Source organism: Bos indicus, chromosome 3 (genome assembly GCF_029378745.1).
Source record: "Bos indicus isolate NIAB-ARS_2022 breed Sahiwal x Tharparkar chromosome 3, NIAB-ARS_B.indTharparkar_mat_pri_1.0, whole genome shotgun sequence".
NCBI classification, from domain to species: domain Eukaryota; kingdom Metazoa; phylum Chordata; class Mammalia; order Artiodactyla; family Bovidae; genus Bos; species Bos indicus.
Window position 1 is genome coordinate 30,945,676 of NC_091762.1, and position 576,716 is coordinate 31,522,391.

The following is a 576,716-nucleotide window of genomic DNA, read 5'->3' on the forward strand; positions in this document are numbered from 1 at the left end:
AATAGGTAACATTTTTAAAGTATTTGCTGTATGCTAGACACAGTGCTGTGCACTTCATATGCATTATCTTCTCTAATCTTCATGAGAACTCCCTTTATTATTGATGATTGTGTGCCAGACACGCTTTTCCACATTTTTTGTGAGATGAGAAAATTGTGGCTTAAAAACATTAAATGACCTGCCCACGTTGCCGACAGCTAGTAAGTGGCAAAGTGGGAATTGGAACACAGATCTGTAATCTAAAGTTGGAGCACTTAATCACCCCACTTTCTGATTGTGCACCCAGGCACCTCTCCACCTGGCATTTACCTGAACTCCTGGCATGCAGCAGGGGCTCGCTAAACGTTCCTTATGTAATTCTCAGTTCTCTATTTTCTGCCCTATTTACTCAGTCCTCTGCCAACCAGTAATGTAGGATGTTTCTGTCGGGTGCCCCAAAGCCACTTCTCAAGGTGACCAACCCTGAGTTAATCATTTTCTCTACCTAAATGTTCCTCTTTCCCAATGGTTCCCTTTCTCATGATACCACCATTTTCCTATCCCCAAGCTAACAAACCTACAGCCATTCTAGATGTGTGTGTGTGCTGTGCCATGCTCAGTCACTTCAGTCATGTCTGACTCTTTTGCAACCCTATGAACTGTAGCCTGCCAAGCTCCTCTGTCTATGGGATTCTCTAGGCAAGAATACTGGAGTGAGTTGCCATGCCCCCTCCAGGGGGATCTTCCTGACCCAAGGTTTAAACCCATATCTCCTCCCGTCTCCTGGATTGCAGGTGGATTCTTTACTGCTGAGCCACTGGGGAAGCCCCATTCTAGATCTATCATTCCCCAATGCCCCCAGGCCCATACCTGATCTGAATATCAGCTTTAATTGCCTTTCTTTTTGCACCGAATCTCCACTTCTCTGAAAGCACTCTGGCTTTAGCTCTCCTCACCAACTGATACAGCTCTGTCTCAGAGCCCATTCCCCTGAGGACATTTTCCCCCATGGCTTCTCAGATCTTGGAGTATTCTATGGACTGTATAGCCCATGGGGTCACAAAGAGTCGGACACAACTGAGTGACTTTCACTTCACATCACTTCTCAGATCCTAACTGCACACATTTCCAAAGTCATAGACAGCCTGATGGTAAAACCAAGCAGGACCCTGAGTTGGGGAGGGGGTCCTGGGTACAAAAGTCTTTCTGTGTCCCCTGTTTTCTGGTTAGCAGAAAATAGGCTTTGTTCAGCCTCCATGATCTTCTATGAGTTCCAATGGGTAGGTTGAAACAGTTGCTAATTAGGGAAGGGAGGGGATGCAGAGAAAAGGGAGGAAAAGTCAAGAAACAGTAGTATAGTCTTGGGGCAAGGTCCTGGTTCCCCTTCAAGGGAGGAATATATATATATATATATATGTAAAACAGTATCTTTGAACTGTTTTGTAGATACTAAAACCCCCACCAGATGGGAGAAGTTAACTGTATGCTGCCACGAGCATGGAGACCTCAGACCAGTTGGACTCCCAATTCCTCACCACCAACCAGTCAGAAGAATGTTCACAAGCTGATCATGTCTTTTTTTTTTTTTTTTTTTGCTGCATATGGGGTTTTAATTCCCTGGCATATGGGATCTTAATTCCCTGATCAGAGATCGAACCCATACCCCTGGCATTGAAGTGTGGAGTTTTAACCACTGGATGGCTGAGGAAGTCCCTGATCATGCCTTCTTTGAGCCATTACTGCAAAACTCCTCTCTATCCCCTCCAGGTGAAGATACACAGTTTTAAGGGCATTAGCCCACTCTGGTCCCCTTTGCCTGGCAAAGCAATAAAGCTGTTCTTTTCTACTTCACCCCAAACTCATCTCTTAGATTTAATTTGGTGTTAGGGTACAGAAGCCAGACTTGGCTTCAATGGGCCACGTAGAAGTTACATTTTATGGTAAAATGTTTAGGCTTGGTTTTGCGTGGAGTTGTGGTCTGTTTTTGTTTGAGGAAAGGAGATGGGTAGTTTCGTGTCATCATTAAAAAATAAGAATTCATGCCCTCTGGACCTTGCCATCCTACGAGAAACACAAGTTGCCCCAGTTGTCCTCCCAGATCCTAGTTTTCCCCCTTCACCTCTAACTTTCCACCATTTGCTCCAAGAATCTAGTTCCTATTGTTATAAACAAACAAAAAAAATCCCCACTGCTTCTTAAAAGGATAGTTTATGCTTATTATACTGAAATAGTTGCTATTTATGTCAAGTTTTCTAGGCATGAAAAAGTGCATAGAATAAGAATTTTTATGGCTTTAAAATAGAAACAGAAATAATTCTATTGGTAATTGGAAAATTATAAAAATATTGGTAAGAATCAAGTTTGCTGCTACAGGGATTGCAAACCAAAGATTTTTAAAGGCAATACTATTGGTCGATTGATCAGGAATTATTGAACAATTAGACCTGGGGACATGGAGAGTAATTACTCTCTCATCCTTGTTGTTGTTCAGTTACTAAGTCATGTCTGACTCTTTGCAACCCCACGGACTATAGCCCGTCAGGCTCCTCTGTCCGTGGGATTTCCCAAGCAAGATGACTAGAGTGGGTTGACATTTCCTCTTCCAGAGGATCTTCCCAAGCCAGGGATCAAATCTGCATTTCCTGCATTTGCAGGCAGATTCTTTACCACTGAGTCACCAGGAAAGTCCTGGTGGGCTTTCTTATCCTTAAGACACTGCTATTCCAGGGCCAGGCACTGAGTGAGGAAGGGGTGGAGTGAAAGCCTGAGAGTGGGAGTCCAGAGAAAAAAGCAGGTCTGTGTATCTCTTTGGTTCCTAAAACCAAGGTCCCCACCAGCCCACAGTCTCTCTTTTCCTAAGATCAGAGCACAGGCATTTTAAAGACCATATCTGTCAAGAGATATGAACCGTTTGCAGATTATTATGAAAGTTTACACAAATCTGATTATCGCCCCAGTGAACCAAATTACAGTAAATTCCTCCAACAAGATTAACATCAAATAGATTTGCTGAGTTTACTGCCAGCAGCCTTGGCCAGTAGTGGAGAAAAAGCAGAGTAAACAGAGACTTCTGTTTCTTTTTTTAGTGCTTTCCTTCATTCTCCTTCCCTCTCCCCACTCTCTGAAACCTCTAGATCTTCAGGTGTAAGAGCACGTGAATCACACATGCCATTCATTCAATGATCTGCATCCATGGGGGCAGTTTCATCTGTTTCCCCCCACATCCTGCCCTGTCCTTCCCTCCTGCCAAACAGCAATCAGCCCTCTTTATCTTAGCAACTTTGTTTTTCTTTTTTCTCTGGCATTTCCTGCCCACTGGGGAGTCCTAATTGAGCCAAGAGTTGGAGCTGAGATGAAAGTGTTTTTTCCTCCCAGAGGTCTGGGTATGGGTTGGGTGTGAAATGACCAGTAACTGGGCACAGCCTGGGGGTGGTCCTGCCTCTATCATTACACAATTCAGAAATTTAATCAAGATCTAAATCTAAAACCATTCCCCTTTGGAGTGACCTGCCCAGCTTTCTCTTTGTCATTTGATTTCTAAATCTTTCTTTAGTATACTAGAAGAGTGGGACTGGCCATTAGTCACAAATGTCGATTATCACCCTGTAAGTGATGTCACATAACTAACTGCATCTCCTTTAACTTCACCACAGCCTAGCTGGGGAGGTGGATTGTTACCTCTCTTTTACAGAAGATGAAGATGAGGCTCAAAGGACAGACACCAAGCCAGGCTGGGACTCTGATGAGACCTCAGTGGACTCTGCGCATGCTCTGCCACATAACCTTGGCATTTACCTCCACACTCCAAAGACGCCACTTAGAACATCTGCATGTCTGGCAAACCAGAAGTACCAGAGAGCTGAAGGAGCAGCCCTCCACAAATGACAACAGGGTAGGGCATAAGAACCCAGCTTCCTCGTCCTCAATTGAGATGGCTCTACAGCATGCACCACACCAACTCCTAAGGGTCCCCAGCAGGATAGGACTCCAGGTGTCCACAGTGGTAACTGGCTTGGTAACAGCCCTTTACTGGCTTTCTTTCTTTCCTTATCTCACTTTCTCACCCCCATGAATGTTTCCTGGGATCATCTCCCCAAAACAATCTGCATCCACATCTATGTCTCAGGGTCCGCTTAAGCAAAACTCAAGCTAGGACAAATCACTTCAATTTGTTGCTCTAATTTCTGGCCCTGCAGTGGTAGCAACAACAGCAGTAGTTGAGGGGAGCAGTAGTAGGGGAGCAGGGCTCCCCTAGAGCCTCCATCAAGGTGGGTTCCAAGTAGAATGACCTGCCCTCAAAGAAAGTACTCATCTCACTACTGACCACTGTGGGATGGGTGAGGTGTGCTCGTGAAAGGGCAATGGAGAGAATATGGCACTGTAAGTCAGGACACCCGGTATGAGATAGTGAAAAATACTTCGCAAAAACCCAGGTTCATAGTGCGTTTATTCAACTTTTAAAAAACGTGTGCTTTTCAGTTGCTAATCCTAGCTGAGTGATCGCAGGCAAACCACTTAAGCACTCCGTATTGTTCACCCATCCATTCACTCCTCAGACATTTCTAAAGCTGCGTGGCAGGTACCGTGCTAGGTGCACAGATGTAGAGATGTCTCTGCTCTCTGGGAGCTCCCAGGCTGGAGGCGCAGACCCACAACTCAAGGCACAGCGAGGAGCGCATGGAGGGACCTCCCATAAATCAGACCGAGCAGCAGTAAACAGAATTCCTTGTAATGGTATTTGACAGCTGATGAAGCACATTTACAATGATTTATTCAGCATGTGTTTATTGAGCTTCCATGCCAGGGACTCTTCCAGGTGCTGGTAACACAATAATTAACAGGGAAGACACACTTCTGTTCTCTGGAGCATGGAGTGTGTAGGTTAGACAAGTAAACAGGAAATTTCCATAGTTACACCTCTCCCTCACAATAGCCATGTGAAGTACACAGGGCTGAGATTCTGCTCTCGATTTATAATTTAGGAGACTGAGTTCCATAGAAGAGTGGTGACTTGCTCAAAGTCACAGTTAGATCATGGTGGCACCAGGACCCCACAAAGGTCCCACCCCAACTCCAAACCATTGGCTTTCCAGAGACAAATGTTACAAATGTTACCCTAATCAGAGTTAGAATAAAGGAAGCCAGGGGGACCTCAGAAGGTGTGAGGAAGATGGGGGAGGTGGCCCTGAATGCCCCAGCAATGCCCCCCAAGCAGCAGATCTAGCAGCAAATAGACAACTTTTGGAGAAAGAGCTTGGAACTCTCTGGCCACAAATCAATCAGGAGGGTCTTCATTTTTCACATTAAATCCCTTCCACTGTCTCCAGCCCCTTCAGAAAGGCTTGCCTCAGGTTTCCTCAGACACTGATTCATTTATTCTTGGAGGAAATAACCCATCCTTGGGTTCCTTTGTGATCCTACCTCCCTCCATGGCTCCCATCTGCTTCCTTCAAGCCTAGAAATAAGAAGACTGCAGGGGATAAAAATGAGCCTGCAGATAGGCTGCCGCTGATCTGAATGTCCCATATTGAAATCTTCCCTTGAAACATGGCTTTGGGGGCGGTAGAGACAGGTTGCCAAAGCTTCTGATAAAATACAAACAGCTGTGGGAGGTGGCTTTAACCGGAAATGTGAAGGGGAGTCATGAATAATCTGGCTTTTCATCAAGCAGAGCCAGATGTTGGGGCTGGTGGAGGAGGGCTCATAGGGAGCAGGAATGACAGATTAGCAAACTCTTTTCTAGGAGTAGGAGGCACAGGTTTCCAGGTACAGTGGGAAAATCTCATGCCAGGGTCAAGGGAATGACCTTGGGTACATTCTGTCTAGGCAGCCAAAATCCTTAGCTAGAGAAGCCCAATAACCACCTTGGGGGCTCTGCATTCAGTTCTACTCTGTGTGCAGGGGTGGGGGTGGGAGGTGGACCTTCCCATACCAACAAACAATAGGGTCTCTGCAAATTTAATCAAGTTAAATGACATCATACTGGATTCAGTTCAGTTCAGTTCAGTCGCTCAGTTGTGTCCAACTCTTTGCAACCCCATGAATCGCAGCACGCCAGGCCTCCCTGTCCATCACCAACTCCCAGAGTTCACTCAGACTCACGTCCATCGAGTCGGTGATGCCATCCAGCCATCTCATCCTCTGTCATCCCCTTCTCCTCCTGCCCCCAATCCCTCCCAGCATCAGAGTCTTTTCCAATGAGTCAACTCTTCGCATGAGGTGGCCAAAGTACTGGAGTTTCAGCTTTAGCATCATTCCTTCCAAAGAAATCCCATACTGGATTAGAGTGGAATATAATCCAGTGACTGGTGGCCTTAGCAGAAGAGGGAAATGTAGACAGAAAGCCAGGCCAAGTGATGACAGAGGCAGAGACTGGAGTAATGCAGGTCCAAGCCAAAGAAAGCCAAGGATTCACCACCAGAATCTAGAAAGAGCCAAGGCAGGATTCTTCCTTAGAGCAGTCAGAGGGAGCACGGCCTTGCCAAAACTTAGATTTCAGACTTCCAGCCTCCAGAAATGTGAAAGAGTAAATAAATTTCTAAGCCACCCAGTTTGTGGTACACATTGTTACAGCAAACCCAAGAAAGTAATACAGAGATATGAATAAATAAATATAGTTACTCATGTTTTTAAAACTAAATAATGGAACAACTAATTACTGTTGGCTGATCTAGGAATGACATCTTAGAATGACTGGGGGGACTTGACTCTGTGCCATGTGTCTCTGACAGGCTTAACCAGGCATGTTCCCAAGCACGAATGAGTAGGCAGAAATAGCCAAGAAGCCTTAATGACTGGGTTTGAAACTGGCACACCATTGCTTCTGCTTCATTCTATTGACCAAAGATAGACACAAGACCAGCCCAGATTCAAAGGCAAGTAAAACAAACTTAACTTCTTTAGAGAAAGACTGAAAAGACACATGGCAATAGGGTGTGTATGCAGAAACACATAGAGTGAACAATTCAAGCCATTAAAGCAGTCTACCCCACCAAAATATATAGAGGAATGAAGCAAGTGAGTCATTATATTCATGTTTTTATGATAAAATTTCAGAATAAGAGGCAAGAGACAAACCCAGTAAGATGCAAACACAAAAACCCAGGATGTTAAGGATAAATTCTCTCATAAACATTTTGAAACAACAGTATGCTGCTGCTGCTGCTGCTGCTCCTAAGTCGCTTCAGTCGTGTCTGACTCTGTGTGACCCCAAAGACAGCTCACCAGGCTCCCCCATCCCTGGGATTCTCCAGGCAAGAACACTGGAGTGGATTGCCATTTCCTTCTCCAATGCATGAAAGTGAAAAGTGAAAGGGAAGTCGCTCAGTCGTGTCTGACTCTTAGCAACCCCATGGACTGCAGCCTACCAGGCTCCTCTGTCCATGGGATTCTCCAGGCAGGAGTACTGGAGTGGGGTGCCATTGCCTTCTCTGAAACAACAGTATAAACTCTAACAAAGAGAAAAACAGATTTTATTTTTTATTTAATTTTTAAGAAATACCATATTTTAAAAAATTTTCTAAGAAATATGTATCTCTCAGCTCTGTTCAAAAAGACCTAGAAGCCTACTGTATAGCACAAGGAATTATATTCAATATTCTGTGATAAATCATAATAGAAAAGAATATAAAAAAAGAATGCCTCAGTTCAGTTCAGTTCAGTTGCTCAGTCGTGTCCGACTCTTTGTGACCCCATGAATTGCAGCATGCCAGACCTCCCTGTCCATCACCAACTCCTGGAGTTTGTTCAAACTCATGTCCATAGAGTCGGTGATGCCATCCAGCCATCTCATCCTCTGTCATTCCCTTCTCCTCCTGCCCCCAATCTCTCCCAGCATCAGGGTCTTTTCCAATGAGTCAACTCTTTGCATCAAGTGGCCAAAAGTATTGGAGTTTCAGCTTCAATATCAGTCCTTCCAAAGAACACCTAGGACTAATCTCCTTTAGAATGGACTGGTTGGATCTCCTTGTAGTCCAAGGGACTCTCAAGAGTCTTCTCCAACACCACAGTTCAAAAGCATCAATTCTTCAGTGCTCAGCTTTCTTCACAGTCCAACTCTCACATCCATACATGACCACTGGAAAAACCATAGCCTTGACTAGACGGACCTTTGTTGGCAAAGTAATGTCTCTGCTTTTCAATATGCTTTCTAGGTTGGTCATAACTTTTCTTCCAAGGAGTAAGCATCTTTTAATTTCATGGCTGCAATCACCATCTGCAGTGATTTTGGAGCCCCCCAAAAATAAAGTCTGACACTGTTTCCACTGTTTCCCCATTTATTTCCCATGAAGTGATGGGACCAGATGCCATGATCTTCATTTTCTGAATGTTGAGCTTTAAGCCAACTTTTTCACTCTCCGCTTTCACTTTCATCAAGAGGCTTTTGAGTTCCTCTTCACTTTCTGCCATAAGGGTGGTGTCATCTGCATATCTGAGGTTATTGATACTTCTCCCCGCAATCTTGATTCCAGCTTGTGTTTCTTCCAGCCCAGCGTTTCTCATGATGTACTCTGCATAGAAGTTAAATAAGCAGGGTGACAATATACAGCCTCGACGTACTCCTTTTCCTATTTGGAACCAGTCTGTTGTTCCATGTCCAGTTCTAACTGTTGCTTCCTGACCTGCATATAGGTTCCTCAAGAGGCAGGTCAGGTGCTCTGGTATATATGTGTATAAATGAATTACTTTGCCATACAGCAGAGATTGGCACAATGTTGTAAATCAATTATACTTCAATTTAAAAATTAATAAAATTTTTAAAAAACCTAGAAGCAATGCCAAGTCTGTAGCAAGGAGGACTGCTACTATTCATGCTGTTCCTACTAAAAGGAACCAAGACTAATTGGAGAAATGGGTAATTCCAGTCTGGAGCTGGAAATATACATGATAAGCCCAAGTCTTCTTATCTGAAACCAATGACAACTCTTAAAGACTTCAAAAAGACATAGCAGTCAACATGATCAGGCCCCACTAGCCAATGGTGGGAAAATATGAGTATCAAAAAAATAGTGAGAGCAGTGGACTATAACATGTCAAATGTAACACATAAAAGAGTTCATATTTATACTTTAAAATAAAAAATTCATCATTTGTCACCTTTGGAGGTTTTGGGGACACTAAATCATTCTTCTAAAAATTATTAAATAAAAAGAAAAAAGTCAATGAAACATTTATCCTGCCTTTCTTGTAAAAATTGTATTCAGGTTAACCACATTAATTATGGTTAACCACATTAATTGAAGAATCATAGGTAATAATTTCAGATGAATTTACTGAAATAGAAAACCACCATCCTTCTAACTCATGATAAAATAATGAATCTAGGTGACCATTACGCTTTTTGTTTCATTATCAATCTTAACTTCAATAAAAGTGGGACAAACAAATATCATGTCCCCCTGATACTGTATAACATAAGTTTCAATGTATTCATTAAAGAATGTGAAACAGGATCTATCTTTACTTGTGTAACCCTAGAAGCAGACCCTGAAACTAGGATTCATTTTAAGCAGCTTAGTTGGGAAGTGACCCCAGAAAACTCAGTAATGGGGTGGGTAGGAGAGACAGGTATTACCCAACCTCACTGGGGAACAATGGACAGTGTAGAATACATTTCAGAGTTATCCCAATTGAGGGATGAGGAAGCTGGGGACTTTATTCACCAACACATGGCTCATTGGTTGAAGACTGTGGAACCCTATACCAAGGTCACAGGTGCAAGGCCTTGGATGAAGGCCACAAATGTGGAGCCCCTCACTAAGGTCAGCTCTGGAACTGCCTGAGTCATAGCAATGGTTGCCATGAGTCCCCCTCATCTAAACCAGTCAGCTTCCTGACCCCATTCCCTGGTGGCTCAGATGGTAAAGAGTCTGCCTGCAATGTGGGAGACCTGGGTTCGATCCCTGAGTTGGACGATCCACTGGAGAAGGAAATGGCAACCAGCTCCAGTGTTCTTGCCTGGAAAATCCCATGGATGAAGGAGCCTGGCAGGCTATAGTCCATGGGATTGCAAAGAGTTGGAAATGACTGAGCGACTTCACTTTCACCTTCATAGCACCCTAACCAATCACCTAATGCCACTCTTCCAGGAGGAATTTTCTTTGTCTTGAGGCTGTAAAAATCAGCTACTCAATGGCACCCCACTCCAGTACTCTTGCCTGGAAAATCCCATGGACGGAGGAGCCTGGAAGGCTGCAGTCCATGGGGTCGCTGAGGGTCGGACACGACTGAGTGGCTTCACCTTCACTTTTCACTTTCATGTATTGGAGAAGGAAATGGCAACCCACTCCAGTGTTCTTGCCTGGAGAACCCCAGGGACGGGGGAGCCTGGTGGGCTGCCGTCTTTGGGTTCGCACAGAGTCGGACACAACTGAAGCGACTTAGTAGTAGTAACCCATGAAAGGGGTAAGCTCTCCCTGGTCTGTCAGGAGGTTAGCCTGCTGTGCTTCAGCACCCTCGTTATCTCTGCTTTTTGTTCTAAATACACTCACTCCTTTTTGACTCTGTGTCTGGAAATTCTTCCTCAAATTAATGGCTTTAAAAAATGGGGGAGAAAAGACTTGTGGTTGCCAGGGGGTGGTGGGAGAGGGATAGAATGGGAGTTTGGGGTTAGTGGATGAAAACTATTACATATAGAATGGGTGAACAACAAGGTCCTACTGTGTAGCACAGGTAGCTATATTCAATATTCTGTGACAAACCATAGTAGAAAAGAATAAAAGACAGAATATAGATATAGATTGATATACATATATATATAAACTGAATCACTTTGCTGTACAGCAAAAACTAACATTGTAAATCAACTATATTTCTATTTTAAAAAAACCCAGGGGAGTGGTATAGATTAAAAGAGACTTAAGATTTGTAACAACCAAATACAATGTGTAAACTATGGATCCTCATTTACATAAAAGAACTGTAAAAAGACATTTTTGCTAGGATCAGAAAAAAATTGAGCATAGACTAACTATTAGATGATATGAAGACATGATTGTTAATTTAATTGACTGTGATTCAGGAATGGTGGCAATTAAGTCATTATCTGTTAGAGATTTTTAAAACAGCTGAAGCAAATATGGCAAAATGTTAGCATTTATTAAATACAGGTGATGAGTGTATGGAAATTTATTATACCAGTACACCTACTTTTCCATCTGTCCAAAGTTTTATAAGAGGGAAAAAGGGGAAGGAGGAGGGGGAGAAAGAGTGAGGGGGAGGGAGACACCAGACTACCTGGGTTTGAATCTTGGCTTTGGGACTTTCTAGCTGAGTAAAACTGAATCAGTTCAGTTCAGTCGCTCAGTCATGTCTGACTGCAAGCCCGTGAACCGAAGCACACCAAGCCTCCCTGTCCATCACCAACTCCGGGAGTTCACCCAGACTCATGTCCATCGAGTCAGTGATGCCATCCAGCCATCTCATCCTCTGTCATCCCCTTCTCCTCCTGCCCCCAATCCCTCCCAGCATCAGAGTCTTTTCCAGTGAGTCAACTCTTCGCATGAGGTGGCCAAAGTACTGGAGTTTCAGCTTTAGCATCATTCCTTCCAAAGAAATCCCAGGGCTGATCTCCTTCAGAATGGACTGGTTGGATCTCCTTGCAGTCCAAGGGACTTCCGAGCATCTTCTCCAACACCACAGTTCAAAAGCATCCATTCTTCGGTGCTCAGCTTTCTTCACAGTCCAACTCTCACATCCATACATGACCACTGGAAAAACCATAGCCTTGACTAGACGGACCTTTGTTGGCAAAATAATGTCTCTGCTTTTGAATATGCTATCTAGGTTGGTCATAACTTTTCTTCCAAGGAGTAAGCGTCTTTTAATTTCATGGCTGCAGTCACCATCTGCAGTGATTTTGGAGCCCAAGACGATAAAGTCTGACACTGTTTCCACATCTATTTGCCATGAAGTGATGGGACCAGATGCCATGATCTTCGTCTTCTGAATGTTGAGCTGTAAGCCAACTTTTTCACTCTCCTCTTTCACTTTCCTCAAGAGGCTTTTGAGTTCCTCTTCACTTTCTGCCATAAGGGTGGTGTCATCTGCATATCTGAGGTTATTGATATTTCTCCTGGCAATCTTGATTCCAGCTTGTGCTTCTTCCAGCCCAGTGTTTCTCATGATGTACTCTGCATAGAAGTTAAATAAGCAGGGTGACAATATACAGCCTTGACGTACTCCTTTTCCTATTTGGAACCAGTCTGTTGTTCCATGTCCAGTTCTAACTGTTGCTTCCTGACCTGCATATAGGTTTCTCAAGAGGCAGGTCAGGTGGTCTGGTATGCCCATCTCTTTCAGAATTTCCCACAGTTTATTGTGATCCACACAGTCAAAGGCTTTGGCATAGTCAATAAAGCAGAAATAGATGTTTTTCTGGAACTCTCTTGCTTTTTCCATGATCCAGCGGATGTTGGCAATTTGATCTCTGGTTCCTTTGCCTTTTCTAAAACCATCTTGAACATCAGGAAGTTCACGGTTCACATATTATTGAAGCCTGGCTTGGAGAATTTTGAGCATTACTTTACTTTAACTCTTTTCATGTTTTCCATCTGCAAAGTAGTCCAGTAATAGTGCCTAATTCATAAGGTTGGAATTCATAAGGATTAAGCAGTTAATATCAGTAAAGTGCTTAGAACAGTGCTCAGTAGAATTAGCTATTAGTATTCCACTGGGAGAGAAGTCCAATGTAGTACATGCTGGGAATGTTGACCTCTGGACCAATCAAGTGTAATTTGGGGGTGAGGCTCAGTACACATGCGGCAGCAGCTCTCTGGAATGGCTAAGTTAAGAGGAAACAGCGCTCAGGGAATGGTTATCTCAAGAGAAGGAAAGTGGGGACTTCCCTGGTGGCCCAGTGGTTAAGGCTTCGCCTTCCAATGCATGGCATGTGGGTTCAATCCCTGGTCAGGGAGCTGAGATCCCACATGCCTTGCAGCCAAAAAACTAAACCACAAAGCAAAAGCAATACCATAACAAATTCAATAAAGACTTAAAAATGGTCAACAAAAAAGTTAATTTAAAAAAAAAACACAGAGAGAGAAGGAAAGTGTAGTACTGGGCAGATGAAACATTTGCAGAGGAGGTGCGCTTCACCACCAGGAAAGACGCAGAAGATACTCACCAGTGCACTGTGGGAGGGAGGGTGAAGCAGAGCCCAAGGTTTCTGGAGTGTCCCCTGGAGAGCACCAGGGAGAGAAGTGGGGAAGCAAAGGCTAGTATTTCTTTCTCTGCAACTGCCACAGGGGAGTCCGGGGGCTGGGCATCAGGTGCAGGATATACTCAGGAGTGAGGCCCTACTGGTGACTGTCGCTGTGAATGGCTGTAAGTGAGGCCCCTCATGCTGCTTCTAATGACTCGTTCTGCAAGACGAGTGGTGTACACATTTCAAAAAGCATATAAGACCAACTGTATATCTTCCTGCTTCCTCTAGAGCCTCTGAAACCAAAGGAGGCATTAATGCCCCACCCTGAAAAAGAGGTTTATGTTTTAGTTCCTCCCCAGCACACTCAAGACACTTAGTCCAAGTGAGAATAGCTTTTGTAGAATGCCTTTAGAGTAATCTGGTCTCCTCTCCCTTTCTCAGGGGTCCTGGCAGGTGGAAAGCCCTTTGCTAGGTTCTGGGGAGAAAACTTACTAACACTCCCTCACACAGCCTGCTGGGCTCTTAAGAGAATTCTTCGGCAAGGGGAGGCAACTGCTGCTGTTTTTTCTCACCTTTCATCCCAAACTGACCATTTTCAGTCTCTCCTGGACTTGAGCGCCTTCTGGGTGAGCACCAGCCTTGATACACACATTTCCAGGAGCTTGGGAATGAATAGAACAGTGTGGGACAATGGCAAGAAGTGTGACTTTGCAGTTGGACAAACTGGTTTCAAGTCTTAGCTCTGCCTCCTAATTGCTTATTTACTCATTTGTTAATTTATTTATTTTGCTTGGAAAAGTTACTTAACCCCTCTGAGCCTGTTTTCTTATTTGTAAAATGGGAATAATAATGAAACCTTGACTCCCCATGGCTTCTGTGAGATCAAGTGAGATAACGGGAGAGCAGAGGAGCTCTTTTCAAAATTTAATTTTATGCAGAGCCCCAATACAAAACAGATTGCTTACATGAATACCTGTGGTTGTTCACATAATTTATATGAATCCATAGTTTTACATTTTATAAAAATATATGTGCTTTATAAGTTAAGGTTTATAATATTAATACACATTTAGTGTCAATTAATCTATGACAAAGGAAGCAGAAAAGAAGAAAGAAGAAAGCACAGTCTTTTCAGTAAGTGGTGCTGGGAAAACTGGACAGCTGCACATAAAAGAATGAAATTAGAACATTCTCTAATATCACATATAAAAATAAACTCAAAATAGGTTAAAGACCTAAATATAAGACTGGATACTATAAAACTCCCAGAGGAAAACATGGGAAGAACACTCTTTGACATAGATTGAAGTAATATTTTTTTGGATACCTCTTCTAAAGTAAAAGAAATAAAAGCAAAAACAAATAGAACCTTATTAAACTTACAACCTTTTGCACAGCAAAGGAAATCATCGACAAAACCAAAAGACAACCTACTGAATGGGAGAAAATATTTGCAAGTGATATGACTGATAAGGGATTTATATCCAGCATATATAAATAGCTCATATAGCTCAACATTAAAAAACAAACAACCCAGTTTTAAAGTAGGCAGAACCGTGAAGAAAAGCTACAGGGCTCAAAATAGCCTGGAGTTAAAACTCCCCTCCAGATCCTCCCCACTATTCCATGCAAAATAAAGAACTCTCACCCGAAGAAAAAAAATGGACATTAAGGTTGATTACATCGAGCTCCCAGCCAGTCCAGCCTCTGGCCCATCTCCAAAATTCCTTGCCCCAGCCATTTAAAAGGCCCCCTTAAGACAGTAGATTTCCACATATATGCCTATATATACTTACTCTTTTCTTGGGTTAGTGCAGCAGCTCACTAATCTGACTCCAGCCCCTTCTCGCCTCATTAAAGGTGATCTGTTCCTGTAAAGTGCCGATCTCGTTCTTTTTCTGAATCTCGCCTTCTCTAATTCCCTTACCCTACAAACCCAATAGATTTTTTCCAAAGAGGAAATGCAGTTGACAACAGGGATATGAAAAGATGCTCAACGTGGCTAATAATCAGGAAGATGAAATCAAAATCACCCTGAGATATCACCTCACACCTGTCAGATGGCTATTATCAAAAGTCTGCAAATAACAAAATGTAGGCAAGGATGTGAAGAAAAAGAAATACTTACACACTCTTGATGCAGATGCAAACTGGGGTATCCACTGTGGAAAACAGTTATGAAGGTGTCTCAAAAGACTAAAAATAGAACTAACATAGACCCAGCAATTCCACTTCTGGGTATATATCTCCCCAAACCCCCAAACCACTAATTAAAAAAGATACATGCACCTCAATGTTCATAGCAGCATTACTTACAATTGCCAAGACATGGAAACAACCTGTGTCCATCAGTAGATGAATGGATAAAGAAGATATAATATATATACAATGGAATACTACTCGGCTATTAAAAAAGCCATTTGTACCAACATGGATGGACTTGGAGGGCATTATGCTAAGCGAAATAAATCAGACAGAGAAAGATCAATACTGTATGATATTGCCCATATGTGGAATCTAAAAAACACAACAAACTATAATGAATATTAGTGAATATAACATAAAACTACTTAATATAATGTGAAACTAGTGAATATAATATAAAAGATACAAACACAGATATAGAGAACAAACTAATGATTACCAGTGGGGGAAGGGGCAATATATGAGTGGGTGTAAGATAAGTTCAAGGATGTATTGTACATTTTGCAATAACTTTGTAAATGGAAAATAACCTTTAAAAATTTTATAAACCTCTAAAAACTTTTAAATAAAAATTTTAAATTTTTATTATTAATAATTTTTATTTATTATTAATTTTTATTTTAAAATTAAAAATTAAAAATATTTATATTAACTTATTAAAGTCAATAACTATAATAATCAAGAGATATCTGTGATGAATAGAAAGATTTTAAATTGAGATATTGGGCAATAGTTGCAATCTCATGTATCCTGTTTATTTCTCAACTTCATTTTGTCACACAGAATAAAAATCTTAATTCACAAACATTAGTAGTTGTAAATAGCAGGAGTGTTGCAAATCTAGGGATTTTAGGGTCCTCTTTAAATTTCTTATTACAGAAGTCTCAAAGAAGAGTAAAGAGGATTTTCCTTCAAATAGAATCAATGTAACAATTTGCAATAGCAGCTTAAATTGATGGGTGGACCCAGTCTGTTCTGAGGAAGCCAGCAGACAACTGAGGTGTGGTGAGAAGAGACTAAACTCAGAATAAGGAGTCCCTTGGCCTCCAGGTGGTGTTGGTGGCAAAGTATCCAACGGCCAACACAAGGGAAGCGAGACATGGGTTTGATCCCCGAATTGGGAAAATCCCCTGGAGCAGGAAATGGCAACCCACTCAGTATTCTTGCCTGGAAAATTCAATGGACAGAGGAGTCTGGAGGGCTACAAGCCACTGGGTTGCAAGAGCTGGACATGACTGAGTACACAGGAGCCCCTTCACAGGGAGACCGAACAAGACACCTGGCCTCTTAGAGCCGAGGTTTTCTCATCTGTAAATGGATGCAGTAACTTGCAGGTTGTGGCAAGGATTTTACAAAACTATGTATGTAGAGTACCTAATGCTGAACCTCAAAAACTATGACTTAATCTCAAGTTTGGGGTTAGCAGATGCAAACTCTTATATATAGAGTGGATAAGCAACAAAGTCCTACCGTATAGCTTTGTTGTTTAGTCGCCAAGTCATGTCAGGCTCTTGTGACTCCATGGACTTTAGCCCGTCAGCCTCTTCTGTCCACAGGATTTCCCAGGCACAGGGAACTATATTCAATATTCTGTGATAATGGAAAAGAATATAAAAAATAACGTGTATATATATCAATTCAGTTCAGTCTCTCAGTCGTGTCCAACTCTTTGTGACCCCAAGGACTGCACCCCGCTGGGCCTCCCTGTACATCACCAACTTCTGGAGTTTACATGCAATTGAATTACTTTGCTGTACAGTAGAAATTAACACATTATAAATCAATTATATTTCAATTAAAAAAATATTGGAACATCCTGGTGGTCCAGTGGCTAAGACTCCCAATGCAGGGGCCCAGGTTCAACCCCTGCTCAGGGAACTAGATCCCGCATGCCACAACTAAGAGTTCCCCTGCTGCAACTAAGGATCCCACATGCTGCAACAAAGATCTGGCACAGCCAAATAAATAAATTAAAATAAAAACAAAAAAAGTACCTTTAAAAATCATTACTTGTACCAAGATATACCCCAATAGGACACAAAGCCTTTGAAATATACTAACAGATACCAGGAGTAGGGGAATGAGGAAAGTGTGAGGAAGTACATAAGAAGACTAAGGTCACTATCTAAGACATCGTGGCTATCCAGTCAATAGGATCTAGTATTATTTCACTTCTGAGAGTTGAAAGGGACCTAAGGAGTCATCTAAGCAGACCTAGGACAGAAGAACTGCTCAAATGACTCACAGACTTGTGAGGAATCATGTGCTGATGTTTAGCCAGTGAGTTTGAAGATGATCTGCTGTACAGAAAAAGTTAACTGATACAAAATATAATGGGCATCTTTCATTCTTGCCTCCCTAGCATCCATTTTCCTTTTATGTTTACAAGTACCCATTTTTCTTCTACCAACTGCAGTCCCTGTGATTGTGGGAGGGCAGTCTATTGTAGTTCATAGATAGATATTTGAACCAGGCTTGGCCAATCAGAGCATTGCATCTGGGGCTGACACCATTGGCAAACCTCAACTCCCATTCCCAATCCCCTTCTCCCTAACCCACTTCAGTTAGAGAGTCTGGAAGAGCAAATATTTTTCCCAGCCTTCCTTAAAAGTAGGAGTAGTTTTGTAATCCAGTTATGGCCCATAGGGGCTTCCCTGGTGGCTCAGCAGTAAAGAACCTGCCTGCAATGCAGAAGACCCAGGTTCAATCCCTGGGTTGGAAAAATCCTCTGGAGGAGGGCATGGAAACCCACTTCAGTATTCTTGCCTGGAGAATCCCATGGACAAAGGAGCCTGGCAGGCTACGGTCCACAGGGTTGCAAAGAGCTGGACACGACTGAAGCAACTGAGCATGCGTGAACGTTTGGCCCATAAATTTTAGACAGAAGAAATCTGCCAGGAACTTTGGGGAAAGCTTTTTCTTTTCTCATAGAGGAACATTTGATATTAATGCCTTGTCTTCTCTTCTTATTGCTTCGAACCTGCCTGTGACTTTTGGAGCTGCAGCAGACATTTTAAAACCATGAGGCAAAGGTTAAGAACATTTTCAAATGTCAATCCATTGCTGAACCACTAAATAAACAGTGGCAATTGTTCACACATACTAATACACAAAAAACAAACAGAAAAGCTGCCTATTTTTTAAACCTCTTATCTTTGTGCTGGTAGTCAAGTTCTCTGTTGCTTACAGCTAAATGCATTTCTAACAGAGCATCTTAACTAACGACAATAATTATCAAAGCCATAAAGAAAATAGAGATCACTATGGATTACTAATGATTTTTATAGTCTTCTTTGTAAGTTTCAGTATTTTAAATAAGCTTTTAGTAGGCATGTATTTACTTGGTAATCTGAGGGGGAAATGAAGATTGAAATAATTAGAAAGCAATAAACCAAACTTTCAAGACCCAAAGGCTAGAAGCAGCCTGATCCATAGTCAGGAGTCAGTTTCAGGTGGTGCCGATGCTTAAGTCGCTTCAGTCGTGTCCGACTCTGTGCGACCCCATAGACGGCAGTCCACCAGGCTCCCCCGTCCCTGGGATTCTCCAGGCAAGAACACTGGAGTGGGTTGCCATTTCCTTCTCCAATGCATGAAAGTGAAAAGCGAAAGTGAAGTCGCTTAGTCATGTCTGACTCTTAGCGACCCCATGGACTGCAGCCCACCAGGCTCCTTGTCCATGGGATTTTCCAGGCAAGAGTGCTGGAGTGGGATGCCATTGCCTTCTCCATCAGTTTTAGATGTAACCTTATTTAATAAGTGGAGATAACATTTCCTAAGTATCTACTTCATATGGATATTGTTAGGATTAAATAAGACAATGTTTATAAATGTACCTGGTGTAAATAAAGATTCACTTTTTGTGCTTCCTATTAAAGCAGGAGTTAGATATAAGAGACTGGGGTCAGTGGGTATAGGAATGAAAGACTGGGGATAAGAGCCTGAACAGCTACGCTGAGATCACACCCCATACTCCTAGCGCCTATTGCACCTCATTCTGGGTAGTCTCTGCTGTCTCTGAAGCAGACAGCCCAGCCCACTTCATGAGCCTCTTTGAAAAGGGAAATGCCACTCCAGCTCCATCTTTAGTCTCACTGTCTCTGGGATCAGATCCTTTAGTTGTTGATACTTGGTCTTTTTCACCTTCATGAAGTATGTGTATCCTTAAGGTAATTTTACAGAATTCACAAAGTTACTCCCTTTCCCCCTGCCATCCCTGAAGCATTTTTCTGGCCTCTGTAGCTCTGTGTCTGTATCTCTCTTCCACCCTCGTCTTTCTCCCTCTCTGGAGGCTAATTAGCATTCGCAGATATGTTCTTTATAGCTATATCTTCAATGTTTAAAAAATGTGAATGGCAAGTGAGGTTTCTAGTCTAAAGTTTCTCCTTTGAAGTCTTTTAACAAGTCACCAGGGACTGATGAAGGCGTAGAAGTGATGTCTAGAATACTGAGACAGGATCTGAGAGCGGTGTGATCTGAGAGGTGATGAAGGGTGCCGTGCCCACAATTCTCGGACAAACCTTGAGCAATCCCCTCTGAGGCTTCCTCCCAAGCTTTCTGGAGACCTCTGCAAGAAGGATGGAGAATGCAGACTTCACCTCCAGAGAGATCACGGCCACACAGATTCTCAGAGCTCCACTGACACAGAGCTACATTCCACACGCTCACTCTTTTCCACACCAAGCACTTACCCTGCCCCCAACATGTCACATGTAGGTCTGTGCTCACACTCAGTCCCCAAACCAGAGATATACAACAGCTATGTGCTGTGTGCTACACACTGTTCTCAAATCATTATACAAATTGTATGCAGTAGGAGTTATTAACTGCCTTTTCCTGGATGAAGACACAGGCTCAGAAATGTGAAGTCACAGAACTGGTAAACTGCAGCGTGTGCTTGTGTGTGCTTATTCACTGAGCTGTGTCTGACTCTTTGCAACACCATGGACTGTAGCATGGGTTTCCTAGGTGGCGCTAGTGGTAAAGAACCCACCTGTCTTTGCAGGAGATGGAAAAGATGTGGGTTCAATCCCTGGGTCAGGAAGGAATATCCCTTGGAGAAGGGCATAGCAAGCCACTCCAGTATTCTTGCCTGATAATCCCGTGGTCAGGGGAGCATGGCAAACTACAGTCCATAGCATCACAAAAAGGTGGACATGACTGAAGTGACTTAGCACGCACGCACAGGGTGTAGCATGTAGGCGCCTCTGTCCATGGGATTTTTCAGGCAAGAGTGCTGGAGTGGGTTGCCATTTCCTTCTCCAGGGGATCTTCCCGACTCACTAGACCCTAATCTCAAGTCGGTCTGGATCTTCCTCTGTGCTGCATTGCCTTCTGGCTCAAAGCTGGGCTCTAATACAAATTAGTTAGTGTAAAGAACACTCAAGCTTATAGGTCTTGATGGGAAGAAGCCGTTTTTTTTCTGTCAGACAATTTGATTTTCTGCAGAAAGGAAGCCTGGGGCTTAAATAAGCTTCATCAATGTTTTCTCTCTCTCCCTCCTCCTCCTCTTAATATTTGCTGGAATTGAATTTTAAATGAAAAATAAGCTTTAACCATTCACTTAATTAGTCACTAGAAATCATTTCAGTCAAATGGCAGAGAAAATATCCAGAGAGAAATGCGGAGCTGAGCCATTTCCTTGAGCCTTGTGTCCAGCCTGGGAGCAGCTCCTACAGCATCCATGGAGCAGGAATCTCCACGACTTCAGAGGAGCCACAGCCTCCAGCAGCTGGCACCAGCTGCATTAAACATAAGTCAATGTGGTTTCCTCCAGCTCCAGACTTGAGGAAAGTCATCATTCAGAGATGAAGGAACAGACATAATTATTTGATTCATTTTCTAATAAACTGAAGTTTAAAATTATTAGAGGAAGGAGAAACACATCTAACATGTTTTTAACACCTAGTCTCCCACAGCTACCCCTCTGCAAACCCTAGAATGGAAGAATAGAAAGGCATCTATTAACGTGGGCTGTTAGAGGAAGGTCTCCTGTGACGCTAATCGTACTCATCACATGCAGACCATCACATACATACACATATACACACATACTTCAAAAAGACATGCAGAGCCTTGGGCATATTCCTCAGAACATGGCAGCAATTCAACAAGCATTTATAAGATTAGACTCCGTCTGTAAGAAAGACAGAAAATAAAATGAAAGCAAACAAAAATCCATTTTTGTTGAATAAACAGACAAATGATCAAATAAATATTTGTTCCTGTAACAGATACATATTGAGCAACTGTTACATGCCAGGCACAGTGTTTGGAGGCCGGAGCTATACAGCAAGCAATAAATGGTAAATAAAGCACAGCCCCTGGCCTCAGTGTGCTTAGGTCCTGTTGGGAGAGAAAAACAGGTAAACAGGCAACTTCAAACCGCTGTGACAGATGCTGCGATCTCAACTCTGTTCAGGCTTACATTCTACCTTCTTGTCCCTAGATTGATTTACAAATCACACACAGTCCCAAGGAAAATCCCAGCAGGGCTTTTCGTAGAAATTGACAAGCTGACTTACAAAATTCATATGGAAAAGTAAAGGACCTGGAATAGCCTGGAATAGCCGAACAACTTGAAAAAGAAGAACGAAACTGAAAAACCAACCTGATTTCAATACTTACTATTCAACTAAGGCAATCAAGACACTGTGGTCTTGGCATCAAATGCGCCTGGGAGGTGGAATGTGAGCGGTCATTGAGAGAAGAGATTACATAGGCGTGCCATGCCATAGTCTGGGATTCTGTTGTTTCTGTCTCCAGCCAGCTGTGTCTCTGTGCTTCAGCGCAGGGGAAAATAAGATAGTGGCTAGCTGGAGAAGACTTTTGAGAGTCCCTTGGACAGCAAAGAGGTCTAGGCAGTCAATCCTAAAGGGAATCAACCCTGCATATTCATTGGAAGGACTGATGCTGAAGCTGAAACTCTAATGCTTTGGCCATCTGATGCAAAGAGATGACTCATTGAAAAAGACTCTTGATGCCAGGAAAGATTGAGGGCAGGAGGAGAACGGGGAGACGGAGGATGAGATGGCTAGATAGCATCATTGACTCAATGGACATGAGTTTGAGGAAACTCTGGGAGATAGTGAAGGATGGAAGCCTGGTGTTCTGCAGTCCATAGGGTCGCAAAGAGTCAGACACGACTGAACAACAACAGTGTCTTCTCACAGCTCTGAGAGGCCATGTCTCTGAATCGGGCCAACTGTAAGGGGGCACAGTTATGGTCTACACCATCAACCTCTCTGTGCTGCTGTATCCTCACCTGCACTGTGGGGATAAGTGCCGTACCTCCTAGGGCTAGGGTGGTGGTGGGATTAAACAGTTGCTGTAAGTCAAGTGCTTGGAACAGTGGTTACCAACTTTCTCACTCCCATCGCATCTGCTCTGAGTCCATCTTTCCTCTCTTCTGATCTGGCCAGTGCCCAATCCCCTCCACCCTGATTTGTCTTTCCCCAAGAATCAGGCCAGGAAGACGAGGAAGGAGAGGGAGAAGAGGACAGAGTGAGGAAGGGTAAAGAAAAGAAGGGGGTTAGGGAATGGAGATTTCCTTTCCTTTCCCTTTTTTTGGGGCATGGGGTGGGGGTGGGGCAGACTTTCACACTGGGTCTTAGATCCATTCCAACTTGCACTTTGGTGGAGAGAAATATTACTGTGTTGTAATCCTTCTGTATTAGGCAAGTTCCTTATCCTCAAGGTCATGCCACCAGATGCTAGCCCAGCTCAGCCTCACTCTAAGTTCAAGCCTTTTCTACCTTCCCACCCCAGGAACCAACTGGGAGTGTCCATCCCCCAACTCCCACCCCACGCCAACTCCCTTTGGAGGGTGTATGTCCTACCCCATCCCGGCAGGCAGCTCTCTCCACTTTCTCCTTATCCTCTGCTCCCCAGGCCTAACTGCCCCAGCAGCCTGACAAACCTCTCTGCACTAAAGCAGCCTTGTTTGCTTCACTTCTTCCCGACATTTCTGTCAACTTCTCTACATCCAATGTTTGATATTCTCTGACGTCTTCTGACCAAGATGACGTCAGAGAATATCAAATATTGGATGTTTGATATTCAAGGACAAGGATTAAATTGTTAGTCGGCAAATTACAATGTTCACTGAGTTTGTGACTTTGGTAAATGTCACCAGTGGAATCCACCCATCGCCCTTCCAGTCCCTATCCCAGATTAATGAAGTGGGGGAGCAGCAGGGCAGTGGTGGGGTCTCCCATCAGCTGGAGGGGTTGACTGCTCTAAGTGCCTCCCCGAGCTCAGGGTTGGGTGTTGCGCAGGTGAGCAGGGGCACCTGGAGCTCTGTGTCCTTTGCTGTACTAAGTTGTTTCAGTCGTGTCCGACTCTATGCGACCCTATGGACTGTATGTGGCCCGCCAGGCTCCTCTAGGCAAGAATACTGGAGTGGGTTGCTATGCCCTCCTCCAGGAGATCTTCCCAACCCAGGGATCGTCTCTTACGTTGCCTGCATTGGCGAGGCGGGTTCTTTACCCCTAGCGCCACCTGGGTGTTGACTGTAATTACAGGCACAGTGACATTTCAGAGGCTGAGCCTGCCTGTTTACCTGTTTCAGGTTTAATGGTTTCTACATCTTCCCACCAGAGTTCACTTTCTTCTCTCCTCTCTAATCATCAGAATAAGATGATGGGGGCTTCCCTGGTGGTTCAGTGGTAAAGATTCCTACGCTCCCATGAGTACCCCTCTTCCTGTGCCATGTGAGTGACCCTAGGGAGGGAAAGAAAAGAGGTCCTTCTTCTTCCCAGGTCCTCCTGGTCTGACAGGGGACAAATGCTTACCTCTAAGCACACATCTAAGGACCCAGAGGCCATGCAGGAGTGTATACAGTAGATATTGGGCCAGCATGTGTTGGAGGGCAGCATCAACCCAGGACACTAGCCTGGTGTGGCGGGGTGGAGGGCGGGGTGCTGGAGGAAGAGGGGGCTTGGGAGGGATGAGGAGGCTCAGGTAGGATGAATGGGGGAGCTCTGCTGCATCTGCATCTCCCATAATGACATGTTGGCCAGAGATTAATTTCTCCTCAAAGGAAACTCACTCTTAGAGCCTTCATCTGTGTTAATTTCAGAGCAATTTAGCTTTCCCTGATCCAGGGACAGGAGGAAATACAGCAGGACAGCAACCCAAATGTGGTATTTATTCTTTGGCACACAACACCCTGCCTTCAGCCCATGTTCCCACCCTACCTTCTCCCATCCCAGGAGATCAGAACAGCAAATGTTTCTTTCATGCCAGTTGCCCTATACAGACTCATGTGTTCCTTGTAACACCACAGTGAACATACTATTAGTAACTCTACGTTGTGTGTGTGCCTAGTCGATCAATCGTGTCCAACTCTTTGCAACTCCATGGATCACAGCCCGCCAGGCTCCTCTGTCCATGGGGATTCTCCAGGCAAGAATACTGGAGTGGATTGCCATGCCCTCCTCCAGAGGATCTTCCCAACCCAGGGATCGAACCCAAGTCTCCCCCATTGCAGGCAGATTCTTTACCTAATCTGAGCCACACAGTGAGGTTAAGTAATTTTCCCAAAGGCTCTCAGCTAATAATTGATGGGACCTGGTTCAAAACCTAGAGACCTGATTTCAAGGTCACAGTCTGAACCACTGGGCATCACAGCCTCTTGGATGAGCCACAGTCTGTTTTCTCTACATAGAGCAGTCACAGCAAAGGCCTCTCGGGAAGCCTGGGGCCGAGGCAGTTCTAGGAACCCTTGTCAGGGGCTGGTGGAGGCCAGGGTTTGGTTCGAGGCACTTTGAGTGACAAGTACAAGAGTGGAGGGGGACTGTCTATAACAACATAAATGGGAAAAGAATTGGAAAAAGGTGTACTTTGCTGTACACCTGAAACTAATGCAACATTATTAATCAACTATACTCCAATATAAAATTTAAAAAATATATTTTAAAGGATGTTATGACCAACCTAGATAGCATATTCAAAGGCAGAGACATTACTTTGCCAACAAAGGTCCATCTAGTCAAGGCTGTGGTTTTTCCTGTGGTCATGTATGGATGTGAGAGTTGGACTGTGAAGAAAGCTGAGCGCCGAAGAATGGATGCTTTTGAACTGTGGTGTTGGAGAAGACTCTTGAGAGTCCCTTGGACTGCAAGGGGATCCAACCAGTCCATTCTGAAGGAGATCAGCCCTGGGGTTTCTTTGGAAGGAATGATGCTAAAGCTGAAACTCCAGTACTTTGGCCACCTCATGCGAAGGGTTGACTCATTGGAAAAGACTCTGATGCTGGGAGGGATTGGGGGCAGGAGGAGAAGGGGATGACAGAGGATGAGATGGCTGGATGGCATCACTGACTCAATGGATGTGAGTCTGAGTGAACTCCGGGAGTTTGTGATGGACAGGGAGGCCTGGCGTGCTGCGATTCATGGGGTCGAAAAGAGTCAGACATGACTGAGCGACTGATCTGATCTGATCTGATCTAAGGGACCTGGAGCAAGTGAACTAAGAACCACCAGCAGCTGTGAGGCACCAACCATGGGAAATCAGCCTAGAGGAGTTATAAGAGCCCTTCCTTTTGGCTTTCACTTCTCAGAGAGGACTCTCAGTCCAGAGCACAACTGATCTACCCAAGGTTGCCCAACACAGGGACAAGGATGACTCTGGGCAATGTGGCTCTGGGCTGCCATGATCCTCTCTGACTTCTGCTCGCATTCCCACTGCTCTCTCTGCACCTCTTGGTACTTCCCTTCCCTAGAGAGTAGCTTTGCCAAATGGGACAGCTGTCCTTTCTGCCTTCCAGTCTCCACCCTGAACCACTTTGACTGCTCAGAGCAATGAGGCTGACTGAGATCTGAGATGCCTGGCAGGCTGGGAGGTTAAAGAAGAGTGAAGCCGCAGCCAGACCAACCTACTGAGAGGCTTGGCAGGACCTCAGCCCAGGAGGCCTTGGAACTTGGGGATCAGAGAGAGAATCACATTACAAGTGGAATACCTTGGGTTCCTTGGTCTAAGTTGACTTAAAGTTCAGGTCTGTGGTTTTCACAAGACTCAGGTCTGCAGCTATGCCCAAGGCCCTGATGACTGAGCACCAGGTTACGGATCCAGCCACTTATAATAGCTATGGTTTGTGAACGAGTTCTATTCCTTTATCTGAATGATAGGATTATAATAATTCTTTCCTCAAAGAAAAATAGGTGCTGACACTGATTTTGGAAAATGATAAGTCCTCTCCCTTCCATCCTTCTCCATGTCAATCTCTCTCTCCCCTTCCTTATTCCCACTGGCTTGTCAACCAAGAGTTAGTCAGCTTGTGATCCTTTATACCCAAGTATATAGAACTTCCTCAGCCCACTGCCCTCTCTCCCTGACCCACACTGTTGTGAAGACAAAAAGGACAAAGCACATAGAAATGCTTTGACCATGGCCAGGTGTCTTGTAAACATTAAATGCATGTCCAAATCTGTATAAAGCCTTTTCTACAGAGTGTCAGGAAATCCACGAGTTCTTCAATCTTTGTCTTCCCTGCCAGAGGAGTGGGAAGACTAGATCGCCTGCCATGGACTGAACTGTACCCCCATAAAATTCATCTGTTAAAATTTTCCACAGAGTGGCATAGGCATCCAGCTGGTTTCCCCTAGATGAGTGATCCAAGGGAGAAGGTGAAAGCCAATGCTTTTATGACTTAATATAAGTTATACTCCCTGATTTCTGCACTACTGCTATGAACTTGTGTTCCCCCAAAATTTATATATTGAAGCCATAGTCCTCAATGTAATGATATTTGGAAGTAGAGTCTTTGGGAGGTAATTCAGTCCTGAGGGTAGAGCCTTCATGAAAGAGATTAGTGCCCTGATAAGAAGAGACACAAGAGAGATGATACCTCTCTCTTGTGTCACATGAGGATATAGCAAGAAGGCATCCATCTTCAAACCAGGAAGAGGATCCTCATCAGGAACTGAATTGACTGGCACCTTTGTCTTGGCCTATCCAGCCTCCAAAACTGAGAAATAAATTTCTGCTGTTTAAGCCACACAGTCTATGATATTTTCGTTTCAGCAGCCCAAACAAGACAAATGTGATATTGGTTGCACAGATCAGTCATATTCTATATGAAAGAGGGGGCCTAAATAAAAAAGGTTTTCATTAGGTGCCATCTGAAATGCAGACTACCACAAGTGCCAAGGTAATTTAACAGGGAAAGGATAGTCTATTCAATGAATAGTGCCTGAATAGTGCCAGAATAGTGGGATCAGTTCAGTTCAGTCGTTCAGTCATGTCCGACTCTTTGCGATCCCATAAACCGCAGCAGGCCAGGCCTCCCTGTCCATCACCAACTCCCGGAGTCCACCCAAACCCATGTCCATTGAGTCGGTGATGCCATCCAACCATCTCATCCTCTGTCGTCCCCTTCTCCTCCTGCCCTCAATCCCTCCCAGCATCAGGGTCTTTTCAAATGAGTCAGCACTTTGCATCAGGTGGCCAAAGGACTGGAGTTTCAGCTTCAACATCAGTCCTTCCAATGAACACCCAGGACTGATCTCCTTTAGGATGGACTGGTTGGATCCCATTGCAGTCCAAGGGACTCTCAAGAGTCTTCTCCAAAACCACAGTTCAAAAGCATCAGTTCTTCGGCGCTCAGCTTTCTTTATAGTCCAACTCTCACATCCATACATCACCACTGGAAAAACCATAGTCTTGACTAGACAGAGCTTTATTGGCAAAGTAATGTCTCTGCTTTTTAATATGCTGTCTAGGTTGGTCATAACTTTCCTTCCAAGGAGTAAGCGTCTTTTAATTTCATGGCTGCAATCACCATCTGCAGTGATTTTGGAGCCCAGAAAAATAAAGTCAGCCACTGTTTCCACTGTTTCCCCATACAGAAAAAAATGAACCTCAACTCCTCATACCACATTTAACTTGAAATGAACTATAAAGCTAAAACTCTTGTGTTTAGGATAGGATAACAAAGGAGAAAATCTGTGCAGCCTTGCATAACGTAAAGATTTCTTAAGGAAGACCCCAAAATCACAAGCCATGAAAGAAAATACTGATCATTGGACTTCATAAAAAATGAGACACTCTTTGAAACATAATTAATAAAATGTAAGACTCACCTGGTGGTACAGTGGATAAAGATCGGTTTGCCAATGTAGGGGACACCTACATTGGTTTGATCCCCAGTCAGGGAAAACCCCACATGCCTCGGAGCAACTAAGCCTGTGCACCGCAACTATTGAGACCATGTGCCATAACTACTGAAGCCTGTGTGCCTAGAGCTTGTGCTCCACAATGAGAAGCCACCGCAGTGAGAAACCTGTGCACCTCAATAAAGAGCAGCCTCTGCTCACTGCAACTAGAGAAAACCCTCACGCAGCAATGAAGATCCAACACAGCCAAAATAAATTAATTAATTAAAAAAAAAGAAAGTGTAAAGGCAAGCCACATAAGAAAATATATGCAAAACATAACAGAAAAAGGATTTATACCTGAAATACATAAAGAACTTTTACAGCTCAATAATATAAAACAAATAACCTGAAAAAAAAAATAAACAAAAGATTTGAACAGACCTTACACTAAAGAAGTATATGACTTTTTAAAAACATGAACACATGAAAAGTTGTTCAATATCATAAGTTATTAGAGAAACGAAATTTTAAAATGCAATGACATTTTAAAATGTCATTTTAAATGGACATTTACTAGATAACTAAAATTTAAAAGACTAACAATACCAAATGCTGGTGAATTTGTGGAGATGATTGGAACTTTGATATACTATTGGTTATAGTGTAAAACGATTCAACCACTTTGGAAAAACAGTTCAACACTTTCTTATAAAATTAAAAATTCACTTTTCATATAACCTAGGAATTCCATTTCTAGATATTTACCTAGAAAAGTGAAGTTATATATCCACACAGACTTGTTCAAATGTTCGTAACAGCTTAATTCAAAATAACCAAAAACTGGGGAAAAGTCCAATGTCCACGGACAAGAGAAAGGTTAAACAAATTGCAGTGTAACCAGATAACACAACATTACTCAGCAATAAAAAGGAGTAAACAACAGATCCTTCCAACAGTATGGGTTCTCAACAACATTATGCTAAGTATAAGATCAGATCAGATCAGATCAGATCAGTTGCTCAGTCGTGTCAGACTCTTTGCGACCCCATGAATCGCAGCACGCCAGGCCTCCCTGTCCATCACCAACTCCCGGAGTTCACTCACACTCACGTCCATTGAGTCAGTGATGCCATCCAGCCATCTCATCCTCTGTCATCCCCTTCTCCTCCTGCCCCCAATCCCTCCCAGCATCAGAGTCTTTTGATGATGAGTCAACCCTTCGCATGAGGTGGCCAAAGTACTGGAGTTTCAGCTTTAGCATCATTCCCTCCAAAGAAATCCCAGGGCTGATCTCCTTCAGAATGGACTGGTTGGATCTCCTGGCAGTCCAAGGGACTCCCAAGAGTCTTCTCCAACACCACAGTTCAAAAGCATCCATTCTTCGGCACTCAGCCTTCTTCACAGTCCAACTCTCACATCCATACATGACCACAGGAAAAACCATAGCCTTGACTACACGAACCTTTGTTGGCAAAGTAATGTCTGCTTTTGAATATGCTATCTAGTATAAGAAGTCATACACAAAACAGTTCATACTGTATGAGTCCATGTATATGAAATTCTCGAAAGTACGAAAATACAAAAATATAATATGTGGTGACAGAAAGTAGTCCAATGGTTGCTTGGAGCCCAGGTATGGGGGTGGGGAGGTGGGGAGAGGGTGGGGGCGGGGTGTGGGGGTGGGAAGAGACGTGGCGGGGAGGGTAGCCTGGGGACAGGGGACAAAGGCACTTCTGAGGAGACGGAAGTGCTCTGTATCTTGATCATGATAGGGGGTTAAAAACGTGTTGAACCTCATCAAAAAGTCCACCTAAAACGGATGCTTTTATTATATATAAACTCTACCTCAGTAAAGATGACTTTTAAAAGTAAGGAGGCACAGCATTTAATTGGGCTTCAATTCGAACAGACAGCATCTGTTTCACCTCTCCACTGGCACCCACTAGGCCCTGGTCCTTCCTACCAGGAGACTTCCCACGAGTGCCTCAGCCCGCCATCGGGAGGAGTCCACGGGTTAACAACCCTTGGCAGCTCTGGTGTACTCCCGGGCCGGGAAAGGGAGTGGGCGAGGGCTTTCACTGTTGCATCCTCGGCGGACGTGGGGCTAGTGGTGCCCAGGCCAATCCCGCCGCGAGTGCGGAGCGGGTGTTGCGCGTCCAACCCGAGATGCACACCGCTCAACCGGAACACAGACGTCTCCCGGTACCTGCGCCCGCGACGGCGCGGACGTGGGCGGGACGCAGAGGACTCCAAGCGTCCCCGAGGCCTCGGGATTGCACCGTCGCGTCCGGACACCAGGGTTGCTCTGACTCGGCGGGACGCGAGCAGGACGCTGCCCACCGCGGTCTACCCGGCGCCGGAGGTGTTGGGGGGTGGCGGGTATGGGGGGCGAGGGGGACCGGCAGGAGTCAGGCAGCCCAGCACCGCCTAACGGGGAAGCCGAGTGCGGTTGCCCGAGCGGCTCGTAGGAAGGAGACGCCTCCGCCTCGAGAAGGATACCTGAGAGAGCAGAGCGCCACCTGGGGATGACGCGCTCTGACCCGTTGAGTCCCGCTAGATCAGCCCTGGGATTTCTTTGGAGGGAATGATGCTGAAGCTGAAACTCCAGTACTTTGGCCACCTCATGCGAAGAGTTGACTCATTGGAAAAGACTCTGATGCTGGGAGGGATTGGGGGCAAGAGGAGAAAGGGACGACAGAGGATGAGATGGCTGGATGGCATCACTGACTCGATGGACGTGAGTTTGAGTGAACTCCGGGAGTTTGTGATGGACAGGGAGGCCTGGCGTGCTGCGATTCATGGGGTCGCAAAGAGTCTGACACGACTGAGCGACTGAACTGAACTGAACTGAATCCGCACTGGGGCTCAGCCCCCCGCCTTCTGTGGTGAGGTCGCCTCTTCGCGGGCCCCCTTCCCGGAGGCAAAGCCCTCACTCGGGACCTGACCTCTACTTAGAGTGGCCAGCAGTCTTCTGGGCCCTCTGCGCTCCACAGCTCGCCCGCTGAGGCAACTCGCAGAGGCTCGCCCTCTCACAATCGCTGCTTGCTGACCGCCTCCTGCAGGTTCAGGGTCTCCAGCAGGGGCACCTGCACATCCTTCCCATTCCGCCACCAGTGCCCGCAGAGACACACCTCCCTCCCCAAATCTTGCACACAACCCTCAGTCTCCCCGACATAACACACACACGACCTTCCCGCCATTATCTCTTGCCCCCGTCCCTCTTTTACATCTTCTAATTGACTGTTGTCTACAATTGCAACCAATATTTTCTATGTAAACTTAATTAAAAGATTTCCCTGGAAAGATTGTTGATGTTCAATCGGCTTACTAGCAAGCAGCTTAATTTTTAAAAATCAGTGACTAAGAGCAAACAGCATTTGCGCGTCTCATTTACTGGTGGCTGGCTACCCTAAGGGCGCTTGTATAAACAGGGTAAAATCGACCTTCCTGTTCAGAGCGACGGTGAGAACCTCCACCCTCCAGCCTAGAGAGCTGTCCTGAGTATCACACTCACGGAGGAAAATTCAGCATCCCGTCCTCTCGGTCATCAGTGCCTCTAGACTTGGTCTTTGGCTAGTCCTCAGTGCAGGGTGGGAGTTAGCTGCTACTGTGCTGCTGCTCTTGCTGGCTTCCCAGGTGGAGCCAGTGGTAAAGAACCCTCCTGCCAATGCAGGAGAGGTGAGAGATGCAAGTTAGATCTTTGGGTGTGGAAGATCCCCTGGAGGAGTGCAGGGCAACCCACCCCAGTATTCTTGCCTGGAGAATCCCAAGGACACAGGAGCCTGGCAGGCTACAGTCCATAGCGGCCCACAGAGTTGGACATGACTTAAGTGACTGAGCACAGCCCAAAAAAGAGACTCCAGGGAAGGGGCTGCAGGCCTGGAGAGGGCAGCATGCTGGTATGCTGGGCTTTTAGTATCTTTCAAGCAGTATATTGGCAGTCATGGCCTTGTGCATGGGGTCAGTGCTGGCGCTGAGATCTCTATGATAGTAGCAGGAAAGAAAAAAGTAAGCATCCATTAGGGAATGGAGAAAGATTTCAGAGTTTGAAAATATACTCCTCTCCCTTCCTCTTCCCCATCTCCTGCACCCAGCCAACCACTGCTTTTGATTCCAAGTGTTATTATTTCTTACCTGGATTATTGCCAAGACTGGTAACTGATTTCCATGTCTGCATATTCACACTGTCATCTGGTCTTACATCTGTCCCTAAAGTGGCAATCTGCCTCTTCCCTTGTCCCTGGGCCCTAGTAAGCTCCTCCATTGTCTTGAACTAGAACTCAAACCACACGGTGTCCAGCTTCTTTCTGAGCTTACCCTTGGCCAACCTTCAGCTGCATTTCTCACCATCTCTACTTACCTGCTATATTCCAGGCACAGCTAGCTATTTACTTGAACTTGTCTCACACTTTCCTCCTTTGCAAATACTTTCGCTCAGCCTTTACTCCTCTTTTCTGTCCAACACACACACACACACACACACCTTTTACATGGTTGATTCCCACGCAACTCTAAAGACTCGGTCCTCAGGATGCCTTCCCTGTGCTGGACCTAGTTTCTCGTCCAGACAGTTCCTCCTGTAGCACAGAGGACACGCCTCTATGATGGCGCTTACTATCCAGTCTGTCCTCTGGCCCCTTTCACCTTCCCTAAGTATTAATTGTAAAGTATTTGGACTCTGAGCAGCTCAGTCCCTGAGGAGATTACAAGAAAACACTTCATGTGTAGTGAAAGGATATGAGCTTTAGAACTAAGTGGACTTGGGTTCAAACTTCCGATTTTCTTGCTGTGCAATTTTTAGCAATTTACTTAACCTCTCTGAATCTTCAGATTCCTTGTCTGTAAAATCAGAATAATAATACCTACCTCATGGAATTATTGTGAGCATTAAATGAGACAATTCATATTAAAAATGTCTGCTCCTCAATTCTCACTTACATGTGCTTTTCCTGGTTCTGACGACCTGGCTAGTGAGACAGCTACTGAAAGGTCCTTAGACATTTTTTCCTCTCTGAGCATCTGCATCTACAGGCAGTTGTTGATAACATTTACCTTACAGGGATTTATGGAGATGAGATGATTCAAGGTATATGAAACCAGTTTATTAAATTAAAATGACATGGTAGGACCCAAGCAGAAAACACTTTTATTCTTTATCATACTTTCACCTTTAACCTTTAACACATGGACTCATTTTTCGTGATTCTGGATGAAACTTCAGGCAGTTTCTGTATATTTTCCTGTTTACCTTCAAGTAGTAAATAGTCCTGATAACTTTCATGAGTGAGAAAATTGAAAATAATTGGTTAATATTTATATTAATACACTCATATTAATGTAAGGAAGAAATACTTATAACTACTAGTCTTCATTTCTGTAACGGGTCATGTAGTCAAAGTTGGCATTTTTAACTTCTCTGAAGTTGGCATTTTTAACTTCTCTGCTATCACTCCATATTCCTTTTGCTTTCAGCAAATACCTCATCTAATATAGTCACTGAAAGACACATATATATCATATTTTACTTATGTATAACTAATCTAGGCAGACAAATCAATTTCTAAGTTGGCAGAGCCCAGCTCTGTGAGTTTGGGAAGGAAAAATCCCCCTGGGGATCACTAAGAGTAACAATAAAGGAGCCATTCCCATTCCAGCCCCTTAATTTTCAGACTCATGAATCCCAGCTATGTGAGAAACAGCACTATATATTGGTCACTGATTCAGGGCATATACAGCATCCTGGGGACATTAACTAAGCCCTGCCCAGTGTTGGCACTCAGCTTGTATTGTAACTCTCAAAAAAAAAAAAAAAAGAAAAGAAACACACCATTCTTTCAGGCCATTTAATTCAAGGTGATCAGACATATAAGACCTATGAATTCTATGATCATGAGCCCTTTACCATATTTATCTCATTTACTTTTAAATGAGTTCCTTAGTCAGACACTATGCTTGGTGGAATGCTGTGAGAATGAACAAGACATTCTAGAAGTCCATAGATGGTAGTTTTGGCAGAAGCAGGTGAGCAAGGAAGGAAAACTCATGTTCAGATCAATAGCGCATGCTGCTAAGTCGCTTCAGTTGTGTCCGACTCTGTGCGACCCCATAGACAGCAGCCCATCAGGCTCCACCATCCCTGGGATTCTCCAGGCAAGAACACTGGAGTGGGTTGCCATTTCCTTCTCCAATGCATGCAAGTGAAAAGTGAAAGTGAAGTCGCTTAGTCGTATCTGACTCTTAGTGACCCCATGGACTGCAGCCTACCAGGCTCCTCCGTCCATAGGATTTTCCAGGCAAGAGTACTGGAGTGGGATGCCATTGCCTTCTCCGATATTAGGTGTCAAAGGATGTCTGCTCCAGTAAAGAAACCATGTCTGGTACAGAAACTGAAAATAGAGTCCGCCTGGTTAAGTTTACGATAACTCACCGTCATTTTCAAGATCTGTCTGTCTTCTATACAGAACAAGCACAGAACAAGAAGTCTTGTTGGCTATATGGTTTCTCTGCAATGACTTGCTCTGCTATCATAGCAGGAAAGAGTAGTCACAGACAATAATAAGCAAATGAACATGGTTATATTCCAATAAAACTTTATTTACAAAGACAGGTGGTGGACCAGATGTGGCCCATGGGCTTTGGTTTGCAGACCCCTGCACTAGGCTCTAAAGAAGCCTTAAGCCATCAAAACTGGCTGCACAGGTCTCCCAAAGACTGATAAGGGCTCCATTCTGTCTCCTCCAAGAAGGACAGAAATCAAGTTTTAATTATTTTGTGTAGTGCTTTGGTGTTTTGATGTTCTTCTGAATGAGTGATCTCAATCCCCCCTTTTATCCCATCTCCCCTCTTTCTGTGTAGACATCTCTAAGTGCTTCCCTTTCTTCTTCATTCTGTCCTTTTGAATTTACAGGGTCAGGCGATTTTAGAGTGAGGCTCTTTCACATTCATCCTTGCTAACATTCTGGTTTCTTTTCAGATCCCTCATCTATACTAGGGTAAGAGGCAATGTACAGTAGGATAAAGAGCACTTGTCTGGATCACTGGGCAGGATCTGCCACCAGCTTGCTATGTGATTTTGAGCAAATTACCTTACCTCTCTGAGCCTTCCTTTTCTCATCTGTCAAATGAGGGTGTTGGTTAATGATCTCTAAAATCCCTCCTAGCTCTAAGATTGTGATTTTAGAAAGTGGCAGCTTCAACTCCAGCCAACTGTCAGGGGCCATTAATTAGGATGTCACTCACAGACCTTAATGAAACTGCCAGGAGGCCACAGAAATTAGCCAAATGATCTTCTGCAGTTGGCAATCTTCCTTCCAAAGCTGGGTGGATAGAGTTACCAGCCAACTCAGGAAATCTGAGAGCCCATCCCACTTAAGGCAGAAAAGGAACATAAAATGACTCCAGGACCTCTGTGCTCCAGGAAAATTCATTTGCATTCCTATACTGCCATTGAGATAGCTACAACATGTGCACAAATATTGACTTAGTTGGAAGCAGGATCCAAGGGAGCTTCTGTTGGGAGATGGCATGCTTTTCCTTCTCCACCAGATCCTGTTGTATGGGGCTCTCCTGGCCATATAAAGAATACCCCTCAAAGCCCACCAAATAAACATATAAATGGGTCAAGAGGAAATGGAGGCTTTGAGGAGTTAAAAAAATGAATGAGCAAACTCCAGCATGTGCCAAAGGAAAGCAGTCTTCTCTGAAGCAAGGATGAGCAAGGTCAGGGAGGACCAAGGAGCCTGGATGAGGCAGGGGCTGGTGGTGGTTGGCCGCTCAGGTATAGTATCATCCCCCAGCTCACAGCCCAGTGGCTATAGATGAGCAGATGGGCAGGAGACTGAAGCCTTCTCCCTCCCTCCTGGACACAGTCTCAAGGGATGGGAAGGGAGTAGAGAAGCCCACATCCTGGCTTCGAGGAGAGCAGGCTCTTACTCTCCAACTCAGTTAAAGCTGTCTCATTTGTAGCCTAAATAATTCACTCGCCAATCTCTCAAGGAACATTAGAAGAAAAACAAAACCTGACCCAGCCCTCCAGCTCAGGTTCCCACTGCACTGAAGACAGGCCGGGAGGCAGACCCAAGCTTCAGAGATGGCCTGCCTGCAAAGGATCACTGGGGCTGGCAATCTTCCAAAAATTGCCTGGGGCCTGGTTTTGTATAGCCCTTGAACTGAGAATGGTTTTCACATTCTAAAAGGTTTTTTTTAAAAATATCATGAAACAAAATAAACAACAAAGATGAATATGCCACAGAGACTGTCTGTGGCTTGTGAATATTTACTATCCTTTCCAGAAAGTAGGCCAATCCCTTAATTCATTCCAAAACCTTGAAGGAAGCAATGACCACCTTTGATCTACTCTTTGACTACCCCCACCCTTATGACCCCACTGTGTGCAGAGAGATTCAAAGTTGTCAGAATTCTGACAGTAACAGTCTAGCCCAAAGCCAGCATCATTGTTCATCCTGTTACCAAAGCAATGAAAAGGCAAAAAAAAGAAGATAAACCCCTGAGTGGGGTGAATGTTCTTGATTTTCCGACATGGGGAGGGAGGGAGAGAGAGTAGCAGGAAGGGCTGAGACTAACCCCCAACCCTGATTTGTCTTCTCTGAAAGTCAGAATTCAGCACTGTCCCAGCTGGTCTCTACTGACCTTCCCCTCAAGGCCCATCACATCCCACAGTCCTAGTGATCCTAGCCGATCCCAGCTGATGCCAGTAGTCACTGAGGCTGTCTGTGATTTTCTTACTGATGCGACATCCAAGTAATTTGCATCTCTGAGGCCTGTGTATCTGTCATCTCCAAAGTATCTAGGGTGCCAACCTCACTGGCTGACCCTCAGGCCTGGATAGAGTCTTTATCTAGCCCACCAGGGGCTCCCCTGCTGCCCAGAAGGGCCTTAGAAGGAAGAGGACTCTGACCAGCCAGCCCTGGACGCTACCTAGACCCTCTCTTGGAGCCAGAGCCTCTGAGAGGTGCAGACTCCTAAGGACTCCGGAAGAGACAGGTTCGAGAGGACAATGAGGCTGCCAGCTCAGAGTGCCCACCTGTAACTGGACTGTCAGGGGTCTGTTTGGAGGTTTTGGGGCTGAGGGCAGAGTGGAGATCCAGTGGCCCCACATCCTGGTGGGTAGATGTTCTGGATTATTTCAGAGAGGAGTCACCTTCGTAAAAGTTCTTGCTCAGAATCATTTTGCTGTCCGGCCAGTTCTTTGCAGATTCCTGTTCTTGAGCTAAAAACAGCATGGAAGACCCAGGCTGCAATCCTAATATCCAGGCTAAGTGAAAGGTTAGCAGTCTTAGAGATTTAGGAGCCCAAGCTGTGAGACCTTGGGCCAGTCATCTCATCTCTGTGGGACTCAGTTTTGTCATCTGTTAGAATGAGCAAACAAACAAAAACTTGGGGTACCTGGGTGGGGGTCGTTTTACAATCCTGTCCAGCCCATACCCAGCATGCCCAAAGCAGGCAAGGCCCCTGCAGAAGCTTTTCGGGAAAGTTGTTTGGCTTCATCTCGGCTTTCCCTTCCCAAGTCAATTCAGTCCCATTCAAATGAGATACAGCTAGTCAGGCATCAGGGGAGAGTTTTCCTTTAGCAGGTCAGCACTTGCTGGGGATTCAGAGGGACATGAAGTAGGGAAGTAGTGGGTGGTGAATACGACCTCTTGTCTTTGTGCCCTGTGGCTAGAGGGTGGCCGACGAGGTGTGGGAGTCCCCTCCCCAAACCCAACATGCTCACAGCATATGGTCCAGAAACCACAGTCTGCTACCACACACTTTAGTCTAAATTATCGAGAATGCCTTTCGTCAGCTCTTCAACTTGATTGAACATTCCTTAGGGGTAGGGATTGTATCTTGACCTTCTGTCTCCCAGGAGAGCCCAGCATCACAGGTATGTGACTGGAGATGGGCCTGAAGATATGAGGTCTGGATCTGCTCTGAAGTTTGACTGCAATGTCCTGGAAAGAGTCCCACGTACTGGGCACAGGGTATGGGCCCAGGTAAGCAAATCCCAATATTTGCCGGCTGATAACTGGACACCCTTCTCTCATCCGTGGCTCAATCAAGCTGTCGGGTCATGACCCCAAGAGCTATCGTGTCACCTAGAGAACAAGTGATGCAAGAAGGTTAGAGAAGGAAATGCCTGTGCCATCCCAGCATGCCAGAGACTCCCCTGGATATGCAGGTCATGTAGAGGTCATTGCTGCTGCTCCCTTCCCCTGAAGCAGTCCAGACTGGGAAAGCACAGCCTGGTGGCCCAGGCAAACTCAAATCACTCACATGTCACTGCTGTTTTCTTCAGAGTAGCTAACAAATGGCAAGCACAATGATCTACAGGCTACAAACCCAAATCTATGAACTCGTGACCAACGTCAGAAGCTCTGGGGTGGGTCTCTTCTAGTCTTAAACCTACTCAGCATGACTGTGTCCTTGCATGCCCGAAGATAGGAAGCTTGACTTTAGGTCTGGCCACATCTTACTTTGCTGTGGCTCCTGTTCTATGCCCTGTGAAAATGTTGCTCTCTTCAGAACTCCAGAGCTGGCCTTTTCTTCTCTGTTGTCTTGTTTGCATGCTTGTTTGCTGGGTGTGATGGTGAAGAGGGAAGGCAGGAGGCAGAGTTCCGGCCTCCCCCACAGTGTGACTCATCTATACGAATGGCCATGACGGAGTGATACAACTAATCAACTGTGACGCACATGGAACTGCTAAGAGTTCAATACAATTTTAATGACCCCTTGCTCTGTGGGGCGGGCAGCAAGCCATGAAAATAACCACCCTCTCCGGTGGTGTCAGCACAGCAATTCAACCAGAGGAAGGCAGGTGTCAGCTGTAAGGAGTGAATCATGGGAGCGTGGGGTGGGGCCGGTGGCAGGGGCAGGTGGAAAGAATGTCCACTGCAGAGATTCCACTTGGAATTATCTAGGTTATTTCCTCAATTCTCTACTTTGTTCTAAGGACCTGACATTTTCTGGGAGGAAAACTCACTGAAGGCAGAGGGGGAAACCAAGGCTTAAGGAGCAACGGAATCTGCCCAGAAGGACATGCATGCATGCGTGCATGCTAAGTTGCTTCAGTCATGTCTAACTCTTTGCAACCCTGTGGACTGTAGCCTGTCACGCTCCTCTGTCCATGGGATTCTCCAGACAAGAGAATCCTGGAGAGGGTTGCCATTCCCTCCTCCAGGGGATCTTCCCAACCCAGGGATTGAAACTGTACCAGAAGGACACACTGGATTTCAAATCCAGAAGACCTGACTCCAGTCCCTAGAGTCCAGACAGACCCAGCAGAGACTGTCTGGAAATGAGCCCAGAGGGTCTGCTGCTTTCGCTGTGGGAAACCAACATTCTAGATCCCAGGGCTCTGTGCCCCCTTGTCCCACCCACCGTGAAGGCAGAAGAGCAGGGGTGGGATGCAGTGTCCACCCCTGGATACCTTGGTGGTTCTGACTTTGTGTCCACTGCTGCAACTCCACCCTGACAGGTCCGGGAGCACTTTACACTCCTCCCCTGGCAGGCAGGGCTCCATGTGACACCACCACTTCTGCAGGACTATGGAGGCTGTGGGAGCAGGAGGCAGTGAGGGCAGATCTAAGGTCTCTGCATGCAGTGGTGGGGGGTGGGGGGGGCTGGTCTGTGCAGAATGAAGGGCACGTTCCCACACACCCTGGCTCTGAGCCCCGCATTTCTCTTGTCTTTTCCCAACTCTAATCTGCCTGCAAGGCAGTATTCGGGCTGAGGCCTGGGGACACAACCACACCAACCTCAAGCCTACTGACCTTCCATCTCACCAAAGCCAGGGCAGGGTGACGGGGAAGTGGTCTCTCAGGCAACCCTTGACTTGAGCCACCTGGTTAATAGCAGAGAGGCACAGCCTTCTACATACACTCTAGGACAAGTGAGCAAGTGTGCAAGTCATCTGAGGGGGCCACAGGCCAGGAGTGCACAAGTAGGCACGTGTGTGTGAGAGACAGGGAGAGAGCACAAGTGGGCGTGTTTATAGTGCTGCCAAGTGAGCATAAAAAAATAAACATGGGCAGGGCTGCAGGAAAGGCATGAATAGGAAGGAATCCACTGCTGAGTGACGTGTGTTAAAGCTGTTAAAGAATGAGGGTAAAGGCGGGCTTTAGGGTGAGAGGGGTGTGAGAGGCCTGGGAAGGAGCTGCTGGTGAAGAAGTCAGCGTCTGCAGGAATGGGTGTGAAGTGATGAGCCTGCCGGAAGGCTGAGAGGATCCACCTGAGGAAAGGGATCGGTGCCTGTGTCAGGCAGTAGGTGCGGTCGGGAGGGAGGGCACGTGCATGTGACAGCACTTTCCTCATCTCTGGGATGGGGATGGTCACATCTGTGCCCCTCCCCCCAGAGGTGGCCCCTTCATTTGAGACTCCCAGGGTGAAAGCCCTGAGATGGGCATGAAATTGCATCCCCAGCAGATGGCGAAGCCTGGACAGACCTTCTTATCTCTCTGACCAGGCCCTCCCCGCTGGGTCCCAGCCTCTCACTCACCATCCACACAGGAGGGCTTTGCCCGGGTGGTGCCAGCCACCTGGCCGGAAAAGCAAGAGCATTTAACGGTCTGGGAGCGCTCCTCGATGTGGTTCCGGTTACAGCAACGGTGGGTGGCGATCACCTCGCAGGTGCCCTGCTTCACGGGGACTGCAGGGGCCAGCACAGATCCAGATCGGGTGGCCAGCCCAGGCCAGCGGCCCTCCTCCCCTTCCCCGCAACTCCATGTCCTCAGCCCCTCCTCCCAGCTCGGGCAGGGGTAGGTAAGAGATTTCCAATTGCAGGGGAGGAGGAAGTGGATGCAATCTCCCTGCCACGTCCCAGGGCTCCTGTCCTTCCTTCCTCCCCAGTGAGGCCACACTCATCACCCTGGCATTGTCTAGCCCTTGGGCAGGAGAAAGATGGAGTCCACACCAACCCCCACCTCCTGGCCTCCTCCGGGTGAGGCCAAGGGCCTCGGGGCTTACAATGCGTGGGGGAGGATGATCCGCTTACACCAGCTTTAGCTATCCCAGAAGGAAAACCACAGAATTAGGCCAGGAGGCTAGACTTAAGCTCTGACCCGGGGGTGCCTCTCTCTGCAGAACACCTTCCCGGCTGGAAGGGAAGGCGAGAATGGGTCTAGTGGTGCCTTCTCGGGCTGGGATAGCAGAGAGGGCAGAGTTCCTGGGTGAAGAACAGGTGCCAGAACCCCTAGAATCTGAGGGTTTTACTCTGCCTCAGACATCTGCCTGCTGTGGAACAGGGTGGGGTGGTTAGTGTCCAGCTTTCCAGGCATCTTGGAAAACCACATGCCCCCTGGGGTCGGTCCCACCACCTCCTCCAAACCTGTGGGAGTTGGAGGCTGCAAGGAAGCTGAGGCCAGGCGGGTCCACAGCCAGGCCAGGCAAAGTGCCAGCAGCCAGCTGCCCGTGTTCCAGGTCTGCGTGGCCCTCTCACGCATCCTGCAGAAAGAAGCACATGCCCTGCTTGACTCTAGGCAGGAGCCGCCCCCCAGCCACCCAAGTGCCCAGTCCCAGCACTGCTGTGCCACATGGTCTGGGAAGCACAGAGTGGGGCAAGACCCACTTTGTCCCCAGGGAGCTCTCGGCCTAGCACACACTCACTGTAGAAAGTGGTGAGTGCCGGAGTAGGAAAGGGGTGTAGGAAAGGACATGTTCTGCTGGGAATAGCATGGAAAGCTCTGTGGAAGAGATGACACTTAGGAAGTGTCTTAGAGAATGACGTGGACATGGTCCCATGGAGGGCTGTGACATGGGAGGAATAATAATGCCAATTCCCATGTGTTGAGCACCTGACCCACACACTCTGCAACCATGCTCTTGAATCCTTCACAACTGTCCTACAATGTAGAATTATTTGTACCCATTTTACAGATGAGCAAACTGATACTCAAAAAGTCTGGACACAATCTAAATAACCATCAATAAAGGACTGGCTGAATACATTGTGGGCCATGTGTGCAAATACAGTCCCATACAGAACGCTGTTAAAGAATGAGGAGATGCTGTATGTACTGAGGCATGCAATGGTCTCCAAGGATAACCCATCATTTAGGGGGGGAAAAAGCAAAGTGCAGGGTGATGTGTATTCAATGTGTAAAAGGGAGGGATTATATATGTTGCTCAAATATGAGTAAGCTAGCTCACTCTGGAAAATGTACCACAAGACCCTAATAACATTGTTTGCCACCAAGAAGAGAAAGTAGTGGTCTGAGAGTGAGAATGGGTTGACCGAGAAGTAAAGGGAAAAAAGACATTTTTTTCTTCCTATTGCTCTTTAATCTTTTGGATTCTGAACCATAGGAATCTGCTAGCAATTCAACTTAAACAAAAATTAAATATAAAAAGGAAGAGATGGAATGGAGGCTCAGAGAAGTCAAATAACTTGCCCAAGACCAGGCAGCATGTGGGTCGAAAAGCCCTGAGCCCAGAAACCTGTGCTGTTCCCACTGGACCACTTCGTTTTTGCTCTCTTCCCCTTTCCTTCTCCTCCTTCATCCTTGTTGGTTCACATCTCCCAAATCTTGCCCAGATAGTGGAATAGAAATGGAGGGAATCCCAGGGAAGCAGAGGCACAGAGCAGCTTGGAGCCACCAAGAGCAGAAAAGACCTGAACCCCACTTTCTGCTGCACTGCTGGCCCCTTGGGGCATCACTGGGCTCCCTCAGGTGCCAGCTTGGTGCTGGGGACACCAGAGGCCAAACCAGATGCCAGGACTCAGTTGCTCCGATGCTCCTTTTGGCAAGAGCGATTGATCTATGTCTACTCATGCACCCCCCTTACCAACTCCCCCTTGTCAACTCACCTTTTTTGGAATCCTTTAACTTCTGTCTGTTCATCCACTGGCTTCAGACTCTACCTAGACAAGCAGGAGAGATTCTTGTGCTTTGCAAGGGACAGAGGGAGCCTGTGGCCCTCCAGGGGGTGGAAGAGGGCCTGGGTGAGGGCTAGCGGGTGGACTGGGCACTGAAATAGAACCTAATTCTGAGGCTGTTCCCCAAGGTGCCAGGACAGGGGGTAAAGTACCTCCTCTGCCTTGGGAATTTGCTGAGGGCCTTGCAGACTCTGGGAACACGTAGGGTGTTAAGCCTGAAAAGAGAAGCGGGAGATGGTAGGAGGTGTCTACGAACCAACGCTATCACCTCTTTGGTCTTGGGAAGGGGATGAAGGCCAGAGAAGTGTTTCTGAGCAGAATCTGACAGACTGCTGCTGGGGAGAGGCTCCTGAGAATAACAACCCCCGAGGTCCTGAATCCTCTTTGCTGCCCCCTCCCCTCATCCTGCTTCGTACCTGCTTCCTGGACTGCCCAGGAGCTGGCTCACCTCTGCCACCCTCGCCTCCATTCCCCCTCCAGGTTTCTGAGCCCCAGAGGCTTCAGCTCCAAAGGTCTGTTTTAAGACTTCCCCTCTCTCAGCCTCCAAAGGGAGGTGGAACTGGGGCAGGTCAGATGGTGGGGCTCAAGAAGGATGGAGAGCCTCCTGTCGTGGCTCCCCAAGAGTGAGAGCCCAGAAAGGACTGTGGGGGCAGATGGAGGAAGTGGTGCCAAAACCCCTTGGGATAGGTGTTCTCCAAAAGCAAGGAGATTCTAGAAGCACTTCTTTCCTGAGTTGGTATCTCTTCTCCCCGCCCTCTTCGGGAATATTTGTTTTGATAATTACAAAGGCAGCCCCCACATCCCATTTCTCTCTGAGCTGCCACATCCTCCAGTCTAACGTTTTCATCTCTCTTAATGAACCTCAAAATCCAAAAGACCTCGGAGTGTATTAGGTGGGTTCTCTGGCATTCTATTCCCTCCCTTAAAGAGAGCTAGAGAGAGAAGCTTCTGGGATTTGTTCTCGGGCTTCCACACAGCTGCCTCAGTTTCCCAGGCTGTTTCCCCCAAGCCCCTGCATGCCAGCATAGGGTTGAGAATGTGAACTACAGGATCCACCTTTCCCCACCTCTCCCGCCCCACGCCGACTCAGTCCTCCCAGTTCTGAGCCCCCAAGTCCGGGACCTACCTGCCCCAGGCGGTGACAGCTGATTCTACCGGCCTGAGGTTCTCTTCACCTCTGAGCCCAGGATGGAGACCCGAAAGGGGGACTGAGGCCAGCTCCGGTGCTGTCTAGTCCGGAGCTCTGTTCCCCTCACCAAGTTGCTGTGTCCCCGAAGCGGTGGGGCTCTGGTCAAAGTGGCATCACGGTCAGGCGGGGCCCGCTCCGGGCACCGGGGAGCTCCGGGCCCGCCCGGCCAGCTCTGCAGAGCTCAGCCGGGGTCCCTCCGATGCTCCCGCCCGCAGGCTGGGGAAGTACGCGGCAGCCGCGCCGCCTCCTCCTCCTCGCCCGAGGCCGCTCTCGCTTCCCCAGCCCAGAGCGGTTGTCGCCTCCGCCTCCCGGACGGCGCTCCGCCCGCCCGGCGGGCACAGCGACCCCTGGCGGTCGAGGCAAGACCAGGGGAAGAGGGGAAGAGAAGCCAGTCCCGCAATGCGGTCCCTGATGTAGGCTGGGGTAATTCGGAGAAGTCCCTCAAAACTCTGGACGTCTTAGGGCTTGGGGTGTGGGTGCTGAGTGTGAGGACAGCTCAGACACCCAGAAACGTTGAGCCTTGAAGATTTCCGAACTTGCAACCATTAGTCGTATGTGATTATTTAAATCTAAATATAATTAAGTTTCTCATTTATACTCATGATATTTAAAGTGCTCAGTTGCCACATGTAGCTAGGGACTACTGCATTGGGCAGAAAAGATATAGAACATTCCTAAGTTGCACAAAATCCTATTTGACAATTTCTTCTGGATAGATATGTTATCCCTTCGGTGTTTAAATGTTAAAAATCCAGGAGGAAATAACAAACGATCTCTGCTTCAGGAGTGGTGTCCTCTGGGGCAGGAAGGACCAGGAGAGGTACGAGGTTAGGAGCCCAGAAGGCAGGAGGGCTTTGGTAGGCCTGTGGGTGACCTCAGCTTGGGAACTCTTGAGACCCAGTTTCTTCATCACCATAAAAACCACAATGTAATTGCCATGTACAGTGTATAATTCATTACAGGTGATCTGAATGTGAAAGTATTAGACAAATGAGAGAGGGAAGTGGTGGTTGGTGTGTGAATTTGTCTCTTAATTGAAGGCTATTCCTCCTAATTAAAGAGGAGTTTCGGGTTGGAGTAATGGGGAGGGGAGAGGCAAGAGGAAGAAGCCCAGTTCTGGACTCTGAGCCATTGCATGTGGCCCAGGACAGAGGGACTTCTCTTAAGGATGCCCAGTTCCCACCCCTAGCCGAGGCCTCGCACACTCCTGGCAGGACCAGCCCCTGAACAGTTCTCAGCAGAGAAGAATATCCCACAAGACTCCTTCTTCCCACTGCATGCCTACTTTTCCCTTTCACTCTGTGCTGCCTTGGGGATGAACAGAGGTGGTGACCTTCTCACCAGGTTCTGGGGCAGTCTGAGGATGGAGGAGGTGTGATGATGCCAGGAATAGCTGGTGAGAGATTCAGGGAGAGGAGATCCTTAGGATTTGGGTATGGTCAGAAGGCTGTTCTGGAGCCCAAGGAAACTGTTGACATCCCTGTTGACCATCTGGTGCTGAAAGTAGGAGGTCTTTGGGCCCTGGCTCTGTAGCCCACTTGCAGTCACATCATGATGGATGTTGTGAAGAGCAGGAATTACGGAGCTGAGGGAAAAAAAAAGGAATTACGGAGCTGAGTGACACAGAGAAGCGGTAAGCAAACTGTCCCAGAAACACTGAATAATAAAAATAGCCAGGATGTTGTATTTTTTTCTTCTGTCTTTAGCTTGCTGTGGCTGTTTATGCCATTTATCTGTGAGCTTGTTTCAGTTTTTCTCAAACAGGAGGGAAATATCCTTAGCAGCAGCAGCAAGTCCTTTATCTCCATCTGCCTTGCCACTCTGTGTGCCTTTGGGTCTGACTTTTGTTTTTTCTTTTCTTGTGACTTCTTTTTTATTTCTCTCTGCCCAGGGTGTAGGTGTAATTATAAAAGTCTACCAACCTGAATGACCACTGTGATATTTTTATTTGGAAGCTACCAGGAAAGTCACCCCTTCTGGGGCTATAGGCTAGCCAGGAACAGAGTCGTATTCGGGAAGCACCCACCAGACAGAGTCCAGAAATGGAATAGCCGTCATGAACTGGGTGCCAGTGACCTCTGAGGACTACCCTAACTTGCATTAGGACCTTAAGGGCCTTGTCCCCATTTGAACCATGCATGGGGAAGGAGGTGTCTCTGGAAGCCCAATCAATTGCCAGGCTTAGGGACCATAACTCTTTCAGCAGCCTGTCAGTACCACCCTCCCCTCTCAGGTAGGCACTTAGCCTGGCCTCTGTCTCCCCCCGGTGGCAGTCACAGAAGTTGTTCACCTGGATTGCTCTCAGTCTCTGTGTTAAGAGAAAGAGGGTGGCAGAAAAGGAGCCCCTACTCCTCTGCTCTTCACCCTTCTTCTCTTCACCCTTCTTAACCCTTCTTCTCTGATCTAGATAAATCAGTTTGATTCTTAAGATAGTATCAGTTTAGGTGGCTGGGAAATGGACACAGGCATAAATTTCACACTGGGTTGTTGACCTCCTGGAATAAGTCATGTAAAATAACAGGAACGTCCAAACCTGCCTCATCCATAAAAAGAACATAACAAAAACCTGCCTTGCAGGGTTAGTGTGTAGTGTAAAGGGCCTGAAGTAAAGTAAGCGTTTTGCAGAGGGACCATTATGTAGTTAGTCCTCAATAAATGGTAGTCATTGTTGTTATCCTTACTACCTAATTCTTCTGTGGTCAAGGGAGGTTTAAATATGGAAATGTGGGAGGAAATTGTGTCCTGAAAAAAAAGTGGAGTGGCAACCAATCTGACGGATCTAGAGGTGGTCTTCACGGGGAACAGTGCCTCTAGGAATCCAGGAACTTACCCAGCTCCCCAATTCAGGATGACTGGCTCCAGCCTGCCTTGTTACCACCTCCACAGCACCCCAGCAACAGTTCGCTCGCCCTCATTCTCACTCTGGCAGCCCCAGCCAGAGGTGTTATCACACCAGAGCTTCACACCCAGCGGTCCCTGATGGAAGTCATCAGCTCCATCACCCTCTGGGCAGGCTGGCCACAACGAACTGAGGTCGAGGAGACACCACCTTCCCGTCACAATGGGAAAGTTCTAGCTGATGTCTAATCTAGAGTAAGATTTCCTTTTCTCTGTTCCTCCCTACAACAGCAGACCCTTCTTCCCCTAAAAAACGGAGGCGGGAGAAGCCGGACGGGGTGGGGAGAGGCCACTAGCCCGCAGGGCTGGTCCGGGAGCCGGGAAGATTTGCCCGGGACCCGCCTGGAGGCGGGGAACCAATGGAGGGACCGAACCGACCGGAGCGAGCACCGCCCCTCGCGAGCCCTAGGGGGCGGGGCCTGCTCTGGGGCGGGGCCACGGCCGAGGGCGGGGCAGGGAGGCAGCATGCTAAACCGGGTGCGCTCGGCCGTGGCGCACCTGGTGAGCTCTGGGGGCGCCCCGCCTTCGCGCCCCAAGTCGCCAGATCTGCCCAACGCGACCTCGGCGCCACCCGCTGCCCCTCCACAAGCTCCTAGGAGCCCTCCGGCCAGGGCTGGGAGCGGGGGTGCGGCTCCAGCGAGGACAGTAGAGGCTCGAGCAAGCTTCTCCCGACCGACTTTTCTGCAGCTGAGCCCCGGGGGTCTGCGACGCGCCGACGACCACGCTGGCCGGGCTGTGCAAAGCCCTCCGGACACCGGCCGTCGCCTGCCTTGGAGCACGGGCTACGCCGAGTGAGCGCCCCCAGGGGCACCCTAACCAAGATGGGACCCCCTCCCAACCTCCTCCCCACCTCGGCATTCCCGACCCTCGGATGCATCCCCCTCGCCGAGCTCGGTGCCAGGGGGCTCTCTTTTCCCAGGACTTGCTTTCCCTGGGCTTCGGGCCGCACCCGCTCCCAGCCCTTTTCTCAAGTCGGGTGCAGCTTTTTCTCAGGATCTTCTAGCTCGCTGACTGTCCTCATCCGCGCCGCTTCAGAACCTTGTTCTCTCCCAGAGCCGGGAGGGTGAAGGGCCCGTGAACGATGAGTTGGCCAGTTCTCAGTCGCGGCCCCGTAGTTTAGTGGCCAAGAGAGGGGAGGTGTCAAGGGCCGGGGGTCCCTTGTAACATAGGAGATGGCAGCTGGAAAAATTCCTTGGGCTTCCCGACCCCAGCGCCCCAGTTCCCTGTCCCTCTTACCGTTCCCCTCCCCCCCCACACCCAGAAATAGCCCGCGACACCAGGCTGCCGCCGGCTTTCCCAGGGGCGGAAGGTGGGGGGGCGCCCGGGGGAAGCGGGAGGGCCCCCTTGAACACCCTTTGGTGGGTGGACTTGCCCTGGCCATGCAAGGAAGTGGACCCTCGGGCCAGAGCGGTCAGAGTGGCGGGCGGGAGCAGCCGGCTTGCCCCAAGGCCACCTGGGTTTTGTTTGTCTGTCTGTATGCCATGAGGGATCTTAGTTCCCTGACCAGGGATCCGGGACCGGAGGTGAAAGCACCTAACCACTGGACCGCCAGGGAATTCCCATAGGGCCCGTGGATTTTTAATGCATCTGCTGGGAAAGCAGAGCACTTAGGAAGCTGAGGGTGCGGAGGGGCTGAGGGTGGTGGCTGGTGGACCTGTGGCCCCACTATCAGCTCCTTTTACTTCCTATTTGGAAAGAGTTTGGGGTTGTGTGGCTCCAGCACAGTCCATGGGGTCTTCCACTCCTACCCTATTTCAATTCCTCTTTCCTGATATGGGCTGGAACACTTACTCATTGCCAAAGCAGCAGAAACTGGGACTTCCATGTTAAGACGCCAAGCTTCCAACACAGGGCGCTCGGGTTCCATCCCTGGTTGGGAAACTAAGACCCCACAAGCGGTCAAAAAACAAAAACAAAACAAAAAAACAAAGCAGCAGAAACTTACGGATGATTTTAGGATAAAGGTGGGTGTACTCATGAGGGTAGGGTGGGGTCTTGTGGATAGGGCACTAGAACAGTTTGGGGGAAGGCGCACCACAGTGGATGTAGGATCTTGGCAAGCCAGGAATTAAAACCTCCTCCCCTTCATCCAGGCCCTCCCCCAGTGGCACCATCAGGGTGTCCCCTTAGCCAGAGGTGGGAGAACTGAGGTGGGAAAGTGCTGCTGTGGCTGTGGCCTTTCTAGAAGGCGGTGGAGCCTGACACCCAGACTGTACTCCTTGTGACTTGCCCTGCCTCCCTTCTCCTCCTCCCTCTGGCCTGGTTCCCAGGTGGCTGTGACCTTTTTCAGCTTGGCCAGCAAGCCAGAGAGGGTATGTGTGTCTAAGGTGGGAGTTATTCCAGGACCTGGCCTGGTATCCAACCTGATGTGGTCACTCTGGCCTGATAGGGTCATCAACGCTGGCAAGAGCCGGCACAATGAGGACCAGGCTTGCTGTGAAGTGGTGTATGTGGAAGGCCGGAGGAGTGTTTCAGGGGCACCTAGGGAGCCTAGCCGAGGCCAGGTAAGCCCCCCAACCCCCTTCTTAGCCTCCAGAGACACGGGAGACACCTCTCCCCAGGGATTCCAGGCATTTAGTTTTCATCTGAGCCACGCAATACATCCTAAATCACTAGCTTTCTGCCTTATGGCACAGAACCTTTATCTGGCATTGCTCAGATTCTACCATGTCAGTATGAATATTTAGTTTTCCACTTAAAATGTAGATGCTCATGTGTTTATTGATGATTTAAATAATTACCATTGCTTATGTTTGCATCTTTATCCTTTGAGTTTGACTCTTTTGATGCTTTGCTTTTAGACACATTGTAGGCCCTTGGTGAATGAATGAATAAATCTAATTTGCCTTTAATACCAAACTCTGACTTCCTCTCTGATGTTTATATGGATGCCCAGAGTCTTGCTTTTCTCCCTGCATAAAACACACACACACACACACACACTCACTCACCTCCAACTTTTCCTTCCCCAGGGACTCTGCTTCTACTACTGGGGTCTGTTTGATGGGCATGCAGGGGGCGGGGCTGCTGAAATGGCCTCCAGGCTTCTGCATCGCCACATTCGGGAGCAGCTAAAAGACCTGGTGGAGATACTCCAGGACCCCTTACCACCTCCCCTCTGCCTCCTGTCCACCCCGGGGGCTCCAGGTTCCTCTGATTCCTCTCAGTTGGTTGGTCCTCAGTCCTGCTGGTCTTCACAGAAGGAAGTGACTCATGAGAGCCTGGTAGTGGGTGCCATTGAGAATGCCTTCCAGCTCATGGTAAGTGGGTGGCCCAGGCCAAGGGCCTGCCAGGCAGACACTCTGGTCAACTATGTATAGGAGTCAGGTGGCCTCAGGAGGTGACTCTGAGAACCCATAACTGCTTCGAAAACCTGAGCAGAACTTGGTTCAGAGGCAGGGAGGGAGGGTGTGTTATACAGATGTCTTTCCTACTCTCCACCAGTGTGGCTTGCCTGGGCCAGTTTATTTCTGCAGATGTGGGCCAGGTGGCTGTGTGTATTGAGTCTCTTCTTCATCCACCCTGCTTTGACCCTTCCTCATTTGGCAGGATGAGCAGATGGCCCGGGAGCGGCGTGGCCACCAAGTGGAAGGGGGCTGCTGTGCACTGGTTGTGGTCTACTTGCTAGGCAAGGTGTACGTGGCCAACGCAGGTGACAGCAGGTATGGGGTGGCAGCTTTTAAAAAGGCTGTGGGCGGGGGCGGGGGGGAGAGGTGGCAGTCAACTTTCTGGGATGGAGGAATAGAAGAGAATGAAGTGGTGGGTGTTAAAAATCAAAGACTAGATGGGGTCAGGAGGAATCACAGACATAAAGAATGGCTTGAAGTAACTATGAGGGGAAAAAAAACGAGGTCTGGGTGAGGGACTCTGAGGGCAGGCCTTGTCTTTTTGGAATTCTTCATGTGAGGGTGCTGAGTAGAGCCAAGTCCAAACCTTTTCTTTCTCTGGGCAGAGCCATCATTGTCCGGAATGGTGAAATCATTCCAATGTCCCGGGAGTTCACCCCGGAGACTGAGCGCCAGCGTCTTCAGCTGCTTGTAAGTAAGAACCAAACCCTCAGCTCCCATTCCTTGTGGAATCTTGTGCCTCTCTGTACTGTCAGGTCCCAAGGACTCTCCCACCCCCACCATACAGACAGACAGCTCCTTACTGGAGCTTACTGGGAAGGCCCCTTCACAGACTAGGGAATACAGGGCTGGGCTGGCGTGGAGGACACAACAGGAAGGAACGTGGGCTGCCCCAAAGCTCCCACTGTGGCCCCCACTGAGGAAGGAAGTGCAGTCAGAGGTGGGGAAAGGAAACAGCAAAGGCCCCTAAGGAACAGGACGGCTTGGTGCTTTAAAGCAATGGCTTAGGAGCTGGGCTGCCAAGGATCAAATCCTGGTTTCAGTACTTTGCTAATTGTGTGATCTTTGACAATTCCCTTAGCTTCTCCATGTATCAGGAGTTCCTACCTTAAAGGCTGTTATGAGGATTAAATGAGTTAATGTGTTAATATGAGAACAGTGCATGTTACAGAGTAAACTCCACTTAAAGTAAAAAGTGTTAGTCGCCCAGTCATGTCCAACTCTTTGGGACCCCGTGGACTGTAGTCCAACTCTTTGGGACCCCGTGGACTGTAGCCCATCAGGTTCTTCTGTCCATGGGATTCTCCAGGCAAGAATACTGGAGACGGTTGCCATTTCCTTCTCCAGGGGATCCTCCCAACCCAGGCATTGAACCCAGGTCTCCCACCTGACCCTCCTTAAGGGTCTGCTATAATTAACATCATCTGTACACCAGGATGTCCTGTAAACGTAATGCCCCCTGGCCCTCTGCTCTCTCTGGTCACTCCCAACCCCAGGGCTTCCTGAAACCAGAGCTGCTGGGTGGTGAATTCACCCACCTCGAGTTCCCCCGCAGAGTTCAGCCTAAGGAGTTGGGGCAGAGGATGCTGTACCGGGACCACAACATGACTGGCTGGTAACACTTCCCTCAGAGCTGGGGCCCATTTTCATGGCAACGCAACCAGTCCCTGGCCAGCAGCATGGTGGAAGCTGGAGGCCGGGCTAGTCTGGGAGTTGGGGGGTGTGTGCCCCTTCTTAAGGGGTTTGTATAAGGGGTGTGGCTCCTAGGGGAGAGGGGCTTTGATGCCTGGGTGATGCCTCCTCTACTCCCCCTCCCCAGGGCCTACAAAAAGATCGAGCTGGAGGATCTCAGGTTTCCTCTGGTCTGTGGGGAGGGCAAAAAGGTAAACTCCATGGTAGAGGTGGGAGAGGGCAGGAGGACCCATCACAACTTGTCTAGGGAGGTGGAGGTTCTACCTGAGGGTCGGGGTGGAGAGGGTCCACGGTCCCAGAGACTCGAGAGAGGGCTAGAGCAGCGCCTCTCCTCATTTTCTTTAGGCTCGAGTGATGGCCACCATTGGGGTGACACGGGGCTTGGGAGACCACAACCTCAGGGTCTGCAGTTCCACGCTGCCCATCAAGCCCTTCCTCTCCTGTTTCCCTGAGGTGAGTCACACGGGCGCCGCCTTAGCCATACCCTCCCTCCTCTGGGGGTCTAGGGCTAGCTTTCACCTGAGGTTGCTTTATCCCCAGGCTCCCTCTGAACCCTCTTTCCCCGCCAGGTGCGAGTGTATGACCTGACGCAGTACGAGCACTGCCCAGATGACGTGCTAGTCTTGGGAACAGATGGGCTGTGGGACGTCACCAGTGACTGTGAGGTAGCTGCCACTGTGGACAGGGTGCTGTCAGCCTATGAGCCCAATGACCCCAGCAGGTAGGGGTTGTATGGTGGCAAGGGAATGACGATGGGGAAGGAAGGGACAAAGGGAAGCGATGCTGGGAGACCCACATGAGAGCCTGTGTACCCATCTTCCCATAGACATGTTGGTACATGAATATGCACATGTGCTCCTGGCAGGTACACAGCTCTGGCCCAAGCTCTGGTCCTGGGGGCCCGGGGCACACCCCGGGACCGTGGTTGGCGTCTCCCCAACAACAAGCTGGGTTCCGGGGATGATATCTCGGTCTTCGTCATCCCCCTGGGAGGGCCAGGCAGTTACTCCTGAGAGGCTCAAGCCCTGAACCTCCCACCACCATCCCAGCCTCTCCATGCTTATGCCTCTCCCAACCCAAATTCTGAAGTTGTTTCCCTGACCTTCTTTAGTGGCAACTTAACTGAAGAAGGGGTGCCAGTTAGATCTAAAGTTATAGCTCTTGGCAAATAAACCAGATGAATAAAGATGTGTGTCTTTATTTACTTTGACTTAAAACTGAAAGGTTAAGGAAAATCTCTTTGGGGTGGTGGAAAGAACGCCAGAAGAGCCCTAAAAAATGTAATGTTCCTAGGATCTTTGCTCTGCTCTTTCCACTCCACACACTCTCATCCTGTTCTGTGGCTTCATCTTAGAGCTGGTGTCTTCCAAGGCACCCTTTCCAGTCCAGACTTTTCCTGAGCCTTAGACCTACATATCCCCGTGGTCTTCCAAACATCCCCTAGATATCCCACAAGCACTTCAACTCAACATTCCTCTAAATGAATCCATCATTTCTCCCACAAATACATCCTTCTCCTGGCTCTATCTCAGGGGGCACCAGCTCAGCTACTCAAATTAGAATTCTTGGAGCTGATCACCTTTGGTTTCTCTTTCTTCCTCATCAAGCTAATCAATCATAAAGTATTGATGATTAAATATTTAAAAACATATTTCTATTAGGTGGCCCAGTGGTAAAGAATCCACCTGCCAATACAGGAGACATAAGAGATGTGGCTTCCATCCCTGGGTCCAATCCCTGGGTCAAGAAGAGCCCCTGGAGAAGGAAGGAAATGGCAACCCACTCCAGTATTCTTGCCTGGCAAATCCCATGGACAGAGGAGCCTGATGGGCTACACTCCATGGAGTCGCAGAGAGTCAGACATGACTGAACGACTGAGCACACACACAAAGTCACTACTGTAGTCCTTTAGTATACAAGCCTCCTAACTCATCTGCTGATTTTATTTCCAAGCCACTTCCCTGTTTACCCAGTAAAGATTACACACAGCAGCCAAGGAGCCGTTTCTACCATGTGAATCTAAGTTGGTGATTCCTCTGAGAGAGCACTTTAGTGCTCCTTATGGCACCTAGACCAAAGCTGACACTCAGCTGTTGATGGAGCCACTGCTTCCTTCTCCAGTCCTGTCTTTCTCCACCACCACCCTCTTGGGATTTCCACAACTCTGTGGGTCTAGAGTAGCTCCAACACATTTAAAATCAATGCATCGCTGCAACTTGAACACTTCTGTTCTTCCACAGCCATGCATGCCCGCCCTACAGCACTCGCCTCTTGTACTGTAACTGTCTATATGAGGACTTGGTACAGAGTAGCCGTGAAGTCGCAGGGGGTTGAAAGTCCTGCTGTTTGGGTCCTGGTGCCAAATCCAACCAAGAAGTCTGCAATCTCTCTGAGCCTCAACTTGCTTTTTGGAAAAATGGGCATTACAGTACTACCTCATGAGGTGGTTATAGGACTAAAGTAGTTCATGTATGCATAGCCCGATCTATGTAATAAGGGTTCAATAGCTATTACCTATCTTTAATTTGTCTGTATTCTGAAAAAAAAAAAAATTTGTCTGTATTCTGAATTTAGATCACGAGTTCTTTGAAGATAGAAACTGATCTGAACTGAGTAAATAGCTAGGTCTATTGAGCCAGTTAAGAGGATTGGGACCAAACTGCTGTGGACCTCAGTTTCCTCATTTAGCAGATGTGTGGGTTGCTTGTCAGATGTTTAAAGTCTGTATGACTTGCAACATTCATTCATTCAGCAGACATTTGTTGAAAACCTATTATGTGCCACACATTGTGCCAGAAAGTGAGAAGGGACAGATTGAAGGATCACAGTGGGCAGCAGGGAGAGAGACCAGCTTTGGAGCCAGACAGGCCTGACTCTCTGAGATTTTGCTCTGCCATGTACATATTGCAAAATTTGGACAAGTCACTAAACTTCTGAGCCTCAGCTTCCTTACAGGTAAAAGGGGATGTGTATACTTAACCTAAAAATCTGTGATGACTATTAAAAGCTATGTAGTGTACCCTGCACAAGCTAATAAAATGTAAGTACCCACTCCAGTGTTCTTGCCTGGAGAATCCCAGGGACTGGAGCCTCGTGGGCTGCCGTCTATGGGGTCGCACAGAGTCAGACACGACTGAAGCGACTTAGCAGCAGCAGCAGCAGCCGTCCTCATCCTCCATTCACTTCCTCATGTACCTTTCAGGGAAAAAGATACATGTGTTGGTAAATACGCAACACACAAGTCAGACCAGGCTAGGTGTCCCTGTGCTACGTGTGAACTGTGCTCTGTCCTGTCTGGCTCTTTGTGACCCCATGGACTATATAGCCCATCAGACTCCTCTGTCCATGAGATTTCCCTAAGCAAGAATACTACAGTGGGTTACCATTTCCTCCTTCAGGGGATCTTCCTGACTCAGGGATCGAACCGGCGTCTCCTGCCTGTGTCTCCTGCATTGGTAGGCGAATTCTTTATCACTTGAGCCACCTGGGAGGCCTCTAGAGCACCTGGGAGGTGTCCCTAGAAGCACAGAAATAAGTGCGGGTGGGAACTGAATTCTTAGCTGGGGAATCCAGAAAGGTTTCCAAGAATGCCCTTTGAAGGATGGGTAGGAGTTGGAAATTCCGGGTAGGGGGACGGAAGGGAATTGCAAGGTGGAACCAAGTGCCCCTGAATCTCAAAGGTTCTGAAAGGTCTCCGAGGCTGGGGGATGATGGTGGGCTGTACTTACTGCGCAACGATTCTAAGAGGGTGGGGATTTCCCGCAGCCCCTTCCTCCGGCGTCCCCGAAGCCGCTTTTCCCAGTCCTGCCTCCCACGGGACACCACCCAGGTGGTGTAGGCGCGGGTGGCCGCTCAGCCACGGGAGGGCAGCAGCGGCCCTTTCCTGACCCCACCCCGGGCCCCTCTCAACTTTCCCGACTCCGGTCCGCCCGTAAGAGCTGGAAGGTGGCGCTGAGGAAGAGTCCTCCCGGGTCCAGTTCGCCGCGCCTAGCCCCGCCGCCCGCTCCTCCGCAGTCCAGGAGTCTCCCGGACCCCGAGGGCCAGCGCTGGGCTACACGCTGGGGCCGGGGGCGGGCGGAGCCAAGAGCCGCCCGGCCCGCCCCTCCCGGCCAGTCGCCCCTCCCCGCCGCGGCGCTGGAGGAGGGCGGGGCGGCGGGGCCCCGCGGGTCAGTCTCTGCCTCCCGCACCCGCAGCGCAGCTGGAAGCGGCGGAGCGGAAGGTACCCCGGGTTGGGGCTGTGGGCGGCGGGCTCCTGGGCATTGGTCCCCGGCAGAGCACTTTCCCTCTTCTCCGCTTGGCTGGAGCTCGGAGCGCCGGCCGGGGAGGGGCTTTGGCCCGAGCGCGGGCCCCTTCCCTCCCCTCGTACGCGGCGTCTGGGCGGCGCGGGGATCCGGACGGCTGGGCCCCTCCCTGCCCTCCTGGGCTGCCGTGGAGGTCGCCAGGAATTGTCCCGCAGGGCCTCTCGCCTCTAGGTGTCCGAGTCGAAGTCCGTAGCCTTCTCTAGGCTTCCCAGAACCTGCTCGGCAGGGCGAGGTGGAGAGGGGGCAACTTGGGTCTCCGCGAGGGAGCTCCCGCGCAGATGCTCAGCTCCCAAGTCTGGCGGCCCGCGGTGGACCTTGGCAGGGGTGTGAGTTGGGGCCCGAGTCCGGCTTGAGGTGGGAATTCCCCCCCGCCGGGCCTGTGAAGTGGCAGGAATAAGGGTGGGGTGTGACCGCGGGGGCTGCCACTGCTCCGGGGGTCTGGACCTCGCCCGGGATGGTTTCTGGAGCCGACCTGGAGTGGAGGTACGGGAAATTGGGAAGGATCCAAGCCGTGTGTGTATGTGTGTGTGTGTCTGTTCCTTCCTTCACACTCCCCAACCTGGCTAAAGAGTATCCTGGGGGTTTGGCCTGGGGAACCCGAGGCCAAGTCACTTCTGGTTTTCAAGTCGAGGAGGAGGTATCTGATTTCTTCCCTAGACATCAGGGGTGGTCGTCAGGGTACATCAGCCCCTGGTTCATCTGGAAAGCTTGAGAATGATCGAGGAGCTGTTTCATCCCAGGGAAGGCCCCAGGAGTTCAACTCATACCACGTCCTGTGGGGTTTGGTTGCCCCTCTTGGAGTCAATGGGGCAGTTCCTCAGGGGTTGCCTCTCAAAGGGAGCTGTTGTCGTGGCCTGGCCTGGGTCTAGGATTCCTCTGAGCCTGAAGGTAAAGTGTTAATTGAGCTGGGGGAGGGTGTGCTCCAGATCATTCCAGCATGCCCCTGCCCTGGAGTTCTGGCCTCTGACCCGCACCATCTGGTGCTACCTAAACTGCCCAGCTTGGGTGGGAGAGGGCAGTGGCAAACTCAGAGCTAGGCAACTGGTATTCACCCTGGTGGTGAATGCCCTGCATCTGTCCATCAACGCTGCCTGTCCCAGGTTGGGGCTACCGCAGCCTGTCTTCCCTTAGTTGGACCAGTGGACTTGTGGGAATGTGTGAGGGAGCTGGTCACTTGGGTAGAATTTTCAGGAGACCCCCTTTTCTGAAGGATGGTTTCCCTTTGTGGAGGAAATCAGCTGGCAGGGTGAATGCCTTCTTGCTTGCCTTTTGGGGTATCAGAGAGCCCCTGTTGTGGTGTTAGTGGCCGTGCGCTCAACTCCTATAAATTCTGTCTGATTCACATCCGCTTCCCCTCATCCCAGTGTTGTGCATGCGTGTGTGGAGGGGAGGGAGGCCACCCGGGATCCCACTGTTGAAGAGAACGTGCCTTGGGCTGTAATATTCACTTCCAAAAAGGCAGACCAGGGCTGGGCTGTGAGGTGGTGGTGGTGGTGTGTGGGGAGTGAGGGAGCTCAGCCTAGTTTGACAGGATGTGGGACTGAGAGAAAAAGCCAGGTTTGGGGCAGAGATCAGGTTACCGTCCCCTTCTTTCTTAACCACTCCCTGTGTGGCTGGCGCTGGAATTGGCCTTCATTTGTCTCCCTTTTGGAGTTCCTCCCAGAGCCGGCTCTAGCTCCCGCTCCTCCCCACAGCCTCGACTTCATCTCAGGCCCGAAACCCGCCCTCTCTTCCTCCCAGGCTGGGGGCCTGGGAACTCCAGCCGGCTGGAGGTCAGCTCCTCTCCCCAGGGAAGGAGGAAGTGAGGCTCAGCTTCTGGGGCAAAAAGAAGCTGGCAAGGTGTGATGAACTGGGGGCGGGGGACACATGGAAACCCCGGGAAGCTGACTCCTGGCCCTGAGTCACAGGGAGGGGTGGGCAGGGCCTCAGGGTGAGCTGGACAGAGGGGAGGAAGGGGCCGTCCCAGGGAGTGGGTGGAGGTGATTCCCTAGTGGATTATTCTCAGTCGCTCTGCTGTGGTAGATGTGTGGCTCCCTACAGAGTGGTCATTGTCCCCCGCCTGGGGCTGAGTGACCCAGTGTTGCTGCCAGGCTCAGGAGGAAGGGGGGAGGCAGGCAGCCTGCCCAAGTGTGGGCTGTGGGCACTGCCTGGACTGAGCCTCCTTTGTGTACGCGGGGCCCTGGGGACTGGGATGGGGTGGGCCAGGAAAGCTGGCTGGCCGCTGCTGCTGCCCTCCGTCTGGGTTCCCCCTGCTCTGCTCTCCTTCCCACCTCTGGGGTGATAACGTAGAAAAGCAACAGACTCTAGTCACACAGCCCTACTCTGAGTGCCTTCCCTGCCATGACTCCGAATTCCTCTTAGCCTCCATGAATCTCACTTTCCTAGTTTGTCAAAACGGGAAGCTCACTACCTTCTAGGCTTCTGGGGACAGAGGGAGTGATTTTTGTCGAAATGTCCACCGTAGAACCTGGCACCTGTTGTTTGGTCGCTAAGATGTATTTGAGTGTTTTGCGACCCCATGGACTATAGCCCGCCAGGCTCCTCTGTCTACTCCTACCTCTGGAGTAGGTAGCCACTTCCTTCTCCAGGGGATCTTCCTGACCCAGGGATTGAACCCGAGCCTCCTGCATTGCAGGCAGATTCTTTACCACTGAACCACCTGGGAAGCCCTACCTGGCATCTAGGGTATGACAGTCTTTCCTTACCCACCCGTATCAGTCGGAGTCTTCATTTTTCAGTGGGCAGGCATGATCTGTGCTGAGTGAGGGACAATGTGTTCAGTGTTTCCAGATTGGACCTTTGTAATTATTAATCTTTTGAAAGTATTGAAATCCTGGTAACAAAAAAGTCTGACTTGAAACTCTGATATGCAGAATAGATAAAAACTGGCTTTTCTCGAGACAGCCCTGGTCCCTGAGCACCCTTCAAGGTGTTCAGGGACCCACAGTTGGTGAGTGCATTAGATTAGAACTCATGCTTTCCTGGCTCCCAAGTGGGTGGTGCTTCTTGTGTATTCTACTTGTGTATTCTAACCCATGGGGGGAGACCTGTCCCTGACCTTGAGATTAGAAATTTCAAGCTCAGTTGCCTGAACAATTGGTTCTTGGCAAGAACACGCCTGAGCAAGCTCCTTTCCCTCCCTCCCTCCCCTCCTTTTGTTGGATGCCTCGGTTTCCAGAGAGGTCTTGGGGGCCCCAGAGAAGTGTTTTTGGATTCACTGGCTTTTCCCAACATCCCTGCTGCCTCTTCCCTGCCAGCCATGGCTGCCATCCGGAAGAAGCTGGTGATTGTGGGGGATGGGGCCTGTGGGAAGACCTGCCTCCTTATCGTCTTCAGCAAGGATCAGTTCCCAGAGGTCTACGTCCCTACGGTCTTTGAGAACTACATCGCAGACATAGAGGTGGATGGCAAGCAGGTAAAGGCAACAGCCCCCTTCCCGTCTCACCTTCGAACCCCACCCTCCGCCATCACTTAGGGACCTAGAACGTCCGTCCTTCCCACCTACCCATGTCCTGGTTTTACTGGCCCAGCTGGAACCAGTCAGAGTTACGAAGTGAAGTTGCAGTCTTAGAAAATCCGGATAACCTCCTGTTTTTTTTTTTTTTTAACACACTGGCTCTGTAATCGGCCCAATTCCTTTGCCTCTGGGCTTAAGTTCCCCCAAATGTAAAATGGGGAAATGGTAAGGTCTTCTTCAAAGGGTTTTTATGAAGATTAATCTTCATAAATTAATCATTGTGGTGCTCACAATGGCAACTCAGACTGCACAAAGATCAGTTTGTCTCAGGATTTAAAAGACTCACCTTATTTGTGTTGTGTGACAAGGATGAGCACTGTCCCTGGCACACAGTAGGTGCTCAATAGGTAGCTGCTATTTCAGAGGACCTCTGGGTGGCGAGGCTGTGTGTGCGGGGGCCCTCAGGCCAGCTAAGCACTGGCCCTGTGTGTCAGGTGGAGCTGGCTCTGTGGGACACGGCAGGGCAGGAAGACTACGACCGCCTGCGGCCTCTCTCCTACCCGGACACTGACGTCATTCTCATGTGCTTCTCCATCGACAGCCCCGACAGTCTGGGTGAGGGTGTTGGAAGGAGGGGACTGAGAACCTCTTGGAACCAACCAGAGGGAGCTCTTGCCTGGGCTCCTCTCAATCATCTTCAGAGGCTGTGGGGGTGGGTACTGGGGAGCCCCTTTAGCCTGTGGTAACTCCGGCCCTCAGAGGACTTGGGAACATGTGTACTGTGATGGGGAGGGGTTTTGAGCTGTGAAAGGGACTCTCATGCTGAAGAGCCTCTAGGACTTGGCCATGGGGAAGACAGGACTCAGGGGGAGTCTTCTAGCCTAAGTGGAGGCACAAACTTAGGTTTGTCTATCGTCCACTGTTGGAACATGTCTATGCAGAAAACATTCCTGAGAAGTGGACCCCAGAAGTGAAGCACTTCTGCCCCAACGTGCCCATCATCCTGGTGGGGAATAAGAAGGACCTGAGGCAAGATGAGCATACTCGGAGAGAGCTGGCCAAGATGAAGCAGGTGGGTGCCACTGCCAGGCTGGGAGCCTTGAGGAGGAAGGCGCCCCCTGAGGGCATGCAGGCTGGTAAAGGAGTCTCCCTCCTACTGACTCCGTGTTAGAGGTAATGGTGGGGTCCATTTCCTACCCCCTTGCATCTGCACCTTGGTGAGAACCAGTGATATTTGATGAAAGTGACGTGGACAAAGTGACTTGTCTAAGGTCACTTGGCATTTTGTTTGCTGTCCACTGTTTGGCATCGGGGCTATTAAGATGAGTAAGAAAACTGCCGCCCTCAGGGAACTGGGTTCCTACAGTAGATGCTTTGCTTGGGGTCTCCTGGGTTTACGTCAGGAGGTGTGAACTGATGGGGGCATGGGACGGGGAGGGTGTTGGAAGCGGCTGGGGAAGGCCAGGCCTAGACAGGGAGCCGGCTTTCCAGCCATAGGATGAGTTAATTAGGGAGAGCTGCCAGGATAGGAATATGGACAATAGAATGAAAAGAATACTTTGAGGTTAATTATGGGCTTCCCTGGTGGTGCAGAGGTTAAAAGTGTCTGCCTGCAATGTGGGAGACCTGGGTTCGATCCCTGGGTTGGGAAGATCCCCTGGAGAAGGAAATGGCAAGCCACTCCAGTATTCTTGCCTGGAGAATCCCATGGACAGAGGAGCTTTGTGGGCTACAGTCCACGGGTCGCAAAGAGTTGGACACAACTGAGCGACTTCACTTCATGGCAAGATTTTAAACTGGGGACAGATACGGTCAGGTCAGCATGTTAGAAAAATGATTCTGGCAGCCGTAGAGGATGGATTGGAAGAAGGTGAGAATGGAGTACCGTGGGATGTAGGGCTGGCTGATAGAATTTTGAAGGTAAACATGAGTCTTGGGTCTCTTGCTTAGAAGCTGCCCATGGTGGCTGAGGTGGGTGCTTTGAGGAAAGGGGGCTGGAGTAATTATTTTAGTTATAAATACAGATGAGGTGCATCTAACTAGCAGCTTTCTCTGACCGCTGTCGTCTACCTTCCCAGGAACCTGTTCGATCTGAGGAAGGCCGGGACATGGCGAACCGAATCAGTGCCTTTGGCTACCTTGAGTGCTCAGCCAAGACCAAGGAGGGGGTGCGGGAGGTATTTGAGATGGCCACCAGGGCTGGCCTCCAGGTCCGCAAGAATAAGCGCCGGAGGGGCTGCCCCATTCTCTGAGCTCCCCAAGACCTCCCCTCCTTCCTTCAGGGGGTTGCAGAAACTCCCTCTGCCCCCTGGACCCCACCCTATCAGGGATCCTTGAAGGCTCCCTTTCCCAATTCCCTCCTGCCCAGGACTGCATTGAGTTTCCCCAGCCCTGACAGTGGTGGCCGTAGGCACGCCCCCTCCCACCAGCACCCTGGGAACAGAGGGGTACATCCTGCCCCTCACAGCACAGCCCCTCCTGTTGCCTCAGCCTGGGGTGGGGCTCTTGATCCCTTTGGCCTTCCCCAGAGGATCATCACACCAGCACTTTATACACTTCCTGCTCACAACCGATCTGGGGTAGGGGACTTGGTGGGTGTAACTGGGTCCCAGGCCCCTGGTGTTTCTGCTTTGGGCAGGAGCCTTGTCTCTGGCTATTCTTGGTGTGGGGTATGAATAAAGGCCATAGGCTCCAAAATGTATGTGTGTGGCTTCTTGTCTTTCTCTTCAGGCCCCTGTCTTAGCTGTGAGCCTGGAGTCGCATCTCTCTTGAGGTACTCACCAGGGGCCAGCCCCAGGTCTGCAAAGGCAGGACTCCGGGCCGGCAGGGTGGAGTCTTGGAGAAAAGGATGAAGTCATTCCTGGCTCTGGGCCTTGGAGGCGGGTGAGGGGAGTGGTCTGGAGAACAGGCTAAACTTAGAAGCCTGTGGGTGGCTTCTGTCACCTCCCACTGGCTTTCCTCCCCTGGAAAGGGGGTGGGGTGGGTTTGGCCTTGGGCAGGGTGTGACAGTTCCACCTTCCCCTCTGGGGTCATCTTGGGAGTTTAGAAAGCTGGGGCCTGGCTGAGGAGACAGGAGACTTTGGCAAAGAATAACATTTTTTTTTTTTCAGTGGTACTTCCTCCCCCTTCCCCCAATTGTTAGCAGCCTACAGGGTCAGGTGGGCGGTCCTCAGAGCTCATTCCTCCACTCCGGCTCCACTTGCAGGGACAGGCCCTCTTCACCCTCCCGCTCCTGGGGGAGGTAGTCGTGACTTTTGAGTCCTAGAAAGAGAGGGGGTGAGCTTTGTCTTAGTCACTTACCTCCTCCCTCAGCACTGCCCCCCTTCTGGCCCACCCTGGCCCAGCCATACCTGAGGTAGAGGGGCTGAGTTTGCTCAGACCTTGGAGTAAGTTCTGCCCCTGCTGCAGGTCCAGTTTGGCAGGGAAGGGGCACCCAGTATACCCCCCGTTTTCTTTACAGAACTCCAGGAATCTGTGGGGTACAGGAGCATTCATACACAGCTGCACAGGGCTGGCCGAGTGCCTGCAGAAGCTGGATGCCCAGCCTGGGTCCTGCATACCGGCCTATGCCTGGGGGCAAGTTGCTTAACCTTGGCAAATGGAGATGTTAAGATAAAACAGAAGGAAGATTACCTGAGCCCCAAGGGTGCTTCATAAAACTACAGCTCTCCTAGGCTAGGGGGTGGGTTACTGACTCAGTGGACAGGAGTTTGAGCAGACTGGGAAATAGTGAAGGACAGGGAAGCCTGGTGTGCTGCCGTCCAGGGGATCTCAAAGAGTCGGACACAACTTAGTGACTGAACAAGGCTTGTAGCCATCAAAAGGGACGGAGGGTGGGATGCTCACACTTTCCAGTCGGGGTCGTGGCCCAGCAGGAGCGGGTTGCCCACCACGATGAGCAAAGCCTTGGCCCGGGTCACTGCCACATTGAACCTCTGGTGAGAAGAGGTGGTGGGGGGGTCACAGCAGGGAAGGGCACCCTGGAAGGAGGAGTGCCCACCAGCCCACCAGCCCTCCAACCTTGGGGTTCTTGAGGAAACCCAGGTTAAAGTCCAGATCCAGCTGCACAAAGCTCTGGCTGCTCCGAACGGTGGAGATGAGGATGACGCTGCGTTCCTGGCCTTGAAACTCTTCCACAGAGCCCACCTAGAGGGGAGGGAAGCAGGGCCGGAGGCACTCAGCAGGGGACCCAGGAACCAGCCCCGCCTACCAGAGCCTGAGGACAGTGGAGGCAGCCAGGAAAGAGGACAGGACTACACTACGCTAGCTGAAACCTGAAAAGTGAATCCAGTTAAAGTGGTGGGAACTGGAAAGGCTTCTAAGGAAAGAAAACAGGATTCCAAAGAATACTAACTCGGCAGAGTTTTTCAGACTTTCCTGAAGATAATCACTCAGTACTTGTTTAAGTAACTCTAGGCCCTAACCCAGACCACCTGAATCAGAATTTCCACCGGAGAGGCCTCTAACTCCTAAAGTACCCATTTTCAACCCTGGCTGCGCAGATCGCAGATCACCTGAGGAGCCATAAAAGAACAGCTGCCCTGGCTCTGCCCCCAGATAGCTGTGTTAATTGGTTGGGTGGAACCCTGGCCCTGGCAGCACTAAAAGCTCTCCAGGTGATTCTTATCTGAGAAAGAGTGGAGCTAGCTGTCAACTGACTCAGGGTGGGAGAGGTGAGTGGGGACATCATCACAGGACAGGTCGGGCTGGCTTGGGAGACTGGACTTTATCCTTAGGGTAGAGACTTTAAGTCAGCCTGATCCTAAGAATCCTTCGGGGTAATTGCTAAACACACAGGCTTCCTGGCCCCAGCCCAGACCTACAACTTGGGATCTCCAGCAGTGAGAAGCCAGGGGAAAGCCCAAGTCCGTCTCAGGCAGCGAGGGTGGGGCAGGGGCTGGGGCTGTCCCAGGAACAGTAGGGCAGGGACCCAAGGAGGTGTCTGGAAGTGGGGGATCGAGGGAAACAGAAGTCAGGGAGGGAGTGTGAAACAGTGGTGAGGGTCACCTTCAAGTCCTTGATGTCGTCTAGTCCCCGAAGCTGCTTGTCAAGTTTGGTGATGCAATAACGGATTTTTTCCACCTGGAAGATGGGGACAGGTGCCTTTCTCTCCTGCCATTACCCCAGCACAAGAGGGAGCCAGGCAGGAGGCCAGGGAGCTGGGGGGCAAAGAGGAGGTACAACTGACCTCTGAGCTCTTCTGAGATATGGGGCCGGCAGAGAGGCCTGAGCTGGAGCCTCTGCCTAGCGGTCTGGCTAGGTATGGGAATGTTCCCTTGATGGGAACTGAGGGCCTGACCTGCTTCCGGTATGGGGAGATGACGCCCACACTTCGGGGGCTCAGACGGGCTTTGCCCTTCTTGGAGGAGGGGGCCAGGAGCTGCTTCAGGTAGGAAGTCACTGTGGCAGCCTCTTCTGGGTTGAAGAAGGACGGGCTGTTGCCCTCACGCTCATCCTTGCCCATTACACCGTGAAAGATGATGGGAAAGTCCTAGACACAGGGTTAGGGGAAACGTTCAGTTGGACCTCCCAGATTCCCTTCCCTTCCACCCCCAAACCCTTCCAGGGAATGGGGGATCCCAGGTAACTAAGGGCAGGGCTTGTGGCTTCCACTCAGAGACTCCTGCTACCCAGACCCTCAGTAAGAGGGAGCTGGGGTACAGGTCGGGGGAGCCTGAGCCCCAGCCCTTCTCAGCCTCACCTGTCGAGGCAGACCCTCCCAGCGGCAGAAGCGCTCTCGGTCAACGACATCCGCACAGGCCTGCAGCTCCCCATCATAATACAGCCGGTTAGGAACGTCCAAGATGGTGGGGTGAGACCTAGGAGGAGGAGGAGGAAGGAAGAGCAAGACCAGACAGGGGTAGGCTCCCCTCCACCTACTCAGACACCATCCTGTCCTGCCCACTGCATAGTAGACTCATTCAGTTACAGCTTTTGCAACTGGGCACTAGGAGACCTGGGTTCAATTCCTGGGTCGGGAAGATACCGTGGAGCATGAAATGGCAACCCACTCCAGTATTCTTGCCTGGGGAATCCCACAGAGAGTGGAGCCTGGTGGGCTACAGCTCATGGGGTCACAAAGAGTCGGACATGACTGAGCGACTAACACATACACATTTAACCACAGAAAGCAGAACCAAATGTGGCTCCAGAAAGCATCCAATCCACAGATTTCAAATTTAAAAGAAAACACCAAGAAATTAGGGACCCATTCTCAAGTCTCAACTTTGCCAAGGAAGGATAATACAAAAACATGTATCACTGACTATCACCATTACTGGATGAGATAATGTGTTTAAATAAAAAAATATGGAGGAGGAAATGGCAACCCACTCCAGTATTCTTGCTTGGAAAAGTCCATGGACAGAGGAGCCTGGCGGGCTGCACTCCATGGGGTTACATGACTGAGCATGTGTGCATGAGGGCAGAGGGAGATGGGTTGGTAGCAATAAACTGGTAGAACTAAAAAAAAAAAAAATTCCCAAAATACAAGCAGTACTAACACAATAGCTAACATTTATTTGCATTCTTAGTGGACTCATCTAAGGAACTAAAGATTCTTAGTGGACTCACCTAGGAACCCAACTGAGCATTTCAGATGCAAAACTCACTGACTAAAAAAAGTATACAGCTCTTTAACTTGAATAATCATTAATTGTCTGTATTATTCTCATTTATCCTTGGATTGCCTAGAAACTTCACCTGGGACCTGCCTCAGACATATTCCAGTGTCTGGGAACCACTGACCATGCCCTGATATACAAATAGGCAAACTGCTCTAGAGTGAGGGCACTTGCTAAGTCACACTATCTACAAACAGCAGTGACGGGACCGCAGAGGAGACCTTCCAGTTTACAGTCTTTCTGCACTGTATAGTCTCTGAGCAACAGGACTGTGGGATGGAGGCTACAGCTGGGCCGGCGGAGGGTGTGGGGTACCTGTAGTTGCGCAGTAGCTTGGTTATGAACTGGGGATTATAGCCATCCGGGCCCTTCTTGTATAGGGCGTTGAAGGTGAGCAGCCGCTCCAGCAGTGAGTACCCCAGCCCATGCTTCTGGGTCAGCGGGCAACGCAGCACAGGCCCCAACTGCCGAGGGTCTCCTGCCAGCACCAGTTGCCCTCCTGGGTTGTCTGCTTCTTTGACTTCCATCAACCCTGGAAAGTGGGGAGTGATGGGGAGAAAGGTATGTGGTGGGACCTCTCTGACGACATGTGGGGCATACTTGCAGCCCCCTCAAACCCCTCACCTGCTATGGCCACCAGGCTCTCTGGCTCCATGGCATGGCCAGCCTCGTCGATGAAGATGTGTGTGAAGTGATCGATGGGAAACTGGGCTGAGACCAACCTGGGAGGTGTCAGGCCAGGCAGGGGTCACACCCAGACTGTCAAACCTGAATGCTCACCTAGGCCGGCCCTCCCCCCAACTCCCCAGGAACCATCCTTCCCCATTTCCCCAGCCTGCCACCTCTTTACTAACACAACATTAAGAGATGTACACACACACACACTTCCCACCTGCTGGCAGTGATGAGCGTGGTAATTAAGACGCGATATTCCTGCAGCTTCTTCTTGGAAGGAAATACAAAATCCCCCTTCTTTGCATCCCAGTTACAACAGGGCTGAGAGTTGGGCAGGGAAAGGAGTCAGCTTGGCTTCACTGCCAATTTCATCCTCACTCTGGCTCCGGGGCCCCCAGGCAATTTTATTTACTTTCTCTCACTTTACACACAACTAAAGCCCAGAGAGGGCACCTGACCCACCCAAGGTCACACAGTGAGTATCTCAGAATGAGGGTCTCCTAGTTTCCTGACCCTAGTGTTTACCCAGAGCAGCACCCACTGTCCCTCAGCCGCTTGCCTTCCCTAGGTACCTTGATGTCCTCAGGGACCAGGTGGATATCCCTGCTGGGGGCCAGGAGGCGGTAGATGGAGCTGGGTAAGTGGACCCGGAGGCGCTGACAGAGGAGGTCAGCCCCTGAGTTGGACGGAGCGCAGGCCAGGATGTGGGCTTTGGGCAAGTGCTTCACCACCTGGGGTGGGGATAAACACAGTGTGGGAAGCAGCTTCTGGTCTCCCGGTGGAGGGGTGGTGCAGAGAAGTGTGGTTGTGACTCAGGCTGGCGCAGTGTGGCATCTCTCTCCCATTGCTAGGGGAGGGAGTGACTAAAAAGGCAAGTTCTGATCCCCAGCCCACTGCAGTCCAAACAGGACTTTATGCTAGAAAACTGCTGCAGTAAATATAAAAGGCTACCATGACTGGTGCTGAAGCTCCAACACTTTGGCCACCTGAGGCGAAGAGCTGACTCATTGGAAAAGACCCTGATGCTGGGAAAGACAGAAGGCACGAGAAGGGGACGACAGAGGATGAGATGCTTGGATGGCATCACTGACCAATGGACACAAATTTGAGCAAGCTCTGGAAGATGGTTAAGGACAGGGAAGCTTGGCGTGCTTCAGTCCATGGGGTCACAGAGTCCTACGTGACTGAGCGACTGAACACAACAACCATGACAGACATGAACTGCAACGTGGAGTCGTGCAATACTCAACGCGCACACAGTGCTCAAAGCCACACTGGCCCTTGGTGCCAGCTCAGGGGCGTGTGTTTGGGGAGCTGGAAGGAAGTGGAACCTGGGGACAGCTGCTTGGTTCCAGGGGGACTCAGAGTGTAGGCCATAGACTATAGGCCACAGGCTCAGGCCCCACCTGCTTGATGGCTTCCACTAGGGTGACAGTCTTGCCTGTCCCCGGAGGCCCAAAGATGATGTAGGGGGCGGGGCGGGTGGTGCCCATAACGATGTGCTTCATGGCCTGCAGCTGCTCCGGGTTTGACTCCAGACTCCGGTCGTACAGCCTGGCAGAGTGCCACAAACACGATGTTGTCGAGTCCTAGAAGCCTCCCTGACCGCATCCCCTACACCCATACTTCAAGTGGCCCTGGATCCCCTGCCCACAGTCTCACTTGAGCTTCACATCCGAGGGCAGCAGTGGGACTCCACGAGAGGCCACAGGGAAGAGCATGGGCTCAAGTGGCCAGCGCCCCGTCAGCTCCAGGGCACGGTGCTGCACCCGCAGGGGCTGGCGGTTGAAAGTGAAGTTCACCTTGAAAGTCAGCCCATCCACAAAGCGGCTCAGGAGGCTTTGGGAAGGGAGAGAGGGGGAAGCATTCCAGTAAGGAGGGGTGGGCAATAAAAGGCCAGGACTCTTTCCATCTACCCCAACCCCACTCGCTTTCCCACACCTGTAAGCAATCCTCTAGGAGAGGAAGCTGCTGAGGTACCTAAGGGTCCCCTGCTGCCTGCTCTGTCCCTGGGGTCCCACTCACTCTCGGGAGAAACACCCTCCTCCCTTGGCCTTTGGGCCGTCTGTAGATGTTCCTACAGCTCAGGGTTCCAACACCTACCTGGTGGAAAAACTCAGCTTGACCCGGTCCAATTCCACCTTGTGCACAAAGCCCTTGTAGGTGACGGGGTCCTCGTGATGTGTCTCGGAGGACAAAAGGGCAAATAGGTGGTCCCCCCGCAGCACTGAGGGGCGGCTCTCGGCCACCCCAGGAACCTAGGAAGCAAAGCACCAGCAAGCTTCTAGCCCGAGACGACCAGTGGAGGGCCCACTAAGACCCCCTCCTGAAACACAAGGTCTGATGAGCCACCTCTACCCTGGGGCTCAGGGAGCTTTGCTTCTTTCCTCTTCCACCAGACAGGGCAAGAGTCAGGGGAGATGGGGAAGGGACAAGTTTGCCCAAGCTGCTCAGAGATGCTGAGTCCAGGAGTCCTGGCAACCCTCCAGGGCACGATTTCAAGACCCCGGGGTCAGGTTCCCAGTAAGTCCAGCTGCCCTCTTGGCCAGTTCAGTTTCTACTCTGCCTTTAAAATCTTGTTCAAAACTCAGTTTCTGCAGGAAAATTTCCCTGATCATCCTCACTTGCTGTCTCTTGTCACTTGGTGCCTTTCTCAGCAAATGGGTGCAGGAATCCGTCCTCATGTGCAATTCTGGACTTATGTATACACATTCAACATCTAAGAGCTGGCGAGGTCTCTAAGAATTACCTTCCAGACTTCCCTGGTGGTCTAGTGGTTAAGAATCCACTTTCCAATGCAGGGGACTTGGGTTCCATCCCCAGTGGGGGGAACGAGGATCCCACATGCTGCAGGGCAACTAAGCCTGCATGCTGCAATGAAGATCCAGTGCAGCCAAAAAACCCCAAACAGATAAACAAAAAAGAACACGAATCATCTAGTTCAGCTCCATGCTTTTCAGGTGAGCGAACTAAGGCCCAGAGATAACGAGAGACTTGCCCAAGGTCACAGAGCAAAGTCTGGGCTAAAACCCCTGTGTTCTCTATTACCCTGCTCTGACGCCTCTTTTGGGGGGCCCAGATCCCTACTCTGCTCCTTGCTGAGCCCTCTGGGACAGGAACAGCATCATTATCCTTTTGTTCTGCCCACAGTCTGTGGGTTGGCTAACTTGAGTCCATTCTCCCTACTACCAATCCAAGCCCTGACCTCCAACGTGAGCAGACGGGGGTTCCGATCTATGGGGTCCCAGGTCATGGGCACCGACTCCAGGTCATAGTGCCGGATGTCGTGCTCCATCTGCAGCTCCTCCAAGTGCAGCAGCAGCCGGAGCTTCACCTCGTAGTTCCTCCACTTCAGGGTTGTCTGAAGCTGGGCCCTGGCAGTGACGGGTGGGGAGGTGGGAGGGGAAGGATAGGAACAGGATGGGTCAGGCAAACCCTGTGTCCCGGAGCACCTCTCCCTCTGCAGCCCTGAGACTATGAAAACGTCAGGAATCAGGGAAGACTAGAAGAGCAGAGAAGCAGATGGGGGTCAGAGACCTCTAAGAAGGGAGTCCCTGCCCGCCAACCTCAGACCTGCATTGTGGATCCTGGAGCTGGAAACACCCTCTCTCAAAGATCCTCCCATGACTTACACCCTCACTTCATTCAAATGTCACTCTCCGCTCAAATATCACCTCCTCGAAGAGGCCAGGACTAGCTGTCCTCTGCAAAACAGCACAGCCCATCCTTTACCCTGCTTTAACTTTAGTTAGTTCTTCATAGTACTCATCACTACATAAGATAAGATGAGAAATGCAACTACAATGTCAGGGCCATCATGTGAGTGATTCACCTTGAATGCAGCCTGGCACATGGTGTGTTGGCCAGTCAGGGGATGAATGAACTGAGCATGGAAGGCTGAGGACAGAGGCATGGGGCAGAAGCAAGAAGTGAGCAGAGAAGAAACATATAAAGCAGTGTGAAGGGTGCAGAAGGATGGTACTTACTTGATCTCAGCAATCTCCTTTGGGGCAGTGAAAATACTTGTTCCCCGAAGAAGGACGGGAAGCAGCTGTCTGAGGCGGGGAGGTGGATAGTATGTTCCCAGTGGCAAACTGAACTCCAGGTCATAGTTCTTAGCACTGCAGGAGGGGAACAAGAAAAGCCATTACAAACACAGAGACCCTTCACCTTCAGAGACTGAGAAGGCCCTTCCCTGGGGGAGGCACAAAGCCCTGCTTCAATACTATTGTTGAAAGGGGTCAGTAGCCTTTGCCCTAGAAGAGAGGACTCACTGTCTCATAAGGCTGCTCATGCCAAGGCTGGACCATTTTCATTTTTAGAAAGCATGATACTTGAAAGCATTAAAAATAATAATAATAATAATATATGGAATTCCCTGGCAGTCCAGTGGTTAGGACCCCACACTTCCATGGCAGAGGGGGGTCTGTCTTTGATCCCTGGTTGGGGAACTAGGATCCCACAAGCTGTGAAGTTATCTATATACATATATAAATAATACATGTTCATTAGAGAAAAAAAATCAGAAAAGAGGTAATTAACAAATAAATGGGTAAATAAACAACATGCTCACCATCCAGGGATAACCACTGTTAACTTTTTGATATGCAGCCTTCCAGACATTTTTCTTTGTCAATATGTATTATACAAATATATTTTAAATTAATTAGCCAATTAATTAATTAACTTCTTGGCTGCGCTGCATGGTTTGTGGGATCTCAGTTCCCTATGAGGGATAGAACTTGTGCCCCCTGCAGTGAAAGCTTGAAGTTCTAACCACTGGACCCGCAGGGAATTCCCCTATACATGTATTTTCAGCAGAAAGAGCACAGTGGTCTCACAGTTTGCTTTTATAGCTCAGTATTTTGTGAACGCCTGGACATATTAAAAAGAGATGTCTACACATATGATTCCATTCATATGACATGTCCAGAAGAGGGAAATCTATAGAAAGTACAAGAGTGGTTGGTGAGGGCTAGGAGGCGAGGGGGCAGAGGGGCCGGGGGGCAAAACGGGTGATAACTAAAGGGTATGGGCTCCTTTTGGGGGTGATGAAGTGTTCCAAAATGGATTGTGATGATGGTAGGGCCTAACTGTGAATATGCTAAAGAAACCACAGATTGTACACTTTAAAGGAATAAATTGTATAGTATGCAAGCTGTTTCAATAAAGCTGTTATGATGGGGAGGGGGAGAGGGAGAGGGAGAGAGAGAGAAACATGACCACCCCAGCTGCCTGATAATCCTTCATACAGTCAAAAATACTTGAAACTTTTCCACACTGTCCTCATATCTGCTTTTCTTCTTAGACAGAAAAGGTCTCTGAGGTCTGGAGGAGTGAAGAACTCACCGTTAGGAAAGGGGCCCACATGGTGATGTGGGGAGGGACCCCCCCCTCCACCAGCCTGGACTGGGCTGGACGGAGGACTTACCGGTCGGGTCTCTCTCCTTCCTCTATCCGCCTGGTCACCACAGGGTTTCGAGAGACCTGGGTCCGCTTGAAGGGAGTCGTGGGTTTCAGCTGTGCTGCCAGGGGACTGTGGGCCACAGCGGCTAAGAAGCGGGCGATGTAGAAAGTGCCAGCTCCTTCTGAGCCTGGCTCTCCAGGGCCCAGCAGCTCCCAGAGCACTGTGGCTGGGAAGTAGCCCACAAAGCTGGTCTTACAGTGAACATGGAGCTCATAGCATTCACCTAGGAGAAGGCAGCTGAGTGAGTCGGGTTGGGGAGGGATCTGCCCAGGAGCATCCCAACCCTGACATCCCCCAGATAGCCCCTACCCCAAGGCAAGCCCCACCAGCCTGCAACAGCACATTCCTGAAGCAACAGACCCTCCTAGGGCAGGCCTCTGGCCACCAGAGGCTCTTTGAGAACCCACTCACCTGGGCCCAGGAGGCAGGGCAGCTCCCGGTCTCCATTGCAGAAGGAAAACTGGGGGGTCCGGCAGAATGGGAAGAGGTGGGTGAGGGTGACAGGCTGGGTTCCTCCATTCCGAAGCCTGAGGGTCAGCACCTCCTTGCGGTTCAAATCCAGGCGGATAAGGAGCTGTCCATCTCGGGCTTCATGGGGCCCCTGGACCTCCACATTCACCCCATGTTTCCCATGCATATACTCAGCCCTGGGGAGAGCGGGAGTCAAGGGCAGGCAGGACTGGGGCAGGAGCAGACAGGACTGGGGGTTGCCCTCGGGAAAGTCATAGAATGGGGAGGATGGCCAAGTGCCAGCTATGCTCAGGAAACCCACCTCCCAACTCAGGCCAATTAGCTCCTTCCCTGCCCTCCCCTCAGTTCTTGCAGGAGGGAGCCCCTACCCCACCCCCGCCAAGCCGAGGCAAGCCCCAGTCACACGGTTTCCCACACGCCCAGGCCCCTCTTGCACACCCCATCACACACAAGCACACCTGTCATGAAAGATAGTGGCTAGCAGTGACCTGTGGTGTTTGCTCATTTCCAACCCCGGCTTCATTCTCCTCTTTTCTGGGAACCACACGTCGGCCCAGCGGTCGAGCCCGAAGAACCTGACTCGGGTCTTGGTGACGTAGGCCAGATTGGCAATCTTCATTCCATACAGCATGGAGGAGAAGCCAGGGGCAGGGGTCCCAAAGCTGCCGGGAGCAGAGGAGACTGGGGAGTGAGGGCCAGGGGGCGGCAAGCTGGGGAGGGCGTCTGAGAGCCACTCTGTGCGGGACAGGATGGGGCTGGGGACAGAGACTCAGGCCGGGACGGCAGGACTTCTTAATGTTTTCAGGGAAGGCAAGGGGACCCTCCCCAAGACTAAATATGATTGTTTTAAATAAGCAGCAGGTGGTGGACGTTGCACTTCTGAGGAGAAAAGTCCAATGGTGGGCTGTTGAGATGGAGGACTAAGGGAAGAGAGAGTAAAAAATGAAGACCTGGGGCAGGGTGGGGGCAATTTGGGACAGAAAAGATATAAACACTGAAGCAGAAAGAGTTAAGGCAGAGGGGGAAGCCGAAGAAGCTGATTGGTAGGGTGGTGGTGGGGAGTGGATCCCAGGTCCAGCCCGCTGGTGAGGAGTGAGGGGGCAGAGAGTGCAGGTGTCCAGGGTGTGTGGGCAAGGTGGCTGATCAGACAGCAGTGTCCCCCCGAAGTCAGAGGGTGCAGGTAGAACCCAAGCAGGAAGGGAAAGGATCCTCTCCAGAGATCAAATAGCTTGTTTGGGCCTAGAGAAGGTGAAGACAGGGAAAAGTGGTCAGAAGGACAATAATCCCAAGGTTCAGTGCCTGGAATTCAGTTTAGTCAACTTGACAAACACTTACAGAGACCTGTTATGTGCCAGACACTGTGCTAGATGCTGGGGGTTCAAAGAGGCCTTGAGGAGCACGGAGGGAACACATTAATTCCAGCCCCTGCCTGGAGCTCAGAGGGGAGGAGCTCAGACTTGGCGGCTTCCCCAGGAAACAGCGTCAGAACTGAGTCCTGAAGGATGAATGGGTGTCATTCAAGTGCAGGACGGAGCACAGAGTGTGAACCGAAGTGTGGGGGCGCGAGTGGGGGGAGCTGGGGGGACCACCCACTCTGACACTAGCTGGGTCACCTTGGGTCATTGTACCTCGCAGAGCCTCACTTTGCTCCTCTATAAAATGGGGTAACAGCAGACTTGTCTCCCGGGGTGGTTGCGTGGATCACAGGAGACACAGACACTGTGGTGTCCACTTAACCCAGTGCTTGGCACATAAGATCTCAGTAAGGTGCACTATGATTAGTATCACATCCAGTCTGGTTGTACTAGAGTGAAGAGTGCAAGGAGGGATTGGCAGGAGGCAGCAGAGGTGGGCAGGGACCAGGTCTCGCATAGTTTTGCACGCCAAGCCATGAAGCCTGCACCTGACCCTGAAGGCCAGCAGCTCTCCTCCTTTACTGGCACTTAAGGGCCAGAGGACAACCCCACATGTGACACGTCATAGACACATTCACGCTCTGGACAGCTGACCACCCTCCCTCCATGCTTTGAGGGGAATGAAAGCAAATCCTAGTTCCTAGGAACCATGGCCATCTCTGTTGAACTATTAAGGCTCAACCAGCATGGTCACTCACCAGCATTAAATAAGATCAGTTAAGGTTAAGGACATTTTCCTGGTGCCCCCTGCCTATAACTCTGCCCCTCTCCCTCCCCCCATGCAAGTGAGTGACACCATTCAGAAAACTTTGAATTGGCTCTCATTTGTCTTAAAAAGATAGTAAATCATGTGAAAACACAATAGAAAATGCTCAAGAAATGTTAGCTACTATTATTAGTATCCTATTAGTAGTAATAGTAGTACTAGTAGCAGCAGTAGTAGTTAAGAGTAGTAACTTACTTCCAGCCTGCACCAGAGGCTACACTGTGGTTACACAACCACCCCATGTTGGTGGGTTTTAAGCAGGGGAGTGGCAAGATCATATTTGCATTTCAGATCACCCAGGCATCAGGAATGGAGGATGGATTTGCTGGAGGCAAGACTGTAGGCAGGGAGACCAGTTAGAAGAAGGCCATTGCAACCGTCCAATTCAAAGTTGACAAGGGTCTGAACAAGGCAGTGGTCAGGATGGAAGAGGAGACAGATCTGATATTTAGAATAAAAAATTAGCAGATTTTGGTTTCGGACAGGAGAGCAAATGTAGGCTGGGAAGAGGGAGGAGTCAAGGACAATACCAAAAGCAGTGGCTTGGCTTCAGGGACTATTCCTGAGATAGGAGGGAGACACAGGAGGAGGAAGAGGCTGGAGGGACATATGGATCTGGACATGGTCAGTCTGAGATCCCCATGGTCCACAGGCAGCTAGCTCCATGAATCAAAAGCTAAGAACTCAGGCCAAAGTCAAAGCAGACCCTAAAAATAGGGAGACGTCAATAGTATTTACAACTATGGAAGTGTTCAGGATCTTCTCAGGGAGTGAGTCGTCTGAGAACCACTGAGGTCAGCACAACCCAGGGAGGGATAGAAAACAGAGCAGGAAGCTCCTGGAGAGGGAAGAGAATCAGGAGGAAGGCTCACAATCAGGTATCGGGCTCAACTGCTGCTGAGGGGCTGAGGCAAAGGGATTGAAATCAACCCTGGTAACTTTCATCAGGGCCCCTTGGTCAGTGAGTCACTAAGTTCCATGAATCGGCACACACTCAAATGCCACAGATGCCAGACTCCACAGGTATCTATGATACCTGCAGCCATCTCAGGTCCTACTTTTAAGTCATTAGTATAAGAAGGATTACCCATATCCTTTTTACGTGAATATTCTATAATCTACTACTCTAACGAGGGGCTTCCCTGGTGGCTCAGTGGTAAAGAAACCAGCGGCAATGCAGGAAACACGGGTTTGATCCCTGGGTTGGAAAGATCCCCTGAATGAAACGGCAACCCCCTCCAGTATTCTTGCCTGGAAAATCCTGTGGACAGAGGAGTCTGGTGGGTCACAGTCCATGGGGTCACAGAAGAGTTAGATGCGACTAAGGGACTAAACAAGTCTAAACAAACAAAAGCTCATGTGCCCTGAAACACCCTGGAGCTCTCCGCTTAGTGGTAGAGAAAAAACAGGACCCTGAGGGGACTGAGCAAACCCAGGAGCACAAATCCTGTCTAAAAAGAGGAAACGCTACTTATCTCTAGAAAGAGGTTACCAGGCCCAAGATGGCCAGATCTGGCTTTTAGAAGCCCCAAAGTACAATTTTAAGGTGAAAGCTTCCATCTTTGGAAGCTTCTGCATTGACACATGAGCAGGAGGAACTCTGCAAGCTTTGCAGCTTCTGTGATAGGTGCTATGCCTGTGTGCTAAGTCACTTTAGATGTCGGACTCTTTGCAACCCCACGGACTGTAGCCTGCCAGGCTCCTCTCTCCAAGGGATCTTCCAGGCAAGAATACTGGAGTGGGTTGCCATGCCCTCCTCTAGGAGAAAGGTACTACCACCTAAGTATTAATAGCTTTCAAATTATTCTTCATGTCTATTACCACTATCCAAGTTCACTTGGTTTAACGTGACATCCATAAAAATTAAAAAAAAAAAAAAATTTTTTAAATCACAAACTTAGTACATATTGTTGAAAAAAAGCACCAATTCTTGCATTAAACATCTAGTCATTTGGATTTCAAGGGGAAAAAAGATGAACAATTCAATAGAATAACAGAATATTCAACTTAAAGAGCAAACTCCAACGACTCAGGGGTAAGAAAAGATTCTCCAAAAATAGAGAAATGCAAATTAAAGTAAAAATGAAGTACCATTTTGTTTCCATGAGACTGACAAAAAAGAAAACAGTCACAACATGTATTACTATGTGGGAAAGAAAACTCTCATACATTGCTGGTAGAAAGTGGAACTATTACAACCATTTGGAAAACATCCTGCAACATCTCCTAACATTTGATATGGAGGTATCCTTTAACTCATGGGAATGTATCCATGGAAAAGAAACATACCAACATATAAGAACATATGTGCAAGGAGGCCTATTGTAAAGTCCTTCACATTGGCCAAGAATTGAAAACAAATGTCCATCCATAGGGAGATAGCTGAATAAGCTATAAACACTCGTACTACAGAATATCAGACAGCTATTTAAAAGAATGCATCACATCCATTTGAAAGACTAAATGTAAAAGGTTGTCAACACCAAATGTTGACAAGGATACAAAAACACCAGAATGCTCGTGCATTGTTGGATGGACTATAAAATGGTACAATCACTTTAGAAAAAGGTTTGATGGTTTCTTGTAAAGCCAAACATAATACTCTGATTTTTTAATAAAAATATTATTATATTGTTCATGAAATAAAAATTCATAAAAAATATAACATGACTATAACATATCGTGTAGACCTACCACTGGTATTTATCCAATAAAGACTTGCGGGAGAATGGGTGAAAAAAGTATCAAGCAATTCCAGACTGTTATTTTATAGACGAAACAGGTTAACAATGCAAACACTGAACCTCTGGCTGCCAGCAATGCTGTGTGATGGCCTGGAACATCAAGTGTCAGGTTATATGTATTGTCCAAACTTGTACAGTCCAACAGCAGGCAAGGTCACACCAGAAGACCAGTTTAAAAAAGACTTTGTGGCCAACTACCAAAACAGAGGTTAAGCAATCTGCCCAAGATCACAGTCTCCAGTACATGTATGTAGATCAGGGTTTCAAGGTCATCGTTTTCAGTTTGGGGCTATTTTGAATAAAACCGCTATACACACACACACACACACACGCGCGCGCGCTTCCATGTTGGCTTAGCAGTAAAGAATATGCCACAATGTATGAGCTATGGGTTTAATCCCTGGATCAGCACAGCAACCCACTCCAGTATTCTTGCCTGGACAATCCCATGGACAAAGGAGCCTGGCAGGCTATACAGTCCATAGGGTCACCAAGAGTTAGACATGATGGAAGTGACTTAGCATGCATGTGTGCATATATACACATATTTTTTCCCCCCACCTTGGCCAAGCGAGCTGCATGTGGGATCTTAATTCCTGGACCAAGGATCTAACCCAAGCCCTTTCTTTGCATTGCAAGCGTGGAGTCTTAACCACTGGACTGCCAGGTAAGTCCCTGTGATTTATATTCATATAAGATATACTGTTGTTGTTGTTTAGTTGCTAAGTCCGACTCTTTGCAACCTCATGGACTGTAGCCTGCCAGACTCCTCTGTCCATGGGGATTCTCCAGGCAAGAATACTGGAGTGGGTTGCCGTGCTGACCCAGCCATTTCCTTCTCCAGGGGAACTTCCTGACCCATGGATTGAACTCAAGTCTCCTGTTTGGCAGGCTAATTCTTTACCACTGAGCCACCAGGAAAGCCCATAAGAAATATTGGTGGTAAAAGAATACCGAAAGAATTGGTAGTAAAATATTGGTGGTAAAAAGAAACCACTGATAACACAGAACACGCGTGAATATCAAACACGTTATGCCGAACAAGAGATGCCTTACATAAGAGAGTACATACTACCTGATTCCATTAAATAAAGTTCTAGAATAGATAGTATCTCAAAAAAAAAAAAAAAAGAATCAGAGCAGTGGACACTGGGTGGGTAAAGGTGAGGACTAAATAGGACAGGAGATGAAGGAACTTTTTGGGGTGATGTTATGTTTTATATCTTGATAGGGTGTTGCACACAGGTATATGGATTCATTAAAACTCACAGAATGGGACACTTGAAATCTTGTCTATTTCACGGTAGGTAAATTTTACTTTAAAAAAAAAAAAAGAAGGTAAACATGTGAACTCCCTGGCTGTCCAGTGGTTAGGATTTTGCCTCCTTACTGCCTACGTACGGAGTGGGTTCAGTCCCTGATCTGGGCACTAAGATCGCACAAGCTGTGCAGAGTGGTCCAAAAAAAACCCCACTGTAAACAAATTTTTAACTCTTAGATCAATAGTTGTAATAACAACAATCACGCTGAAGTGTTCAGGGGTATTTGTAACTTATTATGAAATGCATCAAAAAAATTAAGATAGCTAGATGGGGACATCCCTGTTGGTTCAGTGGTTAAGACTCCACAATTTCACTGCAGGGGGCACTAGTTCACCCCTGGTCAAGGGACTAAGATCCTCACATGCCCACATGGTGCAAGATAAATATAGCAAGACAGATGGATGGCAGGCATGTGTCAAATATTAATTAAGAAATCTAGATGAGTGGCCATTGCAACGCCCTGATCTGCAGGCCCGCAGAGCTGTGCTCAGAAGCTGACCTCGGACCCTACTGTCCCTGCGTCTTGGCTGCCCTCACTCTGCCACCTGCCTTCGTGCTTGCTGCCTCTGCAAATGGATTACAAAGGCCAGAAGCTAGCCGAACAGATGTTCGAGGGAATTTTCTTTGTTTCCACAATAGTTGGATTTATCTACGGGTACCTGGCTGAACAGTTAGGGCGAAATGTCTACATAGTTATGGCCGGATTTGCGGAAACTTCCTCCGTGGCCTATATATCGCCAGCACCCCATCAAGTGGATACCTGTTCAAGACTCAAGCATAGAAGAAACCAGGGGAAAGAAAAGAGGTGTGCTAAAAGTAATTGACTGGGATTTTCATGACTCAGTTTTTACTACTGCACCTGCTTTTGTTTTGTGTGACATGAGCTAAATTGTTTTTTGTGAGGAACATGCTCACCAGCCCAAACTCAAGAATGGACTTGGAGACATGAGGTATAGCGGAAAGCGAAGCTTTGTGGTCTTGCAAAATCAGGTGTCTGATGGGCAGGCACACCCACAGTCCTTACACAAAGCAAGTTATCCTAGCATGCAAGCCCCTCTCCCAGTTCCTCACTGGAGTACTATGCAGTGAACCATCTTCCTGGAAGTCGCCTAGGTTTGTTTTCCTCTATGGGCCGGCCCCTCCCTGACGTCTTGTTTCCTCCTTTCCTGTGCACCTCTTTCCGTTTTTTTTTAATGTTTTGAATTCACCAATAGGGTGAGCCTGTGTGAAACCCTTGTTTTGAATTCACCAATAGAATGAACCCCGGGTGAAAAATCCTAGGCATCCCACCTTCCCTTTGTTTGCCAACTTTCCAGTTTTATATGGCTAATAGCTCCTTATGACCAACCTAGATAGCATATTCAAAAGCAGAGACATTACTTTGCCAACAAAGGTCCATCTAGTCAAGGCTATGGTTTTTCCTGTGGTCATGTATGGATGTGAGAGTTGGACTGTGAGGAAGGCTGAGCGCTGAAGAACTGATGCTTTTGAACTGTGGTGTTGGAGAAGACTCTTGAGAGTCCCTTGGACTGCAAGGAGATCCAACCAGTCCATTCTGAAGGACATCAGCCCTGGGATTTCTTTGGAAGGAATGATGCTAAAGCTGAAACTCCAGTACTTTGGTCACCTCATGCAAAGAGTTAACTCACTGGAAAAGACTCTGATGCTGGGAGGGATTGGGGGCAGGAGGAGAAGGGGACAACAGAGGATGAGATGGCTGGATGGCATCACTGATTCGATGGACGTGAGTCTCAGTGAACTCTGGGAGTTGGTGATGGACAGGGAGGACTGGTGTGCTGCGATTCATGGGGTTGCAAAGAGTCGGACACGACTGAGCAACTTTTCTGATCTGAATAGCTCCTTATGGCTGTTACACCAGCAAGGTGTCACTGAAAGCTAGCTATTTTTGAAAATGGATCACTTTACATTTTTTAGTTCTTACCTTTTCCTATACAAAACATGAGCTAAAAAACACTTATGCTCAGCTGTGTATAGATATTGTTCTCCCTCTATTTCATTTCTCCGTGTTTTAATTTATAAATAGTTTGGACCTTGTCTTCACAAACTTCCTCTGAAATGGTTCAGGTCTACAAAATGATGAAGGTTAAAGCTTCATAAATGATACTACAATTTAACTATCAAAGTTTTATAATTCATTATAAGTAGTTAGGCTGTTTTAATGTTTTCAATTAAAATTCAGTGCAATTCAAAAAAAAAAAAAAAGAAAGAAATCCAGGTGAGGTGAAACAAAGTATGACCCTGTGGGGGCCCTCCAGGGCACAAAAGCCTATCTGTGTCCCTTGCTGCTGCTTTGTAGAAATAGACTTCATTCAGCCTCCTTGACCTTCCCAGCATTCCAAGGGGCAGATTCAAACAGTTGTTAATCGGGGAACAGAGGGAAATACGGAAACAAGGTGGGGAAGGGGGATGTGCAGTCTAGAAACAATAGTGCAGCCTTGGGGCAGGGTCCTATTTCCTCCTCAAGGAATACACATAACAATAGCTTTGCCTGCTAGGAACTAAGGCCACCACCCAGGTGGATGACAGTAATTTCAGGCAGAGCACAATATTCCTGGAGCACCACCCAGTTACCTCACCACCAACCAATCAGAAGAAAGTCACTCACCCTGCAGCCCTCATTCCAAATTCTGCCTATAACAATTTCTCCTAGAAAACCCTCAGGGAGCTGCCTAAATCACCTGTTTTCACTGCTTGGCCCTGTAATAACCCTTTCTCTGCTCCCGACTCTGACGGTTTGGTCTATTTGGTGTCATATATGCGTGGGGCACACCAATTTGTGTTCAGTAACAAGGGTATATGGTTGTTAAATGTCACATTATTTCAACTTTTCATTATGTTTGAAATTTGTCATAATTAGATGTTGAGGAAAAAAACCCAATAATGCAATTAGAAGAATATACCAGACAATTAGGAGTCATTTCTGTGATGCATTGACGAGTAAGAAAATCAGGAGATGGAAAATGTGTATAACATGATCCTTTTAAAATAAAACAATAACAAAAATACCCTAATTGATATGAGATACCTTAGTGTGGAACAAAATGTGGCAATGTAGGTGGGATGCTGATATGAGAGGTACCTGCGTGCTGGTTTCAAAGTTGTGTCTGACTCTGAGACCCTATGGATTGCAGCATGCCGGGATCCCCTATCCTTCACTATCTCCTGGAGTTTGTTCAGATTCAGTTCCATTGAGTTGACGATGCTATCTAATCATCTCATCCTTTGCCACCCCCTTCTCCTTTTGCCTTCATTACCTGACAAAACATTAAGGGTTCCCACTCTTTCACTCTCAACTACCTGCTTAACTGTTTGACAGTAAAGAATCTGCTTGCAACGTGGGAGACCTTGCTTTGGTCCCTGGGTCGGGAAGATCTTCTGTAGAAGGGAATGGCTACCCACTCCAGTATTCTTGCCCAGAGAATTCATGGACAGAGGAGCCTGGCGAGCTACTGTCCATGGGGTGGCAAAGAGTCAGACATGATTGAGCGACTAACACTTTCACTTTAACTGTTTGATGTATACTTCTCCAGGCTCTTTTTCTTGCATTAAAAAATATATATATTTTTAAGTACACATATTTTTTTGTGTGCTACACATACTATTCTGCAACAGACTTCTTTCACCACCATGGACACCATGACAACATTTTACCAAGCCGCCTAGTTCTTTTGAATGGTGGCAGAGGATAGCACAGTATGAATGCATTGTGATGGGTTTAACTATTTGTTCAGCAATAGATAGCTAGGGTGCCAAAAATTTTTGGCTATTTCAAATGTTACAATAACCATCCCTCTGGGTCAAAGAAAATGAAGAAGCTTTACTTTGATGTGTGTGCACCCCTGCATTTAAACTGTGGTCAACCACTGGACCACCAGCAAAGTCCTTGAGATTTGTATTCACATAAGAAATACTGTTGATGTTGTTAGTCGCTTAGTTGTGTCTCTTTGGGATCCCATGGACTGTAGCCTGCCAGGCTCCTCTGTCTATGGAATTTTCTAAGTCAGAATACTAGAGTGGATTGCCCTTTCCTCCTCCAGAGGATCTTTCAAGCCCAGGCATCATCAGAGTTGGGTCTCCTGTGGCTCCTGCATTGGCAAGCAGATTCTTTCCCACTGAGACGGCTGGGAAGCCCCCTTTACTTTGATAAGTTCTGCCAAATTGTCCTTTAAACAAGTTGTACAAACTTACATTCTCACTGAAAAGAATTCGAGAAAATCCCTTTCCTAGACCCTAACACCAGAAACCTTCAATCCTTTAAATTTTTGACAATCTGATAAGCAAATGAATAGTTCAGTTCAGTTGCTCAGTTGTGTCCGACTCTGCGACCCCATGAATTGTAGCATGCCAGGCCTCCCTGTCCATCACCAACTCCCCAAGCTTGCTCAAATGAATGGTACTTTGTTTACATTTTCATTTCCCTGATCACGACCATAATCAAGTATCTTTCCTTCTGTTTATTAGTCATTTATATTTCCTCTGTGAACGGCTTGATGATCTCATCATCTTCCCAAGCCCTATGAACTGTTCCTCCTGCTTCTGACGCCACACCTCTCTAATGGTCCATCCCTTTAAGAGTCAGCAGGAAGTGAAAGTGAAAGTGTTAGTCACTCAGTCACGTCAACTCCTTTGCAACTCCATGGACTGTAGCCTACTAGACTTCTCTGTCCATGCCATTTACTGAAGTGGGTTGCCATTCCCTTCTCCAGGGTATCTTCATGACCCAGGGATCAAGCCTGGGTCTCCTGCACTGCAAGCAGATTCTTTACCATCTGAGCCACCAGAGAAGCTCTATAGAGTCCACAGGAGTTATCAGCAAACACAAATCAGATCATTTCCCCCAACTTGACTCCACAGACTACAGGACTAAATCTAACCCTTTAATATGGCTCTCCTGAATGCTCCACCATTAAAAACGATACATCAACAGAAACAGAAAACATTTATTAAGCACTTACTACCTGCTGTTCTAAGAAAATCCTTGCATTATCTCATTTACTCCTCACAACAACCCTTTGAGGCAGCAACTATTATCATTCCATTTTAGGGAAGAAACTGAAGGACAGGTTCCCACCCCACACCCATTCTAAATGGCAGCTCAGCCACCCCAGCTATTGTACCACCGCACTCCCCTCCAGACTTTTCTGCCACAGTTGGATATCCTGGGTGTGTATCGCCCTGCCCCTGGTCTCTGTTGTTTGTTAGGTGGAAGATGACTAATTTTTTAGACCTGGTTCAGGAAAGCCTACTAGCCTGAGGAATGGTATTTCAAAACACAGTATCAGATTGTTACTGGCAGAATAGCCATTCCTCAGTTCTTGTCCTCTTGAGGCAAAGAATTCAACTGAGAGACAAAGCAGTTTCAAGCAGCAGGAGTTTTTAGGTGAAGCGAAAGTATACTCTTGAGAAGGGAGGAGAGTCGGCTATCTGGGAACCAGAAGCAGCCCCGCAGTTAGGGCAAGGTAGGTTTTAACAGAAGGGTGGAAAGTCCTTCCTGGTGTCCTGAGGTACCTGACTGACAAATTGATCGACAGCTTTAGGTTATTTAACTTTTATCATGTGCAGGTGTTTACCCATAAGCACCCAGGCAAAACCTATGGGGGCAAGGGGGAGGTACAAAAACTTGCAATGCTGATTTATTATAAAGATAGCATAATGAGCCTCTGGTTACTCTGAGTCACCTCTTAGGTCTCGGTGTACCTGAGCCAACTGGTGATGGTGGTTTGAAAAGCCCTACTGTGTTCCTGACATCTTGCTTGGTCCTGAAACTGGCTGGAAACTTAGCAGTTCCTAACGAAAAAAGGGAGGATGTCTGGGTGTGTTCTGGTCACCAGTGTCCAGGTGTGGGGGGAGGGGGAAAGATGGCCCTATCCAGAATGGGGCAGGACCTGCTCTTGTCTGACTAGCTACCTAAGAAATGATCTTAATGGGACTTCTAGTTCTATGTTTTACAAACTGGATTGCAGCTCTCAATGGGTAAAGACCAGACCAGGGCTTTTGTACAACTGAAGTAAACTAGAATAAAAAATATCAGAAGTTAGAGAATGAGGCCAAGCTTTGTTTTAAGGACACATACTGTTCTGTGAAAGCTGTGTATACCAGACCCTATATTAAAAAGCAGAGACATTACTGTGCCAACGAAGGTCTATCTAGTCAAAGCTATGGTTTTGCCAGTAGTCATGTATGGATGTGAGAGTTGGACTATAAAAGCTGAGCGCCGAAGAATTAATGCTTTTGAACTGTGGTGTTGGAGAAGACTCTAGAGAGTCCCTTGGACAGCAAGGAGGTCCAACCAGTCAATCTTAAAGGAAATCAGTCCTGAATATTCATTGGAAGGACTGATGCTGAAGCTCCAATACTTTGGCCACCAGATGTGAAGAGCTGACTCACTGGGAAAGACCCTGATGCTGGGAAAGATTGAAAGCAGGAGGAGAAGGGGATGACAAAGGATGAGGTGGTTGGATGGCATCACCGACTCAATGGACATGAGTTTGAACAAACTCTGGGAGATAGTGAACGACAGGGAAGCCTGGCGTGCTGCAGTCCATGGGGTTGCAAAGAGTTGGACATGACCAAGCGACTGAACTTACTAAGTGACTGAAAGTAAAATGTAAACTTTCACTGTGGATAGAGGTCCAGAATGATCTTTCTAAAAACACTGATTCTCTCAGTGTCCTACTTTGCAACTTTTTGTGCTTTCCTATTTCTGTTAAGATTAAAAACAAAAACCCCACATCACCTCCCCATGGCCTACAATGGCCCACCCAATCCAGCCCCGGCCTCCCTCTGACCTCATGTCACCTGCTCACAGGAGTTCACCTCCAGCCTTGGAGGTGCTACTTCCTCTGCCTGAACTGCCCTCCCCTTGTCTTACATCTGCTAATTCCATTTATCATTCGAGATTCTGCTCAAACATCACTTTCTCCAGGAACTTCTGGTTCCTAGACTCGGTCAGGTCTCCAAGTCATAGTCTTGGGCATCCTGGGCTTTTTCTCACAAGCACTTATCAGAACAGTAGTTAAATAAGTTTTTTTTTTTTTTTAAGTATTTGTCTTTAATTGCCTCCTTCTTCCTAGTTAAGTTCCTTCTGTGTATCTACAGCAATTCACAGTTTTGTTTTGCTCATAGACGGCATTCAGCCAATATTTGTTAAATAAAAGAATGAGCCTCTTGCCCAAGGCAGGAATGATCTCCTCTCAGAAACTTTCTCATGATGCCAGTGCTTATTCCATAACGGACTCCTAACCAGCAATGTTAATGATAGCTGCCACTTCCAAAGCCCATGCACTCTGTTACCAGGGGAAATGCCTTACCTATGATATTTTATTTTGGCCTCACACAACTGAGAGAAAGGCAGTATTTTACACACTTAACAGTTAGGGAAATTTAGATACGTGGTTAAAATCAAATGCAACTAGTAAGTGGCAGAGTCAGAATTTGAACTCCAGCTATGGAAACATGATCCTAGCTCCTGAAGCTCAGAATGTCATGTTTATCTACACATCTGCCACTCCCTACTAGCCTACACTCTTTAGAGGCAGGAAGCAGGGCACAGGCAAATGGTAGAGCCCCCATTAAATATATTTGCCAAATGAATAACAAGAGGTGGGAAAAGTTAATAAGAGTTGAGAGCAGGGTACTTCATAAAACTATAAAATAACCGATTAATAGCTGGAAGGGACCTATTCTTCTCAGTGGGGGAAGCGCTCAAAACTCCTGATACAGGGTAACTTGCTATAGCCCCCCTACAACCTCTTCCCTTGTAGATCAACTCTACTTACTAATTCTTTTAGATTCTGGGAAGCATTTATTGAGCATCTAATACATACAAGGCTCCACGCTGGAGACTGAGGGAAGGCTCCAACATGATGAAAGGCCTGTCCCCGTGTTCAGAGGCTCTACAGTCTGGTGGAGAGACGTGCTCTAACACAAGGTAGGGTGTCACCCAGCTATAATCAGGCTTCGAAGGAGGAGCAATGAGAGCCCAGAGAAGAAGCAATGAATTTCCGTGAGGTCACAGCATAAGAAAGTTCTCTCTAATCAGAACAGAAATCTCTTCCACTTGGTGTATTTTTTTTTTTCTTTCCGCCTATGTCACTTAATTCACTCAGTTTTCGGCATCTCACTTAACCAATCAGGGACTGAAACCAAGCAAGTGCAGTGAATGCCCGGAATCTAACCATTAGGTCACCAAGGAATTCCCCGAGGGGCCATGTTGAGTGAACCCAGTTCTGCCTTCTGAAATGACACCAAAGTATAATCCTTTCCCCTCAGGACAGTCTTTAAAATATTCACCAATAACTACCTTGTCCTCTCCACTTTTTCTCTTTCCAAGGCCAACATTTCTCCATTTCTTTGATTGGGTTTCACAAAAAGAATGAATCAACATAGAAGCCTTTCCTCCTTCTCCAAGTACTAAAATGCTATCTAGCCTTCAAAGCAAAGGACAAGGTCAATGCCATCCTCTCTATCAAATTCCCTAATAACTACAGGGGAGTTGTATCTTACTTGCCTAAAAACAAGTACATACTAAAAAAAATTACTTTTGAAATCCCTTAGATTCACTCATAATGAATGGTATATGTGGTTTCCTATATGCCTGTTTGTGGCTATCTGACAAAGCCTCTCCTTGAAGAAACTTCAGTCAGGCCCCTCTCAACCCTCTTCTGCCTTAGGCTTCAACTTTGCCCCACCCTCAAACCCTTAACGCTGTCTCCGAGTGATTCTTCATTCAAGAACCCCTCACTCCGGTGTTGGCTATAAATCCCAGCTGTCTTTGCTGTTTTGAGATTGAGAAAGAGCTCCTCCCATGGCAGTGAGAGAGTGAGTGAAGTGAGTGAAGTCGCTCAGTCCTGCCGACTCTTTGCGACCCCGTAGACTGTAGCCCGTACCTACTGCAATAGTCTCGAACAGCTTTCCTCACCATTTAAACAAGCATCAGAATGATAGTCTCTTTAACAGAGCCAAAAGAAGTAGTCGACTTTTGTTCAGTCGCGTTGTACCTATTTTTGTGGACACAGGTGAATTCATGGATGTGCAGTGTTGATGATGTGACTCAATGGTAATTGTTCTCTTTATTTTTCCTCCAGCATTTTTCTTATTATCGGTATTATAGTCCTCATGCTATGTTACTATTTATTGCAGCATACTGTATGTATATCACAGCCTCTCCTGCTCCACTGGCATTATGTATTTTCCCATCAGTATATTCCCCACAGTGCCCAGCACAGTGTGGGGACATAAAACAGGTCAGCGTCTTTGCTCCTTCAGGTGCTACTCAAACCCATTAAATGTCCCTCTTAAAACGTGACAGTCATTACTGAAAACAATATTCCAGAAATGATCCGGTAAACCTGGAAAATCACTTACCTCCTGCCCCCCGCCCTAAACCACACTTTTATAAAACACAGTCTAACACTTCTTTGGCTCTTATAAGCAGCCATACCCGCCTTTTGGTCTACTGAAACCAAGATCTTTTTTCAAGAGGTCTGTTAGTAAGCCTAAATTCCCACCACCCAGTATTTATTTAAGTCTTTACATTTATCCCTGTTAAATTATTTCTTGGTCTTTGGCCCAAGACCCCAAGACTGCAGCCTGTTGATAGAGGTGTTTTTGAAGCACAATTCCGTGGTTTGACAGGGAGAAGTCTCTTTGCTTTTCACTTGAATGGGAACAGGAAAGGAGGACCAAACAGCGTTTAGCCACAGGATGAGAAGGGGCCTCGAGGAGACCGGCCCCCGCGCGGGTCTCCATGGAGAAGCCACAGGTGCTAATGGAGGTTTGGTACGTACGCAGTTGGTGCCCTTTCCTTCTTCCCCGAGCTCCCTGAGACTCTCGCTCCTACACTGGGTCTCTTCAGCTCTCTGGGACAGTGAACCCCCGAGGAAGCAGCCCCTCAATGAAGGGGCGGAGGTCCCCGCTAAGCTCGCGCCAGGGCGGGCAGCCCTCAGCAGGAAGCTCGTTCCCCGCTCTTCTGCAAAGCCTGGGCTCCCTTCCCCCACGCCGAGCGCTTACCACCCTCAGCCCCCAACCCCCGCGGGCGGCGCGTGGACGCAGCACCCGGCTCCCCCAGACATGTCCAGCGCCGCCGCCGGGGGAGCAGGCTGTGGGGGAGGTTCTCCGCCCGGACTCGGCGCAGGGGCCCGGCAGGGGCAGAGCTCGGGTGGGATGCTGGCGGCGCTGGCGGCGCGGGCGGGGCGTGGGCACCGCGCAGGAGGGGGCGCTGCGCGGCCCCGGGACCCGCCGGAGCCACTGGGGGAGCTGCCGTTCTCCCGCGCCCCTGGGCGGGAAGAGTGGCCCCGCCGCGGGGGTAGCGGCGGTAAGCTGGGCCCGCGTTTCGGGGCCGGGGAGTGGGCCGGCCCGTACCTGGTCTTGAAGTCCTGGTTATAAATGGTCCTCAGCCGCTCGCGATCTGTCTCCCTGTCCTGTCCCCGATCGACCAGGAAATTCTCGAATCTCTGGCCCGTCTCCCGGAGCTGCCGGCAGCTGAACTTACTGGGCATCGCGGCGGCGACTGCGGCCCAGGCAGGAGGGTTCGTAGAAATGAAACTGAAACTCGCCGCCGCGGCTGGAAGTTGGCGGTCTTAGGGTGAGGGTGCTGGAGGGGAGAAAGCCCCAACTCCGACCCCAGATCCGGCAGGATCCCTTCTCCCCCCACCAGGTTTCCCTCTACGGTTCTTTTCCTACCTGAGCCTTCCCTTCGGTCTCTTCGTCCTATCCCCTCCCCCTCTTCCCATTAACTCTTTGCTAAGGAGTCTGACCCCTCCCTCAGGGCCCTCCCCTTACCCCAAGCTCCCTCCCCTGGCTTTCAGCCAGAATCTGAACGTGGCTATCGCCTGGGGCCCCCTGAACAGTCCGGGAGGACTTCATAGCCTCAGTTTGGACAACTCCCACGCCCATCTCCCAGGGCTTCGCGACTTATTGAAAAGCAGGGGAGCAAAGGGCAGGGACTGGGACCTGGGTCGGCTGCAGCTGGACTGGGGCAGCTCATCCAACACCTCCCCCAGACAGCCTGGGACATAGGCAAGTACGGAAGCAATAGGCACGCCCCCCTCCCCCATTTTCCCTTCTCCGGCTCGCAGACGCTGGGAGGAATGCGTAAGAGCCAAGAAGTTTGGGGGAAGACCGAGTGTCTCTGATAAAGGTGTGTACGCGTGGGAGGGAGGAACAAGGAGCTTTGCCGGGACGAACAGTTCATTACTTTTTCTGTCACAAAGGCTTCGTTATGTGGAAAGGCTGGCGATCCCTAGCCTTAAGCCACATATTTGGGCACTTAATGCACCCCAGGCTGTATTACTCTTAACTGTTACTAGTGTTTAGCTAAAGGTTGCCCCAGTCATCAAAATATTAGCTTCTGGAGAGCAAGAGACTGTTAGGTTAGGCAATAAATGGTTAATAGCTACAGCATCGGTACCAGGAAGAGAAGTATTAATAAAAGAAGCTTCGGAAGACGGATAGTTAAGACAAACTAAAGGGGGTGGGGGTACAACAAACCTAAAAAAAGCCTCATCATCTACTTATCAACTGGAGTAACAAAAACACACTGACTAGGATGGACAAAGATCATAAAAGTTACATTTAAAAAATCTTTAAACAAAAATACCGGTTCCCAATATATCCAAGGTGGTGGTGTTCTCCAAAGTAATTCCCTGTAGGAGGCCACACACTATCTAACCTAGTGTGAAGAATGCTCAGAACCCAGGTCATGCTCCAGCTGGGCTACCCCTGTACCTTTTGAGGCCAACAACCAACTAAAGCCAAGAAAAACAGGCTTTAGCAACAGGAAATTCAGTGTCAGTGGGAACCAAAGCTACAGGGAGAGGGGGAGAACAGAACAGGGGAATATGTTCTTAGAAATTGCTTATGCAAAGTGGAGGGAAAAACTAGGAATGTGGCCAAAGATTTTATCTTTTTTCTCCCCCAATTATCCAGTGAGGCCTGAGTATTAGTGAACTACTCAGAACTACACTATTACTTAACCACTTCAAAAACCTACCACCCACCATACCCAAACTGAACATCTGGCTCTATTCTGATCAGAAATCTAAGCCTCCATTATTCCTGGATACATAACCTCCCCCTTCTCGAATCATACCTGTTTCCTGGAAGTTCTCAAAACATACACAAATAGCTACAGTATAGTAAAAACATGGGTGAAAATGTGATCTTATGTGGCTTTTGTGACAAGGGAACCTCTCTAAACCAGTTTCATCTGGAAAAATTCACTTCCCTTAGTTTGGCTCAGTTCAGTCACTCAGTCGTGTCTGACTGTGTGTGACCCCATGGACTGCAGCACGCCAGGCTTGCCTGTCTAACACCAACTCCTGGAGCTTGCTCAAACTCATGTCCATTGAGTCGGTGATGCCATCCAATCATCTCATCCTCCGTCATCCCCTTCTCCTCCTGCCTTCACTCTTTCCCCGCATCAGGGTCTTTTCCAAGGAGTCAGTTCTTCACATCAGGTGGCCAAAGTATTGGAGTTTCAGCTTCAGCATCAGTCTTTTCAATGAATATTCAGGACTGATTTCCTTTGACTGGTTGGATCTCCTTGCTGTCCAAGGGACTCTCAAGAGACTTCTCCAACACCACAGTTCAAAAGCATCAGTTCTTCGGTGCTCAGCTTTTATAGTCCAACTCTCACATCCATACCTGACTACTGGCTAAACCATAGCTTTGACTAGACGGACCTTTGTTGGCAAAGTAATATCTCTGCTTTTTAATATGCTGTCTAGTTTGGTCATAGCTTTTCTTCCAAGGAGTAAGCGTCTTTTAATTTCACGGCTGCAGTCACCATCTGCAGTGATTTTGGAGCCCCCCAAATTAAGTCTCACTGTTTCCATTGTTTCCCCATCTATTTGCCTTGAAGTGATAGGACTGGATGCCATGATCTTACTTTTTTGAATGTTGAGTTTTAAGCCAGCCTTTTCACTCTCCTCTTTCCCTAGGAGTTATTTTCACATGTGGCTGTCTAGATGCCTAGAATGGTCTTTCTACCTTTCACAACTAGCTCAGGTCTCACTTTCCTCCCAAAGTCCTTCTGTATTTAGAAAAATCTATTAAGTAATAAGGTTGATTTTGTGTGTGCACTGAGTCTCTCCGTTGTATCTGACTCTTTGTAACCCTATGGGCTGTAGAGTGGGTTGCCATGCCCTCCTCCAGGGTATCTTCCCACCCAGGGAACAAAACTGGGTCTCCTGCGTCTTCTGCACCAGCAGGCAGGTTCTTCACTAGTGCCACTTGGGAAGCCCAATCAGGTGGATTTTGCGTACGTGCATACTAAGCTGTTTCAGTCCTGTCTGACTCTTTGTGACCCCATAGCACTGAATGCAATCTGAAAGTTAACTCTGGCCAAGGACATTACTGGAACAAACCTAGAGCCTTCTAAGGTAACTACTTTGGAGAAGAATGTTAAGAACCCTTTTTTTTTTCTCGTAATTCTCATTACTCCATAGTTACTTGGAGTCTACAATTCAGTTTTGAATTGTCTCTAACTTTATGTTTTCCACTAAGACTGTACTCCCCAAGGCAACAGCGCTAAAACTGACTGAAATGCTTTAATTGGTCCGCCTACTGTTGACCAAAGGAATGGCTGTGGCAGATAGAGTTAATCCTCATTATCTGCAGATTCTGTATTTGCAAATTTACCTACTCACTAAAATCAGTAACCCCCAAATCAACACTTGCAGGACTTTTGTAGTCATCCATGGATGTACAGAGTGGCAAAAAGAGAAATCTTGAGTTGACCAATGTGCCCGTTCCCAGATGAAGTAGAACAAGGCCATGTCCTTCATGCTTTCAGCTCATGTAATAAAAATCCTTTTTGTGGTCTATTTTGTGGTCCCATTTTGTCTGCTTTTTTTTTTTTTTTGGTTACTGCTTAAAATGGCCCCCAAACCTATGTAGTGCTGAAATGCTGTCTAGTGTTCCTAAGACTGATGTCCCTTATAGAGAAAATTCCCATGTTAGATAAGCGTTGTTAACTTAGGCGTCAGTTATAGTGCTGTCAGCTATGAGTTCAATGTTAAAGAACAAAAAATGAATATTAAATAGTGATTTAAATAAAAATATATTAAAAATAAATAAATTAAAAAAATATATAAACGAAGATTGTGTATTGATCTATTGACAAAAATATTGAGAAGCATGCAGGAACCTAACTCTGGAGCAATGTTTCAATATGGGCTAATTCAGTGTTTGCTGGCAATTTTACAGAACATAACCACAGTAAATGAGGATTAACACTCATAACAGAATGCTTTTGGATACATTTGGTTTCTGCTCTCAGAGGGCTTAGATCAACTCTATTTTGTTTTGGGCTGTGCTATGCAGCTTACAGGATCTTAGTTTCCCAACCAGGGAATGAACCCATGCATGCCCCCTGGCAATGGCAGTGAGGAGTCCTAACAGCTGGACTGCCTGGGAGTCCCCTACTGTTTTTTAACATATACTCTGTTCAAGGGAGAATTTTAGTTAGCTCAGGTTATTGTATGGGAGAAGGCAATGGCACCCCACTCCAGTACTCTTGCCTGGAAAATACCATGGACGGAGGAGCCTGGTGGGCTGCAGTCTGTGGGGTCGCTGAGGGTCGGACATGACTGAGTGACTTCACTTTCACTTTTCACTTTCATGCATTGGGGAAGGAAATGGCAACCCACTCCAGTGTTCTTGCCTGGAGAATCCCAGGGATGGGAGAGCATGGTGGATCGCACAGAGTCGGACAAGACTGACGCGATTTAGCAGCAGCAGCCAGTTTTCTATATATACCAGTCTTTTCTTTCTTTGACTTTCTAAGAAGTGGCTTGGTAGTTATATTTAAATTATAAATTCTTACATTGGCATTCAAATTGTATGTCTTTTGTGAGTTTGGAGAGAATGTGCCAAGGCTTGCTATGTATCTCATGAACCAAGATGAATCTAGTGTCAACATTCTAGATTATAAAACAGAAGAGGCACTAGAACTAGGCCAACTAACAGAAGCACAACCACCCAGGCACAAATGAGAGTCTTCAGTAGTGTAATTTCAACTATGGGAGTGAGGCCTCAGAGGAAACTCCTTTTGGCTGGGAAACCATTGTCCTAGGATAGGCTGATTTCAGCAGTGTGATAAGAGTCACAATTCAAGCAAATATTCTGCTGAAGGAGTTAAGGAAGTCTCTGTAGGGCTTGGCAAGGAGGGTTGACTTCTGCCCAATTATACAAGAAACCAAGGACTTCAGATGGCCAAGAAATTAAGTCTTTACAAAACTGTATGAGCTAAGGAAATCAATGAGGCAGGCTGATGGGGTTAGTAAGTTAAAGGCAAAGGCTAGAATGCTTGAATCTGTACTACAAGGACATAGGGTAGCAATGTCCCTCAAAAGGGTGGGAATGTGAACTAGCCAAGAATGGAAGATGAAGCACTGAAACTCCTCTGAGGGCTTAGATCAACTGGGAAACAGGATAAAAGTCCTTCCCATATGTCTGTAAGTCAGACTCATGAGGAAGGAAAGCAGCCTTTACAGTTGATGTGAAACAGTACCCATGTTCATGGTACAGGGATTCTTTCACTTCTAAAAACTATGGCAAACCTAGACAGCATATTAAAAAGCAGAGACATCACTTTGTTGACAAAGGTCCGTATAGACAAAAGCTATGGTTTTTCCAGTAGTCATGTACGGATGTGAGAGCTGGACCATAAAGAAGGCTGAGCGCTGAAGAATTAATGCTTTCGAACTGTGATGCTGGAAAACTCTTGAGAGTCCCTTGGACAGCAAGAAGATCAAACCAGTCAATCATAAAGGAAATCAACCCTGAATATAGCTGAAGCTCCAATCCTTTGGCCACCTGATGCAAAGAGACGACTCACTGGCAAAGACCTTGATGCTGGGAGAGATTGAAAGCAGGAGGAGAAGGGGACAACAGAGGATGAGATGGTGGGATAGCATCACTTATTCAATAGATATGAATTTGATCAAACTCCAGGAGACAATGAAGGACAGGGAAGCCTGGCATGGTGCAGTCCATGGGGTCGCAAAGAGTCTGGACACAACTGAGAAACTGAACAACAACCTGGTAACTACAACTACTTGGGCCTTGCTTTCTGAATGACAAGTACAGAAGATAACTAGACTTTTCTGACAAATGGAAAACCCTAAATAAAACCTTTGAAACCACCAGTAGCCAGTGATGGTAAAGCAGTATGATCCATAGAGAAATTCCTAAAACTTAAAAAGGAGGGGGAGGGGACTTCTCTGGTGGTCCAGTGGTTAAGACTGCTTGTTCCCAACACAGGAGGCACAGGTTCAGTTCCTGGTTGGGGAACCAAGGTTCTCAAGTCATGGCCACACACACACAAAAAAGCAAGCTGGTCTTTGGATAGTCACTGAATCTACAATAGTTGAAACCCTGAACATTCTCATCAAATAAGAGCAATTCCACATCTTACCCTGAGAACAAAGGCTGAAGAGATGGCTCAAAAAGGAGAGACTCAGACAATTTAAGAACAAAACAGGTGTATTTCTATTGGACTACCTGATACAGAGGATAGTGTAGTATGGATGGATAGTATGAATGACAAGTAATACAAATATATTTTATTTGAAATAAACAAAAATGCTTACACAAATCAACAGGTCACTTAAAAATAAACTCTTGCTTGACTGTATTACTCAGCAAAAACAAAGCCGAAACATAAACACCCTTCTTTTTTGACGTGTGTTTGGAGGAAGACACTACTTGGTTTTTAAAAAACTGACCTTCCCTTAAGGCCTGGTCATAGAAGTGTAAACAATGTAAATGAATCCACCATTACCAGTTGTCATATCATATCTATGTCACCTGTGTATTCTGAGATCACACCTGTACCTGCCAATAAACCTGGGAAGGGTTGCTATATCACAGTTATACTTGAGTTGGCAGGCAGGACTGAGGAAGAGTAATTTGGAGTAAGTATTACATCCTAGTTAGAACAAATCACTAGTATTCCCTTAAATAACAGGTTACAATAGAAAGATACTGCCTGAAAGTTATCCTTTTCACTTTGGTTCAGTTTTAGTTTTTTGTTTGTGATTAACATAGTTGTTTGATTCATTCACTTATAGTACAATCCTGCCACAAAGTATTAAAGCACAAGATACCTATTATTCCTTCAACATCTGCATTTCTTCAAGTTTTATACTCTACTATACCCCTAGTATGTCAGCAGTTTTCGAATATTAAAAAAACAGTAATAAAAATGGATAACACTCTTCTAAAAATGCACATGTCTATAACTATAATGGTAGTAGGTGGGAAGGAGACAATGAGGGAAAGGGAAAAAAGCAAACATGTTCATGTAGGGAATGTGGTTCAAGTCTTTGGATTTAAAAACAACTTCCCCAGAGAAGTTGGCTATGATGGAATTTCCAGAAAACTTCCTTGGCCTCCAAAATGAACCTGAAAAGCCCCAATCCAAACATATGAAACTACAGTTATGAGATGTTATAAACGATGATCAAAGCAACTAGAGGGAGAAGGATGAATGTGTCTTCCATTCAGCTACAGTTTGCAGCATAGCCTCTTTAGCTGTTGGTCAATCAGTAAAAACCACTGAACACCAGAAGTACTTTGAAGGATGGGGTGGAAAAGTACTGAATATATTACCTGTCTATGTCAGTAACAGGGCTTCATGGCTAGGAAAATTTTCTAAACAGTAAAATGACTCCAGGGTAGATATCTCTCTCCATCATTAAATGTGGCAGAATTAAAAAAAAAAAAGATTTACAAGTAGATATAGTGAAAACAAAATTACAAGGCAGAAAACACAAAAGAATCAAGACAATGCTCTAAGTTCAACAGTATTCCATTAGGCTAGAAAACCTGTTAACTTTTGAAAGCCCTAGCAAAATATCACTCTTGTTTATAAATCACTTATTTATCATATGACCACATGTTGAATCCTTTCTTTCCATGTACTGAAGAATCCTACATTCAGCCTTTAAGCATTCTGCATTTCTTTGCCAATCTTGTAGCTGAGTATCTTGTTCCAGTCGACTTTGGTGCGGGTAACAGGAAGTTGCCGGCGCAAGGCTTTGAATGTGGTGTCTGACATTGTTTGATAGTTTTCACTAATTGCTGTCTGCAAAAGATAATTGAAAATAAGTTGAACAGAAACTAGATGTAGTGAAAGGGCATGCTTGAGTCCCCTAAGGACTTACAGGCTGGAAGATTTCTAGTGAGCATCTCTCCAATCTCTGAAGCAGGTTAAGAAGCCCACCTGTATTATTTCTAAAACTAGGGCTATACAGGTAATCCCCTGCTTTCCCAAAGTTTGCTGTACATTGCTTCCCTGGTAGCTCAGATAGTAGAGAGGTAGCAAATCTGCCTGCAATGAAGGAGACCTGGGTTCAATCCCTGGGTTAGAAAGATCCCCTGGAGAAGGGAATGGCAACCCACTCCAGTATTCTTGCCTGGAGAATTCCATGGACAAAGGAGCCTGGCAGGCTGTAGTCCATGAGGTCACAGAGTCGGTCACAACTGAGCGACTACCACTTTCACTTTGCTTTTACCAAAGCAAAAAAAAAAGTGTTCAGCATTTGTTTGGCAGTGAGGCTATTACAGGGACAGGGTGCACCCTGAGCAGTAACAGTGGCCCCACCAAGCTCCTTCCTTGGGAACTACACTCAGCATCTCAGCATCAAGCAAGCCAGAGCTGTGAACTGTGTCTGAGGATCTGAGGAGTATCTCAATCATTCTGTACATCTGATAGCAAGATGTGTTCTAAGGTAACTGCTTCTCCACTTTACACCATTTGGCCTTGGAAAGGTTTCATAGAGATGCTCTACTTTGGGGTAATGGAGATATATCTGCAGTATCTTCCAATGCCAAAACCTTGACTGTAAGCAGAATGCAAAGTTGCAAGGTCTGCAAAGTCTCCATACTTAGTATCACTGAATAATTATGTATATTTATGTTCAAAGGATAGAAAAGTATAACAAAATGTGTTAAAAGCAAAATCTATATAGATCTATAAATAACAGTTTCAAGTTATCTTACCTGATACTCATTTTCTGCATGTTCTATGATTTTAATAAACTCCTTGGCAGTCTGGGCTTCATTCTAATGGAGGGAAAAATAAGAATTTTAAAAAATCTTAAGCAGTGAATAAAATTCAATAAGCAGTGAATAAAAAAGATACTAAAGAGTAAGTCTATCTTAACTAACATTTGTATAACAATTTAGTTTTTCAAATTTTCCTGTGCACATTATCTTCTTTGATTTTCAAAACAACCCTGTGAAATAGATGTTATTATTGCCACCTCCATTTTGCAGATAAGAAAACAGAATTCTTTCAAATAATGACCAAAATTATACAGCCTTTGAATCATAAAGATGGGATCCAAATCTAGGTCCTCATCAAAACAACCCAATTTCTTTCCAATCTACCACAGTATACCCCAAAGACAACACAATGTCTTGAAATTTTTATGCCTTGACAATATCTCTGGTTTAAGATGATATAAACAATGACCTCAGACATATCAATCATATCTTCTTAGTTCATAGGCTCCTCTATTAGCTACTTATGATGTCGAGACAACTAATCACATTTTGCTTTACATGGTTTGGGTACAAAATGAATTTAATGTCACTCTTCCTTTAGCAATTTTAAGTAAACAGAATTAGAGAGGGTGAGATTTAATGTCTAGGGCCACGCCCCAAGATTCTTTCAAAAGAGTCAAAACTACGTTTTATTCATAATAATACTAAGACATAGTTACTTGCTGTTTTTACTTTCCTATAGTTTCTGTGCATGTAGTTTCATAGAAGGTATATAATGTGTGACGACTTCATTACTTTTTGAGGGCTAATGTGTGAAGCACATATCCAGCTGTCTTTTATTAGTTTAGACATTACACACTTTGTGAAAATGTAAATTATATTCTTTTCACTAACTTTAACCCAGAAACATACAGCTGTTTTTCATGAAAGTAAAGTTAAGAAGTAATGGGTTTGTTAATGCTATATTTTGCTTTAGATTTTTTTTGGCCACACCAGGGATCTCAATTCACCAACAAGGGATTGAACCCAGGCCTCCCGCAGTGGAAGCATGGAGTCTTAACCACTGGAGTACGAGGGAAATCCCTGTTATTTTTAAATTAAAAAATACATATTTTTAATACTCCTCAATTTTAATTTCTACTAAGGTAGATAGATATAACACACATAAAAGCTATTGGAGAGCGCTCAGTAATTTCTAGGAATATTAAGTACTATAAATGCACGAAAAATTATGTCCCTTCTTTCCAGATATAGTGCACAATACTATTATTGAACATTCCTAAAAATGTTCAGTTTCTCTAATGATATGAATGTATGAATGATAAATCCTATAGGGTTTAGTTTGGCAAACTTTCCTTCCTCCTGGTATTTATCAATTGAAGATACTACTGTCCTTGAGCAAATCTCACAAGAGAGAAAGAAAAAGCAGCATAAATATTCTAAAACCATTATCACTATTCTCAGTCAAAGTCTGTGAACTATCATCAACTAATCAACAAAACTGGTTGGTTATATACTAACAATTATAAGCTGCCAAAAATAAGGACTTACTGAGTAGCACAAGGAATTGTACTCAATATCTTTTAATAACCTATAATGGAAAAGAATCTAAAAAAGAATATATGTAGGGGTGTGTGTGTGTGTGTGTGTGTGTGTGTATATATATATATATATGTGTGTGTGTGTGTGTATATGAATAACTTTGCTATATACCTGAACACAACATTGTAAATCAACTATACTCAATAAAAATTAAAAAAAAAAAAGTCTTTTATAAAGTTCTTAAAAAAAAAGCTGCCAAAATCAAAGCAATGAAAACAACCTCCATTTCTAGTGGCAGAATCAGTACTCAGGATCAAAAGATCTAATTTTTTAAAAGAGAAACAAGACACAAGTGAGACATATATTAAATATTCCACACTCACCGAAACAGTTACTGAATCCTGTACATCTTTATGACTAACCAACTGAACATTGCCATCTTCATAATAGTGAACCTGTGTGAGAAAGTTAAGAAATGTAAGTGCTTAGAGCACATAGAAACTTACTGCTTAGAGCACAAATCCATGCCTTCAGCCACCCGCAATCTCACCAACTCTGAGCAAACAATTAATATGGCCAATGGTAATTTATAATGGTGCTTAAAATTCACAGAACACTTAAATTTAAGAATTCTCTTTACTTAGCAGGAAAAACTGATTATTAGTTAATAAACATTTACTATGTGCTTACTGCATTCCAGACACTGTGCTCGGCATTGTGAATAGAAAGATTATAAATAAGATTATGCTCTGAAAAGTATTAAAGTCATTAAACATTAGTTTTTCTCTGTGAAAACCAAGAAATTTTAATGGGTCCTAATCTTTTACACATCTCTCCATATATAATATCATCAGTTTTGATTAAGCAGATCTGACCAGGTGCAGGAAACTGAGGATTAAAGACAGGATTGAAAAACAAATATTCTATTGGTAAATCAGGCTACAAAAATACGTAAGACAAAAGCAGTCCTGAACCTACTGTATAGCACAGGGAACTCTGCTCAGTGTTATGTGGCAGCCTGGATGGAAGGGGAGTTTGCGGGGGAATGGATACATGTATATGTATGGCTGAGTCCCCTTGAGCTGTACACCTGAAACTATCACAACACTGTTAATCAGCTATACTCCAATATAAAATTAAAAGTTTCTTTTTTTTTAAAAGGCAGTCCTGAGGATGTAAGGCAAAGTGGATACTACGATTATTATAACAATTAGCAAGAAAGAGGGTTATCCAAGAGACAGACTAACAATTCAACTAGATGTATGGCTCGGGAAGTTTTAGCAATTTACAAGACAGGTTCAGTCACAGTCACCAAAATTAACAAAACCTTTTCTAGGTTTCATCTGCTAATAAAAATGTCAACATGACTATCATCCACTTAAATCCTTAGAAATTGTCTTCCTGGAGCTATCCTTTTGCTTATAGAATAACCAAGGGTTAAATATCCTAATGACATGTCCACATAACTCTCACTCTGATTTTTAAAAGACACAAATGAAGTAATAAGCCTTTCCTCAAAGTATGATCAGAGAGCCCATGGTTAAAAGGCACAGATGAAGTCCTGGACTTGCCTGGTGGTCCAGTGGTTAAGACTCTACGTTCCTAGTACAGGGGGCATGGGTTCGATCCCTGGTCAGGGAACTAAGTCCCACCTGTGGCACAGTGTGGCCAAAAAATAAATACAATAAAATGCACAGACTCATTCATTAAAGAAAAAGAAAAAAAAAAAATGGTTTAAATCAGGTCTGGGTACTGGGTCCTACTGTAAAAGTTTCATCAGAAACTTCTGTGATGTGTGCTCTTAGTTTACAAGTTTGCCTTGGCAAAACTGAAACACAAGTTATTTCCTTCTAGAAGGAAAATAAATTTCCTTGTATAAATTTATAGTAAGCTGCCAGGTTAATAATGCTGATGCCATACTTACAAGAAGTCTAGAGCATAGACATAGTCAACAGATATAGAACAACATATTATCTTAGGTTGGGTTCCCCCAGCAGCAGACCCCAGGGTAAAGATCTGAGAGTTAATAGTTTATTTCAGGTAGTCTCAGGAAGCACTAGTAAGGAAGTGAGATACAGAAGGCAAGGAAGTATCAGGTGCACTAATGAGCACATTACAGCTGCCAAGCACTGGATTTTGGAAGACTATGCAGAACATGCTTTAGAGCTGTCCCACCTGAGGGGTGAAGAAGCTGGCATATTTCCCGACAACTTTTGAATGGCACTAAGGGCTGTGCCAGAGCTGCAGAGGTAACACTTCCAGCTTGCCTTAGCTGAGTTGGGCGTGCTCCTGCAGTTAGGAAAATCTCCCAAGAAGAGAGGTGCAGCTACTTGTAGCAGGAAGTAATAGGTACGTACGAAAAAAGTGGTTATAGATGACATCTACCATGTATGTTTTGATTAAATTATACCATTAAAAAAGGCAACTCTTGCTAACTGTTATTAAAGCAAGAGTTGTAATACAGCTAAATTAGGTATTGACTTTCTTAGTTATCAGTAACTATTTAATCTGACTTTATAGTTAGTTGGGTTCAAGAATTAAATCACCATGAATTCTGAAAGTCAAATTTGTTACGATCAGAAGACTTCAATCTAGCTAGGTATCAAATGAGGTAATAAGCTCCTTATTCACCTGGTGGCATGTCCCGACACCAGCATTAGAACTCTACTCTGCTTGGTTAATCACACTTGGCCATTCTCTCTATTCCTGTTTTATTTATTTGGTTGAAAACCTATCGTAACTATAAATGTAAATAAATAAAATAAGTCCATTTATGAAGCTTTCTTCAGAGCTAAGAGTTAGCAAATATATGTAGACATTTAAATGAGCTTTAAAAGACTCTAAGTAAGTTACAGTAGCTGCTATATAGTCATTTCTTAATAACTAGTTATTTTCTTCTTTTCTAGAACTGCTATTTGATAATTCCTGGGAAGATCTTAGGTTATTTTTGAAAGAGAAAAATAACAAGCAAGCAGTACATGTCACATGACTGTCCTTTATCAACCCAGAAGAGCTCTGTTTAACCACAGTACTTCCCCGGGAAGGAGACCTCTGTTTCTATTTACCATCTAGCTCCCTTTGCATCTACAAATAGTTGTTCCTTATTTCTAATGTCAGAGCAAATATCAACTTGCATGTTTGTTTTAAAGATGTGATGTTTTAACATGGCCTATTAACATACTGGGATCTCACCTGAATCTTAAGTACTCCAACCACCTGGGCTGTAGGTGGTGTGATGGTGAACTTCCATTCTGATCTCCAGCGACCATTCCTAGGAAAACACACACACAACCGTGGAATTAGCAGTAAGAAAGAGGTGGTCTGACACTGAGGCAGAGAATTCGGGAAAGAAGAAAAACAGAAACAAGTCATTTCGAGTTTGATAAATCCAAGGCTCTATCCACTCAAATGTAAGTTTTGTATCCAGTGGCCTAATCATAAGCTTTCCCTAAGTTATTTGACTTTCACTTTTCATTCTTTTTATCTTGGAGTAGAAAACCACGCCTATTCTGCTCATGGGAAGCTTTTCCACAAACACATGGATAGGCCACTGAGTTATGCAATAACTCAAATATTATTAAACAAACCCAAGTAAAACTCAGACTTTCCACAGGGTACTTTATTAATCACTTATTTTCACTCAATGTAACAGCAACATTTAAAAGATAAATTATAAAATCTTAGAATTAAAAGAAATCTAAATGATCACATCCAAATGCCTCACTCTGCGGTAGGGAACAAATAACTTACTCTAATCTAGTTAGATTAGGAAACCAAGTCTCATCTGCTGGTTTGGTTTCCTTTCTATATAAACATATAGATTAAAAAAGAGGAGAATATCTGCTTTCTTACCAGAAGTTTTTAGGCTGAAACTGGTGGCTTTCAATACATGCAATAATGGTCTGTTGCCCATCTATAGTTTTAGCATAAACCTATTATTAAAAAAAAAAGAAGTTAGATTCTTGAAAACATATTTAAACAACAAATACTATACAAAAGCAATATGCTAAATCCTTGGGGGAGATGAAGAATCAAACAGGATGAGCTTACATACTCACAAGAATTCATCGAATAGGAACACAAACCACATGTTAAGGTCTAGGGCAGACAGTGGTACAATGAATACAGAAGGAAATACTACTCCTGGTTTAGGGTACAAGAGAGGTACCAGTTAGAATGGGCCTTACAAGACAGATAAGACTGTGATAAGGAGAGATGGAGAATAAAGATGAATAAGCAGTTCAGGGAGGAAACAGAGGGCTGATCCACGAATGAGTAAATGGTAATTAGTTCCGTCAGGTCAGAGGATGTGTATGAAGTGGAACTGTGGGAGATAATACAGGATTAGACTTAAGTCATGTGGTAGTAGATGTAAGGTAAGAAGACTGGACTTTATTCTACATGCAGTGGACAGAAACCAAAACAACATGACCAGAACTGTTATTTCGGGAGAATAATCAATATTGGCATACAGGGTAAAACCTGAGAAAAGTTCAAAGTTAGGAGGCCACAGAATTAATTTAGGCAGTAAATTAGGGTCCTATCAATGAATATAAGGATCCACAAGTACAGTCAAAATTCTGGCAATATATTGCAAATCAAGGGCAAGAGAAAGGAAGGTACCAAACTGTTTCCATGCTTGGATGCCTAGAGAAAGACTGGTGTCATTAACAGATTGGAAAGTTCAGATGGAGATGTCCAGCTAGGAGGTGGAAACACCAACTGTTCCTTAGTGTAGGACAAATGAACAAAAATGTGATCACTAAGGAAAAGAAACAATAAGAGCCTTTTTTACAGTCCACAAAACATTTTTATATTTATTTTCCTTTTGTTCTAATAAATATAGTGAAACACATTGTTATTATGTTTAGATGATAAAATTGAAGTTTGTAGAGCTTCTTGCCCAAGGTCATTCAGAAAGTGGCTAAGGTAGAACCCAAATTCACAGGTTGTCTGACACCAAATTCTACAACCTCCCCTACATTAAATAAACTATAAGTTTTTAAGAAAGAGAAATATAGTGATGGGGAATGCCTACATTTATAAAAGTAAGGGGGATGACAAGAAATAAGTAGAGACAGAATAAGAATAATTATAGGGAGACTTCCCTGGTGGACCACTTTGTAAGACTTCTGCTCCCAATACAGAGGGCCTGGGTCCAATACTTTGTCAGGGAACCAGATCCCACATGCTGCAACTAAAGATCCTGCGTACCACAACTAGGACCCAGTGTAGCCAAAAAATAAATAAATAGAAACTCTTTAAAAAAAGGAATAATTAGAAGGTACTGACATAGCAGTCTAGGGAAAGATAATTTCCAGAAGTAGCTGACTGGCCTCAGTGTGAAATGCCATACAAAAGTCAAGGACCAAGAAAAAAGGACACTGGGTCAGGTAATTCAGGAACCATTAGTTCACCTCGGAGAGCAGTTTCTGTAGAGTACGGACTGAAGTCAAAATTCATAGAGTCAAGAAGTAGGAGCAGAATGCTCCCTGGTTTGCTTGTACAGTAGAGAGAGAGAGAGAGAGAGAGAGAGATGAGGGAAGGGAGAGGTAGAGAAAAGGGAGAAAGGGGAAAGTGGAAAGAGAAGGAAGAGAAGTAACTTGCAGGAGTTACTATTTTGACTAAAGAAATGTCTTCCCTCCCACCCTACTTAAGCACAGGAGAAATAAAAATATTTCTAGGTAAAGAGAACTATTTATCGGAAGAGAAAATGAAGTCACAATTAGACATCTTGAAGTAGATAGGACTGTATGAAATCAAGAACATGGATCTTTCTTCCTCAGATGGAAGTACATGAAAGACTTCTGAGTGTGGAAAGAAGAGAAATAGAAAGATTTCATGTCATTCTTAATCCTATTAAAATGTGAGGGAGGAGATGCCTGTCTAAGGACAACAGGAAAGTTTTGGAACACAGTACCACTGATCCTTGAACAACATGGGTTTGAACTACTATTCAACAGTAAATACTACAAGTGCTACATAATCCACCATTACTTTGCCAACAAAGGTCCGTCTAGTCAAGGCTATGGTTTTTCCTGTGGTCATGTATGGATGTGACAGTTGGACTGTGAAGAGAGCTGAGTGCTGAAGAACTGATGCTTTTGAACTGTGGTGTTGGAGAAGACTCTTGAGAGTCCCTTGGACTGCAAGGAGATCCAACCAGTCCATTCTGAAGGAGATCAGCCCTGGGTGTTCTTTGGAAGGAATGATGCTAAAGCTGAAACTCCAGTACTTTGGGCACCTCATGCGAAGTGTTGACTCATTGGAAAAGACTCTGATGCTGGGAGGGATTGGGGGCAAGAGGAGAAGGGGACGACAGAGGATGAGATGGCTGGATGGCATCACTGACTTGATGGATGTGAGTCTGGGTGAACTCCGGGAGTTGGTGATGGACAGGGAGGCCTGGCGTGTTGCGATTCACGGGGTCGCAAAGAGTTGGACATGACTGAGCGACTGAACTGAACTGAACATAATCCACCATTGGTTGAATCTGTGGTGGGATGAAGAACGGTGGATATAAAAGGACCTTGGACATGGAGGGTCTCCTATGAATTATACTCAAATTTTCAACTGCACAAAGGTTGGTTATCCCAATCACTGCACTGTTCAAGGGTCAACTGCATACATAAAAATACCAAGGATTATTGAGATAAAATTAAGAATTACTAAGCAGGACAGCTGAGGATATAAAACAGTAGACACTCTTAGAATACCTTCTGTAGCTCATTTTTTAGTTAAGAGAAGTGAAAAGGACATGGTGGGGTTACTCAGTGTGGAAGCTCTCCAAATTAAGAAATGAGTAGTGAAAATTTTTGAATAGGTAACAAATGATAAGTTGAAAGTATATTTAAGAATGAAAAGTCAATTTTCTAAAAAAGTGTGTGTCATGTCTCTCCTTGCCATACTAGGTTCCAAAATTGAGTTCTGTGCTTATCTATCATACTGTGTTTTTTCTATTTTTTAAAAACAAAAAAATAAGAAAAACAAACATAATGATAACCAGCATTTATGTACAGCATTATGCATTAATAATCTAACCAACATTTTTCTTAAAAATGTCACAATTTTACAAAGGGAAAACTGTTAGAACCAAAATTTATCTTTTTTTCCCCACCAAAAGATATTAAAAGAAAGTTAAAATTACCTTTGATTTCTAAAGAGCTATTTGGTTCAAATAGTTTTGACTATCCAATTAAATCACTTATGTAGAAGTAGCTTTGTAAAAAATTCTTTTTGATGAGTGTAAGGCCATTTCTTAAATAAGACAGGTGTGAAACAGGATTCACTGAGATTTAAAATTTTTATGCACTGGGGAACTCCCTGGTGGTCCAGTGGTTAGGACCTGGTGCTTTCCCTGGCGTGGTCTGGGTTCAATCCCTGGTGGGAGAACTAAGATCTTGCAAGTACTGTGGCATGGCCAAAAAATTACAAATAAATAAATTTTTATGCACTGGGATTTTAAGAAAGAATTTTCCATATAAAATGTCCTATTTATACTCCTTTCAAAAATAATTTAGGGAATAAAATGCAGAAGAGACTGTAACTAAGAAGAGATGTCTGTGGCTGGCCAAAGCCTCCAAATGATAAGGTAAATATAAGAAATAAAGCTCTAATAATGAAGCAGGCAGATACTTAACAGTACAGAAGCCATTGGAATAATGATCTTTCACATAGGCCCTTAAAGCACTGTCACAGGATTCTCTCCAAGACTTTAGACCTCCGTCTGCTTCTTCTGGCTGGGGGTCACTTGCTTCTTTCCGTAAGTGATCAAACTTAAACGAAATTTTGTTTCTTGGATCTAAAAATCTGCTATTACCCAGGTCACCGTGTTCTGTAATTAAGACCTTCCAAAGAATAATTACAAAGTTAGGCAATTGTAAAAAAAAGACAGTTCTTGTCACATTTTACAAAACAAACAAAAATTCTAGAGGCAATTAACTCTTCATTTAGTCAGATTGCTCTTTCATAAATTTTTCAATCAACCTGTATTTTTATAAAAATATGATCTTTGGGGTAAAGTCAACTCTAAACGGACATTTCTCCCATCCTAACAATATCCTTCACATTTTGGTTTCTATAACATACAATCTATACAATTAATATACAACCTATGCATACACACATAACTGTAATAATAATTTAAAAGTATACTTCTGCATTTCTTTTTCACATATTTCATGAATTTCTTCCAGTCATTACACTTAGCCCTTAAAACAGGTAATACAATCAATCATATGATTCAAAAGTGAAAAAAAATTTAAAGTGAAATCTTTTTCTCACCTCCATCTACCATTCACCAAATTCCCAACATATTCCCCCTTCCCCACGAAGGTAACTGATTTTATTAATTTAGAGCAAGAATTGTCTTTGGCAAGCTATGTATGAGGTGCCATTTGTTTTTGTAAATAAAGTTTGTTGAATACAGCCCCACTTTTTTTTTTTTTTTTGTATTGTCTATGGCTGCTTTCCTGCCGCAATAGCAGTGCTGAGTAGTCTAGGCTGACTCTTTCCTGCAAGGCTGAAATATTTACTCTCTGACCCTTTACAGAAAAAATTTGCCAATTTCTGATTTAGATGATTCTTTTGGTGTTGATTTAGATGATTCTTTTGGTGTTTCTTTTCTTTTTTAATGAATACAAGTGTATTCTAATTCTCTACCCCTTTCTTTTAAACAAAAACTAGAATACTATACTGTACTGATGTATCTAAGGCAATCTTTCCATATTAGTGCTTATGGAACTTCCTTGTTTTTTGTTACAGCTATGTATGATTCCATTGTATAGATACACAAAATTTATTCAACTAGTCTCCTATTAATGGATAGCTTGGATAGTTTCTAATCTTTTGCTGTTATGAACAATATTGCAACAAATGTCCTTTTATGTACAAGTTATGAACATGTGCCAAGCAAACCTGTGCTATAAATTCCCTGAAACAGGACAACTGGGTCAAGGGTAAACACATAACTGATAGAGACTGACACACTGCCCTCTATCATAGAATGTAGTACCAAGTTACAAGCTCATCAGCAGTAGAAATCTTAACCTGCATGTCTTTTCCCTTTAAAAAAAGAGGTCTTTTGTATTTCCACTTTGGTGAACTATTTGTACCTAACCTTTGCCCACTTTTATACCAAATCTTTGTCTTTTTCTAGTTGAACTATAGGGAGATTATCCTTTTGCCTGGGTTTTTAATTCCACATATTTCCCCCTAACTTACATTTGTCTTCTGACACAGTTACTATTTAAAAATAAAGTCTCTTTAAAAAAAGAAAATTATTTGAGAAGAATTCCTACTCTTGAGATTTCTATCCTTATCACCAACCTATCTTTAAAAAACCTTGTTTATAATAGTAGGAACCATACATAAAACAATTTCCTTAGTCTTACCTTCATAAAGCTTTCTCATTATAATTTTACAACTTTTGTAACTCAAAGGCAAACACATTCACATTAAAATTTTAATTTGTACTTCCTTAATTACTATTAGTAGGTAATCTAACACTTTTAAAGTTTGCTTTGTATTTTCCAGTTGAGTTCAGCTGGTTCATATTTGTTGCTCATTTATCTACTGAACTCTTGACATCATCCTAGGGTACTTGAATAACCTTTTTATTATGTTTAAGATACATATTTTCTCCCTTTAAAATTTTATTTTTAAAACCTTTTTATTTTGTAGAAGTAAAAAATACTTTCTAGCTTTTTAAATGTTTTATCATTATTCAAGTTATGAATCTTTTGTCATTTCCTACTAAATTTTTATGTTTAAAAATTAGTTAAAAAAAAAATTAGTTAACCTTTAGGATTCCCTAAGTGGTCTAGTGGTTGAGAATCCACCTTGCAATGCAGGGGACACTGGTTCGATCCCTGGTCCAGGAAGGTCCCACATGCCTCAGGGCAACTAAGCCCATGTGCCACAACTACTGAAGCCCAAGTGCCTAGAGCCTGTGCCCCAAAACAAGAGAAGCCACCACAACAAGAAGCCTGCACACCGCAACTAGACAGAAGCCCCCACTTGCCGCAACCAGAGAAAGCCCTGGCACAGCAGTGACGACCCATCACAGCCAAAAGTAAATAAATAATTAAATATTTTTTAAAAATTAGTTAACCTTTAAACTACATTTGGAATTACTCTAGGTATATAGCTGGCTTTGGAAATCAAAGTTAAGGTTAATCTTACACATTTAATCAATTATTTCCTTTTCTGTTTTACAGTACTTAGATTAAGGCTCTACTATCATTTCTTTATGTCTTTATGTTTGCTGGCATTAATCTACCTTCGTTGTTGTTCTTGATCAGAATAATTTTGTATGGTCTATTACAATTTTCATAGGAATTGTATAGAATCTATTTGAAAAAGCTTCCCATATTATTTTTCTTATTCAGACAAACTTTTATATTTTTTCCAAAATGTGGCATTTAAGTCTATTTAATTTTCCATTTATTTCTCCAATTAAGATGTGTGGGGGTAGTAAACTGTATGACAGACAGATTCTTGCTAGTTTCTATCCAATATCCATTCGTCTCCCTTTTCCTTACTAACAGAATCTTAAAGGTTTTTCAAGGCAATGTGTCCAACTAAAAAGACAACACTTCTCAAAATGATAAAGTGATATGCATTCTGGCAATAATTTATCAGTGGAAGTTGCTCCTGGAACAGCCAATAGCACCTCTTGCACCTTCCTCCTTCTTCCTTCATGAAACTTGGATTCAGAGCGCAGAGATGGATCAGCTATTTTGAGACCACAATAATGAAAACCATACATAAGGATGGCACAATAGAGAGCTAGAAGCAACTTGGGCCTCTGATGATACAGAGCCGCCGTGTGTGCCTGCATGCATGCTAAGTTGCTTCAGTCATGTCCAACTCTGTGCGGTCATACGGACTACAGCCCACCAGGCTCTTCTGTCCATAGTATTCTCCAGGCAAGAATACTGGAGTGGGTTCCCACACCCTCCTTCAGGAGGGAGCTGCCATAACATCCCTAAATATTACCTCTAGACTTCTTATGTGACAAAAAATCTGTATTATGTTAACCCACTGCAGCTGATTTCCTATTATATGCAGTGATGGCATCTACTTTATTAACTCAGATGTCTTTCCATATTTTCCTTTTATGTCTAGGTAATGTGTTGTTGTGGCTAAGAATGTGATCTCTTTTTGACCACATTTTTAAGCTGGCTACCACATGTATATGGGACTGTTCTTATGTATCTGCAAACAGACCTTATTTATTATTTCAATAATTCTGCCGTTATTAGTAAAGTATACAATGTCAACTGTAAGAAATATTTATCATTTTTCTTGTCTTTTCTTGTCTTTATACTTATAAAGTATAAAGTAAATACTTGTAAAGTAAACTTGTAAAGTTGTAAAGTATACTTGTAAAGTAAAAACCAGTATTTTCTTGTCTTTTATACTTATAATTAATCTATTTTCACTGAAAAAGATAAGCACAAATATAAACCAAAACAAATAAAAAACAACAAACAAAACAAATTACAGTAATCCTGTGATCCCAACATAGAGAGTTAACATTTTGGTATGTATTTTCCTACATTTCAATTTCTATGCACATCTATATACTACTTTATTTCTTTTCTTTCTTATTACTTTTATTTCTGAGTCTTAAGATGCATACATTCCCCTCATGATTTAACATTTCATAAAACGGGATGCATCTTATAGTGACAGCATCTTAAAACTGTCATAATTTAACTGACAAGTATTTTCACTTTCTTAATGGCACATAAAGTAAGATGTACCTTTCACAGAATTTAAGATGCAAATTCTAATAAAATTGTTCATTTACATATTTATTTAAAAAATAAACTAGCACAACACTACCTGCTGCTTCATGTTTTAGTTTAATATATCATAAACATATTTCCAGTTCAATATTTCTATCAGGTTTTAATGGTTACACAGGATTTTGGCCTACAGATACTTAATTTAATACTGGACATTTAGACTGCTCCCAATTTTTCACTATCATAAACCCTGATTCAAATAATCTTTTTTACACATTTATATACTTATTTCCTAAGATAAATTCTTTGGACTTGTGGGTTCAAAGGGGATTCAGACTGTGAAAAGGTATCTGCCATTTGATGCCATACTACCTTTGAATTGTACATTAATGAATCTGAAAAGCCCTGTCATGTAATGTTAATAACTGTGGGGAAAAAAGGGGAATATGTATTTACTTTGTTCCTGTATCTGAACAGGAATCCTTGTTTTCCTATTAAATATAATGTCTTCTGTTATTCTTACCAAGGAGAATTAGGGACAGCTGGAAAGCTTATGTAAAACTTAATTCCTTTTACTTTCATTGTTCTTTTGCTAGGGACAATTCTCTCTTCAAATAAACTCCTATTTTCAGAGGGAGGAAGAATTTCCTAATATGTAGAATATTTACAAAAGCTAAGACGTGAATCTACTCAGCATTTTATCTTCAGACATCTGTTTTACAGTATTTCTACTACCTTCCAGGTATAGTGTATCTAAGAGAAATAACTGTTACCTGATCTTCATATCCTTCTATCTTCACAGGCGTGAACTGATCCATGTTATACTGGGCAAACGCACTGTTTTGTTTTTTTTAAAAGGAAGAGGGAGAGAAACCAATTATATATAAGTAAGTATAAAAGGTAGTTCAGGGAATTCCCTGGCAGTCCAGTGATTAGGACTCCATGCTTCCACTGCAGGGGGCATGGGTTCAATCCCCAGTTGGGGAACTACAATCCTGTATGCCATGTGACACAGCGGGGGTGGGTGGGGGATGGGGGTGGGGGTGGGGGAAGGTAGTTCACAGAACAGTGAAAGAGAATATGTAACTGGGGTATCATTCATTATAGAAATTATAGTGATTCTGTGCAAATTTTAGGTTTGCAGAATCTGGTCCCAAAATGAATTTTAAAAAAACAAAAAACAGTATTGGACAGGGCAGAAGATTATTTCCCAAGTAGCAGTTCTTAAAATATTTTCTACAGCTAAAATCTAAACCAATTATGTATCACACCAAATGCCTTTATAACAATTATTTGTTGCTCTGCATCAAAAAAGACTTGTTCCATCTCCCCACCCCATCTCTGCCCAGTCATTATCCAACTCTGGTTTCCTCTTTAGGAAGGAACTGTGAGCCAGGTGGATAGACAGTAACTAAAAGAGCACTTTGTACTGAAGAGTAAAGCAGAGTAGTGATAAAGCCAGAGAACAGGAGGCCCTAAAAGCTAGACAGTGTTTAAGATTTAAAAGAGACAAGAAAATCAACCAACCAACCACCAATTTAATGTTTTTGAGGATAAGGACAAAATGAAAATGATATTCTAAATCAATGACTGGATAGAATAATCATGTAATTATTCTTTGGTTAACTCTATTAAGGTACTTTCTCAGCATCTGCTATTCTTGGCAATGTGAGAAATATCATCACTTAGTACCAGCCTAATCTTTCTACAACTGGCAGTTATAAAAAAAATTCAGCATGAACAAAAAGAACTACAGAAGAAAATGTAATAGCTAACATTAAATTCTGTTGAGCAGAGAAAAAATACCTGAGCAAAAATAAAAATAAGACCATACATAATAAACTTTAAAGAAATAATGTTTGGAGGGAACATGTTTTCTCCAAGGGGGAGAAAAACAACTAAAAAAAAAAAACAAAATAAAACAACTGCTTTATTTTGAAGTATTTTAAACTGTTTTCAGGGTACTAGTTTATTATCAACATAGTTTACCCAATATTACAATAACAAGAAAGTGGATTTAGAAAGATACGTACTGTGCAGCCCCTTCCCTGAGGAGATTATCATTGTTAAGTAGTAGCCGGACATCTGAGGAGGAAAACAATGTTAAAGATGTTAAAATTCAAATGTTCAATAGAAGGCAAACTTGAGAAATTTTAGCAGATTTCTAGATTAGATTTCTAGAAAATCAGGCTTTGGAAGATTAGTTATGGATACCCCCTGGTGGCTCAGATGGTAAAGCGTCTGCCTACAATGCGGGAGAACCGGGTTCGATCCCTGGGTTGGGAAGATCTCCTGGAGAAGGAAATGGCAACCCACTCCAGTATTCTTGCCTGGAAAATCCCATGGACAGAGGAGCTTGGTTGGCTACTGTCCATGGGGTCGCAAAAAGTCGGACACGACTGAGTGACTTCACTATGTATGTATAATATATATTTGAAATTCTAAAAATGTACATACACAAACAAATGTTAACAATGTTCTCAGATTTGCATAGATTTGTGATATAATAATCCAACAATAAATTCTCATGGAGTTTGATTACAGCAAACGAAAAACATGGTTTATAGAAAGTTAAAGTTAGGACTGATCATTTATATCTAAAGAATCCTTTTAAAATAGATTAATTGTAGGCTTTTCTGTAACAGACCAAAAGAGCTGGGCACAATTCAGTCAGTGGCAGAGAAATTGCTGAACATATTTTCCTCGGAGCATCTAATGCAGGGCCTACAATCTTTTCAAAAAGCTGTGTATCAAGAGTCCAGTCACTTCTCCTTTGGAAGAGGAGGGTCCTTGTTACTAAGAAACTACCAAGAATTAACTCCAAGTGTGTGTGTGTGTGTGTGTTTTCAGTTGCTCAGTCATATTCGACTCTTTGAGAAAACATGCACTATAGTCCGCCAAGAGAGAAGGCTAACTATAAGGCAAAGGCAATTGACTCTTAGAGCTTTTGAAAGAAGGGGCTGGCAGAGGTCAATGTGTAGCATTCCAATAAATACCAGCTGTCATGTCATAAGTAGCTTGCCAATTCTTAATCTAATGCTTTGGTATCAATTATTCTCACAATAGTCCTATAAAGTACATTTAATTGTCAGAAATAAAACAAGGTACTTATTTTATAAAGGCCACTAATTTTTAAGTCAAGAATTTATCTGAGCTAATCAGTTAAAGTTCAAGTTGCAGGAGAATTTCTAAAAGCTCTGTTGTTGAAAATTTACACTTGGTCAATATGGAAGACAGACTAGGCAAAGAAAGGCTGCATTTGTTTTCCTTGTTAGTGCTCAAATATTCAAAACAAGTCATAAAGAAGAAAGTCTTGATTTACTTCTTTTGTGTTATTTTACTCCTTGTAAATAACATTCAGATTTCTCTTAGTTGTTTTTCCTCTGCATCATTAATTTTACCAGTGGAGATTATTGATTGTTCCACAATTTGTGGAGATCTGAGCCAGGTGCAAATGAACATCATACAGTTCCCCGCACTAAGGAGGTAACCTTTTAATGTAAAAGTAGAATTTCAAAATAAATGTTTGCTAAACTGAACCAAGATGCACAAAGATTATGATTTTACTTAAGGGGAATTTTAAGATGAATCAGTTTACAACTTAAAATGAGATTATGATGATTGACATTAACACAGTTATAATGCCTCATTTACATTTTTTATTCTGTAAGCTGTATTACGACAGTAAATAGTATGGAAGGTTGTAAATATACTGGAATGCTGCTGCTGCTGCTGCTAAGTCGCTTCAGTCGTGTCCGACTCTGTGCGACCCCATAGACGGCAGCCCACCAGGCTCCCCCATCCCTGGGATTCTCCAGGCAAGAACACTGGAGTGGGTTGCCATTTCCTTCTCCGAAATATACTGGAATAGTGGTTCTCAAATTGGCTGTGACTCAGAATCACCTGAAGGACCTAATAAAGCAGATTACCCATTCCAACCCAGATCTAACTAATCTTAGGAGGATGACAACACTGCTGCTGCTAAGTCACTTCAGTCGTGTCCGACTGTGTGATCCCATAGACGGCAGCCACCAGGCTCCCCCGTCCCTGGGATTCTCCAGGCAAGAACACTGGAGTGGGTTGCCATTTCCTTCTCCAATACATGAAAGTGAAAAGTGAAAGTGAAGTCGCTCAGTTGTGTCTGACTCTTAGCAACCCCATGGACTGCAGCCCACCAGGCTCCTCCATCCATGGGATTTTCCAGGCAAAGTACTGGAGTGGGGTGCCATTGCCTTCTCTGATGACAACACTGGAATCTGTATATTTAACAAGCTTCCCGGATACAGTCAGTTCAGCCCCAATGGCTCTAAAAATTGTCCTACACTATGGCACTTCTTGAGTAAAAGCACTGAAGAGATTTAAGCTATGATCTATAATGACAGATATAAAACTATGAAATTTAATATTGTTTATATTACAAAATTAATGATAATGGTAAAATTAATGATGCAGAGGAAAAACAACTAAGAGAAATACAAATGTTATTTACAAGGAGTAAAATAACACAAAAGAAGTAAATCAAAACTTTCTTCCTTATGACTTGTTTTGAATATTTGAGCACTAACAAGGAAAACAAATGCAGCCTTTCTTTGCCTAATCTGTATTCCATATTGACCAAGTATAAATTTTCAATTGGAGAAGGCAATGGCACCCCAATCCAGTACTCTTGCCTGGAAAGTCCCATGGATGGAGGAGCCTGGTAGGCTGCAGTCCATGGGGTCGCTAAGAGTCGGACACAACTGAGCGACTTCACTTTCACTTTTCACTTTCGTGCATTGGAGAAGGAAATGGCAACCCACTCCAGTGTTCTTGCCTGGAGAATCCCAGGGACAGGGGAGCCTGGTGGGCTGCCGTCTATGGGGTCGCACAGAGTCGGACACAACTGAAGCGACTTAGCAGCAGCAGCATGCAATTTAATATTGTTTCTACCTTGATCAATACTGAACTACTTTAAATCTTTTTCACATAAGATAGGTATCCTAATATACTGGGGTCTTAAGAGCATGCTTTTGATGCAGATCTGGGTTTAAATCCCTGCTCTGACACTTACCAGCTGGGTGATAGGGTGATATTGGATAAGTTATTTTAACCTCTTTGAATTGTGATTTCCTTAGCTATAGCTATAATGTTGTAAGGATTAAGAGAGACAGCAAACACTCAATAAGTGCTTATAAGTGATTAAAGAGGGTCTGAAACAACTAAGTACTAATCTTTACTCACCATTGAATACTTCATTGAATTCCCCTGGCGGTGCATGAGTGATAAATTTAGCAGCTATGCGTACCTAAAGACAAATAAAAGTTACAGTAAAAGAATTATGAAGAGTAGCATATAAGATGGGAAGGAATTAACAGACAACAAAATTTTTATCACATCCCTTGAAATATAATTTCCTGTTTAAATCCTACTGGTTAGCAGCCTTCAGATTCTCCTTTCACAAGACATCTCAAAGTGTTTATTATCCATACAGATTTGTTCTAATTTGGGGATATACATGCTGCTTTACTTCTGAATTTTTCTTTTTAAAAAGCTGAAAAATCAATTTTGGTCAAAATATACTATAGTCACGAAAATAGAAAGCTACAATCCTATTTCATTTATAAACCCTTAAGCAAAACTAAATAAAACATTAGCAAATTGGTTTTATACCAATTTATGTTTATGGTGTTTATCCCAATAAAAGGAATCAATATAACTTACAAATTAAAGAAGCAAAACCCTGTGATCATCTTACCTCATGCTGGAAAAAACAAAATTCAATACCCGTTCAAATATCATAATACAACAACATAACTACTAGTTTTTAGTAGGAATAGAATAAACTTACTTAACTTTATAAAGGGTTATCTACCAAAATTCTATAGCATACTCAATAATGATGAAACGTAAGCAGTGTCACTAATTTCAAAAGCAAGACAAAGATGATTCTTGTCACCTAAACTATTCAACACTATACTAAACGTCCTAAAGAATGCTGTGGAAAATATTTATTCTATTATTCATTTTAAATTTCTCTCATGCCCACTACTGCCAATCTGTTACTGGGACTCTGATTAGAGATGGATGCTGAAATGTTAGGATCTAACCTGAGTATCTTAATTTTTTCTCCTATGTTTTATCTTTTCCATCATTTTATGCCTTGTGTAGGGAGAATTCCTCAGCTGCCTTTGTCACCTCATTAGCATGCTCTTCAGTTGTGCCCATTTTGCTATTCAATTCTATTTTAACTTCCAAGACTTATATTTTGTGTGTGTGTGTGTGCACGCGCGTGCAATAATATAATCTCTTGTGTCTCCTTGGGGATATTAATTATACTTAAAGTCTTGTTCTATGGACTGTTTCCTAAGAATTTAGATATACTGTTGATTTTTGTACTTCTCTTTCATGGTACTGTTGCTTCTCTTTGAATTTATTTTAGTTTGCCTGTTCTGGTTAGCTGTAGTTTATCTCCTTGATTGTAGGGGAGGGAAATAGTAGACTTGCTGTTGAGAATGTGTGAGCAGATTATCTTCTGAGTGAGCATCCTATGGTCACAGGCTACCTGGGGCACTGCCCTGACTCTATGCTCCCAAAGCTCATTCCCAATGCTATATTCTGAGGGCTAATGCTATTGCCTGCAGCTTAGCCCAAGTGGGAATGAGAGAAGGAGTCATGTGGTCCAGAAAGCTTAGAGAACAATTCCGCAACTAATCCACTCCAAGGTTGTTCTGAGTTCTTCCCCTCTTTCTCCTTAAATTGACGTCCTCCAGAAAAGCCCCTACTTCCACAACAGTTTTCTTCTTCAATGTGTTTTGGGTTTCCTCTGATCTTATTTTTTTTCATGTTTTTGAACCATTTCACTTTTTATCAAGAACTGCTTAAGGACCTCTCTGGTGGTCTAGTGGTTAAGAATCTGCCTGACAATGTAGGGAACAAGGGTTCAACCCCTGGTCCTGGAAGATTCCACATGCCACAGGGCAACTAAGCCTATGCACCACAACTACTGAGCCTGTGCCCTAGAGTCTGTGGTTTGCATTAAGAGAAGTCACTGCAATGTGAAGCCTGCACACTGCAATTGGAGAGTAGCCCCCCTACCCTGCTTACTGAAATTGGAGAAATCCTGCTTGCAGCAACGAAGATCCAGCACAGCCAAATAAACAAAAATTTTAAAATAATATGAATAAAAAAATAACGCTGTATTTTTTTAAATTGCTAAAAAAAAACAAACTTTGGTCCACTGATGACACGCTTACTAATTTAAACTATTACTAATTTATGTCTCTTCCCATTCCCTTTTTTCCCTACATTTTCATTTCAAAAGTTTTGTCATAAAAGGTAAGGTAAAACCATGTAGTTCATCTGCTATATAAATCAACCTCTCATCTCTTAACAAGTAAACGTTGTTTGAGAATCTTAACAAGGAATGTAAGATCCTATATAATAGAAAGAAAACCATCCAACAATCTGCAGTAACATTTAGTGATACCTATGTATGTGTAAGTGTGTGTGTAATAATGATGTTAGCAATGAAATAGGACTGACCGCAAAGGCTCTCTCATATAATTGTAACACATTATGAGGCTACTAAAAATTCCCTAATATCTCATGTGATGAATAGAAAGCTGATCCAACTTACTGACAAGGGGCAAAGAGGAACATGTATACCTAACAATAAACTGAGCTCTACTTTCCAGTTAGGCATGCTCTGTTGATTTCTTCCATTTCCTTCAAACAACTTTAAGTTCCTGTTGACTAAAATAAAATTAAAGTTATGAAAGTCAAACCATTCTTAGGGCAGAGAAAAAAAGACACTAAAGTCTTTGGAAAATAAAGCTGGGGTTGAGAATTTGAAAAAGACGGAAATAGTTTACAACTTTAGCATCCCTAGGTTTATACGGAAGATCTTATATGACTTTGCTCTTATTCTAAAAAAAGTAAAAGAAAAGCTGCTCCATAACTAAACTTATTTGTTCAGGCAAGAAAGGCTGACTGATTCATGCAGCAAGGCAGAATGAAAACTCTGGATTCTAATGACTGGATCTGTTGGTCCATTAACTAACTAGATTTGTGATTCTGGAAACTTTGCTAACTTTTTTTGGTTCTGAATTTCCTCATAATAATCCAACTCCTAAAAGAGATTAGGAGAGCTGCAGAACTTCTCTGAGCTATAAAACTCTCTGTATCTTTAAGACCTAGAAGACAAACTTGTATATTGACCACCTGGAAGCAGGGTTGAGGAATCCGTAACACAAACACCTTAAGATATTCTTATGCACGCACGTACAGTTTCAGAACTCTGATGTTGCAGGGTAATTGTAGATACCCTCCGATGAAAACTGGTGGAGATTAAGACAAAACACTCCATAAAGCTTTTATATTAACTAAGCAACAACAATAAAAAGATAGAGTTTCTAATAAGGAAGAAGTGTTTCTCAACTCATGAGAATTACACTATACAGGACTAACAGTTCTAATATGGATTTCCAATTGTGTATATGTGCTTTGCAAGTGCACTTAATCATATTACTGTACTTGTTAACTGTTGTTATCAATCACTTATTTAAGAAATTAGCAAACCTATTTTGAAAAGCAAACCCATTTTTTTAGCCTATTTGTGGTAAGTCTGTTGAGCAGCTATGGTCTTTCTGTCAAGGTGCATTTCCCATAATACTTTCCCCTCAGTCAAGAAAAATTAAGTGCGTGCAGTTCAAAAATATATTCATATACTACCCCAAAAGCAACTTCCCTTAAAAGAATAAAGCTACAGCTATATTTTACATATTACTTATTAATGTTTGAATACATAAAAGTAGAAGTTACCAAACTGAAAATTCACATTACTCATATTTCTGAAGTTACCTACACATTTTCAAAAGTTACAAAATTTGATGGAAATGCCATAACTGAAAAAGTGATTTGGATAATGGAGAAACTGACAGTGCATGTAAAAAAGCAGCAGTTTATCCATTCAACAAACATTTACTGAAGAGCCAGGAAGAATCAGTAAATAAAGATTAAATACCAAATAAGACACTGCCGCTGTCCTCAAGGGATCTGTTACCTAGATAGTAATATACCAAGCATTAAAAGGCACAGTGAAGCACAAAGGAAGATGCTGTCAATTCTACATACGTATTTAAGGAGGGCTTGGGGTGACTTTCAAAGGCAATGATGTTTCAGCTGGATTGGAGGATGAGTAGATACCAAGGTGAGCATCCCATGCAGAGGGAACAGTAGGTACAAACTAAGACAACATAGCTCGACAAACTGAATGGAGATATTTAAAAGATATGCATAATGTAAAACAACACTATTTTTTTCCACAGATTCTTTTTGCATTTTCAAAAATAAAAATTTAAGAAATACATATGTATACTAATCATTTATGTCAAAATGCAATAAATTTTTATTATCATTATGATAAAAATGAGTTGCTTGAAAAACTCCTTTTAAAAAAAAAAAAAGAAAAAAGAAAAACTCCTTTTAAGTTATAATATCTAATACAATACATATCAGGGCTTCCCTAGTGGCCCAGTAATAAAAAATCTGCCTGAAATGCAGGAGACGTGGCAGATGCAGCTTGGATCCTTGGGTCGGGAAGATCCCCTGGAGGAAGGCATGGCAATCCACTACAGTATTCTCACCTGGAGAATCCCACGGACAAATGAGCCAGTGGGCTACAGTCCATAGCCCACTGGACTATAGGCGTCACAAAGAGTCAGACACTACTGAAGTGACTGAGCACATATACACAATACTCAGAAGCCACATAAATAAAAATTCAATTTCATTGCATGGGGCAGGGTTTGATTCCTGGTCAGGGAAGTAAGATCTGACATGCCACACAGTGCAGTCAAATACAAACCCACCCCCCGCAAAAAAAAGAAACAACCAAAACCCCCTCAATTTCTATGTAAACACTAAATAGAAAAGATAAATGCACCTCTATATTCGCTCCAGCATTATTTACAACAGCCAAGATATGGAAATAATCTAAATGAATGGATAAAGAAGTGATGTGGAGTATGTGTATACACATATAAACACAATGGAATATTTGACTTATGGACATGGGGAGAGGGGAGGACAGGGTGAGATGTATGGAGACAGTAACATGGAAACTTACCGTATGTAAAATAGATAGCCAATGGGAATTTGCTCTATGTCTCAGGAAACTCAAACAGGGGCTCTGTATCTACCTAGAGGGGTGGGATGGGGCAGAAGATGGGAGGGAGGTTCAAAAAGGAGGGGACATATGTATACCCATGGCTGATTCATGTTGAGGTTTGACAGAAGACAACAAAATTTTGTAAAGCAATTATCCTTCAATTAAAAAAAAAAAAATTACCAGGACTAAGTGCCACAAAGCAATTGCTCAAGTCATTAAAAAGCTCTGGTACTCTGAACAAACATATAAGATGTAAGCCAAAATGATATACTACTTGGGGAAAAAAAAAGAATGAAAATCTGCCATTTGCAACATGAATGGACATAGAGGGTATTATGCTAAGTGAAGTAAGTCATAAAAAGACAAATACTATATAATTTTACTTACATGTGGAATCTAAAAAACAATCAGAATAATGGAGACAGAGAACAAAAAGGCAGTTGCCAGAAGGGAGAGGTTTGTGTGGAGGAAAGAAATAAGTAAGGGAAATTAAGAGGTACAATCTTTAGTTGCAAAATAAATTAAGTAACTGGTATGAAACGTACAGTGTAGGGAATAATAGTCAATAACTATGTAGCATCTTTGTCACACACCTTAACTGACTTACTGGGGTAATTATTTTGAAATGTATAGAAATATCAAATCATTATGCTGTATAACAGGAACTAACAGTGTTATAGGTCAATTATACTTCAAAAACAAACTCACAGAAAAAGAATTTAGGGGTGGGGAGAGATAGTCAAAAGGTACAAATTTCCTGTTAACAAGATAAGTAAGTACTAGGGATGTAATGTATAAGATAATACATATAATTAACTGCTGTATTTTATATATGAAAGCTGTTAAAGAGAATAGGTCCTAAGAGTTCTCATCATAGGCAAACTTTTTAAAAAACTATTTCTTTACTTTTGTATCTGTCAGATGATGGATATTCACAAAACTTACTATAATAATCATTTCATGATGTATATGAGTCAAATCATACACTGTACACCTTAAACTTTAGTGCTGTATGTCAATTATATCTCAGTAACACTGGGGGAACAACAACTTGATTTCTAAGAGTATAAATGACTTCTGAAAGCAAAAACGTTTGAGAAGTGTTCTGTTGATAACATGAGTTGATTACTTACCATACTGTTGAGTGAAAGGGTTGCAAAATGTTGCTTTCCTATCTTTTTTTTGAAGTATATATATTTACATAAATGTATGGCTACTAACTTCTAACTTGGACCACCTCTGACGGCAGTATTACAAAAGCTTTTTTTCTTCCAATTTTAAGCTCATTTCTACGTTCCAAAAATCGTATGCTAGAAATTATTTGTATGAAAAATAATTTTTTAAAAAGCAAAAAGGGCATGCCAACATTTCCTTTTATTTATTATTGTATAAATAATTTAAAAAAATTATCTGAGAATATCAAGAACAGGAGAAATGTCCAGTTAAAGAAAACAAAACATCTCCTAATTTTTAAACTAAAGTGGGGAGACTTGAAGATATATATATACTATGATAAATGAGGTACCATTTCACACCAGTCAGAATGGCTGTGATCCAAAAGTCTACAAGCAATAAATGCTGGAGAGGGTGTGGAGAAAAGGGAACTCTCTTACACTGTTGGTGGGAATGCAAACTAGTACAGCCACTACGGAGAACAGTGTGGAGATTCCTTAAAAAACTGGAAATAGAACTGCCTTATGATCCAGCAATCCCACTGCTGGGCATACACACTGAGGAAACCAGAAGGGAAAGAGACACGTGTACCCCAATGTTCATCGCAGCACTGTTGATAATAGCCAGGACATGGAAGCAACCTAGATGTCCATCAGCAGATGAATGGATAAGAAAGCTGTGGTACATATACACAATGGAGTATTACTCAGCCATTGAAAAGAATACATTTGAATCAGTTCTAATGAGATGGATGAAACTGGAACCTATTATACAGAGTGAAGTAAGCCAGAAAGAAAAACACCAATACAGTATACTAACGCATATATATGGAATTTAGAAAGATGGTAACAATAACCCTGTGTACGAGACAGCAAAAGAGACACTGATGTATAGATCAGTCTTATGGACTCTGTGGGAGAAGGAGAGGGTGGGGAGATTTGGGAGAATGGCATTGAAACATGTATAATATCATGTATGAAACGAGTCGCCAGTCCAGGTTCGATGCACGATACTGGATGCTTGGGGCTGATGCACTGGGACCACCCAGAAGAAGGGTATGGGGAGGGAGGAGGGAGGAGGGTTCAGGATGGGGAACACAGGTATACCTGTGGCGGATTCATTTCGGTATTTGGCAAAACTAATACAATATTGTAAAGTTTAAAAATAAAATAAAATTTAAAAAATAAATAAATAAAAAAGAGATAAATGCAAAAAAAAAAAGATATATATACTATGATAAGGTGAAGTTTTAAATGAGCAGTTAAAAGAAATGTAGTTATCATTAGATGCCAACATGGGGGTCCTATCACTGTCATTGTAAACGACTCCCTTTTTTTATTTCTGGGAGTTAGCAAATAAGACAGATTACAGTCAACTCTCTATGGGTTCAGCATATAAGGACTGAAAATATTTTGGGGAAAAAAATTCCAGAAAGTTCCAAAAGTCAAAGCTTGAATCTGCTACATACTAGTAACTATTTACATAGTATTTATATTATATTAGACATTACAAGTAATCTAGAGATGATTTAAAATATATGGCAGGATGTAAGTTATATACAAATCCTACACCATTTCAGATAAAGAACTTGAGCATTCTTGTATTCTGTAATCTATGGGGGTCCTTGAACCAATCCCCCTACATGAGATGACCATACTCAGTATTAGATAAACATCTGACAGTCTTTGAAGACGGCTTTTAAGTGTTGAGCTGTTCTGTCAATATATAAATGTCAATACTATAAAAACTATTTATGTCAATACTATAAAAACACCTTGAAGGAATAGATGTAACATAAGTAGTAATGAAACATTCATATTATCACTGTAAAATCTAAAGTGTGCTCCATGGGTCTCGTTTACAATTGGCTCACCCCCTCTCATTCTTCTACTGTTTAGTTCCTAGACCTACAGCTACACTCCCACCTTAGGACTATTGCAGTTTTTATTTCTTTTGCCAGAAATGCTTTTCTATCAGAGTTCACTTCCGTCTTCATTCAAATATCACCCACTAAAGTACCCTTCTCTGACTTCCTGACTTCTATAAATTACCTACTGGACCCTCCATACCCTTCATAATTCTTGCCCCTTTACTTGCTTTAAATTCCTTCAAAGAACTTACCACTGAACATATGGTTATTGTTCAAGACCTCCAAAAGAATTCCAAGAACGTAGAGCAGAGGTCTGCTAAGTGCTAAAGGGCCAGACAATAAATGTTTCAGAGCGGTGTGGACCACATGATCTCTTTCCCAACTGTAAACTAAATGAGCCCATGTTCCAATAAGACTTTTTAACTGAGGTACAACTGACAAATAGCTATAAAATAACTAAAGGGTACGATGTGAATGTTTTTGATATATATATGTATACACACACACACACAGACACACACATCTATAGTGTGAAAGGTTTACCCCTACTGAGTTAACTAACATTATTTTAGATACTGCAATTTGTATTTCATGTAATTTTCACATCATGAAATATTCTTTTGTTTTTTTTTCCCCTAGGCCTTAATGGGCAAGATTTGCCAAATCTTGGCATAGACCATAAAAATTTGTTGTTTGTTCATTACTGTACACCTAGGACTAAGACCTGGCACACACAAAGAATGTAAATTAATGAATACTATTTTATTGTTTACAAAACTCTTTCATAACCTCTCTTTTGATCTTAAAATAGTTTGTTAATATAGGCAGAGAAGAGACTATTATCTCCATTGTAAATGAAGGAACAGGTTCAGAAGTTCCTTGTCCAAGGTCACATACTTAACAAAGGGGCGGCAATGCACTAGACAATCGACTATATTATGCAATACTATAATACATAATTTGCAATACTATACATAATTTGCAATACTATGCAATACTATAATACTATAATTTTAATACAGGTATTAAAATTCAGGAGAATTTATATAGTAAGATCTCGTGGGTTTGCCTAGTCCTTTCAGAATTTCTTTAAACCAAGAATTGAGACAAAACTTTGCATGTCAAAGTTGCAGTTGTCACAAAGTTGGGAGGGATAAACAGAATGATAAACAACTTTAAAAGTCCAAATTTTATCATCCAGTCTCAAAACTGAGTCAAAACTAACAAGACGAAATTTAAGAGAGAGAAACAAAATCATGGGAACAAGCAGAAGGAGAAAGAGAAGTGGCAGAGTGGCTGTTAATTGCAAAAATATTTTTGCTGCAATACAGATGAGGGATGGGACCTCCCTATGGTCCAGTGGTTAAGAATGTGCCTGCCAATGCAGGGGACATGGGTTTGATCTCTGGTCCAGGAAGATCCCACATGCCATGGAGCAACTAAGCCTATGCACCATAACTACTGAGCCTGTGTTCTAAAGCCCAGGAACAGCAATTATTGAGCACATGCGCTGCAACTACTGGAGCCCATGCGTAGAGCCTGTGCTCTGCGACAAGAGAAGCCACGGCAATGAGAAGCCTGTGCACTACAACTAGAGTAGCCCCCACTCACCACAACTAGAGAAAAGCCCATGCAGCAACGAAGACCCAGCACAGACAAAAATAAGTAAATACAAATTTTTAAAAAGTCCTTGTTTCATAAAGTAAGTTTCACTGTACATAACATTCATATGATAGTATCTGCAGTAAAGCGTGTATTTTAAAGGGGGAGAAGCTCAAGTCTCATTAATTCCATGGAATGCATTGTATTGTATTTCTAACCCAAACAGGGGGAATTTAAAGTCTGTAAGTATCAATCAAAGTTTTCTTATATTTCAGTTTCTTCTCTTTTCCTATCATCTTACTTTTCCAAAAAGGCAAATAAAGCAAAACACTCAATCCTTGCAAGATTCAAAATTTCATTTTTTTATTGCTAATATTTGTACTGAAGTTTAACCATCAAACCAAGAAGGTAATATATCCTATTGTTTCCCAGAAGCTGCTAGTTTTAATTTTAGTAAGAAACTTTAGAAAATTATTAGAAAAATAAATTTATGAAATTTTTATAAAACTCCCATTTTTAGTTTACTAATCTTTTTTTTCCTTGGGTGTGCCATACAGTTTGTGGGACCTTAGTTCCCTGACCAGGGATTGCACCCAAACCCTCAGTAGTAAAAGCAGACTCCTAACCACTGGACTGCTGGGGAATTCCCCTAAATAATTTTTTAATAACAGACCCCAAATATTTCAACATTACATCTATTCATAACCACCTTTTAAAATAATTTCCTTAACAAAAGAATTTCAAGTTGAATATTTAACAACTGTCAATGTTGGGAAAGTAATTCCAGACAGGCAGTGAAGAAATTTTTCACTAGATAATATCCATATTCCAGTTACCCACAAGGCCGAGGTCAGTTTATACTGCCCAAGTTTTGTATACTTCAGGAATGAAATCACTGCCAGCGAGTAACCTTTGTCTCCTTCATTAGTCTATTAAGTGTATTAACGACTTTGTATCTGGGCCTTTACTCACACTATCCTCGTGCCTCTCTTTTCATCTCTGTCTAAATCAGTCCTACTTTTTAAAGCTGGGCCATCTGTTTCTTTCAAAGATATTTTCTCCATTACTAAAGCCTCAAGAATCCTGTTTCTTCTACCAAACTTTTGAACACTTATCACAGCACCTATGTCAAGACTGTGGCAAAACATTTAAAATATAACATGGATGCTCAGTAAACGTCAGCTAGAGAAGACTGCTAGCAAGACAACTATGCTTTAAGTTATCAAACTGAACAAACCCTTCAAATTACTGAGAAAATCATTCCTCTCTTTCAGAAGTTCTTTGGGTCCTACTCATCTAATGTTCCCCATCACTACAATCTTCATCAGTATTGATAAACAGAAACAACTTTTTCTTGACCACAAGTTTTTCAAAGTGACCATTCTGCTTCCCTTTAAACTGATCTTTCAAAGTTTACTTTGATCATCTTTCAAAGTTTCCTCATGTTCTCAACTAGACTATACTTCAAAACAGAGTAGTAAATTGTGCTTTTGTAAATGTTTACTTATTTTTATTCTACAACGTTCCAGAACTATTGAAGGATAAGTAGCTGCATTCCTTCTCCAGAAAGATACTACTTTATTTTATCCTAGTAAGAAAGTTCTATCTGTATAGAATTCAATGTTATTTCTTAAGAGAGTTTTTCCTATTTGAAGATATTTAGGATGTCATTGCTGCTGTTATTATTTTGGATTGTAAGACTGTTTTTTCTAAGGGCAGTTTCAGGTTCACAGCAACACTGAAAGGAACATACAGGGACTTCCCATATACCTGTCTCCCTTCCCCCGCCAGCATACCCTGTCCGACTCTTGCAACCCCATGGACTGTAGCCCACCAGGCTCCTCTGTCCTTGGAATTCTCCAGGCAAGAATACTGGAGTTGGTTGTTATTCCCTTCTCCGGGGGATCTTCCCAGCCCAGGGATGGAACACAGGTCTCCTGTATTGCAGGGAGACTCTTTATCGCCCGAGCCCCCAGGAAGCCCAACACTGTCCCCCGGTGTGCACAGTCTTCCCCATTATTAAGATCCCCACCAGAGTGGCACATTTGCTACAACTGATGAATCTACACTGACACATCATTATCACCCAAAGCCCAAGGCCTACATTAGGGTTCACTCTTTGCGGTGCACACTCTGTGGATGTGGACAAACGTATCCACCATTATAGTATCATACAGAGTATTTCCTAAAAAACCTCTGTGCTTTAAAACAAAACATAACAAAAAAAAACCCTCTGCGCTTTGCCTCTTCATTCCTCTCTCCTCCAGGATGTTATCTGTTTTTGTTTTTTTCTTTAATACACCTTGCTTCGGTGTAGTTCATTTTCTGGGTCTGGTTCTAAGGTTTTCAGAGTATCAACAATAAACTCACTGGGTCAATTATTTAATAGATGCAAATTCCAAGCTGTTGACATGCATGTATTTCAGTATCAAACTGGCTCCAGAATTCCAGTTTCACTGCCTTTATCAAACAAAATCCCTGCTAGCTAAGAGTCCCCAGAGGCTAGTGAGAATTTAATTTGGGGTATAAGTTGAGGGGAAAAAAATACATTTTCAGTGATCTCCAGGAAGTGGAATAAAGATTTCACTAAATTCCAAATAAGCTAAATGCTTTCTTCCCAGTTTAGATCTGGAGATACTACAAAGAGTCAGAATGCAATTAGGGGAATTCCCTGGCAGTCAAGTGGTTAGGACTCTGTGCTCTCACTATCAGGGGCATGGGATCGATCCCTGGTTGGGCAACTAAGATCTCACAAGCTGTGCGGCATTCCATCCCCCCACCAACAAAAAAGAGAGAAAATTTTAGACGTATATAGTTGATTTTGATTTATCATTATCCATAAAGTCTAAGGTTTAAAAGGATAGTTATGTCTAAATTATAATCAACATTATAAAAATAGATCATGACACTTTCAAATAATTTGTTCCATGCTTACTCTTTAAAAAGTCATTTCAAGTTTTTCTTAGAAACTGTTCTAGTAGTAACCAATTACAAGTTTGGGTATATGTAGACAAACAGGTAAGGAAGGTAGACACGTTTAAAGAAATTTCATTAAAAAAAAATTCTACCAACACTAAGGAAAATCGCTTGAAGATTTACTAAAGTAATAATGTAACACGCATAAGCGTGCCAAAGACCTCCTCCTTGTCCAAACTTTAGTCAGGCTCCTCTGAGCCCTCTTCTCAACTAGGCCTTTATCTTGGCCCCCTCTTGTCTATGGCCTTGCCTAGCCCAGTCTTAGCAAGAATCCTGCTGTCAGTTTAAAGAGAATTCCCCAACTCTGGATATCTGATCAAGCTCTACATCTCCAACCTCTGATGTATAAGTCCTTGATCTGCCAGTGAGCAGGAATCCTTCTACCCTGATGTCTCCTATTCGTACTTTTCCATTTATGCCCCCCTCTCCACCCCAGCCACGAAATTGCTTGTTGGCTATAAATCTCCATCGGTCTTTGCTTATTTGGAGCTGATCTCAATCTCTCTCCCCTAATACAAAAGTATAAAATTAAAGCCTCTTATCATTCTAGCAAGTGTCAGATTGGTTTTCCTTAACAGAAGTCAGCACTGAATTTTACACTGTATAACGTGTAAGTAAAACGTACTTCACCATAAAATTTACATTTAAAAACCAAAAAATAGCTATTTTATTTTCTAGTTATTTTTCCCATCCATTCCCTTTTAATTTACAACTTCTCTATGCACCAAATTAGAAGGATATCCTTATTCCTTAGTCCTCATTCTGGACTTTCCTAATAAACGACACCCAAGATGTCAATAAAAAGATTTCCAAGTATATACCTTAATTGGTCATTTAGAAGTTCAGTGTAAGTGATAAAGCCTTAAGTCATCATTAAAAAAAAAAAGAATTGGCCCAATCTTAGTCAAGATTAAAAAAACCATCTTATCTAAAATCCAAAACAGCATTGAGATATATATATATATATATATGAAAGGAGGGAAAGAACTCTACTTGGCTTAATTAGAGGATATGCCTGAATGTCTAGATCAATAACTGAGGAAATATAGAAGTCTGAGATAAAATGTTCTAATGAGTTAGGAAGAAAGATTAAAGTGAGTGCAAAGATCACATAAGCAACATGTTGCTGAGGAGCTTAAATCTGTTAAAACCCCCAACCCGAGGTGACTGGGCAGATAGGTAAAAATTTCCAAGTACAATGGCCAGATACAACGAGTATTGTTGTACTCGTACAACAGGACCAAATTAAGAAATGACGGGGAAATCCACACTGAACGCCTTGAGTTTCACGTGCCAAAAAGCAATGATGCAAATACGAAGTCCAAAAAGGTAGAGTTCAGCAGTGAGACACCACACTGGCTTGGAAACTGATGCAGTCAGAAGCAAGAAGCATTTTCCCCTTTAAGAGACGATGCACCTGGTATTTTAGTGTATTTCTATCTTAAAAGTGTGTCTTTTTTTTAACCAACTTTTTCTCTTTTTTTTTAAAAATCACTGGGAGTCAGACATGGTTTCACATGCCGGCTTTAACACTTAATTACTTGGGTCTTAGTTTCTTCATCTGTGAGTATAATACCTGCTCATATATCTAGCACTACTTTGCCTGGAGAATCCCATCGGACAGAGGAGCCTGGCGGGCTGTGGTCCATGGGGTCGCACAAAGTTGGTCGGACACGACTTAAGTGACTGAGCATGCACGCATTTTAAGAATCCAACGAAGTAACATGAGACAGACATAGCAGATACTTAACTTTCTTTCCCTAAGCAAACGCCTAGATATTATTAAATCTTTATGTTTACCAATTTGTTCATTCACTCGGACAAAAAGGAGAATGGCAAAAGAAGCAAGCCAACAAATTTCCTTTTGCCTTAATCCTTGGTTGTGAACAACAGCTATACAATTAGAATCACCTGGGGAAGTTTTAAAATGACTGATGCCTGGGTTCCACTCACAGACCTTCTGATGTAACAGATTTGGAGGACAGTTTGGGCACCGGAATTTTTTAAAGATTCTTTGGGTGATTCTCAAGTCCTGTCAAGGTTGAAAGCCACTACCTTAGCTAATATGAAGTGCACATCTTCATGGTGGACACAAATAATGTAAGATATGCACATAGTCAGCATCCTAGCTTTTCAACTTTTGTAAATTTTACCAGTGTTAGCAAAACAACTTATACAAACAATAGCCCTCAACAAAGATGTCAATCATTTAAAAATAATTATAATTCAAAGCAGCAAAATTGCCAAGTCAGTATTACAGACTATACAACACAGAATTTGAGGAGATGGATATGGGTTGGGTTTGTTAAAGACAACTACAAGGGGAAGGCGGGATCTAAGCTATGCTCTACAAAGTGCTTTAAATAGTAGGGGGAGAAAAAAAGAGGCTATTACAAATAAGGGAACTGGTTAAGAATGAAAAAGGGTAGGAGAAAAAATTGTTTTGTCAGTTCGGCAGAAACAGATTTATCTGTGATGTAAGATGAGTCAGATGGCAGCAATTATGTTAACATCAAATCTGGTTTTATTCTGTAGGTAATGGAGAACTGCCAAAGCCTTCTGTGTGGGAAGCTCCATTGACAAAAATTAATCTGTAAGTACAGGAGTCCTCAATATGGCTTCACAAAACTTGGAAATCAGTCTGCCCTCTAAGAGTTAGTTAACTGTGAAATTAAGAAAGATACTATCAAAGCAAGACACATTTATTTCTTTATTCACCAAATATTTGAAGGACTACTATGAAGGCACTGTTTTAGGTAATGGTGATTCAACAGCACATGGTCCTTACAGAGCTACATTCTAGTGGGTAAAGAGACAACAGATAAGATTAAACAACTAAACTACATGGTATGCTGCTGCTGCTAGTGATAAATGCTAAGAAATAATTATAAAGCAGGGAAAGGGGATGTGAAATGGTAGACTGGAACTGGACAGAGTGATCACAGAGGGCTTCACTAAGAAGGTAACTTTTGATGAAATATCTGAAGAAGTGAGGAATAAAGAAAGAAAAGAACTCCAAAGAACAGAGCAAATGCAAAGACGCATTAAGTCAAGATGTGTTTGGCCAGATGAGTCTAGGTAGGAGATAAAGTCAGAGAAGTGAGCACTAAAGAGAGAAAACCGCAGATTCGTAGGGACTTGCAGTCAGAGTGAGAACTTTCATTCTGAAGAACATGGGAAGCAATTGGAGGATTTTGAGCAGAAGAGTGACACATTCTGCCTTATATTTTTTTAACCAGATCACCCTGAGTGGTTCCTTGAGGATAGACTGCCTACAGAGGGACAAAAGCACAAGCAGACTAGAGACAAGGCCAGTACAATCAACTATTTGGGAAACCACAGTGTGTCCTTTGTGGCTCAGCTGGTAAAGAATTTGCCTGCAATGTGGGAGACCTGGGTTCGATCCTTGGGTTGGGAAGATCGCCTGGAGAAGGGAAAGGCTACCCACTCCAGTACTCTGGCCTGGAGAATTCCATGGACTGTATAGTCCCTGGGGTCACAAAGAGTCAGACATGACTGAGCGACTTTGACTTTTCTTCCAGAGTGGTTGAAATTAGGATATGGTTAAAAAAAAAAAAAAAAAGAGTCAAGTTCTAGGTATGTTTTGAAGGCATAGCCTAAAGGATTTGCTAATGGACCTACAGGAATCAAAGACACTAAACTTTTTGGCCTGAGCAACTGAAGAATGAAATGCCATTAACTAAGCAGGGATTCCAACTGCAGGAGAAACTGTAATATGCCAAACTTGATATATACGGGTTTCCTTCCAGTCTCGTAAAATCTGTCAAGAGAAAGTCCACTGCTGTTAAAAGTCAGAAGGCGCCCTACACAAAGATCGGACATGGTCTGGGTGTTGGGTATATATCCCTACAATAGGAGAAAATGCCATTAAAATGTTAGATTGTATAGTTAACTTCCCTGGCTTGACTCCATGCTTAAATTGAAAAAACTGTCATTTGATTTCTTATGTACTTGATCTACTAATAATCTAGCCCCTCCTATATTTATTAAATTAGTTGCTACCCTGTTCCTAAACACTAGTTTCATCAGCCTAGCTAATAAAGGTTTGTCCTTACTATTCTGATGAATCAAGCTTCTGAACTTAACTGGCAAAGGATTAAGATATGGATAGTAGCTCTGGAGTTGCACAATAATTATTGGGAAGCTTATTAAAAATAGATTCCCAAGAATTTATCCCTCCAAATTCTGATGCAGCTGGTCTGAAAAGAACCCAGAAATCTTGCTTTAGAAAGAAACACGTTAAGCGTTGCTGCTGTAGGCAATAATGTTGAGGTTCTGAAGAAGGCAGTGCCCTTGGCCTTGTCATGAGGACTTACAAGATCTTTAAACTTTTAAAGTTATGTTTCTCGACACCTTGGTTTTTTTTTTTTTTAAACACCTTGGTTTTATAACATATTTTAAATACTAGGATTCTTGGTGACGTATTTGTAGAAGCTCAAAAGAGCACTATGCAAATATGGTAGTAATTTTTTTTTGGCTGTGCCACACACTTGCAGGATCTTAGTTCCCAGACCAGGGATTGAACCTGGGCCCACAGTAGTGAAAGCACAGAGTCCTAACCACTGGTAAATAAAACTGAAATAAATAAATAAAATAGAAAAGAGACTGGTAATACTGGCTGCCGCTCAGGGGAACTTGGTGGCTGGAAAGTGGGTGGGAGGGGACTTTTTACTCATGTCCTTTTCTACCATTTAAATTTTATGCATCTGATTATAGCTCCTATATACTGAAAATAATTTTAAAAAGACTCATGGAAATAGAAGAATAAAGTCTAATGATAGGAAGAAGAATTTATAAGACTGAAATACTAACTGAACATGAGAAGAGAGGTTATGGGTGAAACAGATGATGACAACGTTCTGAGTCTTTGTGACTAAACAAGAATAATGGTGGAAAGAACAGAAATGCAGAGGTTGGCAGGAGGTTCTGATAAAGGGAGAAGGGGAAATAACAGTAAGTATGTATTCAAATCATCACCTAGTTCAGAGATCCCCAAGTAGTAAAACTGGCTTATCAAAAAATTATCATAACTAGTTTCCCCCATCCAAGGTTTTTACCTTCAGGAATTGCTCCACATAAGGACTTTTTTTTTTTTTTTTTTTGCAAAAAGATGAAGGAATTCGTGCACTTGAGACAGACAAGGGTAATGACACCTGATTCTATGTGTTTTTCTGAGCTCTAAAGGAAAGGACTTATGAAGGAAAAACTTTTATTAGGAGTTTTGCAAGGTATACATAGTCAGCCCTCTGTACCCATGAGTGCAGAAACAGAGAACTACCAACAAAGGTCCAGCTAGTCAAGGCTATGGTTTTTTCTGTGGTCATGTATGGATGTGAGAGTTGGACTGTGAAAAAAGCTGAGTGCCGAAGAATTGATGCTTTTGAACTGTGGTGTTGGAGAAGACTCTTGAGAGTCCCTTGGACTGCAAGGAGATCCAACCAGTCCATTCTGAAGGACATCAGCCCTGGGATTTCTTTGGAAGGAATGATGCTAAAGCTGAAACTCCAGTACTTTGGCCACCTCATGCGAAGAGCTGACTCATTGGAAAAGACTCTGATGCTGGGAGGGATTGGGGGCAGGAGGAGGAGGGGACGACAGAGGATGAGATGGCTGGATGGCATCACTGACTCGATGGACGTGAGTCTGAGTGAACTCCAGGAGTTGGTGATGGATAGGGAGGCCTGGCATGCTGCGATTCATGGGGTCGCAAAGAGTTGGACACGACTGAGCGACTGATCTGATCTGATCTGAACCTTACTACCTCTTATATGAGGGACTTGAACATCTGCAGATTTTGGCATGGGCGGGGGGGTCCCCTGAAACCACTCCCCCAAATACCCAGGGACAACTGTATAGATACTAATTTTGATATGCAATATGGCTTCAAAATTTTATTGAATTTACTAGGAAAATGCTCACAAGGGGATCAAAGATTCTTAGCAGTGTCGTGACAGAGCACCATGACAGAGTAACTGCAGTAGATGCTTAGGCATTATGTATGCCCAAAGAGGCACCCATAGTGTGGACATGTTCCTGAACACAAGAAATATCTACAGATTACCAGAAATAATTGGGGAAAGGGAATGAGGGAGCATGAGCCAGGGAAATACAAAAATGAATGAAGCTGTGACTGACTGGTGTCTTTCATGCCAATAGCTTGGGCCTATACTATGTACCTGGTGCTCTGCTAGGCACTAGATAAATCCTTGCAGTAACCAAGGATTTCACAGCTTCGTTATCAGGGCAAATGTGCCAAAGCAGATAATGACAGAAACTCCTGGAACATTTTAACATTTCAGTTTTTAAAACAGAGTTTGTTGTTTTAATTTAAAGAGTTTGAAAAGTTCATTAAACTTTGTTCAGTCAGTTTGATCCAATTCCCCTTACCTATATTAAAAGAAAACTTTCAAGGTCCACCTATTTTAGAAGAAAACTTTCAAGGCTCAGAGAGAAGTGATTTTTCCAAAATCACATTGGTAGCTAACAGCACAGCAAGAAGAGACCAAATATCCTGAGGCTTATTCTTTCCCACTACCCAACAATACCTCATTTATAGTTCATTAAATAGGGGACTTCCCTGGTAGTCCAGTGGTTAAGGATCTGCCTTCCAAAGCAGGGGACTCAGGTTTGATCCCTGGTTGGGGAACTAAGATCCCACATGCTGCAGGAAAACTAAGCCTCTGTGCCACAACTAGAAAAGGCTATGTGCTGCAACAAAGACCCAGAACACACACCTCCCCCACCCCGCCAACTTCATGTGGGCCTCCTGCCACATTTTGGTCCACTGTGGCCCCGCTGTCATCACTGGGCTCAGTGCAAAGCTCCCATTGCGGGGCGCCTCCTCCCAGGGTCACCAGGAACAGGAGTGCAACAGAGTCAGCAGAGCAGACTTGAGGGACCCGGGTCCCAAGCTCCACCCAGGGTCTCCGCACATGCCCTTGCCCAGGAGGCAGCCGCTCCTCCCACACCTGGCTCAGCCCTTTCAGGGACAGCGTCTGCCCCGGCAATGAATCTAATATAATTCATTAAATGAATTACTCTGATTTTTTTTCATTCATGGATATGTTAAAAATAGTATAGTGAGAAAAGCATGGCTTCTGAATCAGACTAACCTGGGGTCTGAATTTTTTGACAAATGCTTTGCTTAGCTTTAAGGCTGGTCCTAATAAAATAGCTAGATGTTCTTGAAGAAATATAATAAACCTACACTCTTCACTAAAAATGGGCGCCTGAGTTTGTACCTGCTTAGGCTTTGTGCTCCTGTCCAAGATTTTGTAACAGATTATATGAATACTACTCAGCAAAGCCAACAGAAGATTTAAAAACAGTAGTATTAATTCTAATGAATAACTTGTTACAAAATAGCCATAGTCATTAAGCTTTAGGGTTTACTTTACTCTAAAGAGTAATAACTCACCTAGTAAATTAAGGAGGTATCACATAATCAAGGAAATCCACTTTAAAAGTATAAGTATCTTCATGATCTCTAACAAAGCCTTCAAATTTCATCATCTATTTACAACATTTTCCACATCTCTCCTATATAATTTTGATAAACCCATTTCTCAAGAAGTGTCTTAAAGACGGTATTATCTAAACTTAAAGCATAGAGATCCAATTTTCAGTTATGGTACTTCTGAAGCTGTACACAAACATTACACTTGTTAGGTTGAAGAAAAAAATGTACCAGTGGCACTTTTTTCAACCCTAAAATTCTGTGTGCATTTATGTGTTTAAAATGCTGAATCATGAAATAAAGGAAACAGTCAGTGCAAAGAATCCAAACAAGTAGTTTATCTCATACCCAAATTTCCTAATTATGGCATCTTTTCATTTTGGTCTTGTAAAGCATTTGGAACCATGTAACTGAAGACTCTAAGTACTAGATGAGTAGAGCTCATTCTCAGAAACTGAATTCTAGAATAAAACTAAAAGTATTTATTTTTGCAAGTTATTACACTTTCAACTTCCTGTTTTATTTAGGCAGCTCATCATGACCATTTCAGGTAACAATGCAGAAGCTAAAAAACCCAACTTCCTCTTTATAAAGTGACAAAAACTTCAGCAGTTAGTTATGATAATGGTTGGTTTTACTAGCTTTTACAGAAATACTTGCAAGGAAATCAGAGGCCATCACCACCAAATTCACCTTTGGGCTCACTGTTTTCAGAAAATATAACAAAGATAAAAAGCAGTATTAAAATATATTTGGCATCATGACACATGTGTGCTACAAAAAATAAAATCAAATGTAGTTGAGATCTTAGTTAATAAAAGAAAAAAATGAAAATTTTACAGCACCCTCAAGGAAGAATCAATATACAAACTAAGGCTGAAAATATCTTTTTAATAATAGTGCCTTGGTTGTGAAAGTTTTGTACAACAAGCATCTTGTTTATGAATGCTAAGGTAGTCATACCAACAAGTCTTTTCAAGAAAATACTTTTTCAGTTCTTGAATTCAGTTGAAAGGCCTGGAGGAAAAGAGGTCAAGTATAAAGCTGAAGGAAAATGGAAGTAATATTTGAAGTCAAAACCCTTTATTTTCACCTACTGATCCACAATAGAGAAATGCATATCGGTTCATCTCTAGGAATAAAGAATCTAACAAAATTTCAGTAATCTCAGTCATATGGATTTATTACATGAGATTTTTTTTATATCAGCTATTCTTGGTTATCTACTCTAATGAAGACAATGCAGTTAATCTAAAACCTGTTTACTGAATATAAAATTCATCAACATTTTTTGGGCAGTAGATTTACCTTACTAATTATGATTTGCTTGCTATGTCATTATTAAAATTAAACTACAAAAGAAGTATGCTGGGAGATAAGAGAAAACTGGTCACCCATCTGCTGCTATAAAATCAAGGCTATTTTTTTAATGTCACTAATTTCAACACTGTTAATATCCAGAGACATCTTAATTTACACTTCGAAGTATGTATTTTTCCTCCAAGTATAATTAAAAAGGCATTCTAACCCTGTGTCAAAAACAAAAACCCAACACTGGTAAACTTCAAAGTTTATCATCTTAAATTCCTAGTGAAATTCTGCTTAAGTGGATCATCAGTTGGCCTAACAAATGCTTTGCTATCCCATGATTTTCACTGTAATTTAACTTCATCTGAATTATAACTTTTTGCCTTTAGAATAAACACTTTATTATATTAACAGTTTTCTCTCTAGCGTTAAGTTCACATACAGTATAAAATGCCCTTGCCCCGCTAAATCTTACATTTATGAGAATCGATTTCCAAGTAAGAGGAAATCTAATTCTTAAGTGTTGTTCAATGGCTTGTGAATGTTCAGCGCTTTCTTCAGCATTTCAAAATGGCATGGTGTATATGATATATCAAGTTATTCCATACAGAGGACTCTTGGATCATAAACAGTCCAAGAAAACCCAGATACATTTACAGACCATTCAGAGGTATACATTTTGTAAGAGTCACTGTGGGAAATGCCTTGTCCTACTACGAATTATGTTGTGAAATCACTGTAATATTCACAAGTTCTAAAATCTTTAACCTATTTACTGAAAAGCCTGACAAACTGTTATGAAAAGTTTGCAGTTGTCAGGAAAAAAATTATTCCACCTAAGGTGGAATATTCTCTTAAGACACTTTTAAAGAAATAAGCATACAAATTACACATTGACAAGTTCAACTATAATCAAAGACATCACAGTGGAGCACGAAAAAAGGCAGGAAGCTTTGTCCAGACTTGCATGTGTTAACATTAAGTTTATGTGCGACAGAAAACCTTTCTCGAGTTAAAAAAGAAAGAATTCGTTGGCTAAACTTGTTAAGAAAAAAATCGAACACTGATTTTCAAAAATTATCGTCAAAAGACGCAAGGGACGGAGTCACTGCGGGGGCCGTATACATACAACCAAAGGAATGTTACAGAGAAAAGCGTGTTCAGATTCTGAGGCCAATGTCTCTGAGGCTTACACATTTATTACCGCGAGTTAGTTTAGCCGGTAGTATGTGGAAAAAGAGGTGTAGGAGGATAGGTGGCCAAGATATTAGAGACCTCTCCCTGTCGAGGAGTCGTGACAGCAAGATCACTTCCTGGGGAAGGAGGAGCAAAAGGGAAGTTAAGAGGCCACCCTGACCAGGAAGTGACTCGCCCTAAACTAGCCCCAATCATATCTAAAAATGGGGGGATGGGGTGAGCCCCAACAGCTAAAGGCGGTAAAATAATTGCTTCTTGATTCGTCGCGACATCACCATCGCCCTCTCTCAAATACAAAAAGGGTCCACAGTCACAATTCAATAACGGAAAGTCTCTTCTCTCGCAGGAAGACCACTGGGTTGTGCCTCAGGCCCAGGAGTAAAAGAGTTGAGGAATGGGGAACTGGGGCCACCGTGAGGCAGAGGAAAGCCCCTAAAAGGGCAGCGAAGCGTCCCGACTGCGGAGAGCGTACGCCGGCACGGACCGAGAAGCTTCCTTCTCCTGGGGGCACTGCCGGGGTTCCCACCGCAGTCAGGTCGGGCCTCCCTACCCTGTCCCGGGAAGAGGCAAGAGAGAGAGGCGAACCCCTTACCTTCTCCTCATCCGACACCCGATCCTCGAAGTCGGCCATCTTGGGCTGCTCTGGCCCAGCCCGGCCCTGGCGCGAGGGAGGCTGGGAAGAAAGCCGAGTGATGGAATCACAGCGAGGGCCGTCCGAGGGACCCGCCCGGAAACGCCGACCGCGAGAGCGCCATGTCAGTTACGGACGGGGGTGATGGCTCCGGGCCCCGGCACCCACGGAGTCGGCTAACTTTAATTTTAAATCTAATATCTTTCTCACTGAGCTACACTCATTTCCCCACTTATTTTGGGGACGTTGGGAGCGTGTTTCGACTGGTATTGGCGCCAGAGCTGCAGCCATTTCCCTATTCATCTATGGGACGTTGGGAGAGTGTTTCGACTGGTATTGGCGCCCGAACTCCAGCCGACCAAATCGCTGTCGCTACACCTGTAGATTTTCCCAGTATCAGTGCTCTCCATGACAGCCGAGCCCAAAGGGCTTAGTGCTGCTCGGACTCTGGAACGGTTGGTGGTTTTTTCAACCCTAGGAATGGGGTGGAAGGCGACCCTCGTTCGTCTGGAGGCTAAAACACTTAACTCCAGGGGTCACAGTTCAGTTCCTCCAAAATAGGTGCCGCCATCCGCCCTTTCCCTCCCTCGGAAGGAATAGGTAGCTCAGTCCTGGGGCGCTCCTCCACTTTTCAGATCTTCGTCCCCGTTCCCTGGGACTATCAGTTTTCACGGAGGCCAACTTTAGGTCCGCCACTATCCCAGGATTCCCGACTCCCGCTTTCCTGCCCTTCTCCCCTCCCAACTCCCGGCGCCAGCGGGAGCGGCAAGATGGCGGACGGTGACGGCTTAGGTGAAGCAGCGATTGCTGCGGCGTCTCCTGCCTCTGCTCCCGGCTTAAGCCCGTCGCTGGGCTGGAGGGAGCGGCTGCGGGCTGGTCTGGCGGGCACTGGGGCCTCACTGTGGTTCGTGGCGGGGCTGGGGCTGCTTTACGCTCTGAGGGTCCCGCTGAGGCTGTGTGAGAATTTAGCAGCGGGTGAGAGGCCCAGAGCTCCCCGGGGACGGGCGGCGGTGCGGGGTAGGGGGCTGTTAAAGGTGTCGGGGGCAAAGGCCAAAGGGCAGAGATTTCCTTATCACTGGAGGGCCTCGGAGAATGAGTTAGTTTAAGCGACCGAGTGGATTCTTTTTCTCTGAGGCCGCAGCTGATTGTCAAACTTGAGCTGCAGCCGCCGGCTCCTCCCGGAACTCTTAAGATCCGCCCTCTATCGTGTGCTTTCTGGCGCCCTAGGAGAAACCACCTGACAAGCTGTAGGCTTCAGGTGATAGGGCAGATTAGAGCAATTTCAGACCTGGATGCACACCCTCTGAGTCTCCCGCCACTCAGCTGAGATAACCCACACCCAGACAACAAAACATCTAAGAGAAAACACCACTATCTTAGCCAACTATTCTCATGTTTTAAAATAGCTTTCTCAAGAGATAGTTTCCGTTGTATTTTTGTCCGTTCTCTGTTTTAGACTTTATCTTGAGTAATAAAATAGAACAATGCAGGAAGTAAAGAGAAAGAGAGCGACAAACAGTAGTGGGTACTTTCCTTAGTTCTTTCTTTCAACATTCGTAGAGAGCTTGTGTGGGCTGAAGACCCAAAGACATCTAAGACATCTCAGAGGTGACGATCCCTTGGATTCTGCAAATACTCTTTAGCTGTAGCCGCGTCAGAGTGGATGGGAGCCAGGGCCTCTTACTATGTCATTACAAATCGGCAACCTCAAATTAAAATGGAAGTATTTCTATTGTGTGACGATTTTGACTGTCAGTGCTGTTTTATTTTTCTGTAGAAAGAGAAGGCAAGTGTTCGGTTTTCTATTCTGTGAGATAATATGAAAGACTGAGATAATGTTCTGAAATACTTTGGACCTTTTAAGAACCGAGTATGTAAATCCATATACAACTAACACACTAAAACAAGCTAGATAAATTGACCTTCCTAGACTGTTTGAAAAAGCTAATTTGGTGTTTCTGTTACAGGTTAATGAAGTGCTCACTAGTGGTTTGTACGCTCAGTGAAATGTTACTCATTGAGTTTATCTTTTTTTTTTTCTACATATTAATTAGATATGCCATTCAGATGAGAGTCAGTGACTTTACAGATTTTTATTTCTTTCTAAAACCCAAAGTATTTATGAGATTATTATTTGAAGTGAAGAGTCTGGTCCAGGTTTTCAGTGAATCAGATATAGGAAGCACTTGGTTTGCTTTGCTTAGTTTCTCTTTGGGCTGTTTTGCCTCTCCTGGTGACTTGTCAAATACTACACTATTTCCTTCCCTCTAATTTGAAACACTGATTTGAATCTCACCAAAATAATTAGGAAATCGTTTTAATCCTCCTTTGTAATATATGTGGTGCAACTGCAAAAGGTCTTGTCTAAATTATGATGTTCTTGGTTTTATTCTCAACAGCAAGCTAAATGATCTCCTTACATGTGGGAAGGCATTTTTAAGATACGATACAATGAGAATGCAAAGTAGCTTTTTAAAAAATGACAGCTTTCTCAAATGAATCTCATACTAGATATTAATCTATGTATGTTCCTCAACTCATAAAGACACCTACATATTTGTAACTTCAGTACTTTTAAACTTTGACTTTTTTTTTTTTTTTCAGTGACAGTATTTTTAAATTCATTGACACCCAAATTCTATGTGGCACTTACAGGGACATCTTCTTTGATATCAGGACTAATATTTGTAAGTAGTTTCCATTTCCTTCATGCTTTGGTGTTTATCTAAAAATCAAATCTCTTTAAGTGGTTATAATTATAAGTACTTATAGATTAGCATTCTTAAAATGTGAAAAAGCATTATAAAAAACGCTGCAACTTCCTCTCTACTTTTAGAGATTGGTAGTATTCATTTGCATATAAAAGACTGTATGTTGTGGGGAGTCTAGTGGGAGGTGAATTCCCCAGGTAAATGCTCGGAAACTTGGCTTAGTAACAAAAATGAGTAAAATGGGCAGAGTGTAAAAAGTAAAATTTTTATTTACTTTGAAGACTCTAATCTGGACAGTACATATTCCTTCTAGAAAAGGCTATGTTCCTTCTAGAAAAGGCTAAAGATAATTGTTGCCATGTAGATTTGCAGACCGTATTACTAGAACTTTCAGTTTTTTCAAATGATTTCAAGAAAACCTGAATATAAAGTTTTTATCTTAAGTCTTCCAGTACTTTAATACTGGCAACATTGAGCAGACTAAAAATTTATGTGTCTTGAACTGGGCTTATAGTCTACCTGCCTAGAGTGTTTTACCTCTCTAGAGTGTTTAAGAGTAGAGTTTGGAAACTAGACTAACCATCACTTTAGTTGTGTGACTTCTTGAGCAAGTGAATTAACTTTTCTAAAGCTCCAATTTCCTCATCTATACATTGGGGATTATAGTAGTATCAACTTGGGAATTCCCTTGTGGTCCATTGGTTTAGGGCTTCCAGGTTTGACTGCTGAAGGCCGGGTTGGATCCCTGGTCCAGAACCTTAAGATCCCATGAGCTGCCTGACTTGGCAAAAAAAAATAAAAAATAGTATCAGTTTCATTGTTATGAGGATTAAATGAGATAATGTGTGTGAAAACTTGTAACAACATAGTAGCACTTGATGAATTTTGGCCATGTTATTCTAAGAAGTTACATAAAAACCTGTTTAATTCAGCTTTCTCTTGCTTTACTTAACCATGCTGTCATTTTTAATTTAAAAAGATTTTTAAAAATTTTGTAATCTTTATTAATATCCTTAGGAGCTAGTGTTTCCTAGTAACAACTTTGGAAAAATACTGCTACAGATAAAAATCTTAAGAAGTATTATGGCATGCATGGTGAATGCAATTTTTCTGAATTTTTTCTCATCTCTAGGTGGTGCTCTGTAACTATAGTAGAAATGTAAAAATAATAGCATTTGTATTGGAGTTGTTTTTTTTTTTTCTATAGGGACACTACCATTTTGTTAAAGATGAAAAAGAGACTTTTCTCTTGACTTAAAAAAAATTGTTGAGGAAATCTGGATGAAAACTCTGTTTCTAAAAGCCTCAAATTTATTGATTTATAAATCCTTTTCATAATTTAGCATATTTTGCCATAGAATAGACTGCAAGGAGATCTAACCAGTCCATCCTAAAAGAAATCAGTCCTGAATATTCTTTGGAAGGACTGATGTTGAAGCTGAAACTCCAGTACTTTGGCCACCTGATGGAAAGAACTGACTCATTTGAAAAGACCCTGATGCTAGGAAAGATTGAAGGCGGGAGGAGAAGGGGACAACCGAGGATGAGATGGTTGGATGACATCACCGACTCAATGTACATGAGTTTGAGTAAACCCTGAAGTTTGTGATGGACAGGGAGGCCTGGCATGCTGGAGTCCATGGGATCACAAAGAGTGGGACATGACTGAGCGACTGAACTGAACTGATAAAAATCTAAATAAAGGAGATAAAATATCTTTAAACAGCTGATATAGTGGAAAAAGCACTGATCTTGGAACCAGCAGATGTAGTTTTGAATCTTGACTCTGCCATTTGGGCAAGTAACATGAATTGAGTCCTAATTTTCTCATTTATAAGGAGGGGAGAAAACTTAGACACACACACACACATATATATAATATTGATTCATAACATATAATATGTAAAACAATTTTTAAAATTTGTTACTTTTTTCAAATCAGAGTTTTAAATTTATAAAAATTAGGAATTCAAGTAACATTTTAAAGGTTGAACTGTGTCATTACCCTTGAAATATTGATGAGTTTTTATTAGCAAAGTTTATTTATAATTTCTTTTACCACCTGAAATGAGGAAGCTAGTTGTGCTGTGTTATTTCTACCTGAAGAGGTGTGCTTGGGAGCTTGAAGAATAGCAGCAAAGCCAGTTGTTTAGTTATTACGAGTACAAAGATTACTCTGAAAGGAAAAAAAGAGCCTATGGGAGCACATAAAATAGTTTTCCATTCTGTGGAATCAGGAAAAATTCCCTCTGGACATGTCGTTTAAAGCTCACACCCAAAGAAGCCAGCAAAGGGAGTTGAAAAGGCTGGAGTATCCAAATATGAAACACTCTGCTAATTCAACACAGAGAGCTGCTTTAGATTTCCTCTTATAATAGCGATAAACTGTGGAAACAGAAAGAAAGGAATATCCTGATTTTTAAATAGTTCAATATGGGAAGCAACTTGACTCTTAACCTACATTAATAGTACTGCCAAATACTGGATTAGTATTTTATTGTTCAGAAGAACTTCTAATTCTTGTTAACCATATTTGCTGGATAGGACGTTGAGGCTCTGAGAATATAAGTGACTTATACAAAACACACAGCTAAAGTATGGCTGAATTGGGAGTCACTGTGGGAATTCTAACCCTAGTCTAGTGGTTAAGCACATCATATTAGTTGTTTCAAAATTATTTTTCTTTTAATTGTGCTACAGATAGACTAAAATGACATTGTAACATATTATTAATAGCTTAGACACTTATTATTTTTTAAATGCTTTATTTACAGACATTTCTTCTAGTGTTGCCTAAGCTTGTCTGAATTGTATGACAAAGCTATAAAAAGAAAAAAAAAAGCTACAAAAAGGCATTTTACCTCGGCTTGGTATGTGTTATCAGGGAATCTTGTGTTTGGTTTGTTTTTTGGAAGGAAAGTACATTTAAAAGACTGAATTAAACAGGAACGTCTTGAGAGAATGTTTTGACTTGAGCTCATATCTGCTGATCAGTTCTGTTTTAAATGAAAGATATTTTCTCTTTGTCACAGATATTTGAATGGTGGTACTTTCATAAGCATGGCACATCTTTTATTGAGCAAGTTTCTGTAAGCCATTTGCGACCATTGATGGGAGGAACAGAAAGCAGCATTTCAGAGCCAGGTTCTCCTTCCAACAACAGAGAGAGCGAAACCAGCAGGCAGAATTTGTCAGGTGAAATGAAATGTGTTTTCAGAGCTGTATAGTTAAGATTGTGTTTGACCGTGGCAGATAGAAAACATTTAACAATAGAAGTTTGTCTTTCCTTTAAATATAGGTTTAATGGCTGATATGGAGAGCAATGATCATCAGAGACCTAGACTCCTATTTTTTTTTGGACTCCTTCTGTTTTATTAGCCTGCCATCTCCTGTGCAGTTTTTCCTTGTGTTCCCAGACAGTCACTCTGGCTTCAGCCATCATGTCCACATTCTAGTCAGGAGGAAGGAGAACAGGCCAGGAGAAAGACACTTTCCCCATAGCAGCCAAGGATTCTTCCCAGAAGTGTTACATACTATTTTGACTTACTTTCTACTGGTCAGATCTTTATCAAATGGCTAGAACTAGGTATAAGGGAGGTTAGAAATTGTAATCATTTTCTCAATGTACATGTGCCCAGGTGATAAGGGGATCTTATTGCTGATAAAGGAGAGAACAGAGACAATTAGCCATCTCTGCCAAGAGAGCAGGCAGTTGGCACCCTACTCTAGTACTCTTGCCTGGAAAATCCCATGGACAGAGGAGCCTGGTAGGCTGCAGTCCATGGGGTCGCGAAGAGTCAGGCATGACTGAGCCACTTCCCTTTCACTTTTCACTTTCATGCATTGGAGAAGGAAATGGCAACCCACTCCAGTATTCTTGCCTGGAGAATCCCAGGGACAGAGGAGCCTGGTGGGCTGCCGTCTGTGGGGTTGCACAGAGTCAGACACGACTAAAGTGACTTAGCAGCAACAGCAGCCAAGAGAGCGAAGTTAGGAAAAATATTTTTTCTTGTCAGTATATTTACAAAGACATCAAAATCTATTATCAATGTATGAATATTATTTTGTCATACTTAAATTGTAGACCATTCTTATATATGTATCTAGTAATTATACAATTAGGAAAATAAAATCTTTGAAGCCAAATAGAAGTGACATTTTTGGATTATTGTTCCTTTCATTTGGTATGAAAATCCCATGGACAGAGGAGCCTGGTAGGCTACAGTCCATGGAGTCTCAAAGAGTTGGACAGGACTGAGTGACTTCACTTTCACTTTCATTTGGTGTAGGTTAAAATCATATGGTAATAATACAAATGAGTTAATTCTGTAGAATGCCATAATGTCTCATTTGTTCAGTAAACCAAACATGAAGTTTATATTAGTTTAGTAGAAAAATACTACCTGAGTGAAATTGATGGCACTTTTTATGTGTGGTCAGGGAAGTTTTTCGGAGAAAGAACCATTTAAACTGAGCCATAAAGTGTGAGTGGGAGTTGACCAGGATTAGTAGGGATGGGGTTGACAGCCATTCAGGAAGTACGGGAAGGAATACTGGTAATTTTCTTTCCTCTTCTCCTTTCTCCCCTTTCATAAAATAATTATAGAACTCTTAAGAATAAGGCATTTTGGATGTGAGGGTGATCTGGTTGCGACATCTGTCACCCCATTGGTCACCAGGGTTGATTCAGCTTATCTGGCTGGCTAGGCAGGTGTCCCCTTCCTCCCTCACTGCTCCATGTGCATTCCTCCCAAAGCTGCGTGCTCGGTGGAATAGTATGACCATCCCTGAGAGAGGAGGACTGGTCTTTGGTCAAGGATATATGAGTAGCTGCGCTCCCCTGCTAGAACCTCCAAACAAGCTCTCAAGAATAAGGCATGTTAAAATGAATATGACATAGATCTGTCATAAGGAAGCTCATAGTCCAGTTGTAAATAATTATAACAATAATGCATTCATTATACGATCTTACACCCTATTGTGAGACTGAGTCAAAGTTCTTTGGTTCCACTTTCTCTCCCTGGGTATCTGCATCTTATTCTATAATATTGTCTTCCATAGACATATATATTGGGAGAGCCAATTTTAAATTTCTGCCCTCAAGATCTCTTCCCTGGTGGCTCAGAGGTTAAGGCCTCTGCCTGCAATGCGGGAGACCTGGGTTCAATCCCTGAGTCAGGAAGATCCCCTGGAGAAGGAAATGGCAACCCACTCCAGTATTCTTGCCTGGAGAATCCCGTGGATGGAGGAGCCTGGTGGGCTACAGTCCACGGGGTTGCAAAGAGTTGGACACGACTGAGCGACTTCACTTTCACTTTCACATTTCTAACTCTGCTAGAAATCTTCACCTTTGATGTCCCTCAGCAATCCTAAGCTTACAGTCCAAAGTGAAGCTGCTAATTTTCTTTCAATAGATACTCTCCACAATCCTAAAATCTATTAATTTCCATAAGAGAAACCTTTGAATTGTTTTAGATAATAGCTCTTTTATTTCCCCTTTCTTCTCCAGACTATTGACCCTCATTGTTTTCCCCTCAAAAATTACCTTGACTCTGTTCTACCTTCTTTTAGTTCAGCATTCATTGCCCCGTATCTGGGCCTTAGATATCTCTTTCCTGGATTATTGCTGTGCATCCTAACTAGTTTCCATGCCTATGATACTTCTCCTTTTAGCACATTCTCTCCCCTTACTATAAGAAAGTGGTTCTCAAACCAGGAATCTTTATACTCTTCAAAATGACTGAGTACCTCACAGAGCTTTTGTTTAAATAGTGATTATATGCCCAGTATTTACCATATTAGAAATTGAAACAAATTTTAACAGTACTTATTAATTATTTTAAAAATAACAGAAACCCATTGCATGTTAACATATTTCTATGAACTGAACTGTGTCTCTCTCCCACCTCAAATTCATGTGTTGAAGTTCTAACCTCTAATATAATTATACCCAACCTATGGTATTTAGTTAGGGCAACCTGAGCTAATACACATATCATGAAAAATAATTATATTTCCCCAAATAGGAAATTTTAATCAGAAGACTGCCATTGCTTTACATTCACTTAAATCTCTTTATTATCTAGCTTAAAAAAAAATAGCTTATTCTTATATCTGCTTCTGGCATTGCCTGTTGTGAAATGTTGTTTTGGTTGACATCTATGAAGAAAATCTGTTCTCACACAGATGCATAGTTGGAAAAGGGAAGAATAGTTTAATAACCTTTTCAGAAAGTTGTGGATATTCTTTTTTAATACAACAGCAAAATTTACTGAGAGATACTTTCTTAAAGTTTAGTTGGAGTATGGAATCTGATGCTATACCAATTAGCTCTTCGTGTTCTGTTACATTAAAATCCCTTGGTGTCCCATTTTGAATGGGTCTTTCATTGTTCATTTAGAAAATACTCATTCCCTGAGTTATGTTTGTCTTCCAAATATTGATACATTGTTAGTTTTTAAAAATGAGATTTATTAATATCACCACTAATTTCACAGAAAAGCCTTTAAGTATTGGGAAATTGTCAAGTTCATGGTAACTAATACAAGTTTTTCAAAATTCCAATGTGTACTTGAAAGTTCAAATTTTATCATCAGCAGCAAGTACTGTTTTTTCTTCCTTGAATTTGGCAGACCTACTTTGTTCACCATTCAGAAAAATGTCTGCTAGGTATTTATCTGAATAATCATAAAGTTGTCTCTTGGTGATTCTTTCAGATAAAAGTGATACTCCACGGAAAAAAAAGTTAGTTCAGCTCAAAAAACAATTGCTTATATTGAAGACAACTTTCATATTTTTTTGCCTGTTTACTAGATTAGGGGTGAGGAACCAATTACTACTAGTTTAAAATACTGGCAGTTTTACAAACCATTGATTTTGTACCGTCAGCCCAACTTCGCAGGACTTGCACTAGTGTGAGGCAAGTCAGATGCTTGGGGCACAAAATTTAAGGACGCCCTCACTCTCAGGGTGGCTCAGATGGTAAAGCGTCTACCTACAATGCAGGAGACCTGGGTTCAGTCCCTGGGTTGGGAAGATCTCCTGGAGAAGGAAATGGCAACCCACTCCAATATTCTCGCCTGGAAAATCCCATGGACGGAGGAGCCTGGTAGGCTATAGTCCATGGGGTCGCAAAGAGTCGGACACGACTGAGCGACTTCACTCACTCAAAAAGTTAAAAAGGCAAATAATGCCTTCTCATTTATTATGAAATGTGTTGTTAGTTTGCAGTTCCATGCATGGTACTTTGACAACTGCTGATCTAAACAGAGACCTGATATTTGTTATCTTTCTATTTATAAACATTTGATGGCTTCTTACTAAGAACAATATCTAAGCTCTTTATGTAGTATATAAGCGCCTTCATCAGTTTCCCCTAGTCTGTTCTGTAGCCTCATTTACATCTCTCCTCACCTTCTTAGGTGTTACTCAGTCATCTCCGACTCTTTGCAACCCATGTACTATAGCCTGCCAGGCTTCTCTGTCCCTGGAATTCTCCAGGCAAGAATACCGAAGTGGGTTGGCTTTCTTTTCTCCAGGGCATCTTCCCAATCCAGGGATCGAACTCAGGTCTCCCACATTGCAGGCAGGTTCTTTACCATCTGAGCCATCACGGCAGCCCTCTCACCTTCTACCGTGTACTTTAATCTTCCACCATGTACTCTAATTGAACTATGCTGTGTGATTTTCTAATACTACTTCTTAGAATGTTCTTCATCTGGCAACCTTCTACTCATTTTTTACAGTGGTTCAAGTTTAAAGGATTCAAGTTTAAAGCCTGGCGCACTACAGTCCATGAGGTTGCAAGGAGTCCAACATGACTTAGTGACTCAGTTCAGTTCAGTCGCTCAGTCATGTCTGACTCTTTACGACCCCATGGACTGCAGCACGCCAGGCTTCCCTGTCCATCACCAACTCCCGAAGCTTGCTCAGGCTCACGTCCATCGAATGACTAAACAACAACAAAAACAACATTTAAATGTCACCTCCTTTCCAAAGTCTCCCCTTATTTCTCCAGAGCAAACTTAATCACTTCCTTTTTATTCTTAGACCAGAACAGCTCTCTACCATAGCACTTTGCATACAGTTTAGGTGATAGTTTACATAACTGATTCTCATGCCACATGTAATTCAGTTAAACAAGTTAGTTCAGATTCTGTGGTAGGTTCTAGAAATACAAACATGAACAAAGTTTTAAAAGCTTATATTTTAAAGGGAGAAACCTGAAAACCAAACAGATAGTCACTTTGTAATATGGTAAGTGCTATACTTGAATTGTGGACCAAAGGCTACGGAGGCAGAAATAAGGGAATAACTATATTTGATTACATGCTGCATGACAGCAGGGATGGTACATGCTTTATTCATCTTTGTGTTATACGTGGCCAGCATTATGCTTACCATGTTGGCTAAATTAGTATTTAACTACATTAGATTAAACTGTCTTAATTTCCCCCTTTTTCTCTTTGTTTTTTTTAGAATGTAAAGTATGGAGAAATCCTCTAAATCTTTTCAGAGGAGCAGAATATAGGAGGTATTACATTTTGCTTTCAGTATAATTATGGCATTGGTTTTAGAGTAAAAGTATTATGGAAACATTTATTTTTACAGATATATCATAATTACAGATTACAGATTATCATAGCTCTTCTAGTTGGAGTTACGGATATATCATAAGGTAAAATGATTAGCCCAGAGTTTAATTTTCTGCATCTTGAATATGTTTACTTTTTTCATGAGAAACATTGCTTCAAGCCATGTTTGTGATATATAATAAGTGTACATTTGGTCCTTGGTTTATGACAGAAAGCCTTTTCAAAGAATTCATGAGGTTAAGAAAAATTATAAATGTCAGCATATTCCTGTGCATATGTGCTCAATTTCAAATTTGACAGTTATTTGACAGTTTACTAGAAGATATCAATCTGAATGTGAATATAAATTTCATTTGTGCAACAGTACAGGGTATACTATTTTTATATTGTATTTTATATTGCCATTCCCTGGCTACACTATTGTGTCCATTGCTCTTCTGGTTTTTACTCTAAATGAGAAAACTTTTGAAACTTATGACAAAAGATAAATTTATTTGTTTGGAAAGGGGCTGTGTTTTACCTGGGAATAGCATGGGGTATGTCATTTAATTCATTGAACAAGAAATAGTTTATGTCTACTGTATGTGGACGTTGTACAAAATGACGGGGATGCAAAATGATTAAGCAGTAATCCCTGTGCATAAGTAGTTGATAGTGTAGAACAGTCACATCCTGGGAAGTCAAAGCTAGCCTTTTCTGATAGATGTAATTAGCCTATATTAAGGGATTTTGCAAGAAACAGGTCCTTGAACTTCTCACTGTGTTTATTAAAAACCTTTTAGGCTATTATTCTTGTTATCTAGTATCTACTTCATGAAAATCTTAAAGAGAAATTTCTTATCTTAGTATAAGGAACTCTTTTTTATAATTTTACTTATTTATTTACTTTTGGCTATGCTGGATCTTTGTTGCTGCGTGGGCTTTTCTCTAGTTGTGGTGTGCTGGCTTCTCATTGTCATGGCTTCTCTTGTGGAACACAGGCTCTAGGTGCACAAGCTTCAGTAATTGTGGCACATGGGCTCAGTAGTTGTGGTTCCTGGGATCTAGAACAAAGGCTCAACTGTTGTGGTGCATAGGCTTTGTTGCTCTGTGGCCTGCGGGATCTTCCCAGGTCAGGGATTGAACCCATGCCTACATTGGCAGGCAGATTCTTGACCAGTGAGCCATCAGGGAAGCCCAGGATAAGGAATTCTTAATGCTTCTTTTTGAACTCTTAATGCTTCTTTCTTAATGGGAAAGTATAAAATGCATTGGTAATTATTGTGTGGTTCTGGGAAGCTTAGACTTGTATTATAGCCCACCTTTAGCAAATTTATAGAACTCTTTGCTGTGGGCCATTTTATGGCTCAATCCTTGTTTTACTTTATTGAGTCTTTTAAAATTTGCTTCTAATTTAGGTTATTGATTTGTTGTTTTGTTGTGTAGTTGCTAAGTTGTGTTTGATTTTTGTGACCCCCGTCGACTGTAGCCTGCTAGGCTCCTCTGTCCCTGAGATTTCCCAGGGAAGAATTCTGGAGTGGGTTGCCATTTCCTTCTCCAGGGGATCTTCCTGACCCAGGGATTGAATCCACATATCCTGCACTACAAGTGGATTCTGTACTGCTGAGCCACCAGGGAAGCCCTAAGTTATTGATACTATACATATATTTTTTTAACTGCTTCAAATCATTTTGGGATTAATATAGATTGTTAAATTTTTTTATGATTTTAGAATGTGTACCAAACTTTGCTAAGTGAACAAGTGTTTGCTTTTTCTTTTTTCTTCATGATAATTTCTCGCAAAATAGCTAAAAACTTTAAATAGCAAGACAACTTATTAAATAACTTAAAAATCTTTGATCATATATATATAATGTGCTTTTAAAATGCCTTTTCTGATTGCAAAATACATACCTATTCATAGAAAGTTGGAAAATAAAGAGATGTATAGAAAGAAAGTAAAAAAAAAAATCACCTTTTTCTACCATGAAGAGACAACTGCTACTAGTGTTTCCATCAAGACTCTCTTCTATATATGTGTATATAGAAACAAAACTTGAACATCATAATATATGAAATTCACCATATGTGAATTTCCCACAGAATTTCTTCAAAACGTGAATTTTAACAGTTGTACTATATTTTATTGTAGAGGTACCATATATAACTTACAGATTATAGTTCACTGTTAACAATTACTCTAGAAGGATATTTTTATATATAAATATTTATTCACATATATGATTATTTTCTTAGGGTAGATTTGTAGCACTAGGATTACTGAGTCAAAAGGTGTGAACAGTTTTTTTTCTTCCCTTTGAATTTTTTCTTCTTTTAATGTTGAAAAATTTCAAAAATAAGCAAAAGTAGAGTGGTAAAATGGAATTCCATTTGCCAATCCTCTAACTAGATGTGAATATTTTTAAGCCTCTTTTGAAAATAATTAATTAATTAAGTTTTGCTTACGCTGAGTCTTCATAGCTGCATCCAGGCTAATTGTGGGAAGTGGGGGCTACTCTTCCTTGCGGCGCACAGGCTGTTCATCGCTGTAGCTTCTCTTGTTGTGGAGCATAGGCGCTAGGCATGCAGGCTTCAGTAGTTGTGGCGCTAAGACTCTTGATACTTCATAATTGATTTCTGGGAAGAGAAATGTAAATACCAATTTATAACAGGAATATGTGTGAATCGATATCCCACTTCACTCTTGATGACATATATTTGCCAATTTTATAGGTGAAAAGTAAAAATGAGTTATTTTAATTTATTAGCCAGCTTGTTATCTGCTATTAATTCCTGAGGGTTTTAGGGTGTTTTCTTCTAGCTTCTTTGTAGTTTTACTTTTCATATTTAATTCTAATTCACTGAGAATTTAAGTATACTTAATGAGGTATATATTTCAGTCAAATTGTTTTATCCATTCAGATTCAATTTTGAAGCACTGTTTGTTGAATAATCTAGCCTTTTCCCTTTTGGTTTTAGATGTTTTATTATTGTACTCTAAGTAGTTTGTGTAGGTTATCTCTTTTGTTTTATTGATTACAATAAGCTTTTGAAATGTCCTTAAATAAAATTTGTAGTAGTAAATTTTGAATTTTAAGTAGTGTCTATTATAGCTGATTGATGCTCTCTCACGTTCAATTTACATATTTTCTTGTATTTTGGTAAAGATACACTTGGGTGACTGGTAAAGAGCCACTTACATACTATGACATGAATTTGTCAGCTCAGGACCATCAGACCTTTTTCACCTGTGACACAGACTTTTTACGTCCTTCAGATACAGGTATGTGTCATATCTGTTCTTGGGGTGAATAGTAGTCATTAAAATTATTTTCAAAGTTTTTTAGTGTAATTTATTATACAGAGTTATTTGGCTTGGAGTCGTTTGTATCATTGATAAGAAACCCAGAATAAATTGAAACTAATTATGATTGTAAACTAGGTTATTATTATAGTCTCTTGTCTTATACAGAATTTAAATTATTTTATACAAATTAGTTGCTTCTTTTACAACTTAAAAAACCTTTCAGATCAAATCCAACAATGGCTTATGCAGAGAATAGTGTACCCAGTTTTGGTTGGGGAAATTAACACCTGAAATCATACATTTAAAAAAAAAAAAGAGTAAGGCAGAGTTAAACATTGGGGCACAGCATGCGGAGAAAAATTGGGTATATTTTATTCTAGTCATAATTCAGAGAAACACTGTAAAGTTGTGGAAGATCATAGAAGTGTCTGAGTTTAGTTCTCTCTAATCTTTTCTGTAGAAGTGAGTATGGAGACTCTTAAATATTTGGCTTAAAGTTGTTGTTTTGTTGCTGAATTGTGTCCGACTGATTGACAGGGATCTTTATCACAACTATTTTGCCCTTTTCCACCTTATCTATGCTTCTACTTTTATCCTTCAAAATTAAAAGTATTATTCTTTGGGAAGCCTTCTCTGATCTTCTCTGCAGTTCAACAGTACTTAGTCCAAACCTCAGTATAATAATTTTAGTTAGTTTATTCAACTGTGAACACTTATTTGTTAATATTATGATGTTGCTTTAATGTTTGTCCTCCCTAATAATGTATGAAACTTTGGAAATAAGAGACTATACTTGTCATCTTTGAATCCTTATCATCTAACACACTGCCTGGTATACTGTAAATATTAATATTTATTCTTTGATGGAATTATAAATGATTGAATAGCTTTGATGTTGCAGATGTCTTAAGCAGTTTCATTGATAATAGCTAACAATTGTATAATACTTATTATATATGAAGCACTGTTCTAAGCAATTTATATAAAGATACTAATTTAATCATCCCAATCACTTTATGTTGTTCAGTTGCTAAGTCATGTCCAACTCTTTGTGACTCCATGAACTGCACCAGGCCAGGCTTCCCCATCTTTTACTATCTTCTGGAGTTTGTTCAAACTACATCCATTGAGTCAGTGATGCTGTCCAACCATTTTATTCTTTGTTGCCCCCTTCTCTTCTTGCCCTGAATCTTTCCCAGCTTCAGGGTCTTTTCCAGTGAGTTGGCACTTTCACACTCCAGAATGTCTGGCTCTAGGTGAGTGACCACACCATCGTGGTTATCTGGGTCATTAAGATCTTGCCACTTCTTCTTTATCTCTTCTGCCTTTTATTGTGCTTATCTTTGCATGAAATGTTCCCTTGCTATCTCCAATTTTCATGAAAAGATCTTTAGTCTTTCCCATCCTATTATTTTCCTCTATTTCTTTGCGTTGTTCACTTAAGGCTTTCTCATCTCTCCTCGCTATTCTCTGGAACTCTGCATTCAGTTGGATATATCTTTCCTTTTCTCTTTTCTACTTTTCCACTTCCTTTTCTCTTTTCTCTTTCCACTTTTCTTCTTTTTCTTGGCTATTTGTAAGGCCTCATATTTGTAAGGCTTCATCAGACAACCACTTTGCCTTTTTGCATTTCTTTTTCTTGGGGTTGGTTTTGGTCACCATGCCCTGTACAGTGTTATGAACCTCTGTCTGTAGTTCTTCAGGTACTCTTGTCTACCAGATCTAATCCCTTGACTCTGTTTGTCACTTTCACGGGGGCTTCCCCTGTGGCTCAGAGGTAAAGTATCCATCTGCAATGCAGTAGACACAGAAGACCCGGGTTTGACACCAGGGTTGGGAAGATCCAGGTGGAGAAGGAAATGGCAATCCAGTCCAGTATTCTTACCTGGAAGATCCCATGAACAGAGGAGCCTGGAAGACTACATACAGTCTATGAGGTAGCAAAGAGTCAGACACGACTGAGCACTGTCTAATCATAATCTGAATGGCCTAGTAGTTTCCCTATTTTATTCAATTTAAGCCTGAATTTTTCAGTAAGGAGCTGATGATCTGAACCACAGTTAGCTCCAGGTCTTGTTTTTGCTGACTGTATAGAGCTTCTTCATCTTTGGTTGCAAAGAATATAATCAATCTGATTTCAGTGTTGACCCTCTGGTGATGCCACGTGTAGAGTTGTTTTTTGTGTTGTTGAAAGACTGCTTGCTATGACAGTGCATTCTCTTGACAAAACTCTGTTAGCCTTTGCTCTGCTTCATTTTATACTCTAGACCAAACTTGCCAGTCACTCCAGATATCTCTTGACTTTCTACATTTGTATTCCAATCCCATATAATGAAAAGGATGTCTGTTTATTTATTTATTTTTTTTGGTGTTAGTTCTAGAAGGTCTTATAGGTCTTCATAGAACCAGTCAATTTCAGCTTCTTCATCTTTAGTGGTTGAGGCATAGACTTGGATTACTGTGATGTGGAGTGGTTTGCCTTGGAAATGAACCAAGATCATTCTGTCATTTTTGAGATTGCACCCAAATACAGCATTTTGGACTCTTGTTGATTATGAGGGCTACTCCATTTCTTCTAAGGGGTTCTTTCCCAGAGTAGTAGATATAATGGTCATCTGAATTAAATTTACCCATTCTTGTCCATTTTAGTTCACTGATCCCTAAGATGTCGATGTTCACTTTGCCATTTCCTTCTTGACCATGTCTCATTTACCTTGATTCATGAACCTAATCTTCCAGGCTCCTATGTGATATTGTTCTTTATAGCATCAGACTTTACTTTCACCACCAGACACATCCATAACTCAGTGTCATTTCCACTTTGGCCCAGTCTCTTCATTCTTTCTGGAGCTGGTATTCTGCTCTTCCCCAGTAGTATATTGGACACCTGTCGACCTGCGGGGCTCATCTTTTGCTGTCATATCTTTTTGCCTTTTCATGATGTTCATGGGATTCTCAATGCAAGAATGCTGAAGTAGTTTGCCATTCCCTTCTCCAGTGGACCACATTTTGTCAGAACTCTCCACTATCACCTGTTTATCTTGGGTGGCCTTGCATGGCATGGATCATAGCTTTATTGAGTTATACAAGGCTGTGAATCCATGTGATCGTTTTGGTTAGCTTTCTGTGATTGTGGTTTTTATTTTTGAGACTATAGGATTATAGTTCTTGTTTCTTCTGTCTGCCCTCTGATGGCTGAAGACAGGAGGCTTGTGCAAGCTTCCTGATGGGAGGGACTGGCTGTGGGGAAACTGGGTCTTTCTCTAGTGGGCAGGGCCATGCTCAGTAAATCTTTAATCCAATTTTCTGCTGGTAGGATACTGGCAAGCTACAGTCCATGAGGTAGCAAAGAGTCAGACATGACAGCAGTGTATAATCATAAGGGATTTGATTTAGGTCATACCTGAATGGCCTAGTGGTTTTCCCTATTTTCTTCAATATAAGCCTGAATTTTGCAATAAGGAGCTGCTCACTCCCTGTTAGTTGTTTGGCCTGAGGCAACCAATTCCTGGAGTCTACAGGCTCTGTGGTAGGACTACTCAGTTCAGTTAAGTTCAGTCACTCAGTTGTGTCCAACTCTTTGTGACCTCATGGACTGTAGCATGCCAGGCCTCCCTATCCATCACCAACTCCTGGAGTTTACTCAAACTCATGTCCATTGAGTTGATGATGCCATCCAACCATCTCATCCTCTGTTGTCCCCTTCTCCTCCTGCCTTCAATCTTTCCCAGCATCAGAGTCTTTTCAAATGAGTCATCTCTTAGCATCTGATGGCCAAAGTATTAGAGTTTCAGCTTCAACATCAGATCTTCCAATGAATATTCAGAACTGATTTCCTTTAGGATGAACTGGTTGGATCTCCTTGCAGTCCAAGGGACTCTCAAGAGTTTTCTCCAATACCACAGTTCAAAAGCATCAATTCTTTGGCACTCAGCTTTCTTTATAGTCCAACTCACACATCCATACATGACTACTGGAAAAACCATAGCCTTGACTAGATGGACCTTTGTTAGCAAAATAATGTCTCTGCTTTTTAATATGCTGTCTAGGTTGGTCATAACTTTCCTTCCAAGGAGTAAGCGTCTTTTAATTTCATGGCTGAAATCACCATCTGCAGTGATTTTGGAGCCCCCAAAAATAAAGTCTGCCACTATTTCCATTGTTTCCCCATCTATTTGCCATGAAGTGATGGGACCAGATGCCGTGATCTTAGTTTTCTGAATATTGAGCTTTAAGCCAACTTTTTCAATTTCCTCTTTAACTTTCATCAAGAGGCTCTTTAGTCTTTCTTCACTTTCTGCCATAAGGGTGGTGTCATCTACATATCTGAGGTTATTGATATTTCTCCCAGCAGTCTTGATTCCAGCTTGTGCTTCATCCAGTCCAGCGTTTTTCATGACGTACTCTGCATACAAGTTAAATAAGCAGGGTGATGATATACAGTATTGACATACTCCTTTCCCAATTTGGATCCAGTCTGTTGTTTCATGTCCCATTCTAACTGTTGCTTCCTGACTTGCATACAGATTTCTCAAGAGGCAGGTCAGGTGGTCTGCTATTCCCATCTCTTTCAGAATTTTCCACAGTTTGTGGTGATTCACACAGTCAAAGGCTTTGGCATCATCAATAAAGCAGGAATAGATGTTTTTCTGGAACTCTCTTGCTTTTTCGATGATCCAGTGGATGTTGACAATTTGATCTCTGGTTCCTCTGCTTTTTCTAAAACCAGCTTGAACATCTGGAAGTTCACGGTTCACGTATTGCTGAAGCCTGGCTTCGAGAGTTTTAAGCATTACTTTACTAACATGTGAGAGGAGTGCAACTGTGCAGTAGTTTGAGCATGCTTTGGCATTGCCTTTCTTTGGGATTGGAATGAAAACTGACCTTTTCCAGTCTTGTGGCCACTGCTGAGTTTTCCAAATTTGCTAGCAGATTGGGTGCAACACTTTCACAGCATCATCTTTTAGGATTTGAAAGAGCTCAACTGGAATTCTGTCACCTCTACTGGCTTTGTTCGTAGTAATGTTTCCTAAGGCCCACTTGACTTCACATTCCAGGATGTCTGGCTCATCCCATCATGATGATCTGGGTCATGAAGATCTTTTTTGTACAGTTCTTCTGTGTATTCTTGCCAACTCTTCTTAATATCTTCTGCTTCTGTTAGGTCCATACCATTTCTGTCCTTTATTTTGCCCATCTTTGCATGAAATGTTCCCTTGGTATCTCTAATTTTCTTGACGGGATCTCTAGTCTTTCCCATCCTATTGTTTTTCTCTATTTCTTTGCACTGATCACTGAGAAAGGCTTTCTTATCTCTCCTTACTATTCTTTGGAACTCTTCATTCAAATGGATATATCTTTCCTTTTCTCCTTTGCTTTTCACTTCTCTTTTCTCAGCTATTTGTAAGACCTCCTCAGACAGCCATTTTGCTTTTTCACATTTCTTTTTCTTGGAGATGGTTTTGATCCATGTCTCCTGTACAATGTCATGAACCTCTGTCCATAGTTCATCAGGCAGTCTTTCTATCAGATCTAGTCTCTTAAATCTATTCGTCACTTCCATTGTATAATCGTAAGGGATTTGATTTAGGTCATACCTGAATGGTCTGGTGGTTTTCCCTACTTTCTTCAAAAGTAGGGCTATTAGCAACCTTCAAAAAGGACTTATGCCAACACACACCTCCCAGGGCTGCTGCTGCCAGTGCCCCATCCCCTCAGTAGGCCACTTCTGACCTATGCCTCTGCAGGAGACTCTCAAACACTGACAGGCACGTCTGGCTCAGCCTTGTGAGGTCACTGCTCCTTTCCTCTGGGTTCTGGTGCGCACAAGATTTTGTTTGTGCCCTCCAAGAGTCTCTTTCCCCCAGTCCTGAACAGTTTTGTGTAATTTTTTGTTAAAAATGTAAGTTTCTTTTGACCATATAGTTCTAAATGGAATCTTGTTCTTTATATGTTTGTCAAATTCATAGAGCTACATGTTTGCCTCTTCCAGCTTTGAAAAAGGTCCTCCATATAACCTATTTGGCTGGGTGAGTTCTCATTGTCATTCCTGTCAACCGAGTCAGACATACTTTCTGACAGAGAAGTCTGACTTCATTTTTTAAATTCAAAGAGACATGTTAGCATTCATCCCTATGACAACCATCTCTCTTCTGAATTCAGATTCTAAGATGAAAAGATAGGTAAGTCTTGGAGCCTTGCCTTGAGCTTATCACTTGGCCAAAACAAGATTCTACTGCCTTTATTATCCCTTACTAATGCTTTCTTTGCCTTGCTATGAGAACCTTCCCTTAGGGACAGTGCATGCTTGATAGTAAGGGGAGAAAGGGTGCTGATAAATGGATCTGGTAAAAATTATTACTCCCTCCCCACTCTACAATATACTTGAATTCAGAACTTCCAGCAGCCAGAGTACTCTCTTTCTGCATTGACAGGTGGGTTCTTTTCCAGCTGAGCCATGAGGGTAGCCCCTTGTATTTCTAATACTGAGCTTCCCTGTTAAATAAGTGAAGACACAAATCTCTATTATAGGTTTCTTGATTAAAAACAGTTGCTCCGAAACCCAAACTTGTTCCTGAGGCACCTGTACATTTTTACACTCTAGGGCAATGCACCTTGGAAAGATTCAGGATGGGTGAAAAGTAAGCTTTTCTTTTATGAAGTAGGAATAGGTAATATATCTTTAAAGGAGCAGGGTGAGGCAAGGAGCCTGTGGAAAGAGAAACCAGCGTAACACATAGGCTAATCAGAGGAACATTCTTCAATTAGATCAGACACAGTAAAGAGTCATATAAAGTTGAAGCTTTAGAGGTTGATTCTCTTAAAATTATGTGTCCCATTTTGGTCATTGCAAAGTTTTATGTAGTACTTCTAGAGGTATGAAAAATCCCCGTTAAGACTGAACTAGACTTTATCCATGAGTGATAGTCAAGAAATAGACTATTGGTTCCATATTGATCTTTACAGATAGTCATATAAATATAATGATTTATATCTATAGTTTTATATTAAAAAAAGAAAAATGTGCCTATATGTGTGATGTGACAAATTTCTCTTGACTATGGTCATTCAGTTCAGTTCAGTCCAGTTCAGTCACTCAGTTGTGTCTGACTCTTTGCGACCCCATGCATTGCAGCACGCCAGGCCTCCCTGTCCATCACCAACTCCTGGAGTTCACTTAGACTCACATCCATTGAGTCCGTGATGCCATCCAGCCATCTCATCCTCTGTCGTCCCCTTCTCCTCCTGCCCCCAATCCCTCCCAGCATCAGAGACTTTTCCAATGAGTCAACTCTTCACATGAGGTGGCCAAAGTACTGGAGTTTCAGCTTGACCTTCATTCCTTCCAAAGAAATCCCAGGGCTGATCTCCTTCAGAATGGACTGGTTGGATCTCCTTGCAGTCCAAGGGACTCTCAAGAGTCTTCTCCAACACCACAGTTCAAAAGCATCAATTCATCGGCGCTTAGCGTTTTTCACAGTCCAACTCTCACATCCATACATGACCACAGGAAAAACCATAGCCTTGACTAGACGGACTATAGTTGGCAAAGTAATGTCTCTGCTTTTGAAAATGCTATCTAGGTTGGTCATAACTTTCCTTCCAAGGAGTAAGCGTCTTTTAGTTTCATGGCTGCAGTCACCATCTGCAGTGATTTTGAAGCCCCAAAAAATAAAGTCTGACACTGTTTCCACTGTTCCCCCATCTATTTCCCATGAAGTGATGGGACCAGATGCCATGATCTTCGTTTTCGAATGTTGAGCTTTAGGCCAACTTTTTCACTCTCCACTTTCACTTTCATCAAGAGGCTTTTTAGTTCCTCTTCACTTTCTGCCATAAGGATGGTGGTGTCATCTGCATATCTGAGATTATTGATATTTCTCCCGGCAATCTTGATTCCAGCTTGTGCTTCTTCCAGCCCAGTGTTTCCCATGATGTACTCTGCATAGAAGTTAAATAAGCAGGGTGACAATATACCACCTTGACGTACTCCTTTTCCTATTTGGAACCAGTCTGTTGTTCCATGTCCAGTTCTAACTGTTGCTTCCTGACCTGCATACAGATTTCTCAAGAGGCAGGTCAGGTGGTCTGGGATTCCCATCTCTTTCAGAATTTTCCACAGTCTATTGTGATCCACACAGTCAAAGGCTTTGACATAGTCAATAAAGCAGAAATAGTTGTTGTCATTAGTAATTACTAAATTAGTAGATTTTTGTTCTTACTCTATTGATTTGTTTGTTTAGGACAGTGAACAGATATAATCAAGAGGCTATTTAACATTAAACTCCAGCTTCACAATTTTAAGTTGGAAAATATGGACCCACATTTCCACTTGGCAGTAATCAGTTAGACCTTAACTGTGATTCTCTCTTCTAGACAGTGCATGTACTTTAGTTCTGCAAGGTCTCAAGGCATTTATATTTCTGACCTCTGGTCTTAGATTGAATGGTAGTTAGTCCCTTCTGCTTGTTAGCATATTAGAATATTATTTAACTTGAAAAATAGATAAATTTGATTAAATTGTTAACTGCTTGTGTTATTTCTTCAGCATATCGTGAATTCTTAAAGAGAACTTTTGAAGACTCTAATAAATCAACAGTTAAATACTAAATCAACCGTTGAATACTAAATGATTTCTAAACCTTGTTTTAGAGGGAAGTAAATATTTTCCTTCCTCTTCTTTATTTCCTGTTTCCTCTTTAGCTTAGAATTACATTGGTTGTGAGGAATAATAGGGCTGGATAGAGTATTTGAAAATATATGAATAACAAAAAATAAATGCTTAATGGTAGATTAGATGACTTTGGTTAGAAATTGAAGAAATACAAATGAAAGTGAGATAGTTTCCATGTATTAAATTAGCAAAGATTGACACTGCTGCTGCTGCTAAGTCGCTTCAGTCGTGTCCGACTCTGTGTGACCCCATAGACGGCAGCCCACCAGGCTCCCCCGTCCCTGGGATTCTCCAGGTAAGAACACTGGAGTGGGTTGCCATTTCCTTCTCCAGTGCATGAAAGTGAAAAGTGAAAGTGAAGTCGCTCAGTCGTGTCTGACTCTAGCGACCCCATGGACTGCCACCTACCAGACTCCTCTGTCCATGGGATTTTCCTACTCAGGGTTATTAAGGAAGTGGGGAAATAGTCACTCTCTTGCACTGCCGGAAAAAATGTGAATTAATACAATCTCATTGAGAGGAATTTGGGAATATATATCCAAAGTCCTTTAAAAGATGCATATGTTTTTAACCATTCCACTTCTAAAAATGAAATATTTGGCCAGGTATATACAAAGATAGATGTTAAAAGATGTTTATCATAGTTTTTATATCATTTTTATATTAGCAAAAAATTAATTATCCATCAAAAGAGAACTGGTTAAATAAATTACTATGTATACTTAATATGCTAGAGTACCAGGTAACCATTTAAATCGTTAATAAAATTCAATGTCAAAATTAGACCTGAAAATATTATGTAACTTATGGAAGAGAGCCTCATCATTAAAAATGGCAAGTTAAGTATTATATTTGATTTTTAGGTAATATTTTAATGTTTAAGCAAAATGCTATTCTTTACCTGGTTATTATCATATGGGTGCTGACTTGCATCAGTCTGTCAAGTTCAGGAAGCATTAGCTGTCAGCTAGCTAGTGACATGTTTGATATGAGAAATGTATTTTTGTTACACAAGTAGAATATATTATCTCCATTTCTAAGCCAAGACTAATATTTTGTTTCCAAAGGAAAACTTAAACGTTTTCCATATTATTCTTTCTGGACAGTTGTAGGTTTCTGTCCAAAAGCAACATTCATAGATTCTCTATTTTTCTTATCAAACTTGAAATAGGCCAAATAGTTTCATGGATCTTCTTTGTTTATTTGTTTGTTTAATTTTAAAGAAACTTTGCTTAATGTGAAGTTTTAAATTTGGTATAGTAAATGATAACAAAACTAATATTGTTATTCCAGAGAGATACTAATTCAGGCTTTTCTTGACTCTTAGTAGAGACTCATATTTTCCATAAATGTACTGTGTCCTAAATTAATTCCTTTTTTCCCCCCTTTAATATAAAATACAAATTCAAGCATTCTTTATGAACTGAATCTTTGATTAGATAAAAACTCTGGTTTTTAAGGTTTTTGTGTATTTTTAGCAGTTCCATAGAACCTTTCCAAAAGGATAAAAGAACAAGAATATTTCATTAATTATAATCTGATATCAATTTTAATATACATTTAGATATATAAATGTTCGTGTATAATAATGATATAGTTAACTTGACTGAGTACCACCTATGTTATTATTCATATAAATCAGAGAAATAATATTATTCTATTTTATGTGAAGCTTCCAAATTTATTGTAAACTTTTCATAAGGTTAATGTGAGCCATCACCCCAGTTTGTTGTTTATGTTTAAGAACATGTTATTTAATCTTTGTTTACTCTTATAAATCATTCTTTGTACGTTTTGCATAAGATATTTTATGTTTGCCACCTCATCTACCTTTTGAAATGTTTTTCCTACAGTTATGCAGAAGGCATGGAGAGAAAGGAATCCTCCAGCTCGAATCAAAGCAGCCTATCAAGCTTTAGAATTAAACAATGAGTAAGTTTGAAATATAATATATGGAAAATAAGTTTGTTTTGAAGGAAACCCAGGCAAATGATTTTGTTTCCTTTTTTCTATCCCTAAGACATTTGGAGTCATTAATAGTCCCCTTTTTGCATACTAGGGACAGATTTGCAGTGTTCATTGACATTTGTTTTTTGCTTCTGAAATTGTAAACTTATCTTCTGTGCTTTTGAATAGAAATTAGGTAGAAATATTTTTCAAAAGGAAGAATACTGATCTAATTGATGATGACACTTGATAGAGTACTAAAATACTTATGCCACTCATTTTAATTTTGTTTTTCATTTATGTCATTCACTGAAAGCATTCATTCAGTCCTGAGACCTCTAGTTGCTAGTAGGATTGGAGGATTGGGAAGGGAATTCAAAATAAGAAAAACATGGCTCTAACCTTATTATTTTTAATGTTAGTAGCATTTTTTTTTTAAGTTCCTTTTATCAACTTTGTATTTTAAAAAGTATAAGTGAACTTAATATTTAAGACAGATCAATAAATATTGATCTAATATTAAATAAATGCCAAGAGTGAAAAATGGGCCTAGTTGGGATTAATCAAGGAATACCTCCTGAATAATGTGAATTTATCATTGTCCCTGTACTCCTTTCTCCCCTACCACAGATATATTAATCCTTATTAAGAAGACTTACCCAGGGTAGAACAAAATGTCAGTGTAGGGAACTCAACAAGGAGTGAATCAAGTTTATTGAGACTCTGAAAACTAATCAGAAGTTTATTGCAACCTAAAGAATGCTTAATCAATTTTAAGAAATAACTGAATTTCTTTAAGAGAGCTTTATTTATTTATTTTTGGTATTTTAACTTACACTAACCCCATCCTCCACCCCCTAGCTCAGTGGTAACCGCCTTGAAGACAACAGTCATCCTTCTGGGTATAATTCCGTCTATCAAAGGAAGCAGACTGGATCATATTCTCAAAGAACTGTGGTCTAAAATGGTCTGACTGGTCTGATGAACCCGTGAAGGACCAGCTCTAAGGGCTTGCCTTTTTTACTTTGGTTAATTTGAAACTCTCCCAGTACTGACACAGCTATACTGGGGGAGGGGGTGCCGTTAGTGGTGTGGGTGGGCTGGCATTTGTTAAAAATATTTAACAGCAAATGTATTAGGGCCTGCTGCCAGGAGCAAGGGGTAACAACAGGCAAACAATAGACAAACTAGAAAGCTTGGGAAAGGCTGAGGAATGAGAAACTGGGAAATAAAGGTTTTTAAAAGCTTCCACATATTCCTTGGAATCTCAGCAGCTACACACATGCCCAAGTTTGGGCACTTGCTCAGAAAAGACTTCAGGCCCTAAGCTCTCATGTCTGTCTAACTTTCAGGTCCTGCACAAACAGAAAGTGAAAGCTAAGGTAGAGTTGTAAACTGCCTGACTGATGTTGAAGGTATGCCCCCACACACACACAGAACCCATCTGCTAAGACTTGTTTTTTGTCTTGTTTTTGATTTCAGGGGTTTAGAGCAATCTCTATCAAGTCACTAACTAACCATTATGCTAAAAGAGCAGAGACTTCACTAGTCACTCATGATAGAGAAAATAAACTACAAAATCAGTTCAGAAGTTATTAAACAACTATAAACAGCAACAACAATCCCTGGGAAGGAGATGAAATCTGATTTCTAGAGTTGCTAGATTATAATATTTTAAATTTCCAGTTTTCAACAACAAAAAAATAATAAGACATACAAAACAGCAAAATATGCCTTTCACAGAGACAAGGAAATAAATAGAAACTGCTCTTGAGGAAGCCCAGACTTTGGACTTCCTGGACAAAAACTTTAAATCAACTATTTAAAATATGCTCAAGGATGTAAAGGAAGCCATATACAAAGAATTAAAGGAAACTATGAGAATCTGTCTCAGATTAGAGAGTATCAGTAAAGAGGTAGAAATAATAAAAGCTAAATAGAAATTCTAGAGTTGAAAAGTTTAACTGAAATTTAAAATTTCCTATTGGGGTTCAGCAGCAGATCTAAACAGGCAGAAGAAGGAATCAGCAAACTTGATTTTGGTCAAAAATAAAAGAATGAAGCAAAGAGAACAGAGCCTAAGAAACCTGTGGGACACTGTTAAACATACCTATGCATAATGGAGTCCCAAAAAGATAGAGAGAAAAAGGCAAAAAAGACTATTTGAAGAAATACTGGCTGAAAAGATCCCAAGTTTGATGAAAGGTCTGGATCTATACATCAGAGAAGCTCAGTGCACCCCACATAAGACATACTCAAAGATATCCACAATGAGATGCATTATAATCAAGCTTTCAAGAGCCAGAGATAAGGGCAGGTACCTGAAAGCAGCAAGAGAGAAGCAACTCATCACGTATAAGTAATCCTAAAAAAGATTAACAGCTGATTCTCATCAGAAACCATATAAGGCAGTGGAATAATATAGTTAAAGTTCAGGAAGAAAAAACCTGTTAGCTCAGGATTCTGTGTCCAGCAACCTTGTCCTTCCAAAAAAAAAAAAAAAGAAGAAGAAGACATTCCCAGATAAACAGAAACAGTTCAGTGCTAGTAGACCTGAACTTCTCCTACAGGAAATGCTACAAGGAGGCCTTCAGGGTGAAATAAAATGATACTAGACAGTCTTGAGTCCACACAAAGCAGTGAAGAACACCAGAAGTGTAACTACATAGGCAAGTGAAGTCAATATTAACTTTTTTTTGGTTTGAAGTTCTTTTTATCTATATGATTTAAAAGACAGCTGTATAAAACAGTCCTTGTAAATCTATGTTGATGGATGTACAGTTTATATAGTTGCAATTTGTGACCATAACAACATAAGGGGGGAGAAGCGATATAGGAGCAAAGTTTTGAAACTATTGAAACTAAATTATTGTTAATTCATTCTTGGTTTTTGTAAGTTGTTAAATATAATTGTTAACTGTTAAACACTAAGAAATAAAAAATATGATAAAAAGAAGTAAGGGAATCAAAATGGTATACTAGAAAATATCTAACACAAAAGAAGGCAATAATGCAGGAAATGAGAACAATAGCAACAAAAAAGACAGGATATATAGAAAACAAATAGGAAAATGGAGGAAACAATTTCTTCCTTATCACTAATTACTTAAAGGTAAATAGATTAAGTTCTTCAGTTAAGAGGCATTGATTAGCAGAATGGATAGGGAAAAAAAGTAGTCCAACTATACGCTATCTAAATTCTTTAGATTCAAGGACACAAGTACAAAGTGAAAGTGTAGACAAAATTCCATGCAAATAGTAGCCAAAGAGAAATGGAGTGGTTAAACTAATACCAGACAAAGTAGAATTTAAGACAAAAATTTTTACAAGACAAAGTTTGACATTATATAATGACAAAAGTTCAATTTATCAAGAAGATACAACAATTATAAACTTGTATACATCTAATAAGACAGCCCCAAAGTGTGTGAACCAAAAACTGACAGAATTGAGGGAGAAATAGAGTTCAACAATAATAGTTGAAGACATCAACACCTCATTTTCAATAATGGATAGAATAACTAGACAAAAGATACACAAAGAAATAGAAGACTTGAACAAACAATACTGTAAACCAACTGTATCTAACAGATACCTACCCAACAACATTTCCATATACCCGAAGTATACATGGAACATTCTCCAGGATACATCATAGTTAGGGCATAAATAATTCTCAATAAACTTAAAATGATTGAAATCATATAAACTATCTACCTTCACTACCGTGAAATGCAACTAGAAGTCAGTAACAGAAGAAAATTCAGAAATTTCACCATATTGGAATGTGTGGAAATTAAACAACAAACTCTATAGACAAATAATGTCAAAGGAGAAATCACAAGATGAATTAGAAAAATGCTTTGGGATGAGTGAAAACGAAAACATAACATATCAAAAATCATGAAATACAGCAAAAGCAGTACATGCTCAGAAAAATTTATAGCTGTAAATACCTACATTAATAAAGAAAAAAGATCTTAAATCAAGGACTTAGCTTTATACCTTAAGGAGTTAGAAAATGCAGAGCCAACTAAACTCAAGGCAGAAGGAAGGGAGTAATAAAGATTCAGTTCAGTTCAGTTGCTCAGTCGTGTCTGACTCTTTGTGACCTCATGGACTGCAGCACACCAGGCTTCCCTGTCCATCACCAGCTCCCGGAGCTTGCTCAAATTCATGTCCATCGAGTCACTGATGCCATCCAACCATCTCATCCTCTCTTGTCCCCTTTTCCTCCTGCCTTCAATCTTTCGCAGCATCAAGGTCTTTTCCAAGGAGTTGGTTTTTCGCATCAGGTGGCCAAAGTATTGGAGTTTCAGCTTCAGCATCAGTCCTTCCAGTGAATATTCAGGACTGATTTCCTTTAAGATTGACTGGTTGAATCTTGCAGTCCAAGGGACTCTCAAGAGTCTTCTCCAACACCACAGTTCAAAAGCATCAATTCTTTGGTGCTCAGCCTTCTTTATAGTCCAACTCTCACATCCATCCATGACTACTGGAAAAACCATCGCTTTGACTACGTGGACCTTTGTTGGTAAAGTAATGTCTCTGCTTTTTAATATGCTGTCTAGGTTGATCATAGCTTTTCTTCCAAGGAGCAAGCGTCTTTTTAATTTCATGGTTGCAGTCACCATCTGCAGTGATTTTGGAGCCCAAGAAAAAGTCTTTCACTGAAACCACTGAAACAATGGTTTCCCCATCTATTTGCCATGAAGTGATGGGACCAGATGTCATGATCTTAGTTTTTTGAATGTTGTTTTAAGCCAGCTTTTTTTTCACTCTCCTCTTTCACTTTCATCAAGAGGCTCTTTAGTTCCTCTTCACTTTCTGCCATAAGCATGGTGTCATCTGCATATCTGGATATTGATATTTCTCCCGGCAATCTGATTCTAGCTTGTGCTTCATCTAGCCTGGCATTTTGCATGATGTACTCTGCATATAAGTTAAATAAGCAGGGTGACAATATACAGCCTTGACATACTCCTTTCCTGATTTGGAACCAGTCTGTTGTTCCATGTCCAGTTCTAACTGTTGCTTCTTGCCTGCATATAGACTTCTCAGGAGGCAGGTCAGGTAGTCTGATATTTCCATATCTTGAAGAATTTTCCAGTTTGTTGTGATCTACACAGTCAAAGGCTTTGGCATAATCAATAAAGCAGAAGTAGATGTTTTTCTGGAACTCTCTTGCTTTTTCCAACGGGTGGCAATTTGATCTCTGGTTCCTCTGTCTTTTCTAAATCCAGCTTGAACATCTGGAAGCTCACGGTTCACATACTATTGAAGCCTGACTTGGAGAATTTTGAGCAGTACTTTGCTAGCATGTTTCATGGGGTTCATGGGGTCGCAAAGAGTCGGATACGACTGAGTGACTGAACTGAACTGAACTTGCTAGCATGTGAGATGAGTACAATTGTGTGTTTTTTGAACATTCTTTGGCATTGCCTTTCTTTGGGATTGAAATGAAAACTGACATTTTCCAGTCCCGTGGCCACTGCTGAGTTTTCCAAATTTGCTGGCATATTGAGTGCAGCACTTTCACAGCATCATCTTTTAGGATTTGAAATAGCTCAACTGGAATTCCATCACCTCCACTTGCTTTATTCACAGTGATGCTTCCTAAGCATCAAGGCCCACTTGACTTCACATTCCAGGATGTCTGGCTATAGGTGAGTGATCACACCATCGTGGTTATCTGGTGGTTATCACACCATTGTGAAGATCTTTTTTGTATAATTCTTCTGTGTATTCTTGCCACCCCTTCTTAATATCTTCTGCTTCTGTTAGGTCCATACCATTTCTGTCCTTTATTTTGCCCATCTTTGCATGAAATGTTCCCTTGGTATCTCTTAATTTTCTTGAAGAGATCTCTAGTCTTTCCCATTCTATTGTTTTTCTCTATTTCTTAGCATTGATCACTGAGGAAGGCTTTCTTATCTCTTCTTGCTATTCTTTGGAACTTTGCATTCAAATGGGTATATCTTTCATTTTCTCCTTTGTCTTTAACTTCTCTTCTTTTCTCAGCTAATTTTTAAGGCTTCCTCAGACAACTGTTTTGCCTTTTGCATTTCTTTTTCTTGGGGATGGTTAGATAAATTAGATTTCATCAAAGTTAAAAGCTTTTGTGCAATCAAAGAATATTGTCAAAAAAGTGAAAATGCAACCCACAGGTTGAGAGAAAATATTTGCAAGTCATATTTGATAAGGGCCTAGTATTCAGAACATAGAAAGAAGTCTTACAACTCAGTAACAAAGACAACCCAATTAAAAATGGGCAAAGGATTTGAATAGACATTTTTTCTAGGAAGATATATAAATGACCAAAAAGTACATAAAAAGGTGCTCAATGTCACTCATCATAAGATAAATAAAAATGAAAAACACAATTTAATACCCCTTCACAAGAGGGGTATAACAACAGTAATAGAACAAAAACAAAAAATAGAAAGTGTTTATGAATAACTGAAATTTGTTACCAAGTCCGACCTCATAGCGAGTGCTTGCCATATGACAGGCCAATAATTGAGCAATGAGTTGTTGGGGCAAGGAATAACAGCTTTATTCTGAAAGCCAGAAAATCAAGAAGATGGTGCATTTATGCTTACAAAGAACTCTCTTGCCTCAGTTAGAATTCAGTCTTCTTTTATACTAAAAGGGAAAGGAGTGAAGTCAAACATTTCCTGGTTCCTATCCACCCCTGGAGGAGTGTGTTAATTTCTTCCTCCCAGGTGGGCCTGGCCAAGATGTTTCCTGTGAGCTAAATAAAAGTCTTTTAGCATAATGCTCATATCCTGGGAAGCAGAGTTCTGAGAGTTGTATTATTATGTATAATTTAAGTTTATAGGCAACATCCCTTTAGTGATTAACTTAGAATAGAAAATTTTCTTCCCTGTTACAGAAAGTTAGGTAAAGATAGGGAAATGTTATGTAAATAGACATACCCTAAAGAAACTACAAACAAAGGTCTGTCTAGTCAAGGCTATGGTTTTTCCAGTGATCATGTATGGATGTGAGAGTTGGACTATAAAGAAAGCTGAGCGCCGAAGAATTGATGCTTTTGAACTGTGGTGTTGGAGAAGACTCTTGAGAGTCCCTTGGACTGCAAGGAGATCCAACCAGTCCATCCTAAAGGAGATCAGTCCTGGGTGTTCATTGGAAGGACTGATGCTGAAGCTGAAACTCCAATACTTTGGCTACCTTATACAAAGAGCTGACTCATTGGAAAAGACCCTGATGCTGGGAAGGATTGAAGGCAGGAGGAGAAGGGGATAACAGAGGATGAGATGGTTGAATGGCATCACCGACTCAATGGACATGGGTTTGGGTGGACTCCGGTAGTTGGTGATGGACAGGGAGGCCTGGCGTGCTGCAGTTCATGGGTCGCAAAGAGTCGGACACGACTGAGCGACTGAACTGAACTGAAAGAAACTACTTGCTTTACCATTTTCCTTAAAATTGTCTTGCTTGCTTTCTTTAAAGCTGTGCCACTGCATATGTTCTACTGGCTGAGGAAGAAGCAACAACTATTGTAGATGCCGAAAGGTTATTTAAACAGGCACTCAAGGCAGGAGAAACAATTTATAGGCGGTCACAACAGTGCCAGCACCAAAGTCCTCAGCATGAAGCTCAACTGAGTAAGTGAATATGAACTAATTTTCACCTGTCTTTTAGTTCCTGCAGTTGCCTCTTTTATGTGTAAAACACAATACAATAAATTTTTAAAAACTTAATACTTAAAAGTTAGCTGCTCTTCATGAGATATAACAGATCTGTTCAAGTCAGCAAGACAGAAATGTGTATTAGCTAGAGAATGTTTGTGGAAGAGAATAGATCTGTTCTGGTTATTGAGAGATGTGCTGCTCTGAAACTTAACAGTAATTTATTTCATGCAAGAATTGGGCTGGTCATTGGAGAAACACAACTCAAAAATATTCAAGATTCAAGAGAACCTTCTAATAATGATAAACAGCTGTTACTTTTATCCACCCTTACCTAAGCAGTAGTAGAGGTATATATATCATTTGGTTTGCTCTTCAGGCTGTAAAAATATCTCCATATAGTGCCAGGGAGTGGCCCTTTAGCACAAAAACCAGCCTTACACTTGGTATTGACTCTTTCTTTGGTGGTTTTTTTCTCTACAGTATGTTTGAGATCATATGGGCCATAGCAGCTGACATCCTTTCTTTCCACTCTAGGCATACTCTCCCAGTTGTGATTGAGACACTTACCAAAGATGTTAGAATTTGTAATGTTGTTGCTTCCTGCTATATTGTGTGGCCAGAGGGTTTAATTTCATGATTTTGGCAAAGAGTAGGCAATAAATTGAAATATGTTTATATAATGAATTATCTGCTGGGAGTTAAGTTCTAAATCTTTTGTTTGTGGAAATTAAAATTTGGATGTTTTCTCTCTAAACTAAATATTGATGTATATAGGATGTTTCATTAATGCATGTTGTTATAACGCACAACTGTGGGAATATATAATCTTACAGTTTAGAACTAATGAAACTACATCTGTAAAAAAGTCATGCCATTTGTCCTTGTATAATCTCAAATTTAGTTATGGGATAGGTTCAGAAATATTTGTTAGCCCTTTCTAGAAGTAGTTTTGCCCTTGAGCAAAAATTTACACTAGTATATAAATTTTGTTTTGAATATCTTTTGTCAGTTAAAATAATAGATAATATTAAAATAGTAGATTGTTTATACAGAAACTTAATAGATTCATGTTATTTCTTCTATTAATGTATGTCTTTTAATAGTAAAATCTACTTGCCTAGTATACACATATTACTTTATATATACTGTACTCAGATTATGTAGAGTCAAAAATAGTCCTATATGTATATATATACATATATATATTTTAAGCCTTTAATATAAAAAACTTCAAACATCTATAAAAATATAGCAATATAATTAACTTTCATTCATTGTTCATTACCCAAATTCAACAATTATTAATATTCTTCCATTCTGACACAATTTAATTTTAATTGAACCTTCCAGGGTATATAAAATTATTTGCCTTCCAGGCTAATAAAATTGATAGATAAATATATTAAGGAAATAGCTGGTCATAATATAAAAGTGATAGTTTTGGGTCATTTATTGTTTTTTTTAAATAGGGAGAGATACCAATGTACTGGTGTATATTAAAAGAAGACTGGCAATGTGTGCAAGAAAATTGGGAAGAATAAGAGAGGCAGTAAAAATAATGAGAGATGTAAGTAAATTTGATGACTTAACCTTTATCTTTATTCTTTCAAAACGGAAAATATGTTTTAAGTTGCTGGTTAAGTTAATGCATAATCACTGTGTGGCTTTTTATTTTGTAACATTTATTTATTGGTGGTACCATGCATCTTGTTGCATCTTAGCTCCCCAACCAGGGATCAAACCTCAGGCCCTGGCAGAGAAAGCGCCAACCACTGGACCCCTAGGGGATTCCCCAGAATCTTTTTTTTTTTTTTTCAGTTGATAGTTTTATAACAAGATACTTAATATACACAAATTTCTTAGAGGTTGAGTCTCCAAAGTTTTAATAAAGAATTTCTACTTCTGTATTGAGTTCATTTGCTATAATTTTAATCTTTTTTTCTTTTAATATACAGTTAATGAAAGAATTTCCTCCTCTTACCATGTTGAACATCCATGAAAATCTCCTAGAATCACTTTTAGAATTACAGGCCTATGCAGATGTCCAAGCAGTTCTAGCAAAATATGATGGTGAGTGATAATTCTCTTAGTTGATTCTTTACCAGCTGAGCTAGCAGGGAAGCCCCTCTTAGTTGATAGCATAGTTAGAGTGTTTTTTTTTTCCCCCAATATAAAGTGATCACAAATGGTATCCTACTCTGGTATTTCTGTGACTTTCTCTTTGCATTCTTTCCAGTCAATATTTAGAATCTGTGGACACAAGTCACTATTAAGTATCTTCTTCTTTTTGTAAATATTTACTTATGTGGCTACGTCAGGTCCTAGTTGACGCATGCAGGTTCTTTGTTGCGTCACGCAGATCTTTCGTTGCAATGCACAGGCTCTCTAGTTGTGGTGTGAGGGCTCAGTAGTTGTGGTGCACAGGTTTAGTTGCTCTGTAGCACGTGGAATCTTAGTTCCCTGACCAGGGGTTGAACCCATGTCCCCTTGAATTGCAAGGCAGATTCTTAACCACTGGACCACCAGGGAAGCCCCTAAGTATCTTCTTTATCAATACTTTTGGTAGCAAAAGTCTGCAAGGAAAAATTTTCCCTCTGTCAAAGTATATTCATTTGTTTTAGTGCCTGTGTGAGGCACTTGGAATACAGTGGTAAACAAGAAAACATGGACTTAACCCTTAAAGGGTTTGCAGTTTGGTAGAACATACAGACAAATGGATAGTAGTTACATTGAAGCATAGTATGTTAGGTGACGTAATTGGAAAAGTATGGAGTGCTATACACTTCATTTCTTTTGGAGTGATGGAGAAGGCTAACAGAAGTTGCTTAGCAGTATATATGAGTAACTCAGAACAACATTTTACAATGCTTTTTAGTTAAAAAGAGTAATTTATTATCTCATCTGATGCTTACAACAATCTTGAGAGATGGTAGGACAAGTATTTTACTATTTCCAGTTAATAAATAAGGAAACTGGAGTTGAAGAAGGCTAAGTAATTGGGTAAGGTCTCCTAGCCAGTAAGTGGCAAGCCTGAACTTAAATTTAGGTATTCGATTTCTTTACTAGTTTCCCCAAAGTAAGAAGTCAATATATGTTGGCTGTTTTTATTATTGTACTATAACAGTGCCAGTTTATCATAAATGGAGTTGAGATAATTTTTAAGAAGCATAGTCTTTCTCCTCATTCTGAGTGAGCCATCAGCTTTTAACCTGAAACTGAGAACATCCTAACAAGCATAATTTTTCTTGTCATAGCTTTCACTATATCAGAACACATATGTCACTTATTCATACTGTCCTGTTGTAAGCTCCTACCCATTAGCTTAGGAATCCCCGTGACTTAGAAAGTTTGAAATGTATTACACTTGGAAAGAGAAGTTTATTTCTTTTAAACATCTGGAATTCTTAGGAAGTGCTTTAGAGTAATATAGGCTCATGGAGAAATTTGTGAGAAATTCTTTCCATATGTTACTTATCAGATGTATGGCCTGCTTATGATACGTATGATGAACAAGCTTAAGGACTGAATGTGAAAAATCAGAATGGACCTATTCATTAAAAATAAAATAAAACTAGCAACCTGGATATGCCTCTATGTTTTCAGTTATTTTTATCAGTCCCCAGTTTTTAACTCTTCTAGAGTCCTGAAAAAAGTTAAAAGCAAGTTTACTTCTTTAGTTCTCCATTTGCTAGTATAACTCTGGAATCTGGAAAGAGAGTCCTGTAGTCTTACTCTCCTGATAACATTGTTTGGGGCATTCTTTAAGATAATTTCATTATAGTTCTCAATTTCTTTTTATTTTATAAAAGACTATCACTTAAGAAAATGTAGAAAATGCGAAAACATAGGAAGAAGAAAATGAAAATCACCCATGGTTATATCACTTAGATTTAACTACTGTTAATTTTTTTTTAATCTTAGTTTTTCTCTGTGAATAGGTGGAGGTTTTATGTATTCTATCTATACAGTGCCCTTTTCCCTGGATACTATTATTGTAAGCAGCCTATTTGGAGAAGGAAATGGCAACCCACTACAGTATTCTTGCCTGGAGAATCCCGTGGACAGGGGAGCCTAGTGGGCTGCTGTCCGTGGGGTCTCACAGCGTCAGACACGACTGAAGCAACTTAGCATGCATGCATTGGAGAAGGAAATGGCAACCCACTCCAGTATTCTTGCCTGGAAAATCCCAGGGACAGAGGAGCCTGGTGGGCTGCTGTCTATGGGGTCGTACGGAGTCAGACACGACTGATGTGACTTAGCAGCAGCAGCAGCAAGCAGCCTTTTATAAATATTTGTTGAGTACTTTCTAATATTGTATGAGGACTTTCACAGACATCTATGCTAGAAAATTATCATTTCTCTATTTTGAGAAAACTGAGGTTAAAGAAGTTGCGGCTAGTTCAAAGATATATAGTTGGTAAATAGTAGAATCAAGATTTCAAACTCAGGTCTTCCAATTTCATGTCCATGTGCTTTTACTGCTTTATTATCAACATATCTGTTGAATTGAACTATGAATTATTATTACTAAAAATTGTCCTAAGATATTTATGTGTTTCTTACCTAAATTAATTATTATTATAGATATAAGCCTTCCAAAGTCAGCAGCCATCTGTTATACAGCAGCACTATTGAAGACAAGGACTGTTTCAGATAAGTAAGTAGTTATGAAAACTACAAGTTTAGAAAGACTGCTAAAATCAATATTATGTTTTTCATTCACTGACTTTAAAAATGCTTTTTTCCCCCAACTTCCTGTTAAATAACCCTTAACTTACGGGGCTTTGAAGATTCTTACTGTCTGTAACAGTGGAAACTTCAAGGTTTTTAGAGCTAAGTAAACTTGGGTGCAAATTCAAAGTCTACAACATACCAGCTGTGGAACTTTGGTCAAGTTAATCACTTTGAGTTTCTTCCTCATCTATAAAATAAGAATAATACTATAGGGTGGTTGTGTGAAGATTATGTGTGTTAAATGCCGAAAGCATTGCTAGACAAAAAGTATATTCAGTACATAGTAGCTGTGATGATAATGATAAGGTTGTATGGTAGGGAAATAGGTTTCATGTTATCTGTTCTAAGATTATAATTCTGAATTATTGTGATTTCCTTGTATTTTTGGCTGCCATTAATGAATTTCTCTTTATTCCACAGGTAAGATACTCAGAAACCAACCAAATAGCAAATGTTTTCTTTTACTTTAGCTTACAATGCCTTAATGTGAATTAGAATGAAATGTTCACAGATTTTTTTCCTCTCAGTGAATGTTTGCTAAGAATATAATACTTCTGTCTTCATGAGATTCTCTAGATGTCCTTGTGTAGCATTTATTATTTCATTACTTTGCTCAAAGTGTGACTTTAATGGATTTCTGAAGGCTTTCTTCACCTTAACTTGAAGATTTCTATCTCTTATGCTGCCTTCTTTTATATGTTGAACCAAAGTATAGTAGCTATTTGACTTTGACTTTTGCCATCACCAGAAACCTCTGATTCAGGAGCTAGATGACCTTAATTAATAAATTAAAATATTTATGTATTTAAATATTTATTTCTTCATTTTGTTCTTTTCTTATAGATTCTCTCCAGAAACAGCCTCCAGAAGAGGGTTAAGCACAGCAGAAATTAATGCTGTGGAAGCAATTCATAGAGCTGTGGAATTTAATCCTCATGTTCCAAAAGTAAGAAATTTTAGGAGGGAGGTGGGAGGGGGTTCAGGATTGGGAACACGTGTACACCCGTGGCAGATTCATGTTGATGTATGGCAAAACCAATGCAATATTGTAAAGTAAAAAAAAAAAAAAGAAATTTAATGATGAAAATACTACTTTTTGTCAGTAATGTCTAACGTGGCTCCCGCTTGCCAGAGTCCAGCTCCAGCAACTTTTATTTAAGTTAATCAGATTCATAACAGTGTATAGACCAAATTTTGGGTCTCCATAATTTGAGGCAGAATTGTTTTAGTCTGCTATGTTTTGATGTTTGCCTTAAAGGGGATGTTAAAAAGTATTTAGAAAGGTAGATAGGAGCAATATTTCACTATAGGCTTTATAATCGCTGTCAAAATAAAATTTGAGGTATGTTCAGTTAGCTGTTCCTTTTACTATAGTTACAGAGAAGAAATAAAATGACTTGGCCCTATGAACGATCATTCATATTTCAGATCATTAAATCAGATTTCCTGTTACTTTAAAAGCTTCTTACATCTAGGCAGATGCCTGGGTTTTAAATGAGGCCTAGGTAGACAAAGATTGAAGACAAATTAAAATAATCAGTGTTAGGAAACGATGTGGAAGTTTCCGGTAAACTGCTGAATTGATGTTTATTTATTCCCAGACAAAACTGTACTCATCTCATTTGTCTTTATTTTGTATACCTTGCAAACATACGGATTATTGGTTAATCTATGTGTGTTATCCCCCAAGGTGAAATTTTGGGTTTTAAAAACAATGTTCCAAATTAGAAAGTATAGTGTATTCAAGAATATGATTTTATTTAAAAATGTAATTGTAGATTTCAGTATAATGTGTTAGTGGAATTTGGAAACTAGCAAATATTAAAGGATTAACCTCTAAAAGATAATCTCCAAGAAATATGAGTTGTAAGTCTGTTTAGAGTAAATAAAGACAGAGTCAAGAATATTACTGAAATCTAAGAATGAAAGTCAACAATATTTATGCCGTTCTCTCATTAAGTGAAACTGGTTCCATAAATTTAAATAAAAATTTTAGTATAAATTGTAATACATAAAAAGCAAAGAATAAAAAAACAGAATGTGCATTTGATGATTTATTATAAAGCAAATAAGTGGGAACTACCACTGAGGTCAAGAAACAACATTGTCATTTCCCAGAAACCCACCTGCCCTTTTCCAATTACAGCTTCTTCCTTCCTGCCTAAAGGAAAGAACTGTTTTTTTTTTCTTTATTTTAACTTTTTATTGTGTATTGAGGTTCAATTCAGTTCAATTGCTCAGTTGTGTCTGACTCTTTGCGACCCTATGGACTGCAGCACACCAGGCCTCCCTGTTCATCGCCAGCTCCTGGAATTTACTCAAACTCATGTCCATTGAGTCAGTGATACCATCCAACCATCTCATCCTCTGCTGTCCCCTTCTCCTCCCGTCTTCAATCTTTCACAGCATCAGGGTCTTTTCTAATGAGTCAGTTCTTCGCATCAGGTGACCAAAGTATTGGAGTTTCATCCTCAGCATCAGTCCTTCCAATGAATATTCAGGACTGATTTCCTTCAGGATGGACTGGTTGGATCTCCTTGCAGTCCAAGGAACTCTCAAGAGTCTTCTCCAACACCACAGTTCAAAAGTATCAATTCTTCGGCGCTTAGTTTTCTTTATCATCCAACTCTCATATCCATGTATGACTACTGGAAACACCATAGCTTTGACCAGATGGACCCTTGTTGGTAAAGTAATACCTCTGCTTTTTAATATGCTGTCTAGGTTGGTCATAGCTTTTCTTCCAAGGAGCAAGTGTCTTTTAATTTCATGGCTGCAGTCACCATCTGCAGTGATTTTGGAGCCCAATAATATAAAGTCTCTCACTGTTTCCACTGTTTTCCCATCTGTTTGCCATGAAGTGAGGTATTGAGGTATAGCCAGTCAACAATGTTGTGACAGTTTTAGGTGAAAAGCGAGAGAACTCAGCCATACATATACATGTATCCACTCTCCCCCATTCTCCCTCTCTGTCTTTATTTACTCTCATCTAGGCTGCCACATAACATTGAGTAGAGTTCCATGTGCTAAGATAGTAGGTCCTTGTTGGTGATTCATTTTAAATGTAACAGAGTGTACATGTCCATCCTAAACTCCCTAACTATCCCTTCCTTCCATTCCTCCCACTGCAACCACAAGTTCATTCTCTTAAGTCTGTGAATCTCTCTCTGTTTCGTAAGTTTATCTGTATCATTCCTCTTTAGATTCCACACATAAGGGATGTCATACGATATTTCTCCTCTGTCTGACTCGCTTCACTCAGTATGATGATTTCTAGGTCCATCCATGTTGCTGCAAATGACATGATTTTATTCTTTTTAATGGCTGAGTAATATTCTATTATATATGTGTACCACATCTTTTTTATCCATTCCTCTGTCAATGGACATTTAGGTTGCTTCCATGTCTTGGTTATAGTAAACAGTGCTGTGGTGAATATTGGTGGTGAATATATGTGGTAAATATGTATCCTTTCAGATCATATTTTTCTTCATATACACCCAGGAGTGGATTGCAGGGTCATATGATAGCTCTATTTTTAGTTTTTTAAGGAACCTCCATACTGTTCTCCGTAGTGCCTGTACCAGTTTGTTGCTGTTCAGTCACTCACTTCACGTCCGACTCTTTGTGACCCCATGGACTGCAGCATGCCAGGCCTCCTTGTCCTTCACCATCTCCTGGAACTTGCTCAAACTCGTGTCCATTGAGTCTCTGATGCCATCCAGCCATCTCATCCTCTGTCGTACCCTTCTCCTCCTGCCTTCAATCTTTCCCAGCATCAGGGTCTTTTTCCAATGAGTCAGCTCTTTGCATCAGGTGGCCAAAGTATTGAAAGTTTCAGCTTCAGTGTCAGTCCTTCCAGTGTACTCAGTATTCGGGATTGATTTCCTTTAGGTTTGACTGGTTTGATCTCCTTGCAGTCTAAGGGACTCTCAAGAGTCTTCTTCAACACCTCAGTTCAAAGGCATCAAAATGTACCAATTTACATTCCCACTAATAGTGTATGAGGGTGACCACCATCCTGACATTAATTATGTTCACTTTCTTCTTTTCTTATATTTTTGATCAATACTTTTCTTTTATTGCTGGCTTTATAAACCAAATTAAGGAGTGAAAGTGAAAGAAGAAAGTGAAGTCATTCAGTCGTGTCCGACTCTTTGCGACCCCATAGACTGTAGTCTACAGGCTTCTCTGTCCATGGGATTTTCCAGGCAAGAATACTGGAGTGGGTTGCCATTTCCTTCTCCAGGGGATCTTCCCGACCCAGGGATCGAACCCAGGTCTCCCGCATTGCAGGCAGGCACTTTACCCTCTGAGCCACCAGGGAAGTCCAAGTTAAGGAGTGGTCCCTGTTATCATTCTCAGGAATAATTTGTGTAAAAATTAGAATTATTTCTGCCTTCAGTGATTGGTAGAATTTGCTGATAAAGCCATCTGATTCTGTATTTTTCTTTGTTAGAAGGATTTCTCTTACAAATTTCATATTAATTACAAATTCAGTTACTTAACCATTCCATAGCTATTCACAATTTTAATTTTTTCTTATGTTTTTGGTAAGGTATATTTTTCTAGGAATTTATTTCATGCAAAATTTTCAAATTTACTGGCATAAAGATTTCATAAAATCCTTTTATTACCTTGTTAATATGTGCAGGATCAGTTCTAACATCCACTTTTCAATTCATAGCACTGGTTACTGGCACCCCCCCCCCCAACCCGCCCCCGCATTGGATTCCTCAGGGATTTGTCAATTTTCTTAGTCTTTGCAAAGAACTGAGCTCTGGCTCTGTTCATCTTCTCTACTATTTGTTTTCTGGTCCATCCATTTCTGCTCTTTATGGCCTTCTTTCAACTTTGTTCAGCGCCATCTTATTTTTTTTATTTCATGTATCTTATTAAAGTTACTTAACTCATTAATTTTTAGTCTTTCTTCTTCTAATAGATCCATTTAAGTCTCTTAACCTCTAATATTAATATAATTTTAACTGCATAGTATAGCATTACTTTTTATATAATTTAGTTCAAAATATTTTCTAATTTCCTCTATGACTTCCTCTTTGATTAAAGGTATATTTATTCCATTTTGAGATGTATTTAACTTCCAAACATATGAAGATTATCTTCTTATTAATGATTTCTGGCATAATTGCGTTTTGGCCAGAAAACATACTCTGTGTGATTTCACCCCTTTAAAACATTTTTTGATTCTTGAATTTCTGTTTATTTTTCACATTTCTTACATTATTTGTAGTTTTGAATTCTCTGCCAAAAATTTTAATGTAATCTACTATCTCTTTGAAAATTTAAAGTAAGTTATCTTAAATTCTTTCTCTGATAATCCTGATATGTAGAACTTCTCTGTATCTGTTTTTATTATCTGCCTTTTTCTGCTGCATCATATTTATACTGTCTTTTCTTTTATGCCTCATTTTCTTTGACTATGTGCCAGATATTTTATTTGAAAAATTGTAGAAATAGCTTAAAACTTCAGGTAATATATTTCTTCAGAGAGAATTTTCTTTGCCCTTAGATGCCAGGAAGAATCACTAGCAGGTCATGATCACCTTAATTCATTTTCAGGGATTGATATTTTATGGTCTACCTGGATGACTAAACTGACTTCAGTCATGAAATTTTTAGTTTGTTTCTGGTTCATTCTTACTCCTAAGATGCAGCCTTCAGAGCCTCAGTCTAATCCTGAGGGTTTTGCCAGGGCCCTCACTCTTGACAGGCCTTGAACTGCAAATTTTGTTCCTTTAGTCTTATGAAACTGATAAAAAAAGGCTGAATAGCCTCCTAAGCATCTTTTCCAGAATTGTCAAATGTTCCTATAGTAAAAGAAGCCCCAAGTGTGGCTTACTTCTTGATTTCTGCCTTTGCTTGACTGTGGCCTCATAATTCTTTACCCTTTGTTAATTCTCCAATGTAAAAATTGGAGAATTTTTACAATTTAAAAAAATTTAATTCAATTTTTTAAAATCAACAGCTTTTCTAGTTATCTGGGAGATTTGATCTGAGTTACCCAGTCTTCCATTATGGGAAGCAGAGGTCTAAAAATACTTTTCTATGAAATGTTCTGCTGTCTCATGCTGCAGAGTGGTTAAGAATGGTTTATAATTTCTATACATCTGTGCCAACAGTTATTGTCTGTCTTTTGACTATAGTTGTCCTAGTAGGTATGAAATGGCATCTCATTGTGGTTTTTATATGCATTTCCTTAATAACTGATGACATGGAATATCTTTTAATGTGCTTGTTGGCTCTTTGTTTTTGAAAATTTTTTTTTTTTTTAATTTTTAAAAATAATCTTTCTTGGAATATAACTGATTTACAATGTTGCGTTACTTTCAGTCGTACAGCAAAGTGAATCAGTTATACATATATACACTCTTTTTTAGATTCTTTTCCCATACAAGCCATTACAGAACATTGAGTAGAGTACCCCATGCTATACAGTAGGTCCCTATTAGTTACTTATTTTATATATAGTAGTGTACATGTCCGGAGAAGGCGATGGCACCCCACTCCAGTACTCTTGCCTGGCAAATCCCATGGACGGAGGAGCCTGGTTAGGCTGCAGCCCATGGGGTCGCAAAGAGTCTGACACGACTGAGCGACTTCACTTTCACTTTTCACTTTCATGGATTGGAGAAGGAAATGGCAACCCACTCCAGTGTTCTTGCCTGGAGAGTCCCAGTGACAGCAGAGCCTGGTGGGCTGCTGTCTATGGAGTCACACAGAGTCGGACACGACTGAAGCGACTTAGCAGCAGCAGCAGCAGTGTACATGTCCCATCCTAATCTCTGAATTTATCCCTCCTCCCTGTTTCCCCAGTAACGATCAGTTTGTTTTCCACATCTGTGACTCTATTTCTGTTTTACAAATAAGTTCATTTGTATCATTTCTTTTTTGATTTTACATATAAGTAATATCATATGACATTTGTCCTTCTCGGTCTGACTTATTTCACTTAGTATGACAATCTCTAGATTCATCCATGTTGCTGCAAATGTCATTATTTCATTCTTTTTAATGGCTATATAGTATTCCATTGTGTATGTGTACCACATATTCTTTATTCACATGTCAATGAACATGTAGGTTGCTTTCATGTCTTAGCTATTGTAGCTAGTACTGCAGTGACCATTGGGATGCATGTATCTTTTCTAATTATGGTTTTCTCCAGATATATGCCCAAGAATGGGATTGTATATCTTCTTTGGGTAAATATTCAAGTCCTTTGCACATTTTTAAACTCATTTATAAAAAGTGTTCTTTAACATTTTTCTGCCATTGACATTCTTGATTAACATAATCCAGAACCATTGTGAATCTCCATAGTTGAGAAATACCAGGGTAACATAATTTTACCCATGAAATGAAATCATAAGATTGGTCATGAACCTTGCTGAGATGTGGATACTGAAGAGTCAGCTAGGGTTATTCCTTTGGTAAGTTACTTACATGTAAACAAGCCTCAGAGCACATGATTCAGATTGTGCCTTAACAAAATTATGGCTTTATACATCATGGCTATTTAGAGATACCACAGATGATTGAAATCATAAATATTAAATCCCCAAATATCAGTGGTTTACTGTAGATGTGATTGTTCTTAGTATGACACTTTACACATCAGTTAGAATAGTATTGTCTAATTTAGGATGTAGCAATAGTTTGCTGCAATATTTCATTGAGTTTTTATTAGCATACTACCATCAAATTCCTCTAAATTTTATTAATTTTAGATTTAAATTTGAAATAGTTGCCTTAAAAAGCCCAGAAATATATCCATATATATTTTGTCATTTTATTTTTGAGAAAAGCACCAGTGCAGTTCGGTGGGGGAAAGGAAATGCTTTTCAACAAATGGTGATGGAACATCTGGATGTGTGAATGGGGAAAAAAATCATGAAATATTCTCATAGCGTGCATAACCATTAATTTGAGATGGATCATTTATCTAAGCGTAAAGCTGGAAGAAGCACAAACTGGAATCAAAATTGCAGGGAGAAATATCAATAACCTCAGATATGCAGATGACACCACCCTTATGGTAGAAAGTGAAGAGGAACTAAAAAGCCTCTTGATGAGAGTGAAAGAGGAGAGTGAAAAAGTTGGCTTAAAGCTCAACATTCAGAAAACGAAGATCATGGCATATGGTCCCATCCCTTCATGGCAAATAGATGGGGAAACAATGGAAACAGTGTCAGACTTTATTTTTTTTGGACTCCAAAATAACTGCAGGTGGTGATTGCAGCCGTGAAATTAAAAGACACTTACTCCTTGGAAGGAAAGTTATGACTAACCTAGATAGCAAATTCAAAAGCAGAGACATTACTTTGCCAACAAAGGTCCATCTAGTTAAGGCTATGGTTTTTCCAGTGATCATATATGGATATGAGAGTTGGACTGTGAAGAAAGCTGAGCGCCAAAGACTTGATGCTTTTGAACTGTGGTGTTGGAGAAGACTCTTGAGAGTCCCTTGGACTGCAAGGAGATCCAACCAGTCCATCCTAAAGGAGATCAGTCCTGGGATTTCTTTGGAAGGAATGATGCTAAAGCTGAAACTACAATACTTTGGCCACCTCATGCGAAGAGTTGACTCATTGGAAAAGATTCTGATGCTGGGAGGGATTGGGGGCAGGAGGAGAAGGGGATGACAGAGGATGAGGTGGCTGGATGGCATCACTGACTCTATGGATATAGTTTGGGTGAACTCCGGGAGTTGGTGATGGACAGGGAGGCTTGGCTTGCTGCAATTCATGGGGTCGCAGAGAGTCAGACACGACTGAGTGACTGAACTGAACGGAACTGAAAGCTAAAACTATACATTTAGAAGAAAACATCTAAGAATATCTTTGAAATTTTCAGGTAGACAAAAATTTCCTAGGACAGTATAGGCACTGAACTGTAAGAGAAAAAAAATTGTATATTGGTCTTTTCAAAACTTTAAAATTCTTCTCACTGATGACAGTGTTAAAAATGAAAAGGCAGGGAATTCCCCAGTGGTCAAGTGGTTAGAACTCTGTGCTTTCACTGCTGAGGGTGCAAGTTCTATCCCTGGTCAGAGAACTAAGGTCCCATAAGTTGTGCAGTGTGGCCAAAATAAATAAATTCTTCACCATCATTCTTAAATTTTTTTTATTTATTTATTTTTTGGTTGCACTGGGTCTTTGTTGCTGCATGCTTGCTTTCTCTAGTTGCGGTGCATGGGCTTCTCATTGCAGCGGCTTCTCGTTGCAGAGCACAGGCTCTAGGCACACAAGCTTCAGTAGTTGCAACACATGGGCTCACTAATTGTGGCTTGGGGGCTCAGTAGTTGTGGCACACTGGCTTAGTTGCTCTGTGGCATGTGTAATCTTCCTAGACCAGGGATTGAACACATGTCCCCTGCATTGGCAGGTGGATTCTTACCACTGTACCACCAGGGAAGTGCTTCACCATCATCTCTTTTTAACTGAAAATGCCGACTGCAAACAGGAAAGAAGTATCTCCAATTTGCTTATTTGCCAAAGGACTCATATTCAGAATATATAAATATAAAATGACAACTTTAATCAAAAGCCTTGAACAGATACTTCAGAAAAGAAGATATTGGAATGTCCAATAAACACGTAAAGAGGTGCTCACCATCTTCGGTTATCAGGAAAATGCATTATAAAATTACAATAAGGTATTACGCCTATCAGAATGGCTATAATTAAGAATACTATAAGATATTGGCAAGAGTGTGGAATATTTAGAACTCTAATACATTGCTACCTTAATGTATAAAATGATACAACCACTTTGGTAATTTCTTATAAAATTAAACATATATCTCATCCTGTCACCCAGAAGTTCTACACCAAGGTATGTATCCAAGAGAATGAAAATTTATTTAGCAGTAAAAAGAAAAAAACAACTGATACAGCAAAACATGGATGAATCTTAAAAATACATTATTGTACAAAGGAGTATATACTGAATGATTCCATTTATGTGCTATTCAAGAAAAGGTAAAAGTGATCTATTGTGGTAGAAATTAGCACAGTAGTTTGCCTCAGGTGGTCAGGGTAGAGGTATTAACTGGAAAAGAAACTTTCTGGGGTGATGGTGTTGCTTGTCTCTGTTTTTTAAAAGTCATTGAACTGTGTACTTAAAGCCTGTGCATTTTGCTGTTTTTAAATTATACCTCAATAAAGAAAAAAAAGATATGACTCAACATAGAAAGCACTGTCAAAGTATCATGTCTTCTAATAAAATGAGATGATATTTGTGAGGTTCTTAAAGTTTGATCCCTGGGTTGGGAAGATCCTCTGAAGAAGGGAAGGGCAACCCACTCCAGTTTTCTTGCCTGGAGACTCCCATGGACAGAGGAGCCTGGTGAGCTATACAGTCTGTGGGGTTGCCAAGAGTCGGGGTCACAAAGAGTCGGATACGACTGAGCGACTGACACTACTACTACTAACAAGTCTGAGTATCAGGCAACAGTATTGATTATTACAGCTATCATTGCTTTATTATGCTCTGTTACCATTTTCTCTTCCTGTTTAAGCTGTTCCAGTTTGTCCTCTTTCCTTGTGAATATTATTTTAGTACTTTAGAATGTATGAGATTTGGGGATTCCTTTGTTGAGAAGAGGTGAAGGTGAAGATAGGTGAGACAGGAATTAACTAATTTGAATTACTCAATACCCTGAGGACAATTTATTTTGTCTTACAGAAGAAGCCCTTGAGAGGAGAGTGATATAGAACATTTAAAAACAATGACAAAAACTTGTTTAGTAAATCTCTACAAATTGAGTACATATTTAGGAATATGTAATCTGTAGCTTTTAAAAGTTATTCTTTCTTATTTTATATTAAAACTGGTTTTGGCATTGTGTTGCTAAGAAAGTAGACCATGCCAGGTGGCCTTTAAAAGTATAAGGGGAATTTAAAAAATAATACATAAAAGGTAAAATCCATTCTGGCTGGTCAAAAATTGAAGCCTATAGGATGAGTCCCATCCATCAGAGAAGCTCCTGGGTCTTTAGCAGCAGGCTTACCTTTCTTTGGCCACACTACCTATATTATAGCAGCATGTGTTAAAGAGGAGAGGAAGGGGCACTTGACTGAGATTCTGAGTGGCATAGCAGGAGTACAGAGAGAAAAGGGAAGTGGCCTTAAAGTCTGTGACTCATTCCTAGAGCACAGTGAACCTTTTGCTTTCCATTATATTGTACTGTGGACAGGTTGGAAGGGTTGAGATATCAAATGCTTATTTCTTGAGGTGTTGCTCCGTAGGATGATGCGCTGTTAGCCCCCATTCCCTCTCTTTTTAATGTAAGATCACTTTCACTTTGCTCCTGAGGCTGTTAGGTAGTATCATGTATTTTCAGTTTATTCAGATAGCAGTTGTTTTTACTTTCTATCTGGGGACTTTCTTCGTCTCTCTATAATACATCTCCGTGTGGAATCTTTGCATTCAGCCTGCCTGTCCAATCTCATAGAATGTGCACTGAGAAAACTAATTGCAGAGATAAATTGGTTCTTGATGTGCATGACTGATCAAGAGCAAAGTACCTTAATTTCAGATGCCTTCAGAGAGATTTTTCTTTAACCTCTGCTTTTAAGAGGAAGATTATAAAGCATTATCATTACTTCAGGTCAGAATTATATTGCTTTTGGTCAAAAGCTGTTGTAAGATTTGCAAAGTAATAGAAACAAAGTAATCTAGAGATAAATTATAAAGATCAAAGCAATTCAAAATTAAAGTGAATTTGAGTGTAAGCATAGGTATAGAGTTATGAAAGAAACCATCAGACCATACATCATTATGTCTTTTTAACTATAGCTCCCAAAGTAGCTTTAATTTTTATTATTTTTAGTGAAAAGCAAGAGACTTGAGTGATTATTTGAGTATATTGTCCACAGTTGAGTACTAGTTAAAATTGGCCCCAGCAATTTCTGATTTATTCCCGATATAATGAGAAGGTGATTTGGAGGTAATCTGGAAGGCCCTGTAGCACATACTAGGTGTTAGCTTTGGTTTATGTCTTTGACTGTGTTTTATTTGCTGGTAATTTCCAAATGTGTTTCTTTTAACTCGGGCTTTCTTCCTTGTCTAAGAGACTTGCATTTCTATCTAGTTGTGGAAAATTTTACCTGGATATCTAATAGGTACCTCAGACATTTCAATGTGTCTCAAAGTAAATTTTTAAAAAAAATCTTTAGTTTTTTCTCCAACTTGCCTCTCCTTTCTATTTCTATATTTTGATTTATGACTTTATTATCCTCTTCTCTAATTAACCTTTACTCTGTCCTTTCCAAATTACCAACTCATATCCTTCGAAATGTCTTTCAGATCTAGCCATGTACTCCATCCCTACTGCTACTGTTAATTGTGCACCTTTACTGCTTGTTCTTTTAAAAAAATTATTGTTATCAAAGTAATGAATTAAAAAAAAAATTTCATACTCTGTAGAAGTTATAAAGTAAAATAATCCCCTGTTTTTCCTCTCTCAGTTCTACTTCTCTCACGTAGCCACTGTTTCCGTCTGGTGTATTTGTTGTCAGACATTCTCTGTGTTTTAAAAATTAACGTTTATTGGAGTATAGCTGCTTTATAATGTTGTGTTAGTTTTTACTGAACAGCAAAATGAATCATCTATCTGCATATCCCCTCCTTTTGCTTGGTCTATTAAAACAGATTCCTCGGTGGTCTCCATGCCATTCATCCCTCTCTATTCTGGTTATTGCCAGAGTTATCAATCTAAATATCAGACCTTACTCTGCGAAAGAGCTCTTCTTGTTCTGTATTGCCTACAGGATAAGGACCAACCCCTTAGTATTGGGTGTATAGAAGCCTTCATAGTTGGGCCCAGTACCTGTCTCCAGTCTCGCTCCTTGCCACTTCTGCTTTGTTGCTTACCTCTAGCACCACTATTCCCTGAATCAGTTAGGTCTCATTATGACTCCCTACCATTATATATATGCTCAGTCTCTTCTCTACTTGGCAGGTGTCTACTCATTCTTTGAGATCCTGCTCATCTGATGCCTCCTTTATAGAGATGTTTTTTCCACTTTTTCCAAGCAGAGATAATGTTCTTCTGTTTGTTTAGTGCCTTAATCATATATGTATAGATTAAATATATATATATATATTTGGTCTGTTTATATGTCTCTCCCTTAGTTATTTGTGAGCTTTTTAAAAAAGCAGGACTTTTGTCTTAACATCATTTCATGTCTGATATTCTACTTAGCACATAATGGGCATTCAGTAAATGTTTGGTGAATAGATATGTTTGTAATTTAGATTTGCACTACTATAAAGACCTATATCTGAGGTAAAAAGTATAAAATTTTAGATCCCATCATATTTTTAAGCCATTTAATATTTTGTGAATTTTACTACATTATGTCACTTTTGGCCTTTTAATGACAGAAGTACAATTTCAGCATGACCTTATTTCTTAACTTATAAAAGAACTCAACTTTTAATGGAATACTGTACTATATTTTAAAATAATGATAGATCTATATAGAGACAGAAGAAGATACACAAGACATATTGTGAAGTAAAAAGTAGTTGTTAACAATATGATACTATATTTAAGAAAAGTAGTGTTTTATGTTATGCTTAAGAAAAAGAAATCCAGACAAATGTAAATCAGATTATTATCTTTATTTTCTTTTATCACCAGTCTTGTAATATATTCTTTTCTATGTTACTCTGGAGTGTTTGCAGTTTTGTACTGTAAGTATGTCCTTTCATAACCAAAAAAAAAAAAAAAGGCCAAACCAAATTACCCCTATGTTTTTAACCTTTCATATTCTTCATTCTTCAAACAGAAATAAAGTCTTGAATTTATTTTCATTTTGTTTTAAGTTTGCCCAGAAAGTTAGAAAATGTCGTTAAGTAAAAACTGAAATACAGGTATGAGTTTGAAGACATTTTTGCTATATATATATATATCAGATCCAGTCAGTTAATAATTGTTTTAAGGCCTGCTTTGGGTGGATAGTGTAGTATGCTAGATGCTGAAGTAGAATATAAAGGATATGAGTCTATTGTGTAATAATAACTTACAGCTTTTTCTGGGTAGCAAAAATTCCTGAGTAGTAGTTTGTGGAGGACATAAAATAATAACCCTATAATTGGCTATTTTAAGTATATTTTCTTTTTTTTTTTTCTAATTTTATTTTATTTTTAAACTTTACATAATTGTATTAGTTTTGCCAAATATCAAAATGAATCCACCACAGGTATACATGTGTTCCCCATCCCGAACCCTCAATTATATTAACAATTATTCAGTAAAACTTATAAAAAGTATCAATTTAATATATATAAAAATACTTTTAGCAATTATTAATATATGTCTATACTTCTGAGCAATACTCTAAGTGACAATTCAGATAGTAATCAAATAGATATGATATCTTTATTAGAAAATTATACTTTAGGATTTTGTATTAACAATTTTTATTATTTAATCATGAAAAAATTGTTTCCTTATACTACCTTATTTTTACTATCATGTCTTACCTACCAGCAAATGTCCTTTACAATTTGACTTTAAAGCAAAGCAATTCTTATTTTTTAGTTTCCAATAGGATATTGAAATAAAATTTTGCCCTCAAAATACAAAGAAAATTTTTTAGCTTAAAGAAAATATACTTAAAATAGTAAACTAAAAAATAAGAATTGCTTTGCTTTAAAGTCAAATTGTAAAGGACATTTGCTGGTAGGTAAGACATGATAGTAAAAATAAGGTAGTATAAGGAAACAATTTTTTCATGATTAAATAATAAAAATTTTTAATACAAAATCCTAAAGTATAATTTTCTAATAAAGATATCATATCTATTTGATTACTATCTGAATTGTCACTTAGAGTATTGCTCAGAAGTATAGATATATATTAATAATTGCTAAAAGTATTTTTATATATATTAAATTGATACTTTTTATAAGTTTTACTGAATAATTGTTAATATAATTGCTGAGTAGCTTAGCAAAGATAGGCATTAATCTAAAGCTTCAGAATTCTAAAACTGATTGAAAATAATCGGAAATGTTTTTATCTGTAAAATAAAGCAAAATTCTAATAGAAAGGACTTGGTTTAAGTATTGAACCTCTCTGAAAATAAGATATTCTTTTTATGATGGAGATTCCACTGTGATTGCCTCATTTTCTTTGCTTCCTACTGAAGAAGCTCTTAGTGCACTTGCAAAGAGCATAAGGAGTCATGTCAGAGGTCAGGTATTTGAGTCCATTTTCCCACAGCCGCCTGGTGTGAGTGATCTTTTACTGTGTTTTAAAAAAAATGGGCAAGGATTAAAGAGGATTAGAAAGAATATTACCCTCCTGAATATAGGTCCAAGGCACTAAGGGTAGAGAACCCAGCCAGGCAGCAAATGGGCTTTGCTTGACCAGGACACAACCTCTGCTGCATTCCTTTAAGAAACTGAATGGGAAATGTTAAGTCCCCAAACTGGATTAGTAAATAATCTCATAGCTTGTGACATCTGCTAAAATAAATTGATGAGCAGACTGCATTCTTACACTTTGAGGAGAGGGCCAGAGACATCAAGACTAAGAGTAATTATTCTTTTATCTTTTTGCTTTTTAATTTCAGCTTTATTGGGTTATAGGAATAAAGAGTAATTAAAGATGAGCACTCAGCCCAGTAAGTGTTGGAAAGGCACATTCCATAAACAAAAAAAGAAAATTTATATGTATTAATGCCATGAGTCCATATGTATTGATTAATAATTTAAGTCTTAAAATTTGAAAGTACTACTAATTTTTATTTTTATAATTCTTCCTGTTTCTAGTAGTTTTACAAAGTATTTCACAAATTCAACTGTTGAATTTATGCTGTTTATCTCATTATTGAAATGTAAGGATATATCTTTTAAGACACCTTTGGAATGTCTCTTTTTTTATATTTTATAATGTACATTAATGTGGTTTGTATCATATGACACATAATTTGGTACCAAATTACTGAGACCCAAAAAGGTGGTCTCAAACCTATTCTAGTAGGGAAGGTGTACTCTGGCCTCAGTCTTTGGAAGAAGTCATTAACTGAGGAGGTGTACTGTGGTCTCAGTCATTGGAAGAAGAAGCTAGCTAACTATATTTAAAAGATTTTAAGTTGACTACTTTAATAATAAAGATGGTGTAAAAGTTGGCTTCCCTGGTAGCTCAGTCAGTAAAGAATCTGCCTGCATTGTAGGAGAGCGGGGTTTGATCCCTTGGATGGGAATATCTACTGGAGAAGGAAATGGCAATCCACTCCAGTATTCTTGCTCAGAAAATCCTATGGACAGGGGAGCCTAGAGGGCTACAGTCCATGGGGTTGCAAGAATTGGACAAGACTTAGCAACTAACCCACCACTGTGCACGTGTGCTAAATTGTTTCGGTCATGTCCAGTTCTTTGCAATCCTATGGACTGTAACCCACTAGGCTCCTCTGCCCATGGGATTCTCCAGGCAAGAATACTGGAGTGGATTGCCACGCCCTCCTCCAGGGGATCTTCCCGACCCAGGGATTGAACCCGCACCAGCGCCACCTGGGAAGACCCCCACTACAAGTAGTTAATTTTGCATCTTTCTTCATGTAATTAGTATATTTGACTAGTGTAATAACTGTGATTATGCTGCTTTTGATATGGATTGTGATATTAAGGGAAGCATTTCTTCAAAAGTTTAAGATAGAATTTCATTTCATATGTGAATAAGAATTGATAGGTTATAACTTTAATAGGCATGCTCACTTACTTAAATGCATCTTGTACTATGCTCTTTAGGCTCAAGAATTCAAGTTGGCCCTATACAGTGAATATGTCTTCCTATTCTTCTCTCCACCACACCTCTCAATCTGCTATCCACTTCCCACCTTTCCACCACTTCTGCAAAGTGAAAGTGAAATTTGCTCAGTTGAGTCCAACTCTTTGCAACCCCATGGACTATACAGTCTGTGGAATTCTCTAGGCCAGAATACTAGAGTGGGTAGCCTTTCCCTTCTCCAGGGGATCTTCCCAACCCAGGGATCAAACCCAGGTCTCCCACATTGCAGGCAGATTCTTTACCAGCTGAGCCATCAGGGAAGCCCATCAGTGGTTTAAAACATAATTAATACCTCTTAAATATAGAATTACCATATGACATAGCAGTTCCACTCCTAGTAACCCAAGAGAGATGAAACCTTTGTTCACATAAAAATCCATACACATGGTTCAGTTTAGTTCAGTCGCTCAGTTGTGTCTGACTCTTTGCAACCCCATGAACCACAGCACGCCAGGCTTCCCTGTCCATCACCAACTCCTGGAGTTTACTCAAACTCATGTCCATAGAGTCAGTGATGCCATCCAACCATCTCATCCTCTGTTGTCCCCTTCTCCTTCTGCCCTCAATCTTTCCCAGCATCAGGGTCTTTTCAAATGGGTCAGCTCTTTGCATCAATCAGGTGGCCAAAGTATTGGAGTTTCAATTTCAACATCAGTCCTTCCATTGAACACCCAGGACTGATCTCCTTTAGGATGGACTGGTTGGATCTTCTTGGAGTCCAAGGGACTCTCAAGAGTCTTCTCCCACACCACAGTTCAAAAGCATCGATTCTTCTGCACTCAGCTTTCTTTATAGTCCAACTCTCACATCCATACATAACCACTGGAAAAACCATAGCCTTGACTAGATGGACCTTTGTTGGCAAAGTAATGTCTCTGCTTTTGAAAATGCTATCTAGGTTATGACCAACTCCTTGCTTCCAAGGAGTAAGCATCTTTTAATTTCATGGCTGCAGTCACCATCTGCAGTGATTTTGGAGCCCCCCAAAATAAAGTCAGCCACTGTTTCCCCATCTACTTCCCATGAAGTGATGGGACCGGATGCCATGATCTTAGTTTTCTGAATGTTGAGCTTTAAGCCAACTTTTTCACTTTCCTCTTTCACTTTCATCAAGAGGCTTTTTAGTTCCTCTTCACTTTCTGCCATAGGGTGGTGTCATCTGCATATCTGAGGTTATTGACATTTCTCCCGGCAATCTTGATTCCAGCTTGTGCTTCTTCCAGCCCAGTGTTTCTCATGATGTACTCTGCATAGAAGTTAAATAAGCAGGGTGACAATATACAGCCTTAATGTACTCCTTTTCCTATTTGGAACCAGTCTGTTGTTCCATGTCCCATTCTAACTGTTCCTTCCTGACCTGCATACAGGTTTCTCAAGAGGCAGGTCAGGTGGTCTGGTATTCCCATCTCTTTCAGAATTTTCCAGTTTATTGTGATCCACACAGTCAAAGCCTAGGGCATAGTCAGTAAAGCAGAAATAGATGTTTTTCTGGAACTCTCTTGCTTTTTTGGTGATCCAGCAGATGTTGGCAACTTGATCTCTGGTTCCTCTGCCTTTTCTAAAACCAGCTTGAACATCTGTAAGTTCACGGTTCACATATTGCTGAAGCCTGGCTTGGAGAATTTTGAACAGTACTTTACTAGTGTGTGAGATGAGTGCAATTGTGCAGTAGTTTGAGCATTCTTTGGCATTGCCTTTCTTTGGGATTGGAATGAAACCTAACCTTTTCCAGTCCTGTGGCCACTGCTGAGTTTTCCAAATTCACTGACATATTGAATGTAACACTTTCACAGCATCAATGTTTATTGTAGTACTATTCATAGTAGCCAAAAGGTGAAAACCAAATATCCATCAAATGATGAATGGACAAACAATTGTGGTCTATCCATATAATGGAATATTATTTATATCTATAATATTATTTATATTATACAATGGAATATTATTTTGTATAATATTATTCCACAGAAAGAATGGTGTCCTGATACATGCTACAACATGGATATATGCTAAGTGAATTAAACCAGTCACAAAAGACCATATATTAAATGATTCTGTTTGTATCAAATATCTGGAATGGGCAAATCTATAGAGACAGAAAGTATATTAGTGGTTGCTTAGAGTTGAGGGAGGTTGGGTGTGGAGAGGGTGATAACTAAAGAGTATGGTGTTTCTTTTTTTTTTTTAATTTATTTTATTGAAGTATAGTTAATTTACATTGTTGTGTTAATTTCTACTGTAGAGCAAAGTGATTTCATTATACATATATATACATTCTTCTTCATATTCTTTTCCATTATGATTTATCACAGGGTATTAAATATATTTCCCTGTGCTAAATGGAACTTTGTTGTTTATCCTTTCTCTCTATAATTGTTTGCATCTGCTGATCTCAAACTCCCAATTCATCGCTCTCCCACCTCCCTCCCCCTGGCTTCCTTAAGTCTGTTCTCTGTGTCTGTGAGTCTGTTTCTGTTTCATGGAAGTTCATTTGTGTCATATTTTAGATTCCACATATAAGTGATATCGTATGATACTTGTCTTTCTAACTTAGTTCCTTAAGTATGATCATCTCTAGGTCCCTCCATGTTGCTACATTATTTCACTCTTTCTTATGGCTGAGCAGTATTCCATTATATGTATACACCTATATATATTTTATATATATATACAACATCTTTACCCATTCATCTGTCAGTGGACATTTAGATTGCCTATTGTACATATTGCCACAATGAACATTGAGGTGTATGAATCTTTTCAAATTATAGTTTACTGCAGATATATGCCCAGGAGTAGGATTGAGGAACCTCCTACTGTTTTCTGTAGGGGCTACACTAGTATACATTTGGGTTTCCTTTTAAAGTGATGAAAATATTCTGAAATTGTGGTGATGGTTGCACATGTCTGTTAATGTACTAAAAACTATTGAATTGTGTACTTTAAATGGGTGAACTGTAAAGTATGTAAATTATATCTCAATAAAGCTGTTATTAAAAGCTAAATTAAAAAGTAATACCTCCTCCTATATGTATCTATACCTATAGTAAAGCACATAGTCTGATTATAATTAATTTAAGGAATCTGTCTTTCTTGGGAATTCTCTGGTGGTCCATTGGTTGGGAATCTGTGCTTTCAACTGCCAAGGGGCCAGATTTGATCCCAGGTTGGGAAACAAAGATCCCGGAAGCTGCGTAGCACGGCCCACCCCACCCTAAAATCTGTCTCTGTCATTACATTAGGAAGCTCCAGAGAATAGTGTCTTGGCATTCCCTAACAAGCATAGTGCTTTGCACTATGTTAAGAATTGAACAATTAGTTTCTTTAGGTAGATATATTCCTAAGTATTTTATTCTTTCCGTTGCAATGGTGAATGGAATTGTTTCCTTAATTTCTCTTTCTGTTTTCTCATTATTAGTGTATAGGAATGCAAGGGATTTCTGTGTGTTGATTTTATATCCTGCAACTTTACTATAGTCATTGATTAGTTCTAGTAATTTTCTGGTGGAGTCTTTAGGGTTTTCTATGTAGAGGATCATGTCATCTGCAAACAGTGAGAGTTTTACTTCTTCTTTTCCAATTTGGATTCCTTTTATTTCTTTTTCTGCTCTGATTGCTGTGGCCAAAACTTCCAAAACTATGTTGAATAGTAATGGTGAAAGTGGGCACCCTTGTCTTGTTCCTGACTTTAGAGGAAATGCTTTCAATTTTTCACCATTGAGGATAATGTTTGCTGTGGGTTTGTCATATATAGCTTTTATTATGTTGAGGTATGTTCCTTCTATTCCTGCTTTCTGGAGAGTTTTTATCATAAATGGGTGTTGAATTTTGTCAAAGGCTTTCTCTGCATCTATTGAGATAATCATATGGTTTTTATTTTTCAATTTGTTACTGTGGTGTATTACATTGATTGATTTGCGGATATTGAAGAATCCTTGCATCCCTGGGATAAAGCCCACTTGGTCATGGTGTATGATCTTTTTAATGTGTTGTTGGATTCTGATTGCTAGAATTTTGTTTAGGATTTTTGCATCTATGTTCATCAGTGATATTGGCCTGTAGTTTTCTTTTTTGTGGGATCTTTGTCAGGTTTTGGTATTAGGGTGATGGTGGCCTCATAGAATGAATTTGGAAGTTTACCTTCCTCTGCAATTTTCTGGAAGAGTTTGAGCAGGATAGGTGTTAGCTCTTCTCTAAAGTTTTGGTAGAATTCAGCTGTGAAGCCATCTGGACCTGGGCTTTTGTCTGCTGGAAGATTTTTGATTACAGTTTCAATTTCCGTGCTTGTGATGGGTCTGTTAAGATTTTCTATTTCTTCCTGATCGAGTTTTGGAAAGTTGTACTTTTCTAAGAATTTGTCCATTTCTTCCACGTTGTCCATTTTATTGGCATATAATTGTTGATAGTAGTCTCTTATGATCCTTTGTATTTCTGTGTTGTCTGTTGTGATCTCTCCATTTTCATTTCTAATTTTATTGATTTGATTTTTCTCCCTTTGTTTCTTGATGAGTCTGGCTAATGGTTTGTCAATTTTATTTATCCTTTCAAAGAACCAGCTTTTGGTTTTGTTGATTTTTGTTATGGTCTCTTTTGTTTCTTTTGCATTTATTTCTGCTCTAATTTTTAAGATTTCTTTCCTTCTACTAACGCTGGGGTTCTTCATTTCTTCCTTTTCTAGTTGCTTTAGGTGTAGAGTTAGGTTATTTATTTGACTTTTTTCTTGTTTCTTGAGGTGTGCCTGTATTGCTATGAACTTTCCCCTTAGGACTGCTTTTACCGTATCCCACAGGTTTTGGGTTGTTGTGTTTTCATTTTCATTCGTTTCTATGCAAATTTTGATTTCTTTTTTGATTTCTTCTGTGATTTGTTGGTTATTCAGCAGCGTGTTGTTCAGCCTCCATATGTTGGAATTTTTAATCGTTTTTCTCCTGTAATTGAGATCTAATCTTACTGCATTATGGTCAGAAAAGATGCTTGGAATGATTTCTGTTTTTTTGAATTTACCAAGGCTAGCTTTATGGCCCAGGATGCTATGGGGAGGGAGGAGGGAGGAGGGTTCAGGATGGGGAGCACATGTATACCTGTGATGGATTCATTTTGATGTTTGGCAAAACTAATACAATTATGTAAAGTTTAAAAATAAAGTAAAATTAAAAAAAAAAAAAAAAAGAATTGAACAATTAAATTCCTTCACTGTAAAAAAAGGGCAACCCACTCCTATATCTTGCCTGGAGAATTCCATGGACAGAGAAGCCTGGTGGGCTGTAGTCCATGGGGTTACAGAGAGTTGGACACGACTGAGTCACACACACACACACACACACACACACACACACACACACACTGTAAAAGAGAAATAAAAAAATGTTGCCACAACTTGTTGTTCCAAAATTGTGTTTTATAATTTTTTACATTTATTGTTTTTTATAATTTTTTACATTTATTGTTTTTTGGAAAAATAAATAATTTTCTCACATATTATTTCTTCAGCTTAGTTTCCATTTTGTATTTGAAGTTGCACATAAGTAATTTATTACCTTATTTTTACCTTTAGGCGTATTCTGATCTTTGGGATTTGCATATATACAAGCATTTTATACACGTTATCAGTAAGACCTTCTTGTCATTTCAACTAGCTTAATGTTTGTTTTTTAAATCAAGTTAACTTTATGAAATTTGAATCTACACTTTTGTGGATGTTTGAATTTAACATAATTTTTCTTTTTTGTGTGTGTGGTGTGTCTATGTGTGTATGTTATTTTTCTAGTATTTACTAGAGATGAAAAGTCTCATTTTACCTCCAGAACACATTCTGAAACGGGGTGATAGTGAAGCAATTGCCTATGCTTTCTTTCATCTTCAGCACTGGAAGAGAATAGAAGGTGCTCTTCATCTGTTACAGTGCACGTGGGAAGGCAGTAAGTATTCTTTTCCAAATGCAGTGCTAATCTTTCTGACTATTCATTGCATTCACAGGCAGTCTTTTTTTAATGAGATTGTCTGGGTTTCGTTAAGGATTTATTGTTCAGATTGGTTTGAAAGTGAACTCTGCGGTGTTCATTGGTTTATTGGTAGAAGAAATGTGTAATGTGCTTATATTAAAACCACATTTAGGAAAAGCAGGATGAAAAACTGGGTATTCTGCTGTATGTTCACTTATATTAAATATTTATAAGGAAAAATATTAAAATTTATAAACCTTCATTTTTTCATGTGGCTTGCTACTCTAATATTTTTTAAATTGGACTTTTTTTGGTTTTGAGATGTGTACAATATGAAACTTTTTTCATTACTGAAATCAACTTAATTCTTTAAAAAAATTTTAAAAAATATTTATTTTTAAAAATTTATATGATGACTGTGCCAGGTCTTTGTTGTGGCATGTAGGATCTAGTTCCCTGACCAAGGATTGAACCCATGCCCCCTGCATCGAGAACTTCGAGACTTAGCTACTGAACCATCAGGGAAATTCCCCCCAATTTTTTAATTGTGGTAAAATATATATAACATAAAAGCATTTTAAACATTTTAAAATGCTCAGTTCTGTGAAATGCATGTACATTGTTGTGCAACCATCACCATCATCCATCCTGAGTTTTTTCATCAACCCAAACAGAAATTCTGTGCCAACTGAAATATAACTCCTCATTGTTTACTCCTTCCCAGCCCCCTGGTAACCATTCTATTTTTTGTCTCTCTGAGTTTGACTACTCTAGGTATCTCATATAAGTGAAATCATACATTTGTCCTTTTATATGTGGCTTATTTCATTTACATATTATTGAAGTATGTGTAAGAGTTTTATTCTTTTTAAGGATGAATAATATTCCATTGTAAGTGTATACAAAATTTTGTTTATCCATTCATCCATCAGTGGACATTTGGACTGTTTCCACCTTTTGGCTATTGTGGATAATGCTGCTGTGAACATAGGTACAAAAGAACCTGTTTAATTCTTGCTTTCAATTCTTCTGGGTGTACTCCTAGAAGTGGAATTGCTAGATCATATAATTTTGTGTTTAATTCTTTGAGGAACCACCGTACTGTTTTCTATAGCAGCTGAACCATGTAACATTCCACATGCAATGCACAGGGATTTCACTTTCTTTATATCCTTGCCAATACTTGTTATTTTCTGCTTTTTGGTAATAGCACCCTAATGGGTATGAAATAGTACCTCATTTTGATTTGCATTTCCCTAATAATTAATAATGTTGAACATATTTTTATGTGTTAGTTGGCCATTTGTATATTTCTTTGGAAAATTGGATTATTTTCCACTAACTACCACATCTCTCATTTGTAACTTTTTAGAATTAGCTGTAGATGAAAATTCAAAAATGAATTCAGTGCACATTCTAAATAACAACTAAAACTTGCTAATCTCCTCAGTTCTCAAACATTGCACTAAGGCACTTTTGGATATTATAGTAAATTCACAAGAGTGCCATGAGATTTTAAATTTTTCATAGAAACGCAGCAATACACCATTGAAACTGTAGCTCTAGATAGTTAAAGGTTTCAGCAGTATTCTGTTTTCTTTCAGTGTTGTCACAGCTTTGCAAAGCTGGGTTTTTGTTAGTTGCTATGATTAAAGGAAGTACCACACAAAACTCAGTGTGCAACAGGAAATGAGGATGGTATTATCCAAAGTGATTGTGAGGTTTGAGAAATTATGTGGTGTCCAACAGGCTCATATATCCCATTAGGGAGAAATGATGGTTATTTAAAATTGAAATAACTTTTTTCCTTTAATTTATGTGTATTTTTTTCAACTTGCTGCTAAGCTGTTAGAACAAAAGCTTTTGAAATTGATCAGACCCACTACTTAATAAGTGGAATTGTTAAATACTTCTTACAGCCTAGGGGCATCATAGCAAATTACTGAGACATGAAGCGCACCACGTGTCCTTGAATCAAGAAAATTTGGGAACCTCTGTATTAACTTTTGCTGAGCGTTAGGCACTGTGGTTGATACTGACAATATACAGGTTAATGAAAACAGAACCACTGAAACTGAGGAGTTCGATGTTTTGAGGTACTTAGATTTTCTTTTGGTTTTTCTCCAGTAGTTTGCAAGCTTCTCAAAACTATGTAGTCTGTCTTAATCACTTTGTATGTGTCATCAGTGCCTAGCCTGCTTGGCACGTAGGAAGTTCTCCATAAGTATATGATTGATTTTGTGTTTTGTGAACAATCATCTTAATGAATGATTTCCTAGTGTCACTGATGTAATTTGCTCTGTGACTTCGGAAAGTCGCTGAATTTTGTAGCAAAACAAAAATCCGTATTTTGACAAAAGTTCATAGATCCAAGCACTAAAGGAAAAACAAAAACCTTATAATTTTGATAGTTGAGTAGATCAATAAAGATTTCTTCTTTAAGAAGTCTGTAGGAATGGATGATAATCTAGATAAAGGATGCATAAACTTTTTCTGTAAAGGACCAGTTGGTAAATATTTAGTCTTTGTGGGCCATAGTCTCTGTCACAATTACCCAACTCTTACAGCATGGAAGCAGCCTTTTATAATATATAAATAAGGAGACTTGGCTATATTCTAATATAATTTTATTTATAAAAACAGATAGTGGTCCAGGTCTGACCAAAGGTGACCCCTTTATATACTTAATTTAGGTACTTTGGTGACCCCTGATCTAAATTAAGCTCTGCTTACAGAAAACTTTGGTATCAGCTCAAATATGAAGTTAGGATCCATTGAAAACTCTTAGGTTGACAGAAGTTATGACTACAACAGTTGTTTGATTTCCCTAAGAAGTGGAATTCACATGTGGAGAGTTAAGTATTTTGTGTTTGTAATGAGGAGACTGAGGCAAGGACACAGCCAGTCTTATCTTCCACTACTCCCTTTAGTTTTATTTCAGTTAGATCAATTCACTATTCTCTAAATAAAATTTATTCTTCTTATTTGTTCCTCTGAATATTTTGTTTCTTTCGTGTAAAATGCATCTCTAAAAAAGAAAACAAAATGCTATGTGGGGGACTTCCCTGGTGGTCCACTGTCTAAGACTCCATGCTCCCAATGCCGGGGGCCCAGGTTACACCTGTAGTCCAGGAACTAGATTCCACATGCCTCAAAAAAAGAAAAAAGATCCCCCATGCTGCCTTGAAGATTGAAGATCCCGTATGCTGCAACTAAGACTGGGCACAACTGAACAAATATTTTTTTAAAATAAATTTTAAAAATACATCTCCAAAATAGCTTTGATTATAGTAGATGATGAAAGTGAGATTGAATTGCATGTCAACAAATGTATATTTTTTTCCCTCAGCTTTTAGAATGATTCCATATCCATTAGAGAAAGGCCATCTGTTTTATCCTTATCCCAGCTGCACAGAGACTGCTGATAGAGAGCTATTACCTTGTAAGTAAATATTCAAGTTTTTCTAAACTTAAAATTAGTTGTGAGATTATTTTTCATAGTATTCTCCCATTTTAAAAGTACCTCTGGTTGAAGTTCAGGATACTGTTTAAATACTATTTTAACCAGTTCTTGGATGTAGTTGCATAATTTAGTTTATATTTTTGTGGTAAAACCTTGTACTTGGTTCAGTAAAGGACACACAGATGAAAGTTTTTGTTTTTCTTTTCTTATAAGCAGTCATCTTAAAGAAGAAATAATACCAATCCTTCACAAACTCTTTTCAGAAAATGAAGGAGCACTCTCCAGCTCATTCTGTGAGACCAGCATTACCATAACAACACAGTCAGACAAAACATTCAAGAAAGCTATAGAACAATATCTCTCATGAACATAGACACAAATGTCTTCAACAAAATGTTAGCAAACTGAATCCACCAACATGTAAAAAGGATTATGCTCCATGGCCAATTGGGATTTACCTCACAAATGCGAGGTTGCTTTAACATCTGAAAATGTAATAGAATAAAGGACAATAGATGGAGAATAGCATTTGACAAAAATCCTATACCCATTCATGATAAAAATTCTGAACAAACTGGGAATAAAAGGGAGCTTCCTCAACCTGATAAAGAGCATCTACGAAAAACCCACAGCTCACATCATACTTAATGATGAAAGACTGAATGCTTTCCCCCTAAGATCAGGAACAAGACAAGGATGTCTGCTCTCTTCTCTTCAGCATTGTAGTAAAGGCTCTAGTTAATGCCACCAAGCAAGAAAAAGAAATAAAAGGCATTCATGTTTGAAAGAAAGAAGTAAAACTGTTTTTATTCACAGATGACATAATCTTCATGAATTCCATAAAAATACTATTAGAACTAATAAACTAGTTCAGCAAGGTTGCAGGATATAATATTGATATATATATACACACATATATATATAACTCAGTCATATATTTATATACCAGCAAAACAGACCCAATGAGAGTAGCATCAAAAAGAACAAACAATTTAGGAATAAATTAAAAGAAATGTGAGATTTTTAAAATCCACTAAATACTGCTTGGAAGAATTAAAGAAAATGAAATAGATAGTCCATGTTTATGGATTGGAAGCCCCAATATTATTTTGATGACAATTCTCTTCTAATTGATCTATTAATTCAATACAATTCTTACAAATTGATAAGCTGATCCCAAAATGTATATGGCATGTTAAAGGACCCAGAACAGTCAAAATAATCTTTACAAAGTAGAGTGAAATTGGAGGGACTATACTTCTCAATATATTAAAAAAAAAAGAAATAGAGTCAAGAAGAGAACAAGAAATACATAAGGGTTATGATTGCTGAAAGTGTTTTTGTCTAGTTCCTGCTTTTAGGAAGCTAAACTTTTGAAAGAATAGTCTGCTTTTTGTCTCAGCTGTCTTATCATCCACTCACTCTTTTTCTCTGTGAGCTGGTAAATTTGTTGAATTAGCCTTTTTATGATTTAACTGATACGTAAGGATGCTGACAGTTATAAACACTAGTTTCCTCTTATAAAATAAATCTGTACCACAGTTTTTACAATTCTGGGTTCATTAGAACTAAAGTGTAGGAAGGAAAGTTGCAGTTTTACAGCCATCACACTTAAGAGCTGAAAAGTTCGAACAGATAGATAAAAACTTAGGAGAGCTTATGGAAGTTGAGTATGCTGATATTTTTCTCCCACAATTTTTATTTTTGAGTATGTTGTATATGTGACATGTCAACCATACACACACACATCCATGTGTGTGTTATATGCTTAAATATTTTATTATGTAATCTATTTAACATATACATACATAGCCTTTATATTTTATATCTCTTAACATACATGGGGTTAAGATATGTTTGTAAGTTATATATAATATGTATATTATTAAATACATGTTTTATAAGTAGTCAATGTTGTAAGCACTCTTTGGGTATAAGGGAGCCACTTCAAGTTAGCTTAAAAATAAAGAGAATTTGTTGGAAGAAGCCTGAGTTATCTCAAAGAACACAAAGGCAACAATTATACTTGCACTTTGGAAGAGACCAAAACCAGAAGGCTATCAGGATTTCTATAAGGAGTCATTTCTCTGTGTATCTCTGTCTCTGACTGCATTTTTCAGTCTCTCCTATTCTTACTTTCCTTTTTATTCCCCAACTCCATCTTTTCTTTGTATGAACTTTCATTTCTGCTTCTCTCAGTGTATCTGCTTCATTTTTATCTTGCTCTTTGCAGTTTGGCTCTCCCTTTCTTAGACACATGTAGCCAGGCTTGATAACTCCGGTGCAGCTCTGAATTTACATGTCATCAATTCAGGAGGATAATATAGAATGAAGAATATCTCAATCCTGCTTCTAAAACTTCTGGGAGAGTAAATCAGATTTACCCAGGTGTTCATCTCTAATCCAGTCTGCTATGGCCTAGTGACAGGATCAGGTCGTGTAAACAAAATTACCAAAATATCTCTTTCCCGCTACATCACAAAACTGACTTAGGTGTCGTTATTTTCTGGGAGAGAATGAGATCACTAAGGGAAACTGTATAGAGTGTGAGACACAAATTAAAGGTGAACCATGATGAAAATTTCTAAGGAATGGGTGGCCAATAAGGAGTCAGAAGATTCAGTGAAGGAGTGGTCTGAGACAGGACAGGAACCAGAACTAGATATCCTAGAAACTAAAAGGAGAAAACAAATTGCAAGTGAGGAGGAGTATCCAAGGTATTAAATAAGGTAATTACTGAGAAGAATCCATTGACTTTGGCAATTAGAAGATCATTAGTGTTAGAAATATTTTCTTTCCTCAGGAGAGGGTGGTGGTAGTAGGTGTTGTGTTTCTGTTTTAATGGGAACAAGGATATTTAAGGCAAAGGAATGAATCTTTAATTGTGGAACATTAAAATGCAAGAGTGTATTACATTAGGCTAATACATTTAACCTAAAATAATGCCCCCCAAATCATTACAGAAGTTGCCTGATAATATAAGGCAAGCTTTCATAGTACTGTGAATAAAATCATCAAGTCATTATTTTGTATTGTCAGAGCCTCAGGCTATAAGAACGGAGAGTTTGTGTAATGGAAGGACTTTGTTATTTCTAGGGGTCTGCTAAGTCACTTCAGTCATGTCTGACTCTGTGTGACCCCATAGACAGTAGCCCACGAGGCTCCCCTGTCCCTGGGATTCTCCAGGCAAGAACACTAGTGGGTTGCCATTTCCTTCTCCAATGCATGAAAATGAAAAGTGAAAGCAAAGTCACTCAGTCATGTCCGACTCTTAGCGACCCCATGAACTGCAGCCCACCAGGCTCCTCCGTCCATGGGATTTTCCAGGCAAGAGTATTGGAGTGGGGTGCCATTGCCTTCTCCATTCTAGGGGTCTACTCATTTGCAAATTCTAGAAGCTATGAGAGGAGGGATGTTCTGGGGTGTAGTTTGATTATATTGTATATTCTTAGAGTATTTTTTCTGTCTTTATGATAAAATGAACAAATTTTTATTAATGTGGAGCTTTAATTCCCAAGAGTACTTAAGGTTTTTTGCTTTCAATTCTCCTTCAACTTTGATATGACTTAAGGCATTCTGGAATTTGCTTATGAACCTCATAAGTTCAGACTTGAACTATTCCCTTAGTTCACATAGCTATTTAGTTGTCTTTTATGCCTCCTGATAAATTTTTCTCTACAAGTCAGTGATGAAATTTGAACTTTACTTCTAAGGGAGTGTTTCTGTACTAGTCATCCATTATTTTGATGTATTAGCCAAACATTGACTGACAAATGAATCTATAGAAAGCAATCCAAAAAGAAACAATTGGATCTCTCCTATAGTATAAAAATTTCGTATTTTAGAAAATTATCCTATTAAAGCTATACAGTTTTCTACCTCATAAAGTAGGAATAATACTATCTATCTCCTAGGATTATTGAAAAAAATAATATAAATAAAAGCACTTTGTAAGCCACAACATGCTGTCGTTTCATAAATATTATTTATTTTGCTCTCTTACACAAAAGCAACTATAGTAACATTGGCGTGTGTAAGTATTTGTTCCCTATCTTTGCAAATACCATGGTTTTTATCTTTTGATTTGCTAGAAGAAGTTGGCCTCTCATGGCTGAGGGACAGAGCATAGGGGACTGATTTTTTGGGGGTGCTGAAAGCACAGTGTTGTTCATAGCTTCTAATGTTTCTAACTTTAAAAATTTCAGATTTGGTGTGCTTTTACTTTAAACATGACACAAGGCTTTGGAAATTTTCTGCATTTTTAATGAGTTTGCTTTTTGGTATGTACTTTCTGAAGATAGTATATAATACATAAAAAATATCCTGGCTACTGAAGGAAACTTAGGTGTAATCTTCTCTGTGAATCATTATGTTTTAAAATGTTAAATTTATAGTTGACCTTGATTCAGCACTGAATTAGTCATTCCTTACTTATGCAGGGTATTACATCAGGAATTCCTCGGTCTGTGTCCAACCCTGTGAGCAGCCAACTGAAGTCCCAGAATAGCTCTCAGTTTAACAGACATTTATTGAGCACCTACTGTGTACCAATCATTGTAATAGGTTCCTGACATCATTGTTATTCAAGTATTTTCACATTTCAAATAAGATAAAAATACTTGAATACTATTGGTAATGAAATATCTAATCACTAGAAAAATAATAACCTTTGTAAATGTGTAAATGTAAAAATAAGACAATAGACTCCATTTGTGTTCAGAATCTAGGACTTTGATGTTCTGGTTAGATTTTTACAGTGCTCAATGAAATGTCACATAAGTGGGTAAAATTATTAACTGATTGTTCTAGGAAATCTCCAACCACATGTCTATTTCTTGATCTCTGTACTCATGTCTGAGCTCCCAAAGATCAAAAATTAAAACAACACCTTTATAAAGTGCTTACAGTGTTCATCATAACAACTCCATGGCAACTGCTAGAGGGTTTAGCAACTTATTCAAGATCACACAGCTAATAAATGACAAAGCTCTTTTTCAAAACCACCTCAGCATGACTACAATTACTGCTCTTTCTCACAGTGCCATCCTTTTCCCAGTTCCCAGTAGTCATCTAACTATGTAGATGTGCTGTTGATGCTATAAATAATGGATAACTTCTTTCTACCTTGCTTGACCAGAGACTTCTTGTTTTTGTTTTTTTTTTTTTAATTTTCCCTTTTTAGTTTTTAGAAATGGATTTCACTTGAAAATATTAAAACTGGCTTACACTATATTCTGAAATAAAATCCATTTCTATCTTTTCTCTCTTTCAGCATTTCATCATGTTTCTGTTTACCCAAAGAAGGAGATTCCTTTTTTCATCCATTTCACAGCAGGACTATGTTCTTCTACAGCAATGATAGCTTTTCTTACACACCAGTTTCCTGAAATCATGGGTGTTTTTGCTAAAGCTGTAAGTATGATCTCAAGGACTTGTATAGAATATTTGTAAAACACACAAGAAACCATCTCTGATCTGTTTGTGCTAAACCAGTTGAGCAGTGGAAGATATTTGTTATAAAGTAAATTACAGGAATTGATTTATAAAGTTGCTGCCATAAATATGTCAAACATAAGTTTTTGGTGATTTGAGCTATATTTTTGTTGCTTAAAAGTTTTGAAAATACAATGTCATAAATTATAAAGCTGGTCTTTGTAGATCACTTTTGGTAGTAAAGTTAACCCTTCTTACTAGTTAAAGAATAATCCAGCCCTTTTAAATGCATTTTCTTTGGGATTTTAAAAAAAAATTCCTTGTTTTGTACAAAAGCCTTTTGGTTTTTCCATTTAAATGAAATCATTAGTTCTAAGGATTTGCTGAATGTTATATTCAAGAGTGCCCCTAGGATAAGGAATAAGTAGGTAAGATAGGACAGTTGAGACATTTGTCCTGGGTTCAGAATGTGCCCTTTCACTCAAAAGTCTTCCTTGTTATTATATGTGCATATTCTTACTGATCTTCCCAACCTTGGATGTAGAACCATCTACAGACCTTTATTTTCATTTTTACCCCTTAGTTTTGAACAGCTTCCCCATTTCCTGACCCAGGCCCAGAAAGTACTTGAGGATTGATTTTAAAGAGAGTATCCTGTGATTATTAACTTTTCTACATAAACCTATTAATTAATGTCACTGACTCAAAGCAAAATTACCAAAGAGAAGTCCCTTTAAGTCTCTAAGCCTAATAAAAAAAGACATGTCTTGTACATCTTTGCATTTTTACTAAGTAATGAATTCAAACCCAAAAAGAAAATGTTAATTCATTATACTCCCAAATAGAAAAGCACTGAGAATCATAGAAATATTAGCCTTTATTTGGTAATGCAGTTTCTATATTTTTCTCTTTGTGCCTCCATTATAACTCCCTGTGTCCTCACAGTTTCTTTTCTTGCCTTAAGAATAGTTTATTTTGTGCCTTAAAGATTAGCTGGTTTTCTTCTGGCATCAGTAGTGAGAGCACTGGTTTCTCTTTTTCCCTGAAGGTCAACTATTATAATGTGTTAAGTTGCCACTGGCTGTAGGCCTAAGAGTTTGAGACTACAGTTGATTCTGGGTCAGGCTTCAAGAAGGATGACTTTTTACTGTTGTTCAGGGAGTATAGATATTTGGGTTGGAAACTGACTCTTCTACTTCCTTTTAGTATAAAAAGAAAGCTTACTGATCCCACCATAACTCTGTTGCTTGCAGTGGTGCTGATTGGCGAGTGTGTGTCTCAAACTGAAATGACCTCACTGTGTAATCTGGCATGGAAAAAAATGGACTAAACAGAGAATCCCGTCCATTTAACAAGCAGAAAAAAATATGCAGCTGTGTATTTGAGATCACAGAAAAGCAGTGGGAGAGATGGTCTCTCAGGGCATTGGGAAGGAGGTAAAATAGAGAGAGGAGGGAGATCTAGAATCTGGAGTAGAGATACAGTAATTGTTAGCAGTGTCCTTCCATGAAGTACTGGCTAAAATTAATGTGGAGTTAGTATCTAATGTCTGCCTTACCTAAGAGATCTCTGATGCACCAAAAGAGCCTTTAGGATTACATAACACAAGCTCCTAGCAGTGTCTGAGAATAAGTAATTATCCATTTGAAAGTTGAAGCTTCTTTTTTAGATCAAAAGTTATTAATTTACTGTGATTCTAGTTGATGAACAATAAATAGACATTTGTTTACTATCTTTTGGTATGTGTTGCTGGTATGTAGTGTTTAAAATGTGCCTGACAGCAAACTTCTACAGCTAGATTTTATCCCCGTGGCCTTTACATGTACAGTTTAAATTCCTAAAAGTTAAGTATTTACTGAAAGTACCTGCAGATCAATATTCGGTATGTAGTAGTTCCAAGGGCTGTTTCCATTTAAGAATTAATGGGAAATGAAAACAATATAGGCAGACTCCAGTTTATAAACTCAATAAACAATTACCCTAGTAGACAGCAAGAGAACCAGAGGTTCACATTCTTCTTACCACTTAATATTGTGTGGTCTCTGCCCCAGGAGCATTACCATCACCCAGGACCTTGTTAGAAGCAAGATCCTCAGATGATTCTATATACATTTAAAGCTTAAGAAGACCTTGCTCTACTCTACCCCCAATAGAGGAATTTAGAATTCCTGGATGGTGCCACCTTATCAAGGTGGAAAAGGGACAAGATTGTAGAGTCGTTATGAGCAGAGGCTCTGGAGCCAGACTGTTTTGCTTTGGATTTCAGCTGTGATACTTATTGGCTGTGCAACCTTGGGTAAGTTGCTTAACCTTCCCCACCACCCAGTTGTAAAATGGGAATAGTACTACCTCTTGGATTTTTGTGAAGGCTAAATGAGTTTAAAATTTATCAAGAATTTAGCACTGTGTCTGCCCACAGTAAAAAGTAGGTGTTAGCTGTTGTTGTCATCATCATTGTCATCATCATCACGGAAGTGCAGCTGTAGTGAGAAACCCTACCCCCTTCATGTTTGGAAGAGCTATGTCCTACTAATAAACAAAAAATACTTTTTTCCATGGAAATAGTAGTAGAAATGACTGTTAGGTATCATTTAAATAATTCTTTTAGTACTATATTTCCAGTACATTATGTGCACCAGAAAGTGAAGAAATGTTTCAAATTCTAGGCACTAGCAAACTGCCTTATGGAGCAGAACCCATTGGTAAGTTGCAAACTGCATGTGTTAAAAATTTTTAGCTAAGTCAGATATTTGATAGCCAAGTACAGTATCAATGAAATATAGAAATCAATGAAGAATTTTTGAAACATACTTATTCTTCTATTAAGTAAGGCAAAGCGGTTTAAGAAAATTTCCTAGTTCCTTCCATTGTTGCCATTGTCTCTTCTTCATCTAATAACTTCTTGTATTATTTCTCATGCTAGAGTAAATTCAGTCTGCATTTGTTAAAATGCATTTGTTATGAAAATTGCTTTTTCATGAAGCAAGGCGCTAGGGATTAGTAATTTGTAGTAATCCTCACTGAACATTAGATTTAGATAAATGGAAGGGAATGAACTAGAATGGTTAGTGTTTTAGTGCCCCTTCTTTTGCATGATATAAAGATATGGAAAGAGATTTCATCTTCAGCACATTAGGACTTTTTCTCCTGATTTTTCTCCTGGCTGAGATGAAAACAGCCTGACAGTAGACACGGAGCAATGGAAAAAAAATTGCATAAATCCCTGGAGATGTGGAATGTGCTGATATCAGAGCTGATAGTCTCTTAAGGCCAGAATTCCTGAAAAAGGAAAAATTGCTTTTAAGTGGTAGGTCATTTTCTCACCTGCTTTGAAGCCTGCTGGGTTAAATATGAGAGTTCAAAGTAAGGGTAGCCAGCAAACCAATGAACTGGAATCTGATTCTGCTTATCTGAAAGGCTCTTCTTTATTTAAGAGCAGCACTGCCCTCTCCTTATTGAACCAATCTTCATCTACTCTGTCTCCTTTCATTCCTCTCTTGCAAGAAAAGCTTTCTTCTTAGTAAGCCTTGGGAAGGCGTTATTACAACAGTGAAAAGACTGAAGATGGTGTTTGGAAATTTCATTAACTTACAGATAAATTCAGGCTGTGGCATGTGACTTTAGTGCTTTTGTGTTTGAATATAAAAATCCCTAGTTGGGTTTTAACTAAACGGGCCAGCATTTGCAATGTTGGCAGATAAGGTGTTATGGGTAAAGACAAAAATTAAAAAGATTTCCAGATAAATTATTTGTTTCACTAAGGCAAAACTTGGTTAAAATTTGTTTCACTGAACACATATTGTAGCTGTGCTAGGGTGGGAATGGGCCCCATTTCCACATATTTCTACTAATCTTTATGTGGGAAAATGTGGTTGGACATGCCAGTGATGAATTTCTGAGCAACTCATAATTGGCTGGCTTCACTGTAACTAGGGCCTAACAATCTGCTTGATTAATTCTTTAAGGACTACATTAGCCAAGTTGCATGATTTCCAAAGATATAGAAGGTCAGATGTTACACTAACAAAAGACCTCTCTACAGAATGTCTCACTGGGATTTCTTCAGTCCCTTCCCCAAACTAATTAACATTTCTCTCCCTAAATTACATTTTAAAAAGTAATAAGCAGATATAAATGCCAAGTGTCTTTTACTGAATAGTAACGAGAACTTTTGAGAAGGTTTGTCCATTATTATAATTTTTTCCAGGACAAAGATTGTCTTCATAACTAGGGGAGTTGATAGACAACTATAACCATGTATTGATATACATCAGTTTAAAGGTTCCTAATTTACTGTTGTCACAACCAGTGACACGAAATCTGTCTACAGGTGAAAGGCTTTTTATAGTCTTCATCTGACTTTACTAAAACCCTAAGAGAGTTGCATTCTAAATAGCTAGGGCCCCATTCAGAAATTAAACTGAAATTAAAATGTTTCTTCACTTTGAAAATGAATTATTTTCAAGAACTAATACAGTTTTAAAAACATTTTAAATTGTAACTAAGCATAAATTCTGGGAAAATACTCTTCTATAACATGCTGTTTCCATAGTAATATATCTGAGATATTTCCCAAAGAATATCCTGATAATAAAATGAATCTATTGTAATAGGTCAAAAATTTTAAATGTTTACACTTTTGTTCCATTGTTAGTACTGCTCAAGTCTTTATTTGGGCAGTCTGGCATATTCCAATTTTTATTTTCTTAATTAACTGGGATATTTGTAGCAAGAGAAAAGTTGTTCTCTGCTTTTTATAAGGGTAATTTCTCATACTTCATCCTCATTGTTCTCCTACAAAAAGAACCAGAATGAGAAATTTATGGAATTGCTAATGTTCTTCTTTATCCAAATGTTCTAAGTACTGAACTCTTCAAAGACGAAAGAGAAAGAATAAAAGCTAGGGCAATGTACTTTTTAACACATGTCTATATTCTTTCCCCAGGATTTAATTCGGTTTTGAAGTTTGTGGAAAGCACCCTCTTTCCCTAATGAAATTCATAAAAGCTCTCCCTGAATTCATTTGGCAGAATATTTAATCATCTTTGCCCCCCCTCAAACTGAAAGCCTCAGTGCCAAAGTCTAAGTTACTCTATCACTAACTGCTGTGAATATATTTATTATTATTCATTAGCACTTGAGGCAAATGGACTGCATAGCAGGTAGAAGAGTTATGCCTGGATATTGATGTAAATCACTCATTCCAAATTTGTAACACTAGTAGTATTAGAATTCATATTAGGAAACCTGCTGACTTTTGTTTTAGAAAAGATTTTTGCAGACCCAGCATAGTCCTCTAAATGGAAAGAATAATGGGGTACAGAGGAAAATTAAAATCTTGAGGAATAGTTATTTTAGCTTTTTTCTTGAGTGGAATTTTGCTCCTTCCCCCACCAATCAAATTTTTAATGCTCAAAAGAACTAAATTAGTACAACTAATTAATTTATTATAATTCTAAACCAGGAGTAATGTGGACTTCATCAGTTTTCTTTTTTAAAAGTTTATACTTACACTCTCATTAGTTCTTACCAGAGGCATTGGAGGACAGATTGTGATCTTCCAATGTAATAGATGAGGAAGTTTGAGCCAATCAAGTTAAGAGTTCCTTGAAATCACACAACAGATAGTCCTTTAGTCGCATATATATTTGGTTTCAAAAATGTGTCACCTCTCAACTTATACCAAAACAAGTACAGAATAAATGTCAAACCAAATATAGTAATCCTGAAGGAATTATAGACTGATAGAGTGATGACAGTAAAGTGGCCTTACTATTGTCTGCCTATAGGGGATGAATTTGGAGAAGAGTTTTAAATAAAGAGGCCAGTATGGATTGTCAGAAAGTAAAAAGGGACCTTAGATTGCAGAATTGCTTACTGAAAAGATCTAAGTAGACAAATAAACTACCTGGAAATGTTCTTCATTATATAAGCCTATTTAATGAAGTTTGCTGTTTTAAAATAAAGAATGCCCATTTGCTTTTTTGTCTTTAAACTGGTTCACTGTAATTTCATTCCTATTCTGGTTAGTAAATCACTTAAAGTACACTGATCATTTATATCACATACTCATACAACCCTAAAAAGAACTTCATCCTTTCTAATTGTCTAAAATGTGCAGTAATACTGAATAAACAGTAGGCACTCATTTGTAGTGATTCAGAGGGAATTTAATTAACTCTTTGAAACAGTAAACAAAAGAAAAAGAAAAGCTTCAGCTCAGTTCAGTTCAGTCGCTTAGTCATGTCCGACTCTTTGCGACCCCATGAACCACAGCATGCCAGGCCTCCCTGTCCATCACCAACTCCCAGAGTCCACTCAAACCCGTGTCCATCGAGTCAATGATGGCCATCCAACCATCTCATCCTCTGTCGTCCCCCTCTCCTCTGGCCCTCAATCTTTCCCAGCATCAGGGTCTTTTCCAGTGAGTCAGCTCTTCGCATCAGGTGGCCAAAGTATTGGAGTTTCAGCCTCAACATCAGTCCTTCCAATGAACACCCAGGACTGATCTCCTTTAGGATGGACTGGTTGGACCTCCTTGCAGTCCAAGGGACTCTCAAGAGTCTTTTTCCAACACCACAGTTCAAAAGCATCAATTCTTCGGCGCTCAGCTTCATAGTCCAACTCTCACATCCACACATGACCACTGGAAAAACCATAGCCTTGACTAGACGGACCTTTGTTGTCAAAGTAATGTCTCTGCTTTTGAATATGCTATCTAGGTTGGTCATAACTTTCCTTCCAAGGAGTAAGCGTCTTTTAAGTTCATTGCTTAATATAAACTAAAGCTGTAGCTTATGTTCCAGCATCTCTCTGTTTTCAAAAAATCAAAGGTGAAGTTTGTCAAGGATTGTGAGGGTAAGTTTAATTGAACAGAATAAACTTTTGGTGTAAAATAACATAACTCATGGCCTTTTTTGTTTTGTTTTTCTAAAGTGGGATTTTTAGGTAACAGATGTACTTCTAGCAGTTGTAACAATACATTGGAAACTTCAATGTGTTCCTTAATGCTGATAAGGCCTCAGTGAAAGATTAGCTATTAATGGTATTCTATCTGAATTCGAGAAAAAAATAATCTCTGTTAGTTCTCTAATTAATATTAAGATTGCCTTATGTCTGTCTCAACTGCCAGCTTCAAGAAAAGAAATTATTTGGGCTTCAGGTGATATTCAACAAAACTAAGAGAACTGATGTTCAGAGAATTCAGACCACATAATCACCCTTTAACCTCATCCTATAGTTTCAAGCATTCTGGAAATGAAATGTATATGTACTATTCAAAGTGTAGAAAAGGGCTGTATTCCCATTGAGCACTCTTGCATATTATAAATGGGATATGCAGAGAAAGAAGCAGTTTGGGGAAGAATTTAAGAAGGGAACATACTCTTATAGTCTTTGTTAGGCACTTGCCAGCTCTTGTTTTCATCTGTTCAGCATGCTGAAGTCCCTATTTCTTTCTGATGCCAGAGTTCAAGCTTTTACTCCCAGGTAGCAGCAGCTTTACTATTAAATTTTAATCCCTCAGTGTTGTTAAACTTCTATCTAGAGTATAGCCACAACTATTTTTTGGCAGGCGAACACACTGCTGCTTTTCCTTCAGTCACAGTGAGATAGAAGAATGTTCTCTGGCTGAGGCATGGATGAAGGCACTTTACTAATCTTATACATAATTCATCCTTGGTTGCTGGGGTATTCAAAGTTGAAACTTTGCCCTCTGATAAAATTCAGATGGATTTTTTATTTACTTGACTCTGATCCCTTTGGGATTTAGCCCTTATTGGGAGCCCAGGAATTCTAATTCAACAAAGCTCTAGCTGTGTAGATTTTTCTTATTAATTTACTCTTGGTGTATTTTAGCTTTGTAATACTGACTCAAAAAAAACCCCCAAAAAACGGCACTAGAACATGCAGTTCAGAGTCCTGGATACCCTGAAAAGATTCTTCTTTCAGTATTGGCTTATTGGATGAGAAGATTCCAATAGAGCTTATCTTAATTTGTTTTCAAAGTTTAGTTTTTAAAGAGTCTCAGCATTTAAAAATATGTTAACTATCGCTCTTTAACATGCTATAATTTGGTAATGATTATCCTGTAACATACCAAAAGTTTTTAATGTTGAATTCATTGTATTAAGATGTTACTAATGATAAATTTGTTCATTCATTCAATGAGCAGATACTTATTGGATACCTTTATGAAATATAAAATGCAACCCATGTTCACAAGTAACTCATAGTCTAGTGGTAGGGGTTTGAGGTAGACAAGAGATGTATAAGGCAGAGGCTTCTGCTGCACGAGTAAATTAGTTTATCCTTGCAGGTTCATTCATTTGACTGGAAGTGACCGATGAGTTATTAATATTTTCACATGCCTCACATAAGATTTAGTGACCCAGAAAGTCTATCTAGACTGATAGAGGCTTTTTCCCTTTAGAAGAATTTATTTGGTTAGGATTCCTTTCAGTCCAACAAGAGTAAATAGAAAGAGGTCTCTCTCTTTATTTTATTATTTTTCAAATATCAGACATGAAAGACTTTTGTCGTTACACACAACTGATGAAGTTCATGTTTTTGTTAACTGTGGTATTCATTATGTTCATTTAAACAGTTTAGAATTTATTAAAAAATGAAGTGCTCCACAACTCAAGATTGAAATAAGAAATGTCACCCCTCAGATTCATATATAGTGGCCGCAGTAAGATTAAAGCCTACTATCAGTTCAGTTCAGTTCAGTTGTTCACTTGTGTCCAACTCTTTGCCACCCCATGGACTGCAGCATGCTAGGCCTCCCTGTCCATCGCCAACTCCCAGTGTTTACTCAAATGCATGTCCATTGAATCGGTGATGTCATCCAACCATCTAAACCTCTGTTGTTCCCTTCTCCTCCTGCCTTCAATCTTTCCCAGCATCAGGGTCTTTTCAAATGAGTCAGTTCTTCGCATCAGGTGGCCAGAGTATTGGAGTTTCAGCTTCAACATCAGCCCTTCCAGTGAATATTCAGGACTGATTTCCTTCAGAATGGACTGGTTGGATCTCCTTGCAGTCCAGGGGACTCTCAAGAGTCTTCTCCAACACCACAATTCAAAAGCATCAGTTCTTCGGTGCTCAGCTTTCTTTATAGTCCAACTCTTACATCCATACCTGACTACTGGAAAAACCATAGCTTTGACTAGACCTTTGTCTAGTTTAATGGACTTTTGTTTGCAAAGTAATGTCTCTGCTTTTTAATATTCTGTCTAGGTTGGTCATAACTTTTCTTCCAAGGAGTGAGCGTCTTTTAATTTCATGGCTGCAGTCACCATCTGCAGTGATTTTGGAGCCCCAAAAAATAAAGTCTGTCACTGTTTCCTCATCTATTTGCCATGAAGTGATGGGACCAGCTGCCATGATCTTCATTTTCTGAATGTTGAGCTTTAAGCCAACTTTTTCACTCTCCTCTTTGACTTTCATCAAGAGGCTCTTTAGTTCTTCTTTGCTTTCTGCCATAAGGGTGGTGTCATCTGCAAATCTGAGGTTATTGGTATTTCTCCTGGCAGTCTTGATTCCAGCTTGTGCTTCATCCAGCCCACTGTTTCTCATGATATACTCTGCATATAAGTTAAATAAGCAGGGTGACAATATACAGCCTTGATGTACTCCTTTCTCGATTTGGAACCAGTCTATTGTTCCATGTCCAGTTCTAACTGTTGCTTCCTGATCTGCATACAGATTTCTGAAGAGGTAGGTCAGGTGGTCTGGTATTCCCATTTCTTTCAGAATTTTCCAAAGTTTGTGGTGATTCACACATTCAAAGACTTTGGCATAGTCAATAAAGCAGAAATATATGTTTTTCTGGAACTCTCTTGTTTTTTCTGTGATCCAGCGGATGTTGGCAATTTGATCTCTGGTTCCTCTGCCTTTTCTGGTTCACATACTGTTGAAAGCCTACCATACTCATTAATTTTTATCTTTGTTTTCTATATCCTCTCATTCCTAATAATGACAGATTAATAAGAGCTAAGGACCATCCTGGTTTAGAAAATGAAACAGTATGATGCCATTGTGAAACAGAATGGGTCAGCAAAGAGTCAGTACTAAAATTATGTGCCTCTGTGGACATGTGAGAAAGAAGGGGAAAGAACCACTCAGCATTTCCGAGAGCCCACTGTTCATGTCAAAGCTGCACCCTGCAGTGACTGATTCTCGAAATATATCAGGTTAATTAGAAAAATAAAAGGATATTGGGTTAAGGTAATAAAATAAGCTGCCTTTTCCCTCTCTTCCAAGCTAAATTTTGCTGATCAATTCTGAATCCTGGACAGTTCTACCTTTTAATAAGGGGAACTGTCAAGATTTTCTAAGCAACTGAAAAAGATTTCCTATATTTATTGGGTTCAGTCAGTATATGTACTAACTGGATAATTGGAGATATAACCCTGGAATACATATTAAAATATTTTTAAAAACAGGCACAGAACCTGTCCTTGGGGAATTTATACTGTTAGGCATGTAATCATTAGATGTGGTAAAATGATGACAGTCTTTTGAGTAGAAGAGGAGGCCTAAGGTTGTACTGGAGGGTCGAGGAATATACTGACTTAACTCAGTTGAGGCAGCAGGAGAAAGTGGAATGATTTGAACAGACTTACAGGCAGAAGACTGAAGATCCAGCTTTGGAGTTTACTTGTAATTGTTACTTCTCTAGTAATTTATCTGAGTTTGCTATATCTGCTGGAATAAGTGGAAATTATTATTCTTTGGGTAGGTGAACAAAACGTACATCTAACCCTCATGGCATTTTCCAGTTCAGAAGTCTAATTTGTAATCTGTAAGGAGGTGTAGTCATGTTTCTGGGTTGTAAGGAGCCCACTCTTATCCATTCATCTGTGTTCCCATTTATATTAGGCTGTGTCTGCTAACATTAGGTCTCTAGAGAAAGACTTAAGTAGACTTAAGGCCCCCTGAATTCCTATGGACTACCTCCTACTCCCATAGGACTTCAACAAACATAATGAACACTTATAACAAAAAAAACTTTTTATCTTTTTCATAGTATTGAGAGTAATAATATCACATTTGGTCTCAAGTTCCATATTGAATTATTTTTTTTTTTTAAATTGCTTTTGAGCAGTAACTTTTCCCTGGTTGCTTAGCCAGTCATACAAGTTGAGACTTCTGTTTCTATGCCTGTTTTATAATAGCTGCTCTGGGAGAACAGATGAAAAATAATAAGTTAGATATTTTATGAGTATTGAAATCCCTTCCATTCAGAAATGTAAATAAAATAACCAGCATGAGCAATCAGCTTATGTCAGATTCCATGGCTTTATGTTACATAGGGAAATTATAGTGCAACCTGAAACATGCTTCTTAATGAATTCACAGTGGTGTCACAGTTGAATGTAAACCCTTGAGCTTTTCTGTTGTGAAGAATTTCACAAATCACCTTTTATAAACTATTTAGGGGAGGAGGAAAAAACTAAGATGATACCAACAAATGCTATCACTGTTAAGTGGTTGCCTCCCGTCCAGCACTAAATTGTGCCAGTTAAGTAAAGCAGAAAGTTAATATATTGCTCAACTTTTGGCTTATTCAGTGTTCATAAATATAAATATATACATATATATACACACACACACAAATGTATATATGTATACACACACACATTTCAATATTCTGTTTTTGAAAGTGGCACCAGAAAAGTACTGTGGAAGAACAGGGTTGCCCTTGTGGTTTTTATCCTCAGAGTTTAGCAAAGTTCAGTTAAAAAATGGCAGAAGCCCAATAAATAGCTCTGTTTTTACCTTCAACAAGTGCAAGAAGCCAGAGACCTAACGTGAAGATTATGAAATGAGGATTTGTATCTTTGGTTGTTGCTCTAGCAGCCTGTTCTGTTGTTCAGTTGCTAAGTTGTGTACGACTCTTTGTGACCCTGTGGAGTGCAGCATGCCGGGCTCCTCTGTCCTCCACTGTTTTCTGGAGTTGGCTCAAATTCATGTCCATTGAATCAGTGATGCCACACAACCATCTCATCCTCTATAACCAGCTTCTCCTCTTGCCCTCAGTCTTTTCCAGCAACAGGGTCTTTTCCAGTGAGTCAGCTCTTCTTATCAGGTGGCCAAAGTATTGGATCTTCAGCATCAGTCTTTCCAGTGAATATTCAGGGTTGATCTCCTTTAGGATTGACTGGTTTGATATCCTTTCAGTCCAAGGGACTCTCAAGAGTCTTCTCTAGCACCACAATATGAAAGCCTCAGTTCTTCAGCACTCAGCATTCTTTATGGTCCAGCTCTCACCAGAACCATCCTGTCACTCAGTGAATTGATTTTGTCGTCCCTAAAAGTCTCTCATAGCTCTCCTCCTTTCCACTATGGCCTCGGCTCACTCAGCTCTGATGAATGTGCTAGCCTCAAAAGTCCAATATGCCAAATGCGGTATAGGAGACCAGTCAAGTTTAAGAGTCAGGGAAAGAAGCATGTATTTTCTATTTTTAAAGAATTTCTTTTTTACATTCTAATTTCATAAGTGTTTGGCTTGATTTACACCAAGTTCTAGGCCTGTTAGCCTACATTAATGTATCACAGTTCTGGATAGGATATTTGATAGCTCTTATTTAGCCCAGAATCTCAAATGATAGGGAGCTAGAGTGAACAATATTTAGCATTTTGTTGGGTTTCACAGTGTAGCTCTCTTCTAGTCCCTCTGTCTGTAACAAATGGACTCATCCTTGTGTTTTCCCATAGCTGCCCTGGTGCTTACTGACATAGATCAAGATACTGTGTGGCTCTGTAGGGAACTCTGAGCCATTTGACAATCTGGGCACATGTAGTCACCTCACATTATTTAAGCCCTGATCTCAGCATTCTAACTTCTCTGTATTCCCCAGTGTATATAATATGTACTTGCTTGAAATTCCTTATATATTGCTTGCACATTCTTGCTTCTAAGTTTCAGCATAAACCAGTTACTTCTACTTAGAATTCTTTGCTCTGTCTGTTCTCAACCAAAACATCCTGTATCTTTTAAAAATCCTGCTCAAAAGCCACCTCCTATAGAAAGACTGATTAATCTCATTCACTTGATTCCTTTATTCTGAGAATTCTGTTTCTCAGTCTGTTGCTTAAATTGTTTTGTTCCTTTGTAGTTATTGATTCCATACATTGTCACCCAGTAAGCCTAATGGTTCTAGGAATGATGCGCCTCCTGCATCCCCATCCTTGTGTACATTATATTAATACACAGAGACTTTGAAGGCCTACTGACAACCTTTCTCTCCCCTGAGTTCTAGTCCACTTTCCATACCCTTTCCCTTTCTTCATAGTTACAGTCCTGGAGAAACGGGGCACGTGTTCAGGGTTTGGCCTCCACCTTACCATGTGTGTGGCAATCTGTTGAATAGATTCCTACAGTTGGGCAAGATTTAACCCTTTGGTTTGACAGTCCCTGCATTCTATTCAAACACATTTAAGAAGTAGATGTGAGACCAGGAGTAGAGAAATTTCCACTGAAAGCTAAGTTAGCTCTTTATACAAGACTTCTGAAGCTGCTGTCGTCAGCAGCTCACTCGACACTCTCCTGCTCTGCCTCTTTTCCAGGAGTCAGGGTTAGTTTAAGAAAAAGCCTCTTGCTAGAAGCCATGACCTCGTACTTTTATCCCCTCCATCTGGTGTGTGGCCTCATGGGGCTGTGCTGCTATGCAGGAGGTGAGCAATGGAATTCTTTAGATGATGACTTCTGAGCCCACATGCAGAGGCAGTGGGGGTGGGAAGCAGGGAGAACAGTGAGCGCCAAGATCGATGGACCAAAAAGTAAGATTTGCCCTGGAAGGAATCTTAACTATAGGTAGATTGTTTTCATGAGGTGTTCTTCCCCTAGCTCAAGTTGGGGCCCAGGTCAGGGAGCTGCAGCATCCTAGATCTATGATTGATGAATGTTGTATTCCTGCAGCTTTCCCTTCTGCCTTCACAGTTGGGGTACAGGAGTGGGATAGGTAGGGTATGTAAGGGCTTATGCTGTCTCTAATGGAATGCATTCCAGGGTTGAACAGGGAAGGGTTCCTCTTGCACACATTATCTCTTAGAGCTGCTTTGTCTCACAGTCTCGGACCTAAACAGAAGTCTGATTTTGAATAAGTGTGGGAGGAGGGGTTGAGGGCAGCAAAAGTTTTTGATCAAGTGAAAATCTGTTTTCTGCCTCGTCTTTTAAGGGTTTCTCTGCAAGGTAGATAGATACTCTTTGCCTTGGTATAGATAAATAGCTTGTCTTGGTTCGAGGTCTCAGGATTTTTACTAGGCTGTGAGTAGGCATCTGATCTGGGATAAGACCATTTGTGTGTGTGTGTGTGGTTTTTTGTTGTTTTTTTGTTTGTTTAGCACTCTCATTCCTTGTTCTTACTTACCTAGCCCAGGGGTTGACAGTAGTTTAAAAAAGATTGAAGTCTCAAAGGAAATTCTAATACATACTTTAAAAGCCCAAAGCCTTAATAACTTCCTCTCAATAACTTCCTCTCATGGCTTCTCGTGACTACTGCTCTGTCTACACATTTAGCATTTTTAAAAGGACTAGATAAAACTAAAACAAAAGATGAACTGTTGATCTGTAAAAGGAAAAAGGAAAACAGAATTAGAAACCAGAGCTGATTATACATGGGCCGCTAAATGTAGTATAGTGATCATGTGGTAGTGGTGGTGTTAGTGACAGAAATGGCAAAAAAGGGATTCATTGATGAGATTAAGGAAGCCCTAAGCTGTTGCTTTTGTAAATTCTGCTCATGTATACTCCTAGGATATTTTGTGTCAATTTCTGTCCTAAAGGTGCTGGGATTCTCCTGCCTCCAGCCTAGGCACCCTCAGTTTCTGAGCAAAACACACAAGATTTGAAGTCAGAAGCCCTTGGTGTGAGTTCTGGCTGAGCTACTCAATATCCACAGGACTTTGGACAAATCACAGAGCCTCTCTGAACAGCACCTGCACAATGAGCGTAACTCCTATCACAGGGTTGGTGAGACAATTACATATAAGCAAAAGCGTTTATACATAAGAAACCTTTTTATAAACATCACAGTTATTCTTGGGGAAGCCTCACCTTGAAAGTTGTCAAAAAAGAACAGCTGTGGATTAAACTCTTTCTTTTTATTCACTCAGTTGAGCTTTTTGTTTGGTCAAGTCTGCTTACTGGGGTTGATGTAAAGTCATCCTATTTCTGCTTGTTCTGGCCAAAGAAAGAGAATTCCAATGCCTAGCTGATCCATCTGTAGACTCGTAGGCAGAATGAAAGTGAGCAAAGGTAAATTTTAGGATAGAACAGTTCAGAGTTAGAGGACAAAAGGGAGAGTGCTTACCTTGCTTTCTCAAATCCAGGATGACTAAAACATCTCAAGTAACTGAGGAATAACCACAGTGATGTTGAGAGATCATTTAAGCCACAAATATGTGCTCAGTTGTGCCTGACTCTTTGTGACTTCATGGACTGTAGACCGATGGGCTTCTGTCCATGGGATTTCCCAGGCAAGAATACTGGAGTGGGTTGCCATTCCCTTTTCCAGGGGATCCTCCTGACCCAGGGATTGAACCCGCATCTCGTGCATTGGCAGGCAGATTCTTTACCACTGTGCCATCTGGGAAGCCCTAAGCCATAAATGAAAAGTGGGAAAACACACCTATAGACTCCCTCTCTTCTATCCTTTTGACCTTTGGGGGCAGGGACAGGAATATTACTGACACCTCTCTGGCCTCTGCCTGAAACCAGCCAATCACTAGCTTCTGGGAAAGCTCAGTCTAGTGCAGCAACTGTGACATATTTACCCTAGTAAAGCCACAGCTTGCTCCCCTCTAGTGCCTTTCTCTTGTGGAAATCATCTCTGGAACCCAAAGTTATCCTGTTTTCTAATCCAGGAAGAATTAAAACAATGACAACAAAAGCTCATGAGCAGCAGGCTTAGTAATCATACCTCAAGCAGTCATAGAAGACTGCCCTCTCATGCACAGGACAGAGGACACAAATTGCACTCTCTGCAGTGTGAAACAGCCATGGCAAGTTCTACAGTCTCAGGCACAGTGCCTGGGTGGGAATTGCCCACTGTTGACCTCTTCTTTCCATGCCCTTACTGTATCCTTCCCCTGCCATCTCCCAGAGGGGTGCCAGTCCCAAACCAACAGCTGCTTACATGTTGATAATTTTAAAATGTTCCTTGGTTACAGCTGAACACCCTGTTGTTGATATAATTTTTGAAGTGTTTGATTGAAATCTGGTTGCTTTTTTTTTTATTGTCGGGGAGGAGGAGGATGACGAGAACCCGAATATAGCCTAAGAAAAGCTATGTGTATATGCTATATTTGTGCATATTTGTGTGTATATACCTTCATGATTGTGCGCAGGCTGATAGGGCAAAGAGAGAAAAGGAAACATCTCTTTCTTGTTTTCCAACACTGCTTCAAAGACGCCCAACCCCCATAGTAGCAGGCAGTTCCCAAGTGGAGGGCGGAGGCAGAGGCCTCACCAAGGCCATCAATAACCAGGTGTGAGCTACAGGCCTCTGTGTAATGTGAAGCTCTCCCGTATTTCATTTCTGCACCCAGGGAGCAGCTCTGCAGGATTGCTTACGGAGAGCTCTGTGTCTGGCACCTCTCTCCACAAGGCCCAGGCGCCCAGGGTCCCACCGACCTGTCCAGGAATGTATTACATTGTTCACTGGTGCTGTAATTTGGCTGCAGGAGCTAGGCCTCCCAGGGATGAGAAACATACTCTCTCCAGCTTCCTCCCTTGGGCTTCTGCCCTATGACCACTGAGGGCATTTAAATAAAACCTCAGAAAGGCTGAGAGAAAAAAAATTCCTTGTTATCTTTCTTATAGTAAGGTCCTGAGTGGGTCTGAGAATTTGGCGAAGAACTTAGTGGTTGATGTGCTTAGTAAGGGGAGGTGAGAGAACTGAGAAGAAAGTACTCTCTGTAACAGGGAGGAAGAGAAATGAGGCCGTGAGTGGTCATGAGACTTTGCAAGCAGATCCTCAGGGCCAGGATATATTTGAGTCTTTGAAATAATCTGAAGTCCCTGATTTCATTTTTGAGTCTGGGTGAACTCCGGGAGTTGGTGATGGACAGGGAGGCCTGGTGTGCTGCAATTCATGGGTTCGCAAAGAGTCGGACACGACTGAGCGACTGATCTGATCTGATCTGATCTGATATGAATACTCTCATATAGAGTATGGATTCATGCTATTAATCAAGCCCGGCAATAATACACATTGGCTTTTATCTGCAGGACTATGTTAAGGCTGGCATTCTTACTTTTACATAAGAGAAACTGGCTACAGGCTGTGCAGGTAAGGTGTTAAGTCATGTGCCTTCTCTAAAAGATTCTAAGATCCTTAAAGGATAATGTCTTTTAAATTAACTTTGTATCCAAATAGTGTTTTCTACAATGCATTATACCTAAATATTAAAAGTCGAAAGAAATGAAGACCAACAGGAAGGAGTGAAAGATGAGGCAGGCTAAGAGACTGCTGATCTGAGGGACAGGCCCCTATTAAACAGAAGAGAGATGGGCGGGTGGTGGCAGTGGGGGATGGGATTAAAGGCAGTGAGTGAGTACCAGCAGGACTAATTGAGGCTCTGACTGCATCAAATAAAGTTCTCATTTTGCTGCTTGTTCCAAATAAATTAGTTTGTTTGTATAGTGCAGAATGGAAACCATTCTGGCTTTGTATAAAGCCAGTCAGAATGCAGAGGCAAGCTAAGGAATAAGAGGAAAAATTAATTGCTTGGCCATCATTCCTTTCTGGAGCCACATTAGCCTCTGTAATAGGGCTTACATAGGCCTTTTCCCCCTCACTATCCACCACACTTTTCAGCCCCCTCACTGTCGGACAGCTTGCTCTTCTCAACCATTTATAGAAAGTTGCAAAACTTGGTCTTTATGAACTAGAACTTGGATCCCAGGGAAAAGAACATAGCAGTATGAGATGCCAGAAGAGGTCCACTTCCTTTCACAGGGTAAGAAGCAAAGAGAGAATAAGATAACAGAGCACAGGTAGATTTAGCTCAGGTTAGTTTCCCATGGAAGACCTAGGCTATCATTTATGTGGTAACCTGGATATTCTTACGAGAGCTGAAGCTGACTGGGACCTGAGAGCTCTTCCCAGTGGCCCAGCGGACCAGATAGCACCCCTCTGTAATTCATTCAGCTCTGTTCTTGAGTCCAGCCTGTCTGTGACCCTTACCTTTCCACTACCTTAAAGCTTTCTTCCTCTTAATCCCAGCTCAAGATGTCAGAAACTCTTCTTTTCCCCTCCCTCTTCCCCCTCCCTAATCCCACCATTGGCTCATCAGTTATCCAGTTGACTCCATTCTGCAAGGAAGACATTCCCCTGGCCTGACTCACTCAGTCCTATTTCTCCACAGGAATCCCCTCACCACAGACCACAAGGGCCCTGACTAGCTCATGTTTTGTGTTAATGGATGTGAAACCGGAGCAAACCCCCTCACCAAAAGAAAAACCACCCTCAACTCTCCCACACAGGTCTCGGCAGGTTACACAAATATTAGTCCTATCATCCAAATAAATCTGCCCCCATGGCCCAGAGCTATGGCTCCCCCCCCATCCTCTTGCTGCCTATGCAGAGAAAGCTGTTCCACAAACATGTGAGGACCCCAAGGGGTGCCAGAGAGGAATTAGGGAAAGGGTGTGTGTGTGCTGTATTCCGAATTCCCTGTGTAGTCTCCTTAATCTGCAGCCTGCTGTCAGTACTTTACAGTACTGAACTGGAGATTCTGAGAAGTCAGGATGGGCTAGACCAATTAGGGACTTTGGTAAGAGGGTCTATTGGCTGGATTTGGGGGCAGAATTAAAACTCAATATCTGAGATAAGTTTACACCCTCATTTTAGAAATGAGAAGATAGAGGCTCAGAGAATTTGGGAATCTTGCTCAAAATATCATAACTGGTACTTTTAGCCTAGGTATATCATAAATGCAAATTTATACACCACTCTGCTCCTTTAAAATATCAACAGGCAAGAGACAACCACTGTCCAAGTCACATAAAAATAGGACATCGTGATTTTGGGGACTCTGTGTCCTACCCTCCTTTGGCTTACTAAGCCTGCTATCTCTGGAGATGCCACTACTGCAAGCTTAGTTAGGCAGTGGGTAGTAGCTTAGAAGGAACTGGGCTATTTAAGCCAAATGTGGATTGAAGGATAACAATCACCAAGACTTGGAGAGTCACTAAATAAAGATTTGTTGAATAAATGAGGAAAGGCTGCTTTCTAAGCTGTTTGGCCCCAAACCCCAGCTCTCCTTCCCTCTGTAACCACTGGTTTCTGCTCCCAGCTTCAAAGGCTGGGATCTTCTCCTAAAAATTGCCAAAGCCAGAGATCTTTACCTGCCTAGTATACACTGATGCCTCATGTGGCCCTTGAGATCAGTCTTGTTACCCTCTGCCATCCTCCATGAGTCACGTATCTTTTACTTAGTGTTTCCCAAACCTGGATGACCACCAGAATAATGCATGGAAAGTTTAAAAAAAGTAAAAATCCCAAGAGTAACCAAATTTCTCTTTCTTAGGAGTGTTCTAGGGTGTTCTAATGATCTGTTAGGCTGACACTGCATGCCACTCAGTTTATACAGGCAGCAAGGGAGCAAAAGAGGCAGTGCTGGCTGATACAGGTTAAAAAAGAAAGACTGGAAGAGAATGTATGTTTCTATAGTTGTATAAGTTTTTTTCTCCTACAAAACACAGCAGTTTACAAACAATATGAGCATGAGAATGGAACCTTGTCCACTATGCTAACTCATATCTAGCAATCCCAGGCTCTTGATAATGAAAGAATGTTGCAGAATTTCTTTTGGGGTACCAGGCAGTTAGCTCACACTGACCCAGGGAAGAGATGTGTGGTTTCATCTCTGTCCCATCTACCCTCGACCAGGTAGGAAAAGAAGTTCTCTCCAGGTACCCTTTCTCTTGCGCACACAAGAAGTATCAGGAAGCCAATGCAAGGGAAGGGAAGAATGAGCCTTGACCATGTACTTTAGTGCAACTCATATCACTCTGAAGACTCCTACCTCTTCCACTCTCCCTTCTAGCCTCCAGAGTGGGGAGTCAGGGAGCTGCTCGGTTTGTTTTTTTTTTTATAATACATCCCCTGTCAACTCCTTCCCAGGGCTAAGGAACCAGCTAGACACCAGAGTCCCTCTGGAGTGTTCTCCAAGTCCTTAAATAGAGGCTGTCGCAGCCCAGGGTTGAGGGTGGAGGAAGGTGTGCATGCAAAGATCTTGTGCTTTTGAATCAGGAGGTTTGAAGTGGAGGGACGAGTGAGGTATTTTTATGTTCAGGTCTGATCCAGCCACTCTGCCTTCTTGGGGGCCTTGCAAGTATGGACGTCCACAGTGTTTCTGCACTCCTTGCACCGCACAGCACAGCACCAGTGGAATTTGCACTCACACTGGGTGACACGGGTAACTCGAGTTGTGTCATACCCTCGGCCGCAGCACATGATTTCACAACCGTCTGTCCCTTTAGATGTCTTGCTACAGACTCGGCCTGCAGTGCCTAGGGAACCTGGGTTGGGGAAGAGAGTGAGAACCAAGTTACCTCTTACTGCAGCTGCTCTGGGTTCCCTTACCCACATCCTCATGAGGAAACCATAAAGAATCTCGTTTCCTGAAAATATACCCACTAGCCAAAATGACCATCTTATTGCCCTCTGTACCAGGCCTGTTTCCTCCCACCATCAAGGCTCCCCAAAGACCACTGACTTCTCCTGCAGTGTACTCCCTACCAATACATATCTCCATATTCCCTTCAAAACTTAGCCTGAAAATGTCATAACTGTTAAAGCTGGGTGAAGGTTCTCTACTTGATGTGTGAAATTTTATATAATAAAAAGTTAAAATAAAAAACTTAGCCTATAATTTATCTTTTCTAAGAAGTCTTGCTACAACTTAGTTTATATTTCATTAAGTTGTACTATACGAGAAATTAAAATTAAAAGCATAGGCCTGATGTCAAATTGTCTAGGATTAAAACCCAATTCTACACTTCTTAACTATGAGGTCTAGCAAGTTAGTTAATAGCATCTAACTCAGTAGATGAAGCGTGTGTGTAAAAGTTGCTCAGTTGTGTCTGACTCTTTGTGACCCCATGGACTGTACAGCCCATGGAATTCTCCAGGCCGGAACACTGTAGTGGGTAGCCTTTCCCTTCTCCAGGGGATCTTCCCAACCTAGGCATCAAACCCAGGTCTCCTGCATTGCAGGCAGATTCTTTACCAGCTGAGCCACAAGGGAAGCCCAAGAATATCTGATCATCTGAGGAGACAAACTGATAAGCATTCCTGGCAGGAGGCTTCTCCCTAAGGAATTCCTAAAGAATATCCCTTGCTTTACCCCGTATGGTAGGAACTCTTAAAGGGTATGGATGGTGTTACTCCCCCTGCAGAGAATGCTCACAACCTCATTCTGACTGATTTTTGCCAAAGAGATCCTGCCAACAGATCACAAAATCCTAGAATTTTGGATAGGATGGATCCTAGAGAATATCTACTTTAATCCTTTCCTGGAGATGGGAAAGTGACTAGCCTGGGGGTTCAAAAAGGGTATAATAAATTAACTGGTTTCTATTAGTAGTCTACACAGTCCACTAAATATGGGTAGAAAATACTAGTGCTTCTATATTTTTTTATCTCATCAATTTAAAATATCTGCTTTGTATGTTTTATGATGTACATGTTAGTACAGTGAAACATAGACATAATTCATAAGTAAATATACATGTATTGGAGGTACATGCTCAAATTTTTTTAATCATAGGAGTTTACAAACCAAAACATTAGGGACCACTGCCCTAGAGTGTGGAGTGACTACATCTACTTTATATGTTTCCTGCTTTACTCCAGGAGTTAGGTCCTAACTCTCTTGTACACCAGAAGCCTCTTCAATACTCTGGAGCTGAGCTGGCCTATGTAGTAGCCATTAGCCAATTGTGATCATTTAGATTTAACTTAATTAAAATTAGGGCTTCCCCAACCTAGATATCCATCAGCAGACGAATGGCTAAGAAAGCTGTGGTACATATACACAATGGAATATTACTCAGTCATTAAAAAGAATGCATTTGATTCAGTTCTAATGAGGTGGATGAAATTGGAGCCTATTATACAGAGCGAAGTAAGTCAGAAAGAAAAACACCAATATAACACATTAACACATATATATGGAATTTAGAAAGATGGTAACAATGACCTTATATGTGAGACAGTGAAAGAGACACAGATGTATAGAACAGCCTTTTAGACTCTGTGGGAGAAGGCGAGGGTGGGATGATTTGAGGGAATAGCATTGAAACATGTATATTATCATATGTGAAATAGATTGCCAGTCCAGGTTCAATGCATGAGACAGGGTGCTCAGAGTTGGTGCACTGGTATGACCCTGAGGGATGGGATGGGGAGGGAGGTGGGAGGGAGGGTCAGAATGGGGAACACATACATGTACACCCTTGGCTGGTTCATGTGGATGTATGGCAAAAACCACCACAATATTGTAATTAGCTTCCAATTAAAAAAAAAAAACAAACTCATAGAACTAAAAAAAAAAAAATTAGGGCTTCCCTGGTGACTCAGTCAGTAAAGAATCTGCCTGCAATTCAGGAGACCTGGGTTCAATCCCTGGGTCGAGAAGGTCCCCTGAAGAAGGAAATGGCAACCCACTCCAGTATTCTTATCTGGAAAATCCCATGGACAGAGGAGCTTGGCGGGCTAAGTTCATGGGGTCACACAGAGTTGGGATACAATGTAGTGACTAAACCACAGTTAAACGTACATAAATTTTAATACTTAGTTCCTCAGTCACACTAGCTATATTTCAACTGCTTAGTAATCACACGTAACTAAATGGCTACTGTATTGAAGAGCACAGATGTCGAGCATTTCTGTCATCACAGAAAGTTCAATAGGACTTACTGCTTTAGAGGGAAATCCTGGATCCATACTCCCTTCTAGGATTACTTGTACCCTTTAAATTCCAGGCCCCACTCTGGGTTTTATGAGATCTAATTTTATGCCTCTGAGAACACCCCACACACATATGAGTCACCTTCCCTCCTGACTCCAAAGATCCTTCTCCAAAGGTGCATTTTAGGATGATAGCATAGGCTTACACCTGGGTGATGTATGACTGTTTCTAGGCATTTATAGAGTAACCCTCTGAATTATGGCACATGGGAAGAAAACAAACTTGGTGATAGGAAATCATGACAGATGACCCCACCCTTATGGCAGAAAGCGAAGAAGAACTAAAGAGCCTCTTGATGAACTTGAAAGAGGACAGTGAAAAAGTTGGCTTAAAACTCAACTTTAAAAAAACTAAGATCATGGCATCTGGTCCCATCACTTCATGGCAAATAGATGGAGAAACCATGGAAACAGTGACAGACTTTATTTTGGGGGGCTCCAAAATCACTGCAGATGGTGACTGCAGCCATGAAATTAAAAGACGCTTACTCCTTGGAAGGAAAGTTATGACCAACTAGACATTGTATTAAAAAGAAGAGACATTACTTTGCCAACAAAGGTCCGTCTAGTCAAGGCTATGGTTTTTTCAGTAGTAGTATATGGATGTGAGAGTTGGACTATAAAGAAAGCTGAGCGCCAAAGAATTAACTCATTTTAACTGTGGTGTTGGAGAAGGCTCTTGAGAGTCCCTTGGACTGCAAGGAGATCCAACCAGTCCATCCTAAAGGAGATCAGTCCTGAATATTCACTGGAAGGACTGATGCTGAAGCTGAAACTCCAGTACCTTTGGCCACCTGATGCGAAGAACTGACTCCTTGGAAAAGACCCTGATGCTGGGAAAGACTGAAGGCAGGAGGAGAAGGGGACAACAGAGTATAAGATGGTTGGATGGCATCACCGACTTGATGGACATGAGTTTGAGCAAGCTGATGAGTTGGTGATGGATAAGGAAGCCTGGCATGCTGCAGTCCATGGGGTCACAAAAAGTTTGACACGACTGAGTAACTGAACTGAGCTGACAGGAAATCACTAGGGGAATCAGAAGTGCTTCCTAAACCTTTTTTCTCCTGAAAGTGAAAGTGTTAGTCACTCACGTCATTTCTGATGCTTTGCAACCCCATGGACTATAGCCTGCCAGGCTCCTCTGTCCAAGGGATTCTCCAGGCAAGAATACTGGAGTGGATAGCCACTCCCTTCTCCAGCAGATGTTCCCAACCCAGGGACCAAACCTGGGTCTCCTACATTACAGGCAGATTCTTTACAGTCTGAGGCAACAGGGAAGCCTCTGGCACCCTTCAAAGTACACAGGCTACTTTTCTCTGTGACTTGGGTGGAGCTCCACCCTGTTTCCGTGCCCACTTTTGCTCCTAGCCAATTGCCTGTCCAGGAATGACAGTGATAGGTGAACACAAATAGTGTGGAAGACAGCTAAGGTTTTGGCTTCCCCTTACTGAAGTCCTGACTGCTGATACTGCAGAGATGAGCCTGAGAGCCGTAAGAATAACCAGGGGAAGAGCAGTTCTGTTCCACTGCAGGTTGTACTTAGTTTAACCCATCTGAACCTGAAATACAAGCCATGATGGTGACTTCCAGTTTTCTAGGGGAATACTACATCACCTTCAGCATTCCCAAGAATTCCACCACAAATATATGGAACAGATTAAAAAGTGATTTACTGCTTTCTGCTGACGGTCAGCCATTGGTAGGGATCTCCTCTCTCCTTGCTTCCCCAATTCCATTTTTGAATTTTCAGTGGCAGCACATTGGATAAGCTCTCTCAGGGTCACTCATGGTCTACTTCCAACCTATCTTTCTACCTTTAATCTCCCCTACCCCAAACCTTACTCAGTCAACTTAACCTGCATTCTGCTTGTGGAACAGATCATGTGCTTTTCTACCTACCATTCTACTCATGTGTAGAGAATATCTGCCTACCGTCCTCTCTATCTATCCAGATAATCTCCACACTTCAAGAAAACAACTTAAATGCAACATTTTCAAATAAACTTTTTTTGCTCTCTTTTGCAGTTGCATTGTCTACCTATTATCTCTCATTTCTTTAGCTAAATTGTAAAGAGCCAAAACTCGGTCTGCATCTTATGCCTCTGCATAGCCCATACATTAGCTTGGTACTGAAATGGGCGAATCATTCAAACATTCACCAAGCAGTAACTACTGTATCCCAGATGCTGGGAATGTAAAGGAGTGGTAGATGACCTCAGGTCTCAGGGAGCTCACTGTCCTCTCCTCTCTAGGCAGCTGTGAGCCTGGCAGACCGAGGCATAAATCAAAAATCTTATTACAAGATTATTCTCACATCTGACTGACTCCTCCAACTTCCATCCCTAACTCCTGACGCTGAATGGACCATGATTAACTACAGGTGCCTTCACTAAGACCTGGGGCTCCATGTCCCTACCTGCTTTCTTTACTCACCTGCAGCCTTGTCCAAGACACAGTAGTCTGGGGAGTTGTCAAAGTAGACCAGGTCAGTCCGGGTAGCACGGCGATAGCCTTGGCGAGCTGCCGTGAAGTTTGCGCCATCCTGGGTGGCCGTTACTTGCACAGCCCCGTCATAGCGCCGCCGCAGGTAATCACCTGTGCGGCGGAAATCTGAGAGTGCACGCCAGCAGGTGCGCAGAGTACAGGAGCCACTCACGCCATGGCACTTACACTCCAGCTTCAGAAACCGCCGCACAGCCTGGAAGGTGGGGGCGCAGTGAAGGGAAAAGCAGTCAGGATACTTTGGGGTCATCCCTAGGACTAAAAGCATGAGTGCCCTGAGGTCTGCTGGCCCTGGTTGGCTGGTGCAGCCATTGGTTCTTCTGTTCTCTCCCCAGTCAGATCGCACCCATTCTTCCTGACCAGATTCTTCCAGGAAACCTTCCTAGACCAACAGTGCTTTTATTTTCATGAAAGCCCATTTGAACGTTCAAGCCCCAGGATTCTGTTCATAGCTATGGCACATCCTCTGTTTTTCTTATGTTTCAGAGTTCAAGGTCCAATGCCTTCTGCTTTTGTGGCATGTCATTTTCCAGCACAGTGCTAGGCATATAGGTGGTGCCCAAAGGCCAGAGCACTGACTGGAATAAGCTCTAATCCTCCTCAGACTTTAGGAGGTGATTCTTTTCTTTCTTTAAAAGTTATTTCCCTTCTTTCCTCCACCTTTCCTTAATTCCCACCTATGTGAAGACTTGATGCTCCAGGTTGAACCTTGGCATTCCCTAAGGTCCCCAGCATTTACTGCTCCTCTTCCAAGGGTGGGGGCTTTTGGAGGTAATCCAGAAGCCTTCAGCCCTTCTACCTTCACATTCACTCCATGATCATAGGTACTGGCCACCCCCAGCAAATACGAATGTACATGCACAGACGTGAGTACTGACCGTGCGACCACAGCGATTGTTATGTAAGTTCATGAGAGCCCGGGCATCCTTAAGCCTCTTCTCCTTGGCATCCACGAAGGCTTTGGCAAAGCGAACACCATAGTGTATGTTGTCACTGCAGCCACCCCAGTCAAAGTCCCCACGTTGGTCATGGTGTCGGCCACGGGTATAGGGGTCACAACTGCACACACTCAGTTCACCCTGGCTACAGGCCCGAGTGATAGCATGGACCACCCCTGCTGATGAGATGGCGTATACAAATGCTGCCTCCCGGCTACCTAGAGAGAGAAAAGGAGAAGTGTGTTTCAGCAAAGAGGCCCACGTCTGTCTCCTTCTTCAGCCCACACAACCTCCAACTCTAAAACCTCTTTTCCTCTTCTTTCCCAGGGAAACCCCTATACTTCCTTTATTCAGAGTACCCTTCCCTTCCGAGAATGTTCCCCAGAGTGTCTACTCCCTTCCCCTCAGCCCTCACAGCTCTCTATCTACTTCTTTGTACATCTGACCTCTTGGGCTGACCTGTACTCCTGCTTCCTTCCAAACTCCCTGGGTCCAGCCATTGAAAACTTTCACAGTGAATCATTGCCTCCCACTGAGTGCCAACCCCTGCTTAGCAAAGTCAGCCTCAGTCCACATTCCAGGCCTTTTCAGGCCCACTCTGCTGGACAGTTCCCCTACAATGGAGCCCCCAGCCCAGGGGTCATCCTATTTGAAGACAGAGGCTACTTTCTCCAGCCAGCTTTCTTCCTTCCCTCTCTTGGGGACTGATGAATCATCACTCTTGTCCCTCTGACACCTCCAGATTCTCATCTCCTTCCCTTTCTCTCCTAGTTTACTGTTTAGCTCTGCTTAGCTCTTTTGCTGAGCCAAGTCCAAGCCGCTGACTTCCCAAATATTTACATATCACCTTTCTGTTTATCTCTTGCTCCCATTACTATAATGTTGGGAGTGTTGGGCTGAGGGCAGTGATGGTGTTGGTAAGAACAGAGCAGCCATTTCCAGTCCTCAGTCTTACAGATCATGGATGGAAGTCTGAAGGCTAGGGGATTGGGGAAGGAAGGAAAAGGTGGATGGAGGATGGAGGTACCAGAGAATGCTGTTGCTCTGACCCGTCATCCTGGAACCCTGGGATTTAGAAGGGCCACTGACTACATATCAAAGGTACTAAGGGTCTGTTTCCAACTGTATGCTGGGCTCTGCCCACAGTTTTTACCCTTAATCATGAGGCAGAATGTAGGAAAGAGGCACTCCACCCACTACCCACTCACCACCCCAACCAAGCACAGAAAGAGAAGGAACTGGAAGAAGCCCCTACTTCTGAGCATGACACGGCCAAAGACAGTGTGGTCCCGGTCCAGGGTGGTGCAGTTCCAGCGATGATGGCGGAACTGGTGCTGACACTCTCTTATCCACTCTCGGGCACCCTCACCCACAGAGCGCATGATGTCTGGGTAACGCTGGCACAGCTGCCGCTGCCGGCTCACCAGCCCAGGGATATTGTCACAGATCACACGGGCCCCTAGTGCCCCGATGTACCTGCAAGGTGGAGAGGGCCCTGTCAGAGCATCTGGCTTTATTCTGCAATCCAGAGGTGGGGGGTGGGGTGAGGGGGAGTAAGGAGGGGAAAGGTTTGGCATTCAGACCTTTAGAGCTTCCTTCCCCCTCCTCCAACCCATATTTCCCAAGGCCTCAGGGAAGAACCAATCCCCACAAGCCTTCAAGAAATAATCTGTTTCAGAGAGAGTAATTGAGTGGTCTCCCACCATCACCAGTTCCCCAGCCAAAAACCAAAGGGACACACACTCCCAAAACACAGGCCAGGCGTGTGTCACATACACAGAAGCTATGGGCATGTCACACAAACCCCATTGCCTGTTTATCTAATCAACGTTAAGAGCCTCATGGAAAAATAACAGAATTAGTATCTGAGACAGCATTATTACACCCACATGTCAGAGGCATGTCCTACATAACTGGTTCATAAAGCATGGTTTGGGGGAAGAAGGATGGAGGTGGGGAGGGGTCAGTGGGAAGACAGATAAGTGGCAGTTCTGAGTGATGTTTACAGCCCCAGTCAGACCCATATAGCTAAAAGTCCTCATTCCCAATGGTGAGGTGTGGGAAGGAAGACCCCCATGCCACTCTTCCCCATACCCTTTACTTCTATGTCCCATGACCTTTCTTAACTATGAGTCTTTCAAAATCATCCTTCCCAATTTATAGGGCATAATGTCCTGGATGAATCTGCATGGGCAGAGGGCTATTTGCAGTGGGAAACCAAAGGCCAAGATTAAGCAACAGAGTGACACTCCCCATATCCCAGACCCCAGTCTGCCTAGGTGAATAATTATAAGAAGATCAATTAGATTAGGAGACCTACTAAAAGATATGTGGGTTGCTACAGTCATTCTTAATTTTCTCAAGGAAGTGTTTTTTCTTCATTCAAACACAGTTAGCCCTGGACTCCACCACAAGCCTCAGGAAGAACATTTCAGAGAGAAGGCAGGAGTTCATCATCACCTTTTCTCCCCACAAGGCCATCAAATGAGATCTGACCCATACACTCATTTCCCACCCCCTTTCTCGGTTTCCAGCACCCAGCACCGCCCTTGATTTGCTGGGAATTCCTTATTCTCCTGTCCTAACACATCCAGGGATGCCTTCATGCCCCTTTTCTGCACAGGTGGGGGCCCTGGAGGGTTGTTGCTGCTACAGACAGAAAAGATTTGATTTGAGCTGTGAATGAGCCTGTGGTTTGGGAAAGGCCCCAGAATGGGCCTAGAAGTGGGTGAGGAGAAGGGAGGGCAGCCAGAGGGGAGAGGGAAAAGCTGGACTGCCCTGGGCTCTGTGTCCTCTGCAACACTCCCCCCTCCCCCTGCACTCGCAAACCCAGCCCTCACCCACAGACTGGATCACCACTGGTGACACCAACTCAAACAAACACAAGGAGGGCTGATGCTTGCCTCTTCTGGAACTCAGCAGGGCTGATGGGGCCCATCTGTCCCAGGGAGGGGTGAGAGGGCTGGTCCACCACTAGCAAATCCCATGGAATCAGCGTCCCCAGCACTGTCCATCAGGGCAACAGCTTCCAGGAACAAACAAAATAAACACCCTGGTCTGGGCCAGGCCGGAAAGGGCTGCCTGACGCACAGCCGGGAGTTACACCCACTGCCGCGGTGCTTTGTTTGGAGAATCAAGACCGTTGGAGTTGGAGCCTGTCCCTGTCTCACCACCATTCTGCTTTCCCAGTTCAGCCCTGAGTACTGCTCTAGGCAATGGGTGTTTGTTTTTTTAACTGGGGCTTGGGAAGAGGGGGGTTGGACGGGAATGAGAGACCAGTAATCCAGCCCTCATGAGACAGTCTGGAGTAGGGCAGGCCAAACTCTGGTAAAAAGTCCTTCCTGTGGTCTAACTGAACTCCATTCTGCTGCAGCCCACATTGGTCCTTCCTCGTTACATCCTCGACGAGCGTGGGAATATCTGCTCAGTATCTCCTATGGGAAGATAATTTCCTCTACTACACTCTTACTCCACCAAGTAGCTGCTTCGAGAACATGCAGACCAGGGCTTCCAATGGTCAACACCTTGTAATCAGTGTGGGGGCCTCCAGTAAAGCAGCGTGAGGTCCACCCACCCCATCTTCCTCTAAATTCAGCACGTGCCTACAAGACGCCGACCATGTGCCAAGCACTAAGTTCAGCTGTTAGGGGCACAAAGATATTTAAGGCGTCTCCCAGCTGATGAGCCAGTAGAAATGCCCCCGACTCTAGCTCCGTTCCCCTTCCAGAAGTTTTTACTTTTTTCTCAGCTTCCTGCTCCAGAATGCTCTCTTTGCCTGCCTTTGACCAGTTCCTATCCCTTCCTTTGACAAAGTGACTACTCTACTCTAGCTCCTTGCTACTCAAAGTGTGGTTCCCCAGAACAGCAGCATTAGCATCTCCTGGGAACCTGTTAGAAATGCAGTGCCTCAGGCCCCATTCCAGGCCTACTGAACTGACATTTTACCAACATCCCCAGGTGATTAGGACACGCTGCTCTTTGAAGGCAGGGATTTGTATTTGTTTTGTTCACTTCAGTATCTCCAGTACCTTGAACAATGTCTGGCACAAAACAGGTACTCAATAACTATTTGTTGAATAAAACAAAACCTTGACTGCTCTGATTTATTCCCCAACTCCATACTCCTCCTGGCTAGCCATAAGCATCATTTCAATTACAGCTTTACTCCTTGTTGACACTGCAGATGTTTTAAGCTTGTATCTTTTTAACGAGGCCAGGGATCCTCTTTTTGTTTACTTCCTTCCTTTTACAGTCCTTGGTGTATGTACATGGTTTAGCCCAGCCCATATTGGACTTTGAACACAAGGATAAAACTATTATCCTCCCTGAATATCTTAAGACAGTATCATTTATATGATACTTGGCAGTTCACAAAACATTTTCTACACAAAAATCCTATGAGAGCGAGCTCCACTTTACAGGTGAAGAAACTGAGGTCTGGGAGATGAACAATACTCAGCGCTGCCCATCAGGGCTAGTCAAGGGAGAACTGGGTGAACCACGGCCGACGGACTCCAAAGTCCAAGCTTATTTTCAGTTCCAAGCATAAGAGAGGCACACAGTGCTTAACCAGGCATAGACCAATCAGGCTCCAAAACTGGTATGAACTTGAATTTCTTCCTCTGCCCCTCCTATCCTTTAGTTTCTTCGTATGTGAAACGGGGATCATATCTGTCTTGCTGTATTATTTTAGGAATTGAAGAAGATTGTGCTTATAGGCGTTTGGCCATGGTATCAGGAACTTAGGAAGGGATCATTAAATAGCAGTTGTTGATAACTAATGTTAATGTTGGGGAATTCCCCAGGGGTGGGGAGGGTGCAGGTTGGGGAACTGAGATCCCAGAAGCCTGGTGGCAAGGCCCCCCAAAAAAACACCCAATAATATTAATGTCACGATACCACTTTGTTCCTCTTTCTGTAAACCACAGTCCTGAATACAGTCCTGCTCTTTTGATTCTTGACATCCAAGCCCCTGCAGAATACAGACTAGTACAGGCAGGCACATGCCAGGAGACCCCCATTTCTTGTTCTGTTTTTCTTGGTTAGAAAAGACCATCCGTTTCCTCCTCCACTTAAAGATCAGAAGAGGAAGGGAGTGGTTGGAGAGTAAGGGGAAGGGCTGTAAGGAAGATCAGATTGTTAACTAGTGATACTGATGACATTCTGCTCCTGAGTGGAATATGGATACACACAGAGTCAACAGGCATCTATCTCTTCAGAGGGTTGTACAGAATATCAATCTAGCTGATTTTTTTTTTCCTAAGGGAAAGAGAGAATCACCTTGGGGGCCTGACCTGCCTTTGGAAAGCAGCTCTCTACTTTATCCCAGAAGTGATGACTACTGAGGCAGGCATCTGGGGCCTGCAGCTATGACCCCTATGAGGCAAGCAGACTGAAATCACCTCGCACTCACTGCCCATCCCTGTTGCTGCCTTCCTCCATTTCACAGGGACTGCTGAATCCCTCTGTATCACCCACTCATCTGCTTCCCTCCCTCCCTAGCTAGCTCTTTCACCCAGGAGTTTTTCCAAAATCTTTAATACGAACCACATGGGGGGAGAGTAATAGAGGGAGAAAGGAAAAGAGAGGGTAGCTAAGGGGACAAAATGGGGGCTCGGAAGAGCCCCAGTTAGATCTTTAGGAGCTGCTTAACCAGGATGCTGAAATTACCAGGGTGACACTTCCTCACCTAAACAGCAAGTGGACCAAGGCTGCCTCCCAAATTGGTAAGAAGCAATCAAGGGTCCCTAAAAGCAAACTGTTATCCGGGATGGATAAAGATGCACAGTGACCACTTCATTCTCTGTCTACAAGCCCACTGAAGCCAAAACCGAGCCCATGAAAGTAAAGGGTGGCTTTGATCTCACACAGACCTTTGAAAGGCTTTTCTCCTCATCCCCTTCTTCCTTTTCCTTTTCTAAAAGAATGTTTCAAGCCAGATGTAAGATATGGGCCTCCCTGCTCCCCCATCCAGAACCCCTCTCCTTGCCTTCCCCAACACTGCAGAGATAAAAAAGATCCCAAGGAGAGATTTTTCTGAAACAGGAAAACAGGGAGGGGGGCAGGGTGGGAGAAGATGGGGATGGAGAAAGACACATCTTGAAATGATAGGAATCTGCGGCCCAAGCTCGCTGGCCCTTCAGCCAGCTACCCCTCACCCTTCTTCAGCCAAGATTCCAAATCCAGAGAGAAGCCACAGGGTGCAAGGGGAAAAGAGACCACACTCTGTGGAGGAGGTGTAGGTCTGAGGGGAGGGGCAGAGTAAGGAAAGGAAGGCGGGCACTGCATGGGTAGAGAGGGGTAACAGCCCAGTCCAAGAGGCCAGTTTAATTGGGGGGCGAAGAGGAAAGACAAGACTACTGAGTCATTTCTCAGTCCCACTCTCCCCCTGCTCAGCCCCTAGGAGGTGGGGGAGGAGACAGAACAGCTCAGTTCTGGGAGAAAAAGATGGGTGCCATCTAGACTGGGTGGGGGAGGGAGAGAAGAACAGATACCCAGTGGATTCATAATTCCTTCTGCCTCATTTGCCCTCATGTGAAATGCCTGGTGTCTAAGGCCTGCAAGAAATCTGAGGAGAGGATCTCTTAATGTTTTGAGACTCTAGAAGCCTCTAGTTCTTAGAGAGGAAAAGATGGGAGATGGGCCCATCTAGGGAAGAAAAAGGAGGCAGAGAAGGAGATATGAAGTGAGATTCTCAAAACAGAGGCTGAAGACAAAATGTCTCAAGTATGCAAACCCAAGTAATCTGTTTGTTTTAGTTGTGGGAGTTAATGGGGTAGTTTTTGCCTTAATTCCATTTCTAAACCTTGCGCTGGGTACCGCTGCCTCACCCGAGCCTTACTGCGTGGTGGGGTGAGGGTCGACCAACGAGAGGCTCTCCGAGCTTGCCAGCTGCCTCTTTCTCCACCTCCCGAGGGCAGGCGGGGGACAACCTCAGGGGATCAGAGAGTTCTCTTGGACGGCCTCCGCGGCCCCAGATGGGCGACTGGTTTCTTGAATCCATCCTGAGAAACTCGTAAGGTAGCTTTTGCCCTATGAGAACTGAGCTGAAATAGAGAAAGTCTGAGAAGCCTCGATTACCCCGCGTCCCTGCTCCAAATACTTAGCGCCTTCATCACCGGACGGGGAAGGAGCAGCGCCACCTTACCCACTCCCCATGCCCCTGCGCCCCTTGGTGACTTCAGTGACAGTTGAGCCCGGATCGTCTCTAATTCCCGTTACAGCGACAACCTGGTCTCCTGAGCAGCGGGGGCTGGGAGCTGTATATTCCCTTTGGGCGCGTCTGGCCTCTTTAACCCAGTACCTCACCCTCCCAACCCCGAGAGCCACACTCACCACCAGGACGTGTCTACGCGGGCCGGCAGCGTCAGCAGCAGTAGCAGCAACAGAAGGCAGGCAAGACTTAGGCGGGCCGAAGCCCGAGAGCCGTCGGGGGCCGTGGATCTGGGAGCGGACTCGGGGACAGGGGCGCTAACGCGTCGAGGGGGTAGCTGCGCGGCTTCCTCCGCACCACCCGGCCTCAGCATAGCTCCCCGAAGACTCCCGCCACGCGGCCCGGAGGGGCGTGGACGGGGCACCGGCTGAGGGTACTCAGGCTGCTCCTACTTCACCCCCCTGGGGGGCCATAAGGCTCGCCGCCGGCCGGGGACCCAAGGGCACCTAAGGTCCAGCAGCCGGGGCGCCAGGTCCCGGAGAGGGGCGCAGGGAGCGGTATCTGGAAGCCGACGACACCGCGCCGAACTCGGGATCTGGGGCGAGCTGCCCAGGCAGGGATGCGGTGTCAGGGGGTCGGCGGCGCGGAGTGGGGCTGCGGACAGAGTGTGCGGACAGCCCCTCCGGCCGCGGGCTCTCATTGGACGGCGCGGGGCGGGGCCGAAGCCCCGGACACGCGCGGCCCTCAGGGCGGCTCCGCCCGCGCCAGCTCCCGGCGCTCCGCGGAGCCCTAGGTGTGGCGGCCGCCTCCGCCCCTCGGCGCCCCTAGCACCGCGCCGCGCCCCCACCTGCTCGGGACTGACTGGGCGCAGTGGCGCCCTTCTGCGCCCGGAGCACCCAGTCCCTGCCCACGCCGCGCCACCGGGTCCTAGCGCCCTGCATTCGGCAACCCCAGCCTCCGTGGGTGATGGCCAGGGGGGCCGGGTGAGGGGAGCTGCAGACACTTTCCCCTACAGTCATCTAAACTACAGTGACACTGGAGTGAGCCACAGAGGACTTGGTCATTTCCTCGGGTTTTCTCTCCCTCCGTTCTTGCGCTTCTGTGAAATGGGTAGAAGCTCTGCAGCGGGGAGTTGCGGGAGAATCTTGATTCCCTTTCCAACGCCGCCAACGCGAGCGCCACCGGCGCCGACCTCAGGTAGGGCTTCTCTCATCGACCACCCGCTGCCCCTGGTTCTCTCTCTCTTTCACACACACACACACACACACACACAGCCGACTTCAGATAGGGGCTTCTCTTGTCGACGACCCGCTGCCCCTGGTATACACACACACACACACACACAGCGTTTAGACATAGGTTCCCCCCAACACACCCACACCCCCACACCCCGTTTAGACACAGGTCCCGCCTGCCGGCTGGCGATGACCAAAACCAAGAAGCACACCTGCGGGCCGGACGCGAACTCCCAGCCCTTTGCTGCTAGGGTTCAGCACAGCTCAGTCTCTCCCAGCTCTCCCGAAGCTTCGGTCCCCCACCCCTTCGGGCGGGGCTGCGAGTACGAGAGAATCAGAAACAGCTGGGCGGCTTTCCCGAACCAGAGGCCAGGGTGGGGGTCCTGCTGAGAGAGTGGGAGCCCCGGAGCCATTTCTCTCCTTCGCCTTTCCACCCTTCCTCCTCCCCACTGCTCCCTTCCTTCCTCCCCCCTCCCCGCCCCCCGTCAGCCCCCCAGCAGCCTGGAGGCGTGGTAAATTGTGAAGGGCTTGGGGGGCTGGCAGCTGTAGAAACTGACCCCCTCCTTCCCTCTGCGCTTCTTAGGTTGGCAGGTAGAGCTTCTGGAGACAGGGTGGCCCTTACTGAGACCTAAAAATTTTTTTGAAAAACCCTGGATCTTCCGACTTCCAGAGTACACCTGGGGTCTGGCCCCAACCGCTTCTCCAGCCTCAGTTTCTCCTGCCTAGCCCCTCATTCCCAGGTGTCTTTCATGCCTCTCTCCGTGATTTATCTAAACTATAAAGCCCTGGTGTAAACAACGCGCTGGAAACTGCCCAGCCCCTTCAACCCCAAACTCATTGTCAGTTCTTGGTTGTGGGGGGGAAGGGGGGTCGGTGTTAGAGACTCCGGAGTGTGAGCGGACAGGGCACAGCTGGCTGCAGAGAGGCTGCAGACATCCCAGAGGCAGACATGAGGGAGAAGGGCTCAGGGAGACCTTTATCCCCTCTCCCCATCTCTCACCCCTTCACCTCACTTTCTGCGGCAGGGGGCGGAGTGAGTTCATTAATTCAGCAAATATTTATTCCCTACCATGTGCCAGACTGTGCTAGGCACATCAGTGAAACAAAGCAAAATGAACAATGTCTGCCTGTATGTAGTTTCACTTATATTGGAAGAAGATCGACAATAACCAGTAAACATCATAAGTAAAACATATAGCATGTTAGAAAGTGATAAGTAGAGGGGGAATCAAGAGTTGTTCAGGGTAGACCCCATTAAGGGGACATTCAAAGCCTCATGCAACAGAGAAGATGCCCACCCCTGGGGGGAGGTAGGAAATGGGGGCTGGACAGGAATTGGATGGGAGTGAGCGAGGGGTGAATACAGAGCCCAGGCAGGGTCTGCATGCTAGCCACATTCATCCCTGCCAACCGACCCGTCCCCTCTCTTCTCTCTCTCAGTCTGGGAAGCTCCAGTCCATCCTTCTGTTTCCCCGAAAAGAAGCCAACTCTGTACTGAGCTTCCCTGAGAGGGGCAGGTGAAAGAGGAGTAGGCCCAGGCTCTGTCCTGTGGAGACCCCTTTCCTTCCACCCTTCTTTCACCTCCTCCCAGCCCAGCCCCACCCTGATGCTGGGCAGCAGTCTCAAGCTCTGCAAGCTCTGGCAGCCTCTCCTAGACTCCCCTGTGTGCGGAGGCCTGGGTGTGACTCTGGCCCTGTGTTTATTTCTACATATGGGCCTGAAGTTGTGGGGTGGGGAACTGGAGATGACCACATCAGCCCTAACCTTGGGTGGACTCGCCCACATGGGTCCCAAACTCACTTACGAGGCCCCTTCTTTGGCTTCAGCTGTCTTCATAGTCAAGTGGGACCGTGTCTTGGCACAATATAGATGCTCAACTATTAAAGCATATTGCTGAACTGAGGGGGGCCCCAGAAACATCAGCAGCTCCAAGAGGGAGGGAAGTGGGTGAGGGGACAAGACGTTCCCCCAGTGCTTACAGGCTACCTCTGCCCTAGAGTGGACAACCAGGATAGGGCTTCGCTCCTTCTTCTCCCTCCTCCCCTCTGAGCCCCTAGCTCCCCAGGAGGAACCCCAGGCTGCAGGAGCCAGCTGACTGCAAGAGCTGCACTCAGCCACTTAACTAGAGAACAAATACGGAGTCAGAGAAGAGGTTTTCTGGGATCTGCCACTTTGGAGTTCAAATCTCAAAATAAACTTCCAGTCTCAAGGTCCTAGACTCTACTGGAGAGCTCAGCTCCTCACGCAAGGGCCTGTTGTGGGGCTTCCAGGCAGAGGGTCAAGGCCAGAGGCTCAGGCTAGCGCCTGACCTGCTCCTCCCTCCCACCCCCCACCCCTACTCCACCACAATGGGAGCCAGGGGAGGAGTCACCAACTTGGGAGTCAAGTTCTGCTCTACAGGGTCCTGCCTGGAGTCAGGTCACTCACTGAGGTCCTGCTGTGCTGTGTGCCCAGCCTGGCCAGGGCCTCCTAAATGACACCGAAGGAGTGAAAGGGTCTTACCCCCAGGGTATTTTCAGGCAAATACAATAAAGTCATCTGAGGCCTCGGATGCTGGGCTTTCACTGCTGACCTCCCCTTTCCCCAGGCCTCTAGATTCCCTGGGGCCTCCAACAGGACTGCTTCCACCAGGCTGGCAAAGCCGAACTTTCCTCCTCCCTCAAGGTGCACCAGAGCCTCCTGCCCTCTCTAAAGTGGGTGCCCCATAGAAAAGGGTCTCCCTCACCCCTGTACCTTACCCCCTGCGCCACTTCCCCCAGGGGGCCACTCAGAGCTAAGTGAGTAGCCCCTCTATTCTCAGCTGTGTGTGGCTGAATGATTTTAAATTTTGACTGGCCCTTGGATGGGAGAGGAGATGAGCTAAGGGGAGCTAGGGTGTGAGTAAACAGCTCTTTCTCCACCCAGGCCTGTCCCCCATAAAGGCCCCCCTTCCCTGGGCCCCTTTGGCGATGACCTTCTCTCTTTCCCCGTGGGTGGGAGGTGGTGTGGATGGTAACGAGCAGAGAGAAAGGCCGAGAAGGGGCTGGGGGGAGGTTTGGATAGGAGTCAAGGAATTCCTGAGCCTGCTGCTTGCACAAGGGGCCCTGAGACGCCTTTCCTGATATTTCTTTGCAAACCTAGGCAAATCTCATTTGAAATGGGGCCAGGTTCACCCAGGCCCCTAGTGCCCCTCCCCTATTTCTTCCTCTCCAGCCACCCCAGGCAGGTGTCTGGGGAAGAGTGGGGAGCTTGGGAAGAACCCAGGGGCTGTTAAGGGGTGTGGGGTGGGGATCTATGCTTTGTACACAGCCTGACCCGGCCTCTCCTTGGTATTTATGAGCTCCCAGGCGAGGCATGGAACATGTCTCAAAGAGGCCAGGCCAAGAGGGCTTTGGAGGAAGGAGCATCCAGCCCCAAACCAGGGAAGGGGGCTTGGTGGGGCAGGGCTTGAGACCCTCTTCTTTCCAGCCGGTGATCAAATAGGGGAGTAGACAGCTCCCCTAGGGGGCCTGGAGAAAGGAAAAGAGAGAGCTAAGGGAGAAGGGGGAAGAGGAGGCCTGGGGAGGTGGAGCCATGGGGCGGGGCATGGGGGGTGGCTGGAGCCTTTTAGCACTTTGGCTGTAATCAGACTGGAGCCAGGCGGTGGGCGGGCTGACAGCCATCCTGGGCGGGTGGCCCAGGTTCTGTGTGAGGCCACTGGGTGTGCTGCTGGGATCCTGGGTGGTCACTGACCAGCCTAACCCCAAGGGAGGGTGGTCCCACATTGCCCCCAGCGCCGCCCGCCCCCATCTCCCTGTATCAGATAGGCTAGGCTGAGCTCTCTTTCTCTCCCCACCACCTGTTCTGGGCCCCAGAACAATCTGGAAGTGAGATTTGCTTCCAATAGAACAATCTGCAGAGCCGGCTATCTGCCTCCCTCCCACTCTGCCCTCCTCGGTTCACTCTGCCTCTCTTTCCCAGTCTCTTTTCCGAGTCTCCACGTCTCTGGGTCTGTCTCTCTGGCTCATATTTCTGTCCTGTGTCTGTTCCTCTTGGTGTTCGTCTTCATTTGTCTGTGTGTCTATACCTAGCAGTCTTCCCTCTTCTGTTGGAAGCTGTCTCCCTATCAGTCTGTCACTCATCTCTTGATATCTGTCTCTCCATCTTTCTCTCTAAGAGTCTGTATAACTGTCTCTTTCTTCAGCTTCTTTCACTTGCCTCATCTCTCTTTCTATGTCTTTTCTGATTCTCTCGCTCTGTGTCTGTGTTCCTCTCTACTTTTCTCGGTGTGTCTCTTTATTTCTCTGTGTGTCTGTCTCTCTCCTGCCCTCTGCTTCACACCTTCTGCAGTCCCTCCAACACAGTTAAGTACCAAGAGCACTGAAAGAAATCAGAGTTTTTCCCCCCAGCTCAACAGTATGCATGACTCTGTAAGCTACTTTGCCACTCCTGGCCTCAGTTTCCTCACTGGTGAAACACGTACGGTAGATATCTAGTTCCCCTCTGTCAGTCTTTATCTTTCTGCCTTTATCTCTGGTTTCTTGCAGCACAGCCCATCCTGTCTTCTGAGGGTTCTGCTTCTCTGCTATCTAAACTTCATCCTGAAGTTAGGACTCTAGCCTCCTCAGATCCTGTCAGCCAGCAGGCCCCCAGAGGAGGATCCCTCACTTCTTTACCCTCTTGAACATCAGGGTAGACAAGGTCCCTTTCTGGGGCCATGTCTGGGATACAAACCAGATTAGCTCATCTCTCTAATCCTCTTTGTGCTGGGGCCTCTGCCAGGCAGGGACACCCACGGCGAAGAGCAAGAGTGTGTGTGTGTGTGTGTGTGTGCTTGCATACGCACAGATTCTTGGAGAAGGCAGAACCAAGGTTCTCCTCCTTCTGTTACACTCCCTCCTGCCTGAAAAGCCCAGATTAAGCCTTCATTGTATAAGAAACCTCATCTGGCTTGAACTAATTCAGGGTTTTCATAATCCCAGTCGGTTCCTCTCCTTCCCTGCCCCCATCTCTTTTTTCTTTTACAGCCTCTTTAAGGCTCCAGAAATCATTCCAGCCATCCCCCTGTTCCCGAACAGCCCAGGACCCACCCCTTCTACACATATATATTCTTCTCCAGTCCCTTCCGTAAAAGTCTGGGTGTCTGGTCAGGGAGCAGGGTGTATGGGGGAGGAGGGGAGGCAAGCAGGTAGTCCTTGGATTTCACACTTGAAGTCAGAGGGAGGCCTCCAGCCCCTTCTCTGAAATTTCATTTGGAGAGGTCTTTTTTGGCTGATAAGATCAAAGCATTCCCTCTGCCAAATCATTACCTTATTTTCGAGGCAATTATAGAACTTATTGTATCAATTAGTCTGGTCTCCAGCTGCAGCCGTTTATCTCTGTCTCTCGTGGTGCGCTTGCCGAAGAAAGGGGTCTGCCCAGCCCCGCGCAGCCAGCCAGGCCGGCGAGGGGAGGGCGGCCAGTAGGGCCGCGGCCCCGGGAGCTGTCCGGCTGCTTTCAGCGGGGATGGGGTAGGTAGAGAACCTAGCGGGTGAGCTTTTGAGGTTTGGAGATCCAGCCAGCTCCTCCTTGCGCGCCCAGCCAGTGCCGCAAGCGCGCTCTTTCCCGCGGGCGCCACACCTGCACGCCCGATGTGGCCCAGAAGGACGCGCCAACACAGCCTAGCGCGCGGATGAGAGCCATCAGTCCAGACCAGGGCGCGGACTCCGCGGAGGAAAACGCTGAGCCGGAGCCAAGATGCAGGCCCCTTCCTGACTCTCGGGTGGGTGACTCATTCTGTGAGCCGTGCGCCCCTCAGTGGCGTTTTCTGGAAAGACGTGGAGGCGTGAGTTTCGCCTCCGTGGAGACTCGTGCGTTTCAAACTGGAAGAAAACCCTAGGAGGGGATGGGTGGCACGGAGAAGTGGGTGCCCCATTGGTGCGGGGAGCGTGGCCTGCTTTGCCTCGGCCCCGTCTGCAGCCTCTTCTTAAAGAACCATGCCCACACCCCGGTGCTGGGGTCAGGTGGGGGTCCCTTAGAAAAGTGTTTCTTTGAAACTTTTGATGCTTCTTGATAACTTCAAAATTATCCAGGACCCCAAAGAGCTTTTATTTATGTGAATTCTATCTATTCATATTAAAAATTAAAATGAACGCAAGAGCCAAGTTGAAAGTGATCCCAGTGGCCAAGGGTTTCCCTTGTGGCTCAGCTGGTAAAGAATCCGCCTGCAATGAGGGAGACACGGTTTTGATCCCTGGGTTCCCAGGAAGATTCCCCTGGAGAAGGAAACAGCTACCCACTCCAGTATTCTGGCGTGGAGAATTCCATGGACTGTATATGGTCCATGGACACGACTGAGTGACTTTCACCAGTGGCCAAAGCAGGACAATTTGAGCAACAGAATAGTTTTAGATTATAACCCAAAGTATAAAATATGCATGAGTCCATACTGATATAAATAAATGATTGAATAAATATATTGGAAGAAGAGACAGATCTCCCACACAGAAGAATTCCAAATAATTTACTTTGCTTCCTTAATGGAGGTGATGTCCCTGGTGGCTCAGATGGTAAAGAATCTGCCTGCAATGCAGGAGACACAGGTTCCATCCCTGGGTTGGGAAGATCCCCTGGAGAAGGAAATAGCAACACATTCCAGTATTCTTGCCTGGAGAATTCCATGGAGGGAGGAGCCTGGCCGGCTACATACAGTCCATGGGGTGGCAAAGACTGGGATAGGACTGAGTGACTAGAACCTTCATTCTTTTCACTTTAAGGAGGTCAAGTATAACTCCTCATTCCTATGTGTGGGCTGTAGGTTGTGACTTCCTTCCAGAATAGAGAACAAAAAAAGAGGGTGTGTGGGGGTTAGGGGATAGGGAGTGGAGGGGGGAGTAACTTTACAGTGGAGAAACCCGACAAACCTCAGTCAGGTATCAAGAGCAGCATCAACAGTGATAAGTTGCCTTGTTAGTTGAATCCTTGATACATGTGATGAAAATGACACCACCTCTGTGGTTTTCCTCCCCGTAACCCACACTTTCTTATTTATTTATTTGGCATGTGGGATCTTTAGTTGCAGCATGTGGTGTGAGATCTAGTTCTCTGACCAGGGATGGAACCCAGGCCCCCTGCATTGGGAGCGCAGAGTTTTAGCCACTGGACTACCAGGGAAGTCCCCACGCTTTCTAAGAAAAACATCAGACCAATTCCATCAGAGGGACATTCTATGACATACCTGACCAGTAAGTACTCCTCAACTGTCAAGGTCATTCAGAAACAGGGAGAGTCTCGCAGACTTCCCTGGTGGTCCAGTGGTTAAGACTTCGTGCTTCCAATGCAGGGGGCAGGGAAGTTCCATCTGTTGAAGGAGAACTAAAATTCCACGTGTCTCATGGCCAAAAAATGTAAACAAACAAAAACTAAGGAACATCCGAGAAACTATCATGGCCAAGAGGTACCTAAAAAGTCATGACAACTAAGTATAATGTTGTATCCTGGTTGGGATCCTGGAAAAGATAAAGGACATTAGGGGAAAATGGAGGAAATTTGCACAAGGTATAAGGTATGGATTTGAGTAAATAATGTGTCAATATTAGTTCATTAATTTTGACAAACGTATCACACATTTGTAATGTAAGACGTTAATAATAGGGGAGACTGAGTGTGAGGTATATGGGCACTCTGTATTATCTTTGTAATTTTTCTACAACTATAAAACTTCTAAAAATAGAGTTTATTTTAAATGATTACAATATTTATATATTGTAATTAATTTAAAATTAACAATAAACTCAATACTTGCTAATATTAATGTCATGTTTTTATGAAAAATAACTATTGGGTTGGCCAAAAATTTCATTTGGGATTTTCCGTAAGATGTTACGGAAAAACCCAAGTGAACTTTGGGGCCAACCCAATATAATTTTCAAAACAAAAACAGAAGAATGGTATTATGTAACATTTTTGCAACTATCTTTAAGATCTGGCTTAATAGCAGGATTCTCATATTTGCTTCTACATTCAACCAGTTGTGATATCACAACCAGTTGTGATATTGCATGTCTTATAGCCTCTGGAAAACTCCACTGTACACTCAAGAAAGGTCAAATAACTCTTAGTATTATTATGAACCTCTTTGAGAACTGCCGTCTTAGCGATTTCATCCATTACCGTGACTAGATTCCCAATTCAAAATCCCTTTGAAACATCTCTCTTGAGTTCTCTGGTCACATTTGTCACTATACCCTTGCCTTCCCCTCACCCTCAATTATCTACCCTTTCGCTACTTCGAAGTCCATGTCAGCATGATCACATCATTCCTCTGGTCGTTGTAGCTCTGTGAAGTTAATGTGCGAAACACTGTGCTCCCATCGCGTGGAGCAAAATCATTGAGTAATGGGACAGTTGCCTCTCTCGATTTTCCTAGACAGCTAAGTGTCACAAACCCTACAATACCAAATGCATAATAAATGATTGTTGGATGACTGTAGATGATTCCAGAATCAGAGCTCTTTCTTTCTGATGAAGTCTCCCTCTTGCCCCTGCATATCAGCCCGAGTTTCTACTGTGAATGATAACAGTCTGTGATTTAGTAAGTTTGATGTCCACTTTGATTTAGCAAAGATTAATTTCTCTCATTGCCGTAGCCAGGCCAAAATACCCAATTTGGACAAGGGATATATCTTGAGGGCAGATTCCTGACTTCAGAAATTAGGTTTGGGGCATTCAGTTTCAGCAGACATGTTTCCATCCACAGAATGCTCTACAAACCACAAAGGCTGCCATCCCCTCACCCAAATAATGAGCATTGTTGGTCGACTCGACAAATAGCTTTTGGGTTTCAGTCTCCCAAATGACCCAGATACCACCGTCATTTTTTGAGTCATCTTGTATACTTTTGTGCCTCAGATTTTATTATGTGGTTTTCTTTCAGTGTCTCTCCCATACGCTGTTCTGTTTCCAGAGCCTCTAGCAGTCCTTAGACCCTCTTCCCTGAGCTATCAGAGAAACCCCCACTGGATATGCTCAGGAGTTTCTGTGTCACCACTCAGGCAGTGGGAAACTAAAGAAGGTTATTAACGATGGAGCAGTGTGATAAAGGCAGACATCTGGGGAGAAGAGTCTGACTGCAGGCTGAGTTCAGTTATATTCTTACTGATTTTCTGCCTGCTAGATTTAGCCATTTTCTGGTAGAGAGGTGTTTGAAGTCTTCCGTAATGGTAGATCCATCTCCATCTATTTCTCTTTGCAGTTCTATCCATTTTTCCTGCATGCATATTTCCCTTTCCCCTGTTCAGTTAGGCTTCGAAAAAACACCAATAGTTTAGGCTCAAGTGAAATAGTTTCCCCCCAGGGCAGGCGTTTGGAGAAGGCAACGGCACCCCACTCCAGTACTCTTGTCTGGAAAATCCCATGGATGGAGGAGCCTGGTAGGCTGCAGTCCATGGGGTCACTAAGAGTCGGACATGACTGAGTGACTTCCCTTTCACTTTTCACTTTCATGCTTTGGAGAAGGAAATGGCAACCCACTCCAGTGTTCTTGCCTGGAGTTCCCAGGCACAGGGGAGCCTGGTGGGCTTCCGTCTATGGGGTTGCACAGAGTCGGACATGACTGAAGCGACTTAGCAGCAGCAGCAGCAGGGCAGGCGTTGTTAAAAATGCTCTGAGGGGTATAGACCAGATGGTAAAGTAGAAAGACCCTAAGCTCACCTCCTCTTCTGGGCACACCAAAATTAAAACTATTTGCAGAATAACTGTCAATGAGAATGACCTGAAGACTGACAAAAAAGATCTTCTGCTTTATAAAGGTATAAAGAAGGAACCACAACCAGATGGGTAGAAGGGGCAGAGACACACAGTATACTTAAGACCCACACCCCCAGGTTGGTGACCCACAAGTAGGAAGATGATCACAACTGCAGAGTTTCTCTCTAAGGAATGAGGGGTTCAAGCACTGTATCAGGCTCCTCAGCCTGGGGGTCCTGCACTGGGAAGATGAACCCTGCAGAACATTTGGCTTTGAACGTCAGTGGGGCTTGCTTTGGGGAGATCCAGCGGGTAACAGAGAATTCTCTCTTAAAGGGCACACACAATGTCTCACACACTCCAAGACCAAGAGCAGAAGTGGTCATTCGAAAGAAGAGCTTAACATTCAGAAAACTAAGATCATGGCATCTGGTCCCATCACTTCATGGCAAATAGATGGGGAAACAGTGGAAACAGTGTCAGACTTTATTTTTTTGGGTTCCAAAATCACTGCAGATGGTGACTGCAGCCATGAAATTAAAAGATGCTTACTCCTTGGAAGGAAAGTTATGACCAACCTAGATAGCATATTAAAAAGCAGAGACATTACTTTGCTAACAAAGGTCCATCTAGTCAAGCTATGGTTTTTCCAGTAGTCATGTATGGATGTGAGAGTTGGACTGTGAAGAAGGCTGAGTGCTGAAGAATTGATGCTTTTGAACTGTGGTGTTGGAGAAGACTCTTGAGAGTCCCTTGGACTGCAAGGAGATTCAACCAGTCCATTCTAAAGGAGATCAGTTCTGGGTGCTCTTTGGAAGGAAAGATGCTAAAGCTGAAACTCCAGTACTTCGGCCACCTCATGCGAAGAGTTGACTCATTGGAAAAGACTCTGATGCTGGGAGGGATTGGGGGCAGGAGGAGAAGGGGACGACAGAGGATGGGATGGCTGGATGGCATCACCAACTCGATGGACGTGAGTTTGAGTGAACTCCAGGAGTTGGTGATGGACAGGGAGGCCTGGCATGCTGCAATTCATGGGGTCACAAAGAGTCGGACACAAATGAGCGACTAAACTGAACTGAACTGAGTTAGACACACTTGTTGGTCTCGGAGAGCCTCCTGCTGAGCCTCCCTCCTGGAGAGGCAGGAGGGAACTGGAGCTCACTCTGGAGATGTAGACACTGTGGCAGGCGTTTTGGGGAGCTCATTCTATTACAAGGACACTGGAGCTGGCAAGCACCATTTTGGAATCCTCCTTCTAGCTTATTAGTGCTGGGACCTGCCCCCACCCAGCAGCCTGTTGGCTCCAGACTTGGATGAAAAAGAAGTGAAAGTGTTAGCCACTCAGTCGTGTCTGACTCTTTGTGACCCCATGGACTGTAGCCCACCAGGCTCCTCTGTCCATGGGATTCTCCAGGCAAGAATACTGGAGTGGGTTGCCATGCCCTCCTCCAGGGGATCTTCCCAACCCAGGAATCGAACCCGCGTCTCTTACATGTCTTGCATTGGCAGGCAGGTTCTTTACCACTAGTGCTACCTGGGAAGCCCCAAATTTGATCCAGACTTCACACCATATAAAAAAATTCCAGTTTTATTGAGATATAATTGGCATGTAGCATTGTATAAGTTTAAGGTGTACAGCATAATGATTTGACTTACGTACATCCTGAAATGATTACCGTAGTAAGTTTAATGAAAATCTATCATCTCATACAGACACAAAATTAAAGAAATAGAGAAAAAAATTTTTTCCTAGTGATGAGAACTCTTAGTACTGACTCTGTAAACAACTTTCATATATAACATACAGCAGTATTAATTTATTATGTTGTATGTTACATCCCTAGTATTTATTAGAAGTTTGTACCTTTGGAACTTTGTACCTTTTTACCACCTGATCTACTTCCTTCCACCGTCCACCTCTGGCAGCCACAAGTCTGATCTCTTTTTCTATGGATTTGTTTGTTTTTGAAGTACAGTTGACCTACAATACTGTATAAGTTCCTGGTGCACAACGCAGTGATTCAGTATTTCTATGCATTGGAAAATAGTCACTATGATAAGTCTAGTTAGCATCTGTCGCCATATAAAGATATGGCATAATTATTGACTGTATTCCCAACTGTGCGTTTCCTATCCACACTTGTTTATGTTGTAACTGAAAGCTGATGCCTCTTAATCTCCCTCACCTATTTCTTCCCTCCCCCATTCCTCTCCCCTCTGGCAACCACCCATTTGCTCTCTGTACCAGTGACTCTGTTTCAGTTTTCTTGTGTTTGTCATTAGTTTTGATTTTAGATTCCACATATAAGTGAGAGCATACAGTATTTGGCTATTGTAAATAATGCTGCAACAAATACAGGGAATCATAAGTCTTCGATTTCTTTTTCAGTTTCTCCCAGCAGTGTTTTGTTGTTTTCAGTGTGTGAGTCTTGCACATTTTTTGGTCAGATTTATCCTTAAGTATTTCATATTGTTGATGCTATTATAAATGGTACTATTTTTTCATTACTATCTCCATTGCTAGTATAAAGACAAATGATCTATTTTGTAATCTTGCTAAATTCACTTATTAGTTCTGGTAGCTTTTTGAGTGAGTGAGTGAAGTTGCTCAGTCGTGTCCGACTTTTTGCGACCCCATGGAGTGTAGCCTACAAGGCTCCTCTGTCCATGGTATTTTCCAGGCAAGAGTACTGGAGTGGGTTGCCATTTCCTTCTCCAGGGGATCTTCCCAGACCAGGGATCGAACCCGGGTCTCCTGCGTTGCAGGCAGATGCTTTACTGTCTGAGCCACCGGGTAGCTTTTTAGGGGGTGGGATTGCACAGCATGTGGGATCTTAGTTCCCTGACCAGAGATCGAACTCATACATGCTTCAGTGGAAGCACGGAGTCTTAACCACTGGACCACCAGGAAAGTCCCTCTGGTAACCTTTTAAAGAAAAATAGAATCCATTAGATTTTCTACTTAGACAATTATGTTTTCTACAAATAGATACAGTTTTACTCCCCCCTTTCTAAGTTGAATGCATTTATGTCTTTTTCTTGCTTTACTGCACTGGTTAATACCTCCAATAGAATATTTGAATAGAAAAGTGGTAAAAGGAGACACTATTGCCCTATTCCTAATCTTGAAAAAGTGAAAGTGTTAGTCACTCAGTTGTGTCTGACTCTTTGTGACCACATGGATTGTAGCCCACCAGGCTCCAAGCAAGAATACTGGAGTGGGTAGCCTATTCCTTCTCCAGGGGATCTTCCTGACCCAGGGATCAAACCCAGGTCTCCCACATCGAAGCCAGATTCTTTACCACCTGAGCCTAAAGGTCTAGCCATATTCCTAATCTTAGGGAAAATTATTTAGTCTTTTATGATTAAATTTGATGTAGGTAGTAGGTTTTTTCTTTGATGTCCACTATTAGATTAAGGAAGTTCCCTTCTATTTCTAGTTTGCTGAGTTTTTATCTGAAATGGATGTTGGATTTTGTTAGATGTTTTTTTCTGAATCTATTTTTCACTAAAAATCTGCATTTATTTTCCTCAAAACCAAATGCTTTGACATGATTACATTTAAAGACTAACCAATTGCATCAGACATTGGATTTACTTATTTATAATTATTCAATACAAGAGATATATTTAAAAAATCTGTTTTTTTCATTGAGAGTAAACTGTATTAAACTTACTTTTCCTGAAGATACATTCAGTAAATATATTCAGCAACAAACTTGGGCTCATAAGCCTTTGAAAATTTTAAATAATCTTCAGTGATGTCGATCAGGAAATTCTTTCATTGGTGGAATCAGTTATCACCAGAATTGTACCACCTGGGAATATTGACATTGATCATATAGTTTTTATTTTTTTAACTGTTAATATGGTGAATTATATTGCTTGGTTTTCAAATGTTAAACCAATCTTACATTCCTGAGGTAAACCTCATTATGGTTGTTTGGTTATTATGTATTATATTTTTATACACTATTAGATTTGATTTGATAACATTTTATTAAGATTTTTTTTGAATGTTTGTTCATGAGGGAAGTTGGGTTTATAGCTTTCTTTGTCATGTTATTGCTTGGTCTCATAGAATGAGTTAGAAAGTGGTCTATCTCATCAATATTTTAGAGAAATTTCTGTACAATTAGTATTTTGTCTCTTTAAATGCTTGTAGGATTCATAAATGAAACTATCTGGGCCTTGAGTTTCTTTTGAAGAAAAGCTTTAAACTAAGAACTCAGTTTCTTTTCATAGGTGCGGAGCTGTTCAGGTTACCTATTTCTTCTTTACGTAATTTGTGTCTAATTTGTGTCTTTCAAGGAACTGGTCATTTCATATAAGTTATTAAATTTATTGATATAAAATTTGTAATATTCCTTATTCTTTTAAAATCTGTGCAGTCTGTAATGATGGCACCTCTCTTTCCTGATGTAAGCCATTTGTGTCTTTTTTATTCTATTCCTAATTACTCTGGTTAGAGGTTTGTCAATTTCATTGATCTTAACCAGGTTTTGGTTTCATTGATTTTTCTCTATTGTTTTCATTTTCCATTTTATTGATTTCTGCAATTCCTTTTCCTCTGCTTATGTATTTCTACTTAACTGACTTTAATCCTTTTTTTAAGTGTAGACATTTAATGTTATAAATTGCTCTCTATGTACTGCCTTATCTGTATCCCGCAAGAATTGATATGTTGTATTTTCATTTATTTACAAATATTTTCCAATTTTCTCTTATTTCCTTATTGACCCATGGGTTATTTAGAATTGTGTTATTTTCCAAATATTTGGGGATTCTCCAGAGATCTTTCTGTTATTATTATTATTATTTTTGCCATGCTGTCTGGCATGTGGGATCTCAGTTCCCCAACCAGGGACTGAACCCAGGCACGGCAGTGAAATCCCAGAATCCTAACCACTAGGTCACCAAGGAACTCCCTCTGTTATTAACTTCTAATTTAATTCCATCATAGTCAGAAAATATGCTTTGTATGATTTAAATTCTTTTAAACGCATTGAGACATTTTAATGGTCTATCATAATACATGTTCTGTGTGCACTAAAAATAAAACATGGATTCTGCTCCATTTGGTTGGAGACTCCTGTAACAATTTACCTTATTTTTGTCTTTATATTTAAAGCCGATTTCTTGTAGGCAGCGTATATTTGGGTCTTGCTTTTTTATAGGCAATCTCTTCCTTTAATTAGATTGTTTAGATCATTTATATTTCATGTGGTTATTGAGATGGTTGGTTTTCAATCAACAGTCTTACTATTTGTCTATCATCTCTTCTCTCTCCTCTCCCCTTTTTCTTTTTGGATTATTTTTTATAGTTATTTTTTTTTCACTGATGACAAGTTATTATAATCTATTGGCAGCACAGAGAAAGATATTAATGAGAGCAGAACTATGTCTGCATAGAAGTGGGCAGTGATATGTAGCTGTTTTGTGGGGAACTGTGTATACTTCATCATCATCATCATGTTTTAGTTGCTTTATTCCCTGCTTGTGCTGCTCAGCATATCTCTGCAGGTGCTCAGTCTCCTTTATATGATGAGTGATCTCATCTTCATGGTGTTCTTCAAGGCTGTTGGTTGTTCTTTAGTCTTGGTTTGGATTTATCCTTCTTCTTCAGCCTGTTCTCTCTTTCCAAAGGCCCAAAGTTCTGGATGGCATCCTCGCTGGGGTGGAAATTTTCTGACCCCGTGGGACTGAGACCATTGGTGATGGAAGCCTAGGGCTTGCATGGTTCTGATGTGCCACATGCTGAGCAGCATCTGTGCCCATACCTCCATGACTGATCTTGTCAGTGCAGTACCTCTCCAGTCGCTATGATTCCATTTTTATCTCGTTCATCTTGTTTGGCTTCTTAGAGGTTGCTTTAACTTATCACGTACTTCCTGCATGTTATCGTACTGATTCACACATCATACAAGAACCCTACTTTCTCCTCTCAGTCTTTGTGCTGTTGTTGTCATACATTTTACTTCTGCATATTTTATAAACCCTACAATGCATTTTTATAAATTTTAAAGAGATTTAAAGAATAAGAAAAATAATATTTCAAATTTACCCACATAGTTACCATTTCTAGTGCTCTTAATTTTCCTTTTGCCTTGTATAGCTAAAGGAATTTGTATTTCTGTATTGCAGATTTGCTGGTGATGAATTATTTCAGATTGTGCATATTTGAGAAAAGTCTCTTATTTTGCCTTTGTTTTGAAAGATATATATATATATTTTTTTAATCAGGTATAGAATTCTAGGTTGACAGTTTTTTCCTCAGTACTGTAAAGCTATCAGAGAAGGCAATGGCACCCCACTCCAGTACTCTTGCCTGGAAAATCCCATGGATGGAGGAGCCTGGTAGGCTGCAGTCCATGGGGTCGCGAAGAGTTGGATGCAACTGAGCGACTTCACTTTCACTTTTCACTTTCAGGCATTGGAGAAGGAAATGGCAACCCACTCCAGTATTCTTGCCTGGAGAATCCCAGGGACGGGGGAGCCTGGTGGGCTGCCGTCTGTGGGGTCGCACAGAGTCGGACACGACTGAAGCGACTTAGCAGCAGCAGCAGCAGTAAAGCTATCACTCCACTGTCTTCAGGATTGTATTGTTATCAAAGAGAATTCTGTTGTAATTCTTATCCTTGTTCATCTGCATAGAATATGGTCTTTTCCTTTTGCTTGTTTTGAGGACTTTTTTCTTTTGTTTTAAGCAATTTGATATGATGTTCTTGTGTGTAGTTTTCTTCATGTTTCCTGTGCTTGGGGTTCTCATTTTTATCATATTTGAAAAAATTTGGCTATTATTTGTTAAAATATTTTCCTTCAGGGATTTCAATTACATTTATATTATGTAACTTTAATTTGTACCAAAGCACACTAATGTTCTGTTCATTGTTAAAAATCTTTTTTTATGTTCTACGTTTCACTATTAATTTTTTATTGCTATTTTTTTTCAAGTATTTCTTCCATAGTGTGTAATCTGCTATTAGTACCATCCAGTGTTTTTTTTTTTTTTTTTCATCTTAGACAGTGTGGTTTTCATTTCCAGAAGTTTGAGTTAGGTCTTTTCTTTATCTTTCATGTCTCAAATTAACAAAATCAATTTTTCCTCTGTCTTCTTAAACATAAGGAATACAGTAATAATAACTGTTTTAATATGATAAGTGAGCATGCATGTATGCTCACTCAGTCATGTCTGTCTCTTTGTAACCCCATGGACTATAGCCTGCTGGGTTTCTCTGTCCATGAGATTTTTCAGGTGAGAATACTGGATCAGGTTGCCATTTCCTTCCCAACCCAGAGATCGAACCCATGTCTCCTGCATCTCCTGCATTGGCAGGCAGATTCTTTATCACTGAGCCACCATGGAAGCCCACATTTTTTTGGCTGCATCTTGCAGCATGTGGAGTTTTAGTTCCCCGACCAGGGATTGAAACTGTGCCCTTTGCAGTGGAAGCTCAGAGTCCAAATCACAGGACTACCAGGGCTACCATCATGTCATTTTTGATTAATTTCCAGTTGACTGTTTTTTCTCCTAGTTATGGTCCAAATTTTTCTGCTTCTTTGTGTGCCTGGTAATTTTTTATTAGATGCTTTTTTATTGTGATTTTAGCTTTTTGGGTGCAGGTATTTTTGTTTTCTTATACAAATTCTTGAGCTTTGTTCTGGGACATAGTTATTTAGAAATAGTTTACCCTTTTGAGTCTTGTAAACTTTTAAGGCGGGAGCAGAACAGCATTTAGTCTAGGGCTAATTTTGGCCCACTATAGAGACAAAAACCTTCGAATTGAATACTCTATCTCATGTTCCATGAATTATGAGATTTATCATTCTGGTAGTGAGAACAAAAACTACTTACTCATAGTCTCTTGAGAGCTCTGAGTATTGTTCCCTCTGATCCTTTGGGTGGTTCTCTCATTGGCCTCTGGTCCTTTCCTCACATCTATATATTGATTAGTACTCAGTTGAAGATCCAGAGAAAGCCTTTGAAGATCTCTGGACATCCTGCTCATTGCAGCTGTCTTATCTTCTCTCCCAGCTATCAGCTTCATCTCCTCTACTTAGGGAGATTGCCAGGCATACCCTGATCCCCTTTTCACTGTTCAGTCAGAGGACTCACTTCATTTGTTTTCCATCTCTATTCTTTATTGCCTTATATCTAATCTCTTGAAAATTGTTGTTTGATATGTTTTGCCCAGTGTTTAGTTGTTTTAGATGGGAAAATAATTAATAGTTGCTATTATTCCATCTTGCTCAGAAGCAGAATTCTCTAAAAATTTAAAAAACATGTTTTTTTCCATACTGTAATTATATCTTCATATTTATGACATATTTTTAGTTGTATATACTGCCTTACTGAATATTTTCCTGACAAAAGGGAAATTTTGTTTTGACTAGCATTGATGAGCTATTAATTGCCCATCTATAATTTTACACATCCAATAATTGGAAGAATTTTCTAGAGACCAGCTTCTGACTTCATACATTTAAAACATTGTCCTCCATTTCAGATTTTACTTTTAGAGTTAGGTGCTATAAGATATGGGGTTTTCTGGTGGCACAGATGGTAAAGAATCTGCCAGCGATGTGGGAGACCCATAGCTATATAACCTTTGATGCTTCTCTTTCACGTCATTATGCCTGCAAGGTGAGGAAGCACAGTGACAGGACCACTCCTGGAAGCCATTTCCACACTGGGATAACTAGCAAAAACTCAACTATACATGAGAGTGACTGCAAACCGCATAAACATATTTTACTCAAAAATAACACATTATTCAACTTACCTTTACTTGAATTCCCAAAATGCTTTGGTCACCACTCCAAGATTACCCAATATAGAGGAAAGTGTGATATAGATGCCAGAGTAAAAAGAGACAGCAGTCTTAACTGACTACATTTACAATATCTTACTTTAGCAAATTTTATAAAAACATTTGACCATATGAACACATTGCTTGGGCTCTTTAGGTCTGGAGGGGGCTGTACCAATGATAGTCCTTGAAGCTTAACTTCATGGTAAATCTGCCTCTGCTCAAGATGCCACTTCAGTTCAGGCTCCCTGCAGCCAACCAAAGTGAAGTGAAGTCGCTCAGTCGTGTCTGAATCTTTTCGACCCCATGGACTTTAGCCTACCAGGCTCCTCCATCTGTGGGATTTTCCAGGCAAGAGTACTGGAGTGGGTTACCATTTCCTTTTCCAGGGGATCTTCCCGATCCAGGGATCGAACCCGGGTCTCCCACATTGTAGGCAGCTGCATTGTAGGCTTTACCATCTGAGCCACCAGAGAAACCCCAAACAGTCGAAATTCTTTCCCTCGGCAGATCTTGCCTTTTCCTGAACTCATTTACTTTTCCAGGTCTGCATTTCCATCCCAGAGTTCCCTCCACGCAGGCTGGCAACTTGGTGCATTGCATATGTTGTTCTCATTACCTGGAATACTCTTCACTGACTTCATCTTCTGGGAGCAGCTACCCCTCCTTCAAGACCAGGATGAGTGTCATTTCCTCTATGAGTCCATTCCTGACTCCCCTGGGGATTAATTGTGTCAACACAGAGTATTCCTATTTTTAGTTTATTTATTTTTCAAGCTTTAGTCTTTGAACAAAGAATGGAGAGTTGTTCGCTAGTACTCCTGGGTACAAGATCTTCCTGAAAGGCCTTCAGTAGGGCTGTTTTATACGGAGAAGGCGATGGCAACCCACTCCAGTACTCTTGCCTGGAAAATCCCATGGATGGAGGAGCCTGGTAGGCTGCAGTCCATGGGGTCGCTAGGAGTTGGACACGACTGAGCGACTTCACTTTCACTTTTCACTTTCATGCATTGGAGAAGGAAATGGCAACCTACTCCAGTATTCTTGCCTGGAGAATCCCAGGGACAGGGGAGCCTGGTGGGCTGCCGTCTATGGGGTTGCAGAGTCGGACACAACTGAAGCGACTTAGCAGCAGCAGGGCTGTTTTATAAGGATCTTGTCAGCAGAGAGGGGAGAGAGCTCTGACAAGTCTGGTGCAGCTGTGCTCTCCCAGAACCCACTGGAGCTCTCGCAGTGCCTGGGTGCACGTCTCTGCATGTGGCTTACTGGTGCCATCTTGAATCATGGTGTACGTGTGGGTGGAGGCGTCTCTGCACATGGCCACGAGCTGAAGTCTTGAGCACAGCATTTCACATGAATGCAGGTCTGAAGTGCCAGCCAGTGGCAGGGTCAGCACTCTAGGAGCAAGTGAAACCAGTGTCAGGACTTTCTGAAGTTCAGATTCTTTATTTCTCATACAGAAGAAATTCGGCAAGAGGCAAAGTGAGAGGTAAGAAATAGATTTGCTGAGAGACACACTCCGTACAAGAGCGTGTGCCATCTCAGAAGGTGGGAGGCCCTGGGAGATACACATTCCATAGAACTTGGTGCCTGTGGAAAGACTTGAGAGCGGCTTCCTATTTTTATCATAGTCCGCATGATACCCTGTTTTGTAGTGTCTCTCCCACCATGATTTTAAACCCTGAAGGCCTTGTAAACTTAATTATCTCTCTATCCCAGTGCCTAAGTCAGTGAGTTCTACTTTGTAGGAGCTAGTGTGTGGATGTTTGAACAATTGAAATCTCTTTCTTTTCCTCCCACGGAGTGTTGGCTCTTGCTCACTTGTTTGGCTTAATAAGGTTCTCCCCCCCCACCCCCATAAACTGTATAGAGGAGCAAGGCATTTCTGAAGCATAATTAAATGGACGAATGAATACAAATATGCATTGATAGAGTCATCCTGACCCCTGTGTAACAAATAGTTATGGAGCACCTACTATTAGGAGGTATTATTAGTATTATTAGGAGGTAATTAGTAGGAGATCATGTACTATTAGGGGCCTACTATTGGTCACTCGGATTGTAAACAGTCTGCCCACAATGCAGGAGACCCAGATTCCATCCCTGGGTGGGCAAGATCCCCTGGAGAAGGGACTGGCAACCCACTCCAGTATTTTTGCCTGGAGAATCCTGTGGACAGAGGAGCCTGGTGGGCTACAGTCCATGGGATCGCATAGAGTCACACATGACTGAGCAACTAACACGTGTATATGTACTATTAGGAGCTACATAATACTAGGAACTATCCTTTCTGAGTGCTTTGTGTGTTGTTTGGTCGCTAAGTTATGTCCACCTCTTTTGTAACCCCATGGACTGTAACCTGCCAAGCTCCTCTGTCCATGGGATTTTCCAGGCAAGAATACTGGAGTGGGTTGCCATTGCCTTCTCTAGGGGATCTTCCTTACCTAGGGATCAAACTCGCATCGCCTGCATTGGCAAGCAGGTTCTTTACTACGGAGCCCCCAGAGAAGCCCTTTTGAGTGCTTACTTATGCCTTAACTGGTTTGGAGTCTTAAGAGTTTCTCAGTTAAGGCACACAGCAACCCCACGAGGCAATTTCTGTTGTTGGCTACCCTTCTAGGAATTTGGGCTTCCACGCCTAAGGCGGGGACTGGTGATTGAGCTGCAGGAGGCGGCAGGGCGCGCACGTGGGGAAGGGACACAACCCTGCCCACGCCAGCCAATCTGAAGCGGGTCCCTTCCAGACGGCTGACCCGTCCTTTCCTAGGGAAGTGGGTGTGCGGCCAGACTTGGGTGCAGAGAGACTCTTAGCGACTGAAACACCAGAGGGCGCTAGCGATTCAGCTTTCCGATGAAGAGCGAGGCTGCCCGTGGCAACCTCTCAGCTTCCCTTCTAGACCCTTTCGCCGGTTGCTCCATTCCCGAAAAGTGAAGTCGCTCAGTCGTGTCCGACTCTTTGTGGCCCCATGGAGTGTAGCCTGCCAGGCTCCTCCGTCTATGGGATTTTCCAGGCAAGAGTACTGGAGTGGGTTGCCATTTCCTTCTCCAGAGGATCTTCCAGGGATCCAACCTGGGCCTCCCGCATTGTAGGCAGACGCTTTACTGTCTGAGCCACCAGGGAAATCCATGCCCCAGCGGCTGCAAATAATCTGCCTGCACTCACCATATCTTGCGTGTTTTCGCGCTTTATCTCATTTAATTGTCAGAAAACCTCAAAGGAAGTTTCTCATAGCTTCATTACAGTGATGCTGAAATGAAGGCTAGCAAGGTTAATTCTTGCTCAAGGTTACACAGAGGATGGCAAATCCTTGTTCTGAACTTTCCCTGCTGCTCCTAACTTCCCATCCCCAGGTCCTACATACCTATACTTATACCCCTATCAGTACGACCCTGTATCCCTCTGCCTTCTGTTTATGTAAATCCTGAACTTCTTAGGCACTTGAGGCCCTGCCACCCATTTGGGGAACTTGCTGCCTGGCAGTACCCTGGGATGTCACCTGGGCAAGGGTTCCCTCATCAGAGTGTAAATTCCAGCTTTCAGCATGAGGCTTCACACAGAGATAGTGCTTAATAAACATAAGCTGTGTCAGTGTCAGGCAGGCACAGCAAATGTCCGGGGGTGGGGGGTGGTGTGTGTGTGTTTGTGTGTCTCCTCAGTATAGCTCAGGGTCTTCATAGAGCCAGCAACAACAAACACCCGTTAAAAATATGTGAATGAGGATTTAATAGTTTAACATTTCTACTTTGTTCTACCTCATGTTTGTACCCACCTGGGACTGACAACTCCCAGAAGGTAAGGATGAGGAATGTGGGTGTGTGTGTTGGGGGCGGGGGAAGGGGCGGTATTGGGAGAAACCCAAGAGGCATGGGGCAGGGAGCAGAGCTTTCCCATGCTGAGAATAAGGCTCACATAGAGAATGAGAGGGGGAGAGAGAGAGATGCCAAGATCTAAGTCAGAGCAGAAGGAAAATGAGCCCTGAATAGGCGCCTTGTGTGGCCCTGTGGTGCTGACTCACCAAGACTTGGGAGAGGAAAACACACTAGGGAAGAAGGGGCCTGTGTGCTGTGGCCACCAGTCTGCCACCCCAAGGACACCGTCTGCCCTGAGGCCCAAATGCCTTGAGAGGTTTTGATTTGGGTTAGGTGGGCTGGGGGTTGGGGGTGGCCACTATAAGAAGGGAGATGGGGACGTCTTTGGAGAATACAGAAGCCCCTTCCTGGGAGAGCTGTGGGTCTGAGTCCAGGTGGGCAGGAGGAGCAGGGGAAGGAGGTGTCTCTCCCCAAATATTCAGCTGCAGTCTCCACAGGCAGGTGTGGCGGGTCAGACTCACAAGCCGGGAGAGGTAGATGCTCACGGCTTCAGTGGCTTCTCATCCATGCCGGAGGAAGAAGCCATGCCTTGTGATTAAGTGCTTCCCAGAGCTGATGCTATAGATGGAGGCATGGCCTGGCAGTAGAAGCGCCGCGATCCTCCCCACTCCCAGCCTTACCTCAGCTGTCAAACCGGTTCACAGACAGGAGGACAGGATTTTTGTGGCAACCAGGATGGCAGGTGGCCCAAGTCAGCAGGCAGAGGGCAAAGCCCAGGTGGACAGGATTAAAGGTCAGACATTGTAGAGAAACAGGCGAGTGGAGGAGAGAGCGCCTGAGGGAGCAGCCGGGGCTGGGCTAGGAATTCTGGTCCCAGGTGGGCTCAGGAAGGCGCAGGTGGCTGAAGCAGAAAGAGGGAGCCAGACTGACTATTTAGACCTACCTTGTTCTCCCCATCTGCAGTACAAGGGAGCTGGAGTCAAGGGGCTCTGAGCTTCCTTCTCACTCTAACACTGGATGATGCCATGTGTCGTCCCTCTCTCTTCTCCCCACCAAAGCCCCCTCTCTTTGTGTCCTGTTCCTGGCTCAAAGTCTCAAAAGAAAGCTAACAAACCAGTGGATTCATACTTAAATGTATTACTGTCCACAAACTAATATTCTGAACTTCCCAAATGTATTACATACTTTTAAAAAAAATTATTATTTATTTACTTATTTGGCTGCATCGGGTCTTAGTTGCAGGATCTTCGATCTTCCTTGTGGCATGCAGCATCTAGTTCCCTAAGGACCGAACCCGGGCCCCTGCACTGGGAGAGTCTGTCATTGGAAATCCCAAATGTCCTACATACTTTCTACTATAGTATGGCCACTGGAAGGAGAGTGGACTTGAAGGCCCAATGAATGAAGGTTTGAATCCCAGCTGTGCCCCTGACTCTCAGCCCAGCTGAGTTGTAGGATCTTGAGCAATGTCCTGGGCCTCAGTAGGCCTTCATTACTTTACGGGTCAAGCAGGAATAACCTGCCTCTTTCAGTAACACATGTAATATACATTATTGACAGCTTGGTACCAAATAAAATACTCAGAAAATGTGTCCGCCCACATTTAGGGGACTTAGTCACGACCAAAAAGAACAGAGCCTGAGAGATTAAGGTTCAGGAGGCTTACCAGGAGCTTCCCTGGTGGCTCAGAAGGTAAAGAATCTGCCTGCAATGCGGGAGACCTGGGTTTGATCCCTGGGTTGGGAAGATCGCCTGGAGGAGGAGGGTGTGGCAACCCACTCCAGTATTGCTTGGAGAATCGAGAATCCCCACGGACAGAGTCTGGCAGTGTACAGTCCTTGGGGGTCGCAGAGTCTGACTGAGCAACTGAACACACACAGGCTTATCAGAGAGAACCCTTGGGATCCACAGGAAGGAAGAGGGGAGGGAGGAAAAAGAAGAGGTGGGGACAATTGAGCTGCAGCAGTCTCAACGGAGGGCTCAGTCAGCCCTACAGGGAGTTTAGAAGCTCGGATGACCCTTCAGAGTTCTCTTGACTTGGGACAAGGGGACCAGGTCTTTATACTCCATATCATCAGTCTTTGGATGTGGACTGCCCATGAAAGGAGATGTGACCTTGGTGTTAAATTGCTTTCCAAAGGGCTTACAGCCAAGAGCTGTTTCCTGTCAGCATTTCCTGCAGCTAGGAAAATAAATCCTTCATTCCTGAAGGGGGACCTTCGTGTTTGCCATGCTGAGTTAATTAGTAGGACTCTTGTCAGATTAAGTAGGTGACTCCCCAGGGATAAGGCCAGTCTTGCTGCTACACTTCCCAGTAATTTTTGCAAGCCAGCCATTTCACAGTGGTGTGGGCAGAGCCACGTGACCTTCCCAGTGCCCCTCCAGTCTAACAACAGTACAGACATTCACACCACTGGGAGGAGAAACTGCTTTCACATCCCTCCAAGGGAATCAGTCACTTGCAGGTATCCCAGGTCCCACTGGATTCTGTTCAAACCTTGTCATTCCCCTGTTGCTTATGGAGACTTAGAGGGTAGGAGGGGACATTGATGGGTAATGTGGTATTTTGGCAGAAGGTCCTTTCTCAGCTTGGCTTTTACACGTTCCGGTGGGCTGCCGTCTATGGGGTCGCACAGAGTCGGACAGGACTGAAGCGACTTAGCAGCAGCAGGTCTTCTCTATAGGTTACTCGAGAATGTTTTTGCAGACTGCTGTGGCCTGGGAGCTCTGTCAGTCTCTCTGAAACAGGACTCAGCTTTCATCCGAAGACCAAGACAAGCCAACTGAAACATACTGGAAACACAGGGAGATAGTGTGGAAGTCCAGGTAAATAATGCTTTGGAGAGAGGAGAAAAGGCATTTGCTTCTTCTCTAGTTAACTCTCCGCCCACAAGGAGCTGTTTTTGCTAGGACCGCCTTTAGTGGCCCTATAGGGCATTTTCACCCCGCCTGCATTATTCAGTCGTTTCTAGTAACTTTTTATAACATTGTGTGCCCCCAACTGGATTGTGAGTACCTTGAGGTTTTTCTCTAATAGCTATGTTGGTTTCTGTCTCTATCTTAAGGATCTAAGAGATCTCAGTTGCTTGAGGGGAATTAATGTTTTCTGTTCCACTCACCTGAGCTGATAAATGCCTCTAGGTTAGGGTGGTAAAGCAGCAGCATGGTGTCCTGAGGTGTAAACCTGCCTCATGCTAAGCAGCAGCCCAGACACTTATCTTGAGCTCCACCTTGGTCCACTGATTGGAATCTCTATGGGGAGGGGCCTGGAGCTGGCGTCATGAGTGACTCAGGAGATTCTCATATGGCAAACAGGTAGTGGAAGCAGCAAAGCACTGGGTTTTCAATCCAGGCCCTGTCACCTACTAAGGTCCCTGGTACAAATCTCTGGTCTTGAACCACTACCTCATGTGTACACCGGGGATAACACTTTGCAGCACCCTTGTGCAAATTACTAAGGGAAGATGTGAGTGAAATCATTAACATGGTCCTTGGAATCCAAGTAGGCACTCTTGATTTCGAATACCATTGACATTCTTGCAAAACAGATTCCAGAGCTTTAAGTCATTTCCTTATGTTAGAGGCAAGTAAGTTCTTGTGAAAGAACAAGTGAGGGTTATGAGGAACTATGTCTCAAAATGTGATCTTCAAATCACCTGCATCAGCTGGCCCTCAGGCCCAGTCCCCAGGAATTTTTATTTTTAGCAGGATTCCTGTGAGTACAACAGTGTCCTTTCTCTTCCTTTGCTTTTACCAGTAAACTGGCCATTGATATGTGAGCAAATGGGTGGACAGGCTCTCAGGTTTTCTCAACTAGTTTTATAGCAACTAAATTAAAATTATTCTTATGGAACAAATGATGCTCATTTCCTACGTCTGATGCATTTTGAAAATATGAACTACTTTGAAGTAGGATTTTTCAAAAGACATTTGAAATTCTGTTTCAAGAGCCAAGCATCAGAAATACTCTTTATAAAACTACATATGTGTGCTAAGTCGCTTCAGTTGTGTCTGACTCTTTGCGACCCTACGGACTGTAGCCTGCCAGGCTCACTGGTCTATGGGATTCTCCAGGCAAGAACACTGGAGGGGGTTGCCATGTCCTTCTCCAGGGGATCTTCCCGACCCATGGATCGAACCTGTGTCTCATATACATACACACATACACACACACACCCAAATTGACAAGGGAACATTGCTGACAGTGATTGCAGGCCATTATGAAAAAAATGGCTATAAGAAGAATTTGTTGAAAAATGGATATAACCAGTAATTGGCTTAAATGCTAGGAACGTCGATACGTAAACAACCACACTGTGTGAACATCTTCTGTACGTCAGAGGACTTTCAAGTGCTTTTATCTGGCTACACTTGCATTTGCTAACAGTGTAGCAGCAATAGCGCTGGACTGAGACCAGAGATGCATGAGTCATCTGTAAATGAGACGGCTGGACAAGATCAGGCATTCTTATCTTACAGTACGTGATTTATGGATGGCTTCAGGGTCTCTGGACGCCATGAAGCCATCAACTGAATTTTGCACATAAGCATATACATTTTTATGGGGACAGCGTCCAGCTATTCTTAAGATCCTCAAAAGGTCCAGAACCCCCAAATGACTTAAAAATTATAGACTGGACTATTGTGAAGGCTTCTCTCAGCTCCAAGATTCTAAGGAAAACCAGCATCCCATGTCCTTGTGGGGTCTAACCTGGGTGGGTCGTGTATCTTCGTTTGTTTTTTTTAAAGCCAGGAGCCAGTGGTCCCTTTTTACCAATCTGCTCCTTCCCCAACAAACTGGGCCCTGTTGTGCAACATTCTTCACTTGGTACAAACAAGACTACTTTTTGCCCAGACAGTGTGATTTAAGTTGTTTTAATGTCATCTGCTATAGAAATGGATGAAGACTTCTGCACGGTACATTTGGCTTTACAGATGTTAGTAACTAGTTAGTGCTTGTGCTGTGTGCTGCACGTCACTATGATCTGTTGACCAGGAACAGCTCTCGCAACATGGGTTAAGACCAGAATTGTGGATCATGGAACTTTCACTTAGCACACACACAGTCTACGGCAAACTTAAATCCTAATCTCTAATACCTAACTGGATTATTTGATCCATTGCAGTATTGTGCTTGTTTATCTCAGAAGATAGGCAACTAGCAAAAATACACATTTCTTTTGCACTTCCCCACCCCCATATTACACTGTAAAAGTAATACATTATTCAGTGCACTTTCTAAGAAATAAACTTCCTTATAGTATCTCTCTCTATATATATATCTATGCCAAAACAAAAGAAGAGCACAATGCAACTTGTAAGATTACCATTTAAAGCAAGAGAGGTAACAGTACTCTGGGATTATAGCCACCTCTCCTGTTTAGGAAAGTTCCAGTTCATGTGACAATGCACGGGAATAAAATTTAATGCATGATTGCTCTGGGAAGTTTAAGATAACCTCTTTATCACTTGGTAGGCATGCTAGGGCATTAACAGTATTTTCATTTTTTTTCTGATGCATTGGCTTTAGTCAAACTGTGCAGACACCAGTGTACTTTGGAGTGATTTATCTTGATTTCCATCACCTGCTTTTCTCCCATCAACTCATATTGGGTTATGAGGAAATAGGTTTAAATCATAGCAGGAGGTCCTGCTGTGTTCTTAGTCACTCAGTTGAGTCAGATTCTTTGTGACCCCACAGACTGTAGCCCGCCAGGCACTTCTGTCCAAGGGGATTCTCCAGACAAAAATACTGGAGTGGGTTGCCATGCCCTCCTCCAGGGGATCTTCCCAACCCAGGGATCGAACGCAGGTCTCCCGCATTGCAGGCAGATTCTTTACCAACTGAGCCACCAAGGACGCCCTGGCTGCTGGAATAAGTGTTGACTAGAAGAATGTATGTGAGATCTCTCCATCCTTGTGGACACAAAATCAGGTAACCACTATGTCTGAGGTGGACAGTCATTATACTCTAGGGAGTTTGTCGGTTGTGCTAGCCAACAAATTGGAAAGTTTGGAGGCTTTTGCCACACAAACTCACTGTGATGGAAAATGACAGAAGTTTCTAGAATTAAAGAGGCTGCAGCTTGGCAGCTTGTGAGCTAAATCCAGCTGCAGAAATGTTTAGCAGTATTTTAAAATATTTTGATCAGTTCTTGATATTTAAAAATGAGAATGTTTCTCATTAAAATTTGGATTTCATAAAAATCTTAGGAGCTGGTAACCCTGGTCTAGCATTCTTGCATAGCAACAAGCAGCTGAAGCAGCACAGGAGGTGCCCTTTTCAGCGGGGCATGGGCACTTCACTTTGCTAGGGCTCTCACTGGTCCCAGCTGTTACGTGTCATTTGAGTGAGTGACTGACTTGTTTTTCTCATTTATATGACCAGTTGAGCTTTGTGACACTGGGTTGGTTTGGCCTTGTCTTCATGATGCTGAAGACCTGATTTCATGTGAAATTTCCCCCTCCCCATGGACAAGATTCTTTCTTTGATTGGGTCCCAGCTACATCTAGTTGCTTTGGTAGGTAATCTTAACATGCATTTCTACTCATCCTTTACACTATATTGCAAACTCCAAAGATACAATCACACTAATATTTATGTGTTTAAGTGTGTATGTTAAACACGTAAAGGGGTGTGTATCTATACAGATATATGTATACTTTCATTTAGGTAAAAGTTAATTTGGCTCCACAGATACGGACACCAAGTGCTGGCAGCTTGGAGAATAAGTGTAGAACAATTTGCTAAAATCTGTATAATTCTGACTTATAATATTACAAAGATGGTGAACTTTAAGTTATTGCTTTTTGATTACAGAATAAAGATCTCATTCTGTTGCAAAACTTTTATACAGAATGAGTAACCATTTCCTATTCAAGTAATAGCAATCGGAATCAGAAGTTCCTTACACAACAGTAGATGCCTGAAGACATTTTTGAAGGAGATGTGATTTCATTCTATTCAAGAACTTATGCAGGAAACTGGGAGTGATGAAATTTTTTCAAAGTACAAGAAAATCAGCACCCCAACTGCTTAATGTTCAGGAGGGTTTTTCAAGGGCTCTACAAAACTCACTTTGTGGTGAGTTATCATTCACCTTTAGCATTCCCATTCTACGTATGCAGCCTTATTTCTGAACACAAAGCTTGTATTAAAACAGTAAAAGAGGATTAAAAGCAGTGTTGGTTTTTAACATTCAGAATTCACAGAGGATCTCATTTTTTTTTGCAGTTAAATGATCCATTCTGTGCTTCTGCTGCAGAATCACATTCATATGGCAGTCTAATTTCAGGCACTTTTAAAACATGTTCATCTGGAATAAAAAAATCTGCATGAACCACTTCTGCATAATTCAAAATGAGTGTTGAGTGATTTGAGTCCCCAGACAGACAGCAAATCACCACCTGGTACTCAGTTATCTTTCTCCATCATAACGTGATGGTGACTGTGAAGCTTAGGTGTCTTTGAGGTGCCCTTCTAGCTTTAGCACAAAGATGGGAATCATAAAATTCCAAACTACTTAGTTTCTACTTATAAAATACAAAAAGGTGAAACACACTAAATGTATTATAAGACGGTTTCAGCTAAGATCAAAATAAATAACATGATCTGACTCAACGGTTTGACTCTTGAGCTCCTGGACGAAATCTGATGGAATGTCAAACGCAGAGACTCCCTCCTAGGCACTAGCTGCTGGTAGGCAAAAGTATCTCAACATCCTTGCCATTGGCGACAACAGCATTAGAAGAGCAGCTGCTGCCAAGGTCTTCTGCAGTGGTCAAAGAGGACGCCTGGGAGTGAGTTTTGGTCAGGGGCGTGGTAGTGGATGGAGAGGGAGTGAGGCCAGGCTTTTTGGGTGGGATGGGTGGAGGGTTTCCTCTCTCAGCTCTGGGGATGGTAGGGGACTTGATCCCTGGAGACAGAGGGCTCAGAGGACTGGACCCTTTTCCTGGAGTAGGTGAATGGTTGGTGTCACCTCTCGCATTGACAGTGCTGGCCAGATTTCGGTAGTCTGTGCCAAAGGGAGAGCTGTTAGGAGACACGGGCTTTATTGGTCCTTGTTGGTTAGTGAATCTGGAGAGCACCTGAGTGACCGTGTTTCGGGCCAGCTGCTTGGCAGCAGAGTTGTCTATGAGGGTGGGGGACAGATCTCTGGATGGAGGGCTCTGCAGCCCACTGGCTTGTTGGTCCTGATCTGCTTGGGACTGAAATTTGTGCCGAGCTGCATGGAACCGCTGGTTGATCCCTACTTGGTAGGATGACTGGTAGCCAGGGCTGCTAGCTGATGACCCCAGTAAGCGCTTAGTTAGTACTGGTGACGAGCAAGGAGAGGACGTGAGAGAGGAAGAGGCAGTGCTGCTGGGAGATGGTGAACTCCCGCTGGAAGGCAGATGACTAGGCGCTGGGCCTGGTGTCTCTATTCCCACAGGACACCCGCCGTTCTCCACTGCTTTTTCTTGGGTCAGTTCCACAGGCTTCTCTCGTGGAGGCACTTGGTTTTCTACATTGCTGCCTGCAATCAACTCCTTGGTAGTCTGCATTTCTGGGTCAAAATGTCCGTTGGTTTTTGCATAAGAGTAAGTGGGACTGGTGGGGCCAGGCAGCTCGCTGGTTGTCACCCTGGCTGTGCTGCTCCCATGTGTTTTCTCTGCCTGAAAACTCTCTGTTTGGCAAAATGCAGACACTAGCGTGGGTGGCTCAGTTACCGTGCCTTTAGACACGGTTACTGGTCTCTTCACTTGCTCACTGGGGCCACTTTGCTGGTGCAAAGCCTCCAGATTCTTCACCACCTTCTTCAAACTCTCCATTTCTTCTTTCAGAGTTCTGGTCCGGTTCTCTTCTCGGTTCAGCTTTGCTCTCAGTTGTTCTCTTTCGATGTCAAACTCAGATAGCTGCTTCTCCACCTGGGCCTCCGTCTGCAAGCCCCGCTTCCTCTCGGCGGCCAGCTCTTCCTCCAGCTTGCTCACTCGGCTCTTCTCCTTCTCCAGCTTCAGGCTCAGCTCTCCCGCCTTCTGGCCCTCCTCCGCGGCCTTGCTGCTGGCCTTCTTGCACTCCCGGACCAGCATGGAGGACAGCTGCTTGTGGCGGGAGCGCTCCTCTTCCAGCTGACTGGAGAGCTTCTTCTGCTCTTTTTCGAACTTTTTCACTTGAGACTTTTCAAATTCCAACTGCAAAAGAATGCCACCACACATCTGGATTAGAGTAAGGAAACAAAGAGACACTGACAACTGTTACATGCCATGTGCTTACATTAAATATTTCTTAAGTATTACAACACCTAACATAAAAATGTACACACGACGACTAAATCTTGCTTTGATGATTAAGGAGGCACTTCTAGTTCTTACTATCTCAGGGTTATTAGTGGGAATCTGAAATGTCATTGTGTTCTAGGTCTATGGAAAGTTCAGAGGATTAGAACCAATCAAAACAGAAAGCAGAAAGCCACATATACTGGATTTTGTGATGAATGCTGATGAAAACAAAACCTTTAAAGCTTCAGTAATAATTCTTTCTGGTCTTAAAAACAAACAAACATAAGTAGCTGCATATGAATCATTCTTCTACACAAATGCCATTGGCTTTAATCATCATCCCAACCCTACTTAAAGAACAAAGTGAGAGGGAAAGGGTGCAAGGAACCCTATTAGTCAGTGTTTTTCAAACTCTGAGACCCATGAATGGATGGGGAAACCATTTAGTGAGCCATTAAGAATTTGAACAAATGAAACAGAAGTGAAAATATTAATGTGTATTATAAGTAGTTAAGGGTTATGTATGATTTCATGAGATTTTTGTTTCAAGCATATGTATATATGTGTATGTATTTGTGATGTAAAATGTATTTTTTACTAGGAGTCCTAAGTCAAAAAAAGTTTTGAGCGTTCAGAGTTAGTGTTGCCCAAAGTGTGCTCTATGGAACGATGGTCCATAGTGAATGATCTATGTTAACAGATTTTATGAAAACATAGATTTGCTAAACACAGATTACCCTATATTAATCTTGAAGACTCACAGCATGCTTTGGCATACTACAAAGTCTAAACAATTGGAAGTTAGAAACCTCTTTGTGTGTTAGTCGCTCAGTCATGTCTGACTCTTTGTGACTCCATGGATTGTAGCCTGTCCATGGGATTCTCCAGGCACGAACACTGGATCAAACATGAACACCTGGGATCAAACCCGGGTCTCCTGCACTGCAGGCAGGTTCTTTACCATCTGAGTCACCAGGGAAGCCTCTTTAACTTTGTTTAATACAGTAATCCCCAGAGTTATCTGACCACAAAGCCCTTTTTTTTGAGTAACACCAATTTATACCCTGCAGAATAATCTTCAGGAAATACTACTCTAGGCAAATGCTGCTCCGAGCCCTTCCACCTTAATTACCTGTTGAGTCAGCCGCTCTCGCTCCTTCTCCAGCATGTAGGTGACATCATCGCCTTCAGCTGTGTCCTGTGCATGCCTTTGCCTTTCTTCTTCAAGGTCTAGGATTACCTTTAAGGAATTAAAAAAATCATTTCCAAATATAGGGAGTCACACTTAGAATACAATTTAACAGTAAGTGCCTGTCTAAGCATCCAAGATCACATTTCATAGATAAATAAGTAAGTAAATCCTAGTCAGGGCCATCAAAGAGCACACTGTCTAGAAGGGTGAAAGATATGTTCCAGAAAAAATACAATATGTACTTTACCTCACACAAAGTGGCATGTAAACAGAAAAGAACTCATTAGCTGTAGGGACTGAAAAGGCTTCAGAGAATTAATAAGTTTGTTGGGATTAGGGGACAGGTGAAGTAAGGCAGATTCATGGAAAGCTGAAAGCTGAGGCTTTCCCCGTGATGCTCAAATCACTGGAGGTACCAGAGTGAAGCCTGAAATTAAACATTTCAAATAGGTGACATCCTAACTGTGCCTTGCTTAATTAATACATACATCTTGTATACAGTTAGATAAGAAGTACAAAGATTCTCTAGACTTCATCCTGCATACGAGAAGGCTTAATTATTGAGATCTGAAGTGGAGATTTTTCATAAGGCCTTTTAATTAACCCATTCCACTTACCCTGGTGCCAAGCAATTAAGCCCAACTTTAAGGAGAGTACGGGTTTAAAGGGGCACTTCCCCACATAATCCTGCCTGCAACTGCATAATATTCCAATAATTCTGGATTTCTTCGTAGCTTCTGCTCATGATTCAGAGGTGGGTTGGCCCGGACCTCCCAAAGTCAGAGCACTGTCATCCCCATGGCCATTTCTCATTGTTTGTCTTCACTAACAACTGTTATGAATGGAGAAAGAAGACTTTCTGGGACTCCTCTTTAAATACAAAAATGAAAACATTCTGGTGTATTTCCTTCTGGTTAAAAAAAGATTTTGGCTTCTCCTCTCCACAGAGGCTTCTAAAATTACAGAAATGGGATGAAAAGAAAAAAAACAACCCTAAAAAGAGAGACTTTGGCAGACAAATTTTTAATATTCTGAAGAAAGAGGCTGGAGGGATGGTAGCTACTTGGTATGACGGAGGAAGCTGTTTTGCCCTGTAGTACCCCAAAGACATAGGGGTATCTGCAGGTGGCAGATACTGCAGAGAAGAGGTAAGGTGCAGGATGGAAGACAAGGGAACTAGTTCCAGGTGTGTATTTTCAAGAGTTATCTGTCCCTTCAACCTGATTCCTGTACACAGAATGCCCAGGCAGGCATCTACTGCCCAGGAATATACCAGATGTTTATACTCTGAAGAGACAGAATGTGACAGCCTCCAGATTTGGTAATAACAGATATGACAGGGAATAAAGCTGAGGAAAGGGGATTATTTTTATTTTGGGAAGATGGCAGGGTGAAGAAGAAAGGGAAGTGGGGTGCTAACAAAATCCACATCTATAATAAAAGGAAGTAAATATAAGTGTCTAAAATTGATAAAGTGAAAGAGCAATATATTAGTTAGAAATATGGAAAAAATATATGGAAGTTAGCTTACAAAATAAAACATTAAAAGAAAAGTGGTTGTCTCTAATATTGAGGAGGAGAGGGAATGGGAAGAGGTAGACTAGGGAACCCTATTTTTCATAATAAGCAGAGTAACCATGTAATTCACTGTTTAAATCACTAATATGTCTAAGAGCCAAAGTAGGTATTGTTAACAACTCTGCCAAGGCACCAGGCTTAAACTGGAATTCTCTCAGGAAAACTGGGACTATATGCACGCTAATTATAAGCCTCTGGGAACTATGTGATGTCTAATGAAGTCAATGTTCTACTTTGATAAAACACTTAAGAATAGATAGGCAGTGATTTAAAACATTTAATGCTATCTTACATTGAAATATAGTATTAGGAAATCTTGAACTTTTTAACTCTTCTTCTCCCCAGTCACCTAGGACCATAAATTATCCCAACACTATTTCAACAGGCATGATAGCCAGCCAGCCCTTTAGTGCCACTCAGTTACTTTATGTATGAAATGGAAAACAGGCTGGCCTATTAAATAAAGATGTTGTGTAGATTTTCTTATAATATTATGTAAAAGCCCCCAAATTTAGGCAACTAACCCTAACTCATTGACATCTTTTAAATTGGAGCATAAATGTCTTCAGATTACTTCAGTCTAAACCAGAAGTTAAACTTTTCCGGGTCTTGGAGAACTCAGAATTCTAATAAGGATAGGAAAAAAAAATCATTTTCTATAAAATGCATAAATTTTGGCATTCATTGTATTTTCTGGGGGGTCATGGAACATCTGAGACCTATTCGTGGTTAAGAACTCCCATTCTGGCTTTTTGTTTGGACTCTGTGAAGGGAAAGAAAAATTGTGGGCAAGACCTAAGACCTTAAGCACTTTGTCAGACTCACTCTAAGCAGATGGCTCTCTAAAGCAGGTAACCATAAAGTAAACGAAGATCTATCAAACTGCAGCTGCTAACCCAATTTTTTCTGAATAAAACACTTCCTACTAAATGCACTAATGTCCCCCCACCTTGTTGATATAAATCTAAACCAAAAGTTCTTAAAAATGCATATTCTAGCCAAGCATCTTTTCCAGGCCAAATGTGAGCTATAAATGACAAGTTGGGGAATGAAATCACAAGCACTAGAAGAATTCCAATGAGATGAGGTAGAGGAAAGCACAGGTCCTATCTTAGATGCTGTAAGACCTGGAGACAGACAGACAGACACACACACACACACACACATTCCTAATAGAGAACAGCTTTAAGGTAAACAACCTGGGGACTGTTTATGGTTTCATGAGAGGTAAAATGCAATGAAACTCAAAACCAGAAATAAATAAAAATAATCTATTGGCTTGTATGTTTACAGTCAGGTAAATTCTCTCTCTCTCTGATACAGCATTCCCCAAATACCCAAATACCTATTAATCTTTTTATTTATCACTTAAGTAAGCAAATAGAGAACACTCTGTTCAGCTACAAGGCTTGGTCAAGCCCCAGTTTGTTGCCAAAGTTTGGGTGATCAAGAGTTGAAAAACATACCAAGTGTTTTGGAGTGTCGTATCAAGAAGGACTGTCATCTAAAATAATGTGTCTGACATACTCCCTAAATTTAACATTTGGAATAACCTGCATTTTCTATCTCCTGGCTCCTAGGTAAGCTAATTTATTTTTTTTTGGACACCTGTGAGACCTCCCAGTAGAACTACCATGAGACCTGGCAGCTGACAGAAAAGTATCAGGCACTATTTAGAAAGCTGTCACAGGAGCCTGTGGGCTCGTGTCAGCCAGTCACCCACCTTGCGGTGCCGGCTCTCAGCAGCAGCCAGCTGCGACAGCATGCGCTCCTGCATGTTCTTGCACTGTTTCATCACCACCTTAAGAATTGAGAGCGGGTTAGTGCACACTGGCTGCTTCTCGCCATCATTCTTCTCTTTTAGGGTTTCAAAGTCTCTCTGGAGCGCCATTAAAGGATCACTGATGTTGTATTTTCCATAGCGTTCTTCAATGAAAGTATCTCTGTGTTGGGCCTGGGAAAGAAGGAAAAATAAGCATTTTGCTTTCAAGTATTACTGAAGAGGGGATTTGCTAGCAGTTAGACATCAAAGGTGGTGGTGTTGGTATGAAGTAACCTGTGGACTACAAATCAGATGGGCCATCTAAGTATAGATACAGCATCAGAATAGGGGCACAGCATACTAACGAGAACAAATACTTATACAGTGCTAATTACATGTTAGATGCTGATCCAAGTGTTTATATTCAGATTATCTTACTTAAGTTTTACTTTGACTTTTAAAGTACTGCTATCATTTCCATTTTGCAGATGAGTAAATTACTATGCAGAGGTCAAGTGACTAGCTTCAAGTCACTCGGCTAGCAAGCTGTCAGAATTGGGATTTAAACCCAGGCAGCCTGGCTCTAAAGTCTGTGACCTGAACTGCCATGCTTACCGCCTCAGCTTATGAATGCTTATATTACCAACGGGTATATCTTATCTTTCCTTGCTGAGTTATGGCATTTGCATTTCTAAAATATGATAAACATAATATCTTTATGAGTTTACAGATTTAGAGACCTAACAAGGTGGCCATAGATAAATAAAGGATGCTAAAAATAATTCTACATTATAATCGAGGACTAGTTGTGATTTCTCCACATAGAACTTCACTCGACTGCTGATAGGTCAAGAGGGTGGAGGCTCTCAGCACTACGGGTGCAGACAGAATCCCTCTACCCCCTCTTCCAGCCTCCGTTCAGCTGCTATCGTTCATCTCCGTTCTGGCCCCTTCAGGGCTTGTGGAACTTGAGCAGGGAATGTGGACTGGTGCTTGGAGTCTGGCCTAGGGCTTTGGGCCTGCGCACCAAGTCAGGTCAAATGATCAGGGAGGCAGTCGAAGGAGATTTAGGCTACCCTCTCATCTCTGCTAGGAAAAATATGAAGTACTATTTCATTTGAGCATCATATATTATGTGCAGGTGAACAAAGGACATTAACAATCACGTAAACATACATTTAAATGTTTCCTAAGACGTTTTACAAAAAAAAAAAAAATTGTTCATAGAGGGTTGAGGAAACTTCCACAGAAGTCACAGCAAAGTACTGTATAAGTTTTCAAATGAAATCTAGTTACAAAAACTACTGTCATTTCTCAATTTAAAAAATTACTTTATCAGGAGCTACATATATATTTTTACTACCACTTCCCACAAATGGGAACCCATTTGAAAAGAAAAATACACAATTCAATTACCATGCTTAAAAAACAGAGCAAAAACCCTCAAGAAAATAAAGCAAACATGGGTTTCTTTGACACAGAAACAGGTTTCAGTGCTGAACATGTGAGCCTCCTTCTTCATTAGAGACTGTCAAAGTTCAAGACTCAGGAATTAGCCTTGTGATACAAATTTGTGTCGGTATTGGTTTGCAAATGCTCAAAGCAGAGTTAGAAGCCCTGGGTTTTACTTCTGGCTTGACTTCAACCATCTTAAGCAATGATGTTATTGGAGTATTTGGATAATATCTGTATACTAGAAATCTGAAATCCATTTGTTGCTGTAAGTTACTGTTAACTAACCCCCTAATCTTATTACAAGTATGTATGTGTGCACGTGAGCATGTAAATTAAAAGACAGAATCGTATTTTGAGGTTCAAATGAAAAAGAAAATTCTCAGTAAAATTTCAAAAATTTCAAAATCAAGTCTATTTAGGATGGAGAAAGACAAGACCAATTCCAAAACTATTTATCATCATTATCATCATTTTGGTTGCACCTTGCAGCATGCTGGATCTTAGTTCCCTGACCAGGGATTGAACCCATGCCCCCTGCATTGGGAGCTGGGAGTCTTAACCACTGGACTGCCAGGGAAGTCCTATTATTTTTAAAAAATCATGGTAAGAGTAGACAAAAAAGCCAATTTTAATTACATATATAAGAGCATTAATGTCAAACAAATGTGACTCATCAATGTTTTCATGAAGAACGTCTGTTTCTTTAAGTTCAGGTATAAAAACATGAGACTGATAACCCAGGATTCAATGGAAGTATCTATCTGTAGCTATTAACTCCTATGGCAAATCCTTATTTAGCAAAACAGACAAAGGAAGCAAGAGAGAAAAAACTCTTTAAGGAGTTGAAATCCCACTTTTCTGTCACATCTTTTATTCATGATTACTATTTCTGTAAGATTAGCTATGGAAAAGAAACGATTCTTGGTACTGAAATTGGTTTAGTAGGGCAAAAAGGAAAAAGTAAACCTGAATATTTTTATGACCTTTTCCTTTTCAGAACACCATGGAGAAAGCGGTATGGGAGAGCAGAGCTGGGAGTACAATTCAAGATTGATATCAGATGTGCTGAGAAGCTCCTCTCAGGTTTGAGTACATAGTTAACTCACCCTTAAAAATATGACTTTTTAAAACCCACACCATTATTATCCTGTAGAATTAATAAGCATCACAGAGTTACAAGTAATGGATGTGGAGCTTCTGTGGTGAGATCTCAGACTTCTCTGAGAATAGTTGTCAAGCTGTCTGTTTTCTCTTGAAGTACTTCACTGTAATTCCATAATCACTTGCATAGTAATTACAAGTTATATAAAATTGGTAGCTTCAATATAAGTGAAAAGAATCTGTGAAATAATCAAAAAAAGGTTCCTTATCGTGAAACAATTCTCTTAAGTATATTCTAATAAGGGCCCGAATACGGGAAAAGTAAATTCTGTACTTATTATACCAAACAGTGGATTGGAAAATGAGATGGAATATAGTATTTTCCAACCAACTTAATACATCAGTCAGGTGAATTAGATGGGTTACACACTTAACAACCTAAATAATAACAATAAAAATAGACAAAAATAGATGTTAAGATTTAATAAATGAAAGAAGAGCTTTAGTGGAAGTCAGTTCAGTTCAGTTCAGTTCAGTTGCTCAGTCGTGTCCAACTCTTTGTGACCCCATGAATCGCAGTACGCCAGGCCTCCCTGTCCATCACCAACTCCCGGAATTCACCCAGACTCACGTCCATCGAGTCAGTGATGCCATCCAGCCATCTCATCCTCTATTGTCCCCTTCTCCTCCTGCCCCCAATCCCTCCCAGCATCAGAGTCTTTTCCAATGAGTCAACTCTTCGCATGAGGTGGCCAAAGTACTGGAGTTTCAGCTTTACCATCATTCCTTCCAAAGAACACCCAGGGCTGATCTCCTTGTATGGTTATTTGGGCTTCCTTGGTGGCTCAGAATGGTAAAGAGTCTGCCTGCATTGCGGGAGACCTGGGATCGATCCCTGGAGAAGGAAATGGCAACCCACTCCAGCATTCATCCTGGAAAATCCCATGGATGGAGAAGCCTGGCAGGGTACAGTCCATAGAGCTGCAGTCAGACATGACTGAGCGACTTCACTTCACTTCACATGGTTATTTATTCCTATTTAACAAATTACCCCCAATTTAAATGTTTAGTGGACCGTTTTTAATCTCATACAGTTTCTGAGGGTCAGGAATCTTGGAGGGCTTGAGGGCTGAGCTGGGTGGTTCTGGCTCAGTGTCTCATGAGGTTGCAGTCAAGCTGTTGGCCAGGACTGCAGCCATCTGAAGGCACAAGTAGGATCCACTTCCAAGGTTGGTTGCTGGGTTAGGCCTTGTCTCCAAGCATGTGCTGGCTTCCCACAGAGCAAGTGATGTGAGAGAGCGAGAGACAGATAGACACAGGCACATCAAGATGAAGTCCCCCTGTCTTATAACCTCATCTCAGAAGTGACTCACCAGCATTTCTGATGTGTTCTAGCAATCACACAGAACAACCCTGGTAAATGTGGCCAGTGGGGACTACATAATGGTGTGACTATCAGGAGCGGGATCATTCATTGAGGGCCATCTTCGAATCTGGCTATCAAGGTGAATGACTAGACATGCTACCACTACCATTCACATTTCAGGTCAAAATTTAGACTTAAATACCTATTCTAAAAACTGTCAAGGCTGAGCTTAATATTTTAATGATATCTCAGATATTTTATAAGAACTTTAAAATGATCTAGATTTCATTTTTAGGGAGAAGAGATCAGGAGTGCTGCTAAAACCAGTCAATTGCTTGCAATTTCATTATTTTCACTTTCACTAAAGTGAAAATGTATTTTAACTGAACACAAATTCCTACATTGTCAGAAAACACAATGATCTTTAATTCCAGATAACAATAAAGTAATTGGCTGATTAGACAGATTCAATAATAGAGGATATTACTACAGCAGACAAATCTAGTCATCTATACTAGTCATCTATTACTCATTTATTTTTACTGTTATAGGATGAATGAAACATGCCACTACTGAAAACTTAAAATAAAACCACATAATATCCTTGGATATGCCATGCTTGCTCTTCAAAAATTTCAGCTTTGCTATGATAAACTACAAAAAGAAATATGAAGAAGTTACCTTCTCTCTATAATAATTTATTATGCTACATAATTATTATTTATGTATAATATGTATATATGTACATAAATAATAGTTAATAATACATAAATAATAGTATAAATTATATATATTTCAATCTTAAAATACGAAATCAATCTCTTTATTCTTTGGATAATAATCACCAACATAAGAAGTGGTCCCAAACGTAAAGGTGGAAGAATTATGGCCCATTTAATTGAGGGCTTATATTCAAAAAGAAGGTTTTATTTTCAAGATTCAGGTTGATATCATAACTGTATTAGGATATGCATCTTTGCCATTTACCACCAATTCTGAAGTGATACTTATAAAAGTAATCAGCAATATAAACGTTATGCCTTTAACTATCTGTGCTAAGGATCAGAAAGACAAACAAGATGATTCCACAATGGTTTTTGTTAATGTTACCAAAAGCATGTAAAAAAGAATTCTTTTCGCAAACAGTTTGATTCTATTAATCTTAAATCATTTATAATCTGGAGTCCCTAATAAACTATAAATAGCTCTCTGAGCAACTGGAAATAAAGCAACCGTTCTGGATAAAGATGATAATGATATTATAAGTATACCCTTTGTTCTGGAAGTTCCTTTCTACTTTCTGAAGGAAAACTGGATTTTACTGTTGGACAATATTGATAAAAAAGGATTTAACCTCATTGGAATTATGCTTTAATTTTTAGAATATGGCACAAAATTTATCATGAGAACAAGGAGAAAATTTTCATCACTTAAAAAAATTTCTAATATATTATCGAAAACCGAATACTCCTTCCACTTAACTAAAAATGCTGTCTTCTCAAATCTGGATTTCTATGTGTTTGTTTTCTTTAATACTTTTGGGCTCTAGAGTCCTGTCACTATTACATTCTGTGTTACCTTTAGCAACGACCTTAACTTCTCTGTGCCTCAGATCCCTCTTCTGTAGAATGAGGGTAACAATATACCTATAGTTATACAAATTAAATGAGTAATGTAAAAATGCTTCCTCTTGTACTTGACACAAAGTAAGTACAATAAATATGAATTAATTTTTTCAATAGATAAGTTTAGAATACAGATTTTCCTTTATTTTAGAGTCAATGACTTAAACTCAACTCCACAGATTTACGATTCTGTAAAACTGGATCAGGCTAGGAAATCTTCATTAAAAGCAAAACAAAATTTACCAATCCCAGATAACTCAGAAGTAACACATCACTAAAAATATATCAGGAACCTGGATAATCAATAACATTCTATTTACTTAGCAATCAATCTTGAACTAGTATTTGACATATTATATAATGTGGTCAATTGGTATTTATCTCCTGCGTTGTTATAAACATTTCTCACTTTCCTGTCTTTTATTTCAAAATTTTTAAAATTTATAAAATCCTCGCTAGATTTTAAGTTATTTGAAGGAAAAAGCACTTACCATACATCTCTCTTCCTACATTCTGTATTTTGCCTTAGGCCTAAAGCATATAATAGATGTTTATTTTCTAGCCTCTTTCTTGATGTCTTAGCCTCTGTACTCTCATCATTTTAGTGAGGTCAATATTTTTTTTTTTTTTTTGCTGTTAGTAAAATCTAGACTAGTTCCAAATAGGAAAAGGAGTACGTCAAGGCTGTATATTGTCACCCTGCTTATTTAACTTATATGCAGAGTACATCATGAGACATGCTGGGCTGGAAGAAGCACAAGCTGGAATCAAGATTGCCCGGAGAAATATCAATAACCTTAGATATTCAGATAACATCACGCTTATGGCAGAAAGTAGGAAGAACTAAAGAGCCTCTTGATGAAAGTGAAAGAGGAGAGTGAAAGGTTGGCTTAAAGCTCAACATTCAGAAAACTAAGATCATGGCATCTGGTCCCATCAACTGCATGGGAAATAGATGGGGAAACAGTGGCTGACTTTATTTTTTTGGGCTCCAAAATCACCGCAGATGGTGATTGCAGCCATGAAATTAAAAGACGCTTACTCCTTGGAAGAAAAGTTATGACCAACCTAGACAGTATATTCAAAAGCAGAGACATTACTTTGTCAACAAAGGTCCATCTAGTCAAGGCTATGGTTTTTCCAGTGGTCACGTATGGATGTGAGAGTTGGACTATAAAGAAAGCTGAGCGCCGAAGAATTGATGCTTTTGAACTGTGGTGTTGGAGAAGAGTCTTGAGAGTCCCTTGGACTGCAAGGAGATCCAACCAATCCATCCTAAAGGAGATCAGTCCTGGGTGTTCATTGGAAGGACTGATGTTGAAGCTGAGACTCCAATACTTTGGCCACCTGATGAAAAGGGCTGAAAAGACCCTGATGCTGGGTAAGATTGAGGGCAGGAGAAGGGGAAGACAGAGGATGAGATGGTTGGATGGCATCACCGACTCAATGGACATGAGTTTGGGTAAACTCTGGGAGCTGGTGATGGACAGGGAGGCCTGGCGTGCTGCAGTTCATGGGGTTGCAAAGAGTCGGACATGACTGAGTGACTGAACTGAAAATCTAGAATTTATTGAGTATAATCACTTAAGGTAACACTAATCTATATATTTAGCAAACTGTCTTTGAAGTAGAATGAGCTTCAAAGATTCCCCTTGTCTTTTTAATAAAATGTTCATCATGCTGGTAAAAAAAAAAAAGATTCTCCTTGGAGTCAGTTTGCATCCACAGATATTTACAAAAGCAATTATTTACATAAGTTCAGAGGATCATATTATTATCTGACTCCAGTGTAATAAATTCTTTTGAAGACTAAAAATGGTAAGTTTAGTACAAATAACTACAAGTATAATACTTCTAGCTAGTAGACTACTTATTGATAGAATAAGAATATGGGTAAACAGAATAATGTAGCTGCTTCAACATTCAAATTCCAGAGAGTCCTGAGAAACTAACGAAGTTGAAATAAGTGTGTTGAGTTTTTTGTCTCTGTTCTGTTTTATTATTATAGACTATGTATGTGATTGAAACAAGTTACATACACATTCTGGACTGGGTCTACAGAAACAACTCTTTCAAGTGGGGAAGAAAATGTGTAAGGAATTCTATAAGACCTGAACAAATTAACGGTCTAAATATAAACTAAGGATTTGAAAGTATAATTTTTAATGCTGTATTAGAGCTTAATCTCTTTTATTTAGGGAACCATATATCTCTTAAAATATAATGAGAGTCAACACCTACCTAATACCATACAAAGCAGGAATGGATTACAGACCTAAAAATAAAATATAAATGGGCAAAAAGCACACGAAAACATGCTCAACTCATTAGTGATCAGGGAGATGTAAATTAAAACAATAAGATACTACTATACAGCCATGGCAACCCACTCCAGTACTCTTGCCTGGAAAATCCCATGGACGGAGGAGCCTGGTAGGCTGTAGTCCATGGGGTCGCTAGGAGTCAGACACCACTGAGCAACTTCACTTTCATGCACTGGAGAAGGAAATAGCAACCCACTCCAGTGTTCTTGCTTGGAGAATCCCAGGGACGGAGGAGCCTGGTGGGCAGGCTCTTCCGTCTATGGGGTCGCACAGAGTCGGAGACGACTGAAGCGACTTAGCAGCAGCAGCAGCATACAGTCATTGCTACTGCTAAGTCACTTCAGTTATGTCCGACTCTGTGCAACCCCAGAGACGGCAGCCCACTAGGCTCCCCCATCCCTGGGATTCTCCAGGCAAGAACACTGGAGTGGGTTGCCATTTCCTTCTCCAATGTATGAAAGTGAAAGTGAAAGTGAAGTCGCTCTGTTGTGTCCGACTCTTAGCGACCCCATGAACCGCAGCCCACCAGGCTCCTCCGTCCATGGGATTTCCCAGGCAAGAGTACTGGAGTGGGGTGCCATTGCCTTCTCCGATACAGCCATTAGAAAGGCTAAAATTAAAGACCAACAACATTAAATGCTGGAAAGGTATGGAGTAACCAGAATACTCACACATTGCTGGTGGGAGTATAAATGGTATAATTATTTTGGAAATTAACCTGGAAGTTTCTCATAAAGTTAGAAAATGCCTACCTCCAACTCCACTTCTAAGTATTTGTCTAAAAGAGATGAAAACATATATTCACAAAGACATATACACAGTTATCCAGAGTAGCTTCATTCATAATAGCCCTAAACTGTAAACAAATATCAATCACTAGTAGAATAGATAGAAAATAAAATGTGATGCATTCATACAATGGAATACTATTCAGGGACCTCCCTTGTGGCACAGAGGATAAAAATCTGCCTGGCAATGCAGGGGACCTGGGTTTGATCCCTGCTCTGGGAAGATCCCACATGCTGCAGAGCAACTAAGTCCGTGCACCACAACTACTGAGCCCGTGTGCTGAAACTACTGAAGCCCACGTGCTCAGAGCCCGTGCTCTGCAGTGAACAGCCCCCACTCCCCCCACAACCCATGTGCGGCAACAAAGACCCCCAACAACCCCCCAAAAGAAATACTATTCAGAACTAAAAAGGAACAAATGACTGATACATACAATGATACTAACGAACCTGAAAATCCTTATATCAAATAAAAAAAAGTGCCAGACAAAAAGAACACATTCTGTGTGACTGTTCTAATGGCAAAACTAATCTACAGTGAAGAAAATCAGAACAGTGGTTACATCTGGATATAGGGAGGACAAATGACCAGGGAGGGGCATGTGATAACTTTTTGGTGTGATTAGAATGTTTATGTCTTGATAGGAGTATAGGTCAAACGGAGTGGAATTTGTCAAAACTTACTGAACTCAACACTTAACATCGATGCATTTCACTAGATCTAAAATATACCTCTAGTTTAAAAATGTAAATATATATAATGAGAATTAAAGGGAAAATTAAGTTATATATAATATATAGTGTTTCAGAAACATGGGAAGTTCAAACCAAAGTAATTTTAATAGCAACAACAACAGCAGAAACAAGAGAGGTGCTCACACTGGAGAGCTTATTACCTGCTGGGCAGCGCGCTCAGAGCTTTACACAGCTCGTCTCACCCTAACAGCCTCCTCTGCAGTAGACAGCACTGTATCTCTACTTTGTAGAAGAAATTGACCATTAATATGCGACTTTCCCCAGGCTACGAAGCCAGGTAGGTAGTGGAGAAGAAGAGTGAATGGTGTACAGTAAGTACTGTGTATGTTAACTGAAAGAGAAATACACGTAAACAGATACTCCCCAGTCCGTCAGAGGAATGAATTGCAATTTAGGAGGTCATGATCAGCGCTTAAAAATGAACTGGAACAGAACTGGAAACATCGCAGAGTACTGAACATTATGAGCACTATTTCAAGAAACTTTTCTTTTGGCATAAGAATTTAGAGGTATGTGTGTGAGGGCAAGTGTGTGTGTTGGTATATCCCTTGGGTCATGATGCAAAGTCTCTTTTTGACTAGGTGTCCCTGTCAAAAAAGTCTGAAAAACACTAGAATAGAAAAAAGAATGTAAGAAGTGTAACTCCTAAATCTATAATTTTAAGCAGTTTAGCTATAATAAATATGTAAATTCTAAAAGAAATGATAAGGAATCAGCATTACTGTTTTAAATTGATTAATGTTATAAAAGCTTACAAAGCAGGAGAAGTTTCACCTAATATCAAATATACAAAATGTGGGGAAAAAAAGTCTGTGTTACTAGGGTTAGACAATCAAAAATGGCATTGGAGAAATCTGAGAAAATTTTCTGGACATATGGTTGGTTCACAGGCACATGCTTTGAATCCTTACACTGAATGCTTAATGTTTGCTGGGTACTTTTATGCTAAGAGATGTGGGTGATGTTAGGGGGATGAAGATTTGACTAAGCCCCTGCTTTCAAGAGCTTAAAATTTGCCAGACAAGTTGAAGGCCTGACAGCAGAAATAAACAAGCTGTTTCTGCTTATTGAATGCTTTCTAAACAATACCATTAATGTTTAAAGAACACCAAGTGCCATTTGTTTGATCAGAACTTTCTAAGACTCAGACCTTACACTCATAAGGAGTAGGAAGGAAAAGGCCAACCCTGGAAGTGGGTGGGTTCTGGCAGATAAATGGGACTATCAGCAACTTAATGAATCACAGGAAACACCATGAGGTTGGGGGGCGGGTCACACTATCCAAAAACTGTCTCTGAAGTATTACATAAGGGGACCCAGACAGCACACTATAACTGTGTGATTAAAAGCATCTTTATTAGAGATGTGCTCTGGCTCTTTTACTATGTATTAACAGACAATGTAGAAACTAACTTCAGTGATAAAATACTAAAAAAAGAGCTCATAAATAAGCTGTGAAAGGGTGTCTTCTTTCTCTAGTTAGGGGATTCTGAGGCGGAAGGATTTGAAGATGTATAACTGTGGGAGAGGTCTTAACTATCAATCTGATTTGAAGCAAGATTCTTCAATTAAAAAAACACAGACTGATACTACAGGGAAATATGACAGGAAACAAGCTGCGCAAATGTAAGGCCTTGGGAAAGGGGTTCTTGCTTGGCTGAGAAGTAAAAGTGTTCACAATTAAGTGTATCAAGTAAATAGGAGTAAGAGGATGGTCAAAGGGAGTGCAGAGACAGGGAGGAACGAAAAAAGGGGACCAGTATGGTCTGCGAACCACGCCTCAGTGAGAACAAGATGTCAGGGCAGGCAGACAGAAGCAAGGACAGTGCTAATTACGCATTCTAACAAGCTCTGTATCACAAGTCAGAGGACAGGAAGGTGGCAATTTCTATTGTCACTGAAGCCTTATTCGGAGGGAGGTAGCTAGTTACTACTCAGTTTCAACCAGCTGGCTTAGGACTCCAGTCAGAAAAGGATTGTTTTTTAGAGAACAGGATGAGGAAAGGGGTAAAGAAGCCAGGAATGAAAAGTAAAAAGTGGGCTCTTTGTGCATTGTGGGGTGTTTAATGATAAAATGTGAACTGGTAATGTTCATCACTACAGTAAGGCACTGAATATATGGTGAAACCAAGCATGTGGAAGCTGATCACTGCTACTATTAATTCCAGGAGTTGGTGATGGACAGGGAGGCCTGGCGTGCTGCGATTCATGGGGTCGCAAAGAGTCGGACACGACTGAGCGACTGAACTGAACTGAACTATTAATTCCAAGTGATTCTGACCCAAGACTATTTTTATCTTCATGATAAAAGTGCACGGAAGGGGATTAGAGTATGCCTGGATCAGAACAGGAAATCTTTGTTTGGAGATACATAAGCCCTTCCTTTTTGTTTTTATTTTAGAGTGTTGATACCATTAGGAAACTTTAAATGTTACTAAAGACAAGAATGGGATAACCTAGACCCTTTCTCCATTTTAATCTATAAGGATCAGGAAAACTGGTTCTATTCTAAATCTAGGAAGACTTTGTTTTAGTTCTCTTTTCCTTTAATGATTTCTAGGATGAAAGATACTGTCAGGAAAGGAAGGACAGGAGACTAAAAGGAAGATTTTAAACAGAAAAGAACTCAGAGCTATCAATTTGGAAAGTAACTAAAGGAGGAATAATGAATATTTTGTGAAAGCCAAATGGGGGTTAAAGAAATATATCCCAAAAGATAAAGGACATGTGTAATTTAGACAGATGCCCACAGGGGTCCTTAGTTGAAAAGTGTAGGAAACATTATTTTTTGTAAATATATCCAGACAGATGAAGAAAGACAAGCAATGCTGTACCCTTAAAAAAGTACTGTACTCTTTTCCTTGATCCTCTCAAAACTCCCATTACTAACCACTTAGGGGATGCATATCTCAACTTGATAGGAAAGGATATGGAGGTAAAATGTCAGTATGGTTTTAAAATATTTTAGTTGAATACAGATACACAGTGAACAAAGGTGCATATCCTAATTATTTGGTATCCTTGACTAAAAATATGGAAACAAACACAAAGCAATGATTTCCTGTCTGAAGAACAAATTGTTCTTTCTTTGTACAGGGGTGAGATGTAAATAATGTCACTGAGTGGAAATTATCAGCAACAGTGAAATTATGAAACTTGTCCGCTGAAAAAAATGCACAGTGTGAAAGCTGCGAGTTAAGTTTTACTTGGGTGCAGACTGGGAGAGAGCCTCCCAGACAGCCCTGAGGGAGTGCCCAAAGAGTAAGAGGGAAGGTCCTGTATACATGATTCTGGCGATGGGAAAACACAGTCAGGCTCACATTTTGGCAGAGGTTGCTGCTAGTCATAAGGAGCAGAAGTCTCCATTAATGATCTCAGTGGTTTTCTACATATGAGAAGATGCAAGAAATTGGGCTCATAAAACCTTCTCTTGACAATATCTACTGAAGTCCTGTTTTGCCAGTTTCTCCCAGGGCACAGAGTGCCTCAGTCCTGATCTCTGCCCTGAACTCCTTTCAGGATGTGTTGAAGGCTAGTGACTGCGGTGGCTAGTGACTTCATTCTTGCAGAACCAGACGGCGAGTGGCAATTTTTAGTTGGCAAACTATATTACTATAGGTAAATCTCTTTTCTCAAAAATATGAATTAATAAGTGGCAACCTATTTTTTGAGGCTTGAATACATTCAAGTTAAACTTAAAGGGCCTTAACTTATTTTCTCAGATGACAAATATTTCTGAAGAACTTTCTAGGGTCTATCAATAGATATGCGGCATACAGTGCAGCAAGATAAAGTGCAAAGAAAAACAGAAAAAAAGTATGCTTCAACTGTACAAAAATGTATTAGGTACACTTATATGAGAAGTTCTATTTATGAAGTTTCAAATCAACAAGAGATTTCTGAATTAAATAATCTCGTACTCATGTCTACCAATGAATTCAGTCTTTCGTTGAACAGACAACACATTAGGTATTGAATTAGATTAAAACTTTTTTTTTTAACTTATGCATATCTTAGCACTCACTGGGTGAAGTTGACTTTTTGAGGCAGAATATACTTTTTGTTGTTATTAAATGATGAAATATTATGAACTACATATAATGGAACTGAAGACAGGAAAAATACTTTGAAAGGTAGTAGGTCTTTTGCTATTACATTAACATTTCTTGGCTTCACACACATATGTTGTTAGCTTTACGTAATTTGAATCCATGACCTCTGAAAGAAACTGCTCTGGAAGAATAACTTTTAGGTATCCTACACAAAGGCAGAATTTGAAAATCAGTCAGAAATTTAGTCTGCTTTTTGGGGAGAAAATCAGGGATATAGAGGTAGTAAGCTCATGCTTGCCCCAGGCATGCTATACTTCTCTACTCTCTTAACTATATTTATACAGATTTCTGTGAGAAGTGTAAATTACCTGAAGTTTAAAAAGTAAATGTTGTTCTTAACTCCTTGCCATCCCACTGCTCATACTGTATTTCTTAGAAATACAACTTTTATTTTAATTTCACCGTTAGCAAATGACTATTTTCTCATAAAATTTTAACTCCATAGATAAAGCTGAAGTCCTTCCTAAACATACCCAATTTCTCTTTCTTTTCTGAAGGTTCTTAGTATGATAGACATCCTTCCAGACATTTTTCAAGCATGTACATGTGTGTGTAGGGTGTGTGTGTGTGTGTGTGTGTGTGTGTAGGGGGTGTATGTGTAATTACACAGATATTATTTTCTATGAAACTGTTCTGCAACTTGTTTTCACTTAGTGTGTCTTAAAGAGCTTTTGAAGACAGTAAATACATAGCTTTTGCTTTCTCATTAAAAAACATGTGATTATATAATATTCCATAATAAGGATGTATCAGTTATGCACCCCTATTTTTACCTATATTTTTACTGATGGATATTTTAGGCTGTTCATATTTTTCAAATACCGTATTAAATAATACTGCAATGAGCATCCTTGTGCACACACAAGAATGGTTTCGTGGAATAGATTTATTGCTGTGCTTTTCTAAGGAAATAATTTCCTATATAATAAAATTCTCAGCTTGAGTCTATACATACTTCTTTTCCATAAGGATTTTCAGCAAATACACAAGATAGTTTCCGTCTATCTTTCAAATTATTCCTAAACTGGCTGAACTGAAATACTAAATGATGGACCGCAGGCTTTAACTTTAGAAGCAACCTCTTCATCTTTCTTTCTCTTCTCCTTATGGGGACAACTAGAAATAACCTCTGATTAATCACAAATCACAAGGCTAACGCATGCAAGGAAGACACAATAAGAGGAAGTAAAAACAACAGGAATAAGCTGTTTCCCTTTTTTATTTGTTTTAGTTTCAGGCTGAAAAATGCAGTGAAATTCCCCACTGCTGTAATCTTCTCTGAAGCTTTCCCCAACTACTAGACAACTGTGTCTTCTCTAAATAAGTAGCATTTTACAAACTGAATTCCGCCTTTCTTTCCTCAAAGATGTAAGAAAAACAGCCCACTGGAAGATGTCAGTTAAATGGTAAATGTGCTTGTTTTTCTGGTACCGTTATGCTTACACATCCTAAATGCCACAATATGTAATATAAATGATGACATGTGATTAAACAGCTATATCTTTTTTTACTTCTTTCTTAGAAAATAGCAAATAGTTGATATCAGACAATGATAAATATACATATATATTTTTTTTCTTTTTCAGATTCTTTTCCATGATAGGTTATTATGAGATACTGAACACAGTTCCCAGTGCTATACACTAGGTCCTTGTTTATTCTTTATCTATTTCATACACAATATTGTATATCTGATAATCCCCAATTCCCAATTTATCATTCCCTCCTTCCTCTTTGATAAGCATAAATTTGTTTTCTATGTCTATGAGTCTATTTCTATTTTGTAAATAAGTTCATTTGTATCATTTTGATGTCTATTTCCTGTGATATGACATACTAAAATGCAATTTAAATGATTTAACGTAAAAAGATAATCATTAAATTTCTTTCAAATAGATAAACTGCTTTTGTTACTCCTAGGAAAGAGGTAATAATATTCTGTCAGAAGGTAAAAAAATGTATATATTGTTTTTTCCTGTTTGATAAAAATATCATAGAAACCAATAAACTATTAAAATTATTAAAGTCAAAGGATAAAAGTTGCTTTAAAGGACAGCAGTTCATTAAAGTAGCAGAGGGCTTTTTTTTTTTTTGGTTTGGTTTTCTTTTGCAAATGTTTATGATTTGATTTTTAAATTAAAATTAACTTTTGCCATTGGGGAAAATAATTTGATGACTAAACTCTACTGCACAAAATTTGAAGTTAGAGAATTCTAGTTTCTAAGATGCCATGTGAAAGTTGCTCAGTCATGTCTGACTCTTTGTAACCCCATGGAATTCTCCAGGCCAGAATACTGGAGTGGGTAGCCTTTCCCTTCTCCAAGGGATCTTCCCAACCCAGGGATCGAACCCAGGTTTCCCACATTGTAGGTGGATTCTTTACCAGCTGAGCCACAAGGGAAGCCCAAGAATACTAGAGTGGGTAGCCTATCCCTTCTCCAGCGGATCTTCCTGACCCAGGAATTGAACCAGGGTCTCCTGCATTGCAGGTGGATTCTTGACCAACTGAGTTATCAGCAAAGCCCAGAAAAGCCATAAGACAAAGCTAAAAAAGCTACTCCACATCAATCTACTTGTTAAGAGAAAGTCAGTAAGAAAGGGGATGAAATTCTTTTTCAGACAATATTTCAGAAACAGCAAGGACATGAAAAAAAAAATGTGAAATGAAGTCGCTCAGTCATGTCTGACTCTTTGCGACCCCATGGACTGCAGCCTACTATGCTCCTCCGTCCATGGGATTTTCCAGGCAAGAATACTGGAGTGGGTTGCCATTTCCTTGTCTAGAGGATCTTCCTGACCCAGAGATCAAACCCAGGTCTCCCGCACTGTAGGCAGATGCTTTACCATCTGAGCCACCAGGGAAGTAGTTCTCGGATGAGGCCTGTGGGTGGAAGCAGCAGGTACCTGGGCCCAGCCATGCCACCTTGTTACAATGCCAGCATGGTTAAGATGGCATACACCTTGCAGCCCTCCTCTGTGTTAAGTAGTGGCCTGCCCACATACGCACAAACTCAAGACACTTCTAAGAGCCTATTGCCTGTTAAGTCCAAAGAAGTTGATGCTTCCAGACCTCGTTCAAGAGGTTTGGAGAATGATGTTAGAAAAATCATCAGACCAAGACGCGAGAATGGGCAGGTGAAAGCTACAGACACTGCCACCAGGAGGAACATCAGCAAGAGCCACAGATCACTTAGTAAACTGAAATCAGAGGAAGAGCTCGAGAATAAGAACCAGCTCTTAAAGGCCATCAACAAGCAGTTGCACCAGAAGTTGACTGAAACTCAGGGAGAACTGAAGGACCTGACCCAGAAGGTGGAGCTAATGGAGAAGTTTTAGAACAACTGTCGAGCAGTTTTAGAGGGCAAGGGCCTCAAGCCAGGCAGTGAGACCCTGGTATCATACATACCTAGACTCGCCACTACGGATCACATGGACTCTACACTGCTGTTAGAAACTTTGCAAGATAAGCTGAAGCTTTTTAACGAAACAGCCAAAAAACAGATGGGAGGAGTTGCAGGTCTTAAAGGTAAGGCTGAAGATGAAAGAAGACGCCCAGTTCAAAGAACAGCAGACCTTATATAACAGTCAAATAAATGATTTTACAACAGCGCTTGAGGAAATGGAGCAGCTATTAGAAATATGATAAAAAGCAGGTGGCCACATGGCTCTCTCTTGGAATAAACTTTCAGAGTAATTCCCTTAGAACATCTGCTTCTTGGCCATCATCTTTTAGGACTCACCATCCCCAGAATGAAAGCAGTTTCTGCAGTATGATTAAGGACAGTATATGCTGGCATGGCAGTTCCTCCTTCAAGCCAATGTTCTTAGCCTTCAAACTGGCAAGCTCTCCTGAACCTCACAGTATGTATTTGAGGCCTAAGAAGAGATGGGGCCAGGAAGCTTGGATCAGTCTTCTAGACAGCAAAGTGGCAGAGCACTAGAATCAGGAGATGAAACGGCCACAGCCGGAGAAAGGCCACATTCAGATGTGCAGGAGCAAACAGTGGAGGCCAGGCCTCCACAGGGGACGCCACTGAGGAACTGCGCAGCCCCTCCAGACTTGGAGTACATCCTGTCTCACCCTGGCTGTGCTCTACAGTGAAAGTGAAAGTCGCCTAGTCATGTCTGTCTCTTGCGACCCTGTGGACTATACAATCCATGGAATTCTCCAGGCCAGAATACTGGAGTGGGTAGCCTTTTCCTTCTCCAGGGGATCTTCCCAACCCAGGGATTGAACCCAGGTCTCCCACATTGCAGGTGGATTCTTTACCAGCTGAGCCACAAGGGGAGCCCAAGAATACTGGAGTGGGTAGCCTATCCCTTCTCCAGCACACCTTCCCAACCCAGGAATTGAACTGGGGTCTCCTGCATTGCTGGTGGATTCTTGACCAACTGAGGAATCAGGGAAGCCTGGGCTCTATAACCTCATTGTAAATTTATGAACTTGAAGTTATCTGAAATGACTTAATAAATGGGATGAAGGTCTAATAGTAACATCTATGAAACAATACATGTTGGAGCTTTTAATCTAAAAACCAACCAACCAAAAAACAGATACAGAGAAAGCACATGACAAAATCTGTTCTAAGTCTCAGCAAACTAGAAACAGAAGGACATTTCCTCAACTTGATAAAGAACATCTACGAAAACCTACAGCTAGCATATTTAATGATGAAAAACTGAGTGTTTCCTCCCTAAGTTCAGAAACAAAACAAAGATATCCATACTACTTCTATTTAACTTTGTACTGGAGGTTCTAACCAATACAATAAGGCAATAAATAGATGGAAATCAGATTAGAAAAAAAGAAGTAAAATTGTCTTTATTTGCAAACATGATTATAGAAAATCCAATGAAATTTATAAAAAAGCTATTAGAACTAATACATAAGATTAGTAAGGTTGCAGGATAAAGGATCAATATACAAAATCAATTTCATGTCTATATAACAGCAGTAAACAATCAGAAATTAACATTAAAAACAATGCTAGTTATAATAATCATAAAACAATGAGATAGTGATAAAACTGACAAAAGATATTAAAGACCTGTACAATGAGGACTATAAAGCACTGCTGAGTAAATGGAGAGAAAAATCATGTTCATGGATTAGCAATTAGCTGATTCTAAAATTCATATGGAAATGCTAAGACCCATGAACAATGTTCAAAGAGAACAGAAGTTGGAGGATTAACATTACCTAATTTTAAGACTTACATAAAAGGCCACAGTATTCAAGAAAATATGGTACAGGCATCAAGGTAGACAAGTGGAGCAATGGAATAGAACAGAAAATCCAGAAATAAGCTCAAAAATATATGGAAAATGGATTGTGACAAGGAGGCCAAAGCCTTCTACAAAGGAAGGATAGTCTTTTTAACAAATGAGGCTAGAACAATTGTCTATCCATAAGCAAAAAAATTTATTATTTGATCCATATATTTTACCATATAACAAAATGAAGTTGTATCATAGATCCAAGTGTAAAACTTAAACTATAAAATTATAGAAACATAAGAGAAAACGTTTCTGACATCAGTTTAGGCAAAGATTTCTTATATGACACTAAATATTAGTTATATGATACTAAAAGCAAAATCTATAAAAGAAACATTGATAAAATGGACTTCATCAAAATGAAAAACTTCTGCTCTTCAAAAGATACAGTTAAGAGTATGAAATGATAAGCCACAGATAGGGAGAAAATATATCTATTGAAGTATATATCTATTAAAGTACTTGAGTCCAGATATACAAGGAATGTTCAAAATGCAGTAATGAAAAAATCAACTCAATTTAAAAATGTGCAAAAGATTTGAACAAATATTTTATGGAAGAAAAACAACATAGATGGCAAATAAGCATGAAAAGATGCTCAACATCATTAGTCAGCAGGGAAATTCAAATTAAAACTGCAATGGCATATTATATACCTATTAGAAAGACTAAAACTAAAAGGACTGGCCAAATCAAGTACTGGTGAGGATGTGGAGCAAATGGAACTCTTATACATGCTGGTGGGAACGAAAATGGTAAAACTACTTTAGACAACAATTTGACCGTTTCTTAAAAAGTTAAACATACATCTACCACGTAACATACCCATTCTATTCCTAGGTATTCATCCAAAAGAAATATAAGTGCGAAAGCGAAAGCGAAGTCATTCAGTTGTGTCCGACTCTTCGCAACCCCATGGACTGCAGCCTACCAGGCTCCTTAGTCCATGGGATTTTCCAGGCAAGAGTACTGGAGTGGGGTGCCATACAAAGTCTTGTGTATGAATGTTCATAGGAACTTTATTTGCAATAGTCCCAAACTGGAAACAATGTAAATGTTCACTATCATGAACTGACAAAACAAACTGATACACACACACAATGGACACTATGCTGTGCTGTGCTTAGTCGCTCAGTTGTGACCCCATGGACTGTAGCCTGCCAGGCTCCTCTGTCCACGGGGATTCTCCAGGCAAGAGTACTGGAGTGGGTTGCCATGCCCTCCTCCAGCCGATCTTCTCAACTCAGGGATCGAACCTAGGTCTCCTGTACTGCAGGTGGATTCTTTACTGTCTGAGCCACCAGGGAAGCCCAAGAATACTGGAGTGAGTAGCTTATCCCTTCTCCAGGGGATCTTCCTGACCCAGGAATCAAACTGGGGTCTCCTGCATTGCAGGCAGATTCTTTAACAGATGAGCTACTGGGGAAGCCCACAAGCCCACAATGGACACTACTTGGTAATGAAAGGAATGAACTGACAATATAACATCAACATAGACCTCAAGATAATTATACTGAGTCAAAGAACCAGGCCAGATAAAAGATTACATTCTGTATGATTATTCCACTTACATAAAATTCCAGAAAATGTAAACTAACCTCTAGAGGATTGGTGGTTTTGAGGTGGGGGTTATGGGGAGGAGTTGGGAAGGTTAAGAGGCTGCAGAGGGGCATGAAGAAAATTTGAAAGATGATGGATATGTACACTATCTTGATGGTAGTAAAGGTTTCAGGGGGATACATATATCAAAACATTAATTTATATACATTAAATATATGCATGTCAATTTTATCTCAATAAAGCAAATAAAAAGCCAAAATACAACAAATATGTCAAATCAATCAGTAGAGAAATAAGCAAAGAAATCAATGGAAAAAAATCAATTTGAAAAATGTTTCCAAACTGTCTGTGTATTTCCTGTTTTCATTATAAAGGCAGAGAGAAGGGAATGCAATGTAACATCTGTTCCATGCCCCACAGTACACCCTTAACCCTTGCCAACTGTCTCAAAATACACGTGTTAGGTTGTGAGGGTGGGGGTGGATCAGCTCAAAACCATCAATTCCCATAAGAAAAACAAGCTACAGTACAAGCCCTTCTGATAACAAAGATTTTAATTTAAAATGTTCATCTTTCTTATGAAGGACAGCATGCTATCAGTGTATCTTGCTTTATGGAATGTAACTTTGTTCCTAAATAGGTGAACTTTAAAACTTACGTTCTAATAATAATAACTAACAGTAAATGGGCACTGAGCACCTTGATTACCATTTACTGTCTCGTTTAATTCTTGAGATAACTGTGCCATTTTACTGATACAGGTTAACAGCGTAAGTAAATGGTCTAAGATCATACAGTTAAATGGCAGAACTCAAACTTATGTCTGTCTAATATGAAAGCTCATGCTCTTAACAGCTACACTTAGCTGAAGGTTCTAGTTGATAATTTAGTAGAATGCCTAATAATTACACCTTTATGCCTCTTTTTTGAAAGCTAGGATTTCATATATGCACATTATTCAGAGAGTAGGAACAAAAAGTATTAGCTATATAAATTCCAACTGTATAAAACACATAAAAAGTGTGTTTTTGGGGGGCTAGTTGCCATGGCCCCAGATGGCAACTGATTCTCTTCTAAAACACATTTCATAGTAAAGGTTATGAATGTACATCTAAAAACCTCATAATTCAATTCCCTAAATAAAGTTCTGCTTGATTCTTAATACCCCAGTTCTCATATGGGCAGCAACTGGACTTCTCTCAGTTATAAGCTTATGTTCATGTGATCTTTCAGCAAAGATTTAAATTACCTACTCCAATTCTAAAATCTCTTCCTAAAAATCATTTACCAAAATGGGATCATTTTTGGTCAAAGAACTGTTATGTCCAGGCTTATGGGTGACAAAGAATGCTTCAACTTTGAGTACATTTAAATATATTCACAGATCTGTTATTATGTGAGTATATATCTGATTTTTTTTTTCAATGCAAACACACTTAACAAGCTTACTAGTATAGGACAATGTCTGTTTTTTGCCAAATTCAATTTTACCTTCCTCATCTCAGACCAGCCTTCATAATAATCTGCTTCCAAAAAAAGCACAAGGCCATGACCAAAAGCAGATGTCACACTCAACTTACAGTGAACTTGTATTTGTGATTTTCTTAAGCCACAGCACCTTCCATGATAGCTTTTGTTTGTTCTATATTTTTGGCACTGCCATAAGATCCTTATAATTATTATTATTTTAAGAATATTTTTGGAAAAAGTAAATAATTTATTGTTAACACAGACATATATGTAACATCAATTTTAAAATTTTTAACTCTGGCTAAAAACTCCCAATAGTTAAATATTACAGCCTCAAATTCTTAAGTATATTTCTAACCTTGTCCTGTCTACAACATTTTTGTCTGTAAATTTTCTTGCCTGGGGAATTCTGCAATGGCTTTTGGCCAAAACCAACAAAGTTATATCCTAGATGTTAGAAGAGTTATACCTGTTTTATGACTGAGGCATCAGTGGAAAGGAATTCAAGACTCTTTAAGCTTATTCTATGTGAAAGTTGTAATACTTCACCATTTATTATTGCAAAAGCAATTTAAAGAATGCTTTAAAATAAAATGAAACTAATCAGGGTAGATTCTACTTAATCATAGTTAAGGGTGTCTTTGCATCAGATCTGAGACACATAGATATAATACACACAACATGGAAGGTTCAAACTATTTAACTGTTATTGACAGTTAAATCTATCTTCCAAGTTTTAAAAATGAATGTTCCCTCTTCTTTTTCTAGAGTAATCAGACCCTGTTGGGAGGCTTTTCCTAGGTTTTCTTAGAATTAATGAACTGAGCCTCTCCTGCTGAACTGTGTGGTTCCTACCTCTCCTGGACAGTTCATGAGCTATGTCATCTGCTTTCACTGTGGAAGGGATTCCCATAGTGTTCTCATTCATGTAAATGAAGTGGTCAAATCAAAGGGAGAGACTTTCATTAAGAAGGCTTTTCTCTGACGTAATGCCTTCTAAAACAGAAAATCATTTTATATAAAGTTCATTTAGGATCAAATATGGTATAAACGGCCTCTAACAACTATACTTCAAATACAGAAGAGCTGAATATTACATTATTTTCTATTGAATTCCCTGGTTCTATGCCAAACATGTCTTGGCTGCAACAGAAGAGTGAGGAGGCTTTTATATTTTGGGGAGAAAAAGAACTATGAAGGCTCTACAAGGGTGTATTTGCAATCTGAAACTCTGCAGGAATTCTGGAAAATGAATGAAGCTCTTTTACAATTATAACTTTATAGGTAGGATTTACTTACAAACTACAGGAACTTTTATAATGCATCCCTATATAAATCTAACCCTTGCCAATGGGACTTACTATTTATTTAACACCAACAGTGAACCATATGGTTTTGTTCAGACATGCAAGGTTAAAGAATAGATTTTATATCCAGGAAAAATCTCTCTTAAAGGTAAAGAGAGAGAGAGGAAAAAAAAGCAAAACAAAAAACTTAAAACATAAGGGAAAAACCAATCATAGCTATTTAAGAACCAAGACCAAAACCTTTTCAACCAACTAAGCATGAATTAAGACAGAATACTAAATCGAAGAAAATTAGCAAGCTGTCATATTAGTTCAAGAACAGCAACAGTGTTTGTTGCTAAGCAAGAGCTATACAGAAAGAATGCAGTAAAATCTTGACATACTACAGAACCAAGAACAACAATAACAAAAAAAGCCCAAACAAAAAATCACTCCACAAATAAAACAAGATTTCATTTTAAGAATCTGATATGGCAGTTGCTTTTCTCAAAGGACTGAAACAATTTTGACTCCCCGCTGCTACTTTGTCTAACAATAGACTGTTTAAAGATATATCACTTCTGGTGAAGCTATTCATTTCACCTAAACTACATATAGTTTAAATCTTAGAAGAGAACTTTACCACCTACAGGCTGTATGCACAGACTAAATACAACACTTGTGCCTGATTCTGAATGGTATCTTATTTCAAAATGCTCTCTTAACTACAGCTCTTGCTTCTCAAGCTGCGCTTTCAACTTGTCAGAAGCTGCCTACAGTAACTAAAATTGGATTCACACAGAAAAAAAAATTTTCTTTTAGGAAAACACATGCAGTAAGCACCTTAGCATCTGTTAACATTAAAACCAGAAGCAGTATGTTACATAGGGCAGGCTGTAAAATTTAATAATTCACAACATTCATTTTGAAATATAGCAATCTTTTAAAACAATGGCATACATTTCCTCTGTTCAACGAATAACCATTCAGAATCTATATGCGGGTGCCGAGGATATAAGGATTAGCAAAACAATCATAAAGCTCCACAGGTTTTTAAAGCTAGAAAGCAAAGAGGGCATCTTCCAATTTTTCTATTAGAGGAAGCCATTCCTTAACCCCTATCCCAGTTAGGAGAGGGCTGAGGCCCGCAAGTTTTTGTGTAAGTCAGTTGCGATATATATGGGAAACTTCTTCCTGGAATCCCAGTGCAGATAGGCACAGATCCTCAGGTAAGCCTTTTTAACATGCTGCCAAACTATTGTAGTTCCCAAATTCTGATTGCTATTTATAATAATGCTGCTCTCGGAAAACGCTTTCTGAGTTCTAAGAGGACATGAACAAAGCACTTTCTGGTTCAGCCTAGGCAGTGGAACCCTTCCAGGTCTAAGCTGGTAATTCCTATGGAGAAGAGAGCCAGAAGTCTCAGACGAGAACAAGAGAAGGAAGCAGGAAAAACAACACATTTTAGGAGTAAGGACAGGGAATGAACTCAAACTTTCTTCAATCTTTCTTTTTCTTTTCTCTTCATTGATCAGATAAATATGTGATAATAAATGGGAAGGTGTCCTGGGTGTAATCAGTTTGGGATGGGGTTATGAGAAATAGTTTTCAGGGACGTACAGGGAAAGGATGAGAAATCCCCAAGAGTGACAAAAGGGGAAGACCTGTGGATGTGGCAGAAATGAGTCACCGACCAGAGTAAACGTTTATATGTAATATATGCTGGCGGGGGAGTCACTGAAAAGTTAGCCTGTTGAGGGCACACTAGAAACATCCATTCAAATGATGAGTAACCACTGACTGCTTCTTGGATATGAGGTACATGATATGTACTGAGAGAATACAAATAAAGGGAAAAGAAGAAATGAATCCTACACCATTGGAGTACTTATAATGCCATGCAAATTACAGTGTTACACAGAAATACTAGTTATTAATCATTTATTCTTATTACAGACAAGGAAGCTTTGTTTCAGACAGACTGAATGACTTGGCCAAGGTCACACAGTCATGCTTAGTGGCAGAACAGGCAGGCTCGAGCAATGAACTTTGTATTTGACTAGGCATGTGTCAAAGCCATAAATATGTGATCTTCAGGGATGCCATGTAAACTAAGACTGAAGTAAGCAGGGAGAGGAAAATAAGTCAGACTCCACCCCCAATCAGAAGGCAACTGCCTCACGTACTCTGGAGAAATTAAACCACTGGAAATCACTCAGCACACATTACAAAGCTACAAAAAAAAAAAAAAAGAAAAAAGCAATAGTTTTCAGCAGAGCCTATGCTTTTTTCAGCATGCCCAAGTCTCATCTTCTTTGGCCACTTCTCTCCTTTTGGGTGTATCATCTTCCTATTACTCTCACAGATACCCTTAAGGTCTTTTCTTCCCCTCTCCAAATCTGATTTCAGAACAGACGAAAACATCCTTCCCAAGGTGTAGAAGATTCATGACACTTTAAAGAAGTTATGCCCTTATATTGTTTTTTTAAGTTAGACTTTATTTTTTAGATTAATTTTGGGTTCACAGCAAAATTGAATAGAAAGTAGATTTCTCATAATCATCTCCCTACTCCTGGGTATTTTAATAGATATCAAATAGTGAAACAAAAGTAAGAATTTTTAATCTAGGGTCTAGGGAAATCTATTCATAGTCTTAGTGGAGTCCTTGATCTATCAGATATTATATCCTGAATTATGGAATATGGGTACATACAGATTTTTAAGAAAGCAGGTTTCATCAAGTTCTCGAGGGGCTGGCATTCAGAAACAGCTAAAGGCACTTAAGGTAAAGAATAAAGTTCAAGTCCAGACATCAGGTAGAGACTAAAGGAATTATTTGGAGGCAGAAAGGCTTTATCAGAGTCCCAAAATCATATCATATGGGTGGCTGCTATAGCAAGTATCAATGTGTATATACCAAGGCCTCTTAACTTCAACTAGGACTATAGAAATATCCTAGTTAACCAAAGAAATGGCTTTCAAACATATGATGGCCACTCTCTCTCTCTTTTTTAAAGAACATACCTTTAAAGCTTCTATAACGAGGTCCCTTGCTTCAAGCTCTCCTTCAAGAATACTGAATAGTGTTAGGAGTTCTGGCTTGCTGAGTTTTTCCAGATTCATCCTGAAAGCCTAAAACAAGGACAATAATCAGATAATCTCCAGAAGACAGAGGTAATCTGATACTATTTAAGAAAAAATAAAGTGAGATAAGAGCAAGAATTACAGTAGAAAATACTTTTAAGAAAGGAAATGGTTAACTAGGAATAAAACTACCATATGACTCAGAAATCCCACTACTGGGCATATACCCTGAGAAAACCGTAACTGAAAGTGACACATGTACCCAGTGTTCGTTGCAGCACTATTTATGATAGCTAGGACATGGAAGCAGCCTAGATGTCTACTGACAGATGAGTGGGTAAAGAAGCTGTGGAACATACACACAATGAAATATTACTCGGCCATAAAAAGGAACACATTTGAGCCAGTTCTAATGAGGTAGATGAACCTAGAGCCCATTTATACAGAGAGAACTAAGTTAGAAAGAGAAAAACAAGTATCACATATTAAGGCACATACACGGAATCTATAAAGACGGTGCTGATGAACTTATTCGCAAGGCAGCGATGGAGACAGACATAGAGAAGAGACCTCTGGACACAGTGGGGGATGAAGAGGGTGGGGCACTGCCGTGTGTACAGCAGACAGCTGGTGGGGAGTTGCTGTGTGACGCAGGGAGCTCAACCCAGTGCTCAGCGACAGCCTTGAGGGGTGTGATAGGGTAGGAGGTGGGAGGGAGGTTCAAGAGGGAGGAGACATGTGTATACCTATGGCTGATCCATGCTGATGTATGCAGAAACCAACACAATATTGTAAAGCAATTATCCCCCAATTAAAAATAAATTTTAAAAAAGAAAGGAAATGGTTGTAATTAAATGTAAAAATAAGAATTTTCTGATGTTAATCATAAACTGAGCAGTAAACGAAAATAAAATTCATTTTAATTATTGACTTTACCACCATTTACAAAGATCAGATTTTCATTATTTTTCCCTACTGGCATATATTCAAACATCCTAGAAGGTCTCAGAAAGAATTGTTATAGTTCAGTTGCTAAGTTGTGTCTAGCTCTTTTGTGACTCCATGGACTATAACTTGCCAGAGTTCTCTGAAACAATTAGTCACTAGTTTTATTCACTAGAAGTTCAGGTAAAATTTTGTTATAATGAATACTATTTCACTGAAAAACTGTTATACCATAAAAAGATATTCTAGTTTTAGATAACCAAACTCTAAAACTGTATATAAAACACTCTGGGATCCCTCTGAAATTGGTTGAAATCAATTTGAGCAAAGATAATGTTTGGTGGGAGTACAGGAGAAATTTTTCTTTTAAATTGTCTACTTTCACAGAGAACATCTATCACAATATTTATATTTCATAGAAAAATAAGACTTAAGTGCAACCATGTACAAATGTACTTTTAAATGAGTGCTTAAAATATGTTGTTTAAACATCTTAATTGGCCAGGCTATTATAAACTGAATTTATTTGACTTAACAAGTTCACATTTCTATGAAGTCTTGCATCTTTTAAAATACGTTAAATGGCAAATTGCATGGCACAAATTTAACCCTTTCCGTAAGACTAATTTCTCACAAACCACACATAGATAGAAGTTAGACTATGATACAATCTTTGAAGGCTCTTCTGACTAGTATGTATGGTAAGACACATTTTATAACTTATAAAGTAGAACAAAAACTGTTTTCCCTCTCCCACTCTCTACTTTTAAATTGCCACACTCATGTAGTTTTTTTTTCCCAAAGTGAATCACAACGTGACTAGTTCATACACCCTCTAGTAACTCCCAATTCCTATGAGCACATTAAATTTTAGGAGGCACACAAAAGAGTCATTGATTCCTTCTAGAACTACTGCCTTTAAGCGAATGAGAGCATGTAGAAAATACATACTTCACTGTGTTGTTAGATATCCTTCCAGAACATGCTGTACGAATCTTTTGCCACACGGTAAAATACGTTCAATCTAACTTCAGTTCTAACTGCTACATTTCTAACTGGTGAGGGTTAGCAACTAGTAAGTAATTCTCATGTAAGTATTAGAGAGATACTTCACAACAGTTACTTTAAAAATAAAAACTAAAAAACAAACAAACAAAACCCCCCAAACCCACAAACCTAATAAAGCTACACTTAAAGATAGTAAGTTGGAAAAAACACATTACTTTGTAGTCAGATAGATGCCAGGTTGACATCTTCCTAGTTGTGTGACTGGACAAGTGTTCTGATTCCCAGTTTTCCTATCTGTTAATGTGAAATGATATCTAACTCATAGGATTTGCTGTAAAGATTGAGTTAATAAATACAAAACACCTTGCCAAGCTCCTGATACAAGGTGATCAATGCTTTAATTATTAGGAACTACTATCCTGAAAGAGGAGAGTGAAAAAGTTGGCTTAAAGCTCAACATTCAGAAAACGAAGATCATGGCATCTGGTCCCATCACTTCATGGGAAATAGACGGGGAAACAGTGGAAACAGTGTCAGACTTTATTTTTTGGGGCTCCAAAATCACTGCAGATGGTGATTGCAGCCATGAAATTAAAAAACGCTTACTCCTTGGAAGGAAAGTTATGACTAACCTAGATAGCATATTGAAAAGCAGAGACATTACTTTGCCAACAAAGGTCTGTCTAGTCAAGGCTATGGTTTTTCCAGTGGTCATGTATGGATGTGAGAATTGGACTATGAAGAAAGCTGAGCACCGGAGAATTGGTGCTTTTGAACTGTGGTGTTGGAGAAGACTCTTGAGAGTCCCTTGAACTGCAAGGAGATCCAACCAGTCCATTCTGAAGGAGATCAGCCCTGGGATTTCTTTGGAGGGAATGATGCTGAAGCTGAAACTCCAGTACTTTGGCCACCTCATGTGAAGAGTTGACTCATTGGAAAAGACTCTGATGCTGGGAGGGATTGGGGGCAGGAGGAGAAGGGGATGACAGAGGATGAGATGGCTGGATGGCATCACTGACTCGATGGACGTGAGTTTGAATGAACTCCGGGAGTTGGTGATGGACAGGGAGGTCTGGTGTGCTGCGATTCATGGGGTCGCAAAGAGTCAGACGTGACTGAGCGACTGAACTGATCTGAACTGATCCTCTCTCATTTTCCAAAAGAATTCTGAGAAAGGCATTACCAAAACTGGGACAGTCAAGATCAATTACTTTAGAAATCAGTGACTCTGGCTACCCTTTTGCAGTTGGGAACCACAGATAAAGAAGGATGATAGATAGCATGCTGGAGTGAAGAGTTGTGAGGAATTTAAACTACGATTTGAGTCACTTTTATTTTTAGATGAAATCCTTCCCCCATTTCCTGATGGTTTCATGTTTTAATCTCTCTCAAGGATATTATAAAGCAGAGGAATCATTTTATATCTTTCTTCACCTCTCCCCTGATGTTAAGAGGAATAACAAGCACTTGGTAACGGGAGTCTATAAATATTAACTGCACTAGGTGAGTAAATCAACTAGGAATGGAGCCAAAATGTATTTCCTTCAATATTTTTTTATTCCTTAAATATTCTCATTAAGAAATCTGAAACTGTAGTTTAAGGAAGCAGTGTGATGAGTGAAGAATGTAGAATTTCAGTCTTAGCCCTGCTACTAACCAGCTATATGGCTTTCAGGAAAAAAAAAATTTATCTAGCTGCTCTGGCACTGAGTTTCCTCACAGATGAACTAAAATACACTAGATAATCTCTAAAGTCCTTCATGGTTCCATTCGAAACTTTCATGAGGGAAAATCAAGAATTATTTGTTAGAGAAGTAAGAATTATAGGTAAATATACAAAAGGAACTGAAACAGACTATACCTAAATCAAAGTTTTTGATTTGTTGTGATAAATATACATCCTCAAAAAAGAGTGAAACTGAAACAATCTCTAGTCCCTTTAATTATTGGGTTGGCCAAAAAGTTCATTTAGGATTTTCTCTAAGATGTTATGGAAAAACCTGATTAAACTTTTGGCCAATCCAATATAAAGCAGTCTAGTCTAAGCAAGAAAAAATTCTGTTCTTTGTCAATGGCATAAAGAACAATATTCATGTTACATCTACATTTGGAATAACTTCTGCACACAAATTTTAATATCTGGAACATTTTGCTAATATGTACCAATTATTTAGCTTGGTGTCTACAGGAAGTGATGGAGACGGAAATGGCACCCCACTCCAGTACTCTTGCCTAGAAAATCCCATGGATGGAGAAGCCTGGTGGGCTGCAGTCCATAGGGTCGCTAAGAGTCGGACATGACTGAGCGACTTCACTTTCACTTTTCACTTTCATGCATTGGAGAAGGAAATGGCAACCCACTCCAGTGTTCTTGCCTGCAGAATCCCAGGGACGGGGGAGCCTGGTGGGCTGCCGTCTATGGGGTCGCACAGAGTCGGACACGACTGAAGCGACTTAGCAGCAGCAGCTACAGGAAGTGAATGTAATACAAACATGACACAAGAGAGAAAGAAGGGCCCCAGCTGTGTAACTCAAACCCAAGAGATCTGTTTTTGCATATTCCCATAACCATTCTTTGTAAATATTAAAATTTCCCAGGTTTTTTGCTATCCTTTACATTTGAATCTAATTTCAAATAGAATGCACAACATACTGCAGTAACTTTTTGTCTGAAACACAAATGCATGATAGTAAAAGTGCACTGAGTTTTAGCATGCTAGTGATATTCCTGGGGGTGGTACAAGGAGGGGGATGGGGTGGGGTGATACTGACCTGATAACTTATGCTCACACTTTAGTCCTCAAGTGCAAATTCTTAAGGTATTCTTCAGTTAAAATTTGGGAAAACTGACAAATATATTTAAAATGTCATCAGCATGGTGGAAAAATGTTCAACGCTGCAAAATAATAAGAGATTTATTGTCTACGTGACCACACTCTATAAACAATTAGTAAATCCTCAGCATGTCGACTGTCATCATAGCTGCAGAGGCCTGACAGCTGTAGGTTGATATACAAGAAAGAAGAAAATAGCCACCTCAGATGAAGCTGAGTAACACTGGAAAAAACACCAGGAATCTGCCTTCCCTTCTGCAATTATAATTAGGGAAGGTGAGGCCTTTCAAGTCTTTTTTAAGATGTCCACTGCCGTTTCAAGGACATCTTATGAATGTCACTAGAAGAAACTGACTTTCTCTACCTGAACTGACAAAAACCTATTTGCTTGAATCACTATGACTTATTCACAATGCACTCAGATTTTAAAAATAACGTGATTACAAATTTTCAAACTGCCAAATTCCGGTAAGGAAAATTCTGATCCCTTCATCTGCCAATCAATAAACAAACAAATCAATCTGTCACCACCTCAACTTTGAAGGGCTTATTACTCATCCCAGCTTCTACTTTTTCCCACTTATTTTCAAATATTAAATGTTGAATTATATGTAATTTTTGGTTTATGCTTTTCTAATAGTGTATTAGACATAGCAAACTTTTAAAAACGATAGGCCCTAAATTTTATTTGATAGAACATAATTTCCATCTTGCATTTTAAGCTTCCAAGTCCATTTGACTCCAATTTCTCCCTAATATATAAATAATTTGGTCTGAGATTTTCAGAAAAAGGCTGTTTCTAACTCTATATTCATTATCAGAAATATGACTGCCAGATTTCTGGCATGTCACATCATAGTCCACAGACTCATTCTCCACTTATTTTCTAAATGAGTTGTTACTTGTCATTGTCACTGTCCATTAAGTAACAAAGAAAAACAAGATCATTTCAACCAGATACTCAGCTCATTCCTTCCAGTAGAATCTTTCCAAGACCCAACTTTCCTTAGAGTTTAGATGCAGATACTTCTGCCTAAGGAATTTCTATAAATTTGAAATAAAAACCACTTGTGGACAAGTTGTCTATATATATTATCATACACTGTGGTATAGCTAGCTGTAGCTATATTAAGCTTTATTGTTTTTCTAAAAAAATACACATAAATACATACAGTAAAAAGATAAAGTTATACATACTACAGTACCCTGGAAAAATAAGCCTATTTATAGACTAAATATGAAGCTTATTTTTAAGCTATTAATAAGTGATTTCAAACTGAATTTGCCCGGCTTACCATGTGATGTATTTATATGCTACTTCTCACCAAGTCAGGGCTAAGAGCCAGGAGCGCATGAAGGTCTTCCGTATAAACTTTCATGTGCCAACAGCCACAAGAAGAGAATTATGGGTATCAAGCACCCTGGTCCCCCACCTCCACTGTACCCCCTCAACACCAGTGCTGATTCTGTCATGGAGGTATGCTGCTGCGGCTTGGGCTCTGCTCACTTTACTCTGAACTCTGTTCGTTTTACTTTTTACTTTGGGTAAAGGCCTTTTCCCTTTACCCAGCCTCCACTCATTTTGGTTCTGGCCGTGCCTTTTCCTTCTCGCTCTGGAACTCATTCTAGATGATAGCAGGCGTTGTTGCCTTTTTACCACAGAGAGACTGGGTGGCAGAAAAAGAAACACCCCAAACAGCTTCTATAGCTAAGCAAGCAGTAAGGCAGGGCAGGGTGGAGTACGAGTAAGGTGTTTGTCTATCGAGTATCTGGGTGTGTGTATGTCTTTATGTGGAACTGAAGGCTTTATTTCTAAGTGGTGGGTGATATGGGACATGTAATAGAAAACGTTTTTAAGATGAGTCTTAACATATTTCCGGATATAGAAGCACCTCAAAAAAAACCCAAAAAAAACCTACATAAATCTTTTCTTTCAAATCCACTTGGTTAGTGCGGGCACACACATACACACACACTCAGTTATCTTACCCAGGAGATCATTCTTGCAAAACTGGACAAAAATCATTTCATTATTATATACTCACATAACAAATTTAAGAAATTTACACTTAGGCTACAACTGACTGATATTCAGGCCATTCAGTAAGTTTTCAATATAAGTAATAGAATAATAGCAAAGATGTAAAGCAGACTTGCTCCAATTATGTAAAGACTCCTTTTAGTACATATAAGCAAAACCAAAATTTGGAAGGCCAGTGAATTCTAAAAATTCAAAAAATCAACACTGACATACAAAGTGGGTGTTTTGACAGCTTTCTACTAGATAACGTACTTCCTTAAAAACCCAGTATATATGAAATTTTAAAAAAAATGTCACATTTATAAATACCAAGTCTAAAATAGATAAAAGTGCACTGCTGTTTAAAAATAAAATGTATCCAAAGCAACCTTCTATCTGAGGGTGGAAGGTGTTGACACATTACCTTGACTATCTCAAGATTTAAGTTTCCCCACCCTCTGGCACTTCTGGCTTTTCATAAAGGTTATTCACGCATCTGGGGGTGAGAGAGTGACAGCATCCCAAATTGCCCTTTTGGCATTTTAGGATTAGGCTAGTAAAGAAAAATATGTCAAAATATTATCAGGAAAGGCACAGACAGAACCAAAATGAGTGGAGGTTGGGTAAAGGGAAGAGGCCTTACCCAAAGTAAAAAGTAAATGGATCTTTTGTACATTTACTAAAGAGAGTTGTTTTTGCTATTATTTACAAAGATTCTAAAATCAAGATAGAAAAACAAATCTTACTAAATTCTACAACACTATGCAATAAAAGCTTTACTATAAATGTCAAGTCAATCTTCTTTCAGTTGAAGGTAAAAGATATTACTGAACTATTTGTATTCTTTGTACTTATGTGTTATAGGTTAATTGTGTCCTCTAACCCAAATTTATATGTTGAAGTCTTAATCCCTAATACCTCAGAATGTGATATATTTGAAAACAGAGTCTTTAAAGAGTGATTAAGTTAAAAATGAGGTCATGGGACTTCCCTGGTGGTCCAGTGGTTAAGACTCTGTGCTTCCACTGCAGAGGGCAGCAGTTCAATCTCTGGTCAGGAAACGAAGATCCCACATGTTACGTGGTGCAGCCAAAAAATATACAAGGACATTAGGGTAGGCCCTTATCTAATATGCCTGGTGCCCTTGTAAGAAGAGAGACTGGGATAAAAACACAGGGCAGGAAGAGACCATGTGAAGACAGGGAGAAGATGCCTCCCGTTTAGTAAGCCAAAGACAGAGGCCTCAGAAGGAACCAATGCTGTGGACACATTGATTTCTGATTTCCAGCCTCCAGGATTGTGAGAAAATGAATTTCTATTGTTAAGCAACCCAGTCTGTGGGACTTGTTACGGCAGCTCTAGCAAACTAACACAACATTGTAATCATTTACTACTGATATTTTTAAATGTTACTACTGCAACCAGATCAAAATCTTCCCCTTACTGTGAGAGTGCCTGAACAGAGAATGCCTTGCTTTGTCTTATCAGTCTGATGATAGGATTATGTCAAATGGAATGGTTCTGTAACAGTTTCAGAGAGTATAAATTTCAGGATCCTGAAATATAAATATAATATACAACAGTGCTAAGGGATTGAGATGCTTGTTTATCCAATACTCTCAATGTGTACTTTGAAGTAGGCCTCAAGAAACCAGCTCTGTAATAATGCTAATACTTGTTAAGGTTAATACTTAAAATGCTTTCAGAATTCTACTCAAAGCTGATTCTAGGTTGCCAGATTTTTTAGATTTATACTTAGGGCAGAAATTAATAATAATATAATTAAGCTTACCAATATTAATCACCACTTCCTCAGAGTTTTATTTATTTTTTCCTCAGAATTCTTTAGAATTCAAGCCATAGTAGTAATAATAAAAACAAAACAAAACACACACACACACACACACACTGAGCTAAACGTTAATGTGTTCCAGGCAGTGTTCTAAGTACTTGATATGTATTAATTCAGTCCTTACAACCTTAGGTGATAGGTGTTATAACCATGAACCAGCCAGTTCATCATAACCATCACCTCCATTTTAAAGATGGGAAAACTGAGGTACAAAGACTAAATAACTTGCTCAAAGTCTTACATGTAGTATGTGACACAAACAGAATTTGAACCCAAGTAGTTTAACTCCAGAGGCTGCCTTAGTAACTACTGCTACTTGGTACCAACTGCTTACATCTGATTTTCTCATTTTACCAGCTACAATGTGAGTCACAGAGCTGGAAGGGACCTCAGAAATAACCTAATTTAGGACTCTCATTTTACAGATGAAAATTGAGACCAGAGTTGTGAAGTGAATTACTGAAGATTACAGTTAAATAGTAAAACTGTTAAGATATAGTCTAATCGACTTTCTGGGACACCATGACGGATTTTTGTTTTGGTTAGCTCTGCTTTAAGACTCAGGTATCTCCAGCCTATCTCTGAGTGTGTGTATGTGTGAGAGTCTCTCTTTCTCACTAGGTGTCTACATCTGTTTCCACCAATGTCTCTCCTACATGTTGCCAACAACCTTTATATATATACAGAAGAAAAGGAGGAAGTGGCCTCATGCCCATAAACAAACATTCAAGCACATCTCCCCCAAAATGGGGATGTCTGGCACAATGCTATTAAAAACAGATCTGTCTACCTGGAAATCTTGTTTATACCTTTTCAGATATTTTCACCTGGGACAAGACCAAACCAGAAGAGCTACATTAGTTAAGCTACTGGAACATACGTTAATGAAAATAAATAAGTTTTTACATTAATAATTTTTTTCATTAAAAATATGTCTTCTATTGATAGTATCAGGAAATTGCCAGGAGTATTTACCATTTCAGGTGTATTTGTTAGTGGCTTTATTTCAATGAAATTATTAGCATTATTTCAGAGAAGTAAAAATTTAGGGGACAGAGAGATGATATAGACAGGTATACATATTTCAGTGAAATTATAACATGATTTCACTGAAATATGTATACCTGTCTATATCATCTAGCTGTCCATCATCCCCCTAAATTTTCGTTTCTTTGAAATAATGCCACCATGATTTGCAAAATACTACAATGAGGGAACAATATATAGATTGATTTTATTTCCAGTAAAATGATTCATGGGCCTCAATGCTACAGGCAGACTGGGATACAAGAATGTTTCAAATATTAGTGTTGGATGAAGTTGTTGACTCCATCAAGATTTCAAGTCAGGAAGAAAGAGAGCATGTGGTATGGAGGACAAACCCTAATACGGTCCAGATATCTGTGTGTTAGCTCTGCCCATGACCTGACTCTTTCTGAACTGTATAAAAATTTCCCATAGGACTGTAATAGAAAATTATAACTGATGATGTTGTTTTGCCTTTTAAATTTTGTCTTTTAAACCAGACCACTGATTTTTTAAAAAATGTTTAACAATTTGATATCAGTTGAAAATGGCCACGAGACCTTGCTCCCAGGATCTTTGGGGATGGTAACTCTTCTGAGAGGATGTATCTAAGTAACTCTTCTAAGAGGATGTTGCAGTGGAAAGGGCTTGGACTTCTGAGTCCTACAGACCCAGGTTTATATTCTGGCTCTACAACTTCATACTTCCTTGATCCATTTAACCTTTGAGCTTTCCCTTCTTCTATAAAATGGGGTGACAATACATACTCTAACAGGATACGGAAGGGTTTATCAGGGTTAGTGACTGGTCAGCTCTTTCACTTGTTATCTCTGGACAGCATATATTTGGTTGCATCTGCAAGGATAATCAAATTTTCCTTTTTCCAATGAGTAGTCATTTTCTACCATTCATGTGTCTAATTTAGAAATCAAAACAAGTTTACTCCTTCTAACCTGGCAGGTGGATCTGTTCCAAGAAGGTGATTACCTGGCCAGTTCCTGGGGAAAATGGCTTAGGAACACACACAACATTTATTTAGGCCAATGGTATTTGCACACTACTTGGGAAAGAAAAAGGACAATCTTCTGTCTAGGCTAGTTTTTTTGTGACTTTAGGATATAAATGAAAAGCATGACTTTGCTTCCACTGCATTTCTATACCTTTTAATCATCATAATTTTAACTTGTAATACTGATAAATGGGTCTTCTAAAAACATCACAGCTATTTTTAATATTAAATGCATAATGGATATGTATCTATATTTATAACCCAGCAGCAGTTATCCCATTCTACTATATCAATTCATCTATTTACATAGCTGTCTTTTGTCTCATAAGACTGCTCTTCCAGACGAATACTCTGTCTTATTCTACTTGATAAACTTAGTACCCAGCAGTCTCTGGTTCAAAGGGGTATTCAAAACAGGCTGGTTGCATAGAAATGTACCATGCAATACCATGAACTACAGTCAACAAAACTGGACTTTATCTTTTAGGAAATAAGAAGCCACTAAATATTTTTAACAAGGTGACTCTCATAATAAAAGTATAGTTTTAAGAAGGCAAAAGCTTGAAGTACAGAGCTGATTTGACTGAAGAGAAACTGGAAGCAGAAAAAGCACTTGGGAGGATAACAGTGCAGGTGTAAGGTTAAAATGTGTGATCGAGGATGGTGGCAGTTAAGAATGGAAGAAAAAAGACGGATGTAAGAGACTTTGTAAAGAATGTACAGTAACTTAGTATTGGTTCTATTTAAGGAGATAAGAGGAGAAATAATCCCAGATCAGCTGAGGTTTTAAGGCTGGATGAGTAGAATGATGATGCCTTTAACAGAAACAGGGATGTTAGGAAAGGAACTGGTTTTTCAGGGGAAATGATGACTGTGATGTGAGACAGACACTGAATGAGAAGTAATCAGCCCCCCCAAGAGGAGCATGTTCAGAGTCAGTGAGTGTGGTGAAGGCTACGGGTTTAGAAGCAAGGAAGTTTTTAGGGGTGGAGCCTTTTCAGAAAATTTCCTCTGTGCCTTCAATTTGGGAACAAGAGGCAGTAAGAAGTTGATACACAGGACTGAACCAGATCTGGTTTGTCAAATATTAAACCCGTTAAGAACCAGATTGGTTTTGTTCTCACTCTAGTTCCAGTGCTATAACAGAAAGGCCTACTTAGCAGAAACCAAGGAATGGGGAACCTCTTCTTCCCCAAAACCCCCAAACTTAGTGCTTCTTTTCTCTGTAACTTACCCATCAGTTCATTCTCCTCCCCACTGTAATTTATAGCTCTTATCTCTCATTGAAACAACTCATCCCCGCTTGCTTCTCCCTCTGCACCCCTTCCTCCCCAGAGCACACTTCAGCCTTGCCTTCCCCAGCGGCTTTGCATAAAGGATCCATGCAGATGCTCCCAAGGCTCAGGGTCAGAAGTCTTTTTTTGTCTGTAAACCCCATCATCCTGTGCTCTTTTTGTTTTCCTTCCGAGTTTCTATTTGAACTCAGTAACAATTAAGGATTATATTCTTTGTGTCTCCAAAAGATAGAAAGGATTCATTTAGCAGCAGAGCACACAGTTAGAATGAAAGCTCTGGCTTTGGACCTGAAATACAGAGCTTGGAAATAGTTGGCAGGGAGAAGCCATACTACTACATTCTTTATGTCAAAGCCTGATTATAGTCCTGTTTCCCTCAACCCACAACCCCTGTCCTCGACTCCCCTGCCCTCTACTCTTAACTCCCCATCCATGGTTTCTTCTCATCCATTTTGATTGTTCTTATGAACTGCTCCTTACATTGGAGGCAGTAGAAGAGCTGTCTTCAAAAGGCAAAAAATCACTATTAATCAAAATTACCATGGAAAATCCCTTAAATCTCACAGAAAGTACAACCCTGTACCATGATCACACTATTCATGAAACCATTTATATGACACTGAGAGTGAAGGTGCTTGAGACAGTTTGGAGTGGAGTAACTGACAATTCAGAGAGAAAACATCAGATGGGTGAATCCCTTGCCTTTCTTTTTCCAGGGTGAAAAAGTTTAACGAAGATAATGCACATGACAAAATTATGAAACACACACTGTAAGACACACACACTGTCCTAAAAATTCTTCTGTCAGATGTCTGAGATCATGACCTACACAAGCTCTGTTTCCCTCTACTTTGGAAACGTAGCTATGTAGTCAAACATTTGAAACCAAACCAACCCATAGCTAAAATAAGATACTAATTCTTCACCTATGTTTAAATGATAAAGGAGTAAAAGAATAGTTAATATTAATTAACTCACGTGCAGTGCTAATAATAGTCAATAATACCTACCAATTATTGAGTGCTTCCTACATGCCATGTTCCTGTAATCCTTTTTTAAAAAAAGCCTCTATAAATCATTTTTAAGTCACAGCTGAGGAAACTGAGATATGGTGAAGATAGAAAACTCTGCCCTTCTCCTGGGTCATACAACAAAAGAGCAACAGAGTTGGGATTTGAACTCAGGTTTGCCTTTAAAGTCTGTGCTGTAAATTAGCACACTTTATCGCCTCACCATAAATAACCTATTTTCTCACTGAAATGCTTTGAACTAAAACTGCTGCTGCTGCTAAGTCGCTTCAGTCGTGTCCAACTCTGTGCGACCCCATAGACAGCAGCTCACTAGGCTCCTCTGTCCCTGGGATTCTCCAGGAAGATTGAATTTTTAGCTATTAGCAGCAAACATTCAGGAAATAAGAAAAAAAATGGCTTTGGTAACAGGCTGATGAGCTATTCCTGGGGTCAACCACCAGACTGGACAAACTTCCTCTAAAAATATCTCTGCTTCTTGTATCACGCCACTAAACACCAATTCAGTGGCCTAAAAATCCTTGTATCAGGTATCTGAGATCATGACATGTATAAGCTTTGTTTTTCCCTACTTATGCATCTTAGCTCTATGTTGAAATATTTAAAATTAAACCAACCAATAACTAAAATCAGACATGAATTCTTCACTGGTGTTTAAATGCTAAAGGTGTAGAAGAATATTTAATATTAAATTATTTAATTCACATAAAAAGTGAAACACCATTTCACTAAAAACACCCAAGAAACACCATTCTGCTCCACTCAGAAAAGTCAAGAATTCTAATCTTGTTCTGCGATTAACTGGCAGTACTGAAAACCTGATTCTGCCAAGACACAAATCCACTGTAGACAGTGCATTATGCCCACCACAGTCAGGCTGTATGATTCCATTCAGGGACCCAGTACAGTGTGTATGCTTGATCTGTACTTAGTCCTAGTTTAGAAAAGTATAAAGTCAATTAGAAATTCATTTTTTAAAAAAATCCCAAAGTAGATCAGAAATTTGTCAAAACCAAACTCTCAAAAACCATTTTTTAAGAAAAAACAGTTCCTAGTGTGTTCTCCTAAATTCACTTCATTCCTCTCAGGTCAGATTTTTAGAAAAATAAAATCCTAAAAAGACTAGCATTGATTACATTAATAAGTCTGGTTCAAATTTCATTCATTACTTCAAAATTATATATCTAACCAGCAGACATCTTCTAATACAAAACTCAGTATTTTAGAGTCATTGAAGATACTGGAGCACCAAAGACATCAGATCGGGAAAATAAGGCAAAAAGAAATGGACTGTTTACACCAACAAGATATGCCATATCTTATCAGTAGATTATCTTTCTAGTCTACCGGAAGGTGTCAGCTTCAAATGAAGTTCAACACCCATTAAGTCAAACTATGTACTAGGCACTGTGAAAGGTATAAAGGTGAAACAAAACATACTAATACCTCCTGAAGACTTTATAATGAGATAGACTACACGTACATCAGAAAAATCTCTGCATATGATGCTTTTCTTCATCTAACACTACTAAACAGGTGTCGAAAAAGTTAAAGATTTCTACGATTCAAATGTGTATCAAACAAATCTTGCTTGTTGTGCCAAGGAATCAAAGAGCATTATTTGCTTTTTCCTTTCTGCTCATAAAGGCCCTGGCAATCACCACGACTTTGTTTTCCTGAGTCTCTTTACGTTGGTTTATTATCTTTTGGGGATTTCCTGTTCTGCTTTTAGTTTTCTGCTGCTGCTTTTGCTGGGGGGCCCTTACCAATCCATCGCAGTATGCTTGGTGTTTGCTGGAGAGACCCTCCGCAGTTTCTTCTCTGTGCCTTTTCATCGGAGATCTGGAAACAATCACTGAGTGGATCTGTGCAGAGGGAGACTGGCTCCGAAAACTTCCAACCTAACTATTCAAAATTAATTACCTTCATGACGTCTACCTTCAGAGACGCTTATCAGGAAAGTAAAAGACAGCCCTTATGATTGCCCCTCATGATTCCAACTCCTCCAATCCCATTGTTACTATCTTTGACTAGAGAAAACAGTAGTAAGACAGACTTTGGATTGAAAGCAAAAGAAACAACACCAAAAAATATGGCAGATTTTAATGTATGAAAGTGCTAGCAACAGATGATTAATGGGGAGTCAATGGCATTAACATTAGGCCAAAATTATCAGTATTTTGCACCTGCTAAAATGAAGGTCTTTATGAGCACCCTTTAGAGACTCTCTTTGGTAGTCACATGTGTCTGAATAGCTAGAGTTTACCTTGCTTTTATTAATCCTTATCTCTGAAATTTAAAATGTGCTTTTAATTTTCATCCCCTGAATTTTGGTAGACGATACTGGTCTCGTAAAGCCAATCAACATCATATATATATATATATACACACACACATATACACACACACACACACACACATATATATATATATATATATATATATATTACACATCAGTTTCTCCTGGAGGAAAAAACCCACCATAAAATAGGGGCTAGAGAGTAACCAAAGGCTACCTGACCAGATTAATCATAAACCTAGACCACTGAACCTGAATTTTCTTCAAACACTTCCTGCCTTTTGTTTCAAAAGAACTACACCTTCAAGGTTAACTGCAGTCTCCCTGAGCAACAGACCAGCCCACCTAGACTGGAAGTCACTCATTCCTAATCTAAAGCTCTTTATTTAGTTATCTGTATTGCTTCACTTGAAAGCATGCTGTTATGGACAGTCCAACAATATACACTGCATTCCAACCCACAACGACAACTCTGTAGATATACAACACGCTCATTTCTTCCTGAAAATTTGATGAAAAAGGCGATTTTTCATCAAATTTTCAGGAAGAAATAGGATGGAAAGCAAAACTGAAACGCAACTCAAGCCTAAAAAAAAAAAATCCTCAGAGGCTGGGTTCTCTTTCAAGCAATAGAGTAAAGGTACAAAGCGGGGTCGGGAAGGTTACTATTTCTCCTCCTCCAGACTCAAAAAGTCCCTAAGCAGAGGAACTCTCGATACCGCCTCCCCGCCCCCGCCGCCCCCAGCTCAATAGGAGAATAGAGGATTCAGGGGGAAGGCTCAGGAACACAGAATGGGGGATGGGAGGAACCCAAGTTGGGGAAAGCCGATTCGTCCGTGGAGCTGGCTGTCTAGGTTGGGTCTTTGATTTTTGCATCGTCCCATCTCTCTTCTTTTTGAAACACTGATTTTTATCTTATGGATGAAATTACCTCTGGTCCCTCCCTTGCGAGCAAGGACAGGTGTTGGAAGAGATGTCTGGCCTCCTAGGGGTACAAAATGGGGGTGGGGGCGGCAGTCGAAAGAATGGGAACCTGTACGCCTTCTCCCAAGGTTGAGGGGCTAGGTGAGGGGCCTTTTAAATGAGGGGTATCAGGAAATCAGCCCCTTCTGGGAAGCTAGGATTGACGGGGGACAATAAGTAGCTGCAAGCACCCTCGAAGGATGAGGAGCCGCCTCCTCAGGGAATACCGGGAGGTAGAGGAGACGGCCCCGCCCCCTCATGGGATGGGCGCGAGTGGCAGTTGGGACGATGGCGGGAGGACACCGGTGGTTTTACCCCTGTTTTTCTTTCGAGAACCTGGCCTCCCAGCCGCCGCCAAGCCCCGGCACCAACGGCTCCTACCTTTTCCCGGCGTTCAAGGTTCCTCTCCCTGCCGCCTCCGCCACCCTCTCCATCCACAGCCCCTCGAGGCCCCGCCCCTCAACAGCCAGGCGGGGGCACTGGCATTCGGCAGAGCCAATGGCCTCCTCGCCTCTCCAGCCCCGACACCAATCCGCGCCGGCTGGAGGAGGGGCTTCTCCAATGTCATTTAGGCTCCTCCCGGGGCCCCAAGATCCCTTTTGTTTGGGGAGAGCCAAGCTGGGATTGAGCTCTCGTCACTTCCGGGAGGAAGCGCAGTCCTCCTGCCCGGGCTCAGGGATGGGCTTGCGCCCCTCCTGGCTCGGATTCAGCAACTTTCCACCTTCTATGGGCTTTCTGGACCAGATGGTGGCGAGTGCTTCGTGTGTACCCTCGTGGTACGGGAAGCTCAGGAATGGGTTTCGGGTGTCCTGACTGACGGGGCGCATTAACGTTTCATCTAAAATGTTAATAAATGAAGTGCGCTCTGGTGTTTAGAAAACCTGTTGTTGAAAACCTGGTAACGTGGCTTGCCTGCTCTCCCCCCCCAACCCCCCACTTTTTTTTGGCGGGGGGGAGGGGGACAAAGCGTGTGCTAGAGACAAGGGAGCAAAGATGAAAAACCCAGAGACCCCCTCTTTTCACATTATATTTGGAAGAGAATAGTAACTTCTGGAGCCCCTGGAACCCCTGGAGTGGAGTCGCCGGGTAGCTTTCCAACCCGACTTGCTTTCCAGGTAGAAATCGAATGAATAAAATTTCTGTGTGTCAATGTTTTCTACGCTGTTTTCCAAATGAGAATTTTTGTGTCTCTGGCCCCATTGTACTGTAGGCTGCCGCAGCACTGCTGGGACAAAGGACAGTAGAGGATGCAAGGAATGTCTGTCCCTCGTGAACACAGGAATGCAGATCTCACTGGTGGCAGCAAGCCCTTTTTTGGTCGCTAAGTCATGTCCGACTCTTTTGTGACTCAATGGGCCCGCCAGGCTTTTTTGTCCATGGCCTTTTCCAGGCAAGAATACTGGAGTGGGTTGCCATTTCCTTCTCCAGGGCATCTTCCTGATCCAGAGATCGAACCCGCATCTCCTGCATTGCAGGTGGATTCTTTACCGCTGAGCCACCTGGGAAGCCCCACAGCAAGCCCTCCAGCACCAAATAACCCAGAGAAGGGAGAGGGTGCATCCCTTCCTGAGGTCAAAGTTTCTGGCTTTCTTTTCCCCGTTCACAGATTCCAGTTCAACTGGTTAAAAGAATAATAATCACATTGCTTTAAATAAAATATAATACATGCTTACAATTATTTATAATGCATAAGTAATATGAATTAATTTCAATATATTATTTCTAATATTAACAATTATTATTAAGCAAAGCAGTACTGGGGCCTCCTACTCACCTAGGCAGACTGTCTCAAGACAGATCCAGCTCTGTCCACATGAAGTTTGCAGTCAGGTGGAGGGATGTAGTCAGTCTGCAAACATAGGGAAGTTCGAAGGAAGGAAACCAGTATTAATGCCATTTTGTTGCATAAGTGCTCAGACAGGTCTGACGCTTTTGTAACTGCATGGATTGTAGCCACCAGGCTCCTCTGTCCATGGGATTTTCCTGGCAAGAATGCTGGATTGTGTTGCCATTTCCTCCTCCAGGGGATCTTCCCGACCCAAAGATCAAACCCGTGTCTCTTGCATTGGCAGGTGGATTCTTTACCACTGAGCCACCTGGGAAGCCCTATTAATGCCATTCAGTTCAGTCATTCAGTTGTGTCCCACTCTTTGCGACCCCATGGACTGCAGCATGCCAGGCATCCCTGTCCATCACCAACTCCTGAAGCCTCTCAAACACATGTCCATCGAGTTGGTGATGACATCCAACCATCTCATCTTCTGTCATCCCCTTCTCCTCCTGCCTTCACTCTTTCCCAGCATCAGGGTCTTTTCAAATGAGTCAGTAGTTCGCATCAGGTAGCCAAAGTATTGGAGTTTCAGCTTCAGCATCAGTCCTTCCAATGAATATTCAGGACTGATTTCCTTTAGGATGGACTGGTTGGATCTTCTTGCAGTCCAAGGGACTCTCAATTGTCTTCTCCAACACCACAGTTCAAAAGCATCAGTTATTCGGTACTCAGCTGTCTTTATAGTTCAACTCTCACACCCATACATGACTACTGGATAAGACCATAGCTTTGACTAGATGGACCTTTGTTGGTAAACTAATGTCTCTGATTTTAATATGCTGTCTAGGTTGCCATTCCTGCAAGTTATTTTCATATAATGATATTTAATCTTCACACAGGAGACACGAATTTGATCCCTGGGTCAGGAAGATCCCCTGGAAAAAGGAACAGCTAACCACTCCAGTATTCTTGCCTGGAGAATTTCATGCACAGAGAAGCCTGGTGGGCTACAGTCCATGGGGTTGCAAAGAGTTGAACACAACTGAGCAGGCACGCACACACACACACACAAATGTAAAATCTTTCCTAACCTGTAAGATAGACCATTGGTGCCTATTTTACAGAGAAAAGAGAAATTCAGAGAAATCAAGTAAAGCCATAGAACTAGTAAATGGAGAACAAAGAACTTCCAACAAGGATGTGGATTCCAACTCTGTGCTATATTCTGCTCCCTATACACTTGGCTTTCAGGAGCAGAGCCGGTTCAGAGAGTGGGTCTGGATGACCTCCAACTGGCATTAGAAACAGAAATGGGCTCCATGTCTCCCTCTATTGACTGCTGGCTTGAGAATGTCCTCTGTATGTATATTTGAAGGACAAGAGGACTGTACTGAAGGGCTCAACAGCAGCTCAGATGCTTCTGAAGTAACAAATAGGAAATACAGAACTTAAGAAAGATATCATTCCCTGTGTTCTGAAAGGCAAGATGAAGGGCCAGGGACATAGTAGATGTTCAACAAATACTGACTTCACTTGAAACAAACTGTCTGGAATGGTTAAAAACAGAGTTTAAGTGCTGGACTAGGCCCACGAATTTGAAAAATTCCATTTCCTTCTCCGCCCTTTTGCCCTGCCTTATGGGTGTGCAATGAGGAAGTGCCTCATTGCCCAACAGTGAGGCAGATGCAGAACAGGCTATTTTCTGCTGGCTTCTGAGTCACCAAGAGTTGTCCCAGTGAATCAGCTCGCCCCTCCTCCTCTCCTTCCCTTTGTTAACCCACCACTACCCATTCTACTCCCAGGCTGACCTGGCACCTACTTCCTTCATAGCAACTGGCGGCTCCCCAGATTTTCTGAGCTCCTGCTGACTTTCCTCAGTGAGTGTGGGAGGACCCAGCAAGAATGAGATCATCCCTGCCTGGTAGGATTGAGTCCTGAGGGTATTCAGATTATTATCCTTTTAATTCGTCACCCCTGGAGCTAGTGTATGGCCAGAGCCTGTGAATTTGAAGTTCAATGATTCTTCAAATGTATAAAATGTGTAAATAAATTTAGAGTCTGGCACACAGGTGTACAAAGAGGTAGAAAGTGGGTTTGTAATAATTTCCTAAAGTGGCATAACATAACATACCATTTTTATATCTATTATTGTATCAACTTGCCAGTAGTATTTATTAAATGCCTACTGTATGTCAGGTAACAATTTAGTAAGAAGCACTAAAGATTATAGTGTGTGTTAATTTTTCTCCAAATAAGTAAACTTCCTAGGTAGGTGTACCATGAATGTTTATTGCTGGTTTGGGGGAGGCAATGATAGAGTAAAAGAGGGCTAGACTGGAAATGTAAAAGAAAAATTGGTGAGTTCTGCTGGAGTTCTCCCTGTCACAAACTGTAGTTTCTTAGGGCTGCTGTAACAACTGACCTTAAACGGGGTGATTTAAAATAACAGAGATGTATTCTCTCTCAGTCAGGAGGCTAGGAGTCTGAAACTAAGGTTTTGACAAAGTTGGTTCCTTGGTGAGGGGTGTTGGTGGGAGTGGGCTTATGGAGGGTCACACTGCTCTCCTAGCTTATGAGGGTTCCTGGCAATCCTTGGCTTGTAGCTGAATTGCGTTATTCTCTGCTTCTGTCTTCACATGGCATTTCCCCCTCTGTCACTTAATATCTCTATCTGTCTTCTCTTCTTCTAAGGATAACAGTCATACTGGATTTAGAACTCACCCTAATCTAGTATGACCTCATCTTAGCTCATTACATCTGCAAATATCTCATTTCAAAGAAAGTTCACAATCTGAGGATTGGGGGGGTGGGATGGGAAACATTCAAACCTGTGTGCAAAACTACTTCACAAAGTAACACCCCCTACTTAACTGCATTTAGCTTCACTGGTAATAGCATGAAATTAGTGACCTAATTCCTAAAGATCATTTCAGTTCTATAATTATATGATATTATATATATTATATATATGCTAGAAGCATTTCTCAAGCCTTTACTATATGAAAGGCACTATGAAATTGCTTCAGAGTACATTTCATTTAAGCCTTAAAAGAATTCCAGGAGCGAGATGTGAATATTTTCCTATTTTACAGATAAGGAAATTGAGGCACAAAGAGGTCCATGGTCATGGAATTCATAAGAGATGAACATGGAATATTTACTCAGATCTGACTCCTAAGTCCACCCTCATAATTACTATGCTCTATCATCTCTCCATCATATGAGATGGGTTAGGAAGACAGGGAATGCAACGAATATTTTAAAATTTGATTTCTGGAATACTTGGAGCTGAATAGCAATCTTCTGGGAAAGGCAAGAGAGAAGAGAACAGTGGGGTGGCAAATGAAAACAGTAGGGAAGAGGCGAGCTATCGGCACTTACCTGAGCCTCAGTTTCCTCATTTCTTAAATGGAATAATAGTTCCTTCAAGTGGGCATGAAAGTATTTGGTAAATTCTATGAGGGATGATCGGAGAAGGCAATGGCCCCCCACTCCAGTACTCTTGCCTGGAAAGTCCCATGGATGGAGGAGCCTGGTGGGCTGCAGTCCATGGGGTCGCTAAGAGTCCGACACAACTGAGCGACTTCACTTTCACTTTTCACTTTCATGCATTGGAGAAGGAAATGGCAACCCACTCCAGTGTTCTTGCCTGGAGAATCCCAGGGACAGGGGAGCCTGGTGGGCTGCCGTCTATGGGGTCGCACAGAGTCGGACACGACTGAAGCGACTTAGCAGCAGCAGCAGCATGAGGGATGATAAACTATTTGGAGATCTTGCTCGAGATCTTTCTCCTCTCTGGGCCCCAGCCCTGCAGCGAACATCTAGGGATTGTTTGACCATCTGGGGCTCTATAAGACTCCTTCTAGCTGTGACCCACTGAGACTTACTAAGATGCTGGGTGAGCTAGATGTGAAAGTTGGAGTGACTGGGAAAAGTGACCTGGCTTGTCTGTTCCTACTGGCTGGTTCCTTAAGAGCCCCCACCTGGCTTCTCCAGGAGGGGATCCTGAGGTTGCAGTATAGAAGCCTGAGAGACTTCTTTCTGCCGGGACCAGACTTAAGTGGGGAGGCTGGTGTGCTGTCTCCATGACTCCCTACATTTTCTCCCATTACTTGTTCCCACGAAGGCCTTTCTGAGTAGTCCTCAAGGTTCTCTTCCACTTCGGATCACCCGACCGACTACAGCACAGGGGAAGCTGAGAAGGTTCTGGGTGTGGCCCTCACTGTGTTCTCGATCTTATTGCTCCCCCTAGTGCTGAGCGACGAGTCCTGCAGTTGTCGGCTCCCCTCTTGGCTGCCCCAGAGCACTCCGCGGAGCGCCTCTCACTCGACGGTTTTTCCTTTTGAGGGTGTGAGCTGAGAGCACAGCAGGTGGGGGGCTCCAAGGGCCAGCAGTTGGGAAGAACCCCCTTTAGGGACAGATTCTTCTTGTTTTTAGCTAAGTGTTGGGGCCAGCTTGACCATGAGAGAGCCAGGAAACTCTTACCTTGGACTTCACAGAGGGAGGTTGGGAAAGAAAAAGGAATCTAACATTGTGGGTCTCCTATGTACCAGGCACGGTACCGGGTGCTTTACATATATTACATGTATCATCCTTGTAATCCTTACATATATAATCCATCTATTCCTTTGTGATCATTTCCTTTGTGATCATCTTCAGTTCAGTTCAGTTCAGTCGCTCAGTCGTCTCCGACTCTTTGCGACCCCGTGAATCGCAGCACGCCAGGCCTCCCTGTCCATCACCAACTGCCGGAGTTCACTCAAACTCACGTCCATCGAGTCGGTGATGCCATCCAGCCATCTCATCCTCTGTCGTCCCCTTCTCCTCCTGACCCCAATCCTTAGGAGATAATTATTATTACTTCTCATGTTTCTCATGAGAGCAAGTTCAGGGACTTCCTTGGTGGTCCAGTGGTTAAGAATCCACCTTCCAACACAGGGGACACAGGTTTGATCCCTGGTCAGGGAACCAAGAGCCCACACACATGACATGGGGCAACTAAGCCCATGCCACAACTACGGAGTCTGAGCGCCGCAACAAGAGCCCAAATGCTGCAACTAAGACCGGACACAGCCAAAAAATAAATTAATCTTAAAAAAGAGAAAGAAAGCAAGTTCAGGGAGGTTAAGTGTCTTGCCAAAGGTCACGTAACAATATGATGATAATGACATCGATCAGTTATTTAGTGCCTACTTCACACCAGGCACATTATTTCTTTTCATCCTCCCAGCAAATCTTAAAAGAAAAAATAATCATAATAACTTATTGATGAGATCACTGAGATTTAGGTAGTTTAAGAAAGGGGTCACTGAGGGGCTTGCCTGAGATCAAAGAGTAGGTCCTCCGGTCTTCAGTTTCAGCTGTTTCCATTCCACCGTTGCCTCATGGAGCTGTGGGTGGTCGAGGTGGACTGAGCCCAGCACCGTGTGATGCACTGTTCTTCCCATTACTGGCACTGCCTCGCAGCCCTTCCCCAGGACCAGGAAACTAGGGCCATGTGGGGTTTTCGGATCTCCAAATCCATAGATAGGCTCCTGACATAGGATGGCAATGAAAAATCCAAGGCCGTAGGCCATGGGATTCTAGGACAGTTTGCTTGGAGAGACACGTAACAGGGCAGTTCCCTGGGAACCACACAACAGTATTGCTGTTAGGGGCCTTGGGAAGAATACCCAGAGGACCCTGAATCCTGTCTCCCTCATCCTCTGTGGAATTCACATGTTCCCCTAAAGCTGATGGGCCTGGATGGGGTACACACAGCTCACTGGGGGGTAAAAAGGGAAGGTAAATGGGGTACAGTCTAGCCCAGATAGAAAATTCCTGGAATAGATGAGAAAAATCACGGAGTTCCCAAATCACCCAGCAAAGTTCCCAAAGATTTGAGTCAATTTAAACCCCTCCCTTCACCCCCAAAGTACAGGTTAGTCATAGGTCCCTGGAAGAATACTGTATGTCCCTTTGGATGAATCTCAAGTTTTCATTTTCATTCTAATCTTTTAAATTATTAAATGATAATTGAGAAGCACATACCTGATGATGAGTTGATGTTATGTATGATGAGATTCATGTTTTGGTTGCTATTTCCAAGTGTTCATGCAGACTCACGGGGGCAGGGGCAGGAGCTATCAGCTGGCTACTGTTTTTTATTGGTAAGTTGACTTATTTCATTAACAGTTAACTTTTCTCCCTCTCTTTCAAATGCTCCCTTTTCTGTCTCCCTTCCTGTTTCTCCTCTACCCCAGGTGACTTCTTCCCTAATAGTTTGGGGCCAGACTCCCTTCTGTCTCTTCTGGCTCCTCAGACAAAGCACTGCACTGAGTAGCCTTGCCAGAGGGACTGAAGCTGGCTGGAAGGCTGGTCTTCTTCCTTTCCCCCTTGTTCCCCCTTCTTCCTCACACATGGCCTGACATTAAGCAGTAAATAATTTCTGTGCTATGCTATAAACAGAGCTTCGGTTCAGCCTGGCCTCTCTCTGGTTTCAATCTGATGAAAGCCAATTACACATTCCCTTTCATCTGTTATTTCAGCTGAGGCACCACGGAGTTGGCTGAATAGGTTCTTGTTGCTTAGAAAAGGGAGAAATATGGGTAGGAAAAGTAATGACCTGCACCATCATTTCTAGGCAATTTCCTAGAGGAGCCCTTTGGAGGAACCTGGTGCTAGAAGCTTCTATGCCCCTATTTCTTGCTTCATGACGTCTGCTGGTCCCTAGCAGGGTCTAGTCTGCCCTGAAAAAAGTAACCAGGAGACCCAGGGTACCTGCACCATTTGGGAGGAGTCTGTCCATTTCTCATCTCCTTTTCTTTTTGCCACCCTGCCTTCCTCTTGTCCCCCCTTTATTTTTAAAACTATCCTTGAGTACCTATTATCATTACCGCATGAAATAATACACAATTCCAGACCTCAGGGTACTCACAGTCTTGACTCAAGTTCTCCTTCTTTCTTTCGCTACACTTTCCAAATAAAATAACTCACCCCTCTGTATTACATCATAATCAGGACTCCTCCAGATGTAAAGGACAGACATTCCATCCAAACTAGCAAAGGTAGTTTTTATTGGCTCATGTGATAAAAACATCCAGAATTAGACTGCCTTCACATGAGGCTTGATCTGGCTCCTCAAAAGTGTTACCAGAACCAGGCTGCTCTCTCGGGAGTTTTCAACTTTACTTTTGTAGAGTTGGTTCTGTTTTCAGACATGCTTTTTTCCTCAACTGGCAATAAACATAGGAGTTCCATATGGATATTCCATATCCAGTCATATTCAATAGGAAAGAGCATCTCCTTTGTCCTCAGAAGTCTGAGAAAAGTCCCACTCTGTCTTCTTGATTCTGCTTAGACCATGTATTCAAGTCTGAATCCAATCATTGTGGGCAGGGCATGTGCTGCTTTGATTGGCTAGATGTGCTCTGTACAGAACCATGCATTAAGTGGCAGGGAAAGCTATAACCACAGGTGAAAATGCATTCGTTCATCCATTTATTACCAAAAAAATGGGGATGAATATTTGGGAAGCAAATAGTGTTTACTACACATTTGAGCATTTGTCTTGCATTTGCCCTTGGGACCTCTTGAGCGGCAGCTGATTCTCTAACCTTGGCCTGGACTTTCCTTGCTGCTGGTCATTGTCAGAAGGTTCGGAATGGCTGTGCTTTGTTGCCCAAAGCGTCACTAACAAAAGATTGTTGTGTGCAGCAGCTGTTCACTGAGGATTGGGGGCCTTGTATGGCATGGGCAGTGTTAAAAAGGTTTTTAAGGATTTGAGGTTCTCAGATTTGAAGGTATATCAGAAATACCTGAGAGTCTTATAAATCACAGATTTCTGGGCCCTAACCCCGGAGTTTCAACAAAAATGTACACTGGCTCTGGTATGCCAGATGCTAAGGTTACAGTGATGGCCAAGCTACCTGCTGTAAAATTCTTCTTTGTTATGCAGAGCGATTTAATTACTTACTGCAAGCCTTTCTCATCTCAGTTCTATCCAGGGGACCCTCAATTTTCATAGTCAGATAAGCCCATGAAGATATTTTCTCTAACAGAGGAATCTATTTGTACTGTCCTTGGAGGTCAGCTGATTCAAACTGCAGCAGCTTCTGTGATAATATTTCATTTATTTTCCTACTGCTTAGGCAAACAGGGCATGTTGTGAGTGAAGTATGGTGCTCGAGGTACTAACTAGGTGTAGCTTTCAAAGGCACAAAAGGGAGAAGAACCTTCCACAAGGAACAGCTGCTTGACTCCTGGGTAGCACTGCGGAAAGTGAGTAACTTGAGAGCCAGACGTACTAGCTGTGTGACCTGGGCATGTCATTAACTACTTTGAGTTTCAAATCCCTTATTATAAGTTGAGAAATAATATTGTGTTTCACAGGGTTGTAGTAAAGAAGAAGCCACATAATGGGAGTTTTATTGATAATTTTTCTCCTTGCCACCTATCTATCACCAAGACCTGTCAATTTTTTTTAAGACCTGTCAATTTTTCCTCCTGAATACTTTAACTTCATAACTTCTATTCCTACCTCCATCACCATCTTGGTCTGTCCATTACTTCATTTCTTCAGGGCTATGGCAGCCTTCTAAGTGGTCTTCTAGCCTTCATTCTTGCTCCTTCCAGTCCATTCTCCACACAGCATGCTGTGCAGATCTTAAGAAAACACAAAATCTGATCATGTCACAAAACTTCCTCTCAATGAAAACTATTCAGTGGTCTTAGGATAGCTCTGTTCACAAAACCCACATTACTTGCCTCCTGCTTCTCTCTCCAGAATCGTCTAGTGCTACTCTCCTCTCTATGCCCTGGACAACTGGGGACAAAGACTCTCCTTGATCAAACTTTAGTCAGGCTTTAGTTTAGGTCTTGATGTTGGTCACTCACTCTCACCCTCTGGCCTTGCTGGGCCTGCACAGCCCAGTTTTAGCAAGAATCCTGCTAAGTGAGTCCATATCCTTCATATCTGATGAAATGCTTCATCCTTCACCTTTGATCTTTAGTCCTTGGCCTGCCTTCAGCAGGAATCCTGTTAAGTCAGTTTAGTGAGAATCCCCCATCCTTGATGTCTCCTCTTAGTGATTTTCCATCCACTGAGTCGCTCACTCTGCTTTGGGGCTATAAATCCCTTATCCTCCATTTGATTTTGGAGTTGAAACTGATCTCTCTTCCCTATTGCCATAGTCTTGACACTTTTCTAGTAGTCCTGAGGGAAGTCTCCTCTACCATTTTAACAGGTGTCAGAGTTAATTTTTTTTTCTCCAATGGTGGCTGCTTTTCTGTTCCTCAGAGTCTCTGCTAATGTTACTGTGTGTTCTTGGGCTGTTTTTCAACCCTCTACCTAAAGGCTATACATCCTCAGACCTTATCTCAATGCCACCTTATCAGGAAAGTTTCCTTAGCCCAACAGAGTGAGTAAGTTCTAATGTTTTGCCTTCCAGCATGTGTTATGAATTATAATTATACACTTGAGCAGTTATTTTGATTAGTGTGGCTTTTCACAAGCCTTTTGTATGCTCCATGAGGACAGAGCTCACGTCTATTTTGCTCATGATTCTTATCTCCAACATCTCAACACAGTACCTGGTACACAGTAGGTGTGTTCTATGAATGTTTATTGATTGAATGAATAAATGAAAGTGCACTGTTTATAAAAAGTGCTCTATAAATCAATTTCTCCTAGTGTCCAATTGTGGTAATAATCCTGAGTTCCTTGGTGGGAAGTAAAGGCTTTTATGACATTTAACTTATATGCAGAGTACATCATGAGAAACGCTGGGCTGGAAGAAGCACAAGCTGGAATCAAGATTGCCAGGAGAAATATCAATAACCTCAGATATGCAGATGACACTACCCTTATGGCAGAAAGTGAAGAGGAACTAAAAAGCCTCTTGATGAAGGTGAAAGAGGAGAGTGAAAAAGTTGGCTTAAAACTCAACATTCAGAAAACAAAGATCATGGCATCTGGTCCCATCACTTCATGGGAAATAGATGGGGAAACAGTGGAAACAGTGTCAGACTTTATTGTTTTGGGTTCCAAAATCACTGCAGATGGTGATTTCAGCCATGAAATTAAAAGACGCTTACTCCTTGGGAGGAAAGTTATGACCAACCTAGACAGCATATTCAAAAGCAGAGACATTACTTTGCCAACAAAGGTCCGTCTAGTCAAGCCTATGGTTTTTCCAGTGGTCATGTATGGATGTGAGAGTTGGACTGTGAAGAAGGCTGAGTGTCGAAGAATTGATGCTTTTGAACTGTGGTGTTGGGGAAGACTCTTGAGAGTCCCTTGGACTGCAAGGAGATCCAACCAGTCCATTCTGAAGAAGATCAGCCCTGGGATTTCTTTGGAAGGACTGATGCTAAAGCTGAAACTCCAGTACTTTGGCCACCTCATGCAAAGAGTTGACTCACTGGAAAAGACTCTGATGCTGGGAGGGATTGGGGGCAGGAGGAGAAGGGGAAGACAGAGGATGAGATGGCTGGATGGCATCACTGACTCGATGGATGTGAGTCTGAGTGAACTCCGGGAGTTGGTGATGGACAGGGAGGCCTGGCGTGCTGTGATTCATGGGGTTGCAAAGAGTCGGACACGACTGAATGACTGAACTGAACTGAACTGAACTGATGACCTATTTCAACCCACTGCAAACCCTCTTAGGGGAAACCTAGGTTCATACCCTTGGAGGTATCTGGAAAGCCCAGAAACTTCAGGTGAACCTCTTGAAAAGTCCACTTAGGATGATTACCCAGTGAGTAAAATGATTTACTCACTTTTTGATCCTCAATTCCTGGAAACAGTGCCTGGGCCTGGGAGTTAATCAAATAAATGATCTTGATGTTGAGGAAATATCCAAAAGGGACTCACTGACCCATTTGGGTGGTCTCAGGAATATTAATAATCCACTTGAGACAGATGGTCTCCTACATGGATGCTAATGGAGATGAATGCTAGTTCTGCCCTGATCACTGCCAGCTGAGCAGAAAATGCCATTAGGAATGGAGTGGGGGATACTCTCCAGTTATGGTGTGCGAGCTTCTCGTTGTGGTGGCTTCTCTTGTTGCAGAACGTGGGCTCTAGAGCGTGTGGGCTTCAGTAGCTGCAGTGCATGGGCTTGACTGCCCCACCACACGTGGAATCTTCCCAGGCCAGGGATCGAACCTGGGTCCCCTGCATTGGAAGGTGGATTCTTAATCATTGGGCCACCAGGGAAGTCCTCTCCTCTAGTATTTATCAGCAGAACTGGTGGGCAGGATTAGGGAGGGAGCAGACTCAGCAAGAAAGCAGGGAGTTGGGTGTCTGATCCCCGACCTGACCCCACTCCCACCTCCCCCACTCTCTGCTTTCCTTTGATGCCAGGCTTTTTGAGACCCATCCTCACCTTCCGTCCTGCCGTCAATCATTATAGTCTCACTCCTGCCTCACTGTGCAGCTGTTCCCCTAGGGTTTCCAATGACCATCTTGTTGACAAACCATATGGTTGTGTCTGGGCCCTAACTGTGCTCCCTGCAGACACTGTTCTCCTTCCCTTGGTGTCTATGATGACATCATCCTTTCTTCATTGGTTTCCTGCCTCTCCTTCCCATTCTTCTTATGGCCATTTCTTTCTCTTCCCACTTTATACACTGCCCTGGGTGAGCCATCTAATCTGATGGTTCAGTTACCATCCTACTTGGATGAGCCTCAAATAAATGCATGACTCAAGCTCCAGACTCAGATAGGATAGGTGATCTCCATGGCATTCACCCTCCCTTCCTCCCAGTCACCTCATCCTCCTAACCATGAAGTGTTGTCTGTTCTGCTTCCCTAATCCACCCTGTCTCTCCACATTTCCTATCACTACCTTAGTTCAAGATGCCTTCATCTCTGCTATGGATCCTGGAAACAGCCTTCTGTCTGGGTTTCCTGTGTCTGCTCTGGCTCTTCCCCCTTCAATTCGTTTCTACCTGGCAACCATAGTGATTTTTTTCTAAAGTGAAAATTTGAACAGGTCACTTCTCTGCTTAAGTTCCTCTAGTATTCTCGCCTGGGAAATCCCATGGACAGAGGAACCTGGTGGGCTACAGTCTATGGGGTGGTAAGAGTCGGACATGGCTGAGTGAGTAAACCACCGCTGCTTGAGTTCCTAAAAAGTCACGAGTTTCCCATTACCTTCACGATAAAGTGCAAATGTGAGCATGACATCCCTTCTTGGTCCAGCCTCTGCTTACTTGCATTTTCAGCTCCAACTTTTGCTGCTGCCCTGGCACCAGGCAGCATTAGACCTCTGTTGAACTACTTGAATTCCCTTACTTGATCACGATCTCTTTGGCCGCAGGACCTTTTGCTGTGCTATTCTGCCTGCACTGCCTTTTCTTGCTTCTTCCAGTCCGGCTAACTACTCTTTCTTTAGGACTCTTCTCAGATGTCACTTCCTCCAGGAAGCTTTCTGTGATCTTTTAAGGCCAGATTTAGATGCCATGTACCACGCCCCCTACCCCACTCTATTTGTTCTCAATACACAATACACTCTGTACTCCCATCCTTTTACTTGTATCTGTGTCTCCCATTACTGAAAGTTCCTTGAAAGCACGGACTCTTCCTGGTTCATGGGGTATTTGTAGTTTGTCACACAGTGTCTGCACATAGTGGGCATGAATAATATTTATCAAATGAAAGAGCAAGTGATTTCTTAAAGCTTTGTCATAGCTTGCCTACTGTTGTGGTTAAGAACAAGGACATTGATGCCAGCCCGGCTGGGAGGGGTTTGGGGGAGAAAGGATGCATTTGTATGTGTAGCTGAGTCTGTTCACTGGATTTACCACAACATTGTTAATCGGCTATACCACAATACAGAATAAAAAGTTTTGTTTTAAAAAACAAGTAAAAGAAGCCAAACATCTCTAGAACAACAACAGAAAAAGGACATTGAAGCCAGACTGCCTCGGTTCAAATCCTGGCTCAGACACTGACTCTCTGTGTGACCTTGGACAAGTTACTCAACCTCACTATGTCTTGGCTTCATTATTTTAAAAATGTTTCTTAGCTCATAGAATTGTTTCAGGGTTAAATAAGTTAATGTTTATATGCTTGATAAAAAGTGAGTAAATACCATATCAATAGAAAAGCTTATTCTACTATATGACCACACATGGATAATTTTGAGAGTAAAAAAGATACTATTAATCATAACATTAGGACAAGTGTAAACAGGACTGTCCTATGCAAACAGGGACGTTTAGTCACCTTGCATACAAAGGCTCATTAGGTCAGTAAACAATGTCTTCATTTTTGTTGGTTTTGTTTCTCTCTGTCCATTGTCTTCTAGTGATCAGCAAACTCTTCCCACCGTAAAAGCCTGTGTGTTTATCTTCAGGGACAACAGGGAAAGGAAGGAGGGGGACAGTGTCCTAGGGGACAGAGTTTGTAGAGCAGCATTAAAGAAACAGAAATGAAGTGAAATTCATAGGGTGGGGGTGCAGGAGTGAAAGAGAACCTCCCAATATCCCACTGAGGCCTGTGGACTTGACAGAAGGTCCATGTGCTCTCCTGATGGCTGGTGTGATTTGAGGGGGTCCAGGAGAAGGCAATGGCACCCCACTGCAGTACTCTTGCCTGGAAAATCCCATGGATGGAGGAGCCTGGTGGGCTGCAGTCCATGGGATCACTGAGTCAGACACGACTGAGTGACTTCACTTTCACTTTTCACTTTCATGCATTGAAGGAAATGGCAACCCACTCCAGTGTTCTTGCCTGGAGAATCCCAGAGACGGGGGAGCCTGGTGGGCTGCCGTCTGTGGGGTTGCACAGTGTCGGACACCACTGAAGCGACTTAGTAGCCGCAGCAGCAGCAGTAGCCTTTCCCAGAGCCTTGTCTATGAGCGAGGCACTCTGCGCTGACCCTGCTTGACATGCATTTGCTGTTTGCTCCCTGAGTTTGCCGTTTTTCTCAAACTGTTTCAGAAGCATGTGGTTCCATTTGCTTCCCCTACAGGGAGGTGTTTTTATTTTTATTTTTATTACCTTGATGTAGCTGTTTTTATGAACTGGGATAAACACCTGGTGGGCAGGAGTTTTATCTCATGGTCTTTCCAATTTGAATTCCATTATTTCTTCTGCTTACCTGGGGAGGGGAAAATATATTTTCTAAACACAGTGTTCCTTTTTCTAGTTTCCCTGACAGATGCATCATCAGATAACAGCACCTCTGCAGATGAGAGCATTTGCCTGGAGTACCAATGGCACACAGTCCTCTTGGTGACTGTGGTGCTCGAGGAAGCAGGGAGGGGAGAACATCTTTCCTTATCTTGAAATACAGCCTGTCAGTCTGAGGAGGTGCCATTCAGAAATGTGTGCCACCTCCAGTCTCCCTCCCTCTCCCTCTAGGGTGCGAGTGGAGGTGGTAGTGGGGAGTGGGAAGAGAAGGCGCTAACATTTAGTGACACTTTCTATGTTCCAGGCAGTGGTACCTTCCATTTCATTTAATACTCGGAGCAACCTCAAAATAGATATTAGTCTTTCTCCTTCATGGATAAGGAAAGTGAAATTCAAAGAATACGAAGAACATGCTAAAGATATATCAGCAGTAGGCAGGGATTTGAATCTGCCTCTATCTGATTCCAAATGCATACCTTTAATATTTAATGCCTATGAGGCCCTGAGAGCATGAGAATTTGCTTAGTGTCTCACAGTCAGCCAAGAAGAAGGTTATATCTTTCCAGCTTCCCAGTGGGAGGGAAAGGCAGGATTAGGCAAAACATCTTGGTTGTGTGCTTAATTAATATAGAAGAGGGAGATCTGGAGGAGTTTTTGACTGTTAGTAATTCCATCTTTCATTCATTCAGCATATTCAGTGCTTACGTGTGTCCAGCAGTGTATCACCTTATTTGAAGAATATAGTAGAACTGCCCAGGTGGCGCTAGTGGTCAAGAACCCACCTGCCGATGCAGGAGACATAAGAGACGTGGGTTCAATCCCTGGGTCGAGAAGATTCCCCTGGAGGAGGGCACAGCAACCCACTCCAGTATTCTTGCCTGGAGAATCCCATTGATAGAGGAGCCTCGTGGGCTATAGTCCGTAGGTTCGAAAAGAGTTGGACACAACTGAAAAAAATTAGCATGCAGCAGAACACAACATTGTAAAATCAACTGTATGTCAATAAAATAAATTAAAAAAGAATATAGTTGAAAAGGCAGTCTTGAGGTTATGTGTAGCAATCTTAGTTTTGGACATGTTGAGCTTAAGATACAGGTTTTTTTTATTAAGTATTTGGATATACCTGTCTGGGGTCCTGGGGAGAAGTCTGTGCAAGAAATATAGACTTGAGAATGATCATAAAATAAGTGGTAGTTATACCATTAGCGGACATGACTGAGCAACTTCACTTTCACTTTTCACTTTCAGGCATTGGAAAAGGAAATGACAACCCACTCCAGTGTTCTTGCCTGGAGAATCCCAGGGACAGAGGAGCCTGGTAGGAGGCCGTCTATGGGGTCGCACAGAGTTGGACACAACTGAAGCGACTTAGCAGCAGCAGCAGCAGCAGCAGCATACCATTAGCAGTGAGGGAACTAACTAGGGTTATATAAGAGACAAGTGCATGGAACGGAGGATGGAGCCATGAGGTAATCTGCATTTCAAAGGCAAACCAAATGAAGAGTTCACAAAGAAGATTCAGTAGGACTATTCAGAAATGTAAGCAGAGGATCAGGAGAGAGATGAATTTAGTTAGATTTTGTTTTTCTATTTCCTTTTAAAAAGAAACTACCTATTGAGGTGTAATTTACATATGACCAATGCACTCATTTAGCATGTACAGTTCCCAGATATATGCCACCATCAGATGCTACCACGTCAGCAAACAACAGAGAGTTCTGGTGAAATTTTGACAAATGTAAACACTCATGGGACCTCTACCCCAGTCAGCATATAGAATATTTCCATCCTATTAAGATTCCCTTGTGTCCCTCCCCAGTTATTCCCCTGCACTCCCTGTTCTAAGTGACCACTGGTCTGGTTTCTATTATCATAGATTAGTTTTGCCTATTTTAGAATTTCATTCAATGCAGTCACACAGTATCTGCTTAAATTTTTTTTTTTAATTTAAAAATTCTTTATTTATTTAGCTATGCTGAGTCTTAGTTGTGGCATAAGGGATCTTTAATTTCATTTGCCATGATGTGGGTGATCTTTAGTTGTAGTTTGTGGGATCCAGTTCCTTGACCAGGGAACGAACCCCAGTCCCCTGCCTTGGAAGCCTGGAGTCTTAGCCTCTGGACCACCAGGAAAGTCCCAGTACCTACTTTTTTTGTATCCTGTTTCATCAGTGTTGCTGCAGTAACTTGTTCCTGTCTATTTCTAAAGTAAAATTTCACTGTATGAATATACCATCATTTGTTTTTCCACTCACCTGCTGGTGGAAATTTGAGTTATTTCTAGTTTGAGACTATTATGAATGAAGTGCTATGAATATTTGTGTACAAGCTTTTGTGTGTAAATATATATATATATATATATATATACACAAAATGTATATATATATATATGTATATATATTTTTTTCACTTGTATATATATATATAGTTTTCACTGTCAAGTGTCTAGTGTATGTTTAAGAGAAATTACCTACTTCTTTCCTGAGTGGTTATATCATTTTACTCTTTAATCAGTAATATATGAGATTTCTAGATGCTCCATACTCTTACCACAATTGGTATTGTTACTATATTTAATTTTTAACAACTCTATTAAGTGTGTAGTAGTACCTACCTGTGGTTTTAATTTGTACTTTTCTGATAACTAATGATTGAATATCTTATGTGCTTCTTGGCCATCCTTTGGGTCTACTTCTGGTCTATTTCATTTGTGTATTTGTCTATTTTAATGCTAATATCATATTATTTTGATTTTTATACTTATAATAAATCTTCAAGCCAAGTTATTTAAGTCTTCCAACTTCTTTTTAAGTAATGGTTTTGGCTATTTTAGATCCTTTGAACCTTCACATAAAATTTAAAATTACTTATTAATTTCTACAAAATAGAGCCTCCTGGTATTTTTATTGGAATTATATTGAATCTATCATTTTGGGGAAAGTTGACAGTGATATTGTACCTTTCAGTCCATCCTTTAGGTGTTTAATTTCTCTCAATAATGTTTTCTAGTTTTCCATATATGAATTTTACATATATTTTGTTAAATTTATACCTTCACACTTTATGCTTTGATGAAATTTTATGAAGTGTCTTAGATTCGTGTTTCTTGTGCTTGAGGTTCACTAAGATTTTGATTTTTGAGTCAAATTTTTGAAAAATTTTGGTTATAATTTCTTCAATTTTTTTTTCTGACTTCTCTTGTCTTTTTTCCTTTGGGGTCCAACTGCATATGTAATAGGTTATTTGAAGTTGTCTCACTAATACTCTGGCGGTTTTTTAAAATCTATTTTCTTTTTGTGTTTATTTTGTATAATTTTCTGTTGCTCTTTCTTGAAGTTCACTAATGTTTAATTTTTCAGTGTCTAATATGCTGTTATTCATCTCAATCATTTTCATTTTTATCTTTAGAAGTTCTATTTGAGTCTTTTATATATTTCATGCTTTCACTTAATATGCTTAATCTTTCCTTTACCTTCCTTAATATGGAATATAGTTTTACCAATTGTAATGTCTTTGTCTACTAATTCTATCATCTATGTCAGTTTTCACTGATGAATTTTTATTTATGAATCTTTATTATGGATTGAATTTTCCTGCTTATTTGTATCTTATAATTTTTTATTGACTTCCAGACATTGTGTATTTTACCTTGTTGGATACTGGATGTTTTTGTATTCCTACAACTATAATTGAGCTTTATTCTGTGATGTAGTTTTTTGGAAATTATTTGGTCCTTTTTAGGTTTGCTTTGATAGGCATGACCAGAGCTGTTTTTAATCCACAGCTAATACTGCCCACAACTGAAGCAACAGGCTTGTGGATGTTCTACCTGATGACCTGTAAATTAGGGAGTTTTCCATTCGTTTTGGGATGAAGCCTGAGGCCTGTCCCCACCCTCGCTCCTTTCAGGTGCTTTCTTTTCCTTCAGCGTTGAGTAGTTTCCTCATATGATTGTACTGACCAGCACCAGGCCAAAGACTTGAGGGAGGCCGTTTGTAGATCTCTGGGAGTCTCTTTCGGTGCAGCGCCCTCCTCTCTGATGCTCTTCCTTGTGAATTCTAGCTGCATCGATCGATCGTCTTGGATTCTTAGCATAATCTCCTAAATTGAGGGAGACTTTTGGGGTATGTCTGGGTTTCCCCTTCTAGCGCTAAAACTTGGAAACCCACTCCTGTCACTGACTGAGGAAATCAGAGGGCTCATTTTGTTTTTTCTTTCTCTCTCTTAAGGACCACTGCCTGTGCTGTCTGATCCCTAGTGTCTGAAAACTGTCGTTTCATATATTTTGTCTAGTGTTTTAGGTATTTCAGGTAGGAGAATAAATGTTGTCTTTGTTACTCCATCTTGATCAGAATTAGAAGTCTTGATGCTAATTTAAATGGCATTAAAATTAAAAATTTTGTTTTCAATTTTTTTATAGTCTAGAGAAAAACTATTGATTTTTTATATTTGACCTTGTATCATGTAATCTTGCTCAATTCACTTATTAGTTTTCACATTTTGAAGTGTAGATTCCTTAAGAATTTCTATATACACAATCATGTCATCTGTGAAAAGAGAAAACTTTACTTCCTCCTTTGCAGACTGTGTGTTCTCTCCCTTCCCCCACACCAACCTCATATTGCTATCCTAGGAATTCTATTACAATGAGTATGACTGGTATAATTTCTTCCTTCTGTGAAGCTGTTTGACCTGGTGCTTCCTTTGTGGAAAGTTTTTAAACTAAAAAATCAATTTATTTAATAGATAAAGGATTATTTAGATTTTCTATTTCTTTTGTGTCACCTTCAGTAATTTGTCTCTCAAATAGTTTGCATACTTCATATCCCCCATTTTCAGATTTATTGAGGTTAATTGACAAATAAAATTGTAAGATATTTCATATCATTTTACTATCTATAAAATTTTCAGTGGTTTCCTCTATTATTCCTGATATTAGCAATTTGTGCTTATTTTTTATCTTAATTTATCTACATAGAGATTAACTAGCATTTGCTATATTGCCAAATTCTACAATCTCAACGACTTACAACAGCATACATTTACTTCAAGTTTATGGCTTTGTAAGATATGCACATGACACCACCCTTATGGCAGAAAGTGAAGAGGAACTAAAAAGCCTCTTGATGAAAGTGAAAGAGGAGAGTAAAAAGGTTGGCTTAAAGCTCAACATTCAGAAAACGAAGGTCATGGCATCTGGTCCCATCACTTCATGGCAAATAGATGGGGAAACAGTGGAAACAGTGACAAACTTTATTTTGGGGGGGGGGGGCTCCAAAATCACTGCAGATGGTGACTGCAGCCATGAAATTAAAAAATGCTTACTCCTTGGAAGGAAAGTTATGACCAACCTAGACAGCATATTGAAAAGCAGAGACATTACTTTGCCAACAAAAGTCCGTCTAGTCAAGCCTATGGTTTTTCCAGTGGTCATGTATGGATATGAAAGTTGGACTGTGAAGAAAGCTGAGCGCCGAAGAATTGATGCTTTTGAACTGTGGTGTTGGAGAAGACTCTTGAGAGTCCCTTGGACTGCAAGGAGATCCAACCAGTCCATTCTGAAGGAGATCAGCCCTGGGATTTCTTTGGAAGGAATGATGCTGAAGCTGAAACTCCAGTATTTTGGCCACCTCATGCAAAGAGTTGACTCATTGGAAAAGACTCTGATGTTGGGAGGGATTGGGGGCAGGAGGAAAAGGGGACGACAGAGGATGAGATGGCTGGATGGCATCACTGACTTGATGGACGTGAGTTTGAGTGAACTCCAGGAGTTGGTGATGGACAGGGAGGCCTGGTGTGCTGTGATTCATGGGGTCACAAAGAGTTGGACGTGACTGAGCGACTGAACTGAACTGAACTGAACTGAAGTTGGCTCTGGCAGCTCAGATCCAGGCTGTGGATTGTGTTCATGTCTACTCCATATGTTTCTCATTCTGGGCTCAAGCTGATGGAGAAGAGGCTACCTTGGGTATTTTCTTTGTATGGCTGAGGGCTGGAGTGTGAGAGGGCAAATAGAAGAGTCTGTCTTTGAACTGACCAATTGTCAGTTCAATTCACACGTCATTGGCCAGTGCAAGTCCACGGCCAAGCCCACAGTAAAGCGGAGCAGGGAAGTATACTCTACCCACAGTGAACCATGGCAAAGTTGGAAGCAGGGAAATTTTTGAGCCAACAATATAATCTACCATAAAGAATGTCACAGAATGTAAGGAGAGAATTGTAACCAAAGTAAAGTGCTTAGATGTTAAATTAAAAAGGATAAGAAAAAAAAAATACCCTCTCAGTTTCATCAATGAGTTTGGCTGTAGAAATTTCTGTGAATAGTGGTAGTTGGAGCCAGGTCAGTATTATTGCCTGGAGAATCCCATGGACAGAGCCTCGTGGGCTATGTTCCACAGGGTTGCAAAGAGTCGGACACTACTGAAGCAATTCAGTACGCACGCATGTAGTAGAAAAAGGAGTGAAAGGAATACGAAAGAGAGAAAACAATGAGTGCGGACTATATTTTCTAGAAGCTTCGCTTAGAAGGAAGTGAGAAAGATTGTCATAACTAGTGGGGAGCATAGTGACTGGAGATGCGCGTGTGTATGTTTAGTTGGTAATACTTGCACGTGTTCATAGGCTGAGTGAAAGAAGCTGGTAAAGCAAGGGAAGTGGAAGACACCAATTATTAATATGTCACTTACCAAACTATTGCTTCTCTGCTCCAGATACTCTTCATTGCCTGCTCTGTGGAAATGGAGCTGGACCTTGTGATTAATACAAGCCTTTCTCCTTTGTCAGCTGGCATAAGGTTAAGATAGGTCAGGAGAGGGCACGGAGGGCATAGCTGGAGGAAAGGACTTCTCTACCTGGTTCCTGTGTCCTCTTTGCAGGCTCTTGCAGCAGAGCACAGCAACGTAAGGGGACCAGCTATGAGAGTGGTCTCCAGCCACATACACAGGGTAGCCAGTAGTACACGGCCTCTCCCTGTGGGCAGCCTCCTCAGCATACCAGAGTGTGGCTTTCTAGGGCACCATCCTTACAAGCATTTTCCTAGCACACTTTGCAGGGCAACACCTTCCTAGGGATGTCCTTTGGCACTGTGGATGGCTTCCTGGGCAGTGTGTGGTGGGTGGCCTTGCAAGGTCTACAGCACAGACCTTCTATGTTGATGGCTTTCTCAGCTACCCCAGAGGGTGGCTTCTTGGTGAGTTCTGTTGGTACAACATCTCTGCCATCCAGTGGGTCAAAGCCTCACTCTTTCCAGCATATGTTAGACATCAGCTGAGAGGGCAGGGCCTCTTCAGATTTTCTGTCTCAGTCCTAGAGGTAGAGGCTGTTCCCTATATTGGGTATTTGTATATCTTATTGAGTTCTTTCTTTCTCTTTAGAAGGTAAAATCTTGTTATAGCTAGTAATTCTTTAAGTTAAAATCCCTCTGTTTAAATTGGGGTTTGTATTCTGTCTCCTGTAGTCATGTATAGATGTGAGAGTTGGACCATGAAGAAGGCTGAGCGCTGAAGAATTGATGCTTTCGAACTGTGGTGTTGGAGAAGACTCTTGAGAGTCCTTTGGACAGCAAGGAGATCAAACCAGTCAATCCTAAAGGAAATCAACCCTGAATATTCATTGGAAGGATTGATGCTAAAGCTCAAACTCCAATACGTTGGCCACCTGATGTGAAGAGCTAACTCATTGGAAAAGACCCTGATGCTAGGAAAGATTGAGGGCAGGAGGAGAAGAGGGTGACAGAGGATGGGATGGTTGGATGGCATCACCAGCTCAATGGATGTGAGTTTGTGTGAACTCTGGGAGATAGTGAAGGACAGGGAAGCCTGGTGTGCAGCAGTCCATGGGGTTGCAAAGAGTCAGACATGACTTAGTGACTGAACAATAACAACAACAACATTCTGTCTCCCGAGCGACTCTGACTGAGATGCTGATAAAAGAAGGGAATAGAAATAGAGGTGTGGTGGGGGCGGGGGACAGAAGGGAATTTAGGCCCAGGTAGAAAGGCTGACTCTGAACAGGGAGAGGAGCAACCTCTGACCTGGAGACCCCAAGGAAGGCTATGTGGCAGGTAATCAGAATTCGTTTATGAGAGGAGGGTGAGAATCTGAGGAAGTTTTTGGCTCTAATTTTTCAGTGAAATAGGAGGACAGGCTATCTGCTGAGGCCTTGGGGAGAGTGAGATAGATTTGTAATGGTCCTTGAAGAACCTTCCAGAAGACCAATGTGTGCCAGAGTAGACAATTTTCCTCACCAGGACCCATAAGTCCAGGCTTAAGGGCAGATCAGGCAGCTGTGAGATTGACTCAGGGTCAGGCCTTGGGAGTAGAAGGAAAAGGGAGTAAGGGGGCTCAAGAGGCTGACGAGAAATCACTCAGCTTGGTTTTCCAAGTACTGAGCCCTGGGCTTGAGGGAGGAGGGAAGATGAACTGTGAGGCAAAAACGGGGTTACAGTGCTACATCTCAGTGAGGTCAGGGAGTTGCGAAGTGGGAGGAGCAGAGTAAAGTTGGAGGGACTGTGGTCCACATGGGACACTGAAGTGTAAATTCGGAGAGATGGAGCCTGCTAGTAATGGTCCAGTTGTGGCCTTGAAAAGCATGGCTGAGAGCAGCACAGAAAGTTGTCTGAAGTGATTAGGATAAAGTTAGGGGGAGGTTAGCGTGTCGAATGCACGGGTGTGAGCAGTTTGCCTCAGGACTTTGGTGGGAGCTGATGTGTAGGGGTAAGTAGAGAGAGTCCTCAGCTGGCATGGGCCAGGGTCAGTGATGGCAAGGCAAGAAGTAGGGGGCAATGAGCCCTTCAGTCTGATGAAGGCTTTACATGAGGGTAGAAAAGTCAGTGTGAAACTGCCGGCGAGGCGATGGCAGCTGGGAGACTGCTGACCCCAAGTGCACCCTTCTTGGCTGGAAAATGGAACTCATGTGGGGGTGGGGGAGCTGCCTCCACGCAAGAGGGCTGCAAGGGAACTAATGTCCTTGGGGAAAGGCCAGGTTTTAGTTACAATGAGGGGGAGGATATAGTGAAAGTTCTTGGAGTGTGTTATGGATGTAGAATTTGTTTTCAGTAGAATGAGGGTTACCAAGAACACAGGGAAAAATATTCAGAAGGAAAACAGTGACAGGGAGGAGGAAAGGAAGAAGGTGATGAGTGGCTCAGCAAAGAGACTTAAAGTGCAGTGACTGGGTGTTCACCCCTGTTTCACAGTACCAGGCACATTGTAGGGGCTCAACTAACATAGCTGAGTGAGTAATCGAATAAATGAATGAATGAATAAAGTCTGTTCCCTGCAGCTGCTTACTTTGATTTTCTGGAGCTTAGTTCCTTCATTTGTTTACTGAGAATGCTGCTGCTTTTATCCTCGGAGTTCTCAGATTTATAGCAGTTTCCTCTCCAAAGTCCCAGTTCTTTCCATCTGGCAGAGTGGGTGTCTTACTCTTTTCCATTTCACCCCGGGAGGGCGGGAAAGTCAGGGTGACTCCTCCTCTGGTTACAACTTGGGAGAAACTGAAGTTTAGAGAGAATAAAGAGTTCACTCATTATCCTAGGTGAAGATTTACAGTAAGACTGGGAAAGCGATGTTTCCCTGGTGGCTCAGCTGGTAAAGAATCCGCCTGCAATGTGGGAGACCAGGGTTCGATTCCTGGGTTGGGAAGATACCCTGGAGAAGGGAATGGCAAACCCACTCCATTACTCTTGCCTGGAGAATTCCATGGAGAGAGGAGTCTGGCAGGCTACAGTTGATGGAGTCGCAAAGAGTTGGATATGACTGAGTGACTAATACACTAGGTGGGAAATACGGGTACTTCCCTTCATTCCAGCCTTTTCTGTGGCCCTCGAGGCAGACCTGGGGGTAGGGGCTGGCGTACAAGATTCACAGAGAATGGTATCCTGTGGATGGTCAGGATCTGTGCAAGGCAGCGTCCAGCAGGTGGGGGTGTGGAGCTGCAGAAGGCTGCCAGCCTTGAGCTGGAGAGGCTTAGACTGGGAGAGGCTTTTCCAGGTTGTCCTTGCAGTCTGTGCAGCCAAACTTGGGATAGTGTCTTTGGCTGCCCCCTCACTCTCCAACCAGTACTCCAGAGGTTAGGGGCAGGAAGCAACAGGAGATACAAACGTCCTGTCTCTTTTTTTCCTCTTTGCCCTCAAAAGCAAAAGGTCTTGATGATGGTGAATGTAACCTAATGGAGAGTGCACAGCATTGCTGCCGCTGCTGCTAAGTTGCTTCAGTTGTGACCAACTCTGTGTGACCCCGTCCCTGGGATTCTCCAGGCGAGAACACTGGAGCACAGCATTAGGGAGTCCTAAATCCCAGCACACACACATTCTAGCCATGCATGCAGGCCACTTGCCAGAAATCTACAAGTGAGTGATCATGGGGTCTGTTCCACCTCCTTCTTGAGCTTTTGTCCTAAAATATATGTGGCAGTCTTGGTAGAGACTTAAAATACAAAAATTTATTATTAATGGTTAGTTAACAGGTGGTGCTAGTGGTAAACAACCCGCCTGCCAATGCAGGAGACAAAAGAGATGAGGGGTTAGATCCCTAGGTCGGGAAGATCCCCTGGAGGAGAGCATGCCAGCCCACTCCAGTATTCTTGCCTGAAGAATCCCATGGACAGAGAAGCCTGATGGGCTATAGTCCATAGGGTCACAAAGAGTCAGACATGACTGATGTGACTTAGCATGCATGCAGTGGGTAGTTAAGAGTGAAAATATGCTCCTTGATCTCTTCTAGAGAAGGGAAGAGGAATTCTGGGGAAGGTTTGGGCTGAAGATTTTACTATATGCAGAAGAACTGGCCCTTTTGACTATATGTTTTCACCTCTGTGAGGTCATGGAGTAGAGGGGTAAGAACGTCAGCACAACATTGTAGGGAGGTTGTAAGCACTCAGAAAATAGAGGCCAGAAAAAAGAGCATTATGAACTACTAAGAATCTACTATGTTTGAAGCATATTCCATGTGTTGTGATTTAATCATCACAGCAGTGCAGTTAGGATAGATGTAATTATCAACTCTAACTAGACATGTAACTTCAGGATCTGAGAGGTTAAATGATAGCAGAAGGTTACACAGATGATAAGCAGTGATGGCAGGACTTGAACCCAGGTCTGCTTGACTGTGAGAGCCCCTGGCTTTCCCACTATAAATGTATGGCCTTGTTCTTTACTAAATCTCCAAATGCCTTCTAAGGGCCTTTCTTAAGCTGGTTACTTATGAATCACTCAGGGGAATTATTAAAATGTATATTCTTGAGTCCTACCCCAGGAAGAACATCACCAATGATTCAGGTTTTTCCTTCTCTTTCTCTTTTTTGTCTCTGTCCCCCTCCATTTCTTTAGTTGCTAATGGGTCACGGTAATCAGTACTTCTATCTCGTTAACACCTTATACTTTATACCTTCTCTTGAAACTGCTAGCAAAAGCAAATCACCTTGTCCAGTCAGGGACCACTAAGTCTCTTCACCAACCAGCAGCTCCCTTTTCTACCAGTAGTACACTTTAATGCACCTTATTCTGCGGGAGGTTCAGGAACCACCTTTGGGCATGGTCCAGTCCTGGGGAGAGTCTTCTATGTGGGGAGGATCAAGCTCTGGGAGGGAAATAGAAGTAGAAAGCAGGTGGATTCCTGGGGTTTTCTTCACCTAATAGTAAGTATTTAGTGAGTACTGTGTGGTAGGCACTGGGCAAGGTGTTGGGGATGGAGCAATGCTGCAAACAGATGAAGTCTCTCATTTCATGAGTTTTATTTATTTATGTTTGTGCCATGCAGCATGAGGATCCTAGATCCCTGACCAGGGCTCGAAGCTGTACCCTCTGCAGTAGAAGCGTGGAATCCTAACCACTGGATCATCAGGGAAGTCCTGCATGAGTTTTAGATAGGTGGAGAGAGAAGACCTCTCTTAAGAGGTGGCATTGAGCTGAGGCCTATATGAAGTGAGAGTGGACCATGAATTTCTAAGGAAAAGCATACCAAGCAGAGGGAACAGAGAATGCAAAGACCACAAACAGCGGTCCTTTGGATGTGTTTGAAGGACTGCCAGAAAGCCAGTATCCAGCAAGAAGCCTGGAGTGGAGTGTGCAGAGAGGAGCAAGGTGGGAGATGAGATGGGAGAGAGAGCGAAGGTTGGAGTATGTATGGCCCTGTAGGCCATTGTGGGAGTTTTGGGTTTTGTTCCAAATCAGATCGAGAGCCATTGGAGAGTTTTGTGCAGGTGTGTGACATGATTTAATTTAGGCTTTAATAGGGTCCCTTGGGGTGCTGGGTTGAGAATAAACTCTAGAGGGGCAGGGGTGCTAGGTGAATCCCAAGGCAGCACTGTTCTCATCAAAGACCATTTTATTCCTGGTCTCATCTTCCTACCATGATGGTCAAATGGGGAACACAGGCCAGCTAGGATCCTCTACCATCCTTTCTGTTCCTCCTGCCCCTCCCCAGTCGTGGCACCATGGTCCTCATGGTTACAAATCGGGAACAGTGGAGAACACAACAGGGATACTGACCAAATTAGTACTGGATACGGGATACATCCATCACGAGCTGGATACTGGAGAAACCAGAATTTTGGCTTCAGGCACAGAGGGGCAGAACCATAACTCACCCACTTGCTGAGTCATCCACTCATTCTTTTAACTCTTGTTGAGTGCACACTGGAGAACTAGAAAAATTTTAAAAAGTCCCTAATAAACTGCTCCAGAGGAAACCCTCAAATTAATTATTAACATTTATTGAGCTCTTTTTGATGGGTCAGATACTGACTCAAGTGTTTTTTATATATTGTCATGCTGAATCATTTAAATCAACTCTATTAGGCAGGTACTATTTTACTTGCCATTTAAAGATGGAGAAATCGAGGCACACAGAGTTTAAGTAACCTGTTCAAGGTCACCCAGCTATGAGGTGAACTGAGGTTTGAGCCCAGACAATCCAGCTCTAAATTCCAGACTACTGTACTTCTCAGACTAGAGGGGAGGCAGCTAAACTCATACTTATAATGCAGTGTGATGAGTACTCAGCAGAGCTACTGGGAGCTTTTGACATTATTGAGGGACAAGGCCCAAAGCCTTTTCAAATTTCCAATCCTGTTAATGCCACTGTAGTGCGTAACTTCTTCCCATAAAATGCTGTAAAGTACAACTAAGATATTTAAGTGATGCTTCCAGATTCTTAATAAAAGATTAAAGTAATTTATAAAGCCATTTTCTGGCTAAGAACCATGCCTTTCTTGGACTGCTTCACTCACTCATCATTTCCATCACAAGCTGATAGCTTTTTTTTTTTCCAGGCAGTCCATTCTACATAAAGGGGAAAAAAGCTTTTATAAAAAGCAGTGGCCAACCAAGCTGGGTTGGGCTAAGGCCTGGAGGTGGGTGGGGGTTTGGCTCAGCCATTATCTCCTCCTCTGTAGGGACATCACAACTGGCTGGAATTAAATTTGTGTCTCAGTAAAATGACCAATCAGTGCAAGTGGTGGACATTTAAGATTTGGGGGGAAGAGTTGAAACCACGAGTCTTACATGCTAGACCAAGGGGATATATTACTGGATTCTCAGGTGCTAGGAGAGTGCAGACAGGAGAAGACAAGGAAAGTTTCAAGGAGTAGATGAGATTTTAGCTGGGCATGAAAAATGTGTTGATGTTCACGGTGAGGGAAGGGTGTTCTAAGGGAAGATTTTGTGTAAAGGGCCTGGGACAGGGTCAGCTTTCTGGGCCTTCTGGGGTCATTCCATCCTAAGGCACTTAAAGTCTTGGGGGCAGAATCTAAATGGGACTTTTCCCACTTGTCGGATATTATACAATAAATTATATATTCACTCATGAATGCTCTTTCTTTCTCTAGCTTTACTGAGTTCTAATCAACTTATGATAAACTGCACATACTTAAAGTTTACAATTTATAAGTTTTTAAAAAGGCTAATAATTATTTTCTTGAAGTATAGTTGATTTACAGCATTGTGCTAGTTTCAGGTATACAATAAGGTGATTCTGTTATACACATACATATACTATTTTTCCAGATTCTTTCCTCTTGTATGTTATTATTAACATACAATTTTGAGTATAGTTCTTTGTGCTATACAGTAGGTCCTTATTGGTTATCTATTTTATATATGGGAGTGTACCCGTTAATTCACGTTAATTCCAACCTCCTAGTTTATCTCTCCCACACCTTCATAAGCTTAACATGCCTATGAAACCATCACCACGGTTAAGATAGGGGACACATCCATCACTGAAAGTTTCCTTGTCCCCTTTGTGTTCTCTTTTCCACCCTCTCTTGCCTCCTTCTCTTCTTGCTTCTGGCAGCCACTAATCTGCTTTCTGTTATTATAGGTCAGTTTGATATTATAGATCAATTTCTAAAATTTTATGTAAATAGAGTCATACAGTATATATCCCTTTTTGTCTGACTTCTTTCACTGAATATAAGTATTGGGTTGGCTAAGATGTTATAGAAAAACCCAAACAAACTTTTTGGTGCACTCAGTATTTTGAGAATCATCCATACAGTTTTGGGTATCAATAGCTCATGCTTTTTCACTGCCAAGTAATACTCCATTGTATGAATAGACACCATTTATTTCTCCATTCTACCAATGATAAGCATATGGGTTGTTTCCAATTTGGGGCTACTACAAATAAAGTTGCTATGAACATTTTTAAACAAGTCTTTTATGGACTTATTCTGTCTTTTCTCTTGGGGAACTATCTTGAAGTATGGTAGGAATATATTTAACTAAAAAAACAAAAACCTGCCAGACAGACTTCTAAAATGGTTAAACCATGAAAGTTTCAGCTGTTATGCATCCTTGCCAACACTTGTATGGCCATCTTTTACATTTTAGCCATTCTAATAGATACATGGTGGTACCCTTATGATTTTTAAATTTGTGTTTCCTAATGGTTAATTATGCTGAGCATCTTTTCATGTACTTATTTTCCATCTGCCTATTTTTTTTTGTTTTGTTGAAGTTCTGTTCAAATATTCAGTCTGTTTAAAAAATTTGTTGTTTGCTTCCTTATTGTTGAGTTTTTAAAGTTTGTTACATATTCTGGACACGAGTCCTTTATTAGATACATGTTCTACAAAGAGTTTATCCAAGTATATGGCTTGTTATTTTATTCTCTTAGCAATATCTTTCATAGATCAAAAATTTTAATTTGATAAAGTCCAATTTATCAGTTTTTTAAAAAATGGATTGTGCTTTTGGTGCCATTTTAAAAAACCTTTTACAGGTTCACAACAAATTAAAAGACGCTTACTCCTTGGAAGGAAAGTTATGACCAACCTAGATAGCATATTGAAAAGCAGAGACATTACTTTGCCAACTAAGGTCCGTCTAGTCAAGGCTATGGTTTTTCCAGTGGTCATGTATGGATGTGAGAGTTGGACTGTGAAGAAAGCTGAGCACTGAAGAATTGATGCTTTTGAACTGTGGTGTTGGAGAAGACTCTTGAGAATCCCTTGGACTGCAAGGAGATCCAACCAGTCCATTCTGAAGGAGCTCAGCCCTGGGATTTCTTTGGAAGGAATGATGCTAAAGCTGAAACTCCAGTACTTTGGCCACCTCATGCGAAGAGTTGACTCATTGGAAAAGACTCTGATGCTGGGAGGGATTGGGGGCAGGAGGAGAAGGGGACAACAGAGGATGAGATGGCTGGATGGCATCACTGACTCGACGGATGTGAGTCTGGGTGAACTCCGGGAGTTGGTGATGGATAGGGAGGCCTGGCATGCTGTGATTCATGGGGTTGCAAAGAGTCGGATACGACTGAGTGACTGAACTGAACTGAACAGGTTCACAACAGTTTTTTTCTGTTTTCTTTTTGTTTTTCAGTTTTACAGTTTTTAATCTCAAACAGTTTTAGGGTTCTTCTGGAGTTATGATTCACATATTGTAAAGCTTACTCTTTAAAAGTACACATTTCAGTGGTTTTTAGTGTATGTATAGAGTTATGCAACCATTGCTGCTGCTGCTGCTGCTGCTAAGTCGCGTCAGTTGTGTCCGACTCTGTGCGACCCCATAGACGGCAGCCCACCAGGCTCCCCAGTCCCTGGGATTCTCCAGGCAAGAACACTGGAGTTGGCCATTGCCACTACCTAATTCCAGAACATTTTCATCACCCCATAAAGAAATCCTGTACTTGTTAAGCAGTCACTCTCCATTTCTTAACCCCCCCCAACCTCAACTGCCCCCGCCCAGCCCCTGGCAAACACTAATCTACTTTCTGTCTCTATAAAGTTGCTTATTCTGAATATATAAATTGATATACAATATAAGTCTGTTTATGACTTTTTCATATAGCACATTTTCAAGGTTCATCCGTGTTGTAGCTCATATCAATACCTCAGTCATTTTCACAGCTAAATAGTATTCCATTGAATGGATATACTACAGGTTAGTTTATTCATTTTTCAATTGATGTGCATTTGGGTTCTTTTTGGCTTTAATGCTGCTATGAACATTTGTGTATGAGTTTTTTTTTTTTTTTTTTTTGCCTTACTATGCAACATATGGGATCTTAGTTCCCCAACCAGGGGTGGAGTCTGCACCCTCTGCTGTGGAAACTCAAAGTCTTAATCACTGGACCACTGGGGAAGTCCCAGGGTTTTGTATAAATGTTTTCCATTCTCTTGGATATATACTGAGGAGGTTAACTGCTCAGTCATCTGCTAATTTTATGTTTAACTTTCTAAGAAACTGATAAACATTTTCCAAAGTGGCTCTACTATTTTACACTCTTAGCCGCAATGCATAAGAGTTCCAATTTCTCAACGTCCTCTCCAATGCTTGTTACTGTTCTTCCTTTCTTTCTTTTCTTCCTCCCTCCCTCCTTCCTTTCTTCCTTTATTTCTCTCTCTCTCTTTTTTTAAATTATAACCATCCTAGTGAAGTAGTATGCCACTGGGGTTTTGGTTTACATGTTCTTAATGACTAATGATGTTGAACATTTTCATATATTTATCGACTATTTATATAATTTTGTTGGAGAAATATCTATTCAGATCTTATGCCAATTTTAATTGGATTATTTGTCTTTTTATTGTTGAGCTGTTAGAGTTCTTTATGTATTCTGGATACTAGTATCTTATCCAATATGTGCTTACAAATATCTCTCCCATTTTGTGGGTTGGATTTTCACTTTCATAGTGATAGTGTCCCTGAGGCACAGAAGTTTTAAATTAAAAAAAAAAAAGACTTCATTTTTATTCAGAACACTTTTAGGTTCACAGAAAAATTGAGAGGAAGATACAGAGTTCTCATATATTCCCTGCCCCTCCAAAAATGCACTATGCCCCAATTATCAACATCCCTCACTAGAGTGGTAAATTTATTATAATGGAGGAACCTATACTGATACATCATGATCACCAGAGTCCATAGTTTACATTAGGGTTCACTGTTCTATACAAACATATAATGATAATATCATATGGAGTACTTTTGCTACCCTAAAAATCCTTTATTTACCCCTCCTCACCTCTCACCCCTGGCAACCACTGATCTTTCTACTGTCTCCATCAGTTCAGTTCAGTTCAGTTGCTCAGTCATGTCCAGCTTTTTGTGACTCCATGGACTGCAGCACACCAGGCCTCTCTGTCCATCACCAACTCCTGGAGTTTACTCAAACTCATGTCCTTTGAGTCCGTGATGCCATCCAACCATCTCATTCTCTGTTGTCCCCTCTCCTCCCACCTTCAACCTTTATCAGCATCAGGGTCTTTTCCAATGAGTCAGTTCTTCGCATTAGGTGGCCAAAGTATTGGAGTTTCAGCTTTAGCATCAGTCCTTCCAATGAATATTCAGGACTGATCTCCTTTAGGATGGACTGGTTGGATCTCCTTGCAGTCCAAGGGACTCTCAAGAGTCTTCTCCAACACCACAGTTCAAAAGCATCAATTCTTCGGTGCTCAGCTTTCTTCACAGTCCAACTCTCACATCCATACATGACCACTGAAAAAATCATAGCCTTGACTAGACGGACCTTTGTTGGCAAAGTAATATCTCTGATTTTTAATATGCTGTCTAGGTTGGTCATAACTTTCCTTTCAAGGAGTAAGCGTCTTAATTTCATGGCTGCAGTCACCATCTGCAGTGATTTTGGAGCTCCCAAAAATAAAATCTGATGCTGTTTCCATTGTTTTCCCATCTATTTCCCATGAAGTGATGGGACCAGATGCCATGATCTTCGTTTTCTGAATGTTGAGTTTTAAGCCAACTTTTTCACTCTCCTCTTTCACTTTCATCAAGAGGCTCTTTAGTTCTTCTTCACTTTCTGCCATAAGGGTGGTGTCATCTGCATAGTTCTGCCTTTTCTATGATGTCATATACTTGGAATTGTATAGTATGTAGCTTTTTCATATTGGCTTATTTCACTTAGTAATATGAATTTAAAGTTTCTCCATGTGTTTCTTCATGGTTTGATAACTCATTTCTTTTTAGCATTGAAAAAGATTTCATTGTCTGACTGTACTACAGTTTATTTATCCGTTCACCTACTGAAAGACATTTTGGTTACTTCTAAGTGTTGGCAATTATAGATAAAGATACTATAAACATCTGTATGAAACTTTTTTTGTATGGACATAAGTTTCCAACTCCTTTGAGTAAATACCAAGAAGCACAATTGATAAATTGTATGGTAGTACAATGGCACCCCACTCCAGTACTCTTGCCTGGAAAATCCCATAGATGGAGGAGCCTGGTGGGCTGCAGTCCATGGGGTCGCTAAGAGTCGGACACAACTGAGCGACTTCATGTTCACTTTTCACTTTCCTGCATTGGAGAAGGAAATGGCAACCCACTCCAGTGTTCTTGCCTAGAGAATCCCAGGGATGGGGGAGCCTGGTGGCCTGCCGTTTATGGGGTCGTACAGAGTTGGACTTGACTGAAGTGACTTAGCAGCAGTAGCAGCAGCAGCAGTATGTTCAGTTTTGTAAGGACCACCAAACTGGCTTCCAAAGTGGTAGGACCATTTTGCATTTCCACCAGCAATGAAAGAGAGTTGCTGTTGTCCTGCATCCTTGACAGCATTTGGTGGTGTCAATATTTTGGTTTTCGGCCATTCTAGGTGTGTGCTGTTACCTTTTTGTTGTTTTAATTTGCATTTTCCTGATGATATATCATGAGCATCTTTACCTATGCTTATCTTCCAGCTGTATATCTTCTTTGTAGGGTGTGTTCAGGTCTTTGAATCATTTTGTAATCAAGTTATTCGTTTTCCTGTTGAGTTTTAAGAGTTCTTTGTACTTTTGGATAGCAGTTCTTTATATGTTTTTTTCTAGACATTTTCTCCTAGGCTGTGACTTGTCTTCTCATTTTTTTTTGACATTGTCTTTCACAGGACAGGTATTTTCATTTTGAACTAAATTCAGCATATATATTATTTCTTTCATGGATCGTGCCTTTTATGCTGTATCTAAAAAGTCATTGCTATATCCAAGGTCATATAGGTTTTCTCCTACGTTATCTTCTAGGAGTTTTTTAGCTTTTTGCTTTACATTTAGGTCTATGATCCTTTTCTTTTTTGGAGAAGGAAATGGCAACCAACTCCAGTATTCTTGCCTGAAGAATTCCATGGACAGAGGAACCTGGTGGGCTGCAGTCCATGGGGTTGCAAGAGTTGGACACAACTGAGTGACTTTCACCTTCACTTCCTTTTCTTTTTGGCCATACAACTCTGCGTGTGGGATCCTAGTTCCCCAACCAAGGATTGAACCCACACTCCCTGCATTTGAAGTGCAGAGTCTTAACTACTGGAGTGCCAGGGACATTCCTATGATCCATTTTTGTTAATTTTTGTGAAGGGTATAAAGTCTATGTCTAGATTATTATTATTTTTGCCCATGAATACTTATTGTCTCAGCATCATTTGTTGAAGACTTCATTTGCTCCATTGTATTGCCTCTGCTTTCTGACAGATTAGTTGACTATATTTTTGTGAGTGTATTTCTGGGTTTTTCAATGTGTTCCTTGGATTTGTTTGCCTTTTTTTTTTTTTTGGTCAGGGCCACATTGTCTTGGTTAGTGTAGCTTTGAGAAGTCTTGAAGTCAGGTAATATTAGTCCTTTGATTTTATTCTTCTCCTTCAGTGTTGTGTTGGCTATTCTGGGTCTTTTGCCTCTCCATATAACTTTTGTGATTAGTTTGTCAACACCACAAAATAATTGCTAGCATTATGATTGGGATTACATTGAATCAGTAGATCAAATTGGAAAGAACTAATATCCTGACAGTATTGTCTTCCTACTCATGAGAATGGGATTTATTAAGTAAACGGAACTCTCCATTTATTCAATTTTTCTTTGATATTTTTCATCTGAGTTTTGCAGTTTTCCTTTTATAGATTTTGTACGCACCTGTGAGACGGAGCACCACCCTATTGTCCCCCACCCCATGTCCTCTGCTTGCCTTTTGTCTGCGGAAAACTTTAGTCAAAGAGTAAGTTTAATCAGAGAAGTGAGACATGGGAAAACAGTCAAAGGAGACTAAATAATAATAATGTAGTCCTTAAGCACAGTCAAGAATCTGTAGTTCTTTCTCAAGGGCTAAAGATAATATTCTGAGCCATATCCTGTGAGCTGTCTGATAGATACCAAAACACCAGTTGGAGAAATTAACTACATGATGACCAAATTGTACCCAGGACATCCTGAGAACTGGATGCAAAGAAATGGGAACAAATGGGCCCTGCAACTGAAGATTAACTGCACCTAAAAGAACCAAGATGCTGCTCAGACTACTGATGACAAATTTGAAGATGACTGTTAGAGATGACTCTGCTTTTCCTGCATGCAACTGTCCTCCACCCCCAATTCTGTCTATAAATGCTTTCACTCCCTGCTTGGCCTTTGGACAGATGTCCACCACCCTCCCACCCCAGTTGACAGCATCTGAAATAAAGCAAACTTTGCTTTCCACCAACCTGGCCTGTTTTTTGACTTTTGAGTGGCAAGCAGTGAGACCCCACACATACCATTTTGGTTGACGCTTGTATACCTATCTCATTTTTGGGTGGTACTAATGTAAATACATCATGTTTTTAATTTCAAATTCTACTTGTTCATTCCTGGTGTATAGGGAGGTGGCTGACTCTTACATACGAATTTTGTATCCTGCAACCTTGCTGTAATTACTAATTAGTTCCAGAAGGGTTTTTTTTTTTTTTTTTGGTCAGATCTTTCAGATTTTTCTACATAGATGATCATGCTATCTGTGAACAAGAACAGTTTTATTTCTTCCTTCCCCAAATGTATACCTTTTCTTTTCTTGTCTTACTGCATTACAAAGTACTTCCCTACACAGTGTTGAAAAGCAGTGATGAGAAGGGTCTCCTTACTTTCTGATTTTAGTGGGAAGAGTTCAAGTTTCTCACAATTAAATATAATGGGTAATGTCTTTGTCTGTTTTTATGTGTGTATATATATATATATGTATAATTTGATGAATTACATATATATATATAATTTGATGAATTACATTTTTTTCTTTTTGTTTGTTCTTACCTGTCTTTTAAATGAAACGTAGGAATCATAAAGCATTCTCATTAAGCACAACATATAATGAAATTGTATCTCAACACCATTTTGTGGCAAATAAAGGTTGGAATTGATATGGGAGAAATGGAGAAAGTGAGGGCAACTGTTTACTTGGATTTAAGAGTTCAAAGTATGGTCAAATGTTAGTCACCGATTTGATTGAATACCTAGTAGTCAAGGGTAACTAACTGTTTGGGAACTCCTCTAATCCTTAAACCTTAGTAGCTTTCCTCTGAAATGAGTGAAACAAAGCTACCAATAGGAAGTTATTTTCTGGACTGCAGCAATGTTACCCCAAGGGTGAGTGAAAGTGAGGATAACGTGTTAGAATGAACAGGAGCTTAAGAGTCAGACTTTTGGGAGTTCCAGCTGGGTTCTCCAGGAACCAGACGCTAAAATGGAGTTAAGTGTACAAAAGGGGAATAAGACTTCTTAAAGGAAAAGACAGAAAGCAGGATTGGCCAGGAGGAGGTCTCAGTCTATGAAGCAAAACTGATAATGCTTCTGTCAGCCCAATGGGGCACCCTGCAGCAAAATTGCTTGTTAGAGGAGTTCCATGTTGGTAGAAAGGGCTAGGTTTGTATACCACCATCTTGCTCATCCACTGGCTGGTGGCTGTACTTGAGAAAAGCATGACTGTGGCTTAACTGCTGGGCAACTAGAACCAACACTCTTGGCATCAGGACAGCAAACCCTTTACTGAAGGGGCGATAAAGGCAGTAAATCTCCACGTATGCTACACAGACAGACCTGACGTTCAAATCCCAGGAACATGTAACCTTAGGCAACCACTCTGCCTCCAGCTGCAAAATGGAGAGAAGGCCTTCCTTACATGGCTGTGGATATGCGGGGATCAAACAAGACAAGGATGAACATGGTGTCTGATACAGCCCAGGCATTCAGTAATGTTCCTCCCTTTCCCCTAGATGGAAATTAGCCAAGGGAACATCCTGTTCCATGAATCAGTTCCCACTCTCTTTATAAACTTTGTTTCCTCTCATTTTCCACTAGGGAATCAAGCCCCCTCTGGCAGTCTTCTGACCCTCTGGAGGTGTTGCCTCTGTGTCCCAGGGCTGGTTGTGTCCCTTGCCTTGTTCCTCTTCTGTCTTTCTCAGCCTGGAAAGTCAAAGACCTCTGTGGCTGCTGGCTGTCCCAGGCGGGGACCACTGGAGGATGCTAGTGTGAGGCAGAGGTAATGCTTCCTGGAATGCACCAGAAATAAGCAAATTGCACCATCTTTTTCAGCTGCCTGTGAGCACATTCCATTGGTGATTCCTCTAAGAAGAAAACATCATGTTCCTCTAAGAGCCTCATTAAAAGCCTGAGGACAGATTTCCCCTTCTTTACTTAAGGTCTCGGCCCTGGGAGGTGGGACAGCACCTGCAGGGGAAAGAGCAGGATGTGTTCAGTGGGAGCCAGTATCCGTCCTCAGGGTGTCCTGACCACAGGGACACAGGTCTCCAACGTCCGTTTATTTTCTCTGTGCAGGTAATTGGGCCTGACTTACTGGGGAATCTCAACTTGTTGGAGTATAAACACAAAGTAATTTTATTTCTTCCAGTAACTGCCCCTGGCTATACCGTGCCAGATCTCTCTTTCCTGCTGGGGAGCAACTCCCTTAATGATGTCTTGGTCTGGTTCCATAACTTTCCAGCCACTTTCGGTTACTAACAGTCTTATTCTGGTAATTAAGATTCAGTCTTTTAAATATTTAAAAGTTTCATGGCAAGCTTGATTCAAAACTTGATTCTTCTTTATCCTCCCCTTCAGCGTCAGCTGGAGCTGGGTGGGCCCTGATTGTTTGGTCAGAGGAGGGGAAGTGGGGACTTGGTTGACGGCACCCATTCTCACCCTTTTCAAGGCCTCAGTGACTCTGTTTGAGGCTGGGAGGAGGGATGGGGAGGAAGAGGCCTTTTGATATGACTTATGGGGACAGATTGAGATTCCCAGGTGGCACAATGGTAAAGAATCCGCCTGCCAATGCAGGCGATGCCAGAGATGCGGGTTCAATCCTTGAGTCAGGAAGATCCCCTGGAGCAGAAAATGGCAACTCACTTCAGTATTCTTGCCTGAAAAATTCCATGGACCGAGGAGCCTGGCGGGCTACAGTCCAGGGGGTCTGAAAGAGTCAGACACGACTGAGCCCACAGCACGTGGGGACAGGGGAGGCGTCATGCTTCCTTTACTCTCTCTGGGTTCTTTCTGGTTCTGCTGGATGCTGAAGATCCCACCCCAGCCCTCTTCCGTCTCTGAGGACCATCCTCTCCTCCCAGCCCCACCTCCTCAGTTGCTCCTTCCTTTGGTCTCACTAGTGATATAGGCCCCCTATGACTCCATCCTCTGGCTTAGATCTCCAACTCGTGATTCAGCCCAACCTGGGCAAACCTTTGGTTTCTGCCCTAGAACGGACTTTTGTGCATTTCCATGTGCAGTTACAGGGCCTGCTGGGGTGGCTGTTGTCTTCAGGAGCCACCTGGACCTAGGATGGGAGAGCTGCCCACCATCCTCTTCCCATTCATGCTGTACCAAGTCTGCTGGGTAGGCTACTGCAGTGGGCCCCTGCTTTCATAATCTACAGGTGCCAGTCTTTACATTCAAGGATGATCCTAGACCTCAGGGTGTGAAGGTCAAGAGCTCTGCTCTTTTTCTTACAGTGGAGGGGAGGAGAAAAACAGAGCATTAGGCGGCAGTGCGTGGCTCCTGGAATCAAAGGACTTTGGCAATGCTCTGAGCCTGTGAGGCACAGTGGGGTCTGTGCATCCTCTTTCCCTTTGCACTGGGAAAGGGAAGCCATCTCTTCTCCGCAGGGGAGAGAAAGGCCTAACCTGTCCCCACAGGCCCTCTCTCCTTGTCTCTTGATCCTTTTCTATCCTGACTAGAGGTGAGCTGGGTTCTGGTTGACTTGGGGGTTTCTGGTGCCTCCATCTGGAGAAGAAAATGGCAACCCACTCCAGTATTCTTGCCTGGAGAATTCCATTGATAGAGAAGTCTGGCGAGCTACAGTCCATGGGGTTGCAAAGAGTCGGATACGACTGAAGGGACTTAGCACCCACACAGTGCGTCCATCAGCTCCATGTGGAGGTGGCTGGCTCCATCTGCTGGCAGCTTGCTGGTTAGCTCTCTGTGGGTGACTTGGTTCTCATAACCTTGGCTATGATTCAAGCATTAATGGGAAAATACATGAGGATCTGCCCAACAGTACACAAGAATATCCTGTCTCTTCTCCTTTGAACTGCTATGAGGTTACTGCTCTTGGAAGCATTCCTTGATTCAGTTCAGTTCAGTTCAGTTGCTCAGTTGTGTCCGACTCTTTGAGACCCCATGAATTGCAGCACGCCAGGCCTGCCTGTCCATCACCAACTCCTGGAGTTCACTCGAACTCACGTCCATCGAGTCGGTGATGCCATCCAGTCATCTCATCCTCTGTCATCCCCTTCTCCTCCTGCCCCCAATCCCTCCCAGCATGAGTCTTTTCCAATGAGTCAACTCTTCGCATGAGGTGGCCAAAGTACTGGAGTTTCAGCTTTAGCATCAGTCCTTCCAAAGAAATCCCAGGGCTGATCTCCTTCAGAATGGACTGGTTGGATCTCCTTGCAGTCCAAGGGACTCTCAAGCGTCTTCTCCAACACCACAGTTCAAAAGCATCAATTCTTCAGCACTCAGCTTTCTTCACAGTCCAACTCTCACATCCATACATGACCACTGGAAAAACCATAGGCTTGACTAGATGGACCTTTGTTGGCAAAGTAATGTCTCTGCTTTTGAATATGCTATCTAGGTTGGTCATAACTTTCCTCCCAAGGAGTAAGCGTCTTTTAATTTCATGGCTGAAATCACCATCTGCGGTGATTTTGGAGCCCCCAAAAATAAAGCCTGACACTGTTTCCCCATCTATTTCCCATGAAGTGATGGGACCAGATGCCATGATCTTTGTTTTCTGAATGTTGAGCTTTAAGCCAACTTTTTCACTCTCCTCTTTCACTTTCATCAAGAGGCTTTTTAGTTCCTCTTCAGTTTCTGCCATAGGGTGGTGTCATCTGCATATCTGAGGTTATTGATATTTCTCCTGTCAATCTTGATTCCAGCTTGTGCTTTTTCCACCCCAGCATGTCTCATGATGTACTCTGCATATAAGTTAAATAAGCAGGGTGACAATATACAGCCTTGATATACTTCTTTTCCTATTTGGAACCAGTCTGTTGTTCCATGTCCAGTTCTAACTGTTGCTTCCTGACCTGTATACAGATTTCTCAGGAGGCAGGTCAGGTGGTCTGGTATTCCCATCTCTTTCAGAATTTTCCACAGTTTGTTGTGATCCACACAGTCAAAGGCTTTGGCATAGTCAATAAAGCAGAAATAGATGTTTTCCTGGAATTCTCTTGCTTTTTCCATGATCCAGCGGATGTTGGCAATTAGATCTCTGGTTCCTCTGCCTTTTCTAAAACCAGCTTGAACATCTGGAAGTTCATGGTTCATGTATTGCTGAAGCCTGGCTTGGAGAATTTTGAGCATTACTTTACTAGCGTGTGAGATGAGTGCAATTGTGCGGTAGTTTCAGCATTCTTTGGGATTGCCTTTCTTTGGGATTGGAATGAAAACTGACCTTTTCCAGTCCTGTGGCCACTGCTGAGTTTTCCAAATTTGCTGACATATTGAGTGCAGCACTTTCACAGCATCATCTTTCAGGATTTGGAATAGCTCAACTGGAATTCCATCACCTCCACTAGCTTTGTTCGTAGTGATGCTTTCTAAGGCCCACTTAACTTCACATTCCAGGATGTCTGGCTCCAGGTGAGTGATCACACCATCGTGATTATCTTGGTCATGAAGATCTTTTTTGTATAGTTCTTCTGTGTATTCTTGCCAACTCTTCTTAATATCTTCTGCTTCTGTTAGGTCCCTACCATTTCTGTCCTTTATCGAGCCCATCTTTGCATGAAATGTTCCCTTGGTATCTGTAATTTTCTAATTCCTTGATTAAACTTCATCAGATTGAATTTTTTTATTGTGTACCCAGGTTCTCACCTGATAAAAATAAGCGCATACACGTGTGAGTGAATACATCAGTTATCTGTGTCTTGCCTAAGTTTATGTTATAAGGATAGCTAGTGTTTATTGAACCCTTGCCATATGCCATCTACTATCTTAAGCATGCCACCTACTTCATCTCATTCAGTCTTCACACCACAATCCAAGGAGCTAGACACTATTATTATGCCCATTTTATAGATGAGAAAAACTAAAAGGAGGTAAAAATGTTAAATACCTTCTCTAAGGTTTATAGGCGTAAAGTGATATAAACAGGTGATTTAAATCCCAAGCTAATACCTTCTACCAATATTCTGTTCTGCCTAATTGGTTTTATACTGTGGTCCTTCTGTCCCCTTCCCCCTGTATCACCCCTAAAGTCCTACGTAAGTGCTTGTAGATCAGTATGAAGTATTTCCCATGGTAATTTTGTTTGGATTAACAGAATTTGCCCAGTTGGGGCTTGTGCAAGAGCTGAACTAGCCACGGTAAGATTTCAGTCAGCTTGTAAATGGGCCAAACTCTGTGTTCATGTTGAAGTCATCAGCACAGATCCTTTGGACAGAAGGCTGAAACTGCATCAAATGCCTTCTCTAACCTTTTCAGATTAATTTTTTCCCAGGGAGGCCTAGGGTCCTGAACACACACTCCAAGACTGTCTACCTGAGCAATTCTTTTCATCTAAAAAAAGAGAATCCCTTTTGTTTGTGGAGCACATTTACTTCCATTGTCTCCTAGGTAACCACTCTGAGTAGAAAGTTATTATTATCCTTCTCATTTTAAGGGTGAGGAAACTGAAGCGTGGAGACTAGACACTTGCCTGAGTTCACATAGGTCTTAGGTGCTGGAACTGGGGCCTGGAACCAGATCTTTTCCTTCACTCTGCCATGAGGCGTGCCCATCCTCAGTGTCTTTTGCCTGAGACTTTCAGGCCCTGCTGCCTTGCTGAGGGCTCTGCTCATCAGTGGCATTTCTTTTTCACCTGTAGCCGTGTCCACATCTCTTGGTTCTGCCTCTTCCTCTAGCCTCCTCTCATTGGCCTTACCCACATCCTCCCTGTCTCTCCAAGGGCCTGGAAACACCTCCAGGTAGGGGGACTGGGCCTTGCAGTCTTCTGGCTGTGACCCCCCAAACCCCTGGAGGAGTCGCTCACTGTGTTTATTGCCCTTAGTCATGGCGGATGTTATTTATTGTCAGATGAACGCATTTCCAAATAAAACAGAAGATGAACAAATAACCACAGTGACAGAGCTATAAAAAACTCCGCCGGCTCGCTCACTTGAAGAAAAGCCTGCACAACTAATTAACCTGGGCAGGCCTCTGTGGTGTTTGGAAACAAGCTTGGAATTAATACCACCCTTCTCAGCTGCTGGAGCCAGCGTCTAAATCTTCTCTGGGCAGTAGCAGTAGAGAGACACAGAACGATAGAGACAGTGAGAGGCCGAGATGGGAGAAGACAGAGACAGAGTGAGATAAACCCAGTTAGCCATCTGCCTCCATACCCACACAGAGCGTCTTCACTAGACTCCGGCTTCTAGAAAGGAAGACAGACAGACAGATTGCAGCTTTTCTCAAAGTGAGAGGTAAGGGGAGAAAATGGAGACTTTGTCTAGCTCAGAGTGCATCTTGATTCTATACCACTAAAGTCGGAGAATCAGAAGCTTCTGGTCTGGAAGGGGCTTAGGAGAGGTCATCTAATTCGGTGATTTAAAATTATTTTTAGCAGCAAAACCCCTTCCTGGAATGAAATCACACCCAGAAGCACAATGAAAGGAGCAGATAAAAGTGGGGCTCCATTTGGATCTTGCTGATCCTCGGGCCCACCTGCGCCTCCTAAGGTGGCTGCATTCTTAGGATCCTGGAGGATCCTAGGATCCTCTGGGCTCTGGAGACTTTAGTTGGGGAACTAAAGCTGCCTGGTCTCCATGTGACAAGGTTTGGGGAGCATCCCTGGTTCTTCACTGGGTTCAGGTTCACCAGATGGGGGATTGTGGCAGAGAGGATCCACCAGCTGAAGGGGGTGGGTTTACTGCTGCTGCTGCTGCTAAGTCACTTCAGTCATGCCCGACTCTGTGCGACCCCATAGACAGCAGCCCACCAGGTGGGTATACCTATTCTCTTGTCTCTGGACTACTGGGTTCTTGAATTCTGGTTACTTCCCTGAGGACCTTTGTTGGTAGGCTCTGAGGAACAGGCTTGTTAGCCTTCAATGATGGAGTCCCAGTGGGTGAGCTTTGTCAAATCATCACCTGACCCTGACTTTGCCTCAAGGAGGCTCTGTGTAACTCCACATCAAGTTCAGGAGGGGGAGCCAAGAGTACAAGAAAGATGCCTCCTTTTGGGAGAAGATGGAGGGTGGTCATCTAGGTATGTCCTTTAGGGACACTGACAATCTACAGAAAAATTGTATTGCATATATATATATATATATATATATATATATATATATATATAATTTTTTTCCTCATAGAGGAAAAGGAGACAGTGGCCTAAGCCTGGAAAGAATCCAACAAGGTGGTCCTGTAGGGATTTGTCTGTTTTTTTCTGAGGAAGCTGTCACTTGTTCCAGAGGCCCTGCTCTCAGCATTAAGAGCAATGTTGGGTTAGGGCCCTCTCCTGAACTCAGCAGTGGGTAGAAGTGAAGGATGGAGACCAGGCACTGTGTTTGGAGCCTTCCCATCACCGATTAACCCTGAGTGCCCTTGGCTCAGGCCTAGACAACAGCGGGGCACAGTAAGGAGGAAAAAATACAAATCAAGAAGTAGGCTTTTTTTGAAGGAGAAATTATAAATTGCAATTTAATCACATAATCACTTTGACACTCTCAAGCAAGCTAATTTCTTCCCTTGCCTCATTTCATCCATTCGGTGAGATGAATCTTAATGAATAATGTCCTATGAATATTTAATTTTTGATCAATTTGAATTTTCTCTGGCATACCTGCTGGAGACATAAATCAGTTCCTCTTCTGCCCAGCCGAGTGAATTTGGACAGTGGCCTGGGTGGATCTCTGCCCACAACTGCAGAAGTGGTGTGCCTGAAGGTTTTGGGGTTCTGCCACCATCGCAGTATTGTGACTTGGACCTCCCTGGATGCCTTCCCTAGGCTTCTCTAATATTGCCCCACCAGTGGGTGCCTGAAGCCAGTGTGTCCAGCCAGATGAGATGCATCTGGAAATGACTTTCCACAGGTGCCCCCTCTTGCTCCATCCTTTCTAATCAGTGATTTAAAGAAGCCTCACTCCTAATACTGACTTTATCCTTCCTGGCCCCTGGGACAAGTGTCATCATTCAAAAGACTATCTCGAGGCAACATTAGAAGAAGTACTCTTCGCAGCTATTTAAGAAGTCTTCCTTCATGAGATAATACTTGATATTTTTACAGTGCTTTACAGTTGACAAAGTGACTTCACATCCATCTTTTCTTTTCATGTCTTAAAAATCCTTGTGTTTGATCTCTCTTTCCTGACTGTGAAGTAAGACAATGGCACTTGCGAGAGCTCTTTCTTATTCTGGGTCAAAGGGGTAAGTATAGGAACTCACATCCTGGAAGGACTGCTGAGTTCAAAACCAGGGAAATGAGTCCAAACTGAGCTGCCCTTTATGAGGGGAGAAGATTGAGTGTTTGGACTGGGAGGTAGAGGAAAAAGAGGAGTGTCTTTTTAAAAAAATTCTTTCCCACTATAATTTATTACAGGATTTTGAATATAGTTCTGTGTACTATAAGTAGATCTTTGTCATTTATCTATTTCATATATTGTAGCTTGTATCTGCTAATTCCAAACTCCTAATTTATCCCTGCCCTCTTCCCCTTTGGTAACCATAATATTGTTTTCTATGTCTGTGAATCTGTTTCTGTTCTGTAAATCAGTTCATTTGTATAATTTTTTAGATTCCACATGTAAGTGATATCATACGATATTTATCTTTCTCTGTCTGACTTCACTTAGTATGATAATCTCTACCATCCATGTTGCTTCAAATGGCATTATTTCATTCTGTTTTTGGCTGAGTAGTATTCTATTGTGTATATGTACCATATCTTCTTTATCCATTCATCCATCAATAGACTTTTAGGTTGCTTCCATGGCATGGCTATTGTAAACAGTGCTGCTGTGAACATTGAGGTGAATATATCTTTGTAAGCTATGGTTTTCTCTGGATATAGGCCCAGAATTGGAGTTGCAGGATCATATATAGCTCTATATTTCATTTTTTTTTTGAGGGACCTCTATACTATTTTCCAGAGCAGCTTACACCAATTTACATTCCCACCAACAGTGTAAGAAGGTTCCCTTTTCTCTCCAGCATTTATTATTTGTAGAAAACAAATACTGGCCATACTGACTGTATATTTGTGATACTGTATGATGTATGTGATATTTCATTGTAGTTTTTTCTTTTGTAATTTTATTTATTTTGGCTATGCTGTCTTCATTGCTGGGGGCTTTCTCTAGTTGCGTTGCATGGGCTTCCCACTGCAGTGGCTTTTTTCATTGCAGTGGTTTCTCTTGTTGCAGAGCACGGGCTCTGGGGAGTGTGGGCTTCAGAAGTTGTGGTTCCCGGGCTCTAGAGCACAGGTTCAATAGTTGTGGTTCACAGGCTTAGTTGCTCTGTGGCATGTGGGATCTTCCTGGACCAGGGATTGAATCGTGTCTCCTGCATTGGCAGGCAGATTCTTTACCATTGAGCCACCAAGGAAGACCCCTCATTGTAGTTTTGATTTACGTTTAATAATTAGTGACGTTGAGCATCTTTTTATGTGCCTGTCAGTTATCTGTATGTCTTCTTTGGAGAAATGTCTATTTAGGTCTTCGGTCCTTTTTTTTTTTTGGATTGGGTTGTTTATTTTTTTTGTTATTGAGTTGTATGAGCTGTTTGTATATTTGAGAAATTCATCCCTTGTCAGTTGCATTTGCAAATATTTTCTCCCAGTCTGTAGGTGGTTGTTCTGTTTATGGTTTCCTTTGCTGTGCAAAGGCTTATAAGTTTGATTAGGTTCAATTTGTTTGAGAAGCGATAAAGAGGGGTATCCTTAATAGGCAAGCTAGAGATGGGCTCAATAATGAGTCGATGACAGTACTTTTTGAAAAAATACTTTAATTGCTTAAAAGGGATAGATAATATGTTTAACATGTGTTTTGAGTGAATATCTGTATATTGTAAATTTGTTTTCCTGGAGTTCTCCACCCATGAAAGCAATGAGTCTTAGTTCTTCAGGAAAGGCAGGAATCATCCAGAACAAAGAGGTCATTTTTAGCTTTACGTCCAAAGGCAACTTCCTGTTTTTGAGTCCATCAGGACAGAATAGTCTTGAAAGTAAGGTTTTACGGAAAGAAAAAAATTTCTAAATTCACTACCTCCTTTTCCCCAATAATATGACCATGGAATTTTCTTACAAACAGTGGGGTAGAGATAATTCAGGCTATGGTGTGGTGGAAATCATTCTTATTTGTTGGGATGCTGAGAGTTTGTAGTTGAGTAGAGGTCTGGGATTGGAACAAAGAGTTCACAGAGCAGAGAATGTTGCACTTGGAGAAAAGGGACCAGAATCGTGGTTTTTGGCTGTGGGTGCTAGTGTGTCATCCTGACAAGTCAGTCGGAGAAGTACAGAAACCAGATTAGATAAACAGCCCAGGGGCAGAGGTCAGTGTTGACCGTAGGTTAGTTCACCTTTCCCATTACTACAAAATTATGTACATGTCACCGTCTACTTAGTCATCATTAAGGAAGAGTCAGGGTGGTGGTGGAGCATTGCAGGAGGAAATCTGGAAGTCTGAACATTTACTCTGAAGAGACTGAACCATTCAAAGAAATGCTTATGTTGAGATCTTGACTGAAGTTTCTAGAACATAGAACTTGAGACAAAGCTTACATGTTCAGGCTTTACTCAACAGTGCTGTCCTAAGGTAGCAAGGATAAAGGAGAAAAGGAAAGTGGGGCTGGGAAGGAGAGAAGGCATCACTGAGCTGCACAAGAACACTAATTTTGTTGTGGAGACACATGGGACTTCTTTCAGATGAGCTGCGAGGAACCACCGCGTCTCAAAAGAGTCAGTGGATGGTTTGTTTATTTGTTTACCGTTTTTAACTCTTTCCTGTATTTTAGTGGTCAACATTTGTCTCACTGGACTATGACTTTGTGTTAACTGGTCCTTCTGGGAAGATTCTGAGGAGGTAGGAGGTCATGTGTCTGTGCTGTGGTCCTTTGTTGTAGTTTAAAAATATATTCACAGATGCTTTCATGCTCTCCTCAAGGGATATGCCCAGTGCCTCTCCCAGTGTGCGCTAGTCTTAGCGACTTGCTTCTAACAAAGAGAACAAAGTAAAAATGACAGTGTGTGATTTCAGGGAGAAGGTCATTGTGTCTTCCTCCTTGCTGTTACTTGTTCTTGGAGAATCCAGCTTCCATGTTGTGAGGATAATCAAGCAGCCTATGAAGAGACCTACATGGTGAGGATCCAAAGCCTCCTGCCAATATCCATGAGAGTAAGCCACCTTGGAAATGGACCTCCAATTTCCAACTTCACTGAAGTCCAGTCAAGCCTTCAATAACTGCAATTCCTGTTGTCATCTTGACTACTATCTCATGACAGACCCTTGGCCAGAACCACTTAGCTAAGCTACTTGAAGATTCTTGACCTACAGAAAAATGTGTGATAATAAGTTGCTTTAAGCCCCAAGCTTTTGAGTAATCTGTTACTAAGCACTAAGTCAAAGCACACCCTTTATCTGAGCCTGGAAGAGATGAGAAGAATCAGAATCTTCATGGATCTTGTTGAGTCAGACCTTGGCACCAGAGCTGCTGTGGTTCCTGCCATGGCAGGTACAAAGGAGTATCTGCTAAAGCCCTCACTTTGGAGAAGGCTGAGACAGCAGGCAGTTTTAGGATATGAGACAGTGGTGGTTAGAGCTATCCACTGAGTACGCGGTAGAGGGGAGAGGCAAATAGGACCAAGCAAATCTGGGGAGACCCATATCCTGGGTCTGGTTCATCAGACTCCTAGTCCTCTAATTCCCACTAGGATGGAGTTTCTAGAAGCACAATTAAGCATGTTACAGAGAAATAAAGAAGGCACAAATGTTTTGCATATCTGCATAATAGTGTGAGTAACATTGAGACAATTGTTTTGTTAATATAATAAATTCCCATTGCAAAAAATTAAAACAGTATAGAAAGATAAAGCAAAGATCACCCAACAACCTATGATCCAAAGAGAACACTATTATATAGCTTAATTTTTATACTCAGTCCTTATGCTGACATTTTCCTTTGCCAGTAAGTATAATTACACTTACCTTTTCATTAAATATATTAGAATAGGTGTTCCTTCAATCTTAGAAAATGAAAAGTATAATCAAACAAATGAACCACTCAATATATGTGATAATAAACTAGACACAATTGAATCAAGAATAAAGAATTAGTGACCTGAAAGTTTCTCTGAAGAATGACCTAGAATACAGTAGGAAGACAAAGAGATGAAAGAGTGAAAAGATGTAAAGAACTGAGTGGGGAGACACAACATAGATATAATTGGAACATTAAAGGATGACAGAGGAAAGGAGAGAGAAGTATTAAAAAAGATAATGACTGAACAATTTCCAGTCCTGACAAAAGACGTTATTTCTCAGCTTAGCAAGTCCAGTGAATCCAAAACAGGATAAAGAAAAAGAAACTCACATTTTGTAGAAAAACAGAATACAAAAGAAAAAGAGAGGATCCTAAAAGTAAGTCAGAGAGAAAAGATAGATTACCTACAGAGCAATGGGAATTCCACCCACAGGTTATTTATCAATAGCAACAACAGAAGCCAGAAGACTAAAGTGCTAAGTGAAAATATTATGCTGAAATTCTACCACCACTAAATTTTCTCTTAAACATGAGGGTAAAATAAAAGCAAATTAAAAATGTTTTAAAAAGAAAAAAATGATACAATTGATTACCCAGAGACACTTGCTAAAAGAACTTATGAAGATATGCACATGGAAAAAGAAGAATGACCCCAGGAGGAGATTTGAAGTGCAAGGATGAATGGTGAAGAAAGAAAGTGAAGATGTATAAATAAGTACTGATGGTATAAAACAATGCTAAGCATCATCATCACTGTCATCATTATCTAATTTGTGGAATTAAAAATCAAGTTAAAACTAGGATCACGGACCAATGTATACAAATAGACTATGTTTGAATAGAGATCAAAATAGGAAAAATGAAACTTTTCTTAAGAGATATGTAGATGTATGGCAAGACTATAAACAGAAGGAAAGAAAGGGAGTAGCACAAAATTTGGGGTAGTGGGTTACTGAAGTGGGAGGAGAGAGATGCATGAGGTGGGACACGTATGTATGAGGCTTAAAAGTATGGTGAGTATTAAGATAGGTGTTTGGTACTTGGCTTTCCAGGTGGTTTAGTGGTAAAGAATTCACCCGCAATGCAGGAGATGCTGCAGGAGCTGTGGGTTCGATCCCTGGGTTGGGAAGATCCCCTGGAGAAGGAAATGGCAACCCACTCCAGAATTCTTGCCTGGAATATCCCATGGACCAAGGAGCCTGGCAGGCTTTATAGTTCATGGGGTTGCAAAGAGTTGGACGTGACTTAGTGACTGAGCATGCATACATGGGTATGGCTATGTATTTTTTATTATGGCGGTTCTTTAAAATGTAAATATCCTTTTTTTTTTTTTACTGAAGTATTTACTGAATTTGATTTACAATGTATAATTTCTGTTGTACAGTAAAGTCATTCAGTTATATATATTCCTTTTTATATTCTTTTCCATTATGGCTTATCACAGGATATTGAATATAGTTTCCTATGCTATCAGTGGGACCTTGTTTATCCATCCCATATATAATAGTTTCCGTCTGCTAATCCCAGACTCCACATCCATCCCTCTCCTACGCCTTACCCCTTGGCAACCGTAGCCTGTGAGTCTGTTTCTGTCTCATAGGTAGGTTTATTTGTGTCATATTTTATATTCCACATGTAAGTTATATCATATGGTATTTGCCTTCTCTTTCTGAGTTATTTCACTTAGTATAATAATCTCTAGGTCCATCCATATTTCATTCTTTTCTAGGGCTGAGCAATATTCCATTGTCTATGCTTAGTCACCTCAGTCGTGTCCAGCTCTTTGTAACCCTATGGACTGTAGCCCACCAGGCTCCTCTGTCCATGGGATTCTCCAGGCAAGAACACTGGAGTGGGTTGCCATGCCCTCTTCCAGGGGATCTTCCCAATCCAGTAATCAAACTGGAATCTCTTGTGTCTCCTGCATCGCAGATTCTTTACCAACTGAGCCACCTGGGAAGCCCATTCCATTGCGTGTGTACACACACACACACACACATACATGTGCACACACACACACACACATATACACCAGATCTTTTTTATTCATCTTTTGATGGACATTTAGGTTGCTTGCATGTCTTGCCTATTGTGAATAACGCTGCTATGAACATAGAAGTACATGTTTCTATCTGAATCACAGTTTTCTCTGAGTATATGCCCAAGAATGGGATGGCTGGATCATATGGTAACTCTACTTCTAGTTTTTTGAGAGACCTCCATATTGTTTTCCATAGAGGCTGTACCAATTTACGTTCTCATGAATTGTGTAGGAGGGTTCCCTGTAAACATCTGTTGTACATACTTTTTGTAGGTGTGAAGTGATAAAATGATGTTGTAATGACCATTGTTATGTTGTGTATCTTTTCACATACCTTAAGGTAAATTCCTGGAAAGAAGATTTTGAGGAAAAGGATGAGTGTAATGCTTTTTCTTTCACACTTATTGCTACCCTCCCACCTACACTAAAAAAGATGTACCAGCTTGTACTCCTACCAGCACTGCACAAAAGGGCCCATTTCCCCACACCCTAGGAATACCTTTTTTGGTGCATTTTTTTTCTAAAATGTGCTCTTATCATATATGCCAGTGTGGTGAGCTAGACTTCTTTAAAGAGATTGGAAGGCATGAATAATTTAAGAAATAGGTGGTTTAAGTAATCCCATTACACAGATAACACTACTAAAAATCACCAAGGCTGAGTGACTGTTCCAGGTTCACACTGTCACCCAGCTCAGTGAACTTTTCACTGTACCCACTGCTGGCCAGATTCCACCGAACCTTTGTTTTGGAGCAGTCTGTTGCTACACAAGAAAATCTCTCCCAGAAAAAGAAAGCCAGCAAAGAAGGCAGGAGGAATGTGTGTTTTGTAAGGTGCTGGTGGATCTGGTGGAGTAGGTAGGGGTGACAGGGAAAGTTTTCAGTATTTATACCCTAAATCTAAGCATTACTCTCTTTTTTGCTCCTTAAGCCTCTGATGATAAACCTTGGAGACAGAGGGTTGGAGCCCAGTTTAATCAGACCAGTGTCTGGCACATGGACAATATTTACTAAATATTAGTTGGCTCTCAGATAAGCCCTGGTTGATATTTTTGTTACCTAATACGGAGGGAAAACTGTCCCTTTGGCTGGGCCAGATTTCTTTCTCTGCATGAAGCGAGTCTGGGCCAGGTTAGGAAGAGGGATGAACTGACCTTCCAAGGTCCCTGTCTGCTGGAGAGACAAGGACAGTCAGCAGGCAGTGATGCAGTGAACATCCCCACCCCCTGCTCCCTCTAGCGAGCATTGGCTTTCTTTGCTCCAAGTGATTAGCGGGGAGGTTGGCAAGCGGCAGTGGCAGTGGAAGTTTAATGTTCTGGAAACCCAGTCTTTTTTCCTTTTCCTCTGAGGTTTTCCCTGGTGAGTCAGGGAAAGGTCTTGCCACTTAATAGGCAGACAGGAATGGGGCCTGGGAGTTTTGCCATCAGAGACTGGAATTTATCACTGTGACACCAAACCCAGGCATGCCTGTATTTGTGGGGGAGAAGTGGCATATTGGAGGAGGGAACCTTGGGGACATTGTCCCTGTAAGGTCACTGAGACCCACGCCCCTGAAATTTGACCCATTCAGCCCAAGGCAGGCCAGGAAGCCTTTGCACCATTGCCTGGCTATAGGAAGTGAAATCAAGTGTTTCTGCTGTTAATCCTCTGGCAGGTCCTAAGTACTTGTGCCTGTTAAACACAAGATTATGTGTAATTGCAGGAGCTGACAGACCTGTGTTAATATCCTACCTCAGTTCTCTTCTTGCTGTTTGATATGGAGGAAGCTTCTCTGTTCCTCTGAGCTTCTGTTTTCCTCCTTTGAAAATAGAGGCAATAATCATTACCTTTAAAATTAAGGGTGGCACAGCGGGAAAAGTCCGCCTGCAATGCAGGAGCCACAAAAGAATTGGGTTCAATTCCTGGGTCAGGAAGATTCCCTGGATTAGGAAATGGCAACTCACTCCAGAATTCTTGTCTGGAAAATTCCATGGACAGAGAAGCCTGGTGGGTTACAGTCCATGGGGTCCAACAAAGAGTTGGACATGACTGAATATGCATACACTTATAATTAAGTGGTATATGCACCTGGACAGGCCTAAGAATAGAGTGGTAAAGATCAGAGCACTGGAAGCAGCTTTCCTGGGTTCAAACCTGACTCTGACAGCTTCTACCTATGGAGACTCAGGCAACTAACAGCCTCTCTATAGCTTGGTTTCCTCACTCATAAGACGGGAATAATAATAACTCATATCTTATAGGATCATTGCTTAAGTGAGTTAACATTCATGGCATGTTTAAAACCATGCCTGGCACATAGTGAGTGCTGTACATATTGTCTGTTCTTTTCAAGTTCCTCCTTTTCCCCTTTCCTTATCTACCTTCTCTTTCCCCTATGTTGTTTGCCAGTCTATATAAGACCTGATTGGAGAAGGCAATGGCATCCCACTCCAGTACTCTTGCCTGGAAAATCCATGGACAGAGGAGCCTGGTGGGCTGCAGTCCATGGGGTCGCTAAGAGTTGGACACGACTGAGCGACTTCACTTTCACTTTTCACTTTCATGCACTGGAGAAGGAAATGGCAACCCGCTCCAGTGTTCTTGCCTGGAGAATCCCAGGGACAGAGGAGCCTAATGGGCTGCTGTCTATGGGGTCGCACAGAGTCGGACACGCCTGAAGTGACTTAGCAGCAACAGTAGTGACATAAGACCTGATTTCCATCTTGGTTTCCTGATTTTTAATCTGTGCTTACGGGCTTCCTTTGTGGCTCAAGCGGTAGAGAATCTGCCTGCTATGCAGGAGAACTGTATTTGATCCCTGGGTCAGAAGATCCCTGGGAGAAGGAAATGGAAACCCACTCCAGTACTCTTGCCTGGAAAACTCCATGGACAGAGGAGCCTGGCAGGCTACAGTCCATGGCGACACAACTGAGCAACTGACATGGAGGTCACCCTTGCTGTCTGGGGCCCCAGCTCCTAACGTTCTTACCATATCCTTCTCCTCGGGATTACAGACTTCCCAGGAGGCCTGGCTAGGAGGATTCGGCCTAGACAGTTTCCAGAACCTACTGGTATCTTTCTGATTCTGTCACTGCCTTTGCCCAAAGACCTCTGCTGCCTCTACCTGGGCCTCTCTCAGGAATCCTGTGCTGCCTTCTTAGCTCAATGCCTTCCTGGTTTCCTCTTGTTCTCTCCTAGATAGTGCTACCAGGGTCCCAGCAGGCCCCAAGGCTAAGTCCATCCAAGGGACAATGAAGTCTGCCTGGGTTCGTCTTCATTTCCAGTAAGCCCAAGGTGGGCTCAGAGCTTCCTTGCTTTTAGTCCAACATTCCATCCAGATACTCCACGTTGTCAAGTATAAAAGTCCTTTCTGGGACCTTGTGTTTTGCAAGGCAGCCAATCTCATTGTTGAAGAGCTCTAATGAATAACAATGACAACAATAATAAAAAATAGCAGCTATTATTTACTGAGTAATTACTGTATGTCAGGTTACTTGACATATATCATCTTTAATTTTTACAGCAACCCTGTAAGATAGGTTTTATTACTTCCATTTTACAGATGTGGGAAATGAGGCCTAGAGAAGATAAGTGATTTACCTAAGAGGTATAGCCAGCAGGTAACCCTGGATTGCTCACCAAACCAGTAACTTTCCAAAGCCAGTGCTCTGTCATCTGCACTGAACTGGATTCTGCCTCCTTGTCTCCTCCTTCACTGGGGAAGGCAAGACACAATGTCTTCCTTCTTCCGCATGTTCATCTTCAGTGGATTGGAGAAAGCTATCATGTCACTTTTAAGTTTTATCTTCTTCAGGCTAAATCTCCTCAAGTCTTTGTTAAATCATGTCGCTGTTTCTGGGCATCTCAGCATCTTGGCTTCCCTCTTCGGGACACCCTGTAGGTTAATGTCTTCCTGATGTGTTGTACTCTGTATCCCAGACTCAGAGCTTGAGGCATTTTGACTCTCTCGGCAGCGTACTGTCGTTGTTTACAAGCACAGGCTTTGCATGTAGGCTGTAGGCTGAGCTGGGTTCAAACACTGACTCTACCCATTTTACTAGCTGTGTGATTGTGGCAGGCCACAATTTCCAAAGACAGTTGACACCATGTATCCCACCCCACACGTTCTTGCAGTGTGGTGACACTCTTCTTGTCAAGTAGTGGGGTTTGTTCTCCCCCCCTTGACCCTGGGCAGAACTTCATGACTGCCATGACCAGTGACAGGCGACAGAAGTGAGGCTCTGTGAGGTGAGGTCATGAAAATACCATGCACTCCCATCTTGTTCTGTTTGGAATTTTCTATTTTGTAAAAAAGCCTAAACTGACCTAAGTGAAAGGCCATATGGAGAGGCCATGTGTGGGTGTTTGACTGATAGCCCAGCTGAAATCTCAGCTTACAGCCAGCATCAGCCACATACATGTAGTGAGGAAATCCTTTGAAATGGCTACCTCATCAGCTGCCACCTGACCGCAGCCCCAAGAACCATCCAGATGAGCCCAGTAAACACCCAGAATAAAACTGTTGTTTTAAGACACTAAGCTCAGAGATGATGATATTGACAATAATCAGGATGGTGATCTTAAACTTTACTCAAGCACCCTGAGTCTCAGTTTCTTTACCTGTGATGTAAGGACTGTGAAATATACCTTAGGGGACATCATCAGGTAGTCAATACTGAAATCAGATTATGTTCTTTGTAGCCAAAGATGGAGAAGCTCAATACAGTCAGCAACAACAAGTTGACTGTGGCTCAGATCATGAGCACCTTATTGCAAAATTCAGTCTTAAATCGAAGAAAATAGGGAAAACCACTAGGCCATTCAGGTAGGACTTAAATCAAAACCCTCATAATTATACAATGGAGGTGATGAATAGATTGAAGGGATTAGATCTTGTAGACAGAGTGCTGGAAGAACTATGACGTAACAGATGTTGGTAACATGTATAGGAAGCAGTGACCAAAACCATCCCAAAGAAAAAGAAATGCAAGAAGGCAAAGTGGTTGTCTGAGGAGGCTTTACACATAACTGAGGAAAGAAAATAAATGAAAGCCAAAGGAGAAAGGGAAAGATCTTCTCAACTGAATGCAGAATTCCAGAGAATAGCAAGGAGAGATTAGAAGGCCTTCCTAAATGAGCAATGCAAACAAATAGAGGAAAACAATAGAATGGGAAAGACTAGAGATCTCGTCAAGAAAACTGGAGCTGTCAAGGGAACATTTCATGCAAGGATGGGCATGGTAGAGGATAGAAATGGTAAGGACCTAAGAGAAGCAGAAGAGATTAAGAAGAGGTGGCAAGAATATGCAGAAGAACTATATAAAAGAGGTTTTAATGACCCAGAATACCATGATGGTATGGTCACTCACCTGGAGCCAGACATCTTGGAGTGTGACATCAAGTGGGCCTTAGGAAGCATTACTAGTAACAAAGCTAGCGGAGGTGATGGAGTTCCAGCTGAGCTATTTAAAATCCTAAAATATGATGCTGTTAAAGTGCTGCACTCAATAGGTCAGCAAATTTGGAAAACTCAGCAGTGGCTACAGGACTGGAAAAGATCAGCTTTCATTCCAGTCCTAAAGAAGGGCAATGCCAAAAAATGTTCAAGCTACCATACAATTGTGCTCATTTTACTTGCTAAGCATGTTGCAGTCCTTGGGGTTGAAAAGAGTCAGACTCGACTTAGGAACTGAACAGCGGCAACAAATGAGAGTTAAAAGATAACAGATATCAGCCATTATGCACTTGCCACATAATAACTGTGTAACAAATAATTAATCATGATTAATGACATTATGAATGAGATAGGAAGGGGACCTTAGTACGAAGTAGAGAGTGAAGACTAGGAAACTGAACTTGCAGTGGAGCAACCTTAGGGGAAGATGCTGAGAGCTGAGTAACAGATTCCAGATGTGCAGTGAGTTGTGAGCCAGCAGCATTAAGGCTGGGGGTGAGAAGGCAGGAGCTGGTTGTCCGGAGGTGCGGGCAGGACACAGAAACATTTTGCTGTAGGAGAAGCAGAGCTGGGATTGGCCACTGGGGCACCCCACAGCAAACTGCAAAGGTGAGAAGGACTTGTGTGAGCATCCTAGATATTCAAGGTTGCTGCTGGTAAAATTAACAGAGAACAATGTGAGGCCCCAGGGAAGATGTCTGGTTAGGCTTGTGTGTGTGGTGTTTCTACTTGGCTCCCCTGCTTCAGAAGGCAAAGATCTGAGTCTGAAAGGTACAGCTTGCTGAAGCAAGTGTCTGAAACATGCAGGCAATCATGAACTCTTAAATCTTAAAAAGACAAACTAATTACCCCCTTGCCTTGGAAAAAAAAAAAAAAAAACCACCACCACAAAACCCCACACTCCATGCCCACAGATAATACATCTGCTTATTATAGAAAAGTTATGTAAGAAGCAAAAAAGCAAGATAAAAATCATCCATATTCTTACAACACAGAGGTAACATTTTAGAGTACAGGTAACCTTTCAGAGGGGATACAAAAATAGAATCATACTGTGCATACCGTGTGGTAACCTCTTATCACCTTTGATATACTGTGGACATCTTTCCTTGTGAAGTACGAGTCTGCAGGTCTGAATTTTTCAGATTGGGGACATGTGACAGTGTGCCAGGGGTTCTATAAAACTGGTTCATCACACCAGAGCATCAGTTTTACTCAGTGGTAAAGAGTAAAAAATCTGGCTGCAATGCAGGAGACCTGGGTTTGATCCCTGGGTTAGGAAGATCCCTTGGAGAAGGGAACGACTACCCACTCCAGTATTCTAGACTGGAAAATCTCATGGACAGAGGAGCCTGGTGGGCTACAGTCCAAGGGGCAGCAAAGAGTTGGACACGACTAAGCGACTAACACTTCCAATTTTTTTCAGCAGAGTGCCAGGGGTTCTATGAAAACTGTGGTTCATCACTTCAGAGCACTAATTTTACTCAGTGGTAAGTTACCTAAAATATTAATTTTATATTAAAACAAACCTAGAAATAGTATGAAAGAGAGTGCAAAATTTGCATGAATTTTTAGAGGGTATGAGACTTCAGAGAAATATCTAGCTTGCCTCATTTTCCGGTACCATCATTTTTAATTGGCAGGTAGCCATCAACTTATGAGGCTCAGTCAGATGGACTGAGAGAGAAGAGAGGGGAAAGAGATGTGGCAATTCAGGGGCAAAACCTCAAGACCCTTCCATGAAGCACAGGGTCCCTTGCCTGATAAGCAGTAAGATGATCTGAAGGGCAATGTGAACATCTTGATGTCATGGCTTGGCCTTTAGAGCCTGGGTCTAGGTGGGTGACTTAATTCTAAGCTATGCCATCCCTAACCTCTCCCTCCTAACCTGTTGACATAGAACAGCTGAAGGCTGAGGTGGCACCTGGTTGGGGACAATGCGGCTGCATTTGACATGGTACTCAGAACTAACCCAGTAACTCCAGACGTGGCCTGTAGTGTGCACAGCTCTGCTATTTCCACCCCAGCTCTGCTAATAATAAGCTCTGTGACCACAGGCAATGTACTTAACTTCTCTCTGCTTCAGTTTTGCCATCTATAAATTGGTGATAGAAGTAGCAGCTAATAGGGTCATTGGCAGCATTAAATGAGTAAAGTACAATACTTAGAGTATCACTTGGGACATAGTAAATTTATATATGTTAATTATTATCATTATGTAATCTACAATTGCATAAGCTTCTCACGGTAACTATGTCCCATTCTTGCTTCAAACTGAGCTTGTGGCTAATTAAAACTCTTGGGTCTTTTTCATTGGGATTGTTATCAAGTTTGTATTCTCTGTGCTGTTATTAGTTTTTAATTGCATGGCTTATTAATGTTCATTTACTTGATTCTGGTCTAACGTGCGGTAGCTATACAACAGCTAAGTTTTCCTTTCCAGAGTCAATTGGGTTTCACATTTAATGACATTTCTTCCCCATTTTGCAGATGACATAACTGAGGGAAGGAAATTACTACTATTTATTGTGCCCTTTGTGCCAGCCATTGGGATAGGTGCTTTGCATAGGGCATCTCAGTTAATCCTCAGAAAAAATTAAAGATGCAGGATTTATTACATCATCTTACATATGTGAAAACTACAGCTCAGTGTGGTTAAGCAAATTGCCCAAGGTTATCTGGCTGGCTGAGTAATTTTTCCCTACCTCACATCACCCCCTAGTTTAGAGTTCAGCTGTAAACTTTAATGGTGTGTTTCTATTCAAGCTGATGAAGTAGATGTTTTTAAGGACAAAGCCAAGGACAGAGACAAATCCCTGGAGAACCCCTTCTAGGTAGATCTTTGACTCTCATGTCAATTCATAAATCAATACTCTTTGTAGAGGATCATTCAACCACTGAAACTGGAATTAGATGCTGCTGTTGGAAACTGGGGTCCAGAGCTTAAGACATCATGAAGAAACCTTTTTCCATCACATCTTTGAGGGAAGAACCCCCTTGTCCCAGCTCTTTCCTTGTCCCTTCTCAGCTGGAATCCTGATGCTTATAGAGTCACATGTCCAGAATCAATCCCAGAAAGTGTTCCTTTTCAAGCTGAGTGTGAGAAGCTTTCAGAGCACTCTGGGAACAGCCAGCATCGGCCTGTATTTACTCTTGCTGTCGATTAATGCCAACAACTGGAGCATTGGGAGCCCAGACTATACGCACAGGACTTCTGACAAGAGGAGGGAGAATCAATAGCAGTGGCCAGATGCAAAGAAACCCAGCCTCTTCTTTCCCACTGTCACCACCCTTGACTTGACAAAGAGCAGTCAAGTCAGGAAAAGAGGAGAAGGATCTGTCCATTGGAAATTTCTCTCAGTGTGGTCTTTGCCCCATTTTGAATTAACAGAAGCAGTGGAGTAGGTGGTTGCATAGAGGCTGGGCCAGCAGGTTCCAGGACTCTGCCCCAGGGTCTGTGCGCTGCAGTGTTAACTGCACTTTTTCTTAAGGGAGGAGGAAGTAGTGGTTACCTGAACCCTGGGCACTCTGATTAACCCTCTAACCCCCACTGATTAGAAGTATTAGAAGGGGGGTTGGGAGAGGAGGCTCTAATCCCTGCACATAAAATGATGGTCTCATCTGTAGTGGTTCCCCAAGCTCCCCAGGCTACCCAGCAGGTATAGCACAGGAGGACATTGGGACCTGGGATAAGCTTGATTTTCAGCCTCCTCTGTTCGACCCTTCTGGAGGGAGGATGATTAGAGTAGCAACTCTGTGTCTTCTCTTTCTACCCTTTACACAGCTGCTCAAAATCCAACAAGGTCTCCCATTCCACTTAGAATAGTCTGAGCTGCTCACCGGGGCCCCTGCAGCCCTGCGCGCTCTGGCCTCTACCTCCCTCTCCAGCCTCACCTCCCCTCACCTGCCTCACAGGAGCCTTCATGCTGTGCTTTGAACATGCCAAGCCTTCTCCAGCCTTGGGAGCTTCACACTTTCTGTCCCCTCTGTCTTGTAGTTGCCAGCTTTAGCGAAGAAAGGTATAGGATGCCCAGTTGACATTGAGTACCAGATGAAAACTAAATAATTTTTAGTATGAGTGTGCCCTGTGCAATATTTGTTTATCTGAATTTCTAAAGTAACTGGGTGTCCTGTACTTTACCTGGCAACTCTAAGGGCTCTCTGGACGCCAGCCCCTCGACACTTACAGAATTCATCCCTTCACTTGCTCAGATCTCTGCTCCCCGCACCAGGGGCCCTGCTTTCCCATCTTGTCTACAATTATGTGTGTGTATTAAGCTGTTCAGTTGTGTCCGACTCTTTGCAACCCAAAGGACTGTAGCCCGCCAGACTCCTCTGTCCATGGGATTCCCCAGGCAATACCGGAGTGGGTTGCCATGCCCTCCCCCAGGAGATCTTCCCGACCCAGGGAGCAAACCCGTGTCTCTTATGTCTCCTGGATTGGCAAGTGAGTACTTTACCACTAGTGCCATCTGGGATAGCAGCCCCATCTGTCTACTCTGGAATACTGCTCCATTGTGTTCAGAGCTCTTACCATTACCGGATGTGATGTTGTCCATTTGTCTGTTGGCTTTATGTTTCTCCTGGCATGTGTGGGCTCTACAAGGGCAGGGATCCACATCTTCGCTGGTGCACGGATGCTCAGTAAACATTTGCTGAGTAATTGAATGGCCTCTTGCCATTACGCATCCTTTGTCATATGGCCCCATTGACCTCTCTGATTGATCTCAGCTCAGGCCATTCACCTTCCCACAGGGCACCAACAATACTGACCTTCCCGTAGATCTTCAGGCATGGCAAGCCCATTCCTGACAATGGCCTTGGGGCTTTCTGCCCAGTACAACTTACCCTGCTAGCCATATGGCTGTTCTTCCTTGCCTCTTTGGGCTCTGAAAGGGCTTCTCTGACCTCTCTGTCCAAAGTAGCCCTCTGACCCTAGACCTTTCACTCATGTGACTCTGTTTTAGTTCCTTTAAAACTCTTACTGTTCTAGGACAGCATGTGTTTAATGATTGGCTGATTTTTCTTGCTTGTCCCCAGTACAGAGGAATGTAAGTTCCTTGGAGACCTCAACCATACATGGTTCATACAGCACTGTGTCCCCAGTACCTACCCCAGGCCTGGTGTGGAATAGGAAATTGATCAATCCATGCTGACTTAGTAAGTGACAGAGTGATTTGGGGTGGGCACTGAACCCCAGCCCTGCAGGCACTTTGGGAACTGCAGTGAGGGGGTATGACTGGCAGCTGAGGAGGACTGAGCTCAGGATCCAGCCTGGAGAGGGTGGTTGCTCCACCATGACCGAGTGTCCATTAGTAGGGCTGGCAGGGGGTGAGGACAGCTGGAAGGGGCTTCTCACCTTCTTGCTTCTCTTGGCCTCCCTGGCAGCTAGGAGAGGCTGTCTCCATCCCGTTGGAATATGTCATTCAGGCCCAGAGAGTGAGAGCACCTCCCCCTTTCCCACCTTGGTGGTGATGGCATGGTGACCTTGGAGGGTGCCACATGACGGGGGTGAACCGGAACATTCTCCTGAGCTGTCACATGAGAAAGAAGTCAGCTTCTCATGCTTTCAGTTACTGAAGTTTGGGGCTCCTTACCCAACTGTAGCCTTGCTAACTAACACATGGCTGTCTCCACTGTGTATTACACAGAAAGTGCTTGATGAGTGTGTCGTTGAGCTCCCTAGTGAGGAAGATCTGTTTATTCCTACAAACATAAAGGGAACTGGCTATGTTCCTTATTTTCCCAGATGGTGCTAACATCCTTCTTAACTTCCTCAGGTCATCACCTCTTGTGTGTGGGGGTCCCTTTCTGTATTTTGTTGTTTTGTTTAGTCACTAAATTGTGTTTGACTCTGTGCAACCCCATGGACTATAGCCCGCCAGCTTCTCTGTCCATGGGATTCTCCAGGCAAGAATACTGGTGTGGGTTGCCATTTCCTTTTCCAGGGAATCTTCCCTACCTAGGGATCGAACCCGCATCTCAGACACTGTATTTTTTACTGCTGAGCCACCAGGGAAGCTCTCCCTGCATTTAGGAGGGGACAAACATGTGAAGAGGTGAGTTTTGACACATATGCCAAAAAGAGTTTCTGAGGGCTCCCTACAGTAACAGACAGGCAGCTCCAATGGTCTCTCCCTCTATCTGTGTCACCAGTGAGATGCCCTGGAGGTAGGTGTCACAGCCTGATGGGCTGCACCTATAGAAGATCCCTGTGATGACTTTGCAAGAACTCTTTTAATAGAAATTCTTCTTAGCATTTTATTCCTAGATCTTCTGGGATCAACCACCTGCTTTCTTGACTCTCACTCTCAGACTGGTTTCTTGGCTACATATTGAATAGCTTTTTTCCCCCCAGCAGTCAGGTATGGATGTGAGAGTTGGACTGTAAAGAAAGCTGAGTGCTCAAGAATTGATGCTTTTGAACTGTGGTGTTGGAGAAGACTCTTGAGAGTCCCTTGGACTGCAAGGAGATTCAACCAGTCAATCCTAAGGGAAATCAGTCCTGAATGTTCATTGGAAGGACTGATGTTGAGCCTGCAACTCCAGTACTTTGGCCACCTGATGTGAAGAACCGACTCACTGGAAAAGACCCTGATGCTGGGAAAGATTGAAGGCAGGAGGAGAAGCGGACGACAGAGGATGGGATGGTTGGATGGCATTATCGACTCGATGGACATAAGTTTGAGCAAGCTCCAGGAGTTGGTGACGGACAGGGAAGCCTGGCATCCTGCAGTCCATAGGGTCTCAAAGAGTTGGACATGACTAAGAGACTGAACTGAACTGAATTGAATAGCTCTTGGAAGTTCTATAGCCTGAGGCTTAGTTGCACTCTCTTAACTAAGTTTTTCTTAAGAGTTTTTTCAGGAAGCTCAGCAATTTTTCTCATGCAGCGTTCATCTCCCCTTATGATGGACCTTGATCTTGCTTTCACTACTACCACTGTAGTTAGCCTTGGACAAATCCCTTTTTCTGTGGTTCAACAGAGAGAGGGGTTTTTTTGTTTTTGTTTTTTTTTTTAAAGAAATTTTGCTTTGAAATTAAGTAAATAAGAAAAATGAAAGAAGACAGACTTTTAAGTTTAGAAATCATTGACTTCCTGGTGGGCACAGCTTACAGTCTCCCAGTTCACAGATGAATCACTCAACAAATATTTATGGGGCTCCTCTAAGGCCTAACACCAGCCACAGGGGATTCAAAGATAAGTAGCGTGCAGGCTTTGGCTTCAAAGAACTCCTGATATATACAAAAAACAAATGGGAAATTGTTTTAAAATACAATGTGATAAACGCAACAATGAAGGCACATAGTGGATGGGATTTTTCAATATAGTTAAGAGGGTGCCAGATCCCTTCCTTTACAAAGTGCTCTCTGAAAAGCCCTGTCCCAAAGTCTCCCTCTTCAGTTGTGGCCACCACATTATTCTCTATTCAATAAAGGCATAACTCCATGTGATTTAATTTACATGTATTTATAGGGCTTTGCATATGAACAAATATAATACATCAGAAAAAGATCCTTTGAGTAGACTATGTTCCCCTTTTCTTGACTTGAGAAATATGCCTGTTCCTTTGAGTGAACATCAAAGGGGCATCTACTTACTTCTGGAAGAATCTGTTCCCCAGGTTGTAACTAGCAGTCCCCAAGGTCTTCTGGGGGAGCACCAGGTTCTCTTGAGCCCCAGTGTTCCCTCCTACTGGTTGTTCTCTGGCAGGAGAGAAGGAACCCTGGTCAGTTTCAGAAAGGACTCCTCCCCTCTGACCACCCTACAGAGAGGTCAGAGAGCCTCACTACATATATCATCTCCGGTCTTTGCTCTCTTGATCCAATTCTAGGTAGAAAGGAAGAATGGAACAGGGCCTGGTGCTGAGGTGGAGGAAGGTGAGGTGATGCTGTGGAGAAGGTGGCTGTTGCCCCAGTGCCTTCTGGGTCCCACTTGTGAGGACTTCTGGGTCCCACGTGGACTTATGAGGTTCACAGGCTGGGGAAGATTGCACTCTCTGTCATCTGCATCTGTCTCTGCTTCTGCCACTTCTTCTGTCTTTTGGTGGCTTCCTGAAGAGAACTACAGATGACCTGGGAGTGGGGAAGGTAGGAACTCTCCAGAATCAGGGGAGGTCCCTTTATTCCTCATGTTGGGGTCCCCTAGGAACAGATGCTTTAGACAGGACACTGATAGGGACACGGAAAAGACTCCTGAAGTGCCCCTCCCCACCATGCTCCTTTCTGCCAATGATTGAAAAAGCCCTAGTGGAAATGTCTGAGTTTTAGAGAACAGGGTCTGGGCTTGAGTTCTAGCCCTGCTACTAACCTCTGAGATTTGTTTTCTTTGTCTGCAAAATGAGGAGTGAAAGGAGCTAATGTGTGAAAAGCGCCTCTAAATAGCAGAGTGTTGTGCAAACGACAGCTAATTCTACTGCAGGTAGGTAACAACCTTGACCTAGGTGGAAACCTGCCCATTGGTTTTGTGGCATAAAAATCTTGGAACTCTCTCCAGATCATGACCCCATCTTCCTGGGGCCCCAGAAGAGGAAGGTAAGAGGGACCTTCCGCAGCCACATGGGATTGGATTTCCCTGTGTCCTGTGGAAGACTCCCCTGGGCATCTCCTTTCTCCTGCTCATGTCTATTCACATGCTTCTCTCTGGCTTTGGGGCCTCCCTGACTAGTGACCCATGACACATGTTACTGCTCTCTGACTGCCTGAGAAGATAAATTTCTTGCTCATCTGTGTTCCTGTAGCTCTTTGTAGAGAGCTCTTTTCTTATCTTATCATGTCCAGTTATAGCTGTTTCTTACATTTCTGTCTCTGTAGATTGTGAACTCCAAGTCAAGAACTGTGTTTCCTTATGTGTGCGTGTGCGTGTGTGCTCTGATGCTCAGTTGTGTTTGACTCTTTGCAATCCTGTGGACTGTAGCCCACCAGGCTCCTCTGGCCAGGGAAGTTTTCCTTAAAGAATACTGGAGTGGGTTGCCATTTCCTCCTCCAAGGGATCTTCCTGACCCAGGGATAGAACTTGCGACTCCTTCATTGGCAGGTAAATTCTTTACCACTGAGCCATCTGGAAAGCCCCCATGTTTCCTTACTCAGGACCAAAGATATAGGTGTGCCAAGGTGTCTTTATTTTCATGGATGAGTCCCTAGAGGAGGGCTCAGTCCCACGTCTATGGTGTGGAAGGTGGAAGGGTTGATTGGGAAGAGATGTGTAGTAATGTTTCCCTCTGGTTTCTCAAATATTAAGGAGAAGAGGAGGGGGCATGTGTAGGACCTGGGTCGTTCTTAAGACGTAGTAACTTGCTCAGCAACTGGGGAGGGAGAAATTCTCCATGAGATAAAGAATGAACTAGAGTTAGAAGACTTGGATTCGAATCTTGCTTCTGTACATTTACTAACAGTAATATGTCCACCGTCATTTATTTGAGTGTGTCAACCATTCCGAACCTCATTTTATGCTCTGGGGAAAAGTTCTTTGTCCTGTGGCTTTGTAGCAATGAAAGTGCAGTGCTCTTCACCAAATCCTGTCTGCTTCCCCCCAAGCACCCAGCCTCCCTTGGAATTAGATGGTTGCTGTGACTAAGTTCTGGCCAATGAGAGTCGATGGAACTGATGCCCCTCACCTGCAGGCCTGGCCCATGGAAACCTCCCCTGTCTGAGCACTAAAGTGAAGGATTTAGAGATTCTGTGGCAATGCCACAGGATGTAAGGAGCTTGGATCCCCAATGTCTATGTGGGATAGAATTTTTCTCCTTTCTGCCCACTTGCACTGATCTGTGATGAGAACAAGAAATTATTTCATTATGTTAAGCCATGGAAATTTTGGCGTCATTCGTTGCAGCAGTTAGCCTTCTTTGACAGGGTTTAAATGGGCAAAAGTTCTGCAGAAACTTCAAAGTGCTGTAACATTATTGGTTATTATTGTGGCTTTTATTCTAGAAAATCTTTTAAGTGCACAGTTACAGATTTTTCCAGGCTCTATATACAGCCTATATTTTCTCAAGGATACAGGGGGGACTGGGGAGACCCTTGGAAAATATCCAGTGATCTGACTATTTGGAGGTGTTCATGCCTGGGTGCCAGGGGAAAGACCTCTTCTGGAAGGGGAGCCCTAGATGACTCTCATGCCCAGAGGAGCAGGGCTATTTCAGGATAGACTTTGGGCAGCGGTACCCAGCGCAGAGGCTGTCCTGTGGGCCCAGAGCCAGCTGTCTGAACATCAGCTGCTTGACGGCTAAAAAGGGTGGTGAAATGAAATCAGTTGTTAACAGGCTCTGGGAGACCTTACTGACCATATGAGCCATGCAGAACTTTGTTCCCTTCATACGTGAATGCTCTCAGCATCTGGTTGCACTTGACCCTTAACCAGTCTCCTGACCTGGCCCAGCAGAGGCCTGACTTACCCTTGATCTGGGCAGGGAGTGGGGTGTAACATGGATGGACCCAGACACAGTCTCCTGAACTATTTCTCCAAGGAAGCCACGAATAACCAGGAAGCCACTCTCCTGGCTCACAGAAGGAGAGAGTAGGAAGAGGGATGGGACTCACTTTATTGATCAGCAGTCATGGGCAAGATACTTTATCAACATTAAGTCTTTGAATGCTTACAACAACTCAGGGATAGCCTTTATTATTCCCACTTTTACAGATAAAGTAACTGAGGTCCAAGGAAGTAGAGTGAATTGCCCAGGATCGCAAAGCTAGTAAATACTCAAATTCAGTCTCTCTGACTTAAAGCCTGTGTTCTTGACATGGTACCTCATAGCTTTCCCAACAGGGTAGAGGTACAGTCCTGCCTCTCAGGACAGGCTAAGAAAAGTGACCCCCTGGCTCTGTCCTGGGACTCCTTTTGGTGTTGGCTCCTCTCACTAGCAAGTCTGTCTCCTGAGTTTGTGAGGAACTCCTTCTGTGAACTTGTGAACCCTTGGGTCAATAGGTAGAGGCTTCCAGGTAGAGGAGATGGGAGGCAGCAGGCTGCGTGTTCAGGAGAAGGGTGGGGAGGAGTGAGAGGAGAGGAAGAAAAAGAGAAGCTGGAAAGGTCAAACATAGAACAGAGGGGAAGGCAGAGGGGAGCAGGAAGAAGTTGCTCCCCCTACCCCTGGGGGTGTTCATCAGAAGCTGGGTGCTCCCACTGAGTGTCTTGATGTCCTTCAGCACCTGAGAGTCCATAAGGATCTGATGCCTTCCTGGTACCTAGCTGGTTATCAGTTTAGCCTTGCCCAGAAATCGAGAATAGTCTTAACTATTTTCAGTTGAACAACTGATCATTGAAAACCCATCCTCATTTTGAGTCTCCGTTGTGCCTTCAGCAGAACTTCTTGGGGTGCGTGTGGATGGGCTGGCCTGGGAGGCCTGGATGGATACCATCACGTGGTTTTCTGGCAGCTCTGCTGGGGCCATCTAGCTGGCTCCCCCCAGAGATGCCTGGCATAATAATGCTATATTTGTCTTTTCCAACCGTCATTCTGTTATTGTTTGTGTCTAACCCCAAAAGCTTTCAGTAACAGCCAGCGCCAGTCCTCTGATCCTGATGGGGAGGGAGAAAAATGCCTTAAAAAGCAAATTGCTTCCCTGGTCGCTGGCCTCTGGCTCAGGAGGCTGTGGGCTGGACTTTCCCTGGAGCTCCTCAATGCTGCAGCCTGCCTGCCGGCTTTCTAGCACCTTTCCAAGGGGCTGAGCTCCAGGGAGGGTAATGAGGACTCTGGCTAGTGGCTTGAGGAGAAATTGTATGTTCTCTATTTTTCTTAGACTTGGAGTGAAGCAGAAGGCATGAGCAGGGGCTGGGCCTCTAGAAATATACCCTGGTAATCTGAAGATGTGCTCACATGTTGGTATTAGAGAGGGAGAAAAATCTTCAAGCAGAGTCTCATTAAGCCTCCTTACAATAGAATTCCCCTGTTGTGGAAAATCGAGATTCTGCATGGTATTTTAAAGTTACTCTGTTAGAACCACATATTTATTTTACTTTCAAAATAACCCTTTTTTTTGGGAGGGAAGGAATGCCTTTAGTCATGTTCCTAATTTTAAGAGGCTCTGCCGAGTCTTTTTCACTGGTTGAATTATAACAAGACCAGTGAGGTCATTGTCGGTGGATTAATTATAGCAAGGCTGGTGAGAAAATTCAACCTTCTTTGATAAACACAGCTTAGCTACTTTAAGTGAACAATTTTCTACAGCAAACATTTCAACACATGTTGTCTCCTATAACAAATATTAATGGTCTCATGGTGACAAGTCTTTAGAATTCTTAAACTAGTCAATATTTAGAGGAAAGTTCTTTGCCTTTTTTCATGAACAGACTTAAATGGAAACTCGACTTTATGATGACAATATGCAGAAAAAGTGTGAATTTAACCTAAATTTTGTATCTGATATGTAAATGTTTTCTAACCTTTCTCACTTGTCTAAGAAAAGGCCATGCCAACTCCAGGTTTTGCATGCTCAAGACACTTGTGTCAATAGTTTCTTTTTTAAAACAGTTTATTTATTTTTAAATTAAAAGATAATTACTTTACAGAATTTTGTTGTTTTCTGTCAAATGTCACATGAATCAGCCACAGATATACATATGTCCCCTCCTTCTTGAACCTCCCTCCCATCTCCCTCCCCATCCTACCCCTCTAGTTTGATACAGGGCCCCTGGTTGAGTTTCCTGAGTCATTTAGCAAATTCCCATCAGCTATATATTTTACATATGGTAATGTAAGTTTCCATGTTACTCTCTCCATATGTCTTACCCTCTCCTCCCCTCTTCTCTGTGTCAATAAGTCTGTCCTCTTTATTTGTTTCTCCATTGCTGCCTTGCAAATAAATTCATCAATACCATCCTTCTAGATTCCACATATATGCATTAGTATACAGTATTTATCTTTCTCTTTCTGACTTACTTCACTCTGTATAAGAGGCTCTACGTTCATCCACCTCATTGGAACAGACTCAAATGTGTTCCTTTTTAAGGCTGAGTAATATTCCATCATGTATGTGTACCACAGCTTCTTTATCCATTCAACTGTTGATGGACATCCAGGTTGCTTCCATATTCTAGCTATTGCAAATAGTGCTGCAATGAACATTGGGGTACATTGTCTTCTTCAATTTTGGTTTTCTCAGGGTATGTGCCTGGGAGTGGGATTGCTGGGTCATATGTTGGCTTTATTCCTAGTTTTTTAAGTAATCTCCATACCATCTTCCATAATGGCTGTATCAATTTACATTCCCACCAACAGTGCAAGAAGGTTACCTTTTCTCCACACCCTTTCCAGCATTTATTGTAGCATTTTGATGATGGCCATTCTGACCAGTGTGATGTGATATCTCATTGTAGTTTTGATTTGCATTTCTCTAATAATGAGTAATGTTGAGCATCTTTTCATCTGTTTGTTAGCCATATGTATGTCTTCTTTGGAGAAATGTCTCTTTAGGTCTTTTCCCCACTTTTTGATTGGGTTGTTTGTTTTTCTGGTATTGACTTATATGAGCTGCTTGTATATTTTGGAAATTAATCCTTTGTCAGTTTTTTCATTTGCTATTATTTTCTCCCATTTTGAGGGCTGTCTTTTCACCTTGTTTATAGTTTCCTTTGCTGTGCAAAAGCTTTTAAGCTTAACTAGCTTATAATTTTCTGTATACAGTTCTTTTGTCTCCTTAGGTAGATTTATTCCTAGATATTTTATTGTTTTTGTTGCAATGGTGAGTGGAATTGATTCCTTAATTTTTCGTTCTGATTTTTCATTGTTAGTATATAGGAATGCATGTGATTTCTGTGTATTGATTTTGTATCCTGCAACTTTGATAAATTCACTGATTAGCTCTAGTAATTTTCTGATAGTATCTTTAGGGTTTTCTAGGTATAGTGTCATGTCATCTGCAAATAGTGAGAGCTTTACTTCTTCTTTTGTGATCTGGATTCCTTTCATTTCTTTTTCTTCTTTGATTGCTGTAGCTAGGAATTTCAAAACTATGTTGAATAATAGTGGTGAGAGTGGACACCCTTGTCTTGTTCCTGATCTTAGAGGGAATGCTTTCAGTTTTTCACCACTGAGAATAATGTTTGCTGTGGGCTATGTTGAGGTAGGTTCCTTCTAGGCCCATTTTTTGAAGAGTTTTAATCATAAATGGGTGGTGAAATTTGTCAAGGGCTTTTTCTTCATCTGTTGAGATTATCATATGTTTTTTATCTTTCAATTTGTTAATATGGTGTATCACATTGATTGATTTGCATATATTGAAGAATCCTTGCATCCCTGGAGTAAACCCAACTTGATCATAGTGTATGAACTTTTTGATGTGTTGTTGAATTCTATTTGCTAGAATTTTGTTGAGGATTTTTGCATCTTTGTTCATCAGTGATATTGGCCTGTAGTTATCTTTTTTTTTTGTCTTTGTCTGGTTTTGGTTATCAGAGTGATGGTGGCATTGGAGAATGAATTTGGAAGTGTTCCTTTCTCTGCAATTTTTCTTAATTTTTTCATTAGGTCCCATTTAATCATAACTGAATAAAGTAATTTGATTATTTTATTATATGTTGATAAAATATATTATTATATAAAGTCAGTTATATAAGTATATATCCAGCTGCTCTTTGCTGAGTAAGCTACTCGGCAGTACAATGGGCTAGAATTGGAAAAAGCTGGAAGCTTGCCTTGGAAGGCAGAAAAGTAGGGTGGCAGCTCTCTTCAAATTTGATCCTCTCTTGTGTACCACCTAAATATGGAGGACTTCTTTGCAAGGGAGCAAACCCTAGAGAACACTGAAGCACAGCATCTCAGAATTTGAATGTGCAATATGGTGTTTTGTTTTATTTTTATTGGAGGATACAGACCTAACAGCATCAGAAGATATTAAGAAGAGATGGCAAGAATACACAGAACTATAGAAAAAAGATCTTCATAACCCAGATAACCACCATGGTGTTATGTTTTTATGTAATGAGTCATAGAACAAATATTTTAGGATTTGTGGACTATACAGTTTCCACTGGGCTTAGATGGCTCAGATGGTAAAGAAGCTGCCTGCAATGCAGAAGACCTGGGTTTGATCCCTGGGTCGGAAAGATCCCCTGGAGGAGAAAATGGCTATCCACTCCAGTATTCTTGCTTGGAGAATTCCATGGACAGAGGAGCCTGGTGGGCTACAGTTCATGGGGTTCCAAAGAGTCGTACACTACTGAAGGAACTGAGCGTGCACAGTTTCCATTACAACCACTTAATGGAGCCAATGTAGTGTGAAAGTGGACACAAAAGTGCAAGTGTTAGTAGCTCAGTCGTGCCTGGTTCTTTGCAACCCCATGGACTGTAGCCTGCCAGGCTCCTCTCTCCATGGAATTCTCCAGGCAAGAATATTGGAGTGTGTTGTTATTTCCTTCTCCAGGGGATCTTCCCAACCCAGGGATTGAACCTGGGTCTCCTGCATTGCAGGCAGATTCTTTACCATCTGAGCCACCAGGGGAACCAGCTTGTAAATTCATCAAGTCTGAGAATCCCTGGCCTGCAAGTAGACATAAACAATAGGTAAACAAATGAGTGAGACTGTTCCAATCAAACTTTATTCATAAGGACAGGCCCACAGGCTGCACTTTTCCTTTGACTGCGAGGTCATGAAGCAGAGAGTATGTCTGTTTTTGTCCTGAGAGGGAGCGTTCAGTAGTGGTTAAAAGCGTGGTCTGGGATCAGACAGTCAGCGTTCCATCACTTCCTCACTGGGAGACATAAGCTCGTTGTTTAATTTTTCTGTGCCTCAGTGTCCTTATATGTAAAACGAGGATAATAGTAGTGTCTGCCTCATAGGGATATTGTGAGAACTAAATTATGTTAGCCATTCTTAGTTTGCGTTCTAGTATTTAGAACAATGCTTGGCACAATGAAGATGCTCAATAAATATTCATGTCATGAATCTGAGGCCCAGTAAGGCAGAACATCTTGTGAGGTCCCAGGGTCGGGTGGGAGCAGCGCCATGTCCGGAACAACACAGCTGACTTCCAGGCTTTTCTCTCCTGTTTTCCTGAATCCTTCAAAGCTGTGACAACCTCTTGTTATGAAGACTACATGTTATTTATCTCATCATCCTCTATCTAACCTGTGTATAAACCTATATATAACCTCAGATATTCAGTTGATAGCACTCTAATGGCAGATGGTGACGAGAACTAAAGAGGAATTATAGAGAAACTGAAGAGGGTGAAAGAAGAGAGTTAAAAATGCTGGCTTGAGACGCAGCACTCAAAAAACTAAGATTATGGCACCTGGTCCCATCACTTCATGGCAAATAGAAGGGGAGAAAGTGGAAACAGTGACAGACTTTATTTTCTTGGGCTCCAAAATCACTGTGGTGACTGCAGCCATGAAATTAAAAGATGCCTGCTCTTTGGAAGAAAAGCTATGATGAACCTAGATGGCATATTAAAAAGCAGAGACATCACTTTGCTGACAAAAGTCCGGATAGTTAAAGCTATGGTTTTTCAAGTAGGCATGTACGGATGTGAAAGTTGTACCATAAAGAAGGCTTAGCACTGAAGAATTAATGCTTTTGAATTGTGGTGCTGGAAAATCCTCTTGAGAGTCCCTTGAACTGCAAGGAGATCAAACCAGTCAATCCTAAAGGAAATCAACCCTGAATATTCATTGGAAGGACTGATGCTGAAGTTGAAGCTCCATTTCTTTGGTCACCTGATGCTAAGAGACCACTCATTGGAAAAGACCCTGATGCTGGGAAAGATTGAAGGAAAATGAGAGGGGATGACAAGGATTAGATGGTTGGGTGGCGTCATTGATTCAATGGACATGAATTTGAGCAAACTCTGAGAAACACTGATGGACAGGAGAGCCTGGCATGCTGCAATCTGTGGGGTTGCAGAGAGTCAGACATGACTTAGTGACTGAACAACAACATCCTCTATAGGTCAGTTTTTTAATAGGTTCTTTGCCATCATTTCCCCAGCCCTGGAAGCCGTCTTCCTAAGGGGTGAGGGTTAGTGGGAAAATCTTGGGCTTCTGGGTTGCTTTGTGTGTGTGTCCACCCCTTACCTCTTCTGTGGCTTCCACACCACCTTTCAAGGTCCAGCGCAGTAGCCGTGGAAGGGGAGTGGAATGAGGTTGGGTAATGCGGTAAACGTAGGCAGAGCAAAGAGGTGCACAGTCCAGGAAGGGGGGGTGGTCTCACCCTCAGCTGAGAGCTTGCTGCCACACCTGCCCCTCGCATTCCAGAGCGCCTGGATGGGGAGACCCAGTGGGGAGGACTTCCAGGTCTGAAAAGAGAGGAGGGATGAATTTCATACCCGACTTAGCTTTCGGGGGCTTGCCATCTTTGCACCTGAGGAGCCCTTGAGGTCCCTTTTCCCTGCCTTCCTCAGTTCCTGTCTGTTCAGCACCCCTTCCTCCACCTCCAGTCACCAGCGTCGGAGGATTGGGGCAGGGGTGAGGTGGGTGGGCTCTGCCCTACCTGTAGTGTGTTGGCATCTCCCCTGCCTGGAAGGTGGTGGAAGCTTTAGGCAGCTGACAGACTTGTGGTGGGGTGGGGAGGGGGTGGGTGGCGGGTGGAGAACGCCGGGAACTGCGGTTTGCAGCGGGAAAGGACTTGGATGAACTTGTGGAGGCCATGTGTGAATGGCACTGGGATGACCCTCCTGAGAGCATGCCTCCTGTGCGAGTGTGTGTGTGTGTGTATGTGTGTGTGTTTGTTAGTCACTCAGTCATGTCCGACTCTGTGACTCCATGGACTGTAGCCGGCTAGACTGCTCTGTCCATGGGATTTCCCAGGCAAGAATTCTAGAGTGGGCTGCCCTTCCTTTTACCAGGGGAAACCCCCTGTGTGAGTAGGGGGCTCAGCTCTCACAGAGGCAAGCCCGCATCCCTCCATGCAGGCTCATGCTCACCCCAGGCGGAGCCGTGGAGACAGACACTTTCCTTGCAGTGCCAAGCTTCTCCAGTGCCCCATGTCAGGGGTTAAAAAGGCCCTTGCTACATTTCCCATATAAGAGCCAATCCTTCTTCACTCTCAAGCGCCATCAAAGGTGGGCTTACAGATGGTAAGATGCCAAGGAGCTTTGCTCTGAGGTGGCTGTGATTGCTACAAACCAGTTCATTTCAATTGAGCCAAAGTTTATGCAGCCAGCTGTATCCACATCCAGGGAAGTACACTGACCATACACTTCCCATGAGCTTCTTTGCAGGGCCCTGAGAGTTAGCATCCCATCACATTTGTTGCACCCCTGGTGCAAGGGCCTTACTTGCCCTCCCTACTTCCTGCTCTCCTCCTTTCTGCACCAAAGGACCCATGCAGCTGGACCACCAGCTGGGCCTCTAGAAGGGCTTCTGGGGTGGAGGGGAGTCACCACCATGGGGTGACTTTGCTGCAGCTGGAGGGCAGCTGCCACTAGGGGTGGTGAGGGCATGGGCAGCTCATTCAGTCTGGTTCAAGTTTGCATGAGGTCAATGTGACCAGGGCTGGATGACCACACCAGGCTCTGGCCACTGGTTCTTCTTCATTTCCTCCAAAATGTCAACATAGCAAAACACAGGCAAGGCAAGAGCGTAGAGAACTGTGAAGATAGGGACTGTGAGTTTGGGTTTTGCCTTGAAAAGGAAATGGCTTGTACTCTGCCCCTTGGTGCCCTGACAGGTTGACTAGAGGCCACTCAAGTCCTTCTCTTCCCCATCTCCAGCAGGGCCTCCTAATCTGGGGTCACTGAATGTTGCATGGGATTTGGGAAGCCTGTGAACACCTAAATGGCATGTAGAGTGTGTGTGTGTGTGTGTGTGTGTGTGTGTGTGTGTGCATTTTCCTGGGGAGAGGCCTGAAGCTTTCATCAGATTCTCAAAGAGGTCAGTGGTTCCCAAAGGGTTAAGAAACACTGACGATTTGTCTACTGAAGCAGAAAATTGTTCTCGGGAAGCTTGGCTGGAGAGTTGCTTATCTAAGGACAGAGCTTTATCTTGGAGATGAGTGGAAATAAGGTACTGGAGCCGGGGGACTTGTTAGAGTCATTTGGCCTATATCCTTGGGCCTCAGAACTCTTACTGGGTGGTGTTTGAGAGTTCTTGTCACACTCACCTTTTCCTAAATATTTATTACTTTTACCCTTTATTGCTTAGTTACTAAAGCAAAACAAAATAAAAAATGTCAACTTACCTCAAGAGAATGGGAAGAGAAGCCACGGACTGAAAGAAAAATGTTTGGAAAGGACACATCTGATAAAGAACTACTTAAAATAGACCAGGAACTCTTAAAACTCAACAAGCAGAAAATGAACAACCTGATTGAAAAATGAGGAGAAACCTTGAACAGACACCTTACCAACGAAGATATAAAAGGCAAATAAGCATATGTAAACATGCCCTACCTCATACATCGTCAGGGAAATGCAAATTTAAACAATGAGATACTATTACACATGTATGAGAATGGGCCAAATCCCAAACACTGACAGTGCCAAATGCTGGTGAGGATTTGGTGCAACAGGAACTCTCTTTCATTGCTGGTGGGGATGCAAAATAGTATAAGCACTTTGGACGATAAGTTGGCAGTTTCTTATAAAGCTAAATACACTCTCTCACCATATGATCCAGCAATCATGCTCCCAGAATTGTTGAAAACCTATACTCACACAAAAACCTGCACTTGGATGTTTATGGAAGCTTTATTCATAACTGCCAAAATCTGGAGGCAACCAGGATGCCCTTCAGTAGGTGACTGGATAAACTGTGCTATAGCCAGACCGTGGAATATTATTCAGCACAAAAAAGAAAATGAGCTACCAAGTCATGAAACGACATGGAGAAAACTGAAATGCATATCACCAATGAGAGAAGCCAGACTGAAAAGGCTAAATATTATGTGATTCCAATTATACAGTATCATGGGCTTCCCTGTGGCTCAGATGGTAGAGAATCTGCCTGCAGTGCAGGAGACCTGGGTTCAATCCCTAGGTCAGGAATATCCCCTGGAGAAGGGAATGGCAACCCACTCCAGTATACTTGCCTGGAGAATCCCATGGACAGAGGAGCCTGGTGGGCTACAGTCCATGGGGTTGCAAAGAGTCAGACACGACTGAGTGACTAATATATACTATATCGTGGGAAAGGAAAACTACGGAGACAGTGAAAAGATCAGGGATTGCCAAAGGGTGGGGAGAGATGAACAGACAGGATTTTTAGAGCAGGGAGTATACTCTGTATCTTAGCCCACTTTACAATCTCCTAGAATGTTTGTTAAAACATCAATTACGGGGCCCGTATCTCTGGAGTTTCTGATTCAGTAGGTCTAGGGCAGACCCCCAAGAATGTGTTTTTCTAACACATTCCCCGGTGATGATGATGTTGTTGGTCTAGAAACCACACTTTGAGAACCACTGCTCTTTACCAGACATTTCAATATTTTAATTGCATGGGCTTCCCAGGTGGTGCTAGTGGTAAAGAACCTGTGAGCTAATGCAGGAGACATAAGAGATGTGGGTTAGATTGGGAAGATTCCCTGGAAGAGGGCATGGCAGCCCACTCCAGTATTCTTGCCTGGAGAATCCCATGGACAGAGGAGCCTGGCAGGCTACAGTCCATCGGGTCGTAAAGAGTCAGACACGACTGAAGAAACTTAGCGTGCACACAATAACTTGCACACACCTAGTTGAATGTCAGGCCTGGGAGTAAGAAATACTTTCACCTCCACATTACAGATAGGCAAACAGAGACTTAGAGAGGTGAAGTAACTTGCTATGAATCATACCTCCAGGGGATGAGGCAGGAGCTCCTGAATTCAGTCTTCCTGACTCCAAAGAGCAGCACTCTCCCAGTGCCCTCAGAGCCAGCAGAGATCTGGACAGGTGGCTGACCATGTCTGGGAACCCCCAGGCCTGTGGCAGGCTAGAGGTGAAGCCAGAGGCAGTCTGGAGCCCTGCCCACCCTCGAGGGTGTTCTTGCTCTCTCAGTTGGCCTAGGGAACACTCCTGATTCCTAAGCGGCTTGGCACTTGCTTCCACAGGCCCCCTCCCTCCCAGGCGGCAGCTGCGAAGTTGATGAATTACCCTAAACTGTGATGCCTCCTCGGGAGCCTGTTCCAGGGTGTGCTGTGATGGCTTCCTGAGAAGGCGACAGCCATGTGGTCTGCAAACGAGCCTCTCGTTCCCTCGCTCAGCACAGCAGCTGCTCAGAGGCAGAGTGGGCCCTGAGCGGCCCCTCAGGGGAGCCAATTAGAACCACAACACTGAGAAAAGCACAGCAGAGACGCTCCATTAAATCTGGTGGGGGGCCCTCTTAACAATGGGACCAGCCCCAGGAGTCCCAGCTAGGTTGCATCTTGCCTCAGTCTCCAGACTGGCTCACCCTCTCCGTGCTGCTCCTGTCTCTTCCCAAAGGAGATTCGGGCCTGAGTGACTCTGAGTTGCTGTCTGGAGTTGATAAGAATGTCGGTGGACAGGTGTGTTGAGAGCCCAGGTGGGGAGCAAACCAGAGGGAGATGCTCTCTACACTGCCTGGGCAGGGTAAGGAGGGATGAGGGGGGATGGGCATGGTGTTCACTGTGGGTCATGATGCTGATGAGGATGCAGGATGCTCTGGGAAAGAGGAGCCCCGGTCCAGGACCTTGCGTTTTAGAGCATCTCACTTTTCCAGTCATGACTGTCACGAAAGGGCAAGGAATCCTTGTGCCATGAGGCTATGTCTATACAAGCCCCCGTGACTCCCTTTCTTTGCCATACTTCAGGTACTTGGGAACCTGCAATTCTCTGCTCAAATGGCCCCAAGCCTGCTTATAGTCTCTGCATAACTTCTACCCCAGTGCATCTTTTACAGAGTGGGCTACATCATTGGCGGGTGTGTAAAGATCTTGGGCTTGTGGGCTGGATGTGTGTGTGTGTGTGTGTGTGTGTGTGTGTGTGAGGTCCCCTGACGGTGAGTCAAAACCCACTATGGGAAGAGGAGGAGGCAGTCTGGTAGGTAGGAGTCATCTTTCCCCATAGCTCTATGTACTAGAGCAGAACTCCAAGGAGCCTGAAAATTCTAGATTTAAACTTCCCAGGCTTATGAAGGGATATTTGTCAAGGATAGAGTGGTTTTTTTTTTTTCTATCTCACAGTGTGTTAGCCTGATTTATAACTTTTAACTACCTTGTTCGTGGCCCTGTAAGTGTTAGGGGTGTGTCCAAGTGAAGGTGATGATGAGAATAAGCTCCCAAGGTCTCCCTGAAGCAGCCAGGCCAAGTGCCAAGATTTTAGACTATCACATACAGTGTCAGGGAAAAGGGTGAAACTGGGTAATGCTCCAAGGCCTGAGCACTCACTCACTTGTCTTCTGGGATGAGAATGATGACAGAGGTGCTGATGAGCTGGCAGGAGCCCTGTGACCACGGTCTTGTGAGGAAAAGGCCCTAATCTAGTTACACCCTCCTTGATGTTTGACCTTGACCTTGGCCACACTGTTGCCCCAAAGTTCTCTCCCTTTATAACCTGGTGCTTTTGTCTTTTCCCTTTGCTAGTTGTTCTCCCTGTGCGCCCTCCACTCTCACCCCACCACAGATAAACCGTGAATTGTGCAATCACCCTCAGGAGGGGGCCTGTTACCAAGGGAGGAAGACCCTTTCTCTTACCTGGGGGCCCCTCCGTGGTAAAGACCTCTGCTGAACTTGGAGGGGTTAAGAGCAGTGCTACCAGAGGGTTTACTTAGGAGGGGGAGTAGAAAAGAGAGTCCACCCCTGTGACTTCCAGGCAAAGAGTGGGAGAAGAGAGAACATGAGACGTCCCTTCTGACATTTATCAGAAACCAAAGGTGTTTGAAGGTCTTGGATTATGGTCATGATCTTGATGTAAATCTCTACCGTGTCTTCCTCTGTGTCTCTACTGATCTGTCTCTGCTTCTATCACCCCTCTCTCTCTCATTTTTAACTAAAGGTGGGATTTTAGCATACTACTGAATGCCTACTGTATTCTATTTGTCTTTTTAGACAAATAGGTATCATGATTCAATGGACATGAACTTGGGCAAACTCCATGAGCTACTGAGGGACAGGGCGTCGTGGCGTGCTGCAGTCTCATGGCGTCGCGAAGAGTCGGACATGGCTTTGTGACTGAACAACAAAACGGCTGTATTCTAGGCTCTGTGCTGTGTTATTACCTTGCTTAGTTCTTATGAGAACACTTCGAAGAAGCCCCTCCCCCATTTTATAAATGGAGAAACAGACTTTCAGAGGTGAAACAGTTGGCCTGAGGGCACGTAGCTCAGAAATGGGGGAGCTGGGGCCCACGTCCGTGTCATCTGACTTCGAGTTTAGTGTTTTTGTGCTGTTGTCACTGAGGGAAGATTATCCCTAGGTGCTTTTTTTTTTTTTAAATCAGAAAGGAGAAATGCTGCCTGGAGTGTTAGCTTATCTCTCTCCGCCAGCATTCCCAGGGGTCCTGGCTCCCGGCTCCGAGGAGCGAGCTGGCAGCCAGGCACCATCTCTCGCGGAGCTGCCTGCAGACTCCCCATCTGCTCACGCAGGGCCCTGCCACCCGCTCTGCTGTCGGGGCGTGCCTGGAGTCAGACTGCACAGGCCGGCTTTGACAAAGCGACAGAAGCTGTAAAAACAGCTGTTTGACATTCCCTGCTGCTTTTAAAAACAGAACAGCCAACAAAGAGGTTGAATGAATACAGAAAGTACCCTTGTTTTCATGTGGATGAAAACAGTTTTACTTAGAGAATATTTATTTTCCTCTTTCCTTCCTCTGGTCTCTAATTATTTACCTACCCAATCATTCCCCTCACCCTTCTCTTTTCCTCTACCCTTTCCTCCCTCCTTCCCTCTTCTCTCTTTCCTTCCATTAAAAAAATCTCCCTTCTTCTGTTTCTGTGTCTTTTTTCAACCTAAATTTTCTTCTCTCCAAGGGCAATCTTGAGCTATTTCTCTGGGCTCCTGGTTTTTTGTATCTTCTGTGCTTTTGTTTTATTAATTCCCTGTAAGCTTTGGGCACATCTCATCCCAAACATAGTTTGATGAACTCCAGTGTATTTTATTTATTTTTTTCTTAGTATATATTTTTTTATTGGAGTATAGTTGACTTACCATGTTTCAGGTGCACAGCAAGATGATTCAGTTATACATATACACAAATATTATTTTTGAGATTATTTCCCATATAGGTTGTTATAAGAGTTTGACTATAGTTCCCTGTGTTATACAATCAGTGTTAGTTTTATGATATCCAAGGTGTCTTCAGTTAGCCCAAGGTGGGGCAGGAGATTCTAAAGCAAAATGAACCAAGCCTTCAATCATCATTTAATTTAGATAAAGCGAAGTGTGCATGGAAGTGTGCATGAAAGCACAGGCTGCCTGGAGTAAGTGGTAGTCCCCTCCAGTCACTTCTGTCATCTCCACCCACAGAGGCTGGGAGAGTTGCTCTTATTTTCAGGCTTTCACTTTGGGATTGTTGATGAGGATGCAGGATGCTCTGGACTGTGCTTCCTTCATAGTTCAAAAATATCTTCCTGTCCAACCAGCTGTTTCTCACACAGACTCTTCTTCCTTACAAGGTGAGGGGTTCCAGATTTCAAGGTACCCACAGACAGGAATAGGTAAATCCCATCCCAGGCACTTAGCTGAACAATTCAGTGCAGTTTGGCCAAGCTTAACATGCAAGATGAACTTTGACATTATGTGGTCAACCTTGGTCCCTGGAATCACTGGGCTCCTCTTCTTGAATCCAGGTCTTCACATCTATGCAGGCTGTCTGCTCCCCTGGGGTCCTTTTAGGGTCCCTTGAATATTTTCTCTTCATATCTGTGCCCTACATTAAATGCAACTAGTGCCATCCCCTAACCTTCTCTCCCTTTCCAATCCCTTCTTTCCTATATTCTCTTCAGACAAAGCTATTCCTTCAACTGTCATCTTCCTGATTGCTCACTGCAATTTATTCTCTATGGTTTCTGATCCCTTGTCCTAGTTCTCCTCTCTCCTAAACTGATAAAAAGTTTCCTTTCTCTTTATCCTGTTTTACATCCTGTTGTCTATTATCCATCAAGCCCCTCCATGGTTCCCCTCAGACATGGCATTGCAGGAGTTGGCGTGTGTGTGACCCTGTTCATAAAATGACCTTGAGTCTGCAATGAGAAATGCCTATGATTGCTTCTGGAATGGAGAACACAGACAGATCTATGGATTGCAGGCTTTGTCTTCCTTCCTCCCTGAATTGGATCTTCAAACATACCAGTCACAGGGTGGAGTGTCTCTGTTGATCCCTTGCATTGGGGAGAGAAAGTGGTGGCTGCAGGCAGGTAGAGTGTCTAAAAGAGCCCAGGGAAGGCTGAGCTATCCATTTACAGACATTTCTTCAGCCTCACCAATCAGACAAGTCTTTCCTCCTTCTTTGGGAAAGGAATCAGAGGAAGTAAAAAGAGAATGAGAAGGCTTTTGCTGTTTCCCCCCAGAGGATAGAGTGGAGGGCTTTCTTTCTATGGACATGTGAGGTATAGGCAATAAGTAACCATTGAAAATTTGGTCATTGTACAGGGAATAGCAAAGGGCAGCATAGAAGCCAGTTGTGATAGCATGTCACAATTCCCGAGAGACTGGGACTGTGTGGTGTCTTCCCCTAACATTTTCATGGTTCAGACAAGAGTAGAAATTAAGGTCTTCCAACTTGCCCTTGTGCTCTTCCCCTTCATCCCTCACCATAAGTGTGCTCATGTATTTTGCCCACTTGTCTAAGCTCTATCCATACCTTCTCCCAACAGCATCTTTTTACCCACCCCTTAGGCCTGGGTGTGTGCATATGGTGGCACTGTACATCCTCGGGAATATGGACCTGGAGAAGAGGGCTGTGAGGGACAGAGAATTCCAGTGTCCTAGATACTCAGAGTGTTGCCTGGAAGGGAGATAATAGAATCCTGAGGGGCATGTCTCTTAGCCCTATGGTTTCCTCATCTTGTGGGGAGGGCCATTACCAGGAGGAGGAATGGGCATCAGAGGTCTCTACATGGTGGAGCTAAGGGCAGAGGCCTTGGTCACCCAAGTTCAAGGGTAGGACTGTGCATACCCAATAAATTTGATTTACCCTACACTCATCACTCAGGGTTTTACTAACTTCCTTTTCCTGGAGATAACCCTTTCAGGAGATGACAAGGACAGAACTGTAACCATATGTGGGATTGGAGACCTAAGACCTTTTATTTAGTTTTATCACCTTTCTGATTCTAGCCAAGAATGTGTCGTGATTCCAGAACACACTCAGCAACAGTGTGTTAGATCTATTCTAGTTTCTGCATTGATTCACAATGAATAAAAATTAAGTTGGTACTAAATTTTATGGACTCTTAAAAAAATTCCTCCTTTTTCAGCTTTAACTAGATGGTGCCTGTGAGACCCAAAGGCAGCTTTTAATTAGCATCTTACTACTGCAAAGAGAAGAACCTTGTTAGTTGCCCAGCAACCTCCGATTGTAACCTTCTCTCACCCTGCAGCAAGACTCTAAGTTCATGACTATGCATTTTCTACCCATCTTTTAGGGATCCCTTCAAGGCCCACTTTTAATAGAAAGCCTACCTAGGTCATTGTGGCCCTAACTCTCCTTGTCTGACCTCCCATTTATGTGTCAAAATAGAACATCCTTCACCCTCACCCCCATCTCAGGTTGTCCTGTGTTAGTGATGAACTCTCCACGTCTGCCTTCTGTCTTCCTACTAGGTTCTCCAGATAAGTAATTTGAGGGTAGAATAAACATCTCAAGAGGTCCTTATTAATCATGTGACTTTCCTTATATTTTAATGGGTTCCCAAGTATTAATAAAGGAGGGAAGTGAGAGAATTAAAGCACCAAGTAGCAGTTACTCACATCACTTACAGGGTGTGGAGGAAGTTGTTCTCTGGTGTGATGGCTCTCTAGCTTCAGTGGTCCTCAGACTCACCTAGCCACTTATGAAAACATAGGTGCTCAGCCATACTGACTCAGAGTCTCCTAGGGATCCTGGTGCCAAGATTTGAGAATAACTTTCCAAGACCTTTTAGAACTAACACCCAAAAAAGATGTCCTTTTTATTATAGGTGACTGGAATGCAAAAGTAGGAAGTCAAGAAACACCTGGAGGAACAGGCAAATTTGGCCTTGGAATACGGAATGAAGCAGGGCAAAGACTAACAGAGTTCTGCCAAGAGAACGCACTGGTCATAGCAAACACCCTCTTCCAACAACACAAGAGAAGACTCTATACATGGACATCACCAGATGGTCAACACCGAAATCAGACTGATTATATTCTTTGCAGCCAAAGATGGAGAAGCTCTATACAGTCAGCAAAAACAAGACTGGGAGCTGACTGTGGCTCAGATCATGAACTCCTTATTGCCAAATTCAGATTTAAATTGAAGAAAGTAGGGAAAACCACTAGACCATTCAGGTATGACCTAAATCAAATCCCTTATGATTATACAGTGGAAGTGAGAAATAGATTTAAGGACCTAGATCTGATAGGTAGAGTGCCTGATGAACTATGGAATGAGATTCATGACATTGTACAGGAGACAGGGATCAAGACCATCCCCGTGGAAAAGAAATGCAAAAAAGCAAAATGGCTGTCTGGGGAGGCCTTACAAATAGCTGTGAAAAGAAGAGAAGCAAAAAGCAAAGGAGAAAAGGAAAGATATAAGCATCTGAATGCAGAGTTCCAAAGAATAGCAAGAAGAGATAAGAAAGCCTTCTTCAGTGATCAATGCAAAGAAATAGAGGAAAACAACAGAATGGGAAAGACTAGAGATCTCTTCAAGAAAATTAGAGATACCAAGGGAACATTTCATGCAAAGATGGGCTTGATAAAGGACAGAAATGGTATGGACCTAACAGAAGCAGAAGATATTAAGAAGAGATGGCAAGAATACACAGAAGAACTGTACAAAAAAGGTCTTCATGACCCAGATAATCACGATGGTGTGATCACTCACCTAGAGCCAGACATCCTGGAATGTGAAGTCAAGTGGGCCTTAGGAAGCATCACTATGAACAAAGCTAGTGGAGGTGATGGAATTCCAGTTGAGCTATTTCAAATCCTGAAAGATGATGCTGTGAAAGTGCTACACTCAATATGCCAGCAAATTTGGAAAACTCAGCAGTGGCCACAGGACTGGAAAAGGTCAGTCTTCATTCCAATCCCAAAGAAAGGCAATGCCAAAGAATGCTCAAACTACCACACAATTGCACTCATCTCACACGCTAGTAAAGTAATGCTCAAAATTCTCCAAGCCAGGCTTCAGCAATATGTGAACCATGAACTTCTTGATGTTCAAGGTGGTTTTAGAAAAGGCAGAGGAACCAGAGATCAAATTGCCAACATCCACTGGATCATGGAAAAAGCAAGAGAGTTCCAGAAAAACGTCTATTTCTGCTTTATTGACTATGCCAAAGCCTTTGACTGTATGGATCACAATAAACTGTGGAAAATTCTCAAAGAGATGGCAATACCAGACCACCTGATCTGCCTCTTGAGAAATTTGTATGCAGGTCAGGAAGCAACAGTTAGAACTGGACATGGAACAACAGACTGGTTCCAAATAGGAAAAAGAGTACGTCAAGGCTGTATATTGTCACCCTGCTTATTTAACTTATATGCAGAGTACATCATGAGAAATGCTGGACTGGAAGAAACACAAGCTGGAATCAAGATTGCTGGGAGAAATATCAATAACCTCAGATATGCAGATGACACCATGCTTATGGCAGAAAGTGAAGAGGAACTAAAAAGCCTCGATAAAAGTGAAAGTGGAGAGCTAAAAAGTTGGCTTAAAGCTCAACATTCAGAAAACGAAGATCATGGCATCTGGTCCCATCACTTCATGGGAAATAGATGGAGAAACAGTGGAAACAGCATCAGATTTTATTTTTGGGAGCTCCAAAATCACTGCAGATGGTGACTGCAGCCATGAAATTAAGACACTTACTCCTTGAAAGGAAAGTTATGACCAACCTAGATAGCATATTCAAAAGCAGAGATATTACTTTGCCAACAAAGGTCCGTCTAGTCAAGGCTATGGTTTTTCCTGTGGTCATGTATGGATGTGAGAGTTGGACTGTGAAGAAGGCTGAGCGTGGAAGAATTGATGCTTTTGAACTGTGTTGTTGGAGAAGACTCTTGAGAGTCCCTTGGACTGCAAGGAGATCCAACCAGTCCATTCTGAAGATCAGCCCTGGGATTTCTTTGGAAGGAATGATGCTGAAGCTGAAACTCCAGTACTTTGGCCACCTCATGCGAAGAGTTGACTCATTGGAAAAGACTCATGCTGGGAGGGATTGGGGGCAGGAGGAGAAGGGGACGACAGAGGATGAGATGGCTGGATGGCATCACTGACTTGATGGACGTAAATCTGGGTGAACTCTGGGAGTTGGTGATGGACAGGGAGGCCTGGTGTGCTGCAGTTCATGGGGTCGCAAAGAGTCGGACATGACTGAGTGACTGAACTGAACTGAACTGAACTTCCAGGTGTGAGGGCTTCCCTTGTGGATCAGCTGGTAAAAATTGCCTGAAGTGCAGAAGTCCTGGGTTCACTCCCTCGGTTGGGAAGATTCCCTGGAGAAGGGAAAGTCTACCCACTCTAGAATTCTGGCCTGGAGAATTTCATGGACTGTACAGTCCATGGGGTCACAAAGAATCGGACATGACTGGGTGACTTTCACTTTCCAGGCGCATGACTTGCAAAACCAACTCTGCAGACAGCAAATATCATATGATATTTTTTAAAAACAAACTTTTTTTTTAAAGAAAAATATGTTTCCTAATGAATGTTGGAAAATACATACAGAATACATTCTAAAGACAAGACACACACACGTGTACACACAAACATTGTATCTGATAAGAATACTCACAAATGTCAAATGCAGAATAGACTGTTTAACTTGAGCTGGTAGGTTTCATTCATTTATAATTAATCCTAGGTTTATTTTCAGCTCTGGTCTGTCTGCGTTTCACCTTCCTACCTGTCTTCTAGATCTCCGCTCTTTGACCGTTTTGCTCATTTACTGTTATATTTTTATAGCCTTGGGGAACACGTTTGAGTCCCCGGGTGAGGCTTCCTCACTCTGGTTGTTTAGGATTCCACCTACTGCCCAAGTGTTTGTCTTGACATATAGGACTATCCTTACACTTCCCTCCTCCAATCAGGGTTTAAGAGGCACAATCAAACATTTAAAATAGCCTCATAATTTTCTATAGTTATTTAAAATCCAAAGCGTAAAGTGAACAAATAAATATATGCCTTTTTCCACACCCCAACTGACTCAAAATATCCTTCAGACGTTGGAGACAAGACTTGAAAGGTACCTGTGAAGTTGAAAACACATGGTGAGTTTAGAATACACACAACTCATCCACTATGAGTTTGTGAATGTATTTTCAGTGAGTTTAGACCAGTTTGCAAATCTCCTCAAGAAATAAGGATGTCTCCCACGTTCTCCCAAATTAAAATGTGAGGAAGAGTCATAGAATTAATGACAACGTGTTTAAAGTGATGTTGTCAGACAGAAGGTTGGGTACTGTCTTGGATCCGGATACAAAGTGAAAAGTAAAAGTGAAAGTCACTCAGTCTTGTCCGACTCTTTGCAACCCCATGGACTATACAGTCCATGGAATTCTCTAGGCTAGAATACTGGAGTGGGTATCCTTTCCCTTCTCCAGGGACTCTTCCCAATCCAGGGGTTGAACCCAGGTCTCCCTCATTGCAGGCAGATTCTTTAACAGCTGAGCCACCAGGGAAGCCCAAGAATACCGGAGTGGGTAGCCTATCTATTCTCCAGGGGATCTTCCCAACCCAGGAACTGAACTGAGGTCTCCTGCATTGCAGGCGGATTCTTTACCAGCTGAGCTACCAGATACAAAGGAACCCCAAATAAGACTTATCTCAGCACATGCACCTGCTGTTCCATCGCCTTTGTAGGTATATTCTTAGAATAGAGAAGGGCTACACTCATATAGAATATATGTTCCAGAACAGGACAAAATGTCTAATAGAAAATTTCAGATTTCAAATTCTTTACTTGGTTTCTTGTTTTAAAAGTTTTTATTGGAATAGAGTTTTTTGTACTCGGCTTAGTTTTGTACTAAGTTTTGGCTTCGTTATACATATATCTATGTCCACTCCTTTTAGATTCTTTTCCCATTTAGGCTATTACAGAATACTGAGTAGAGTTCCCTATGCTATATAGTAGGTCCTAATTATGCACTTGGCTTCTTAACCTGGCCCTGCGGGTTTTATTTCATTTATATTTTGTCTCAGACTTCTTGCTCCTCACTCATTTTTCTGCACTTTTGTAATTATTCTGGTCATCCATTGCTTTAACTTCTGTTCTGAGATTGGCCTCTGGGGCTAGTTTCAGTGTAAAAATTCAACCTCTTGGAAACAGACAGTAGAATGGTGGTCACCAGGGGCTGGGAGGTGGGGGAAACAGGGAGAGGTGGGTTAAAAGGTACAAACTCCCAGTTACAGGATGAATGAGTTCTGAGGATCTAATGTACAGTGTGGTGGCTTCAGTGAATAACACTGCACTGTATTGAGTGTTTGAATTTTGCCGAGAGTACACTTGAAATTTAGTGAGATCTTAAACATTCTCGGGTGGTGCCTGGTGGTAAAGAGTCCACCTGCTCAATGCAGGAGACACAAGAGACATGGGTTCTATTCCTGGTGTCGGGAAGATCCCCTGGAGGAGAAAATGGCAACCCACTCCAGTATTCTTGCCTAGAAAATCCAATGGACAGAGGGGCCTTGTGGGCTACAGTCCATGGGGTTGCAGAGAGTCGGACACAACTGAGCATGCATATACTTAAGCATTCTCATCAAAGCAAGAGGAAAAAAGTAAAAAGGTAACTATAAATGTAACTACGTGAGGGGATGGATGCATTAATTAACTTTTAATTAATGATTATTGATTGTGGGAATCATTTCATAATGTGGACATATATCAGATCATCATGTTGTACACTTTGGATCTGTTACAACTTTGTTAATTATACCTCAGTAAAGCTGCACCCTCCGAAGTATAGTTTTAGTGTTTCCCTTTGCCCTGGTTTCTCACCTACCACATAGGAGCTGTTGGCCAAGCCCATGTGAAGAGTGGCTCTTCGGAGTTTCTTGGGAAGAAGGCAAGGTGGTCAGCTTTTACTTTCAGTTCTAGAAATGTAAACCTTTTGAGAGCTGAGCATGCCTTTGCATTCTCTGGGCAAGGAATACAAGGAGAAGAGACCCATTTGGAAGCAAGTGTTGGCCACAACTCATCATGAACAGCCATGTACTGATCTTCTCCCCAGTCACCAGATAGGAAACAGTTTACAGAGGCTCAGGAACTTGTAGGTCTAATTAGAAAACAAGAAGCAAGGTGGACAGGGCCAGCTGGATAAGAAAATAATAGCAAATATTTAAAAATAATAAAACAAATAATTATTATCACTGTGGTGGTGGTTCAGTCACTAAGTTGTGTCCGACTCTTGTGACTCCATGGACTGAGGCCTGCCAGGTTCCTCTGTCCACGAGATTTTCTAGGCAAGAATACTGGAGTGGGTTGCCATTTCCTTCTCCAGGGAATCTTCCCGACCCAGGAATTGAACCCAGAGCTCCTGCATTGCAGGTGGATTTTTTACTGATTGAGCTACAAGGGAGAGGAATCAATTATTATCACTAATAAATATGTATTTAAAAACATTAACCCAACTTTGTTCTATGCATTTTTACATATATTAACTCTCAAGAAATCCTAGAAGATAAGCACGAATATCATCATCATTATAAAGATAAAGACACTGAAACACAGAGTGGTTAAGCAGCCTATCTAAGTTCACACAGCTGGTAAGTAGCAGCGCTGGGACTCCAACTCTGATTCCAGAGTCCACATTTTTGACCAATATGTTATACTATCTTCTGTGTACTGTGGAGTAGAGAAAAGCAGACATTCAGAGTTGTGACAGGCCTAGGGATTAGCCAACCTAGATACTGGGCTTAGAATACCAAGACCAGATCAGACCCCAACAGACGCTGGGCTGATGCTGTCAAAATGCTCCCTGCCCTGGTCAGGATGGGCCCTGGAGCCAAGAAGGCCTGAGGCCACAGGTGAAGGACAACAGTGCCCGGGACAGATCTAGGAAGGACATAAGCCACTTCATTTGAATATTGTACTAAACAGCTGCTGTGTAATTTGATTGACTGCTTGAAACCAGAGTTCAAAAATCTCAAGGGCAGTGCCAACATTTCTATTAAAAAGGGGTTTGCAGAAGACAATCGGTTTTAGCAGAGGAGGCAGACTAGGGGATGTATCTTGGAGCTACTTTGAACAGTAAGTTCTGGTTCTACTTTAAATTGTATGTTTCTTTGGTGTAGCTTGAGGTCTGATGGAGATTTGGGGAGACTAAAGTTCCTTCCTCAAGCTAGTCCCTGGTTTGCCCTGAGGTGACCTGGGTGTGGTTGTTATTAATGTGTTTCCAAGTTCAGTTGCACCCTGTGCATGTAGTGTAATGGCAAGCTTGCACCCTCAGACATGTACAAGTCAGGCAGTCCTGGAACCTCAGAATTCTAGAGCTTCTCCTCTGAGAAGCAAGAGCATGGCTGGCTTGTTCCTGGCTGGGGAACCTACCAGGAGGAGCTGAGGAATCTGCACTCGGGGATGGGAGTGTGCTTAGTGATCAAGAGCGGATAAAATTCCATTAGAGGTAAATGTTGTCAGACAGCAGGCTGGAAAGATATATTTTAAGCTGAGAAATTACTTAATAAATTCAGACCAACACTCTGTGACATTTCCCACAAGACTTTAATGCTGTTTACAAATTCCAGAGAACACCCTGAGTCGTTTCTGGCATGGGCTTATGATTTATTTCAAAGGAAAATGGGACAGAGTGTGTGGGTTTGTGTTTAATATGAAAAGGGATTTGGAGATGAAAAGTCAACTGGCATGAAAGATTGCAGGGCAAATGCAAAGTAGCAAAGCCTGTGGGTGGCCTTGGAGCATGTAATAGGGTATTGAGAAAGGAAGAGCCTCTCACCATTCCAGTGATAATCAAACAGTTCCATTTGCACAGGCCAATAATGCTTTAAAGAGGATGCGTTTGGAGGGAACACTAGATCCGGGGTTTCTGAAGCACTTCAATCCCAGACATTTTCAAGAACAGACAGAACTTCTGCCCTAAGGAGGGAGGCCAGATATAGTTCATTCTCCACGCAAGTTGACATTTAGAGGACATGACCTTCATCTGCAGTGAGATGCACTTAAGTGAGGTAGGTCAGGGAAGGCGGTTCTGAATAAGACCCTGGGCCAAGGACATGAAGGAAAGCCTGGGAGCAAACTTTCCATGTCTGATGCTCTGTGTTTCTTGGGAACACAGGGATGGATAGTGTGACCTGTGACTTCGTCTCTGTGTGGCATAGAGATCACACACGGGTCAGGGAAGGGGCCGTACCCCCAGTCAGCTGCTGACGTGGTCCAGGGGACAGTGGGTTCAGTACCGGGTGATGAGGGAGGCAGCCACGTGAAGCCATGCTGGCTGGGAGGGGACAAAATGAAGAAGGATCTTCTTTCTCCTTTTCTCTTCTCTTCTCAGGAAACTCCCAGGCCCATTCATCTTGCTTGCCATCGAGTATGTGGTTTGAATGGGAAACGGGAACACTGACATCCCCCATCTCTCTTGAAAAAAAAAAAATGACATTCCATTTGATTTTGGAAAATACACAATATTCCACTTATAAAATATTCAATCACTGTCATTAATCCTCCCGCCTGGGCTGGCCCTGTCCCACTTAGGCATGAGCTGCAGACTTTGGCTATGGCCACAGGCCCAGAAACCACTCAGACTTCTCTGGTGTGGATGGTGTCATTAGAGACTTGAGGGTCCTCTGTTCTGAGAGTTGAACTTTCCAGGGTGGGAGTCTGGGTCTGCAGGGGCTTTCAAAGCAACCTCTAGACTTAAAGGCAAAGGGCTCCAATTGACCCGGCCTCCTGTGACTGGGCTGAGGATTTATAGAGAAGTTCTGGGCCTTGACAAATTAATTCCTCTTAACGTAACAAAGGGTAACAGCTCCAGAAGTCCTATTCCACTGTCCAAAGCCCAAATGCCGTAGGAAGTGGACCCGCTTTCCCCTCCTGGGTTGGCCTGCCATTCTTTTTCTCCCTCTTCAAGCTTTTCTCTCACTCTTTCCTCTTTGTTATTGTTTCTCCCCCCTTACTGTTTCAATATTTATTTATTTATTGTTAACAAATTAATCATAGACTCATAACATGAGTTATAACTCATAATCATAACAAATTAATCATGTCAGAGTGGGATGGGACTTTAGGAAATACCTAGTCCAAGCCCCTGATTTGACAAGGGATGAAACTCAGGCCCAGAAAGGGGAGTTGTTTTGCCCAAAGCTTCAAATCAGCAACTTCTCTTCTACCCCCCATGCCTTCTTTCCAGAGGAGTCCCTTTGCCAGGAACCTAGGCTTGTTAGCTGGGGGCAGCACTCCCAGCTTGGCCTCCTGAGGGTGCCCCCCTGCAAACTGCTGCACTCTCACATGAGTAGCTGAGGCCTAAGGTGGGGCGAGCTGACAGATGGCCAATCCTTTCCAGCTCCTGGGACAGTTTTCCAGGATTACCCTGTTTTCTACTAAAAGACTCTTCTTTTCAAAGCCTCATTTTCCTGCCCAGGCTCTCAGCTCTCTGTGTGTCAGAGAGCCCTCTTGATTTCGTATCTTGGGCTGTACTAGACTACCTCCCCTAGGACTCACCCCAGGATGGATGGTGTCTATACTGGGCTCAGGGCTCTGTCCTCCTTCCCCTTCAACCCCCAGGGCACTCCTCCCTTCCCGCTCTCACTCTGCCTGGCCAAGGCATCACTCAGATTTCACCGGGGCTCTAGATTGACTTGGATTTGGCATTTGGTTAATATTCCTCAGGAGCTGTTAGGATGATCTTCAAGCTTAAAAAAGTAGAGAGAAGGGAAAGATGTTCTCCTCTGTGGGAGGGTGGAGATAGCAGTTTGGTCCACCTGACTCTCCCTGAGCTCCGGGGAGAGCCTGACAGTCATGTTGCAACGTTCCCTTCACTGTTGGAGAGACTGCCTGGGACTGGGTAGGGAGGAGTCTGTGGGTGATTCTCCTTAGCACCCATCTACTGGTCTGGGCTCTTGCTAAGGGTGAGGACGTCTCTTATGGGGCAGGTTGGACAGATATCCCTGATGCCCCCCCTTCCACATCCCTTCGGGTTTCTCCCAAGGCCACCTGAGCCCAGGAGTCCTAGGGCCTGGGGGTGGGGTCAGCCCAGAATCGCAGTGTCAGGCAGATCTTAGGAGTCATCACCTCCTTCATGCCAGGGACAAGGACCCTGAAGGGCAGGACTATGAAGTTACTCCCAGTCCTGCAGTTTGTTGGTGATACAGCCAGTGTACAAGTGACACCCTTTTTTCCCAGATGTAAGGGCCCACCATCAACACTCCTCCAGGAGCGTCCCAGCAGCTCTGGGAGGCCAGCAGAACAGGGAGCTCACCTCATTTTCTCAGAAGTGGAAAGAGGCTAGCTCTGCGAGACTGGCAGAACAGGGAGGTTGCCTCATTTTCTCAAATGTGGAAAGAGTCCTGGCAGTGCTCTGAGACCAGACTTCTTGGTCCTGCTTGGGTTGCAGTATTGCTCAGAGAGCTGCTGAGGGATGAGGAAGATGTGAGTCTGGGTTCCTCAGAGAGGTGCTGAGGGATGGGGAAGATGTAGGTATGGGCTCTAGGCCAGCACTACCGAGCCCTCTCTGGGGGTAGCTCTGTCCCTGTCTGTACCCCAGGGTTTCGGCCACCACAAGGACATGTGCACCAAGTGGCAGTTAGTCCATGGTGGCTGGAAAGTATGAAGCCCTTTCAGTCATGGGAAGCACCAAGAGTGGCACTGTATTTCGCATCCTATAAAGGGGCTGAAGATGAAGGGAACGGGGTGGTTTGGGCAGAGGAGGACCTGACTGCGGATGCTCACGGTACTCAGTCTTGCTCTGTTTCCCTCCTGTTCCTTTCAGTGTTGTAATTCCATGATTCTAAAATAAAACATTCTGTTTTCTGATTATAACCTTTCTAATGAAGATTTTGAGCTAGTGGCTCCAAGAAAAAAAATCATAGGAGCTATTTGACTCTCCATCTGCACATTACTCAACTAATGTTGGGATTGAAAAAAGTGGCTGAAATCCACAATCCGCTTGGGTTGTTCACTTGAAACAACCCATATACCAATGGGCATCTCCCAAGGCCTGGTCAGCGAGCCCCTGAAGAGTCATGGGTAACTTGAAAAACATTCCAGCAAGAACAAAGCTAAAGCTAAATAAGCCAAGTGGCCAGGACAGAGCTTCTCACTTATCACAGAGAGATAACTGTCCGCTCTGGCTTTGTCCTAACACCACCAGCAGCCTTCCCTCACAACGCCCCCCACTGCCACCACATCCTTTAATGACGAGGGGAGCGATTGATGTGATCCTGCTAACGAGCGCTTATGGATTGCTGGGGTGAGGGCAGAGCTGGGCCTTCCACAACAAACCTTTTCCTTCTGGAAGCAGCCCTTGTCCTAGCACTGGCTCTGGGCTTCCTGTGATGCCCATTCATAAATGATTCAGGCCCTGCTTTTCACAGAGCATTAAAGCTCTGTTTCTCCTTCCTCCACTCGGGGACACGAACGGCAGCCCGATGCTGGGAGCTTTCAGGTTCAAGAATAATAAGTCGGCAGTGTAAAGAGCACACAAATCCCACGTCCAACCAGCAACAGTTGTCAGCATGGCTGGGGCCCTGGAGAGGTGGGGGCGGGTGAGACGATGCTGCCAAGGGCCTATTTGGGGGCTTTTTGGGAGAAGGTACCCTGCCCCTTTCAGAGGTACAGCAGAGAAGTGGCCCTGCTAGGCTCCTGGGATGCAGCTTTCTAAGTTCTTTATGAGCATAAGACCAGCTGATTTGATCACTTCCAGGAAGGTCAGACACCTCCCAGGGTTGGTGGTCTCAAAGCCAGGCCACGGAGAAGGACTCCTGCTGTTATGCCACCTCCCACAGTTGAGAGGAAGCAGTGCCCATTCCTCAAGGCCTGCATATATGCTCCTGCTGCCACCAGGAGGCTGGAATTCTGTTTCTCTGGCTTCTGTGAGTCTGAAATACTATGCTTCTCAGTGGTCTTATAAATCTCAGTCATCACTCATGGTCCAGCCTGGACCCTTTGTAAAGCTTTCTCCAACACTCTAGCCCAGTTTTCAGAAGCCCCAGTGGTAGTAAATTTCTATATCCTGTAGTAATAATGGCAATGATATAGTGAAAATATCATGATAGCAGCCAACATTTCCTAAACACACACTTTGAGCCAAGTTCTCTGCTAAGTGCTCTTCTGTATGAACTTGGGTCTGTCCTCACAATAACCTTAGGAAGGTGGTCATGACAGTGAGAAAGTGGAGGCACTCCTTGATTTTGGTTTTATGTGTGTGTGTGTGTGTGTGTTTAGTTCTTCTTCCCTCTACTGAACTCTCTAAGGGGTGTGTTATGCAGCATGAATGGTGAATGTTTGGGCTCTGCTAGGCAAGAGCTGATTAAACCTCATAGCAGCGGCACAAAGGAGTCAGTGTTCTGCCGTTTTCCCCGTGAGGTTCAGAGAGGTAAAGCAAGGTGCTGACTGATCTCAAGTCACACAGGGTCTAAGTGCCACAGTTGGACATGGACTATGGCTGTCTTGTTTCTTCTATAAGCTGGTGACTGAATGCACAACCCTACTACCACTTACCGGGTATATGACCTTGGGCTTAACCTCTCTCCATTTCAGTTTCATCTTTTGAAAAATGGTAGGTAGAAATACCTGATCTAAGGTTGTGGTGAGGAATGAATGAGATAAATGCATGTATGGAGCTTAGAGGGGGCTTCTTACTTGGTGCTAGTGGTAAAGAACTGCCAGTGCAGGAGATGTAAGACGCGGGTTTGATCCCTAGGTTGGGAAGATCCCCTAGAGGATGTATGGCAACTCACCCCAGTATTCTTGCCTGGAGAATCCCAAGGACAGAGGATCCTGGCAGGCTACAGTCCATAGGATCACAGAGTTGGACACGGCTGAAGCGACTTAGCATGCATGCATACACTTGGAGCTTAGAACAGTGTCTCTGACACACAGTAAGCAATAAATATTGGTTACTATTATCATGCTCAGTGTAACAGAGCAAATATTTAGTGAGCACCTTTGACTCTGGTTGGGGCCCTGTATTAGGGGCTTCTTTGCTTTATTCCTCTTTTTCACTCTCCACGGTGCCTTGAAAAACATCAAACACAGAGTAGCTGATCAACAAATGTTTTCCGATGGATTTTTGCAATATAGAAGAGCTCTCCTGCCTATCATTGTGAATGTTTCCATCTGTCAGCTTGTATCTTTCTTTTCCTCTCTCTTATACCTAATTTGGGAAGAGCCAATGGCTGTGTGACCATTCAAAGACCTAATTCTGGGAGCCAGGTGACCAGGGTCTTTAGGTTCTAAAATAACTTTGACCTTGTTAAGCTACTTCCACATTTGCACTTCTGGGGTTTGGCTTAGGTGGTGTCTCAGGTCCCTTGTAAGCTTCAATTCCTAGAGAAAGTGAATGTTAAGGGAGAGGAGACCTTGTAATGCTTCCCAGTTCTTAGCACTGGGATCTCAGTTGTAGAACGTGGTAGCTACTTTAAATAGTTTTCAATTGAGAAAGAGAATAAAAGGGTGTAAAAAACCTCTCAGTCATGGGGTCAGCCCATCAGTCTACTCCTAGCCATGACCATGACCATGCTGGCCACACTCTGTCTGCCCCCTTTCCTTTTTTAACCCCAGCCCAGATTAAAGAAGGATTCTGTGAATATGTATATGTGCACATGTGTGAAGTAGTTACTTTGAGAAAACCCAGGTTGCTGAGTTGGCCATGGGCAGCTTTGGCTGCAACTATTGGGAAGAAAAAACTGCAAGTATTTAAAATTCACTGGATTCGGCTAACATTGATCCAGTTGTTGGATTGCCTTCCAGGGAGCCTGCTATGTGTGTATCTGGTGTGTGTGTGTGTAGGGGGGGAGGGTTGTGTGGTGGAGGGAACAGTCAAACCACATGCTTCATCTGAGCAAATGGATAATGCAACCTGGCTCAGTCCAGGAAGTTGGGTAGAAAAATCAGGGCGGAAAGTTGATATTGCTCAGGTGAGAGGGAAGAAGGGGGTCTCTCCATCCTAGACATTTGAGGTTTTTAATTCAGGTGTGTTGCCATGCAGAGAGGAAGCAGAGCCACAGCAAAGCTCTCCAGGAGCTTCTGAGACTCTGCAATGCTTACCTGGGAAGCCGGAGTTGGAATCACATGACAGGAAGAGGGAGGATGTGCAGTTTTTCTTAGAAATTTGGGATAAATGATATGACTGCCTAACTTCTTCTTCTGCTCTCTTGGGAGTTCCGGATTTTCAGTTCTCTTCAAAATACTTTCCCAAGAGAAAAGGTCTGCTCATACTCTGAATTGTTATTGTTTAGTTGCTCAGTTGTGTCCAACTCTCGTGACTCCATGGACCAGCCTGCTGGGCTCCTCTGTCCATGGGATTTCCCAGGCAAGAATACTGGAGTGGGTTGCTATTTCCTTCTCCAGGGGACCATCCCGACCCAGGGATCGAACCTGTGACTCCTGCATTGGCAGGCAGATTCTTTATCACTGAGCCACCAGGGAAGCCCATATTCTGAGTTGCTGCTGCTACTGCTGCTAAGTCGCTTCAGTCGTGTCCGACTCTGTGTGACCCCATCGATGGCAACCCACCAGGCTCCCCCGTCCCTGGGATTCTTCAGGCAAGAACACTGGAGTGGGTTGCCATTTCCTTCTCCAATGCATGAGAGTTAAAAGTGAAAATGAAGTCGCTCAGTCGTGTCTGACTCCTAGTGACCCCATGGACTGCAGTCTACCAGGCTCCTCTGTCCATGGGATTTTCCAGGCAAGAGTACTGGAGTGGGGTGCCATATATTCTGAGTTAGCTGCTACTAAATCCTTGGTTGAAAAGGCAGTGGATGTACCTGGCCAAATATGAGAGAAGGACGTGGGAGGATTAAGGGTGGGAAGAAGTCTTTCTCCTACTTTGCTGGGGGCAGGAGTGGCCCAAGGGCAGCTGGACCTTTTTGTCTCCCCAATCTGAATTTGTACTTTATCCTAAGGCTTTATATCCTGAAGAGTGCATTGAAAGGATGTCTCTAAGAGTTGCCTTGTACCTGCTGAAACATGGCAATGAGTTGGCAGGGCCAAGTCCCGCTGTGGAAATCTGGATGAGGGATGGTTTGAATTTCTGAAGTTCTCCTGTCACATGCTTGGAGTACACCTTGTTCCAGCAGGTGGGGCCTGGGGTATGAGACTTCCTTATCCTTAGCAGGGATTGTGGGGCTGCAGAAGGGAGTAGGAGAGAGAAGGGTGAAATCTGGGAAGCTTGTGAACTGGCAAATCTACTCTATAGTGTGGGCTAGAGCATCTGCAACAGCAGACCTAGGGGCACCTTCTGAACCAGTTTATATGAGCAGGGCCAGCTCCAGGGCCTGGCTCCAGGGCCCACCTTATTTCTCTGGGAAACCTTCCAGAAAGCCTTGGCACTGCCCTCAGCCCTGGTACATCCCCCAGGCTTGGCCTTTACCATATTATATGGAAATAACTTGACCCTGTGTCTCCCCAGCTAAACTGAGGGATCCCGGAGGGACTGTGTCTCCTCTACCCTACATCTCTGGGCCTGGCAGGTGCAAAGAAGTCAGTCAATCAAACTGAAGCATAGCACACAGCGGACACAACACAAGGGCTGTCTTCTTGCCCTTCTGAACATTTTCACAGTTGACTTCTGACTCTGTGACTGAAGACCATTCACTTTGAGGATGCCCTTGTCAGCTTGTACCTGTCCCCTCCTGCCTTTCTGCCCCCTAGCCCCTCAGTCTCCTGGCCTGGGCTCAAGGAAGGAGGCCTAATAGAGCTGAGTGTACCTATGCTCCATGTTAAAATTCCAAGCCAAGAGGGAGCCCACTAGGGGGACCATCCACTCTGGGGCGTTGCCCTCCATTAGGTCTCATTGCTGAGAGCTGGCTGTGGAGCCCCACTCTTCCACCCCCTCTCCCTCATGATGAACCCCAGCTCAGGTGGAACAAGGCAGAGCCACTGGGCTAAGAAATTATCTTTGATTCTTGCCAAGGAAGGAAGCAGGAGCAGGAGCCTCTTCCTTGGGGGTGAATTATTTAATCACTTGTCTTTCCCCTGAATCAATGGAACTAATGAACATCTTTTGCCTCTTCCTTCTTTCGCCTCTGTCCATCAGCCTCTTACTCAGATTTCCTCTTCCAGTTCTTGTGCCCTCACCAATGTCATCAGTGACTTACCTGGGCAAAGCTGGCTCACACTGCAACCCAGCTCTCATCTTCCTCTTCTCATCGTCTTTCCCCTACCCCAGCCTCTCTCCCCTCTGCATCATAATCAGCCTGTTCTGGAGAGAAACCAGCTCTGAGGACTGGAAGTGCCAGTACCTGCTCCCGTCACATTAAGGGAAGGCCCTCGAGCTACCTCTAAGAGGGAGACTTCAGAACAAGGAGGGGGGCCCGGTGGAGAGAGAGGGGAGCAGCAAAGTCATTTGTCATGGCTAAATGGAAATTCATTGCTATAACCCGAGGGTTATAGAAAAGCTTCAGCCACGCTGGCAAAGAGAACAGGAACTCCAGCAACTGCTAGAAAAACAAGCTACAGCCCCAAATCAATCTATTGGCTGGTGGTTCTTATTTCTAAGATGTGGGGGCACTAGGTCCCCTGGCTGCTCTGGTGCCTGGGTAGCCTGAGGTCAGATGGCATGAAGAACTGGGCTACCATCTCTCTGACATCCCTTTAGGTCTCAGCTCTGGGTAGTTAGTGGCCAGGGGTCAAGTGTGAGTTCTTCTGCCTGCCTCTTCCCCTTTCTGGAGGCTGAGGCAAACCCTCCCTGGCCATGGTGCTGACACATCAGGGGAGCTCCATCAACAAACCTGGGTGGTGTTCACTAACTGCCCTGCACGTCCCTAGACACCCTGGGGGATGTGAAAGTGTGTGCTGTGTCTCCACCCCTCATAATGCTTGCAATCTAGTTGAGGAAAGAAGACTAACCCAATGATTGAAGTTGAGAGGACATAAGGTCTTGAGCGTGCAAAATAGAAGTGTGAAAAAGAGAGGGCTCCAGCTGAGCTACTGCTACTGTTGCTGCTACTAAGCCACTTCAGTCGTGTCCAACTCTGTGTGACCCCATAGATGGCAGCCCACCAGGCTCCCCCGTCCCTGGGATTCTCCAGGCAAGAACACTGGAGTGGGTTGCCATTTCCTTCTCCAATGCATGAAAGTGAAAAGTGAAAGGGAAGTCGCTCAGTCGTGTCTGACTCTTCATGACCCCATGGACTGCAGCCTACCAGGCTCCTCCGTCCATGGGATTTTCCAGGCAAGAGTACTGGAGTGGGGTGCCATTGGAGTCCATTAATGGATGAGTTCATTAAATTGGATAGTAACTTACAAAGTGCTTTTATAGAAATTTACCTTATTTTGGTTATTCTGATTCTTATGCCAACATTTCTGTTGTAGGCAGTCATTATTTCACCATTTTAAAGATGGTACAACTGAGATTAAGAAAATTTAAGCCATAAGTTGATTTGATCACCAGTGTGATTTTGAGTTCCCTACTCCTTTCATCATATTGTGTCAAGGATTTAAAGGAGACAAGACTCCAGGTAAGTAGGATTTACATTAATGAAAAGTAAAGAAAATGAAAATTCAAGGAGAAATGGCATGAGCAGGATGTATGCTTGGCATATAGCAGAGGCTTAAGAGTGCTGAGTGAAGGAACAAATATACAAATGAATTCAAGAATGCCCCACATCCTGGGATGGGAAGGAGATGGAGAGGGGAGCAGTTGAGTCATTTTGATGGAAATTTATTGCTATAATCCCGGGGCTAGAGAAAGGCTTTTCTAGTGTCCAGGGCATGTACTGCAGAACAGTGGGGGAGAAAGTTGAATGAGTCGGGTGTGGCTGGAGTCTGGAGTCCTGGGGATCCAGGCAGAGGAGTTTGGGCTGATATGAGAGGCCCAGAGAGAGCCACTGAGGTTCTGGAACTCTCTTACATTTCCCCTGAAAGCAAGAGAGTCATGCCTGCCTCTACATATCCACTCCTAGCAAGATGGCCTGCCCAGGGGCACAGTGGCATAGAGATCAGACCACGGCACTAACAGTTCAAAGATGACAGTTCTGAGCCCAGATCTGTAGTGTCTAGACCCTGGGCAAATCTAAGAAAGTCTCCAGACTTCCCTCTTCTTCAGAGCTCAGCTGAAATGTCACCTCTCTGATACTTTGATTAAGTCCGGCCTCTGTCATACTTTATTTTATGGCACCTCTGCTTCTCCCTTGTGGCACTTATCACAGTTGTAATTACTTGTCTGATAGCTACAGGTCCAGGAGTTGTACCTGTCATGTTCAGTGCTGACTCCTCAGCTCTGAGCGTGGGACTGAGGACAGTTCTCAAGAAATAATGGCTTAATGAATGAATAGATTTGTCAAGTGGGTATAATAAAGTTAACTAACTTACAGACCAGTTGGGAAGATCAGAGGTCATCTCATAAGTTCTTTGTAAAGCACTAGGTAAGTGGCAAGATGATTGTTATTGGGACCCGGATAAAGACCGTCAAGAGTCTGGAGGCAGGACGGTCCTCCAGTGTCAGTCAACTAGGGGGATGTGAGGGTGGAGAGGGGTGGAGAGGGTATGACGTTTGGAAGAAATAATGGCAATGTACAGCGCTCAACTGTCCATACATAGAATGGAGGAGAGGAAAAGCTCTTCAGGTTTGCAGCCAGAACGACTAAGAGAATGGAATTGTTTTCCAGGAAGATAGTGGGCAGGCTAGGAGAGTCCCCTTTCTCAGGGGTTCTGCTGACCTCGTCCTCACCAAAACTTTGTTCCTCCCTATCTTCCCCTTCTGTACTGCCTCTGTCTCATCTGTCTTTCTTGTTGTTCAGTTGCTCAGTCATGCCCAGCTCTTTGTGACCACATGGACGACAGCACGCCAGGCTTCCCTGTCCTTCATCTCCCAGAGCTTGCTCAAACTCATGTCCATTGAGTCGGTGATGCCATCCAACCATCTCATCCTCTGTCATCCCCTTCTCCTTCTGCCTTCAATCTTTCCCAGCAACAGGGTCTTTTCTAATGAGTGCTCTTTGTACCAAGTGGCTAAAGTATTGGAACTTCAGCTTCAGCATCAGTCCTTCCAATGAATATTCAGGATTGATTTCTTTTAGGATTGACTGGTTTGACCTCCTTGCAGTCCAAGGCACCACAAGAGTCTTCTCCACAGTTCAAAAGCATCAATTCTTTTGTGCTCAGCCTTCTTTATGGTCCAACTCTCACATCCATACATGACTCTACTGGAAAAACCATAGCTTTGACTAGACAGACTTTGGTGGGCAAACTAGTATCTCTGCTTTTTACTGTGCTATCTAGGTTTGTCATAGCTTTTCTTCCAAGGAGCAAGTGTCTTTTAATTTCTGGCTGCAGTCACCATATGCAGTGATTTTGGAGCCTAAGAAAATAAAGCCTGTCACTATTTCCCTTGTTTCCCCATCTATTTGCCATGAAGTGATGGAACCGGATGCCATGATCTTTGTTTTTTGAATGTTGAGTTTTAAGCCAGCTTTTTCACTCTCCTCTTTCACCTTCATCAAGAGGCTCTTTAGTTCCTCTTCACTTTCTGCCATAAGGGTGGTGTCACCTGCATATCTGAGGTTATTGATATTTCTCCCAGCAATCTTGATTCAGGCTTGTGCTTCATCCAGCCTGGCAATTCACATGATGTACTCTGCATATAAGTTAAATAAGCATGGTCACAATATACAGTCTTGATGTACTTCTTTCCCAATTTGGAACCAGTCCATTGTTTCATGTCTGATTCTAACTGTTGCTTCTTGATCTGCATACAGGTTTCTCAGGAGGCAGGTAAGGTGGTCTGGTATTTCCATCTTTTTCAGAAATTTCCACATCTGTCTTTGACTGCCTATCATTCTCTGTCTTGGTGTCCCTTTGTCTTTCTTTATATGTTTTAGCCTTTGTCCCTCCCTGCCTCTGACCATGCCCTGAGCTTACTACTGGATTGGCCAAAAAGTTCATTTGAGATTTCCCATAAGATGTTATGACAAAACTCAAGCAAACTTTCTGGCCAACCCAATATGCTGTCTAACATCTTCTTCTGCCTCTTTCCTCTCCGTGTAGTTTCCTTGGGCCCTCTCTCTGCCTTTACTTCCACTCTCTCCTGAGTGCTTTACCCCTTTGAATGTTTATCTCTTCCAGCCTCTTTCCTGCCACCTGTCTGCTGCTTCTGGCATACTGGCTGCATATTGAGATCTACCAGATGGATCAATATTAGCACTGAAGATTTCTCTGGGTCCATCTTCTCTCAGCCCTTCCACCCTGCCATCTGCCTCTGATGTCCCCTGTTTCCCCCGCCTCCTTCCTCCTTGAATTCAGAGACACACTGATACCTGCCAAACTGTGAAGCAGACCCCAGGGCTGACGGTCCTTCGGCCTCTTTCCTGTCCCTTGCTATGAATATCCTTGTTTAAACTGAGTTTTCCATTCATCCCTGGGATTCGGCTTCCACCCCGACCTAGACTGCCTGATGCTGCCTTCTTGTCTTCCCTGCCTGGCTCTTGCCTTCCTCCTTCTTCCTAACCTGATAATGAGGCAAATATCTCATTGCCTTTTTGTGCCTTGATTTAATGCCCTGTGCGTCTGTCTTCACATCAGAATGCCTGTCTAGAATAATCTGTCAGGGGACATGGACCTAGCTAGTGTCACTGTCTTTCAGTCTAGCCTAAACTCTGTAAACACGTCTGATACTAGTGTTCATGATGCTGCTGATAAAGATGATGATAAGTGAGATGAATCATGGCAATGATTCTGGAACCATGCCTGGCACATAATAGGTATTCAATAACCATTAGTAGACTCTTAATCTGAATGATAATGTTAATTGGTTTTCAAGACTCCTTTTTTTTTTTTTTTTTAATTGCGAATAATGGAAACCAACTCAGAGGAGCTTAAGGAAGAAGGAGGCTCTATGGGGATGTTGATGACCCTAGACCCAAGGGTAGGGCATAAATTTGGGCTTCATTAGAGTTGGGAACCAGGGGCTAGGAGACCGTCAGGGCCAGGGACAACTACTGCCCCGCTGTGTGGTCTCATCTTTTTTCTGTGTATTTGCTTCCTTCTTCTTTCTCTGCAGACAAGCCTCCTCTGCTCTTTTGTGTGCATGGCAGAATACGGTCACCCTGCCTCAGCATCAGTCTTCTCTCTAAGCTCCAGAGCCACCAACTCATGTTCTGGTTCTTCAAGTCCATGTTTGTGGAAGAGAAATGTGATTGTCCCAGCTGAGGTTTAGCACCTGCTCTGGCCCTTCAGCTGTCACATTCCGCAAACATAGGCACTGGTATGTTCCCCTCCAGACTGACTGGAGTGATTCTTTAAAGGTTGTGTGTTAGTGGAGGGGTGGTGGTGGTGGGGGACAGGGAAGACACAAGAGAAAGTGCCTCTTAAATAAAATACAGTAGAAAGAATGAAGTCTGTCAGATTTGACATACACATGTTAGTCAACCTGAGCCCTCTCATCCAAGTTCCTTGAATTCGTGCATCCCAGGGAGGGATCGGAATCAGCTTATCCAAAGTGAGGAAGGTGGTACCAGCACACACCTACATGCTTCACCCTGACAGGGTCCTTCAGGTCCCACCCCAACTCATTTCCTGTCTACTGCAAGGACAGGAAACAAACCTGTTCACAAACCCTAGCCAAGCCTGAGTGGCAGCTCCTTCACAGAAGTTGATTGCAAAGCCGAAAGCACTTCTGCTCCTGGCGAGATAAAGAGAAGCCTCCTCCCACAGTGGCTGCAGCAATGGATGGCTTCACCCTTCTGCAAGTGATTACTTTGGCTCAGATAAGGAGCCCAACTGGCTGGAGAACCCGCAGATTTCCTGTAATCTCTTTCCCGGGATTTGAACTCGAGCAACCTCAATCACTTCTCCCCTCCTCCCCCTGCCCCACGCCTTTTGCAATATCTACTTTGTGATCTCCTCTGAGAAGAAACAAATGTTTGGGCCTCTAAGAGCTCTGGAAACACTGGATTTGGGGATAAAGCAAAGTCCACCTAGCAATGGAGCACTGAGGTTAAGAACTCGGGATCGGAGTAGACAGAATGGGGTTTGTATTCTGGTGCCTGCGTCCTTAGCCACTCAGTTGTGACAGACTCTTTGTGACCCAAGTAGCCTTTCAGGTCCTCTGTCCATGGGATTCTCAAGGCAAAATACTGTAGTGGGTAGCCATTTCCTTCTTCAGGGTTGTATTCTGGTAGGTTAATCAATAGTTTACAAAGTATTTTTTATTATTATCTATATTTTTTAAAATCGTGGAGAAACTAAGAACTTTGTGAATTTCTTTACATTTGTTTTATTGTCTAGTTTTGTTTTTCTTTTGCATTATATTTCAAGGGAATGCCATAATCTTTTTAGTGCCTTGGGCCTCTCAATTCTGGATTCTTCATTTATTCAACATGCGACCTGAGTCAAACTAAGTAAGAAGGTGCAAATTATGTATCAATTCCATTGAGTTATTCTGAGGGTTAAATCGAGATAAGGAATGTGAGCCTGTAGCCCAGCTCCTGGCGCATACTGCAGTTTTAGAGAAGGGGTTTTAAAAATATGAATCTGGAGCAGGCAAACAGCCACATCCAATTGTTGTTCTGTGGGAGTGGCTGGTATGGACTGTGCCTCAGACTGGGTCCTGTAGAACCTGGTGAGATTTGGGGTGAGGTCAGTGTCAGGGAGCAGAAGCTCCTGACCAGGAAAAGGGTGGACATTCCTGATTTTCCTAATACTTCAGCATCTAGAAAAATAGGCTAAAAGTCAAATATTAACATCTTGTATCTCACTTAGACTGACTTTCTTGTTCAGTTTCTCTACTTTCTTTAGGATTCTCACAGTAGACGTCATTCTGTTTCTAGAAAAGACTGTCCTCTGGCCCTGGCCTGACCTTGAGGAATCGCATGCCCTCCCTCATTCTTTATTCATCTGTCTTACTCTGCACTGTCAGGAAGTTCTTTTTCAAGTCTCCTTAAGAACTGGGGTTCTCTCTGAGTCTCCTGAGATTGTATGGTGCTGGAAAACATTCCAGATTCCTTGCCTACCTCTTGGTAAGAGAAGTGTTCATTTGATTCATTTAGTCACTCATTCATTGATTCAGCTACCCTTGAGCCTCTACCAAAAACCAAGCTCTGTGCTGGGCAATGGGTGTCTAGGCCTTTGTGAAAATACTTAACCTGTCATGACCCACTGAGTTGCCAGGGAAGGGGGTCTACCACTAAATCCTTCTCCAAGTGGTAAGGGAGAGGGGTTCCCACACCTTATATTCATTCCTTTTTTGGGGGGGCTGTGCTGGGTTTTAGTTGAGGCACGCAGGGTCTTTGATCTTCAATGTGGCACGCAGGGTCTTTAGTTGTGGCATGTGACATCTAGTTCCCTGACCAGGGATTGAACCCCGGGCCCTCTGGATTGGAAGCAGAGTCTTAGCCACTGGACCACCAGGGAAGTCCCTCATATTCATTCTTGCTCTGAAACCCACTGGCTGATTCTCTAAAATTGAATAGTTTGCACACAGAGCAAATTTTGTTAATATCTCCAGTGCCTGCCTGGCTTTTCGGGCAGAGGATAATATTCCTTTATGTGCTAATCGGCTTTCCAGGATCATCCACATTTTCCATCTTCTCAAATGATATTCAACCTGGATCCTCTTTGGCAAGTAGAATGCTGGTATTTGCATAAATGATTGAGTGTGGCCTTACAAACTGGGCTAGGGTGTTTCTCAGTGCACTCAGTACCCCTTCCTCATGGGACCATGTGACTGCGGTACAGAAAAGAGCAGGGCCTTTGCCCGCACCCCCCGCCCCGCCCAGCCCTGCCCCCCTACCCCCAGCAGGCCCATGGTAGCCAGAGGTTAGTTAGGTGAACAGCTCTGGGTTTGGAGTTCTGTCTCAGCTCTGTCATTATTAACTGTAAAGACTTGGTCAAGGTCCTGAATTCCTGTGTCTCAGTTATCTCATCCAGAGAAATGGGGCTCATAGTTTGGAACAGTTGTAAGGACTTAATGATATCATGCAGGTATAGCACTGAACACAGTACTTGAGCCAGAGTCGACACTGGGAAAGTAAAAGCAACAACAATAATTAGTGTTTTCACCATGGAGAAAGCAGCAGAGGCTTGGAGACGGCCTTGTGTTCCGGGATTTGTTGTCAGGCTCGGTGAAGGTGGCTGCCTTGTGCTGTAGTGGAAAGAAGGGGGAAAAGGGGAAACTGCATTTGTTAAGACCAATGCATTATATGTTTTCTCACTTAACTTTTGAAGACCCCACAAGGTTGGTATTGTGGTCTCCCCTTTCTCTGCCAGAGACTCTAGTAACTTGTGCGATGATCACAAGGCTGGAATTGGCAAGCAGGATTTGAAACTGTCTTCTTGAACCCACTTCCCCACCCTACCTCACCAATGAGGTGTATATTTTTAAAAATACATAAAAAATATACTATTTTTTAAAATATTTATTTGTTTTTATTTCCTTATTTATTTGGCCACCCTGGGTCTCAGTTGTGGCATGAAGGATCTTTAGTTATGGCATGCCAACTCTTTATTTGTGGCATATGGGATCTAGTTCCCCAATTAGGGATTGAACTCAGGCCCCTTCCACTGGGAACTTGGAGTCTTAGCTGGTGGACTACCAGGGAAGTCCCAGTCTTTTTTACTTTTTATAAATGGAGGTATGGTTGATGTACACTATTGTATAAGTTTCAGGTGTACAATACAGCGATTCAGTTTTTAAATGTTATAGTCTATTCATACTATGGTATATTCATTACTATGAAATGTTGCCTATATTCCCTGTGCTCTACAATATGTCTTGTAATTATTTATTTTATAGCTTATTTGGTTTAAAAAAAAAATAGTTTCTGCCTCTTAATTCCCTATTCCTATAAGGAAAGGAGATTTTTAAAAGCTAGTAGAAGTAAAGAGTAGATAAGTTGCTTTGTCTACTCAGGCTTGGACCCTCTACGCATACCATCTGCCTCAACTCCCACGTTGTTATTTCCCAGTTTTGCAAATAAAAACAGTGACACTCAGAAGAGGCAAATGGCCCAGCCTGAGACAGAGCAGGCATGGGGCTGTCCACCTGCCAGACTGGTCTTCCCTCTCCTGAGTGGCTGGAATTGCCCTACTCTGTTCCGAGCTGCCTGTGTGACCTTGGGCAGGTCCCCTAACTCATCTACACTGCAGTATATATATATATTTTAACCTATAAAACAGAAGACGATAACAGCCAACCTGCCTGCTTCTTAGAGCTTCGGGAGGCTCAAATGAGATAATGGATGGGAGAGGGCTTCATAAACTGGAAAGCTCTGTGGAGATGGAGGGGTTATTACCAGCACTCCATAAAACCTCCCACACGCACCACATCGTCCATCTCCCTCCTGATACCGCTGCCCGACTTGAGTGCTTTTAGAGGCTGCCGGATTGTCGTCATGTCTCCTGGCACCAGAGAGGAAAGTCCCCGTGTCTCACTACAGGCTCTTAGAGTAGAATGGATGGTGGAGGCTTGATTTGGACAGGAACCTTGAGGGACTGAGCCCACCAAAGCTCCCAGAGCTGATGGAGCCTGTATCCAGGTGGCTCTGCCCCCTTGGGCCTGCCAAACAGCTTCCCAGGGCAGGGCTCTGCTGCGACCTGTGGAGTTCCCTGTGCTCGCTGAAGCCCCAGCCTCCAGCTGGATGGCTCCTATCATGGAGCTTTCCCTGCCCAAGGCACTCAGGCTCTGTCTTTTAAGTTGCTTCAGTTGAGGGCTTGGAAGAAATAATCTCACATACTTTAATGCCTCTTTTTAAAGTAGTTTTCTGAGCTTTCCCTCTCTTCCTTTTCTCCTTCCTTGCCTTCCCATAACCTGTGACACAGCTGCGCTGGCCTCCCCCTCAGCGTGGCCACATCCTGGGTCCTAATGAAGCCTTCGCATTAGACTTTCCTTTGAGAGTGGGTTTGACATCTGAGCGACAAGAGACTGTGAACACTATCTCATCCAACCTTGGCATTTTACAGATGAGGGCACTGAGGCCAGGGAAGAGAGTGTTTAATTAGGTGCAATCAGTTTATCCATGCCCTTCATCCTTACAGGAGGATCTTGGTGGGATTTGGAGCGAAGGGTTAGTGGGGTGGTGGTAGCAGAAGAGTGTGTAGATTCTTCTCATTTGACAAGGTCAGATCTTACAGCCATAGCTACCAAGTACCACTCTCCACTCCTCCTCCAAATATCAAGATGGAATGGGCTGAGGGACTTCCCTGGTGGTCCAGTGGTTAAGAAACTACCTTTCAATGAAGGAGACTCAGGTTCTATCCCTGGTCAGGAGCTAAGACCCCACATGCCACAGGGCAGCTAAGCCTGCTCAGCACAGCTAGAGAGCCCATGGGCTCTGCAACTAAAGAAAAGCCCATGCTCACAAAGAAGACCCAGTGCAGCCAAAAAACAAAAAAAAAGCAAAGCAACAACAACAAAAAACGCAGACGAAATGACTTGAAAGTAACAAAGGTGTGTGCCTTTTGTGTTTGTGTGTAGGGGGAGTGAGGAAGTGCAGAGTAGGGCTGACACTAAAGAGAGAATCCACTGAGTACAAGTCCTGTTCCAAAATGTCCAGTGGGAGAAATGGCAGATTTGGCCCTATTCCTCCAGAACATTCTGGAATATTCTATGTATATACCATGCAGGAGCACACGTCCTGGATGAAATGACTTTGGGAGCTTCCCCTTTTCTGAAACTGGTTTCTAAGCTGGGGGGAGAGGTTCCTTGTTGCCTTGAAACTTTGTGGGTACTCAGAAAATGTTAAATAGCCATTATCATCAGTTGCGGCATAAAAAGAAATAAGCTGCATGAAATCCCATTTTCCTATCTGCTCCCATGATCAAAAAGACAAAGCAAATGAGGTTATTTCCTCCCTGCCCAGCGACAATCTCATTGCCTCTGCTCCATCGACCACATAACCGTGAGCGGCGTTATTGTCGTCATTTCATAACAGATGTGAAACAAACCTTATGAGAGGCGTGAAGAGTTGCTGTTCAAACTCAGTTGTAAGCTCCACAGTGAAATGAATCAAAAATTCAAAGCCTTCTTCTGCTCTGCCTCCAAGTTGGAGGTGCTCTCCCTGCCCCCATGAGGGCCAGGCAGAGGACCAGTTTCATTTAGATTTTTGAAAAGAGGCTTGGACCCTGCTGTGACCCCACTGCTTCAGGCCCTGAGCAAGTCAGTGGGGCAAGCACGGGAGGATGGAGCCCCCTGCACTAGGACTGTATGGACATAGCTGTGATAAGCAGGGCCAGACCCAGACAGGGTTCCTTTAGCAAGATCATGTTTGGATTCCTTTTCAGTTGGTGCAATTTTTTTATAAGCAAGTTTGGGGGGAGGGGGGTGGGTGGGTGGTGGGGTAAGAGTGGAGATGGGCAGTTGGTGGCAGGTCTTGCCTTTTCCCTGTTGTCCCCAACAGTTCAGTAAGTCCAAACTTACTCATTCTACCTAGTGAAATAGAAGCCTTACAGTTAAAGAGGATGGTCTAGCAAGTATAACTGGGACATGCCCTTCCTTTGATGGCTTTATCTCTGAGATTTCTTCTTATAGTCTAACTGTTGCCCATCTCCCAGTCCCAGTGAGTCTCAGCAAAGTGCTACCCTCTCTTTTAGGGGTAGAGTTGGGGGCTGGGGTGGTTCTGGCAAACACATTTTCTCTGGCTTTTTACATCTCCAGGGATATATATATATATATATATATATATTTTTTTTTTTTTTGGCATCACCTGGATATTTTTTTGTGTGTGATTTTATTTTAATTTTTAAAAATATAAATTTATTTATTTTAATTGGAGGTTAATTACTTTACAACATTGTATTGGTTTTGCCATATATCAACATGAATCCGCCACAGGTATACACGTGTTCCCCATCCTGAACCCTTTTCCCTCCTCCCTCCCTGTACCATCCCTCTGGGGTCCCGATGTGCACCATTTTTAAAGTCTTTATTGAATTTGTTACATTATTGCTTCTGTTTTATGTCTTGGTTTTTTGGCTGCAAGGCATGTGGGATCTTAGCCCTCAGACCAGGAATCGAATCTGCACAGACTGCATTAAGAGGTGAAGTCCCAACCACTGGACCATCAGGAAAGTCCCCCTCCAGGGATATTTTAACTCTCTTTATAGATGGCATCTGGGGTAGTCATCTGACTGGTCCTCCCTTGATTCTGTCCAGCCTGCAGGTCTTGCACTTAGCTGGATCTGCTCTGGGATTCTGATCCTTGCTTTGAAGAGTGCAAATTTTTTTTCTCTCCTGAGATTGATGCCAACCTGTTTCTAGACCTTGTTTGTTCCAGCCTTCCTCTTCCTGTACACATCTGGCTCTTCTTCCTGCCTCAATTGGCACTGGCCTCCCGAGGTCCCAGGAAAGTTCAGATTTTTGTTCGTCCTATTCAAATTGCTCTTCTTCCTGCCACTGGTTTATCCAGAGTGCATTTCTGGCCAAAATGGAGTATCTGGGCAGCCTGCTTCCCTAGGGTTGGTGCTCTGCTGCCCCCTGGGGGCGATATTCTACAGGCCAATTAGGGAGACACCGTTTCCACTTCTGGCAAAGGAAAGCTTTGAGGTCAACATTCTTCTATCACAGCCTTCCCCATCTTTCCTCTGGCAGCAGACCTCTAAGCCCACAGATGTCCTCCAGCTGCATGAGCCCCTTGAGGAGGCCAGGTGAGGATGCTATGGTCTTCCTCCCAGCTTGGGACTGGAAACCTATGGAGAGGAGGCTGGTTCTTTCCAGGCTGCCAGATCCTTTCATCTATGGAGAAAGCAGTCATTGTAGATTTGCTCCAGCCTGGGTTTTGCTAGAATAAACACACATGTGCATATAACACCCACACGCCAAAAATTCAATTTCGGCAAACAACCAGACTCTGCTAATTAAAATGTCTAATCCATTTAGATGCATCCAACAATTAATTTAGCCAGACAGTAATTGTGTGATTTGAATACTTTTCCTTTTTCATTCCCATCTAGTTGGCTGGAAGACTCAGTGGGGTCTTCCAGTGGGGTCCTGGGTGGGGTCCAAACCTTGTGATCTTTAAGATGGATTTCATGGCTCAGTTTCCCTCCATGGAAGACCTTCCTCTCAAGCTGTCACCGATGAGATGGACCCTGCTTTCAGGAAACATTGGCCTATCGGATTACTTCTGGTTCAAACCATGTTGATGGCGAGACATCCATGGCCTAGGTCAGATCTATCCTCTCCTTGGCCTGGTGCCTCTCTGCAGGTGCCTCTCCTTGACTTTCTGCCCTGGAGGGGAAGATTCATGCTGTGCTTGTCTCCCATGTTCCCATGCCTACAATATTAGCTCTATTACCGTCAGGGCCAGAGACAGAATGATAGACAGAGAGAAGGAATCAAAGAGACAAAAAGAGAGGTAGGGGTTGGGATACGGGCAAAGAGCTTTTGCCTGTACAATTTGAATTTACAGAAGATAAAGGTCAGAGATGTCCCCGTCGATACAAGCATGCAGACCTGGAGCCTAAGGACTCCTCACTGCCTCTCTACCTGGTCTACTCTTCACCTCCTGATTCTCGTTCTGAAACATTTATTGAGTGTCGACTCCATGGAAGGCCCCAAGGTGATTGCTGGAAAGAGATAAAACAGGAACATAAAAAAGTAAACAGTGCTGGGTGCCATGACTTGAGGTATGAGAAACTGCAACCATGGCCCCATAATTCCCACATAATGGCGTGGGGGGTTGGCCTAGCTGGATGGAAGGGGACTGTAGAGCCCCTAAGGTCATGTTTGCGTACAAGAATGTTGTCTTTATGGAAATTCAGGAATAGATTCAAATTTGGGGTATTCTAAAACTTATTAATTGATGAGGTTATTTAAGGAGAAGAAGATAAAATTATAAGTACAGAATTCAAAATAAAATCAAAGATTTATTTCAATAAGAAAATAGATCAGAATAAATTATATATATTTAAAGCTGACAATACCACAAACATTACAAAATCCAGAAAAATAATAGAATTGAAAAGTGAATTGGCTGACTGGCACACCTCTGTAGCACTTTCCCCCCTTGCAGTGTGTGGTGGCCTGCTCACTGATGCTTCTTTCTATGATAACAGTTTTGAAATTTATTTTCTAAAGAGAGAGGAGTCTGTCTTCTGGCACAGTGATCAAAATTTGTTTTTCATTGTTGATAATTGTGATTCATAAAACATGCGATTCTGCATACAGATGTACTTGTTTTCCAGATACTGCTTCGGGTTTGTGCTCTGCAACTTTGGAATTGTGATAAGTTCCGCACGAGAGCCACCTTGGGTCCGGTACCCTGTGTCATGGTGCCCGGTGATGTGGCTCAGTGGATGCAAAGTGTCCTCCCTGCATCCTTTCTAAGCAATAACTTAACTGTCAGCAAAACTGAACTGAACGAAAAGCTTCCCCAATACAACTTTCCCTGAGCGGGACCCCTAAATGCCCATGGCCCTTCTGGCATCACTGATTTGAGGGACGTGTGATGGAAGGAGGCTGGGATGGAAAGAAATCAACATGTTAACCAATTTTGGTTAAAATATTTTACTTTGGTTAAACTATTTTAATTTTGATTAAACCTAAGATCATGGGAACACATTTCCAGGGCATCTCCTAGAACCTCTAAGGGGTCTGAGAGGTGAGGGGCTTTGACGCATAAGACTTCATTGGCAGCACAGTACATCTGTCACTGTTTAGACTGTAAACTTACCTGGGATGGTGATGGTGAGGAAAGATGAATCCTTCCCAGCTCACCCCTTGGAGCTGAAGAGAAAGTTTGGCACAGTAATTAAGGGCATAGATGTTTAGACTTGGTGGTTCTGGATTCAAGTTCTGGCTCTTCAGTTTAGATGTTCTGTGACTTTGGGCAAACCACCTAAACCCCACTTTCTCATCTATAAAGTGGGGATGATAATAGAATTGATGTGACAGATAAATGTGATAATGCATGCAAAGTGGAGGATACATAACAGGCAACACAGGCTGACTGTTTTCCATTTTTCAGAGAAAGGAGAGATACCTTCCAGCTTCCAGGATGGCAAACTGAGGGTGGAGAGGAGGGTTCACACTGATGACATGTTACCCTCTATCTCTCTGTTTTCTTGATCCTCCTTTCCGCTGCTGCTGCTGCTGCTAAGTAGCTTCAGGACTTAACAAATAGGAGAGCAGCCTGGAGGAGCTGTCTCTAGTACCAGGCTGAAGCGGTGCCCTTTTGGGCACGCACTGGGTCCTCACATGACAGAACCAGGCTCCCTGGGCCTGAAGGGTCACTCCCAGCTCTGGCTGCAGCTGGCTGACTTGTCATCACATCTGAGGAGGCTCTTTCTGGGAGCTGGTAGAAGCTGCCAGCAAGTGCTGGCTTCCAGAAGGCTGATGGGCAGTGCAATTTATTTTATGCTGAAATGACATCGAGACAACAATGCCTCTTGCAGGAGACAATTTGGGTTCTGTAATTGCTAGCCTAGGGGCAGGGGAGCAGTCCCCCTCTCTCATCTCACACCTGCCAGAGCAACAGGGAGTACAGCAACAGGCCCTTCTCCCCACCTGCCTGTGGCCTCTGCCCACAGTCTTGTGCAGCACCTCTCCCAGCCATGCAGGAGCCCGAGATGACATGAGGAGGGGTTCAAAGCACTAGTCAGTCCGAATGTGGCATTGTTCCCAAAGGCTTTTTCCTTGTTTGGATCCAGTGCTATTCTGGAAGTTCCTGCTCATTGATTCAGGAGACTGTTGCAAACCCAGCAAATCATTAATGGTAATTTTTACACATCTATTTTCAAGATACAGAAAACAGAGGCATGGAGTGCTTCTGACTGGGCAAAATGGAACTTAAAGTCCACTAGTATACATTACATTTCTCATGAGAAACCACACCTCCCTCTCATTTGCCTAGATTTGTGCCTTTATTCCAGCTGTGTAGTGCCTAATACAGTTTTTGGCACATCAATTAGTACTAATTTGTTGACTGGCTGATTGCATTCTGAGATGAATAATAAATTGGACCAGGTAATTAATTTCTATTATTTTATTGTGAGTAGGAGGAAATAAGACAAGTATATGTCTTCATTCATTCATTCTACAAAAATTACAAAGTGCTTACGCATGTCCTAGACAAGTTCTGTGTGCTGGAGACACAACAGCAAACAGCTCAGGAGAAACAGTTTTATGAGAAACAGATAAGCACTTAACACAAAAGAAATACTTGGTGCTGTGGGAACACATTCCAGGGGGCATTTAACCCAGGCAAGGGGTGCAGGGGGTGATGGCCAGGGAAGGCTTATCGGAGGTGTTGACATCTCATGTGGGGCCTGAGGGAAGTGTGGGAGATAGCCAGGTGGAGAGGGATGGGAAGGGGAAGGTGAGACCAGTCCAGGATACCACAGAGCTTCTGGTTTAGGGAAAGCACTGGGCAAAGAGAAAAAGGTAATTGCAAGAGTGTGCACTGAGGTGGGGGAAGGATGATTTGTAAGGGGACTTTTACCAATTAAATGTCTTTGGAGGCAAACAACTGAATTGACTCCAGGCAGTCCAAGATGAAGGCCACTAAGACTGTTCACTGAATCAAAGGGAATCCTGAACAACCAGGGCAACTCCAGGGTCCTCACTAGTAGATCCTCCTGAATCTTGTCTCTAGGCAATGAATGCCGTGAGTTCCAACCTCCTGGTCTCTGTGTGCTCAAGTCTTCATCTTCCTGGGAGGAAGAATCTGATTGGCCCAGATTCGGTCAGGTATCTCCACCCTTAGACCAATCGGCATGGGCAGGGAACAAGAATGTGTGTAGGCATGGCCAATGGAGAATCCCTTTGAATCCGACAACTAGTTCTGTGCTTTTGTTACTTAGAGTGCATACAGGAAGGGGGTTTAGGTCACTAGAAGCAGGTGCAGCAGGGAGGAAGGAATTTAGGTTTCCCAGTGCCTTCACTGAGTTTTTACAGGGCCAGGAAGAGTCTGGCATTATTTTTGCAAGGCCCCAGGGTTTCTTTTTTTCCATGCAAACCATCCCTCCCCATGACTGGATCTCAAACAACTGCTAGACTTTATTATGTCCTCATATGTCTCTGGCAAAACTCTGGAAATGCCTGCATCCTGAGAATTTTCCAATTCTCTGACCTGAGGAGGTGGGGGGAGAGAGGAGGGTGCATGTGGAAGTGTGGGGCAATGGAGAAACGCTCTAGACATCTGAGAGGCTAAGAGAAATGTGCTCCTTTCCTAAGTCTAATTTGGGTTTATCCAAGTGAATAATTTCTCAGGCAGCCAGGAGGAGCTATAAACCCCGCGAGACCAGGGAGGCTCAGAATTCAAGCTGTGGCTGTGACAGCTTCAAATTGGAACCAAGCTCAGCCTTGGGGCCTGTGGGTCCCTCATTTCTTCACTCCATCCACTAGGCCCAGGGCAGAATTCCCAGAGGCTGAGAATTGCTCTGTCATGTCTTTGCAGACACATGAAAGGGGCAGAGGAGTCTTTAGCCACTCATTCCTCTTCACTAACTTACCAGGCAAGTGGCTTGACACCCCATGGCCTGGAGAGTGAGAAGGAGCCTGACTCTGAATAAATACTTCTGCTTGGGCAGGACACCCTCTGGCTCCCTCCTCGTGCCCATGGGTGCTCTTGCTCAGTTGGGGGGCCAATTGCTCTTAATCTCTTAGAATCCTAGACAATCAAATCTAGACGAGTCCTCAGACATTTTTTATTTAGTTCATCCATTAATTTTATGAGGCTTCCCTGGTGGTTCAGATGGTAAAAAATGCAGGAGACCTGGATTCGATCCCTGAGTTGGGAAAAGCCCCTGGAGAAGGTAGTGGCGACCCATTCCAGTATTCTTGCCTGGGAAATCCCACGGATGGAGGAGTCTGGCGGGCTGTGGTCCATGGGGTCACAAAGAGTCAAACACGACTGAGCGACTAGCACTTAATTTTATGGAAAAGGGAGTTGTATGCACAGAGGGGATGACACTTGCTCAAGGCCAACTAGTTAATCAGCAGTTAACAGAACTGGCACCAGAACCAAGACCTCTCAAAGTCCAGTCATGCCATCACTTACACTATCTCTCACACTCTATTTCCTGTGGGAGGACTGGATGTGATGAGACCCCAGAGCCAGCTTTTCCTCTTGCTACCATGCTCCTTAAAGGCCAGAGTTGTTTTCAAGTCAACTTTTGGCTAAGGAAGAACTCTTTTTTTTTCTTTTCCTTGGTTGTACTGTGAGGCACGCGGGATGGTAGTTACTCAACCAAGGATTGAATCAGTGCCCCCTGCAGTGGAAGCTGGGAGTCTTAACCATTAGACCATCAGGTAAGTCTCCAGGGAAGAACTCCTGAACCTCCTTCCCTTCCAATTTCCCTTGGATAGGGAGTTCCTGGGCCCAAGAGTCAGACCCAGGCTTTGCTGAGGAGAAGGAGGTGCCTGATTTTAAGAACATGCTCCTTAGAGCTTTACCATCAATTTAAGAAGCTCCTATTTCCAGACCCTGACGGGTCCTGAGGACAAATGTCCCATTCGCAGAAGGTGCTTCATCATGTTTGAACAACAGAAGAGAGCAAGAGGGACTGGACTGGCAGGCTCAGGCCCTTTGTCAGAATGGGAACTTGTACTCTGGGCAGTTTTGTTTTTACAGGATGGTAACAGCAGTGGTCCAAGCTCCTACAGATGTTCTGCTCATCCAGGGGTGATGTATATGTTCAAGGCCAGCTGCTTTGTATGCCTCTCAGAGCCTGCAGGCCCTTCAGATAAGGGAGGTCCTGAGCCTCTCAGGGACAGCTTCTTCAGAACTTGAAATGCTTTCCTCCCATCTCCAGGGAAATGGTTTGATCTCTTCCGAGACAAGGGGGAGTGGCTTTCCTGGTGGCTCAGCTGGTAAAGAATTCACCTGTAATGGGGGAGACCTGGGTTTGATCCAGGTTGGGAAGATCCCCTGGAGAAGGTAAAGGTTACCCATTTCAGTATTCTGGCCTGGAGAATTCCATGGACTGTATAGTCCCTGAGGTCGCAAAGAGTCAGACATGATTGCGTGAATTTCACTCACAATGGGGAGTGATCAGAAGAGGAGAGAGAAGAGTTTTAAGAATTTTTATATGGTAGATTTTGTGTGTTTGCATACATGATGCTGAAGCTGATGCTGAGGGTGAAGTTCAGATACTTTGGCCACCTGATGCGAACAGCTGACTCATTAGAAAAGACCCTGATGCTGCGAAAGATTGAGGGGAGGAGGAGAAGGGGACAACAGAGGACGAGATGATTGGAAGGCATCACTGACTCAATGGACTTGAGTTTGAGCAAACTCCAAGAGATGGTGAAGGGCAGGGAAGCCTGGTGTACTGCATTCCATGGGGCCGCAAAGAGTCAGACACAACTTAGGGACTGAACAACAACAATAGTATGTGCATACGTGTGTGTGCAGAGGTGGGTGTGTGCTTGCTCCAGGCCAGCTCATGATGAGCAGCAACTGTTAATAGACATGCCTTTTTCCATGTTCTCTGATAGTTTTTGGGTGAATACAGTACCTATCAGGTATGATGAGGAGCCCCTTTTGAGGGCCAAATTGGATGCCTCTAGGGACAAACGACAGTGACTTACTATAGGGACAATGACAAAATAATTTTCTTTCTTCACCAATCCTTCCTAAAATGATAATAGCTCACCATATTGGGCAAGTGCTCTGTGCTAGGCACTCTTGCAAGCTCTTTACACACTGAGGATTAACTCATTCATCCTCATAAAGACTCTCTGCAGGTAATTTTATTTGCCTCATTGTACAGGTGAAGAAATTGAGGCAGTGAGAAATCAACTTGTCCAAGTCCCATTGGTAGTAAGAGGTGGAGCCAGGAATTGAAATCTGGCAGTCTGGCTCCAGGCCCTTGTTCTTAGCAGCATATGATTCCCCTTCTCCTCCTCCTTCTCTTCCACTTCCTTCTTCTCTTCCTCCTCTATTCCACCTCCCCCTTCTTCCCCTTCTCCCTCTCCTCCTTCATCTCTTTCTTTTTGATACTACGTCTTGAGGCTCACGCCTGAAAAACGGCTCTGATACCTACTGCTGTAGAATCTAGGGATGAAAAGGAGCCTAAAGTATGTCTAACCCAATGTCCGCTTGGGATGGATGTGTCAGGGAGAAGACTGCCCTGCATACATCCTTCAACAACCAGCCAGGTATGTAGTTTCTGGAATATTCAGTCACTGTTGTTGGCTACCCGCCTGCCTTCCCCAAATTCCATAAGTCACAGGCCGTTCTTACTGCCAGAGAGGCCGGTGCGTAACTCAGTGCCAGTTTCCCTCTACAACACCCATTGTGCAGTTGTGCAGGCCATGCTCAACAGCCTCCTGCGGTGGGAACCTTGCAGTCACATACAAGAGATCCTTGCATCTTAGGACGATTGTGATCATTGAGAATTGTGGCTTGCACTGAACTTAAATCTGCCTTCCTATAGCCACCTGCCCACAGGTGGAGCAGATCTGGGCCCTCAACCACAGAACAAGCTTTTTAATATTTGGAGAAAGTCTTTACCTACATCCAGAATCTTCTCTTTTTCAGGTGACACCTTCTCAGTTTTTTTTTTTTTATTAATATGACAATTTCAGAATCAGCCTAGCCTCTCAATGGCTTGTCCACTTGCCTGTTAAGGCATCACAGGTTTGTGCCGGTAAGAACAAAGCATAGCAGGGCAGTCCCCTTCCACCTTGCAGAGATTCTATTAATGAAGCTTAAGGTGAAAGTCACTTTTGACAATCTACATCCCAGACTACTTAAAGGGCTTATGATTTATCATCTGAGGCATCAGGAAATATCTGCAGCTCTACATAGGAATCATTTGGAGATCTTTAAAAAAATACTAGAAATTCTTACTTAATTGGTCTGTGTATACAGTGGGGATATTAGAAAATTTTAATTCTCCAGATATTTCTAAGGTACAGCTGAAGTTGAAAGTCACTGGTCTTACTAAGACCACACTAGGATGTAATTTTTATGAGATCAGAGGCTTGCTCTTATGACTCACCGCTATATTCCCAGCAACAACAAAGGTACCTGGCATATAGGAGATCTCACTCAAAAACACTTGTTAATGAATGAATGAATCCTTTGCACATTGTTGTGTATGCACATCATTTTATTGTCTCCCTGCTAAAGTGATGATTGAAAGGTACCGAGAAACCATCTCTGCCGTGGACGGGGAGGGTCGGAGGTGACTATGTCTGGGCCCTGGCCAACACACAGTTAAAAACATCTAAGTAGGGCAGAACAAAGCTTACTGGCACATGGGAAAGGCTCTTGGGTCATACAGCCTGGAAGGAGGGTGGACTGAGAACATGGTGACAATTGTGTGCTTAATTAACATGGCTCCAGAGGGATCAGGAGTGGAATTTAATGGAGGCTAAGATTACCCATAGACTGAGGAGAGGGTCAGCTCAGATCAAAGAAAGCAGCTGGAGGCATGGAATAAGGCCTTGCTGAGAAGAAGCAGTCAAAAAATCTCCTTTCACAGGCTGGAGTTTTTGTGAGGCCTTGACACAACTGAACCTGGAGAGGCATGGGGGTACAGGCTGCAGCCGTATCAGAGTTTGGGTGCTCTCTCATGTTCAGGGTGCTGCCTCCATGGAGACCCAAGAAGCTCATCCTCTCCCTCCTCTTCTGCACTGGGGAGTAGCCATGTGGTGGCTTCCAAGGGGGAAGATTCAACACAGAACCCATATAGAGGGAGTGAAGGATGACGAATACTAGAGGAGTGCGTATAACCTGAGAGCACGAGGGTGGTGGGGGTACTGGGCACAGGAGTCATGGAGTACAAGGAATCTGTTAAGGAGCAGCATTCTAAAGGGCAGGTCTTGTGGGAGTCTTCCAAACAAAGGAAGGGATGTGTATGGATCGAGAGGATTGCAATGTACATTTGAGATAGGCAAGATGGAAGGTCCAGAGGCTTTCCCTTGGTAGCAGGGAGGGGAGGTGTTAATGCATACATTATCTAATTGAATCCTCACAACTCCTCTCTAAGGTAGAGGGTCTCAAGCCCATTGTATGGATAAGTATGCTGAAGTTCACAGAGACCAAGTAACTTGCCTAAGGTCACCAAGCAATGTAAGTGCAGAGTTGGATTACATGTAAATTCATCTGTCTTGAAAGTCCGAGTTCAGAGAAGGAAGCATACATGGTGGAGAAGGCTTAAAGTCTATATTGTAATGTAGGTGATAATGTTTTCCTTCCATTGTCCAGTCTATGTAGAGTCTATGTAGAAAAAATAGACTATCAGGAGACTATGAATTACTTGCAGAAGAAAACATGACAATTCCAACTCAACTTGCCAAGGTCTTGCTTTCTCGGTGCCCTGAAGATGGGATGCTCCCCTAAATAGGTGGGGCATGTGTGCTAAGCTTCAGTCATGTCCATCTGTGCAATCCTATGTACTGTAGCCCCCCAGGCTCCTCTGTCCATGGGGATTCTCCAGGCAAGAATACTGGAGTGGCTTGCCATGCCCTCCTCCAGGGGATCTTTCCGACCAAGGGATCAAACCGGCATCTCATGTCTCCTGCATTGACAGGTGGGTTCTTTACCACCAGCGCCATCTGGGAAGCCCTATTAAGGTGCAGCAAATCCTCCTAATTTAAGTGACTGGGTAGGCTTTGCAGGGTGTTAGGATCCCACCCCTCTTCCTTTTCTCATTTGGAATGTAAAGCAATTGCAGGCAATTAGAGGAGCCACGTGGGTTCTGCGGTGGTGCTAGTGGAAAAGAACCAAACTGCCAATGCAGGAGACCCAGGTTCGATCCCTGGGTTGGGAGGATCTCTTGGAGGAGGGCATGGCAACCCACTCCAGTATTCTTGCCTGAAGAATCCCATGGACAGAGGAGCCTGGAGGACTATAGTTCATGGGGTCGCAATGAGTACGACACGAACTGAGTGACTAAACATTTATGCAGAGGAGTGACAAGAGCCCATGCCCAAGGAACTCTTTGCAACCCTATGGACTGTAGCCCACCAGGCTCCTCTGTCCATGGGATTCTCGAGGCAAGAATACTGGAGTGGGTTGCCATTGCCTTCTCCAGGGGATCTTCCTGACCCAGGAATTGAACCCAAGTCTCCCTCCTTGCAGGAAGATTCTTTACTGTCTGAGCCACCAGGAAGACCCTTGTTATGCAGAGGTAGACAGTGAATCACTGTAACTCTTCCATGGAGGAAGTCTTGAATTTTATTTGCGATTTTGGTAACAGGAGGGAACTCCAGGCGTTTTCTTCTTGGCTCTTCCTGCCTGCTGCTGCTGCTGCTGCTAAGTCGCTTCAGTCCTGTCTGACTCTGTGCGACCCCATAGACAGCAGCCCATCAGGCTCCCCCGTCCCTGGGATTCTCCAGGCAAGAACACTGGCATGGGTTGCCATTTCCTTCTCCAATACATGAAAGTGAAAAGTAAAAGTGAAGTCGCTCAGTCATGTCCGACTCTAGTGACCCCATGGACTGCAGCCCACCAGGCTCCTCTGTCCATGGGATTTTCCAGGCGAGAGTACTGGAGTGGGGTGCCATTGTCTTCTCTGAGTCATAGGCCCAGTAACTGGGAAAATGACCAAAGGGCAGGGCTTGAGGTCCCATTGGTCCTACCCTGAGGTAGACTTAGACAAAGCTCCATATTGTGCCTGTCTTCCTTTAGTACTCATTCTGACACCATAACAATGTTCTGGATCTTCAGATTTTGCTATTGTCTTAGAGCCAAGCCAGTCTCTAATAATTTTAAGAAGGATCCTGGGTATTTCCTTTTCCCCAGTACACAGACACTCTGGTAAATTGTTGCAGGCAATTTGGGGACTTCTAGGAAAAGATTAAATTCACCCATTCCAGTCCATTTTAGTTCGCTGATTCCTAGAATATCTACATTCACTCTTGCCATCTCTTGTTTGATCACTTCCAATTTGCCTTGATTCATGGACCTGACATTCCAGGTTCCTATGCAATATTGCTCTCTACAGCATTGGACCTTGCTTCTATCACCAGTCACATCCACAGCTGGGTATTCTTTTTTGCTTTGGCTCCATCCCTTCATTCTTTCTGGAGTTATTTCTCCACTGATCTCCAGTAGCATATTGGGCACATACTGACCTGGGGAGTTCCTCTTTCAGTATCCTATTATTTTGCCTTTTCATATTGTTCATGGGGTTCTCAAGGCAAGAATACTGAAGTGGTTTGCCATTCCCTTCTCCAGTGGACCACATTCTGTCAGACCTCTCCACCATGACCCTCCCATCTTGGGTTGCCCCACAGGGTGTGGCTTAGTTTCATTGAGTTAGACAAGGCTGTGGTCCTAGTGTGATTAGATTGACTAGTTTTCCACGAGTATGGTTTCAGTGTGTCTGCCCTCTGATGCCCTCTTGCAACACCTACCGTCTTACTTGGGTTTCTCTTACCTTGGACGTGGGGTATCTCTTCACGGCTGCTCCAGCAAAGCGCAGCTATTGCTCCTTACCTTGGATGAGGGGTATCTCCTCACCACAGCCCTTCCTGATCTTGAACCTGGAATAGCTCCTCTAGGCCCTCCTGAATCTGCGAAGCCACGGCTCCCTGGACGTGGGGTTGGTCCTCCCAGCCGCCGCCCCTGGCCTCGGGCTTGGGGGCGTGGGGTAGCTCCTCCTGGTCACTGCCCCTGACCTCGGACGCAGGGTAACTCCTCTGGTCACCGCCCCTGACCTTGGACTCGGGGTAGTTCCTCTCCGCCGTTCCTGCGCCATCGCAGTCTGGCACTCTCGGCCGCTGCCCCTGACCTCGGACGTGGGGTAACTCCTCTTGGCCGCTGCCCTTCAGGCATGGGCTCCTCCCGGCTTCTGCCCCTGACTTTAGACGTGGGGTAGCTCCTCTCGGGTGCACTTAGTGCGCGGGTCACAGCCGCCTGCGCTTAGTGCTTTGACTATGCCAAAGCCTTTGACTGTGTGGATCACAATAAACTGTGGAAAATTCTGAAAGAGATGGGAATACCAGACCACCTGGCCTGCCTCTTGAGAAAGCTATATGCAGGTCAGGAAGCAATAGTTAGAACGGGACATGGAACAACAGACTGGTTCCAAATAGGAAAAGGAGTATGTCAAGGCTGTATATTGTCACCCTGTTTATTTAACTTCTATGCAGAGTACATCATGAGAAACGCTGGGCTGGAAGAAACACAAGCTGGAATCAAGATTGCAGGGAGAAATATCAATTATCTCAGATATGCAGATGACACCACCCTTATGGCAGAAAGTGAAGAGGAACTAAAAAGCCTCTTGATGAAAGTGAAAGAGGAGAGTTAAAAAGTTGGCTTAAAGCTTAACATTCAGAAAACGAAGATCATGGTATCCAGTTCCATCACTTCATGGCAAATAGATGGGGAAACAGTGGAAACAGTGTCAGACTTTATTTTTTTGGAGTCCAAAATCACTGCAGATGGTGACTGCAGCCATGAAATTAAAAAACGCTTACTTCTTGGAAGGAAAGTTATGACCAACCTAGATAGCATATTCAAAAGCAGAGACATTACTTTGCCAACAAAGGTCCGTCTAGTCAAGGCTATGGTTTTTCCAGTGGTCATGTATGGATGTTAGAGTTGGACTGTGAAGAAGGCTGAGCGCTGAAGAATTGACGCTTTTGAACTGTGGTGTTGGAGAAGACTCTTGAGAGTCCCTTGGACTACAAGGAGATCCAACCAGTCCATTCTAAAGGAGATCAGCCCTGGGATTTCTTTGGAAGGAATGATGCTAAAGCTGAAACTCCAGTACTTTGGCCACCTCATGGGAAGAGTTGACTCATTGGAAAAGACTCTGATGCTGGGAGGGATTGGGGGCAGGAGGAGAAGGGGACGACAGAGGATGAGATGGCTGGATGGCATCACTGACTCAATGGACGTGAGTTTGGGTGAACTCCAGGAGTTAGTGATGGACAGGGAGGCCTGGCATGCTGCAATTCATGGGGTGGCAAAGAGTCAGACACGACTGAGCAACTGAACTGAACTGAACTGAGGAAAAGATTCAGAGTATAGTTGCTGTGAAATTGCAGGTTTCTTACTGAAGGGTACTCAACTTCTCAATCCTATCCAGAAAACTGAATCAGTGAACTGATTCAGGTATGGGGACTGAGTGAGGAACACTGCATCATTAGGAAGTTTCAGGCTTTGATAACTCTGAACTGGAGGACTCATTAAGAAAATGTAAAAAAAAAAAATGTATCTCTTGAAACAAAAAGTCTCAATGCAGAGAAATTCTAGTGTTGGTTAATTCGACAGCTCAAAACTATCATTAAGGCCCTGTCTTTTCACGTCTTGGTTCTGCCCTTCTCAGTGTGTTGCTTTACTTCCCTCCATGACTGCAAGTTGGCTGCCGTCCTGCCACACATAGTCAGATGGTGTCCAACAGAAGGACTCTCCTTCCTTAGAGTTTGGTTTTGGAGTAAGGAATTACCTCCCAGAAGTCTTATTAGACTTCAGTTAGAAAGGAGGAATGGGGGTAAATTAATGGTTGTTGGGTGGGAAATGCAGACTGTTCTAGACTGCAACTCAATCATGATGGCAGAACTCAGGCCTCCATTCACTAGGCTTGTCAAATCAAAATAAGGACATTATTGCATCCATTTCTTTTTCTTTTGGAACACCGTGAACTGCCATAAAGATTCCAATGGGTCAGACCAGCCTAATTGTCAGACTAGCCAAGCTCACTATGCATCTGGCAATTAAAACTGTTCCCAGATCTGTGTTATCTTGTGTTACCCCCAATCCAATAGAAATATCCTCAAGTACAGCTCATTTCCAACTACAGTTTTTCTCTATCAGCATCCTTGGCTGACAGCTAACAGCATTTCTAGCTTTCTATAAAGATGTTGGTGCTTCCCTCTCTAATTTAGTTACCATTGCCTTGACAAAGGACCTGTGTTTTGGGTCCTTTCAGGAGACATACTTGGAAAAGACGATGGCACTCCACTCCAGTACTCTTGCCTGGAAAATCCCATGGACGGAGGAGCCTGGTGGGCTGCAGTCCATGGGGTTGCTAAGAGTCGGACACGACTGAGCGACTTCACTTTCACTTTTCACTTTCATGCATTGGAGAAGGAAATGGCAACCCACTCCAGTGTTCTTGCCTGGAGAATCCCAGGGATGGGGGATCCTGGTGGGCTGCCGTCTATGGGGTTGCACAGAGTCGGACATGACTGAAGCGTCTTAGCAGCAGCAGCAGGAGACATATGGACTTTCATGGTGGCTCAGGGGTAAAATAATCTGCCTGCAATGCAGGAGCCTCAGGAGATCCCATGGAGAAGGGAATGGCAACCCGTTTCAGTAGTCTTGCCTGGAGAATCCCTTGGACAGAGGAGCCTGGTGGTCTACAGTTCATAGGGTTTCAAAGAATTGGACATTACTGAAGCGATTTAGCATGTATGTACGGGAGACATATTATAGTCATGAGATGGCTAAGCAGTCATGATAAACACACTCCAAAATTTCTGTCTTGGTCTTTTTATTTACTTTCTCTAAATTATACCTTGTAATTTCTGACATCTTGACTACATTTTGTATAGAGCACTAATGAATCCAGTTTTCTGTCAACCCACTCAGCAAACAATTTAAATGACTTCTAGATGCTCAAGCTAGTACATAAAATGTAGAATCACTGGCAGATGCCACCATATCAATAAACTCAGCTTGATCTAAAATTATGCTTTTCCCTTGTTGAACTTGCATCTTCTGAATCTACTCCCTTGTATATTTCCTCCAGGTCTCCGTTACTATTATTTATCAAGGTCATTCACTTTCATCTATGAGCTCTTCCCTTCAGATGTTGCATATGCACTTCTGGTATGGACTTCATGTTCCCAATCCCACCCCAACTCTTGCAGGGACATGCTGAGTTCTAACTCTAGCTGTAGGTATGGAGATAATGAGAGATAGAAGGGTCTGGCATGAAGGGAATTGGCTTCCCCTTGCAAAGTAACAACCTCAATGTTAGATCATTGGGGTTTTTAAGTAACGTGGAAATAGATACACGAGAAGAGAAGGAGGGGCTGACTTGGCCGACAAGAGAAATAAAAATCAATGATGTTGAGAAATTCAATGCTTTCTGAGTTATCTGAATTCTCTCATAAATCTCTGCTCTGATTCCCAGGTCTTTCATGATCAATGCTCTAATTTTCACCTAAGCAGTAGTGTAAGGCTGCAAATTCAACTAATCTTATAATTCAGAAACCTGCAGGATTAAACTTCCTGTTTGATTTCTGTCTGTCTCAGCACTGTAGCTAAAAGAAAAAAAAGAAGTTCTTCTAGTACAGTCTTGGAAAATCCTTGGTTTTCATTTTGTATCTTGAGTCGAGAAATTAAGAATTTGTGTTTTTCTTCTAAAAAATCCACCTGCCACTACTAGGAGCAAGTGCTGTATCCTACACACCTGGGATTTCTATATATTGTTCTATGGTGGCAACTGCTGACCCTTGACTTCAATAGGTGTTTCATTCTGAGTGACCAAGGGTAAAAACTTAATGGTTTTGCTACTGTTCGCCATGTTTTTGACAGAGTCATGTCTCTTACTATTTGCTGAATTTTCACTGCATTCAGCCTTGAGTCTGCCAAATAAACGGCCCCAGATTCCTGACAATTTCTGGATGGTCTGTTTCTGCTCAACTCTGGGTACCATTTTTGACATCAGCCAAGGTCTTTATTTGCAAGCTACAGAGAGGCTGTGGCTAAGTTAGAGAGAGAAGATTGATTGAAAGGCTATTGACTAGCTGATTGAATCAGGGGTTGTACAGCCAAAAACAACATCCATAAGCATGACCTCAGAGGAAAAATCTTCCTCTCTCCCCTTTTCATTGAGTCACTGTCCCCTGATAATGATATCATTGTGTGGGCCAGGAACATTTGTTTGGTAAGAGATTAGGCCAAGTGTGTATGTCCTGGCTCTAAAAAAACCCCACCCAAACCCAACAAAAAACCAAGAAAACCCCCAGACACAAAACAGCAACAACAAAACACACCAAAAACCCAAACAACCAAATGAAAAAACCATATGAAGTAATTATCTGGCATTTTTGATTACTATAGTGGGAAATGGGCTCTGACCCCTACCAAGACCCCTAAGGCTGGGGATTCCCTGAACAAAAGAAGGAATTGAATTGCTGAACACTGAAGCAAATGGTAGATGCCCATTAGCTTCTGGGTGAGTCACTCTTTGTTTCTGAGTTTCCTCAACTGTAGAAAGAAGAGTTTGGAATAGATGGTCGCTAAGACTGCTTCCAGATCTGTCATTCTGAGCTTTGGTATCTATGCAGTAGGCAGTTCCAGCTCACACTGTCCAACTAATGCAATGAGCCCTTGCCCTGCCCCTAGTCACAGGATGAAATGAGGCGGGGATAGAGGGGAGCTATCCTGAGGCTGGCCACCTAGCTGTGGGGTAAAGGCCACTCTCCCCCGGGCTCCTGGCAGCTGTTATGCTGAGCCCTGGTGCAGCTGTTTTTGCAGCAGCTTTCACACTGACGCAGAAAATAGAAGCAGTGTCAGGCCAACGCTATGAGTGATCCAGACAACAAAGTCATTTTTCAAGACACTGCCCTGTTTGAGCACTGGGTGTTAAGGTGACAGATTTTGTAGACACGTTCTGTGGAGAAAAAAAACCAACATCTACCTTGAGTGATTTTTGAAGCCTTTAGAAATATTTGGCAAGTGTGAACAGTTGGTTCCCCACATTTTCTCTTTAATCAATTGCTTCTTTAAGAAGCGGCTGTGCTGAAGGGAGAGAGTTCTATGTATCTTCCCCCTCTTTTTGGCTCCCTTTCCAGAGCACTGGTTTTTCAATAAGAAGAGGCAAAACTCTCTCCACCATCCCCGAAATGCTGCCTGCATATTAAAAATACAGCAGCTTTCTCTGCTGTTTGCCTGTGGATTTGGTTCATTTCATACCCCACTGAAGCCTCCTCTCTGTTCAGAACACGCTGTACCCAGTTGTGAGGAGAGAGGTGTGGAGGGGAGGGACTTGAGAGAGCACTGCTTGTTTTCTCAGCAAACTTGGAGGATTGTTGAAGTTGGAGCTTTGGATGAACAGAAACCTGAGGTCTTCGGGAGGAATTTAAATTCACTGGCTTGCCTGGAGCTTTGATCCTGGCCTTCCCTTCACCACTCGTGGCGTCCATGAGTCACCTCCCGAGAGGTGGGCAATGGGATGTGGGGTCTGAATCACCTCTGCCTGTGGGCCTTTGTCCAGCTGGGATCCACAAGAATATCCATCTTGCCTAAGTGGGTGGAGCAAGGATTTGCATAATTGGATAAGAGTTGCCATATCAGAAACCAAACCCTTTCCTCTTACATCTGTTTATCACTTGTAGTAGGTTAACATGCATCTCCCCCGAATTCATATCCACCCAGGACCTCAGAACATGACCTCATTTGGGAATAGAATCTCTGCAGATATAATTAGTTAAGGATCTGAAGTCATCTTGGAGTTAGGGTGGGCCCTGCACTCAGAGACTTGTGGCCTGATGAGAAGAGACACACAGAGAGATGGGCGGTGTGGAGAGGGAGGTAGAGATTGGAGCGATGCCTCTATAAGCCAAGGGAGATCAAGGATGGCCAGCGACCACCAGGAAGTTGGAGAAAGGCCCGGGACTGGTCTTCTTTAGAGCCTCCAGGGGAAACCAGTACTGCTAACGCCTTGGTTCTGGATGTGAGGCCTCCTGGATTGGGAGCCGACAAATTTTTCTTGTTTTAAGCCCCTGAGTTGGTGGTAATTTGTTTCCGCAGCCATGGGAAACTAACACATCACCTAGTGAATATCCCTTTTGCCATCTTGTCCTTGGCCCATAATGTCCTGCAAAACTTTCTTCTCCCTCAGACGTCAAATGTTGTTTGTCCCTTCCTCTGTGACGAAGGCTCAAATGTCCCCTCTTCTGTGAAGTTCCCTAAATTTTCATTAGAAAGGAATGACTTCTCTCTCCTGTGTTCTCAGCACGGACTTTGTTCCCTCTTGCTTTTAGCGGGTTATACTGGAGTGTCCCGCCCTCCTTGGCTATGGGCTCCCTGAGGGCAGGGATGGATCTCCTCACTCTGTCTTTCCAGCACACGTGATGTGCCTGGCACATGGTAGGCACTAGCAGCTGCCTGTAGAGAAGGGATGGAAGGGAACTGCGGCTTCCTCTGAAGGTGGCACTCCAGGTAATGCTGAAATGCTGGAGAGGGGCAGCTGAGCCTGTGAGTGTTCGCATCCCTAACCAGTGTGGTGCCTTCCCTTCCGGTGTCTCTCTGTCCTGCATGCTTAGCCACTGCCTGGTAACACACCTCTTGATTGTTTGTGTGTGTGTTCAGTCAGTGTCCAACTCTTTGTGACCCTATGGACTGTAGACTGCTAGGCTCCTCTGTCCATGAAATTTTCCCGGCAAGAATACTGAAGTGGGTTGCCATTTCCTCTTTCAGGGGATCTCCCCTACTCAGGGATCGAACGCATGTCTCTTGAGTCTCCTGGATTGGCAGGTGGATTCTATACCACTGAGCCACCTGGGAAGCCCCTAACACGCCTCTGCTTATGGTTTAATGGATAATCTTGTTGTTGGCTGGTCCCAGTTGAAGTGCTTTCTAGTATTATCCATACTTATAAAGTAGAAAAGCCCACACTAAGGGACATCCTGTGGCGGGGTAAGGGAGGGTGGAGATGGAGGGGTTCCGAGGTTAGAGAGATGGGAGGACATCAAGGGGCACAGGCTTGAAGCCATTTCTGGGACCCTGCCCACTCCTGGGAGAGTGTCCACGGTGGGAAACTAACATATCACCTAGTGAATATTCCTTTGCCGTTTTGTCCTTGGCCCATAATGTCCTGCAGAACTTTCTCTGCCCCTCTGCAGTGTCCGCTGCTGCTCCTCCCACCTGCCTCCCCATCTCCCTCCTACTCCCATCCCAGTTCCCTGCCCACCTGCAAATGATCTAAGGAAAACTCTGCCTTCCTTGGACTAGCTTTTTTTTTTTTTTTGGTGTGGTTGTTATTTCAAGATACAACCCCAGGAATTTGACACAATTAAACTATTTTATCATCTTTAAATTTTTAAACAAAAGAAAGAAAGGAGAGGTTCTGTTGAGACAATAGCCTAGGCAAACAGCAAAGAGAGGTGGGGAGGTGGCAGGGACCTGTGAGGAGGGGAGAGACCCCTGTCCCCCAGCGATGCCATAAACCTCCCCTGCAGTGTGGACCCAAGGCCTCGGATGGGTTCATGGGGAGCTTTGCCAGTGTGGCTGGGCCGGTGTGGGGTCTGGGAGAAGGAAGCAAGGGACAGCTGTGTGTCTGTGTCCGTGTTCTCCCGAGTCTCCCGCAGGCTGAGGGGGTGCGGTCTCCCAGGAGACAGGAACCCTGTCCTGTGCAGCTGCTTGGGGAAGCTGCCAAGGATGCCAGCGATGTGGGACCACAGCAGATTCTAGTTCAGAGGCCACATGCTCTGCAGTGGTGGATGATTTATGAGGAAGGCTCAGATTCTCTTACTTCAGGTCCTGCTGGACTCTCGGGAAGGTTCTGGTCATTTTATTTCATTTCTAAATCACAAGATTGTCCTTCACCCTGAGCAAATGGTCCTGGGACTTAACAGGGAGCCACTTTGGTGGAGTCATTAATCACAGAAGCCTGGCGAGGTCTTGGGGGAGGCTCTCTGCTCGCCTTCCATGTTCTACTTCCGCAGCGGGTCTTCTGTTCTTTCAGTGTCTGTCCTCATGACTTGGATCTCTCTGTGACCATGGGCCAGACCTAGTGCAGGGAAGGCTTTTAGGAGGAGAGAATGAGAGAGAGACTGGCTCCATCTCTCCTTCATTCATTCATTCCTTCCCTCTGATCGAGTATATGCTTTGTGCCAGGCCCTCCCGTAGGCCCTGGGGATATAGCCATGAGTAGAACACACAAAATCTGCCCTTAACGGGCTTCCCTGGTGGCTCTGCTCCTGCTGCTGAGTCACTTCAGTCGTGTCCGACTCTGTGTGACCTCATAGATGGCAGCCCACCAGGATGCCCCGTTCCTGGGATTCTTCAGGCAAGAACACAGGAGTAGGTTGCCATTTCCTTCTCCAATGCATGAAAGTGAAAAGTGAAAGTGAAGTCACTCAGTCATGTCCGACCCTCAGCGACCCCATGGACTGCAGCCTTCCAGGCTCCTCCATCCATGGGATTTTCCAGGCAAGAGTACTGGAGTGGGGTGCCATTGCCTTCTCTGTCCCTGGTGGCTCAGATGGTAACAAATCTGCCTGCAGTGTGGGAGACCTAGGTTTGATCCATGGATTGGGAAAATCCCCTAGAGAACAGCTACCCACTCCAGTGTTCTTGCCTGGGAAATTCCATGGACAGAGGAGCCTGGAAGGCTACAGACCATGGGTTCACAAAGAGTTGGACATGACTGAGTGACTAAAACAAGGAGCTTACATTGTAATTCTGCTGCTGCTGCTGCTAAGTCGCATCAGTCGTGTCTGACTCTCTGCGACCCCGTAGACAGCAGCCTACCAGGCTCCTCTGTCCCTGGGATTCTCCAGGCTTCTAGGCAGACTTAAACAGTAGCTGTGCTTGTTTTTCTTTTCCAGAAGGTAGAAGCAAAGCAGAGGATAGGAAGAGATTACTGCCAAGCTGAGGTGGAAAGTGAGTTGGAGGACACAGTCAGATATTTGCATGCAGGAGTCTTATCAAGGAGTCCTTATTTCTCAGAGGGGTTAGCCCAGGCTTTAGGGGATGTTGTTGAACATCAATCACTTAACCAAAGAGTTCATTGTTTTCCTCTACTTAGAGTCAGATGGGTGAGATAAGACTGGATGGCAGCATGGCCAATGATCCAGCACTCTTCAGGCAGGTCACAGGGAAGTCACATGCCATCCTGGGAGGAGACCCGGGGCAGGAGGGAAGCGTGTGTGTGTGTGTGTGTTGTGTGTGTGTGTGTTATATTTATGTAACAGCAACAATCTTTATGAGCAACATGAAACCTTCACTTTAGCACTGGTTTTCTGTGGTGTGAGCCCCCACTAGATGTGGAGGATTCTGGTTGGATTACAGAGGTGATGTCCACAGCTGAGTAAGTTCCGAAGAGAGGAAGTTGTCTAGATAAGAGTGTGTTTGCCTTATCCTCAGAAAGAGCCAAGGTATCTCACCAGCCTGTAGGGGGCTGCTCAAGAGAGCTGCCGGGAAACGGGGAGAAAAAAGATCAGGAGGATGAACCTGGGTGGGAGGAAGTCCACATATCCTGGCCCATGAGAAGAGAAGTCTGAAGGAGCCACAGTTAGGGACTCCACACCAATTAGAAAAGAGACATTTCTCAGTGAGCTTACAGAGCACGGCTCTCTTATCTATCTTTCCAGTATGTGCAGTCTCTTACATTCAAGAAACAGCCAGGCTGATGTCTCATGGGGTGCAGAGAAGTCCCTGGTGGAGGGGGCAAATCAGCAGAGCAGTCAGACCCTGGGGCTGGAGGGACCGCCCCAGAGCAACCACAGGAGGGAGGAAGGAACAGGAATCCAGCGCCCCCAGGCTAGAAGGTTGCCCAGTTCCAGAGAGAGAGAGAGAGAGAGAGAGAGAGAGAGAGAGCGAGCCCTCAGGGCTTGCGCCCTGGGGACCGCTGCTTGGCAGTCTGACAGCGGATGTGTCTGCTGTAGCCTCTGCATAGCCATTCTTAGCTCTGGGCAGGAGCCTGACTCCTAACGAACTCCTAAGTCTCTTTATCTCCAAAAATAGGGTCTGGATTTAATCTGTGATTTGCAGCATTTTTTTTTTTTTTAAACTGGAGAGCTACTTTTTTAAACACAAATTTATAGGGAACTTCAGGTTTTGAAACAACTTTGAAAAGCAGAGCTGTTTTGTTTGAAGCTGGACAGAGGCTAGAGTCTCACCTGCTCTTCCCCTTTCCCTGCCTGCTCCCCATGAACCTTGAAGGATTCACAGAAGCTCAGGTTCCTCAGAGCTGAGTTTGGGAACTACTGGACACAAACTGTGAGAGATCCCCCTCCCCTGTGACATTCATGGCTGTGCAGCTGGTCTTCCTAGGGACAGGCAGGCAAGCAAAGGGCCGATGGAAGTGAGAACAGGTGTTCCTGTTCCTTCCACGGTTTGCGTCATAAAGTGTTCTCCCTTCATAGCCTTAGTTACTTTTCAGTTGATTTTTTTCCCATTTCTTTTCATTTCTGTTTTTCACATTAGGAGGCTCTTGTCAGATGTCTGATAATGTTGGGGAAGCTCTCAAAATATCCGCAGTGGGCCTCCCTGTGTACACTACCCTCAATGGTGCCAGGAAGCCCTTGGGTTCACCCTCTGCAGACAATATGCCTCCAGTCTTCTGCCAGCCTGGAGGACTGGTGCTGAGCAGGTACCCAAAGTGGGGAGGGGATCCAGAAGCTGCTGCTCCTTAAACAGCTTTCTCCCTCTTCTCCTTATTTTTACCATCCCCTAAAGCTCCACTAGGGCTTCCCCAGTGGCTCGAAGGTAAAGAATCCACCTGCAATGCAGGAGACTCAGGAGATACAAGTTCGATCCCTGGGTCAAGAAGATCCCCTGGAGGCAGGTAGGGCAACCCACTCCAGTATTCTTGCCTGGAGAATCCCATGGATAGAGGAGCCTGGCAGGCTGCAGTCCATGGGGTCACAAAGAATCAGACATGACTGAAGCGACTGGGCATGCACACACACCCATGCAAAACTCCACCACCTTGACTTCCAGAAATCCCTGGTGCTGCCAATTCTAGGCCTGTTGAAGATTCTATGATATAAATCAGGTTGCCTTTCATCTTTCCTCTCTACCAGCAGTGACTTAGATTTCTTGATCTGTCAAGTTCATTATCTTTTGCCCATCCACTTTGCAGCTTCCAAAATTTTATCGTTATTTTCTCCTTTCCCATTTTGGCTTTGTCCTTGTGCATTTATGCCTTCGTAAACAATTCCTTTGCTGTAGTTTTAGTGAGGCTTGGGAAGGAATAAAATCAGCTGTGTGTGCTCACTTCACCACCTTTAAAAGGAATTCTGGCCTTTTATCATCTAAAGAATTTTCCAGTTTCTCACCAGGGCAAGGGCCCAGATTCCTGGCACAGGCTGTGTGTGTTGGCAGAGAAAGAAGCTATTGTTCCTGTCTAGATGCTCCATTGGTCACTGATCTAGGCCCAGCATCTTCTCCCAGTTCTGATGGTACCCTTTTCAATCATACTTTCTCCACTTGCCATATTTCATCATCTTCCTTAAATCACTCTTTCCACTTAGATGCCCTTGGGCTCATGTCAAGATACTTTCAATCCATCAAGAAAAAAAAAAAAAATCAATGGATTAAGAAAAAAAAACTGAGCACCTAGGTAGACTTTATGAGTATGGGAATCATATTTCCTGAGTTCAAAAATGGAATTTTTATTATTTGTTCTTCAGTTGCTCAGTCATGTCCAACTCTTTGTGACCCCACTGACTGTAGCACACCAGGCTTCCCTGTCCATCACCATCTCCTGGAGTTTGCTCAAACTCATGTTCATTGAGTTGGTGATGCCATCCAACCATCTCATCCTCTGTTTCCCCCTTCTCCTCCTGCCTTCAATCTTTCCCAGCATCAGGATCCTTTCTAATGAGTCAGTTCCTCACATCAGGTGGTCAAAGTATTGGAGCTTTAGCTTCAGCATCAGTCCTTCCAATGAATATTCAGGACTTATTTCTTTCAGGATTGACTGGTTTGATCTTCTTGCAGTCCAAGGCACTCTCAAGAATCTTCTCCAACACAACAGTTCAAAAGCATCAATTCTTCAGTGTTTAGCCTTCTTTATGGTCTAACTCTCACATCCATACATGACTACTGGAAAAACCATAGGTTTGACTAGAGGGACCTTTGTCAGTAAAGTAATGTCTCTGCTTTTTACAGTCTAGGTTTGTCATAGCTTTTCTTCCAAGGAGCAAGCGGCTTTTTATTTCGTGGCTGCAGTCACCATTTTGGAGCTGAACAAAAAAAGTCGGTCACTGTTTCCACTGTTTACCCATCTATTTGCTGTGAAGTGACGGGAACAGATGCCATGATCTTCGTTTTTTGATATTGAGTTTTAAGCCAGCCCTTTTTCTCTTCTCTTTCATCTTCATCAAGAGAATCTTTAGTTCCTCTTCACTTTCTGCCATAAGAGTGGTGTCATCTGCGTATATGAGGTTATTGATATTTCTCCCGGCAATCTTGATTCCAGCTTGTGCTTCATCCATCCTGGCATTTCACATGAGGTACTCTGCATATAAGTCAAATAAGCAGGGTGACAATATACAGCCTTGACGTACTTCTTTCCCAATTTGGAATCAGTTCGTTGTTCCATATCTCATTCTAACTGTTGCTTCTTGACATGCATACAGGTTTCTCAGGAGGGAGGTAAGGTGGTCTGGTATCCACATCTCTAAGAATTTTCCAGTCTTGTTGTGATTCACACAGTCAAAGACTTTAACACAGTCAATGAAACAGAAGTAGATGTTTTTCTGGAATTCTCTTGCATTTTCTATGATGCTACGGATATTGACAATTTGATTTCTGGTTCCTCTGCCTTTTCTAACCCAGCTTGAACATCTGGACATTCTCGGTTCACATACTATTGAAGCCTAGCTTGGAGAATTTTGCTAGCATGTGAAATGAGTGCAATTTTGTGGTCATTTGAACATTCTTTGGTTATTTCCCTTCTTTGAGATTGAAATGAAAACTGACCTTTTCCAGTCCTGTGGCCACTGCTGAGCTTTCCAAACTTGCTGGCATATTGAGTGCAGCACTTTCACAGCACCATCTTTTAGGATTTGAAATAGTTCAGCTGCAATTCCATCACCTCCACTAGCTTTGTTTGTAGTAATGCTTCCTAAGGCCCACTTGACTTCACATTCCAAGATGTCTGGCTCTAGGTGAATGATCACACCATTGTAATTATCATGGTCATGAAGATCTTTGTTGTATTGTTCTTCTGTGTATTCTTGCCACCTCTTCTTAATATCTTCTGCTTCTGTTAGGTCCATACCATTTCTGTCCTTTATCGAGCCCATCTTTGCATGAAATGTTCCCTTGGTATCTCTAATTTTCTTGAAGCAATCTCTAGTCTTTCCCATTCTATTGTTTTCCTCTATTTCTTTGCACTGATCGCTGAGGAAGGCTTTCCTATCTCTCCTTGCTATTCTTAGGAATTCTGCATTCAAATGGGTATGTCTTTCCTTTTCTCCTTTGCCTTTCACTTCTCTTCTTTTCACAGATATTTGTAAGGCCTCCTTAGATAGCCAGTTTGCCTTTTTGTATTTCTTTTTCTTTGTGATGGTTTTGATCACAGCCTCCTATACAGTGTCACAAACCTCCATCCATAGTTCTTCAAGAACTGTGTCTATCAGATCTAACCCCTTGACTCTATTTGTCACTTTCAGTGTATAATCACAAGGCATTTGATTTAGGTCATACCCGAATGGCCTTGTGGTTTTCCCTACTTTCTTCATTTTAACTCTAAGTTTTCAATAAGGAGTTCATGATCTGAGTCACAGTCAGCTCCCAGTCTTGTTTTTGCTGACTATATGGAGCTTCTCTATCTTCAACTGCAAAGAATGTAATCAATCTGGATTTGGTATTGACCATCCAACAACACATGTGTTGTTGGAAGAGGGTGTTTGCTATGACCAGTGCGTTGCCTTGGCAAAACGCTATTAACCTTTGCTCTGCTTCATTCTGTACTCCAAGGCCAAACTTGCCTGTTACTCCAGGTAGCTCTTGACTTCCTACTTTTGCATTCCATGATGAAAAAGACATATTTTTTTGGTGTTAGTTCTAGAAGGTCTTGTAGGTCTTCAGAGAATCATTCAACTTCAGCTTCTTCAGCATTTGTGGTTGGGGCATAGATTTGGATTACTGTGATATTGAATGGTTTGCCTTGGAAATGAATAGAGATCATTTTGTTGTTTTTGAGATTGCACCCAAGCACTACATTTCAGACTCTTTTCTTGACTATGAGAGCTACTCCATTTCTTGTAAGGGAGCCTTGCCCACGGTAGTAGATATAATGGTCATCTGAATTAAATTCACCCATTCTGGTCCATTTTAGTTCATTCATTCCTAAAATGTTGATGTTTACCTTTGCCATCTCTGGTTTGACCACTTCCTATGCTTTTGAACTGTAGTGTTGGAGAAGACTCTTGAGAGTCCCTTGGACTGCAAATAGATCACACGAGTCAATCCTGAGGAAATTAGTCATGAATATTCATTGGAAGGACTGATACTGAAGCTGAAACTCCAATACTTTGGCTACCTGATGCAAAGAACTGACTCATTGGAAAAGACCCTGATGCTGGGAAAGATTGAAGGCAGGAAGAGAAGGGGATGACAAAGGATGAGATGGTAGGATGACATCATGGACTTGATGGACATGAGTCTGAGCAGGCTCTGGGAGTTGGTGATGGACAGGGAAGCCTGGTGTGCTGCAGTCCATGGGGTCGCAAAGAGTCAGACATGCTTGAGTGACTGAACTGAACGGAGCTGAACTGAATTTATCTTGATTCAAGGACCTAACGTTCCAGGGTCCTTTGCAATATTGTTCTTTACAGCATCTGACTTTACTTTCACCACTAGACACATCCACAACTGGGCTTTGTTTCCGCTTTGGCTCAGCTTCTTCATTCCTTCTGGAGCTTTTTCTCTGCTCTTCTCCAGTAGCATATTGGGCACCTACTGACCTGGGGAATTCATCTTTTGGTGTCATACCTTTTTGCCTTTTCATACCATTCATGAGATTCTCAAGGCAAGAATGCTGAAGAGGTTTGCCATTCCCTTCTCCAGTGGAGCACATTTTATCAGAACTGTCCAACACAACCCATCTGTCTTGGGTGGCCCTACAAGGCATGGCTCATAGTTTCATTTTTATTATGGTCCTATATTAAAAAGGTTCTTTGGCTGATGTAGTTTAAATAATAAAATTTTCAAAATTCAGAGAGCACCAGGCTGAAATACTTCAAATCTGATCTGCCCCAGAAAGTCTGGGATGTCATCACTGTAGGTGAAGGAAAAGTGAGAAAAGCTTTTTTTTTTCTCTTGTAGAACATAGTCCAGTTGGGTTGGACCAATGTAAACATTCTTACAGTCAGTACCAGGCATTTTGACCAGTGCCAAATAAGTAAATAGGAAGTGCCCGAGGAATTTTGAGGAGGGGCTATCTTGGAGGTGCTGGGCTAGTCAAAAGGGTGAACACTTCCTGGGGACAGGTTTTAAGATGGGCTTTTAAATCTGCCCATGGATGTCTGAGGCTGTCCTGTGGTAAAGAAATTGGGAGATGATAAAAGGAAAGCACTGCTTTTGGTGTCAACTCTTCCTCTATTACCTTTTATGTCATCTATTAACCCACCTCCACCAATCACAATCACAGACAACTAGCCAATCTGATCACATGGACCACAGCCTTATCTAACTCAATGAAACTAAGCCATGCTGTGTGGGGCCACCCAAGACGGGTGGGTCATGGTGGAGAGGTCTGACAGAATGTGGTCCACTGGAGAAGGGAATGCCAAACCACTTCAGTATTCGTGCCTTGAGAACCCCATGAATAGTATGAAAAGGCAAAAAGATAGGACACTGAAAGAGCAACTCCCCAGGTCATTAGGTGCCCAATATGCTACTGGAGATCAGTGGAGAAATAACTCCAGAAAGAATGAAGGGATGGAGCCAAAGCAAAAACAGCACCCAGTTGTGGATGGGACTGGTTATAGAACCAAGTTTCGATGGTGTAAAGAGCAATATTGCATAGGAACCTGGAATGTTAGGTCCATTAATCAAGGCAAATTCACTTCAGTTCAGTTCAGTTGCTCAGTCGTGTCCAACTCTTTGAGACCACGTGAACCGCAGCACGCCAGGCCTCCCTGTCCATCGCCAACTCCCGAAGTCCACCCAAACCCATGTCCATCGAGTCTGTGATGCCATCCAACCATCTCATCCTCTGTCGTCCCCTTCTCCTCCTGCCCCCAATCCCTCCCAGCATCAGGGTCTTTTCCAATGAATCAGCTCTTCGCTTCAGGTGGCCAAAGTATTGGAGTTTCAGCTTCAACATCAGTCCTTCCAGTGAACACCCAGGACTGATTTCCTTTAGGATGGGCTGGTTGGATCTCCTTGTAGTCCAAGGGACTCTCAAGAGTCTTCTCCAACACCACAGTTCAAAAGCATCAATTCTTCGGCACTCAGTTTTCTTCGTAGTCCAACTCTCACATCCGTACAGGACCACTGGAAAAACCATAGCCTTGACTAGACAGACATTTGTTGGCAAAGTAATGTCTCTGCTTTCTAATATGTTATCTAGGTTGGTCATAACTTTCCTTCCAAGGAGTTAGCGTCTTTTAATTCCATGGCTGCAACCACCATCTGCAGTGGTTTTGGAGCCCAGAAAAATAAAGTCAGCCACTGTTTCCACTGTATCCCCATCTATTTACCATGAAGTAATAGGACCAGAAGCCATGATCTTAGTTTTCTGAATGTTGAGCTTTAAGCCAATTTTTTTTCACTCTCCTCTTTCACTTTCATCAAGAGGCTCTTTAGTTCTTCACTTTCTGCCATAAGGGTGGTGTCATCTGCATATCTGAGGTTATTGATATTTCTCCCTGCAATTTTGATTCCAGCTTGTGTTTCTCCAGCCCAGCGTTACTCATGATGTACTCTGTATATAAATTAAATAAGCAGGGTGACAATATACAGCCTTGATGTACTCCTTTTCCTATTTGGAACCAGTCTGTCGTTCCATGCCCAGTTTGAACTATTGCTTCCTGACCTGCATACAGGTTTCTCAAGAGGCAGGTCAGGTGATCTGGTATTCCCATCTCTTTCAGAATTTTCCACAGTTTATTGTGATCCACACAGTCAAAGGCTTTGGCATAGTCAATAAAGCAGAAATAGGTGTTTTTCTGGAACGCTTTTGCTTTTTCAATGATCCAGCGGACGTTGGTAATTTGATCTCTGGTTCCTCTGCCTTTTCTAAAACCAGCTTGACCATCTGGAAGTTCATGGTTCATGTATTGCTGAAGCCTGGCTTGGAGAATGTTGAGCATTACTTTACTAGCGTGTGAGATGAGTGCAGTTGTGCAGTAGTTTGAGCATTCTTTGGCATTGCCTTTCTTTGGGATTGGAATGAAAACTGACCTTTTCCAGTCCTGTGGCCACTACTGAGCTTTCCAAATTTGCTGGCATACTGAGTGCAGCACTTTCACAGCATCATCTTCCAGGATTTGAAATAGCTCAACTGGAATTCCATCACCTCCACTAGCTTTGTTCATAGTGATGCTTCCTAAGGCCCACTTAACTTCACGTTCCAAGATGTCTGGCTCTAGGTGAGTGATCACACCATTGTGATTATCTGGGTTGTGAAGATCTTTTTTGTGCAGTAAATTGGAAGTGGTCAAACAGGAGATGGCAAGAGTGAACATCGACATTCTAGGAATCGGTGAACTAAGGTGGACGGGAATGGGTGAATTTAACTCAGATGACCATTATATCTACTACTGTGGGCAGGAATCCCTTAGAAGAAATGGAGTAGCCATCACGGTCAGCAAAAGAGTCCGAAATGCAGTACTTGGATGCAATCTCAAAAACGACAGAATGATCTCTGTTCATTTCCAAGGCAAACCATTCAATATCACGGTAATGCAGGTCTATGCCCCAACCAGTAACACTGAAGAAGCTTAAGTAGAATGGTTCTATGAAGACCTACAAGCCTTCTAGAACTAACACCCCCAAAAGATGTCCTTTTCATTATAAGGGACTGGAATGCAAAGGTAAGAAGTCAAGAAATACCTGGAGGAATAGGCAAATTTGGCCTTGGAGTACAAAATGAAGCAGGGCAAAGGCTAAAAGAGTTCTGCCAAGAGAACGCACTGGTCATAGCAAACACCCTCTTCCAAGAACACAAGAGAAGACTCTACACATGGACATGACCAGATGGTCAACACTGAAATCAGATTGATTATATTCTTTGCAGCCAAAGATGGAGAAGCTCTATACAGTCAGCAAAAACAAGACTGGGAGCTGACTGTGGCTCAGATCATGAACTTCTTATTGCCACATTCATACTTAAATTGAAGAAAGTGGGGAAAACCACTAGACCATTCAAGTATGACCTAAATCAAATCCCTTATGACTAAGCAGTGAAAGTGAGAAATAGACTTAAGGGACTAGATCTGACAGAGTGCCTGATGAACTATGGACAGAGGTTTGTGATATTGTACAGGAGAAAGGAATCAAGACCACCCCCAAGAAAAAGAAATGCAAAAAAGCAAAATGGCTGTCTGAGGAGGCCTTACAAATAGCTGTGAAAAGAAGAGAAGCTAAAAGCAAAGGAGAAAAGGAAAGATATACCCATTTGAATGCAGAGTTCCAAGAATAACAAGGAGAGATAAGAGAGCCTTCCTCAGTGATCAATGCAAAGACATAGAGGAAAAGAATAGAATGGGAAAGACTAGAGATCTCTTCAAGAAAATTAGAGATACCAAGGGAACATTTCATGCAAAGATGGGCTCAATAAAGGACAGAAATGGTATGGATCTAACAGAAGCAGAAGATATTAAGAAGAGGTGGCAAGAATACCCAGAAGAACTATACAAAAAAAATCTTCACAACCCAGATAATCACGATGGTGTGATCACTGAGCTAGAGCCAGACATCCTGGAATGTGAAGTCAAGTGGGCCTTAGGAAGCATCACTATGAACAAAGCTAGTGGAGGTGATGCAATTGCAGTTGAGCTATTTCAAATCCTGGAAGATGATACTGTGAAAGTGCTGCACTCAATATGCCAGCAAATTTGGAAAGCTCAGTAGTGGCCACAGGACTGGAAAAGGTCAGTTTTCATTCCAATCCCAAAGAAAGACAATGCCAAAGAATGCTCAAACTACTGCACAACTGCACTCATCTCACACGCTAGTAAAGTGATACTTAAAATTCTCCAAGCCAGGCTTCAACAATACGTGAACCGTGAACTTCCATTTGGTCAAGCTGGTTTTAGAAAAGGAAGAGGAACCAGAGATCAAATTGCCAATATCCGCTGGATCATTGAAAAAGCAAGAGCGTTCCAGAAAAACACCTAGAGAGAGAAGGCTGAGTGCCAAAGAATTGATGCTTTTGAACTGTGGTGTTGGAGAAGACTCTTGAGAGTCCCTTGGACTGCAAGGAGATCCAACCAGCCCATCCTAAAGGAAATCAGTCCTGGGTGTTCACTGGAAGGACTGATGTTGAAGCTGAAACTCCAATACTTTGGCCACCTGAAGTGAAGAGCTGATTCATTGGAAAAGACCCTGATGCTGGGAGGGATTGGGGGCAGGAGGAGAAGGGGACAGACAGAGGATGAGATGGTTGGATGGCATCACAGACTCGATGGACATGGGTTTCGGTGGACTCCAGGAGCTGGTGATGGACAGGGAGGCCTGGTGTGCTCGGTTCATGGGGTGTCAAAGAGTTGGATACAACTGATTGAACTGAACTGATCACTGTCTATCATCTGACTTTACAAGCCTCATGGTAATTCCTTCTCAAGCTTAAAACTTTGTTTGTATCATTTAAGATTAGGTTCTGATAAGTAACAGAGTCTTGAAATAATTGGCTTATATATGAGAATTATTTTTCTCTCAGTGGAGGTCCAGAGGCATATATCTTGGGATGGATAGAGGGGTTTCTGTTCCTCTGTCATGCAGGTTCTTTTCAGTTCACTGTGATTCTTATCCTAATGGACCAATGTTCAGATTAATGCTCCAGCCATCACAGCCACATTCCAGGCAGCAGTATGGAGGACAGAATAAAGAAAGGGATCAAAGGATGATCACTAACTGTCTTATAAGGAGGGTTCCCAGAAGACGCAACACATCATTTTTTTTTTTTTCTGTCTAATAGGCCTGAACTTCGTCAAGTACAAAGTACATTGGGTCTATAGCTTTCATTCTAGGTGGCCAGTTGTTCCTATGGAAGAGGGGGACTAGGACAACTAGAGATGGTGGCTACACTGTCACCCCCAGTCACTCTCCGTCCACACTTGTCTACCCCGTCTTCTTGTCCTTCTCTCACTGGTGCATTCCTCCACTCATTTATCTTTTTCTGCACGGGGATCATCACTTAGAGTTGATGAATGTCAGAACTGCAAGGAAACAAAGTCATTCAGTCTGGTCTTTTCCCAGTACCGTTGAAGAAATGAAGGTGCAACTCGTCTAAAATCAGTCACACTGCTGGGTAGATAGAGAATCATTATTAAAATCACCAGGGTAAAGATTTGTCCAAGTTGGGCACCCAAGAGCTGAGGAACGACACAAATAAAAGCCAGGGCAGTTAACCAGGGGTGTCTTCTGAATGAGGTGAGAATCGGGATGAGCTTGGGCAAGGAGAAAGTCATTTAGAGGGGAAGAGAATGTTTACAGCGGGTAAATGACCTAAGTAAATGCATAGAGTCAAGTTAGAACATTTTGTTAGAGCTTATGGGTTTGAACAAAATGGAGGGTGTACTGTCCGTGCTGATGAAAAACTGGAGAGTGAATGAAGTAGGCGATAGGGGAATATTGGTGGAATGGGCTTTGAATTATACCCAAGAGCTTGGTATCGATAAAGAAACAGAGCCATTTCAGGCTTTTTAGGTTTAACAGAATCTGGTTCAGTACCATCTCCATCCATCAATATTGCTCCTCTTCATTTCTGTCTCCGACCCTGTCTCAGTTTCCATCTCCCTGTTTCTGTGTCTTGTTTGGTTCTTCTCTCTAGCCTCTGGCAGCAGCTTTTGTGCTTACAAAATGTTTCCTCTAATCCTCTAAATAACTGTTGATGAGTTTTTAACTGTATTCAAATGGGTACCCAATAGCCACTCCTCTGAGGTCTGCACTCCCTTAGCCTCCATCCTATTCTTTATGGAAACAGAGTCATCTGGTTTCACCCTGGTTGGATAACCCAGGACAGTGGCAGACATTCTAAAGCCTGGCTAGTTGCCCCCTCCTCCACAATGGGGCTTGGGAGACATTCTCACTGCACAGTTCCTGTGGACTAAGAGCCTCTCCTGCTCCCTTGAAATCTACCAGCTCTGAAATTTATGATGAATTCCCTGTCCCTACTCCCAGAGGTAACTGCCAAGGAGACAGGTTAAAAGCCTATATTTATGGCAAGTGACACTTTCTGAACAAGATGTTGATTAAGGAGTGTGTTGGGTTCTTACTGTTCCACAAGCCCCAGAGGCTGAGCTGTGGGTGTGAAGATCATGTGGGGGTTAGGACACTGATCATCCCACTAAACCTGGAGGCCGTCAGAGGTCAGGGGTGAGGGGTGGGGTCAGGGGGACCTAACAGTGTTGTGCCGAAGTTAACTTGCACTGGCAGGTTGTTAAATGTCCAGAAATGTCCTGAGCTGGCTGTTAAACTGTTGGTAGTTTGAAACTGGCCATGATGGGGATATTTGCACCATGGAAATGGGTGAGCATTATAAATGAGAGTTGGCTCCCCTCCCCCAGAGGACTGGTTTACCTCCATTGCACTGGGCCACCCCCATTTTGGGTAGGTACTTTGTGGGGAAAGTGGTAGCCATTTGAGATTCTTGAGACTGTCCAGGGATCTGTCCAGATTGGAGGGACTTGTGGCCCCATGGGGGAGAGTTGCTTTATCTTGGGGGTGAGAGGCTGGTTTTAGGAGATGAGCAGAAAAGTCAATGAAAATAAACTTTGTTCTGCCAAGGGAGGCAGAACTGTGGCTGAGTGACCTATCTGGTCTTTGATCCAGGACATGGGGCAAATGCATCACAGTGACTCTGTTTATTTATAGTGAAAAAAAATTAGCTCAGTTATACATTTTTAAATTGTTTTTTAAATTTGTTTTAATTTATTATTTTTTACTGGGGTATGGTTGCTTTACAATATTGTGTTAGTTTCTGTTGTACAATGAAGTGAATCAGCTATATGTATGCATATGTCCCCTGCTTCTTGGACCTCCCTCCCATCTCCACTCCCATCCCACCCATCTAGGTCGTCACAGAGCTCTGAGCTGAGCTCCCTGTGCTACATAGTAGGTTCCCACTAGCTATCTGTTTTACACATGGCTGTGCACATATGTCAATCTTAGAACTACCATGCTGCTACTGCTAAGTTGCTTCAGTCGTGTCCGACTCTGTGTGACCCATAGACGGCAGCCCATCAGGCTTCCCGTCCCTGGGATTCTCCAGGCAAGAACACTGGAGTGGGTTGCCATTTCCTTCTCCAATGCATGAAAGTGAAAAGTGAAAGTGAAGTTGCTCAGTCGTGTCCGACTCTAGCGACCCAATGGACTGCAGCCTACCAGGCTCCTCTGTCCATGGGATTTTCTAGGCAAAAGTACTGGAGTGGGGTGCCATTGCCTTCTCCATAGAACTACCATAGGACCCAGCAATCCCACTACTGGGCGTATACCCTGAGAAAACCATAATTCAAAAAGACACATCGTTCCCATCATTCATTGCAGCACTGTTCACAATAGCCAGGACATGAAAGCAATCTAAATATCCATCGACAGATGAATGGATAAAGAAGATGTGGTACATATATACAATGGAACATTACTCAGCCATAGAAAGGAACAAAACAGGATCATTTGTAGAGATGTGGATGGACCTAGAGTCTGTCATACAGAGTGAAGTAAGTCAGACAGAGAAAAACAAATATTGTATATTGTCACCTGTATGTGGAATCTAGAACAATGGTACTGATGAACATGTTTGCATGGCAGACATAAGGAATGGAGGTGAGTTCAGTTATGCTTTTGAGTTAACATATTCCTCTCTTGGTTATCTTATCTACTGCATCCTTGCCTCCTTAATGCTCATTTCTTTTTCAAAGGGAAAGGGTAGCTTTGCAATCATAAACCCTAACATATAGATGTCTAAACATGTTTTGACTGACATTTAACAGCAGGTTGACAGCTGTATAGCTACTGCCAATGTGTGCAGTGCTGCAAAGGGCCCACTTACGTCCAGTTATCAATGTGAACCATGGAATAAGAAAATATCTCACGTGTGAAGCAAATACTCAAGTGCATCTGGTCAACTGGGGTCTTTTGTATGTGTGAACATCAGGTAAATGTCTCTTCTGCTCCCTCCAGTGGATGTTTTGGCTTTAATTGAACATTAAGTCACAGACAGCCTGCTGGGTTAATCCTGGGCATTAGCCAATTGGTGCACATCAAGCACCCCAGACTCTTCCTTATGTATAGCTATTACAGTGCACACTGAAACACACAGACAGAACAGAGATCCTCACAGACACATAGGGGGAAGCCTTGGAGAGTCAGTATAGGAGAGAGACACCCAGGGCTACGAATGTAACTGCTGAAAACAGACCCAAAGAAAGCAATGAAATTGCCATTAACCAGAGTGAATGGCCTGGCTGATGGATGCCAGCAACGTGTGAAGGCTTGATAATCGCCTGTTCATCCCAGGATGAATGTGATGCTTTCGATCCTCTGCAAAGTATTTATTTGTATGAGATTAGATTTGACTGGGGAATGCTTTTCCCTTTTCTAAATTATTAACAGCTAATAAAAGGTTATAGCCAAATTCCCTGGCAACCTCACATGTGGAAAGAAGACCATCATTTTTATGCAGCTGCCATGCATTTTCCCTTCATGATTGAGGAATACAGGAAAAAAGGAGAAAGAATTGAGGTTATATTCAGTTTCGTGGGGTGTTTCTTTCTCCATTGACATCCCTTTTTGGCAGTTTGTTTACTTTGCGGGACAGGAGGAATTCTAGTTTTCAGTCTTTTCCACTTACAAATACAAGGCTGGGGCTCTTTCCAATCATTTTTGTCTTAGTGTTCTGCTCAGTTTCAGGCAGCACTGCCACTGTGGTTAATTCTGAAGGAGGGGACTTCTGACGGAGGTGGGCTTGTGGTTTGGAGGCAGCGTGTCGATCAGTCTGTCAGTCAGTTAACAAGGCTTTATTTATCTCAGTGGGTGCAGAGCTGCTTATTAGCTGATCGGGACATGTGGTCTCCGCGCCCGCAGTCTCTCCCCTCACACCAGCCTACACACAACTGTCATGTCAACTCCTTCTCCGACAGAGTTCCCATCCTCTTGGACTCTGCCCAAACACTTTTCATGACTCCCCATTTCCTTTAGAAAAAAATCCACGCAGTTTAGGCGGATATTCTGAGGTACACTCCCTTTAACCAATCTTCAAAACTTTAACTCATATCTCCCAGAAGCCTCCTAGTAACCCCAAAGGGAATTACTTGTTTCCATCTCTATGCCTTTGCTCACACTTCCCTTTTGCATCTCATTTCTATGTGCCCAAGTCCTTTCCAGGCCCAGTTCAAATGGTACCTCTTTCCACGGAGGCTTCTCCGGTTACCACAGCCAGAAGGCCCCTTCTCCACCTCCACGTTCTGATAGAATCTTTACTTGTGCCTCATTTCTTGCACATCAAGTTCTACCTTGTCATCCAGCCATGGTGAGGCACGAGGGTAGATTGTTGAGGAACACAGATTCTACAACCAGACTGAGAATCTGAATCCCAGATCTGTTACTTCCTCCCTATGTGAGCTCTCTGAGTCTCAGTTTCTTCCTCTTTAAAATGAGGAGAATTATAATTATAGTACCTGTATTTTGGAGTAGTTGCAAAGACTAAATGGCTTAATTTAGATAAAATGCTTTGAATATGGTCTGCTGGATAGTAAGTACCATAGAATTATTAGCTGTCATTATTTGAAAAAAGAAAGCATTATAATTCAGTAAAACTAATCTATAAACTAGACAAGACTGGTTCCAACTCTATGAATTTGTAATAATAACATATAGAATTTAACACTTTAACAATAGCATATCCTCATCCATAATTCAATGCCACCAATATTCATTGAGAGCACCTCTGTGCCAGGCATAGTGTCTCACCTTAATTCCTTTTTATATTTATTTATTATTTTTAAGTTTTTGGCTGTTCTGGGTCTTCATTGCTGCACGGGCTTTTCTCCAGTTGTGGCGACTGGGGGCCTACTCTAGTTGCATTTTGTGGGCTTCTCATTGTGGTGGCTCCTCTTGTTGTGGAGCAGGCTTCAGCAGCTGTAGTAGGCGTGCTCAGTAGCTGTGGCCATGGGCTTAGTTGCTCTGCAGCTGTGGATCTTCCCGGACCAGCGATTGGACCATGTCCTGCATTGCCATGTGAATTCTTAACTACCAGACCTCCAGGGAAATCCCCTCACTTTAGTTCTTAACTTGAGTATTATGTTGTTCATCTTCAAGCATAAAATGCTGAAATTCAGCACATTTCAGGGTCTTCCCAGGGAGACTTAGCTCAGATGGATGAGAACCAGTCTTCTGACTCCCAGACAGAGCTAGTCTTTACTGCTGCCCTGTCTAGGATTCACTAAGAAGGCCCAAGTTGCTATTAGAGGCATTTGGATTCTCAGGAGAAGGATCATTGAGCCACTGTGCATCAGTAAGGACCTGCTGTGTCCTAAGCCATATTCCATACGTACAGACCCATGATCTTACAGACTGAAATGTCAGGCTTAGGCTAAAATAGGCAGTGAACTATGGTGGGTTACATACAGGTGATCTGCTTCTCAGCCCACTTGCAGAAACACAGGAGGCCAGATTTCTCTGTTTCTATCTCCCAGTCAGCAAAAGTATGTGTGAACTCTAGGAATACAAACTCCCTTCACTAATCAGTCTAATGAAAATTAATTAGGAAGGCAGATCTACTGCAGAAATCCCCAAACACACAATGTATTGTCTAATCACGCATGTCAAAGCCAGATAGAAATGTTTTAACATCATTTGTAATTATGGATGATCTGACCCATTGCTCTCCTCCACCTTGTTTGGAAACAGAATGTGGGCTTTTCTAGTTGTTCAGCCCTCTACTCCCAAATACATTGACTTCACCTCCTCGGATGCACCTCCCCCCGGCATTGTTCAGCCAGGTGTTGATTTGGGTTGTCTCTGCCTGATGCATGTACCCTACAGAGTGGGTCACGTCAGTGTGTGATGCAGCATGAACATTCCTGGAAGGCAGAGCTTGTATTCTTATAATTCTTTCTCTAAATGACCCAACACAGGGGCACACAAAGTATGGGACTTAAAGCTTTGATGGTGATGACAATTAGCATGTCTGTGTCTATAGCAAATTAAATTTTCTAAATCATTCAGTCTCAGACTCTTAGAGTTTTGATGATCTGGGTTCTAGTTTGGGTCCCAGCACTCATTTGTTGTGTGTCCCAGTCACAGTCCTGGTAGGAAGCAGTGGGCACATTTAAGAGTCAATGAAGAGGGTTAAAGGGAAACCAGAAAGGAATGGTGAAGCATCCTGAGTTTAGCAACAGCAGAGAAACTTCTACCATCCCTAGACCTGCAGGGCAAAGGGAGGGGTTGATCATCAGAACCTAGATAGACCTGTAGCTGTCACCAGGGACAGAGCCACCTGGCAGGAGCTGTTGTAGGCAGAGGAATAGCCATTGCCACACCCTGGCTGGACAGGGAGCGAGCCGAGGGAAAAAGCATCTCAGTTTCTTTCTTCTTCCACCCTCTATGTTCTTGCCATTGCTTCCCACTGGTTCAACTTAATGGAAAGTCAGAGGGTAAGGGACCCGTTGATACACTCCACAGAAGCCAGTCTCCTGGGGCACAGAGCTCAGTGGAGGGTGGGTGGGGGGAACACACAGACCACCCCGCAACCTTATACAGGTTCCTTTAAACATTCTTTGAGGCTCAGTTTTTAATTTATAAAGTGAGGAGAACTATAAGGCATACAAATGTGTGGGATTGTGATTGTTTTTTGGTACTTGCTTAGCTTTCATTTCGTTCATCTGGGTGATGGGAGATGCAGGCCTAGAGCAGAAGAGAAGACCTGAGCAGGCACACCCTATGGACCAGGGTCACAGAAGGACCGAGGCCCTTCACTGCTGCTATCTCCACAGGGTAAGACAGAAATTTCAGATTTGCTCTTGATTCATATTAAAGTAATCTTCTTTTCTTTGCTGCAATTTATTCAGTTTTATGGAGCACATAAAGGTCTACAAAGGCAGGCTTTTGATGTAGTTATGCGGCTATAAACGTATACAGCTGTAATAATTGCATTTTAATGATTTCTTTATATTGCCATAATTGGTAGAGTTAATGATCATGTCAGGCGGACAGTGAAAAGAATGCTCTCTTGCAGCCAATCCTCTTCTCAACCTCTTGGGCTGTCTAGGGATTATGGAAAGATAGATATTTCCTGATTCCCCTTTACCCATACTGAATGGACTCCCAATGGATAATTACTGAAACTCCCAGGTTCTCCTTGCCAAATGCTTCCATGTGATACATATATTTAATTTGTCTGTTTCATGAGCAAACTTCTTCACCCCTGGCTCCAGAAGGAGCCAGGCACATTGTCTGTTTTTCTTCTTCTTGTTGCTACAGTTTCCCTGCGCAGTGGTTTTCCATTTCAGCCTTCATTACTGAAGAAAGATCTGGGAAATAAAAGCATTTGGGGCTGGTGTGTGCACGTGTGCCTGTTATTTAATCATGTCCCAAGTGCTGAGAAAAAAAGTCCGTCTGAGATCAGAGCTGGGTGAAAGATCTTGATTTTAGCTGGAGGGGAAAAGGGAAGCTAAGAATCAGCTTGACTGAAAACTCTCATAAAATTTGCAAAATCCTGAAACTGAAAGTTCTGCAGTGCGGAGTCTTTCTCATGCATTGTAAACAGGGTCAGTTACAACCTCTTGGAGCTGGGCTAAGGTGGAGGCTATTGTCAGTCAAACTAATGTTGGGCTTTGGATGGGCGTGGAGGGAACTGACCCTCAAAATAGAGATTGCGTTGGGCAAGACTAGAAAATAAATAATCCCCTTCCTCCCACCTTTCCCATCTGCTTCTGGCAAAGAGGAAAAGGAAGCCATTAACTGTCTCTCTGGTTTAATATGCGTTGCTGAGATTCTGGACAGCTCCTGGGGTGGGGGCTGTCAACTTGATTACTGGTGACAGTGATGGTGGTGGTGGTGGTAGTGGGGTTGGGAAGAGAGGGTCACAGAAGAGGCTGTAAAGAAGTGAGGGGTGGGTATTTTGAGCAGAGCATAACCAGAGCTGGTTGATGTTCAGTAAATAACTATTGATCGATTTGATCATTTAAATTGGTTTTACAATGAGTCAGTGCCAGCAGACCACTTCATTTCCTTATGCTATGTTGAGGCTAATCTGAAAAATGGATTTTATGCTCTGAACACTCACCAACCCATGGTGTGGAGAGGAATCAGGGGAAAAGCCAGTGTGGCAAGGGAGGCCAGCCTAGCATGAAACATTTGTCAGAGGAGCTGTATAAAATGGTTACTCTCACGAAAATGCTATGGAATTGCCTGCAAAGTGGTCTTGGATAGGGAGGGAATCTTTTCCATTCCAAGAGCTATCAGCACAGAGAACCAACTTCTGCATCCTTCTTGGAGATATGAGGGAATAATAATCATCTGGGTGGATTTACGTCTGGCCTCTGGTTTTGAATTGGGCTGGGAGGAAGAAGATTCACAGTGTGACCATTTTGGCCTTATGTCAAGTCTGAATAATCTGTTTCTAGGAGCGTTACTTGAGGGCCTTTAGGAAAAGCCTCTCTCCTGCCTTCCTCTTTACAAATACCTCCTCATTTACTTTTCTTGAAATACCATCTGCAGACATTAGGGCCAGCGGGCATCCTTTTGAAAATTAGCACTCCATGATTCAGGGAACAATGAGGCTACACTATAGCTTGGTGTGAATTATCCATATCAGCATGTAAATCTCCGACAGTGAGGCAATATCAGCAGCATTGGGGGAGGAAGAAGATAATGTAGGAAATGGGAAGCATGGACATAATTTGGTCACCGTGGAGCACTGGCCTTTGGAGGAGGCCATAGATGAGGAATATTTTTCTTAAGCATAAGGAGAAATATGCCAGGGGGTGAGGGAACTGGAGAGATGCTTTACCTACTTTGGTAATTTTCATTAATTCAGATCTGATCAGAGGCAGCCCCTTTCCTTTCAGTGAATTCTGGTCGCTCTCTTAGGACCTTTTGCAATTCTGAGTTTTCAGAAGACAGGTCCATCCTATACGATGGGCCTGGGATGACAATCCAGCTAGAAGGTTTTTTAGGTTATGTCTGTCTATGTGGAAAACGGATTGACTATAAAACAAATGACGTTATGGTGTTGAGATTTACTGGTTTTACTTTTCTTTCACAATCATCTCCTCTGGTCTTCACAAAAATCTGTGAGGGCAGAACCAAAAATCTTAGACTTGTGGAAAGGTACCGACTTTTCCTGTGGAATTCAGCAGGTAAGGGGCAGAGCCTGGAGCTTGAGGCCTCAGTGCTCTCCTACCACAGAGTCAATAGCTGAGCTGGAAATATCTCTTTTATTGAGCATCTTTCAGTTTAACTCTGCTTATCAGGGGGATGAACAAATGGCCTTGGAAGGACTTGGTCTCTGAATTGTTAATTATTCAAGATGATATACTCAGAAAAAGAATTCAGGATTCTGAGAATGTAATTGTTGAAAATCCCCAAGAACCCCACAGGCTACAGTTGTCTGGCCAATCGGGTTCTTTCCAGTCCAGAACTGCAGCCATTTGGCAACTTTTTCAAGTGTATATGACTGAGAATCAATGGTGATGAGGTTCCTTCCATTACATCTCCTTCACTTTGCAGAGACTCAGGCATAATAAATGTGATGGATGTGCCTGCCAGATGGAAATTAGAACCATTTGCCACTAACACACCTTCTCTCCTGGCTGCTGCCAATGTAGGAAGAGATCTAGAAAGAGAGTGAAGGGATAAGTGACTCAGTTCAGATACAACAAGGAACAAACGTGACAAAGTCCTCCTCTATGTGCTTTTCCAGCTACTGAATTCTCTTTCGGATTTACTTTTGTCAAACAGCTGTTCTAAATTTCTGGCCATTTTTACGAGCCTCTTAGAATCACCTTTTTATTAGTTCTTTTGTAATTTACTCCTCTATTTTCATTCATTTACTCATGAAGATCTTTTCATCCTTTCATTTACCTAATCATACCATCATTCATCTAGCTAATCAACTATCTATTCATCTGTCCATCCAACAAATACTCAGAACTTGCTCAGAAAATCACTGTATCTGGTGCTGTGGGAGATGCAAAGATGAATAAAATATAGTCTCTGTATTAGTCAGCATCCTAACTAAAAAACAGGGAGACCATTTAAAGAATTTGTAGCAGAGGGAAGTTAGTATAAGGAATTGGAGATAGAAGCACTGGGAAACCAAACGAGACGGTGTGGCAATACAGAACTTCACGACACTTGGGTGATACAACTGCCCCTCAGCTGAGGAAACAAAGGGGAATGAGAGGTTACCAGAGCCCAGGGTTTGGGGTCATCAGGTGGAAGTAGAATCATAATGGATGTATTAGTGGGAATTTGAACCAGGGTAGATGTGAGTAGGAGCTGGAGCCATGGAGGAGTCACAGCAGCTGCAGAGATATGGGCTGCAGAAAAGAGGCATGACTAGAAGCTCCCAGGCTTCTCCCTTCCTCCTTTCCTCTTTTCTTCTGATAGTACTTCCCCTTTGGCAGGACCCTGCCAGAAGCCGAGAGATGCAACTTGCAGGGACCAATTTCCTCACTGTATGATACAGAATTGAGCAAAGGAAGGGTGACCAATGGATCTGAGGTAAATGGATCCAGTGCCAGCATAGCTCAGTACTGGAAGTGGGGAAGGAGAGTCCAGGTCTGGTCCACTCAGGCCCTAGTAAAATCTCTGATTTTAGAATTGCTTCAGGAAGGGATTGGAACTTTGGTAGCATGACCTAATGATCCTTTCAGGAATCCAGTTAAAGACTGGGTGCTCTTTCCAACATGATCACCCGATGGAAGAACCAACTGTGAGTAGGGAAATTTAGGTTGAGTGTAAATACAACATCATGGTGCCTCTGAGGTCAGGAAATGGTTATTTCTGATGCTTGATTATCAGCTACCACTCCAGTCTGCATGCATGCCACATTTGAGTCAAACAAAGTCAGTCATGTTCTTTCACATCATCTTGCCTTGGTTGGAGCTGTTCCCTTCGTCCAAAGAGTCCTTGTCCCTCTTTTCTACTTGGAGAATTCTTATTCCTCCTTTGATGACCAGCGCAGTTGTCACATCTGTGGAAACTCTATCCTGCCTCCATGCTCCCCTAGCACATTCTTCATATCTGTGTACAGAGCCCAGTATAATGTATATTGCTGGTTAATTGTTGTGTGTTTTTCTCTCCCACTGCTCAAGAATTCCTGGGGAGCAGGGACCACATCTTAATCACTACTCCACACTCAAGTCTAGCACAACGTCTGGCATAACGTAATCCATAAGTATTAGTTGAGGAATTGAATGTGTTATCATTGCATATGTCTAAAAACAAATAGATAAATAAAACATCTGTTCTCTGAGGGCCTCAACCTTTCCCACCTCCCACAGGGGTGATGGTTGTTAATTATTGAGGGGGCAGGGGTGGGTTAACCAGGTGAATCTCCATCCCTTGCTTTCTCATGCATGAGACCCTTGAAATATCCCTTTGGAAAGAAATTCCTAGTGGAGCTGTGTCTAACGGCTGTGAGCAGCTACTGGAACTTTCCTTTTGATGTTTTATAAATGTGTCTTCTCAGCCCAGCTCAGCCCGACATGACTAGGCAGAGCTCTTGTCTGTTTTGAAAGGCTCAGACAGCTCATACGGCTTGATCACTTGTGTGAATTTTTGGATGTAGGAAACAGGATATTTTCTCCCTTTCTTCTCCATATTTTAATCCTTCTTTCTTTTCTTATGCCAAGAGAGAACTCCTCTGCCCTACACCTGGCCCAGCCCAGACCTTTGTGTATTTGACCTGGTCTGGGGAAAAAGCACTGTCAGCTTGTCTCTTTAGGGCATCTGACCTGCTATATGAGTCCTGGAACTTCTGAGCTTATTTGCTGACTCTCAGGCCACTCCATGACTCCTACAACAGAGAGGGAAGTGGGTCTGGATGAGAACCTCCTGTTGTTCAGGTAAAATGTTAACGTCAACAGTTACAAATGCCCTTCCTTCAAGAGTGCCTATCTCTCTCTCTCTCTCTCTCTCTTTTTTTTTTTTTTTTCATCTTTAATGCTTCCCAGGAAGTTCTGTAGGCTAGAAGGAGATGCTGGTAATCATTAGTCCCTTTATGATGAGTAAAATGAGGCCAGAATAGGGGAAAAAAAAAAAATCACAGTAAGAGGCAGTGAGCAGAACGTCATGATGGGGGTCCTCTGTCCCAGCCCTGGATGCCACCAAAGTCTGTGGATGAGGTGAGGCCCCTTCTGAGGAGGGGTGACCTCAGGAGCTGTTGGGGGAGGAGCTTGGACCCACACAGGGGACTGGTGAGGGCCCCTTGGCTGCTAACAGGATGGGGACCTGGGGTCCTTCTGGGGCTCTGTATAGCCAATCCTCTCACATCTGCTTTCTCTTGCCTGCTGGTGAGAGATGGGAGAACGAACAGTGAAGCTGAGATTTTCACTGGGACCAACCGCCAGGGTGTCTCTGAATCTTGGTCTTGTTTGTTTTTGTGGCCTTGGGCAAATTACCTAAACTCTCTGAAAGTTGGATTTCTCACCTGTAAATGGAGAAAATTCCTGCCTACAGCTGTTCTGAGGATTAAATGAGAGAGGGAGTTTAGCCCTACGCCTGGCATATACAGCATCTATGACTATAATGGCTTTCATTACCCAGGCTCATTCCCTCTTACTTTCCCCAGCTCTGCACTTCACTTTGGGGCTGGCCTGTCCTCTTGATTGTGACCAGCTTCTCAGAGGAAGGGCAGCTCCAGCCAGAGAAGCCTGCAGCCTCTGAGCCTAAACCCACAGCTTTCTTCCACTGCCTTCCTTTTGCTAGCTCCTCTGCCACTAATGTCTGGTTCTGTTTCAGAGGGATCCCCTGGAGAGAGGTTAGGAGGAAGAGGTGGTGTCAGGGGGTGAAGGGGGGGATGGATGGGCTCTGTGAAAAAATGTCAGATGAGGGCAAAGGTCTGGTCTAACCCAAAGGAAGGAGAGGCCTGGGGTCGTTCTTTGGAAATGAATGGGCAAGTGGAGTAAGGAGTGAACGGGAGCCTTGAAGATGGTCTTAGAAATGAGAAAAAAACTACCAGAAGCCACAGCTGAGAATTAAGTCAGAGAAGGATCATGTAGGACTGAGGGAAGGGAAGATGGCCAGATCCAATCTTCTCGCACAAGGTGAAGCAGCTGGGCCTGACTCCAAGGCCCCGCTCCCCTTGTCACCCCAGCCCCCGTCGTCCACCAGTCATCTCTGCTCGTCACCTCACATCGGGGGCTTCAAGGTGGTCCAGCTGCTCTCCCTTCGTGTGACTTCCTGCGTAGCTCCTGGACTGAATTGGGAGGTTCTCTTCTCTGTCGCATCCTTGTCCCATGTGCTCTTTCTCCTGCTTGCTTTTGCTCCTGGGCCGATTGGAGCTGAGTTTTGCTGCTGAGCACGGTTGGCCTTCACTGCTGTCTGGGAAGATTGGACCTGGCTGCTGGCAGACATTTCCAGGTCTTTTGATGAATGGACCCATGTAAATGGAGGGTAGCAAGTGGCTGGTGGGGAGGGTGGGAAAGAGCCAGAGTGCCAGTCTCCTTACCTTCCCTGAAAATTTGGGAATTTCTGCAGATGTGAATTCTACTTTTTCTACCCTAGTCCTCAATGCCCCTTCCTCACTGTCACTCCCTCTTGCCTCCACTTCCAGCGATGACTTGGTGGCTCTCAAATAACAAATATCTTTAGGGACACCTGTAGCTAGAGGAGACCTGGTTCTTATGAGCTGAAATTGGTGAGCAAGGATACCCCTGACCTGCTGCTTTGACCAGGATGCCAACCATGGTGAGGGGAAATGGCAGGGATACCCCAAGAAGGGCTGGGGTGGAGCCACGTACTGGCAAAGGAAGAACTCATGCCCCAGGGAGCCTGCTCACTGTGTTTTTAAGAGAAAGTCTAAGGACAGAGGTTTCAGGGACTGCATCTGTACTGACAGGGGAAATGGGTGGAAAAGTCAAAGGCTGGCTCATTTATATGGCAGGGTCCATAGTTCCCCCACACTGCACTGGTCACATATGCTGACTTCCCCCGTCTTCTAAGGACGCAGCATGTTTCACTGACATGGACTTTGAGCAAGTGGATTGGAACTTACCTGTTGGTCTATACAATGCTGTGTGTGCTAAGTCGCTCCAATTGTGTCTGACTCTTTGTGACCCTAGGGACTACAGTCCACCAGGCTCCTCTGTCCATGGGATTCTCCAGGTAAGAAAACTGGAGTGGGTTGCCATGCCCTCCTCCAGGGGATCTTCCCGGCCCAGGGATCGAACTCCCATCTCCTGCATTGGCAGACGGATTCTTTACCACTAGTGCCACCTGGGAAGCCCCTGAACCATGCTAGAAGTTTTTAGCCCCAAGTTTGTAAATTTACTAAAGATATTAGATCCTTTCCCCACCATGCCCTAAAAATTTGTACTCCTCTAACCAGACACACAGTCCATAGGAAGCCTCCAGAGTTGAAATTCTCCTGGGAATAGTACTTACTCTCAGAACTTGACAAGTTTCCCCACTGAAGGAGATTAATCCATCCATCCAGGATTGAACATGTGAACAAGTGAGTCTGTAAGCAAGACCCTCCAATGAACTTGCATCTTGTACAATAATCTAGAAGCTCTGGGCCTATGAAAGGAGGCAGATTGCTGTGGGGCAAGAGAGTGGATGCCCCTGGATTCAGACTCTCTTTTGTCTCAGTTACTCACAACAGACTAGGGTTTGAGCCACATCTCAGGACACAGTGTGACCGTGCCGGCTTGTGCAGACCCTGGATGAGACCCACCTGTGGTATGGGACATGTCTGAAGGAAACAGCTTTAAGTACCTGAATGGTAGGGAGCACAGCCCAGGGGTGCAGTCAGCATGGGTGATGGTGTTGCCCAGGGAGGGAACAGGTCTGATAGAAGACATCCTGGCATGTGGCTATAGCAGACAGACAAAGAACATGTGATTCTTAGAAGTCAGGCAAGCATGAGGTTCATCAAGCACATCTTGTTTCTTACAGCATTTATTTATTTACAACACCTTGTTATTTCAAAAACAATCTCATATGACTTTGTTATATAGATGTTACTAAAATCATTCCTGAGCTTTTGACCATTAATGTAAAGTATGTAAAATGAACAGTGTAGACTGTGACTGCAAAACTGCTATGACGGACACATTGAACCAGAACTCTACTCCCAGAAACTTGAATTTTGATATAATTTCACACTTAGAGAAAAGTTGTTATCCTTTTGCAATTGCTTTATTATGCTATCAGGTGTTTCTGAATGAAGGGGCAGCACAGGAGCCATCAGGCTGGGGAAAGTGGTGCCAGCCTTCAGGGGACATGCAACCACAGGCAAGGTGGCCCTGGAGAGACAGGGGGCAGAGGTGGTCAGCAGGGCTGCAGAACATGTGCTGAACTGGCCGTGGTGTAATTGTCCAGAGGCATGGAGTACTTAAAGCCCAATTTGGCCACCTCTAGTTCTTCTATCTTTGGAAAACTGCTGACCCTCTCTGAGCTTCCATTTCTTCCTGGGTAAATGGGAATGTAGTAATGTCTTGGTAAGTAGCAATATCTACTATAGCAGATCTCTTGTGAAGATGGAATGCACTGATGTGTGTAAAGTACCTTACAGAGCCTGGCACATTAGTGCCAGTTATTGAGTTAGTGCTTAATAAACAGTAGTTATTAATAAGTTTGATGATGGTGATTAGAATAATAGAGAGGTTAAGATTGGAACCAGAAGCCTGGCCCAGCGTGACATGGCAGGTGAGGCCAGCAGGTTGGGCCTGCAGGAGCTGGGAGGGGCACAGGACATGCATTCCAGGCAGGACTCATGCTTCCCTGGGCTTCATGGCATGACTGCTGGTGTGGGGAGGACCAAGTGAGGAATTCTTCTGCTTGAGAAACCGAGTTCCTCTGGTCAAACTCCAGGGGTTGGGGATCCTGGGTAAGGAAAGATGAAAACTGTTGGCCATAGAATGCCCCTCCCTTGGCCAGAGGAAGGATGAATGGAATATTTGAGATGCTGGAAGCCCTCCTACATGGTAAGTTCAAAGAAATGTCTCGCTTCTCTGAGGATTCCAAAAAGACTTTGCAAAAATGTAATTAAGTTCCAAGTCCCTGGAAATCAATCATGCTCCCAGGAACTAATACCTTGTCTTGTTGATTAGAAGTGAGGGGAGCCAGGGGCAATTACTCTCTGATGAAGGAAATTCTTTGCTCAGAGATCCAAGGACTCAGAGAGGCAAGGCCAGGGAGTGGGAACAGGGGAGGGGGTGAGGGTGGCAAGGCAGCCTCCGGGAACCACGTCTAATTACACATGACCTGTTTCTCTGGGCCAAAGTTCTCCATTGGACACAAAGTCCATCTTCAGATCTGTACTGCAATCTCAGGAGCTTCTTTTCATATTAGGGGAAACCAAGTAGCAGCAAAGATTGGATCTCAGGGCTCACCAAGGCCATCAGTCACTGTTTAGTCCATTTCCCTACTGCCGGCAAGTGGGGACAAAGGACAGCCTGCCACTTAGCCACCCCTGCAGAGTGGTTTCTTGTAGCCAGCCCGGTCCTAGGTACTGGGAATGGTACTTGCTCCCAGAACTTGATAAGTTTCCCCGCTGAAGGAGCTTAACACTGAACAGGAAGTAAAGAGTCCCAGAACCCAGACAGAGGTCTGCCTCTAATCACCTGCGGAATTAAAGAGGAGGGTGGTACAAAGTGTCAGGTCTCCTCCCAGCTCAGAGACCCTTCTCTCCAGTTCTCTGCTGCATGGAAGGAAATGGAGAGCAGCCTGGAGGCTGAGCAGCAGGGTGAATACAGAGAGAAGTGGAGGAGATGGAAAACAAAGAGATGGGTGAGATGCAAGTGGGGATGATAGATGAAGGGTTAAGGACTGAGCACAGACATGGAGAACAGTCAGCTGACAGTGATGCTGGCTGTGCAGCTGAGGTCTTGGAGGGCTGAGAGGATGGTGGGGGAAGGGCAGTGATTCAGTCCAACATAGATTTATCTCAAACCAGAAAACCCGACCCAACCTGTTTCCACACCAGCCCCAGCTCTCTCTCCTCCCTGCTCCAGCAGATCCCAGCACATGCTGAGGGGCCTGAAGGTGCAGAAAAAGAGATGAAAGCAGTCAGAAACCTTTGGAAACAGCTGCCTCCGTATCTATCCCTTGAGTTCTGGGGCAGCTCCCAGTGGGTTCCAGACCTGGGTGCCTGTGAGTGACCAGCAGCAGGGCAGCCTGAGACCCAGAGGGGCTGAGGGTCAGAGGTTGAGCTGGGTGGAGGCCTTAGGATATGGCAAGCTCCCAGTATCAGTGGCACGTTTGCCCCAAGGCACCATTGCCCCAGGGGCTTCCGCTCTCTAGGGCTTGGGAAGTGTTAGTCGCTTAGTCGCATCCAACTCTTTGTGACCCCATGGACCTGTCAGGTTCCTCTGTCTGTGGGATTCTCCAGGCAAGGATACTGGAGTGGGTTGCCATTCTCTTCTCCAGGGGATCTTCCCAACCCAGGGATTGAACCCTGGTCTCCTGAATTGTAGGTGAATGCTTTACCTCTGAGCCACTGGAGAAACCTAAGTAAGAGAATAGCAGGCATCCCAGAGGGTGTGTGTGAAAGCACCTCAAAGGCCTTCAAAGACCTTGCTGTAAAAAAATGTAAAAAGAAAATTATCACTCTCTTCTTCAGCCTGGCTTCCTGAGCCCTCGACTCTCCATTGAGTGGGCTGGCCCCACCCAGTAGGCAAGACACAGGAGGTGGCAACTCCCATTTCTGGCACCAACAGGCCCACCATCCAATCTTAATTCTCTTTCCGAGTTTCCCACACAACTTTGGGCTAGAAATTCTTCACAGATCAAGCAATTGAGCTTGTTCTGCTGAAGCAACTAGCCCAGAGGAGTGGTTAAAAGCAGGTACTTTGGAATTACAAGGACATTGGTTCAAATCTCAGATCACCGACTTATTAGCTGGATGATTTAAAGCAATTTCTTTACAGATGGACACTCATTCCTTCATCTGTACAATGGGCAAAAATAATATCTTCCTCATGAAGCTTGTGAGGATTGAAAGGGATCACCCAAGTAAAGAGCTTAACGTAGTGCCAAGTTCATAATCACCACCACCACCACCACTACTATTACTGCTACTTCTACTATCCAGGCCATCTTACCCTAGGGTAAGTGTTTTCCTGAAACTTCACCTTGACCTGATTAAGTTGCTTTGGTTCCTTGACCTGTTTTGGGTTCTCCAGAGGCAGAGGGATGGCTGAGATGAACTCTGGAACTCAGGGGTCCAGAACAGCCCTCCCGGTGTCTTCACTCTCACAGCCCACCTTGGTAGTTCAGTATCCCTTCTTCCATTCCCCGCTTCTTTGACTCATATCTGAGTGAACTGAAGATCTTCTGCCCTTCCCTTTCCCATATGGCAGCTCCAGGAGTAGAGGTCCTGGCCCCTGCAGGTCCCTCCTGGCACACGTGGGCCTCTCTCCTGACCTGCTGTTTGTGCTGTGCCATTGAAGGCTATTTGCTTTCCCAGCTGCTAATGGCCAATTTTCTGTGAATCATAATTGCTTTACCCCATTAGGCAGGATCATTAAGATTGTATGGTGGGCCTGTTGGCTCAGCACACAGAGGAGCTGACAGCTGTCCTGGGCTCTCCCCTAGTCCTCATCCTCAGCTTCAGCTGCCTCCTCCCCTGAAGCTTGGATCATCCCACTCTAGGGACATGGAAGGGCTGCAACCTGTCTTTAGGCCCTGGGGTCCTGCGATGAATTCCATAAGATGCTATTGAGCACTCATTGCAAGAGGCCAGCTACCCAGTTTGCTGGCATTAATGTACATCCATTGAATACTTCCTGTGTGCCTGGCCTTGTGCTAAACACAACATATAAATGATCTCATTTAATCCTAACAGCAGCCTTAAAACTGTGCTACTGTTATTAACCTCAATTTACAGATGAGAAAACCGAGGCTATGAGAAGTTACATAAGCACTTGAAATCCCCCTAATAGGAGACAGAGCTGGGATTTGAAATGTGAGCAGTCTGACTCCAGAACCTATGTTCTTAATCACCCCTCCTTGGCCTGTGTGTGCAAAGGACAAAAATTTAACTGTTTTCCTTCTTTCTCACTTCATTTTTCATTTTCCTTCATTGTATTTTCATCTTTATAAATACCACTCAGGCGGCTTCTGCATTGCAGGGCATAGTGCTGAAACCTTGGTTGTTGTGCAATTAACAGAAGGTTATAGATCCCCTAGCTCTCTGGCTATACCCCGAAGACAATTACATGCAGAAAAGCAAACAAGTTGAGGGGAAATAATCCTGCATTATGAAACCAAGTAGAAATCATTTGAGGTATCTGTTGTTTTTGGATTATCCATGAGTGTGGATAATCAAGAGTTGCTGTATTTTTTATGCACAACTTAATCTGCAGCTTCTAAACAACTTCTGCAGTATAATTTTGGACAACAAATTAGTTTCAGATGAGAGACTCTTGCTCCTCCTTGAAAAACATTCTTCATTTCAAATTATCCTTGCTGCCAGCCACCAGGGCTGACAAGAAAGCAGAGAATTAAGCTGTTGAGACAAATCCTGGCTCTCGGTTGCCTCTTGTTTTCCCCGTTGCAGATCCTCTTTGCATCTTGGTCTTCAGGGGACATCTCCAGCAGGGAGGAGGAGCTGGTCCAATGTCATGGCTGGGCCTCCACGCTTGTTGGGAGCTCTCCTTTTCCCTTCCTGGTGGCTCTGCTCCTTTGAGGAGCCCTCAGCCAATTTTGGAAGCAAGCCTGGCTCAGAGGGGCCTCTGAGCTGCTGGGATCGAACTGTCAGCTTCCGCTCGGGGCAGAGTTCCCTGATATGAGACCACACCAGGGTGGCACAACTGCCTACCAGTTCCCCTGAGCCAGGCAGCCAGCGGGGAATAAGGATCTTTCTCCAGGGAACAAGAAAGTGAAAGGTACTATGGCATACACAAGAAAGCAAGGTCAGTGTGAGTGTCTATAGACCTTGTCTTACTTAATCTCTGTTACAATGCCTGGGAAAGGGTACAGGTCTTTCTGTCTTACCAATGAGGACATTGTAGCTTGTGGGAGATTATATCCTAACTTCCTAAATGGAAGAAAATCATATCATAAATATTATAAGACCATCTTTAAAAGAAGATAAAATAGGTTGTGTCGTGTTGAAGCATTAAGTATAGTTCTATTTGTTATGCAATGGTACAAAAGCTCAAGATTTTCATTAAATGTGAAAATACAAAGAGAGGTTGCTTTGGTGTGACTTGGGTGATAACCTTTAATACTAAAATAGCATACCTGCCCGGTTAGCACTGTGCCCTTCTGCTCATATGAATTTATTCTTTCATAAGGGTGTGCATCTGCAGTGATCATTGCAAAGAAATAGAGAAAAGCAATAGAATGGGAAAGACTAGAGATCTCTTCAAGAAAATTAGAGATACAAAGGGAACGTTTCATGCAAAGATGGGCTCAATAAAGGACAGAAATGGTATAGACCTAACAGAAGCAGAAGATATTAAGAAGAGGTGGCAAGAATACACAGAAGAGCTATACAAAAAATATCTTTACAACCCAGATAATCACTATGGTGTGATCACTCGCCTAGAGCCAAATATCCTGGAATGTGAAGTCAAGTGGGCCTTAGGAAGCATCACTATGAACAAAGCTAGTAGAAGTGATGGAATTCCAGTTGAGCTACTTCAAATCCTAAAAGATGGTGCTGTGAAAGTGCTGCACTCAATATGCCAGCAAATTTGGAAAACTCAGCAGTGGCCACAGGACTGGAAAAGGTCAGTTTTCATGCCAATCCCAAAGAAAGGCAATGCCAAAGAATGCTCAAACTACCACACAATTGCACTCATCTCACATGCTAGTAAAGTAATGCTCAAAATTCTCCAAGCCATCTTCAACAATATGGGAACTGTGAAATTCCAAAAGTTCAAGCTGGATTTAGAAAAGCCAGAGGAACCAGAGATCAAAGTGCCAACATCCACTGAGTCATTGAAAAAGTGAGAAAGTTCCAGAAAAACATCTGCTTTATTGACTATGCCAAAGCTTTTGACTGTATGGTTCACAACAACCTGTGGAAAATTCTGAAAGAGATGGGAATACCAGGTCACCTGACCTGCCCCCTGAGAAATCTGTATGAAGTTCAAGAAGCAACATTTAGAGCTGGACGTAGAAAAACAGACTGGTTCCAAATTGGGAAAGAGTATGTCAAGGCTGTATATTGTCACCCTGCTTATTTAACTTCTATGCAGAGTACATCATGAGAAATGCTGGACTGGAAGAAGCACAAACTGGAATCAAGATTGCCAGGAGAAATATCAATAACCTCAGATATGCAGATGACACCACCCTTATGGCAGAAAGTGAAGAAGAACTAAAGAGCCTCTGGATGAAAGTGAAAGAGGAGAGTGAAAAAGTTGGCTTAAAGCTCAACATTCAGAAAACTAAGATCATGGCATCCGATCCCATCACTTCATGGCAAATAGATGGGAAAACAGTGGAAACAGTGTCAGACTTTATTTTTGGGGGGGCTCCAAAATCACTGCAGATGGTAACTGCAGCCATGAAATTAAAAGACACTTGCTCCTTTAAAGACAAGTTGTGACCAACCTAGACAGTTTATTAAAAAACAGAGACATTACTTTGCCAACAAAGGTCCATCTAGTCAAAGCTATGGTTTTTCCAGTGGTCATGTATGTATGTGAGGGTTGGACTACAAAGACAGCTGAGTGCCAAAGAATTGATGTTTTTGAACTCTGGTGTTGGAGAAGACTTTTGGACTGTGAAGAGATCCAATCAGTCCATCCTAAAGGAAGTTAGTCCTGAATATTCACTGGAAGGACTGATGCTGAAGCTGAAACTCCAATACTTTGGCCACCTGATGCGAAGAACTGACACATCTGAAAAGACCCTGATGCTGGGAAAGATTGAAGGCAGGAGGTGAAGGGGACGACAGAGGGTGAGATGGTTAGATGGCATCACTGACTCAATGGACATGAGTTTGAGTAAACTCCAGGAGTTGGTGATGGATAGGGAGGCCTGGCATGCTGAAGTCCATGGGTCGCAAAGAGTCAGACATGACTGAGCAACTGAACTGAACTGAACTGAAGTGTGTGCATGCTTAGTCGTATCTGACTCTGCAACTGCATAGACTGTAGCCCACCAGCTCTTCTCCATGGAATTTTCCAGGCAAGAATACTGGGATGGTTGCCATTTCCTACTCCAGGGGATTCTCCTGACCCAGGGATTGAACACACATCTCGTGTGTTTCTTGCATTGGAAGGCATATTCTTTTATCACTGAGCCACCTGGGATAATAGCAAATCATACTAAAAGCAAACGTACATAGCACTTACGTGCCAGGAACTGTTATAACGATTTTTGCTTCATAACTTACTTGCTTCATGGCTTATTTAGTCTCTACAATAAGACTGTGAGATGAGTGCTATATTGTTCCCAATTTATAGACAAGGAACATGAAGCCCAGAATGGTTAAATAAATTTGTTCAAGGTCTCGCAGAAGGTAAAAAGCAGAAGTAGTATTTGAACTTGGGAAGCCTGGTACCAGAGTCTGCTTTAACCACACCCAAACATACTCTTTCACAGCTTTGTATTACTCAGTGCACACATTTCTTGCTCTCCTTCGGCGGTGTGACCCTTCAGCTGTGGTCTCCTGCGTGGTTCTCTGGGCCTCTGGGAATCATGCTATGTCTGTGTCCAGCATTTCTGTCTGGAGACAGTTCTTACCTTACTGGTGGAGCTCTGTAACACCAGTTGTTTTAGTCACTAAGTCGTGTCTGATTCTTTGCAACCCTATGGACTGTAGACTGCCACGCTTCTCTGATCATGGGATTTTCCCATGGGATCATGGGATTCTCCAGCAAGAATACTGGAGTGGGTTGCCATTTCCTTCTCCAGGGGGTCTTCCCGATCAAACCCGGGTCTTCTGCTTGGGAGGCGGATTCTTTATCTACTGAACCACCAGGGAAGCCTGTAGCACTAGGGGCCCTGACTTTTCTCCTCTCTGTGTGGAGCCCAGTGCAGCACCGGGCAAGGAATTTGCAAGTTTGCTCCTCCACTTAGGAGTAGTATTGCTTATTTCTTTATTTGCTTATTTGATAAATGCACATTGGCTGCACACCCTGTGCAGGCACTGACCTTAGGGCTGAGAGGTACGGAAGCAACACAAAGTCTACCCAGAAACTCCTCTCTCCTCCACCCTCTACCCAATTCCATCCTTACCTAGGGAGTGGAGACAACTTGAAGATCTGGGATAGCCTTGAAGGGAAAAGTCATGGCACAAGGGCAGCCCGAGAGGGGTGTGGGAAGGGGGAGCAGCCCAGCCTTTGGCTGCAGTGAGAGCTGAGTGTGCTGAGGCATCCCAGTCTGCAGGAGACTCCAGATAATGGTTCTCAGGTCCTTCAGCCTCAACTCTGACTGGACCATGTACTCCTAGAGTTGTTGTTCGGTCACTCAGTGGTCTCCGACTCTTTGAGACCCCATGGGCTGCAGCACGCCAGGCTTCCCTGTCCTTCACCATCTCCTGGAGCTTGCTCAAACTCATGTCCATTGAGTGGGCTACAAACCTGAATTGTTTCATGCCCCCCCCACACACACACACATTGCCTGACAAAAACAACCATTAGTTACTGCATTTTTGCCTGAGTGAAGCTGCCCCTTGATCATGTTCATGGTGCTGGTTATAAGCTCAGGATTTCTCAGCGAGTCTTGGGGCTTGTCTCAGCCATGGTCTCCCAAATAAAATGAACTCATTCCAAGTGGTTCCGATGACAAGACCTCAATGAAGGATGGGTTTACAGAGGTGAAGGCAGAGTTAAGGGAAGAAACCCAGAGTGGTGAGACACCTGGGGCCTAGTGGCACTCTCCCTCAGGCTGAGAGAGGAGGGTGCCCCCAAGGGAAGTGTGTACAGGGGACCACAGAGCCAAAGCTACAGTCACAAATGGTTAGAGCTAGAGATGTGGCCCTGAGGCAGGCAGGGCTGGGGAAGAAATGTCCCACCTTTCTCTCTTCCCTCCCTCTGAACTCTGCCAGGGCCTCCCATTGCCACCCCCTACTGGAAGCTGCAAGGCAGCCGGATGACACAGTCTCCTGGGGTTAGTCAGCCTTCTAGGGCACAGAAGAGTGGAGAACAAAGCTGTAACATAAGTAGAGCAGCGTGCTTCCCTCTTGCCCAACCCCAGTGGCACGGGGCCTTGGCCTCTCCTCTGTAGGATGAGACACCCATGGGAGCAGTCAAAGCCTGGGGCTCAGCCTGTTGTGGAGGAATCAATCTCTCTCCCTTCCCCTTGTAATGGGGAGGGGTTAATTTTGAATTCCTACTGGATCTGCTTCTGTGTAGGAGATCAAACTGGTCAAACCTAAAGGAAATCAACCCTGGATATTCATTGGAAGGACTGATGCTGAAGCTGAGGCCCCAGTACTTTGGCCACCTGCTGTGAAGAGCTGACTCATTGAAAAAGACCCTGATGCTGGGAAAGATTGAAGGCAGGAGGAGAAGGGGACAACAGAGGATGAGATGGTTGGATGGCATCACTGACTCAAAGGACTTGAGTTTGAGCAAGCTCTGGGAGATGGTGAAGGACAGGGAAGACTGGCGTGCTGCAGTCCTTGGGGTAACAAAGAGTTGGACACAAATGAGTGACTGAACAACAACTGCTTCTGGGACTTGAATCCTTATCTTGCTGATTTGATTATTGTAGGTATATATAATGGCCTGCCTCAGGGAGATAGAGTGATTTCCCTGGTGGCTCAGACGGTAAAGCGTCTGCCTACAATGAGGGAGACCCAGGTTCGATCCCTGGGTCAGGAAGATCCCTTGGAGAAGGAAATAGCAACCCACTCCAGTGCTCTTGCCTGGAAAATCCCATGGATGGAGGAGCCTGGTAGACTACAGTCCATGGGGTCTCAAAGAGTCGGACAGGACTGATCGACTTCACTTTCTTTCAGGGAGATAACCTGACCCTGCCCACCTGTGAAGGGTTGTACGGAAGTGAAACTAACACATCCCCCTGCCTGAGCCTTGCCCTCTAGGAGATATTTACAAGAATTAAATGGTCTTTCTGTTTCCTCACCTCCCCCCATCTCTGATCCATAAAAAAACCCCTGGCAACCAGACCCCGACAATAAGGTTATTTTGACGCGCTAGCCTACCATCTTCTTGGTCAGCCAGCTCCCAAATAAAGTCCCTCCCTTGTCTCAACCCATCATCCCTTGGATTTATTGGCCTATCCAGCGAGCAGAGTGAGTTTGGACTTCATAATACCTCTCTCTTCCCTCATTCCTTCTCTTCTCTCTTTCCCAACTTATGCTCCAAATTTTAGAATCCTCAGGTTCTAGACATCTGCCATTTCTTTCTTCTCCTTCCCAGCCTTTCTGTCCTTCCTAACCCACTGGAAGAACCTTAGTAGCGGGGCCAGCCCAGAGCCAGTGGTTGAGCCTGGATGGGAAGCTGCTGCAAGCCAGGGTGTTTGTCTGGGGGGTCTGTGTGTGGCCTCTGAGGTTAGGCTCTGCTGCTCGGCCTCCCACTTCTCTGAACCAAGGCCACCAACCTTCTCTGAGGAGCACACAGCCACTACTGCTATTCAGTGCCTGGGCTCCTGGCCCTCCCCTCCCCTGTGAGAAGGAATAAACAGAGTTGTCTACAGACTTTGCTCAAGGGGATTTTTCTGAGGCCAGTGTGGGGTCAGCAACCTGACCCAGTAACACCCAGCAACCCTCCCTTTGAGGAATTATGGCTTTCCCATCCCAAGGGAATCCTAATGAGGCTGTCAATCACAGATGCTCTGCCTTCCACCATTGGTGCGTGATGCAGCTGACCGATAGGAGTACCCCATCTGCCTTGGGCAGCGATTTACCTGAATGTGGGTGTGAAACCCTACAAGTTAGCAGTACATTTTCCCTGATTGACCCCTCCCCTCCTGCAAACCTGCCTTTCTTAGCCTTTTCCATCTCAGTTAATGACAATTCCATCAGTTCTTGTTGCTCAGGCAAGAAATCTTGAAGTCATTCTTGACACCTTTCTTTCTGTCAATTCACATATGATTTATCAGGAAGTCATGCTGGCTCCATTTCAAAATATGTCCTGAATCTTACCACTAATTTCACTCTAGTTGAAGCCACCAGCTTCTCTCCTTGGTATTACCACAATAGTCTTCTAATTGGTTTCCTCATTTTAATTCATGCCCCCCATAGTCCATTCTCAACACAGTAGCCAGAATGAGCCTTTTAAAATGTAAGTCAAATTACATCATTTCTCTGTCCCAGTGCTTTCAATGACAACATATTTCTTTCTCTGTAAAACCATGGATAAAATATCCCTCACAACCTTTCCATGACAACCCGTTTCTCTCTCTTTACAAGGCCATACTTAAAACGTCCCTTACCTCTGTTATTCTATGATCCTATTCCCTCTAATTCCTCCTTTCTCACCCCACTCTAGTCACATTGGCCCCTTCCCTGTCATACATCATGCCAAGCACGCTCCCACCTCAGGGTCTTGCAAAGGCTGTTCCCTTGTCTGACATGCTCTTCCTTCGGATACTTGCCTTGTTCACTCTTTCCTCCTTGGGCTCTCTGCTCAAGTACCACTTTCTCAGTGGGGCCTCTCTGCCCCTACTTCTAATTTAATTATGTACCATCTGGCATTTCTCTCCCCCTTCCATTTTATTTTCTCTGCAATTATCACCATGTAACATACTATTTACTTCACCTACTTACCTTGTTTTTTATTTGTTCCTCATCTTTCATGCATTGGAGAAGGACATGGCAACCCACTCCAGCATTCTTGCTTGGAGAATCCCAGGGACGGAGGAGCCTGGTGGGCTGCCGTCTATGGGGTTGCACAGAGTCGGACACGACTGAAGTGACTTAGCAGCAGCAGCAGCAGCAGCAGCATCTTTCCTCCAATAGAATGTCCATTCCATAGGGCATGAGATTTACATTTGTTTTGATTATGGCTGTATCTCTGAGATACAGCCATATAGAAAGTGAAGTTGCTCAGTTGTGTCTGACTCTTTGTGACCCCAAGGACTGTAGCCTACCAGCATCCTCTGTCCATGAGATTTTCCAGGCAAGAGTACTGGAGTGGGTTGCCATTTTCTTCTCCAGGGGATCTTCCCAACCCAGGGATCGAACTTGGTCTCCTGCGTTGTAGATGGACACTTTACTGTCTGAGCCTAGGTGCTCCCTAAATCCCTGTAGAATAAATATATGGACTTAATGTATTGGCGTCCACCCTATTCTGCATGATTGGCCCTCAGAATGCAGGCTTGGGCTGTTCTCTCTCCCACCTCGTAGAGAAAAACTCCCAGAGAGTATGGCCTACAGCCAGAAAGGGCAGAGACAAAGACCCGAAATCCTGAGGACACTGAGTCGATGGATGCAGCCGTGTGTCCACTAGATCCAGCCCATTCCTCCTTGGACTTCCCAGTCCCCCTAGAACCTCCTCCTTGGCTTAGCTGATTTGAGATAGAATTGATTGCTTGCAACAGGATGAACTTTAGACAAGAAAGTCTGGTGCTTGGGAACTGTGCAGCAAGTACTAGAGTCAGGCACTTGTGAGGGGAAGCTAGCCATGGAGGTGAGGGCTGGCATCTTTTCTGCTGAGTTCTCCCCAGATAGGCAGGGCAGAGTATTCCAGCTAGGAGAGAAAACCTTCTGAGAGCAGGAGCTGAATTTCCCCAGCTCTGCCCTTTGCAAATCTAATGAAGGCAGACCTCATCCAGGGCCACACAGGAAAGAAAATGAAGACTGATTCCAGCCACCTTGGCTTTCTTACTGCAATTGGCAGCAGGAAGGGGTGCCCTGGGCTCTTGAAAGATCTTTAATCATGGTGTCTGAAATCCTAAGCCAGAATCTTGGCTCTGCCATTTCCCCTGGGCAAGTCACCAAGTTTTGTTGGCCTCAGTTTCCTCATCTTAAAGTGAGATGGTTGAAATAAATGACTCCTTAAATTCCTTTCAGCATGATGTTCAACGGTAAGGTAAGTGCATTGTGATTAAGTATGCAGGCTCTGGGGTCACGCTGTCTGAGGGCAGTTCTACTATTTACTACATGCTGGAATTTGAGCTTCAGTTTGTTCAGATTAAAATAGGATTCATAGGGAATTCCCTGGTGGTTCAGTGGTTAGGACAGGGCACTTTCACTCCTGGGGCCTGGGTTCAATCCTTGGACTGTGAACTAATATGCTGAATGCCTTGAGGTGTCATCAAATTTTTAAAAAATATTAGAGGAGCCTGGTGGGCTGCAATCCATGGGGTCGCTAAGAGTCGGACACGACTGAGCGACTTCACTTTCACTTTTCACTTTCATGCATTGGAGAAGGAAATGGCAACCCACTCCAGTGTTCTTGCCTGGAAAATTCCAGGGACGGCGGAGCCTGGTGAGCTGCCGTCTATGGAGTCGCAGAGAGTCGGACACGACTGAAGTGACTTAGCAGCAGCAACAGCAGCAGCCCCAGCAGCACTTCCCTGGTGGTACAGCGGATAAGAATCCGCCTGGTGGCGCTAGTGGTGAAGAACCTGCGTGCCAATGCAAGAAACAAAAGAGATGCAGGGTCAGTCTCTGGGTCCGGAAGATCGCCTTTAGGAGGGCATGGCAATCCATTCCAATACTCTTGCATGGAGAATCCCATGAACAGAGGAGCCTGGCGGGCTGCAGTCCACAGGGTCACAAAGAGTCGGACATAACTGCAGTGCGCCCACACCAATGCAGGGACGGGTTCCTCTGGTGTGGGAAGATCCAAGAGCAACTAAGCTCGTGTACCACAACTACTAAGCCCGTGAACCTAGAGCCTGTGCTGCGCAACAACAGAAGCCGCCATGATGAGAAGCCCGTGCACTGCAACAGAGTAGCCCCCACCCACCTTAAGTAGAGAAAGCCCGCACAGCGAGAAAGACCCAGCACAACTAAAATAAATAAATAGATAGATAAATTTAAAAAATAAGATTCAATATTGTAGCTATCTCTATTAGTACTAAATTAGAAGAATTAAATTAGTAGACCACATAGAGGGCTCAGAAGTGTTTTAGGCACACAGTAAGTCCTCAAAAATATCGGCTATTATATTATTATTCTTTGCTATTATTACTGTTATTGAGAGCATTTTTCCTGGATCTTGGAGTGATTTCTGCTCCCATCTCTAAGACTGATCCTCTTCAATGGCAGGGCTTGCAGCCACCTCTGAACACTGACCATTCCCTCCCTTTCTTTGCAGTGACTGGAAACAGCATTGAGATGGCAGCCCCAGGGCCAGAAGTCAGCTTCCCCTTCTCCTGTGGAAAGGTGGGGCTGGTATCACTCACTTAATTTGGAAAATTTCCATAGCATTTTCCCCACATTTTGCTTGGGTTAGCTTATTTACACGAACCATACATCTTACCACTGTCATAAATTTTTATTCCCATGGACATGTCTAAACTTATGGGTTGAAATAACATAATTTACATGCTGTTTAGTATGCAGATTGGGCTAATCCACTTCTATAAATTCACCACCAGACCTGTGCAGCCACCCTCTCTCTGTAGGACCTCAACCTGATTTGAATATCACACTCTATTGTGTGGTTGATGGTGTGAAATGCTTGGGTCAAGAGCCGCCCCCTAGACAGCTGAGCACTGACCCGACAGACTGCCTGTGCCTGCAGTCCGTGGGTGCGGCACAGCCCTTCCCCCAGCAGAGGCCTTCTTCCCTGTGGGTCGCTCCCACAGGTCCTCCGGCTGAAAGCTGAGAAGTCACTAGGAACCAGGTGAGCTCTTTTCTGTCTTAGGCTACATCCTGAGATAAGGGTTTCAGTGCCAGTGAGTCCAAGGAGTGGGAAGCACGGGTAGGTACAGAAGGGAGGGAGGCAGATGCAAGGTGTTGTTGAAGCTTGCGTGGCCTTGGTGACCGACGGATGTGGGCGAGCGGGCTCAGTCCTCTGGGAGCTGCTCGTGAACAGGTCTCAGACGTGCCCCACCAGAAGAGGAGGGAGACAGGGTGCTGATTCCCCAACTCCCTGCTGATGTTGTCCCAGAGGCTACAACGCCCCACATGTAGCCAGAGAGGACTTCAGGTGAGGGCTGCTGCACTCGATGAAGAATACCCCTGGCTTTTATCTGAATAAAGAATGATGAAGTTGGAGCAGGGGGGACTTCCCTGGTGGTATAGTGGCTAAGATGCCATGATCCCAATGCGGGGGTCCTGGGTTCCATCCTTGGTCAGGGAACTAGTTCCTGCATGTCACAACTAAGATTTCTCATGCCACAAATAAGACCGGTGCAGCTGAAATAAATAATAATAATAATAAAAGAATGATAAGGGGATAAAAATGGGGCACTGTGTTCACAGCGTCTTTCTTGTTTTCAGTTCTGGTTCTGTCACCTGGTTCTGTCACTTCCTGTACATTCCCTCAGGGAGGCCTTTCCTAATGCCCTTGGAAACAACACCCTCTCATGTTCTATTCATATCCCCTATTTACTTTTCTTTATAGCACTTATCACTACCTAATGTATTATGTATCTGGGTTTACAGGAAAAGACAGCAAACAAACAAATATTTAATACATCAGGCAGTCGAGAGTACAATAGAGAAAATGCAAGCGGAGGAGGAAGATGAAGGTATGTCATACGGGGATGGGTTGCTATTTTTTCTGTGGGGTTGTGTATACCAAGGGGGTTCTCTTTAGTGAGCTGTGGTTGAGCTGAGAGAGACCTTTAGAAAGTGAAGGAGTGAGCCATGTGGGAGAGCTTTTCAGGCAGAAGAACAGCAGGTACGAAGGTCCTGAGGCAGAAGCATGTTTGGCTTGAAAGTGAAAGTGTGAAAGTCACTCAATGTGTCCGACTCTTTGGGACCTCATGGACTGTAGCCCTCTGTCCATGGGATTCTCCAGGCAAGAATAATGGAAGGGGTTGCCATTTCCTTCTCCAGGAGTCTTCCTGATCCATAGATTGAACCCAGGTCTCCTGCCTTGCAGGCAGATTCCTTAAAGTCTGAGCCACCAGAGTGCAGTGCTTGCGCGGGGGAGAGGAAGAAGAGGTTAGACAGTGATGGGGAAGTCTGATAGACGTGAAGGTCTAGATTAGGACTTGGGATTTTACTGTGTTTATCTATCAGCGTTCTCCAGAACCCTTGTTTACTGTTTGTTTATTATAAGAAATTAGCCCTTGTAATTATGGAGGCTAAAAAGTACCAAGATCTGCTCTTGGCAATTTGGTGACCCAAGTGAAGGTTCCAGTCTATGAGTCTACAGGCTTGAGACCCAGGAAGAGCCAGTGTTTCAGTTGGAGTCTGAAGGCAGGAAGACTGATGTCCCTGTGCAAGCAATTAGGCAAGAGTTCCCTCAGCCTTTTTGTTCTATTCAGGCCTTTAAGGGATTGGATGAGGCTCACCAACATTAGGGAGGGAAATCTGCTTTACTTAAGACTTTACTTCTGTTGATTCAAATGTTAATCTCATCCAGAAACACGCCAAACGGACACAGCCAAAATAATGTTTGAATGAATGCCTTGTCTTTCTGTGGCTCAGTCAAGCTGACATAACCATCACGCCCCAAGTGAGATAGAGAGACATTGAAAGTTTTAGTCTGATATGATCAGATTTATGTTTTTTTTTTCTTTTTCAAATTTATTTATTTATTTTTTAAGTTTAAATTTATTTATTTTAATTGGAGGTTAATTACTTTACAATATTGTATTGGTTTCACCATACATCAACATGAATCTGCCACGGGTGTACATGTGTTCCCCATCCTGAACCCCCCTCCCACCTCCCTCCCTGTACCATCCCTCTGGGTCATCCCAGTGCACCAGCCCTAAGCATCCTTTATCCTGCATTGAACCTGGACTGGCGATTCGTTTCTTATATGATATTATACACATTTCAATGCCATTCTCCCAAATCATCCCACCCTCTCCCTCTCCCACAGAGTCCAAAAGACTGTTCTATACATCTGTGTCTCTTTTGCTGTCTCGCATACAGGGTTATCGTTACTATCTTTCTAAATTCCATATATATGCGTTAGTATACTGTATTGGTGTTTTTCTTTCTGGCTTACTTCACTCTGTATAATAGGTTCCAGTTTCATCCATCTCATTAGAACTGATTCAAATGTATTCTTTTTAATGGCTGAGTAACACTCCATTGTGTATATGTACCACAGCTTTCTTATCCATTCATCTGCTGATGGACATCTAGGTTGCTTCCATGTCCTGGCTATTATCAACAGTGCTGCGATGAACATTGGGGTACACGTGTCTCTTTCCCTTCTGGTTTCCTCAGTGTGTATGCCTAGCAGTGGGATTGCTGGATCATAAGGCAGTTCTATTTCCAGGTTTTTAAGGAATCTCCACACTGTTCTCCATAGTGGCTGTACAAGTTTGCATTCCCACCAACAGTGTAAGAGAGTTCCCTTTTCTCCACACCCTCTCCAGCATTTATTGCTTGTAGACTTTTGGATCGCAGCCATTCTGACTGGCGTGAAATGGTACCTCATTGTGGTTTTGATTTACATTTCTCTGATAATGAGTGATGTTGAGCATCTTTTCATGTGTTTATGTTTTTAAAAGATCACTCTGGCTGCTTTGTGAAGAAGAGTCTGCAAAAGGCAACCGTTTTTAGTGAATTAGACTACTTCAGGGACTATTGCAATAATCTAGGCAAGGGATGTTTGATAGCTTGGACCAGGATGATACTGGGTGGAGGTGGTGAGAAATGGCTAGATTCTGAATATATTTTGAAGGGAAAACTCATAGGACTTACTGATGAGTTGGAATGTAGGATGTGATGGGAAAGGCACCAGTATGATCCCAAGGTCTTGGGTCTGAGCAGTCAGGAGGTAGGAGTTCCCATTCACTGAGATGAAGAAGACTACTGGAACATCTGGTTTGATCAGGATAAATTAGGTGTTAGTATTTGGACATGCCAAATTCAACATGTCTTGTTTATATTCAGGCAGAAATGTAAATTAGGCCATTGGATATATTTGACTGGAATTCAGGGGTGCAATTTTGTTCAGTTTGGTATTCAATAGACACTCACTGAATGAATGGCTGTTTGACTGATAAGGTTTATCCCATGAGCCTCCAACAGCCCTCTGTATAACACTAATTTCTTTGGTCCAGCAGGGGACATCAAAGTCTCTGCTCTAGAACAAAAACCCATCAAGCTGCTGGGCACGATGCTCTCGCTAATTCTCTGTCCTGCATTGATTTGATCCTTTTTCTTCATGTTACAACCACCTGAAGACCTTTTAAAACATTCTATTACTCCACTCTCTGGTTCTGACTCATTTGATCTGGGTTGGGTCTGTATATCAGTAGTTTTAAAAGATCCTCAGGTGATTCAAAAGCATATCCAGAGGTTGAGAACTACTTTTCTATGCTTTGACTTAACTGTGTGCTGGGACTTAAAAAAAAAGTCAGCTCTTTTGTCAAAGCCCCTAGGAAAATACTGAAATCTTAGGCAGAAATGTTTGAAAAATACCATCAGTTAGAAGAAGAAAAGCTTTAGGTGAAAATATATTCGGTAGAATATTTAACAGTTGTAATTTAGAAACAACAAAATGGAATATTATGCAGCCAGAATAGATGATTTTGTAGACAGTATAGTAACTTGGAAAAATGCCTATAAGAGATGGTTAAGTAAAAAAAGCAGAATGTCAAATTGTGTCTACATTATAAGGGTAACTATGTAAAATCATGTGTGCATATAAATAAAGTGCTATAGAGGAACAAAGAAAAATGAAAGCAGTGGATTTGTTTAATAGTATAGTGGATGATGCTTCTTTCTTTTTTGAGTTTTTCTTGTTGTTGGAGAGAGTATGGTATTTATTTCATTATTATAAGTCTGGGTTTTATTCTGTTGCAGTAAGTAACAGAAATTTAAAAAATGGCAACATCACTCCAAGCACACAGCCTGATTCCCTGCCTCCCAGGAGAGGCTTTTTTAGAGCCCGAAAGTCCTTAGGTTCTTTTACCATCTCTGTGACACTGGGATCAACGTCTGGACTTGTTCAGGAATCTCCTCTTTGCCTATTAAGTGCCTAACGTGGGCCAGCATAATGCTAGTTACTGGGGCCAGGGGATACATAAATCAATCATTGCTCTGGGAGAGCTCACTGTGAAGAAGGAGAGATTAACACATAAGCAAACATTACAATAGGGCTTCTCAGGTGGCTCAGTGGTAAAGAATCTGCCTGCCGATGCAAAAGGTGCAAGAAATGCGGGTTTGATCCTGGGTCGGGAAGGGTCCCTGGAGGAAGAAATAAATGACAACCCACTCCAGTATTCTTGCCTGGAAAATTCCATGGACAGAGAGCCTGGCAGGCTACAGTCCATGGGGTTGCAGAGTCAGACAGGACTGAGCGACTGAGCATATGCACGCTCTCTCTCTCTCTCTCTCACACACACACACATTACAATGATCGTAAGACAATGCCATGAGCGTGATAATATGGTTATGAACAAAGTTCTGTGTAAGCTTAGATAAATTTGCTTCAGGGGAGTCTGGGATGGTAGAAAAGAGGAGGTGATAGTTGTTCTTGGTCTTGAAGGACAAGTAGCAGCTCACCAGGTAGAAAATGGGTAGGTGTAAGATGGGGTGGGGAGGAACCAGCTTTCCAAACAGAGTGTGTAAGAGCAAAGGGTTATAAAGGACATGGAATGTTTAGGAAACAGAAAATAGATTTGGATGGAACACATTCATTTATTAATTTACTCAACAAGTGATTACTGAGTATTTTTTGTGTCTCAGACATTGGGCTAGATACTGGGGAGACCAAGAATTATTAACCTTTTCTGTGGTTTGAATACTGATCATAATAATAGCAGATATTTTCTAAGTGTTTAATATATATTAACTCATGTATTCCTCTTAAGAACTGTATTTTCACTTACAAGTGATGAAATTGCAAATTAGAGTTTCAAGTACTTATCCATGGCTACACATTTACCATGCAGTGGAGCTCCTCCTTGAGCTTACAGTCTAGCGGAGGAAACAGACAAGGAGACAAATGATCACAAAGTGATAAGTCTAGAATGGAGGTCAAGGTAGAGCTTTGGAGAAGGTGACTTAAGTTGAGTCCTGGAGGATGAGTGGGCATTCGACATGGAAAGTAGGTATGAGGTAGAAACAGCAGGGCTCCACGGTGATGATGGGTGATAGAGGTGGAGAGATTGGTTAAGGCCAGTTCATGAAAAGTCCTTGAATGTCCTGCTAGAGAGTTGAGACTTTATTTTCTAAGCAATGGTGAATTAACAAGTCCTTTTTCTTCTTTTGATCTGAGACTGAGTCACTTGGGCAGTGATTTAGCCACACCAACTGTGAACTCTTAATGACTTGGCCTAATGAGAAAAATGGCATGGATAATCTAAAAATAATGGACGATGGGAAAGGACTTGAGCCTGCTCATGGAGTGTGCCAGGTCGTGATTTGCTGCGATGGAGGAGCAATTGATTTCTTTGTTCATTAAAGATTATATTCTGGCTGATGTCAAATCTGCTGTTTGAGAGCACCTGTGGCCATCATGGCAGTCTCAGTATCACAGGGGACTGGAGAAAGAAACTCCCTTCTGACCAAGCGTAGCAGAATAAAAATGTAACTGAGGGGCTGATATGCTAGGGTTTTTCACCAAGCTCGCTGTCCCCCAAGGGGCTGAAGTTGCAAGGATGGTGGAACAGAGAGAAACTTGGAGGTTTCAGGAAAGCTCTGGCTTTAGAATGCAGGGTGCAGAGTGATTAATACTTCGAGTTGCACAGAGCAGCCAATGGAGAAAGCTATACAAGTTGGAGTAGCACAGGAAACGTTGACCCTATAGACCACATGCCTCCAGAGGGGATTTCTTCTCACATTTTTATGTGATGATGCAAAGACGTTCTATGAGTAGAATTCACGGGGCTATCAAGTCTGTAATCAGGTGGCTGTAAGGGAAGCAAGGGGTTTTGACCCTGCTCTGAGAAGGCTGTCTTGGGACTTAGGCAGAGAGCGTATTACTGTTAGAACCCTTAGTAGTTAAGAGGAAGTTCTAGGTTGAATTGGGAAAGGGACCTATAATAACCATAAAATCCTGAACTAACTGTGCCCCCTTCTGTACAAGATACAGTCCTGTATACAGAGCCCCAGAAGACTTGAGGTCAAGACCAGCGCTGCCACTAACTCACATCATCTCTCTACACTTGTTTGCATCACTGTGCAATGGGAGGGTTAGACCAGATGTTGTCTAAATCTCCTCCAGCATGGGTTTGTATATGACCTCCCCCAGTGATAGCTTTCAGTTGCTTCCCACTTGTGGATGCCATTTTATGGATAGAGAAATCAAAGACTTGGTAAAAACTGCAGAAGTGCAAATTTGCTCATAACATGAAAAGTTTCAGAGAGCTGGTCGGTACCAAGGGGTGTTGGACTGGTCTGCTCTGGGTGCAAGGAATAAAGAGATGCATTGTCTATGGAGAACTTTAAAACAGTAATAGAACCAAAGACAAGTCAGTCTGCTTTTTGTTATCACCATGTGTTGACAATTCCAAATATTCCTCCTCACCTCGGGGGACCACTTCCCCATCCCCCTCCTTGATTTGCCACTATTTATCTATATGATTCTTTTTTTATTCAGTGCTCTTTTGATTCCTCAGACTGCATAGGGGGAGAATCTCGTCAAGGTGCTAACCCTTTCACTACCACCTCTTATCTTTGATTTGCGTCCAGTAAAGAAGAGATGGGGGTACTCCGAATCACTTTTTAGCAAGGAAGGGTGTACTCTAGCTGTGGACTGGAGTGACAGCAAGGAAACAGGGACAGTAAGAGAGGCCAGAACACGTAGTGAGGTGTGGAATGGGTAGAGTGGTTGGCTTAAGAAGTCAAGTCTGGAGCATGTGGCCTGTGGACAAGGTAGGGAAAATTCCCTGAAGGCCTGGGTTTGGCTGGACATGTGGTGCCTGAAGACAGAGTCTGCATCTCAGTTCTGATTTCACAGATCCTGCCACTTTTCTGAGGCTTCTCCTGGCCACATCTCAGACAGATTTCTTAGACATGATCTGCTCTGCACTCCTCACATCACACCACCCACCATCCTTCTCTGGATTGATTTCCTCCCTGGTCTGCCTGGTGTCTAGAATATGCAGGGAGTTTGCCACCCTTGTGGGGACTCGTGAATTCTGCAGGCCTGGTCCTTGGTGCCCAACCTTCTGCGAGATGGCCCTGCTTCAGGTCCACACTGTCCCAGGAGCTATTCTTTGTTTTCTTTTTAAAAATTGAAGGATAGTTCATTTACAATGTTGTATTATTTTTAGGTGTACAGTAAAGTGATTTACATATACATTTTTTCTTTTTTAGATTCTTTTCTATTATAGGTTATTATAAGATATTAAATATGGTTTTCTGTGCTGTACAGTAGGTCCTTCTTGGTTATCTATTTATAGATATATAAATTATATATATAAAGTTATATATCTATTATATATAGTAGTTTGCAGCTGCTAATCCCAAACTCATAATTTGTCCCTTACTTCCCCTTCCCCCTTTAGTAACCATAAATTTGTTTTCTATGTCTGTGAGTCTGTTTTGTAAATAAGTTCCTTTGTCTCTTTTAGATGCCAGAAGCCATTCTTGATAGCAGCAAAACCATCTGCACACATTCTATGGGGCTTGATGGGCTGCTCTGGAGAGGAGAGGAGTCCCCCAGGAAAGTATGAGTGCGATTGGGGAAGGAGACTGGAGAAGAGATATAGACCCTTAAAGAGAGATCCCTGACAAGCTAAATAAAAGTTTTGTTTTTGTCTTGCTTTGTTGCAAAGTGAGAGCCCAATTTGGAACAATTAAATTGACAACCAACCCAACCCAATTCTCACCTAACCCTGAGGACTGAGTTCTGGTTTCTCCCAGGTGTACAATTTGCTCAGTTTTGTCTTTTACATACACACAGCAGCAACATATTCCCTCTTGTCCATTTAGTTCCTAATTGTTATCCTAAGATGGTTTATTTATTCTGGCAGGAAGAGAAAAGGAAAGAACAGTTTCCACTGGAGTTTGCTTGGCTTCTTTAACCCTTTCCTTCCTGATTATAAAAGCCGTACATGTTTAATGTAGAAAGTTCGTTATTGTTGTTCAGTTGCTCAGTCTTGTCCAACTCTTTGTGATCCCGTGAACCACAGCATGCCCAGCTTCCCTGTCCTTCACCATTTCCTAGAGTTTGCTCATGTCCATTGAGTTGGTGATGCCATCCAACCATCTCATCCTCTGTTGCCCACTTCTCCTCCTGCCCTCAATCTTTCCCAGCGTCAGGGTCTTTTCCAATGAGTCAGCTCTTCACATCAGGTGGCCAAAGTATTGGAGCTTCAGCTTCAGCATCAGTCCTTCCGATGAAAGTTTAGGAAATGAATATTTCAGATTAAAATAGCAACTTCCTGCACCGGAGACCACCACTGCCACCCTTCAGCTGTTGTTCCAAGAGTGTGACTGGGGGTGGGGGGTCCTGGCTGTGAGGGTTTGCTTCCCCTGTTCAGTTCCCACTTTTACTGGAGGCCCCTGTGTCATGAGCTTCTCTGGACCTGGTGGAAGGGAGGTTTTCAGCTCTTGCCCAGGCCCTGTCCCAGCCCAGGAGAAACTCCCGGCTCTTCTCAGATGGTTCTCTAAAGGTTGGGATATAGTGCTTGTTCTGGCTCTCTGGCCTCTGTGCTACAGTCTTTGGAGCTGTGGCTTTTGATTTTCTTTTGAAATCTTCCTTCTTGCTTGCTGTTGGCAAGCTTCATGTTTACACACACTCACACACATACAGAATTTCTTCATTTTTTAACACAAAGTCAGTTCAAACACATTTCATTTACAGATATTGATTTATAATCCCACACAGTATTAGAAAGTCATAGTAGACATTTATCATTTCTTAGGGCAGCTCAGCAAGCCATACCCTGATTCTAGTTTTGGAAAATCCTGTCTTGGGTGCAGATCCTTCTTCCTTCATGATGGAAGGCAAAAGGGAGAATCTCTTTCCTAGCCCCAGGGCCATTAGGGAGCTGGGCTATGACCTTGGCTCAGTTGCCCAGGCTCTACCATCTCCCATGCTGGATCTTGAGGGAGCCATGTGAAGGTTCAGGAATGGTTCAGACATGATTTATGGTGGTGACAGAGACTTGGCACTGAGCCAGTGGCTTTGTGTATCTCTAGGTGGCAGTGGCCTGTGACAGCAGAGACACTGTCCTGCCCAGATGGGTGTGAGGACGACCTGGTCATTCCTGCTGGTCATCCTGGCTTTTGGATGAGTCTTAGAGCCTGATTTTCTAAACTTCTGTTGATTCTGAGGGCTATTTGATGTTCTTCAAAAATATTAATTTTCTCTTAACATTAGCCAGAGTGCTTTTAACAACCCTAATTTATACCATTTTATTTTTGTCTTAAAGATTCAAATGCTACTTAGTAACTCACAACATAACAATTTGAATTTCTTTTGTAGTTTGTAACTTCTGCTTCCTCAGGCCACATAGGTGGGGCAGAGGGAGACGAATGGAGGGGACAAAAATAAAAATACAACAGTACTCCCGTGGCTTCACCCTTAGCTGAAATGGCAGGGAACTCCAGGCCTTCCTTCCAGGATCCTCCACATTTCTGGGCTTCTAGCTGCCTGGTACTTGGCCCTGTGTCTCCTCTGTTGACCATCCTGGAGCTTCCTTGGGACTCTTGTGAGTTTTTCTTCTTCTACCCCCATCTGTCTGTGAGCTGCCTGATTTACTCAAATTATATTCACTAATCAATTACTCAAGCTGGTTCTTCTTTTTGAAGAGACCTGGCTACTTCAAGTATTGTTCTGGGCTATCATCTGGGCTTTAGAAATGGCCATGAAGTCAGTGGTGACTTCATGGGCGAATGCTACCATCTCTTTCTGGAGCCTGTCTGCCCAAGTCTTTTGTTCTGTGTCATTCCAGTTCCATCCATACCCAGGGAAATTATGTTCAAGTCTCATGATCTTATCTCAAGTCTTACCCACTGTGATCTGGCAAAGTGCAGGGGAGAGAGAAGACTGAGAGAGAAGGTTATCTGGTAGTGCTTCTAAGAGTTGGAGCAGCAGCAATGTCAAGAGAGCCAACCACGCACAGTGGGGAAAGCCAGTGCAGCAGACAGAACACAGCACTAAAAGGGTTGTGTTAAGGATAATGGGCCCAGAAAGGTCCTGCTTCAGGTCAGAGTAAGGGGCAAGAATGTGGTTTTCTCCAAGCTCCTAGGTCTTGCAAGATCTCCACAGCAAAGAACAGGAGTCCAGGTAGGTAGACAGAGAAGCAGTGTCCTGGACACTCAGGGAAGTTTTGCAGCCAAGAGTGTGGGAAGTGAATAATCCTGGGTTGGGGTGAGAGGATTGACATGCAACCAGGACAAATAGACTTTTACTTAAGCCGTGTCTGTATTCTAGAAATTCCAGCTCTAAATAGTTCATGGTTAAAAAAGTTTGGGCATCATGGAATTCCAAATCTCTCTTTTGGAGATTTATATTTTACATTTCTATACTGGAGGTTCTGAGTCATAGAATTGCAAACAAAACCAAACCTGTTTGTTGTTTTTGTCCATCGCTAAATTGTGTCTGACTCTTTGTGACCTCATGGACTACAGCATGCCAGGCTCCTCTGTCCTCCACTATCTCCCTGAGTTTGCTCAAATTCATGTCTATTGAATTGGTGATGCTGTCTAACCATCTCATCCTCTCTTGATCTCACCCCCTTCTTTTGCCTTCGATCTTTTCCAACATCAAGGTCTTTTCCAGTGAAAAAGAGAGTAGTAAAATATGTTACAAAGTAGAATATTAACAGTCCTTCTGAAGTCTCACTATGTGCCCCTCCTTGTTCACATTCCTCTCCTTTCTTCAGAGGTGACTCCAACATGACTTTTATCACCATTGCATGTATTCTCAAACAATATATTGTTTAGTTTCACCTGCTTTAAATATTGTACCAATTTGGAATCATCCTCTTTGTATTATTCTGTAAATTGCCTTTATCTTTTATCTTCCCCACGCTTTTATTTTTTTTTAAATTTTGAAGATTTTTTTTTTTCATTAAACATTATATTGCTGAGATTTATCTTGTTGATGTGTTCTGGAGTTTATTTCATAGTCACTTAAAATTCTTTGTATGAATATATCATAGCCTATCCATTTTCCTGATTGAATATTTGGGAGTATTTCCATTTTTCCCTTTTTTGCTGTTACAAACAATCCTTCTGAGAACATTCTCATGCATTCTCCTCTGTGTACAGGCAAGTGTCTCTATGGTAAATCCCACAGCATGTATATTGCTGGGTATGGAGGGATATATATCATTGCCTTTACTACTAGAAACTGTTTTCCAACATGTTTGTATCAATTTACACTCCCACTGCTATTCACATACTTGCCAACACATAATTTCAGAATTTTTATTTTTTTATACCTTGGTGGGTGTAAAATATCTTATGAATTTTACTTCCATTTCCTGGATTTGCCACCCTTACCCCCATTTTTCCAGTCTTCTCTACATATGTGGCCTTGGAAACAGAGGTTACTGTTGAATTAAAATGAATATGGTGTGAGTTACTAAATTGGCTCTGTAACTAAAAGACAAAAATGCCAATTATATAATTCACTCTTCTTTGTTACAGGCGACTTCGGCTAACTTCAATGGAAAAGGAACTTTGGGGTGGAATATCAAAGTAAACACACTCACAGGAAGCTCAGGGAAAGGACAGGACCAGAAGCCGAAAGACCAGCAGGAAGCCCAGAGGATTCACCTCCACAGCACCGGGCTGGTTATGAACCACCGCTGCTCACACAGTGGTGCCAGGGGGCATACCAAGGTAATACTATTGAATGCTGTTGCCTCTGGAGTTCCAACAACTCAATTTCTCTTCTGTTTTATGCCAGGGAATTTGGGCATATCAATTTCATTTATTATACACCATTGTAGAGTCCATATTTCAGGCAACACTGCAAATTGTTAGAGGCATTTCTAACTACTAAAGCTAATGCATTAAATAAGAATCTCAGCTAAGTTTGCCTTATTAAGAGTTATACACCATCCTCCCTGAACTTCACTCCCATACATATTTCTTGGGTTTCCAATAATATAAATGAACAGAAACATGCAAGACTTTTAATACATATAAACTGTTGTCTCTTATACGAAACTTTTACTTACTGAGGTGTGATTATAGTTACAAATCTGGAAATAATAGGTGTGTATGGGGTGAGTTTTAGTAGTATAAGAATCCCTTGAAAGGCAACTTCCTCAATGAGGTTATTACAAGGGTTGGCTAGTCTCCCAGGGCAAGGTGGAAGTAACTGTTTCTTTAGCAAGGGTGACTTGGGGGGTGGCAGTGGTTTAGTTTCTTAGATTTTTCCAAGTTCACCAAAATGTTTCCATTCAAAGTCAAGTTCTTCTTCTTTTTTAACACATTAAACAATTTTATTTATTTATTATTTTTGGCTATGCTGGTTCTTTGTTGCTACACGGGCTTTTCTCTAGCTTTGGCAAGCAAGGGCTGCTCTCTAGTTGCAGCGTGCAGGCTTCTCATTGTGGTGGCTTCTCTTGCTGTGGAGCTCAGGCTCTAGGGCATGCAGGCTTTGGTAGTTTCCATGCATGGGATCACTAGTTGTGGCTACCAGGCTCTAGAGCACAGGGTCATTAGTTGTGGTGCATGGGCTTAGTTGCTCTGAGGCATGTGGGATCTTCCCGGATCTGGGATCAAACCCGTGTCTCCTGCACTGACAGCTGGATTCTTCACCACTGAAGCACCAGGGAAGTCCCCAAGTCTCAAGTTCCACTCCTTCAGAGTCAAGTCCTGTTTTTTACAAAGGAGAATTGGTGAAGCTATGAATTAGACTTGTATTGTAATTCTGCAACATACACACGACATTTGGAATTTTCTTTCCAGCCACATCTGCTCTGTGGCTACAAGAATTTAGAGATAATGTTAGTGGTGCCATATACCCTCTCTAGTTCTCTTTCAGCTTTATGCTGGAAGTTTACATCTTTAAATTTATCATTTTCTCTGTATAAACTCTCCAGTGTGGGTCAGAAATAGCTAGCCTACCTCAGTCTCTATAAGTCATCATCTCTGTCATAAGAGTCAAGTGCAGCCTCCTAGCCTTCTAAACCCTGCCCATTAATAAGCACAGCATTCTAAACAACCATGAGTGATGATCTGAGAAATTGTAATGGAATTGCAAGTTGTGGATTTACAGTAAGAGACTACTGTAAGAGATTATGATTGCACTTAAGCACCAACAGGCCAGCAACTCAATTCCAAAACTTCATTACTGAAGCGCTCTTCCTAAGAAAGAGAAATAAAGAAACCACTCTAGGTATTTTGAATAAAGGGAATTCAACTTAGGGAACTGGCTGAACATTTGTTAAAGGTGCAGAAGGAGAAGTAGAGGTCCTGGAGGAGTATAGAGGAAGAAGGGGGTGATATCTAAGCATAAGAAGCTTTGGATGCCCCTGAGTTGAAACCCATTACACACCTGCCACAGTGCTATTGGAGAAGCTGTCTCAGGTGGTTCTGGACCAACTGGTGGTTGGTCAAAAGGTGCTGTCTTGACCAGGATTGGGACCAGGAAAAAAGATGGTGCTTTGGTCCAGGCTTCAGGAGTTAAAATTCTCGCTCCACACTGTTGGAGCCCAAAGAAAGAATCTTTCAGCTTGTCCTTTCTGATTTTCCAACAGTAGCTTTAGATTCCCAGTAGCTGATTCTAAAGGAGAGCCAGCTGGCAATGGAAGCTGGGAAATGTGGTTTGTAGACTTCAAGCCCCAGCAGTACAGAACACGGTATAAAAGGGCAGGCATGGAGTTGAGAAACATGAGTGAATCAATGGCACACATGGTCATGAGGGAGACTGGCTTGTAATTTTCATTCTTATGCTACATTTGTTAGTTTCTAATCTGCTATACTCCGATACAATAAAAATAAAACAAGGGGGAGACAAAACACACACACACACACAACAAAAAATAAATTCGTTAGTTTCTTTTAAATGTTTCATTACTGATAATTTCGAACATGTACAAAGTAGAATAATTTAATGACTTCTCATGCTTCTACCAGCTAGTTGGCAATGGTCGGCTCATAAGCAATCTTGTTTTGCTTATATACCATACTATCTTCTCTCTTTTTTTGAAGCAGATACCATACATCATATCATTTAGTAATACTAATGAAAAAGTGAAGTGAAAGTGAAAGTCACTGAGTCCTGTCTGACTCTTTGTGACCCTATGGACTACAAAATCCATGGAATTCTCCAGGCCAGAATATTGGAGTGGGTAGCCGTTTCCTTCTCCAGGGGATCTTCCCAACCCAGGGATCGAACCTAGGGAGCATCAAAATCCAGTAAGTATTTGGATATCTAACTTTCTCTCAATGCCCTCCCCCAACAGTTTGTATGGATTCAGTTCAGTTCAGTTGCTCAGTCATCTCTGACTCTTTGTGACCCCATGGACTGCAACACGCCAGGCCTCCTTGTCCATCGCCAACTCCTACAGTTTACTCAAACTCACATCCATTGAGTCTGAGATGCCATCCAAACATCTCATCCTCTGTCATCCCCTTCTCCTCCTGCCTTCAATCTTTCCCAGCATCAGAGTCTTTTCCAATAAGTCAGTTCTTTGCATCAGGTGGCAAAAGTATTGTATGGATTGTATGAATTAGGATTCAAATTAAATCCATACATTGATACTAGTTGGAATGTCTTTTAAATTTATATTTTCTCCTCCATTCTGTACTCCCACCTCTAGAAATTTCTGTGTCTCAAGAGCTGGGTTGTCTGTCCTGTAGATTTCATCACGGTCTGAGTTTTAGTGATTGAATTGTCATATAATTTAGCATGTTCTTCTATGCTAATATTTCCAGGACATTGGTAGATGGATATAGAGATTTGATCAGGTTTATATTTTTTATCTTTGGGAAGACTATCTATGGGTTTTAAAATTCATTATGCAATTCTAAAATTTATCTTTTTTCTTTAATTTATAACTGAATTTGTGCCCAGAGAGCACTGTCTGTATGTACCAATTCTCTAAACATTTTGAAGGTAGCTTTTTAGTCATATACACGATAAATTTCCATCACTGTTTCATGAATATATTAGAAGAATGCATATTATCCAAATGTTGAGTGCAATATTCTATTAGTTATTTATTAGATGAAGCTTGTAAATTATATTGCTTGCTGATTTTTGGCTGTCCTATCAATGTTTTGAGAAGAGTATGTTAAAAACCTCTCATTGTAATAGTGAATTAGCAAATCCCTCTTTAAAACTCTTACAATATTGCTTTATGTATTTTGAGCTATGTTTTCAGTGCCTACAAGATTAGATTTGTAATGCTTTCTGGTGAATAAGAATTTTTAATAATATATAGCAATTCTCTTTACCTCATTCTTTTAGTCTTTATATTACAGTTACATCTCTATTCAAAAGAATATAACTGAATTCTTAAAAAATTGGGAGTTATAGTCTTTATTCCATTTACATTTGATGTGATGAATTATATACTTCAAATTATTTTTGCCTTCTATTTTGATCCTATTTGTTTAGATTTTTAAGGATTTCTTTATCAGATTATGATTTTTTTTCCTATTCTTACTTTCCTGTGAGTTTTTTACCTTGGAGTTTATTTTTTTTTCCCAGAGACTTTTAAACCTATTAAGATGAGCCTATTATTTTTTTCATTAATCTGTTAATGTGATGAATTGACAGATTGATTTTCCAGTGTTAAACCAGCTTTGTATTCTTGAAAGAAACTCAACTTGGTTATGACTTTTCACTTTTGACATTTATTTGTGCCTCTTTTTCTCTCCCTTTTCTTGTTTGGAGGTTTATTGACTCTTTAAAAAAAAAAAAAAACAAACTTCGGCTTAGTTTATTCTATTTTAAATTTATATTTTATTTTATTGATTTTGACTCAAATCTTTATTATTTCATCTCTTTTCCATTAATGGGTTAATGTTTAAGAAAACAACTGTAAAAAACTTCTTATGGTAGATAATTTAATTATTTTTTAGTCTTTCTTATTTTCTAAGCTTTTTTGGAGGTGTTGCTTTAGCTGTATCTTGTTAATTTTGACATATAGCATTTTTACTATCATTAATTGTCAGGAGCCAGCATGAAAAACTCTTTCCGTGGCAAAGGTCATGAAGAAAGAGGCTTGACATACGCAAAGGCGGGATGGAGCCTCAGGAGTCCCCCTGAAAATTCTCGAGCATCTACCCCCAAAACCAGAGTCTGTCTACTTTACTGTTTTGTGCTCTCACCTACATCTCTGACTTTACAGGGGGCTGTCCCCCCCCACCTCTCTCTCTCTAAAAAATAGTTAACTTATAGCTCCAGTTAATAAAATTCCTGGGCGTGACAAGAGTGTTTCAACCTACAAACTCCTCTGAAGGTTCTCTAGCCTGCCTGACAGGCTTGTCCGGCCACATGTGATTGTTCACAGCCTCCCAACCGTGAGAGGCACGAGACACTCTAAACTTTCCACTCTAAACTTTCTAGAAACAGATTCTTTTAAAAAGTTAAAAAATTATTAGTATAGTATTAGTGGGCTAGTTAAGAATTATACCGGTGGAGGATTTCATTGTTGAGCCAATATTTGCTGCTACATCTCCATATCCCTTGCCCCTTATACAATTAATGAATATAACTAACATATAAGAGAAATAAGTATTAACCTTGATATTAGTCACGTTGGACCTTAGGCTATGTAAATTCTTTTCTTGATTATAGCCCACTGCACCTTTGCCCTGTAGGAATGCAAATTTATCTGGTGCCTTTGGAGGGTGGTGCCTGACTTAAGAAAAGTCACCTTTGGAAAAAATAAGTTTTCTGGCTGACTAATCATCATCAAAAAAGGTCATAAAATGTTAACAGGCTTCTTGGCCAAAAGATGATGTAAATCACCTGAGAACTTTGTATATCGGAAGAAATGCAGAAAAAAAGTGTGGTTTCAATAAGGGTCAGGACTGCTGACCCCACGTGACTTTGTATTTTCCATTTATCTCTATGTATAACTCAAAGTATAAAAGCGGACCTGAAAAATAAAGAGACAGATTAGTTCCTGGAAAGACTGGTCTCCCCATGTCGTTCTTTCTCTCACCTTCTGCTGAATTCCCATTTGGAGTGCAGAGGCTCGTCAAGCCTTCTAAGATCTGACGGTGGGCGGGGGGGCCTTAGTGTCTCCTCTCCTTCCGGAAAACGGGAAGACGCCTGCGGCCTACGTAGGTGACGCAAATTCCTTGTCTTGAAATTTTATTGGCTTTCCACATAAACCAAGTTATTCAGCGTCTTCTCCACTGAATTTTCTCACTGAGCTATCCCTATTTAACCACTCCTTATATCTTTAATTAACACTTAATTGATCTATTGTTTCCTGATCGCCGATGCTGTCCCTGCTTCAAATTCCCTAGATCCACCGGGGCTGGACCCGGCAATTAATATTAAAATTTTTCTGAATTGCTATTTTAATTTTCTTCTTTGATTTACAGACTATTTAAAAGTATACTGCTTAACTTCTAAACAGTTATTTACCATTCTTACTATTGATATATAGCTTAATTGCACTGTGATCACAATCTATATTGTTTTATTTATTTATTTAAATTTTATTTTATTTTTAAACTTTACAATATTGTATTAGTTTTGCCAAATATCGAAATGAATCCACCACAGGTATACCTGTGTTCCCCATCCTGAACCCTCCTCCCTCCTCCCTCCCCATACCCTCCCTCTGGGTCGTCCCAGTGCACTAGCCCCAAGCATCCAGTATCGTGCATCGAACCTGGACTGGCGACTCATTTCATACATGATATTATACATGTTTCAATGCCGTTCTCCCAAATCTCCCCATCCTCTCCTTCTGCAACAGAGTCCATAAGACTGTTCTATACATCAATGTCTCTTTTGCTGTCTCGTACACAGGGTTATTGTTACCATCTTTCTAAATTCCGTATATATGCGTTAGTATACTGTATTGGTGTTTTTCTTTCTGGCTTACTTCACTCTGTATAATAGGTTCCAGTTTCATCCATCTCATTAGAACTGATTCAAGTGTATTCTTTTTAATGGCTGAGTAACACTCCATTGTGTATATGTACCATAGCTTTCTTATCCATTCATCTGCTGATGGGCATCTAGATTGCTTCCATGTCCTGGCTATTATAAACAGTGCTGCGATGAACATTGGGGTACATGTGTCTCTTTCCCTTCTGGTTTCCTCAATGTGTATGCCCAGCAGTGGGATTGCTGGATCATTAGGCAGTTCTATTTCCAGTTTTTTAAGGAATCTCCACACTGTTCTCCATAGTGGCTGTACTAGTTTGCATTCCCACCAACAGTGTAAGAGAGTTCCCTTTTCTCCACACCCTCTCCAGCATTTATTGCTTGTAGACTTTTGGATCGCAGCCATTCTGACTGGCGTGAAATGGTACCTCATAGTGGTTTTGATTTGCATTTTTCTGATAATGAGACAATCTATATTGTTTTAATCTTTTGAAATTTTTGAAACTTAGAGCCATTATATATTCTTGTGCTTTTGTAACTCTTCCATGTGTGCTAGGAAAGATTTTGTTTTATGCAGCTATTGAATATAGTGTTCTGTATATGTCAGCTAAGTCAAGCTTCTCAATTTACTATTAAAATATGTTATAGCTTTACTGAATTTTTTTGTTCAATTATGGAGAGAGGAATGCTAAAATATGCTATTATGATGTGATTTGTCTTAGAATTTCTCTTGTAGTAGTGTCAATATTTACATTCTGTATTTTTTAAATTAAAAAAAAACTGTATTTTTTAAAAAGCAGGCCTATGACAGATTGAGAAGAGTGTGTGTTTCAGAAAAAGTGGAGGAAGGAGTCAGCGTATTATTTATAGATACAAAGACTATCCTTAAATGTTTAAATTTCAGTTGAAATGTGTCTGGCTCACCTCACTAATGTTACCTGGCTGATCTACCTTGGGTTAATATATTTGCATATCTCTTTTAGGAACTTAAGAATAACGAAAAGTGCTTCTTTGCCTAATGAGAAAGATTTATTTCAGGCATCTGCTTTGTACTTCGTCATTACAAGGTCGCAGTGATGCAGGACACACTGAGCTTATTCTTTCACTTTTTCTCTTCCTTCTATATGGGACTCCCTGGTTCTTTGTGTGCACATTTCCATCTTTATCTAGATAATTGCTTATGGTTGCTGAAGTAGGGAAGGAGGAAAGATGTATAGCTGAGTCCCTTTGCTATTCATCTGAAACTATCACAACATTGTTTATCGCCTATACCTCAAATTAAATAAATGATTTTAGAAAATTTGAGAAGAAGAAGAAGAAAAAAAAAGAAAACCAAAGGGTTTTGCTTTGCCAAAACCTTGGGGAGCCTGAGACGTTTAGGGCATGAGCCACTTGCGTCTCTTCACATGGCCTTGCAATAAGCCTTTCTCTGCTCCAAAAATAAGAAGAAGAAAAAATCTTAAATATGAATATAAAATTATACAGTGCTTAATAAATCCTCAGTGAACCAAGCGTTCTTTAACAACATAACATGAATAGGAAAGAAACTGCCTGACAATTCAGTCTTCTCAATGCCAAGAGTGGTAGCGGCATCTGAGAAAGTAGCCATAGTGCCATTTGCTTCATGTCTTTGACAGACCAGTCTGAACTGAAATCCTGCTGAGGAATAGACCAGTTCTCACCACCACCCAGCATACCTGTTCCCCACTCGTTTCCCACACGTACATAGAAATGCACACAATCTAAAATTAGAAGAGTAGAGCCTGCGTCTCAGAAGCAGTTCTTTGTGTCAGTTCATTGTTTTGAGACCATGTTATTAGGTACACACAAATTTAGCATTATATGTTTTTGGTAAGTTGCACTTACTATTAAGTGCTGCTTACTTTTTATATTGCTTTACATATTAAAATTTATTGATTAATGTTCATATGGTTACACCAATTTGGGGGGGTTTTCAGCTTCATTGAGATAAAACTAACATGTAAATGGCTCAGGCTTAAGGTGAACAATGTGATAATTTGATACACATGTAAATTGTGATATGATTACCACCATAAGGTTAGTTACACATCTATCACCTCGTATTAAATTTTTAGTGTGTGTCTGGTGAGAGCGTACTCTATTAACAACATTCAAATGTATAATTCAGTATTGTTAGCTATAGTATAGCTGTAGCTATAGTCACCTTGCTGAATATTAGATGTACCAATTTTTTAAAAGAGAGATTTCCTGAAATATAACTTACAGTGAAAGTGAAAGTTGCTTAATCATGTCCTACTCTTTGTGACCCCATGGACTATACAGACCATGGAATTCTCCAGGCCAGAATACTGGACTGGGTAGCTTTTCTCTTTTCCAGGGGGTCTTTCGAACCCAGGGATTGAACCCACGTCTCTGCATTGCAGGTAGATTCTTTACCAGCGGAGCCACAAGGAAAGCCCAAGAGTGCTGGAATGGGCAGCTTATCCCTTCTCCAGGGGATCTTCCCTACCCAGGAATTGAGCCGGGGTCTCCTGCATTGCTGGTGGATTCTTTATTGACTGAGCTATCAGGGAAGCCATAACTTATAGTAAACTACCCATATTTAAAATGTATAATTTGATGTTATGGTATTATATAAATATCCATGAAATCATCACCACCATTAAGATAATTGATTTTTATATGATCTTTGATCCTTTTTCTCTCTCTTCTTTTCTTTTTGGGTAATTTTATTGCTATGTCTTCAAATTCATTCATCTTTTCTTCCTCAATGTCTAATCTGCTCTTAATCCCACCCAGTATATTTTCATCTCACATATTTCAATTTTTATTTCTAAAAGTTCATTTGGGATCTTTTTTATAGCTTCTATGTCCCTAGTTAGCTTTTTAAATATATGACATACATATTTTAATGTCCTTTTATGCTAATACTAACATTTGTGTCAATTTGGATCAGTTTTGATTGACTAACTTTTCTCCTCACTATGCATTGTATTTTTCTGCTTCTTAGAATGTCTGGTAATTTTCTTTAGGATGCATAAAATACATTATGTATTTTCCCTTGTTTGATGTTGATTATTTTAGTATTTCTGCAAATATTCTTGAACTTTTCTCTAAGATGCATTTAAACTACTTGGAAATCAGTATCTTCAGATCTTGTTTTATGATGTATTAGTTGAGAACAGAATGATGCTCAGTCTAGGTTTAATTATTTCCCTCTATTGAGAAAAGACTCTTCTGTGTACTTTACTCAGTTCCCCATGACATTTGAGGTTTTCCAGTCTGGCTAGTGAGAATGAGCTCTGTTCTCAGCCCTATGTGATTGTTGGGTACTATTACCTCTGATCCTTTCAGGTGGTTCTTTACCTGACTCTGGGTAGTTTCTTCACTGTGTACGCTGATCAGTACTCGTTTGAATGCTATCAGTTCAGTTCAGTCGCTCAGTTGTGTCCGACTCTTTGCGACCCCATGAATCGCAGCATGCCAGACCTCCCTGTCCATCACCAACTCCCGGAATTCACTTAAACTCACATCCATCGAGTCGGTGATGCCATCCAGGCATTTCATCCTCTGTCGTCCTCTTCTCCTCCTGCCCCGTATCCCTCCCAGCATCAGGGTCTTTTCCAATGAGTCAACTCTTTGCATCAGGTAGCCAAAGTATTGGAGTTTCAGCTTCAACATCAGTCCTTCCAATGAACACCCAGGACTGATCTCCTTTAGGATGGACTGGTTGGATCCCCTTGCAGTCCAAGGGACTCTCAAGAGTCTTCTCCAACACCACAGTTCAAAAGCATCAATTCTTTGGCGCTCAGCTTTCTTCACAGTCCAACTCTCACATCCATACACGACTACTGGAAAAACCATAGCCTTGACTAGACAGACCTTTGTTGACAAAGTAATGTGTCTGCTTTTTAATATGCTGTCTAGGTTGGTCATAACTTCCTTCCGAGGAGTAAGCGTCTTTTAATTTCATGGCTGCAATCACCATCTGCAGTGATTTTGGAGCCCAGAAAACTAAAGTCAGCCACCGTTTCCACTGTTTCCCCATCTATTTCCCATGAAGTGGTGGGACCAGATGCCATGATCTTCATTTTCTGAATGTTGAGTTTTAAGCCAACATTTTCACTCTCCTCTTTCACTTTCATCAAGAGGCTCTTTAGTTCCTCTTCACTTTCTGCCATAAGGGTGGTGTCATCTGCATAGCTGAGGTTCTTTATATTTCTCCCGGCACTCTTGATTCCAGCTTGTGCTTCTTCTAGTCCAGCGTTTCTCATGATGTACTCTGCATATATGTTAAATAAGCAGGGTGACAGTATACAGCCTTAAAGTACTCCTTTTCCTATTTGGAACCAGTCTGTCGTTCCATGCCCAGTTTTAACTATTGCTTCCTGACCTGCATACAGATTTCTCAAGAGGCAGGTCAGGTGGTCTGGTATTCCCATCTCTTTCAGAATTTTCCACAGTGTATTGTGATCCACACAGTCAAAGGCTTTGGCACAGTCAATAAAGAATGCTATAGGGAAACCTTTTGCAGGCCTCTGGAGTTCTCTTTCTATGTAGCTCTCCTCTGGTACTTTACCTGCTAACTCTCTCTGCATTGACCTTCCTGCACTCCCAGCTTTATTTCCTCTCCTCAGGGAGTACCTTGGGTCTGCCTGGGTGTCCTTTCCCTGTGCTGTGGCCTGGCAACTCTCAAGTCAGTATTCTTGGGCAATCACAGGCCTCATCTCCTTTGTTTTCCCATCTTTCAGGGATCACTGTCCTTTGTTATATTGTATACGGTGTTTTGGCAGCATTTTCTTCCAAGTCAGTGTTTGGTTGTGTTAGCTAAGAGGAAGGACTAGTGCTGAAGCTGAAGCTCCAGTACTTTGGGCACCTGATGCAAAGAGCTGGCTCACTGGGAAAGAGCCCGATGCTGGGAGGGGTTGAGGGCAGGAGGAGAAGGGGGTGACAGAGGATGAGATGGCTGGATGGCATCACTGACTCGATGGACATGAATCTGAGCAAACTCCAGGAGATAGTGAAGGAGAGGGAAGCCTGGCGTACTGCAGTCCATGGGTTGTGAAGAGTTGGACACAACTTAGCAATGGAACAACAGCAACAACAAGGTAAATCTGGCCACTGTTACTCCATCTTGGTTGGGAGTGAAACTCTCCCAGCTTTATTTTGGCTAGTATTTCCCCCAGTTTCAGTCTTTCTCTAGTCTTATGTTAGTTGGATTTTATTTCTTCATCTAGTCCATAGTCTTTATATTTCTCTTTTAACTGGACAGTATAGTTTATTTACCCTCAATGTTATTACTGATATATTTCATTTTAAACTTACCACTTATTTTGGGCTTCTTATTTTTATCAAATATTGTTTTTTTTTTCTCTCTTTTCTTTTACTTTCCTTTGGATTGATTTTTTAAAAACATCTTTTCTTTTTAAACCTCCACTAATTTAGATAGTACACATCCTATTTCTATTATTTGAGTGACTATGCTTAAAATTATAACACATGTACTTAGTTTGTCAAAATATAATCTGAATAAGTAACTTTATCCTTTCTTATTTTTCATTTTTGACAAACATACTTATTTTATATTCTGTCCAATGTCTGAGGTCTTTATGAATCTAATTTATAAATTTAAATTATGAAATCATGCTCACTGGAGCTTAATTGTGAAAATCCTCTGAGCCTGGGTTTAAGGTGTATTACTCTAGAGAGAATTTGCATTTGCTATGTTCAGTCTGGGATTATGATCCGCTTAAGACCTCTTTAGCTTATTATTGGATTTTTAAAGAACCTTTCAAAAAGTGTGATTTCCATGCATATTCTTCCTGAGCTGGTTATGTCAAGGGAGACTTTTGTATTTCTTCCATTTTTCAGTCTGAAGACTCAGGCAGGCAGACTTCCTTTTGTCTCCCTTTGTGGGGTTATTATCATTATTTTTTAGTTCATCCTTTCATTGAGGGAATCAGTTTTTAATGGTCTCAGATTCATGCAAGGGTCTCAGATTCACCTTCCTATCTTACATAGGCCCAGGTCTTTTCTCCAGGAAAACCCCAGAGTTGTCCTCAGGGCAGCTGGCTGCTCAGAATTTGCCTCTCTGAGTTGCTGCCTTTATCTCCTTTTTGGGTTATAAAGAATCTTGTTTTAAAAAAAAATTTTAACTGTCATGTCACCCCTTCTATGCACTATACATTTAAGAATATATTTAAAAATAATTCATACAGTCTTCTTGGTTTCTTTGTACCTGGATGATTTTTGAAGATCTCTAGTCTGAACTATTGTCAGAAATGGAAATCAGAATCTTCATTTTATTTTCTATTGAACTGCTAACATCCTTCAGAATTCTTTTCTATTAACAACTGTTTGGGAGCTGCTGTGCTGTGGCAAGCTAGATTTCAGTTCAGTTTAGGGAAGAACTTTTTGTTAGAGTGTCCAGATGGAGTGTGCTGAGGAGGTGGTGAATTCTTTGGAGGTTCTGAAGTGCAAACGTGATCTTTTCGTTGGTAATTTTCGACAGCAGTTTATGTACCATGGACAGCGAACGTGGAGCTAAACCACATGGACATTTGTTAAAATTCACGATTTGTTGGTATTGTCGGTGCTCTTAATAGTGAGTATAGTGGAATCAACACAGTAACATCTGCTAAGTACCTATTTTATATGTGTGTACATTGCACTGGAAACTTGAACAAATTTTCTCAGTTTTTCCTTATAGCAATTTTATTGTGGTAGGTAATTTTACTGCTAATGTACAGATGGAGAAAGTGAGCTTGTAAGAAAATTAATTTCCTAAGGTCACATGTGAAGTCACTGACTCACAGTTAAAATTTGAGTCCATTGGCTTCAAAGCCAAGGTTCTTCCCTCTGCACCACAGTTGGTAGTCCCCGCCACAGGAGTACTGTCAGCGGTATGACTGGTAGAGCAGATTCTCTGCTGCTGTAAGCTCCTTCCTGCTCCTCTGCTTAATTCCCCACCATTCAGATTCTCAATTACTGTTTGAAAGGAAGAATTATACACAACCTCAAATCAATTTTGGCTAAAAAAAGGAGAGCTTCCAAGTACATGCCGCTGGGGGATCACATAATGGCATCACTTTGATTTTTATTGCAAATGCTTAGGGATAAACACACTAGTAAATATGCTATCCTGTTTAGCAATTTAAATATTCTCTGCAAGCTCATTAGGTTCTGTCACCTCTACACATGCAGCTGTTCCTTGTGTGGGAGTGATATTCTACCCCAAACAACTGCTCTTCTCAAAGACAGATGTTGCTGGGTTGGGTACCTGGTAGATGTTCCTCACACTGCGGGTGGAGACCAGGAAGACAGATCTCTGAAGGAATTACTGATAGTCGCTGTCCTAGACAGCCTGACTCCATTTTTGATGTTCAAATGCTGACAGCTTTTCAAGCCCACTTCCATTTCTCCTGGGAAAATTTATAAGAAAGTCAAGGTGCTTGCTGCTTCGGCATCAGTGGGAAGTTCAAACCTCCCAATCTCCGGTCCTTATTGCAATCCCATTCCACAATCACTGTAAAACCCCAGTCCAGTTGTCCCTTTTTCTGTTTTTCAGTCCAGTTTCCTGTTTCTCTTTTTATTTTTGGCCTCTTGGGAGCCTGTCTTGCTCTTCCCAGAAGTGACTAACAAAGCCTTTCATACATATGCCTGTCATCATCAATTTTTACCAAATTTTAAGTTAGGGGTGGTCCATTCTTCCTCTGTGGGGTAATCATAGCAGTTTGTAAGGGGAAAACTGAGGAAGAGGTGATAGGAACCTAGGTTTCTGGGTTCTTGGCTATCTATGTCAAGCACTGATAACTCTGCAATGTTCCTGAAAGCAGTGTATGTAGAAGGCAACGTCAAGCAAATGTTCTAGCTTTATTACTAGGAGGCTTTTGCACCTGACCCCAACGTGTTACTCGGGTTACATTTGTGCCAATGTGGGCAGCTCCTTAACTCTGGGCTGGAGGCAGCTTAGTACCAAGAATCAAGGCAAGTTGAGCTGCTGAGCCTCTTCTGCCCTTCATCCACACTCAAATATCATCTATCCCCCACAGGACATTGAGAGCATATTAGCCAGCAAGGAATAGTTTGATGTGTTAACTATCTAATGCCTAGAACTTTTCTCTTTCCTGCCTTTTCAGGATGAGGAAACTCTCAAGCATAAGCACATTCTGAGACAATTTTGCCTATCTGCATTCTTAGAAATGAGAGAGGGTGTTAAAAAGACAGACATGGATGAACATTCTCAAGCATGAACTCAGCACTGACTTCTTTAACTGTTTAGTCTTCTGATTCCAGGAGAAAGAAAGAGAGAAGAAGAAGAAAGGAGGAGGAAGAGGAGGGAAAGGGGAAGAGGAAGAAGAAGAAGGAGAAGAAGAAAGAAGGAGGAGAAGGGGGAAAGGTTGATCAGACCTTAGCACTGATATCAGAATGGAAGTTCCTGGCTGTGTCTAATCCAAGCAAATCCTCCAGATGTTAAAAAGAAGAATGGTAGACAAAGGGGTAGAATGTGTTAGCTAATACCCAGCAGATAAGTGGACTTTTCCAAATTCCATTATGCCAAGGTAATGAGTTTATGCACTTAGAGAAAGTAAATTTCAGGATAAAAGGTTTTATTTCTCCTTTCTAGTCTGGATGCCTTCTATTTCTTTTCTTGTTTTTGCTGAGTGGATCTGAATAGTACCTTCAGTACAATGTTGAAAAGACTTGCGGGGAACAGACAACCTTTCCTTGTTCCTAATCTTAGGAGAAAAAGCATTACACCATTTAGTGTTACAATAGCTGTGGTTTTTCTGTTGTTCAGTCACTAAGTCGTGTCTGAGTCTTTACCACCCCATGGATGCCAGGCTTCCCTGTCCTTCACTATCTCCCAGAGTTTTCTTGAATTCATGTCCATCATGAGTCAGTGATGTCATCCAACCATCTCATCCTCTGTTGCCCGCCTTTCCTTCTGCCCTCAATCTCTTCCAGCATCAGGGTCTTTTTCAATGAATCGACTCTTTGCATCAGTTGGCCAAAGTATTAGAACTTCAGCCTCAGCATCTGTCCTTCCAATGAATATTCAGGGTTGATTTCCTTTAGGATTGACTGGTTTGATCTCCTTGCTGTCCAAGAAACTCTCAAGAGTCTTCTCCAGCACAACATTTCGAAAGCATCAATTCTTTGGTGTTCAGCTTTCTTTATGGTCCAACTCTCATATCCATACACAGCTACTGGGAAACCATAACTTTGATTAGTAAAGTGATGTCTTTGCTTTTTAAAATGCTGTCTGGGTTTGTCATAGCTTTCCTTCTAAGGAGCAAGTGTCTTCTAATTTCATTGCTGCAGTCACTGTCCACAGTGATTCTGGAGCCTCCCAAATAAAATCTATCACTGTTTCCACTTTTCCCCCTTCTTTTTGCCATGAAGTGATGGATAAGATGCCTTGATCTTAGTTTTTTGAATGTTGAGTTTTAAGCCAGCTTTTTCACTCTCCTCTTTCACCTTCATCAAGAGGCTCTTTAGTTTATCTTTAGTTCCACCATTAGAGTGGTATCATATGCATATCTGAATGTAGTAGTGTTAGTTGCTCAGTCGTGTCCAACTCTTCGTGGTCTCATGGACTGCAGCTTGCCAGGCTCCTCTGTCCATAGGATTCTCCAGGAAGAATACTGGAGTGGACTGCTATTCCCTTCTCTAGAGGATCTTTCTGACCCAGGGATTGAACCCGGGTCTCCTGTGTTGTAGGCAGATTTTTTACCATTTGAGCTACAGGGAAGACCCTAAGGCATATCTGAGGTTGTTGATATTTCTTCTGGCAATCTTGATTCCAGCTTATGATTCATCAGCCTGGCATTTCACATAATGCACTCTGCATAGAAGTTAAATAAGCAGGCTGACACTATACAGCCTTGGTATACTCCTTGCCCAATTTTGAACCAGTCAATTGTTCCATGTCTGGTTCTAACTCTTGCTTCTTGACCTGCACACAAGTTTCTCAGGAGATAGGTAAGGTGGTTTGGCAGTCCCACCTGTTTAAGAATTTTCCATAATTTGTGACCCACACAGTCCAAGGCTTTAGCAAAGTCAATGAAGCAGAAGTAGATATTTTTCTGGAATTCCCTTGTTTTCTCTAGGATCCAGTGGATATTGGCAATTTGATCTCTGGTTCCTCTACCTTTTCTAAATCCATTTTGTACATCTGGAAGTTTTTGGTTCATGTACTGCTGAAGCCTAGCTTGAAGGATTTTGAGCATTACCTTGCTAGATGTGAAATGAGTGCAATTGTATGGCAGTTTGAACATTCTTTGGCATTGCCCTTCTTTGGGATTGGAATGAAAACTGGACCTTTTCCGGTCCTGAGGCCACTGCTGAGTTTTCCAAATTTGTTGACATATTGAATGTTCTTTAATAAATTGAGAGAGTTCCCTTCTATCATTACTTTGCTTAGAGTTTTTGAATTTTACAAAAGATTTTTCTGTAACTATTGAGATTAATTATAAGATTTTTCCTTTTTAGACTGTTAATGTGGTTGTTATACTGATTGATTTTTGAATAGTAAATTGACCTTGCATTCTGGAGATGAGTGGTGGCTGCACGGGCGCAGGAGGGCCCAGGGGAGCTACTCCGCGTTCAAGGTCAGGAGGGGAGGCTGTGAGGAGATACCCCTCGTCCAAAGTAAGGAGCAGCGGCTGTGCTTTGCTGGAGCAGCTGTGAAGAGATACCCCACATCCAAGGTAAGAGAAACCCTAGTAAGATGGTAGGTGTTATGAGAGGGCATCAGAGGGCAGACACACTGAAACCATAATCACATAAAACTAGTCAATCTGATCACATGGACCACAGCCTTGTCTAACTCAATGAAACTAAGCCACGCCCTGTGGGGCAACCCAAGACGGGCGGGTCATGGTGGAGAGGTCTGACAGAATGTGGTTCACTGGAGAAGGGAATGGCAAACCACTTCAGTATTCTTGCCTTGAGAACCCCATGAACAGTATGGAAAGGCAAAATGATAAGATACTAAAAGAGGAACTCCCCAGGTCAGTAGGTGCCCAGTATGCTACTGGAGATCAGTGGAGAAATAACTCCAGAAAGAATGAAGGGATGGAGCCAAAGCAAAAACAATACCCAGTTGTGGATGTGACTGGTGATAGAAGCAAGATCTGATGCTGTAAAGAGCAATATTGCATAGGAACCTGGAATGTTAGGTCCATGAATCAAGGCAAATTGGAAGTGGTCAAACAGGAGATGGCAAGAGTGAACATCCACATTCTAGGAATCAGCGAACTAAAATGGACTGGAATGGGTGAATTTAACTCAGATGAACATTATATCTACTACTGTGAGCAGGAATCCCTTAGAAGAAATGGAGTAGCCATCATGGTCAACAAAAGAGTCTGAAATGCAGTACTTGGATGCAATCTCAAAAGTGACAGAATGATCTCTGTTTCCAAGGCAAACCATTCAATATCACAGTAATCCAAATCTATGCCCCAACCAGTAACGCTGAAGAACCTCAAGTTAAACCGTTCTATGAAGACCTACAAGACCTTTTAGAACAAATACCCAAAAAAGATGTCCTTTTCATTATAGGGGACTGGAATGCAAAAGTAGAAAGTCAAGAAACACTTGGAGTAACAGGCAAATTTGGCCTTAGAATATGGAATGAAGCAGGGCAAAGGCTAATAGAGTTTTGCCAAGAGAACGCACTGGTCATAGCAAACACCCTCTTCCAACAACACAAGAGAAGACTCTACACATGGATATCACCAGATGGTCAACACCCAAATCAGATTGCTTATATTCTTTGCAGCCAAAGATGGAGAAGCTCTATACAGTCAGAAAATTCAAGACCAGGAGCTGACTGTGGCTCAGATTATGAACTCCTTATTGCCAAATTCAGACTTAAATTGAAGAAAGTGGGGAAAACTACTAGACCATTCAGGTATGACCTAAATCAAATCCCTTATGATTATACAGTGGAAGTGAGAAATAGATTTAAGGGACTAGATCTGATAGATAGAGTGCCTGATGAACTATGGTCGGAGGTTCGTGACATTGTACAGGAGACAGGGATCAAGACCATCCCCATGGAAAAGAAATGCAAAAAAGCAAAATGGCTGTCTGGGGAGGCCTTACAAATAGCTGTGAAAAGAAGAGAGGCAAAAAGCAAAGGAGAGAAGGAAAGATATAAGCATCTGAGCGCTTAGTTCCAAAGAATAACAAGAAGAGATAAGAAAGTCTTCTTCAGCGATCAATGCAAAGAAGTAGAGGAAAACAACAGAATGGGAAAGACTAGAGATCTCTTCAAGAAAACGAGAGATACCAAGGGAACATTTCAGGCAAAGATGGGCTCGATAAAGGACAGAAATGGTATGGACCTAATAGAAGCAGAAGATATTACAGAAGAACTGTACAAAAAAGATCTTCATGACCAAGATAATCACGATGGTGTGATCACTCACCTAGAGCCAGACATCCTGGAATGTGAAGTCAAGTGGGCCTTAGAAAGCATCACTACAAACAAAGCTAGTGGAGGTGATGGAATTCCAGTTGAGCTATTTCAAATCCTTGAAGATGATGCTGTGAAAGTGCTGCACTCAATATGCCAGCAAATTTGGAAAACTCAACAGTGGCCACAGGACTGGAAAAGGTCAGTTTTCATTCCAATCCCAAAGAAAGACAATGCCAAAGAATGCTCAAAGTACCACACAGTTGCACTCATTTCACATGCTAGTAAAGTAATGCTCAAAATTCTCCAAGCCAGGCTTCAGCAATTCATGAACCGTGAACTTCCAGATGTTCAAGCTGGTTTTAGAAAAGGCAGAGGAACCAGAGATGAAATTGCCAACATCTGCTGAATCATGGAAAAAGCAAGAGAGTTCCCGAAAAACATCTATTTCTGCTTTATAGACTATGCCAAAGCCTTTGACTGTGTGGATCACAATAAACTGTGGAAAATTCTGAAAGAGATGGGAATACCAGACCATCTGACCTGCCTCTTGAGAAACCTATATACAGGTCAGGAAGCAACAGTTAGAACTGGACATGGAACAACAGACTGGTTCCAAATAGGAAAAGGAGTACGTCCAGGCTGTATATTGTCACCCTGCTTATTTAACTTCTATGCAGAGTACATCATGAGAAACGCTGGGCTGGAGGAAACACAAGCTGGAATCAAGATTGCCGGGAGAAATATCAATAACCTCAGATATGCAGATGACATCACCCTTATGGCAGAAAGTGAAGAGGAACTCAAAAGCCTCTTGATGAAAGTGAAAGAGGAGAGTAGAAAGTTGGCTTAAAGCTCAACATTCAGAAAACTAAGATCATGGCATCCGGTCCCATCACTTCATGGGAAATAGATGGGGAAACGGAGGAAACAGTGGCTGACTTTATTATTCTGGGCTCCAAAATCACAGCAGATGGTGATTGCAGCCATGAAATTAAAAGATGCTTACTCCTTGAAAGGGAAGTTATGACCAACCTAGATAGCATATTGAAAAGCAGACACATTACTTTGTCAACAATGGTCCGTCTAGTCAAGGCTATGGTTTTTCCAGTGGTCATGTATGGATGTGAGAGTTGGACTGTGAAGAAAGCTGAGTGCCGAAGAATTGATGCTTTTGAACTGTGGTGTTGGAGAAGACTCTTGAGAGTCCCTTGGACTGCAAGGAGATCCAACCAGTCCATTCTAAAGGAGATTGGTCCTGGGTATTCTTTGGAAGGAATGATGCTAAAGCTGAAACTGTAGTACTTTGGCCACCTCACGCGAAGAGTTGACTCATTGGAAAAGACTGATGCTGGGAGGGATTGGGGGCAGGAGGAGAAGGGGACGACAGAGGATGAGATGGCTGGATGGCATCACTGACTTGATGCACGTGAGTTTGAGTGAACTCCGGGAGTTGATGATGGACAGGGAGGCCTGGCGTGCTGCGATTCATGGGGTCACAAAGAGTCGGACATGACTGAGCTACTGAACTGAACTGAATCATGATGTATTATCCTATTTTGCTTCCCTGGTGGTTTAGTGGTAAAGAACCCACCTTACAGTGCAGTAGACATGGGTTTGATCCTTGGGTGGGGAAGATCCCCTGGAGAAGTAAATGGCAACCCACTCCAGTATTCTTGCCTGGGAAATCCCACAGACAGAGGAGCCTGGTGGGCTACAGTCCAAGCAGTTGCAAAGTGTCAGGCACAACTGAGCAGCTAAACAACAACAGCAATCCTTTTTCTACATTGCTGGATTCAACTTGTTTAAATTTTGTTGAGAATTATTTTATTTATGTTAATGTTGGAAATTAGCTTGTAGTTTTCCTAAAATAACCATTTGGTTCTGTCATTGGGGGTAATGGTGGAATCAGAATGAGTTGGGAGTCCACCCTCAAGTTTTATTTTGCAGAAGAGTTTTAGGTGAAATGGACTTTATATCCTTATGTTTTTGGTAGAACTCACCAGTAAAGCTGCTTATGCCTATAGTTCTTTATGGAAAATTTTTATACACAAATTTCTTTCATAGATACATGACTATTCCGGCTACTTCTCGTGTGAGTTTTGATAACTTGCCTCTTAAAAAAAAGTGTCAATTTTAATCTAAGTTTTATTTGTTGGCATAAGGTTTTAATAATTTTTGCTTATTCTTTTATTTTTTATTTTTATTATTTATTTATTGTTTTTGGCTGGTGTGTGTATGTGTGTCTGTGTGTGTGTATTAGTCACTCAGTTGAGTCTGGCACTTTGTTTCCTGACCAGAGATCAAATCCAGGCCCCCTGCAGTGGGAGCTTGGAGTATTAACTACTGGACGTCCAGGGAAGTCCCCCTTATTCTCCTTTTAAGGTCTGTAAGATCTATAGTTGTTTCCCCTCTCATTTCTGATATTGGTAATTTGTTCTCTCTCCCTTGCTCCCCATCAGCCTTCCTAGAAGACTATCTGTTCTTATTTTTATGATTTACTTCCTTTTGCTTATGTTGGGTTTGCTTTTATTTTTCTAGTTTTTTAAGATAGAAGTTTAAGTCATTGATTTAAAAACTTTTTATTTCTCTAATATGAGGTTTTCAATGCTATAAGTTATCCTGTAAGTTCCCCACTCCCAAAAAGCTTTAGCTTCCAAAAAAAAAAAAGAAATTTTGATGAGTTGTACTTTCATTTTTTTCAAAGTGTTTTCTAATTTCCCTTGTGATTTATTCTTTGTCTCCTGGTTTATTTAGAAGGCAGTTATGTAGTTTCCAAATATTTGGGCATATATCTTTCTGTTATTAATGTCTACTTTAATTCCATTTTGGTCTGAGAAAATTCTCTAAGTGATTTTAATCCTCCTAAATTTATTGAGACTTGTTTCACGTCCCAAAATATGGTCTATCGTGGTAAATATTTTGTGTGTGCACTTGAAAAGAATGTTTTCTGTTGCTGTTGGATAGAATATTCTATAAATGTCAGTCCGATCAAGTTGGTTGATAGTGTTGTTCATGTCTTCTATATCTTTATTACTTTTTTAGTTATCGGTTGTATGAATTATTTAGAAAGCAGTGTTGAAATTTTTTATTAGAATTGCGGATTTGTATATTTTTTCCGCTTCTTATATTTTAGAGCTCTGTTATTGGGTATTTAGTATTGTTATATCCTTTCAATTAATTGACTTCTTTATCCTTGAAAATATTTTTGTTTTGTTTTGAAGTCTGATTTGTCTCTAATATAGCTACTTCTACTTTCTTTTGATTAGTATTAGCATAGTATATCTTTCTTCATTCCTTTAGTTTTAATATATCTTTGTCCTCATATTTAAAGTGTTTCTTGTAGACAACTAAGACCTGGGTTTTCTTTTAAAAAAAAAAAAAAATTCCCTCTGACATCTCTGTTAGTTGGTGTATTTAGACCACTCACATTTGAAGTGATTATTGATAGAGCTGCATTCGTATCTGCAAAATTTGTAACTGCTTGCTATTTGTTGCACTCTTCTTTTCTTCCACTCTTTACGCCTTCTCTGGCTTTAACTGTGCATTTCCTATGATTCTATTTTCTTTCAACATATCATTATACTTCTTAAATTTTTTTTTAGTGGTTGCGGCAGAGTTTGCAATATGTATTTACAATGATTCTAAATCCACTTTTAAGTAACGTTATACTACTTCATAGGTAGTGTCCATACCTTATATGAGGGAATTCTCAATCTCTCCCATCTTTGCCTTATACTATTGCTGTTATTCATTTCACTTATTCATAAGCTATAATCACATCGTTGTTTCTATCATGTGAACTAACAGTTCTAAACTAACTAAACTAAACAGTTCTAAACTAACTAAACAGTTCTAAACTAACTAAACTAACTAAACTAACTAACAGTATCTAAACTAACAGTCAGATTTTAATTTTACCTTCATTTATTCCTTCTCTAATATTCTCCCTTTCTTTAGGTAGAGTCAAGTTTCTGACCTGTATAACTTCTCCTTCTGAAGATCTTCTTTTAACATTTCTATCAAGGCAGATTTGCTGGTGACAAATTCCCTCAGGTTTTATTTGTAGGACACAGAATTCTAGGTTAGTAGCTTGTTTTTATTCTCTTTTAATGCTTAAAATATTCTAACTTAATCTGAAAGTTCTACCTTTTATACTGGTATATTTACACAATTTATATTTATGTGGTTTTTGATATGGTTGGAATTAAGTTTTCCCCAACACTATTTATTTCCTATTTGATCCATTTGCCCTCTCCCTCCCATCATTTTTTACCTTAACTGGCTTCTTTTTATTAATTGCATATTTTTAATGATTTCATTTAATTTTGTTTATTGATTTATTAGTTTTAGTATTTACTCTAGGGTTTGTAGTATACACTGAACACAGTCCACCTTCAAATAATATTGCATCTTTACATAGATTGTATAAGAACTATGCAATAATAGACTATGACTTCGTTTTCATTCTCCCCTCTTGGCCTTTGTGTTTTTGTTGTTATACATTTTACTTTTACATATGAAATATATTCTCCAAATGTGTAAATATGTGTAAACAATTATATTTTTAAAATATTAAAACATTAAACATTTATGTTCACTCTCATATTTGTCATTTCTGGTGTACCCATTTGGTGCTTTCGTCAGTGAAGGTTTTGGGTTGTTACTCAGCTGTTTCATGTTGTCTTATCTCCTCAAACACTTGTGAGCTTACAAAAAACAGATGCCATACCTACTACTCTGTAACTCCTAAAGTGACTACCAGAGCATTTTGCTCATTTACTAATGGAATACTAGCCCCTCATGGAAACTTTTGGGTTGCCTCATCCAAATTCTTCACTTCATCACTGGGTAAATTGAGGTTGAGAGAGGTTGTACAGTCAAAAATTATCTGACCTGAGATTAGAACCAAGGTCTCTCAACTTATAATTCAGCACTCTTTTCACATTCCTGGGTGTATGATAATGAAAGTGAAGTTGCTCATTCATGTCCGACTCTTTGTGACTCCATGGATTGTACCTGTCAGGCTCCACTGTCCGTGGGATTCTTCAGGCAAGAATACTGGAGTGGGTTGCCATTTCCTTCTTTAGGGGATCTTCCCAACCCAGGGATTGAATGTGGGTCTCCCACATTGCAAGCAGGCTCTTTACCCTCTGAGCCACTAGGGAAGCCTGTATGATAATGTGTCATCGGTAATTAATATGTAAATATCTTTGAGTATTTACTAATATACCTCTAGTAAATAAATAGCCCAAAGTGACTCTTTGTAAACATAAATGGCATTGTGTAGAGGTCTACAGTAACACAGGATTTGATGAAGACTTAAAGATCCATTCATACAATAAATTGTGAGTAATATATTTATGGGGCTTCCCAGGTGGTGCTAATGGTAAAGAATCCACCTGCCAATGCAGGAGATGCCAGAGAGTTCAATCCTTGAGTTGGGAAGATACCCTAATATCTGTAAACAAATATAGATTTGAAATATTTATATATGTTGAAAAAGACTAAGTATATACTTCAACATGTTAACATTTATTATCTCCTGATTCCAAAATTAAGAGTAATTTTTAACTTACAGCTTGATTTTTAAAAAGCAGTAAATATATATTAAATTGTGTTATTTTAAATAAAGGTAAATCAAATATCTAGTTCCATGAGCCATTTCAGAATTGTATTGCTCTCCATAGGTAGCCTAAACCATCTTTGGACATCACTGCCTCTTGGAATTTTCTTTTATTATTCTGGAATCTATTTCTCTATGGTTTTTGCTTTTGATCTTATTTTCCTCTTGTGGTCATTCATTGGAAATTTTATCTTTATTCTATATGAAAGCCCTTCAGATGTATGAAAACAGTTAGCCTATTCACCTTCTAGCCAAACATCTCTCATTCTTTCCTCTTTTTAAATTCAAAATATTTGGTAATGTCTTCAGTCATTAAGAACCACTTCAAGTCACGCCTTAACTGGTCTCTTGGAGCCCCAGTCAAGGGAAGACTGTTAGGTGGGACCAGAATGTTCATTGCTGGGTTATATATTGGATGAACTTTAATCAAGTGCTCAATATGTGTACCATGTTTGGAACTGGGGATATGGGAATACATGTTAAGATGCTTCCTCTGGGATTCATAGTCTAGGAGAGCAGAGTATGAATTAAAGTGTGAAAAGAGATCAGTGGGACCAACTCTCCTGAGGGGAGTGCAGAAATTGTTGCAAAGGAGATGGCTTCAGAGCCATGTTTTGAAGGAGGAGAATGAGTTTGCCCTGGTTCAATATGTAGATAGATAGGCTGAGACCAACACACTTTTGTTAGGGAGTTTGGCTTCTCAAAATACATCAATGAGTTCTTTAGTGAGCCCTGCCAGGCGCAGAGTTTATTGGCTGTTCTATTTCTTTGGCATGGTGAAGAATGGATATGGGAACACGGCAAGGGCATAAAGCAAGAGAGAGATGTTGTAACCAAATAAATGAGTCTCAGCATTTTCCTCTCCTAGCTCCCAGTATGAGCAAGACTTTGCCTCAAAGGAAGGTGACAGACTAAGTCAACTTTTCCCACAGCACTTAGTAAATTAGATTTAGCCCAGAGTGTGGCTTTCAGCCAGATCCTCTGAACTGAGTGTGGCAATTGTTTTCTCCCCATGTCACCCCATTCTTAGAAAACCTGCTCACCCACAGCCTATAAAAGGTGACTCTAATTGTCATGTGTCACTACCCTTATAATATCTGATTGTGCTAGTATAGGCACCTGGACCTCATTGAACTAATAAATGGTTCTTTGTGGAGAATATAGCATGAGACTACAAAGACTGAGACATTAGCCCTGAGGAGCTAAGCTGCCAGGTTCTATCAATAGGGTTGGGGCGGTGGTGGAGTGAGGCCACTATTTCAGGGCATTCATGTTGGAGCATGTAGAAGTGGGTGAATTAGCACAGAAACTGTCCTGAGGAGAGAGGAAAATGAAGAAGATAACAGAATAGCCAAAAAACATGCAGTTTAGGATGGAAAGAGGATAGAGGGAGAAAGATAGAACACATCAACTGCCCATTTCCTATAAAATCCACCATATTTTTCTTCTTCAACAATTCTGTTCTATGATATCCCCCTGGGTCCTCACAATAAATTCCATTTTATACAAGTTGGCTTGAGTGAACATCTGTTCCTCGTAACCAGAATGTTCCGAAGGCATCTCATTTACTTAGTTTACTTTTTAAATTTCTGTATGATGACTAGAATAATGAAGTTGAACTGACCCGTTTTCCAGATCCCTTATTGTTCTAGCTGTGAAGCAAGAATCCCCTTTGGGAGAAAAACCAACTTCTATTGCGATTGGAATTTGGCTAATAATGATTCATGTCATTAATTTGGAAATGTGATCCTGGCTATTGCTGCCTGCTTTCTGCTCTCTTCACATCTGTTTGGTCCCACAAGAGGCAGGAACTAAAGGCAGCTGGCCCTGAGACTGCCCGTGGCTTTGAGAACGGCAACAACGTCTGCCTGTTTTCCCTGGCTGGAGCCCTGAGAAGGCAGTCGATTTTTTCAGAAGGTAATGCCTGAATCTCACACTGCAGTGCGGGAGTCAGAGAGTAGTCACCTACCATGAGGACAGAAATGTAGAAAATATGCTCAGTGTCCCTTAAGCCACATTTAACTTTAATGCTCTTCAGCCCAGGTGGTTTCAATTAATTTGCACATATTTATTGAGCATCTACTGTGCATCAATGATCTCCCCTTTCTTTTCCTCATTTGTTCCTCTTCTGACTCCTATTCCTTAATTTACGTTCCAAGAACCTTTTCTTCTCCAATATTCCCTTGGGTTATGAACTCATTTCTTGGTTTTATGGCTGAACTTTCTTTAAGAGCTATCCACAGTTGCTATCTCTACTTTCTTAACCTTTCACTAACTCCTTATCTCTGTGCCATCTATCTTCTGCTTTACCCTTGATGCAATCTGGTTCTCTGAATTTTTCGTATCTTTACCATAAATGCTTCTCTTGTTAAGTTAGTTGAAGTGACTTTTGGTTCCTTGTAACTAAAAAGTTTCTGAGGCATTCTCATTTCCTCAGTTCACCTTTCTGGCCTCTACATAAGGACTAGTATATTCTGACTCAGGGTGTTTTGTCCTCAAGAACCTAAGGGAATGGAGATTACTCTGGTAAAGCCAAAGGGACCTAGGAATACCCAAATCTTGTCCTGCCTTGGCTACATATTTTCCTTTCGTGTTCTCGTGGTGGCTGTGCACACACATGGCAAATGGGAAACCATGAGCCACTCTCTTCTTTGTTGGTCTAGGGCTTGATTCCTCACTTTAGGGATTTTGGTAAAATTTGTTGGAACATGCATCTTGGGCTTAAGCCAGAGGAGAATGGGTCTGCAGCTGTCTTCCACCTTGAGCAGACAGAAAGAGGCTCAGGGATTGCTCCTGAGACAGGAAGCAGAAGAGAGGGCCAGTCAATGGCCTGAAGTTGACCAGCGAGGACAGCACTGGACTCATTCTCTACTGGGGACTTGGAGAAGGAGATCAGGGAAAAGGATATGGATGGTGGTGGAGACCTTACTTCCCAGAGAGTCCTTGAAGTGAATCATAAAAACTGTTTTCCTCTAAGGTTTGGAGACAGTTCAGTTCAGTTCATTCGCTTAGTTGTGTCCGACTCTTTGCAACCCCATGAACCACAGCACACCAGGCCTCCCTGCCCATCACCAACTCCCAAAGTCCACCCAAACCCATGTCCATTGAGTCAGTGATGCTCTCCAACCATCTCATCCTCTGTCATCCCCTTCTCCTCCTGCCCTCAATCTTTCCCAGCATCAGGGTCTTTTCCAATGAGTCAGCTCTTCACAGCAGGTGGCCAAAGTATTGGAGTTTCAGCTTCAACATCAGTCCTTCCAATGAATATTCAGGACTGATCTCCTTTAGGATGGACTGGTTGGGTCTCCTTGCAGTCCAAGGGACTCTCAAGGGTCATCTCCAACACCACAGTTCAAAAGCTCAATTCTTTGGTGCTCAGCTTTCTTTATAGTCCAACTCTCACATCCATACATGACCACTGGAAAAACCATAGCCTTGACTAGACAGACCATTGTTGACAAAGTAATGTGTCTGCTTTTTAATATGCTGCCTAGGTTGGTCATAACTTTCCTTCCAAGGAGTAAGCATCTTTTAATTTCATGGCTGCAGTCACCATCTGCAGTGATTTTGGAGCCCAGAAAAATAAAGTCAGCCACTGTTTCCACTGTTTCCCCATCTATTTGCCATGAAGTGATGGGACCGGATGCCATGATCTTAATTTTCTGAATGTTGAGCTTTAAGCCAACTTTTTCACTCTCCTCTTTCACTTTCATCAAGAGGCTCTTTAGTTCTTCTTCACTTAGGTAGCTAAAATGGAGAAACATATCCCTTAACAAAATTTTAATACTTATCACCTATTGACCATAGCCCACTTTTAGTATATAGTAATATATTTAACCCTCTATTTGTACTTCAATTACTTGTGCTCCATCACATAATTATTCTCAGAGTAATTTGTTATATAATTGTTAGGTCATTCATTCACAAAATTATTACATTATTCATTCACTCAGCAAATGTTTATTGAACCAGTCAGTGGAGATAAAAAGGGAATCCATAAGGCAATTTCTCCTGTTTAAGGAGGTCATAGTCTATGAGATGGAAGGAGGGATGAGAAACAAGAATTTAGAAACAAGCAAGTGTCACAGGTGTTGTGAGAACAGTCTGAACATTATACACGGAGAAAATGAAGGAGGGAGGCTATGAGCAGCTGGGTCCGCTTTCTGATTCCCTTTTTTGTGTTTACCTTCAGCCTAGGTAAAGCTCTTTGACTTTTTTTATCAGTCGGAGAAAGCAAGGACGTTTTGGCTGTGCTCCTCAGGCTTGATTTTAAATGATCAGCCCCAGATACAGGTCATAGTGCTGGAAGAGCCCAAAAGGACATTTGGCCAATGTCTGAATTTTAGGAGTCAGAGGCCCAGTGGGGGAAGACATTTGTCCAGTGTGACCAGCCAGCTGGTGTCACAGCAGGCCCAGAACAGAGCAGTGACCAGATCCTGCAGTGCCTGTATTGGGGGGAACTTTAATTCACACCCTCCCCTCCACCGCTGGTCATAGGATGAGGAAACAGATCCACCCAGGGAAGGAAGTAGATAGCACAGAAGTCGCAGAGCTGCTCAGAAGCAGGGCCTGACTCCCTGGCCTCTCAGCCCAGTGATTCCCTCACTGATGCCCTGTCCCAGGCATCCTTACACCCAGCCTGGGAGTCCTTTTGGAAGATGTGCCCCAGGGTCCCTGGCTCAAGTGAGGCTGTTCATAGACCTCTGTTCAACAGTGTTCCCTGGACTCCTGTTTCTAGACTTTCTCTCTCTCTAGTCTTCCTGGGCTGTGAAGCCCTGGGTCAGCTCTCAGAGCTCGTCATTCTTCTCCTCTGTTCTCAGTTATAAACTTTCCATAGCTTCTTGCTTCTCTTGACCTTGACTGGTTCACCCTTGGTCTGATCAAATTGCCTAGTCAGCTCCCCTCACCCCTTGGCCATGTTTCCTCCAACCTTCTTTCCTTGGCCAGTTTCTGTGTCCCCAGGAGCTCCCTCTTCCTCAGACACCATCTCTAGTTTCTCCCATGGTCTCTTAATTTGATTTGTGACTCGGAGTCTCTGGCTGTCTGGATGGTCAAATCTATTCTTTCTCACAATAATGCTTTCAAATATATTGAATAAAATAGAGCAATAAAGGAAATAAATTATTCTGATTAACATTTATCTAAACATAAAAGCCCAAATTTGTAATATAGCAATATATGTGCCTTTAATTCTATGTGTTCCATAACAAGATCTAATGGTGAGCCCAACGACTTCTATAATGTTCAGGTAGTGATGAGCACAAATGCTATTACAGAGTATCTGTAAAAGTTGTAATGTGATATGGAAATACCTGTAGTTTTTATTTCTGACAAAGTGTCACTAGTACTCTGTATATTGCTGTAATTTATTGTCTATGTTCATAATTGAAAAAAAAAACCCGCTACATTTCACTTGGAATTTACTGAAAATGAAAACAATATTTTTCCCATCAAAATTCATGGAAACCTGTAAGTCCCTTGGCCATTGCAGACTTCAGGTCAAGACATCTTATCCTAGATGATTCCATGACTTGAAACACTTTATGAGGGTAGGTATTATCTAAATTTGAATCTCCAGACCAGAATTTCCATATGGATATCTCATAGGCATCTATGAAACTCAACCTGTCAAAAAATGGAGTTTTGATCTTATCCCCCAAAATAGTTCCTCTCAATAAATGTCACTTCAATCCTCCTTAGTGCCGAAGACCACATCCTAAAATTCATTCTTTATACTTCTTTTTCACTTTTACTTTGAATTTATAGATCATTCCACCGTAAGTTTATTCACCAAATATTTACTCAGCACTTAGTATGTGCCAAGCAGCATTATGGGCCTTGGGGATTCAGCAATGTGTAAGACAAGTCCTTGCTCTTACAGACTTATGAGACAGTGCTGTTGACATTGACAACAAGAAAATATAATATATATGCTAAATTGTGTGTTAAAAAGTGGTTCTGCATTATTATACCTTTAAAGCATCTCTTCAGTCTTGCTGTTTCTTTCCATATCCGCTGCCACCCCTTCAGGCTAAACTAGTCTAGATAGACTCTTGCTTGCTAGAGTGAGTCACTCAACTCCAGTCTCTGTAGCCAGTCTCTGTAGCCAGTCTCTACAGACAAAGATTGATCGGATCCTTTTCCCATGCAGCAGCTGTTGTGAGGGGAGGGTCCTGTACCTCCACTGCTGAAACCCTTTGATGATTCTCACACTTGGGCTGACCCCAGACACCTTACCTTGAGGGCCCTACGCGAGCCCTGGATGCACTGTCCTCTTCTACCAATCCTCTACGTACACTTGGACACAGCTGGCTGTGCAGTTCCTTCCAGGGTCAATTTCCTGCCTTAGGACTTTTGTCTGCCTCTAGGCCTGGCTGACTTCTAATCACCCTTCAGATCTAACTCATTTACATGTGTGTGTGCTCAGTCACTTCAGTTGTTTCTGAATCTTTGTGACCCCGTGGACCGTAGGCCACCAGTCTCCTCTATCTGTGGGATTCTTCAGGCAAGAATCCTGGAGCGGGTTGCCATTTCCTTCTCTAGGAGATCTTCCCAAGCCAGGGATTGAACCCAAGTCTCCTGCATCTCCTGCATTGCAGGTGGATTCTTTACCCACTGAGCCACTCAACTTTCCCTAAAATGCTACCTCCTTGGAGAGCCCCTTCCTCATCCTTCAACCTCAATTGTGTTCCCTCTCTTACTTTTGCTTAGAGGAACTTCTTTCCTTTATGTAACAAGCTACTAGGTAAAATTATTATTTTATATAATATTCAGGTGTCTAATGTCTGTTTCTCCCACTACATTGCAAGTTCCAAGAAGTCAGAATCTTGTCTATTTTGTTCATCAGCAGTGTAACAGTTCCTGGCATGTTGTTAGTGCTTAGCAAATGTGTAGCTGTTGAATGAATCATGAGTTACTATACCTTTCATCTCTGACATCTGCCCCCAAACTCATCACATAGTCGGATTAATGCTTCTTCTTTTATGCACAGGCATATTAAAAGCTCTACCTATACTTAAATTATTCCTGACCTAATCAGATACAGTTATTCTCAAATCCATCCATCCATTCATCTATTCATTCATTTAACCATTATTTATTGAGCACCTCCTAATTATAAGGTACTGTGCCAGGCAGTAGATAAGATTAAAAGATGAATAAGACGTGGTCCTTGTCCTGAAGACATTTACAACTTAGAAGAGAATTTAAGAAGTTATCCAATAGTTATAGTGGGGAAAGATGGGGGCTATGTGCAATGATTAGTGTAGTCAGCGGTGATGGAGGTACTGAAGCTGCTGCTGCTGCTGCTAAGTCGCTTCAGTCGTGTCCAACTCTGTGCGACCCCATAGACAGCAGCCCACCAGACTCCCCCCTCCCTGGGATTCTCCAGGCAAGAACACTGGAGTGGGTTGCCATTTCCTTCTCCAATGCATGAAAGTGAAAAGTGAAAGTGAAGTCGCTCAGTCATGTCCGACTCTTCACGACCCCATGGAGTGCAGCCTACCAGGCTCCTCCATCTATGGGATTTTCCAGGCAAGAGTACTGGAGTGAGGTGCCATTGCCTTCTCCAGGAGGTACTGAAGAGGTAGTTAATATTTCCAATGAAAACTTTAGGAAAGCTTTCATGGAGAATGTGGCACCTGAGCTGGTTCTTAAAGGGTTGGCAGGATGCAGACATCTAGAGGTGGCATAGGAGGCATGGTAGATGAAGAAAGAGAGTCAACAGTGTGCAGAAGGAGAAAACACAAGTGGTGTAGAGGTCTCTATGAGGGACCCACAGCCTAGGTAACCTGCAGAGTAGTTGTGGAAGACAAAGATGGAGCAGGTGACATTTTGTTCTTTATTTTATATGACTGGGGAATCAGCAAGTGTTGTTGGAGAGAGGAATAAAATGAGTTAAGAGGGAGAACTGGAAAAAACTAACTCCTGTTTGATTTTAATTTAGGTTGATTTTTCTTATTTAACATAAGATAAACAAAAAAGAAGGGCAGAAAGAGCTCATGGAAAAAATGTGGTTGGAGTGGAGGGGGAAACTCTTATGGAGGAAGTGGTACATACCTTTGCCTTCAGGTAGGACACTGACTTAGGGACATGCAACTACTCTCATCCTTGAATGGAGAGGCCACCAGTTCTACAACTGAACTTTATTAGTTTGCTAAGGTTGCCATAAGGAATATAACAGACCAGGTGGCTTAAACTTCTCAGTCTGGAGGCTGGGAAGTCCAAAATCAAGGTGCCAGTTGATTTGGTTCTTAGTGATCTCCCTGGATTCATGACAACATCTTCTTGCTGTGTCCTAATATGACTGTTCCTTGGTCTCTTTCTCTTCCTTTAAGGACACCAATCCTATTAGATTAGGACCCACTCTTAAGAACTCATCTAACATTAATTATCTTCTAAAAGTACTACCTGTAAATATAGTCATATTTGGGGATTATGGTTTCAACCTATGAATTTGGGGGTATACATAGCCTCTATATGGGGGCACATCAGCCTCCATTCCTTTAGAATCAAAGTCTATACAAGTTTATAAATCAGTGGTTTCTAAGCTGGTGGAGGTGATGGAATTCCAGTTGAGCTATTTCAAATCCTTGAAGATGATGCTGTGAAAGTGCTGCACTCAATATGCCAGCAAATTTGGAAAACTCAGCAGTGGCCACAAGACTGGAAAAGGTCAGTTTTCATTCCAATCCCAAAGAAAGGCAATGCCAAAGAATGCTCAAACTACTGCACAATTGCACTCATCTCACATGCTAGTAAAGTAATGCTCAAAATTCTCCAAGCCAGGCTTCAGCTATACGTGAACTGTGAACTTCCAGATGGTCAAGCTGGTTTTAGAAAAGGCAGAGGAACCAGAGATCAAATTGCCAACATCCGCGGATCATGGAAAAAGCAAGAGAGTTCCAGAAAAATATCTGCTTCTGCTTTATTGACTATGCCAAAGCCTTTGACTATGTGGATCACAATAAACTGTGGAAAATTCTGAAAGAGATGGGACTACCAGACCACCTGACCTGCCTCTTAAGAAACCTATATGCAGGTCAGGAAGCAACAGTTAGAACTGGACATGGAACAACAGACTGGTTCCAAATAGGAAAAGGAGTACTTCAAGACTGTATACTGTCACCCTGCTTATTTAACTTCTATGCAGAGTACATCATGAGAAACACTGGGCTGGAGGAAACACAAGCTGGAATCAAGATTGCTGGGAGAAATATCAATAATCTCAGATATGCAGATGACACCACACTTATGGCAGAAAGTGAAGAGGAACTAAAAAGCCTCTTGATGAAAGTTAAAAAGGAGAGTGAAAAAGTTGGCTTAAAGCTCAACATTCAGAAAACTAAGATCATGGCATACGGTCCTATCACTTCATGGGAAATAGATGGGGAAACAGTGGAAACAGTGGCTGACTTTATTTTTTTGGGCTCCAAAATCACTGCAGATGGTGATTGCAGCCATGAAATTAAAAGATGCTTACTCCTTGGAAGGAAAGTTATGACCAACCTAGGCAGCATATTAAAAAGCAGACACATTACTTTGTCAACAATGGTCTGTCTAGTCAAGGCTATGGTTTTTCCAGTGGTCATGTATGGATGTGAGAGTTGGACTATAAAGAAAGCTGAGCGCCGAAGAATTGATGCTTTTGAACTGTGGTGTTGGAGAAGACTCTTGAGAGTCCCTTGGACTGCAAGGAGACCCAACCAGTCCATCCTAAAGGAGATCAGTCCTGAATATTCATTGGAAGGACTGATGTTGAAGCTGAAACTCCAATACTTTGGCCACCTGCTGTGAAGAGCTGACTCATTGGAAAAGACCCTGATGCTGGGAAAGATTGAGGGCAGGAGGAGAAGGGGATAACAGAGAATGAGATGGTTGGAGGGCATTGCTGACTCGATGTACATGGGTTTGGGTGGACTTCGGGAGTTGGTGATGGACGGGGAGGCCTGGCATTTTGTGGCTCATGGGGTCTCAAAGAGTTAGACATGACTGAGCAACTGAACTGAATTCCTCTTAGATTCCTCTAGGTCCAAGAGAGGAGGTCATGGATGTCCCCATTGTGTGCATGGCGAATGGGGGGAGGGGTCCTCCTAGAATAGAGTGGTTGCTTATTGATGAGCTCATCCAGAAGTGACATGGGACTCCAACAGGACACTGGTCTTATATCTGTTCTTCCTTCCCCACTTGGTCTGCATGCCCAGACTTGTCTAATGAGTTGACAGGAGTTACAGACTATTACATAATTTAGGTGTTTTTCTTAAACAAGTGTGCCCAGAAAATTGTGCCACAGATGCCTGTTTTGCTCTATGTGCTGTCTGTCAGCCACGCAGAGGGGTCAGAGGAGGAATCTGGAGTGGGGAGAGATAGACACTTGCTACACAGGGAGAGGTTGATGTGTTCAGAATAGTCAGATCAGCTCTAATTCTTTAAGGAGCTAAAGATATGAAATGAAGACCAAGAACAAAGCTGTTGGGACAAAGGAAGAACCTTTCTGGAGCTCCTTCTGAGTTCAGACTTGGACAAAGTTATTTTTATGGAAAAAATTTTATTTTTTAAAGATTCCATTTCCCTTCTGTCTAAGGGGGAGTATGAGAGCGTGGCAAAGAGCTTCATGCTTGCGCCATCCCCACCCTTGTTCCCTGAAATATGGGCCCCTTTACTTCCCCTCATCCATGGGGACATCAAGATGTTCACTGATACTTTAAGAGTCTAGCCATCCAGATGGCCAAACGCTTTTCCCTTAGAACCATCCCCTTTCATTACTCACTTATCATGTGTCAGGTCTCAACTTAAATGACCACCCTGCCTCCCTCATTGTTATTCTCAACACAACACTCTTTCCCTCCTTAGAGCACTTAACCCAGGATATAATTATGCATTTTTATGTTTGACCTTTGCCTCTCCCAGACTATAAGCGCCACTCAGGGGCTGTGATAAACATCAGTATATTACAAGTGCCTGATCAGTATCTGGCATATCATAGGCACTCAGCGAGTATTTACTGAATGAATGAGTGGTCTCTTTGTTTTGATATTTTGTTTTTCCTTTTTTGTTGTTGAGGATCTACTGCCAGTGTCTTTATGTTATATTCAATAATCTTAGTAGACATGGATTTTCAGGGCCAAGAAAGTGAAGGAGTGTGAGAAATGATTTTAGTCTGTAATTGGCCAATGAAAATCAAATCTTGGAATGAACTTCTTGTGACAAATTCACTCATTTAATCTCTCAGCAAATGTTTATTGATCAAATACTATATTACTTGCACTGTAGGAGTGCAAGGGTATAGCATGAATAAAATAGAAATGGTCTCTCTCTATTATGGAACAGAGAAAAGTCAACAAAAATCAAAAAGCTATTGAGAGTATAAATAGGCTGATGAGCTAGAGGGGGCACAGGCTACATGGGGAGGGGGCTGAAAAATGCTGCTCTATACAAAAACTGGGGTATAGGGGATGCTAATGCACTGGCTACATAAAACATAGGCAGAGGAAACAGCAAATGCAAGAGCCCGACGATGGAAATGAGTTTAGCAAGATGGAGAAATATAACAAGGTGGAGAGATAGATAAGAACGGCCAGAGTAGAGTAAGCAAGGAGGAGCACAGATGGGGATGAGAGTGACCATAGAGAGCTCCAAAACCATGATAATAAGCTTGGATTTTATTGTAAGAGCAACAAGAAGCCATTGGAAAATTTTATACAGAGGAGTAACATGATTTGGTTTATGTTTTAGAAAGGTTGCTGGGTGGAGACTGGATTGGAAAAGGACAAGATAGAACCAAAGAGACAAGTGAATCTATTGCAATAGTCAGAGAAGAGATAGGGCTTGACCTTGGGTGATGGCAGTAGGAATGAAGAGAAGTGGACGCTTGAAATTTATTGGAGGTAGAACTGACAGGTGGTAGTGATGGATTGAATGTAGAGGGTGAGAGAGAGAGAGAAATTGAAGATGACTCTAGTATGACAAATGGCCCTTTCCTTGAAGTCATGCATCTTTTCAATTTGCTACTGACTTGACCCACCCTGCTCTCTATCATTATAAACCATTAAGGCTTTTACTTTCCCTCCTTGGCCTCACTTAGGCTCCATATTTAGCATCTTAATTCAATAATGTACAATCTGTATGGCTCATATCTTGATCTTCACAGCTCACTGAACCTTTTTAAATGGCCTGCAACACAAATGAATTAAACATGGTGGGCAAACTGAGAGAGACTCTAAGCAGCAGACTCTCTTAGCCAAATGTTCTGAGCAGAATCCTGGTGGGGCTTGTAACTGCAAGGTAATGCTGATGGCCCTTGTCTCAGCACTTATTTTCAGGAAAAATGGAGAAAGTGAAATATCTCAAGGAGAGAAAGGTATGGGGAAATGATATGGTTATAGGCGGAGAAAGAAAAAGTCTGAAATACCGGGGACTGCCAATCAAGTATCTTGACCAATCTGTGGTATTGGGTTAGATGTGGTGACCAGTGTTTTATTAAGCCAGATTGTGTATGTGTGTAGACACAGAGTCAAAGGGAAGGGAAAAAGAGGGAGCTGGGAGGGGAGAAATAAGACTAGGAATGGGAATAATAGTGGCTACCATTTGCTGATTTCTTACTGATTGTCTTGTATTGTGCTAAACCTGTAAATGGCATATAATGGGAATATATGCCATTTAGTCCTCACAACACCCCTCTCAAGATTATCTCCATTTTACAGATGAGAATACTGAGATGTAAGGAGGTATGGGGAACTTGCTTACAGACAATCCATGCATAACTGAGAGCGAGGAATTAAACCCAGATTAGTGTGACTGCAAGCCTGTATGCTTAACTATACTACACTGCCTTCTTCAAACTGAGACCTAGATGGAAGGCCTGGGTAGAGGGAGGGAGAAAATGTCTAAGAGAACAAATGTACTTGATCTTGCAAAAAAAGTAGTTGACTAAAATGAAGGAGAATCTAACCTGAAGGAAAAAAAGTAGATTAGTATATGACATGAGAGTGGATCAAATCTTATAAAATTTCAGATGGATACAGCATGTTAGCTGCCTCCCATTCTATTTCCCTGCTGGTGATAGGCTCATAACTTCTGTCTTTATTGCCATTTCTGCTCCCAGCCATAAAACTCTCCATCTTGAGATGAGCCAACAGTCCCTGATGCTCCTGATCCACCCTGGGAATGGAGGAGTTGGGGAGGAGAGCAGTCTGAATGTTGATTCCTGAGTGAAGGAAATTCATGCTAGATGGAAGATCCCAAAGGACCAGAGTTGTGCTGTAATTAGCTGATATTTATAACTTGGCACAAAACTATTCATGTTAGCTATTCAATTTCCCTGTTCTTGCTCCATGTTTTCAAAGAAACTTCTCTAGCATTGCAGTAGCTCCTGGAAACCAGAGCACATTCCAGGAAAATGCCATTTTATCACTCAAAGAAAGAGGATGAGAATAAATGAAGGCTCAAAACTTCTGCATCTGCATCAGTGCTCTCAGTCTATTAAAAAATATTTGTTGAGACCCAATTAGATGCCAATTAATTGATTAGTCTATATTACTCTATTGTATGATTGTTAGTACACTTGATATTGATGCCCTGTACTAGATAGCTTAGTTACAGGTTGTGCTAGTGATAAGGAACCTGCCTGCCAATGCAGGAGATGTAAGAGACATGGATTCGATCTCTGGGTCCAGAAGATCCCCTGGAAGAGGGCATGGCAACCCACTCCAGTATTCTTGCCTGGAGAAGCCTTTGGCCAGAGGAGCCTGGTGGGCTGCAATCCAGAAGGTCGCAGAGTCGCAACACAACTGAAGTGACTCAGCATGCACGCACACACAACGAACCTGGCACGCAGACTCTGTCCTCCTGAAACTTACAGAGTACTGGGTAGATGAATGTTGACTAAAAAATTACAATTGCCAAAGTGCACTGTGGTGCAGAAGAAATAGAAGATTTCTGGCATTCTGTCATCAGAAGGCCTTAGTTCGTGCCTGTGAGGAACTCTTTGATGAGCTCTTGGTCCTTGAGTAAGTAATTTTTAATCACTGTGAGCCTTAGTGTCCTTATCTGCAAAATGGAGACCATTCATTCATGTACTGTTTCTTGAACAGCGTTGGGATTACTTTGGCTTGAATGACAAAGAAGGCTTCCCTGGAAATGGTGTTTGAGCTGAAACTTGACTGGTATAAAGACATGAGTCATGGGGAGCTTGGTGGTGGGGGCAGGTATTCTAGATGTAGGGAATGTGCCTGCAAGGGCTGGGAGAGGGGAATGAACACAACCTTGTCCTCCACAGCCCAGACACAGAATGCTGTCAATTGTCAAGCCAAGAATGGCTTATTGTTTAGTCAACATTTTAAGATATGGTCATTATTCTGAGGTCCATCCAGTCAAAGCTATGGTTTTTCCAGTGGTCATGTATGGATGTGAGAGCTGGACCATAAAGAAGTTGAGTGCCAGAGAACTGATGCTTTGAACTGTGGTGTTGCAGAAGACTCTTGAGAGTCCCTTGGACTGCAAGGAGATCAACCAGTCCATCCTAAAGGAATCCAGTCCTGAATATTCATTGGAAGGACTGATGCTGAAGCTGAAACTCCAATACTTTGGCCTGACTCATTAGAAAAGACCCGACTCATTAGAAGAATGGACTCATTGGAAAAGACCCTGATGCACTGGAAAAGACCCTTCAGTGAAATATTGAAAATGGGAGGAGACAGGGATGACAGAGGATGAGATGGTTGGGTGGCATCACTGACTCGATGGATGTGAGTTTGAGCAAGTTCAGAGAGTTGGTGACGGACGAGGAAGCCTGGTGTGCTGCAGTCCATGGGGTCGCAAAGAGTCAGGCACGACCGAGTGACTGAACTGAACTGAACTGATTATTCCGAGAATCTCAAGCCCTAACCCCAAGGAGGTTCCTTTATAATTAAGGAGGGGACATTTGGAGTTTTTCAGTCAGTCAGTTCAGTCACTAAGTCCTGTCCAACTCTTTGTCACCCCATGAACTTCACCATCTCCCAGAGCTTGCTCCAACTCACATCCATTGAGTTGATGATGCCATCCAACCATCTCATCCTCTGTCATCCCCTTCTCCTCCAGCCTTCAATCTTTCCCAGCATCAGGGTCTTTTCCAGTGAGTCAGTTCCTCGAATCAGGTGGCCAAAGTATTGGAGCTTCAGCTTCAGCATCGGTCCTTCCAGTGAATATTCAGGGCTAGCTTCCTTTAGGATGGACTGGTTGAATCTCTTTGCAGTCCATGGGACTCTCAAGAGTCTTCTCCAACACCACAATTCAAAAGCGTCAATTTTTCTGTGCTTAGCTTTCTTTATAGTCTGACTCTCACATTAGTACATGACTACCGGAAAAACCATAGCTTTGACTAGATGGAACTTTGTTGGCAAGGTAATGTCCCTGCTTTTTAATAAGCTGTCTAGGTTTGTCATAGCTTTTCTTCCAAGAAGCAAGTGTCTTAATTTCATGGCTGCAGTCACCATCTGCGGTGATTTTGGAGCCCCAAAAATAAAGTCTGACACTGTTTCCACTGTTTCTCCATCTATTTGCCATGAAGTGATGGGACTGGATGCCATGATCTTTGTTTTCTGAATGCTGAGCTTTAAGCCAACTTTTTCACTCTCCTCTTTCACTTTCATCAAGAGGCTCTTTAGTTCTTCACTTTCTGCCATAAGGGTGGTGTCATCTGCATATCTGAGGTTATTGATATTTCTCCCGGCAATCCTGATCCCAGCTTGTGCTTCCTCCAGACCAGCGTTTCTCATGATGTACTCTGCCTATAAGTTAAATAAGCAGGGTGACAATATACAGCCTTGACGTACTCCTTTTCCTGTTTGGAACCAGTCTGTTGTTCCATGTCCAGTTCTAACTGCTGCTTCTTGACCTGCATACAGATTTCTCAGGAGGCAGGTAAGGTGGTCTGGTATTCCCATCTCTTTCAGAATTTTCCAGTTTGTTGTGATCCACACAGTCAAAGGCTTTGGCATAGTCAATAAATAAAGCAGAAGTAGATGTTTTACTGAAACTCTCTTGCTTATTGATGATCCAACAGATGTTGGCAATTTGATCTCTGGTTCCTCTGGCTTTTCTAAATCCAGCTTGAACATCTGAAAGTTCAGGGTTCACGTACTGTTGAAGCTTGGCTTGGAGAATTTTGAGCATTACTTTGCTAGTGTGTGAGATGAGTGCAATTGTGTGGTAGTTAGAACATTCCTTGGCATTGCCTTTCTTTGGGATTGGAATAAAAGCTGATCCTTTCCAGTCCTGTGGCCACTGCTGAGTTTTCCAAATCTGCTGACATATTGAGTGAAGCACTTTAACAGCATTATCTTTCAGGATTTGAAATATCTCGCCTGGAATTCCAGAGTCTTTGGAGAAGAATTTAAGATGATAGATAACAAAGTTGCAAGCAGTGGGACTGGAGAGAATGTGTGTCAAAGGTTAAGTTTTCTGAGGGAGGGGAGAGGGAGGTCAGTGTAGGAAGGGATAGGTACTCTCTTTGTCATGGAGATTCAGCACACTCCAGACGGTGACTGTGGTCTGTGTCAGAAATGCCCCAAGCAGTGGAAATCACTAATATTGCACAGATACCTGCAGCTCCACTCTCCTTTTTGGAAGAAAAGCTATGACCAAACTAGACAGCATATTCAAAAGCAGAGACAGTACTTTGCTGACAAAGGTCCGTCTAGTCAAAGCTATGGTTTTTCCAGTAGTCATGTATGGATGTGAAAATCGGACCATAAAGAAGGTTGAGCACCAAAGAATCGATGCTTTCAAATTGTGGTGCTGGAGAAGACTCTCTAGAGTCCCTTGGACTGCAGGAGATCAAACCAGTAAATCCTAAAGGAAATCAATCCTAAATATTCATTGGAAGGACTGATGCTAAAGCTGAAACTCCAATACTTTAGTTACCTGATGCAGAGAACCAACTCATTGGAAAAGACCCTGATGCTGGGAAAGATTGAGGGCAGGAGGAAAAGTGGGCAACAGAAGATGAGATGGTTGGATGGCATCATCAACTCAATGGACATGAGTTTGAGCAAACTCCGAGAGATAGTGAAGGTCAGGGAAACCTGGTAAGCTGCTGTTTATGGGGTCACAGGGTCAGACACAACTGAGTGATTGAACAACAACCGCCCTCTGTTACTAACCCTGCCCCGGAGGGCAAAGGCCATGATGTTGCAATGGTTTGGGCTCCCTCTGGAGCCACTGGCCTTGGGGAAAGCCCATATGAGGGATCAGGAGCAGAGGCTGGATCCAGAAAGAAATAGGAGGGAGAAAGTGAAGATTTGAGGGGGCCAAAGAAGCAGCCTCACTTCTTGAGCTGGCTCAGTTGGTTAGGCTCCTGGGGGTCAGAATCCCAGTTCTCTCCTGCCTCTTGCCCTTCCCAGAGCACTCAGAACTGTGGGTGACAGATTTCGTGGATCAGGCTATTTAATTTTGGCTTTGTTTCAACTCCAAGATTGGATTTTTTGCTGAAACCTGTGTTAGGGACCATATGGGCATTTCAAAAATCCCATGCCCACAAACCAATGAAAACAAATCAGCTCAAAATATGTCCTCTCTGTCTCTTGCAGGCTGGGCCCCAGTGGTGACAGATGCAGGAGAGGGGAAGTGCCCCCTCGCTGCTCCCCAGTTGGCTGTCCCTCAAGTTCCTCCTGCAGTGGCAATTCTTTGATCACATGGGCACTTTCTATGAGGAAACTACTCCACCCAAGGTGGGCTTCTCACCTCTGGAAGGAGGCCAGGAAAGCTCGTCTTTGCCTCAGTATCAGGCACTCGCGTTTTTCTCAGTGGTGTTAGGTGGAGTTTCCCCTCCAGTGGTGTGTGGCCCAGTTGCCCAGGGAGGAAGAAGTAGGCCTTTCCCATCCTGGGCAGAACAGAATCCTCTGTCATAGGTGCAGTGGCTTCACGAGGAGAGTGGCCTTGTCTCTTGGTGAGTAGTTATCCAGCGCAGGGAGAGGGGGCACATTTGGACCTAATGCATAGATTGTTAGTTCTCAGTAGAAAAAAAAAACTCAATTCACAGATGAACCAAAGTAGGAGGGAGCCTTCCTGCCATAAATTAAACCCAAGACCAGACAATACAGGTAAGAGTGGAATCAGGTTTTCTATGAAACTGTAATTGGAGAACTGTTTATTAGTGCTACTGCCTAGATTCAAGGAAAAGGACAAAATGACCTCTAGATCAACCCACACATACTTATTGAGCACTAGCTGTTTGCCAAATACTCTCATTTAAAGTCTTTTTTTCCCAGAGCTATGCTATTCCTCTAGAGCAGGGTCTGCCAAAATACAACCCTTGGGCAAAATACAGTCACCTGTTTTTGTCAATAAAGTTTTATTGGAACACAGCCATACCCATTCATTTACCTATTGTTTGTATCTGCTTTCACACTACACAGGCTGAGTCAAGTAGTGTGACAGACTGTATGGCCCATAGAGCTTGAAAATGCTTACAGTTTTTCCCTTTAAAGAAAAAGTTTGCCATCTCTGCTCTCCATTTTTGTATCCTAACAAAGAATTCATAGTGAAGGGTAGCTGGGAGAGGTGGTTAGGAAGGGAGAAGGGAAGTGATGCTCATTGAATGAGACATCTGTGTAGCCACAAGCCCTGGAATCAAACAGACTTGGGTTCAAATCCCAGCTCTGTCACTTCCTATCTGTGGGATTCAGGCAAGTTACTTAGCTTCAGTGTATCTCAGATTCCACATCTGTGCAATGGCTCTGATAACTGTACTTATCTCATAGGGTGGTCATGAGGATTGGGGTGATTAATGTAAGCACTGCCTAATGCATAATAAGTGCTCCATAGAGAGAAGCTGTTATTTTTTATGACTAATGCAGCGTTCCAGGAAATAGGCTAAAACACATCATGTATATTAGCTCAGTTAATTCTTACACTACCCCTATGAGAAAGGTATTACTAATTCCATTTTTCAGGCAGGAGTCTGTAGCACAGAACATTGCCTTAGATCACAGGGCTCATGGGTGGCCGAGTGGCCAATGTGAACCTACATCCTGTGGATCCTCCAGGAGGGAAAATAAAGAAGCTCCAGGAAACACAGCGGGGGCTGGGTAAGCGCCCTGGAGAGCCAAACCACCACTCAGAGCTCATGTCAGCACCATTCCTTGTCCCCAGTGGAAACTGTGATGAGCTTTCCCAAGGAGGCACAGAGAAGTGGGGCTTCTCCAAGGATGATGGCAAGGTGCACCCACCAGCCTGTGAAGGAAATGGATCACTGGTGACCCTGGGCCATTGGTATCAAGAAGTTAACAAGGTTTGCTTTGGGACATGGGATGGAGTCACATGCATCTCTTCTTGCCCTCACCTCTAATTTCCACCACGGCCTCTTCATGTCATCCTGGGACTGCACAGGAAGTGCCTGGGTGGGAAGCAGAGAGCAGGGCTGAGATGAGGATGGTGTTTAATGGTACAGTGCATGGAGGGTAAGGGAGGGAAGGGTGGCGAAGCTATCAGTTGGTGTCTTGAAGCTAAATCATACATATTTCAAGGCAAACTCCAGAAGCTTTATTCAGTTACCTGGGTCTATTGATGTCACCTGGACTGGATCAATATATCTTCCTGGAGAATTCAGAGGAGAAAAATGTTTGTGGGGCTCACTCTGTAGGGAGACCACGTTGGTGCCAGAGTGACAGCATTGTGAGGAGAGTGTTAAGCACTCAGACACTGATGTTTCTGCCATCTCCCTGGCCAGAGCCTGCCCCTGCCAGCGAGGCGGGGCAAGTGACATGAGGGAAGAGTGGATGAGTAAGAAACCATTATACATTCACACACAAAAGTATTCAGCATTTACTGAGCTCCTATGGTGTGCCAAGCTGCATGTAGATACCAGGGTTTTAAGACTAATGGGACACCATGGCTATCCTTAGGAACAAGCTTTGGGTTTGCTTTGCCAGTGGAGCTGGCTCTGAGAGAGAGGCCAGCTCCAGAGCCACTGGCAGAGCAGGGGTGTGACTTCTTTCCCAGTGGCCTCTGAGATGCTTTATAGGATGATGAAAGGGACAGGTTGCTCCTCCCAAACCAGCCCCCTACCCTCACCCCCATCTCCCAGGGTACAACACAACAGCCAAGCCTGAAGCCTGAGTCATCATGGTTGCATAGTCCCACAGTATTATTTTTTTCCCGTCTCCTTGCTTCTCATCTCCTTTTTTTTTTTTTTTTAACCCACAAGTAGGAGGGCTTCATTAAGCTAATTAAAAATGCACCAGAGAAAAAGGATGACAGAGAACCACTTGGGCTTTCCTGAGTGCTGCAGGGCAAGCCTTGGCTTTGCTTTCCTTTCTCACAGTCCAAGCTGCCCTGGGGGCCTGTGGCCATGGTAGGCCGAAGGGGAGGTGTGGGAGGAGACACAGCAACAGGACACAGCGGTGGGGAGAAAATACCCTTTCCAAGTAGCTGAGCTAAAACCCATGCTGCTAGGCCCTAAGGCCATCTCCACACCCCTACACAGCCTCCTGGTTGTTCCACTCAAGCCATCTTCTAATAAACTGCAAAAATTACAGTCTGAAAATTGCTGGTTTGCTTTGGAAGAAGCACGCTCATGTAAAGCTGTTGCTTGAGGACCTTTATAAAAGGGGATGCCATAGATTTCTTTTCCAGTATGTGGTCCACCCAGGCATGGGGACAGGTCATCCTTATATCTGTGTGTGTGTTTGCTGCTTAGTCATGTCTGACTTTTTGCGACCCCGTGGACTGTAGCCCGCCAGGTCTCCAAGCAAGAATTGGAGTGGATTGCCATTTCCTTCTCCAGAGGATCTTCCCAACCCAGGGATCAAAACCGGGTCTCCTGCATTGTAAGCGGATGCTTTACCATCTGAGCTACTAGGGAAACCCTTCTTGTATCTAGTCCAAGTCTTTGTTGTTGTTATCTAAAGCCACAGTTCTCTTGGAGGGGAAAAACAAAACAGATATTTGGGATCATGTTCATTGATCTTCTGTAGAAACATCTCAGGCTGGAGGACATCTCCAGCCTGAGAATTTGCTCCATTCCTAATATGACATAGACTGTGTCCTATTGAGGTTCACAGTTTGTAATGCAACCCATCTCCCGGGTCCTGTGGCATATGCAGAGGAAAGGGATGAAGTTCTTGTCTTGGGAAAGCTGGAGGCAGGGAGGGTGTGGACTCAGGGCTGACATGGGGCTGCATCCTGCTCTTTGATGGCTGAGCACACAATGTATTTTCTTTCTCTCCAGCTTAAGACTCCTCCTGGGAAAGAGTGACTACTCTTTTTCAACCTCTCCCTTCTACTTGCCCTTAGAGCGACAACTATCTGATGTTTGATCGCTGAGGGAGGCAGTTTCTGGAGGGCTTCTTTCTCCACCCATGGAGGAGCCCACACCCACTCCAGGTCCCTGGTAGCCAGGGTACCAGAAGAGAGCTGCTCCCAGCATGATAAATTAATTAGTTAATGTCTGGGACATCCAATGGTCAACATTTTCAGCCTCCCTTAGTGGTCTCTCTTTTCTAAGGAAAAAAGAGAGAGAGAAAGAGAGAGAGAGAATGAACACACAGGTCAAACCTATAAATTACTATATGTTCTTTAAAGCAAAGTACTCAGACACTAGGGTTGTTGTTGTTCAGTTGCTCAGTCACGTCTGACTCTTTGTGAATTCATGGACTGCAGCACCCCAAGCCTCCCTGTCCATCAACAACTCCTGAGTTTACTCAAACTCACGTCCATTGAGTCGGTGATGCCATCCAACCATCTCATCCTCTGTCATCCCTTTCTCTTCCTGCCTTCAATCTTTCCCAGCATCAGGGTGTTTTCCAATGAGTCAGTTTTTCACATCAGGTGGCCAAAGTATTGGAGTTTCAGCTTCAGCATCAGTCCTTCCAATGAATATTCAGGACTGATTTCCTTTGGGATTGATTGGTTTGATCTCCTTGCAGTTCAAGAAAGTCTCAAGAGTCTTCTCCAACACCACAGCTCAAAAGCATCAATTCTTCGGTGCTCAGCCTTCTTTATGGTCCAACTCTCACATCCATACATGACTACTGGAAAAACCATAGCTTTGACTAGACAGACTTTTGTTGGCAAAGTAATGTCTCTGCTATTTAATATGCTGTTTAGGTTTGTCATAGCTTTTCTTTCAAGGAGCAAGCATCTTTTAATTTTGTGTCTGCAGTCACCATATTCAGTGATTTTGGAGCCCAAGAAATAAAGTCTGTCACAGCTGTGCTGTGCTTAGTCACTCAGTTGTGTCAAACTCTTTGTGAGCCTATGGAATGTAGCCTGCCAGGCTTCTTTCTCCATGGGGATTCTCTAGGCAAGAATACTGGTTATGGCTTGTCATGCCCTCTTCCAGGGGATCTTCCCAACCCAGGGATCAAACCCAGGTCTCTGGTATTGCAGGCAGGTTCTTTACCATCTGACCCTTCAGGGAAGCCCTAGACACTGGGGACATACACAACAATTTTCCCCCAGCATTTTATGATGGAAACTTTGAACATACATTGAAGTTGAACACCTGTATACCCACAACCCAATTTCTGTCATTAGCATTGGAAAATGCTTGCATCAGTGAATAATCATTGATTTTTCCATTCTGGCAATTCATTAAACCAACTCAGCTCCCACCCCAGACTACAGACGAAGTGAATCAGAAACTCTGGAGGTGGGCTCAACAATATGTTTTTAACAAACCGGGTGATTCAGATCCTTGCTCATTTTAAGAACCACTCAAATTTTTGGATGCATTTCAAGATAAATTGGAGATGTTGGTTGCACTTCCCCTAAATATTTCATTCAATACGTGTTTATTGAGCACTTACCAGGTGCAAGGCACTATTCTTAATGTTAGGGACACATTCTTTTACAGCTGATAGACTCTAGATAGCTATCATTAAATTGAGATACAGAGGAGAGAGGGAGGAAGGAGGGGAGAGAGAGAGAAGCATATGTAAAAGTAATGCAGAGCTGGAAATTTTATACGTGATTATTCTCACATTCAACTGACCAGCAACTGACTAGAAGCAAATCAAACGTAAGCGCATTAAGTTTTGGTGGGACTTGTACTATTATGAGATTTCAAAATGTTTGCCCAGTGGGATTTAGGAATGTGTTGCATTTCAGGAACTGCTGTGTGTCTTTTATTCTTCCTCCTTTTCACTGGGAATGATTACTGCAATTACATAGTTCTTGTTCAATCACTGTGTATAGCATGGAGTCTGCTCTCCAGGGTGCTGAAGTCAGAGCCCATCAGTCTGTGCCAAGGACAGACCCAGCACGAAGCAACACTTGCTGTTGGGTAAACATTTAGACCTCCAAGCAAAATTTCAGAAGTGACCTTCTCAAGCTTTTTTTTTTTTTTTTAACTGTTCTCCAGATTCCATCAATACAAGAAGGAAGAAAGGAAAGAGAAAGGGAAAGAATGAGAGCCTGAAAATGAGTTTCATTGTGCTACTTTGCTTCACACCAGGTCGGGCAAATAATTAGATCTAAATAAGCAGGATTCTCTGAGTCACTGAGTGGTGTACTCTGTAAACTTACAGAGTTTAGCTGAATTGATTTTGATGTGTATGTGAAAGGCTTTGTGACACTTGAAGACAGTGATTTTGGTTAAAGTGTGGTCCCTGGATTAGCAGCATCAATATTACCTGAAAACTAGTTATAAATGCAAAATCTCAGCTCCCACTCCATACCAGCTGACTCAGAAACTCTGGAAGTAAGCTCCCATATCTGTTTTTAGCAAATCCCCCAGGTGATTTTGGGACTTGATGAAGTTAAAAAACTTCTGCATCTAGACCAGTGGTTATCACTTCTGGCTGCACATTAGAATAACATGGAGCTTTGTAAAATATTGAGGCTAGGTCCCACTGCTCCTCCCCTCCCAAAGAAAAAATAAAGCAGAGTTTGTGGGAATGATGTTCAGTTTTTCCTTTGTTTTAAAACATCCACAGGGGGTTCTAATGTACAACCAGTTTGAATTACTCCCTTAAAATTTTAGAAAACACATAGAAATATCCACTGAGTAATAGTAAGGTACAGTCCCCAACAATATGACCTCTAGTTCATCAGCCTTGCCTTTCTGGTCCCTGAAACCTTTCTGGAGTTCTTTGAAGACTAATTAGACCCATCATAGCTGCACAAGGACATCTCACTGATATGAAATAGGAGGATACTGAGAATATTTGCATGGAATTGGCATAATAAGTAGAGTTTTGCTCTCATGGATTATAAGGCCTCATTTGTGGCATTGTTTAGATCAACACTATCATATTACAGCCTTCTGATGTGGACACCGCATTTGGTTCTTCTCTGATTCTGCCCCCACCCACCCACCCCACCCCATCTCCCTCAATTCCCTGATTCTGAGTGGATGGAGAAACACAGCCACATGGAGTAGAAATCATGAAAACAAAAGATGTCGAAACTTTCCTAAACTATCCTGAGGAGTGAAAATTGGGAGCTCTCAATATATCACCTCTCCACTATTAATGATTTATAGTTGGATCTCCAGTGAGACAGGATAAAATGGAAAAAAAAATGTGTATGACTGTGCTATGTAAACTGAAAAGTATCCTAGAAATCTAAGACAGTATTAAAATGTTTTTCTTCTAAAATTAATAATGAGGCAGGTGGGGATCCTTTAGCAGTATTAGTCTGGTTCTAAAGGAATCTGAATGCTGCACGTTGACCACAGCATCTTTGCAGTATTTCTGCTAGATTAGAGTTCTTGGGAGCTGTGAACTCAGTTGAAAGTTTAATTTTTAAGACCAACAAATGTTTTGTCTATTTATCCTTTCTCTAGGTTTTATAAAATGATTCAGATCTGAAGTCCTATAAAATTCTATCAGATCACATCTTTTTAAGGGCACCATAAAATGGTATTTTAGAAGGAAGGAGGACACATTTGGGCCATTTGTGGGCCAATATAGCTAAAATGCTTTTCATCTGTCTCACTTGTTCTTTCCTTACACGTAAGAGACACATTTTAATCAGTGTTTAGAAATTAGATGGCATTTAAAGAAGCTGAGAATTCAATCATAGCAGGGCTGGTGTTGGCAAAAATATTTTTTATATAAATTTATTTTACTTCACTTTAAACAGATGCCAAAAGGTACTTCTTCATTCTGGTGCAAAGCTATTTGAGAGGCATTGAAAACTTCTGCCTTCCAAAGTTGCTTATGGATCCTCCATGCTATTCCCCTGCATGATTTACCATGATGAGCACCCAAAATAGCATTAGCCTGCAAATATAGGGCATAGGGTAGGAGGTAGGGTTGGGCAGGTAATTACCCAGCCTATCATGGAAGTTGTGTCTGAGTTAAATAGGAAACTTGAGCTCCTTCTTCAGGCATCATTTAAATTGGAAGAGATTTCAGATCATTTAATCTTGTAAGCTTTAGATCACTCTTAGCCTGGCAATATAACCATTTTCTCTGCCCTACCACAAAATGCAAGGGAGGGAAAAGGTGATGGGATAGGATAGCTCATATCTAAGGCTGGTTCTTGGTATTATGAAAAAGAATTTTATCCTTCCCATCCTTGTCCTTATTTCTTGCTGTTAGTCCCTTTCTATATCCTCTATCTCAGGGCCAAGACTATGGTGAGGCAAGCACAGCCCCTACAGTAAAAATTTTAAGGAAGCACTCACTCAGGTTCAAGAGACAATTCTATAGCTATATGAACCTGAGAGTGACTGCTTCCTTAAGTTTTGAACTCTGGACACCTTGCTTGCCTCACCCTGGCCCAGGTCCTGCTCCACTCTCTAAATACCTAGTGTTTACATACTAACTAAGACAAGGAAGTGACCTATATCCATTGAAAGATGAATGGATAAGGAAAAGGTGCTAGTATATACAATGGAATGTCTTCCAGCAAGGAGACTGGAATGGTGATTTCCAGGGGCTGGAGGGAGGGGGAAATGGGGAGGTATAAGTCAGATAGAACCAGGCTTTAGTTATGCAAGGTGAATAAGTCCTAGAAATACATTGAGTAGCATACTGCCTGCACTTAACAACACTGTATTATATACTTAAAATTTTGCTTAGAAGATAGGTCTCATAATGTGTTTCACAAAATACATACATAAATAAAGAGGGTGGGAGAAAACCTTTTAAGGTGATGGGTATTTTTATAGCACAGATTGCTTCGTGGGTCTATACTTGTCTCCAAACTCATCAAATTTATACATTAAATACATGCAGCTTTATCGTCTCTCAGTCATACCTTAACAAAGTGTTTTTTTTAAAGAAGAGAGCACAGGGTATACATTATGGAACAAGAGATTCCATTGACTAAAGGGAAAGATTCATGGAAGTAATAGAAGATAAAGTTGGAAAGAAATGTCGGGGTCAAATTATGAGGTAAAGTCTTTGAATGTCATCCTAAGAATTATGAACTTCAGTTCACAGAGAATGACATAACTGGATTGAGTGTGTTTAATTTGAGGAACATGGAAAAAGTTCCATCTACCTGTAATATTCCTCCTTTTAGCCTAATATAATTTGAGTTTCTAATACAGATTAATGCATTTGGAGTAATAGGCCCTGGGGATTGGACAGCTCCTGAATATAAACATTAATTCACACTTCAGTGTAAACTAGTAAAATGACCATGTTCCTTGTAATAATTCATGAAAATCAGGCAATTTGGGCTATGTTTGTGAAAAGAGGCACAGTCCCTCGAGGGCAGACTTTGAGCCCATTCTCCAGTATGGTACTTGGGGTAACGGACTAGGATCAAGAAATGATAACACAGGAGGCAGCCATGGAATAACATATATCAAAGATGACCTGTGATTTACAATTCACAGATCAGCTTCACTTCCATTATTTAGTTTTATCCTCATAGAGCTGCAAAAGAGGGATAAGATAGTGGTTATTTTTATCAGTGAGGAGACAACATCACAGAGCTTCATGGCCCAGAGTCACAGGTCTCCAGAATCCAAGCATTCTTTTCACTACTCTCTAAAGTTCACCTTTCACTTTCTTGCCAAAGCCCAATCCTTTAGGGAGTTGAAATTTTGGTTTTTCTATTAAATGCTATCATGTATCTGAGAATGCAACCCTCAAAGCCATGAATGATGACAGATCTGTACTTGATAATATCAAGGCAGCTCAGCTGGGCCTAGTCTTGACCTTCTGTCTTTGAATTTCTATTTATGTTCTATTTGTCAGTGGACTTTCAGAGTAAACAGAGCAGAGAGAAGGGATATGAGTAGTTACAGAGATTTAAAGAGTATTATTATTTTTATAAAAATGCAGAGTGTTTAATACTACTTAGACATGTTGCTGGAACTTTTAGGGAGAGAACTCTGAGCCAAACCATTGCTAGAGTCCTTATTGTGTGGTTATTAATACTGCATGACTGATGTGCTTATTACCCTCCAACTCCCAGCAACTCGTTTCTTATTGAGTGTCCATTTGACTCTTCTCCCCGCAAAGACCCTGGCTTCCTGAGGAGCCAGGTGCTAGGAAAAGACGCAAGAGGACCTCACTGCAGCTCCAAGAGAGATGTCTGAAAGCTGCGGGTTGGTGCGGCCAGAAAAGAAGCCCTTTGTTAAACTCACTCTTGCTCTCAGGGAGGCAGAGAGGAAGGGATCTGCCAAAACAGAGAACTATGACTCATAAGTTGACATAATCCCGAGCGGGTTATCTCATCAAGTTTTCAGGACAACCTGAGGAAACAGGCAGAGAAGACAGCACCTTTAGTAAATGGGAGCGGAGAGAAGCAAAGTGCTTCTCTCAAAGCTATCTGGCTGGAGAATGTCCAGGCTAGTTCCTCAACTTAGAGCCCCCGAGACCAGGTCCAAAGTGCTTTCTGCCATACCACCCTACTTTCTGGGGGTGTGGAAAACCTTCCAGACTCACAGAGCACTCTTGTCCAATTTCAACCCCTTCTGACAATTTCTTTTTTAAAAACATTGGCAGGATACATACCTTTAGTTCTAAGCTTAAATAACCAGCTCTGGTGTCGCTGTTTCCAAGTTCTCCTTCTTGATCTTGACCTCTCAACCTAGGATTATGTGCCTCTCCACTAGATCTCACCTAATCTTTACCTTGATGACATCACTTGTTACTTGTTTACTTACCACTTGTTTGTTTCCTGGAGAAGGAAATGGCAATCCACTCTAGTACTATTGCCTGGAAAATCCCATGGACAGTGGAGCCTGGTAGGCTACAGTCTATGGGGTTTCAAAGTGTCAGACGCGACTGAGCGACTTCACTTTCACTCGTTTGTTTGCTTGGTCTCAGCTGCTGAGCTGTGAGCTGTTCTGGATCTGGATTTTATTCATTGTCTCTCCATGGTGCTTAGAACAATGCCTCAAACATAGTTGGTAGGCAACACAGTTTGAACTGAATACCCTTGTCCATGTCCTTTGTCCCTACACGAAGTTAATCCCTCTCTTTTCTTCTTGACATTTTTATGTCTCCTACTCCCTACTCTCAAGAAAAGATCTTATGCTCCCACTCATCCTGACCTTTGAGTCACTGAGAAGCTGAGCACAGGATCCTTCCTTGAAATGTTTGCCTTTTAAAAATCAATCGACCCTACCTTTGTAAGGTAGCCAGGGGTGGGAAACCAGTAGGCATTATTTGCTGGTAGTGATGGTAAGGGTGTGCTGCTGACAAAATGTTCCTCTGGTATATCACTGCAATGCAAAGTGTCCAGGTAAAGGGGAAAGTGTGTCTCTGAGACCATCAGTCTCTTATCTGTGAGAGTACATCTATGTATATCTGTGAGATACATCTATCAGAATATGAGGTGTATGTATGTGTGTGTGTGTGTGTGTGTGAGTATGAATATGTCTCCGTGCATCCTTGAGCTCTCAGAACAAGAAGGAAAAAGAGAGAAGATGAACCACACAGTCAATTTCTCCCCCAGAGACAGTCATCAAAGAAAGTGTCCCAGAGGGAAGAAGCCTATTATAGTCGGAGCCAGTTACCTTCTCTTTTATCTATCTTTTGTCTCTTCTGAAACATTTGAGAGGACCCTGTCTGGAATTTAGGAATGCCTAAATCAGATTACCATCAGGCTTCTGGATGGACCTAATAAGTTTCCTCGGTATAGATGGCAACATGGGCACAGAGCAGGCTGGAGGAAAGGACTGCACAAATAAGCAAGGGCAGAGAGCAAGCATGCCATGCATTCATTCTCCAAAACACCACACAATTTTAATGCCCACAAACATGTTCTCAGGGCACTCAGTCTCTTGTCCTTCTGGTGTACATGCTTTCTTAGTCACAAGCACACTTGTTCATTATTGGTTCAACCACCCTTTGGGATGTGCTCAGCCCTGCCAGGCCCTGGAAGGGATATTGCATGGGGGAGGGGGGATTTGCTGAACAGCCCCAGGACCACATCTGCACCTCCCTTCCTGATTCCTATCCCAACTTCGCCCAGGTTATGAGCTCCTAAGGACAGGACTAGGTCTGTCTCTAAATTGTCTCTCGAGCAATACTTTGCCCATAGATCTTGCATACACATTTCTTGAGCAAAGAAATAAGTTAATTAAGGGATGAAGCAAGATACGACTTCTATCTTTAATAAGTTTGTGGTCTATTAAAGGACAAAATACTTCAAAGGTCTCTTCCAATTTTGTGATTCTGTCTTATGAAATATCTACAATACGATGCAGAATGAACACATTCCATGTGAGTATATATGTTACCGGGCTTCCTAAGTGGCACTAGTGGTAAAGAACCTGCCTGCCAAGGAAGGAGACACGAGAGATTGGGTTTGATCCTGGGATCAGGAAGATACCTTGGAGGAGGGCATGGCAACCCACTTCAGTATTCTTGCCTGGAAAATCCCATGGATAGAGGAGCCTGGTGGGCTACAATCTAGGGTCATAAAAGAGTCAGACATGACTGAAGCAACTTAGCACACACTTATCACAGAAAGAAGAAACTCAGCTTTAGATTCAACCAATCATTGAGTATCTGCTATTTGTCCAGGTACTTCTGAATCTAGCCTCATTTCTATTTGACAATAATTGTCTTATTCAGAGTGCAATAATAGCTTGTTGATAATAGTAGCTATTGTTTATTGAGTGTTGCTCTGTGCCAGGCAACATGCTAAACCCTGTGTCTGAATGATCTCATTTAATCCCCTACAAGCCTGTAACTAGTGAATTATTATTCTCTTTTAGCAATGAGGAAACTGAGGCAGAAGGAGAGTAAGCAGTGTGTCCAAAAGACATGGTGCTAGTTACTGGCTGCCTTGGGGCTTGAACCCCATCTGTTTGACACCAATATCTGGACTTTAAATCACTTTGGCTGTGATGTATGTGGGCTCCAGGGACATGTTCTATGTTTTATTCTTGGCCCATCACTTTCTGGTTATGTGATCTTAGGAACCTCTTGCTCTCAGAACTCCAATTCCCCAGTTTGCAAAAGATAGTAAACACTGCCTCAAAAGATTGTAAGGATTAAATGGGAAGATGTATATACATACCTGTTGCATAGTAGGTATCAATGCAAGTTAGTTCTCTTCTTTTTAAAAATAAGGTAACTTGAAAAATGGACCAAACAAATAAGAGCTTGTCCTTCCAACCTGCCCTGTTGAATCACCCTTCCCTGCCCCAGGCCAGATTCTATAGCTTTTCCAGTCACTTTCAGATATTAGAAGTTTTATTTTCAGATATTAAAAAGGCCAGGTGGATCTAAATCAATACTTTCATTTCACATCTAATTTGAGCTTTTCTCTTTCTTCCCTGCCTCTGCTCAGTGGAGGTGAGGGGGTGGTTGTTTGTTTCTTTAAGCTCCCTGTTGCCTCATATCCCACTTACTGGCCACCTGCCTGGGGCTCCTCTAGGGCTGGAGCTGGAGAAAGAATTGAGGTGGGTGATGGGGTGAAGGTCACAGACTGATTTTCCCTATTTCTTGGTAAGCCCTGCAGAGAGTATATGTCTAAGTACCCTCTTTAGAATGTATGGAACTTCATCATCATTTTTTGACAGCAGATCTGACTCCACTGATGCTACCATAATTTGGTAGCAGGGTCCTCCATGTGCTCTTTGGGAATCTAGATGCTGGCTCTTCCCCTCGAGGGGTGTTTTTGTGGGTTCTTTAAAGGTTTCCCTCATGGTCCTCCTACACTGGGCTCTCTGGATGACCTCCAAAGACTTCCCTTAAGCTCTTTATGCAATGTCACTCCCCACCCCCAACCAGCCTCTGTCCTGGGGTCACTTCACTCCAGCAAGTGGTCCTCCGGGGCAGAATCCCCTCTGGACAGCCCAAGTCCAGCTCCTGCTGTGACATCCATTTATCCCAGAGAAGGCTCCACCAGACTCAGGACACTCAGGCTTCCTTGCTGGTGGCTCCAGCCCACCTGTTGCCTTCTGACTTTGCTAGGTGAGCCTCTGATGCCAGTCTCCCATCTCTGTGCCCCTCAAACTCCCCAGGTTCTCCAGAAGCTCTTGTCCTGCTTTGCCCCTGTTTCAAGGAGCAAAGATTTCCTTCTCCCCATTATAGTACTTTCTGGAAGTGATTCTCTTGAAGGCTTCGGTGAGGGGGCAACAATCAGGACCCCTCCCTAGGCCACCAGCTTCCAGTGAATCCCCTGTCTGACTGCCCTTGATTAACCTCCCACCTTGTCTTATATATGAGGTTGAGGTGGATGATGGGATGAAGGTCACAGATTGAATTTCCCTATTTCTTGATAAGCCCTGCAGTTTGTGTTTAAGCACCCTCTTTAGAATGTATGGGAACTTAAGCATCATTTTTATCAGGTTTGGGAGCTCAGTGCAAATGCCAAAACAATTTTTAAAAATTCAATTCAACATACAGTTATAATTCTCTCTGTCCCGTGTACAGTACACGCAGTGTTCTAAGTCCAATTATATTCCAAGAGTAATAACAGCAAAGAACAATTGACTCCCATCCGTCCTGTCTCTGTGTCCCTTTTCCCAAAGCAACCACTTCCAACTTTTTGTGCTATTTATTTTGATAATTATGTCCTTATTTCTCAGCAACATACATGTGTGATTATTTCTCAGTTTCTAAATGTTAGATGTTATTGTTGTCTTCCTAAAGCAGGAGAGGAGAATTCAGATCATTTGCTGCGCTTCCTCCTTGCAGCCACCCCTACTACAAATGTTTCCTTTCCCCCAGCTTCCTAATGTAGTTATATTACATTTTTGGATTAAATGGTATATTTGTTATTGTTGCTATGTAAATGTTAACAGTCAAGCCACATAATGTACCAACTGCCTTTCTGTTCTTAAATAATCTTCCCCCTAGAATCAATCTTCATTCATTTTGTTGTTTGCTTAGTATATAATATATAAATAATTCATCTTCAGACTCTTTGGCAAAACTAGCAAACTCCTCTTGATAAAGTTGAACATATGAAATAATCTGTCTGTTCCTTTTTTTTTTTTTTTTTTCTGGGAAAAATACCTCAAAAAACTTCATCCATCCTATTCCCTCTGGGCTGGCTGCTCTCTAGGGCCCATGACACTGCTATTATCTCAAGAGTTCCTTTCACTAAGTCAAGCCTTTCAACTGTCTTCAAGGTTCTCTTCCCTGATTTGATACTTTCTTGGGTTTCGTTTTGTTTTTCATTTTGATGGAGTGCATCCGTTGGGAGAAAGTTCACAATAAGTAAAGTTTTTCAGACCTTGTTAAGAATATCAGACAGAATAAGAGAGAATTTGGTTGGATGTTGAATTCTAGGTTAGAAGCAGTTCTTTTCTATCAGAATTTTGAAGGTGTTGGTTTATTCTCTCTTAGCTTCCAGTATTTCAGCTTCTAAAGCTAATGCCATTTTGATATTGATTTTTACGTCTAAAGTCTTTACCTTTGTCTTTGCACCTTCATCTTCTCTTTATCTTTGTTATTCCTAAATTCTGTGTCTTGATATGGTTCTTTTAAAATTCATTATACTAAGCATGCTACATGTCCTCTCATTTTTCCTCTGGAATTTTTATTAGCTGGCTATTGGACCTTGAGAGTCCCTTGGACTGCAAGGAGATCCAACCAGTCCATCCTAAAGGAAATCAGTCCTGAATATTCATTGGGAGGACTGATGCTGACGCTGAAACTCCAATACTTTGGCCAAATGATGTGAAGAACTGACTCATTTGAAAAGACCATGATGCTGGGAAAGACTGAAGGTGGGAGGAGAAGGGGATGACAGAGGATGAGATGGTTGGATGGCATCACTGACTCAATGGATGTGAGTTTGAGTAAACTCTGGGAGTTGGTGATGGACAGAGAGGCCTGGCGTGCTGCAGTCCATGGGGTCACAAAGAGTTGGACACGACTGAGCAACTGAACTGATTGACCTGTAATAGCCTTTACATTCCCCCCCACCCCCAGTTTATTAAAACTTTTATTTCTGTTCTTATAGTTTTAATTTACAAAAATTCTCTTATGGATTTTTCAACTTTTTAAATAGTACTCTGCTCTTGTTCCATGGATGCAGTATCCTCTCTTTTAGGAAATTACAGTTAAAATTTTTTGTTGTTGTTTTCTACATTGTGTATTTCCTTAGAGCTTCCTGTTTCCATTTGTTTCTTTGGATTCTGTCTTCTGGTATTCAAACTCTCAGTTATTAATCTTCAAGTTTTCAGTAAGATGATTCAGTCCTGCCCTCAGCTAAGCCAGGTGTCCCCAAGATTCTTATTTGAGCATATTTAAACTTCTTATTTAAACCTCTCTAATGAATAAACTTTACTCAGGGCTTATGGGCAGTGTGGGAGGTATAGCCTCTTGGCATCTTGGACTGCAGGTAGACCTGGGGTTCTGGACTTCTTATGTAATAATATAAATATCCTCCTGTCTTTACGACCATCCCTCACACTTGCCTTGCAAGGTACCTAGAAACTGCCTATTCTTGAATCTCTTAGTGGTTTTGTGTTGATGTCTCAGCTTGATTTTCTCATAAACATAGCCTTTATGTACTGCATTTTACCATTCAATACAATCCCGGAGATGCAGGAGTAAGGAGAATGGGATGGAGGCCGGGAAGGAGTGGGGAGTCAACGCAAACATGTATTATTGTGCTGGCCACCACTTGGTTCAAGAGCAATTGATTCCTCAGTCTCACAAGACTGACTTTCCAATACAAATGTGTGCCCTTTGGGGAAATCTCTTTGAAAGCAGGAAGAGAAAAGAATGTATCTGCTAGTCTTTGCTCCTACTGGTCAGAGTTTCATCCCATAGTGAGCTATCTTCCCCACAGTTAGGAGGTTGCTTCTGATGGGCACTGAGCCAGTCTCATAGTGCAAACAGGGAAGCTCCAAGGGGGCAGCTTGAGGAGTATAGGGCAGTCTTGAGAGCAGGTGCTGTTGGCTTGGATCCCATGCACAGCTTGTCCTGGTGTGTTGGATAGTGAGGAGCACTGGTGAAAGGCAGAACCAGGATGCTGGAGAGGCATTTTATACATGTGGGGACCAGCTAGCCTCTCATTAACCTCCTCACTACAGGAGTTCAAGTTTCTCTGCTCTGCTAAATCAGCTCTCTCTCTTCCATCTGCTTTCCAGTTTCTAAAATTATGTCATTCTTTCTCACTTGCTGTGCTCTCTACTGACATGTTTTTTGTCCATGAGGGTTTATATCTTAACAACAATTTTTAATCATTATAGAAAATTTGAGAAGAAACAGATACATACTTCGGTGTTTATTCTGTCATGAATCAAGGTCCATAGCCACTTATGTGGAATATTTATGAGCATTTTGGTCTCTGTACACTCTCCATTCATTCTGATACTTGAAAAGCTCCATATATTTTTCTTTTTGTCCCTGGTATGAAAATAGTCCTTTATGCCTATATGTGGTAGGGCCCATCATTGAGCTTTCTTGGTCACTTGGTCTTTTAGAGAAGCTAAGATCACTTTCAGATGTGTGTTAGGGGATTCAAAGGAAGCTTTCTGAGACAGTGGAACTCTAGCTATGACTCAAGGGGTCCATATGATTTCCAGAGGAAGAAGGGCTGTGGAGGCCAGTAAGACTTTCCAGCACAAAGAGCAAGGAGTAAAGATAGAGAAGTAGGAAAGGACACTACATGTTCAAAGACTGGCAAGTAGCTTTGATTGGTGTTTGGGGAATTGCAGTTGGAGAGGTTGCTGGTGGAGGGACTTGAATGCCAGGGAAAGGAGTTGAGACTGTTTTGTATACAATGTGAGTTTTAAAGCAGCAAGTGACCCAATCCTATCAGTGCTTTGAGAGGATTAACCCAGCAGTCATGGGCTGGGAGCTTGAGGAGGATGTGGAGGGTGTGAACAACTTGAGGAATGTGGTACAGATTTTGAAGAGATATTGGTGGACAGAACTGGAAGAAACCAATAGAAGACTTAAAGTAGTGCTGAGCAGTTCCAAGGCCTGAGGGTCAGCTTGCATGTGCTCCCTTCATATGGCCAACCTCCGCTCATCTTCCAAGAGTCATTTCAAAGGTAATCTCCCCCAGGAGGCCTTCGCTGCCTCCTCTCCCTAGGCTGACTCAGGGACTACTCCTCTGCACTCCTGTGGCCATTGGGCTTGGATCCACTGTAACACTTCTTATTAATAGACTATACTGTAGGTGTTGAACTTGTCTGCAAGCCCCTGGTGCACAGAGCCTCTGTTTTATTCAACCACATGCCCCCAAAGATTGGCACAGTCTTGCCATAGTAAATGCTCAATAAATATTTGTTGAGTTGATGAATGAACAAGTCTAAAAGTGCCCTGTTAAAATGTGCTCCCTAACTTTCTCTGGCAGTGGTCAGCAGCTTGGAGTGAGAGTAGGGGAAGTGGTCAGTGGATCAGCTGGTGTGGTGGCTCTGAGGTCAATGCATTGTGGGTCTAAGATGTCAGAAGGGCAGCATCAAAACAGCCTCAGTCTATTTCAAAAGGTACCCCTCACAGACAAAGATGACAGCTATAATTCTCAATTGCATCTATTGATTACAAGGGAATATTTCTGTTCCTTGTCTCATGAGCCTCCTGACACCCTCTGAAGTGTGGAGGACCTGCATGATACACCCACTTGGCAGGTGAGTCAGCGAACTCAGGTCCCATGGGGGTAATAAATATCAGAGTGAACTCAGACTCATGTATGCAACCTCTCATTCAAGGCTCTTTCAGCTTTGTCACACACACTCTTGACACGTGTGCGCGTGCACACACACACACACACACGGCAGATGCACAGGGGAGCACATACAAGTCCATGCGCACAGGTGTCTGGACCCGAGGACTGGGTCTGTAACACATTTTTCATTGTGGATCTTCCCATAAACCCTTGTGTCTGAGGCTGTCAGGCTGCATAAGCTGCTGGAGAAAGAGGGGGGGGAAATCAAAGAATCTCCTTGACAGCTCCCATTATGTGAAATATGAGGTGAAATGGAATGAAATAAAATTGGGAATGAGATGACAGGGTTTTTCTATCTGACGGAAAACGTTTGGAAGCCATTGGCTTGATTGCCACCCATTCATCACCTCCCTCAGCTGGTGCAGACCCTCTCTGCTCATCTGTTCCTCACCAGAGAGACCTTTTTGGAAAGGGGTGCCCCTGCCAAGTCAGTTCAGAAAAGCACTGTGTCCTCGGTGGGCTTCCAGCCTCCCAACCACTACTTTTGCAGCTGCACCGGCTGAGCTCCCATTCCAGTACATCCCCCGCAGTTCCTCTTTCTAGTCCCCATTTCCTACACAGTCTCCACATTCCTGGAGCAGCTCTGTCCCAGCTCTGTCTGCGCTCTGGCTCTGTGCTTTGTTGTCTCCTCTCTCCAATTCTACTCTGCCACCTGCTGCAGACAGGCTTTCCTGGCACAATGACAGAAATGGCACCCCAGCGTCACTTCCCATGCTCCCTCAGTCCTGGTGTCCAAAGCCAACTAATCCCTGAGTCCTGACTCCAAACCTGCGGGAAAGGGAATCTGATCAATGCCTGTGCCCAGTTGGCCTCCTGTCCCTCCAGCCACTCTTTTGATCCTTCGCAGGGTTATCCCCCTCCAGCCTTGTCTGTTCTCCTCCTGTGCTGTCTCCCCCAGGTGACCTGGGAGGAGCATTGTCACTCCCATATCTTCATGATCACACAGACAATCTCAGACCCCTCATCTGAGCTCAACACCACAAATCCACTGGTCAGCTTGATTTCTTACTTATATTTCTGTCTCAGAGACACTAGTAATTTCATGTGCTAAACAAAGCTTGGGCTTTTGCCACCCACCCCATCCCACCCCACCCCATCCAATTAGGTGCTTTCCCAATGTTCCAAAGGTCATTATCCATCCAGGCTGCATTCTCTGTTATCCTTGTGACCTTCCCTTCCTTTATTTCCTGTATCTAACCCACCATCAAGTTTATAGATTTTACTTCCCAAATATCTCTTGATTCAGTCCTTCTCTCTCCATCTTTCTTGACAGCCTCTTTGTTCAAGCTACCATTATCTCTTGACTTGATTACTATTGGGTGGGTGAAGTCGCTCAGTCATGTCTGACTCTTTGCGACCCCGTGGACTGTAGCCCACCAGGCTCCTCCATCCATGGGATTCTCCAGGCAAGAATACTGGAGTGGGTTGCCATTTCCTTCTCCAGGGGATCTTCCTGACCCAGGGATCAAACCCAGGTCTCCCACATTGCAGGCAGATGCTTTAACCTCTGAGCCATCTGGGAAGCCCTACAGCTTCTTAACTAATGTCCCCAGAGTCATTCTCACTCTTTATCTCGTATACTCATAGTCTGGGCATTCTCTATATTGGGCCAGAAAGAACTTAAAAAAAAAAAAAAAATCTGATCAGGTCCTTCCTTAAAACCCCTTAATAAATTTCTCATGAGGGCTTCCCTGGTGGTCTAGTGGTTAAGAAACTACCTGCCAATGCAGGGAACATGGGTTTGATCCCAGGTTTGGGAAGATTCCACATGCTGCAGTGTTGGGGGCCAGAGTGAGGCACTTGGCCCATGGCAAAGGTCATGAGGAAGGAGGCTCGACATACGCAAAGGTGGGATCGAGCCTCAGGAGTCCCCCTGGAAATCCTCGAGCATCTACCCCCATAACCAGAGCCTGCCTATTTTACTACTTTGTGCTCTCACCTACACCTCTGACTTTACGGGGGGCTGTCCCCCACCTCTTTTGGAGAAGGAGTTAACTTAGAGCTCCAGTTAATAAAAACTCCTGGGCGTGACAAGAGTGTTTTAACCTACAAACTCCTCTGAAGTTTCTCTAGCCTGCCTGACAGGCTTGTCTGGCCACATGTGATTGCTCACAGCCTCCCAACCATGAGAGGCACGAGATGCTTTAAACCTTCTAAAAACAGGTTGCTTAGAAAAGTTAGAAAACCATTAGTATAAGTATAGTGGGCTGATTAGAAATTGTATTGGTGAAGGGTTTTTCATTTGTTGAGCCAATGTTTGTTGCTAAGTCTCCACATCCCCTGCCCTTACACATGTTAATGAATATATAGAAGAAATAAGTATTAACCTTTGATATTAATCACGTTAGACCTTAGGCTAAGTAAATTCTTTCCTTAACTAAAACCCACTATACCCTCCCTCACCTTATAGGAATGTAACTTTATTTGGGTGGCGTCTGTTTTAAGAATAATCACCCCTGGAGAAATAAGTGTCCTGGTTGACTGACCATTGTCACAAGGAGAGGGTCATAAATTGTTAGCAGGCCCCCTGGCCAGAAGATGATGTAACACCCCTAAGACCTCTGTATACATTTGTATGAAGCATCTGACTTTGATAATAGTCAGGACTGCTGACCCTGCGTGACTTTTGCATAACATCTCAGTGTATAAAAGTAGACCATGGAAAATAAAGAATTGGGATCAGTTTCTCAAAATACTGGTCTCCCCATGTCGCTCTCTCTCTTACACTCTGGCTGAGTCTCCATCTGGAGCGCGGAACCCACCAAGCTTACTAATTTTGCCTGGGCTTTTAAGATCTGACCGGGGAGGCCTCAGTGTCTCCTCTCCTTCGGGAGAATGGAAGGATGCCTGAGGCCTACGTAAGTGGTGCAAGCTTCTTGTCTTGAAGTTTTATTGGTCTCCCGCGTAAACCAAGCTACTCAGCCTCTTTTCTCCACTGATTTTTCCTACCGAGCTATCCTCATTCTATTACTTTTTGCATCTTTAATTAATATCTAATTGAAGCTATTGTATCCTGATCCTCACCGACGCCGTCCCTGCTTTGAACTCGCTGGATCAGCCGGGGCTGGACCCCGGCACCGCAGGACAACTAAGCCCATGCGCCACAACTACTGAGCCTGTGCTCTAGAGCCTGCAAGTTCCAGCTACTGAAGTGCAGCGCCCTGGAACCTGTGCTCTGCAGCAAGAGCAATGAGAAGCCCTCGCACCGCAGTGAAAGAGCAGCCCCTGCTTGCCACAACTAGAGAAAGCCCATACACAGCTATGAAGACTCGGTGCTGCCCAAAATAAATTTTTAAAAATTCCTCACGAGTTTAGAACAGCTGTAATTATCCTAAATAAAACTTTAATTTATCAACTATCCCCAAATCAGAAATCCTCAATCCTTGACTTTCTGCCATTTCTGGCCTGCCTGTCCCTGCAACTTCACCTTTTGGGGGCTCATTTTGCTCTTTCCTCTCTTCATTCCTGCCACACTAGCTTTCTTATAGTCCAAGCCACTGAGAGCAAATTTAGCGGGAAAAGTTTCTGGGCAGCCACCCATGCCTTGTACTGGTTTCTTCTCTGCCTTTGCCTTTCTTTGTCTCTGTTTTCCATTTCTTAAAAGTGGCATGCTTCCTCTGATGCTGGGCCTCTACTCAACCCATTACATTTGTTTTTTAATTAATTAATTAAATTTGTTGATTGTAGCATTTTATTTTATTGAAGTATAGTTGATTTAGTTGTGTTAGTTTCAGTATACAGGAAAGTGAGATATATATATATATATATATTCATATATATTCACTTCTTTTCCATTATAGTTTATACAAAATATTGAATATAGTCCTCTGTGCTATGCAGTAAGTCCTTGTTGTTTATCTATTTTATATATAGAAGTGTATATCTTTTGACCCCAAACTCCTAATTTATTCCTACTTCCCACTCCATTATGTTTAAATCCTACTCAGTCCTCTGCTGTCAGCTAAAACAGCTGTTCTTTAAGGGAAGACTTTCTCAATCCCTGCAACTTTGTCCAGTGCTCTCAGCATCCCACCCTGTGACTGTCTTCCAGAACACTCAATTATCACAGTTGAAGTTTATAATTTCAACACCATTGTATTAATATCTTTCTCTACTAGAATGTAGCTTGGATGAAAAGAGGTCATGTTTATCTCTCGCCATGTGTCCTCACTGTCGAGCTCTGTGTCTTGCATTACTAGGAATTCAATACAAAATGTTGCGTGTTTGAATGGCCCAGCTTGGGTTTGGTCTGCACCTGGTCTTTTCAACTGGAGCCATAGAGACTGGAATCTAAGGGAACCCAAGTGTACTGACAAGGGCTGGGAAGGTACCCTATAAATCACGGGACACCATGCATGTCGGGGATTTTAAAGTTGTCAGAGTCTGTGTATCTCTCTAGATGCATCAAATACACAATTTGAAAATCAAGAGAATATGATAGAAATTAGACTGTAAGAAAAGGACCCATCATTCTTTAAGTTCATTAGTACAATAAAGGTTCATTCACTCATTCAACAAATATTTATTGAGCATCTACTGTAGTCTGGCATATAGTGTTAATCTGCAGGAAGCAGGATGCATCAGGATTTCATTTGGTATAATCTTGTTTCCACAATACTGGTGCTGTCAAGATTTCCCAATGTGTCAGTCTAACAGTTAAGAATATATTCTTCCTATAAACTCATTTCCTTCTTGACTCTGAGAAATATCCATCTCTCTCCAGTATCCATCTCTCTCTCCATCACCTCAAACCCTATAAATGGCACCCTGATGCACCTTCAGGCTCCACATTCTGAGCAGCAGAGACAAAAGGTGAGACTGCCACCAACTCGAATGTCAGCCTGAACACCCATTCGCAGCAAGCCCTCACCCAGGGATTCTCTAGTAGTCTGGGAGAGGGCACTTTCCACCTGGGCCACCACATTTGCTTGTTTGTGGAAGGAAGGAAGGGAGAGAGAGAGAGAGGGAGAGTAAGGAAAGGAGGGGAGGTGAGGGAGGGAGGGAGGAGGGGGCAGACGTGAATGTAGGGAGGAAGGAGAAGGAAGGCAAGAAGGCAGGAAGGCAGGCTTTATTCCTGACGGAGGCTGAGCTGTCCCCATACCTCTGCTCACTCTCATAATTGCGATTCCTATAATGAACCTTCCTTTGCCGCGAAGTTGCTCAGAGCATCCGGCTTTTCTTTTCTATAGTGGTGTCTCATTTGTCTTTCCTGTCTGAGGTGAACATCTGTTGAACCAAATTGATAACAATAGGGGAGCTGTTATTGACACAGAGCAGGATGCGTCATCCATCCAGATGCTCAGGAGCTCAGTCCTGGGGATGTTTCCTGGAGTTCAGGGAAGAAAGAGCCAAGTGGGCAGGCTGGGTGATGGGCTGGGAGGATTCTTAGTTGCTCAGCCCATTAGCTCTTGCTGTTCCCCTTTTTGCTTGTCACTTCCCATTTGTTTTCCCTTTGTCTTTAGTCAATTCATATTACTGTGTCTTCCTATCCAGGCGTGATGTTACCTGGTGCCATTCCAATTCTGAACCTGCCTGCATATTAATCTTGACAATGCACCTGTGGTTTCACTCATTCTTCCTTCAGCTGCTAATCCAAACGATCCCATCTGTGCGATGTATTGGTTTGTTTATATCAAAAGAGTTGGGAGAAAGGTACACTGATGCACACTGCCGTTGACCACTGGTCAAGGTAAACAGTTTGTTAGGTAAATGGATTTGAGGGAAGCCACATGATTTGTGCTATGGGCCATCAGAGCTTTAACTTTTGTGGCTACCTGGACCCTTTGTTCCTCTAAAGTGTGTGTGTGTGTGTTTTCTTATTTGGGAATGTTTTACAAGTGCTTATGTTTTACCAGAGGGATCCCAGGTGGCGCTATTGGTAAAGAACCCACCTGCCGTTGCAGGAGACATAAGAAATGTGCGTTGGATCCCTGAGTGGGGAAGATCCCCTGGAGGAGGGCATGGCAACCCACACAGTATTCTTACCTGGGAAATCTCATGGACAGAGGAGTCTGGTGGGCTACAGTCTATAGGGTCACAAAGAGTCAGACACGACAGAAGCGACTGAGTACACATGCACCTTGTACCAGGAGGCTATTTAGAGCTGACAGGGTCCTGGCACTTGCCCTTTGCAACCTTTCCCTTAGAAAGTGTTTCTCAGTGTGTGCCCAGAACACCTAAATTGGAATCTCCTGAAAGGCAGTGGTTTGGGGAATGGGTGGCAGGCTTGCTAAAATGCAGATTCACAGGTTTTCACTCCCACAGACTCACGCAATGTGAGAGTGTAGGGTGGGGCTCAAGTCCCTGTTTTAACAAGCTTCTCAGGTAATTCTGATGCAACCCACATTTGACAACCACTTGGACTGGGAAAGTGCTGCAGCACGGTGCAGAGCAGGGGTTGCCAACCTTGGCACTCTTGACTCTTCTGTGCGAGGATAACTCTGTTGCAGGGGGCCTCCTGTGCATTGTAGAATATTGAGCAGCATCCTTGGCCTCTACCCACTAGATGCCAGTAGTATCCTCTCCCGTGGTTACGACCACCAAAATTGTTCCTTGACATTACCAAGTGTCCCCTACAGAGTGAATCCCCCTCTGCTGAGAATCCCCAGTGTAGAGGAGTGAGCAGAGGACCTGCAGCTGAATTGAAAGAGCTTGAATCTGGGCTCTTCCACTGACTGCCTGAGAAGCTTTGGGCCTCATGCTTTGCTTCTCTGAGCCTGGCATTCCTCATCTGGAAGAAGAGAAAAATGATAACACAGACCTCACAGCACTGCTGGAATCACTAGCATGTGGGCTTAGTTGCTCAGTCATGTCTGACTCTTTGCAACCCTCTGGACTGTAGCTCGCCGGGCTCCTCTGTCCGTGGAATTCTTCAGGCAAGAATACTGGAGTAGGTTGCTGTTTCCTTCTCCAGGGGATCTTCCTGACCCAGGGATCGAACCCAGGTCTCCTATGTTGCAGGCAGATTCTTTACCACCTAAACCACCAGAGAAGCCTGCTACCATGAGTACTCAGCAAAGATAACTTTCTATCTTTCCTTCTGGAGAGGATAGTAGCTCTGGATGGCCGGATGTTTGGGGCTGGGTTGAGGGACAGTAAACCTCTCCCTTTTAGGGACAAAGAAGCATCGACTTGTGGAATAGAAGTGTTACTAAGCAGATTGAAGGCAGCTGTAATCTTAGGGGAAACAACAGGCATCACACTGGGAGACCAAAGCGGAAGAAGCCTTTTGGTTCTCCCAGGCATCCAGTGTTGGCCTCCTGCCCCAGTGGTTCTGGAGGTCGTGGCCATGAACCACCTCACTGTCCCTGTGTGCTCTGCAGCTCCGTGGTGTCTCGTG

General features: G+C 42.8%; 8 protein-coding genes, 1 long non-coding RNA gene and 1 pseudogene across 45 annotated transcripts; 5 read left to right on the forward strand and 5 right to left on the reverse strand.

Moving 5' to 3' along the window:
* Positions 1–34,990: 34,990 nt before the first annotated feature.
* On the reverse strand, positions 34,991–47,622 carry TAFA3 (TAFA chemokine like family member 3). 3 transcript variants are annotated; one of them, XM_070785898.1, is made up of 9 exons: positions 47,314–47,614; positions 45,825–46,068; positions 44,421–44,581; positions 43,447–43,509; positions 43,226–43,279; positions 41,747–41,862; positions 40,919–41,068; positions 39,851–39,975; positions 34,991–38,519 (listed from the first exon to the last, which is right to left on the reverse strand). In XM_070785898.1, exons 6-9 carry the CDS (start codon positions 41,859–41,861, stop codon positions 38,508–38,510), a joined length of 402 nt encoding a protein of 133 aa, XP_070641999.1. In that variant the 5' UTR covers position 41,862; positions 43,226–43,279; positions 43,447–43,509; positions 44,421–44,581; positions 45,825–46,068; positions 47,314–47,614; the 3' UTR covers positions 34,991–38,507. The 3 variants fall into 3 exon arrangements, 2 of the variants coding, with proteins under 2 accessions (XP_070641999.1, XP_070641998.1); XM_070785897.1 differs by lacking the exon at positions 34,991–38,519 and adding an exon at positions 38,555–39,245 and having other exon boundaries at positions 47,314–47,622; XR_011565749.1 differs by lacking the exon at positions 34,991–38,519 and adding an exon at positions 40,194–40,651 and having other exon boundaries at positions 39,871–39,975; positions 47,314–47,622.
* Positions 47,623–47,825: 203 nt separating this feature from the next.
* Positions 47,826–53,606, forward strand: PPM1J (protein phosphatase, Mg2+/Mn2+ dependent 1J). 3 transcript variants are annotated; one of them, XM_070785914.1, is made up of 10 exons: positions 47,826–48,172; positions 49,771–49,885; positions 50,354–50,641; positions 50,931–51,043; positions 51,334–51,418; positions 52,225–52,343; positions 52,548–52,611; positions 52,766–52,873; positions 52,990–53,141; positions 53,286–53,606. In XM_070785914.1, the coding sequence occupies exons 1-10, from the start codon at positions 47,847–47,849 to the stop codon at positions 53,431–53,433; spliced, it is 1,518 nt and encodes a 505-aa protein (XP_070642015.1). In that variant the 5' UTR covers positions 47,826–47,846; the 3' UTR covers positions 53,434–53,606. The 3 variants fall into 3 exon arrangements, with proteins under 3 accessions (XP_070642015.1, XP_070642016.1, XP_070642017.1); XM_070785915.1 differs by having other exon boundaries at positions 52,990–53,085; XM_070785916.1 differs by lacking the exon at positions 52,766–52,873.
* A 2,879-nt stretch (positions 53,607–56,485) lies between these two features.
* RHOC (ras homolog family member C) lies at positions 56,486–62,879 on the forward strand. Of its 3 annotated transcripts, none has more exons than XM_019956807.2 (5): positions 56,486–56,639; positions 59,979–60,136; positions 60,673–60,793; positions 61,120–61,250; positions 62,257–62,879. In XM_019956807.2, exons 2-5 carry the CDS (start codon positions 59,981–59,983, stop codon positions 62,428–62,430), a joined length of 582 nt encoding a protein of 193 aa, XP_019812366.1. In that variant the 5' UTR covers positions 56,486–56,639; positions 59,979–59,980; the 3' UTR covers positions 62,431–62,879. The 3 variants fall into 3 exon arrangements, with proteins under 3 accessions (XP_019812366.1, XP_019812367.1, XP_019812368.1); XM_019956808.2 differs by lacking the exon at positions 56,486–56,639 and adding an exon at positions 57,074–57,204; XM_019956809.2 differs by lacking the exon at positions 56,486–56,639 and adding an exon at positions 58,427–58,560.
* Positions 62,880–63,256: 377 nt separating this feature from the next.
* On the reverse strand, positions 63,257–90,480 carry MOV10 (Mov10 RNA helicase). Of its 4 annotated transcripts, none has more exons than XM_019956804.2 (21): positions 90,465–90,480; positions 90,045–90,246; positions 73,873–74,076; positions 73,355–73,590; positions 72,908–73,166; positions 71,463–71,597; positions 70,682–70,850; positions 69,580–69,734; positions 69,139–69,315; positions 68,883–69,030; positions 68,049–68,207; positions 67,694–67,797; positions 67,426–67,523; positions 67,117–67,333; positions 65,880–65,997; positions 65,478–65,669; positions 65,186–65,260; positions 64,199–64,324; positions 64,025–64,113; positions 63,529–63,650; positions 63,257–63,439 (listed from the first exon to the last, which is right to left on the reverse strand). In XM_019956804.2, exons 2-21 carry the CDS (start codon positions 90,179–90,181, stop codon positions 63,348–63,350), a joined length of 3,012 nt encoding a protein of 1,003 aa, XP_019812363.1. In that variant the 5' UTR covers positions 90,182–90,246; positions 90,465–90,480; the 3' UTR covers positions 63,257–63,347. The 4 variants fall into 4 exon arrangements, 3 of the variants coding, with proteins under 3 accessions (XP_019812363.1, XP_019812362.1, XP_019812364.1); XM_019956803.2 differs by lacking the exon at positions 90,465–90,480 and adding an exon at positions 90,366–90,435; XM_019956805.2 differs by lacking the exon at positions 90,465–90,480 and having other exon boundaries at positions 73,903–74,076.
* A 5,672-nt stretch (positions 90,481–96,152) lies between these two features.
* On the reverse strand, positions 96,153–140,465 carry CAPZA1 (capping actin protein of muscle Z-line subunit alpha 1). The gene is made up of 10 exons (XM_019956827.2): positions 140,334–140,465; positions 117,212–117,275; positions 114,025–114,076; positions 112,765–112,828; positions 107,879–108,085; positions 104,091–104,170; positions 103,431–103,509; positions 100,622–100,693; positions 98,691–98,753; positions 96,153–97,773 (listed from the first exon to the last, which is right to left on the reverse strand). Exons 1-10 carry the CDS (start codon positions 140,370–140,372, stop codon positions 97,633–97,635), a joined length of 861 nt encoding a protein of 286 aa, XP_019812386.1. The 5' UTR covers positions 140,373–140,465; the 3' UTR covers positions 96,153–97,632.
* ST7L (suppression of tumorigenicity 7 like) lies at positions 140,373–287,781 on the forward strand. Of its 24 annotated transcripts, none has more exons than XM_019956813.2 (17): positions 140,878–141,347; positions 141,933–141,980; positions 142,977–143,059; positions 146,116–146,278; positions 151,562–151,616; positions 154,824–154,939; positions 165,491–165,569; positions 173,061–173,215; positions 174,712–174,809; positions 175,198–175,312; positions 177,827–177,899; positions 178,820–178,922; positions 200,569–200,719; positions 204,093–204,185; positions 209,479–209,618; positions 283,005–283,090; positions 286,822–287,781. In XM_019956813.2, exons 1-16 carry the CDS (start codon positions 141,143–141,145, stop codon positions 283,059–283,061), a joined length of 1,734 nt encoding a protein of 577 aa, XP_019812372.1. In that variant the 5' UTR covers positions 140,878–141,142; the 3' UTR covers positions 283,062–283,090; positions 286,822–287,781. The 24 variants fall into 24 exon arrangements, 23 of the variants coding, with proteins under 23 accessions (XP_070642011.1, XP_019812381.2, XP_070642014.1 ...); XR_011565750.1 differs by lacking the exons at positions 283,005–283,090; positions 286,822–287,781 and adding exons at positions 211,691–211,935; positions 224,430–224,754 and having other exon boundaries at positions 140,879–141,347; XM_070785900.1 differs by lacking the exons at positions 283,005–283,090; positions 286,822–287,781 and adding an exon at positions 224,430–224,754 and having other exon boundaries at positions 140,873–141,347; positions 200,665–200,719.
* Positions 229,309–243,988, reverse strand: WNT2B (Wnt family member 2B). Its single transcript, XM_019956826.2, has 5 exons — positions 243,403–243,988; positions 237,323–237,543; positions 236,008–236,285; positions 235,061–235,325; positions 229,309–230,172 (listed from the first exon to the last, which is right to left on the reverse strand). Exons 1-5 carry the CDS (start codon positions 243,591–243,593, stop codon positions 229,943–229,945), a joined length of 1,185 nt encoding a protein of 394 aa, XP_019812385.1. The 5' UTR covers positions 243,594–243,988; the 3' UTR covers positions 229,309–229,942.
* On the reverse strand, positions 271,622–324,831 carry CTTNBP2NL (CTTNBP2 N-terminal like). 3 transcript variants are annotated; one of them, XM_019956810.2, is made up of 6 exons: positions 323,417–323,530; positions 311,482–311,605; positions 306,697–306,804; positions 280,514–280,744; positions 277,153–277,260; positions 271,622–275,933 (listed from the first exon to the last, which is right to left on the reverse strand). In XM_019956810.2, the coding sequence occupies exons 3-6, from the start codon at positions 306,793–306,795 to the stop codon at positions 274,452–274,454; spliced, it is 1,920 nt and encodes a 639-aa protein (XP_019812369.2). In that variant the 5' UTR covers positions 306,796–306,804; positions 311,482–311,605; positions 323,417–323,530; the 3' UTR covers positions 271,622–274,451. The 3 variants fall into 3 exon arrangements, with proteins under 3 accessions (XP_019812369.2, XP_070642000.1, XP_019812370.2); XM_070785899.1 differs by lacking the exons at positions 311,482–311,605; positions 323,417–323,530 and adding an exon at positions 324,810–324,831; XM_019956811.2 differs by lacking the exon at positions 311,482–311,605 and having other exon boundaries at positions 323,417–323,536.
* On the forward strand, positions 288,926–298,613 carry LOC139182167 (small kinetochore-associated protein pseudogene; annotated as a pseudogene).
* Positions 324,832–496,545: 171,714 nt separating the features above from the next.
* Positions 496,546–509,848, forward strand: LOC139182168 (uncharacterized). Of its 3 annotated transcripts, none has more exons than XR_011565752.1 (3): positions 496,546–496,615; positions 497,843–497,928; positions 508,922–509,848. It is a non-coding gene; the product is annotated as an uncharacterized lncRNA (long non-coding RNA). The 3 variants fall into 3 exon arrangements; XR_011565753.1 differs by lacking the exon at positions 508,922–509,848 and adding an exon at positions 504,892–505,094; XR_011565751.1 differs by lacking the exons at positions 496,546–496,615; positions 508,922–509,848 and adding an exon at positions 504,892–505,094 and having other exon boundaries at positions 497,487–497,928.
* Positions 509,849–576,716: the final 66,868 nt, after the last annotated feature.

Bases quoted from the DNA above. Each gene is read 5' to 3' on its own strand.
- TAFA3 (XM_070785897.1), bottom strand. From the start codon at position 41,861: ATGCGTGAGAGGGCCACGCAGACCTGGAACACGGGCAGCTGGCTGCTG. The intron at 41,069-41,746 runs GTTTGGAGGAGG...TGGCCCCTGCAG, and splicing joins GCAGCCTCCAACTCCCACAG to TCCCCGTGAAGCAGGGCACC. The intron at 39,246-39,850 runs GTATCCAGGGGT...CACTCCTTACAG, and splicing joins ACAAAGTCAGAACCACCAAG to CTGACACCTGCCTTCCTCTG.
- PPM1J (XM_070785914.1), top strand. From the start codon at position 47,847: ATGCTAAACCGGGTGCGCTCGGCCGTGGCGCACCTGGTGAGCTCTGGG. The intron at 49,886-50,353 runs GTAAGCCCCCCA...TTCCTTCCCCAG, and splicing joins GGGAGCCTAGCCGAGGCCAG to GGACTCTGCTTCTACTACTG. The intron at 51,044-51,333 runs GTATGGGGTGGC...TTCTCTGGGCAG, and splicing joins GCCAACGCAGGTGACAGCAG to AGCCATCATTGTCCGGAATG.
- RHOC (XM_019956807.2), top strand. From the start codon at position 59,981: ATGGCTGCCATCCGGAAGAAGCTGGTGATTGTGGGGGATGGGGCCTGT. The intron at 60,137-60,672 runs GTAAAGGCAACA...CCTGTGTGTCAG, and splicing joins TAGAGGTGGATGGCAAGCAG to GTGGAGCTGGCTCTGTGGGA. The intron at 60,794-61,119 runs GTGAGGGTGTTG...ATGTCTATGCAG, and splicing joins CGACAGCCCCGACAGTCTGG to AAAACATTCCTGAGAAGTGG.
- MOV10 (XM_019956804.2), bottom strand. From the start codon at position 90,181: ATGCCCAGTAAGTTCAGCTGCCGGCAGCTCCGGGAGACGGGCCAGAGA. The intron at 68,208-68,882 runs GTGGGGCCTGAG...TCCCCACCCCAG, and splicing joins TAGTGGAAGCCATCAAGCAG to GTGGTGAAGCACTTGCCCAA. The intron at 65,998-67,116 runs GTACCCCACACC...TCCTCCTCCTAG, and splicing joins AAGCTACTGCGCAACTACAG to GTCTCACCCCACCATCTTGG.
- CAPZA1 (XM_019956827.2), bottom strand. From the start codon at position 140,372: ATGGCCGACTTCGAGGATCGGGTGTCGGATGAGGAGAAG. The intron at 114,077-117,211 runs GTGAGTAAAGAT...TTTCCTCCTCAG, and splicing joins ATTCAATGAAGTATTCAATG to ATGTCCGGCTACTACTTAAC. The intron at 104,171-107,878 runs GTTAAGTATCTG...TTTTAATAATAG, and splicing joins ATTCCAATGGCTTCTGTACT to GTTTATGCTAAAACTATAGA.
- ST7L (XM_019956812.2), top strand. From the start codon at position 141,143: ATGGCGGACGGTGACGGCTTAGGTGAAGCAGCGATTGCTGCGGCGTCT. The intron at 141,981-142,976 runs GTGACGATCCCT...TTTTTTTTTCAG, and splicing joins ACATCTAAGACATCTCAGAG to TGACAGTATTTTTAAATTCA. The intron at 154,940-165,490 runs GTATGTGTCATA...TTTTTCCTACAG, and splicing joins TTTACGTCCTTCAGATACAG to TTATGCAGAAGGCATGGAGA.
- WNT2B (XM_019956826.2), bottom strand. From the start codon at position 243,593: ATGCTGAGGCCGGGTGGTGCGGAGGAAGCCGCGCAGCTACCCCCTCGA. The intron at 235,326-236,007 runs GTCAGTACTCAC...CCCACCTTCCAG, and splicing joins ACAATCGCTGTGGTCGCACG to GCTGTGCGGCGGTTTCTGAA. The intron at 230,173-235,060 runs GTGAGTAAAGAA...TCCCCAACCCAG, and splicing joins TGTCTTGGACAAGGCTGCAG to GTTCCCTAGGCACTGCAGGC.
- CTTNBP2NL (XM_070785899.1), bottom strand. From the start codon at position 306,795: ATGAATCTGGAAAAACTCAGCAAGCCAGAACTCCTAACACTATTCAGT. The intron at 280,745-306,696 runs GTATGTTCTTTA...CTTCTTTCCCAG, and splicing joins TCGTTATAGAAGCTTTAAAG to GCCCAACACAGAGATACTTT. The intron at 275,934-277,152 runs GTAATTAAGGTG...ATTCTTTTGCAG, and splicing joins GAGAGCGGCTGACTCAACAG to TTGGAATTTGAAAAGTCTCA.